The sequence below is a fragment of the Molothrus aeneus genome, chromosome 13, assembly GCF_037042795.1.
Source record: "Molothrus aeneus isolate 106 chromosome 13, BPBGC_Maene_1.0, whole genome shotgun sequence".
Lineage (NCBI taxonomy): Eukaryota > Metazoa > Chordata > Aves > Passeriformes > Icteridae > Molothrus > Molothrus aeneus.
The window spans coordinates 13,322,791-13,831,608 of NC_089658.1; the positions used below are offsets into that span (position 1 = coordinate 13,322,791).

General features: G+C 42.9%; 2 protein-coding genes and 1 long non-coding RNA gene across 3 annotated transcripts; 2 read left to right on the forward strand and 1 right to left on the reverse strand.

The window, feature by feature from the left end:
• Positions 1–147,614: 147,614 nt before the first annotated feature.
• On the reverse strand, positions 147,615–393,137 carry AGBL1 (AGBL carboxypeptidase 1). The gene is made up of 23 exons (XM_066559057.1): positions 393,120–393,137; positions 392,945–393,008; positions 391,115–391,261; positions 390,320–390,451; positions 387,884–387,977; positions 367,498–367,535; positions 358,089–358,297; positions 353,132–353,297; positions 352,110–352,183; positions 349,883–349,999; positions 348,305–348,903; positions 346,964–347,047; positions 345,860–345,946; positions 345,398–345,546; positions 341,687–341,774; positions 335,517–335,664; positions 331,885–332,038; positions 308,220–308,400; positions 273,445–273,574; positions 268,788–268,919; positions 264,683–264,859; positions 230,241–230,401; positions 147,615–147,947 (listed from the first exon to the last, which is right to left on the reverse strand). The coding sequence occupies exons 1-23, from the start codon at positions 393,135–393,137 to the stop codon at positions 147,641–147,643; spliced, it is 3,456 nt and encodes a 1,151-aa protein (XP_066415154.1). The 3' UTR covers positions 147,615–147,640.
• Positions 393,138–462,417: 69,280 nt separating this feature from the next.
• On the forward strand, positions 462,418–476,314 carry LOC136562252 (uncharacterized). Its single transcript, XR_010784487.1, has 2 exons — positions 462,418–462,963; positions 472,222–476,314. It is a non-coding gene; the product is annotated as an uncharacterized lncRNA (long non-coding RNA).
• Positions 476,315–479,181: 2,867 nt separating this feature from the next.
• KLHL25 (kelch like family member 25) lies at positions 479,182–497,222 on the forward strand. The gene is made up of 3 exons (XM_066558979.1): positions 479,182–479,294; positions 489,340–491,170; positions 495,764–497,222. The coding sequence occupies exon 2, from the start codon at positions 489,357–489,359 to the stop codon at positions 491,124–491,126; it is 1,770 nt and encodes a 589-aa protein (XP_066415076.1). The 5' UTR covers positions 479,182–479,294; positions 489,340–489,356; the 3' UTR covers positions 491,127–491,170; positions 495,764–497,222.
• The last annotated feature ends 11,596 nt before the right edge of the window (positions 497,223–508,818 follow it).

The following is a 508,818-nucleotide window of genomic DNA, read 5'->3' on the forward strand; positions in this document are numbered from 1 at the left end:
GTTGTGCCTGGGTGACAACTAGCTCAGCAGCAACATGTTTAGCTCCTTGCATTTATTATACACAGCTGATTTTAAAGGTGATGGATGGATATTAATTACTGTGAAGACCAAAGATCTTCATTTCTGTCTTGATATCAGCTGTACCTAAGAAAATCCATTTTTTTAGGGCTGATGGAGAGTTCATTGTCTGTGGCCTCTTCAGTCAATGGACAGACCAGAAAAAGAAAAAAACAAGGAAAAAAAAAAGAAGGAAAAATCCACGAGAGGAGTGATGAGTCAGAAACAGAGTGACAGAGTGGTGCCTCACACAGCCCGGGGATCTGTTTAATCCCATGAAGTCTGCTACCTCTTCCTTGCAGGAGGCTGCTCCCATGTGCTCTGTTCATCACTGCACAGGAACCACATTCCCATCCTACTCCACGACTGGCAAAGAATCCTCCTGGGCTTTCCTCTCATTACCTGCCAGGGGAAAGGGAAAACATTCAGCTGCGTGTCCGATTTTCAGTCTCACTGGATTTCCTAGGACTTCATCTTGCAATTCCCAGAGCTTTTTTTTGCAATCAGTAGACTGGCTCCCACAGGCATCATGTGGAGTGGGATAAATCCCTTGCCACTGAAGCAAGGATAAATGAGTGCTGGGCTTGTTGGAGCTGTGTTGGGGGACTGGCAGGCCAGGTATCTATTTTGCACATGTACTTGCTTCAACAATCACTTCCTAACCACAGCAAACATTGGAAATTTGCTGAAATCTGTGGCTGGAGCCATCATATGAAATACAGAATAAATGGAGAGAAAAGACCCTTAATTTGTCAACATACCGGCTTTTATCCAAAGCTCCACCATGGACACTGGTTCTATGGCAGAAGAACTCCCCTTTGCCATCTAGCTGAGATGCTTCTGAGCAATTTGATGTTAATTTGCACAGTCCCACATCCTTGGAGAAGAAATTCTTCCCACAGCCTCTGCTTGGTGCAACACCTGGCAGCCTTTCAGGTCTGAGCTGTGGAGACGTTCTCATCAGCATCATCAAGCTCTGAAAATGAAAGGTATATCCACCTTTACATGTCAAGCCCCAGACACAGATCCCCGAGACAGGAAGGAGCAGGTAATCACTTTGTAATCACTGGGAATGAATCCACAAATCACCTCCTAAATTCGCTCACAAGAACCTTAATTTAAATACTCAAACTTTGAAATATTCAAGACCGATTTCACAATGTTGACTTAAATTAATTCTGACACTTATTCCAAATGTCAGGTGAAAGAGAAAAATAAAGGAAGAAAAGATATATAGACTTTTTGGTTTGGTTTGGTTTCGTTCATGATTTTCTGGAGATTTTTTTCCCCCCACATAACCAGTCTGAATGGAACACAATAAATCTGAGAAGGTAATAAACAGCTCATAAAAATAACTTTTCAAACTGTTGCTAAAACAACCTCACAACAGTTGGTGCACTAATGGCTCACTGGAGGGATCAGAGAAAGCTTAGGTGAGCCATGAGCTTCAGGGTACAAAAAGTGCTAGCTGTTAGCACAGTGCCATGGCTTTACATAAGGAAAAGTCAGTATCAGAGCATGTAGAACCTGTGGGGTAACCATTAGGATCTGTTTGCTCTTTTCTTTCCCTTTGGTCTCTCATTTTTCTCTGTAATACTCCACAGTTTGAAAGGTTTTGTCTTTTCTACACAAGGTCCAAGTTTATTGTGAGGTCTTGCAGGGCGGCATTTTGTAGCTTGCAGCAGGTAGAGGATATGGCACAGATGTTCTGGGGAATCATCTGGACTGAACATCTGCTGAGGGCTTGGCAGTGGTGTGAGGAACAGGATTTGATGCTCCCCTCCATTGTGTTAATAGCTCCTTTTTCATTTGGAGGCCTTTTCTGTTTCAGACAGCTGTGACCACTGCATCTGCATTTACTGCATCGGCATTTTACCAAAAAACACATTTCTTAGAGGAAAAAGAAGATATTTATCCAACCTTTAATGGCAAAATAGTGTTTGGTTGAGGAAAAGCTCTTGCTGGAGCCAAACCTCACTGCAACAAGAAGCCCTCAAATAGAGAATAAACAAAGAATTGTGTTTCTGCAACCACCAGCTTGAGGAAGAAGGGACAAAGCATGAGTCACTGTGACGTGCACAAGCGGAATTATGAATGATAAGCTAAAAATAAAATGCTTTCAAATATAGTTGTGTTCCTGCTTCTGACTGAGGAGCAGATTCCTCCAGGGGGGATGACACCTTCCCAGTTCAGCTGGGCAGCTCTGTCAGCCACACGCAGAGACCCAAAGCAAGCAGCCCCCACAGCGCCCTGCAGCTGCAGCACAGGAGTTTGAGCCTGATGGATGATGGCAGCCAGGCCGTTCCTCAGGATGGGGCACTCCAGAATTGTGGCGTCATCACTCTGCAGTCCTTCCACGGCCAGACATCACCCATTCAAAAGAGGCACCCATGATGCCCGCTCTAGAAGGACACACAGCATCTTGTGAGACTGTCAAAACATAACATCTTGAGCCTGCACAGAACTGAGCCAAAAGTTCAACATTAAACACCACTGATGATAGACTTTTTCTCTGATAGGTGCTGTGAGTAGCTGATAAGAACACATGAGCCACACTGTCAATGCAATGAGGCTCCTCCTGAGCTTTTTAGTGCACTGATATTTCACAATGTGAATCACTTCATCTTGAGAAATGTTCCAGCAATGCAATAATATGAGTGCATAAATTCTAAGGTCCTTGCTTGGTGGTTTTCACAGATTTTCCACGGTGCTTTGCCACCTTGCCAGGGTAAGGGCAGGGTAAAGCCTAGACAGTGGCTTTTGGTCAGTGCCTATGCAGCTGAAAGTCTTGGTAGCTCTTGGTAACACTTCCAAGTCTATAGTAGCCCCTGCTGGATGTTACCCAGAAGGGGAAGAAGAAAAAAGACAAGGTAAGCTCTCTTAAAGCCTTTTTGCAAGCTTGAACACTTCTCTGTCGTTTTGTCTATTTGTGTAAAAAAGGGGGAATTCTGAAATACTCCATGCAGTACAGTACCAGCTCAGACTAGGTTCCCACCACCAAGATTCTGGTGAATATTTGGAATAAAACTGTGTCAGGCTGATGTACAAACCTCAGCAACTCTGAGGGAGAGGAAGCAGAACACCACAAGCACAGAATCGGGCAGGAGTGGATCCACCTTGGAGTAGGGGAGGAAAGAGCATCAGCAGGTGAGTTGCCAGAGTGTACAGCTGCTTTTCCAGGTAGAGTGGGAACACTGAGAAAGCAGGGAATGAGCCCTGAGCTCATTAAGTGATTCCTGAACATCTTCAGATATTATCACAGCACACAGGAGTCCAGGACACTTCTGAGGCTGTGAGACAGACCTCAGTGGAGAGGACAGCTTTGCCTTGATTTTGAAGACTAAATGCTGCTAAGCTCCATGGGCTGGGAAGGGGATGGCTCTCATCTTTAAAGGGAACAACAGAGGTATCTGATTTATCTTCTCTTGCTAATGAGCTATTAGAAATTGTTTTTGAGCCATACTCTTTGGCCTCATTATAACTGTGCTCCCATAAGCTCTGACTGTTATAATGAGGAGAAATCTGGACTGATGCACAGTTTTAATGAGATCCAGTGTAGATGTAAACCAGAAAGTCTTATATGTGAAGTCAGACCTCAAAGTGCAGTAACAGAAATAGGTAAAGGGTTTACCTCAACAGAGAATCCTGGGTGGGAGAAGAGGAATCAACAATTTTCATGTCACAGGCAGAACAGATAAAACTTGGCCCACACAAATCAAATATGAATTCAGGAGCTGATATCTAGAAGGATGTAATTCACCAAGGAGAAAGGAGTGAAGCTAAAAAGAGATCCAGCAGCTAATGACTTCTAAGAGTTGAATGGTGAAAGGAAATGCTCACTGTCGACAACACCAGTAAGGAATGAAACAGCCAGCAGAACATTTCTTTTGTTCTTGCCTCATTTCTTTTCATGAAAATTAAAAGGGCAGTTTTCACAGCTGTTGAAGGACTTTTTTCCCCCTTCACTCTGCCATCTGATGCTCCACTTTGAAAACAGCAAATTTATGCCTGAAGCTGAACAGGTAAAAATTGGACTCAGTTGCCTGTGGGTATTTTGCCATGAAGAGCAGCAGGACCTGATGAGAGGTTTCATCTAGATCAAATCAAAGAATATTCAACAATGTCTTTGTTTGCACAGGAGACTTCCAAGCAGCAAGAGGGAGGCAGGGCTCAGCTGGGTGTACCCCAGGATGCCCAGGGCAGTCTGTGCTGTGAAGGGAAGTGAATGGGGTGAGACTCTCAGCTTTTTGCCTACATTCTCTGAACTCAATGAGCCAGAGTGAGAGATCTCCAGCCTGAACCCAGAGGAGAGGATTTCTTCACCATGCCATTATGTAATGTCTCATGAGGCTAAGAAGCAGGGCTAAAACCTGTGTGAACTCCCACCTTCTCAACAGAGCTCTGTCTGATGGTGCTCTGCCAGTGCACAGCACTGTCCTCTTCTCTTTGTTAGCATCATGTTTCTCCTGGAAAGATCAGGAGTAAACATCCACCAGGAATTACCCTGAGATTATTCCTGTCAGGTCTTGGGTTTTGAAACAAGTAGGGAGAAATCTTTCTTTCAGGAGTAATTTTTCAAGAGTTACTGTGCCTTTTTTCTGAGTCATTTTTATCAATTTGTGGCTGTTTATTTGAGCTGTGCATAAGCATATTCATATGGGGAGCATTACAGTGGCCATTCTCAAAAGATGACTTGCAGCCATAAAGACTAGAGATTTCTGATATTATCTTCAATGAAATTTTAAGCACTGCAAATACTGATATGGCTGGCTCAGCACCCAAGTTCTGAATAACTCATTCAGCCTCTGGCTGTGACTCCAAATGGCTGAGTCCCTATGTGTATCCCTGAGAAGCTTTCTGTCCTGGGATGACCATGATCTTCAGAAAATCCCATGTGTGAAGGGGTTTGTTCCCCAAACCCTAAAACTGCTCTGTACCTGACTGTACTAAACCATGGCCAGATTTCTGTAGCTTCTGCTTAGGAGAGAGGAAGCACAAGCATTAAATGCAAGGTTCTTTCTGCAGTGCCAGGCTGGCTGCAGCTCTCAGTCCCAGAAGCCTGTAGTGATGTATTCCCCAGCCTCTGTGCCTCCCAGGACTAGGAATTGCTCTGCTGTGACAGTGGCTCTTATTTTACAGTAGGACTGGCAACATGATGGTTTTATACCAAGAGGAGAGTGCTGTCCCTTCACACACTGCTTGGAAACTGCAGGATTGCTGTGGTTTATTTTTGATCATTAGATGTCAAGGATTCAACACTGAACACTAAAGGGTTTTGTTATTGCAGATGCTGTTGGTTTGAGATGGAAAAGTTATGCACTGCTTCTCTACATCCCACCTGGAACGAGCTGGAGGAAGCAGACAAGGAGAATGCTGCTTTTTTTACTAATTTCTCCCCCATTAGCAGTCATCAGAGCAGCCACTGGCTGGAAGTTGGTGCATGCACTGGGGATGGTGCACACATGGCACAGCCTGTGTGAACTCAGGGTCAGTGCTTGCATATGTAACTTCTTGAACTGTGATTCAGGTGACAGATCATAAATATGGAAATTATTTGAGGTAGGAGGTACCTGTGTGAGTGTGGGTACCCCTGAAATGCCTCTAACTTGCTGTGTTAGTCCTGTGTTTGTGTAAGTGTGTGCACCCAAAAAGGAGGAGAGGAATGATGAAGAAGAGTCCCTTTGGGTTTAAGAAAGGGTCACTATTGCTGCCTCCAGGGGTAGACATGTATGTTCAGATATGTAGAAATGTATGTTCAGAGGGAAGGGTGCTTCCTAAGGCCACTTTGCTTGCACAGGCCTGAAGGTCTGAAGTGCTGGATGTCTTGTAAAGCCTGCATGTGGCACAGAAGGGGTGAGGTAGGGATAGACCTAAATCCAGTTAAATAGAGGGGTTGGACAACTTTGCAACACTGACTGTCTTGTGTGACCCAGGAATATGTGTCATGCACTGTTGATGGGGCTAAACTGCCTTGCCCAGTGACAAATCCCCTTTAGTAGAGCTCTGACCCCCTTCAGATCCCCTGGGGTGATATTTGTCAGGTCTTGCAGCATGGTCTGGATGTGGTTACCCATTCAGTTCTGGAGCATTTCCACTCTTGGCAAGAAGCTGTTAAAAAATAAAGGGGTGGCAGGGAGGGGGAATGTATCACCTAATTGATTAGCTCTGTGAATCACAGAGATGCCAACCTGTCAAAGAGTAAATCACTGGAGCTGTCTTTGATGTCTCCTTTGGTCAAGGACACTCCAGCCTGCTAAAAGTGTTGCCTTTCCTTTAATGTGCTTTCTCTCCCCTCTCTCTCTCCCTTAGTCTTGTGTATGTGCATGCAGGGATGTTTTTCCACTGGATGCCTGCAGCTGCCATACTTTGTATTTTGATTTCTTCGGCAATTACTGGCTAGGGAGGCCAGCCCTGTAGGACAGGCCTGCAGAGGAGTGATTACTAAAGAATGGAAAATGCAAAGAGGGGTATTAGAGGCCCCTCAAGGGATCTCTCTTCCTCCCACCACAGTGCTGTCACTCACTTTGAAAAATACCTCCCACTGCAAATAATCATCCTGAAAGTAATGGGGACCTCCAGTTAATCCCATCTTGTGGTAGTTGGGGGAGAGGGGAAATGTAAATGGGGGTGGCTGTTGGCAGAAACACATGGTCTTTTTGCACTATCTAAAAAGCTATTTGTTGTTTTTTTCCCATTTCCAGCATGGCTGGAGATTCACTAACAGTCATGTGGTGCTGAAAGACTATAATAAAAAGCTAAGTGATGAGGCAGCTTTTGTGATGGAATTTCAGCACTCCCAACAGGAGCTGAAGCCAGATCCCACATACACAAAAAAAGAGAAGTGCTATTCAGACAAAACAGAACAAGCTAACCAAATTTCTCTAAATTTCAAGCCTGAACTAGTTCCAGAGCTTCAGAAACTGTTATAAGGCACATCTGATCTTGCTGCCAATAGGCACCACGTCTCCTGTCACGTGCCACCTCGGATGGAAGACTGCTCCCCAGGAGTGAGCTGCTTGCCTTGGTTCCTTGCCAATGCCACCTGGCTGACTCTGCCTAGGTAAGGCACAGTGCTAGTGAGCATTGGCTCAGGCAGACGCTCGGATCTGGGCCAGGCTGGAGATGGCCTGTTAGTAGCTGTCGCTCGCTTGGCTGGCTTGGTTTGTGGTGCTGGGAGAGGGCTCAGCACTCGGAGGCTTCTGCCAAGATTTTCTGCATGACAGCACCCTCCTTACCGCGGTCTGCGGCTGGACTGTGCTTCTTCCTGCACTTCCCAAGAGTGGGCCTGTGGAGGAAAGGAATTCTGACGTTTCCAGGCTGTTCTCCTCGGAGGTCCCTGCAAACACAAGCTGCTCCCTGTCGCGGTGCATGCAGCCCATGTGTTAACAGCACTGAACTACTCTGGCCACACAGGCAGAGAGAGAGAGGGGCTCTGGTGCTCACTTCCTTCCTCACAAGGTAGCCTGACCCCAAAAATGTTCATGGGAGACTGGCAAGCAGAGAATGGTGCTCCCAGAACATGCCTTGCTGTCATTGCTTCTCGCTCCACCTCCCAGTAAAGCAGCTCAGGGAATGTCATCACTCAGCAGGCTTAGGACAAGCCCAAAGTGTCAAAAACAAATGAAAGAAACCACTCAGGGGTTGAAACAGCAACAAAGGTGCTAGTGAAGAAGGACGCGATAAGCAGTTTTGATGGAAGGATGTTTTATGCTAAATGCACTAAAATTCACTGTCTAGCTCTTATCTCAGGCTGTTTCTGTCTTCCAGCAGGAGTTTATTGCCACAATGCTTCTCATGCAAGAATTTCCAAATTGTCTCCAAGTCAGCCAATCAGCCGGCCCCTGGTAAGGTACCTGGGTGGAGATTTGAGTCTAAGGTGACATCTCTTGTCTTTGGAACAATTATTAAAGCTTTTTATTGCTTGCCTTTTTTTTTTTTTTTCCCCGAAGCACTTTTCATTTGCCAACAGCTTTCTTGAACTGTAAAATTCAGCACATGGCACAGCTTTCTAGAGTGGACACCTGCCTGTAGTTAATGTCACCTCATTCCTCCTACTCTTCTTCCTCTCTGCCATCAGCCTGTTGCCACAGAAGAGGGCTGAAAAGAGCTAAAATACATGTGCCAGCCTGACATTGCTCATGGATTGGTGTTTCTGAGAGCTGGAAATACCAGTCCTTGGAGGTTACACATGGAAACATTCAGTGCTTTCCCTTTTCATTCCCCATCTCCATTTTGCACTGTCAGGATTAAACCCGCTTCACCCATGCCATGTGAGCGCTGCTTTGTTCTAAATTCCTCCTCAAAATGACATGCTTCCCATGGCAATCTTGTTATCATTACCAACCAAGCATGTAATTTTCTCCTCTTCTCCTCTCCCCAAAAGTATATGATCTTAGTTTATTAGATTCTATATCTATAAAACAAGCCATGGTAGGAGGCACAATGAAAATATAAAGAAAGGTGATGAGGCATTTTGCTACCACCTCTGAATTCTGACTGGCTTTAAGGATACAGAAGGCATTAAGCCATCATTCAGAATAAACATGTTAATCCCTCTTTAAATCCTCGCTGCCAAAGCAGAGGTGACCACCGGTGGCTTTTGAAGGGCATAATGCTGTTGGTCTTAGCGGGGATGCAGCGATTTCCTTGTGTATCTTTAGTGAGAAGCCCTGACAGGGAGCAAATGGCTGGATTCATCTGGAGAAGAGGTGATTACTAGAAATGTGGAGATGATGGTTTAACATTACGGCCATATATGGAACTTCTTTTTCTTGGGCTTGAGATCTTAAAGAACCTCTCAGAGGCAATCAATGGCACTTTAGTACCCTTTGAAGCTTTTATTCACAACATTTGCATGGTACTTTGTGACACATTGACTTTACTATTTTCCTTCAATTTTACACAAAATTGCTCCAGACCTGCATTTAAGTTGCTGTAAATGCGGTGATCTGTCAGCTTCAATCACACACTGCATCTGGGGCTCCCTTTCTGCAGTAAAATCTTGGGTCATCATTACATTTTCCTATGCTCTAGGATGGCAATGGGCTAATTGTTTAACTCTGCACCTGCCCTCCTGTGAACTGAGACCCTGCACCTCGAAAGAACTCAACAGGATTGGCATTGACCTAGCAGAGAATTACAGTGCTGGAACACCAAATTGATATAACACTAAAATAAACTGGGCTCCAAGGCTCTGAATGGGCAATATTGTATATGCTAAGTGAATGAGGGCTGAATGTTCAAACAGCTTCTTTAAAAATTCAAGAGCAATTTCCTAATTTTAAGTCTGCACATATATTTGGGGGTTGATTTGGGACCTAAAACAGGTGCTTTTTTTTTTTTAATCTACAGCTTTGATCTCATACAGCCACATGAGCTTATCAGTGTCAGAAACAAACTCTATATAGAAAAAGTCAAAGACAATTTATACCTCATGGATATAAATTGGAAAAGTGCACTTTTAAAAAGATATCAAAAAGTATAATGTATTCATCTGCCTGGAAAATGCCATGAATCTCTCATTCCTCCATATCTTATATTCAGCCAAGCCCTTTCCTGCAGCTGGCACTGTGCAGGCTCCTCTCCTTGCAGCTCAAAAGGTTGGAATTAACCTGACTCCAAGGAAAACAGCTTTCCACACAAAAAATGCAAGAAAGACCATGGAGAGTTCAGAAATCAGCACCCCAAAGTTGTGGATGGCCCAGGCTGAATTTGGTGATGCCATTCCCTCCAACCGGGAGCACTAAAAGTTTGGCATGAGGCGTGAAATATTCACCCAGGCTGCCACTATGTGAGAACGATAGTGAGTGCTTGAGCAGAACATCTGTCAGAGGGGTGGCAGCTGGCAGAGCCCGGCAAGGATTTTCTGGGGAGAAATGGGCATAGTTTCCTAATTTTGTTGCAATGCTGAGCTGCGTGGGAGGGTGAGGGGAGCAGGTGTGAGTGAGAGTGCTGCTTGCTCGATGAAGAGACAGAACAAGTGCCCTGAGGAAGCACGTTTGAGAGGGCAGACATGAGTGCTGCAGAGTGGGAGAGGAGATGGGGAGCAGTGGGCTCAGCAGGTGGCTCCTTGAGGCCCAGGAAATGGCCTCTGATTGCTGCAGGCTTCTCCCAGCCTGGGTCTGTCAGCAAACCACCATCCCAGACTTCTTTCCACGCAGGATGGGAGCTTTTTGCATGTGTAAGTGTCTAACTCAAGGCCTTTCAGAAGGGCACACCTGCAGCAAGGTGAGTGTTTTCCCATGGGCCCAAGCCCTGGTCTAGGTGCTCTCAGTGCAGATGGGATTGAACAGCTCAGTCCTTGGCAGGTATCCAAACCCAGCTCAGCACAAGGAAAGAGATTTGGGTCCAAACATCTTCCAACCTGGTCTGGGGAGAGATGGGCCTGACATTGCTCTCCCATTTGTCCTCCGACTGCTTTCAAAGGAGTTTTATTTGACCTTCCCCAGGAGCAGACTTTGGATGTCCCATCACTGGCTTCTCACTTCCCTCTTCTCCCTAAACTGACCTCACAGTAGGAAGGTGAGTCTGGTAGAGGTGTGAGGCTGGAGGGAGGCAAACACAGAGCCTGAAACCTGCTTTGAGAGGGAGCAGGCTTACCTGTGAGGAGGAAGGATGTTCAGAGAGGAGTGAAGTGGTCTAAGGAAGTCAGCCTGACTGCAAAACTTCTTTGTAAATACAACAGGACTTCAGTCCAATATTTAAATTATTTTCCTCTGTGTCAGGGTAACTCCTTGTGTGCACACAAAGGTACCCACACTCCCACTTTTTTCCACCAGACCATGCAAAGGCTCAGAAATGCAGTAATTCATTTCCCCATTATTACCACTCCTGCCCTGCAGATAATTCTGCTGAGTTTTTAATTTAGCACTATTCTGTAAGCAAATATTTCCTCTTTTTGCACTAAGGTAGAGACTGCCAGAGACTGAGAGCTTTGTCCATGCTGCAGCTCACTAGAAAGGGTTAATCAGCTGGGGGTACATGTTGTCTGATTCCCATAGTGTGGGAGTGAGACAATAGGAGATCAGAGCTGGACTCAACTTCTTTGCATTCTCCCCCACACTCCTTTTGGAGGGTGTTTCAGGGACAGGCTGTGAGGAATGCACACTATCTAATCTGCATGTATAATGTAAATATGCACATTTTTATTTGCTCTCTCCATCTGCAGGGAACTTGCTGGCATCAGAACAGCCATGCGGGCTCGCAGCAAAGTTTCCTTGTGAAAGGGAAGGAGAAGACTTAGCAAGGCTGCTTGCTCTCTGCCTCCTGCATCCTGTGCAAATGGGTGCACAGGGCCTGTCCTATCACACTTTCACATTTGGTCTCAAAATCTGGGATGGACTGGGCCTCTTAAAGGGAGCTAGTCCCTTAACTGAGCTGGGAAATCAATGTGGGAGAGGGAAGAGAAGAAATTGCACTTGGCCAACCTTAAACCATAATTTAAACCAATTTCTCCAGCATAGCAGAAACTTAAAAAAATAATATTTAGGATAGGACAACTAGGTTTTATCTTTTGGTACAGACAAGATTAAATGGAGGTAAATTCGAGAATGCTAAGCTTCTCAGCATGAGGAAATCAAAATGTTTCATCTGAGTTGTCAAAATAAAATGTCTAGGCTGTATGTTTTGCAGGTTTTTTCCGTGTTTGCATTTGAAGCAAGTTGGGTAATTTGCAGATTGACTAAAGCAGCATTTTTTGCTTAAAAAAAAATAAAAAAGTAATTTTCATGAAAAGCTGTTCCCCAGCTCCATTGTGGCCTTCTGAACAATGCTATTACCCTGGCTGGGAAGCAGCAGCAGCAGCAGCAGCAGCTGGAGTCCCTTGCCCTGCCATCAATAGCTTGCAGCTCTTGGAGTCCTGGCTGCCCTATAAATTGTCTGTCTCCCAGCTGGCTGAAACATCTGACTTTGCTCCACAAAATGTTTTGGGCTCAGGTCACTTGAAATCAGGGAGAGGTGTTGCTGTGCAGAAACTAATGGTGCAAAAGAACAGAAGTTTCCACAGGGCCACCAGGATCTAGCAAAAACTTTCCTCATAATCTCTTTCAAGAACACAGATCTACCTTCCCATGGAATTTTGCAAAGACATGGCTGACTCAGAAGGGGTTTTTATCTATTTTCCTTATTGTTCCACTGCATGCGTGTGTATTTATGTGAGGTATTTGTGTGTATGTGGTTGTGGCAGTATAAATATTAATAGCACAAGGGTGAGAATACATGTGGCCCTCAAATGAGGTTACATAAACACACAGCTGCTGTGCTATTTGTAAATTTATAAAGACACATTTCCATCAAGAGTGTGAAAGTCAAATAACCGTGCAGGGAGAAAATGCACATATGCTTCACAAACTGCACAAGATTACATGGTGCTACTTAAACCCCAGCCCCACTGGGGTCAACTGGAGCTCCATCACTGACTCCAGTGGGATCAGGACTTGGCACAGAGCACTTGCTGTGATTTCCATGGATAAAGCAGAGTGAGCTACTGGAAAAAAAAATCACTATGAGAAGTGCCAGTCTCTTGTGGCTTGCTGACATCTGAGCCTGATGGGGATGATGCAGAGAGCCTCCACCCTTGCCTCTGCTGTGGATGGAAAAACAGGACATGGATGGGGCCATGACCAGGAGGAAAGCAGCTCTGCATTTGCCTCCCTGCACTCTCAGCTCTGCCAGGGAGGGGCACTGCTGTTGCCTCAGCCAGACCAACAAAAGAGCATCTCTTGAGTGTTGGAAAAGGGTGATGCATTGACAGTGTGCAGGTCAGAGTATGAATTTCCATGCAGTCCCTTCGTGCAGTGTTAGCAGCTGCTTGCACTCACAGCCTCCCCAGGAGGTTTGGCAGTCACTGTCAGGCTGCATTCTGCACGACAGGACATGATGGGGCTAAGGTTTCATCCCATGCACAAGGTGGAGCATGCAAGGAGATGAATCAGAAGGAGAAAGGTTTCAGGCATAAACAAGAGTGGTTTAGACTGGGAAATAGATTAGTAGTTAAAAAAATCCCTTATTTTCTGGGACTCTTAAATTCTGAAGTGCAATATTACATTTTTCCTACTGCAGAAGATGTTCTCACACCCCAATGGCAAGTCTAGGATCATTATTTGAGCTCACAGAATTACCCTGTTCATGACAGTAGCCTTTCAGTCAGGAGCATCTTCCTAAGTGACCTTTCTCAGTCTGCTGTAATGCAGCAAACCCAGATAAAGGCCTTGATATATGGAAATTTGTTTAAACCTTCTCCATATCCTCTATTCCCCCTGGTTTGGTTAAGTGTTGAAGGAGGAGCTCATGAGAAACTATTCCATAACCTTCCTGAGGCAGCCTAACCTCATAGGAAGAGTGTTGTGCCAAAATCTGCAGATTGTATTTTGGTTTTGTTTTGTAGTATCACTGAAGCTTTAACAATTGGCCCACAATGCAGTCATGTAGTCACCCAACCCTGGAGGACTTTCTTTGTGGGCACCAAAGGCTGGGATTCCTTTTTTCTGGGTCTTCGCCAAAGTGCCTGATTGAAATAAGGTTGGCCCAGAATCCCTGGGTACCCAGTGAAGACAAACAGACATGTGCAGATGGCAACTGAGATCTTGGGTGAGGTAAGGGAAGTGGACTGAATCCAAGCCTCAATCTGCCTTTGACTGGGAAAACTCAACTTCTAACGTTTTAATGTTGTCCTCAGGGGAGGGGATCCATCTGGGGGAAATATTATGCAACAGGTTGGGTTGTAAATGCGTGATGAACACTCACTTCCCTCTGCAGACAAGACCTTTACTGAAATGAGAATAATTGAAATTTTGGTTCACTAGCAAGAACACTTCTTTTCTGTATTGTTTCTGACTGGCTTTTTTTCCCTGCCAAAAGTTAAGCAAAGATAGCAAAATCTTGGTTTGGGCAAAACATTTCTTTTGTCTCTTTAACAGAACTAACAGCTGGATTATGAGCACACTTCTCAAAACAAAATATAAGGGAAATTGTAACCAAACTAAATTAGCAAAGGGAAGATCAAAACATTTTCTTTGAAAGTAGCAAAATGAAACATTTGGATCTGAGTAACATATTCAATGTCAAAATGAAGTTTTGAAATTCCCCTTTTAGCCTCTGAGAAGGACTCACTGAAGCAGATATAAATTTGAAAAAAAAGTTGCTGTTACCAAATCTGCATTGCCCACTGAAAGAAAATAATCCCAAAATGTCTTTCTGATCTAAAAATGATTCTACAAATGCAAGAGATCAGGCAGCTGTTTCTTGGACACAGTGCAGAGCTGTTTTAGCTAAAGTTTCAGCAAACCACCCTTAGGCTTTGCAGTAATGTCTCTGTTCAGTGATCATGAATCCCTTGCAATTTAGAACATAAAAAATCCTGCTAGTGTCATCACAGACAGACAACATCACCTCATCCAGAAGGCAGGATGAGAGCAACCTGGCCTTGATTTGTCATACCTTTATTTCAGCTATTTGTGTTTGTTCCAACCAGCAGACTGGCTTTTGCTATATTTAGTTTCAATCTGGGGAGAAGGGCTGAAGGGAGTAATACAAATTTCATGAGAATGTTTTGTACTTTATCCCAAGTGTTTCTTACTTCCTTATGTGAAATATAAGTGAAAGAAGGGGATGGGTGGGGGGAAAGTGGTTTCTCAGAGTAGCACAATTGTGCAGATGGAGGAGCCACACGGGTTTGGCAGAGGAGGATTGGGATGAGTTAGAAAGGCAGGGCAGATGCTGAAATCCCAGTCTGCAGGGTGGAGGGAGCACCACTGGCCATCAGCCAGCAGCAATCCCTTTCCTGGGTGGGTAGGGATGAGAAAAGCCTGGAGATGAAGAAGCCAGTCTCTCCATGTCCTCTAACCATGGACACCTCACAGTGCCTTGCCTGGGTCAGGATTTGGGAGCACATGGAGGGAAGGAGGCACTGCCTGGTCTGCATCAGCACCACTGGAATGGCTTTTCCCATCTGCCTCATCTCCCCCCACTGCTTCTCAGAGCTGTACTTAGCTCAGCAGGGAGGCCTGGCCTGATGTGCCTGCTCCATCATTATCCAGAGAGGGATTTGGAAAGCCACTTGAAATGCCCGTGATTGTGCAGGGGTTAGGTGGCAATTTGCCAGCTGGAGCTTGGTGCTGCAGCCAGCAGGACAGCAGGGGACAGCAGGGATGGTGGCTCACCAGGGCAGCCAGTGCAGATGTGCATCCTTCTCCCTTGCCTGCTCACTGCTGTTCCCAGCATCTCCAAAGGCTGAAATTTTTGCCTGCCTTTAGATGTCTAGACATCTGAAAGACTTCTTGAGCCATGGCCATGAGGTCAGGGATGCAAAGAAGACCATGTGTTAGCACTGGTGAAGTTATTCTGGACTTAAAACACAGCAGTTGCAGTGATTTTGCCTGCCCTACACCTCCTGCAGGCCATCAGCCTGCTTCCATGAGCTTTGCTCTGTGATGTGCTCTGCTTGGGCTTGTTACTGGTGTGAGCTGTGGGCTGACATTAGTGCCACTTTTTGGACAAAATTCCCTCTGATTTTTCCTAGACATACTCTGTACAGAGTAATCAAAGGGCCCTGACTGCTGTCCCTCTGATGCATGTGCTTTTCACTTTGATTTTCTTCTCTTGTCACACAGCATCCAGCCTGTACAATGGCATGTTCCCCACATCCCTTCATGAGGGATATGAATCTGCTCAGCTGTACTTCATTCTGGTTTCCATTGGGAAGCAGTGCTCTGGAGCACAGGGGAAGATGGAAGGAGGCATCATGGAAAGCCAGGCACAATCCCTGGGAGCAGCAGGGTTTCAGCAAGGATGAGGCTGCCCTAAGAGAGTTTCCTGGGACAGACTGGAAATGGCAGATATGAGAGGCAGATATGGGTGAGATCAGCCTGATGAGGAGTCACATGAAAGGCACCATCTTCATCATGGGAATATGTAGATATTTGGGGGAAGAAAAAGTGTTTACCCCATAGGGTGACTTGTATTGGTGTTAGAGAAAGGCACTGATGCCTGAAAAATTTGCTAAATCTTCTAAATGAACAAAAGTGTTTGAGAATTTCTCTAGGAATACTGCACACAATAAGTGAATTTTCTAATTGTTCTACACCAGGTTATTTTGTTTGGCTCTAATTATATCCTTCCAGCAAAATAAATTATTTCTAATCTTCTCCCTGATAAGTGAGCAATGGAGTAATTACCTGAAATACTGCACTTGGACAGGAGAGACACCAATGTTATTTAAGCTGCAATAAACTGTAGGGTCCAGCTGACTCCCACTGTTCCCCTTCCAATATTTGTCTATTATGTAATTCCAATCTATGACACCTGCTATTCCCTGTCCCTTTGAAATAACAATGTCTGTCTTTGTACACTGCTTTTCCACCACAGATCTCAAAGTACTTCACAAAGGCAAGCACCATTACCATCATTTTAGGGATAGCAAATCCAGACACTGGGAGGTTAACTGCTGCTGGGCTATCCCACATTTACTCCTTGACCACCAGATCCTCCATTTACAATGCAGGTCAAATTTCTCCCTTTCATTCTTGGATCGCTCTCTCTCCCCTGTTCATTCCCATAGAATCCAAAGGCTTGTGCAGAGATTTAAATTTATGTGGAGTTATTGACATGGTGTTCTGCTCTTTGTCTCCTTGTGGTTCCTGGAAATCTTTGTATATCTGCCTGCTTTAGGAAGAGCCGAGATAATTTCTTTTTCTATGAGCACAGATTAGAAAAACAGATCTGGTTCATGTATCTTCCAAACTCTGAAGGAGCCTGACTGTGAGAATTCAGCTAAGACTGTTTGCAGGATAAAGGATCATTACAATATTCAGTATTTTTGACTCAGATTTGCACTCTAGCACTGCTCCTGACTTCATAGGCTGAAATGCTGGTTTCTTTAAACTAGAGTCTTTTGGGCCCATTTCTGCTCAAGAGTGCTCATGGCTGTGTTTCAAATTCAGAAGAGGTTTATTTTTGACAGTAGCCTGTGCCTGAACTTTTACACTCAGCATCAATTGTGATGAGGGGAGAAAATGAATCTTTGCCTTTGAATGATAAACTGTTTAAAAGTAGGGCTTATAATGGCAGCAGTGAAAGAGTTTCATTTTTAGCAGCCTCCATACGGTATGATAATATATTTCATGGGACAGAAGAGTGACAAGAGAAGAGAGGTAAAGAACCAACAATATTTCTCTTTGAGGTGCTCCCCCAACAAAACCAATTACTGGTCCTGTTTTTCTGAAGGGTGTGAAGATGCTGTTGTCACACCTAAATTCCCCTGTGGGACTTGGATCGGACACCAAAGACAGAACAGATGAAAGGACATAATTCAATCAATCTCAGTAGATTTGCAGATGCTTATTTGTGGCAGATCCTTCACCCTCTGAGACCCTTTTCTGTTAGGGTAATGTACACTTTGGTGGAAGCAGAGTAACCTCAGAACATCCTCATCAGGAAACTATTAAAATATCTGCACAGAGGAAGCTGTTTTGGCAGATATATTAAAAAAAACAGCATAAGAACAGTCCAAAAATTTATGAGGCTTCCCTTACATCTTTGTGAATTCCTGATGATTTTATCCCTTCATTGCTCTAGTTCTCCTTCTGCACTCCTGCACAGATACTTTTGAGGGCAAATCCTGATACTGTACAGGCACCTGCATCTTGAATTTGAATGATGAACCACATAGAGTAGGGTCCCTGCAAACCAAGGTCAAAACCACTTGGATCACAAATAGAGATGCTCACACAAAGGCTTTCAAGCAAATTCTTAAGGAGAGAATAATTAGAGACACGGAGGTAAACACAAAATGGGATAAAATGTTAGATAGGTTTAACAAAGACTCAGAGAGTGCCAGACTAACTCGATATCATTCTTTGATAAGATAATTGATTTTCTAGACAAAGGAAAAGCAGTAGATTTAATCTATCTGGATTTCAGTAAAGCATTCGATATGGTGCTGCATGAGAAATGATTAGTTTTGTTGGCAGATCTGGGGTTTAGCACAGGAACTGTAAGGCAAACAAAGAAACAGCTGAAGGGGAAGCAACAATAGGTTTGTTTAAAGGGAGAAGCATCAGGTTGAAAACAATGTAGGAATGTCAGTCCTAAAAGGACTTCCAGGTGTCTAACGTGGTTTAACCTCTTGTGAATACTCTTTGTTATTATTCCCTGAATACTCTTTGTTATTACACATTCAGTGTATAAAAGTGCATTTAACATTTGTACCTGTGGGTACAAACCTGGAAAACTTTACAAATGGGAAGAAGTATTGGAACATTGTAAGAAGAGTTAGATGATTTTGAGAGCTGGAACAACAGAAACAGAGTGGTATCTACTAGTACATACTGCTGTGCCATATATTTAGGTAACAGTAGTAATATTCTTTACTGTGATCTATCACTTGGCAATGACATGCGAGAAGAAAAACACAGGTGTAACAACTGATGAGCCATCAATAAGGTGTCACCCTTAAAAAGTCAGTGTGGGATTTGAGTATAGCAGCTGGTTCTACTTGAAAAAGTATGGATGCTGCTGAGCAAGGTCAGTTTTCCTGATGTGCTGTCTGCTCATGAGGAAGGGAGGATTTAATATGGAGCAGTTGGAGAACAGGACAATGTGGCTGAAAAGAATGGAGATTACTGCTCTCAGAATTAGGAAGACCTGGCTTACAAAGCCTAGAAATTGAATTATGTGGTATTGTAAACATCAGGAAAAGGCAAGAACACTTTAACCTGAAGAAGATACCTATTGGTAAAAGATACTCATAAACATAATCAGCTTAGATTTCAGAGGACAATCTCATTCCAGCAGAATATTGAATGTCAGTTAGGGGAAATGTATTCTAAAAACCTGCTAATTTAAAGATGGAAAGGGATTGGTTGTGGCAGAGTTGTTTGGGGGAGACTAGAACAGCACATGCCCAAAATATTCAGTCTCCAGCATTGTTTTTTAGTCCCTTTTTAATCAGCACAGAGAAATGAAATCATAAAACAGTATGAAAAAGGAAGCAAACAGCCAGTCTCTTGGTTATATGTTTTGTCAGTCCCCTGCTGGTGCCTTGGCTTAGAATTATTTATGTTCATTCCCAGTGTCTCATATCTTACCAGTTCAAGTTGATTTCTAGCACATATTTTTGCATTGCAGTTAGGTACATTGCTCTCACACTGAAATACAATATTCACAACTCCCTTAGTGCCATGACATTCCCTTTAATATGGACTCCAGAGGTAAATCCTGCACCCCAACAACAGGGACATATTATTCCCCCTTTAAAATGACCTTGCCTTTCATCCAGACCTCAGTGGTCAATCTAAATTGTGTTGCTCCAATAAAATGTAGTTAGCTGATGAGCTCAGAGACATCATTTCTCCTTCCCTGGGCATAGCCTGCAGCATTAGTTTGTAGGGGGTTCTCTGGCACTGATAGAGTGATCTCTGCATTGGAAAAACAGATTGGCATGATGGGCATGAACAGTTTAGCAGGCTGGAGGCAGGGAAGCAGGAATTTACAAGCAAATTGGTTTAAGTACAGATTGTTTCGTTTCTGAGAACAGCAGCAGGGAGCTCCGAAGTTGCGTGCTGCTGCAGCTGTTTAGCCATTAGTAGAAAAAAAAAGAAAGAAAAATAAATAAGACAAGACAAAGGAATGATCTTTGAATAGCAACAAAATATTTCAAAATAGGGTAAAAAAAAGCTTTAAAGGGTGCCTTTTTTGAGTGGTAGGGGACAAGATGTGAGATTGGCATCAGCGAGGTAAATAGAGATGATTATACAGGCACAGAGAATGCATCCTCTATTCTATCCCATAAAATATGAATTTGACACCCTGAACTGGGCATCCACTTAGTAGACATGAGGATAATGCAGTGTGAGCAGTGTAAATATGAAAATAGAGCAAACCCAAGTAAATTTAAATCAGGATGATCTGCTGCGAGTTCAAGAACTGCAGATTGGGACAGGGCTTCCCCAGCACACAGAGCTCTGTCCCTGCCATCTCCAAGAGGAAGACATTGCAATAATGCTGCTGCATTTTACAGCAACTTCAAACTTTCGTCAGGGAAAGCATTCTCTGCCCACAGTCCCTGCTATGGAAGTGAGAAGTCATTTAAAGATTAGCTGAGATGTTATTTCTATCAAGCACCCTCTAAGCCTGGCCATTAGCAGCAAATTGGCTGTGAATAGTGTCAGAGCACCTTTCATTCTGACAGGCAGCTTACAGGTGAGGGACTTTCCCAACCAGAGCTGCTATTCTTATATTTAATAATTCCTTACAGAATTTTCTCTCCTTATTTGTCCAGCCGCTTTTAAAACCCATACAAAAATTTGGCAGCCACAACATTTCGTGGCAATGCAGAGTAATCTCCTGATGAACGTTTTGAACTTGCCATCAACTAAATTTATTCCATAACCCCTCATTGTCTTATGGAAAGAGTTAGTACATGATAGTTCCCTGTTCATATTTTGTATTGTGAAATAATAGCAGAAGGAACAATCTCCTCATGTGTCCGTGAGAGTCTAATTTTGACCACGGCAGACTGGCTTTGAGGACATGTCAGACTGTGGGTCACAAATATCCTGTTGCTGCACAGCTGGAACAATGGGAAGGCAGAAATTAGGACATCTCAAAGACCCTGTATTTTCTGCTTTTATCTTTTTTTTTTCTTTCCTCCATTTTTCAGACTTATTTCGTGACTGGTCTGTCTTACAATGCTGACATAACTTGCAGGTATTTCATGTCAGTGCTATTTCTGACCATACTGGCTGAAGCTCCCATTATGCAGAAATAAAGGCATGTACAATTTTTACCTCAGAGTTGATAATAACAGGAGCTTAAGTTTCACTGATTTGTTGTCAATGTCATAACCCACTTATGAAAGCATCATAACACAGCCACAGAAGCATAGCTAATTGAAGTCCATTTCAGTGAAACTACAAGGGAAATTGGCCTCTTCTTTAACAGCATTAATTTACTGTGTTCCAAAGTAAGGATCGATAAACAAACAAACAAAAATAAGCTTTTGAGTTTATTCAGCAGAGGAAGAATTATGACATGAGGGATAATGTCTCCCTATTTTATGATACCTCTGGCAATAATATATTAAAGTTGTTATGAAACCATGATCATATCAGAGACATTGAACAAAGAAACAACCACAACCAAACTCAATTTTACATATATTCTTTCACATGGGAGACAAATCAATCCTTTCTCATAAATAATAGCAAAATCCTTTGAATAGCTCAAAATTCAATACAGTTATTAGAATGTCACTAGAGCCATGGGAACAAAGTGCATAAAAACATGGTGGAAAGAATCAACCCAGTCCCATAATTTTAAGCATTCCTGGATGAGGAGTGGTCATTAAAGATCCCATCACATTTTATTGGAGAGAAGGGGTTTAACATCCTACATGAACCCCACTCTTGTTGGTCAGCTGTGTTTGTTGAGAGGTTACTAAGTTTTATGCAAGGCAGATGAAATTGGATAGGGATGTGGTCAAGACAGAGGATTAGACATAAAATTTATGAGGCTTTTTGGGGAATGAAGACACTAAATCTCTTGTAGTCATTTACAATACAATTTTTCAGTGATTTGGATAACTTTTGTGACCTACCAGGTCATATATAAAGATCTTTTTCTGAACATAAGGATCTCTTTTTTATCTTTGTATCTTTAAGGCCTGTTTACATCCTGGTGTCCCAGTATGAAAGCACTATGCAACACAGGATCTTAGCGTCAAAATCACACAGGATACATGCCTATCTCCACAAAACGTAATATTTTGCTCCGAGATGTCTATTGTTTACTGGTATTCCAGTAAAATTGAGTCCAAAGTCTCCCCCAAGTTCTTTTGGTTCTTCTTCCTTCCTCACACCCCATTCCTGGTGACTCAATCTGCAACAGGTCCCCTTGTCCTCCAACCAAGGCCACCTCTGGAGTGAGTGTTCTGCTTTTCCTCACCTAAACCCTCACCAATCTTTCCTCTCTTTTTGCATAGGCAGGGGAAAATGAAGGTGTCAGCCAGCCTCAGACTAGAAATAGGACTTAGTGTAGAGGGTAGGGCTGAGAGAGGCACCGAACTGAGTGTTTTTAAATAAACTCAGAGAAAACTACATCTTATGCTGAGCATATGACTGCCATAATAGTTTGTCTCATAACAAGGCTGTTAGCCAGAAGGGAAAGCAAAATTGTTGGTTTTCATATGTGTAACTAAGCATGCCTGGACAGGAGGATGCATTTGGCATTATTTGGAACACTGGATGTGTCTCAGTGAAAGCTCCCCCAAGGGCTGTGGGAATGCCCCACTCGGTGCAGTTTGGGGAGCTGGAACAAAGCCTGCATGTCATGTGCAGAAGTTACAGTGAGGAGTGAATTATTTGAGTATTTTAGGCTCAAATAAGCTTGTCTTGACAATGACAAGCCTGTCAGGAGCTCCAGTTCTGCCTCCTGGAGACACTAAAGCAAATGAGATGATTCCCGCTAAATAGCCACCTTGGGAAGAATTATGTTATTTTATTATTTTTAAATAGAAAGCTTTTAAATACAGATTCAAGAGGACTGAGTAGAGCTAATGCATAAGGAGCAGAGAATGCTGATTATTCATCATAATAAAAACACTGATGTGAATGAGAGAGGGAACAAATCATACCCACGGAACTGGACAGCCTATCTTGGTGGTTTGCTCCTCTGCTTTGGATTAGAGTTCCTCCTATCTTCACAGCCCATTTAACCAAGCCCAAGTGCTTCCTTTCACTGCCTGCCATCCTAATCTATGTAAACCAGCTCAGTCAGGCATTTTTCATTGAACTAATACATATTAATGGGCAATAATACAGTTGTACTATTGCATACATTTTCTTGAAGTACAATTTTCCATCTAAAGAATTTTATTCACATTGCTGCATGGTAACTGCATCCACAATAATATCTTTAGTGATTATTCATTACAGGAATAATACAGCTGTGCCAACACTATATTTTAGTGGTTTTATTTATTTTTATTTTTTTTTAACAAAAGATGCAATTATATTTGTCAACTAATCGTATTGTTGTCATCAACTAAAGAAAACAATTTTCTGCTCAGGTATTCAGAAAAGCAGTGTCAGGTAGAAATGAGGTGTCTTTCATGTATCTATGAAGAGAGCAGATTTTAGGAATCATAGAATCATTAAGGTTGGAAAGGCCTTTAAGGTTGAGTCCAGCTTTTGACAAAACACCTCCATTCCAAATAAACCACAGTCAGAGGTCAAAGGTTTAGTTAAGGTTGAGTCCAGCCTTTGACCAAACACCTTCATTCCAAATAAACCACAGCACAAAGATCCACATCCAGTCATTTCTTGAACACTTCCAGAAGAGTTGACTCCACCAGTCCCTGGCCAGCATGTTCCAAGGCCTGGCCACTCTTTTAGTGAAGAAATTCTTCCTGATCTTCAACCTGAACCTCCCCTGGCACAGTTCTCTTGTCCTGCCACTTGCTGCCTGGGAAGAGCCCCTGACCTTCACCTGGCCACCACCTCCTGCCAGGGAGTTGTAGAGAGTGGTAAGGTCTTCCCTGAGCCTCCTTTCCTCTGAAAACCTAGATTTAGTTTAGATGACTGGAAAGTTCTCTAATATATACATAAGACATTTCCATTGGAGTTTCCATGTAGTGACAGACCTGGCAGGTGTCTGTGATTGAGCTCAGGTAATCCAATGAGCCAATGAGCCAATGCTGGATGAGGTTCTGTTTCCTTGGGAGTTGATACTGTGTAATGGAGACATGAGCAGGTAAAGAACATGGTGGAAGTAAATTTGGCTTCAATTCACACTGAGTGATCTTTTCTCTGGTCTCACCTTTCTCCCTGTGCCCTGCACGTTGCCCTCACTCCGTCACAGGGTACCCCTGGGAACACAAACAGACTGCTCAGCATCCTTCAGTCAATTTGCTGCCACAGAATAAAAAACCAGCAGCACAAGGCGCCGTGAGGAACGAGATTGATGGGATAATAATGTGTGTCCATCTTTCTCACTAGAAAACTTCATCATCAATTATTGTGTCAGCTGTAATTGTGTTGTCTCTCGAGGAGAGGCAGGCAGTGGCATTGTTCTAAGGAGGCAGGAGGCTCTGTCGTTTCCTACCATGATGCAATGGCTTTCTGAGGGGAAAAGAGGCATCTCTTGAAAGCTGAGCCGCAACTAAACTGGCAAACCATAATTATCTGCAATGAAATAATTAGCAACATAAACACCTTCAGGCAATAAGCAATTCCAGCTACTCCTACAGAAGCAATTTGACCTCACTTAATGTCTATTATACACAACTTTGTAGACTCCTATTGATACTGTAGTGCCAAGACCTGTGGGATCTGCCAAAGTTTGTTTCCATCGCTTATTGAGGAAACAGAAGTTCTACAGTTGCTTGGGAGATTAATTAACTTGTCAAATAATTAAGTGGACAGCCTGTAATGAAGGTTCCCATTTCATAACTGATTTTTCACTTTAGAAGCGTCCCAGATTTAGCTTCTTTACACGAAGGCTTCCATAGAAGGAGAAAAATACTTTGTACATTCCACTTACCTGTTAAGGACTTTTTTTTGATTTTGCCCTGGGTTGTGAGGAATGTCATAGTGATGCAAGAAAATCTCACATATATTCCAATGAAACTTTTAGGGCTGGATGTCCATTATCATTTTGTTGTTAACAGATTAGCACTGGCCAAATGACAAGATCAGATTTTTAGAATGAGCTAGTGCTGCAGTGAGTGTTAAAATTGTTTGGTCATCTGTTGGTCTAATTATCATGATTTTGGCAGGCCCAGTTTCAGCTACCTCCTCTGTATTCAGCTAAGGACCAAGTGAATTACCACTTTTTATATACTCTACCTCATCTTTGTTTCCCCTGAAAGTATTTGCAATACTTAAAGGACTTTCTGGGGATTTGTAGCATTGAATCTGCAAAGTTTTACTGGTATGTTAGTTATCTGAGATGAAGGGCAGTAAATAAAAAAAAATCATGTATTATTCACCTTGCCCCTGAACTTTGAACTTCACATGAAAGTGTGATACACTGACACACTGAAAGCTGGCTATTCTGGTGAGACTTTAATTGATTTTCTTAGAAGAATATGTATTACTTACATGAATATGCTGACATTTTTTTGGAGCACATGAGAAAAATCCTGTCTCTTTGCCTGACAAAGATCTTCCCAGGAAAACAGTTGTGCTAACCTGTTTAAAGAAAGCATCCAAGAGAATATTATAATCCTGGGTGAACAGCAAAATGCATCAATAAATAAATGTGAGACTGAATTTTGAGTCTGCATGTGTTTGGAGGGGACATTGGTCTGGGGCAGTTTGTTCCAGCCTCTCGTTAACATGAATAATTGTTTTGTTTCAGGCAAGAAACTTTCGACTATCAATAAAGCATACTTGGTGTAGTCAGCCTCCTGTGGGGTACTTAATGATCCATAAAACTGTTTAAAGGAAAGCTGCCAACCTGATTTTGGCCCAACCTGTGACTATAGTTTTGATGTATCTGTATTGTACACATACATATTTGCATTTATTGGCTTCAAAGCCAAAACTTCAGAAAGCGTAGGATTGTCTGCATAAACTTCATTGGCCTTTTTTATGGAACTGGAATTGTATATAATTTTTCATGGCATGTTCACAGCTGTAGCTTCCAAATCACCTGTGCTCTTTCATGGCTGTACCATGTGGCAGCAAAAACTCCAGGGCATGAGCAGTGACATGAGCACAAGGAGCACAGGTGGGACCTTGAAGACAGCTGAGACCTTTCCACCAAATGATATGGTAAGACAAATTAGCTAGAGAACATCCATTGGCCTTGTCTTTGGCCTTGCTACCCTTGATTTTGGATGTTCTTCACTGAACACATCGGAATGGGATTTGACAATGCAGAGCTGCTTCCACCACCACCTCTTTGGCCTAATGCATCTTATTTGAAATTGTTTGCTGTCATAGTCAATCTCTTTAAGGACTTGGAAGAACACTTTAATTAGCCCTGATGAAGTGTCTGGAGCCAAGTGAAGCCTGGTGCCTCTTGCTCTCCTTATGTTTGTGTTTCCTGCCATGTATATTTGCTGGCAGAATCTTAAACCTGACTAATGACTTTTTGTGATGTCTAGACATCTTTAGCAAAGTGATTCTTTTCTTTTTTACTAGTGCTTATAATCTACATTTGCGTGCTCCCCCATTCATTCTGCACAATCTTCAGAAAGATATAGCACACAGCACTTAAAGATCAAATAAAGGATGGAGGCAAGCTTGGTGGAATTTTGAAATTGTATCATAACAATCAGCCATGATGTCCTAGCTTCTCCCATTACTGACAGATCCTTCCACCAGTTTTGCATCACTTGCATCATCTTGGGCTCCTTGCATCAGATTCTTCTCCATGCTACCCAGTTTCCCCAGGAAGATGAATCAGGACTGGGGTATCCCAGAATCAATCCTCTCTCCTTCATCTGTCTCTCATTTTTTTCCTCTGCCCATGTGGAACACGAAAACTTTTGTAAGCTGTATTAGAAAGCAAATTCCCCCTTCTAACTTGTCCTTCTAGAAAAAAAGCACAAAGGAGCCAGATGCCCAACATATGACTTCAGTAGATATTAATCTAAGACAGAACAGATGATCATCTGTGGAAAAATCATCCTGTTGTTAATAGAGCCTTCAGGAATATTAGCAGACTGCTACAGCTTATGTTAGTCTTTCAAAGCTCAGCTGCTTTTTCCTCTGTACATGTTCCATATTCACCCTTCTCCTTCTCTCCTCATAGATAAAGGCATCATGCAATCCTCTTCATCTGCCACTCAATTTCAGCAATTTTCCCCAACTGATGCTTCAATGATACTCCTCTTCTTTCCTCAGCTTAGTCCATAGGAAATGCAGCATTAATAGGCTAATATCTGTATATCCGGTTCTATATCAAGGGGATGGAAAATGGCTTATTTCCATGTGACCAAAAATAACCTGAAATCATTGCAATTCAATTCCTTGCTTGCTTTACATCTGCTTGGAAAAATATGGCCCATGGCAACTAGGAAGAGAACTCAACAAACTAATTTCCATGCAGGAGCTGATTAGAATCTGTGGAGATGTTTTTGTAGGTGGAATGCTGCTTTGCTCCTATCACAGTTGCTGTCTCAAAATTCATCAAGCCCACTGTAGTAATTATATTAATCACCCAGAAACTCTGGCAGGATGTCACGCATTATGAAGCCATAGCCTGATATAAAGTAATTATTCAAATTTTCCCCCTCTGGAGGACTCTACGTGGCCTTTCCCAGGAAGATGTTCAGGTCAGAGCTGAGAACCTGTGTAATGTTTTCCATGAATTCTGCAGCAGAATGATTGTATTTGAAGTTAAAGCAGTTACATCTTTAGACACCAAACTAAAAATAGCTACATATGTTGATGAGACAACCTTTGAGTACTGTGATGAATTAACACTTTTTTTTTTTTTTTTGCTAAAAAACACTCCTTGTTTTCAAGTAGCTTTCCTAGTTGACAAAGGACAATGTGCACGTTTTCCTGAAGATATTCTGGGAAAACATTACAGAATGATAATGTGCAGCCATGAAAATGTGTCTTTAGCCTCCAAATCCAATCAACAAGGCAGGAAGCCTTCCAGGGGAGACGTCTTCTTGACTGTTTTTTTGAAGCAATATCTCTGAAAATGGCAGATGCTTCACTGTTGCTCACCTGCCTTCTCACCCATCATTGTGGGGCTGGCTTCCACTTGTGAAATGCCAGATCAGAAACAAATGCTGCCACCTATTTATAAATACTTCCCCATCAAACACCCTGCATAATACCTATGGAAAACAATGTGCCCCAGGTGACTCTCCTCCACTCACAACAGTTCATGGGCTTCACTGCAATTATTTCCAATGATAATTGTAAAGATAACACCATTTAAATTATCTAATGTTTTATTCAATATTTCAGTGAGTTTCAATTACTTCCAATTATAATTCAACAGCTTTCTATTTAAAACAATTATTGTCTTTTATAACCTGTTTCAAGTCAAATAAATAGTTTGCCTTTATTCCTCCTTGGCTTCTTCCATAGGTATTCAATACAGCTCTCCCTTTGGTTTTCCAGTTCCCCATTAACTTGTGTGGCCTTTCATTAACCCCTTATGTGCCCTCCCTCTCTACCACACAATCAAGCCTCTGAGAAGAAGCTGTCAGCACAGCCCCTGAGACAGCCACAATCAATTAAACTCATTAAAAGTCAATATGATTCAATTACGAGCAACAAGACACAAACCTGGTAGGCTGAATAGTGCTGGGATACTTGGAGCTAGGAGGTGTGCACTGGGGCAAAGATGTACCCCATTTTTGGCTTTGGGGCTTTCCATGTTAGACCATGAGCTGTGAGCTCAGAAATATGAGCTCATGGCAAGTGAGGGGAATACTATTACAGTTCATTTTAAAACAGGAATACTGTGGGGTAAGACTATTTTTTGGTTCATTGAATTTATAGGGAAATAGTGCTTGAAAGGAAAGAGCATCCCTAAGACACACTTGCAGTGATGTTAACTTATATGTTATTTTTTTATTTCTTTGTAGCATAAAATACATCCTGATAACAGGAACTGGTTACCCTGTGATTTCAGGAAATAAAAAGTTTGATCATAAAATTATTTGACTCTGTGAAAAAAAGACTCCATTTGGATATGGGACAGGAAAAAAACCCTTCATTTGCAAATTGTTGTCTCCTTGCCATTCTTTGAAGGTGAGTTCCCAGTTCAATAGCTTTACATAACTGTGAGTTATTGAGAGATATTGGGAAATAAAAAAGTTTGTTTTGTGTAGATGTAGAACAGAGGCACTTTGTCCTTCATTTCACTTAGTTTCTAGGTTTTTTCCTTGATGAAACCTTGCCACGTTTAAAACAAAGGGTTTTTTTTTTAATGTCATTTTATTCCCCAAGAGGAAAAAAGCACACAAATCTTTCAGTAAAACCCCATGTTTTTTAAAATATTTTTTTCCTGGTGGGACACTGCTAAAAATGAAAGCATGTGTTCTTCTCTTTGGATTTTTTGCCACACTGTTTTCATTTAAGCAAAATGCTTTTCCCACACAAAAAAATAAACACATTAGAGTAAAAACATCCATAAAAGTTAAAAAATTCCATTTGGGATTTTTTTCCAGGAATAGAAAATTAGGAAAAAAATCAAAATAGGTCAGGAAAAGATTTCCATTTAGCCAAAACAGTACTTTTGATTAATTTATTCTTAATCAAAACATTTCACTCAGCTCTAATAGCTGGACTGAAGTCACCCTGCAGGATCTAAAAGGAGTTGATTTAGATGCTCCCATGGGTCCCCATGAATCAGAAAAGTAATCAGTCAATCATCATCCTGCTCTCAGAGTTTTCTGTTGTTGAGTAATTCTCCAGATCATACTTGCTGAAACTCCTTGTCTGGCTATTTTTTTCTACCTAGCAAAGATGACTGCAGCATCCACGGGCCCCATCCAGCAAAGCACTTTGCACACATTCTTCAGTTAACGTAGTCTCCTTGATGTTAATGAGGTATCCATGTACTTAAAGTTAAGCCCAAGCTTAAGTGATTTGTTGGACAGAGTCCTGAGCCCTGGAAGGGGAGGTGCTGAGAGCCCTTCCGTGGAAGCATCCTCAGCTTTAAAGCAGTGTGGCTTGGCAATGGTCAGCAGCTGTATTGATTTGAGTAAATCAGTTTAGAAATTGATGAAGATCCGTTTAAGCAGCTCCCATCCAAGGTTCCTCTCTAAGTCGCCTTAAAGCTGATTTTATGACATGTGCTCTCCAAGCAGGATGAGAGCAGGGCTTGCTCTGATTGACCAGGCTCAGCTCATGAATGATTTGCTGAGCTCCTCTAGACACCTGCAATGAGAAGTTGCTTTTGCTTAGAAGTGTGAGATCTGTCCCTGGACACCCATAAGTAATCACCTTGCTGAAAACAAGTAAACTCAACTTGCTCAGTTTTTATACAAATAATATATTTATAGCCACTTTTAACATCAAAGTGATCAACCTATTTTGTTCAAGGCTCCATTTCAGGTGATATAACCTGTAAATTACTGTAATATACTCTGCTCTGCTATTATTTATATTAAAACCCCCGCCACTATTAGGTGTAGGTGGAGGGCAAAGAAGGTTCTTCCCACCTCCTTGCACTTTGTCATTTTATGGATCCCTCTGAAATGTAGCAGACAGCATCGATCATGTTATATAAATAACAGCTGTGCAGTGCAGTGCAGTGATGTATCTGTCCCTAGGCATTGTCAGAAAAACCCATGTCTTCCCTACAGAGGAGTAAAAAATATGTATTTCTTGAAAGTCACCAATCAATTGCTTCAGTCTTTTCCTGCAAATCTGACACAAAAAAAAAAAAAAAAAGTATTTGAAATGTCAATTCAAAATTCTTCACAGGCAAGTTTTCGTGACTGGCAGAAGGAGACTTGTTACTGACAGCACTACAGGAAAAAAATACCCGCCGAAACACATCAGTCAGTGCCTTTGCCATGGTCTGGAAAGCAGATAATGCAAAAAGATTGTGTAATTTGATGCAGGTCCACCCTTGGGCCAAGCGTGTTACAGGCTTGGGCAATATCAATAAAGTACATCTAAACCAGACCCAATTCTCACCTGTTGCACCTGGAATCTGCTTTGGGGATTTGGGTGGGTTTTGCTGCAGGTGTAATAGGTTCCCATGTGCCCTGGTCCTGACAAAACCCATCACACGAGCGAGTTCTGAGGTCTGTCAGTACCACAAGTAGCACACACAATTTCACTGCTTGCATTATCAGTCTTGCCTTTCTACAAAGATAAGCCATGAAATATCAATGCATTAAATCTCTAATTCATTGATTTCAGAATTAGTCTTACTCTTTTATCTCAGTATCTGATCCCAGCCATCCAGACACAAAGGACAGGGATAAGAAATCCATAAGCACCAGTTTGTGGTTAAAGAACAGCTCTTCCAGATAACACACAGACATTAAAGCAAGGACAGGCTGAAGTCAATATGCTTGAACATATTTTAATTGCTTCTTAATAAGTGGATAATTTTGAGACTTCCCAACTCAATCATCTTCTGCTTTTTCCATTCATCCTTTTATAAATCCTCTTCTGTTTAGGACAGAGTGGAGCAAGGTGCTGGCTGAACTCAGGATGTGCTGATGTCCATTGAGCAGATGGATCCCAGAGGATTCACACACCTCTGGCTTAGACTAATAGAGGTGCTGTGCTGATCCCTTCTCTTCTCCTCTGCCATCCCTGCATCTCCACCTTCCTCAGAGGGATGGGAAGCTGCATTTCAGCACTTCTCATCTGGGTTCAGTGTGACCCACCTCACAGCTCTGCCAGTGCATACCTACACAAAACCCAGCATCCCCAGGGGAATCCTTGTGGCTCCATCACTGAGCCTCATCCCTCTCTTGCAGCCCTCTTCCCAGCTCGGGTAGCCAAAATCTTTTGGTCTGTGCCTATCAGATCTGCCCACACACCAGCTCTGTCCTCAACAGTTCAATGCTGATCAGTTCCTCCCAAAATCTGCTCTCCTGCCAGTCCCCACTGGGAGCATCCCAATATGCAGCCATTTATGGTTTATGTCAGCAATGTGGAGAGATCCAGGGGTTGTTCACCTGAGGCAGGGCTACTGCTGGGCTGAAGTGATTAAAATATTAACTGCTGGAATAGCTGTCCATCCCACTCATCTCCATCAGAAGCAATTAATATGGATTATATATATTTTGCAAGAAGAATATCTTTCCTTTCAAACCTTGGAGGAACTCCAGGGAGGATTAGGTAGAAGACTGAATGAGCTAATTTGCATAAATTAGGTAAAATGTGAATAGCAATTTGCATTCTGAAAGGCTCTCTCTGACTCTTCATGATATATTGATGCCATCTGGAAAACCTAGCTATGAACCAGACATTTGTTGGAACGATTTTCCTTGGGCTGTTCCCACAAACTTTGTGTGCATGTTCAGAAATATTCCCCTTTCCTCCTTCTGCTTGGAGCAGGGTTAAAGACCTCTTTATATGATTGACCCTCTTTATTCAAGAGAGGACAATTCAGATAGCTTAAGAAGAAATGGATGATGCCTTGGAAATACTCTAATTGCTGTTCTTCACCGGAGGCAAAGGTTCCTGCTCTGGCTGTATCGAACTCCTGCATTAATATGGCAGCAGAGTACCAGGGTAAGGAAATGGTCAGGCTGGAGTCTCGTGTCATTTTTCTTAACTCAGATTACATCATTTCTTTGGGAACCATATTTTATGAGCTTACTTTTTTCTCCCTTTGATATCCAGCATTTCCTTGCATTATATGAATTTCAGCCCCACTTTTTCCTTTATCAGAAAAGATGCCTCATTTCTGGAAGTATTCAAGGCCAGGTTGGATGGACCCCTAAGCAGCCTGGTCTAGTGGGAGGTGTCCCTGCTCATGGTGGGGGGTTGGAATGAGATGATCTTTGAGGTCCCTTTCAACCCAAACCATTCCATGATGTGTCCTTTGTACCCTGGATTTCTCACACAGCTCCTGCACTCTCCCCAGCTCCAGCACGTACCAGAGACAGTCCAGCCATAGTGACAGTAAAGTCACTGTTCCCAGTGCCTCCAGCAGTACATATCAGCTGATCACCACCTTCTCCCTCTGCTAGGGATCACCCCTTTTTTACAAAGGTAGGAACTGAGGCAGTTTGTCACAGGCATCCATAAATCTCCACAGCTCATCAATGCTCTTCAGGACAATGGACTTTCTGCTGCCCCTTGGAGCTGCTGCTGAAGCCATCACTGATTCCCTTAAGTGTTAACCAGGTGGTCTGCAGCTTCTCCTCCCAGAGCTGCTGATGTTGCTGAGGCTCACAGTAAGGAGCTGCTGAGCCTCAGTATCAGTGATTTGTACAGACAAAACCTGGCTGGAGCCAGACCAGGCAAATGCAGCACAGTGCAGGAACAACAGTTAATAGATAAGGACTTTACATGCCCCAGTGTTTTAGGGCACAGAGACAAAGACAAAGGGTCAGAGAAGTTCAAGATGCCAGAAATGGGAAGAAAACATCTTCAGATGTAACCTTTTTAAAGTAGGATGGTAAAGGAAGCTGCCATCAGTTTTGAATGTGATTTATAGTATCCTTATGCAATGAGAATTGCCACTACCCCCCAAACCCAATTATTTCCACAGCTCTTCTCCAGACAAATGTGTCTGAACTAACAGACAAACATTAACAGGGGCATGAGTCACTCGCTCGTGTAGTTGCCAAGTTCACAGACTGAAGTCCATGACAAGTTGAGTCTATATCAGCTGCCCATGCTTGAGAGGCTGGATTTGGAATATCTGAGATGAACAGCCCTTGACTACAACTGTCAAAACTGGGGTGAAGGTAACAGCATCAGATTTGTTCTAAATAAATACTTTCCAAGTTAAAAGGATGGATAAAGGTTTGGTGATTATGTAGTAACTGTATAAAACCCAAACTTATATATCCTGCAATTAAATTCTGAGAGCTCTGCAAAGCTCTCTTAGAGCTGCAGAATTAGAGGTCATTTCTGTGTGACCTGGAGGCTAAGATGGTATCAAAAATATCTAAGAAGTTTCAAACTTGAAATCCCTGACTGTGCTTAACTCCTTTAGGCCATTCTGTTTTTCTTTTTGAGAACACCAACAACAGCAGTAACTTTTTATGCAGCTTTGGATGTGTCATATAAACTTTTGATAGTAAATGGCAAGCTGACAATTTTTAGATTAAATGTTTTTTCTCTTGGTGAATGTAGGTCGAAACAAGCTGTTTGCAGAAGAACTTGGTTTAAATGGATTTCCTCATTTGAAGAAACCTTAATTTTTTTAAATGGCAAAACACCCTGTTCCCTAATTTTCAGTAATAAAATGATTTTGTTTTTAAAATTTCAGAAATCTCACCACAATCTAAATGAAATACTTTCAAAGTACCTAAATGAACTGTATATTATCTGATCTACACTATTTTTTTTAGATTATTGGTTCACAAACACTGATAAATCCAGAATAGGGAAAATTATTACAAAATCTTGCAAATTCCTACAGAGAGAGAAAGTATTTCCTTTGCTGATATAATAACAAATAGCAATCATAATGAATGTCATAATTACAGTGGCCATGAGGATAGAGTTATTGGCAATTTAAATCAAACTGCTCCCAGAAAACAGGGGAAAGTGGGAAGGAGTGAGGTGGGTGGATGATGGCTTAAAAGGATGATTATTGATCGAGTTGTTCATGGTGGATTAACTCAGGAAGGGAGAGCTGGATTTATTTTATCTTTATCTGTGAAAAAAAATTGAATATTTGCTTAATTTTATTGCATATGTACAGCATAACTTGATGATTACACACAATTTATACAAAAAGCCCATACTAAAGCAATTAAATACTCATTATGTTAGTTTCTCTGGCTCAGGAGGAGGACTAGATATTTCCTTGGGCTCTCCTCCAGCCCTGTCTTCTATGCTTCCATACCCCATAGGCCAATCCCTCCAAAGCTGGCCTTTACTGGGCTGGGCTCAGAGCCACCTGGGCTCTGTCAGGAATTTCCCTAAAGACCCATTTTGAGTCCAAAGAGCATTTGGGTCAGTGGTTAGGCCAGGCAAAAAGGGAGGCTGTCCTATACCCTCCCTAGACTCCAGGACAAGTTATATGCAAGTGTTTCTCAACCTTTTTCAATTTGTTGTCCTCTCAAAGCCCATGTTTTCTCCATGTAAGCCCTGTCCAGCAAGCCCAAGCCTACTGTGAAAAGCTTTACCCTTTTGCAAGATTTATGGCTTCCCACTGCAGAGCCATTAGACACAGTCCCCAGGTCCCCAGGCATCCTCAGGGGCTGAAAACCACTGATTTGCACCAGGAGGCCCCCAAAATAATCCTGCAGAAGAGTGGTGCTGAGTCCTGGATGTGCTGAAGCTAATGGAGCAGTCGTGAATCTCAGCTGGAGATAATGGAGGGGAGAAGTGCTCAGGGCTCTGAAACTCCCACTCCAGGTACCAGGAGCAACACAGCTCTGCTTGACCTGATTTGCTTTGCTCTCAGGCAGATCTTATAGCTCCAGGCTGCTGTTCAGCACCAGGGTGCTGCCAGAACTTCCAAAGCCACCTTGTGACCCTGCTGGGCTGAGGGTGCTGGGTATGGGGTGAGGAGGGCAGGGAAGGCACAGAGAGAGGCATTTCCTCCCATCTGGTCACTGGGGATGGGAGCTTGACCCCCACCTGGGCGATAAAGAATGATAAGGTCTCCCCTGAGCCTCCTTTCTCCAGAATAAACACCCCCAGCTCCCTCAGCTGCTCCCCATAGGACTGGTGCTCTGCCTGTGCTTCTCTGTGTGTTTTAGCCCAGGAGGCTGCAGAACTCCCTGCCAAGAGAAATCATTGACTTCTTTGGCTGGGATAAAACTGGAAGGTCCCAACTCTGATTAAAGTTGTCTTGTTTGCTTGCCCTCTCTGTAGTTACATGTGAGTATAGGATTCACCTATATCTGCTGCACTTTTCCCCCTGGACAATACACTTCAGCAGTACAGAGAGGAGTCTAATCAGGTATTAAAAGCAAAGTGAATTGCACTTGCTGTAGAATTGGGGTAAATTACTAGAGCAATGATAGAGCCCCTCTCCTGTTTTAATCCATTTTAATCTCATTGTTGAGTTAATAAAACCTATTGGTTTACTAAATCAATGTGGGGTGTGATTCATTATTATGCGTGCTGGTACACAGATTCAAATACAAACTCCTTCTGCTATAGACTGGAACAACACTGATCCAATGGAAGTTGGCTCCAGGGAAAAATTACCTCTTGCCACTTGTCATACAAAGACATCAGCTATGGTAAATTTTTGCTCATGTGAATCAGAGGCTCTATTTGACTTCACTGATGCTGAATGCACTTGAAATATTTTTACAAATGATTTAATCTACAAACAGAAAAGAAACCTCCTTTTGTTTGAGTTCATATTGGATTCATTTATGACCATTAAGCAAAACAGCTATGCCCTATAATGAAGAGGGATTACTAGGGAAACAAATATATTTGTTAGCTTTATTCTTCCCCCTGCATCTATTAGAACAAGCCTGTGTTTCCAGCTTGCATTTCATTTTCTTTATGGCAGACTGCTGAAGTTGAGACATAAATTAAATAGATACATTTATATAGTCTGAATTTCTGCTGCTTTTTCTGTCTCAGATCATATCATTCTTGCCAACAGTCTTCATTTAGGAGGGTCAATCTATATATTACTGGAGAAGCAGACTCCATTTTTTTATGTTCTTCCTCCCAATAGCTCTCTGAAAACAATGAAGTTCTATGAACTTATAAAACATCTCTCTCATTTATAGCCTTACAGATATCAGATATTTGACAGAATCTTTCTTCTTTAAGAACAAGTTCCAGGTTTTGTGGTTTTGTTTTGTTTTTTGTTTTTTTTTTTTTTTTTTAGTTTTTAATTCTCATTAAAGGGCTTGAAGGGGTTTGAGTCAGAAAGTGATGTTCTCTTGGGAGATGGTTTTCCTGATTGATAAAAAACATCGAATCTGTCACACCCCATTAAAAAAAAATCTGGGTAAAATATCTATGCTATATACAGCCATAAGTCCTTGCAAATAAGAATATATCCCAGAGTAACTAAGCTAGGACTACCAAGGACTTTGTGACAGCTGTGAAGGACTCCAAGCTCTGACATATGATCAAGTGAGAGTGACTTAACAAGTCACCAAACATCAGAAGAGCTGAGGTAGCAGTCTGGGCACACATTCTTGGCTGGTGACAAAGATATAATAATGCAATTTAACTTTGCTGACAGTGAAACAAAGTGAAGTTACATCATATTATTTTGCATTAGCTCCAGGCAAAGAGCATATGTACAGACAGGTACCTTCGCTCTGCTGATGTGAAAGAACATATTAAGCCTCCATGACCTGGTGTTTTACCCAAAACCTCAGAACTTCTGGCTCCAAATATCTTAAGCTTTCACTCTATCAGCCAGAAGGGATTCTCTAGCTCAGGGTTGTCACAGGAAGGCAGCAGTGGCTCACCACTCCCTGTGGGTGCAGATTAATGGAGTGCAAACAGATTTCACTGAGCTTAGGGGAGATCTGCAGCCTTAATTCCACCAGCACAAGGAGGCAACAAGCCACAGGACAGACTCATGTTCAGGCTGAGGTCAAGTGTCTCAACCTTAATCCAGACACAAGACAATTGAAACATAGTCCCTTACAGAAAGAGGCCTCAGCTGCACAATTGAAATGTCCAGATCTCAGCCTCTTCACAAATGTTAAAGGATTATTACAGACTTAAATAACCTTTGCCCTGCACTTGTTTGGGGTGTCCTTCCCAGCAAAGGGCACCCTGGAGGCTTCCAAAGGAAGGAAAATTTACCTTGTAGGAAATGTAGGGAACTTAGCTTGAACCAACAGTATTTGGTCTGAGGAGGAAAAAAAGAGAGAACATGAGAGCTTGAAAATGGAAAATCAATGAGTTCATTAGGGCAGTGACAGTCTCAGCTGCGAGGGATGAGCATCTCTGAGCTCCATTTGTGGGTTGCTATAGATTCATGGAACCAGAACAATTTGGGTTGGAAGGGTTCCTTAAACATCTTGTTCTAATCCCTCTTCCATGGGCAGGGACACCTTCCACCAGACTTTTACTGGATTGTTCTGTGTTGGTGTCTGTTGCCCTAATTTTCTCCAAAAATTTGGGTTGGATATCAGAGGCTGGAGTCTTACTGTAGACAGGGTAGGATGTCTGTCTACAGTCCCATTACAGAAATTGTCATGTACACCAGATACACAGTGAGATTAGTGTCACCCCGGAGGGCTAAGCTGGGCAAGAAGGGAACCTCAGCATTGGTTGAGTACAGGAAGTGACAAGGAAGGCTTTATTTATTGTGTACCTGGAAAGCCACCTATTCCAGTGGCTCTGCACAAAAGCAGCATAGTGGCAGAAGGTAATGAGGACAGAGACAGAGCGCCCATCTGGAAGAAACTGAATACAGGTAACTTCTCCCATCATCTTGCTGAATAGGCCTGACTTGGAGCTTTGAGATCCTAGTGGTGGATTAAATACAGAAGAATTAAAACAGAACAGGGTCAGCAAATTCTTCCTTCTTCATCCAGTTCAGCAACAGCTGTGGAGGGCAGTTGTGTTTCTGGGATGCAATGCTCCTTCCTCCCCAGACACCTGCATGCTTGGAGTAGGCTGGAGAGGAGACTTTTCCCAGCATCTGTCCCTCTTACTGCCTTTTAGTTTCCTTCTTGGATCGTAGGTTTCAAATCACCAATCCACCCTGGCTCTTTTACAGCAAGTGACCTGTCAAGAACCGCATCAGTGAAAAAGATCCAGCTACAAATCACTGTCAGACTGCAGAGATGTCTTTCCTACAGTGGAGCTGGAATAGATAGCTATATACAAGGCCCACCTAAAAACTCTATTCCTCTAGTCCATGGAATATTTTCATTTCTTGACCCAGGGTTATACCTGTGCACAAGAGACAAGAACAATAAGGAAGTGGGAGGCAGGAGACAAAGAGAAAAAATTAGGACATTAGTACATATGGTCAGTGGTACAGATATAAATACAGATTTATTCTGTTGAGAGAAGTGATTGCCAGGATCTAGGGGAGTGTGAAAGTGGGGTTCTGCTGAGATGCCCTTGATATTACACACAGGTGAAATAATTGTAAAAAAGCCTACATAGAAAGCTCTGACCATTCTGCTGTCTCTCTGCTATCCCAATAGAAAACCCTTTCCTTGTGCACGTGTGTGTGAACATGCCCATCTAGCTCAGGATTAGATTTCTCTGGAAATGCATCCCTCAGTGGCTCCTGCAGCACAGCCCCAGCTGGCAGCCGCGTGGGTCACGCTCGCTTGCTCCCAGCACAAGGCACATCCAGCAGGGAAGAGGCACAAACTCTGTTTTGTGCCAGGGCCAGGGAAAAAAAAAATAAAAAAATCTTCAATGCATAGAGCTCGTGGGCAGACAACTCAAATCGCTGGCACAGAACTAAACTCTGGAGTCCTCATAATACCTGGAGGATTGTTCTTCTTAACCTACTTGCATTTTATTTCACTCGGCTCTTCTCTGCGCCTCTGCCACTTGAAGTGCTAAGTTACAAATCTGCCTAGTAGAAGAATCTCTGCTCCCTCAAATGGCCTCCCTGGGCTGCAGAACTCCATTAATTAGCATCTTTTAAATGGTTGGGTAATATTCGTTGCTCCTTTCCGAAACCGTTTCCCCAAGCCCTAATTTTAATAAAGCTGGTTCTCGTGAACATTTGAATATTAAAGCCTTTGGTTACAAAAAGACAAAAGAGGCATTTTTAAAAGACAGCTGGGCAAAGATTACTTAAATGGCTGATATAATTTTGTGTGTCTGTGTGCATGTGTGGATGTGCAGCACCTCTGAGATAAAGCTTTGTCTTGGAGGTGTTTCTGTGTCAGTGTCCATGAGGTCAGAGTAGCTGTCATTTGGGAGGTGTCAGTGCCTGTCAGGGCAGTAACAACATCAGGGACCCTGGGGAAACATGGTACCATGCAATATCTTTGACTGTGGGTGAAAATTTCTCTCAAAACACACCAGAAAGGGCTGGTGAGTTTGCTTTGTGTAGTTGCATGCACTGTTTCAGATGTGAAAGGTGAACTGAGAGCTGCAGTGTATTTAAAGATCTTATCCTGGGGAGGGTGTTTTGTATCTTCTATTATGTGTATTCTTCAAGCTTTACAACCTCACCAGCTGGGGCTGATGGTGGCAAAGGAAGAAACAGTTTTACTGATTTTGTGCAAAGCACTTCTCTGATGGGGACGATGTACTAAAATCAGCTAAGTATGTAATTTTCTTTCAGCATTGTCATGAAAGATCTCCAACCCTGTGGGGAATTACTAGCAAGGGTTTCCTTATCTTGCCAGCAAGGCCCAGCTTTGGAGGAACCAGAGGACAGTCTGTACTCCACCACTGGTTTTTTTTTCCCTCCTGAGGCTGACAGCAGAGGTGTCAGACCGATGATGTTTTTTGTTATGTTGATACATCTTGTCAACTCTGGACAGGGCATAGACTCTCTGATTCATATCTCACAGGTTAGTGGATCAGACAGCAGTGATTTCTGCCTTATCACAAATCTGAGGTTCAGTGATCAGTGAGGTGTAAGTATTTCTTCAGATACTTCAGCCTGCCTGGGAAAGATTTACAGCAGTTTCCTTGTTGAAAGGCTTTATACACTGTCAAACCTCTCCTGAGTCAGAGGGCTGCCTATCAATGGGCTATTATTTGCTCAGAAAGCAGCTGTGTTTTCCCACTAGATGCAGTGGCACAGCCATGATTTGTAGTTGCTGTAAAATGATGATAATCAGTTATTCACAACCCACCAGAGGTGTGGTCACAGGGTTCTGATGAGCTGTACCTGCTGCCCAAGCCAACACAATGCCTGGAAAGTAGGCTAGAAAATTTGTTCTTTTAATTCACCTGATCTTGCTGAACTCTTTGCTGTGTCAGTTGCTGACCCTGAAACATCCTGAGGAAGCCCTGGAGAGCTGATCCCAGCCACTGGATCATCCCCACACTGGCATTTCTCCTCACCTCTGATGGAGCTCAGCCTCACACTGACAACCCCAAGTGGAAGAACTCGACACAGTTTTCAATAGTTTCATTCTCTGCATTTGTTTCAGTGGCAGATTTGAGCAACAGTCTCCATTCTTAAGCCATTTTCTTCCTAACAAAGAGGCTTTTCAGGAATTCTGAAGCACTCTCTGTCTCTCTTGTGCGGGAGCAATGCTCTCTGTGACAATGTCTGTGCTGCACTGGGTCCTCTTCCCTCCTGCCAAATCATGTCCTCTGCCCACTTGACCTTAAGGAGATGTTCCTCAGCTGACCCCACTCATGGAAAGTCACGGGAGGTCAGCGCTGTACTTTGGCTTGCAGACAGAAGGCCAGAATGCTGCATTTGGAGGTCAGACTGTTGAATTTGGAGGAAACGAAGCAAAAAGATAATGCAAGAGAGACTCCAGGCTTCCATGTGGGACCTGGGGTCATGGAGATGGCTCCTCATTCCCATGCAATTTCCCTCTGAGCCATTGGGAATGTGGACAGTGCAGTGGATCTCTCTGCAGAGATCTGACTGCAAAATTTTAGGATTTATATTCATGTTTTACATAGTCACCAACCCAAAATTAGTAAATAATCCTGAAATTTGACTCCTGCATGCTTCTTTGGATCATCTCTGTAGTAGACTTGGGCTTCTTTCCCAAGGATAACTCTGCAGTTCCAAAGGCTGGGTGTGAATGGAGATTGGGTGAAGCAGAGGTGAATTTGGATTTGCTGCCAATGATCCTCAATGCAGTCCAAGGGTTTGGAGCTACCAGTGAGAGGCTGAAATGGAGAAGGAAATACACATGAGTGAGTGGTGGCTAAATTGACCACAGCCACACTGTGGGTCTTCAGCTGCTTGTGGATCACAAGCAAATTTATCTTCTGTGGCTTCTTTTTGAGGGGCAGCCCCTCATCCTGCAGCAGAGGAACCCAGCAGAGCAGCAATCATTGCACCTCACTCCTAAAGCTCTCCTTACTGCAGGTGTGGGGGTCCTGCATGTGAATGTTTTGGTCGTTCATTGGGAAAATCAGAAAATTGACCCTCTGAGAGGAGGCTGAACTTCTCTACTCAAAGTAAGAGCAATCAGCAGCCAGGTCAAGGGGTGAAATCACAAATGCAGTGTGAAAGACAAGGAGGTTTTTTTAAGCTTTCTATAGGGTTTTACCAGCTCCATCCATCCTACAATGTGCAGGATGGCTTTTCCTTCTTTCTGCATTGGATGGTCTTGTGCTTCTCTTAAATTTTGCTAGTGGTTCAAAAATAGAATATTTCTTTAAAAAACTAGGAAGACTGTCTTGTACACACTCAGGTTGAAATAGAAATCTGATCTTGAATAGCAGAGAGAAAAGAGAGAAAACAGGATTTATAAAGGCTCAAAGTCAAATATTTACTTTATCTTATTTCTTTGCATCTGCTTAAATAATTGACTAGAAGTGGAGAACCTTCTAGGTGAGATGAAGAAGAATAAATTTTTTCAGGAAGACATATAATAGGTGGAAGATTATTATTGGTTCTAAATGCAGAATAAAATCCAGCTTCAGGCCTTCTTTGCTTAGGATGAAAACATCTTTTCATGATTTTTATGCATACGAATGAAAGTGAACCTTTTTCTCTTGTAGTAATTGCATTTTTAGTCACAATTGCCTGTTATCTTTGCATTTCCCACAGGTGGAGATATTGGTTTTCATGGAGGGTTTGCTTTAGCTGTTCATCTCTCAAAACCCTTTGTGATATTATGAAATATCAGGCTGCCAAGTAATCAGTGTGCGTTGTTTTTTTTTTTTCCTAATAAACACACATGCACAGGCAGTAATTTGTTTATTCAACTCCTCGTTCAAGGTTGAAATTTACTCCAAAAGCAAGCAGCAGCATAGAGAGAGCCCAGGTTATGGTTCAGGGGAGAGATGGAGCCCCTTTCCAGGGACTGCCTGGGGAGCAGATCCAAAGTTCATTTGTTCACTGATAGTGATATTGCAGGTGGGGACCTGTTCAACTCCCCCCATTCACTTTAATTTGGGTTTTAAACTTTAATTTAGGTTTTAATTTTTTTTTTTCAGGAAGCTTTTCCTGTATCATTCATGAAGTCTCTTTGTCAAAATGGAAATAATTCTAATCACCTACATTTATTTTTCCCTTGTTTGCGATTTTTGCTGAAGTCTGATGAAACGAGTTTGGTCAGCTTCCCATTTGGTAATAGGCAGATTCACTTTCTGATTTTCAGTCACGCACAACACAGCAAGAAAACAGCTCATGGGGGTGATCAAAACACCTCACTGAAACAATTTCTGCTTATTCTGTTTTTTGTAATTATTCTTTTTCTCTTTTTTCTTCAGCATTGTGGAAATATTGACTCAAAATTAGGTTGCCAACATCACTTAAGAAGAGATGAACGATTTTAAATCCCTAGTCAGTGTTAGAATCCATAGGCAGTCCTACAAAAAAAAAAAAAAAGAAAAAAGGAAGATGAAAACATTTATCTTCAGAATCAGCATAATTGTCATAGTTAGTCTTGTTATACTTTATTTTACCTATCAAAATCTGAATTTCAGATTACATCCTTTTCTTTTCGACTGGTGATGGTAAATATCAAGAAGTGTGAAATCAAAGATAGGATGCCAGATTTCTGAAGGAAAAAAAAAAAAGCCACTTTGCTCTTCTGCTCTGGCCTCAATCTGTTGTGAGGAGAGGAATGAGAAGGTGAAAAGGGCAAGGAAACAATTTCTGAAAACCTTTGCAATGGCCATGGGAGAACAGCAGGAAAACAGGTCTGGAGCTGCTTCAAGTATTGTTTTATCCCTCTGATAACCTCGCTCAAACCATCTTTCACCTCCATTTTAGCATCTGCCACCAGAAAAAGAAAGGGAGAAAACAGGCCAGTGAAAGGGGATGGAAAAGATTTTTCTCTTTCACTTGGTGGTAACCAAATGGAACCAACCCACTCCCAAGGTGAACCGGGGGCTGCTTGCTTCATCAAGACTCAATTTGCAGCAGATTTCAGTTCTACGAGGCCAGAACCACCTTTTGTCAAACATATCCTGTCCTAGAAGCTCAAAAAAGACCAAAAGTAACACCAGGCTGACGGGGTTGTGACCAGGCTTGTGTCCATGTGGGGCTGTGGACGCCGAGCAGTCGGCAAATTGCGGTCGCTGTCAGTATGTGGGAAGGAGGAGGATCCTGGGATTAAACATCACGTCCTCCTGTGAGGAAAAGGGATCTGTGGCATCAAAACTTTCATTCCTTCAGAGCACAGACCTATCTTCCTGTCATGACTCTGAATTTGATGTGTTTTCAATGCAGTTTTATGTGATGGATGGCTTGGGCCCCCTACAGTTTACCTGCCAAAAGTTAATGTAAATGCTCCAGAAGTTTGCAGAGGAAATGAAAGCCCAGGATGTTTCTGAAGTCTGGGAGATAATTAGTGTGATTTACATCCTTGGCATTACAGGAAGCTTAACATTTCTTGCGTTCCCATGAAATGCTGGTGCAGAGGTGGGGGTTTGGGAAAATGACATGGGCTGAAATGCAGGGATCAGGATGCTGGTGGAGAGTGGAGCTGCTCACACAGATGGAAAGCTGATAACAAACCAAGGGGGTTTCAGATCCTGCTGCTGCACAAGGACACACTTTTACAGATGCTGGAACTGCTGAGCTAACAATTTTTTTCCTTTGAAAACGACTGCTTTGAGTGGGCAAGAAATGTCTTTGCTATACTTAGAGGTGGATTATGTGATGGGAAAAAATAGAAGGGCTACTTCATGTGCCAGCATATGAAACTGCCTCCAAGTCTTGCCAGAAAAGGGGAAAACCACTGCAAAAGTTCTCAAAATCTTGCTCTAATGAGGAGCAGGTGTGAATTTTGCAGAAAGGCAGGTTGCAGGGCAGCTCCAGGGAAAGGTGACATGCTGTTGTGAAGGGGTAGGAGTACACAGAGGAGTGCAGAAGTGGCAGCCTCTGGAATTCAGTCCTTAAGGTTTGACTCGTTGACACGTGAGAAACTATTCAGTGCTCACTGCTCTCAGAGATCAGTCACCCTCCTCATGGATGGAGAGTGAACAGTTCAGGAGCAGGATTGCTGTGGATCTGCCAGCTCAGAAAGGCAATGGGGACAGGGAAAATGCTGCTGGGCAGATAGGACCATCTACAGAGTGGAAAGCCTCAGTGCTGGAGGCTCTGGGCCAGAAAAAACCCACGGGACAGCGGCAGACAGAAAGAAGGGATGCTGCTAGAACAGGGGTAATAGATTCCCATCTTTCCAGGTTATTTAGGGAACTAGCCAGTGTAACGGTGCTAGTATCTTTAATATTTTAAGATATAATTTAACTTCTCATATTTTTGCCCTGTGTAACCTCTTCTTGCCTTCTCTCAAAGAGATCCCTTCAGTCCACTCTGGTGAGTCGCCATGGAGACTACAGCCATGTGGTGGCAAGACGTGACTCCACACTGCTGGAGCCTCATCACTTAATTATTTATTAATAGACTTTTACCCTCATAGCCTCAAGAGATATAACATCTTGTTACCAAGGCTGGGAGAGAAACAAGAAACAAAGGCACAAAAAAAAAAAAAAAAAGGGGGGGGGGAGAAAAACACAGGCAATTAGAAATAATTAATTAGAAGTACTATAAACATGCCAGGAAATGTAATAGGAGTAGAAATTGAGCTCAAAACCCTATAGGTCAATACTGTTTAGCTGAAAAAGTATCTGGCTAGGTGGAGAAAAGATACTCAGTGTACAGGGAGGTGAGGTTTGTGGCCAGGGTCATTTTGCTGGGTGCCCACTACAGTCTGCTGGGATGGGAACATGGTTTTTGTGTTCTCAGCTGGAAATGAACCCCAACAGTTAAATCACATTGCCCTGCCTTTAAAACCTTGCCATAAAGATTTTGATCCCCCAGGAATCAGGAATAAAAACCATGGAGACCACAGGACCATGTGGCTTCAATGACCGATCACAATTTCTAAATTGCAAGGAGTCTGGCAAACACTTGTGAAAACCTCTCACTCCCTGAATTTTTGATTCAAACAGACCTGGCAAATAACAGGTCAATTCATAGGAATGAACATCAGTTTGTAAAAAAGGTCAAGATGCACAGCAGGATTTCCTTGCTTTGTATTTGTTTTAATTGAACAGCTAATCCAGCCTATTATAACAGAAAATAAGTACAGGCACCATCTTATTTCTGTCTCTTTACTTTTAGACTTCTGTAAGAGCTAAAGCATCAACAGACCAGGCTATTACTTTTTCTAAAAACTTCTTCCCAATATAATTAACCCAAAAACTTTCTCATGCTTGCTTCAATTGGTGACTCTCAACTAGGAGGAGACTGAGAACAAGTTGGAGCTCCAACAGAGTTTGTAAGGGGACATCTGTGCCCTCTAGATAAATATCAGACATGACAAGACAATGCACTGGGCCAGAAAAAATAAAATCCTTTCATAATGTGTCTTCAAAGAGGGGAAAAAAATATAAAAATCTTTCAACCCCAAGCACAATATAAAACAAAACTGGAGGAATTGCATGGCACAGAGCCAAGCAAATTTAAGGAACAAATCTAGCAAACAATGAAACGTAGCAGCTCTGACCAAAACCAACCGTTAAATGTTAAATGCTGCTCTTGTAACTGACAACACCAACAACTTTAAAGGGCTGTTTTACTAGCATGTGTATGTGTGTGTAGGGAATACTTAGCCTCTCAAAGGGCTGGCTAAATTTGTATTTCTTGTGTTTTGTTGTGGGTTTTTTCTTTAATATTTGTTTTCCTTGACAAATTTGTACTAATGGAAGGTGAAATCCACAGGCAGGCCAATTGCAGATAAGGAGGTTGAAGTACTTTGCATCTGGTCTGGTGAAGAACTGCAGGCATCACCTGCCTGCTTGGCCTCAAAGCTGGTTCACCTGGAGACACCTCCTGCCACACAGGAATGAGGCAAAAAGTCTGGTGGACAGAGAGGAGAGGCAGCGGAGGACCAGGAATGGGGAAAGGTTTGGTGACGTTTCTGTATATTTTGAGTAGAGTTCCCATTCTCCCCTTGTTCTCTTTGCTTGCAATGCACTCTCCAGAAAAGTGATTTGCTGCTGGCTGCACAGGTACAGCCACACAGTGTCTGTGTGTGGGATCCCAGTGTTTATCCCGAGCATTATTTAGTGTTCAGCCTCCTGGCACTTAAGCATCTGATTGATAGTCTTTTTTGCATTTTTCCTCACCATTTCTTCCTCCTTTGAAGAAGGATGGTGTTTGGGGTTGTCTCTACTCTGCAAAGGAGCCTAAAGGAAGGACTTCAAGTACAGAGGAAGTACTGAGGCAACTGAGGTCAAAAAGTGAAGTCCTGGTCTCCCCCTGCCTGGCACAGCTCAGCAGAGACCCATGCACAACCACCTTTCTTGCTAGTGCTAGAGGAGAACTGCCTTGTTTGCTTTTGTGCACATGAGACAGCCACAGAGGCAAAAAAAATTTCCACTTTTAGGGGAACAAAGACTCAGGCTACCCCTTTTTCTTTCCTATTCTACTCTTATCCTCTTGTCTCTCCTCCAAGAATTCTGAAGTCTCTGTCAGTTTGTCTGATCAGCCCTGGTTGGCTCAGTGGTGAATTTGTGAGAAGTCTTCCTTACCCATCTCCCTAGAGTTTTTTGGAACCAATTCCTACCAGCTCTTATATTCCCTGACACTAGCCAGGTGATCCTCTAATCATATTTAGTACAGCAAGATTAACCTGTCATTAAAAATATAATTGTTCTTCAATTTGCACTGCTTTCTGAAATGGAGGCTGCAGAGAATGCCAATGCTGTGACTGGAACTTTGCTGCAAAGCCTCTGGCAACAAAAAGCTTATTATTTGCAAAAGAGGGGATCCTAATTGGAAAATATGATGGAGAGAAAATAGTGAATCCTCAGTAATCTCCTTCCAAAATGATAATGTATGTGGTATAATGAATATTAATGTACCATATTTATGAAATGGGGACACTGGAAAGTGCAAGATAAGTTTTCCTGCTCGCTGCATTGTACTTGGCAAATAACACTTGGTGGAGTGACATTCACCCAGAAATTGTCCTCCACACTTCTGTCTCAGACACAGCTGAACAAAAATGCACCCAGAATTTGCCTTATCCGTGATCTTACAAAAACCACTGTCCCATTTCTGGCATTCCCTCCCCACAGCTCTCCTCTTGTTCATTACTCATTTCAGTCCAACATGACACTCCTCACACAGCCCTGCTCATCCCTGTGAAGCCAGGAAGATGCATGAACTTGGACCAACCCAGCTGGAAACGTGGAGTTATCCTAATATCCACTATCACTACACACTAAGTACCAACACAAGTGATCTCTGAGAAAGGGAGATGTTTTATTTCAAAATCATTCAACTGGATTTTAGAGTCAGGTTTCTCAGTCCCCCTGGACTCCCGAAGACATTGGAACTATGTGAGTTTGTGTTAAGAGAGAAAATTCAAGAACTCATAATCTGTCCCTTCCTGTTTAGATATTAAATGCTAAGAAGTGCCAGAGTTTGTTCTGAAGTCCTTGGTAGAGGTGCGGTCACCCAGAGATCCCCCCATATTGGCTAAATTCTTGTTTCTAGCACTGTAATTATAGTACATGAAGTTTTCTAGGGACTCTTCCTTAAGTATGGTCATTACCTGTTCTGGCAGACTTCTTTGTAAGTCTTTAAAAAATAATTCCCAGAGAATTGAGGTTTATTGGAGAGACATATTCTTTTATTTACTTGCCCATTCCCAAACTATTATCTTCCTGTTATCTGCTTCCTTTGGAATTAAGCAGTTAACATAGTTACTGTGTGGAAATGTAGATTTCCCTTGGCACTCCTTGGAGGGAGGAAAGGATAATTTCAGACAGGTTCCCCTTTAGGTAATGCATCTGCCAGAGCTATCTCAACATTTCTGTAGGACAAATGAGAGTGACAGCCTGGGAGTGTCACTCCTCTCTTCAGGAAAGGAAGAGCCACCATGCTGATAAAAGACTCATGGTTCTGGACTCACTCTGGCCACAAACTTGGTGTGTGACATCAAGAAAACCATTTTATCTCTCCATTCCTTACTTCTCCACTTGTCAAAAACTTTGCTTTCCCTCAACTCTTTTTCCACTGTGTTGGTGTAAATTACAAGCTCTTAGGTACAATCTCTGTCCCATCCTCCCATGTTATTTAGCAGAAGGGAAGGTGGATCTTTGCAGGGGCCTTTAGAAAGCACAGCAGAGGTAACAATAACAGAGATGACAATGAGAGATAACATCCTCAGGACTACAAAGGTGGCTCACTGCTTTCTGATGTCCATCCACATAATCCCCACACAGAATCCACACAGTGCTGCAATCTCCATGTGGTCCCAGCAGGATTACAGGGATGACTCACCCACAAAACACTTCATCAATTTGCACTTGTGAGAGGATGATTTGAAGGTGAGGGTGGCTCTGGGGCTGCCATCATCTCCACAAATGTTGGACATAGAGCATGACTGGCTGTGTGCTCTGGCTTTAAACCTCTGGTCCTTGCTACTTCTGCTAAAATAAGGTCCCAGGACGTGCAGCCTAGAGGCTCTGGCACAAACAAGAGCAGTTTTGAACACATCCAGCAGGATGACACACACAGCACATAGAGCTCTGTAGGGACAACAGGACATATCCCAGTGCAATGGCTTTGGGGTGTGCTTTCTTCACTCTACCAGCAAATGCTGGGCTTTGCATCCACACGTGCTCTTTCAGAAAGCACTGGGAGAAATCACCTCCCCCAGGCTATCCAAAACCTTCAGCCACTGCCATTCAGAGCAATCTCTATATGCAGAATAATTATTTTAATCAGGAGATGTGTTAGAAATAGGATATGTGCAGCTGTTGTGTGGTTTCCTGCACTTCCTGGAATGGCTGCCTGGAAAAGTGGACTAAAACTGTAGGTGGAAGGGCAGTTGTCATGGAAACTGCATCACTGGCAGCTTCATTTCAATCTTTTCTTCCTTCTGATAATTTTCTACCCATTTTGCCACTCTGAGCTGGTACTCTGCTGTCCTGGTTCTCCCTTGCCTTGATCAAACTATCTGTGGTGCCTCAAGTCAGGGTTTGGAAGTGAACCTAGCTGGATGAAACATGGAAAACCAGCGGAGAGTTTGGAAACATGGAAAACCAGTGGAGGGCAAGACTGTGGCCCCAGGAGTTATTGACATCCATATTTAACAAGTGCAGCTGAGAGTTAAATTTCAAGACTGCCAAATATAATCTAAAGTGGCCTTGAGAGGATGAATTACCTTCAGTTGATCTTAGATTTCTAGTTTTGCTTTCCCCAAATACTCAGATTGCTCTGGTGCATCCAGAAAATGTTCCAAAACCCCCAGAGTTTAATGAGCTTTCGTTCACATCATTATTCAGTTAAAAAGAACAAAAAAAACAACTTTCCAGAATGTGTATTTCTTCTTATTAGCACTTTTCTACTTACTACTCTAAGTTTTGAAGAAAAACTAAAACCATGAGGTTTCAGAAACCAATCAAACTATGAAAAAAATGAACAATTGGGGCTAATGAACCCGAAAATAATTGGTCCAAATTATTGAATAAATATAGCACTTAAGAGTCATGAAGGTACTTAGGGAGCATGGGGAGTGGATTCAGAGCTATTTGCCAACTAGACAGCAGTCTGAATTTGTAGCAAATGCTGGGCCTGATTCATCACTGAGTTTTCTATCCCTATGTGACTCTGGAGGCTGTTTTGCAGAGTAATGAATTAAGTTCATTACTCAAGATGCACAGTCCCTCTGCTCACACCAGCCTGTCACTTCCTGCTCACTGAGGTCTGGAGAACTAAGTTGGTTTTTACACAAAATTTAAGTTTTAATTTTTTTTCAGCAGATGTAAGAGGCCATTGGTAGTACACAGCAACAAGAGCAAAACCCTCACCCATCAGCAAAAAGTGCTTTTCCCTGACTTATGACCATTTTTCTGTTGTTTCCTGGCCATGCCTTGGGTTTTTTCTCCCAGTCCTGGTTTTATCAGAGGAACAGAACCACAGACACAAAGATGGGTTTGTCTTGCAGGGTTGTTTTTGCTCTGGGTCCTTAGAGTGCTCTCCAGAGATCCTCTGCAGAGGAACACCCTCAGCTGAGGGTCTTGAGCCCACAGCAGTAACTCCAGAGCACCAGAATTACCTGGCCCTTTCCATTCCACCTTCAAACTCTCACTGTGCAAATGAAAACAGGATTGGGTGTTTCCATGATGATTTAACACTGGAAACTGCAAGTTCAGCATCACTTGAGATGATTGTGTTCAGTGCAGCCTGCTCTTCATGCTACCAGCAGTAGCTGATGGTCACAATGGTCCTTTGCCTACGTGTGTGGCAGTGCCTGCAGTGGGAGGAAGGCTCAGTGGCAGAGATGAACAGCCTTGGCTCCTGCAGGTTCCTGTAAATGAACCACTGCAGCCAAGTGAGGGGAAGGAGGGGGAGGGATGCATAAGGAAGAGCTCAGCTGCAAGGAGAGCTCGAGCCCCACACTGCTTTCCCTTTCCCAGCTGGGGAATGGAGCCCCATTTGTCATGACTCAGAAACCTCACAGCCAGCTACCTGCACATCGCATCCACAGCCCTGTGGCTGGGATGTGGAAGGATTTATAAACATGTAGGCTGGACTTTTATTTCCTGATAATCTAGTTTAGTGTGACAAATAGCCCCACGAACAGGACACCCTCTGGCTCTCGCTGTCCACGTCACTTGGACAGCCTCCAGCTTCCCAGTGCCTGAGGTGCTGGCTCCCTTCCCAGCACTTCCCTCTATCTGCAGCCCTCCAGCAAGTTTTCATCACTCCAGCCTCTTCCAAGGCAGTGACCCCGATGTACCTGTCACACGGTGTTCTGCAGATAGCCATGGCACTTGGCAATGCGTCCCAGAGACAAGCACAGTTTAGGAACTTAGACAGAGCTTCACTTTCTTTGTCATTCTCTGCTCATCCTTGCTGCTCCCTTCCTCTCTCCCTGCTGCTCCATCCAGGGAGCTCTTGGATGAGGCTGCAGGTTGCTCTCCACACACTTCTCTAACCCTGCTACTCCCTTGTAAGTGTGATAACCAGCAACCCAGTCAGCTCCCTTACCACTCTGTGAAATGGGAATGTCATTTGCTTATTCTGCCACATAGCTCCAGGCTCTGTGTCTCCAGCTGTTAAATCCTGTTTAAAACCACTAAGAAGGGAGTTCCAATACCACTTGAACCAGATGCTGGCCTTTATTCACCCCTTCCTCACCACTCAACTGGTTTCCCATCTTAACCAATTCTTCACCTGCTAATAAATCATGAAGCAACAGAAGGAAATCACATTCTGTTTCAAACAGAACTGTGGCAGCTTGATTCAATATAAGCAATCCTGGCACTCCAAAGATTTCCAATTGATGGAATGAGCATTTGGGAGAATATCAAATATCTCTCTGAGCTCTACATAAGTCAAATTCGTTGGTCTGAACTAATCTTGTGATTTCAGGGGACTCTTCAAAGAGGCCTCAGCCCATCTTAGAGCACAAAACAATATTACAGCAAGGCAAAATTTACTGAAACTTTCTCCTTTTTTTTTTTTTTCCAAGCAGCAACAGCAGGATATGCTAAGGTGGACAGATGGTCCAGAATTTATCATTTTGCTGGGGTAAAATGGGCAAAGCCTGGTTGGTGTGTGTAGCACCTGCAGGAAAGGTGCTCTTCCTCAATGCACATGTGCACAGGTGACATTGATGCACACATGCATTAGAACATGTGACATACCCTCATGTGCTGCACCCAAGAGCAAATGCTCTCGTGCATCTCACACATTTTCATTTAAGACAAACGTACATCTCATAATTTTCAGAGTGCCTGAAGAATCAGCTATTGCATTCTCTGAATCACTTCTGCCCAGTTCTTATACAGAAATCATTAGCCTGTGGAAATACTCTGTTTTTTTCAGCAGAGGAAGCCATATGCTCATCCAGAGGCAATTACTCCTCTAATACAAGTTCTATAATAACCTTAAACAGTACTGAATAGCATAATTGTTTGCTTTAATAAATACTTCAGAACACTTTAGCTGCATTGTAAAATGGCCTCACAAAATCCCTTTTCAGCTTCTTCCAACCTGCCTGTGATGTTCTCCACTTTTCTGGCCATTTTTTTCCCTTGGAATTTTGCAGTGATACTTTGAAGAGATGCTTTGAATCACAAGTGTGAGGAGTTAAGAATTCTTTTCTCTTTCTCTTCTAAATGACTTTTTATCATATGTTGGACCCAAGTATCTATTAGGGTAAAATCAATAACAGCTCCCAGAATAAAGAGAAAATACCCCAGAATTAATATACTTCATGAAGAGCCACTGCAGCTGTATATCCAAAAGGAAGCTAATAGAGTGGCTCATTCTACAGGCTACTGGTGTTTGAAATAATCCATTGCTAAAATCGTTAGGAACAATGTATTTTAACATTAGAGCCAAAGTAGGGCTCGTGCTTCTGTGCCCTTACAGGTACATCAGAGCAGCAATGATTTCTCTGGTCTCAGTTCTTAATGTCTGAGCACCTGTGCATGCTAAAAATGATAACAGCCAAAACAATATCCTTCTTCCTTTCTTCATCCCTGAGGGAATGCACATGAGAAGCTGTATGCTGAGTGACAAGGACAGATAGGAACTGGAGAAACATGTCCCTTTGTTGGGATTTCAACATCCCACTGCCTGCTCATGTCAGGCTGGAAGCAAAGGTCAGTGACCCTCTACTATTTTCTATTATTTTTCCTTTTCTAATATTTCAGGTAGATCCTGTGCTCCTTTCTCCTCTGAATGCTGTGAGGACCCAGTGAGTTGAGAAGGATCCTCTGGCTGACGAGAGCTGTTATTTAAAATAAAATTATTCATCTGAGCACCGAAAGTTCATTGAAGACCAGCTGAGTGACACCCATGACACTGAGCTTGCATGTAAATGCAACCTTTGTTCTTTAGGACTGGCTGGGTCAGGCACACACAGAGAGCAGCAACTCTGTTCCCAGTCCCTCCCATGAAGAGTAGGGCACAGCAGGACTGCTGGCTGAATATCAATCAGGTTGCTCCAGAGAAAAGAGTGGGAAGATATTCCTGCTCTCCCTCCCAGGTCCTGCATGGGACCCATCCAGAATACAAAACACATCCTGAGTCCAGGAAACTGCAACCAAAAACCACCCAGAGACATAAATGTCATGGTTGCAGGACATTTTAATAGTATGTAGATGGACAAAACAGCAACAGCATTTATAATTCAGGAACATTAAAGAAAATATAGCACTTGCTGGAAAGCACAGTGGTGCTCTCCATCTGCCTTATCACTGGACTCCAATGGTTGGGTGCCCACAGACCTTTTGCATTAAATTTTACATTGATTTTTATGGCCAGTTATTACATGCAGTGTCTGAGCACTCCAACTGCTCTGTCTCCTCCCTGGTGTGGTATGAAATAAAGTTCATGGCAGTGGTGTAATGGATGGTTCAGAGTAACTCCAAAAGCGGGGGTTTATCAGGTAATTATTTGAGGGGAGTCAGAAAATGTGGTCTTTTATGTCCACATATAAAAACTGCATTAGGTTTGGAAAGAGCCAAAACATGTCATATCATGGGTTCCCAGTGCTTATTACTTCAGCCCCTTTTGTCTTTCCTCCCTTTCCCTTCCAGGGGAGCATTTCTAGGCCTTTGTTTCACTAGGAGGAGGCCAATTCCAACGTCCCATCGCTCAGAGCCCAAGGAGAAAAGGATGCACTGGTGTATCCTTTTCTGGAGCCCAAAAGGTACTGAGCTGGATGCTGGAAAAACACAAGTTTTATAGCAGCTGGCAAACCCAAGGCCTGCATATCTCCCTTTATAAGCTGTAGTGCGACTTTCAAAATCAAAAGTGTCAAGGCTGCCTTCCCAGGTACTTGGTAAAGAAGTGTTCATCCTGCCTCACTCTGGGACTTTCCCTACAGGAAGGGGGACAGACTTTTAGCAGGGCCTGTTGTGAAAGGACAGGGCATCTTGGTTTTACATTAAAAGAGAGAATAGGAAAAAATTAGATAATAGATAAAGAAAAAAATTGTTTACAAAATAGATAAGGAAAAAAATTGTTTACAATGAGGGTGATGAAACACTGGCACAGGATGCCCAGAGCTGGTGGATGCCCCATCCCTGGAAGCATTCAAAGCCAGGTTGGGTGAGCCCTTCTAGTTGAGGATGCCCCTGTTCACTGAAATGACCTCTAGGGTCACTTTGACCCCAAACCACTCCGTGGTTCTGATAAAGGCTGTTCTCATGATGCCTTCAAGGAGAACTGCACCCTCACCGGGAAGGTTTAGCAGATGTTGGATTTGCATAGGCTTGGACTCAATATTTCCATATTTCAGGATTCTTTTCCTTAGAAAGACTTCACCACCAAAATAATAATTAAAAACAGAGTGTTGAAATGTTTTCTAAGGCGCAAGTAATGAGTTAAAAAGAAATGGAAAAAATCCACTGTTTTTCTACATGACATTTTCCTCTCTGGGGTACAACCATGTGCTGGGTCAGCCTGGAAGGGGAATCAGCATTGTTGGACTGTTACAGGGGGAATTGTGCCTTTTCCATACATCTCATTTATATCTATCTGAAAAGAGCTGGGCCCATTGTCTCAAAATTGCTTTGAGCTAGGACAGGATGAGGCAGGCTGTGGATACATGAGCTATTAGAGCTATTAGTGATGGTGATGTTAGACAGTATCGCTTGTCTGTCTGCTTTACAGTTATAAATGTGCATCATTTAAAATACAATAAGGGGCCAGATGCTCAGCTGGTGCCTGACATCTATCCACCAGGTTCTCACTGCCACAGCTTTAGCATAGTTCACTGTCTTTACAGGGAGGATATATATATATATAAATATATAAAACAAAAAATTGTTGCTGATTTTGAGATCCAAGCTATGTCCCTGACATGTGAATTCACTGGCTGCCCACATCTCCATGGAATGCTGTGTCATTGTGCATACACTGCCCTGAGATTACAAACTGGGAGTTGAAAGGAGGGTCCAAAATATTTAAATAAGATCTTATTACTAAAAATCTTCCATGAATGCTTGTTTTTTCAAAGACAGAAAGTTAAAATTATTTTATTTTTAACATGCTAGGGACCAAGTAATCTCTTTTCTGCCAGCTTGGGCATCTTACTTCTACAGATGCCAGTTTAAGATGAGCAAAGGAAGATGAAGAGCTCTATGAATCATACTCCTTGGGTTCATGTCAACTATGTGCTTGCATAATGCCTCTGAACCAGCTGCTCAGTATTATCTCTAGTTTCTAATCCTCTAATTTCAGAGTTCTTTTGTGCAGATTATTGCTAAAAACTTCATGTAATTAATATCAATTATTTAGATTTGCAGTTTAATCAGTGTCAGATATTTTCCAGCTCAGAAAGCTGTGCTATTCCTGTTGCTGTTATTATTAATTTCTAGTCTCGGTCACCCAAATAGATGATAATAAATACAAATGTAGATTCTCTTGATACCAGGACTGTGCATGACATGAGCTGATAAAAACCAGGAAATTCATGAGAATCACATTTTTATTCCTGTTTCTCTGCCTGAACCTGTCCAGTCTGACAAATCTGGTCTCAGAGAAGCTTCAGTGTCCCTTTGCTGCCAGGTAGATGGTGCAGTCAATTTAGTTTGCTGTTGAACCACTCTGAATGAGGACATATTTAAATACTGCATTTGCTCATGCAGATGATGCCCTGCTCCTCCTCTTAGTCCAGATCATTCTCAAATCTAGATCAGAACCCTCATATCGTTTTGTTTAAAATATGATCAGCAGGACGTGAAGTGCAGTCACAGAATAGCCAATATATGTCTATGCCCATTATATTAGCAAACACAGCCACATTTCTTCCAGATCCAAAGCCAGATGGATAATACCCCATGACCTAAGGGCTAAGGGAGAGATTTCCCAGAAGAAAAAATACATGTGGTTTATCCAAGAACGTGCAGGCTTGTGCTGGCAGCTCAGGGGGTGAAGCTGATGTGTCTCAACCCCACTCACAGGTTCAAGTCTCACACCTGAATTTCCCCACATTTTACCAGCTCTGACTATTCAGCCACAGCTCCCTGACTCCTCTCTTGCAATTCCTGGCATCAGATAGGTCAAGATGCTGCAAAAATTAACCCTGGCAGAGGTAACCTTGTGTTCAAGGCTGGGAAGCTGGAGGAGGGAAAGCCAGTGCCTGGAGGATGGAAGATGGAAGAGAACGCCTTTGGACCACACAGCTTGCCCTAGGGCAGCACAACTACAGCACAGGAGATGAGTTTGTGCCACTGCCAGCAGGTTTCCCAGGTTTGAGGGCTGTCTGGGATGAGCAAAATAGAAATGTGTTCCTATGAGAGGATATAGAAATACTTGATTTTGGTGAATATTGAAGCTAAAAAAGGTACAAGTAGGTACTGCAATAGCCTCCTAAACTATTGTTTTATGACAAACTATTTAGGTGCCTCATTTTCATGCCAGATGAGTTTGTCTTTTTAATTTTGGGCTGTGTTGTTTATTAATTTATTTTTGAAGTTTTACTTTGTACATCATCCAGTCATTTACTAGTACCTGAAGAGATAGAAATTCTTTGTTTTACTGATTTTAAGAAATTCCAGCAGGAATTTTATGGAAAGATTCTATGTCCACATGCTCTGCAGATAGTTACAGGAATGTACTATGCTGGTGGGGAGATTGTCCTTATCAGAAATGTAAGGTTTTCCCTATATTTCACCAAATTTCTTCTAGCCAAGAAGAGAAAGAGAAGCAGCTGGAATGCCACAGTGCAGAACTGTAGGAAATTATAATTATGACTTGGTTTAATTTACAAGTACCTGATTTTACAGCCTTAACACCCCTCCAATGCAGCATTTTGCACATAATGCAGGACTTATTCTTCCCTCACTGGGGCAATATCTTAGAGGGATTTGATGCTTAACCCCTACTCAGTGTTCCAGAGTTGCAGTGACTGCTGGCACTCAGGTGTGGGAGATCAGACCTGGGCAGAGGTGAGTGCCCCAGGTCATAGACAAGTTCACAGGCAGGAGAGGCAGGGGGGGCCTGACTTGCCTTTAGAAAGGCTCCAGGGTGATAAAAGTTGGTGTCCTGCCTGCCTTTTCCTTGATCCTGAACAAAACTGCCAGCCTTAACTTTTCAGTCCGGTAAGTGCATGCAGAAAATGTGTTTTTATCAGAAAAAGTTGGGGGAAAAAATAGAAATTCATGTCCCAAGTGATGAGTGTTAATAATAGACTCATCATTTTGGAGTGAGAGAATGTGGCTTTCTACACTTTCTAAGAGAGAAACAGCAGAATAGGACAGAAAGAATATTATCTCTAAAAGCTATACATCATTCTCTTAAAATGTTAATGTTCCATTTCTAGCTGAACAAATAAACCTCTACAAGTTGGATGCAAGTAGCACTAATGAATCAGAGTGCAGACCAGGAAAACAAAGAACCAGACTCTGACTGCAAAAAAAGCATCTTTCAAGGAATAAAAAAATAATTAAGTCATTATTTAAAAATTGTTCCAGTAATGTGCTGTGAACAAAGGGCTGTTAGCTTGAAAGGACCAAACAGCTTTATTTCAGAGTACTTTATTTGCTGCAGGACTATAAACAAGATCCCCAGCAAACCCTTCAATCAGAGCATGTGTTATTAAAAAATTCAGAAGCCTTTTTCCCATTTACCATTTCCTTGAAATGTTTTTTTTTCCTGTTTTGCCTCCCTAATGTATTTACAGTGAGTGTGCAGTTTCCACGTGGTTTAACATCCAAGTCAAAATCAGGTGGATGCAGGCAGCAGCACTGCCTGGTTTTGCTTTTATGGCTTTCATTGAGCTCCTGGTGCCACAAAAACCATTGCAAAGATTAAGATAATGCAAGATCTGATTTCATATTGCTCATGTTGAGTGTAGTGTTGAATGAAAACCCCAGGCTATTTTCATCATCCAGGCTCTCAGGTTTATTATCTGTAACATATTCCTGCCTAAAAGCGCTAACCAGGGTTGTGTTAGACACTAAAGAGGCACCTGGAGTTCTTGCCCTCAGGAAGAGCTAAATTGGACAAAACCAGAAGGTGATGGGAAGGCAGAGATGAAGTGATGCTTCAAGGGATGCAGAGCAGGCCAGTGGTACAGATGTAAGTTTAATAACTGTGTCCTGGTGGCAGTGCCTTCAGGAATGACACCATGTGTGCTTTCCAGAGAGCAAAGTGGTTTGTTTTCCCAACTGCACAACTCCAGGAAGTTTGTAGGACTGCATCTCCCATGCTGACAGAAATCCAGAGCCCTGCTCTGGGCATCATTTTTCATCACACTTTCTCCTCTGTATTCCTTCTGATGTCCCAGTGTTCTGTCTGTGAATGACACTGCTCAGTCCTGCCCAAGCTGCTGAGAAACCTTGAGCCAGTTCCTGAACTCATGAAAAAGATGTTTAAAAAAACACAGTCATAGCTTTCTCCTCAGGAAAGCTGATTCCTGTGTTCTACAGAAATTTCAATCTACTTTCCCACTCCCATTTTTGTGGCCTTTAGAATAAGCTGAATTCACTTTCGAAATCACTGTCTTTACAGAGCTTCTGGTTGCCAGCCAGTGCTCCCCAAACTTTTCAGTTCCTGTTCTTTACAGAGAAAATTCAGCAAGAAAATGACTGATTTCTGAAGAAGAACCCCAGTATTTTGAAATTTCTCATTAAATGAAATTTCCCTTCCTAAGCTACTTTTGTAAATTGACCCATTGCAACAATTTTTTGTGAATAATATATTTAATATGAGAGACAACACAATGAAGCTGAAACAAAGTGCTTCAACCTTACCCAAGCAGAATGTTAAATAAAAGTCAGATGAAATTGATACTGTCCCTTGAAACACTCAGATTCTCAGAATCAGCATTTTCTCATAGAAAGCTGTTCCATATCCCCTGCTGGCAGCAGGCTTAGAGACATCAGCTTTTTCTGGAAAAGCTTTAAGAGCTGGGTATTATTATTGTTATTATTATCATCGATAATATGCAGAGGAAATGGAGCTGGAAAACAGAGGCAAGAGGATAGATTCTGCTACAGCTTTCTATGTCCACTAGTACTATGGTTTTGAATTCACAGAGGTCCAAAGGAGAGGAGACTTCACCTCTATAAAATACTGTCCACCTCTCCTTGCCTCTGTGTTTCTACTTATGAGTACATCAGGTGCTCTCAGCTCACTCTTCCACTCTGGTGGCTTCATTTACATGCCACCACTGCCTGGCATGACATCAAAACTAACCCCTTAATGCTTCATTTATGGCTTTTGCCATTATTTTTTTTCCCCATTTGCATAGAACAGAAAGGTAACAGTGATGATCAGGAGAAGGGAGGCTTTGGACAGCACTTCAGTTAGCTAAGTGGTCTCATACAGGATGACAAGGGCACTGTTGCTTGTGGGCTGCACAGATTCACTCAAATATCTGGATGACAACTGCAATTTAAAACTCTTTAGGAGGGATGTCAGCACACACAGACAGTTGTGTGCCCGCTGGGTGAGCAATCCCATTAGGAGGCTGAGCCTGGATGGCAGGGAGAAGTGGGAATGAGAGTGGGGCAGGGTGGATTGGTGTCTCATGTCATGAGCTGCTCTCTCAGGTGTCAGAAGTGAGGAAAACCAAGCATAACTCTGTCTCTGAGGGTTCCCATCCCATCTGGGGAGCCTGTGACTGACCACAGCGCTGTTGCTGCCTCCATGTGCCATCAAGTCCCCAAATTAAAATTATTAATATATTTTCCTTCAGAAGGGATTATTGACACATGTGGCTGAAACACATCCTGGTCCTTCATGCATGAAATGTTTTGTCTTCCCCTTTAAGGAATTTACTGCCTCACTGACCTTTATGTTCTGCAAAGAAGCATTTTAATCTCCCACACTGCTGGGCTGCTAAGTGGTTTCTCATTTGACTTATGCTGCCCAATGGTCTTTCCATGTTGATGGGCTCTATTAAGTCACTGGGAGTTAGTCTGAAACTGTTCTAAGCTGTTATTTTCAGTAATAACACTTCTATTTCTTCCCCAGGTTCACCACGCCCACAGGAGGTGGGAGGAGATGTGGAAGCACAAACTCTCATTAAAAGAAAAAAACAATTTTCTTTGGGAATAACTTACCTCAAGGGGACCAGAAAGGGTCAGAGCACTGGTTCCAGTATGAGCCAAGCTGAGACTGGAAATCTTTAAATTAATCAATTCTCCTATTGAGGACTTTCCCAAATTGGTATTTATCACTCAGAGCCTGTCAGGAAGTCTCTGTGAGTCTAGGGAGTGTGCCAATATGTTATGGATGATGTTGTAATTGTTCACTCCTGTCAGCATTGTCTCTTTGTACATGAACAACTCGTGAGTGCTCATCCTTCAGCATTATTTTCTGTGTATTAGTCACAAGTCATGTGACTTATTTTCCTTGAATGGGGGAAAAAAAACCCAGGAAGAAACATCTTAAGGAAACTCTCCATGAAAGACAGAAGAACATTTTTTTCCCTGAATTCATCTCATCATCACATAAAATTTGGGAACAGGTAGGTTGTGTGAACTGCATGCAGGAGATAAAGTCAGCCCACCCAGCATGGGGTGAGTGAGTTTAGGACTGGATGTGCAAATGGCAGAGCTGATCAGTCAGCCCAGGAAATTCCCTGGCCCTTCTATCAGAGAAATCAAAATGAACCTTTCCCACCATTCTCCGCTGCTGCTTTATCCTCTCTGTCTCTTGTCTTGGCTCTGCACTCTGGAACCTTGAAACCCAGCATCAGGGACAGTCCTAATGGTGTTTCCAAACTCTTTTTTTTTGGTTTTTTTTGTTTGTTTGTTTTTTGGGGTGTTTTTGTTATTTTAGTTAGAGATGGTGAAACAAAACCCTCTGGTGCAGCTGTCCTGCGTTGCTCAGCTTCTTGTTGGGTAGAAATAACTGCAAACTGTTCACCAGTTCCACCCTGTCTTTTCCCTCTGTGCCCATTATATAAGGCTGTTTTGATAAGCCTGTGTGATGAAATCATATACACATATAGTACAATAATAATATCAACCTCATAATGACTAGAGAGAGGAGAAAAAATGTCGGCTTTATCAAAAAAATTATCTCTTTTAACAACAAATTGTAACTAATTAGACTTTGAATGGGAAATCAAATGAAAGTGCATGAAGGCTCAATTTTCCATACAGCTGACGTTCTGACCTTTTTAGGAGTGGAAAAGAAAATTATTTTTAATTAACATGACTAATCATTTCCTGTCATTTTCAGATAATTGGCTTTGTCGAAAAAAATGAGTTGTTTTGGGGGGAAAACTGGGGAGGGTGACAGTGGCAGCTCTACTGGTATATTTAACCTTTTAGATTCTGCCTGCAAAAGGAATTTTGAATCCTTGTTATCATGGTGAAATGGCTTTATATGGAAATTTGGTGCCCTACGCCTCTTCCTTTCCATATGGCTGATACAAATTCATGCATAGGGAAAAATTTGACACACTGCTAGACTTCTTTCACTTTGAAATAGTCCCTTATTTAAAAAATGCAGAGGTGGTTTATCTAACAAACTGTTTCCTGGTACATCTTGAGGTCATGCACATGATCTGGGACAGAGGGCCAAATCCTGGAGCCCTCAATAAATTCTGCTCCAGCAAGTTGGGAATTTGGCTTGAGTGAGTGTAGCCAACTTTTATTCTGACTGAACAACAGGCACTTGAAAGTGGCCAGACCAAGTGCTGTAAAGACTGTTTCATTGTACCTGCTTGCTGGAAATGTGGAAATGAAAATCCTAGGGAAATAAAAATCCTGGGCCATGAGGTATGAGCTCAGTCTCTTTCAAGCAGCAATGAAACCTGGTGTGTTGGAGGCTTTCCTAGGCAATCGTTGTGAGGTTTTAATGCACACTTCAAGGGACAGGCAGAGTTGTTGGAGAGAGACCAAAGGAAAGCAGGAAGATCAAATGACTGAAACACGACCTGCAAGCAAAGACTGAACAGCCTGGGATCGTTCAGCTAAGAGAAGAGAAAATTCAGTGGGGATCTTAAGTTTTGAATAACATTAAAAAGACACTCAGAAAGGCGGTAATCTGTCCTCTGCTTTCAGTTAGTGGGGTAAGTAGAAGCGAGAATAAATTGCAGGAAAGTCTCAGAAGAGATATTAGGGAAAAAACTTCCAAGTGATGAAGAGAGCAGAGCACCAGGAACTCAGTGGAGTCCCTGCCTCTGGTAGTTTTAAATGGGACAAACATCTGTGAGGGATGGCAGGAGGACAGTTCACCCTGCCTTGGGGCAGGGAAATGGATCTCCTGCTCTGCTCAAGTCCCTTTCAAATGTGATTCCCATGATCGTATAGGGCAAAGCATTGCTGTTTGATATCAGCAAGCAGGACAAGGCTCTAAAATAATGAGCAGGCTTTGAAACTGAAGGAAGACATGAGCATGTAGAAGGTGAGCAGCAATCAACATTGAATGTAAATGCAGCCACCAAAAAAGAAATGTCACCCTTGTGAAGCAACTGAGTCAATACACACAGAACCTTTGTCCCAGCAAGGAGCTGCTGGCTGGAGCCTGATGCCTGCCTGTGCAGTGCTCTGCTGGGCCAGGATGCCCAGAGGCTTCTCAGGCCCTGGGGTTGTTCCTGGTACAGCCATAAAATGGGTCCTGATATAATTTGCTAGATGTGATGTTATCTGTGATCATTTGGCCAGTGTGGATTGTGGGACCAGGCTGGTAGCATTCACTCTGGTGCCTCTTGGGATGACAGTGATGGAGTCACTGACACAGAGAAGGAACAGCCCAGCCTCTTATTCCTTTATTCAGAAAAAAAAAGGAACTAATTTCATGGTTCTTTCATTCAACCCCTATGAAAAATAAACCCAGAAAGAATTTGGTTTATATTAAATTCATACTTCATATAAAAGACATATCTTTGACTTTCAATTTTTCCAACCCCCTTTTTCTCCTGTTGCCTCCACTTAAAGAGCACTCCAGCTTCAGTAGGATGGGGAACAAGCAGGATAAATTCCTAAACTCTATAACAGCAGCAATTCCTGTCCTTTCCTCTTATTTAACTGATATATTCCATAGCTGAGAAATCCCCTATTTTACTGGTATCAAAACCGTGGAGTCATTTCTATTCATGAAACAGATCAGAACAAGTTCCACTAATGACTAAGAGATGTATTTGGGAGTGGAGAATTCTGCAAATTAGCAATCAAAAATACACTTTGTTCATTTATTTTAACAAGTATCACTTATTTTCAATTATTTACAGTGCTAGTTAGTGTGCTCATAAAGTACTGTGGCGTATTGAGCTAAAAGTAATGGATTCTTAGTGCTGGGAAATCTCAGCAGAGCACTCTGCTATTAAACACTGGTAGGAATGGAAAGGTAATGTTATGGTGGGCTGCTTTCTGGGCTTTTTTTGCTTGTTGTGGAACGAATTTTGATGGGGTGAAGATAATTGGGTGTGCAGATTAGGGGAGTTAAGAATTAGTTGACTTCTCACCGTGAAGAGTTTTGTAAATTCCCACATCAATCTTTATGTCTTCCAGCTCATCTCTCCCTTTAACAAATCCAGCATTCAGGGCCTTATCTCAGGGTGTCCTTTCCAGTCTGAATTCTATGGCTTTCTTCAGCTGCTCATCATTTAAAGACAGTTATTTTTTTGGCATTTCATTTCCTGCTTTTTTCCTCCTCTTCTTGCATCTTTTATAGATGGTGATAAATGTGAATAACAATGTGCCCAGTGTGAAAGACAGAGTGTAAAACCCAATGCCATTCGATTTCTCTTTTATTCTAACTTTAAGCCTCAGATTTGCCCATGTCTTACTCCCCTAGACCTGTCACCTAAATTAGTGACTCTTAAAACTGATTGCTGGGAAGAAATAGATCTCAGAAGCAAAGATCCTAATGGCATCTTAAAGAAAACTTCCTAATAGTTGTTGAAACTCATTTAAATTTTTTTCCCCACCCCTGAGATATAGAAGCAGCTCAATGCTAATCAGAGAAGGGAGAAAAGTGACCTTAATTTCGGATGATCTATTTCCAAAATCCTGTTGAAGGCGGCATAAAGCTGTAATAGTTTGCCCATCACGGAAGTGGCAGAGGAGGAGAGGGGCTGGCAGGCAGGGAATGCTCAGACACTTTGGTCTGCTTTGGTCACTGCTGACACCTGCTGTGGGGCTGCCTGGCACTGCCACTCCCTGCAGCTGGGAAAGGGCAAAGGAACCCCAGCTTCCAAAGGGCTGGCTGTTCCAGCCTGGCCAGGGAACCCCAGCTTCCAAAGGGCTGGCTGTTCCAGCCTGGCCAGGGAACCCCAGCTTCCAAAGGGCTGGCTGTTCCAGCCTGGCCAGGGAACCCCAGCTTCCAAAGGGCTGGCTGTTCCAGCCTGGCCAGGGAACCCCAGCTTCCAAAGGGCTGGCTGTTCCAGCCTGGCCAGGGAACCCCAGCTTCCAAAGGGCTGGCTGTTCCAGCCTGGCCAGGGAACCCCAGCTTCCAAAGGGCTGGCTGTTCCAGCCTGGCCAAGGCAGCCCCAGCTCCTCTCAGAATCTCTGCTGCTCACAGTGACTCTGAGATATGTACAAGCCTCTTTTCTGAGCCCAGCAGTCAAAGAAGGAGTCAGAATTCTTCTGTCCTTGTTCTCAAGGTTGTTTATTACTTCTCATCTATAACATTCTTTCTCTGACCCGCCAAGCTCTGTCTGGCAGGTTGGGTTGTGGCACACTGACCTCCTCAGCGGCGGTGTTGTCTTTTATACTAAAAACTACGTGAACATTATTTACCATAACTTCCCAATTCCTATCATCTATGTTAGACAGTGAGCTTCTACTCTAAACCAATCTGTAAGTGCCAACATCACCCAGAAGATGGAGGCCAAGAAGAAGAAGGAGAAAGGCTGGACCTGCCCAGATTCCTCCATCTTGCCTCCTGAACCCCCATTCTAAAAACCCCAAAATTCTACTTTTTCACCCTGTGATAAATTCACTATCATTCTACTTAAGCTTTCTTGACTTGTAATCCTTCATATAAAGGCTGGTAATTGTTTTTTCCATGCGTCAAGATCAAAGGCACAGGGGTCTTGGGCTCTGTGCCAAGGTCTCTGAGCCCCCCAGGCAGGGTCTTGAGTCCTCCAGGGCAGCCAGAGGAATTTCCTGGGTTCCGAAAAGCTCCCACAGGGCTGGCTGTTCCAGTCTGCAAAGGAAGCCCCAGCTCCCACAGCAGGAGGGGCAGTCTGTCCACACTGGGAGGAATGAAGCAGGTTTAACAGCAAGGAAAAACCCCAGCTGTCCAGTTAGGGGAGGAGAGGCTTTCTCCAGCTGTATACTGCTTTTTTTTATTCTTTTTATTTTATTTTTTTTTCAGTATTCATGTCTTTTGCCTGGTTTTCAATATTTCTTGACATCTTGATAACCTGAGGGTCTTTTTTCACTATCTCAGCCTCTGCAATGGATAGGACTGAGCTGCCCTTGGACTCTGGCCAGGAGAGAAAGGATCAGCAGCAGGTGATGATGTAGTCAGAGCTGATAGAGATTCAGGTCAAGGTTGGTTTAGAAATAAAAGTGACCAGCTCAGGCAATGGCTGTTTTTTTAGCACATCTTGCTTGCTCGTCTGGGTTAATCTGGTTGGTGGCTTCCTGCCAACATGTGGGAGTTGCTCTGGCAAAAAGTGTGGTTTTCTCTGTGCTCCTGCTGTAAAATGAGGAGTTCTCACCTGCCATAAACCTTCCTGCTGTAAAAAGCTGCTCAGCACAAGGAGATGCCCAGCAGAGTTATCATCGTTATCAGATGTGACACAAGAAGCATTTAGCAGGAGCCAGCTTCCTCTGGCACGGTGATACAGAGAGGATTCTGATGGACAACTTGCATTAACATCATAGACCTTGGGAGAGGAAAAAAATAGAAGAGAATTTTCTCTTTTAATGGATGTTTGATAAAAGAACAGAGGCAGGTAATGGCCTAGATTTGCTTTGTTAAGCAAGTGCCCAGAGTATTTGCATTTGATAATTGTTCCTGCAAAATTTGGTGTGAGCTGAACATCAGCTTAGATTTCCTGTGCCTCTCTTTTCTTCCTGTGTGGAGTGCCAGAATGTTAAACAGCTTCAGTTCCATCATGCCAGGTTCCTCTTGAGCTCGGGTCATTCTTCCACTGAGTGGCAAACTAGATCCCATCCCACTTTCAGTGGGGTCAGGGGGCAGAAGTCCTTCAAGGGACACATCCCTGGGAATTGTGCAGCACAGTTCATCCCCCTGCCCCAAACAAAACACACCACAAGTGTCAGAACATTGCTCCCTGTTATTAATCCCACTGTGATTACGGCACACACAAAGATACTTGAGGGTTTTCTGATTTCAATTATGATTATTATCTCTTATGAGAGATGTTTTCTCTGCTTTTGGGAAATCTGCTCTGGAACATCAGCAGACAGCAGTAAATAGTGCTGTTTGTATTAACTCTGCACTCCTGCTGGCCTCCCTGCCTTGTTGAGGTCCCCTGCTTTGTCTCCCTCTATCAGAGATGGTGGGAGACTCTAAAAATTTGCTGCAGGTAGCAAGGATCCACATTTAATTTACACCATCTTTTGAACTAACTAAGCCAAGCCAAAGTCGAGATTTTCACTTTGCAAATGTCATCACTAAGAATTGTTCTCTCAAGAACTTTTGCTAGCTGTGAAAACAAGTCAAATGCATTTGTCCCAGGCCTATCAAGTCACATCCTGAATTTCGCTGTGTTCACAGCAATGGCCAATCCTTGAGGGCACCATGTGCAGGAGGAGTTCATGGAAGCAATAATGCTGCTGTGTTGTCATTGGGAAGAGCATAGTGACATTGGACAGTGGGAATTTTGAGTCACCAAACCACACTTGGGGTTAATAGTGGGCTCAAATTTATGCTTGTGCTTCAGGTTCTTAGCACACCATTGTCCAGAGCAGCAGCTGCTGAGCCCTGAGACCATCTAGGAGCTCACCAGGGGTCCCAGGCATGACCTGAGAGCCTGGTTCCAGCTCCCAGGAGACAGATATCCACACATGAAATGGCCAGATCAGCTCATCACCTCTCTGTTTGTCTCAGCAAGGCAGCCAAGAGCTGAGCTGGCCAGGAATAGAAATCACAGGTAGAGAACAGAAAGACAAATGACTAACAGATGCTTGCCCTGCTATTCCACCTGGACTGTGGCTAAAGGGTCAGTCCACTGCAATCTGCAGGATATATATTTTCCTTAATGCTAAAAATGCTGAATATTCAGTGTTCCAGATTCTTGGTGCCTGTCCCAGTGTGTCAAGTCTATAATCTCACAGCTACAACTCCAGTTAACTCATTGTCCTCCTACTTCTGGCTATGAGTTTCTCTGTCTCCCACGACCACATCCAGAAGCTTCTCTCCCCACTCAAATTTAATATTAGAAACACTTTCATTTCAAAATGACTTCCTACTCCTTCCTTCAGATGTCCCTTTCCTGGGGTGAAGCACAAGAATAAAGGAAGATACTTCCTAACCCCAAGGCTGCCACTGCTGCCATTTCTTTATGAATCCTTTACAGAGCCTTCCAGATGCACATTAAGCTTGATGTGGACTCTTTAAATCTCCAGAACATTTAATAAATGTGGAATTAGTCTGATTAAGTCATACCAGAGATGAATTCCTTACATTGATACAATCTCCAATGAGCACTGTACTTCATTTAATAAATGTATTTATTAAATACATAAAGGAGTTGTAAATGGAGCTCTTCTCTTGCTGAACCTTATTAGCTTCATCCTTATTTAACATTTATTTTCCTGAGATGAGACAATATTTGTTAAATCTTGAAATCGTCATTGCAAAATCCACCCATGGTTTATTCAGACTGACTCTAAATATTAAATTTCGACATTTGCTGGATCTGGCTCCTTGTTTAATCTACCAAGATGTCTAACAAGCACAAGGAAAGATTTGCTAACTCAAAAATAACTGTTATTAAATCTCCAGTAGGTTTTTAAAAGTCTACATAATATTTAATAAATTTGCCCTCATATTTTCTAAAATCTATTTAACCCCCATTAAAAATGGGGAATATGAATTTGTTGAAATCCCTTTTCGGATTCATGCAAAACGTCACAAGTATATCAGAAGTTCCCAAAATCCTATTAAATTGCCATGTGAATTTTCTCTTTCCTTTCTCATAATTGTTGATTATGAATGTATTTGTGCATAGAAAACAGCTCTCTCCTCCAAGGCACTGCATCACTCCTGTCCTACTCACTCCCCACCATCAGAATTCAGCTGGTGGGAAATTATAAGTCACTGCTGGAGCATTTCTGCCACACCACCTTTGAGACTGCAGCCTGTAATTTTGCAGACCTTTGCTGGGAATGTGCAGATTGCCTTGGTCAGTTTTATACATCTCCTCTAAAGACACACATTCCAAGAAAAAGTAATCACTCTGTATCCATAGCAGAAACAGTGCTTCCCCACCTCTTATTATTCCAGTCTCTTGCCAGACTAAGACAGACAGAATAACAAACACTGTACTTAGTTCTCAACCTGCTTTCAGAACATTTTTGTCTCTATCTAGTTCCAGAATTTCTGGGGCAGCAATCCCAAATTATGTTTGGCCCAAAACCTCTGCCAACTTTCCTTGCAGATCACCCTGCATCCTGATCATAAAATTTCACTACAAAAGAGAAAATTGAAAGCAATTATGTTTTTGTGTGCTTCTGTTCACCACTCCCCCTGGCCTTTCAGAGCCCAGGGATGGAGGAAGCACAGCCCAAGAATCCTCCTCCAGCACATGGGCAATAGAGAGAAACTGAGTGGGGAGGTGAAAGTAGCCTAATTTACCTGCCCTGTGGTTCCAGCCCTCCCATTTCATGACAGTTACCTTGAAAACTCCTCTTTTCCATGACAAGGAATGTAGATCCCTTCTTTAGCAGGTCTGACCTTGGAGCAGGTAGCAAAGGGCAGCAGATGAGATGTTAGAACTTTCAACTTTCAAACCTGCTCAAGGCTACGGTGGAAATGAGCTCAGCCACCTGAATCCTGTCTCCATTTATCAAGAGCAAGGAATATCCCACTATTCTCTCACCTGGCACTCCAGGCACAGAGGAGATTGTAGGAATACAGAGGTGGGCAGTGCTGTGGGTCACTGTGTGAGGGCTTGTCCTGAATTTTGCTGAATGCTTCAGAAATGTAGGGCTGGGACAGCCAGCAAAGCTGTTCTGGGAAAGGCACTGGAAGAAATAATTCAGGAACAGAATGGGAGGATTCAGCTCTCCTCCAGGAGTTTCATAGCAATGCTATCAGACTCTCCCCTTATTGCTTATCAAAATCCTCTTACAAAAACATGGTGCCAGTATATTATTTAATATGAGCACTCTGATATGACAGTGAAGAAGACCAGACAGGCCAGACATGACAGATAACTTGGCAGTTAAAGCTGCTACTAAAAATAAAGGCACAGATTTATTAAAGGGTTACAGAGAAAGGGTCTGTAGTCCAGCTGATCCCATGTACAGGTCCCACATATTAAACATTTGAGTTTGGGTTCAAGTAAAGTTTGCAATTCTCCACAGATTTGTCAGTTTGCCTGTGATAATTTGCTACTGGGTTCAGGTTATTCTCCCACTGATTTATAGCCTTGGATGTTCTAAGCAATATTTATTGCATCAGATAGTAGAGCCAGCTTTCAGGAAATGCTGGTACAGATGACACAAGCCTTGTACATTTTGGGATTTTTTAAAATACTATTTATAAAGAGGAAGAATTTGGAGAAAATCTTCAAAAAAGCAGAAAGGATGATGTAATTGCAGACTTTCAGAAGTGGTCAGTGATTTTCTGAGCATCAGAAGAAAAACAACTATAAATTTTTGGATAAAGGTGGCATTATCACACTGAAAATCTGTTCCTTTCCCATGTGAACAGTGGCAGGAGCACAGCACAGAGAAATGCAACATATTAATCTACTTCTGGAAACCTAGACTTGTGAATTATTAATAAACAAAAGTAACCAAAAAAAAAAAAAAAAAACAAAAACACCCCAAACCAAAAAACACACACACACACACACACACAAAATTGTAAAACCCCAAAACAAAACAAAACAAAACAAAAAAAAACCCAAAAAACCCAAAACAAATTCCAAAGATCTCAGACTGTTTATATGCTAACCCAGTAATTTATCATATGAGCTGTTTGAGCCTGAAAGGAATCCATGTCCCAGGCAGGCATAATTCTGCAGTCCCTATTAATACATGTCGGTATATTGAGCTTGATGAATATAGAAAGTCTGGATACACAGCTCTGAGCTCCTGTAGGAGGAAAAGACAACTCCTCATCCACTTCTGACCAGGACTGGATTTGAGACACAGCTATTTAAGAATCCATCTGTAATAACAGGCACAATTTAATTCAATGCAACAGCCTTGTAGGATTCAGAAACAAATTAACAAACCCTTCACTTCAGTAGCATTAGAATTTATCTTGAGGAAAGCCAGCCTCATAAAAAATGAAGCAGAAAATCAACAGCTAAGAGGGTAAAAAACTTTTCCTGTGGCATAGAAATTGTTGAAAAGATCACATTAGCTGCTCACTAAAATTTACAGCATCAAAAATTGCAGAAAGAGTGAATACAGGGAAAAGGGCTATGTATGGTTCAGCCATAGATTTAAAAAAGAAGAAAAAAAATATTAAAATATACTTGAAGTAGGAGATATCCACCAAAGAGCACAAATTGGGCCAAAAAGAGGAAAACAGAAAAGAGCTTGGCCAAGTTCAATGTTAATCTGTCATATGGCAGGGCAAAAAACATTTCCAGAAACAGTTCCTGAGAGGCAATTGAAATCACAATTCAAGCACATCAGAAACAAGAAACCTGTCAGATATTTTATACTGGCAGTTCATGATTAGTGTGTAATGAGCCCTCAAGAAAGGAAAAGCTGAAGTGGAAAAGCCTAATATATTCTTTTATCAGAGTTGACCAGGGAGAAGGTCAGTAGTTTACAAGGGATGAATCTGAAGAATTGTCTATTTGAAATGCAGGTAGAACAACTTTCAGAATATTTTTTCACAAAGTGAATGGTAAAAACCCTTCCATACCAGATAAATATAAAATGTTGCACATGAGGAAAATCTATTTTAATTGTAAATACATAGAAATGGTTCCAGATTAGCTGGGTTCTCTCAGGAGTTATCTTGGAATCACTAGGAATTTTTCTGAAAAAGTCAGTTCAGCACTCAGTGGAGGTCAAGAGTATGTTAGTAACAGTTAGGAAATCTCTAGAGTACAAAAGAATAGAAGGCACAGCTAGAATTACTCACATCTTGATTATTCTGGCTGGGGCATCTCAGAGGAAAAAAAATAAATCTGTAGAACTGGAAGGGGCACTGAGATACCTGGAAGTACAACCAGGTGGGTATGGAGCAGGTCTGGGCACAGAAATCCAAAGGCTGGGGCTCATCAGTTTGATGAGTGAAGGGTGCATGAGGGGTTATATAAAATCAGAAATAGCACAGAAGGGACTACAAACAATTTTTCACTCTTTCTTCTGAGGCAGAAACAAGAGGCACCGAATAAACCGATCAGGCCACAGATTTAAGCAGAGAAAAGAAAGCCCTTTTTCATACACAAAGCATAATCAAACTGTAGAGCTCATTGCCAAAAGTATAAATGGGTTCAAAAAGCAATTAGACAAATTCATGGAAGAAAAGTACATCAAGGGCTTATTAAACACAGTGAAGTGGATCCAAGCTGCAATTTGGGACTCTTTAAGCTGCAGATTACTGAAAAATGAGGAGAGGTGTTGACAGGGAGTTTTCTTTCTCCGTTTTTTTCTCAATCATTTCTAAGCACCCACTACTAGCCATGGACAGAAGGACTGTTCTGCTCCAGCTGGACATTTGCTCTGACACTGGAGGGTTGCTCTTGGGCTGTTCTCTCCTTGGTTGTAGGGAATATACAGGAATCATTTCCATTAGCCCTCAGTCTTGCTTCTCCAAGATTTCTTCCTATCTCCCCTTGCAGTAGTGGGGGAAAGCTGCTGCCTCTACAGCAGACCTCCTGTATCAGCCAAGTCCCAAGCACAGAAGTTTTCAGTGGGATGTCTCACTGTTGCTGCACTCTGCACTTGCTCAGGAGCCGCCAGCACCTTCAGCACTCACAAGAAATTAGGGAGAAAATTCTCCTAAAGCTGCCCTGGGCTCAGCACATGGGTGACAGCAAAGGCAATAGGAGCAGGGTGGATGCTGGTGGAAGAGCACCAGGCTCACAATCCCAGTCAATTCCCCAGGGATCAAACTTTGGCTGCTCAGACAAAGCTGGTGCTCAAAAGCATTCTTTGGTTTGTCCACTCCCAATTGATAAATGACCCCAAGTTCTATTTGCAGACCTTTAGAAGCAGAGCTCCAAGGTCCCAGTGGTGGGCTCAGAGAGTGACAAATACACAGAACTGAGGAAACCTTGAAACTCCATACCACTCTTATCACAGTTAATATTTGGAGCCACTTAATCATACAGGGCTTTCAGTTACTAAGGTCCTTTTAATTTAGAGTGAGAGTGTGTGGTAATTAGCCTTAACCAGGTCATTGATCTTAGGGGGAATACACTTTGTGAGGATCTACATCCATCTTGCATACTTGAGGGAGGGAAGGGCTGATCAGCTCGACATCTTGGCTCCCAGTGTTAACAAGGCAGGTTAATGCTGACCTTCTGCTGGGGCCCTTCACACCTGGCTGGCCATGGAAACACAAGGGCATCTCTCCCACAAGCCCCATTATCCCTTTGGATTCAGCAGCAGCACTGCTGTGAGCAGGGGGTTTTCACCTTTACCTCACTGTAAGCACAGAGATGTTCTCCATGACCTGCCACCCACTTCACCAACACCACCAAGATTTATTTATGGGCTCTCCCTGATTCCTCCTCTCCCAAATGTCCAATTCCAGGTCAACAGCTTGCTGCCATAGCAAGAGCTGAGGTGTCACATGCTGAGAACCCAAGATGAATAAATCCATCTCAGCCTTGTGTGCCTTGCTTCAGGCTTGGAGGGATAGAGGCCTGGACCAGGCACTCTTTCACACTAACATTTTCACAGCCAATTTCTTCAAAATGTGCAATCAAATTAGGCAAAATCATTCAGCACCTGCCATTTCATCACATGAGCCACTCACTGTGACCATGCCTGTTCTCAGCATTGGGCTGGAGCCCAAGGTGGAGCAGCAATCACCATTCCCTATCACACACCAGCTATTAGGGCTTGTTCAACATTTGCTCTGCAACAGCTCTCACTGGCCTTACATTTTCAAATTTCTGCTTGGAAAGCCTCTTTTCTGGCTTTTTAAGAACTTATTTCTTGAGTTTTCTTTTTGCAAAGTTGGCTCTTTAGGGAACTCTACATGGACTAATATCTCACTTTCCTCTTGCAGATTTTGTGGAAGACAAAGGGGAAGCAGGCTGGACCTCTCCCCCACCCAGATTTCCCACATCATGTTGTTGCTATTGCCAGGTTGTGATGTTTAGTTTTTTTTTTTTCTTTTCTGGGTCTCTTGCCAAACATTTGTCTGCTTTGTCAGTTTTGTTTTTTTTTTTTTTTTTTCTGGAAAAAAAAAAAAGCCTGTTTAATTTTAGCAAATGGGTTTTTCCACTTCAATAGCCTCAAAATTTTCCCTGGAGAGCTGTAAGCCCTTTAAATATATTTAGGTTGCCAAATTTCTTATGTTCTCTCTCCAGGAAGCCAATTTTGCTTCTAAGCTCTTGAGAAAGGGCCAGTCTCATATTTTCTTGCACTTTGAAGCTCTTGTACACCACCTTCCCTCTTTTCTCTCTTCTTTCACAGTCCTCTTTAGGTTCAGCACTTGTCCCTGAGGTAGCACAAAGGCCAGAAACCCTTCCCAGGCTTGTGTTAAGCTCCTTATCCACTCTGGGTCTTTCATCCTGTATCCATCAACAACTCATTCTGGTGTTTCATGACAACCATCCCCACATGCATTGCTGTGCACCAGGCTGAAGACACTAACCAGGACTAAATGCTTCAATGGCTGTGTGCCCTGCTCTGATCCAGAGGTTCTGTGGGGAATTTTCTTCTCCCTCTCTCTCTCTCTTTTCTTTTTTTTAACAAAGCCAGCTTCTTGGGAAACTCAGCACAGTTCATGATCTCACTTTGCCTTCATCAGTCCTTGTGAAAAGCAAAGATACTCACATTCTGTAGCTCCCTCTTTTCCTACTGAACATCACCACTGAAACCTTCGCTAAGTGTTGAAATTCCAGAATAAAAGGAGATCCTGGGATCTGGCCAACAACCCAAACCTCTTTTCCAGATATCTTGAATAGTTTTAGTACAGCTTGAACAGGATCAGACACAGATGCAGTGTCCAACAGGTCTCACCACACACATGGGGAAGAGCTGGTTCAATTACAAATGGAAAATGGTTCCAGCTTGCAAACGGAAGGGAAGACAGCTTGTGGTGTCTGTAACTGAACCAGCAAATGAGCTGGATAATACGTGACCTCTGGGACAAACACAAGTTCCTTCTTCAGACCTTGGCAGGTTTATAAACAATGCAAAAGAAAAAGAAGAAAAAAACCCACAGCTGAAGTGTTCTGTGATGTCCTGAGGAGAAGAAAGATTCACACTGCTGACTGACTGGCTTCATGGTGAGACCAGAGCAGTGCGAGCAATGGAGCTGCAGACTCTGGGGAGCAGGCATGGCTACTCAATAAAAAGTGCTGTTTATTTTACAATCAACAGTTCTAACACAAAGACTCTCAGGTTCTCTTATTCATGATGACAAATTATTCCTGGGATCAATGAGGTTCCTTTTTACTGCTCCCCTATTTCACTTACATAAAAATACGCACGCACTGACGAGCTTAAAGAGCACCTTTGCAGCCACTAATTAAAAACATGTTTCACACGTTATTCCATAAATATGTCAGGACTGTTATTACCCAAGACAAGCTTGCACTAAGGCAGTGTCCATCTGGTGTCACTAAGGTGCAGAGGGGATTTAATAAAGCCAAGGCTGTGTCTGGGAATGGACCATGGGTGTCCTGATTTGTGCTCTAATGAGCGTGTGCTCATCTCAGAACCTGACACGGGGCTGCTCTGTGCCAGGAATGCTGCTCTGGTCCACCCAGCACCCTGAGAATGGGGAAATATCCCCCAGGCCGGATAGAAAATGAAAATTCCATTCTGTGGGAAAGGACAAGATTTCTCTGGCTGATTTAACCATGAACCAGGACAACATGCTAAAACATTTAATTATTCTTTTTTCATGAACCAAAATATTTTGAAAAGGTTTTCTTTCAGTCTTATCAGAACACTCAACCATGATATTGTATTGCTTGCAAATCCATTCAAATAATAATTCCAGGGCACTCATGTACATAAAAGCATGAGACCTGTTACACTTACAATCTCAAGGCTCTGCCTGGTCAGCCTGGAGCTCTGCAGCGTGACCTTGGGCTTGAATGCTAAAAATGAAGCTTAAGAAAGAAAAGGCTGCAGGTCTAATAATGGCAGGAACCTGACTAGTGAGAAACACAGAGCAAAACACAAATAGGATTAGCTTCCATGAAATCTAGAGGACGGCTGTGTAATTTATACAGGATTCTTTGGCTTGTCAGCATTGTTCTTGTTTTCTGGGCTCCACTCCTGTTATCTCATAGCAGGAGAAAGCTGTTATAGCTCTCCTGCCAGACCCAGTAGCCTTTAGTCAGATTTAGGAGTAAGTGACTGTGGGAAATGAAGATTAACACTCTGGGGACAGGTGAGATTATCTCATTGCAGGTCATTATAGTTTCCATAAATCAAATATATTTGTCTACACATACATACACTAATGTCCAGCAGATCTATAGAACAAGGTATAAATGAAAGGCCTGGGGAATATTTAATCAGAAGGACTCATTGTATGGGCCCCCCTGTGAGCAGAGTGCTGTGCAAGAGGACTGGCTGGGAGCTGCTGATGGAAATGCAGTGTGTGTGACAGACCCAGGGCCTCTGGGCAGGTGTGCCCTTAAGTCCTCTCCAATGGAAGAACAAACATGAATCAACCAATAATTAAAAACTGCTCACCCATTTATGGGTATTTATACTATGGGACTGAAACCCTGAGTCCAAACATTCCTTTTACTGAGGTATTTGCTCCCACAACGCAATTTCAGTGATCTGATTTTTTGATTGCCTGAGCTGGAGGGCGAGTGGGAGAGTGAGCAGCAGGATTGATAAGAAGATTCACTGTTGCACCTGCTTGCCATGGATCAGTGTGCCCTGTGCAAGTTCAGAATTAGAGAGAGGTGACTTTCTTCTGTCCCCTAGACCCACTTCTGCCTCTGTAGTCTCCCTTCAAGCTGCTTCTTTCTCCTCACTGGACTTATTTAAGAAAGTGAGAACTTGAGGATTATTGGACAGGGGGAAAACTGAACCCTGAAGAGGAGCCCATCCAAACATGGCACCTCCTCTGGGGGGCCTTGGCTCTCCTGGCACTGCCCACAGTGGACTGTGCCTAGAAAGAGCAAGAGCTCTGCAGCTCACATTTGATCTGGGTCAGCAGATCCCCCACTGCCATGAGCAGAGGGACAGGCAAAAGACATTCAGCAGTCTCAGCTGGAGCAGTGCTGCTGCCTCAGAGGGAGGCAGAAGCTTTGAAAATCAGGTGGAAATTCTAAAAGGACAAAGGAGATGTACAAACTATCATCTGCTGACTTTTGCTAACTCAGCCCCTCACGCTGGCAAGGGGGATGTTGTAAAGCAGGCAAAGGTTTAAAAACAGGAATGCAATAATACAAACATGCAGAGGCATTGCTTGTTACTGGAGTCCTTGGTTTTGGCATTATGCCACTGCCAACTGAGACAGACTTCCTCCACAGGAAGGAATAAGATCTGAATAGGACAGGAAAGCAGTAATGGGAAGTGGTATTCTTCCAGTGTTAGGCAGCTGAGGCAAGCAACTCACACCTCTTTAGTGAGTCTGCAATAGAAATTGGACCTAAATCTGCATCTGCCAGGGCCTCTTGAAACATTGAAGCCACAAAAGCAGCTCCTTCCAGCTTTCTTCTCTGTACAAGTACTCAGCAACTGCTCAGCTGCTCTGCAGAGCAGACTGGCCAACTCAGAGGAGCAGCATTTCTCCAGAGACTCCCAGTGCTGCTCAGTCAGAAATACCTTCAACAAGCTGGAGACTCAGGGAAGCCCTGGAAAAAAGCTGGCAATTATTCCCTTGGGTTCATCTTCCACTTCACCGAAACAGCAGCTTTCCACATGAACCACACAAATCAGCCACACCTCACTTAATGCTGACTTTCAGTGTGAGTCACACATGGCAGCAGCTCCATGCCAGTGTTTCCAAGCCTCCCTCCACAGAGATGGCTTAGTCAGACACGCTCACACCCTCCCCTTCCACGCCAAGGAGCAGATTTGCTCTGGTTCTTTCTGTCCATCTTTCCTGTCACACTCTTTTCCATATTCTCATTTTCTCTTAGATGAGAAAAGCAGCACAAGGACAGGGTGTTTTACCTTGCCTTTGCACTGAGACTGAGCTTGTCTTCAGAGCCTGGTGCCTGACAGATCTGAGCTGTCTCCTGCAGTCCAACCAAAATTAGAGCAGAGTCACCCGTCATCGTGACTCACTGACCTTTCTTGAAATTGAAACTGGGACTAGAAGTGATCTTTTGAGCCAATACAAATTCACAGGGCTGCCACTCCTGTCTTTCCTGTCTCTCTCATTTGCAAATCTTGTTTTGAGGACATGAAACAGGCATGAAGATAAATATTAGACATATCTCACCTGTCAGCTTTTTTTTTTTTTCTTTTGTGTGTGTGTCTGTGTGTGATTTTGCCAGTCATAGCTCTGGGCATGCTGATATGATGAAGAGGATATCTGCTGAGAAATGTTGTTGATAGTGAGTGTCAGAAAGTAGCAGGGAAGATCTCACTGTCTGGACATCTCCCTGGATCCTATCAGAGCAATCTGAAGTTCTAACAGCTGTGAAAGTGTGCTTTCAGAGACAGACTGCCTCATGAGCAGAGGTGCACGAATAAGGGATTTTTTTTTTTGGTTTATTTTGCTTGCAGTTCTGAAAGATCAGAAAAGAGATTGATTTCAGGGTAATCCAAAGCACATATTTTAAAAAACACCCTCAGCGAACAAAATGAAAACTTGGAAATTGCGGTCATTCAATAGAAAGATTTTTGGTGAACTAAAAACTAAGTTTCTTTCAGCTTTTGGTTTTTTGTTGATACATGTATTCAAAAATTACTGTGGCTTTTTTTTCCCCTTCCAGAATGTTCACTTTCTTGAGTTAAAACTGATTGAATTGACCTACATTAATGAAATGTATGGATTAAACCCACTAAACGCCATTGAAACAAAGCAAAATAAAACCCTTTCATTCTGAAATTCAGCCCTATGAGAAAAAAAAACTTCCTGGTGCCATTTCACTTCTCTTGTTTTATTCAGCTTGCTATTAAAGTAACTAAGGTGAATCATTATCCAAAATTAACTCAAGTTTAGTTTGGAAAATAAATAACTTCCTTGAATTCATCTTTATTTTACCTGAACACTGCTGTCAGCTTTTACAAAACAGGCAGCATATTGTCTTCCTTATTTAACAGACCTTTAAAAGAATCTGAATTGGCTTCTTAAAGCAGAGCAAAGCAATTAACAGGGCCATGTCAAAGACAAATGTTTAATAGGATGTGATCACTTAAAATCACTTAATTCTGTGTCTGGTTGCTAAATATTGGTAAATCTAATCAGGGCTGGCAATAAATAAAATGTTTGTGGCATCAGCAGTTCTGCCTGAGAACTCAGCATGGAGAAAGTAAGTCTCTTTATTATCAGTATGGAGAAATTGTTGTCTTGGGGGCATGGGAAGCTTGCACAAGCATCCAGAAATCCAGTTCTTTATTCATACCCATGGCTAATATTCTCAGCACTTCTGAATTTGCAGATCTTGGCTGAAAATCACATGTTAACATGCTCCTTGCTATTATCAGGCCAGGATATTGACTGCAGAGGTCTAAACAGTAAACACCATGGAAACACCTTTGCCTTGGCATTTCCAGGCTCTGCATGCAGAATGGGAGTGGGAGGCACAGCAGCAATCAACACATATATTTTAGGTTATCCATACTCCCCTCCGCCCCTCTTTTTGGATCTGAAAAGGTTCTTGCTTTCTGAAGTTACATAAAAGCACTGGTGGAAAAAAAAAAAAACCTAAGGAGATTCATAACTTATCCTTTCCCTGACATTGAGGCCTGGAGCATGACTGGGGCAAATATGGCTGGAGGGACAGCACAGGCAAAAATATATATATATAGTTTTGATTGACAAAATTTACAGAAATAAACCTATTGAAAGAAGAACCTTCTCTTCATCAGAAAGACTCCAGAACTCTCATTCTTTGTTCATAATATGCAGGTGGTTTAATGGCATCAATAGAGCTTGTCCTATTTGGCCTTGTTGATGTAACTGAGATTCCAAATTGGTCTGAGAATACCCAATTTCTGAACAGAAACACTTGGCTGTGCTCCCCTTTGGCTTTTGGGCACCCATGAGCAGAGGGAAACCAGAGGCACGAGCCAAGCACCCTGCAGTGTGAAACAGATGAAAGATGTGGCAGGAGATGAGGCCCTAATGGATAACTTCAGAGGAGGTCAGGGATGGAGAAGATGACAGAACCACTTGTCCAGCTTTCAGCTGTGGCTCTTGTCCCCTGGGTGTGAGTGATGGACAGCTGTTGGGCTCCTGCAGCCCTCTGGCTCTGTGCATGCACCACTCACCTTTCTGGCCATGCTGATGTCACAAGCCCCAGCCTGCTACCCCATTTAAATCAAAATATCACTGACATTGGCTGGACTGAAACAGCAGCCTGGACTGAAATCAGCTGCTGAGCTCACCCAAGCTCAGGGGAAGAGCCCACCCAATCCTCTTGACAGTCAGCAACACCAGGACCAGCCTGGGAACTGTACTTGCATTGCTCAAAGGATATTGTAATTTATTAACAAAGAATTAGGAGCTTGAGGTCAGAAATACTACAGCTTCTTTACAGGTGGGAGAAAAAAGACTGGCAAAAGATAAAGAGAAATGCTCTCTACTGAAATAAGTTTTCTTTTCTTTTTTTTTTCCTAGGTACCTGTTAATTAGGATAAAAGTAGGAAACACTATCTAACAAGGTTCCTGGGAGCAAGCTGGAAAAAGACTTAATGAATTCAGCATTACGAGATGGTTCCTAAGCAACAGAACATTTCAGCTGAATATTAACCCTAGTCACAAGGAGAGAAAAAAAATGGTCTCAAAAATAACCCAGAAGTCAGTTAATTAAGACAATGTCTCTTCTGTGCAGAGCTACTCTTGGACATCTTAAGGCAAGTCTTGTTTGGGTAATATTTGAATGAACTCCTGGCTGGCAGATTAATTTCAAGACTTTTTAAAATTCATTTGCTGCTTTAGTATTAATCATAATTATGGCTGTTTATAATAATGCACCTTAGAAGATGAGGCAAAGAACAATGCAAAGATGTAAATCCTGTAACGTTAAATTTTATAGGAATACACTCCTACAAATGTACTGTCCCTGAGTATGGACCAGCCATAGAGTAGCTTCAGGCAGAAAAGAGATGAACATTTCAAAATAATGGCATTTGGAGTAAGAGCTGGAGAAGTTAAGAGATGAAAGGAACAATTCAAAGACTATGTAGATGTTTGGCTACTGGTGTGCAGTTGGATGGGCACAAAATATTACTTAGTACAAAAAGTAGGATCATGTACCTGAAAATAGGTTATCACAGATGCCAAATATCAACTCAGCACTGGCTAAAGGCAAGAAATTAATTGAAGCATGGAAATTCAGTCATTTTCAGTCATGTTATCAGTCTCAGACAAGAATCATAAGTTCATCACTCTCTTCTGTGCCTAACAAGGATTCAATTTCTTAAAGTCATATAAAGGGCATAGCTTTTCATCCTTAAAATCATAACTCTTACACTTTGAGTATGCAACGAAGTTTTTGAAGATGTACAAGTAAATCAATTAATTTGTTTATGAAATAAAATTAATCATAAATTCAGTCCCTTCAAAGAAGAGCAGCATCTAAGGCAATTTCTTCTTTGTCCCAAATGATTTGAAAGGACTGCAAATACAAATTCACGTAAATCAAGAAATTGCAGTATGGGCTTATTTGAATAAATTACGCTGATTGCTGTATTAGAGTTTGTGTAATTGTGTGGATGTTACCAACTTTCTCCTGCTCCACAGCCAAGGGAAACCCAGTTTTGGGCTGGCAGGGAAATGGTGAAGGTTGGGACAGGGTGGCTGATGTGTTTTGGCAGCTCTGCCAGTGCAACTCAGGTAGGAATTGCCAGCTGGTGTTTGCTGGCTGGTCTCCTGGGGCACTGGTTCACAAGCAGCAAAGTCTCTGGACCAGGTGTGCCCCCCCCAAAAAACAAGCAAATCAAGCAACTTCTTACAATGTGAAGTATTAAGAGGTTTTTGGTTTCAGTAGGAAGTTTGTAGCCTTGAAAAGACTGAAATTCAATGTGAAAATCTGCCCTTAAAATGAATTAAAAAACATACAATGTAAGGCAGACTCTCTTTATGACTGCTAATCTGTAGCACTATTATCTAATAACAGTCTCCTTGGGTTTCTTTACTAGTTTTGTATGACATTTCTGATAGTTAAGGGAAAATAAAAAAAAAAGAAATTAAAGCTGTTCTTTGAGAAAAATTAAGTTAAAATGGAGTTTAAATTGCATCATGTGTTTAATGTACAGGTGAAACTTTTTGAAAGTGACTGCAAATGGTCCCTCACCCAAATCTTGAAAAACCTGCTTCAGAATTATTCTACTGGGAAACAAAAAAACCCAAGTAATTTTACATTTAGGTAGGAACAGGAAAGGTGATAAGTGATCTCTACTCTCACTGCAGTGCTGATACTTTAGTGAAAATGTGTGAAACAATTGAATGGGTCTTTAAAGACCATCACTTAGAAGCTGATTATAATGAATATCTGTAAGTGTAACCACCTCCTTATTTCATGGTGTGACAATGGCCAGGCTGGGATGGTTCTGTGCTTCCTCATGTGTCTTCTGAGAATTGGAGCAAAAGACCTTTGTCCATGACTGTGCCAGTAACACAGCTAAAGGAGGATCAGCTTTGGGTTGGTATATTTCTCCATTGAATCCATTCACAGAATCACTGGGTTGGAAGAGACCTTCAAGATCCTCAAGTTCAACCCATGCCCCAACACCTAAACCATGGCACTGAGTGCCACACCCAGTCTTTCCTTAAACACATCCAGGGATGCTGACTCTACCACCTCCCTGGGCAGACCATTCCAGAGCTTTATCACTCTTTTCATAAAAATCTTTTTCCTAATATCCAACCTGTATTTCCCTTGGTGCAGCTTGAGACTGTGTCCTCTGGTTGTGTCAGTGCTGCCTGGAGAAAGAGACCAACCCCACCTGACCACAGCCACCTTTCAGGGAGCTGTAGAAGAGTGATAAGGGCACCCCTGAGTCTCCTTTTCTCCAGGCTGAGCACCCCCAGCTCCCTCAGGGGTTCCTCACAGGGTTTGTGTTCCCAGCCCCTCTCCAGCCTTGTTGCCTCTTCTGGATGTGCTCAGTGTCCCAAGGTCCTTCCCAAACTGAGGGGCCAGAACTGGACACAGCACTCAAAGTGTGCCCTCACCAGCGCCAAAAACAGGGGCAGAATGACCTCCCTGCTCCTGCTGGCCACACAATTCCTGATCCAGGCCAGGAGCCATTGGCCCTCTTGGCCACCAGGGCACACTGCTGGCTCATGTTCAGCCGGCTGTTGACCTGTACCCTCATTCCCTTTCTGCCTGGGCACTGTCCAGCCACACCACCCCCAGCCTATAACACTGCTGGGTTATTGTGGCCAAAATGCAGGCCATTTCCCCTCATATCTTTCCTCTAAGTACAGTTAGATGGTGGACAAGACACGACCACCTAAAAATATCCTGCCTTTATTCAATGCATAGCATTGGGAATTTTGCAGGCTGGAACAGGCACTTGGATCCAAGGAGGTGCACAGCCCCTGCACATATTTCCCTGACTGACATTCACCCCCTGGTTCTGCAGGAGGTACTGATGTGGCTCAGGTGAGGTAAAATCTCAAGGGAGGTAAAATCTCAGGTGAGGTAAAAGCTCCCTCAGAGCAGGGATGGAAGCTCAGCCCCGAGCATGACAGCATGCACCGTGCAGCACGTTCTGCCTCACTAGGAGCTGTTAATTGTCCTCCATGTGGAATTAACTCTCCAGCCATCCCAACAACTACTGCTGCATCTAAATCTTCCCTTTAATGGGCTCTCAGGGAGCAAGCGGCTGCAACCTGAACTGTGCTCACCACTCCATCAATCTTCCCCTCATCACTCCCGCGTTATGCAGCAATCCCCAGGAACCAGCATGAGAGCAGAGCTGCTTGCCCCGGCTGTAATTCCCAACCCTGAGCTGCCTCTCTGATGCTTGGAAAAGGAATTTGGAGAGAGCATCTCTCACAGTGGACAAAACCCAGTGGAACGGTCAAAAGAGAAAAGAGGATTCTGGTCTGGGCATCAGAAAACAAAAATATCTCTGTGAAGGCAACGGAGAAAGCAGAAACAACTGTGAGTTTCCAAGCAGTAGGCAGCTCTTGATTGAAAAGGCTAATTTGATGCATCAGGGATATGTTTTGGCTGTAAGGATTCAAAGATGTGTTGTGCTTCTGTGTTTTCACAGTGCCCAGCACAATGGGATTCTGGAAATAAACAGCACTAAAAGAGATTGGTTTGAGACAGGAGCAAGAGAAGGAGCTCATTGGGAAGAGTAGAGGGATAGGCTTTATTTCCATGCACATCAGAGGGTCCTGCCCTGAGAAAGAGGTTTGGTTAATTGTAACTGGCCAGGCATGCTAGCCATTTAATCAGAGATCTGAAGTGTGTGTACACAACTCTGAGAATGCAGTAATTGTTTGTAAGAAGTGAAGAGTCAAGGTAACAACTTTCACCATGTGTTGAAGGCTTGAATTGATTCCCTTAAAACTGCCAGCTAAATAGTCCAGCTGGCAAATATAAACTCACAAAATACTTGTGCAAACAGACAAAAAAAAAATCAGTTGATAGATGATACTGTTTACATGGAATAAATTCTGCTTCTCTGCTAAGAATAAGGTTCACAGCTAAGCAACTGATTTCACAAGAGACAGGTGGGAAGTGAGCTATTTTTTCCCCCTGTGACCAAATTACACACTTTCCATTCAGATATCTAGGTGCAAGAATAACCTTTCTGCAGAGATTATTTTTTAAACAGTTTAATTAATATTTCCGTTTGCCTTGAGTAGTTCTCAGAAACAGGGGAAAAAAAAAGAAAAGAAAAAAAAGAAGGCAATGTAGCAACACAGAAAAAAGAAAGAAAAGTCCAGCGTGACTTTAACACTGACAACAAAAGTCACCCTTAGATGAATTAGTGATAAACTCCTGGGGAAGACATCAGCTCCATATGGTGATATTTAATATTGGTCACGTAGGATTGGACAAATCAGGTCCACATCCCGCGGTACCTGCGGGACCCGGCCTGCCTGCTTAGCATTCCACTGCCACCACCTGTGAAACACTGCCATTGTCTCTCCTGATATAAATAAATAACTGCAGAATGCCAAGCAGAAAGGGGTGGCCATGGGAATGATAACTTGTGAGTCAGAGGCTGATTTAGGGGTGCCAAGGAGCCCCAGCAGAAAGAGCCCTCGGCAGGCTGTGCTGGCAGGATGTCCTGCCTGATGGAAACCGGGTGTCCAAGGTGCTCTGTGGGTTCACAGCTTCCATGTCTCTGGCCAACTTTCTCATTTCTAAATGCTTGGTTAGGAAAACACCTCTCTCTTCTCTCTTACACCAAAGGGTAACCCTAAGCCTCCAGGTCAGTGCACACAGATTTGGCCCACAGCAGCACAAGGCTCAGCACATTTATTTTCAAGCTTTTGGGGTTTAGGTTGATATCACTGGGGAAGACAAGGAAGAAAAAAACCCTTGTCTGGGCTCTGCTCTGTCCTGAACAGCTGTTTTGCAAACCTCTGCATGAGAGAAACTCTGTTTATTTGAGGAATAAGCTTCTCTGTTTGTCTTCACTCCCTCATGCTCACACCAGAGCAAGTATGCCTGGCCAAGCATCCTTTCTCTTGGAGTATAACCCAAAAGCTGGAAGTATTTGACTCTGCTCAGCAGGACTGACTGAATCATTCCTCTCTCTGATGGGACCATCACAAGCCCTCTCCAATTAGCCTTAGACTACCAGTGTACCCAGAGCTGTTTTCAGGAACAGAATAGAAGTTGTGCTTAATCCATGCTGGTTTTTGCCATGCAGCACAGCTTCTCTCTCTTCAATTTGACATTCACAGGAAAATAAATTAATGCAATCCTCTCCTAGCACCTGACTCGCTCATTTTGCCCAAACATGCACAGCTAGTACATAGATTTTGCCACAGATTCACAAAAATGCTTTATTTGGGGCTTGGCTTTCCAAGCCCACTGATGGTGCATCCCTGAGCTTTACTCTCCAAAGCCCATTACTATGCAGAATTGCCCTGTTGAACCCAAAGTCCAGGACTCACAGCAGACTCCAAGGTCACACTGAGATTGCTGCCAGGGGAAACCCCTGCCATGCAGAGGTATTTTTATGGATTTTAAGTGATTATTTTCCCAAAGTGATAGAAACACTGAAGCAGAAGCCACCAATGAAAATAAAACTTCACATGTTTGGCAGCAGGCAAAATCTGGGCCCCAACTGAGATAAATAACCTGGGCAGTGGCTTAGGTTAAGTTCCACCCTCACAAAGGTGAACACCTCCCCACCCACACCCAGGACTTACACAATACTTATAACCACAGCTTTTCTTCCCTTGCCCTAAGTTAACTTATTCTTTAGTTTCCTACTGCCCCGAAGTCCATCAAAGGCAGTTGCCATGGAAATGGTTGTGATGTGCTTTCTCAATGTCCTCAGCCATGAGTGCATATCAAGAGCTCTCTCTGGTGGTCTGGAATCACCATCATCCCTCATGGCTCCAGATGGCCACGGCAGTGATGGTACCTGGAAGCTCTCAGAGGTGCAGTCTGTGTCTCTAAGCACTGTCAGGGGCTGCAGTCTGGCAGTGCAGCTCCTGTTTTTGAGCTGTCTGGGAATACTCAGCTTACCAATAAGCTGTAATGTCCAGCCCCTGTGTTCTCAGTCTGTTTGTCATTCAGTGAAGAGCTCTTAGTGATGCTACCAGGGGAGCAGGGGGAAGGAGGAGCCTTGCCTCTGCTGGCACTGCTAGAGAGAGCTCCAAAGCAATACTATGGGAAGCTGCAGGAGAAATAATGTTTTTTTTTTGTTTGTTTGTTTTTTTCCTATTTCAGCAGCATTGTCAGCCTAGGAAAATTGGCAGTGGCCTAATCCCTTGCCTGAGCAGTACTTTTTTCATTTGAGCACAAGGTCCTTGTGTAGGGTGGAAACACACACAAGCCCTTTTTTAACACTTGCTGTAACAGCATTAGGAGGACTGAGATCACTGTATGTCTGTTACTTTTCAGACTGCCAGTAATCCTTCCATGGGCTGAGCACCCTTTGCTGCCTCCCAGATACTCCCAGGAGCAGCAGAGCTAAGGCTTATTATTAGCAAAATTTATTATTAGTATTGCCTCCCTAAAATACAACTTTTTAGGAGACCTGCACAGGACAGAGCCTGCCACTGAGTCACAGAGGTTCTTACAAGGAAAGGATTTGCAGGAGCCACTTTTAGGTTTGCCTTCCACAGCACGAAGATGCAAGACCATTGACAGTCCAAATTTGTGTATCAACCCTCTGTATTTCCCTCTCTGCTTGGGTGCCATTGTCTGTACACCAGAAACCCACAAGAAAAGGTGTTTTAGCAAGCCAGGGACCACCCCACAACAAACCCATTCTTCTACCTTATGTGTCTCATAATGTCAGACTCAAGGAGCTGAGCTCTCAGAAACACCTCGAAAAACATCATGATCTGACTTATAATTGGTGTAATTACAATGTTAAAAAGAGACAAAGTAAGATTTCATTAACTATGTGGTGCTACCAAGCTTGCTCTCTGCTAAGCACACAGCTGAAGAGCTGAGCGTGCTATTCCTCAGAAAGGGTTTGATTTTTTTCCTCACTGTCATGGTGATGACATCTCTCTGATGGACCCAATAGCAGTGAAACAGCAAAGAAAACCACTGAGGTGCCACTCGCTGTCTGCCTTCCACTCCTTGCAGTACAAGCTAATTGCTAGCTTTTAGCAGAGCCCAGATAGACCTTTTTATGTAAAAATAATAATTCTCAGAGTGGTGTGATACTGTGGGGGTTTTTTTTAAAGATTTTGGTTTTAAATTGTTTACTACAGAAATGTATGACTGTGTGTGAAAGCTGCATCTAATCTGTGCACAAATCTTCCAAGTTACTTTCTAGCCCCCAAGCCTGGGTTGAAGTTGCTTGAAGTCCTAATGAATAAGCAGGTTTTTGTTTTCTCCAACCACCGTATGATTTTGCTCTAATTTATAAAAAGTAGAGAAAAAAAATTCACCACAGATAATTTAGGAGGGAAACATATCCATTAAATACTGCAATAGAAGGATAAAGGGTAGAAAGGGCTGCTGGTTTTATCATCTGAAAATCTCAGAAAGCACAAGGTTGACCAAGCACAGATTATTTTCCCTCCAATCCTGATTCATACTTAATAATTGGCATAAAATATCAGTTGGAACCAGGGTACAAATGCATATGACAGAGTGGCCTTAGTAAATGATTCTCTTCCATGAATTTATTATAGCTGATTAAAGTCTTACCATTGATTTTTTGGGCCATCCTGGGGAGACCAGACACGAGGTCAAGCACACAATAGATAAGTGTATCATTAAATCCAGTCCTTTTGGGAGTTAAGAAGAAATGCCAAGTAGTTACATGGAAGTTTTAAGAGCACATTCTGAGATCTACCTTTTTCCTAATGCTTCATTTTGACAAGAGCCATCCCCCTCACATCCTACATCTCAAACTAATGAGATATTTAGTCACTAAGAAGAGAGCATTGTGCCAAACTCCAGCTCACAACATTTCCAACTTGAGGGAACACAGCCAGGCTTATGTGACCATTTTCCAGCCCTTAAAATAAAATGTTTCAGTAGTCAAGTCTTATTTCCTCCCCACCCATTCTTTGGTTTCCTTCACTCAAAAGCGTGGATAGAGGTAAAGGAACATTGGTGATGGGTGTATGGCATCCCAGAAAGGAAAAGATGTTGCCAAGAGCAGGTTTTGAGGAAAGATTAGCCCAGATTTATTAAAGTACAACCAAATTGCTCTAACTGCAACCTCCTGTAGAGTCAGCAGAAATACTTCCAGGGAGCAGTTTGTTTTGCTTTCCTCTGGAGGTGCTGGGGTCTCTCAGGTCGTTAGCCCAGGGTGGTTGAGCACCTTGACTGCTGCCATGGATTCCCAGGGGTTGGGAAGGAAGAGCTTTTGGGCATTTATTATTTATCAGTGCAATCCCTGCTCTCATGTGAGACAGCACAGTAACACCAGGACAAACCTTCCTGCCCTCTTTTGTGTACTTGGGGCTGTCAGCCCCAGGTAGACATCAAACATCAAACAAGGGGATTTTGAAATTGCCTGCAGATTGGAGGAAAATGCCATTCAGACTATTGAAAACCATCAGGCACTGCAGTTATTCTACTGAAATTCATGCAGGAGAAGTTTTTAGGCGAGGAGTATCACAACAAGAAGCTCTTTGACCTATATTTTGGATGCCTGGCTTGTGTGACAGACGGTCCGAGGCGAGGCACAGGCTAATGGAACAACATCAAAGCCTTAGCCAACATTAGCCTTTTTCTGGGAGAGGCTGAGCACTATGTGTGAGCAGCCACATACCCTCAAGGGCCACTGAGCTATCCAGAATCCAAATCACACCAAGCACAAGTTTGGATCAGGCCCATTTCCCCAATTTCTAATCCTCTGCACCTGGCACAGCCAAGCGCTCGCTGCGCGAGCGGATGGTCCACGAGTGCAGCCTGGAGGCACCTGCTGCTCTTGCTGTACCTGAGCAAACCTGAGCTGCCTGGGAACCTGGGACACATCCAGGCTCCTCAAGCAACGACCAACAAGATGCTGTTTCGTGTAAACCTCATTTGCATTCCTACCCTAAATCTGTTTCAACTCTCCCATCCATATGTTTATCAGGGAAGAAAGGCAGAGCAAGGAAAGAGGGAAGGAGCTGAGTGTCTTTTCTCAAATGATTGCACCTCTCATTTTAACTTCCATTTCATGTTGGCTTCCCCCAACCCCCCCAAAGTGTTTTCAAAACCTTCCTTCTACTTCCTTCTCCTGCTCACTTGCTTCAGATCTTTATTAACACTAGAAACCCATCCCTGGAAATGTTTTCCCTTTGTAAAGACATCAGATTTAAAACAACAACAAACAGCATGGCATCTTTTAATCCACCAGCACTTTTGCTGCTGCTGCTTCATAAATGATTCTGGTTGAAACTCAGATCTCCTGGGTTGTCTGATGGCAGAGCAGAACCACATGGGAAGTGATTAGACAATGATCTTGGAGAGCAAAAGCATCCCAGTGATCAGGAGAGGACACACTGGTTTGATGGAAGAGATCTAAAGAGATGTTTTTTTGAGGTCCCTGCATTTTTGAGGTTCAGCTGGAGAAGAGAGACAGAAGCTCACTGCAGTGCTCAGCAGTGACTCTCAAGGATTTCATGCTCAAAGATGGGAAAAAAGGATTCTGTGAGCACCTAAAATCTGTGAGGTGCAAAACAGCTTTTTCTGGAGAGGTGCTATGAAGAAATTTAGGAGTTTCTCAATGTATTGATTCAGCTTTTCTTTTAAACAAAACCTTTCGAGGTCCTGTTTTGGAGGCTGACAGATTTTTCTTTTAAAGGATAAGCCAAAGTTAAAAATGAAATGCTAATTTTTCAGTTCATCTCAAGTAAAACAGGTCATCTGATCTGGGAACTTACCCCTGTGCTGCCCATCTCCCCAGTTCAGCAAACATTGAAAGAGGCAGGGACTGCCTCCCAACCCCTCATCTTCCCTCAGACAGGGAGTGAAACCTTGAAATTAGGGGTTTCCTTCTGGAAATGGAGTGATGACATCCAGATCTCTCTACTCAGCTCCTTCCTCCAGCCCTGAGGTGAATAACACACCAGAGCAGTCAGGCATTTGTGTGCAGAGAGCTTCTGAGCCCCGTGGGGAGGGCCCAGGCTTCTTTCTGCTCTGCAGGGAGATTGGCTATTTTGCCAGGTGCTTGCATTTGGTTGTTTTGCTTTGTGTGAGACTCTGAGAATTTTTTTCCCTGATGTCAACTAAACTTTCCTCTCCCTTCTTGTGTGCTGCGTGGTCTGGTGCACTGGCTCACCCAAATTTTATGCAACAGCAACACTGCTCTAGGAAAATCTAGGACACGAGAGACATCCTGTCTCTCCTGCTGTTTTCCCTTGTGAAGGATAGCTGTGGGGTTTTGTTTTCATCTCTCACTCCAAGCCACTGATGTGGGGTGGAGGGCAGTGGGACATGTTCTTTGAGGGCAGGTAGAGCAGCTGTTCTGCAGATATTTCTTGGACACCTATTTCTGTAAGTCTTCCTCTGCTGGAAAGGACAGGACTCAATGACTCAAAATTTTCCCGTCTAGTCCTATGCCTCAACCAGCTAAATGGTGACTTAATGGTCTCAGAAATAAACCTGCATCTCTCAGGGATTTGATATTTCATGCCCCTTTATTCCATCAAAATTAGCATAACCATTTCCTACCAATAAAATAATAATTGTTCCTCTCTATTATTATAATTCTGCCATTCTCAGGGATGTTTGTGAAACAGGTCAGTGCAGTGGCACAGGAAACTGAAGTTTAAGTGAGCGGAATTCCTTCCCCACCAGGCAGTTTTCACTAAATTCCTCCCACAAAGAATTTAGTTTGGAGTTAATTGAATTAGCAAAGGCCTTCAAATACTTCCACAAGGTATTGGGTTCATTTTGGCCTTACAAAGCCAATCAAATCATCAGAGAAGCAGAAAAAAAGTCAATGACTCACCATTAATCATCTGAGAGAGGAAAGGGAAAAAAACCAACCAAACAAAATACAAACAAAAAAAAAAAAAACCAGAAAGGCAAAAACCACACAGACTGCAACTCTCAGAAACTTGGCTCACCCTAGACGTGGAGCACTAGATGAAAAATTGACTCTGTGAACTGCATTATAGATTTTGAAGATGGGTCTGTTTCTGAGAGTCTGAGATGGAAAGTCTGGTACATGCTGATGGAGCTCACTGCAGCAGGGAACAGCTTATCCTGGGGAGCTCTGGAGAGCACAGACCCAGGGCTCTCGCACAGGTATCAGGGGTCTCTGCTCGTGCACACCCTGCTCAGGGGGCTGGGTTTGTGGCAGGGACTCAAACTATTTTCCCCTTGCAAGTAAAACAAGTCAGAGGTGCAGACAGCAGGCACGTGGTCATGGGTGTGTGAACCCCAGATTGGAGGGGGTGCCTGAGATTTGTAAAAGCATTTTTATACATCTAGAAGGGCTTGTTTTGTTTGTTAGTTTTGGTTAGATGGTTTGGGGTTTTTTTTTTGTTTTTTATTTTTTTTTGTTGGTTTTTTTTTTGGTTTTTTTTTTTTTGTTTTGTTTTTGTTTTTTTTTTTCCCAGAGCTAAAAGCAGGACTGACTCCCTCAGCTTTCCAGTCAGATAAATTAATGGAGGAGCTCTGAATTTTACAGGTGGGTGTCCATGTGTCCACCCTACCTGCCAAGGAAGCACACGGACATCCCTCAGCACCCAGACAAGTCACAGCCACGCCTGGATGTGGCACCTGTGTCACACACCTGGCACACACCTTCCCCTGCCCATTTATCCTCCAGTTGCCATAGTAAAGGTGCACCTGGGAGAGCTGCAGGCTGCAGTGGCCCCGTTTATTAAATCCCTGCAGCTTCTCACCCCAGATGAGAACAAAACACCTGCCAGAACCTGTCAAGTCAGAGGCAGTGCTAAGAAATGCAGTCACAACAGGAAAGGCTGATAAAGCCTACCTGGTTTATTCCCCTGCCAGGAAAAGAATTTAGATCAGATTTCAGGCCAATCTCTGCATCTCTTCCTAGCTTTTATTTTTAAATGAGACTGTTGTAGAAGGCACCAGACTGAAAGCCTGTCCTTCTTCCCTGTTTTTGTGCTTAACACTCAGGTTTAGAGCTGGTAATTTCAATTTTTTTTAAAAGATAATTCACTGTCTCCTTTAAGAAAGAATCTGTATAAGACAAAAAAGCAATAAGGAAAAAGCTGAGTTTTAATTAATTTCTTTGTTCAAAAGATTTCAGAAAATCTTTTGCCTGTAAGGGAGTTTGGGGTTGGTTTTGTTGGTTGGGGTTTCTATTTGTTTTTTGCTTTTTCAAAACAACCTTTGCTTTACCTTACTCAGTTAGAGAGTTAGTAAGGATTTTTACATAGGGTATAAAATAAATCATCTTTCTGAATAAGGGAAGATGTTTCAAACTGCTGCAAGATTTCCAAACTAACTAAATAAAAGACTCTGTCTCAAAAAACACATTAAGATGTGATTCCTCCAAAAGTGTGGGACAGAAATAATTTTGAAAGACTTGAATCATTTGATGGGACAAAAACCTAATTTTGCAATTGTACTACAAAAGACCTGGAAAGTAAAAGATGAAAACAGAGCCCTGTATTTCATTTTTGTAGTAACAAAAATAATAGAAAGGAACAATTATTATTTTATTGGTAGGAAATGGTTATGCTAATTTTGATGGAATAAATGGGCATGAAATATCAAAGTTAATAATATGTCTAAAGCAAGTAAAACACTAAAAATTTCTAAATGAACTTCAGAGACTTTCTTTTCTTTTTTGTTACAGAGAGTTTAGTAAGCAATGACAAGCTCTAGTGGCAAGAAAGCACAGTTAAAATAACTTTATTCTTTTATTAAATATGCAATAAAGTTCTCAACTAGAAATCCTTGCAGTGTAGAAAATTATGTAAACCTTTCATTTTACAAGATCTCTTATTCCCTATTTCTCTAGGAACAGCTTCTGTAGCACAAGATGACCCTTCTAGACACTCCTTTAGATCTATTTAAATATGGTATTTTTGGGAAAGGAAAAAGGTATTGTGAAGTTTGTATTCATGCCCTTATTTTAGAGGGCAATTTATTAAAAACAAAATAAGATCAACCACATGAGAAAACATGATGAAAGAGAAAAGAGCAAGAAAATTGGTAAATAATGAGACTTCAGGTCTAGAAAAGAGCAGGTGAATCCTTGGACACCTTAACCTGTCAGAAACAGCAAAATCCTATACCCTGCCTGCCTTCCACCTCCTGTGAGAGACCTTTTTGCTCCTCCAGGATTCTGCCTGACCTAACCACACACTCAGGTGTGTTTCCTTCCTCTCCCCTGAGCATGATGGAGTTTGACCAGTGCCCTTCAGCTGGATCATTCCCAACATAAATCAGACATTTCTGACTCCTGTGGCAGATATCCATGAACTGGAATTCAAGCAAAGCTCTTACTTGAGCCTTACTGGCAGAAACACTCAGAATTTGTGGAAAACATAACAAATGAATGATGAGAGCTTGTTCAAAAACCTGAATAAATACTTAACAGGGAAAACAAAAAGGCCATGCTGTTTTCACGGAGCTAATATTAATTTACTGATTTCTTGATTAAAACAAAAATGGAAAAATGATTCCCAGCAGGTTCCTCTTCTATTGCTAAGTAAATAGCAGGGATACCATTACACTGAAAACAATACATTTGATGCTAAAACCTAGATATTTCTTGTGTTAATTTCTTCAATTCATCCAGCCAGTGAGGTTCAGCCATATTCCACTGGGCTGCAACAATCTCCCTGCATTCTTAGACTGAAAAAGAAGCGTGGAAAAAACAACTCATCATCATGGGCTCTAACAGCTGGCTGTTAACCCAGCAGCCTGATTGTATGAGATAAATCTGGAAGGGCAGCACAACAGCAATCCAGAAGTGTTACTGCTCAGCCACCACGGCCAGCAGAGTGGGAGCAGAGAGCAAAAGGGATTTGGGAAAGAAAGGGAAGTGTGTGATCTTTAACTTCAGAGAGGGAAGGAGGCCACCACAAACAAAAGACCAAAGCACTGACAAGCTCACTTGGTGAAATGTGCTTTTCACAGTGAACTCGGTTCAGGCAAGGACAGGTTTTGGGAAGGATTCCTGGGCATGTGGAGCCCAGCAGTGACTGCTGTTACTTTCTGTGATGTCTCTCCATCTCTCTGATATGTACTTAGTCTGGCAAGAAAGTGTTTTGGTTCTTTCTGGTGCCTAGTAACTCAGATTGCCATTAAGATTAATAGCAATTGCAGGTCCTCAAAGGTTTGGGTCCTTCACAGAGATCTGCTGTTATTTATTTCTTGTACTGCCATTTTTCCCCCTCCTTGCCTTTTCTCCTTCTTGGGTGAAGCAAATTAGTGCAAAATCAAGAAGTCCTTTCACAGGGACCCCAATACTTTCTGAGGAGGGTCATGAGGTGGAAAGAGGAATATCCAGCTGCAAACATTGTGTCCAAAATGCCTTCAGACACCTGTAGGACATGCTGCCTGGTATTAAGCTAATGGTTGCTAAAGGTCTAAAATCCCCACTGGGTCCTGGATATATGTGCCAGTCTCTGCTGCCCTTGCTGAACTTATATTCAGGTACCTGGTTTTGTCTCAAAATCCCAGTGGTTTTCTATCAGTTATGTAAGGGGGAAACTTTCAAGAGGAAAATTCAATCTGTGAGCCAAGAAACTCGAAGACAAATGCTCTGATGAGGCACAGTTGAAGTGCACAGGAGCTTCGCACAAGTGCCCAGCTCAGGTTGGTTATCACCACTCAGCAAAACCTTGGCTGTTCCATATCAAAGAATGATCCTTCCTGTGCTGCCAAAATGACACAGTGCTGATAGACAAATCCTGCTTGTTATACACCACAGCTGAGTGCTGCCCACACACGCTGCAAGTACCTAAGGGGAAAATATCCTCAGAGTACAAGAGAGGAGCCAGCACGTGTAGCACAGAATCAGCAGCCTTTGGAGAGCTGAATGCATTTGAGGAGGCCACTGCTACCAGCTGTGCTTCTCTAAGAGGAATTTACATTTAGCACACAATTAATTTCCCTTGCACAAATGAAAGGGATTTTGAAAGGGATTCCTCAGGGACAGGCATCCCTGTGAGCTTGGCCATGAGGCAGGAGATGTTCCTCATCACAGATTCTGGGTCAGCTCGGGGCAGGGAGGATGTGTTTCATTTCAAATATTAACCAGCATAAGCAATTTTTGTTGGATTCCAGAAGCTCCTCAGGGACAAAGTCCTAGTTGTAGGGAATGTGCAAGCAGTGAAATTCCACCCATTCAGCATTGATTGCCCGTGTTACTTGTGCTGCTGCTGTGTCTCCAAAATCAGCGCAACATTAAGCAGTCAAAAGCCATTATAAAACTCAGTCTGTTAGCTGGATGTGTAATGTACTCAGATTTATGGTCAGGTCTGCCCTGTTCCCAATAACCAGGATCAAATGAAGGTTTGGCTTGCAGAAGAATACAACTTAGGCCATTTGTCTCAAATTCTCTGGAGGGGCAGTGTTTGGGAATAAGCCATGTGTACCCCACAGTTGCTGAACTCCCCAGCCTGAAAGCAGATTTGGTAGGTAAAGACAGGTAGGAGTGACACAATACAAATGCAACTCTGAGGAATGCAGCACTAAATATCTAAATAACATTATTGCCTATATGCTGTAGACATAGACTACCAAGCTGTAAAATAGCAGGGAAAGAACAAAGCACAGATAAAACCCTGAGGAAACCAAAATGAGAGAGGAGAGAGCCTGCTTTTTTTCCTGAACAGGCCCTTTAAAAGACCCAGCTTTTGAGTCCTCTGTGCACAAAGCCAGCTTAGTTGATAAAATGATGGATGATTGGATCAAGCCTGGCAAACATGAGAGGAACCCACACTACTGAGCTGGAAGAGTTTTTGTGCTGTGTCCTGGAACGGGCTTTGAGCTCGCATCCAAATCTGTTGAGTTTGGCCATGGCTTTCCCCTCAAGCAGAGGTGTGGAGCAGCACAGTGGAGCAGTTGCATTCTGTCAGGGGAGCTCAGAGAGCAGCAGCTGATGGAGGGAGGCAGCTCAGCTCCCTCCACTTCATGCAGGGCTCGGAGGCGAATTCCGGCTCCCAGCAGCATGTGAAATTTGCAGCTCGCTGCAAACGCTTTTTTGCTGATTGTGTCACACTCAGTTTCCTAAGGAGGAAGCAGGGGAACTCAGCCTTATTTGCATGAGTTTCACATCCCTCTCCTTGGCTGAGAACACACTGTGCTGTTCGATGGACAGCTCCTTTCTGATTCACTGCTCTAATTATGTTTTACAGCCAGAATATGGTACTTATGTCAAAGCTGATGGGTAAAATTCTACTGAGAAGCAACAACATTTTGTAGCATTCTCCTGTTGTTCATTTCCATGACTTTTCTTCATTTTTTTTCCCCTCAAGGCTCATTTTCCAGGCACTAGTCGTTCTGGAGAGAGATGTTCTCACCTCCTTGATGCTTGCTTTTGACTAACAGCCATATTCTTCTTTTATTTGTTTATTTATTGTACATTTGCAGGCATATGGTGACAGAAAAAGAAAATAAGGAGAACAGGTTTATGATTTGTCTAAAGCAGCTGGTAAAGAGCTGTAGTATCTGTCTGTAGGTAGACCTTCACAGTAACAATAATCCTTTTGCAATGGAGAATAGGATCATACAGGTTTAGAGACCTTCATATTTCCAAGATTAATTCAGGCTCTGTGCTACATGAAACTGCTTCAGGTATGCTCTGTTATCCCCACATGCAGAACCTCTCCTGGACCATATGTCAAAGGAGAATAGGCCCCAGTCAGCTTTGCTTCTCATCCCAGACAAAAGCAAGAGCTGGGCACTTATCTCTTGGTCACAGACATCACTGCAGGGACTATCCCAAATTTAGGGATAGTTTGGCTTGCTAACTTCTCCTGAGAGGCTCAATAAAGGTGTGCCTCAGTTGCGAATCTGACCTAATTGCTCCTTATACAACCAGCTCACAGCACTACACAGCCCTTCCAAAGGGACAAGGGCTGGAGAGACCCCTCCCCACCCAATGGAAGAGAGGGAGAGGAATTTCAGAGGGGATGTGGTACAGGACTGCAGAGCACCAGTGCTGCTGGGCTTAGCCTCACATCATTTTCCCTGCCTCCTATCATTTTCCTCAGCTGATGCTGGAGCTGTTCCCGGGGCTGGATGGTTCCCTGGCTATTCCAAGCTGTAAAGTACAGCAGGACCCCAGGCCAGACAGATCCGGATTTTTTGTGTGTGTTTGGCAGGTAGCGAGAGGAGAGGGAGGGGAGCACACTCACTGCTGCAGCAGCAGCAGCAGGATCACAGCTTGGCTAACAGGGGAAAAACAAAAACATGATCTCTCATTTAACTGTGCTAAATGACAAATCGCTTACAGGCAAGGCTGCCCACTGGGGAAAACACCACCAAAGTGATTGTTTCTCATTTCCTAGAGACTGCTGACCAAGGGAGGAAAGGGAAGAAGGTGGATTTGAAATGCTGGTCAGGTGCTTTATAGAGCTCGACCACAGCTATTTTCTCCATTTTTGCAAGAACATTTGGTATAACATTATTCTTGGTCCTTTGGCAATATTCAAATGAAAAGAAAAGGCTCAGGTGACTACTTTAACGACTTTAAAGATACTTTGTTTTTCATTGCTTAACTCTGTTTCAGCAGAGCTAGAGGTACAGATGGTTTCCTTTTCTTTTTTCCCTAAACTTAAACCTGCCAAACTTGGGGTTCAGAGATCTGTCTTTTCACACTGCACCTGCTGATGGGCCAAGCACCTACACTGTGCTGGAACAGTACTTTTTGCACCACCCCTTCTCTGCCAAAAAATACATTCTGGCGTTGCTAAGGAAATCTTTCACCCAAATCTTGGCAAGGGAAAAGAAATGCTTAATTTTTAAAAGAAAAATAACTTTTCATTCCTTTATTGTATTTGTTTGCTGTACCATACGGTGCCTATTCATAAAACATAAGCCTTATTTTCTTAGAATTGTAGAATAATTTAGGTTGGAAGGGATCTCTGTAGGTCACCTCATGTGACTGCCTGCAGAGTTAACTTCAAAGCAGGATCAGGCTGCTGAAGGTCTTTTGTAGTCAAATCTTGAAAGCCCCAAGGATGCAGAGCCACACCTCTCTGGGCCCCTGGTTCAGGATTTCAAGGATTTCAAAAAACCCAAATCAATTTATTTTTTATATATATATATATATATATATATATATAAATATATACAGCCAGAAATTCTTTTTGCTGCAGCTTGTGCCCGCTGGCTCTTGTCCATAGATTGTGCACCTCTGGGAAGAGCTTGGCTCTGTCTTTGCTGTAATATCTCTTCCAAAGGTCCTCTCACTCATTAGCTGATCACTGTGGAGAAGCAAGGATCTCCCAGCCTCACATGTGTTATCCACTGTGCCCTCTCCTCCTCAGGTACCTCATCTGGCTCTTGTTTTCTGCCCAGTTTTCCCCTTTGCTTTGCCTGAGATCCCACACATCACATCACAACCAGACTGAGCAAACCCATCAAGCAGGAGAAGGAAAGATGCATGAAACAGATCTAACCAAAACATCAACACAGGTGTCCAGATAGGGGAAATTGTCCCTGTGGCTCCCCTGCCACCATCTGAACATTCAGGTGGGACTGACTGGCTTCTGACTGTTCTGTAAGCATCAAGAAAAGCCTCATTTTTCCCCATTTTACTGGTTTGTTCCACTGTGCAAGCATATATTTTGCCTAAAACAAGACCTGTAAAGCCAATAATGAGTTCCAATTCAGCAACAATCTAACCTTTTCCTCCACAGTGTGAAGGGACTCTTGATAGAATTAACATAAACTAATTAACATGTTCTTAGTGCCAGAAAAGGTCTTTGATAAGTTTTGATTATGTTTTGTTGCTTGATCCTTGCATTTTGGTTTCAGGATGTTTCATGTTGACTTTTTATTCTTTTCCTCTTACTCATCCTGATCAATAAATTTCTAAATTCTGACAAGAATCCTCAGGAGTATTTGCAATAGCTCTAAGCAGGCCAAAATCTCTGCACTTGACAACTCAGAAGCACATTGAACTTTCCAGGATTGTACAGAGTCATGTTAACAGCTTTGACTCTATTTTCCAGCCAAATTGCAGATAACCTTTAAATAGTCTTATGGAGGGATTTCTCCAGAGATTATCAGGACAGGTTTGTACTGAGAGATCATTTTGTTCCCTGAATAAACTGAGGTTAGCAAGAGGTGACATTTCAACAATGTCAACTGTTCTTATTTCTTCAGTAATGTGTTTCAATAGAGCCTGGTCTGGGACAGAGTCATGCATTCCCCAGATAACTGGGGTGAGCTAAACCTGACTTCATGGCCCAGATTCTGGAAAGTCTCACTCTGTTTCACCAAATTACTGTGTTTGGTTTTATAAGCAAGTACCAACAGGAGAAGAAGAAAAATGCCAAGGGGAGCAGTCTGTTGCTCTCTCTGTCAAAAAAAATGTTTTAAAATGGTTCATTAAATAGGATAAATTGTTTTCTCATTACTATTCAAACCAGTAAATAATGCATTTTTGAAGAACACTTTATTAATTAAAAATGTTTATGTCTTTACTAAACAGTTTGCAACAACTCTTTCTAATACCAAAAATGGTGCTATTTCTCTGAAGTTGTCATTTGTCTATTAAATTATCACTATACAAATGAAAAAGATTAAATATTTACCCCTAGAGTGAAACTTAGCCTATAGAATGATCCATGGACCAGTTCTCCATGTCTGAATAATTTGCATTAGTTGTACCTTTTGGCTTGATTTAAAATACCAGCATGAGAAAAGCAAAAATACCACGAGAATCAGGGAGATGGGCTTATCTAGCAGCATTCTGGGTTGTGCATGTAGCTGAGAAGTATCCTGGCTCACATTGAGAAGAACTTGGAAAAAATAGTTTTTGAGTGTGTAAATTTAGGGAAAAAACGTGCTGGTTCTCACTGTTTGGACTGGGTTATTTTGGAGGGATGGATGATGCATGAGCAGGACTGTGAGACCAACTAGAGCACTAAATTGCAAGCTCAGCTGAAAGGGCCTCAGTTTTAACCTGCTGGACACAATCCCAGTGTTTGCCATGCCCAGCCACATGGCAGTGCTGTGACAGGATGGGGTCAGAGGATGGGTGTGCCCTTGACAGGAATATTCTGCTCTGCCAGTGTCTCAAAGGTGCTGCTGGGTGCTGTATTTGTTGTAATGATCCAGGACAGCCACATGCAAAGGTGGGAGAGAATTGCTGTTCCTGGGAGGTGCTGGGAGCATCCCCCAGACCATCCTGCCCCTGACTCCCTGGGATCTTGGATTACAGCTGTTCCTCTTCCAGAGGAGGTCTGACACTTATCCTTCTCAAAGCACAGGGGAGAGAATGGATTCCCTCCTCTCCCTGCTGTGACAGACTATGATCCTTTCCACAGGTGGGCACAAAGTAAGGCAACAGAGAGATTGAGACATGAGGCAATAATACATTCCTAAGTACAACAAAAATGCAATCTTGAATTTTCACAGCCTGGCCTTTTATACCTCTCTTCAAAAGGAACAAAAGAACACATCCAATATAATTTGAATTTTGGAGCTCCCACTTGTCTATTCCCACTGAAGTAAGCATGTGAGGTGAGCAGGGGAGGCAATGCCATTAAATGGAAAAATGAACAAGGCAATGTAGTTACTCTGAAGCTACAGGACTCTGGTTGCTCTGAACTGATTGCTTAAATGCTTTTTTTTTGTGAAAAGGTTTTTTAAGGCACAGCTTCATTACCAAAATGTTAACAAAGCTTAAGCCCCAGGAGCAGGCAAGAAAATTAGAAATGTTCACACATTCAAAAGCATACAAAAATAATCCCTTTCCATTTCCAGGACAGAAATTCAGGGAGCTGCAGCAGTGCACATTGCCCAGCCAGGGTACCTGGGGCTTTGCAGATCAGAAAGGGGAGAAACCAGCACAAGGCACATGCAGGCAGCAAGTGCTTCTTTACCAATGTGTTATTGTCTGATGATTATTGACTTCAGATTCTTACAAACAGTAAATCTTGCTGATCAACAGGACCCCTGGGATGAGAAAACTTCATTCATCTTTCTGGGTTTTGAGCCTGTTCTGGCCTCAGCCCCCCAATCTGTATGGCACAGCACAAATTCACTTTAATTACACCATGTTATTCCAGCCTGGGCTGGCCAGAAATTCTCTGCAAATGTTTGTGAGGGCAAGTGTCAGAGCTGGGGGCTGAATTGTAAATGCCTCTGACACTTGGGCAAGACAGTGTCTCCAGTCAGTATTCATGGAATCATTCTCATTTAGGGTGGAAAAGACCTTCAGGTCAGCAAGTCCAACCATTAACAAGCACTGCCAAATCCACCACTAACCCACATCCCCAGGTGCCACATTTGTACATCTTTTAAACACCTCCAGGGATGGCGAGTCAACCATTTTTGTGGGCAAACCTTTCTTCTAGCTGCTTATAGAAGATTTAATCTCTCTCTTTATCTTGGTTGGATGACCCATAACAGACTCCCACCAGGATTCCTGCCTTGTTGGCATTCCTACTCTATCCTCTTGTCCCACCATTAGGCTCCAGACAATAAAAACACTCTCTGACACAGAGGGGCTTCCTCAAAAACCAAAAAAACCCCAAACCAGGGCTACCCCAGTGTCTCTCCTTCCTTGCCCATCCCTTCTGCAGAGTTTATGGCCATCCACTGCTGCACTCCACTTGTCCCAGTCATCCCACAATGTTTCCAATGTTTCCTACTGTGTCATAGTTTTCCAGACACACAACTGCTTCCAGCTCCTCCTGTTTATTGCCTGTGCTGAGTGCATTGCTGCAGATGCTTTTTAATTGGACTATAGATCCCTCCACCTTTTTAGGGGGAGAAGTTATTAAAAGCAAGAGTTGCCCAGAGTGTTTTCCCTCACCAAAGGAAAAACAGCTTTCCCATGGGTATAAAGACAAAACCCTGATTTCATTTTGGGGGGAGTGCTTTGAATTTTTTTTTAATTAGCAAGCAAATTAAGAAGCTTAAGGGCAGGCAAGAGTCTCTCTCTGGTTCCCTGGACACCTCAGCTGCTGAACTTCACCTAAGAGAATCCCTCCTTTTGTGCATCTCCCATTAGAAAAAGATGATTAAGTGAACTAGACTAATTCTATGTGTAAAAGCAAACCAATCCCAACTTGAGGAGGAGGAAGCATGCTTCAAGTGCACGTTTCAGTCTTTGTTCCAGTTATTTATTCCTTTTGTCTTTCAACATCTAGCAATCAAAGGAATTAAAAGGATTAAACAGCACGCACACAACAAGTGATGGCTTAATACATCAAAGCAGGAGTGACAAGGAGTGAAATAGAAGCCAGGGAAATAGACAGCTTCCTCAGATTCCTTAAATTAGATCTGCAAGTTCTACATATGAAATGGTCACAACACAACACACGGATCCCCATAAAACACAATTGCAATTAAAAAAACCAGCCTGGGATAAAAAGCAGAATAAAATGCACTTGTCAGTGTTGTAGATTCTGCTATCCTGTGGCACCTCAGATCAGAGATCACCAAAACACATCCACTTCTGCAGGTGATGCCAGCACAGAGCCACTTGCTCAGTACTGCATCAGGCTGGGACACAAAGGGAGGTGTGGATGCATCTGCCCTCTGCAATCTCCCAGGTACTGACAAATACTGTCTTCCTAAAATGAAGGGGTTTTCTGAGCAGTGTATCTCCTCCTTTCTCAGCTGTGGCTAGTGGCAGAGCCTAGCCTGCAGTGACAGGAGTCAGGTTCACCACCAGCACAAGGTTCCCTGATGGATTTAACCTAATTAAAATGTCCACTGAAGTAACATTCAAAAGCTCCATGCAGACTTATAAATATCCTATGCAGCTGTAAATTGAATATTTTCTCACACTTGCAGGCAAGGTTCCTGGCTTGTAGTGCGCTCCAAAATGATCTACAGCTATCCCCCAAAGGGCAGTAAATGAGAAGAAAATGAGGGAGAGAACTGCTGATGACCCACTGCTGCATATGGAGGTGAGAAACAGGTTGAGGACACTGCCAGTGCCACTTCCAACTGTATCATGCTCAGAGCCTGGCAGAAATCATGTTTGTTGGATACAACAATTGAATCAGGACAGTCTGGAGTTGCCTCCATCATGTCCTGCAGATCAGAAATGATCACCCAGAGCTGAATATCATCACCACCCATGGCTGCTTCCCCTCTCCCACCTCCCTTTGGCTGAAATGTGTCAATGGATTGTGCAGGTGCTCCTCAATCCCTTCAGTGCTGGCTCAGGTCTCTTCTCTCAGGGTGATGCTCTATCACTCTGACATGATGTTGCTGTAACTGGCACTCTGAGAATATGATTCCCCTTCTACACAAGCCACTGAGATTTGTTCTGAGGAAGTGCTTTTCATTTAAAATTGGAGCAAAGCAAAGTGAAAGCACACACTTGCTGCCTCAGAGCAATATTCCTGCTCAGATGCCTGGCTGGACCAGGCCCTCAGCATGGAGAGGATCAATACAGCTCATGAACCACCATATAGAATTTCAATGCCATGATTTAAGCAGCTCCTGGTCAGCAGGGACACGAGGGCTGCTGATGCTGCTATAGTTACTCAGCTGTACCCACTCCCTGCAATACAGAGAGTGAGTCAGAGCGTTTGGCCACTTCCAGGGGATGGCTGATGTTCTGCCAGGACATCTGGCAGTCCTGCTCCCAGTGACAGCCACCAGGGCAGAGTACAGCAAGGCACCATCCACACTGGCCAGCTTTGTTCTGTAGTGGACCTAGGAATGATGCATTTTCCAGACACATAATAAATCTGTGCAAAGTGAATATCGCCTTCGTTGCCCAGTGACATGAAAATTTTGCCTTCCCTCCAACTGCTGTCTTGGAAATCCAAATTGATGGGGGTAAGAAGCATCAGGGGAGGGCTCAGGATGCTCTGGATGAATGACATGCAATTCAGCCTGACAAAATGGCCAAGAGCAGACAGCCAGGGTTTCAATTACCTCCCCATGTGATGGAGTCACATAGCCTCCTCTAGTAGCAGTACTTCAAAAGGCCAAAGAAACAGCAACACTTGTCCCCCTGAGGTACCACAACTTCCCCACACACCCAAAAAAGTTTTGCAACTTCAAATAAGCCCTGAGCCAAAGCTGGATCATGATTACAAAGCTGTTAGAAGGCTAAGAAACATGTGATTTGAACAATTGATTATTTGAAGGTACAACTGTGGCTTTCTAAGGAGAGACAGGACAGGGAATTCATTGGTCATTGGCGAGTGGGTCACTGCAATTTTCTCATCTGCCTGCAGATGAGAGCTGTCTCTGTGAGCAGTGCTTGTCAGGGCAGGGCTGTACTGGCTAAAGGAAGCATGTGAAGATCTTAATAGATCTTCAAGGATCTGCAAGGAAAGTTTGGGATTTCTATGAGATGAAGTTTAGATAGGTCGCTAAGGGAGCTGAGCTCTTGTTGAGCAGTGAGGTCTTTCTTTCTCCCAGTTAGGTTCTTCCAAGGAAGAGTTAAATGGGGAGCACATCTGGTGTCTTTGGTGCCCAGTATGACATTGAACAACTTCCTTAGGACATCTTCTAACAGCAGAAATCCTTTCTACCACCATCAGCAGTGCAGTTGATTTTGGAAACAAATAAAATTCCTTCTCCAGTGGGTCAGTGTCCCACATCCCTGCTGGCCTTAAGGAGCCCAGTTCTCCTTCACGAGCACCCCTCACACATAATCCTTTCTCAGCCCTGAAGTTTTCCAATCCTTTTCTTTCCCATGTCACTTGTCCATAGCAAGAAAAAGACCAGTTTGTGTCAGGCCTGTGTATGTGCAGAGCACCCATCTAGACCAAAGCAGGACAGGTAATGCTCATGGCAACCCTCATTAACAGAAACATGCAAATCTCTCTCCTCTGCCTGTTCTACTGAAAGAAATGTAATTTTTGCTGTCCAGAATGGCTGAAATTGGTCAGTTAATTCAGAGACCATTAGAGGAGGTCTGAGGACTACCAAAGGTGAGGGAGCACATGATTATGGACTCTTAGCTTGGGAAACCAGGCTAAAAATAGCAATAGACTGAGGAAGAACCAAACCCTGAGATGCCTCAAAGAGGTTGGTCTGGAGCATCAGCAGAGCAAAGGTAGGTGGGAAAATCCTTCTGAAAAATTGCTTGGAAAAGAAGTTCATCAGGGGGGAAGTCAGTGCTTGCTATTATCTCCTTATTCCCCAGCCTCAGGAAGAACATAATTGCATTTCAGCTTAAGTGTAAGGAAACGAGGGTGAGATATTCCCTGTCTTTGATCACAAAAGATGTTTTACCAGGGAGAACCACTGTCTCCCCCTACAGGGTGATCCATATCCAAGGCTAATGAGCCTGCTAATGAGAATTACTACAGCTGCCAATCTCCAGCTCCAGAGAGATATCTTGCATAGCAAAGTCTGCAGAGTTCAGGTCCTGAGGGAGAATCACTGCAGGACAATGCTGGGACACCCTGGGGTAATGTTGGATATAATCATACAGGGTAACTGGATGAATCCTGGGCTATAAAAATTGTATTACTTCATTGCAAAACTCTGATTTGTCTCTTCCCTCTCATTATAAGTCAAGGGAAGGAATATGTTCTTCCTTCCCCCAGGCAACACTCATTTGGATGCAAGTGGGAATTTCTTTTGGTGCTGTTCCTGGCTCTTCTCTTCGACAGACAGCAGAGTGCTTATTAGAGCAGATGCACAGAACAGAGGAGATAGCCTGATTATATTCCCAGCCTTAGTCAGAGAATATTCAAGAAAATGACTGTCCACCCTGCCCTGGAATGTTTGCCAGTCTGCCCAGGCTGTTCAAGAACAACTTAAACTCAAACAGTGCCTTGAGAGATGCTGCAAAACGCACCACTTGTCTCCATTAATCTGAGGAATGGCAGAGCTAAGCACTGCCTCTTCCAGCACACCACCACCAGAATCGCTTGGCTCTTGGATTAAACCCTGGGAAGAGATTCCCACATCCTTCAGAGGGACCTAGGGGCAGGCTAGCCCAGCAGGGCAGGGGCTGCAGGCTCTACTCAGAGCAGATCAGCAGGGCAGAGCTGTCCTGCACCTCCTGAGTGCTCAGCAAAAGGAAATCTCCCCATTTTAGGCCTGTTTCTGTGCAGCTGCAGAGCCATCCCTCATGCCATCAGACCACCACACACTTAGGCAAAATCCAGACAAGGAGAAAAGTAGAAATAGGTGACACAGGGGTCAGGAGAGGCTGAAGCTCCACTCCTTGTCTGTGCAGCTGGGCAAATGGAATTTGTGATGTTCTGCTTCTGCTGTGCCAGAGCAAGAGCAATGTGAAATTTTCCATTGCCAGAGAAGGGAAATAGAAAAAAAAAAAAAACCCAAAAAAAAAACCCCAAAATCCAAAACAAAACAACAAAAAAACCAACTTTGCAAGAGGCATGTTGCTGTTGCAGAAAAAATAGATACCAGATCAAAAATCTCTGATTAAAGAAAGTACATATGCCAGCTCCAGGGGATTTCAAATATTTATGGTTTGCTACATTTTTAATCTTTAAGATTTCCAGGGATGCTGTGTGTAGAACATGATGCAAGCTCATCCCATGTCTGACATGGATGTGGCTTGTAGCTCGCTGCACTGGTGGGAAGGGGAAAGCAGCATCTCTCAAGGGCTCCTGAGGCTCACACCTCACTGCAGGCCTGATAGAGGTTTTCACTGTACCCTAGAAGCAAATCCTGAAATCTGTCCTCACACCCTGAGCCTGGCACTGGTTCTGCCCCCAGCTATTCCACCCCAGGCAGTGCTCACAGCCCTCTGAAAGCTGCTCTCGCCACAGGCAGGGAGGTGCAAAGGAGAGATGATGCCAAGGAGAGATGGAGCCCACTGCCACCCCTCTGACACCTTACCCTGCCTCTGTCACAATGACAAAGGAGAGTCCCCATTGTACTCCATGGCCTAAATAGATTCCTTGCCTTCTACATGATTAATAACCTGAAAGAGATTAATATTTAAGATTCCACTGGGGAATAATTTGCAAGGCACAATGGAGAATTTTGTTCCTCTGGTACAGCAGCATAGGTTGAAGTGCTTTAGCAGGAGTTTGGGGTGTGTGCACAACACCTTAGGCACACACAGGACTAATGCATCCAACACAGGTGCTGGGGTTATTATTATTTCAGCTCATGTCACCTTCAATTAGAAGAGATTTTGGGTATGCTTGCTCATATGCCTCCACTTCTCTTTCCATATTTCTTGAATAAAATAAACCTAAAATACCCAAAGCTGAGCTAGGATTTCAAGGAACTCTGGCTGCAGCACACTGGCTGATGTTTGCCTCTTGACTTGGGGTGAAGCTGTATATAAATTATTCAGGTTCTTGTGTTTTAACTGTCAGAGAAATTTAGGCTTCTTAACCCATTTTGCCAACTACCATGTGAGCTGAGGGAGTTTGGGAGAGAGAAAGTACTTTCTGGAGGGTAGAAATGTTCATATTCTCAAAGAAAATATAAGATGTGTTATTCTTGGGTATAAAAATCATGTCCTGCTCCACTTTTCTCAAAGAGGCTTTACTTTGCTCACCCTGAGGAAGCTGTAAAAGTACTGCTGTGGAGGTCACCATTTAAGTTGTCCCTCTGTGATTACACTCAGGTCCTGGGTGCTGGTGGTCCAGTGCACCAGCCAGCTTTCCCTGAAAGCACTGTTACTGTGCTGCATCTTCCCTGTTCTCCTCCCTGGGACAGCAGGAACATCAGCTTTCCCCCCCCCATGCCATTCTACACATGCTGCTGGAGCTTAAAGACCTGTGGGTCACAGCAGGAGAGGAGCACATCCCAAAACTGCCCTGTCCACTTTTTAAAAGTGATGGGACTGATCCATCCAGAGTGAGCCAAGTTACCCCATGGGGGGGTTTCAGCCTCCAGCACTTTCCTGTAGGTCACACAGAGATTGATAATTTTCTGTGTTTTTTCCCTGCCTACAGTAATCTGGCATCATTAGACAGCACAAGGACAGCTCATTTGAGCAGCAGTTAAGGGATTACAACTGGACTGTGTCTGGCCGTGCTTTCTTTCTCTGCACAATGACCAGGTCATAATTAGGATGGGAATTATGGTATTCAGCCATGTGGAGAGGCATTAAGCTGTTGAGCTTCTGGCACCATGGCCAGGTACGTGCTGCCAGTTTTCAAAGTTCAGCAGCTTTTAGGACTGGCAGAACCTTGGCTTCCCACTGTGGCACAGCAGAGAGAATCCAGAGCTGCTGCAGAGCCAGGTGGCCCTGGGAAGAAGTGAGGAGCCAGAAGTGAGTGTAGCCAGGGCAGCACAGCCTTGTTCAGCCCCTCCACTCCTACCCAGGGAATCACACGTGGTCCCAACCCTGTCCCTACACAGGAAAACCCTGGGGAAAGATGCACTATCAGACACCCAGCTCTGTGGTGTTTCACAGGGATTCAAGCCTACATCCCAATTTAGGCAAAGCAGCAATGCAAAACCGGCCCCTTCCTCACCAATTCATTTGTAAGAACCCAGAAGCATTGCCTCAATGATGTTTTCATCCCTTTTTATTTTTTGATCCACCTGACCTTTTGGAAAAGAAAATGCTATTGACTGGCTTTTGCAGTGTTACCAACATTCTGCAGTGTTAATTATTTATAACCATATAAAAATGAGGCTAAGCACTGGATGTTCACTTGCCAAAGCTCCATCTCCTGTGCATGTTTTTAATATGCTTCTCACAGCAATCTGTTTGTTGGAGAGTTTTACCAGTTTTCCTCCCTTCTTGTGAGTATTTAGTCAAGTAAAGCATTAGCCAAGCTTGGTCCCTCCAGCATTTGCATTAGGAAACTGGAACCAGCACAGAAATTCCCTTGACTGCTCATATAATGCTGTATAACCCCTCAGAATTGCAGATTTTACAATTTTTAAAATTTACAACTTTTAAAACAATTTTTACGAATGCAATGAATGCAATGTGGTTGGCCCACGCAGATTAAATAAAAAATAGCTTAGCTGTTGTAACATGACAATTTGTCAAGAAATTACCAGCAGCACACAAGACCTTATACCTTACTGGCCATTCAGTACCCTAAGAGAAAAATCTTCCAAGTTGTTTTTATAGATATTCATGGGTGAGTGTAGATTTCTGTGAAGATGAGTCATACAAAGGGGGAAAGAGAAGAGTGTAAAAATACCTTTGGCCTTATGTGTCACAGAAAGGGTATCATCAATAATTTTTAAAGGAGCATTCTACTGGGTTTTTCTTTTTTAATTCTGAAGCTGAACATGCTACAAGCATGTGGTATGACTTCAAATCAGATGATTTGCTTCATCTGTGTATTTATTCAATAAAGTAACTCAGCTTTCCAATTTCAGATGATTGGTTAGTTTGAAAATATGCAAAAGATTTTATGAAGTGTTAAAACAGTTTACTTTTGTGTCTATTTTGTTTCAGCAGTAGTAAAAGGTGATACCAGAGGATAGAAAATGAACTTTTTTTTGTTGAGGAGACTACCCTGAGATATCAGCCATAGTTTCACTATCCTGAATGACAGACCATGAAAGATTATTCATCTGCCTTCCTATCTATCTACAGCAATATGGGTATCATCTGCTTCTGTGATAAAAGCCCCCTGGGAGGCTCTGCTGTTCTTATCAGATGTGGCAGCAGTTGAAATAGCAGCTGAGTAAGATAATAAATAATAAATGAGCCTATATTTTTTAATCTGATGTAGGAAAATGTTAACTGTTAATCTGGATAATGGAGGCTCCATGTCCTAAGATCCCCTACCCATGAACTCCAGGCAATCTCTCTCTGAGAGCTTCAGCTTCTGAAGGCATCAGCATTTCTCAAGGGCTTTCTCAGAGGAAATCACAGCCTCACACTAAATAGATTCATTTGCTTGGCGTGGATAATTAGTACTCCTCAACTGCATTTACCATCTTGGGATTCAGATCCTGTGCTTTAAGAGACACCAGGAAACACTACTGTTTCTTCCATCAGTTTTGCCCAGAACAGCACTGTCTGTAAGGGCTCTCAATCCCTTCTGCCAGCAGAAGCAGCTGGAGCCTCATGCTTCCAAATCAGCCTTTTCCCCATGTTTGCATTAGCTGAAGGATTAACATGTGAAAGCAAGGTGCTATGAGTTTTTAAAGATTCATTCCTAGAAGTTACTGGAGGGAAGAGGCTTGGGAGCTGCAGGTACAACACAATAAAAGGGAATGCTAGCTCCAAGCAGGCTGTGGTTGATTAGATCTGACGGGGGCTCTGCAGAATGATTCCTGCTGAGATTGAGGAGCTGCCAGGGAGCACAGCCCAGCACCACCTCAGGCAGGTGCTCAAAAAAACCCAAAAGCCCCAAAGGGCAGCGATGCTGGACTGGGGAGCTCTGCTGACAAAGCAAAGACTGGAAGCAACGACCTTCCTCCTCCCCATCCTCCCAGGGAGGGACCAAAGCACCAAGGCAAAAGGCAGCCCGTGCATAATTCCATGTGCTTCCCAGCAGCTCAGATTTCCCTTGACATGCCCCCCACCTTCTTGGCAGTGAGGGATTAGGAATCCCCCCCACACTGTGCTGAGGAAGCCATACCAGGCACAGGAACACAAAGCCAAGCACCTGACACCGGAAAACGCGATTTTGGCAATTCCTTAAACAACCGTGTGAATGATGTTTGTGTCACAGGTAGCAGCAAAATATAGCAGGTTTTTACCACTGCCATGGGGAAATCTAGTCTGCTGTAACTGTTAAAGATCTGTTCATATTCCAGACAGCAAACTACCATTTGCAGGATGAAATTGTTTGCTGTTTAAACACTGCCATTCAAGGACATTAATTGCTGTGGGTTAGATTAAACTAGATGGCACAGCAATAAGATTTGAAGCCTGGGAGAGGGGTGGGGAGGAAGGAGGAGGGGAAGAACAATCTTCTCTCATAAATAATGGGATCTAAAAAGGAATCTTTATAGGGACAGATTAATCTGCAAACAGCCAAGTTCAAATCCAGTTCATGTCCTACGAGTACTCCAAGCAGCCCCAGAGGACACAAACACTGTCCTCATCACAAAAACAAGACTTCAAGCTTCTATTTGGGTATTTATTCCAAATATCTGATCAATCTCAAGTGCCATATCAGAAGCCACCCAGTGTGACAAGAGAGGAAATTCTCTCCTGCTGTTTTTAAATACAACCAGTGGCAACAGGCAGGAAAGGGGGTAAGCTCTCATGCCAACTTTTTGTTCAGTTTGTTGCACACATATATACATGTAAAGACATACAGAGCAATATATTCACATTGCATTGCATTGCAGGGAAAGAGGTAATTTTGGTCCAAATGTCTTCCTGTTGTGTTTACCCTGAATGCCTTGCAATAAACTCCTTTTCTCAGCTCATGGGAAGGCGTGTTATTTATTCCTTTACAAATGTAAGCCCATTGTAAATAAATAAATAGCAGCTCTGGGCACTTTTTTTTTGGAGCTGTCTTCAAAAGCACTAATCGAAATGTAATGACAGGCTGGCAGCCAGTTTCACTATCCAGACTGCTGATAACCAGCTAAGGTTTGCAGCCACAAAATTAACATCACAGCAGCAAACAAAACTGTCCTCCTGTCACTCACCCTGCCCCAACCCTTTGGAAAAGGCAAAAAACAAATCCTCAACCACCCAAACAAGAATGCTGCAGAATGTTTTGAAGGTCGAGAAGTTATGACACAGTTTAGATCAAACATGGAATGAATTTTTAGCATAAGACCAGTAGAGGATATCTGCCATTTCTGCAATGCCCACCAGCCCCATCTCCTCCAGCAGTGGTTTCATGAGCTAATAATCAGCAACCACTGCAGATTTCCTGCAATCATCTGCATTAGGTACACCAGAGCACCTACAACCTTCCCAGGATGACTCCTTGGGAACATTCCATGGGAACAGGAATTTCTTCTTCCAGCCAGAGAGGAGGAGAGCTGTATCTGTGGGAAGGACAGCACTTATCTTCTCATCCTCAGCAGAGGGGAGAGGAATCCACAATTTGTTTGCAGCAGTTGTAGGAGATACAACTTGCCAGACCAAGACTCCAGGACTCCAATACCCAGAACACTCATGGACATCCCCTCCATTTCTACCTCGATTAGGAAGCTCTGAGGAGACAGTTTAATAGAAGTTTAGGTAGTTTAATCATAGTTTAGATAGAAGTTGACCCTTGGTGTTAAAATAATTTCACACAGTTCCAAGTAATTTTGTTTAAAGGAATACCTTGCAGCACCCCAAATTAATTGCAGACCTAGTCCAACAAAGACCATATTAACAAACCAAGACCTAATTCTTCAGTCTTCACAATCAATTTTACCCTGGAGCAATTCCGTTGACTGCAGATGATGTGGAATGCACAAGTGAGGATCTGGGGCTTTAATAATTGTTTCCAAAGATGTAGTGCAGACAGTGCTGATAACACCAGCAGTAATCCCATCTCCATCCCTTAGGGCCATCCTAAAACCCCTCGGTAAAAAAATGGCATTACCAGTTTTCAGGTGTCAGGAGAATTGAGTTATTTTCTGACAATACTATACCTAAAGCAGTATTTAAATTGTATGTTAAATAAATGCTGTGATTATTAGGAGCAGACTTCTTGAAGTTGAACCACCAGGTAGCTGATAGCTATCCTATTACAAACTCCAGAAGCCTCAGTAGAGATGTACTTAATAATTGTTTGGCATTAATTTGTCATGCAATAATTATCCTATTAAATCTAAATTAAACCCTCCACTCAGACACTTCATCTAAAGTGTGAACATAACAATTAAGAGAGAAGGGGAAAAGGGGGATGATTTCTGCATCATTTGCAGAGTAAGATTTTGCGCTTTTGTGAGCAACAGCAGAAAAAGGGATTTAAGAAAGAGAAATCATTCTGAAACAGAAATATTCCCACCATAAACAGAGATCCATCTTTCTAAGTTACATATGCTGCACATCTTAGGAGAGCATCTTGTTACACTACAAACTTCAAGGCATTTATTTCTTTACCATAAGGAAATTCTGTATTGCTCTTCCTTTACAAGGAAAAAAAAAGAAGAAAGAAAAAATAAATAAATGTAGACAATCAACAAAGGTTGGGATTTCTCTTGTCAATCTATCCAAATAACAGCTAAAAAAACCAGGCTGAATTTCTCTTTTACAAGCTCCTCCTGCTGTCAACAGGCAGAAATCAGGCTCTCCAGAGAGAGATTCATCCCACCCACCTCAGAGCTCAGACCTGACAGCTAAAATGAGAGAAGAACAAATCCCATCCGAATGCCAGACAGGAAGCCTGGAATGAGAAAGATTTAAACTTGTTCTCATGTCCTAAACTGAGATTTGAGACATAGAGCTGTTCTTCCACATGGGATAATGTAGCTTGAAGTGCTTAAAATGTCATTAAGTAGCACTGCTGAGATGAGGACAGTCTGTGGGTAGTTTTCTGGCCTTTTCCTGACCAATTTAATTTTGGGATCAAGAAGAATGGCTTTTTTAAAGCAAGACAAGATCTATTTCCACTTGCAATTGCTCAATGAATTTCCACATGAGCTGCAGAGCAGCACAGTACATGACAGTCACAGGAGGTTTTCCTCATCAATCCAAACTGGTTTTTTCACATCATTTAGGTCTGAAATCCATTTTAAAAAGCAACTTCCTTCAACAGAAGAGCCTCCTCTTTAGGTAAAAGCCCTCTTTAGTAATTTTTGGTATGTTTTTAGATGTTTTTTTTTAATTATGTTTTCCTTAGGGACAGCAGTTATTCATATCCTCCAGAACACCAAAATACCAGTTGTGGTGTTGGTTTCACAGTGTGTGATATTCTCTCTCTCTTCCCAGGCTGCCTGAGCCAAGCGTGTCTCTCTCTGTGCCATTCTCCTAGGAGATAATTACCTCTTCACCTTTCTCTTCCTCTGCTAACACTCTCTCCTCTGCCAACTGCATTTTCCCACAGAGATGGTATTACTCATCCCTCTAACAAAACTCTGATGATTTCTCAAATTATACTTAGCTCTTCAGTCTGGCACTTGTGTCTCTGTTCTTCTCTGTATCAGTTTGTCTAATAAATGTCTTATCTAGATCCTTAGACTATTACAGTACAAACAACACAGCCTTTTTCAACCAAAATGTTTTCCTCTAAATCACACAAAACTGTGACAGGAAGGTTCATTGTGGATTAAACTATTCACTGCCTCTGTTTTGTTCCCACGAGCTTGTTTCCAACCCCACAAGTAAGCTTGGGTTTAAAGGTTGGTTTAAAAACTGCAGAAAGGAGGCATCAAAGGGTGTAGGAGTACATTACAAAGGAAGAGCAACACACTTTGATACAGGAACAAGAACAGTAAGTAACCAGTTCCCTGAAAAGTTTATTTATAAAATTTAATCACATTAGACTGAAAAGGAAGTTTGTCTATTCAGAGACATCTGTGAATAACAGACTGAGAAAGCCAGCATAAACAGGGGCTGTTCAGGTAATCATAAGCAAATGGAATTCAAAGCAGATTAAATCGGGGAGTGTGTTTTTCATGAGTGGCACCCACACATGGTAAATTTAGTCAAGTTTCCTTTCAGTGAATTTAGTGCTGGTGGAAGTGTGAGACAGAGAGCCCAGGAGGCTCATTCCAACCCACTGGGGGTCACAGCCAGGACAGAGCACTCACTGCTTCACTGCAGCCAGGCTTGGAGAGGAGGAACCTTCCACAGGCAACTCCACACTCACCCAGGGCTTTGCAAGATATGGACGAGCCCAAACCATGTTGTTACATCCTCTTCTAAAACATCGTGATAAAAAAGTGAAACCCTGTGATCTATGAAATATTCTGCCACGGGAACAGGGCAGATTTGTGCCCAGTCCCTATCAGAAAAGGACTGTTCTGTGCTCCAAAGCATCATTACACAGAATTTCAAGGACTCTTAAGCAGCATTACCTCATTCCCGTGATGAGAGGTCTTGGATCCATCCTAACTATCCATAAAACATTTCCTCATTTAGCCTTGATAGGGAAAAGCTACAAAGAGAGCTGCAAAGGAAACCTCTATTTTTCTTTCAAGACAATATTAGAAACGAAGCAAAAGACAGTCATAGGAGGGTTGACAATGCAGTTCTCTGAAATATCTGTCATGGAGATCATTACTGTTTAAGGACTGGAGATTCATTACTGCTGCTGCCTTTATGGACCCAGTGCCATTAATCCCCTACTTGAGCAAAACCATGGGGTGTACTGCTAATGGCTTCCAGGTTCCTTCTTGGATGCTGTGAAGCCTATATGATAATTAGTTCTCTAAATTAGCACTGTTTCCTTCGTAATCACTCCCCTCCCCAAATGATTTCACGTCACCGTTTCATTGTAATATTTTTTTTTTTGTCTCATTTCCCATTATCACCACTGGAATCACATTGATAACATTTATTTAATCTTTTTCCACAGCTCTCCTGTACATTTACTGTCACCATCTGCACACACATTGCATTGATCATATGAGACTTCCTAACTGCATTAGTGTGTATGGACTTATGAACATATTGAGTGCTTAAAGAAGCCTTTTTAAAATTTGTTATTGGCTGGCTGTGTCCCTGCTGGAGTCCTCAGGGGAGACCCAGGGAAGAACAATTGTTTTATCCTTTCTAACAACACTACCACTGCTGCCTACCCCTGTTCTTTCACAGGGCCCTGGAGATCTTTTATAGCATCCTACACTGTCACTGCTGCGCTGTTAAACCCTCATGAATGCAACAACAAATTAATAACACCACTATATACAATAAACAACTGCTAGCATAAAAGTAGCTACAAGATCTGTGGCAGCATCACCATATTCCAAGGCTTAGCCAGTGGATAAAACAAAATTGTCTGGTTCATCTTGCTCAGGCTGCTCAGAAAATATTTACAGGCTGATTTCCTTCCCAGTTTTTATTTATTTTACTTTTTCTTTTCTGGTAGGAGACAAACTATGGCTCAAAGCCAAATCTGAAATATCCTGCGGCTTTTCACTGCCTTATAAACAGTTAGTTACAGTCATTGATACATTGTTGGCATATAATAAACCCTAATGTCCAGATTGCTTGTAAAAATACGTATCTGTTATTGATGTATGTATCAGTTGTGCCTCAAGGCTCTCTTCGAGATGAGTTCCTCTTAATTTTGAGGCCCAGACATGTTTACATTAAACAGACACTTGGTAACTCAAAAAAACTTTAGCAGCCTCAGTGTAGAATCTAGAGAAACTCACTGATTTGACAGAGGTTGTGGTGGAAGTGTGTGGCATACAGAGAAATGAGCACACCTTTGATGGCAATTAAATGCTCTATTTACAGTTCATTCCCTGCTTATATTGGCAGGAGATTGAAAAGAAGAATAAGCTGGGAATGTAATGCTCAGCCATAGGTGGCAAAATTCTGGCTGGGGCCTGCTAGAAAGCCAAGGTAATAATGCAATAAAATATTTTCTGCTCCTCTCTGCTGGTGATATTCTCCCCTTCCAGGGTTTCACCAAGGAAAAGAAACTCACAAGCTTCACCTTTCAACCACAACAATGCATGATTTTTTTTCCAGCACGCCTGCTCTCTGCACCAGGTGCCACAGGTGCAACAGCATGGCCACCAGGGCCAAGATTTCTGTCTTCAGCTTTGAGACCATGCAGGAACCTGCTGTCATCAGTCCCTTGCCAGCAGCCCCTGGGATTGACCCCATTTCTGTCCAGGGTGATGACACTGTGCGACCCAGCCAGCTTTCAGCAAAACCAACAAGCAGCAGCTGCTAAGCCAGGCACAGCAACCCAAATACATCTGTCTAAGTGAGAAAAACGTGGTTTTTCAGGGCAGATTCTTGACCTGCTGAGCCTGAAATGGCTGGGAATACCCTGAGTCAGCTTGTTAAATGCATACAGATACAGGCAGGCAGAGAGGAAGTGCCTTGGCAGGCTGACCTTAGGTACTGGAATGAGCAGCAAAATGCTCAGAGAAAGTGTTAATGTTGTGTTTTCTGTAAATACACATCCTACAAACAGGCAAAATAGGGCCTAAGGAGCTCCTGCTCTGGACAAGCCCTTGTAAAAAAGGTAAGCAGGAATTTTAAAAGAGGATGATGTGCCCAAGGGTTTATGGATCATGCATAATGGCTTAAATCACGTTAAAGTGGTGTTGAGACATGCACATCATTCCCACTTGCTCCTATTTGACTTCAGCATTATACAGAGCAGTCTCACACAAGGAAGACACACTCAAAGCCTTTCTGATCACGCCTGGCACAGGGGGAAGGACACAGAGTAAATTGCTGTAGCATGCTCAGGGCTGAAATATTCACTATTTTCAACAATACCTTCAAAGATATTGAAGGTATTGGATGCTCAGGAGATCCCACCCTCTGTCAGCTTAAAGCTTATTCATGCCAAAGTCTCCTCCCTGTAGTTAGCCCAGAGCAAACTTAAATAAATAATCTATCAGCTCCTTCCAATTTCCTGACTGTGGGACACTTTTGCCCAGGTAGCAGGACTAGTGCCCATAGTACTGTGGTTTAAGAAATGTCACTGTTCCCAGCAGAAAACTGCAAAAAGGCATTGGAAATCTCAAGGGTCTGGGAAATTTGTAAAAAAAAACCAACTCAAAAAAAAACCCTAAACAAAACCAACCAAAAAACCTAAAAAAAAAATAATCACTGGTCTAACACACATATTTGCATGCCAAGTGTCAGTGAAACTATTTTTAAAAAAAGCTTTGCTAATTATGCCTGAATTTAGAAATTTAGATATTTCTGTACATTAAAATACAATGATCTGAGAAATGTAACTGTTAGCAAGGTGTTTCAGGCTGTGCAAGACCTGGATTTGATCTGGTGTAATTTCTGCATGAGGAGCCTGATTCAAACCAAGACAATGTTCCCTGCGTGCAATTGTCATTTTCACACTATTTCTCTGTGACCTTGTTTGTTTGGGCAGTGAGCATGAGAATTTAACTGCATCTTCCCACTCCTGCCTTGTGATGGGGGAGGCTCAAAGGAAAGTGTTGGCTATTATTGTTTGTTTCTCTGGAGCATCCCATGGAGATTCAAGTCTATTTACTGCAGTAGTTCTGAACCGACAGCTGATAAAGTTTCCATTACTGATCTCTAATGAATGGATATAGCTGGGGAAAGAGGATTTACCTTCCCTTCACTCAGTGGCCACTGTTTTCAATCACAGAACTCTTCCCTTCTCCCCTGTTCTAGCTCCTCCTCTCTTTCATTCCTTACATAAACTAGAGGGTCAGCTCTAGGTCAGGCATAGATGGACACAATGCCAACATACACGACCTTGACAGCTTGAGTTTTGCAGATGGTTTCTGGATAAATTGGATTAAAACATTTTAATTTGCCACCTCCTGAGCATATCCATCCTCACTGTGGGACACTCACATTGTGTGGCTGCTTCCCCAATCCACCAAGGTGCACTGGCCATGCTTCCTCTGGCCTGCCCAATTAAAGCAAAAGCCAGGCACTGGAGTGCTGAAGGAAATGAGGTTTTGTTCTTATTCCAGAAGATGTTTAGGCAACAGATAGTTTTCTCAGCACTTTCACTTGCAAGTACAACAGGAAACCATAGGGTGACAGTGCCAGCAACATTCACTTTTCTAGACCCTATCAGCCTCTGCTGCAAAAATCTTCCAAGAGAAACTTTCTGTGGTCCTCAGCAGTCATCATCCATTCTCTGAAACAAGATCCTGTAATTTCTGCCTGTGTTTTCATTCTCCTCTTCCTGGCAATGTACAGATTGCAGTGCACTAACACTTCAGCTTAACCTGTGCATTGAAAACTGTCAGTAGGGCTCAAAATGTGACAGCTGACAAGAGAAAAAGCAGGAATTCTGCAGACATTTATGGAAAAGCATCGAGGGACCCCAAAAAGAAAATAAAAAGTGAGCTTAAACTGCTCTTCAGCTCCAAGATACCACTTTGAAGATTCAAAAGACCAAAATTTGTCTGTCCTTCCATATCCCTAGCAGAGGCATTGAATGCCAACCAGTCATTCCCATCATTGGTTAAAGAGATGGCAGATCCTGTGTTCCTTCACCAGCTTATTCCTAAAACCACTTCGCCATAGCATTAGGAATAAATTTCAAGTAATATGTTTCTGTGAATAACCAGAGAAATGAGAAACTGGATGGATTTGGGCACAATTCAATAAGAAGGTGACAATATATGCTTATAAGACATTTACATGATTGCTGTAGAAAACACATTTTTGTTAAGTTTCCTGTATTACATTTTAGCTGACACAACATAGAGAAAATAAATCCTTAGGAAAGTCTTGTTCTTACACTGTTTCTGCCTTGCCCAAAACTAAGCAGCAGTGTTGAAATCTTGCAAGGAAGCTCATCCCCTTGAGGTTGTTAATCAGCATTTTAGACAAAAGTTTGGGGCAGCTTCCAACTAAGACTTCAAATTTTTTATCTGAAGCAAACCAGACCACTAAATTGCATTCTGGTTTTATAAGACAATCATTAATAATAATAATAATAGCAAAATGAGAATTACAAAGATTATTTTTTCATGTGTTTTACTAACATGAAGTTAAAATCCTACTGATCAGATCAGCACAGTTGCATCAGAGATAAATTTAGTCCATTATTCAATTAATCCTTCAATGCACTCCTGTGGTCAAGGTAATGTATTATTATTATCTCCACTTCTGTTATTCCCATTAGAGACATTAGTTCCAAGAATGTGAACCATTTATTGTTGAGGGTCCTGATCCTGTAATAGGATGTGCTGGCAGAGACCCCAGTGTCCATAGTAAATCCCACTACCTTGAATGAAACTCATCATCCCTCATTAGGACAATTGTTGCAAAGTGCCATTACCTCCTATTGTGCCCACCCAGATGAATAAGTGCCTACACTATTTAATTTAAGAAGGCAATAATTAAACAAAGAACCTTTTTGCATTTACTGTAACTGGGGCATATTTAATTGACCACCCTTCTTTTGGGAACATCCCCTTGTCCACACAAACAAGGATGAGGGAAACAGGCAATGCTCTGTCAAAACAGGAGTGCTCTCAGCACTCTCCACTTCCCTGCTCACCAGTCAATGCACTGACTACTTTTAAGGTGGTGGTAGTAATCTTTTACCTCTTTAAATAAGTAATGAAACAATTCTCCTGTTAGACAGCTGATCTACCTGCCTTCATGCCTTTTTTTTTTTTTTTCATCAGGACTGTACTTTTAAAGAGCATGGAATCATGGAATGGTTTAGGTTGGAAGGGACCTTTAAAGGTCATCCAGTCCAACCCCTGCTGCAATGATCAGGGACATGAACTAGATCAGGTTATTCAGAGCCCCATCCAACCTGATCTTGAATCTCCAGACTGTTGCCACCTTACTGTATTTTGACTCAAATTTGCAGTGATCTTAGCTGGGCTTCTTTGGGGTGTGTTAACCAGATTCCTTTCGGATAATGCTTAGCTTGAAGATATGCTCCAGGACCATTTAAATGCTGTGACCACTAACAAGTATTAACTCTGTAAAGCCACACTAAAGCTACCTCAGGAAAACCCCTTTAAACAGACAGTGTGTGGACACAGCATCATCAGCCACAGCTGTATTGTTCTGTGGCTCACACTATTTACAAAAGCAGAACAATCCACTGTCTCACCCCATTGACCCTCAGCCAACTCCAGTGAAAAGAACATTGCAGGAACCAGTCAAGCTGATTGCAATGCTGTCACAGGGCTGCTAGCACAGGCACCTGCCCATTCTGAGCCACAGCAATATTCTAGCTCTTTCAAGATTGGTCTCTGAACAGCTATTAGGTAGCCCAGGAACCTTAGCTGCAAACACAAAAATTCAGTAAGAAGCAATTCTGCTTCCTAGTTAAACTGCAAAGATCAAATAATAATAGCAAGCAATGCAGGAATGCCATATAATTTATTCATTAGCGTTGCTAATGTGGAAAATGTTTCTTTTCCTGTGATGAATCTTACTCATTACACTTTGAATATAGGAGAACATATTCAGAATGTTGTGTCAAACATACAAGTACATACTATTTATTTAAAGTAACAGGGAAAATGGCCAATTTTGAAATATTTTAGAAAAGAAGGCTTTTCTATTGCCACATATATTGTACACAGATGTTCAACACATTTTCTGAAGTATAATGTATATCAAACATGTAGGAAACCTTCCCCTGATCTTTCTATTCTACACCTTCTTATACCAGCCAGACTAAAGTTGTTAGTAAAAGACCCAAGGGTGATAGATCCGTGGGGTAATCCTTGGATTACCCTGTGCTCCAGGCTGAATGATGCTCCCTAACATTTGGAGACCTATCAGGTATTACAACTGGTAGAAAATTACCTCAGACAGAGCTATAATTTCTTTTTATTACAATTCTTGCTGGAAACTGGCCCTTTTAGCAGAATGAAAACCAAAATAATGAGCCTGTCTTTTTAATCCCCGAGAGGAGCGGTTAATTTACGTTCACTCACTGTTTAGTTTTCATGGGTCCTAAAATTTGCACAGGGCCTCAGGGTCTGCTCTGTTCCATGATTAACTGAAGCAAAAAGCCAGAAATGCTGTTCTACAGCTCCTCACTTACAATCTGCTTACAAACAGTAGATCACTCCGTGGTGTACAAGAACAAATTTTCCTCCTGTCACTAACTAACCCAGACAAACACTCATTTACTGCAATCCTTCAGACCATGGAGAGATCAAGTTTTGCAGTGGGCAGGTCATTCCTAGCTCAAAGCTCCATGTAAATTTTGAGATACAGCCTTTATTCTTTCCACTGTAGGTTCTCTTCCCCCTTGCATTAATGAGGACTAGGCTTTTTCACAGTGGATTCCCTCAGTGAATTCTTCAAAACAAACTATTCCACAAAATGAATGCACTTCATAATCCCTGGAGGAAGTGACAGTTTAATTTAGAAGGCAAGTGTTTATATCCTTTGATTTCTATATTTTCCCCCTCTCCATACCTACACACACACTTGTATGCATATGTAAATATATATATTCCAGAAGACAAGTGAACCAGAGCTTTTATTTGCAAAATATCCACCGTGAAGGGAAATATGAGGTATGAGCATGCACATCATCTCTCAAGTAACTTACTCTGTTATGGTTTTCTTTGTAGATAAACAATGGAAGTGTTCATTGCCAAAATCTATTCATGACTAAGACCCCCAACTTTGGTGATGTCTCTGACAGGACCCCACATATGAATATGGAAATTCCAGAATATTTGGTTGAAGGTGGTGAATTACACTAACCTTTTTCACAACATGAAGCCACCAGCATAAGGCAGGAATAAAAAAAATTGCTCTGACTGCTAGAGCAGTACAGCCACAGAGGAACAGCTCTCACAACATGAGCAAGTGTGAAAAACACAAAAAGCAAAAGAAAAGAAAACCACATTAAAGAACAGCCAACAGTATACTAAGAAAAAAGCTTTTCCCTTACTCTTGTAAGAAATAACGCCAGCTGAAATGGAGATCAAGTTTCCCATTTACACTTTGCATGGCTTTTATTTTCCCAACAAGCTAGAGAACCCAAACATGGAAGATGACATGCTTTCTTGTTGAATGTGTTTCCCACGGAGGCGTGCCAGGCTACCACAATAATGGATTTCCACTTCACATTTGCTTTTGCAGATGATAACAACTTTTGCCTTCGTATTTATAGCAGAATCCAAGCAGACAAAATAACTTCTTTGCTAGAAACAAGCACTTCCATAAGCAACAAAACAAATCAGGGAAGGTTTTGGTTGAGGGAACAAAAAACTCCAAACATCTAAGTGACAACTGGAAATCTGTTTCCTTGAATTTACAAACATAGATAAGGTGCTGAAATATAGGTTTTGTTTCAGCTTATACAAATAAGTATTTATTTCTAGAAGACAGAGCTGCTGGAGAATAAAAAACATCCTACTTTAAGAGGCATATCACTGATATAAGGCACAGCCCTTCCCAAGGAGAGATATGAGAAACAGACATCTCTATTTCTTCCTTAGTCATATTCAATTTCTTCAAGCTATGACTATTAAAATGAAGACTGAGCTATCAATGTGTCATTGAGCTGAGGAAGGAGAAGGAGCTGAAGTTAAAATAAACAAATTATGATCAAAAACAAGGGAATTTATTTTAAGAACAAAATGAATATATTTCATATTCAACTTGTGCCAAAGTCTGACTGCAGTAGAAGAATTTCTAATTTGTCTGGTTTAATTATCACTGAATAAAGATCTTCAGATTTACCTTATAAAATCCTTTAGTGAAAGGACAAAGGACTAGATTATGGTCTTGCTTATGGCTGTGTAAATCTCTAGTAACTCCACTGAAATCACACTGCTATGAATATTTACAGTTCATTGTAAACATTTTGAGAATTGTAGTGGGATGATCTTTATAGAGCACAAGATATTTTAAATATTGGAAACGTGGGCTTTGTACTTTCAAGCACTATATGCAGGCCTTCAATTTACCACCATGAACAAAACTTCCCAGTGTAACACAAATCCAAGTCACAGAGCCATGGAATATCTTGAGTTGGAAGAGACCCACGAGGATCATCAAAGTTCAAACCCTTCAGTCAAGGCTCATAACACTCCAAGGGCATCACTTAACCCCCTGTTTCCTCCATGGGAGCTGTAAGGACTCAAGACAGACACCTCAAAGCAGCATCGAGAGGCATCACATGCAAGGATGGTTGGTCAGCTCTGATTAGGTCTTGGCAGGACCTTGGGAAGTGGCTTATTTGAGAGAATATAGGGCAATATTTTGCTGTCATTAATCCACTGAGAATGCCTGGTTCTTTCATTACCTAAACATGACATGCATATTTCAAATTACACATTTTTACTTGATAATTATTTAATAAGATAGGGATGGAGTCAGCAAATAATGGCTCGAGAAGGAACATTTAATTTCCAAGAGTGTCCTAAGAGACATTTCATTGAGGGGAGCCATAGCAATTAACTTCAAATCCAGTGTAAGGCACATTTCACTAATTCAGGACTCAGGAAGACAATGTGCATTAGCACTAGGAAGGTTGTAGATAGAGATAATCAGATAATGAACATCACAGTGGTGAATCTACAGACAGAAATTACACTGCTCCTCTGCTTGTCTAAGATTTGAAATGCAAATTATTTTGCAGATTTATTGTATGAAGTCTTGATACTTTTTAATTCTTTGCCTTAATTTTGTTGGGATGATTCCTCATTTACTGCTTGACCTCTGACAGATATCTGAATTTGCCCTGGTGATGAGGATTTTGGCTGGTAAATGTTGAATGCAATGCACTTTCAATTTGAAGGAAATGTAAGAAAAAAGTGCAGAAAATCAAAGTACAGCAGGCAATGGTGTTGTGTCAGTGCTATTTGATCAGACTTCATTCATGAGTGAATCTCCAAACAGCTGGATCTGACTACATATTAATATTGTAAATACCAAGCCCTCTTGTCTGAGCCATATGCCAAAAGAAAATATCCTGGGTAAGTTAAGACAGAAGTCATGGAATGCACAGCAAATTAACATGCTAACATCCATGGGTTAGACCACTCTGCTGGTTGAAAATATCAGGAAATGTTTGGAGCAAAACTGCCCTAATTTGGCTTTTGTTGTAAATAATACTCAAGATTCAATGACATAAATTGAAAATTGAGGTAGTCAAGCTTTGGAATAAGGACCTGTTGTCCTCCTGGTTCCTTTTGTGAGGAAAGTCCTTCTATTCACTCCACACCAAGAGATGACATTGAGTGTAAGACAAACTTGATTTCAAAACCACTGACAGGTGTCTCTAATGACTGAGAGATTTTCTGCAGAGCATTAGCACTTCTCCATGACTGTGGGAACAGGCTGTACCTCACTGTGCTCAGAAGCACTGTGCTCTGGGTGTTCTCTGCTTGAAATTATTGGTGGCATGAATCAAAGTGGCAAGACCTGCCTCTTATCTGTGCTCACTTAAATTGAGTACTTTGTATGTGTATCTCTAGTGTAGTTGGGTCCTATATTCAGCAACAGTGATAGAGAATCCTCAAGTACAAACATGCACCAAGTGATATTTCTGATTTAAAGGTTAACACTGATTCAAATTGCTTTTATTCTTCCCTCCTGCTGGGTAGGAAAATGTTCTTTAGCTTTACTGTTCCGGCATGTTCTCTTTCAAGATCTCACTATTTTACCCCCAAGATTTCCTCATTCTCTCCCCCCAAATTTGCAAGAACAAATTACAAATGTGATTAATTGCAAACTTTAATGCCTTTGATAAAAAAAATACCATTAATTTTGATCCTGAACGTTATCACTGGACATTGGTCAAACAGCAATTACCCTTCTTCTGACAGCTGCTGTCCTGACTTCTTTTCAATGCTAAATCATGAATCCTTCATTATTTTCTAATAGATTAAATGATTTGCTTTTGCTGAAAACTGTTTTGATATTTATTATACTCTGTTCATCGCTATCCCTCTGAATTGTGCTGGGAACACTTAAATGCTTTGAGAGAGATTGGATAGATGGGTAGATAACTGTGAAATTTTACAGTTAATATTTGCAAAGAGCCTAGAGATTTCAGAATAAAGGAGGCATGAGAAATGCAGAGATTTCTTGTTATGTTTCAATGCATGAATGCAAAAAGAAGAAGAGAGGGCAGGAAGAACCAAGTCAAACATTATGGTAGGTCCCGAAAAGTCGCTCGCTTTAATCCACAACTTCCCTGTTCTCTGCCATCTCAATTGGCTCTTGCAGAACCAGACTTCATTTGTTTCCCCTGACACGTTCCTGTAAAAAGGATCTGAATAGAGATAGGGATTTCTATAGTGCACAGGTAATTAGTGCTGGGGAACTCTGATTATCTCTTTATACCCCTCCTCACCATTTGACACAATTCCACATAATAAGGCTTCCCTTGAACAAACCTGGTCTGAGACAGAGTCTCCTGGGAGGCTGATTCTCAGTGTGAGGAGAAGAGCTGCAGATTTCCATCCTCTACAGACAGAGGTCCTTTTTCTTCACTTTTCTAATGGTTATGGGAGAGCACAAGAATGATACACTGCATTTAAATCCCTGTCCCCTACCCTTTCCTCCCAGCAGAACTGTGGGACAACCAACAGTTTATTTTTATTCTTATTTTAATTTCCTTTCTATGCTTTCCCTATTTTAATTAAAACGAGATCAACAATCCACAAGAAAGTAAACTCATGAAAGCTACACTGAATATATATCTGCATTATAGTTTAATAAAAATTTAAAACTTAGGGTATTGAATAAAATTAAACAAATTCCCCTAAACAGAGTGGGAATTAAAATAAAACCCAACAGCAACAACAAAACCAGGAGAGATCATGATCAATTAATGATGAATATTGCATTGCTTTGTTTGCAATATATCAGTTCATGCCCAAAGAGATAATTTGGAAGATGGGGAGAACTATTAGGGGTGTTTAGGGAAATACCAACAAAGCCCAAAAAGCTAAACTATAAGAAATAATATCAGGCAACAACAAAAGACCTTGAGGAACACGAGACTAATTAGAGAAGTCAGCCATGCGTTCTGTTATCACTCCATTACAATAAATGGAAATGAGGCCAGGGGTTGAACATCTCTGCTCAGGAACACCTGGGGAGCAGGAGCAAGGAAAAACCTGATCTGCCCTTGTATTAGTTATTTAAGCTCAAAGAACTTTAACTGATACAGAGCTGATTTCAGGCAGAAAGGCATAAAAATTCTCACTACGGATCAGAAGTTCAGAAAACATTAAAAGAGGGACAGAATAAATAAAATTCCCACATACTTTTCTTTTAAGAGTCAATGGGGCAAGCAAGATAACAAATGAACTTATGATGGGGAGAAATAGCCATTATACTTCACAGACACTTGTTTAGAAACAATTTTCTTTTGCCAACAGCTATAAATGGTGCAAGCTTCAATACTTTTATTTGTGCTTAAATGAGAGGCCACTTGTCAAATATTTGCATAGAATAAACCTCAGCTGAAAGCTTTTGAATGTATGCTTTGCTTTAAATATGGTAGTAATCCCACCTCTAGTCAGCCAGATCCTTAAAGTCATGCTGTGCTGAGCCACATCTGTCTCCCGAGATTCCACAGTAAAAATTATTGCTTTGCATTTCAGCGAACAAAGTGATTCCCATGTACAGTTTGTTTGCAAAACACTTTGTCAACCAAATGGATCTTAAGCAACTGCATATTCTTATAAAGCAGAAACACAAACAGAAAAAAAACCACCCCACCCTCTTTATAAATGTGAATGACAGTAGACAAACATGGCAAACTGAAGCCAGCTTGACTGCCAATTCCTCTGGGAAAGACAAGCTCCTTTGCAACTGCATCAAAGGCAGCAGCTGGCCAGCCCAGCCTGTAGTGGGATGATGATGCTAATCAGCAGTCTGAAGGTGCTAAAATAGATGACATGGTGCTGCTTCAAGAATCAGGGCCCATGACAAGTTTATCTGAGGATGGGCTGGTGAAGATGCCTCTTGCTGTTCTTTCTAGCTGTTCTTCACAATGATTTTGCCACTCCTGCCTGAGCTTCTGATAGAGGCAGTGTTTTCTTTTTCCACACAAAGACCCATTGTTTAATTCTTCTGAATGCTCTGACAACATGGAGAGGGAAAGGCACCCTGCAAGTGACAGCAAATGCCCTCTCTCTGTCTTGATATCCAGTGTGTAGATCTGTAATGTACTGCTCAGTGTGACTCTCCAAGGCTGCTCCCACAAGCAGCTGGGAAAGTCAATCCATTGTCAAAACAACAGCAGCTTCTGCTCTTTGCTCAAGAAGTTTGGGGTTCATTGTTTCTACATTTTATGATGATATAGAAGCACCAGCTAGCTGGTGGCATGGACTGACATGGGCTGGATGCAAAGAATGAATTGCATTCCCATATCCAACCAACACTTTTTGTTTGTCTGCTTTTCCCCTTCCTTCTGTAGATTGGCTTAAGAGACCCAAAAAGCCTTTGTGCACAATGGAGAAACATTTCCTGCCCAGCCAGCACATTTCTACTTAAACTCAATGTTCTCAGGACACAATCAAAACAGAAGACAGATGCTTGATAAGTATCTAGTCTGGAAGATGGTGATATATAAGGAAGGAAAGCACAACCTTTTCATTCCTCTTGTGTAAAAAAAACACATTGGTTTTACATTTGCAGTTGAAATCTAGATTGCACCACATAAAGGTGGGCAGACAGTGTAAGTTTGCTATGGATTTTATCCTGGTTTTGGAAGCATTTTGATACTGACACCTATCTCAGTGTAGCAAATTTGACAGAATCTCTTGGCTAGATAAACTGCTCTCCCTTGCAGGTCACTAGGTGGTGATGGGGAATATTAAAAAAGCCCTTAATACAGACAGCAAATCCGCAAACCTTGCTGTAGTTAATGAGAGAAGGAACACTTGCTGCTCCCTGTCATTCCTTTCAATTCTGCTCACGTCATGTAATCTCAGACAGCACAAATTGCCATCACTGTGAGATATCAGGAATGCCTCAAAAACCACTGTGGAGTTCAGTAGGAGAGGTGGAGACTGAACAGCATCTCCAGCCTATCCTCCCGGGGTATAGCTTTAATTAACAAGGTTCTAATAAAGAATTTGTTGAGTTGGTTATTTAAAGGAAAAAAAGTCCATCTGGGCTCCTAGGACCCATTTGAAATTATATTTCTTTTTATATAGCTTGGACACAGCAGAAACAAATGTCCAGAAGGGAAAAAAATCTTCCTGAGATAAAAAGGAGCTGGCTGATCTCTGCTGATCCTTTGGCACCATGCCTGCCAGTATTTAAGAAGAACAAAGCTGAGAAATAGAAATTCAGCACTGCTAAGATGCACCCACTACCTCTGAGGCACTTGTACCCCACACCCCACTAGAAAAAAATCACTCCTAGGCAAAGCCTTTAGCCTGACAGAGACACAGGGAAAGGAAAGCTGAGCCAAGTCTCTTTGAACAGGAGAAATCCAGAAACAAACCAGCCAAAATATTAGCTGACATAATTTGTTACATGTTTCAGGGATGGGGAACAGAGAAATTCAGAAGAGAAGAGGGGACCCATTCTGTGTCCCAGACACCCACCCAGAACTTGCAGCAGGAATTCCCAGAACTACCCACTCTTATCTGTTCCCGGTGACTTGGAGCCAAAAAAAACTCTTCTGTCCTCAGGAAGCTTTTCTTCTCCATTTTTTTTCCTTATGTCTGCTCATATTAAACCACCACAAAATAAGAAATTCTTAAAGTACTGACAAACTGGAAAATATACCAAGAAGAGCAAGGAGAAATGAATTATGAGTGCTGGAGGGACTCACTTGCAAGGAAAGATTAGAAGAACTAAATATGTCTAGCTTGGCAGAGAGATGACTAAGCAGAGAGGGGGAAGTGATAAATGTCTACAAATATTTGAAGGGCGTATACACTGAGGAGACAGAGAGATTCTGCAGTGTGAGCCATACCAGGTGGTGGGATTAGGAGCAAAGGGATGGAATCAGAAAAAAAAAAAAAACTAACTAAAACAAAATATAAAAAAAAAAACCCTCACCAAGCAAAAATTCAACTGAAGGCTACACAAACCAGTCCTCATGGAAATATCTATCCACATCCCCCACACTGGGGATGTGGAGATTTTCTCAGAGGTGGAAAACCGGGTATATGAGACATATGGGAGGACTGCAGGAGTGCTTTGTTGCTTGCAGAACTAAAGGAAAGAGCTGTGCCTTGATGCTGGGAGACCAACAGGAGCCTCAGTGGACAACAGGTGTCCCACCAACACTGTCAATTAGAGAGCTTCAGGCAGGAAGTAAAGGTCATTTTTGTATCCAATTGAAATCACAAGAGAAAGGTTTGTTTGGAATAATTTAATGACCCTGAACTTGGTAGAGCTTCAGGACTTTATAGATAGAGCCCAGCCAGATGGTCCCTGGGAAGCAGGAGGCTTTGGGTTTTGTTAAGCATTCAAAAAGATGATGGTGGAAAACCTAAAAGATCAAGATGGAAGACAAAAGCATCATATTATTGCATGTTAATTCAACCATCACTGCTTTAACCAGGTCCAAAGGAGACAGGGGAGAATGTAGTTCATTCCACAACTCAGTTTCTGATGCAAAGCACACAAGTGCTCCTTCAGCACCTCAAAAAGTTGGGAACTAAATGTAGCCAATTCCTCTTTCAGGAAAACAAAAAATCCCACTTGTCTTCCATTTTCAGACAGGGAGGACCCCAGGCACCACCACAGACATGACCCCAGTATATAATTTCAAGCCCTCTCCTGCTCCACACCAGCACACTCATCTGTGAACAAGCAGAAGGACAATTCGGAGATGACCTCCAAGGGCAACTAATTGAAGGTTTTATTCTACACCCACTTGAGCTGGATTCCAGCCAGGACATGCAGCTCAGTTGCTTTGGAGTCACAGGCAGTGGTGCCTCCTCCTCCAGTACAGGAGGGGCAAACCTCGACTTTTGTCTTCCTGGAGCTTTGTGACTGAGGCCCCTGTGCACACACTCGGCTGTTTAGTCTGAGAATGGGTCCAAGGTAGTGGAAGGAAAAGCTTTGAGTCCTTCCTTAAGAAATTCATTTCAAGTGTTAAACCTCTCCCTTGTGCAATCTTGTGTAAACCAGGCAAAAGGAATTCCCACAAGTCCTGATATGGAAAGCATGTCGAGGTCCTTCCCTTTACCCTGGATTTAATTCAAAGTTTGATGTGAAGTCAAAGCCTCAGCTTATGTTTTCAGAGTACTCCATGTCCCTAGCAGAGGTTTGCAGGGATAAAACCCCATGCCTGTGAGGGAACTCTCTTGGCAAGCAGAGCTAATTCTAGTAACATTGTGCTTTTGTAGATGAAAATTAAAAGAGAAGATTTGACTACAGTGAGATTTCTAGATGATTGCATATTTCTCTAACAACTGAAATAGGGGAGCAAATGGAACATCCAGAGCAGTTGGTGTGGTGAAACAGCTCAACTGGACAATAGCACTGTAAGGAAAAAGCCACACTTTGTCCCTGCAGGAAGCCAACACATTGCTAAGCATGGCCCTCCACACTCAGAACAGCAGAAGCAAAAACCTCAGTACAGAGACAATCCCTGTATTATTCAGGTAAAGCAGAGTAAGGAAGAACTTCGGTGGACCGAGGCAGCAGAGGCAGAGAAGTTTTCCAGGGATTCCAGCATGCAAACTCAAAAACAGACTTTGTTTCCAGTAAGCCAAAACCTCTAAGTAAAAGATGCTTTTAAGAACATAATTCCCACCAGAACATAATTTCCCACCAGATGGCTGACCAAAAATTACACTGGTCAGCCATCACAAGGTCCTCCCACCCCAACAGAGCTGGCTCTCAACAGAGATATTCTCATCATCCACAAGAACCAAGTCCCAGTGCTCCTTGCTTAGGAGCCAGAGAAGCTGTGATGACCTTTCCACATGGAGACAGGAATGAGGCATCTCAAGTCAAACACAGGGAAAGAGGTGAGAGCAGACATGCTCCTCTCTCTGCCCTTCCCAAAGCTTTGATTCTCCTGCTAACATGAAGGATGAGATATCTCTTTCTCTCTCAGTGGAGCTGTTATGCAGCTCCTGCTCTCCTACGCCAGATGAAACAAAATGCCATACCTTGATCTGGGCAGGACAGGCACTGAGCTCTCTGTAGAGGCAGGCTGGGCTGGCTTGCAGCTGGGAAAGACTTTTCATCAGGAAAAACAGCAGCTGCCCTTCAAGACTCAACTGAGCCAATTTCAGCAAAGTCCTGGGACTCGTGGCAATGAAGCTGTAATGGAAGAGCCGTGTTCATCCTCACAAAACAGCACAGATTCCAGTGTCCCAGCATGGCTCTGGGGAGCATGGTGCTGTTGCCGCTCTTTTTATTAATTAACCAGGTGTTTAACTTCAGCATCCTGGCTAAAATCCAGCATGGAGAAATGCACTTCCTTTCTTTACCCAGTTTTCCCTCAGCAGCTTCATCCAGGGCAGTTTCCCCCACCCTGCCCTGGTGCAGTGTCACCCCAGCAGATGCTGCACTTCAGCAGCAGGTGAGGAGCTGCTCCTCAGCCTGCCCAGCCCAAAGGCTCATGGAACCTACTGTGTAAACATAAGGCACTATTATCTCCCCTCTCCACATGGAATCACTTTATGGAATTTATTATTATTATTTGGAGCTCAAATTGAAACCCTCTGGCCACGTATGAACACTAAGCCTGCTTAGGGAATGCAGGAAGCAGCTAAAGTGGTGAAGAGGCAAAGATTTATGACAGTCAGAAAAGAAATTTTCTTTTCTAGCAACAAGCTTCACATTCCTAATCTATTTCTGCAGATTTTGCTACTCTCTACCAAACTTTTGACAGGTCTTAAAGACTAACACTTACCATGCTGCAAGCTGCTCCTCTAAAGTCTATTTTATCATTGTTTATAACCACCTGGCTGGATTCCCTTGGTGGTATTTTTCACTCTTTCTCATAGACCCTAAGAGTATCCATATTGCCTGCACCACAGCCTTCATCTTCAGCTTTTTCCTTCCCTCCAACACTATCTCAGCTGTTTTTAACTGGGCTCCCTTTATCTCCTCCTGAGAGCTCCCACCCTTGCTGATTCCCATTCAAATCATCACATTAGTGAGACAGACTGACTATGGTTTTCACCTGTCACTCAAGCAGGATTGCATCCTCACCCTCTCCCTTAGCTTCAGTAAAACTTTCTTCTGTGAGAGCTTTACAATTATATTTCTGTCCTTGATAAAATGGTATTAGGTAAGGATATAAGGGGAGGCCTGTGAAAGGAGAAAAATAGAGTGACAATGCGTCGTCTCTCCCAAATTGTCTTTCTGAAAGCTCCAAATGGCTTTGTAACAGCATGAAAGTGCTTCCTGATTATTGCCAGGCTGAGACTCAGGAAAGCCCTAAGGGTGGACAGGAGAGGGGGAAGGAATATATAAAATCCTGCAGGGAGAAGGGGTGTGTAGAAATCCTGTGGCCCCTCACACGCTCCCTGGGCTGTTAGAACTGCCCCTGCAGCAGAGTTTCAAGGGGAACTCAGGGCTCCATTTCCCCCCAACACTAAAAACTTCAAGCTATTCCCTATGCAGGAGCAGCCAAGTGGTCTTTAGGTCCCTGTGCACCCTTGTCATGATTTTCAGCAAGATTTTACAGCAGAAGTTTCAACCAGGACACATCATTTTCCCACCCAACAGTCGGACAGATCTTCCTCATTTCCAGTGACTTGTCACTTCAGATCTTCCTCTCACAACACAAGGGGTCTGACCCCCCAAACCCAGACTCCTGGGAGAGCCTGTGGGCAGACGTGGCCAGGTGCCACCAGTGCTGGTCACAGCCACCTCTCGAGCCAGCAGCTCTGGCTGCAGGAAGGAGCACAGCTAACACAAACATCATGTTCTGTTCCCATGGCAACCCAAGTGTCATGTTCATCACCCTCTCATTTCTGGAAGAAAAAAAAGACATAGGTCTGATGAGGAAAAATCCAAGAGTCCCAATGGACTGTGCTGAGCTTGGGCGGATTTTTCACGTTATTGCTGGCACCACTCACCCCAGGCCAGCTGGGAAGGGCAGCACACAGCCCTGTGATGGCCCAAGGGTTTGAGCAGGAGGACAAATGGGATTCAAATCATCCAGCCAGATACAGACAGTTCATGTCTTGTCTGCTCTGTGTCACTTTGAAGCTAGGGATGCACAACCCACTTACCACAGCTATAGAAGTCACTAGGTGTTAGCAGAAGAGCTTTCAGCTCCAGCCATCCCATCTCCCATTTGACATGACCTGGGGGTGAAGGTCCTTATCAGTTATCTTTGCTCAGTGGCTTATTAAACCCCACTAATTTAAGAAGATGGCTGAATTTGGAATTGCTCTTCCAAGAGAGCAGAGATCTTTGTGTGCATCAAGTCCCCTCCTGGACTGGGTGAGCTGCCACCATCTCACTGTCCCATGCTGATATCTGTGCCCCAGAAACGAGATCCAGCTGGGATCCACCATCCCCATTAACATGGATCTGTATGAGCTTCTGTGCAGTGACTGCAGGGCAGCAACTAAAGCATTGCCACATGGATTTGTACATGGAAATCTGACCTCCCAGTTCTAAGATAAACATGCTAGAGAGGCATCACTGGACAGTTTTGGAGCTCTCTGATGTGTTCTTGCTTGAGGCATGAGAAGATGTAAAGCTGGAGGATTCTCTTCATTCACTTTAAAATCAGTTCCACCAATTAGTAGTTCTTTTCTATGGGGGAAAAAAATTAAAAGGAACTTCCAGCCTGAAGAAACAAAAGGAAGACTCCAAAAATTATGCTTGGGAGAAAACATCTTCCTGTAAAAGGAAATTATGCCTGTACTTGAGAGGAAAAGGGGAAGGGAAACTGGGAAGAGAATGACAGCATTCTATAGAGTGCTTGGGTAAGGCAGGAAGAAGTTGGAACACTCCAGATTCTCTACATCCCAATGCTGAAGCCAAACTCCAGGGAGGTGCAATGTTTGGATGGCTCAGTATCCTAAGTCAATGCAGATCAAGGGAAATATCCCTGGGTGCTCAGGGGCAGGGTATATCTAAACAACACTGAAATCCAAAACATTAGTTACCTTGCTATTAATCCTTAGTTTTAACCATCAATTTTATTTTTATTTTGCTTTGTTTTCCCTCCCTGAGCAGTTTTGCTGGCCCAGCAGTGAAGGGTTCAGGTGAGATTTATACCTGTAACTGGGGTGAGCACCTTGGCTAAGAGATTGTCCTTATCTGGAGCAACTTCTTCCTCCTTAAAGACAGACAGAAACCTCATGCAGGCAGCCTTTCATGAGAGGGATGAAGAGAAGCTACTTATGGGCATTCACTTGTGCTTTTATGGGAAAAGAAACTAGGGATTAAGTATGACAAAGGTTAAGGCAGATGGTTGCAGGAATTTAATGAAATTTTGGCCTCTGCATGACACCTACCACCTACCCTGCAGGAAAGTGCTCACTACAGTCCCATGGGCCCTGGGCTTTCATCCAGGGGAGCTGCATTTTCTCCCACTGATCTTCAGCACCACCTTGCTCAAGGCACTTGGCCATTTTACACCTTTTCTCAACTTTTGGGAATCCTTAAGCAACCAAGAGATGAACATTCCAGTCATATCCACTGCCCAGACCTCAACTGTGAGCAGAGGAGAGAGGAATAAGTTTGAAAGTTTATTATCTCCTCTTTGGATACACCCAAACTAGCAATCAGCTCTTGTTAACACAGGTGGCAATGCCTGAGGGGACATTAAGGTTCCACTCAGGCTAGGAAACAAAATACTGACCTTAGGGTTAGGGGATGGGAAGGAGTCCATCAGCCTATAAAGGCCTGGATCATAAATAAAATACTTCTGGATCTCCTTAATTAAACACAGCAGAGCATTCAGTTGTGCCTTGCTAAGTGGTGTTGATGCAAAGGGGATGAGCCCTTCTGGCAAGGTAAGTGTGCAATTCCCTCCTCTTCCCCACTGGAGCAGCCAAGCAGGGTCAGGGCAGCCCAGGAGAGAGATGTGCTGCCTGTTTGCTTGCTCCTGTGACTGGCTGCCCATGTAGAAGCTGGCAGGGAGCTGGAGTGTGCCAGCCAGGTTTTTGCAAGCATGTGAAAATTAACAACTCTCACCCTGAGCTGGAAAGGGCAGATAATTGAGAAAATTGAAATTAAGAGAGAGAGAAAAAAAAAAAAAAAAAAGGAAAAATGAGGGGAAAAAAGAAAGAACATGGAGATGAGCCAAGAGGAAACACTTCAAAGGCCCATAGCCTGTAGCCCATATTAATGACAACAAAAAGATGGGACCCTTACATTTTAATCAAAGGCAATTTTTTTTAAAAAGGTATAATAACTCTGCCATGCAGGAGCTGGCACCCTGCCCCCAGAGGTGTTGGCAAAGGAGGCTGGCAAGAAGCAGCTGTGGCTTCCTCAGCTGCCTTCTTTCTGCACTGCCTTTGAGCATCAGTGAAAGCAAAGCAAGAGTGAGCAGAGCCTTCAGGAGAGATGCCTCGAGGGGAGAAGCTACAGGAAACCAAAAGAATTAGAAACATGACTGAAATCTAAATCCCAGCTTCCTCTGGCTGGTGTCTATGAATAGTGCATGTAGGATGTGAGCTGGGAGCTGGGAGCCAGCTGAACCAGCAGCAGGATGGCACCACAGGGCACTGGGGCAGCCACTGGTACTGCCTGGGCAGATCCAAGTGGAGCTGTCAGGGATAGAGGTCATGGAGAGCCTCATCTGTAAGACACAGACATGTCTGAAAGGGGGTAGGTGTGACATCAAATGCCTGAGAAAGATGCTTGTCTGTAATGCCTGCCCTCCCTGCAGTAGAGACATCCTTGCCTGCTCTCCTCAGGCAGGACCAAAGGCTCCCTTTCAGCTGGGGCAAGTGTTCTGCACAAGAGAGCAAACCAAAGCTTTTCTGGGGTGCAGGCAGTGGGGTCTTTTTGTTCCCTGGTACATCTTTGTGAAGGGGGAAATGGAAAATGGGAAAGGAAGTAGAGCAGCACAAAACCTGAGGGAGGAAAACCAGAATAAGGCTGAGTGTGCCATAGGGTGAATAAACTCTCCTCAGAAAACAACATACAATTGTTTCCATTAGTCTGAAAGAAGACACGGCGAGGAAAAAAATGAGAAAGGTTTACAAAGACAAAGCCTCAATTACACTAAAAAGACCAAACCAAACAAAAAAAACCAAAAAAAAAAAAAAACAGAGAAAGAATAATTCATGTAACACTCACTTATTTACATAAAATGAAGACAAACAATGGTGTATTTAGTTGTAGTCAGAAGCTGACATTTTCCATGGAATTTTAAGGCAGTGCCAAATGTAGCCACAAGTAGCAATAGCCTGGGATTCAGTGAAATTTCCATAACAGCATGAACAAATGAAGGCCAGAAGGAGCCACACCTGGATTAAACTGCTCAATATACTAAAGCTTGTGCCCAGGTAGCAAGGCAATGAGGAGACATCACATTTGGGTAGAGGAGCTGCAACTTGGAGAAAAAAATAAACAGCCCTTCCAAAAATGAAAGGCTATTCCACCTATTCCAGCAGATGGTAAGGTGCAGTAGACAGTTTGAAAAAGAAAAAAAATCAATTTTTTAATACACATAAGAAATTGTTAGCTTCTTTTACTTAGAAACAGCCAAGACAGTATGTTACTCAAAAAACCCCCTCTAGTGCTGAACAACAGAGGAATTTCACATGTGTTGTCTACACAGGTTGTTCAAAACCTTCAAAGGTTTTGAAAAATCATGTGGTGATTTTTGATAACACCTGCAGTGTTACTACAGTCTGGGCACATTCCATAAACAAAACTGTTGGATTGTTGCAATTGCAGGCTGTCAGGAAAAGCCAGCTCTCTGCAAACGTCCCCTCTCAGTCCAAAATTTTAGGGCTTGCTGAAAATCTAATACTGCATGAAATCAGAGTAAAGTGAGCACTTTATTCTCCCCAGAATCATACTGTGGGAAGCAGAACTTCAAGCTTCAAACAGAATATTCCTTTGCACCCAAAATCCCATTTCTACTAAACTCCCTATGAAGTCTGCTGAGGATCTTTTGATCCTCGTGCCAGCATTAGTCCTGATAAACCAAACACTGCTCTCTGTGTAGGTACACAAAGGGAGGTGTTTCTGGAGTTGCAGCTGAAAGCAACTGAGATTTTGGCAGAGTGTGCTAACATATGAGCCACAGGGGGTTTGCTTTGCAAGACCAATCTAGTTCCATTTAATTTATGATGGTGACAAAACTTGATGAAGGAATACTGTGCCTGAAAACTCTGCTGCCCAGTTTTTACAACCAGCCTCTCTGCAAATTTGGGCTCTCTGGCACCCTCAGACTGTCAGGGCTGCACCAGCACTATCCCCCGGCGCTTGTGACAAGTGGCAAGGCAGCTGTGTGATGCTGCAAAGGACAATAGGCTTTTTTTGGTTCCCTGTAGGTGTTTAAGCAAGCAGCAGCACCTCTGAGCCATTTTAAGGTTTGCTCACAGCTAGCTAAACCGGGAAGAATTCAGTGACCTTCAGGATATAAATAGATCCAAAGCCCCTTTGTGCCCGGGGAGTGGGCAGGGGACACTTCAGCATTTATGACCCGCAATTACTCTCCCACCCAACAGAATAGACTCTGTTGTCCATTGTCTACAGCAATTACCAGGGCATGAGTGGGGGGAATTCTAACAGGGCCAGACACAAACAACCATCCTGGTGTGCCTCTGTGTCACTCTGCCTCGGTCCCTCTGCGATGCTCAGCCTGCAGAGCTCTTCCCATCAGTGGCGTGGAGTTGCCAAGCAACATTTGTCCTGTCCTCCATGGGCCCTGCTCATGGCTCTGTGGCACATCACTCTTTGAAGAAAAGGGGTTGTTGTGCAGAGTGAAATAACTTTCCCTCTCTCTTCTGTCTTCCTACTTGATGAGGTGAAAAATGAATCACTCAGAATATGACAGGAATGCAGGATCAAATCCTGCAGTCAGTTGCTCTGGGGTAAATCCCATTGAAAATTGTCTTTGGGGAATGAATTCACTGCCAGATACCAAGGACCAGTGCACCATACCCAGGATACAGCAAATATTTTTTTGCATCATACACATTAGAAAAAGCAGCTAGAAGAAGTCAAATCATTATTGGCAAATAATTTATTCAGCCACAGTCACGAAGGAATTAATATTATCCATTATTCTCAAACATGACTCAACCAATTCCTGGAAATAACACAGCTAAAGCTTCTAGCTCTGAGCTGCAAACCCTAAGATTTAAATTCTTATTTAATTCCACAGCTCTTTCCCTCTTGTTATTATGTTCAACAGTGTGCTGCTGCTGTTCGTGTGCCAATGATACAAGGTTAGAAGGCTTAGACAGTTCAAAATGTTCTCTCTGCATCAGTAAAGCTAAAAAGTACAAAGCAGCTCTTACAAATGAGAGCACTCAGGCCATCTGGCACAGTGGCTTCAGTGTGAGCTCCCTGCTCCAGGGCTCTTGGCATCTACCTGGACATCAGCCACCAGTGAGAGAGCCTGGTCTGGGATCATCCCTCTGGGATGCAGCCCCCCAGATCATCAGAATTCTCTGTATTCAGCTCTGGGAGAGTGAGACTGTCAGAGCAAAGGATGGGGCTACAGAGATGGGTGTGGGCAGCTGTGAAGCAGAGCCCTGTGCTGGAAAGGCTGAAGGTGAGGTTGGCAGATGTGTTCACATAAAATAAGGGTGTATGAACATGGAGCTGAACTTCAACAAAACTATATGGGATTTTCTGAAAAAAACAAATGGATTTTCCATTGTATTTTCTCAGTTATTTAAGTAAAATAATGCCCTGCAAGCATGACTGTGGGATTTCTTCTTGGGGTGGGTTTAGAGCTAGGAATCCTGTCTGATCTGGTATTTTAACTTCACTCAGAAGTTAACAAGGCAAAGAATTAGCTCAACAAATGATCCTTTCCCAGTATCTCAGGATGTAGATCCTGTGCGGGTGCCTGTTTCTCTGCACTTACCCTGTACAGAATAATTTAGACTAAATCACAGAATCACAGGATGGGTAAGGTTGGAAGGGACCACTGGAGCACATCACTCAGGATTGTGTCCAGATGGCTTTTGAATATCTCCAGGGAAGGAGAATTCCCAACCTCTCTGGACAAACTGTTCCATTGCTCAGGCACCCTCACAGGAAATAAATTCTTCCTCCTGTTCAGGTGGAACTTCCTGTGTTCCAGTTTCTGCCCATTGCCTTTCATGCTATTTCTTGGCACCAGGAGGAAGAGCCTGGCTCCATCTCTGTGACACCCTCCCTTCAATACTGAGAGACATTGACAAGGTCCTCTCTCAGCCATCTCTTCTCCACATGCCTAACTTCTAGAAAGCTAAAGTTCTTGGAGATGAAACCTGTCTCTCATAAGTAATTCCTCAGCTAATGTGCACCTTCCTTACAAATACTTCATATAAACCATATTACTTTAATTCTTTATGAAAAGAAAGTATTTAAAGCTTTCCTAAAGCAAAGACATATGTTATCCTCTAAGCCAATTAGCCAATAAAAGAAAGGAATTAGATCAGCTTGACAAATCCATGTTGATTCTCTTTTACCACCTTCTTATCCTATACCAGCTAATGAATTGTTTGTTTCATAATTTGTTGAGGTTTCTCTGTAGTGACTCAGCTTAGCTGGCTGATTTAAATTTCCTGGCTCTTTGTTTTTTTTCCTATCTACACAAACAAATACCCTATTTGCCCTTTTCAACTCTAAAGAACCCTCCTGATATAGGAGAACTTCTTGAAGTGCATTCCTAAGTGTTCACAGACTGCTTTCTCTGGACAGCCTGCAGGGGAATTCCCTCAGGTCAAGCAGTTTGAATTCACTCACTCAGTGTGAGGGTTCTTTAACTCACACCCCTTGGCTCTGGCCCATTCCCATACCCCAGTCAGTGTGACTTTTGTTATACTTATCTAGCACTGACTGTTTTGGTGATAAGGGGAGTCAAATGGGCAATGATGACTCCAACCCTTTGCTCTCCTCCTGTGGTACATAGTTTTGCAGTTTTATTCCTTCTAGCATTTTTATAGCATATTTATAGGATTTCTTTTTCTTCCCTTGTAGCCACCTCAGTTCATTCTTTACCAGGACCCTTCTGATTTCATCCACACGTGCTTTGGTGTCATTCTCTTCTCATTCCTCATCTGCTGCTGCTTGAACTTTCAAAAAACAATTAATTTCTCATTTTAAGGCATCAATGAGGTCCTCACACACTTTTGGTGTTTTTCTTTTGTTCTATTCTTCTTTCTGCCTTAGGAGATCTCAGTCATTGCACCTCTGCTCTAATCTCTAAGTCAGCGCTTGCTGGCCTCTATTCCTTTTTCCTTGACTCAACCTACCAATTCCCTGATGTTTCACAGCCAATTAATCCTTCTTCTGCTGTTCCTACTTTCTCTTTTCCATGTGTCTGGGAAGCTGATTAACTCATAGCTTGGTATATGTACTAAGGCTTTATATTCTTCCTGTTTAGCCCTTACACTCCTAGCCCTTGGGCAGAGACATTTCAGATGTTTACCAGATTGCTCCATTCTTCTCCCAAGTGCCTCATTTTCACCTCTATTAAATTTCCCATTTTCCTAACTCACTAACCAGCATGCTGCCTTGGTTCTTGGAAGACTGCTGCGCTGTAAAAAAATCCAAAGTTTTTGTCGACACTGTCCGTGCTTTCACCTCAAGGATTCGTCTGGCCCACCTGTGCCACCTTCCACAGAGACCAAAGGAAACACAGCAGCCCCTGGAAAGGAGTTAGCAGTGATCCCGGCAATGGGCAGGATTTTTATTTCAGTGATGGCAGATATATGAAGGAAGCAGCAATTAATCCTTCCTGTTTGCCTTCTCTAAGGATATCAAATTGTGTAGTAAACACTGGAGATTTAAACCTCTTTGTGACCCCTTTCACCGAAAATAAATATTAATAACCCCACTTCACAGACAGGGAAACAAACACAGCAAAGCTAAATGGCTTTTTATGGAAATGCCGAGGCCAAGGCAGGAGCTGCCAGAGCAAGCATGGAAACCATTCAGGGAGAGCCGTCAGTCAGGCCTTAAGGAGCAAGGGGGCAGAAAACAGGGTTGTGATTGCAATTACATCAGCTGGTGAGGAGCCAGCCCCTCAGTGCCCAGAGCTCAGTTAGCCAAAGGCTATGGCAGTTTGCTGACACTGGAGTTATTGCCAGAGCATCCAAATGATGATTGTTTTTAGTGGTAGATTTGTCTTCCCTCTCACTGGTCCATGCATGAGCGACAAGCAGCTTAATTAAAGGCTAAAAAAGCCCCTGATGCTAAAATAGCTGCCTTGCCATCTTTCTGGAGATGGTGCTAGACTCATAGCAGGGCATTTCTTTCTGCCTTCACCTTTCTCTATCACTCCCTCGTGTTCCCTCACTTTTAAAAGTGAAATAAAAGAAGCAGGAAAAATGAAAATATGAAGAAAGTAGCCACAAACTGCTCCATCAACAATAATATGCCACGGATCTTCCAGGACTGGTCTGAGGATGTGAGTCCCTGGAGAGAAAGCCCAAGGCCAGGGATGATAGAGGCTCAAGCCTCATGAAAAGCACTCACAGACCCCAGAGCACAATGCAGCGCTGAGGATACGGACTTGGCTGCCGTTTATGGAGTGGGGAATACAGTGGCAGATTTATTCTACAGTAAAGAGGGTTGTGTCTTGGTAGCACTAATACTGACACATTATCTGGGGACGGAAGAGGATGCACAAATAGGAACAATTCTCCCATTTCTCTGCCTGTGTCTCCCCCAAATGCCCCCTACTCCTATTTCCTCCTGTTCTCTTCATTCCTCTCCTTGCACTGAGTCCTCTCCTTCCTCTCTGATTTATACCTTATTTCTTTAACATTGTCCTTCATCTTTTCCCAATGCAATTACATGGACAGAGTACATGGACAAAATCTCCAAGATTTTGCATATTATCTTCAACTGGATAAGCCCTGTGTCCAGCCCTCTGCCTGGAAAACCATGTAAGTGTTTTCAAACAGAGGGTCAAATCCTGCTCTCACAAAAACAGGAGTGAAAGTTTCCACACTGTAAGGACCAGGCCATGGGACAGGATGAGCTGATAACAACCTGACAGAAGAAGCTTTTAAAATTATCCAGCACAGCTCAAAGAGAAATGTCCTAACAAATCATCACTGCTCATCAAGTGGAAACCAGCGATGGCAACTTCCACCACAGTCCTGCACAGAGTAATTCCAGCTCCCCTCTCATCAGCTGAAATCAGTATAGAGCAAACACCTGAGCAGTTTTTTATCCTTATTTCCCCCCTCCTTATTCCAAAAACATGCACCCACTTTCACTACTACTATATTTGCCATTTTTATCTCACGATGGAACAGAAACTGGGAGAACAAACAAATTGGTCAAGAGCACATAAGAGATCTGTGGCAAAGAAAGAAATACGGTATGAGTGTCCCAGACTGCTGCCAAACAGTCTCTGACTCAGGCTTTGCATCTCTAAGGGATGGATAGGGGCAGTGGATCTTGTCCAAGGACAGATAAGACAGGAGATAGCTCTATCACCCACATCTCTGCTGTTTGGCAGCAGCAGAGAAGCAGTGGAGGAGCAGGGCTGCTGTCTTTCCCCCTCCTTAATCTGCTTCCTGCCTGCTTCAAAAACAACCCAGTGCACGGTTGTTTATTATTATTATCACTGTTATTTTCCAGAGTGCTGTAAAACTACGGGATAGAGCACTCTGACAGCCTCATAACAAACAGCAGATAAAACTAATTAGATTTTGTTCTTCCTTCAGTTTGCTGACTTGATTCTTTCTTCTTTTTATTGTTTAATTATTTATTTTTTAGCCCAGAGGTTTACACACACACATGTATTTCACTAGGCACTGGCAAGGCATCCTTGGGATCATCTCTGGCAGGAAAGGGCTATTGTGGCCGGGAGACCCAAGAGCTGGTGAGGGGCTGAGACAGAGGGTGCAGTGTAGTGAGGGCTCAGCTCAGCATCTTCCACCCACGTCATGTCAACTGGAGGGGGGAGGAAGGAGAGCACAGCCATTCACAGCCTCTAAGAGAGCCAGTGTGAGACAAAAAGCATCAGTAAAAAAAGTTAATGTGCCTGGCAGGAGCCCAAAACTGCTGCAGCGCTGGGGACCAGGCAGTGCCTCTAAGACACCATCTCTTCTGGCCATGATGGGAGTATTTGGCTTGAGTCTCAACCTGACAGCCTTGCTGACTCTTGAGGAAGGACAAAACGGTGGGGAGCAGGGCGACTGCCCTCTCCTCCCTCTCTCCCTCCCTTTTTCCGTCGGCTGTTTCCAAATTCTTTGGGATTAGCTAGCGGCAGCAAGGAAAGGCGCTGCTCTCAGCGCTCCGCGGGCTGAAGTGAGGTGACGGGCCCGGCGCAGGGGACAAGGGCTTCATTCACTGCGGGATACCAAACCAGAATGACAAGTGTGCAAGAATAAACAAGGCTGGAGTTAATCTAAAGTTGTTTTACACTTTGTTTTATTAAAGTCAATGCACTTCCGTTCCTCTGTGCAGAGCCTAGCTCTGCTTAATTACCATGACTCAGGGAGAATTTTAATAGCGCGGAGCGCGCAGCGCGCACCGAGGCATTCTCCTGACCTCTAGAGGTCTGTCACAAGAAGAGGAGCATCCGCTCCCTCTCTACAAGTTCCTGGGGGAAAAGAAAAAAAAAAAAAAAAAAGGAGGCAGCCCACAAAACTGCTTCTTCTGGAGCTATCCAGGTGCCACTCCAAGTGGTTGGTCACCCTTGTGTCCTGCTAAACTTCCCCATCCTTGGGCTGGGGGCTTCTACTGCCCTCTGCCTTCTGCAGCAGCCTCACTTGCTGACAATTTATTTGGCACAGGCATGGGATGATGGCAGGGAGAAAGGACTGAGCCGGTTTTTCACACCACACAGCAGCATTTATGCAGGTGTGGTTGATGTCCAGAGACACTGCTCCCAGCTCAGCTGCTGCATCTGGATCCCAGACACTGAAAACACCCCAAGGACTGTTGCCACATTTCTCTTCACAGAGAAAAGCAAGGCACAATTCTTCCCAAGGATTTCTGAGATTCACATTCTCTGAACCTCAGAGAAAGGGAAAACACAATTCTTATCACTTGCTGTCCCTGTGTTGTGCCAAAGTAGAATGCAATATGGAGATTGTTTATCCAAAGTGGTGGTGTTTTGTTTCCTTGGCCTGTCAGGGCCAAGCACGTGTGTGTCGGGACTGTTGGGTGAAAGTCACGAGATTCTGGAGAGTGTGAGCAGTTGTGTGCAGAGTGAGTGCTTGGCAGGTTCAGTTTAGATGAAAGGTATATAGTATAGCATAATAAAGTAATTAATTAGCCTTCTGATATCCATGGAGTCCTCCTCATCATTCTCTCCCCTTCGTCAGAGTTGCCCTTGATTTACAATAGAGGACCTCTGCCATCTCCCCACCTCCTGCAGCTCCTAGCACAGGGGTCTCTGAAATGGTGCTACTGCTCATACACATTTGGCTCCAAACACACATGGAAGAGACATCTTTTATTATATTATGACTACCTCTGCACAGTTTAGTCACCAGCCCAGAACTCTCCCACTGAACTGAATTCCCCCTATCTTAAAAAAAAACTCAGAATGAAACAGCTAGAAAGCCACATATTATAGCCCAAATATTTGCATCTCATTAAGGAAAATGCTGATTTAAGAAGATATTTTTTTCTTTGCAATAGGGTTTACCACTGGCAAGCCTTGGTAGGCACCCTTCAGCTACTCTTGTGGCAGTGTTGGTACAGAAAGCAAAGTGGGTGCAAACATGCATGACACAGATATGCACAACAGCATTTTTTACCCTGTGTTCTGGGGATGTGCTGAATGCTGAACACCCCAGAGCATGGCTCTTGTATGCTGCCATCAGTACCAAGCACAGTATCAAGTTTTTGTCATGCCTACAAACACTGGATTTTTAAGTTAATTATACACATACATTGTTTCTTTATTAATAAGCTCTGAAGCAGTATTATACAAACTATTATAATGGGAACACCTGTTTCACCTCTTTTGTGTCCCTTCCTGTGAGCCACCCTTTTATTAAAATTCAGTATTGTGTGCAACAAGCTGCATGCTAAACCAAGCAGAACAGGACATCTGTACAGAGGCACACACCACACCTAATGAATTAGTCTGGGCTAAGAAGCTCAGCTTCTAAGGACCCAAGCTGCCTGTCTTTTGAGCAGCATCCTAGAGAGATAGAGACACAGGGAGCTCTTATGTGCTAGGGAAGATTTTAAGATCCGTGGATACTGAAAACCAAGCAGGACATGAAGAATCTTTTTATCTAAAGAGCAACTTCCTGCTGGAAAATATTGTCTAGGTAGTCTGAGGAAAGGTGCTCAGAAACACATCAGAGCATTTCATGTTCTGCACTAGAAATTCTCTTCAAAACCGGCATAAAACCAGGAAGATGACACGGTGCTTTTAATAATGCATCAATATTAATAATAATCATCACTGGTAATCACTGGAGTCCTTGCAGGCTGTAATGCTACACACACTCAGCACATTCATCCTTGTCCTTGAGCCTCACAAAGCAGTGACAGAGTTGGGAGCCTCTTGCATCTTAAAATTAGCTCCATTTAGATTCAGGGCAATTCCCCATTTGCAGCAGCAGAGTTTAAGACACTTGGCAAGATCAGGCAGTGTGAAGTGTGAGCTGAAGTGACATGGCTTCCTGCTTTAGAGATACAGAACACGTGTGTGGGTTCTCTGTCTGTGCTGGATTCTCAGAAACTGGGAGGCAATTTTAGGAGAAATCTAATTTTTCTCCATTTGGGGATTAAAGAAACTGTTCTGATTGATGCTTGGGCTAAATTCACTCCAGGGTTTTGCCACCATCACTATTCTATTGGTGAATTTAGCTCAGGTTTCCAGAGGATCACTATGAATTGTCAGTGCTGCTTTCCTTACTGTGGCACACTGGATTTCCCCTGCTGTTGCTGAGACACAACCATCTCAGAAATATGCACAGCCTGACCCAACCTGTTGAATGCACTGTAAAAATTCTGATCAGACAGAAATCAGAGACATGCTCTACAGCTCAAGAGAGAATGGCAACAGGGAGCTCTGCTGAAAGGCATCAATAACTGTCACTTCTCCAGGCAAAGGCCACCTAAAGTCAGAAAAAGAGAATCATCTCTGATTCCTTTGTCTCAAAATACTGTTCCTTAGGTCAATCTGTATGAAACCATGTACCAGAGGCAGCCATGAAACTGGGATTGTGTTTAGGAATGGATGACCCCACACAGAACCACTTGGGCTGGTGGCCCCTCGCTCTGCCTCGGGTACAAAGTGTAAGGAGTCGCCCTCAGCAGATGTATGTATACAAATTACACAAACAGACAGTCAGCTCTCCATTCAGAACCAGGAGCAACACATCTGGGAAGGGTGCTGAAGCTGGCAAACAGGCAAACACGAGCAGTGACCCATTTTCTTGCTGCTCTGCAGGTCTCAGCCTTGCTCACACGGGACTGCTCTCAAACCCACGGCACAGCCCAAGTGCTGATGAGCCCAGAGGAAGAGCTGTGCTGTTGGGTGCTGGCTGGCTGGAAATGTAGAGCCCCCTCAGAGCCCTGGAGCTGCATGTCTGTCCTGTGGTCACTCCTTCATCTTCTGTCTCGCCTTCCACACACGAGAGGCACTCCTGGATCTCTTGGTCTAGCTCCAAGAATTCCTCTTCACCATCAGAGCTACTGGCAGTGTCATAATCAATCTCTTCTGCACAAGGAGGTTCATCATCAGACTCCAGGCTGCTGTTACTGCACCTTCTGCAGAAAAACCACAAGAGAGACTGCACGTCACCAAAGGAGGAGATGTTCTCAGGGGGAAGAGCAAGCAACAGGGAAATGCTTTTTCTGGGTTCAACCTTGGCTCTGTTAATAAGGGATGAGGTGGTACTAAGCAAGCTCTGGTGTGTCCTTGTGCCTGTCTCACCAATGAGAGTGATAAAATGAAGAGTGATACTCACTGACCTCTCAGGAGTAAAGCATTATTATTCCCAGCCCTATTACTGTTATTGCTAATACAGAAACAGACTGCTCTACATACAGACAATACCATTCTTGCCTTGAGGCACTAACAAAGGTTGCAGAAGCTGAAATATAGCAGAGGAGAAGGCATTCAGTTTCCAGAAGTCTGTCGGTTTAATCATCATCCCCCTTGCTGTAGCTCCACATTTAGTGTAAGACCTAATTAATCCAGGTGGTTGAAGTGCCTTGGCATCTTTTCCTCCTGTTCTGTGAATGCTCAGAGCACTGCTAACAAGAGGCAGTACAAACAAAAAACTGAGCCTCTTGGATCTTCAAGCACACTGTCTGCAGGGAGGGCAGAAGCACCAGGAGTGGCTGTGTTTTGTGAAGAACATGGAAAAGTTTTGATAGCTTGACTTCCTGGGAAAGGGCCAAACTCAGAGTCAAGCCTGAATGGCTGAGGAAAGACTCAAAGTGGATGTCACAGCCACATCATCTGGCTCTCAGAAAGGCAGGTTACCCCACCTTGGCCTCCTGCCATTTACTCAAAGGAACGGCCACAGGGGCTTTCCTTGCATGCCCACTTTCACTGCACAGTGCATGAGGTTTGCCTGATGCAATATTTATGGCAGAAAAGTGACCACTAGACTAGATGGCTCTGGGAGTCCTTCTCCTCCCAGGCTGCCTGCATCCCATCTGGCCCTCAGCCCATCAGGGCAACTGGGTAATTTTTTGAGACCAGAAAGAAGCCTGTGTGATTTCAGTGCTGTCTGGGTCACAGTCTGGATGAATCAGGGGAAGAGATACTGCATTTTTCACCTCCAGGTCAATGTTTTCGATCAGACTCAGAGCAGGGGAATGTATTGCTTTGGGGGACAGGCAAAGGAATAATAATATTCCACCTCTGGGGCAGAGTTTTTTAATTTGTCCTGAGCTGGGAAGAATGAATGGCTTGGCAGATGGAGCAAACACAGCTTTAATGTGTGGTCTGCTCACTTACATGCCAGTAGCCAGAATAATCTTCCAGCTTTCAGCTGTTACACAGCACGGCCAGCAAGTGATGTTTCAGAACATACCAAAGGTGTAAAGTATTGCTTTTGGATGTATTGATCCCTCCCCTCTTCTGCACTCCAAGAAAGGTGTAAGATTTTCCTAGGTCTGAGACTCCAGATCTTAACTGCAGAGTATTCTGCAGCAGAAACAGGCAGTGTCAACCCACATCTCCTTCTCAGGCTGATCTCTGGCTTAGTTTACTTCAAAGGCTGGGTATAAAGGATTTTCTGAAAGCTTAATAGAGCTGTACAGCTTAAAAATAAATAAAAGAATAATTATGCACTTTTACAGTTTCTGGCTCTACTTCAGTCTGCTCAGAAATCTGGGTCAGGAAGAACTCATACTGAAAATGAGGATGTGACATGAAACAAAACAAACAAACCAGGACAATCCTCCCAGCACAAACAGCAACAGCAATGGTCCCAGCTGAGTCTGACCAGTGGGTTTGATTTCTTCTTTTAATTTCCATATGCAGGCATTGCATGAATTACCATGATACTGAGTACCTATGATAATGTTCAAAGCTGACTAAACCCAGGGGAACCAGAATTTTCATTTATAAGCCCTGCTCTTGCAGATTTGCAATCAAAAAGAACCAAAGCATACCTACTTTCAATATTGCACTTGTACATTTTTAAGGAGCTGCTAATGCCATTGGGACAAAACATAGCTGTTACCCAACTCACTGATATTTTACAGATGGAGAAGCTTGCAGCCTAGGAACTGAAGGTCAAACATTTACATTAACAGGATAATTGGGGGGAAAAAAGGTCCCTATTATTACTTAAATCTGGGAAGCCAAATAACAGGATCTCCTGAATTTTTCAATAATTTAAGTGATTTTAAGACTGTCTTTCTGACAAAAAAGGGAAAATGCCTCCTACCACAAAAACATTTTGCTAATGAAGGGAAGTCTGGAAGACAACAAACAGAGAATGAAAGGCAAAAAATACAAACCTGCCATTTCTTTACATTGAAGACTGAAGGGATATTCTTTAGGAAGCAAGCATTTAATCATAAAACATTTGTAATGCACTTCCAGAAGTCCCCCTTGTTGCCTGCCTGCACAGCACACAAAACACCAAGAGAGCTCAATTTGGGGGGCAGTTGTGCTGCAGAAAGAGGTTCCCCATGAGTGAGGATGTGCTTAGAGCCTGTTTGGAGGTCAGGAAGGAAGATTTTCTTCCTCATTAGCTCTGCCCTTTGCTCCTCTGATGAGCAAGGCAGTTAGCACTGATCTTGGTAGTGGCTTCTCCAGCCTGGAGTGCCAGCCCTGGATCAGAGCCACCAGCACAGGTCTCACAAGCAGCAAAGGGATGGCACCAACCTCCTTCTGCTGCCAGCACAGGCTGCAGTCACACTGCTGACTTCAAAGCTGAGAGGATCTTCATCACCCTGACAAACTCCACAAACCAGTTACATCTCTGCACTGTACGGAACTTCACATCCCAATAATTCACTTTCTGCTGCAGAAGATTTAAAACACATTAAAATGTGTTTTACACACGTTACAAAGCAACACAAATGGGCTGGTTCCAAGCAGCAAGTTCTTCTGAAAGAGGAGAGGTGGCAGCTTGTGGCACGTGCAGGAGCCAGCCAGTTCCACCAACCAAGTGCCACTCCTTGCACGTGCTTCCCCACATCACAGGGACCATCCCCTTCCATGCAAATGGTGAGACATGGTAAGGAACAGGGTTGCCAATATCTATCGATTATTGTATTCTTTCCCAACAGAGTTTTGGAGGTTTGTTTGTTTATTTTTAATCTGATCTTTAAAAGCTGGAAAAGAATTAGCGCGACAAAAAATGAAACAAAAACCAAAAGAAAAACAACAACAAAAAACCTACCCAGGAGACATGAAACATATTTATCAAAGAATAATGATGTTGTCTTACAGAAGGTAAACAAAGGGGAAAACCAATGACACTACATTATAGAAATCCAAGAAAAATGTAGACTATGAATACCACTGAACATGAACACAGTGCAGAGGAGAGGGGGGAAGGCTGATAAACATATTCTACAGCCAGCAGTCCCCCAGCTTTCACAATAAAACATGGACATATTTGGTTGATCTTCAAAACCTGTGGCCTAATAGCCCTCATCTATTCCAGCTGATGGGAACCACAGCAGCAATTTGCAACTTCATGATGTGATAAATAGAATTTCTTTGTTTTGATTTTTAATTTGCATATTTACTCAGATATGACTTAATCTTAATTAGTTCTCCTTTTCTATGTGGGTGTGGTTTTTTGTTTGCTCAGTTTTGGAAAGCAAGCAAGATTTGGTTCCCTGTAAAATAATTCTGGGTTTTTTGCTGGCTTAATGGGAGAAGAAGGAGAAGGGAGCTCAGTGCCTCCTTAACACAACTGGAACTTTGTGGTATGACTGGAAAACACTTCTTTTAGGTGCCTACTGTCAACCCCTCATTGTGAATCAGCCTGCTAGGACACAGCTGGAGAGAAAGCTCTCATGTCAGCTGTCCTGCTGAGCCACACCTCACAGCACACACTCTGCAGCTGTGGTGATAAACTATAGCTGCACACTGCACATGGGCATGAGTGGCATCTCTCTTCCATACTCAATCTTCATCTACTTGTACATGCACTTCCAGGGAGTGGAGAAAACTAGAGAACCCCTGAGTAATTTCTAGCGATTTTTCACTCCCATTTTGCATTGGTGGCAGGTCACTCACTCTCTGTGTATTCTGCTGGCTGGCTCAAAATAGAACCTTTCATTTTTTCTGCTGGAAAGAATGGGCACTGAAAACTGTCCCTCTTAGGGAATCTGTGACTGCTGCTCAGGGTTTCTGCTTGACCTTCACTTGACAGCCCTCACAGTTGCAATGCATTACAGAAGGAAGTGGAGCATTTAGTTTTCTTTCATATTGCTCCTCTCACTGTTGAATTTTGTTGCAGCCTTGTCAGAGAGAAACTGGAAGTGGGAGGGTTTAAATGCATCACATAAAAAGGAGGAAAAAGCTGAGGCTGGAGACCACTGCTGGTCATGGACATACCAATGATTCTCTCTGAAGGATGTATCAACAAACAAGAAAACATGTCCTCAGCCTCTCTCTGCAATGAAAAATAACCTCCCCTGCCTGTAACCCTATTTTCTCCTTGTGTTAAACCTTCTCTCCATCATGGCATGTCCCAGTTCTTTGGAAGCTGCCCAAAGCAGGGATGTGGCTGTGTATAATGAGCCAAGCACATCTTTGATACAGTTCATAGACTAAATAAGGCAGGAAATAGCTTTACTGAAATTTTTCAAGAGATGAGACATTCTTGTGTGTGAACAGAAAACAGAAAAAAAGATCTTAATGTGATTTAACATGCCAAGTTCTCCACAGTTACAGCATTCACCTGAAGGGTGTGGTTTTTCCCCACTAAGGCAGGGAGTGGAGAGCCCAGAAAGTTCCCTGACCACAATTATCACCTGTGCAGAAGGGGAATTGCCCATTCTTTTCCAAAGAAGTTTTACCTATTGTACAAACAGTTACCAGTGCTGGTAAAAAAAGTGTCCTGAAGCTTTGAAGATATGCTGCCCTCTCTATAGTGATTTGGAATTGCCTTGCCCTTCTGGCTTTCTGACATTAAAATTCCATCTACATCACCAAATCTAAAAGGGATGTGTGGTCTTGCACAGTTTTGCTTTTGAGGAAACCATATGTTTTATTAAAAGCAGGAACACTGCTTCTGAAGGCTTGTAATGAATCTAAAATGAACCTTAAGCAGACACATTTGCAGTAATCCCAGAGTACAATTCTGCCTTTAATTGCTTCAATAAAGTAGTATTTTAGGACATAAATGAAACAACTATGAGGCTTGCAGGTAATTACACCTGTAAGAAATACAATCCAGCAACAAGATGCCAGCAAAGAAGGGCTTTAATTTGCCCTTTGTGTCTGGATTCAGTTGCTACAAGATGCCTTGCACACCTTGTAATGACTTTCTAATTTCTCCTCTGCTGCTCAGCAGCTCCCCAGACAGCAGCCTGGCACCCTCCTGCCTGAGGAATGCCAGACAAGGATCTGTTTAGTCCCTGACCTCACCAAGGGAGAGAACCAGCTCTGTTCTGACGCAGGATGACTCCAGCTTTAGGAGCTATTGCTTTCCCCTCGTTGCTGCTGCACAGCAAACACCAATGATGTTAATTTTGTAGACTCCCAAGGGACTTCCCTTCCCAAAGATCCTTTGACAAGGACTTTTGCATCACTCAACATCTCCTGAGAAAATGTGTGCTCAGCCCAAGGCTGTGCCAGGTGCCCTGGCTCTCAGCCCACCTCGGCCCATCCTTTCACCAGCAATATAAACGTAATTAAACGTGGTCTTGAATCCTGTTTGCTGTGGCTGAGACATGTTTGGTCTTGTTTCGAGTGTAGGTTGGGTTTTTTTTTTTTTCCTTTTTTTCTTCCTGCTGCAAATAGCCAAGAGAAAGGTGCAATTCATCGCTAAGGCTCGAACTAATTAGTTTTTCAGAAGTTCCCAGGCTAATTGTAGACTGCAATATTTATAATTGATTTGGCCAGATTAGAAATGGGTGTCTGGTGCACTAGTTAGATAAGTAAAGGGCAAATGGGTTTTATTTAGAAGAGAAGGGAAGACAGCTTGTAAATAAAAGGAGAGCATGAAGAGGAAGAAACAGGCTGACTCCTGGCCAATACTGTCCCCTAATGTTCATTCAGGCTTGCAACAATTTAGCCCTGGGTCAGCAATTCACTTGCATCTACCATAAACTGTTCTTATTCCCAGGAATGGCTGCCTTCAACAGTGGTGAGAAGGTGGCTGATGATGCTGTAGGGGCAGGGGAGGTATTAGGCACACATCTCTCATCACAGTTTTCCATTTCCATCTTAGGAAATGGAAAAGCCTTCAATGAAAGCAGAGAACTGCATTTAATTGAATTACACCATGCCATTGGGACAGCTTTGATCTTTCTGTGAAAGATGAGTTTGCAGACAGGACAGGAAGGCATTTTTCTCCCATTTGAAGGGTAGCTGACATTGCATGACATTCCTGGGTTCCAGGTATCTCAGCTCAGATCCAGGTGTGCTTCCAATGCTAACCAACAAAATTCACACAAACTGGTCTTCAGACTTGCAGGATGGAAAAGCTGCTGAGGGGCCAGAGGCTGTGGATTCAGTCTTATGAACAATCATTAATTTCCTCCTAATGGAAGACCAATCTATATATCAGGGCAAACGCTGCATCTTTAGCATTCTTATAGCTGTAGGCTTGTAAGCATTAATAAAACCCAGTGACTTGAACAGATACAAGTCAGCCACGAAATTAAGCTCTGGCAGTTGCTGCAGACCCCAAACATAATGAGTTTTTCTTCTCTCACCCTTAGACTGTTCTTAGGTCTTGTATATTTTTTTTCTTTAAATACCTTCACATTTCAGCACAGGAAAGCACCATCCTGTGAGTATTTTATTAAAGATTTGTGAACTGGCATATTCATTTTGGTTTGTGATGATGTTTTCTTTCACATAGTACAATACCTGTCTTGGACAAACCATTAATAATTCCATTAATCTGCTGCTTGCAAGGGCAGATATGAGCAGAACAGCTGCATCCCCATCACCACTGACAAGTTAAACCAGGGTAAAATTTCCACTTAATATGGTGTGAAGTTAATTTTAAAACAACCTAAGCATGGAAAACTCTGACTTTACCTCCACAGACATTCCAGGCAACTTGTTAAACTTCAGTCGCACCAAACAAATTCAGCCACTCCACCCAAGCTGGGGGAACAGCTCATTCACCCAAAACTGGCATCCAGCCCCAGGTTCTGTGTTAATTCCTTGGCAATATGAGATATGACTGAAGAAATCTTGAGACCTGACTGTCCATGTCTGTACAGCACTATATTCTTCACATTTGGGCCAAATCTCAAGCACCAGGGCTCAAGCCCTGGGATACAAATTTTAAGCAAATTGAAGACTTTTATAAGAGTTATATGTGATATATTTATGTGATATATTTAGGCACTGTTGGGAAACAAAAGTTTAGAGTGTTTTGGAAAAGCATAGGCCACATCTTGCTTTTTAGATCCATATTACACTACTACTTGGTGTTTATTTAAGGGATGGTTTAATAGCAGGGCCACTGTGATCTTGTTAAATTCATTAAAAATTAGATATACTCACAGGAAACAGAATATGGCTGATGCAAAATAGATGGAATAATACCCATCCACCAGGCAGCACAAGCAGTGGCTTGGACTTGGAGTTGAAGGATCAGAGGAAATGCTTCCAAACCAGGTAAATTTTGGCTTTTTACAGCTTAAGCTTCCTACAGAAATATGAGCAGTCAAGGCCCCCTGTATGGGAAGATATTTAGTGAGACTACCAGAACTCATTAGGATACTAAATAATGAAAGAGTTGCTGAAAATATGATTTTGAAAGTGTTTGAGAGCTTTTCTCACAGTGTCTCTATCTCAAGCAATTTCTTCTCAAAAGGATAATCATGTTATTGATGATACTTAGCAGTCCAGCCAAAGTAATACAGGAAGATTATTGGAATCCTTTTATTTGCTTTTAGATGCTTCCAGTAGTTGAGATATTGGCACTGTGTGGGGAAAGAAATGTAGAAAGATTTTGGCTTAGATGCTAAAAAATTGTACTGCTGAGGATAAAGAATATAAAGGCAGGCAGGTTCTCCTGAGATCTTTTTGAGATCTTTTTTCCCTTGGTGCTCTTTCACATAATTCCACTGACTCTATCCAAGCTGTATAAGTGGTTCTATATATTTAATTTCAAAAGTCCAAGTTTTATATGTATATATCCCTTAGTTCTCTCTGGGCAACTTAAAGGATTTGGGATTTTGAAAGCAAAATGTTTTAAGACGACCAAGACATGTCTAGCCTGTGCCTTAGTTAAATTTCTGTCCTACGTACAAGGTATTTTTGGGTCAGATAAATACACATACAAATATTTGTTTGCACAGCAGAAGATAGATAGATATCTAATTACTTGACTGAACTAATAATTGCTATAAATTACTAATTTCCAACCACTACACCCCGTGAAGGAGAAAGAAACCTCTTGGTTGCTAGTTTTTCTTCATGAAAATATATTTTTAGCTGATACCCACTTTGATATTTCAGAGAATCTATGGCAGAGGACAAATTATGAGGTTAAATTATTATAAATTGTATGTGTCCATGTATGTAAATAAGCTTACAAAAGCATGTAAATACAGCACCATCCCTTATCTACCTTTCCTTAAAGACAGATAAATAATAGATATTATTTATCACATATTATACACAACACAGACACCCACACATGCACTCAGTTATGTGGGTTGCTCTGTATTCAGAGCACAATTTTCATTACAAGACATGGGAGGTCTCAGGAGATGCTCCTACAGCTCCCTGAGAAATAACAACAGGTGATCACTGAACCTTGATGCTGTTGCATTCAAGTGGAAGCAACCTGAGGGAAAGAGCTGTTTTCTGACCAGAGCAAAGCAATTCTTTGACTCCAGTCCCCAGGTGAGTGTTGACAAAGCAGGAGTTCACCTGAAAGGGAAATTTAGACCATCTGGGTAGGACTGGCAGCAACCGACAGAATGAGAGGACACAGTCCTAAGCTGTGCCAAGGGAAATACAGGTTGGATATTATAGGTTGGTATCATTGTTAAAGTTTTTTACAGAAAGGGTGATAAAGTACTGGAATGGTCTGCCCGGGGAGGTGGTGGAGCCACCATCCTTGGATGTGGCACTGGGTGCCATGGTTTAGTTGAAGTGTTGGGGCTGGGTTGGACTTGATGATCTTGAAGGTCTCTTCCAACCCAGCGATTCTGTGGCTTGAGATATGTTAGGATAGTCAAGAGGCAGGCAGAAATGGTTGTCTAAAACATCCAGTGTTATCAGCTGTTTGGGAGCTTAAAGCAAGACTGTGGCTAAAGATCTTGTCTTCTCAATAAGGAAATCAGCACATTTTCCTATTCCACGTGGGCCTGACTTGTTCTTGTACCTCTTAAAGTAAGGAATACACATTTGTAGAAACCTCTCTGCACAAATCTTTTTTTTTTTTTTTCCACAACCTTGTGCTTCAAATGGGTAAAGAACAGGTGCGACCAAAAATACTCAACTCTGGTAAAGAGAATGATTCTTGTTCTGAAACACCCAGAGAAGGTGTACAGAAATACATGGAGGTTCAACAGCTGTTCTTCCACTGAATTCTGCTTTTAAGGAAAGGCTTCAGACAAATCTCAGCTTAAGGGCCACAGAAAGCAATTCTTGGAGTGCACTGAAGACAGTTAAGGCCAACATGATGGCAAAAAAAACCCTGAAGCCTCAGAGGTTCCAGGTGATGAACATCAATTAACATGGCCACCTCTTAAATGGTCCTATGGTCCTTTACCAAGGTCTGGTGTTATCTATTATCTTTACCAAATCTGTGTTATCACAGATTTCTTGGAATGGATCCGACACAAATCTGCAAAGTCACAATCCTCCTAAAAGTTACACATCTCATTCAGGGGTGCTCATGAGAAACCTCCTGTATTGTAAAAAGTTCTGAGACTGATATGCAACTTTTGTTCTCTCCTCCTTTCCTGAGGAGAACAAATATATTTAATCAATATTATAGTTGGTGGGGGAGAGAGAGAGAGAGACCCTCTGTGTACCCATAAGAATGAAAGACAGCAAGGGCAAGGTCAAAGAAATCTATTGTGCCTTTAAAAGCAGATTGAAGTGGGGTTTATAGCAGAAACATCTGATGAAGTATGTGTGATCATAAATAATCAACAATAGATGCAGCTTAAAACTTCAGCTTCTGACCTCATCCTAAATCTCTTCCCAGACATAATGAGATTCAGATAAAACAAATCTGAATACTCATGTTCAATATCTTTCAAAACATTCTGATCAATTATGTTTTTAACACCATATGGACCCAAATCCAAAATCTAGCTTAACCTCGCTCATTACACAGCTGATTTGCATATGCTTTGGACTCCATTAAGGACAACAAAAAATGTCATCTACTGCATATAAAAATGGCAACGCTTGCTAATTCCCTGATCTTGCCAAAGCCCTGCCAGATGTTTCATGAAGAATAGCAAATATTTCATTATGTTCTCCCTGCTTCCTAAAATTTGTCTGTCAGGAACTGCAAGGATGAACAAGAAAAACAACAGGCATGGAGAGCTGACAAAAACATGAAGCATCAGTTTCAACGTATTTCAGAGCTCAAACAGGGTTCTAAAGGGTTTCTTTGTGCCAGAAGGACCTCCAGCCAGGAAAATATGACTCCCAGTAAAGAGAGGAAAGAGGAAAAACAACCATTTGCTCTGATCTAAGGAGACAGCATTGCCTTGCAAAAAGAACAGAGTAAAGCACATATAAAAGTTGCCATTGCTGTTTGTTGTACAAGAGATCTCCAAATTCTCTTCAATGTTCCTGTTGTAGGTATTTAATAATGTTTCACCTGTATAACAGGCAGATGCAGTTTTCAAATGAATCCATTTGTAGCTTGTAGCATCTACCAACTCCCAGCAGGGAACATTTTTTAAAATCACTGTTAACATGAGTATTTTCTGAATATTTTATAAAAATCAATCTTCAAATGCCTGCCAAAATATTCTATGTGTTTTACCTGAAAGTTGCAATTATATTTTCTTTCTTTTTTCTCTATGTGAATATATATGTCTATATTTATATATGCTTACATAAATTCTTTAAAAAACACTAACCCACCATGGAAGCAAGCATATTCTGAGTGAAAGCTGAAGCAACATAAACTGACAAAAGTATTCATTTAATTATGGCAAGACATGTATTTGGATGGATGGGGCAAATTATAGCACAGCTTGCAGAGCAGTGAAACAATCACTTTATAGAGAACCACCCTGAGCATTTAACGTCACTGTCTGATTTACAACTAAAAATGATAAAAGGTCAGTTCTTGTGCACAGTGTAAGTGACTGAAAAAATGTGTCAGGCTGTACATCAAAAGAAAATTAAATCATGAGGTTAAAACTCTTGGTTTTCAAAGATACAGGTTCTGTACTCCCTGGGCTTGCAGCCACTGTGAGCAAACTGCTTTTCTCTCTTTGCCCCAGTTCCCCAGAAATGGGGACGCATAAGGCTCCATCACTGCACCTGTCTGCATGGCAGAGCCAAGGTGTGTCTGAACCCTTCCAACACCTGCCAAGTCCAAATGAGGATGCAGAGAACTTTAATTGCCTCTTCTATGTGTGTGCCCTTCTCTCCTCTGAAAGCAGTGACAAAAAAGGGTGCTTAACCTTGCTGAGCAAGGTCCAAAAAGGTGCTAAACCTCACTGAGTTTGGTCCAAAAACTCCTTTCAACAAACTGTGACTTCAGTAAAGCAGCAAGTTTCCAGATCCATTAGGGACAGAAGTCAGTGTTCTTGATTCTGCCAGACAGGAATGAAGAGTTTAGCAGGAGAAATGATGAGGATGTAGGACTCCTGTTGACATCAAGAGGGGGGAGAGATGCTCAGTGACACCAAGGATTAGCTGCCAGATCATATTTTGAAAGAGAAATGCTGTAATTCTTACAGTCCTGAAAACAAGTAACATCATAAAAGTGAAGGGGAGATTGTTTAGAAGGGGAAGAAACAGCCAAAAGCTGCCAGATTTTCAGTACCCAGTGTGATTTTAAAGTGCCCAGCAATCCTGGCTGCCAGATCCAGCTCAAGCAAACAAAGGTTGAGGACTTGTGCACAATGGTTCCACTGGACCTGAAAACCTCATTAGTCACAAAATCTTGTATTTCCTGGCATTTGCCTTTGTAGTTATCTTTTCCTAGCTCCTCATTTTGTCTCTGCTTCAGAAAGCTGCTTATTGCACCAAAATTAAGTGACATCTGCTCCTCTCATGGTGGATTCCAGGAACTGAAACACCAGCTGAAGAGCAGGTCGTGAGTTGTTCTGGCTCATGAATTGTCACCAAGGCGTGGAAAGAGCCCACAGAAATTACATTTTCCAGTACAAACAGCACAGATCCAAGTGCTAGAATACACAAACACACACTTCACAGAGGGGATGCATTTAGGAAGGTTATATTCATGGATACATACAGGGTTCTTGATTGATGTGTTCTGTGAGAGAACCTCTTCCTTCCCCACCAAATCATCATGGCCTCATTTTCTCCACAGACATTTCTCCTGCAGCAGCAATAATGAGGTACCCCCACAGCAACATTTCAAGTGCCAGTAACACAGAAACCCTTAAAAAACCCTTGTATGCTGCTGAGGGGCCCAGGCTCTTGGAATGATGGAGATAATAGAATGGTGGAGTAGCTGCAGCCAAGTCAGGCTGCTGCTGACTTTACCCTGAGATTCCCAGGCTTACGCTGGACTTTCTCCTTTTCTGCACAGCCAACCCAGAGATAAAACTGTGTCAGATTTAATGGTGCATGATACAGGCAATTCAGTATCAAGGAGAGGGGGGAAAGAAAGCATTTCTGAGGCAAGATGGGTTATCAGCTCAGCTCAAAAAGCAACCTATCAAGAAACACTGCCAAGGCGACTTCAGAAATCTATAATTTAGGTGTTACCTTAAGCCTGAAACTTTGTTTGGAAATTTCATACTTCTCACAAGCAGACTGGCAAAGCCCAGGAGGATCAGACCAGCTATCAGTCCAGATGACAAAGTAATACACTTAGTGTATATCAAGTGCTGTGCACATGAAAGGTACAGGAAAGATGGCAACATTATACAGTTTTATCCTGCAAGGAATCAAAGCTGTTATTACACAGCAGTTTTCCAAGGGCTATTACACTCCATTGCTTACCCACCAATCAGCTCACCTTACTGGGCTTCCCAACAGTATGAATCACTTTTAAATAACAATGCATTTAAATCAATACTTTACATACAAACTTTGCAGCCTGAAACACCCCATACTGCTTTCTGAAAAGGGAAGAAGCCTGAAGATTTATCTGGAACAGGGCTGTTGATGTGCAGGAAGCTGCACCAGCATGTCCCAGCTGAGCAGATGAGCTCCTGAACACCATCATTCACTACTAATTTTGCAGCCATTGCTGAGGCAGGGAGAGACACTTTACTTTAAATCTTGTCATTTTTTAGAACAGAAGGCAAAGAATTCTAAAGTCAGTCAACAACTGCTGCAAAAATTTTAAGGAACTGAAGAGAAATATGCCCTGTGTCAAAACTTGGCAAAGATGAAAGCCCTAGATCCCCAATTCTTAATGCTCAGAGTATTTCTTGGTTTGCAAGTGAATAAGGATTGCTGTGCAAGGACAATCATTCCATGGAATCAATGATCTGGGCTGGAAGGGACCTTAAAGATAATCTCATTCCAATCCTCCTTTCATGGCCAGGAGCATTTTCCACTAGATCAGGTTGCTCAAAGCCCCATCCAACCTGACCTTGAACACTTCCAGGGATGGGGATCATTGGTTGATCATTACAACAGCAGTGAGAGCCTGTGGAACTTTTCATGCCAGCCTCACACCCCTACTCCACAGAGGGGCCCCGTGGCAAGGCAGGGTGCAAACTGCAGTCACTCCTGGGAGGGCTGTGCCTGCTTGAGCAGCTCTGGGAAAGCTTGGGGCTTGGGAAATGGCAGACCCAGGTCAGGGAAGCTGTGTTCACTGATCCAGGGCACTCTTAGGCAGGCTTTTTCAGCCATGCTCCCAGGTCTCAGTGGAAGACAGAACAAATCCTGCCAGTTGCCTTTCTCTGACACTCATGTATTTGCTGGAGCTGTCTCCTGTGAGTTTAGGAGGAAAAGGCTCAGATTTAAATACACTTACACAATTAGGGTTGTATTAACCTAAGATGTTAAGGGTGAATTCCATAAGCAAAATGTGTAAATTATGTATCCAAAGATCTGTGACTATGCAGGAGCCCAGCCAAGCACCCCAAACCAATAGCTTTAGGTTCTGGAGATGCTTCCTCCCACTTCTTCATGCTGTTGTAGACATTCCCAAGAGGTCCATGAGGATACAATAAAGAGAAAAGAAAATTTCCTGAGCTGTCTGCTCCCTTGCTGCTTTCAAGGTCTCCCCATCCCAGAAGTTTCACATATCCTTGGCACACACTACTCCCTATAGTCAGGAAATGCCTAATATTTCTCTTCTTACAGAGGGTCTTCTTTAAGATGGATTCAACTAAAACTCCTCAAACTCAGACCTGTCAATTTCCTCTGCTGGAGACTCTGGATTTAGATATCTTTGCTCTACTGGAAAATATCCACTGATAACAAGCAATTATTATTATGAGATACATACTTAGAGATAGAAACTGGCTGTTAGGAAAGACTGAAATGAAGGGAAGAGGAGCAAAATAAAAATACTATTCCCACTTACCCTGACAGGGATTTAATCACCTTCCCAGCATGACATATCAAGAGTCCTTGGACAACCTCCTGAACAAGACTCAATTGACACCTATAATGTAAAGCACTTGATTTTTTCACGATAACATTAAACATCATTACTAGAAATGGATGATGCAGTTCAAAGCTAATTTCAAATTTAATTTGAAACCATTAAATATATATGTAATTGCCTCTTCCCACAAACCAGAATTTGGGCCCTGAAGGCAGCATCCATAGTAAGCTAAAAGACGGTATGTGAAGCTCTTTCTGTGAGAATTAACAGGTGTGCATGAGATTCAATGATTTATAAAATACATACATGAGGCCTCTATTAGGAAGAACTGAAATCAAACATTATGTGATTAGGGCTGTTTTAAAGCAATAACTGTAGTGGGGAGGAGGTGCTGTAGGAGAGGAACAGAGGGTTAATGTGCTCTTCTTGACAATGCTGTGGACCTGAACATTCAAGTCAAGATGGAAAAAACTGAGCAAACCAACTGTGGCATATTCCAGAAGGAATTCGGGGTGCATCATGAATCCTCAGAGAGTTCAGAGTGCAAGCAAATTGTGCTGGACAAGCAGCAGACCCCTGAGAATGGATCTGCCTGCTTTAAGGGCAGTGCTGAGACTGACAGCCTCAAAATGAGCATCCCTGGCACAGAGCTGAGCAACCAACAAAAGGAGACATCCTGCCAAAGCACAGATTAGAAAATTAGTTATGGAGGTGAACAAAACAGTAGCTGGTACAGAATTTCAATGGGGATAAAAAAAAATCTCAGTCTAGAACACAGCAAGGAAATGAGGTCCCTGTAAAGCTCAGGAGAGGTGTGAAGTGAGGCAGGAGACACAGGGAGGGTGGAAAGATGTAAAGTATTAAAGCAGCTGCACTGCTCAGATAACCTGGACTCCAGCAGTGCCCAGGACTGCTGACCACAGGAGCTACAACAGTATCTGCCTCCTTGGAAAGGCCCTCAGTTTGATCAGCATCTGCCAGGTGTAGGAATAAGCTGAGAGCCTAGCAGGAACAGGGCTCTGGGTAGCTGACAGCTCTTGCCTAAAGCCTGTTGCAGGAGAACAGGGTGTTCCATGCTCCTGCCAGGACACTCAGTAGCAGGACTTTTGAATGCTCACCAAGGTCAATGAGGCAGCTGAGGACAGCTGGGATTGGGGTTACCTGCAGGGGCTTGTGGGGCTGCTGCAGCAGCATGGGACAGACACACCCCTTAGGTCAGGCTTTGGCCAGTACAACACAGTGGTGGAAATCATTCTGAAATCTGTTATTCCTTGGTAAGGCTGGATACAAAATGGGGAGCTCATATCCAGATTGTGGCCTTTTTCCAGTTCTGAAATCCAAACATTATGTATTCCTGTTTCCTTATCCAGTGTTGCTTCAGTGCTTAATTATCTACCTGCTGGCCTGGCCTTTTCTGCCATACTGGTGCCAGACCATCACTGATGTGCCTATCAGGGTGAAACGAGCTCTGATCTGGGTGATAAATTGTTTTTGCTGCAGCTGCTCACATCTCGTAAATGTTTAAACAGCATAATCACACACATATCTAGTAGCTGCTTGGTTATGTTTATTTTGGATGAGGTGCTATGAAGTTTCTTAGATGTGTGTGTCAAATATTCATAGATGGCAGGCTACTGAAATATTTTTCTTTAGTATTTATTTATAGACTTTATTTATCAACAGAATCAATCTTCACGTTCCCAGACGCAGCATTACTTCTTGCCTTACCCATTTTTCCCAGACAGTGCCTGTCTATCTAACAATATCCCTCTTCCTGCAACATCTATTCACAGAATATCTGTGCAAGGTATCTTCCCATGGGTACTCACAGCATCCATCTCTTTAATTCCAGCCATATATCCACTCCATCTAATGCTCGTCATCTCTCTGAAGCACTTGCTCTCTCTCTCTCCTCACCATCTCTTTATCAGGCAATGGTATCTGTCTCTCACTTGTGATTCTCTATCCCTTTCTCTCAGTCACTCACCAGGGTATAATTATGGATTTTGGACCGCAAGAGGTTTCCTTTTTTTTTTTCCTCCCCAAATTGGGCTCACAAATCACCACTTAATTTATTTGTTTTTATGCAAAGGCTGGATGTGAGAAATGAACTCCAGAAGGGTACAAGTGCCTTTGGGTCAAAGCCTCTTTCTTAGGCTTTTTTTGCTTCCCTGCTGTGTGCGAACTGTTCACTGCTGTGAGAGCTGCTGTTATCTGAGAAACTCATCTTCAAACAAAGATGCTGCAGTGACTACTGCCTCCCTGTTCTCTTCCTCTCTTCCCTTTCCAATTCCCTTTTTCTCCTATTCCCTTTTTCTCCTCCCATGTTTCCTCTCTTCCCTCGCCCCAGTACTTTGCATCCACTACTTCAAGTTTTTCCCTTCCCTTCTTTTGTCTGCTTGATATTCCAAGGATGAAAAGTGAAAGTCCCTCCCTATTAAAAATTCACTGTCAAATAAATATTAAAGCAGGCAGGAAAATCCAGTTGGCTCTGTGTGATTTATCATGATCTGCAACACAAGACCCAGGTTTACCCAATTCACAGGGTTATGAAAGACTTGGTGACCCCCAGCTCTTAGAAACCCCATGATGGGGACAGATTCCCTCCTCACCATCAGCCTGAATGAGATGGGTAGGGCAGGAGAGGAAGAATGTAAAAACTAAAACCTCTCCTTGATTTTTTTCTTCCTACTTTTTTTTCCTCTTACAGAAAAATTGGCACAAAAACTGTAAAAAATATTATCAGGTCACATGGAAATTATTGGAGAGGAGAGGAAATGAAAAAAAAAAGGAAAGAAAAGGAAATAAAGCAGAGCAAACTCTGGTATGAAAGGGGGGAGGGAAAAGCTTCCATGTCTCTGGCTTTGGTTCCCTGTAGAAAGAGTCCAGCAGTTCATAGTTTTTCTTCAGGCAGGGCCAGTATGGTTCAACAGCAGAATAAAACATGCAATAATTCATTAATAGCTTCACAGTTTTATGGATAGGTTTAACTCTCCCTTATTTAGAGCTGCTGGAAAAGACTGAGACAGATGCAAAGCACAACAACATGAATTAACTGGTATCAACATGGAAGGAGAAAATACTATTTTCACTGAAGTGAGCAAATTTGCTGATAGCTTATGGACTTCAGAGGGGACCCAGATTTAATTTGAAGAGTAAAGATATTTCCCCTCCCACCACAGTCTGCCATGTCTGTGTGAGCTGTAGGATTGCTAGCCTGTGCCTTAGTTCTTTCACAGCAAAGGATGGGAATAACTGTGCTCCCAGGAGTGGCCATCTGCCAAATGATGACTAACTCTTAGAGGAGTCAATACAGCTTTCTGAGGAGAAGGCAGAAGAAAAACCCACCACTCCCCTTCCCTATATTGGTTGGGACTGCTTAATAGTGTTTTAAACATGTAACATCCACGAAGGAGACACGAGCTGTGAGTGGGGTAAGCTTCCACACAGGAGCAGCCCATGAACACATCACCAGGTCCACAAGAGAGGTCTGCTGTGAGTGCTTGTCTCATAGAGAAAGAAGCTTCTGCCATGCCCAGACCCACAGCAAGGCGCAGAGCAAGAGGCAGCAGTGGAAGAGGGAAAATGGAGAATGATGAGGTCAGGGGTTAGCTGCTCAAAAGTTTTGTGTCTCTCCTCATGTTCACCCTTATCATGGCAGGAAGACCCAGTATGAACCATTGGAACAGGATGTGGAGGCACTCCAAAGGTAGATCAGAAAGAACAATCCATCTTGTCTGACTTGTCTAATTTACTTCTTGTGAGCAGATGGGTTATGAGGTCTGCCATCAGTGATGAATTATATTCATGATAAGTCATTCCCAGCTAATGAGGATCCATTATCATTATCTGCTAAGGAAGAGTAACGGCTTGCCAAGACAGAGTGGGGGTTTCACAGTTTCCAGGGAGAATATTCTGGGCTGGTAGCCACCTGGCTATTGAATTTTCAGGAAACTGAAAGCTTTCCAAGATGGATACCTTCTGCTTGTTTCAAGTCTTGGTTTTTAATTTCTTTGGGCAAGTTTAGGCAAGGGAATGTAAAGGAGGTGGTGGAGGAGGAGGAAGTGAGGGAAAATAGTAGTAACTGTGTCTGATAAGACTGTGATTAAATCAAGGTCTCACTCTAATTACACTGCATTTAAATAAATTTTGCCTAGTAAGTAATTGTAATTAAACTGCAATTAAACATGTATTTATATCACCATTTCCTCCCCTGCACAGCTGTCTGTTTCCACCTCCTGTTGTTGCTGTCTACCTGCCAAAACCTGTGAATTATCACGAGGGATTTTGCATTTCCTTGGACTTCCTGGAGGAGATCTTGTGGAGGGAAAGGTCTGAGGCTCCCCCACAAGAAGCCAAAAGGAACTTCTGTTTTCAAGCTGTGTTGGAAGGATGGTGCAGCTGATGCTGTGATAAACGAGACCTGAGGAAAATGTTGTGAGGGGCAAAGTCATGAATGAAAGGAAGGAAATATCTCTTTTCCTCTCAGAGGAACAGGAAAATGGACACATTTTCACCTCTTTGAAACTTCTTCACATTTGGGCTAGAAATGAAAGTATCCTCCTTTCCTTCTTCAGAGCACCTTTGTTATGAGTTTCGTTCCTAAAGCCCCAAATCTTTTTGCAAGTTTGTGCATTCTTTTACATTATCTGGAGGAAAAGAGCTCAGTTACCTACACAGTAGCACCTGCAGGTGAGAGTCCAGACCTCAGAATACAACTCTTGAGCTCTGTTTTCAGCTTTTTAGGAGTATTCACTAACTCTAACTGTGTCTCAGTTTCCTTTATTTGCTGCTCTGAGTTCCCTACACATAACAACCCTACAGATGGTCTTTAAAGTTTACTGCAGTTCTCAACAATTGGGTAAGGAAAGTCTGTTATGGAAAAACAGGAGGTTCTAGCTATTTGAAATGAAAGCTAGTTCCTGTTAGGAACCTGAAGGCAGTAAGGAAAGGAGAAACAAAAGAAGAAATAAACAGCTAAAGGGAGAGTGATAAAAATGAGAAGGTGAACATATCGCAGTAGGAAGAATGCCCAGGGCTAACGAAAGCAAACTGGTTTCTCTGCCTTACCTCCCTCCTCATCAGAGATGATAGAAAACATCTCCATTTGTGCCTCTGCTCCCACAAAGCTCTAATTAAGGGGCTGGAGAAATACCACCGTCACCCTCATCTGTTTGTGCTCAGTTGCTGAAAGGACACCATGCATCTCCCTGACAGGTAGTCATTACAGCTGGCTATGGGCACCCCTCCTCCCAGCAGAGCTCCAGCCCTCAGTTAAACACCTCCAGGGAGATCCTCCATGTGCTCCTCTGCTCCAGGGAGGTGAGGCACGGAGCCCTCCTCATGGAAATCACTGCTGGCAGGGAAAGGGTAGCTGGTGGGGCAGAGACTGCATGCTGGACATGTTGCTTCAAAAGACACACAGCAAATGGGAGAATCCACGTGCACAAATGTGTGGCATCCAGAAGTGCAAATGGGTACAATGTATACAATAATAAAAAAATTAATTATTATCCAAAATTAGTTAAATCTATTTCGTTTCTGACAGTAATTAATTTAGTTAATTTCCACATGACTGCTGTGTCACACTCTTTCACTCCCTCTCTTCCTTCAGACATTTCTGTTTTCTCTCTGATTAATTGGTCTCAGGAAGGTCCTCATGGCAGTGTTTGGTGAAAAAAAAAAAAAAAAACCAAACAGAACAAGCATCTCAAGCTTGATTTTCTGATGTGACCAATAGTCAGCCTGATCTGGAGTAATCTGTCATGTCAAAGAATATAGATCCCAACTCTGTGACTGTCTTTTCAAACCTTTCTTTAATCTATAAACCTCAGTTCTACTCTCATAAATAGGAGACAAAAGCAATGCTACTGGAGTGATATTTATCAGAGGAATGATTGGACATTACTTTCCCTGCAGACTCACTCTGGAATCATTCTTTATTTATTGGTTTGTCAACAATATCTTTCACTCATAAACAGTCTGATCTTAATGGTATCCTTTCCACTTTCTAAATCAAAATGGGAGGAAACCCCCAAGGCTGTCATCACCCACAGTTTCCCCACATAGCATCTTTTTTAATCAGGAGCCAGGGAAAGAAATGCCACCATTTTAAGGGTACACGAACTGCTGCCCTTTCCCTTTGGCAAAATGCTGCGCACAAACCATCGAGTACATGACTACTTTCAGTTTGATTCAGCTCAACTTAGAGGTGCAGTCAAAGGAGGAAAATGACTGTCATAGGTCAAAGCCCAAACCTTCCTTTCTCTTTAATGGCTCTGTGACTGCCTCAGGCTTTTTGTTTTCACTTACAGTGAACTCCAATCTGCCAGCAATTTTGTTCTGCTATTAGACAGATGGAATAATGTGAACAATTATCACCTCTGTGTGCATTCTCTGTTTCTCTTTTGATGTAAATACATCTTTTTGCAATCACAGATGGCCTTCAACCCCTTTAAGAGAGACCTAAGACAGATCTTTTAGAAATGAGGCTTAGACAAGAGTCTCCTGAACATTTGGGACTCAGAGGAGATATTCTAGAACCATCTGGATGCAATCCTTTGCCATGTGCTCCAGCATGACCCTGCTTGAGCAGGGAGGTGGATGATCCACAGATGACCCACAGTGGTCTCTTCACCCAGCACGGACAGAGGTTTTCAAGAGAAAATGTCATTTCTGCCTGTGCCTGCCTGTGCCATCCACCAGCCACTGGATCCAGGCTGTGCTGCCGCTGCTGAGTGCACACTCAGTCACTTCCACAGCTGAACATCCACCACGAATCCTCACTTTGGCTGATTTACTGGAATCAAAACAAACCATGGGCAGATTAAAAATGAGATCAGCATCCCTTCCCTTGTGGATTACTTGCTCTGCAGGGGTAGGCAGCACTAACAAAGATGTTTCAATGCAGGGGCTATTTTCCTCTCAACGGTGCCCTAAACTGGTCATTTTTACACATCAGAGCATGATTGACATTCCTAGTCCTAGGAAAAAATGTTTTGCTGATTTAGCCATGGAAGGAAGAAGGATCTAGTTTTGAGCAAAATCCAGATATTCAGTCTGAAATCTCAGACAGGAAAGAAGTGAGAGGAGGGGGAAAAGCAGAAGAGAAAACCTCAAAAGGCAGAGTCAGAATGCTGTGAGGTATTATCCTTCATTCAGCATGCAGATGAGTTTGCCAGGCAGGAAGCAAAATGGAGAAAAGGTGTCTGAGGCATCATATGCCATCCCTGCTGCCACTCACACACTTTAATTACCCCTAAATCAAGTGCAATAGCTTCCCCAGCCCTGAAATGCACGCTGCCTGTCTCCTTATACACATAATAAGCCTGCAGGGATTTCAGAGACTTTAGCCTTGCACGTCTCATTGCTCTGATCCCGAGGCTTCTTTTAGCATAAAATCAGCAGAAAAGCATTGAGAGGCACAACCTTATTTTAACAAATCCCTATCCTGCTCGCCAAACCCACCTGAGTCAATGCATGCCCAGGACTGTGATTTGGATTCTCTTGCACAGGGTACATTTGTGTACTGCTGTTTCCATATGTCATCCTGCACTTGTTATGCTGCTCGTAACTCCACTGGTACCTACACAAGGAAGGAGCCCCAGCAGAAAATCGGCAATATTTCTAATTTACATGAGATTTCTAGGAATGGGCAAGACCTTTTGGAAGGAAAAAAGAGAAGAATCTCCAAATATTTGTCCCCTTCCCAGTTAAGAATCCAAATTAGTTCCTCCTATGGAAATTAAGGTCAAGAAAATTTAGCTTTTTTTTTTTTTTCTTTCCTACTTCTGTCTCTGGTTCTTGGCCTTCAATTTGTTAATTACTGTGGATGACATCCAAGGAGAAATGTACAAAATGAAGTATTAAACACTGTGAGAGGGGAATTAGTCTCAGCCACTACAATGGCATCTGGTCTAAACTAAATTTTGTGGCTGCCCCTCAAATCTATGAAGGGAGACAAATGATACATTGCAACCATAGGTAAATAAAGTTAATAATTTGATCATCTTTCAGCCACCTCTTCCTCTCTTCATGAACTACTGAGGAAGGTAGGTAACCAGCTCTATTTAGACACTCAAATTTTACAGCCAAAGGCTTTATTTTGCAAAGGTTTGTGCTGCTGAGAAAACATGCCCCAAGGAGAAGTTTGAGAAGAGATAGATGAAGGATATTAAAATGGTCAATGAAGAAAGAGATGAGCCTAAACTATTAAATCCATATATTCCTGCAAAGTTCAACACCAGGGCTGTCTGAACATCCTGAATTTTGGATATATATCACTGAAATAGGGAAGGTCTAGGACAGGCAAAAGATAAGTAGAAAAAACCTGTTTTTTGCTTAGGTATTTATTGGCTTTTCTTGGCAAAAACAATGAATGCATCACCCACAATGCAGAGTGTGAACCTTCCTTCCCCCAAAAACTTGCACAGGAGTGGGCTGGAATATAAAAGCAGTGTGATCATATATTAAGGGGCAATATAGTGTTACCCTGAGAATTTCATACTGTTAGCAAATTATGGTCTTACTAAGAGCCATGATATGTGGTTTGCTGGCTCAGCCTTGCAGGATATTTGTTGTCCCATCTGAATATAAGGAGATGATCCAGAGCCAGGTTGAGCAGTCCTTGAGGAGGACACCTGGGATAAACATGGTTCCAGTGGAAGGTGTGGGCTGGAGTTTTGAGTTTGTTTTGTGAATAAATGGAACCAGAAAGCTGCCACCTGCTTGGGATGCATTTGAAAGTAGGGAGAAAGATAAACTTTGCAGGAGCTTATGATATTATAAAAACCTTATTCTTTAACTTGATTCCCATCTTGGAGACACCCACAGGAAACTATTTACAGGAGGGATCTGAGAAAGGAAAGGGCAAGGAATTATGGAATCTTTTCTACAACCACTATAAAAGAAATTGCATTAGAATGTGGGGGATGTAAAAAGGTTTTGAAAGCTGCTTTTAAAAAAAAAAAATTAGATTGTAGCAGCTCTATTGGTACCTGGATTTTCTCTGTTGAACAAAACTCTAGCCCCTTCCCATTCTATTTCTAGTTTAAAGGTCTCCAGCCAGCTTGTTGACCAAGACCCTCTTGCACACTTGGTTATTTTGTGCCCATGCCCGAAACCTGAAGAGGAAGAGGAAGTGTTGGGGGAGGATGTGGGATCTCTCACAGTAGTGTGGACAAAGTTACCACACTCACAGGCCACATTCTCATTATATCTATCTGCTGCTACCACTACTTCCCTTCTGACTGCATTCTATCCACATTAAAATAATTGCTATTGGAATGATAAACAACTGGTGAGCGTGAGGTGTGATTGCTGACCTCACACATGCACCCACACCAGGGAGCAGAGGAGATTTCCATAAAACATAGGAAGAAAATGGGTAGTTCATTTATGATGTGGAAAGCAGCCTGGTGTGGCTTGCAAGAACTCACTGAACCTACAGGCAAAATCCACCACCTGCAGTTGTGTTCAGTTCTGGTTCTGAAATTCTGTCACCTGAGCACCAACACTGCACGTGCCCCCTCGTGTGTTTCAGGTCCTCTGGTATATGACTCAAATATTTCCCTTCTTGTTTGTCTCAGAAATGCTGAGCACAGTGTGAAAAATCAGCAAGAGCAAGGAATTCTCAGCAAATTTGAAAACAATGCCACGGGTAGGTAAACATCTGAGGCAGGAATGAGATGCCAAACATCAGCTCCTTGACTCCTTCGAATATTTTTCTTATTTCTATACATGCACATGCTGTAAAGCCTGTTTATCTGTTTGCTGTTTGCCCAATGAATCTCCAAAGCCTCCTATGCCTCAGCTATGATTCATTTCTGAACGAATTCATGAAAGGCAAATAGCATGTTTCCAGGTCCACACACTTGTCTGATATTACCGGGCACTTCATCATTTGCAGGAAATTTTTTCCCACTTGTCTCAATCTTCTCTTTCCCCTCATACATGCAAAACCATTGCCCCTGTATGCTGACCACTCAGAGATTACAAATCATTTTAAGTGGAGGAGAGGTTGAGCCCCAGCTTTGTGCTTGCTGCATTTTGTTTAAGTTGCTCGTGCTGTTCCAACATCTGTCATATCCTCCACAGCAGTGCAATCAAACTGTCAGGGCTGAGTGAAGTTTTGCTGATCCAATCTGCTCCTTCTGTGATTCCTGTCAAAAGCATCAGGAGGTGGCAGATACAGTTGTGTGCTCTTTAAACAACAGATCTTTATTTTTGCACATTAAAGGAGCTGTTATTGTTTGTTTCTCTTAAGCTCACAAAGCGTGTTCAGATGTGGCGGCAGTCACAAACCAGGTTGCACTTCCCAGATTCCTCTATACTCCCATGGGTCCCCAATTTCACCTCCCACCTTCTCTTGAGAGGAAATAATACCTCTCAGTCTTGCTGGTCTCTGTAATTCCACAACACATCTTGGAGCACCTAGGAGGAAGTTACTTTGTGGATCCTGGATTATTATTAATGAGGTAATTAAACCAAAGAGTTGTAGGGAAAGGGGAAGAGTCATATTTTAATAAGCTCCCTTCTGGATACTATGAGTTGCCAGAGAAATGTTATTCCCTGTTAACTATACCAAAAGGATCTGATACTAATTGATATTATTGATACTAATATCACTAATCACCTTGACTAAAAGGACGGGGTGTTCTTTCATCATTTAAAAAGTATGTACCTTTGATGTACCTTAATAACCAAAAGAATTTGGGGGAAAAAATATCCCATCTGGGCTCTGTTAATATACAACATGTATTTTTAATCAGCTTTCCAGCATAATGCACCTTTTCACACTTCTGACTGAAGCCTTAAACTCGTGCTGTGAAATGGAAACTTAGGGTTTTATCATTTCAGAAAAAGAACCTGAATCTGAGGTGAATCGTATGGTCCTGCCCCATTTCTGTGCTGGCCTCATAGCCTATGGCTTTCCCATCAGGGCAGAAAGTCTTCTAATTACAGCAAAGCACCAATGGAAAATGACACCTAGGATGCCATTGTGCCCTCTTCTCTAATACTTGTATTGGCTGGTGACTCCTGCTGTGATGAAAAATCAGGTTCAGAACTGCTTTGATTCATTAAAGAAAAAATGTTAAAAAAAAAAAAGATAAAAACTCTAAGGTGACAGATTTTTGTTCCCTAATACATTTGCTTCTTTAAAAATCTCAGTTTCCAAACGTGACAGGAAAACATATTCAACTTTCCATGATCTGTTTTTACCCCCTTCCAAAGCATCACAGCCCAGGACTGGATTATTCTGCCTTGAACAAAAAAGAAATCTCAAATTCCTGGCAGAGAGGGATCCTGTCTTGCCTATAGGCATGAAAAAGGATTGGCTCCAACTTCCAGCTTGGATACAGAATTTCCAAATACACACCAAGTAAACCCATAGATTTATGAGAAATTAAACTCGTGAGCCCAACTGCACAAGGCTCAGGGCTCTGAAAATCCCACATGGTATGTGGTTGTCATCACTAGGAGCTGTTCTCTTTCACCTTCTTCAGTGGCTGCTCTGTAACCCACCCTTTCCAGTTAAAGGTCCTGAGAAGAGTGTCCCAAGGAAATGCAATTAAAGGAATGAACACTCAGAGCATGCTCCTGAAAATCTATTTTACCTCAGCAAATACTGCATAATAATATTTCCAAAGTAACAGAAAAGTGAATGGCAGCCCTTCCATGAGCTCAAAGCTTAGGTTCAGCCTGGGAGGGCTTTTGCAGCTCCTGGTTGCACATTCTCTCACACTGTGTTAACAGCTCAGCCTGACTCCAGTTGTTGCTGAAATTTCTTTTGGATCATATCTGTGTTGTATGATGGAGTCCAATTGTGAGCTTTTTGGCAGCTGTATAGACTACTAAGTCTCCACTAATTTGATTTCTTGTCTGAGAGTATACATCTTTAGGGAATTTACTGCTTGCTCATCTCTGAGTTCCAGTAATGTGGCACAAACAAAAACAAAATCCAAGGATGACTTATAACAAGAATTTTGCTGGTCACAGGGCTTCTCCTTATAAACAGGATCCATTAGACCAGATGAAATGAAAAAGCAGTCAGGGACAAAAAATTGCAGTCTCTGAGAAGTAACCACTCTCTGAGGAAGAGAAAACTGTATTAACAATTTTGACTAAAAAGATGAATTCTCAACCATTATCTCAAGCAGAACTTTTAGCAGTGCACCCATCTTACACTGTAAATGAAATGGAGTTTGGAAAATTAAATAGAAAATGGGAATCTGTGGTTGACAAGGAAAGGGAAATAAAAACATCCTCAAACTTTTTTTTTTTTTCCATATTGGAAAAGAGGAAATTAAATCTGAGTTGGCCAATTAGCCCCCACAGTCCCTAAAGGCAAGACAAGATCTTTTTGCAGGAAAGCCTTGAGGTGAAGCCAATTCAATTAATTTCCACGGCAAAACTGTCAAGATCCAAAAAACTAGGTGGAATAATGAACTGATTAAAACTTGTAATTGCAATTCAATGGATGAAACCATTAATCACAGAGATGGCAACATTCTCTCTTTTCAAGACTGTGCTCGGATGAGTTGCCAACAAAAGGGATTGTAGGAATAAAGGGATAACATAAACTGGAAAAGGAGCATCCAGAAAATTGTGTGGTTCCATGACTGACCTGAGGAAAAGAACAACCTTTCCTAGACAATAAAAGAATATTTAAAAAAAAGTATAGGCGCATTTTATTCTTATTCTTAATTCCTCAGCTCTCAGTGGTTTACACCACTCAACCTGAGTGCCCATGATGCAGTGAACACTCAAATCATACTCAAAGTCATTTCTTCCACCTTTAATTTCATGTGTGTGTAGTATTTTTTCTCCTCTTTTTCTCCTCTTACTTTTTTCTCTTACCCAGCCCTCCCCTGCAGGTGCCTTGGCCTCACCCCATTGTGCTGACAAGCTGCTTGTGCTGCTCCCAGAGCAGGAGCTCGGGAGAGGGGAGGCCAGGCAGCTCCTCCAGAGGTGTTCAGACACCTGCACCATCCACACCCTCTGCTGCTTTCCCAGCTGCTGCAGATGGTGCCATGGCACAAACTGCAGAGCAGAGGGAACCGGGAAAACCAACCCCACTTCCCCTCAAACAAAACCTGATTTTAATCAAAGGGATAATTTTTATCTAAGCTTTTGGAGATTACTCCACAGCTCAGATGAGTCGTGGCATGACTTTTCATCATCTACTTTAACGCAACTTCTTCTTTCTCTCCTGCTACTCTTTCAAGATTAAGGCACCATGATTAATCTCAAGAGGTCAGCAAAGTCCCTCACCCCTGTCTTTTGTCAGCCTAGGTTTTTGCCTTGGCTGGCTCCTCTATATCCTCTCTCTGAAGGGATGGGTTAGACTGGGGTGTCCACTAAGCTGCTGAAAGTGTCAGCCAGGCTGGAGTGAGAGCTGACAGGATGATAAAGGGAAGTGGGTGGTGACAGAGAGGGTCAGAAGAGGTCTAAAAATCCTGTATTGTACCAAGTGCACATTGCACATAAAACCGATTGGAAATTAAATAAAGAGCATGATAAGAAGACACCACTGCATTCATGCCAAACCAGAATGAGAATTAGCAGAAGAGGAAAAAAATTGGATGTCACTTCATTTTGGTAGCTGATTTGTCGGTGTGTAAAATTTCCTGATGGTTGGATACCATTTAACTTAAAATTCCAGTGAAGTCTATAGATTTTGTAATTATCAATGGCACCACTAAGCGGCTATTTTACAAGCAAGGAAGGTTCAAACCAGGGACATGAAAATATTTCTGCTGGGAAGAAGGAATATGAAGAAATGGGGTGAGAATGAGTGAAAGCTCCTCTGAGCTGAACAGATTCTTCCCCTGGAGAGCCCTGGAGAAGCAAAGCTTAATTAATTGGAGCACCATTGAAGCTCTGCAAAGAAAAAAGCTTATTAAGTCATGTGCTCCATCCTCCAGAGCATGGCCCAATTCCCTCTGAACTATCCAGAACAGTACTCAGTGTCTCTGGGGGTGAGCTTTCTGGAAATCCCAACTCATTGGAGCTCTTGTGCTCTCAGAAGCAAAAGAACTCTGACAACTTTGGGAAGGAAAAGGCAAAATTTGGGAAGGAAAAGGCAGATCTCATGGTCTGCAAGAGCCTTTTCAAGAACTGGGTCTTTGCTTAAGGAATAAAGTAGAAGACGTGAGAAAAGTAAAAGGTGAAGGAAGTAAAGCGGATTTTCACCTTCTCTTTGGCACTAATCAAATTCATTCTTCCCTCCAAAATATGTTTCCAACCAGAAGAGTGCTCTCCCTTTCAGATGTGAGAGCTGCAGGGAGTGGTTACAGGTAGATTTTCTGTCTCTCACAAATTATTGCAGCCAACAGAAATGCAGATATATACAAACAAGCAAGATCTGAGCTGTTTGCAAAGCTTTTTGAACTCATTGGAGACTTACCAAACAACTGCCACCCACACCACTTTAAGAGCAAATAAATGCAGCTTTGAATTAAGTGATGCTTTAATAGACTGGCTTGCTCCCTCTGCCTTTTTTTTAATTTATTTTGGAAGCCAGCTGCAACTTCCAAATCTTGCTCTTAATATGTAAAAAATCCATTATTAATTTATTATTAGTTTATTTTGCTACTAATGATCCAAATGAAGACTTGCTTGTCAACAAACCCATGTCAAGAGAGATAAAAAAATAACTCTTCTACTTGATTTAAAGGCTGCAGCTTCTAAGTTGTGGGAGCAGTGTGGGAGTTCAGAAGTTTTAGAAGCTCCAGGGACAGTTTAGAGGAATGGGTTCTTTTAGCAGGGAAGGAGGGTGACTGTTTTCCTTTGCCATAGAGAAATGAAGAGCTGCATTGAGCAAATCACATTCTGGACACAACAATGCTTCCTGGAGCACCGGATGGGACCAAAAAAAAAAAAAAAAAGGAAAAAGGGTCACTTATTTCCATCTGGAAATAGCCTTCTTGGCTCTTAACAGGGTGGAAAGCTCCCTGCCTCCAACCTGCCTTGAGGTGGCATATTTTCAAGGTGTTCTCTGAATTCTTAATTCTTTTAATCCTGTTGTACTGAATAACACCAACAGGATTCTCAAAGCAAGCTCCCTCCCAGCAGCCTTCTATCCCACCAAATTCATCTGACCTCACTTCTGCACAGGAACCTATTTCAAGCCTTCATTTTTCCAACAGTAGTTGGGAACAAGCTACCTTGTGTTCATCAAGGATACAGGGATGCACACAGGCAATACTTTGACAGACTTGAGCTGAAAATCCAGTGCCCCATTCACTTGCCAAAAGCTGGTCACATAGCCAGATCACAAGGGGTACAAGTCAAGGGACTGGTGATATTGGACAGCCACTGGGATGATTCTGAGATATCTGGGCATACTGAGCACTAAATATGAAATTATAGTGCTGAGATAGGGATCTGGGGCTTCCACACCATTTACACACCCTGGACTCTCCCTGGCTTCACTATTTTAGGATCCTGAAAAAACAGCCAATTTAGAAGACAGCCAATGCCAAGATCCCTTTTTAGAGTCTCCAAACTCTGCTGTTCCCTTCCAGGTGACCTCACCAGTCTTTCTGAAACCTCCAACACTCCTGTAGGTCCCCTAGAGATCATACTGGGATATGTTTACACTGCCTTTCACTTTTCTTTTCAAGACCTTGGCCATGTTTATTGATTTATGTTTTATTTCCCAGCGCTGTGTTTCTGCTGAAGGTGACCCCGTGCTTCCCAGACTGGAGTGTTACTCTTTGGAGGTCATGCTCTAATGCCTGCCTGGCTCCTGTAAAACATCACTCTCTGCACAGCTCCTGATGGATGTTTTGGTCAAGAGTTCTGCTTATTGCATGTCAAACATGGCTCAAAAATGAGCACAGACTGAGTGCCTTGATGAGGTGAAGCCAGGATCGCATCCAAAGTTCTTTTTGTTCTAAAGGTCAACACATCAACTTTTCCAACAGGCTTTCCTACGGCTGTCATTCCAAATCTTTTGCTTGGTGTAGTCAAATATGTTTTGGAAAATCATGAGTTTGTGGAAAAAGGTGTACTAAAGTAGCATGTGGGAAATAGAACCTTCTGCCTTCAGATCACATCAGGAAATCTACTTTTATCTCTAGAAACCAACTAATCTTGCTATTTCTCAGTTTTTCTGCTGCTTGTTGGCAACTGATAGAGCTCCACTGGAGCCAAGATTTCAGACAGAGTTCCTACAGGTTGGCCCAGCAACCCACATTTAAACTTTTTTTAAGGTGTTAATTTTAAAATGTATTAAGATGAGAGTCATGTCACCTTCATATTTAAAATTGAGAGAGCAACCAAAGTTTTTTCATTGAGTTAAAGACTGTCAGCATCCCCTCCCAGCAGACACCACACCATTATGTGTATGTGCTATGTGTATGCCCTGTACATACACCCACTTCACAGGGTTACCATCCTAATTCTCATTACTGAAAAACTTCTCAAACCAATTCAAACATTCCCTTCACTCATCCAAACCATTGCTGCTGGTGCTACTACATTTAAAGAGAAAATAATTCCACTCTCCAAATAACTTGCATTGTTTTCTGAAGGTGTTTATAGACATCGATGAAATCTCCCCCAAGCTATTTCTTTACTACACTGCAGAGCTTTGGTTCCTCACATCTCTTCTCCCTCTGTTTCTCCTATCCCTCCAAGGCATGGAATTATATGTGGAGGATAAGAATCACACACTACCACAAAGTGCTACAAAGGAGAGTAAAGCAGCAGTGCTAACAGTGCCCGTGTTTGGGGTAGTCTGAATAACAAAACACAAGGTATTCCTGTGATATACAACAGCACAGCCATACAAACATGAAACTGTCTTGATATACATCAGCAGAAAATCTTGTCATAAATACATCTTTATACATCCTCACAAAATGTTGTCCTATGCTTTGCTAAGGATTGGGAGGAGAAATGTATGAAGAATGATACTGTCGTATTTATAAATTAAGGTAGAGAGGACAGACAGAAGAATGGGAAAATCCAATCTCGATTTTTCTTCAAGGGAAAAAGAAATGATCTGAAGTACAATGGAGTCAGTGTGTTTGAGTCTGCATTTTCACAGGGCAATGTAACACTGCAAAATGGGATTAGAGTGTTCACAGCAACACGATTTCTACCATCCTCCTGCAATGCTGAGTCACACAGGCCATCATGAGTGAGATCCCTGAGGTTCTTCACCTGATTAACTCAAAGATGGATCCATGCAAACAGCACTACTTCATGACTTTGCTGGCAGCCCTCCATGAAAGGCCACCCTTGGAGGCCAGGCACACATTCAGGTGGGATGGAGCTGGCATGGATCACAATTCCCAATCATTGTCCATTCCAGTCCTCAGCTGCATGTGCTTTTCCTCATAGAAGAAAAAAACAAGCTTCAGTCCCCCCCCCATCACCAGAAATGCTTTCAAGTTTTACTTCTACAGGATATAGAGCTGTTTAATCACCAAAAAAGATAAAGTTTAATTTTTTCCTATATTTAATAACATCCTTAAACTTTCAGCGTATTTTTGGAGTTTGGAATCTTCTGCATAAATGGACCAGAATCTGACCCTGCTCTGAAAGCATTATCATTTTGCCACAAAGACCACCAATGAGCTCCAGTGTTTTTGTAGTCACCTGAAAGTCTACCAAAAGTGTTTCCTGAAGACCCATGACACCTGATGACCCAGACATCACTTTCCCAGCTTCCCTGGCAATGTCTCTACACCTCTCTCCTTTCCTGAGAAAACACTCCTGGTTTTCAGCATCTCCTGAAGTTTGAAACACCAAACAAGCCCCAAACAGAAGAATATCAAAATGAGACAAGTCAGTAATGCAGATAAAATTCTGCCATTCTGTGTAAAAGTAGGTTTCATCCTCTGCTGGAATAATGTGCTCAGGCTTAGTCACTAAAAAGGCCAAGCAGAGACAGCGGAGGCAGCAAAAGTAGGTTGGATTATTATGCATTATTATAGAGGGGGAAGAAAGTAATCCATTAGAAGGAAAATGAAAAGCTTCAGGATGATGAGGGGTAAAAAGTAAAAGAGGGAGAGTAGACATATGAGAGAGCACTGCAGATAATGTCTAGAAGGGCAATTACTGGTTCCCTTTCTCTCTACTCTTTCCCATAACACAAGACCTGGAGGGCAACATGCAATTAAGGGCCACCCATTGAAAACAGACCAAAATGAAACACTACTTAGTGTGTAATTAACCTGTGGAACTCAGTCCCACATGGCATTCTGGGGACAAAGAACTCAGAGCCCAGGAAGGATTAGACACTACTAAGAAGTGGTAAGATAGCATTTCCCATTCCACCAGCTGGATAAAAATAAAGTACAAAGAATATCAATCCTCCAGCTTCAGGGCCTAAGTTGTTCATTGTGATCAGCAGCAGGTAAAGCTCAGCAGGATGTGAAAGATGCAGTTCTGCCAGTGAAAGCTTTAGTGCACAGCCCTTTCCTGTGTGCTGCTTGTCACTTATCTCAGATGCTTATATGGCTCCTACAGCTCCAGTATGAGTTCATTACAATCAGTAACATATTCATCATCACAATAGCCTGAGAAGGCACAGAAGAACCTTTTTCCCTATTGTACAGACTGTGAACAAAAAGGTTAGGGACATGCTGGAGGTCACACAGGAGAGAGGAGCAGAGCGCTGCGCTGCTCCCTGCATCCATCCTCATCACTGGACCCTACAGCAAGGCAGACCAATGAGCCAGCTGGGAAAGGAGACAGAGCTCCATTTCCAGGCCTCTGTCAAACACAGGTGTTCCAACACTAAGCACAGCAGCAAGTTAATAAACAGCATTCCTAGCACAATCCACACAACATCCACATCAGCCAAACCATGACCACAGTTCCAGGGACCCAGCCCTCAGGTGGGACCTCCCAGCAGGTGTCTCTGACCTTGCTGACACACAGCACTGGCTCAGTAGCCGGTTTGTCCTTTGGGATGAATTCCAGCTGGCTGTGCTGGATGGCACAGTGGCTCAGCATGCAATATTTCCCTCCTGCTGTGATGCATCTATGGGGGTTCAGTGCATGCAGCCCACTCAGGGTCAGCCCATGAAGCTGCTGCATGTTCTATTTACCCAAGGGGTGCCAGCCAGTCCAATGCAACCTCTCCCATGGGTTGCACAATCTACCAAACTTTTAAAGAGACAGATGTACAGAAACCAGGACTTTCCTCCATGTGGAAACGGGCCACTTTTTGTTTTTTGGGGTTTCTTTTTACAAATGGCTATGTATATGCACTCTATATCATTTTTATCATATATTTCAATATACTTAACAGAGTGATTTATCAGTCATTCTCTGATGATAACTACAGCACTCCTTTAACATTCCTATTTCTTTTCTTTTCTCTCTTAGTCTTTAACCTTTTCTTTTCCTGAAGCAGCTTTGCCCTGAGGTGGAAATGTAAAGGTCTGCCACAATCTTTACAGGAGAAAAAAGTCCCATTTGAAGCTGACTCAGTGATACAATGAATGCACAGGTCATTTTGAGAATAAAACATAAAGACACACTAACCATAAAAGTTTTATTTCCTTCACAAGTGATAAGCATGTATGAAGGAAAGACTTTTCTTTTTGCTACCTTTGGCCTGCAGTGGAACACTTGTTAAAAAATGTTCCTTGATACTAATCTCCAACTGGTGTTTGACTTATCTTGAACTCTCAAATGTCACCAGCTTTCAACTGGTGCTGTGAAAAGACCTTACTTACATATCTTTAAAAGAGCTCTATTTTAACCAAGTCTCATTCTTTCTTCCTTCCTCCCTGCCTTTTTATTTCTCTCCTTTCTTTCTATCTTAATTCTGCCACCACATTTCTACTTTGATTTTGAGTTATAATACCAAAAAAAAAAAAAAGGGGGCAAGGGAGAAGCTATAAATTATACAGAATAAAACTACTCTTAATTTGTCTAAGCCCCCTTTAAATTAACACATTTTTCCTTACTCTGACTTAGCACAAAATTTTTAACTTAATTTGCCTTTTAAGAGGTTGTTCTACTTCACCAGGGCAACAGCCAGCCTTTCTGAGCTGGATAGTGGATCCTGAAGAGATGCCAAGAGCACCCTGAAAAGGTGAGGAAGATGCTTCTTCAGAAATGCAAAGACATGGGATGGGAAGGGAAAAGTGGATGCTCACAAAGATTAGGAATGATTTAATGTCACCTGTTCCAACCTGCAGCTCTATACTGAAGTGTTACCATAAACCAAAAATCTCTGTTACTTTGATTGTATGTTCGTGAAAATGATAAATCTTCATTGCACAGTAGATTTCCACGGGCTCCCCTTCCAAAGTGAAATAATGCAGGCAATTGGGACACTCTTCAATAAGGGAAGCATCAAACGTGAAAGGATGAAACTCAGGCTGTACCTGGCAAAGATCAGTAGAAAATTGCTTCCTTAATGGGATCTTGTTATGAATCAGTAGATCAAAAATCTAATCAAGCACATTTCACCACTCACATCACAGGGAGATCACAGGCAAGTGCAAGTCACAGATTCCTTGATCAGTGGCTTGATGGGCTCAAGATGATGCAAAGCTGAGTCACGCAGCTGGACAGAGGGATACAAGAATAATGATGACATTGCCCCTTTGAGGAAAGGAAGGACTCAAACTCTGTGTTCAGAAAGACTGCCAGAAATTGTCAGTGCGCCACATTATTCCTTAATCTGAAGCATCATTAGATTATTGGCTCTGAAGTCCACAATCTGAAAAGTAATTTGGTTCTGTAATAAGGCATCAAGGCAGGGCACCAGTGAGCCAACATAGCATAGGAGGATAATGATATGGGTAGTTCTCTCCTTTCTACTCATGTCTTATCCCTCAGATCTAAACACTGGACACACTTTCCATAGTACTGCTCATCTGAGCATATCAAAATGCTTTATAGATGTTCATTATAAGTAATTACCAGGCAGCACGTGTGAATAATTTACAGGATGGTAGAGAAGTGAAATTTCTACTGCTCTCACACTTTTTCTCTCTTTGCAGTTTTAACACTTTTAAAGTTTGTTCTCCCTCTTTTTCTGGCCAGTGTAAATTAAGAATATCAGTAATTTGAATAGCTTCCTAAATCACATCTGTAGGTGCCTGAAGTTACAAATGCCTAACCCTAAATTTGGAAGTAACCTGACAGAGATCCCTTCTAGAACCAGCTGTGCCTATGGAAAGATTTCTGCCTCCAGCTGGATTTTTTTTAGCTAACATGAGCTGTTCCATCAGCACTAACTTAGCTTTTCTATCCAGGTAAAACATAACAGTAATCAGTAAGGAGGTGTGACCTACAAGGCAGTAAGTGGGAGAGAATCTGACTTCAAAACACACACCACTAATATCTTGAGAAAGTCTGAGAAATTAACAGACCTGAACTCATTAAATTCAGTCAGAGTCACTTCTCAATGTGTCTCATTAACACAAATACAGTTTAAGCATATAAAGATCTTTTATTGATCAACAGGGGAAAAGAAACATTTTCTTTTCAGATTTGCTGGGGTTTCTCCTCCATTTTCTGCAGAGATTTTACACAATTCTGTGCACTCAGTCTCTGCCTTTCATTTTTCCCAGTCAGCTTTGGGATTCCCAGGGCAGTCTACATTTAACAGTCACGAGCATTTAAAACATAACTGTGAATTGTCATAATTGTCATTTTGAGCAGAGGCTGGGGTTTCTAGGGTTTGTTTCCTTTTTTTTTTTTTTTTCCCTACAGGATCCTAATTGCCTTTTTCATCAGAGATTTTCAAATAGAGTTGATGCTTGGGAGAGTTTAATACTTGAAAAAGAAAAGAATGGTGCCCACCTCAGACACCCAGAAGGGAAAGTGAGTCAAAGAAGCAGAACTAGAAAGGTGTGTCAAATGGCTAAAGGTGTGACACAAAGCCCAATGAAGTACAAAGCTGAACACAAAGGAGGAAGGAAAAATACAGCAGCTGTCTACCAAGCCAACACAAAAATGTTGAAAAGTTAAAAAACCAGAAAGGAAAAAAGGGGAGAGCTTTCATGGCAGGAAAAAGAAAGGGCAAAAGAGAAAGAAGCAGCACAAAGACAACAAAGTCTTAGATACAGAGAGGAAAAAAGACATGTCCAATGACAGAACATACGGACAAAGAAAAATAACCCCAGCCACAGATGGATTTCCAAGGCAACACATAGAAACCAAACAAAAATTAGAGGCAAGAAATTAATTTAAAATCTCCACAAAATAATTAAGCCCCAAAAATACTTTTTTTAAAAAAGCAAATAACCTTTTTCAGCTTAATAAAAACGTTCATTTCTAAAAAGGCCGTGTTGCAATACAAGTTTTTCCATTCAGCTAATGTCACCCAGCTCCAGCTATTTATTCCAGGCCTCCAGGGCTAAACATAATCTATCTGTGTTTGAAATGAGAACATCTTTGTTCAAACTTTAGGCCAACAGCAACCAAAAGGATCTCTTAGTGCTCTGGTGAAAAGAAACAGGAAGGGAATAGTAGGGGTAGATTTGAGCATGCTTTGAACATCAGACAGTGTCCAGTCAGTCAAGGATACCTGAGCCAAACTGCCACTTTTAATACCCATAACTCGTTATGACACCCTAAAAATATTTCAGAATGACTCCTTCCAATGTGTAGCCCTGTAGGAACTGCAGTGTGCTGTTTGTAGAGCCCTTCCAGGATTTCCAGGTCTCTGGGAAGCTGTTCTCTAGCAGGTCACTCGACTCACTGCAGTGAGGAGCATCAACACAGGACAGTAAAGGTTCACCCACTGACATCTCCACTATTGCTGTGGAAACAGAGTCCAGTGTACTTTATACTTCACCAATCCAGACCTTTGAGCCCAGCCAGGGCTTTTTTTTCTAAGTACCACAGCTGTGATCAGAGGCACAGATCAATGGAGTGATTAACACTGCTGGAACTGCCTGGCACATCTGTTTGTTATGGCACTGGGCAAGTCAGGATGCCTGGGGAATAAGCAGTCTCTGTCATGGGAAGATCTATGAACAAAGGGAGAAAAGACTGTTCATGTTGGAACATGGACCCCTTGTCCCTCCCATTGCTGCTGTGACAGCCTGGAGGCTCATGAGCATGTGTGCACCACATATCACTGCAGGAACATCTGATTCATGGCAGAGCCTGGGTGGCACAGCAGGCTAATGCATCTCTCCTTCATCTCTGGAGATTTCATGACCAAAAGTCATCGCAATGTCACAGGCCAGGATTTAGTAGAAATGAAAATTGCTCGAGGGGCAAAACTGGAGAAAACAGATATAAATGAAAGACTGGGATGCATCAGCAGAGCTATGATGAGAATGGCTGGAAATATCCAAGTTCAGGAGAAGAAGAGCTGAGGAGAGCTCTGTGGAGACTTGGGACTAGCACAAGTTGCCATCCAGAATGGCAGAGGTAAAAAGTTACTGTGGCCTCTGAACAGCAACACTAAAACTTCTGTTCACCTTCATAAAAATCAGGAAGCACACCCAATGTTTCAATAATTAAACAAAACACCTTACAGCAAATGCAGATTTTTAAAAGAGGGTTCTAGCTGTACGTTCTATCCCAGTTGGTTTTGGTCCACTGGTTTTAGCTGCTTCCTGAGGCATAATTGCTTCCAGTTTTGGAATGCATCAGCGTTCAGCTCAGCTCCAGGCACCATTCTAAAGGAGAGAGGCAGGGTGAATTTTTAAAAGAGCCAGATAGCAGTATTATTCTCACACGAGCCGTTACTGTTCTTTCTCACTGGAACACCTCCCTGCTGGTACTGCTAATCCGAGCCAGCCCTCACCCTGAAGGGCACTTTACTTGTAGTCCTCACTTCACTCAGGGCTGTGAGAGCTCAGCCATGAAAGGAAGCAGTAGGCACATCCCACATCCCAGCTGCAGCTCTCCGCCTCTCCGCTCCTCCACCCAGCTGGAGAAGTTTGGCTCCACTGTGCCCTGACTGAACTAACCCGGGCTCAGGCAAGCTCAGCACCAGCTGTCTCAGCAATGAGGCCACTGGGAATCATTTAGGGTGATGTTATTAGTGCAAACATATAACCTTTGAGTTCTTGGAGGTAATTTCATCTCTGTTTCCATAGCTGATAGAGTCTGTTGTGTACAGACTTGAGGAAACTGGAGTGGGATATTCCGAGTCAATCCCAGCTAAGCCTGAGAACTCCCCCCACTTCCACCTCCTTTATTTATAGCCAACAACTGGACATTGCAAGTCAATGACCATCGACAATATGACACGTGGATCTACAGACCCAGCAAGTCTAATATCAGCTGAGCTGACAGTGCTGGATCCTGGCTATCATCAGAGGAGAGACAAATATTCCAGCTGCCAATAGATGTGCCCTTGCATGGAGCTTACGTGGAGCACCCTTGGCCTGAGGGAGCAGTAGAAATCAATTAAAATTCTTTTTGTGCCGAATTCTTCCTACCTTTCAGCAGCTCCCTCTCCTCCTTTCTCTGCTACAAGTGGACCACAAATCAGAAACCCTTTCTTGTACAGCAAACAGCTAAAGCTTTAAAGAATTAACAAGATGGCAGGGGTTTTTTTGTTTGCTGATGTAATCAGGGATCTCACCTCCTTTTCAAAGCCCACAGGATCAAATGTGTGAAATCTTTCATTGATTCTGCAGCTTCCCTTTCCAATCTTGTTTGCAAAAAGCTCTTGAAATTTATCCTGCACTTGAAGAGGGCATTTACAGTTGTCACTTTTGCCTACTCTCAGCATCCATCCTCCACACAAACAGCTTCTCCCTGGAGTCAAAGAGGACATCTGATAATTTCCAAGAGGCAGGTTTGCAGTAAGGATCTGCTCACAGGGGAGGAGAAGAGACTCTGAAAGTGTGCTCCAGCTGCTCTGCTTAAATGTCCCTTCAGGGTACACTTCAGCTGACTGAGAGGAGCTCTGGCCAGACCCTGGCTAACCCCAGGATCCATTCCTACCATAGACAGAGGTTCAGCACAGCTGAGGATGAAGCCTGAGGTCCCAAAACAGCTCAGCCCTGCTACTTCTTAAACCCACATGTCAATTAGAAGTGAATCAGAAAACAACAGATCATTTCTCACAGCCCACCCAAGAGCTGTACAACAGCATCAATTCTGCATTAATGAGGGCCTGGGCTGCAGCTGGGACAGCTGTCTTGAAGAACAAGGATTCCAGCTTTAGCTCTAATGCTTCCAACCATGAAACCTCCCACAATTCTCTGTGTAGGCTCACAAATTACTTGCTCAGCCATTGGAAAGCATTAATTGTCATAGCTCCTTGAGCTTCCAAGAGTCAGACTCAAAGTAAGGAGCAGAACATGGGAGAACTGCGAGTGTGGACAGAACAATGGGACAAAAAGCAAAGTGAGAAGAAATCTCTTCAAAATAACAGTAATAAATCAAGAAAGCACTGATTCTCTGTCTACACAGTTGGTGGTATTGACAAACCATATCTCCTTTGCTTTTTCCACAATTACACTATCAACCAGGCTTCTGGAAGCAATAAAAACCCTTTATCTACTGTCGATGTACACTGAGATTTGAAATTACTTTCAATGACAAAATGCAGGCTAAAGTGATCTCACTGGCATGTAGCAGGTCTGAGACGTTAGCATCAAGAGATGCTGTGAATGAGTCCTGCTCCTTCATTGCTCTCAGAATAGCAGATGATCTCTGCTGAAAAGTCACTGTGATTTGCTGGGCAGAACCTCAGCTTAATAGGGACAAAGTACCCCCGAGTTTGAGAACAGCTTCTGTCTTCATTACAAGCTCTTCACCCACCTCCACAGACACAGTCCTGTAACTAATGACTGCAAGAGGCTCACCACAGGCTCTGCAGAGCAGTGCTTTAGCATAACAGCAGCTGCTCATCGCTGAGTGGTGATTATCTTGTCACACCAGCACTTCCTTCTCCTAGGCAGACATGGTGAGGTTATCAGGAGAATGCCTAAAACACACATTTTTGAGAGGGAACTGCGGGGTGATGGATTATGGGAGGCTGCCAACATAGGCACAGGAGCCATTAAGACTGACTGAGGTCTGATTACAGTTTTGCATAGTGTAAAGGCACATCTGAAGATGTGTAATTTAATGGCTCATTGCTTGCTTCCTACCCAGAATTGTGCAAGAAGGAAAAACTGCCCGAGTCTGGTCGATTTGAAATCACCTGTTTGTGTTCTACTATGAAATAGTCTACAAAATCTCATTAAATACTAAGCAGGGAAAATGCTTGGCTCCCTCTGAATTGCTTCAAAGTGATCAGCCAGCAATTGAAAAGTAGAGCTGGAATTGCTGAAACATTCCCTGATATTTGCTTTTTGTAACTCCCTTAAAGTAGGAAGCCTCCATTTCATTACTCTTGCTTTCCTGAAGAGAACTAGCTATTTTCTTATGCTTTTCTTCATGCTATTTATTTTTTGCCCTGTACAGCTACTGCTGGTGCACTCATGTCTTGCAATACAGGACCTCTATAAACCAAGAGCTGGTGTAGGAAAATGAGTGTCACCTTCTGCCACTGAGTGATAGAGGCTGGGAAGAAGCAGCTTTTCTTTCCATAGTGACCTTTGTTTCTGGCTCTGCTCTCTTACTCCCATTCAGCCACAGCAGTCAGGGCTGGCAGAGCATGTTTGTCCTGTTAACTCAGGTGCTGCCTCTGCTCTGACCCAGGTAAAGAGCTGAACACTGATTTAGATTTTCTCAGTTTTCAAGTGTGTCAGCCAGCAGAACCTTTACTTTAGCAATATATCATGAAGCAAGGAAAGATTTGGCTTTTGCCTTGAAAACGCAATTCTTCACCAGGTTGTGATGAGGCCTTGGGGTGGCTTTTAGGTGTCTGCTTTATGTTTTTACTGGTGAAGCTCTTGTTTAAGAGAGACAATTTTTATTCTGGCTAGCTTCCACATTCCAGTGCCAAACAACACCCACTCTGACAGCATCACTTTCTTTTTTTCCTGCCAGCCTCTGTCATGTTGCTGTTCATATTCTTGTTTTTCTAATCCCTGAGTCCCTTCTTTCATTCACTACTGTCAGAGACCTTGATCAGGCAGCAACAGACCTAAAAAGTCCTCAAGGCTTAAACATATCCACAGTCAGGCCATCAGGAAAACTACTGCACCAAATAAAATAAAACTGTCCTTGGCCATGAGGAGTAGGCTGAGATCTACAGCTGTCAATTAAAAAGGTGCACTAATTACCCTGAGCCAGGGGATTTCACATGCGGACACATAGTGTCTTACATTTGCTAGAGAAAATCTGTGTTCCCATCAGCAGAGAAGGAAAAGCCCCAAATTTTGTGATTGTTTGTAAATTCAGTGAGCACTTTAAATCTTTTTTGGGATGATTAGAGGTGATCAGGAGCTGGCAGCTGCCTGACCTTCAGCAGAGGTGCTGCAAAGCTGGTCCTGCAGCCTTGGGAATAACAAAGCCTCTGTCCCTGGTGAGCACCTTCCAGCAAGCAGGATATGCTCCAGCAGTTACAAAAAGGGGCAAAAAGTACTATTGGATTTAGAGTAAGAGCTTGGGCTTAGCCTTTGGGGTTTTTTGGCTGGTTTGGTTTTGGATTTTCTTAAAATTTTGATTGCTTGGTTAGTGGTTGGTTGGGTTTTATGTACAACTTGTTTTGGTTTTGTTTTGGTTTTGTTTTTTTCCATAAAACTGTTGGGTTTTTATTCTTTTAAGACTCTAGACTTCTTGTCTGCTGGAGGTGCCTGACTAAGGTGATGAGAAAGATGAAGTGAGCAGGTATTTTATGGGTGCCATTAAAATACCCCCCTGAACTTTTAAAAATACACTGTGATTGGAATCATGCAAGTCCTGCTGAGATCAAGTGGAACACGCATCTAAAGAAATTGCAAGAAGGGGAGGAAGGAATAATAAAATAAAAAGTATTTCACATAGGGGAAGATATTTTTTAGGAAAAAAATAAAAACACACAAAGCCCCCCCAAAAAGACAAACAGAAAATCACAGATTTCTACAGAGGAACACCAAGCAATTTCACAGCAATTCCCTTGGGAGTTGGTTGCTTTCCTGAGACTCCTAATTAATTATACATGCTAGTGAAGAAATATAATATGGCTTTGAATAAAATAAAACTCAAAATTTAAAATGAAAGAGATAGGAAGAGGGAAGACAAAATTATTTTGTTAATTCAAGTTTGAGCTAATTTAACTTTAATCAGAAGCTGACAGGAAAATGGTAAGCTCAGCTGCTTGTCGCATTCAGCAGAGATGTCCCCACTGTCTTTAACAGATAAAACATTTCACTACTGACCTCCAGTGGGAGCAGAACATTGCCTTTAATGCTGTTGAGTGCAGTTTCAACAGATCTCAGTACTTATTATAATCTGTTCCATGGTCATCTCTCCATCAGCCTGAACAAATGGGATTTTTTTTGAGTCTAAAAACATTGGGGCTTTTTTTTTAGGGCAGTAGAAATATCTGGCTTCTACAAGCTGCAGTAACCTCCATAACAAGGGAAGTCAGGACAAATCTGGGTTTAAAAAAAGACTTTGGGCTCACCAAAACAAAGGTGAAAAATCTTGTCAGTAACAGTAATTTCAAGTGTTATCAGATTTAGGCTTTACAAATCTCAAGTGTTCTGATTCCTTGCCCTGAGTCATGTAGAAAATTCCCAGAAACCATGTTCATCCTCTCTGTGGCCTCTTCCCCTTCTTTAGACTTTCTAGAACGTAGCCCACATCTGGGGTTCATTTATGGAGTTTTATTTGGATTTCTCCAATTAAAAAAAAAAAAAAAAAACAGCAAACAAAAAAAAAAAAAAAAAAAAAAAACAGACCCTGGTTGCCCTTGACTCCAGTTATCATAACAAAAATACAACAGCAGCATATCCCAAGAGCCAGAAGGGTCCTCCAAGCAAAACACAAGAGCTGTTATGTGAGCAAACTCTTGTCCATCCACGCAAGCAGATATGCTCTGTGCCTTTCCCTGTGCCATGATTCCAGCTGCTCTGGGCCAGGGTGGGAATTCCTGCCACTGCCAAGCACCCTGAGTAGACAAAGCTTCTCACAGAAGCTCAAATGCCTCCACTGAGCAGAGCTCAGAGCCTCTCTTTTCCCAAGCAGGACATTTCAAACAACTCAAGGCTTCAAGTGAGAACCAATTGAATGTGAATATTAACAGGCAGGGGGCTTGGGTGCTGCAGCACACACAGTGCAGCTGCCATGGAAAGGGACACCCTCTGAACAGTGTTGGTCCTACCCCTCACGGCCTGGGGAGTGCCCTCAGCAAGGTCTCACTGCAGGGAAAAAAAGCCCCAAATAATAACAAATCATCAGAATAGCCATCTTTAAATAAATAAATAATAATAATAAAAAAAGGTAAAGCACCTCTCAACATGCTGCTATAAGTTCACATGCCAACAACACAGGACTTGACATCTTTGTCAGACTGATCCATTGTGTTTTAGGTGTCAAAGGCAGAATCTCTTCATGGCTTCCCGTTCTTCCCATTTATACCAGGGCCTTTTATTATCTGTTTTTATACAATCAGACATTTCTTATTTAGAGGTTATAGGTCCGTTGTTTTTCTCACACAACACCAGCTCCATCACAAGCTTGCTGGATTTTCAAGCAAACCTCTCTGAGACTCATCTCAGACTCACAAGGATATTACAGATATCCTTCAAATTCCTCATTAACCTCCTATTTTCTCTGATGCCTGTAAGAGTATGGAAATGACAGGCCATAGTTTATGAGAATTTTACTGATTAGTACTGGCAAATATCTCTTCTCTTTGGATGCACCCCCCCATCTGTGCTCTTGTGCTGTACCCAGAAGTTGTGAGTTCCTTGGGGAAGAAACAGCCCTTCTGTTTCAAGTTTGCACATTGCCTAACACAGCAGGGCCCCAGTTCACAGCTCCAAGATGCTGCAGATGCAACTGCAAACAACAGCAACAGCAAACACCGCCCATCTCTGCTCCTGCCCACTTGAGTCTGGACTGAGCACGTAGCTGGCATGTTTGTCTAAATCTCATTTTACAGGAATCCTAGGGGCAAGAGTCACATCTCATCTGCAGACACGAGATCTCTCTCCTCCCTGCCCATTTCCCCACAGCAGCAGACCCCAGCTGCTCTCACCAGTTGAAGACCAGATGTGCCCCTGGTCTGATGCCAGTTGGCAACTATTATGTCTCTGTAAAATAAGGGCACTAAAAAAAGCCAGGTTAAGACAACAGTGATTCTCTGGGACCAGCGAGAAATAGGGCAGTTGGAATATGAGCAATCACGTAAAGAGGGATGGATTGAAACCACCAATTAACCTCAAGTAGGTCAAAGAGCCACTGCAGGAGAACACATCCCAGTCACAGATGACAGGGGCTGGATTTAAAGCAATGGCCTAAAAGAAGAAATCATTATACCACATGCCTAAACTCCTGTACCAATCTGCCTTCAGAATTAGGTGTTTTAGACTCTGTTTTTATCCAGACCCATTTCCATGCACAGCACTATAGCTGTTGCTGTGGCAGCACAGATCTGACATCAGTTAAATTTCACTTTCAAACAAATACAAATTACGTGTTACAGAGTAGAAACCCCACTTCACTTTCATCAATTATTAAGAATGTTGCTGCTTTAATTTTCTTCTGATCCTCCAAATAAACTTATTGTCTGGAGTATTGCTGCTTAGCAAAATTTTGTAATACTTCATGTTCTGTCTTAATTAATATCTCTGAATTTGGAATTTTGCAGGTACATCTCTCATTCTCCTGGCCAGATTTGGGTTGGCAAAGTAATTTCTTCTTACAAAAGCACTTAAATCTTCTTGTTTTAGAATGGCTTTTTACTCTCCTGTTTATGATTTTCTCATTTATGTGCTATAGCCTGCAGCTCTCTAAGTCTTCGTTACCACCAGCTTTTTAATCAATGATGCACCAATGATCTCCTCCTTTGTATTTTGCTCAATGGTGCAACATTTAAATTCACACCATGGGATGTTTCTGCCTGTCATTTATGATCTGTAAATTGCAACAGAAGAATTCTGCTACATGACCCCACATACCTGTCAGGACCAGCTCTGCAAACAATGTCTAACTAGAGACACTTTCATTCTCCTGTTATCTCTGCACAGATTACACAGCTACTTTAATTTTATAAACACAAACTCCTCTGTACTTTTCATCATTTCCCATCCACCCAGCACAATTTCAAGAGCATGTCTACCAAGGTATAGTTTAGCCGAAGAAACTCAGTCCTATGAAATGGGGAGGTTTGTACTATACTCAAAAATAATGTCACATCCCATTCTTCCAAGACATGAATGAACCTCATGTTCACAGTTTAGTGAGAAAACATTAAGGGCCAGAACACAAAAGAACCAATAGAACAATGCAGAACAACCTGTAGAGTGCACAGCCTCACACAGATTTCCTCAAGGCTCTTTCTGCCTCTATTTCTCATTCTGGCATCCTCCCTAGCATTCCCCAGGAATTCGAAACCTGTCAATAAGCATTTCTGCTCTTCTTTGCATGGCCCCATCATATGGCCCTGTCAGGAGAAAGGGGCAGAAGGTTAAAAGTCTCATACAGACCCTGATGCACACGATCTGTGCTTTGCTTCCTACAACTCAAGATAGGTAAAAAAAATGAGGGCAAATCTTGAGGTAGACTGGTCTGTCGGAGACCCAAAAGTGCAGCAGGGACTCACAGCTACTTTTACTCCAGAATCCCACATTTCCAGCACAGGATATTATCCAAGACATGGATAATTGGGAAAGAGGTTCCTGAGGACAGAAGCAATTCTTGCAACAGCTGATAAAAGTCAGGTGTAGGCTGTCATTACCTTCTCTTGCTCAAAAAACTCCTTTCAGTTCACCAAAGCAAAATAGCACCAGGACTAACACAGAGACACATTTTGATCATTCACTTCTGTATTTCTTTCACTGTCTGACAAATGAGATGTTACTTCAAGTGTATTCTCCACTTATCAGCCTGGGCTCTTGTTTCACATTGGGTTTTGCAGACACTGTACCTAAGGAGTCAGAGTATGATGGAGTGCCAGCTAAGGCTTGAATAAAACAGTTTCTGAATTGTAAAGATGAAATGGAGAGAAAGAAAGATATGTCTTGTAGAGATATGTCTAACTTTATTCTCAAAGTGGCACACTTCCTTCTGGGAAGCAGCTAGAATCCATTTGAACAAATCTTCAATCCGTGCTGCTCACAAGAGGAAGGAGTTGCTGCTCCATCTTTTCTCTACAGGCATTAGGTCACATACAGGGAAGCAAGGGAAATTTGTGCCACTTGGTACTTTGAGCCAACTCTCCACATTTTCACTGCCTTCTCCCTGCAGAGGCTCCCTTAAACCAGCCCATGTTGATATGTCCAGATCAGGACGAGAAAGTGGCAAAAAAATCTCACAAGGATGTATGAAAAGGAGCTGGACACACTCTTCTTGTCAAATGTGGAGTGGACCCATTATCCAGCAGTTTGAACTAATGATGCTTCCAGGTTTTCAGAAGCACAGAGCAGGGATTGAGCTGGTCCCTCTACATGGGATCAGACTGCTCAGGGACATTCCCAGTAAAACACAGAACTGTGGACCTGCTGCCTTTCAAGAACATATGATTTTATCTTGAACTGAACCTATGCTATTTCATGGAAACCCACATCACTTCCACCTTGGTCAGTGCATAGCTCACAATTTTACAGACACTTCTTTCCCCTACTACAGTTTTCTGTGGGAAATCCCATGCCAGAGGCAGTCCTGCTGACCACCAGTTAATATGATTAACTGTACAGGCAGCAAGTGACAGATGTTGTGTCTAAAAAGCAACAGGAGTTTGGCATGGGAACATCTCTTACAAGCTGCAAATACACTTGTGAGCAGCTCCTGTGAGTATAAAAGAAATAAAAAATACCCCACTGACCTATAACTTGTTCTACAGTTACCCCGGAAGTTACATAAAAATAATAAACCCCAAAATTAATTATATGTAATTCTATTACATATAATTCTGGCAAATGCATTGGAACTAATTTTTAAAGTTTGCTCTTGCTTTTCAAGCCATAGCAACAGTGGGAATCTGTGCAGAAGCTTGGATTACACAGAGCCTCTGTGGCTGGTGGGCAAGGGACAACTGATGAGGTGAGAAATGCTGGGAGGTTCATCACAGAGCTCTGCAGGTATCACATGGACAGCACACATCCACAGAAATACCCAATCTCCCTGGCTGTGAGTCTCTGAAGGTGTACCACACCAATACATCAATTAATGCAAAGGGATTAGCAACCCAGAGCAGAAAATGTGGCACCACTGCAGTCTCAGGGAAGAAAAAAAAAAATCTCACTGACTCCTTAGGGTGAGGTTTTCCTCTCACTTGAGGCTGTGAGTGAGTTTCTTTCAGATCAGATAAAGGACTGGCAGTGGAAGATGAGATTTTGCCTTAGCCTTTGCCAGTGAGACACTCAGTTGAGTTATGGGACCCTTATGAGCCATTCTATGCTGGCTGAGCAGCACCAGCTTTGTTTGACCTGAATTTTTAGCAAATAAATGTGACCCATTTTTTTTTCTGTGCCACTTAAGTGAAAAGCCTAATCTCTGATCAGTTTTGCAGAAATTGGATCACAATGGTAAATTGTGCGAAAGGCCGTGAAATCGACAAAACCATAAATGGGAACATACAGGAAATCAAATTAAAAAATCTTATTCTTGTCCATGTTACCTCTAAATCTTCTGCCTCTTTTTATTTGGTGGAGGGGACAGAAGTCTTCCAAGCCAGAGGTCACTTGTCATTTACCTTGGTTCATTTCTAATTGTGAGGAAAAAAGAGTACAGGCAGGAAGAAAGGAAAGGGAAAAAAAAGAAAACAAACAAAAGACAGGCACATTCTTCAGCCTTTTGTTTTCATAGCATCCACTGGTATTTCACCACTTCTGTGGGTTTTTACTGCATTTAGAAAGTCATTGAAAAATGTTAATGGTCTGGTGGCAAAGCAGCCATTGGGAATGAAGAATGAGCCAGAGAAGGAATGAGGGTGTGCAGCTAATGATTTCCTACAAGAGCTGATTAAACATTGCACTTCCATCTCTTGCCACCTAATTCCCTCCACAGCTGATTTATGGAAAAAGCCCCACCATCTATGGCTCCTGCAGTTTTATTAGCCAGTAACAATTTAGCCCCACAAGAGGCTTTCCCAAGCTTCTAATTTTCTTATAATGAAGAAGGAAACAGGATGAATAGAAAGAAAAAAATAATAATATTGCAGTGTCTTTGCTTAAAGGTGAGAGGAAAGGAAGCGAGGAAAGTTAGTCCAAAAAACCTAATAGAAATATCAAGGAGGGCACCAGGTTCAGCACTCAGGATCCTGTTTATGATGAAGATCATTACTTCACAGAAATAATTATCCTTTTCAAGGCACAGAAGAAGACAAGTACAAGTTCCTATAAATGGAATTTGTCTGGTACTATTTCAGTGGGTTTAAAAATAGTTCTTCACCTCATTTTCTCTAATGAGGTGAAGGACCTGCCTGCTGCTAGGTCCTTTCCAGTAAAAGATTCACAACATTTCTTGAAAAACTAAGCAGAGAGGACAGGGGGAATTTGCCTTATTTCTTATGATTTTGACAGCAGTATTTTTCACCACTAGGCTCAATTCTAGAAAAAGAAGTGCAAGGGCAGGACACTCTACCTAGCTAGCTGTGATCCTTGGAAGAGGAGGAGGTGAAGAAGTGTGAGATACCCTTTGCACAGGAGGCTGTACCACTGCTCATGAGTGACTGGGGGAAAAGCTGCAGCCAACCAACACTGGGATCACCCTGAAATTCCAGGCTGGGGGATTAGAATTTTTCACAGTGGGACTCAGAAAAGAAGTCACCATGAATGACTTCAACCCTCTGGGAGGAGCTATCTATGCATTAGCAAAGACTGTACAGCAGTTCAGATGCTGTTTGCTCCATCTGGCACCTAAAAGCCAATGTTTAATCTAAGCTAGTCAGTTTGGCATGCTGTATTTTAAACATCCCAGACTGGGTCCTCCTGCTGGTCTCAGTGAATCCTGCACTTGGACATGTCAGTGCACTCAGCTGGTAGATGACTCTTCTCCTTCCTTTGTCTGGGTGGGTTTTCTGCTGGCCTGACCAGCTAAAGTGGTTGTGGCAGCAAGACAAAACCCAGAGCCAGAAAAGGAGCAGAGTCAGAGATGTGCAGCCAGGAGTGGGCAGCAGTTTAGATTGGAAAGTATCTAGGTAGGAGTTATAATGTCTCAGGAATGCAGGAAATGACATACTAGATCAAACCCATACATATCCTATCTCTGACATCAATCAGACAGGCATTTTAGAGGGAAATACAAGATAGTGCCTTTAGTAAAAGATTATTTAACCTGTCTTGCTGATTTTTTTTTCCCTCTACTTCCATCACTGGCAGGCTTGGTTTGCACTAAAAATAAAAGGGATTATTTAAGCTCCTTCCTATATCAGTGCAATTTTCATACAAATTATAGAAGTTATATGTGCAGCCTTAGAATTCTTATGCAAATCTTTCTGTTCACTGTGTGAAAATTTTAAAGGCGTTGCTGCAAAATTGATAGTGAAAAATTATTCCCCAAAAGTGAAAGATGCATTTTGCTTCGGACCCTCTATTCCTACTGCAGTCAAGTTGGTTTGGACTCAAGCTCTGTATCATATTATTGGTATGATGGGCAGGGTCCTCAGAAACTGGTGTAAAATTCAACTGCAGTACCTGAGGAGGGATCACAGGCAGAGCTGGTGACAGCATGGACTGCAAAGCTGTGCTGGCTGCACTCCTTGGTGCCAAGAAGACATAAGGGACAGGATTTTCCTGGCTTGTGTGAGCCCAAGGTACATCCCAAGTCCTTCCTTGGCTGCTGAAATCTCAGCTTTCCTCACACTGCAAGGAGCACAGAGGCTAAGCCAGCTTTTCCCCAGCAACCTCCTGTCCCAAGAAACTGCTGTGCCTAAAGCTGGTCTCTGATTTCCTGACACTCATTTAAAAAGATGGATTTTTCACTCTGTAGCATCTGAAAGCAAAAAGTCTTCAGAAAACAATCAAGCTTTTTGTTACATTCCAGCATAACAAAAAATAATCAGCACTCACACACAAGCAAATCTCCAGGATCAAACTGAGTCTCTGTTAGATTTGACCAGAAGCCCAACAACAGTGATGACTGTGCCAGCTGAGGACTTTTCTCCTAAGCCTCCTGGTTTCTTGGAGAAAGCCTTTGTATCTGGATTACTGCCAGTACAATGACTTCATCTTGGACAGGGCTTTGGCTACCACAGCTACAGCAATGAACCAGATCATCAACAGGAAGAAATCAGGGAATTCCATGAAAACCCATGGAGCTGCATCTATTCAAACCAGACATGAGACCAATAATTTCATAAGATCAACGTAGAGCTGTAATTGAAAACCAAGATTCAAGAAGAAAAGAGTTCAACTCTTCTTCTGATTTCCTTCTGGAGATTATCTATTTGGGTTTTCAAAAGCAAGAGAAGCAAATTTGGCAGGGCTATCTCCTCAATTACGGATGCCAAAGAGTAGTCATCTACACCTACATACGTTTTTTATTTCTTCTAACTCTCCACACACACATTTTTTATTTCCCTGGAACAGACACTGACACCAGAGTCCATCATTCTGCTGCTTTCTCCTCCCCAGACAGATATACGGATGATGCAATTTCCCCTGTCGTCGTTTTGGAATGAAAATATTTTGATAAATCAAAGATCTCAAAGGCATTTGTCCATCTCATTCTCCCTGACTTGTGCACTGAGAATATGCTACAGCAGATTGAAATCCAAGAGAGAAAAGAGTGGATAAGTGTGGAGGAGAGAGGATGATTTAAACAAAAGAAAGGACACAGACAGATTTCCCCGGAGATCAAAAATTCACATTGACCAAGAGGTCATCTTGGCATTGAAGGAGAGCTGAAAATTTTTAGAAGGAAGGCAACAAAGAAACTGTTTTGCATGAAGATACTAATTCCATTAGTAATTATGCACTGAAATAAAAGGTGCAAAACTGTTCTTTAACAAAAAGGCTCGTGCTTCCTACAGAGTATGCACACAGCTTCAGGGAATCGTGAGTTCAGAGAAACACATTTCCCTTTGTAATTACACAATGTCAAGCTATGATGTCCCCAAGTCTTAATTGGGGTCTGCAGGCCCTATCATCATCATCATCATAAAAGCAGCTATTTAAGTTGCTGAAAATAACATACATCAGTGCAAGTCAATCAAAGGTCTTCTCAGCTCTCTGTCACCAGGCTGTGTGCAAAGGTAAAATGAGGAAATACATGATCTACTTGCCTGGATCCAGCCTTGCTCCCACTGAGGCCAGCAGCAGAGCTCTTGTTGACTTCACTTACAGCATAATAGTGTTTATAAGAAAGAAGTATTATTTCCCTGTTGACAGTTCAGTCTTTGGGCAATGCCATAAATATAGGCTTCATATTCTCTTCTGTGCTTTTTACCCTGTTGCCCAGAAAATGCAATTTTTGGATTTACAGTCTGTACAAGACAGGTGAAACAGTTCTGACACAGAATGGCACAAGCCCACAATTCAGATTATTTACAAGTGACAGGTCAAATAACAGGAGAATGATTTGCACCAGCAAAATGTCACAGGGAAAGCAAGTAAGAAAACTGTACTTTGGCATGTATAATTATGGGAAGGCTTAAGAGAGTCAGTGAAAACTCCAAATTTATAGAATTTCACCAAACTGGAACATACAACTACTATGATTTTTTCCCCTTGAAAAAGGTATTTTATGACAAATGGCATCTTTTGTATTAGTAATACTAAAATACTATGAAAAATTGAGACAAATGCTAAAAGTAATAGAAAATGAAATTAACTCTTTTTTTTTTTCCAAAAAACCAAACCAAAACAAAAAAAAGGCAATTTCACAAAGGATTTGTGTCAAGAAAATATGCTACAGGCAGATTCTTGGAAACGTTGATTTCTGAAAAAGATCCATTTTGCTAAAGCTGTGTTTTCTCATGGAAAATGGTTTCAATTAAGTTTTCCTGAACAGCAATATGTCACATCCCATATGCAAGTTACAGCTGAGCAGTAGTGATTCCCATGTTTGCTTAGATATTTATGGCATCATTTATAGCTACTCCATTATGGTGAGAAATATTTTGATTTCATTCTCTGGATACAGAGTGATGGGGCCTAGACAGCTGACAAATGACAAATGAGAGTTACTCTGTGCTCACACCCAGCATCTTTTTAGGATGTATTTCAATCACCTGGCTGCATTGCTTCCCCTGACCTGCTGCACAGGGCTGGCAGTAATCACTAAAACCATAGGGCTAATTTGTAAACCAGGAAATCTCTCTTGGCAAAGATGACAAATATCAATTGTATTAAAGGAATAAAAAAAAATGTAACAGGCTTGATGTAAATTCTGGTCTAAGATTTCCAACACGTCCTTGGAAAGTATTTTATTCTCATATATCCTTCGCATCGTAGAAAAAGAAAGATTGTGCTATTGTTCTCATAAATTGTTCATGGGTGTCAGTTTACAGAATATGCAGAGCTGTTTGCCTGTGTACCAGGTGTTCTTGCAGCCCAGGGTGATGCACATAAAAGCCTTCAAAACATCCAGATTACAGATTATTCCTCAAGATTTCCGTGAAGTTCAGTGATAATGCCAATTACCAAGGTTTCAGCAAACACCATATTCAGAAGTGGCTGCTGCCCTTTCATCTGTGTGTGCCTTCCAAGGGTATGAAAGGACTCCAGCAGTCAGCAGGCTGCTGCTGGCCTGGTGAGTGATGCTCTGACAGGCAGGTTCTCCAGCACAGTCACTCTGTGTGGCCCATTTCTCTCACAACCATTACCTGTGGAACAGCTCTTCCTTCTCCCCTTTCTCCTCCTTTATCTCAGCACAGCACTCCTTAATCACTTGGCTCCTGGTGCAGACCAGGTCTGCACAGCATGGAGCAAAGCCAGGTGTGGCAGGAGCTGAGCAGATGCAAACTGTGCAAACTGTGCACTGTGCTGCTCTCATTTTGGAGGAAAGTTTTAAAAGACTTCGCTGTGGAGATCAGGATTTATTGTTCCCATTTCTACAGACAACAAAACTAGAGCACAAAGTGTAAGAGACAGTACTTTGGGCAGTTTATGAAAAATGCAGGAGGTGCTGGCTCCCAGCCACTGGATGTGGGGGACATTCAGCCCAGAACAGCCCATTACTTTCACAAATGGTCCTTGTAGAGTGGTTTCAGCAGCATTTTCAGAATGGATAAGATTAAAAAAAAAGTTTCCAAAGAAGCCCAAGTTCCTATTGATTCAACCAGACCACTTCTCCACTCTGCAGCATCCCAAGTTCCCCAGCAAAGTCCTCCATGAATACCAAAGTGCTGGAACAAGTCCACATCAATTTACAGGATGACTAATATTGGATATGCCAACTAGCCAGGCAGCTTTCTTTGGCCAGGAAATTCTACCAGTCAAGTTCTGCTTGCCCTCACCAGTGAGGGTGCAACCAGGGCTTTCTCTGCTCTATTTTAACCCATTTTCAAACTACTTTTATACCCTCACTAAGATTTTTACTCCCTCTTCCACATTTGTTTGCAATTGAGTAACACATTCAAATGTTGTCAGAGAAGGCAAACTATAACTAAGATACTTTTAAGGAAACCAGCAGCAATACTGACATTTGCTCACCAGTAGCCCTGATGGCTACTGGAGAGTCAGGGTATAACAAAGGTCCAGCTGCATTCTGATTTCTGAAGCTGGTTAATAGGAATCTGATCTAAAGATAAAAAAGATGGTGCTGTCCTGATGTGCCTCTTTTATGTACCAGGAATTGTTCTTTCTTCAGCCTCTACTTTGCTTAACACTTGTTCAGCCATAAATTCATCAACATTTCCTTTAGTTTACAGAAACACACAACTTCAACCACTGCTTCATTTTTGCAGGAGAATATGTCTGAAAAATATGGCAGGAAAAGAGATCCTGAGAAAAACAATAAAAAACAAGGGATGAAGTGGAAAGAAGATGATGACCTGATGCTTACAGCTGTATTCTCACCACCACACAGCCAGCCCAAGGCCTTTCTTCTTTTAGATCTTGCACTTGGGTTTTTTTGTCTCTATCCAGCCCACATTTACAGTTTGAGATATTAAAGCCAAAGCAGAATGATTGATGTTCTTGTGTTCTACCATAATTTGCAGCTTAGTTTTTCTCATTTATTTGTTCTGCGGTTGTGACCCTCAACTGCTCAGTAGTCAGGAAGGTCACTTAGAAAGGAAATTTTTCTACTGGCTTTCACTATGTATCAGCTCTCAGTTCTCTTACTGCTCAAAGGGAAAGCCAACCTAAATCTCAGTTACTTGTTTCTGACAACTACTGGGTAGAGACACACATAGATAGACAGATAAATAATAGCATTTTTCCTAATATTGTTTTGTGATAGCTCTTAGCAGCCTGAGAAAGCAATGAAGACCACTAAGGTAAATCATGTGCAAACCTGCAGAGCTTGACTCAAGAGCAGCATTCTGTAGGGAAACACGCCCGTGTTCTGTGTACATGCACATGATTTCCACTCGATGGTACCAACAGGATGCAGCCCCTTTCACCCTCCAGCAGGTTCCACATGATCTCACCTGCACTAACATGACACTGAGGCCATCCTGGAGCAGCAGGTGTGCTGCAGCCATCTGTGCTGGGCTCTTGTCAAGTAATAACACACCACAGGTTCTCTCCTCAAGCTTCCAAAGGCATCTTCTGAGCTCCATGCACCTAGTTCCGTTTTTGGCAAGGGAACAAAAAGGCAAAGGTAATCCAGATTCCATTAAGAGTACCTGGAACTCCTTAAGAGCACGATTTCATGATTTCTTATTAATCAGGAAAGTCTGAACCTGGATGACGGAATGGCCTCAAAGGAAAACCCAGATGCTGTAAAGATCTAGTAATTAATACAAGATGGTCTTGCTTGTTTTTCTGTATTGAACTAGTGCCCAAAACATAGCTATCTTTTGGATAAGATACAAAAAATCAAGGTCCAGATAACCCATCCTTTTTTTTTTTTTTTTTTTTTTTTTTTTTTTTGCAAGCACAAAATTTTAAAATCAAGATTCTGGACAAATTCCAGTTAAGAAGATTACATTCTGTCTACAAAAAATACTACCATTGTTCCTCTCTTTACCTGTTAACAAATTTTATGTAGTTCTTGATGGAGCAGAGCAGTTGCTGTGTTCCACCCCAGAAGTGTTGCATTTCAGCAGGGAGTGAGCAATCTCTTTGTATGCTGCGACAAAAGCCCTCCGGGATTCTCTCAAATGAAAGGAGTTAAATCTCAGTTATTGCTATTATGACTTTCTCCAGCATTTATCCATGGAATAAATGGATAGGTAAGTTGATTTTCAGGCTGCTCTTCATTATTTCCTGAACAGAACTACCTGAAAGTGGTTCACTATTACTTATACAAAATTTAATTTGGTGACTAATAGACCCAGGCAACTGAAGCAGGCAGAACTCCATAATCAACATAAGGAGACTTGTATTTATTAGGTGGTGACTGGTGAGTCCCAGGGACACAAAGGTTCTGTGAACTTTCCAAAATGCATACTGGGCTTTTCTAAGGTTCCCCAGACTTATATGAATTCATGAAACTTTTCTTCTCCTGTAACACATTCACAGAACTAGATCCTGGTCCTTACTTTGAAATACAGGAAGAAACCATCCACTGCTGGCTTCTCTCCTACCTGTCTGCCCACTGTCACAGCTTTCCCATAGGGAAAAAAGCCTGAAGATATAGCTCATGTGGCCTGGATGTCTTTATGGCCTCTGTTGCTAAGCTACCAGAAAGGTCCTACATGGCTACTGAGCTGGCACAAATATGAGCAGCTTGACACTGCTTTTCTTTACACTGGGAACTCGCTGGATCCATTATTCATTCTGCTGGTGTTTTATTTATGTTTTACTGGGCTTACCCCTCTCCCTGGCTCTATTACTCAAATGAAAGCCAGTGCAAAATGAAAGCACAAATGGCCGAGGTCTAGCTGCAGAAGTTTCGATCTTTGACATCATCCAGAGGCAAATGAACACAATCCTCCTGCTTAATACTTCAGGAGGGGATCTGACAGCAGCACAACTCAGGCATGTTCACACTATTTCTCACACCTCGTCCTAGAAAAGCCTACAATAGGAGCATTCTAAAACCAGAACAAGAAGGAATTTATGTAGCAGGATCAGATTTTTGGAGATTCAACACTGGCCTACTGCCAGCCTTTTGGTAGTTATCTTCCCAAACACTTTCATATCCCCACTACATTCCTTTCACTGATGCAGCAGGATGTAACTGACTACAATAACAGGGAACTTGGACTCTTCCAGGCAGGAAGAAGTATATTCTAACCCAATGGGAAAGGATGCTAAGAGCAGCTGCTCAGGAGAGATGCTCTCACATCAGGGTACCTGCGGCACAGTCACAAGGTAAACTTCTAATGAAAATAATGTTTCCATTAAATGATAATTCATTAAAAATATTCCTAATTCCTGAATAAAAATCCTTGCTGACTGATCCTGGGTCTGCAGAGACTCGTTCTAGCATCTTTTGGAAATCCAGAGGTGCATGTTAATAATCCATGGACATCCTCCCCTCCTGTATTAGATGCTCAGGTTACCTGGCATGGGCATGGATGAAGATACACAGATGCCTAAAGGGCAGCCCTTGTGTATTTATTATGAGCACACTTTGGACCACTGAAATGCCAGAATGATTCTCAAAGGCCTGGTAGCCCCCTGCACTGCACTATCTCATAAATCCTTGCCACAGAAGCAGTACACTCATATTGCAACTCTTACTCTGCAGAGTCTGCCTGCAGCTCAGTTACTGACTCAGCTCAGGTAGTTACCTATATTGATTAAAGAGTCTGTGCAAGTTCACTAATTAATTTTCATAATTAGCAGCTACCTTTTTAAAGTTTAACTTTATGGCTATGCATCTCCCTAAACAGATAATGAGAGGTGGAGGTATCAAGCTTCTATGGAATAGGGGATCTTTTAAAACCTTATCTGGACTAACCAGGTGGAAACAGACTGTAAAAGACCCATGTAAAACTTTCCCTTAAGTGTGGTGATAAATTATTTGCTTCTTAAAGTTCTTTTGTCATAGAGTCAACCATAATTCTTTATATAACTAAATTTTTGAAGATATCTTCCCCTAGGACTGGAAGGCTAGAAGTGCCCATTGCATCTCTCTTCCCTGTAGGATATGATGTCAAGCTGTTCAGGAGAAATCAGGAGTTGTGCTGCCAGGATTAGGTGGAGATTTAGATCCAGACACAAGAGTAAGAGAACGTGGGCCCAAAGAGGAAGAGGAGGGAGCCTTGGCACAGAGATTCTCCATGACTCTCTGGTGGGTGGCCTCAGAGGGGTGATGTACACAGAGAGAAGCTTCCTCTGTGTGTACTGAGCCAGGCAGATGGAAAAAAATCACACAATATGAACTATTAATCTACTGCTCAAAACTGAAATGGAGAAGTCTGTGCATTTAATGACTAGACACCAGCTTCTATCACAGGTACTAAAATGACAGCCAGTAGATGGAAGAGGTCATAGTTTAATCAATTCTCCCTCTTTTTGTTTTACATAACTGAGGGTGATAGGCAGCTAATACATTTCACAGCCATGTGATAAATTGCACTGTCACCTGCACTTTGCCTGGTACTCCTTCTTTGTCAAGGCTATTTCCACCATCCCTACTTCCACTCTGACACAACTGCACTAAAAGTCACAAGTGTGTCAACTTTTCCTCTGACAAGCAGATTTTTTGCATCAGTCTTTCTAGTGCACATCCTTTCTAGGATGGGGAAACTCTAGGGTTAAACCAGTGAGAACTTTTCTGGCCCCAGAAGCTCTATGTTACTGCATGAGGAAAGTCTCAACTTTGCCATGTGGCTGACTCTGTTTCTTGTTGCAGAAGGGACAAAGAAGCAGAGTTTACAGTCATGACATTTTCAAGTGGAAATAAAAATATTTGTGTCTTTCAGTGGTTATTTTCCCATTTCTAAAATCTTGTCTAAGCTACATTCTTGGTGGCCAAATCATTCATTTTTACAGGCTATGTGACAAAAGAGCTCCCTGGCACTTGGAAGGATGACTTTCCACACTCATTCATGTCTTTGCCATGCACAATAAAGCAGCTATCCCAAAAGCAGAACTAAAATCAGTTCAGATTATTGAGATTCTCCTTCAAGCCTTAACAGCATAAGTAGTAGGGAGCTGCATGGCTGGTGCATTGCCTGTAGTCCATCCATCACATTTCAGGGACACGGCTCCTTTCTGGCCTCCTGGATTTATGGAAACAAAAGACTGTGGTACATGTAAGCACTGAACTGGTACTTTGCTAGGGTCCTGAAATTCAGACAAATCCATATAGAAGGGGATGCAAGCAGGACCAAATTCTCATTCCACAAAGGGCAATATTCTACTTATGTACTTGGTCAAATCATTACCTTTGACACTGAAGTAGTAAATCTCAACTGCCTCCATAAAATAAAGTTCCCAGGCACTGAATTGAGCTGGGTTCAAATTGTGGATGAGTGCTGCACTATTTCTCTGCTCTCTGGATTCAGCCATACTGAGTAAATATAGCAGCAGCATGATTGGAAAATTGTCCTCAACAGTGATAAAATACAGGAATCATAGGATTTTGATATGTTCCTGAAAATGGATAGTTGTCCTTTCTCCTTGACAGCCTGGAAGAATCAGAGCTTGGAAAAACACTGCAGGAGGGAGAACATATTCCTGGAAGGGCCAGACTTCACTCCTGCTTTTCTGCAGCCATCCTTCTCTGACTCCCTATTTATCTCTTCCCTTCTCTGATGTGATGCTTTCCTTTTTTCTTCTCCTAAGAGGACTCCAAAGGAGGTGTTTTGCATTCCAGCTTTCATCTAGGTAGAAGCCAAGGAACCATGACCAGATCTCACATTAATATGCTCAGAGTGAGAGCAAAATGCAGAGCCAGAGAAAGCCTCCATCAGTGCAGGGCAATGCTGTGCAGGGTGAAGGCAAGCAGTTCCCATGTCTTTGTTTCTGTTTTCACAGTTTTGTTACCTCAGAGCAGCAAATCCCCTCCCCCTCCACCATCAGTGAAAAAGAATGGCAGTAAGGGAAAATAAAAAGGCTTTATACTGTACTTGGATTTTACTTCAGTGAAGTTCCATGTGGTGGGAACAAGAATGCTCTAGGATGGCTGACTAGGAGGTGTCAAGTGCCTGCCACTTCAGAGAAGTATTCAGAATATCTTTAGAAATTGTTTCCCTCCACAGTCTTTTCCTAGAAAAACAGACATTTTTAATGCTTCTGGATCTAATTCTTTGCTGGAAGAAAAGACATTAATAAAGATGATGGCCGATGGATGTAGGGGAAGTTCCCTTCTCATTAGTCTGCTCCTCCCAGCTGCAGTAATCTTTCACCTGTGAAGATCAGGCTAGAAACATTGCTGATCTTATTCCTCCCAGCCCATCTGCACAAGAGAGGATGTCCCTCCCTGGCATTCTCCAAGAGAGATGTTGAACCCAGCTATGAAAACACAACTGAATCTGCTGCCTAAGATGTGCTGAGTTGTTTCAGCGCACTTGCATGTGCAAACATTCACTGGACTAAAATCTGATTTAGCTAAATTGGAGAATCAATAAATTTTAGCTAATTTAATTTGCATCATTGCTATTGAAGAACCTAAATTGTGCCAAAATCCCCAAAAGGGCTATAAACTAAGGGTCTTTTTTTTTTTTTGTTTCTTTTTTTTTTTTTTTAACTTCTGACTTAGGGCATAGATATACTTCCACAAAGATGTAACTAAACTTTATGACAGGTTAAGATAAAGAAAATAATTTTAGGTCATTAAATAGCACTTTCAGAACCTCAGAAAAGAAAGAACATAATAGTTTCCTTTGTGACTCAGAAATGGGAACAAGGCATTAACACACCACTTCTCAGGATGTTGGGCACAGGCTGCTATCAAGTCCCATCACCATTCAACACTTAAATCATTCCTTCTGAAACAATTATTTCTGTACCTGAAAAAATTACAATGAGTAAGCTTATTTTGCAACCTTTTCCTTTCTTCCATTTGTGAAAATCTGGACATAAGACTATGATTATAAGACTATGATTTTTCTCCAGTGTTTTGCCATATGCACTGAAGTCATGGACTGTGTTTCTGTTTTGTTGCTGGAAAAGTTCAGCTTTCAAATCAGCAATGTGCACCATTGCAAATTCTGCATGTCCTTTCTATGACTGTTTTATAATCTGTTCTTCCACCTCCCCCTGTCCCAGATCACCCCTAGCCCCAGGATGCTGGCAGAAAGCAACACAGAAGGAATGCAACTGTGATCAAAACAAGCACAAACCCTCAAATTTGTTTGAGACATTTTTTGTTGTTATTATTATTGTCTTTTCTCTCATGACACAAAGCCCTGGACACTGGGCAGATAAATACTAGGCATGATGACATTAACAGCATCAAAATATTCTTTGGAAGTATTTATATTCTGTGGGAAACATTCTTTGGTTGTAGTTCTTTACACCAAAAGCCCGAAGGCATATTCTGTTTCCTTTGTGTCATGCAGTACAGAAGAAGGAAAAAGCTAATTAGACATTGAATTTTGTTGGAGCTACCACAATATTGTTATATAAATAAAACAGTTACTTCACAAAAACAGACAATTCTGCTTAGAGGTTTTTGTTTCCATGTTCTGTGTCAGTGCAGCAGCTAAGGAGGCAGCCAGTTGGTCTGGGAGATCTCAGGTGCCACATCTGCTGCCAGAGTGCTCGTGTGACAGGGCTGGGGAGAAAATGTCCTTTGATTGGACTTGGACATCACTGACACTGAATATGACACCCCACAAGCTACTCCTTGCTGCCACTTTTCTGAACTACAGCTGCATTTCTGTGCTGGAGTGAAAGGGAAGCAGAAGTCAATGGAATAACCAGGACTCCAAAGAGTTCAGCACTGCTCTGGCTTTGTCTCAGGCTTATCTGAGGGAGCCAGGTACTATTTTCTAGTCTCATTTTGAAACTAATCTCCTCTTGGATATGTGTTACAAATGCAGATTAGGAAGTCTTGGCTACATATAATGTGGCTGGAACAGAGAGAAAAGCAAAGGCCAATACCATAAATAAAGAAACCATTAGAAATAGGAAGTTGTTGATATGGGATAAAGAAAGCAAGGGAAAACAGAAACAAATGTTCTACGAATTTCCAGCACATTCTCCAGGGTTTTAAAACAAATTTTGTTTTAGAGATTTTCAAAGTTGTCATCCTCCAAAAATACATGTGCTGGGCAAAGGGGTTCTCACTTACACAGTAATTCAGCACAATTAAGGCCTTGTCTCTCAGCACTGCTGGATTTATTCTTTCTTTTATAACACTGAACTTGCAAATGTGTCTACCCCTTCCCTGAAGGTGTAAAGAATAAGAACCCAAGAAATTTTTTTGTCTTTTTTTTCCCCTCTTTTTTTTATCTTTTCTTTCCTCTTAACATTCAGCTGCATATCAAGAATAATTATTATTCTCCAGACTGCAGGCAGGACATCAGATTACCTTTTGCTAAAAAAACCAAAAAAACCCCAACAAAACAAAAAAAGACATTATTAGAAAAAAAATGTGCAGAAAAACTAAATGAAAGTATTGAAATTTTCTTGCTCAAGACTACATTCTCTCATACACTGTGCACTTGAGGTCTAATTCAAAGCTCACTGAATTCAATAGAAAAACTCATACCATATGCATGGAGCTCTGATTCAGCCTCTTTCACCTCAGGTCCACCTCAGACTAAGGCCGTACTCAGAGAACAGTTTTCATCTCTTCAGAAGCATAATTGCATTTAGAAATGATGGAGGATCATGTTTTCCTTCTTTCCACCACTGCAGGTGAGGTGCAGTTCCACTGAACACAGGTAAACTCACCTGGAATGGGCAATTCCCTGAGTGCCAGCACTCCATACCCTCTAAATGAAGGTCATTTGGCAAGCAGTTGGTCCTTTAAATCCTCCTTTGAAAACCTCTGGTCTAAAAGGCCAAAAAGCTTCTGAGCAAAGGGAAAGGGGTATGGTCAACATTTCTTGTCACATTTCCTTTTCTTTTCAATTTCTTCCTTTGTTTCCTCTGTATTTTTTCCAGCTCAGATAAAGTTGGTCTTCATTTTTCATTGGTATCTGTCCTGCCATATAAAACTGCACATCATGCTTTCCATCCTATGGGATACATGCTTTTCAGCCAGCTATAAATCAGGATGAGCTAGAAGACACTGCAATTAGAGGAGACACAAACCCAACAGAGTGCAGCCACAGATTTCAATCTTCAGATAATAAGCACTGGGGAAAATTGATAATACGCTCTAAAACACTGAGGGAAGCACATTCCAGCACCTAAACCCACCCACCCCTGTATGTACACTCAGAAATGCTGTCTGCTCTATCCAAGAAAGCCTACAGCCTTTGTAAAAGAAGTTGTAGAAGTTTAATATTCTGGAGTGCTCTGTGAAACAGAATTATCACAGGGAGTCAAGAAACCTTGACTGGAGAGAACAAACCTGCTTCATGGACATGAAGCCTCTCCTATCAAAACAGGCTGAGATAGCTGGGGCTGTTCAGCCTGGAGAGGAAAAGGCTTCAGGGCAACTTCATTGTGGCCTCCCAGAACCCTCACTCCAGCACAAGGCAGGGGATGGCCAGCAACAAATGAAATAGACAATTACATACTCTTAAGTCAGAAGAAAAAAAGCAAAAAAAGCTGACCCTGACCAGTGTCAAGGCTATTAAATTTACTGTATTTCCCCTCATTGCACAAGGTAGCCCAAGGGTACCCAGCAAGAGAGCTGAAAGGAAATCTCCCTGGGTTTAAACTCATCAGGCACCCAGCCAATATAATCAGATGATTTGTAGGCCAGCTCTGGTCTATTATAGAGCATCACCCAGACTAAAGGAGCAGCAATACACTGGAGTCTAACTCCAATCTACTTTGAACGCCTTCAATCAATCAAAAACCCCTGACAATCCCTTCAAAGAATGAAGAGACTTTGGGAAACAGAACTTGCAGAATAGGAGATAAAGCCAAGGTCTTTAGATAAAATGAGCAAAGGTTTTGTGTGTCATTTTGCAGCAACAAGCATGTGATGAAATTTGCAATCTTTGTTTGAGACACACTTTAACAGAATAATGTGGGTTTATTCATCTTGTAACTTTGTCTGACTACAAATATGGTTTCCAGGCAAAGGTGACTCTGAATAGTTTCCTTCACAAGCAATGAACCCTGATATTAAGCAGATTTTCTCACTCTTAAAGGCCTTGTCAACCCAGCATAAAACATGAACTTCTCTAGCATTAAAGCAAAAACTCACATTTCCCTTGTAAGCAGTGCCATAAGAGAAAGACAACAAAAGCCCCAGAACCATGAAAGGTACTTCCATGAAAGAACTCCACCAAAGCTTAGTGAAAGAGTAAGATCAAGCAGCCAAGGTTTTATGCAAATCTTCCACAGTCAAGAATTCAATGGAGGTGGGTGGAAGTGTGGGGGAGGATCCTTGAGAATTTTCTTTCTATAAGAGACTTTAAAAAAACTCAGTACATTCCTGAGAAAAATGGCAAAGTTGAGCTATTTTACTACAAAATAATGTAGCCAGACTAGCTTGGTCATACCAAAAGGTCTTAACTGACTTCAAATATATGCTGAAAGTACAAAGGAAGTTTAAAAAAAATAGCCTAATGAGTGCAAATGTACCAGAAGAACAGCTAAGGAAAGCATGAAAAATCAAAGTACAAAGTGAGGTGAGACTGGCAAAAATATCCCACAGCAAAGGATATCATTCTTTAAGTTTATGACTAATAAAATGCAACACAATTTGTTAGTCCACTTTTCATAGAGGAAAAACTTATTGACAACAAGACTGAGAAGAGTGATTTTTGCATACGTTTTCATAAAAGGTCGGCTGTGATGAATTAACATTGTTAAGAACTAACAAAGGAGGCCCAGAAGACAAAAGGGATTGGTTAGAGAAGTGAAATTGCTCAGATTTTCCAAATGATCTGAGTCTACTGTATTCCTTCTGCAGCTCTGACTCAATCAAACTCAAAGCTGTTAATGATTTTTTTTTTTTTTGAAGTTAGGAAGGACTGGTGATGAACCAGATAAGTGACACAATAGAGTGACTGTCTTTTGAAGACAGGAAAAAGGAGAAGACAGCCAACGATAGACCTGTCAGGTTAACTCCAGTTCCTCGGAGCAAAGAAACAATTTGGAAGCACTTAGGAGAAAAGAAGTGGGAATCAGTCAACACAGCTTTGTCAGGAACAAATTACAATGGCCCATTCTAATTTGCTTCTCTGAGAAGGTACCAGGGGAATACCCTATGGACAAGATGTCACATAGGAAAGTTTTTTGAAGCCATTTCAAGTTCTTGCAGCAAATAAGCAGCAGCATCTAGGTGAACCACAGCAGAGTAATTATATAAAGTGTTTAGAAAATTGTACCCAGAACAGTTCTCAGCATTTCACTGTCAAAACAAATGTGTTGAATGAGCTTCTGCAGGACTTGGACATGGATTTGGTACAATTCAATATTTTCATTAAAGATTTAGACAAAATGCAAAGTATGTTAATTCGATTTGCAGATGAAACCAAAGTAAGACAAAAATTGCATTAGAATTCAAAATAATTTTGACAAACTAGAGATGTAACCTGAAAAAAGTTGCAATTCAATAGGGTCAAGTACAAGTTACTTCAATTAGACAGGACAGGAATAATCAATGGTACAAACACAGAAAATGAGGAGCAATGACAAGGTAGAATTTCTACTGGGAAAATATACTGATTTGCCTTATTGAAAACTGCAAGCTGAACATGAGCCACCCATTCCTTTCTTTTACAAAAATGCAAATGCAATACTGTGTGGGTATAGAGAATTTAGGTTGACATATAAATTAATCTGTTCTTTCTTGATCCAGTGCTATTAAGATCTCTGCTACAGATCTGTTTCCAGCTTTGGAAAAGCAATTCAGGGAGGACTTGGTTCAACTGAAAATGGTGCAGAAGACACATTGAAATAATTAATTCTATATCTAGGCTGGATAGGTAAGAAAATGACTGTCCAGGCCATCCTGTGGCAAGACAGGGCTCAAGCCAGATTCCTGGAAAATATAAAGCTGGTAGGAGCTAAAATAGATTATTTGGAGAAAGTCTGGTAATTCCATTATTAAAGCTCCCCTGGAAAAGATTAGATTAACATAGCAAGAGTGGTACAGGTAAAGTTGATCCTCACTGCAGGAAGCTGATGACCTCTGGAGATCCCTGCCAGACCTTAACTCCTCCGATTTTATGCAAACACAAATGAAGTTTAAAGTTCATTTCCCACAGTGATAGTATAGGAGGAATAATTTCCATACCAACTGTCAGAGCAGAGACAAAGGAGCAGCAGGGCTGTAAGAGCTCAGGTTGGCCAGAGCTCTGCAGGGTGGCTGCCATCCATTCCCACCAGCCATAGCAGGAATTGCTGCATATCACAAATGGGAGGCAGGAAAAAGTCTGCATATGGCTCCCAAACCAGGAAAATCGGTCTCCACTGGAGATAACAGCATTAAAAGCCAATCACTGTAAGGTCAAAAGACAGGGAGATGAGGAGGTACAGGTCTATATCAACATGTCCTGATTAAACTGGGCAGTGTTAAAGGAAAGGTGAATAAAACTTGCTCAGGCTACATCAAGAGAGCATCACAGGTCACTCCTCTCTTGCAAACTCACTCCTGCTCTTCAGAAGCCCATAGCTGATCAGAAGGAAGGGAATTAGAAGGAGCTTTCACTGATGAGCTTCTGGGCACAAATGCTTTAATGAAAGCTGTGTACAATACATCAGCAGCGAGCAAGCTTGACAGGGCTGTTCTGGCTGGGTATTAATTTACAGCAGCAGAGATGAAGGAGAGAGGCCACTCTGGGCAGAGCTGCCAAGTGAACCACGAGCAAAGGGCTCCCCTTCAGAAGACTGAGCTGGGAACATGGCCCTGGGAATTCTTTTTCTTACAAATCTCATCTAATCTCTTCTCTCTAAATCCCTTTTCTTTTCTAGGCTTTGTTTCTCTGGAGCCACTTCCAACATTCCTTTGCTGTGACTGAAGGAAGGAAACCAAAGAAGCAGCAAAGCATTTTGCTGTATTAAAAGCACAAAGAAGAAATATTTTCCTCCTTGAATGTAAACTGCATTCTTAACTGTTCTGTTCCAAAGCCCAGAGAAGTCTTCAACTGCGTTGTGTCACATTCACTGGACAAACTGATATTTTATCAGCCAGGTGTGGATTACACAGGACTGAATTATCACAGTGTAAACTCTGGACTGAATTCTGTGTAACTGTATAATCCATGAACCTCATATTTACTTTCCCATCTGCATTTGAGCAAAGGCTGCTAGAGTGTGTTTTCAGATTGGGTCTGAGGAGATGCATTTCCAGCTTTCACACTCTGATACGAAGAGGTTTAGACTCCAAAAGAGAAAGGTGAAGAGATTTCAGCCCTAGACCACGCCTTCTGTTCTCTTCTTATTTTTTTTCTGTCCTGCTGGTGAAACAGCACTCCCCAGTTAGTTACCCTGCTACTAGTGGGACCTGTGAAAGGTGTGTAAGACAGATGGGATGAATTGCTCTCAATGACTGTAAAGAAAGGGCTTGAAAACTGGCATTGCCAGATACAAAACTTTTAGATGGTTAATAAAGTTGGTGGTTGCATTTGGTGGGCCTTGGGAAGGACTTGGGTATAATTTTTCTTTGTGTATATATGTTTGCCCCTCTGCCATCAACTCCTGTATTAAGTGGAATAAATTTTACCATGACAAGCTATAGGTAGGCAAAATAAAAAAAAAAACCAAAAACCTGTGCCTCATCTTTTCCAAAATTGAATTTGTTTTGGTGTTGATTTCAAAGGCAAGCTCCTCTAACATTTTATGCACTGCTGCTGCTGCTGCTGGGAGATTTATTCATATCACAACCAAAGTACTTTACTTCACATGTCCAGGAAGACTATGTCCTTTGGCTTTTACCTCTGGTGACATCCTCAATGCATTGCTTTTCCCATTCACGGGCCAGAGTATATTACAGATTAATATGGCTCAGCAACTCAAAACACAGAGATTGTCAGCCTCAGTAATCAGCCTGAAGAATTTTGAGGACAGTTGTTATTTACAGAAGGTGAGAAGAGACCCAGCAGAACGCTTAGCTCTAAATAAACAATGTGGAAACTTCACTACCCAGGAAGTCCTAAGTGGCAAATAGGCAGCTCAGATGTTCCCCAGCGTGGTTTGATTGCGTTCCTGCTGAGACTCAGCAAAAGCAGGAGCTGGGAAGGGGTAAGTGAGGAAGCAGGGGGCCTTTCTCACGTGGATTCACTCTCATTTCAACCAGTGTTTAGCTCTGCTTTGTTAGTTCATTAAGATGGTGCTACAGAAACCAAGCCCAACACTAATCCCAGCTCTGCTGCAGCAGCGTGGCCCAGGGACAGGGACCTTGTGGCACCTGGCAGCAGCAGGACTCGCCACCAAGGCTGTGAAGGGACCTGGCAGGATTTTGCAGCTCAGAGCAGAGAGAAACAACAGAGTTCTTTTCCTTCCTCCTACATTCCCCTCACCAGGGTATCCATACTTGGCAGCACTAAAGGAGACATTTCACCTGCACTGCAAGCAGGCTCGTGCTAAAGTGCAGCGAGCAAGACAGGCAGCATAAATCTTGATTTAACAAGAATAGGGCTGTGGGGGTCCTAAATTAACCCTGAGTTCAAGCTACAGCCTAAGAAAGATTCATAGAGAGAAGCTTCCCATTAGAACAGCAAGGAGACTCCAGCCAAAGCCCATCTACTTGGAAACACACTGGAATTTGCCTCCATCCTCCCCTGCTGCTGAGAACTGGAACAAAGAGGGCGTGCTGGGGGTCCTGAGAAGTGCCACATGGAGGATGGTGTTTTAGCACTTTACCTCACTTAAATCTGCATGTGGTTTCTGCTCACCCTCATGCTAGGGGAAAAAACTCACCAGCAAGCAGCTGCTATTGACTGAAGTATTTGCAATCAAGCTCTAAATTTAGCAAGGTGCCATAACAGAGAGGGCTCCCACACTGCTGTTAACACCAGGAACCAGAGTTTAGTGATGTGAACCGGCTGATAATAGCTTCTGTCCTCACACTTTGTGGTTAGATGATGCCAGCTGCTGAATGCCTTCCTGCAGCTTTTCTGATACACCATTATAACCAGCCAAATGCTGGGCTAAAATAAAACCTTGCCAGAGTTCTGATATAAAATTTTCTGTACCCCAAGACCAGCTCTTGCTGAACTTTGAAGTCAGTGGTTATCTTGAAGAAAACCCTTTTCTGAATTCTGGTATGAACCTAATGAATGAGTTAATTCCCTGATAATCTGTTCTCTTCTTTGTGCCTGTTTCATGATTAATTTGGTTCCAGTGAATTTCCTTCACTGACTGCAGAGTAGAAACAAATTTCCTGTATTATTAATTTCCACTTTTGACCCATCATCAGGGACTAAACAAGGGTATATGTCCCCATGTCTTAATTTTCTTAATCATTACAGAGCACAGGTAAGTCCTAGAAAAAGAAGGTGCAAACAAGGGAAACTCTCCAGTTTTTGCTACTACCATAGAGAAGATGGAGGTAGGATGAACACTCAGAAGGTGTAAAGGCTGTGAAGTAGTTGAAAACCCTGCCTGATTACATTACCCACAAATCTGAGTCCTGCAAGGCTGCAGAGTGCACAGGAACATCATTCAGTGACAAACTTCCCCCAAACTAAACAACAAAACACTCAAAACAAAATAATAAAAAAGCCCACCAGAAACTACAGGCATGGAAAGGTCACCTTCCTGGGATCAAGCTGTCATATGCCTTTGGGGCATATTTTTTCTTTAAAAAAAAAAACAAAAGGTAGCAAAACCAAGCCAGCCTCCCTCTCAAAATTAAAACAAAATGTACTAGGGCTTTCTGTGTGACATCCATGGTAGAACAGTGCTGCCAGCAATTAGCATCACAAGCCTCCCTCCTGATGCCACAGTGTGTCAAGGACGTTTTTAATGACAGATCAAGGGCACTGCTCTCTGTGAGGTGTTTGAGCTGTGTTAACAGCAGCCTTCTTGGCACACAAATCCAGCGTCCCACAAGGGAGGCAGTAAGGGCAGGAAGGCATCACAAGGCAGGAGAGATCTCCATGCAAACAGGAATGCTGCTTCCATGGCTGTTCCTGTCATACCTGCAGGGCATCAGCTCTGAAGTTTCACTGAATATTTTTCTGTTGCTTCTTCCCCAATAGCTGGTTGCTATTAGAGTCACTCTGTGAGTGGATGGAAATGCCAGAAAGGAGACACGAGGAAAAATAACTGAAAAGGGCAAAGAGCTCAACTGTTCTTGGCCATTATCCCTTCTCAGATAATTCCAGCCTCAAAGCCAGAGTATTCAATTCCTCAGAAAATTCAGGAAATCAGTAGATGCTGTGTTGCAGAAGAGCCTTACAGACAACCTGACACTGGTGAGGGCAAACTCCTGATGGACCATGGCCTCCACAGGGAGAAGGGCTGGCAAAGGGAGCAAGGACCAAAAGCCAGGGAAGGGCAGGGGGCACACTGCTCCCCACTTCACTGGATCAGTAGATGCTGGGTCACGAATGACCAGATTTCCCAAACAGCCTGGGATACAGCCAGCTGCACTGCAGGCTTAGCCTTCAGGCCTTGCTCTCCAGGGACTTTCTCTGCTCTAAGTCTTTGATCATGAGCAGCACATTTGCACAAAAAGAGTTTGGATATGATTTTAAAACGTGAGGGAGAAAAGTGAACAAAAGCCACGTTTCTGCATCTCATGTCTCCAATCTGTTTCTCCTTGAAAGGGGCAAAGACACCTCAGAGACATTGTCAAAGTGCCTAAACCAATTTTTCAGCCTAATCCATTATTTATATTTCCACTCAACCCTTTTTTTAATCCTGAGTTCTTGAAATTAGGTTCTGTAATATTGAGAATTACTCCCATGAGCTGAGGGGAAGGCAGGGAGAGGGCTTAAGTCTTGTCCTACCCTTACCCTTCCAAATCCACCTCTGACAGGGACTGTCCATCTTTTTCTCTCTGTTCTGTACCTCTCACAATCTACCAGCATCACATCCTCATGCATTTGTTTCTTCATTTTCTGCTCAGTCCTTTCTGGGATATTTAGGTAAGAATAAGCACTGTCTCCAGGACAGACACATTAACACTGAAATCTAAAAGGTCTGAAAAAGGCATCAATTTTCATGGGCAAACACATGAGAGACTCTGGTGTCCTTCACCAACCCATTTGTGGCCAGTAATCCTCCAAGAAATGTGCTTAAAGGTAAAAGGGTTTCTCCAATACAGTTCATCAAAGCAGGTGAGGATAGAGCTGATTAATCCAGGAAAACACCACTCTTCTTGAAAATAATAAATCTCAATTGCAAGGCCACTGACAACACTAAAAATACTGCAAAATTTACCTTAAAATATGCCACACTTTCCCTAGAAAACCCATTCTGAATTCGTGATTTCCTGTATCTCAAATATACCACATAAATAAGCAGGGTCCAAAGTAGGTGATAAAAGGAGTTAGAGGCATAAGATTTAAAAAAAATTCTCCTCTTTCATGACTAGATGCATGAGAAAAGAGGTGATAGCTGTTTACAAAATGCCTGGCAATTTAGGCACTCTCAATTATTCTGTTACAGTGGAGGATAAAGATGCATTTGCAAAGGTGAAAGAGCAGCGGATGAAAGGAAATATTTTCTTTCCTCACAACATGCAGCTAATCTATAAAACTCACAAGATAGCAGGGTGCAGTGAGGAGCAATGCAAGATTCAAAAAGCACTAGTAAGTTATACAGAAAATGAGAGCACTGGAACATTGCATTAGATTGAATTATTGTTACTATAATTATTCAGAAATGTTACAAATTCTTGTGTTCCCAGGTATAAATAAATCACTTTCTGAAGATAGAAAATCATTCCCCCAGGGGATAAGGGCATTTTGCAGTTGCCCACTATGGCAAGTGGCTGCATCCCTCTATGAAATCTCCAGTGCTGAGCACTGCCAGGAAGGACACTTGACTGTACTAAAGTACTACAGCACATCCTCTCTCATGATTCATTTCTTCACAGATGAAAACACAAGTTGTGTACTAGAACAAAAAATAAGTATTAATTCCAGGAAAAGCCTGACGAGATAAATCCGGGTAGCAACACTTTCCCCAAATTCTTGGCTGCCCCCTGCAGTTCAATGGAAGACGAGGCACAGCTTTATTCTTTGGAATGGGTATTTGCTTTCTCTTTGAATTGCATGGGACTTTTATCTTTTAACGAGATGCTGGTGCTTTTTGGAGGGTGCTATAAAATGGCATCTTCAGAAAATAATTCTCAAGTACAGAGTGTGATGTAAAAACATGTTGGGTAGGCTAGACAGAACAAACAGATTAGACAGAGAAATAGGGAACAGATGCCTTCTATTCTTCAAGTTATTCCTAATTTCTGATCATACTGGCCTGATAGCAGAATCTTGTTCAGGCATTCAGCTGCTTTTATTGCTTATTCTCCCTTACAAGTCCAAATCCTCAAATTCATGTTTAAATAGGGATTTAAGGTAGTAAGTAACTGTTAAAGCTTAAAAGGAAGCCATTATAGATTAAATGGTGAATTATGGGCCATAGATAAAGCTGCTGATTAATTATTTTTAAATGGTTAGAGGTATATTTGAAAGTCTAACCAGAAAGCATACTATTGTTACTTTAAAAATGAAATGTGACCTTCCAGAAATTTAAATTTTCCTCCAGTCAAAAACAAGTTTTAACAAGAACAAATAGAAATAGGAATGGGAGATGGCCCAGGGGGAAGAAATGAAGAAAAATACCCCCAAAGAGAGACAAATAGAATGTTTTTTCTTTCCTCTCACACTGTTCTGAGTCTGTCTCTCCTTGCTGCTCTGAGAGCAGCCCTTACCCTTCCATTAGCACCCATAGTCCAGGCAGCAGCAGCCTACACCCTCAGCATCTTCCCAGAGACACAAGAGCAGCAGGAAGTGCCAATCTTTCCTTGAGAAAGGAAAGCCCACAAGAAACAGGTGTGGTTTGTTTTCCATTTGTTTTGGCCATTTTTTGAATCCATTTGTATCCCAATCCACTTCTAGCAGAGTCACAATTTTCCATAGAGTTCTGCTGGTGAATCTTGGCTTCCTTTCCCACTATCCCCATCCCCTGTGCACTCTGAGCCCTTCCAGCACATCACAGGTCCATCTGCACTGTTCCAGCCTGGAATCAGCCCCACACCTCTCACACTGCACTGTGACATCAATAAGAAAGTGGCAGTGCTCTGTCCTGGACTGGTGCAGAAGATCCCTTCACCTCTCACCAGAGAGGCCATGGCCAGAGACAGATGGGGATCCACCAGTACTGAAAGAGAATTGCTGCACTTGAAAGAGAATTTTCTCTATATTCATAAGAACAGGATCTGGGATGTTAAGCTTGAACACATTTTTGCTCTGCAGACAAAAAAAAAAAAAAAGCTAAGTATTAATTTCATGTGCATCTTCCCCCTCCACATCCTTCTACTCTCAACTCCAGCCTAATTCCCATAAGTTCTTTTTTTACATCACGTTAAGCATACACATCCTAATAAATCCATATGGTTTCTGAGAGAATACAATGAATTATCAGGGGCTGGAGCGATTGCCTTTCACGTTTGCACCTCTGTGCATAAGCACTCATCCACTCTGGTGCACGTGTGTGCTGGGGCTTGAACAACAACCTGCACGGGTTTATCTCCTGTCTCACACAATTCCTCTGCCTGTCTCTCTGTACAGCACCTGGTGAGGCAGCAAGAGGCAGGGTCTGTGTGTGAGTCACAGCCACAATACACTGAACAGCCAGAGCCTCTGACAGAATATACAATGCAGCTGAGATGTCAGTGGAGGTGGCTTTGGAGTGCTTTAAAATGCTGTTCAAGTGCCAACTTTCACCTGCAAATATGACACTTTGCTCGCCCACCCGCTTTCCTTCCAGGCTATGTGCTCCTCTTACTGCAACTTGACAGCTTTAATTATCAATTTCTCTGCCTTCTCTACCCCCTTAACCATTTAGTCTCTGATTTGTCTTGCTAAGTTCTTGGTATGCTCCTGGCTAGCAGCTGAACACTGCCACACGGCAGAGGAGACCTGGTCAGACTCTCATTTGCAGGCTGGGCACCAGACCAAAGGGACTTGCAACACTGCATTTACCTCGAAAGCAGAAATCTCTGCTCTTGTTTTCTCTTTGCAGAGCGAGGAGGCAGCAATGGGGACACAATGAGACTATGAGAGTTGTTAAATCAAATCCATTTGGGACTCTTTACCTCTTATTGTCTGAATAATTTATACAGGTACAAACTTCTGGTGAAAAACTGGATCCCACTGGTGGTTTTACAGGGGATTTGGTTCCTTCTAGCCCTGTATTTCACCCATGACAGTAAAACCTACTTCAGACAGTGGCAATATATGCACTGCTACCCTCAGCACCACCTCCTGCTCTGCAGGACTGGAGCCTCTGATGCTGCTGGTGGGTGGGGAGACATTCTAGAAGCTCACAGAGCACTGGCATTCATTCTGGTTTGCCTCTAAGTTCTGTGATTCTTGGACATCTGAGCCACTGTGCTGGATTCAAGGGGTGAGGAAAGCCACATGGTGCAGCCTTTGATAATCCAGGTAATCCAGATCTAAGTCTCTTGTTCCTGTGTTCTATGCCACGTGATTAACTCCCCAACACATGGGATAGAAAAGACTATTTTGATCCTCAGCCAGTCTAATTTTCACCTGCATGGCTGTGTTCTTCAAAAAGCTCTGGTAGGAGCTGTGGACAGATTAAGTAGAGGTCAACTGAAGTGACAATTGCAATGAAGAGGGGAAAAACATACAACATCCTAAAAAACATGCTTACTTCTAAAGGTTGGAAGTGCATTTCATCTAACTACCATCCCACTCACTCCTTCCATTGCTTTGCCTGCCTGAAAGAAGCTACTGTAGCATGTACTGGTATGAAAAATCTGACTGTTCTCTGGTTTCCATAAGTTTCAAGTTATTTTGGGGCTCTGGGAACACCATTGGAAAAGTTCCACAAGGAAACACTAACTAGCCAAGATCCTTGGAACAACCTTAGTGTTTATTTATGGTTTTCCCCCCACATGAAGACACAAGGACTCCCACTACAGGGAGTGCACAGGGATACACTTGTGCATCCATATCCTCTGAATAATGTCAAACAACTGAAAACAAAGAACAGGGATCACCAGCAGAGTTGCACTGACAAAGTTTTCTCCTCCTGATCTTGTGCCAGAGCTCTAAATCTAATTCAACTGGTGTTCAGCTGCTGCTGCAGTATAGATATTGTCTGTATAGGGCTATATATAGTGCTCTGAACCTGCCTCTTCAGCACTAGACCTGTGACATGCTCAACCTGAAATCCCATCTCTGCCTGCATTCAAAATGATCAATAGTCTAAACAGACTGATTCTCCCATTACCCTTTGCATCCTCTTAGGAAAAAAAAAATCCAAGCATTTATTCTATTCTGGTGGCAGCAGTGTCCTGGTCTGTATCTCAGGGCCACCTCAGAGAAAAGAGTGCACCCCTCACAATGCATTGCTTTGGGGAATGCTCCATAAATGGGGACTTCTGAACCCCTGATGGCTCTCTGCTTTATTTTGCTATCTCAACATGTGAAGGGCCCCAGTGGCTTTCATATTTCAAGTTAGATCTTAAGGGAGAAAGACTGCAGCACAGAAATACAGATGCTCCTAATCAATACCAAAATGTCTAATGCCAGACAGCACCATGGCAATATGCCTCACAGAAAGGGCACTGCAGAGCCCATTTGTTCTGCTGGGTATATACAAGTTCATTATCTGTAGTCCAGTCAGATCTGTGTGAGTATGGTAATTTGAATAACCTCAGACAGATACAATAGCAAGCAGTGCTTCTGTGCATGTTTGAAGTTCCTCCTATGATCTCTTTCTCTTCCCATTTGCTCTTTTCCTCTCCTTTCTTTCTGCATCTATTTAAATTGCTATTATTAGCTAAAAAAGGATAAATTAATTGCCTCTGAAATGAGCATGAATACTTATACCCAGCCTGGCATAGCTGGAGCTGGCATTTGATAGCAGTCAACAGAAGCTGAGCAGCTTGCAAGGCATTTCAGAACAATAATAAAAATCAATAGGAGGAAAATAAGGACAGCTCTAGAAAGTGTTAATGAAAAGTTGCTGAATTTCAGCGGCTCACCTGTGAACAGCCACATGAAAGCCTTCTGAATACCAAATATATTCATTATAGGCTGCATTGCTTGGCTGAGCCTCCAAAGAATTCTCCAGGTTTGTATTCTCACAATAACAAAGGAGAGGCACAGAAAAGAGCAGGATAAGAGGGATGGAGGGGTGGACAGAAGAAGGTTCACATTTTTATTTTGAAAATAAGATTATTGAGGCATATAAAAACAATAAAATCAAAAATCTGTAGTAGATTCAAACTTGAAATCTGAGATTTTTTTCCTCTCAATAGCAGAGGCAGCAAATCTTTAGGTCAGACCCTGGGGGTGCAAGGAGGTACCACTCTTTTGCAACATCAGTGTGAAAGATTGCTGGAGAGTGTTATAAAACAGTCAGGAGTTAAAGCATTTCCTGAACTGATCCTAAATGGTTACAGCAACATAAGACTGCTCTGAAGCCAAAGCCCAGCATCAGCCACTCTCACACCTGTCATACTGAATTAATGTTAGACTGTGCTCTCACAAGTGTTTAATGAAATGCATTATAGAAACCCCTTTTGCCCCGTGCTCTGCACCAAAGTGACAAAGTGGTGTGGCTCACTTAGGTAAATGCAGTCCCACAGCACTTTTCTTTCCAGCATCCAAATACAGAAATACCTCATCCAGAGATGCTCATATAACAGCAGAAATTTCAGATTCCTTTACCAGCAATAAAATTTGTGACTAAGCAAAAAAATAGAATCAATAAACACCCTCCTCTTCTGAAAGCTGCCACGAGGTATTTAATGTCTACAGATGATCAAGGTTAAAAATGCACCAAATCTTTACTTACAGAAAAATGGAACTCCAGTCAAATAAAAACCTGAATCAAATCTGGTCAAATAATTCCTGCTGTGGTTAAATTCTCTAAGGGACCACAGAGCACCCTCATCTTCAGCCAGATGTCAGAGGGCTGCCCAGAGTCCAGCTGTCCAGTCTGCCTCAGAACTGGACACTGAGGCTGCTGCCTCACCTGAGCTGGGAGGGGATGGGGTGCTGTGCAGGCTGAACTCCTGTCTTGCACTTAAACCCTTGAGCTGCAATTTGTTTCGGGATGTAAAACCAAAACAATGTAACACTGACACCCACATTCACTAGTAAGAATAGGAAGACCCATCCCACCCAGCAGGGGAAGCATTTTCCATTACTGCATGTGGGTAAAACACCACATTTCTGCTATTCAAAGATGCACTAAGGATGCCTCAAATGAAGGGAGCATGCTTTGCTCCAGCTGCATTTCTTCTTGTTTGAACTTTCCCTTTTTTGTTTGCTTCATTTCCACAAAATCACTTTCATTTGATCTGAATCACCTTTTGGCCACACAGTTTAAAAGATGAGTGAAATTGCTTGCACAGCTATAATCAGGGGAAGGTGCATTATAGTGAAAAGATGGGAGACTCAACAGTTCAATACTATCCAGGATCATGATGGTGCATCAATGTGGTATAGAGGAACAGCACACACATTTCCAAATGACCTGCAAATCCCTCTTGTCAATTCTGGCTTTGCCATCTGTACACTGACCAGTCTAACTCTGCTCACTGTATGGAAGATGAAGAGATTACATCTGGACAAAGAAACAGAGAAATTATTAAGCCTTCTGTTTTTTGATTAATAGCAGAGCTAGATGTATTTACCATCTGGGGTGGAAAGAGATTTGGCTGTGCTCAAGAAAGGTAAGAAATGATGAAGAAACACAGGAGCTAAATAATGTCAGAGTCAGCAGAAAATGACTTCACAAAAGTCTGTCTCAACACCCAAGATGTCTCATGAACAAATGGCTGCAATTGCTGCAGTGTATGCAAAACATTTCCTAGCACAACCTGGCGGGCAGGGGAAAAAAAGAAAATTAAGGAATGTGCCATCAGTTTAAACCACAAGGAAGGGGATGATATTGGAGAGGAAGGGGATCCCCTCCTTGTCTCTCTCCAGCCTGCTTTATGTGAACAGTCACTTCCCATCCTCCTTGTGGTCATGACAAATGTGAAGCTACCTGGACAGCAGTGACTTAAAACTTATTTACTTTTATAGGAAATGAGGCATGAAAACTATTATAAAAAAAAACATGATGTTCGAAGTACAAGCTGCATTTCACTTTCCCCACAGAAAGGTTCTGAATGCCAGAATTGACTGTAAGGCACGGTGGGATGCTGGAAACATCAGCAATTCTTCCTAGGGCATGGCAATACCATATTATGAGGCCAAGTTTGAGAAAGAGCAGAATAAATTGCTTGTATGAGCACCTGACACACGGCTTTGTTTGTTGAAAGCGGTTGCAAAGCTCAGAAAATTCTCCACATATTTGGCCTTTGATCTTGTCAGAGTGGTCCATAAGATCAAACCTATTCAGTGCTGGTGGGAATATCATTAGTGTAAAGAAAAGCCACATCATCTAAGTCCCTACAGAGGTCTTGTGTAACATGAGGGTGCCTGATTGTGAGAGTCAATATATGTCCCAGAAGCACAGGTTGATAATTAAAAGACCAACTAATGCCTGGAGCAATTTAACCTTTCTTCCTCACATCACACATTGTAGCTCTAATGCATCTTCTGTGCTGCATCTTGTACTTTCTCCATTTTTGGCATGTTCCTGAGACAGCTGCCACGTGTTGAAAACAGAGCTGTTGGACCAACTTCATGGTATCCTGGGACATCCTGTGTTTAGGGGAAATACTCTACTGTCCCATTAGCCACACAGCCCCACTGGTGGAAGTTCAGCCCCTCTTGGTTATTCTCAGAAGTAGCACTGCCTCTGCTGGGAACTTATTCCAAGTGTGGCCCCACTCGTGCTTGTGAATGATTCCTTTTGCACTTGACAATTCAGAGGAAAGAGAGACTGTGGAGTGGGGACAGGAAGAAATTCTTGGCTGCGCACCAAAGTGTGTTTAGTTAGGTCTGCTAAAGGCTTCTTCCACCTTTCTTTGGCTCATTAGAGACAGCACATTGAGCACAATGGACTTGATCTGGTGTGAGAAATCCCCATTCTCACAGGATGCCTCCTTCAGAGCAGGCACTTCCCTGACAGTTATTACCTGCCTCCAATTTACTGACCACTGGCTCTCACAGAGCTCTATAAAGTGCACAGCAAATAGTTTATTCCAGGGAAGCAGGGTCCAGCCTGCTCCTTTATCCCCCTCACAGCAGTGGTGAGAGAATCAGGCTGCAGCACACCCAGAGCACAGAGAGCCTGAAGAGGAAAATTAAAGGACACAAACAGTTATGAACCTTGACAGGTGAAAATGTTTGCTGTCGGAGGGAGATGCTGAGATGCCAAGTCAATGCCACGCACAGCAGACACCAGGGCAAAGAGAGACAAATGCAGGACATGAACTGCAGGGATTTCACAACAGAAGAGATCTCTGGCTCCACAGCTTTTGATCTCTGTACCTTTGCAATGAGACATTTCATCTGGGAGTCAGCTTTATCCAGTGCTGGATTAACTTCTTGTTCCACAGCTTGACCTGTCACCCAGAGTATTACAGAGAAGGGCGCTCAGAAACCCATACACAGAAAACACATTAGATTGAGATAGATCTATTTAACATCAGCACTGTGCAATACATCACGCTGCTCACAGCTTAATTTCAGCCTGATTTCCACAAAACAAAACCCTAACAACTAAGAAAAGCTCATGTTTTCATCCAGGCTGAACAATACTAATCTTTTCTTTTGATTTTGGTGAATACTGCCATGGAAAGCCTCACCCAAATTTGTATCTCTTTCTAGACTCATCAGCAGGACAGTTTTTGGGACACATTTTCCTTTGCCAGAAAACATTAGCTACAGTAAAAGCTATTGCCTCCCACTTAAATATCTGTCATGCATATCATTTCCTGGGACCAGGACACTGCAGAGTTCTGGAACAGGGATAGCTTGTAAGCTGTTCAAAACACACTGCTGTTAACTATTTAAAGCATTTAAGAAAAAAAAAAAATCACCAAGTGACCACCCAAAACTTTTCCTGTGTTACACCTGAAGGATCCCTAAATCTGATTTTGCTTTGGCAAAAGTACACAGAAATGTGGGTATTTTTATTCACACCCACTCACACTTTCTGAGGCAAAGTATAGAAAGCATGTAAGGATACTGTGCATTTTTCTGGAAAGCACACAGGAAAACAGAGCTAATTTTAAACTACAAACATTTCACTCAAACCCACAGAGGTGGGTCTATCCTAGGAAACAGCAGGGTATAATTTCCATAGATGTCATGATATGCCAGCAGTAAAGCTACAAGATTTTGGTGCTACCTCTCAGAACTAGATTAGACTTAATATTTACAGATTAATATTAGACTGAATGCCACCCCTCAGCTTCCTCCAGAGAAATGTTTTGATAAAGAATATATATGGTTGTTTTTTTTCAAAACCTGTGAGTAGAGAGAGGGATGTAGAAATAGTTGCCCTCCTGTCTGTATCAGTGAGCCCTCTGTATTCTGCATTCTTCCATTGGTTCCAATATTCCCACTAAAACCAAACCATGGAATTCTCTTGGCTCGGCTCAAAGAAACATGGGAAGAAAGTATTAATTTTCTGAATCAGAATCAATATGCTGCAAAACCATTTTCCATGAATTATTTATTCTTATGCTAGCAAACACTTTGTCCCTGCATCTCCACACAGCATTTGCAACCAGCTCCTGCAATGTGACACCTCTGGGTGGGATTATCAATTCAGCTGCTTACCTGGTATCCAAATGGTAACAAATTACATCCAAGCTAGTAAAATTTCACAAACTTGCAATTACACCCAGTGAAGTGAAAATTAACAACTACCTATCAGTTGTCTTTTAGCAATGACATTCATTCCTGGATGCCATGGAGTGCTCACTACTGCTGGGCAAACTTGGAGAGGTAGAAGATTTTGCTTTCAACTGCTGAGGACACACGGGAGTTTTACAAAGTAAGAGAACTTTTATTTTTTTTTTTAACTTCTTTAAACATATTTGTCACTAGAGATCCTCCTTCTGTACTGATCAACTACCACACAGTATTGGATAAACAGAATGAATTCCAATTAATATAAAGTCAGCCAAAGGAAAAAGTAACAGAAGGCTACAAAGATCACAGAAAATGCTCACTGAGTTACTGTGACCAGATGGCTTTTTGTCAATGTTTGAGAGAAGTCAGGGTTTGATGTTTTTCTTCCACTACATTATTTTCATGCAAAGGCTCTTCTAGCTCCAGTTCAAAAGTTTGATTTATATCCCAAAACCAGTCACCTAGCCAGGCTCCAGCAGCTCTTTCTAATGACATAGCAATGATTTTTTGGATGGCTGTCCAGAACATGGATGGTGTTTAGCATCCACCTTAATTGCTTCCTTTATATGTTCACACTACAAGTGAGCACAGCTGATCCAAAGGAAAGTCTCTACATTTTATCCCTCTTTTTAAACCGTCCCTCATAAACATTTAAAACTGTGAACAAGCTTGCAAGAATGGGTTTTGGCATGAGGAACAGGTGGTGCTAATGTTGGGTAAATGTTCCTGCAGGGGAGAGACTGGAAGTCTGCTATAAATTACAGGGGTATTTCTGCAACTGAAAAACTTGATGTTCATTGATGAAGCTGAGAGAGCTCTTTGATGACAAAGCCATCGGGGAGCTTCAAATCATGTCACATCACTAAGTCTTCTTTCTCCATGTGTCTTGGAAAAACATTCTTGCAAACATATGTGATGCAGATAGCGCTAACAAGTGATGATGGTCTTATGTATTTCTGCTTCATCACAAATTCAAGCTGAATAGTCTCAGACACTTTTCCAGGTCAAATTCCTCTTGTATTTATAATGGGACAAACTCACTTAAATACTCCCCACTGAACATAGGAAGCAAGTAAATTAATTTTGCAATCTGGAAAAACATGTCCTAAATAAGCAGCAGGATCAAAACTTCTTTCTGTCCATCAAAAAGTCATAAATCTACGCTCTAAATGACTAAAGGACTCCATGCAGTGAGAAAAAGAACTTATAGGAATATACTTGCAGTATGAGGTCCACAATTTCTAAATCTTGCTACCAAAGTCCTTTTATAATCTACAATACTTATTCCCTACAGTGCAGCACTTAGATAATGCCTTTCTTACAAGATCCTCTCCATGGAGGCTCTGAGCTGGACAGAACCCCATGTGACAGTGAGCAGGGAAATGTTTCCTGCTGATGAATTTTTCTGGGGCAGTACCATTCCCACGTGCCAGTAAGCAGTTTTGATAGGAAAATGGAAAATCACTGGAAAACAGAGAACAGGTGCTTCTCTTTCACCTTTTTTTCTCCACATGGATGGCTGCAGGGCATGGACCCACTGTTTCAGTAGTTTATTTGGGAGTCAATTTTATCTCAATTCTAATTACTCTCCATACACTGCAGCTTCCAAGATACAAATCTCAGCCATAAGACGAGTCCATTTCTGCAGATCTAAACCCAAAACATGCCCCACCAACTCCATTCCCACAGCAGAGCCCTCTGGAAACAACAGTCACTGACCTTTGTGCCCTGTCTGTGATCTCCTCCTCCAGATCCAGCAGGAGTGCTGCCTGAGCCATCAGCTCCTTGCTGCAGGGCAGGGATTTGAGGTGCAGAATCAGCAAACCAAGGCAAAACTTGCTTCCCATCTCCTCCAGCTCCTGTGTTCCCAGCTGCAGGCCCTGATGGAGAGAAGCACAAGGTTTCATGATTCCTACATAGGGAAGTTTCCCCTACAGAATCATTTGTAAATTAATTAACAGCACATGGTCTACAGAAGCTATCCTAAAATAGCCTCTGTTTTACAGCAGAGGAAACAGAGGCAAATGGTTTAAATGTCTCAAATAATTTTTTAGAAGTTGTTGCAAGAATTAGACGTAGGAATTGGACCCCAGGAGAATCTGACAGTAAATCCACTTTTATAAATCATCCAGTTTTTCTCTGTAGAGGAGCTGTCTACCTAAGTAATGGGGGGAAAAAAATAAGTCCTGTGATTATAAACATTAGGCAGTGGCAAAGATGGAAAAGGGAACTGGACAAGGAGAGAAAAGAGAGGAAGAGATCTTTAACAAGTTATGAATTGTTTTTTAAGAAAATCAATTGCAAAGTAATTGCAAAATAACAGACACCTCCAAGGAATTTCTCAGTCTCTTAAAAGCTGGTGGCACAAACAGGGTTTGGATTATCAACTTCATCTTTCACAAGACGAGTTCTCCAAGCTGTGGATCCTTGCTGGTTGTGAATAGTCTGTGTTTGGTTTGAAACCAAGGGCCTGCATCAGAGGAAGTCAGTGTAATTGATGGCAGTTTCATGCTTCTGGTGAGAGGAGGGCAGGAGACACACAGAGCTCAGATAAACCAGAAAGAAACTAAAACTGCAGAGTCCCTCATCTTTGGCACTTGGAGACTGCATCACCCATCAGGGGCTGGACCAGCTGCTGCCTCTGCCAATAACAGCCCTGTGTGGTGTTGCAGCAAAAAACATCTCTGCAGCCAAGCTTCTGAGAGACTTCCAGCTCCATTCCCAGGCTGTTTCCTTAGCAACTCTCAGGAGTCCAGAACAAGCCCTGGTCCTAAGTATGGTGTGAGCTGCACATCACTCTCCACGAGATATTTGTTAGTGAGCACCTCATGGGTACTGAACATATTATAATTTATATTATAAAACATAATGTGTTCAGTAATCCGTGACAGGGGACAGAGCTCTGCTCTTTTCCTGTATAAAGTTATTTTTGTAAAATGCTTTGGGATCCTGGGGTCTGAGCACCTCTGTATGGCTGGAAGATTATTTCTGAGGCAAAAACACACAGGTGGATGGAAGAAAGAAGAGATTTCACATATAAATGTCTGCAGCTCTCCTGAGGAGTTTTTCAGCACATTTTTGTTAGAGGACAGAAACCATTTGCACAGCACCACCATAACTTCCTCTCTAGCAGGTCCAGCACATGTAAATATCATCTGGCATAAAAACCACCCTCTCTGATCACATTTCCCTATGGACAAGATATTATAATTCAGTTTATTTTCTGAGGCCCTATGAGCAAAGCATGAATTTTTTAGTTATGATGAACATAATCCAGAGCTCAAACATGTTGGACAGGGAAGGACCTGCTCAGAAGAGCACACTCAATCTGAGGGAACAGCCTCAGTGCTAGGCAGGGTCTGGGGCCCCAAGGAAACTAACTTTTGCCCTCTGAACATTCTCTGAAGCATGTTTATCACCGTGGTTAAGTGTCTAACATAATTTCTACTCTCCTCTTATTCACCTCTACTGCAAGTTTTGCCAAGCAAGATAGGGGTATAAAAAAGTTTAGTAATAATTTATAAGAAAAACAAAAATGTAGGGAGAAGTTTATGGGAACTGAGGGTCATTAACACAAAACAATAAGAATGCTCAGCAGCTCTAAACAGATTCCTAAATGTTTTATTATTTTACTTTAAAAGACTGAAGATATTGTAGTGTGGCAGAGTTACAACCAGCAGGCAGAAGTGGTGACATTTCAGAGAAAAAAAGATGTCATTTCCACAGCAAGAGAGTTATTTTCTCAGGGGCAAAAAATACAAAGAACATCTCGAGGGTTTCCCTGGGGTGCATCTCAGGGTCTTGCTTCCAAGATTAAGGCAACATACTAAACAGCTATCAAGGAGATGCAAACAGTGCCTGAGCTGAAACTCAGTCTGTGGCTTTATGACTCCCTAGAGCTTTACTCAGAATATGGAAAGGCCTTAAGAAACTATGAGAAAAACAATAATAATAATGATATTAACACTATAACACACCTCAGAAGCCTAAGACAGTAACTGTTCATGCACTGAAGTCAGCTGCTGGATGATGCACCCATACTGCTTTGATGTTAGACAGCTCAGGAGTAACAGCTGGAGACTCAGCCAGAGGATTGCCTGTTAGCATACTTTATTCACTTCAAACATGGACATCTATTTATTTTAACTCAGGCAATTTTCTCTCTCCTTTCTCCCTCCCTCAGCAGAGGGAGGAAGGAGCTGGAGGTGCAGAGCAGCACTGCCATTAAACTGAAGCTGAGGACAGAGCTGACATGTTGAGCTAATGTTATTGATGGCATCTGCCAGCAATGCCAGGACCTGGTGTAGTGGTTAATAATTAGTCCCACCTGCATTACTGAAAGGGAAGCCTGACCTCCAGGCATTTCCCTTGTAGCCAAGTGCAACAGCCAACTGCAAAAATTTTGAGATTGTGCTTACAACACAGACTTATGAAAATATCCTAAAAGAAAGAAGGTAGAAAGGTAGAAATGATGCAGTCTGGTTTGGCTGAGGAGCTGGTAGGAAGCACAGCTCCACGGCAGGGAAGCTGGGTGTTACCAAGTGACAACACACGGTCTGTTTGTCGCAGCTGTACAGGAGGAAGCTGCTCTCCCTGCCAGCACCTCCCCTGCAGTGTCCTGCCAGCCTGAATTCTCAGTGACCCCATCTTCTTCTCTGGCACAAGGCTTTGTCCCCTCCTCTGGTCACATCTGTGTGACCAGCGGAGCGTGGTGCAAAGCCTCCCATGCCAAAAGGACCCAGGTGGGTTCTGAAGGAGGAAGCAGCAGCCCTGCACCAGAAAGCTGCAGATAAGCTCATCAGTCCTAATTAGCCCAGCCTCAGAAACATGCTAACTAAACTACCCTACTTTAATGATCAGCTCAAAGCTCCACACAGGTTTTGCTGTCCATTACATCAAAGCACCAGTCTGGACCAGCTTCAGCTTGATGCTCCAGATTCCTCTGCACAATGCAAATTGGTCCCTTGGGCTCTGTCATGCAATAATCTTCTGCAGACATCATGTTAAGGGATAACAGGTTAATTGTTTCCTGGCTATTATAGAGAGTAATGGAGCTGAAAAACTTTTCTTAAACCCTTTTCACATTTTTATACTGCAACAGACAGAATGGGAGGAGGTGATGCCTAATAACAGCTCAACTTCGAGTTATATTTATTTTCCACTGTAATACAAAAGAGGGGAACAAAAATAAAAGACTTATCATTTGGCCTCAACACTGTCAATATAAATTTTCCTAAACAAAATGGATCAAATTGTATTGGAAAACCAGTTCATTCAAGCTCAGCACTGATGCATCAAATGAATACCCACAACCAAATATCTCTCATCTTGCCCTCAAAATTCTTCCCAGACTAAATGACAATGTAATGGAAAAATTTTATTATTCATTACTCATGTGCTTTAAATATTCCAGGAGACAAAGACATTGATAGTTTTGTATCACAGATATTGTTGAAGGAGGTGGAAAGACTCCAGGAGTTAAATTAGAGATTTCTCCACAGGGTAATGAGAATTACAGTAAAATTAGAGCTGGGAGATACTAATAAATACAAGTAGAGAGAAAATTTCAGAGGGATCAATTTTTTCCTAAAAGGGATTTTTGACATTCAGCACAGGCACATCAGTGGCCTCTCCTGCTTTAGGTCACTGCTCAGTCCGTGGGGCAACAGCTTTTCCCTGCAAACCCACTTCCAGTCAACACACAGACACACACACTTACAGAATATTCCCTGCATCTCAACAGCTTTACACATGCACAATGGCCATGCCCTCAGGCCGGGTATAAATAAATTGACAGTCTGGTTTCTCACTAATTCCATCAGTGAGCTCTCCCTCGGAATACTAATCAAAACCATTTGGAAGCTCTAGAGGACAAACTTAGGGAGCTGAATGAAACATTTGGTGCCTGGTGTCTGCAGCCTTAATTTTAGCTTGAGCCAGCCCTGAAGGTTGCTGTACTTTCAACCCCTGTGAATGAAAATACACAGACACCTGCTGGGGACCTGGCTATTTGGACAGCTAGGACAGCAGGGAATAACCCAGGTTTTCCTATGCCCCAGAGATCCCTCAGCAGCAGGAATGGTATGCAAAACAGATGAAGTGGAGGGGATGGGAATTTGGGCCAAAATATATCAAGAGGATTAAGCAAGTGGAAAAGGCTGAAGATGCAAGGGGAAAAATAAAACAGGCTATCAGGAATTTCTAGAAAGATGAGAGGGACTGGAGTTAAGAAACAGGAGATAAAAGGGTGGGGGAGATAAAAGGATGAGAAAGAAGAAAGAGTTGTTGAGGTCAATGGATGCTGATACAGAGGAATGATAACAAGAAGAAAGCTAATGGCAACCTTGACCACCTTGGCACCCTTAGGGAAGTTGCCTTGCTCTGCACATCTGTCCTCATTACATCTGGTGCTCTGCCCACACGGTGAGGAGAAAAGTCCTGACTTGCTTTGAACCTCCTCACAAAACTTCTGCTGATCTCAGCTGGTGTTTCAGCTGAGCAAACTTCAACAGCACAGAAGGAATTATTGTTTTAATCATTCAAATGGGCTCTTTTACTATTAAAAGCCATGTATGTCACAGGCAACACTGTTCAAGGACCAGACTGAAAGGGAAGATGAAATACCTTCCCCTTCCAATCTGCTGGAGAAAGAGTCCTGGACAAGCGGCTCATAGAACAACTGGGGATTTAACAAACAGAACTTGTTGCCAATTTCTCTAGAAAAACCAGTTATTTAGGTTATGAATTCCCCAGCTGAATTGTGGGGAGAGGTATTTTCCTTCTTTCCATTGACCTGCTATTTGTCTGACATTTCCATTTCCTCACATTTCCACTTTTCCCTCACAGTATTTCCACAGATGTTTCCCTCCATTCTGTTCTCTCTCCCAGATTTCTTCTCCTTCTCTGTTCCTTCCTCAGCGTCCTTTGTCTCCTCCTTAATCATCTCCCATGAATGACTCAGTATATGGCAAGTTCATCATGTGTTGGAGGAGCCAAATTTTATTAGTGTTGCACCTGAGCTCTCTTTTATCTTGGCCACTCTGCTGCAACACTGCTACTAATGTTTTATGCCAACAATTTGCAAACTAACAGGAGGGAGACAGGGGTGGATTTAACTTCCCATCTCCTCAAAGACTGCATACGTACACTGAGGTAGTAGTTGGACAGAGAATAGCACAATAACTTTTTTGGTTTGGGGTTTTGTTTGTTTGTTTGGGTGCTATTTTGCTTGGTTGTTTGTTTTTCTGGTTTGTTTTGGTTTGATTTTTTGGTTTTTGTTTCTTTTTTATGCGTGCCATAATTGTGATGGGTGGTCATGTCAGGAACAAAAAAGAGAATGACAAACGAGGTTATTTTCCACCTATGCAGACAAACCATTTAGAAAGATGCTATTCTTTGCAGAGTTCTTGCTTTCCAATAAAATTGAGTAGTACATCGGTTTTCTGTCTCACTCATTTCCTTGTGACATGCTGGGGACCTATTTTAGGCCCTGGATGAACCTGGACTAAGCTTATCCCTCTCTGCAGACACTGAGCAATCTCTCTCCTTGTCCCACAATGTCTTTTCAAACAGAGCTGAAGAGGCTGAGTGAAGGCCAGGTCAGAGCTGCACATTTTAGTGGAATCTGCACTGTTTCACAGTAGCAGCATCAGGAGTGCCCCAAGTTCCTATCTGAGGGCTGCAGACAGTTTTGGGGAGGAGAAGTCTCCCTGTACCATCCAATGAAGATGTGACAGTCCAGAGAGCAATATTTTGACTGCAGACCTAACCAATGCCATAGGCGATGCCATTATTTTAAATAAGAATAATTAAAAAAAAAAAAACAAACCAAAAACCAAACACAAAAAAAGCCAAACCCCAACATGCTAATTTCCAAAGAAAAACATAAATTCTGCTCCAGGACACTTAAGCTGCCAAGAAACAGAACTAGGGACTCTTCAAGTCACACAGGAATTCTGAGGCAATGTAAGGAAATAAAGCAATTACCAGTTACTGGAGGCTATCAAGTGCTTTGTTCCAGAAAGCACATTTCTTCCCCATGCTCCCAGTATTTCCAACTGGCTAACTGGTATCTGATGGTGCCTTGAAAATTCATCTGTAGTCTCACCATGACCTCCTCTCACATATGTTCCTTTCCCTGCTATCTGAACTCTGTGGGGCATGGAACAAGTCACAGACAGGTTATAGCCTGAGGTATCTGGAGATTAAGTGTGAGGTGGGGCTATGTCTCAGAATCTGTGTCAAATGAATTAGCTGTTAAAAGCAGTTTGGGAAAGCAGGAAGCTGAAATTTTTCAAGTCCTAAATTGGCAGCCTAATCCCTGGATGACTTTTCTTCCCCTCTTATTCCACTTAAAAGTTTACCTCTATAAATAATTCTGATGTACAGAAAAGTAAGCAGACTCTTGGCCCACCCAAGCCTTTTCATCAGCTATGAATTTACCCAGTTTAGCCATTTTTCACCATGGGTGTAAAATAATTTTCTAATCCTGGCTGGTGATCATCACATGCCTTGGAAAAAATGATTTATGATACTTATCCTGGCTAATGTAAATGTAGATGCTACTCAAAGTGTCAAACCCACTTTAAAAAATCTCAGTAAGGTATTTGTCTTCATAATGCCATTCACAGTGGGGATCCCCAGGTTAATTATGTGCTATACAAAGAGTCAATTGTTGCATCTTAATTTCATGGAATGGTGATGCACATTTTTATTATATTACACAACATTTTGTTGTTTATCTGCATGGTTCTCTATAGTGCATTCTATTCTTTCCCAGATGAAAATATTTATTGACCAAAATGACGCAGCAAGGTTAGTGTGCTTTAATTCCCCATCCAAAATGAGACACCAGGACCATGGCACCTTTCACTTTTGCACCAACACAGGGACAGGGGCACTAGGACAGATTCAGTGAAATCCATCACAGCACGACTCAGACAGCAGCCCAGCTGCTCCAGCGTGACACCCCACATTATCTCCATCCCTCTGCTGCCACACTAGATCATCATGGAGACCTAACAAGCCACTGAAACTGTGTCTTGGTCTGGCAGCAATGTCAGGTAGAGGAGAGCCCTGTGAGGTGGGTTCTGCTCCCTGCTGTGCTGCCTCCAAGCACCCCCAGCACAGCAGAGCCCCCCAGCCCACGCTGGCTGTTCCTGCAGCTGAGCTTTACTCCTTCCCTCTGTAATGCAGCAGCTCCAGGATCCCTAATGCTTTCCCTGCACTGAAGCTGCCTTCCAGGCCACTAAACACTTTCATCTGTTCCCTCCAGCCCATGGGTATCACTGCTTTGTCTCTTACAAAGGGATGACCCATAACACACACAGTACTCCACAGGAGGTGTTTCCACGCTGGTCTACAGGGATATTAGAACATCTTCCAAGGCTCCCTGTTTCTTCACACACACAGGCATCTTACTCACTTTTTTTTTCCTTTATTGCTGCTGCTTCACATGGCACAGACATCTTTATCAAGCTGTCTTTGTAATAGCTACTTATGTTTTCCTGAATGGTGAGAGCTAATTCAGAGCCCAGCCATGTGTCTGAATGCTTTAAACTATTCCTTCAAGCATGCTGCACCCTGCCACTGCCTATGTTTCATCTTCCATTCTAGTACCCACAATCTTTCAGCCCGTCTTCCCACGGTATAATTTGCATCAGCTGCTAGCAGCAGATCTTATTATCTTATTATCTCCTTGCCTTCCAGTCATTCAAATTAGAAATACTGACCAGCACCAATTCACAGAGTGGTAAATGGATCCACCTCACATTTTTTTCCATCCCAGAGTTGTCCTATCCTACCCACTTTTCCCAGCCTTTTAACTAGGTTTTGACTACACACAGACTCTTTTATTTCTCACTCCATAACTCCCAAAATTTCTTGAATTTTTTCTCTTTGTGTGGGAGCCTCTCCTTTCATCAACTATGACTCATCTGGGATGCCCACTGATACCATTCTGCATGAAAATTAGCCTTCACCCTTAAAAGCCATGAATAAAACTTTATATACTAATTTCTCATTTGTCCTCTAGCTCCTGTACTTCTTTAAAAAAACAAAAAATCATACTATCAAGGCCCTATTAATTCTATTAATACTCTCAATCATTGGGTTTTGTTATCCCAGCGTTAGCCCAGGCCCTGTGAACCACATATTGGTGGTTCTCCCATGACATCAGATAAGGTTTTAAACATAAGGAATCATAATTATGATTATTTACCTTGCTGAACCTGATTTACACAGTCATCTGCTAAGTCTGCTGGCCAGTTTTAAAGATTTCTTTTTAGTAGTTCAATTTCTTAATTTCCTTACAACTCCTACAGGGGAAAAAATTGGGCTTCACCTAATTCTGTGAGTTACAACCTTGATCAAATATCAAATAACAGAGCAGACAATGTGCAAGCACTGATTTGTGTACAAAGCAGCCAGCATGGTCCCACAGCATCCTGCTCTGTTCCCATCCTGGCTGCCTGCAAACTCTGCCAGGGAACTGTGGCTCCAGAATGCATCCAAATCCCAGCCTACACAAACTCTTATTGTTCCAGATCCTTATTGTTTTCCAAATCACACCTTGAAGCATAGAAGCTTCCTTCTTTCCTCCAAGTCTAGCTCTGCTCTCCACAAAATCCCTCAAATCCTTCTGCCAATGGCCTCAGAGCAGAGCTTCCACCTGGGGGTGGCTTTTCTGGGCACATCTGATGGCACTCAGCAGCCTCCATGGTGGGATAATTACATGCACATATCCAGAAGAGATTATCCTGAGGCCCTCTGTGTGTTGATCTCCTTAAAAACTTACTTTAAATAGGCCTTCACAGGTGAGAGGTAAGGACACAGACCAATCCACAGCCCTGCACCTTCCTCTCCCATTTCAGTTTTCATTACTGTAACCTTTCATGCCTTCTATATCCATCCCCTTATTCTGATACATGTCAAAAGCTACCTGAGACTTTTTTCCTAAATTATAAATGGCTCCCCCAGGCTAATTTCTTTTTTCCATATCACAAATTCTCTTTGGTCAACTTCAGCAAACACCATCAAAGCCAGCCTTCCCACCTATCCCTCCCTACAACCTCAGCATCAGTGACAGGAAGCAACTATGATGCTACAATTTATTGTATTAGCACTTCTAAAACAACAAAGGAGGCATTGATTTTCCAAGCCAAAGGCACATGGGAAAGCACAAAAAGCCTCTCTGCCCAGCTCAGATCAGAGGAAAGAGACACTGCAGAGGAGAGGGCTTCCCTCAGCCTGGTGCCTGCTCCCTTTGAAGAGGGAGGATGGAAGTACAAGCAAGGAGCTCGCTGGCTGTTCCCTTACAGGTGTCAGTGTAATCATTCTGACACAGGACCCTTCTTGCTGCTTGTCACATTTAACAGAGAAATGGACAATAACAGGGAAAATATGACCCTTTTTTTTTTCTTTCTTTCTTTTGAATACTCTATACGAGTCACCTGGAGAATGGCTGATAACACTGAGGGTAATTCAGGCAAAAATACTGCAGGACCCTCTGTGATGTCTGCTCTGATTTAATATAGGTTCACAAAATGAACATGTAATACAATAACACCACAGAAAGTTACAGAATACATGAGAAAGCTGGGTCAGAGGGAGATTTCACCAGACAGCCCAAGGGCAAGCTACTAATCATTTCATTCAGAGGCTGGGTTAGGAAGGACATCCTGCAATGAGTCCCAGGGATGTGATATCCACAGTCAGAAATCAGAGATCAGGAAGGTCCTTCCAGGTGAACCAGCTCCCATTAACCACTAACAAGGGTTTGCACAAACTAAACTGAGAGCCATTAAGATACATATGCTGGATATTTATATCTTAAATTTCATTGGAAAAAAAATATTACTAAAAGGAAAGCAAAAAATCAGGACCAAAAAAGCTTCTAATTTATTACAGGAAGGATAGGAACTTTTGGTGCTTGTCCATGAGGAGCTGACCTGGAGCATGCAGATGATTTTAGACATTTGAACACATTTACTAAGGAGAACAAGGGTCAGAACTGGCAGTGGATGCAGAGTTTTGCAAACCAATGTTTTCCCTTCTATAATCCTACCAGCACAGGGTCACTTTAATACCTGCATACTCTGTGTTTTAGGAGAGATAGAGACAAAGAAAGTCTTTGAAGACTGTGAGGAACAGACAGAAGAAAGGGAGACAAGTCCAGAGACACAGAGCTATGGTGAGGAGAGGCAGCTCTCTCAAGGGGGGTAACTGATGTGACCCCCAAAACAGCACACTTGCTCTGCCATGAACATGTCCACATTGACTTTTTCACAGATGGACACCAGAAATAAGCAAATGGAGGGCAGCTGACAAACGTTTCACCCAGAGAGAGCATCAAGTGAGAAGCACACAGGACTTGTAAAAACTAACTACAAGTTTCTGAGTCTTTGAAACTCTACTGACCAGCAAAGCAGACAAACATTTATCAGCAGAGGAGAGGCTGACTCCAGATTACAGGCTCTCAGGATTTTTCATCTCACAGATGTACTACCTGAGAAAATTTGCATAAGAACACACTGCCTTTTTCTTAGGAGTCCTTTTATGATTTCTACTGAAAATAATAATGATAATCCTCTGTTTGTGACATTGCAATCATTTCTATTACAATCAAGTGTTCTGTCCAAAAGGAGGATTACTGCTTCAGTTTGGAAAGTGTATGGACTTTCAGAGGAGCTAAGGAAATTTTCCCAAGAAAATGACCTTGGTAAGAGAGAACAAAGACAAAGATATAAAAACAACACTACATATGATCAGAACTGCCTCTTCCAAGAGGCATCTGAAGCCCTTTAAGTTCACAAAACCTGGTATTCCTACAGATGAGGAGACAGAGACAATGGAGACAAAAAAAGCATCAAGACATTCCTCTGTACTGTGCTATTCCAACATTCTCTCAGCTTTTTCCTTTGACAAGCTATTAATGTTTTAAAACTAAACATCACAGAGACATATAGAAAACCCAGAGCAGTTTTCAACTCCATCCTTTCAGCAGTGTCCTGTGGGGAGGAGCATCACTGCACATGGTGCTGAATGTCAAACAACTCACTTAAACCTGTGCCTCTGGCAGCTGCTCAGAAATCCACAGAACAAACAGTTAAGAAAAAGGGGAAAGGAAAAAAAAAAGCCTTTGTTTTTCTGCCTTTTTTTTTCCTCAAGAACATAATTTAGCACGACTTTCCACAGAATAATTTGCATGGGGTTACCCACAATGCACTGCATTATGGTAATACATTTCAGCCTCTGATGCATATTAGACTGACAGTGCTAAGAATCTGTTAAAGGAAAAATAAATGATACAGGATAAATGATGATGTAAGACAGGACAGTAAACATTCCACACTTGTGTAATCTGCCAAATTTCAGTCTAAAACTGGCCTAAGAAAGAGAACAAGACTGTTGTGCGCTCAGAACAGCTTTAGGGAATGTTCTCAACTCAAGCAGAAAACAATACCTGACTGAGACATGGATGTAATCACCAAGGAGTGGAAAGTACAACAGACCAGAAGTAAGAGCTGAGCAGAGGACAAGGAGTGATTTTCTTCATTTCTTTGATTTCCCAGTGGGTAGCACTGGAGGGAATATTCCTTCCTGCCCATCCAAGGATGGCTCAGTTCACTGTGCTTCACCACACACATTCACTCACTCTGCCTTCTGCTCCTCTCCAAGCCCTGCTGTGCCCCTTCTGATGCTGGTAGCGATCCCTAAGAGATCCTGGACAGATTCTGTGCTCAAAAACAGCTGTCTCAAAATGCTGAGCCTCAGGGCTATGTGGTCACAGAATCCAAACTGCTGACACCTCCTTCCTGCACTCACGGATGGCAACTCAGCCCTTCAGCTGGGGGACAAACACTTCCTTCTGATGTTTTCCAGAATTTGTCTTGCACTTTCCCATAGGAAATATCCACAGGAAAACAGAATCAAATATTAACTGTCCCCCTTCAATCAATTCCACACACTGTTTTCCTAGTAATTGAAGCAATCAGCTATCACTCCTCAACTGAACTCACTCCTGAACTGAGGGCTAAGTCTCTTTTGCTATGTAATGAAGAGCCATTTAAATGGTCAGGGGACTTTCCTGCAAAGCCCTCAGACAAACAGGAGCAAGAGGCAACAAGGAGGGAACAAGTTATAGGGCTGGTCAAGGGGAAGGTATATGGTGAAAAGCAGGATTTTTCCATCAGGGTCTCTTCATTAGTTCTCTCAAAGCTAAGTCACAGAAAAAATGAACAAAATAAGGGTTGAGGCCAAATTATATTTGCTGAAGAGGAGTTATAGAGATTAGTGCATTAATTAATTGAGACAACGATGTCAGCAAGGGCCTGACCTTTATTCCTGCCCTAGTAACAGCTTTGTCCCTGGTGGCTTCCAGCCTGCATGCTGAAGCCATTTAGATACATCCCTCAATTAATCTCAGGATACCCTCTGGGACGTAGGAGAGCAGCACTGTGAGCTTCAAGCAGGGATGCTGAATCAGAGGAGGAGTAACCCAGTCAAAGGCACCTCATCAAGGGCATTGGCAGAGCTAGGGAGAGAGCCCACAGTTCTCTTTACCTCTCACACTTCACCCCTCATGGATAGGAACAAAGCTCTTTGAAGGTATTAATCTGGAATTCTGCCATACTTTATTAAAAAAATAAATCAGAGACTAACAAGAAATAAAGATTAGGTTTCAAAAAAAGCCCCTGCCGCAAAACCACAGTAAAGAGCCTGGTTTAAAAAGAATTTGTATCATTTATGTTCTGTAATAAAAAGCCAGCAATACATGAAACTTGGACAAAATGACAGATACTACTGAGACCAGAACAGCAGGCAGGTCTTCGGTCACATCCTGCTTCTCCCCCTTCCACTGGGACCAAGTCCTTCCCTCAGGCAGAGGAGCTGCCCATTCCCTGAGCTCCTGCCACTCTGACAAAGCATCCCCAGAGCCCACAAGTGCAGCTGGATGGCAGGACACCAGGTAGGATAAAGAGCTGGTGCTGTCCCACACAGCAGGGATGGACAGAGGTGGAATCTGTCACAGCTTGAGAAGACAATAAACAATCACAGTTTTTCAGAGGCAGTCAGGGGACCAAAAAGCCACGTGAGTTGAGGAGAGAGTGGTGATGCTCAAGGATGGAAGGTGCCTGCTGCTATCAGAATAGATGTTATTATAATGACTGAGAGCCTGGATTTGTTTTGCCTGCCAAGCAAAAGCAGCAGACACATCAGCCCATTGATCTTGGCCACAGGCTGCATCAGTCCAGACTCCTGTCCACAGACTGAGTTCCTGGCTTCACTTGGGACCCTCCTTGTCACTGCAGATCCACCAGTGATTCCTAGACTGACCCCAGTCACCACCACTGGACCTGATCCTGTTTCACTTGTTTGTGCTCCTGGCTTGACCTGGTTCTGCTTCATCACCATGGCCCTGCTCAGTGACCTGGGCTCTGGGTGAGATCTGCCCATCCTTCACTGGCCTGCTCTCTGCAGGCTTGGCTGGCAAGGAGAGACATCTGGAATTAACTTGATTTCTCCCATTGCTTGCACTGCACTTCACTCTTCTCAGTACAGCCTCCAAATTCTTTCCACTCTAGATGAGCAATAGTGCAGAAGCTGTAGCTTGAATGAGAAAAATTGTTCCTTCAACATGTCAGGCCATCCCTAACTGAGCTGAACCTGCCTGTTCCTTCCACTTCAGCTCTACAGTCCTTCACATTCAGTCCTGATGCTGGAGAAAGCTCAGACAAGAAGATCTCTGGTGTGGATGGAGCCTAGACTGGCACATACTCAGCTTTGTTCCATGCTCCTCCATTTAGAGGTTACAACATCCCAAACCACACACAAACTTCTCTGCATTACACTGCACTCACTTGTCTGGCACCTTCTTGTCCACAAGGAGCCAACACCTGCCACCTCTCAAATGTCATATTTGAATTTGATAAAAAAATTTTCCAGTACAAGTAAGCCTTTAACTTTAGGTGTCGAATTAATTTTCATTAAATCCTTCAGGGTTACCTCATGTTAGAACCCAGCTACAAAAATAGATTTCCTTTCCTCTTCCTAGCTATTGTTGGCAAACATTAGTAATAGTGAGAGAAGCTATTTTGGGACTTTTATTGGCAAGTCTTATGTTCAGACACTAAAGGAAGTAATTGGCTGACAGTGGGGGAAAAAGCGCTAGACGTGGTTTTCCAGAAAATACCACTTTCTGCCAAGCTCTTCATGCACTGTTTCACTGGGAAAAAACCCCAACAGTAACCCCCAAAACAAAAGAAAACCAAAAAGCTTTATTAACTGCTACTAATAGAGGACACATCTGTGAGGATGAATGAGAGACAAGGGCACATATGCAAAGCTCTGTCTCAGGCTGACAATCACCAGTGTTCAAGGACACATCTCTGAGACACAGGTACCATAGCAAACACACCCATTCATAATTACACAATTAAAATAACTCGTTCACCATGTACAGACACACCAGTGCACATTTGCATACTTGGAGGTGTGACAGAAAGTGTTTTGAACTAGCTCACTCACGTGTGTGCCCACATTCAGTCATAGTCTTCAGCAAAGATGAGTTCGCACTCAAAAAGATTTCCTGCACACAAACACTCCACCAGTACAAACACTCACCTCTTGTGAGTCAGGAAAATACAGGCAGGAGCTAAATAGAAGCACACAGAGATTCATATCTATTTCTCTTGTAAATTGTGCAGAAAGTCTTCACTCATGTATTAACACCGTGCTAATAATTTCTGTTAATTAGTGTTAAAATGGGAAAACATGATAATGCAGATCTCGGTCCTTTACAAGTGAATTAATTACACTCAGCAATACCTGTCACCCCCAATACATACAAAGGAGTAACACAGACTTGTTTTTCTATTTCCCAGGCATTTGCTTCAGTGTAACTAGGATTTATTCATCAATGAGCTAAGAAACAATGCAATAAAATTCACTAAAAGGAAACATAAAAATTAAGCCCTTTCCCACAAAGCCACGCTGAGCAATACAATTACCCAGACTCTTCCAGACTCCTAATGAAAATCAAAAATGATTGGCAAATGATTTAGGAAAAATATAACCTGTTCTTTTTCACTTCTTTGTCTTGTACATTTGTCAGCAAGCAATGGATGATGCAGCTTATATCACGCACAATCATAAACTTGTGCTGTGTCTGGTGCCACCAACCTTGCTGTGCATCCAAACCCACTTAGGATAACGTGCAATCAGTGAAGACAAAAACTTTATTCAGTCCCTGAGTGTTCTTGTATCAGGTTTGCTGTGGGCACAGCCATTCACAGGGACTAATCACTCACTCACACAAAAATCATCAGCTCATTACATGGGTTACACATGCAATTATTCTCTCCATGTACTACTACTGATTTTTCCTTCAAGTGGAAAGCAAATTCTCTACAATCCCTATATAGAGAGACTGAGTTCTGTATACATAGCAAATAATTTTGTGCTGCTGTACAAAAAAACATGCTATGGGCAACAGAGGAAAAACTTCTTAAGGTTATATTTTTTCTTTTTATTTTTTTCTTTTTTCCTTTTAAATTCAAGAACATATACCTGAATGAGATGTATTTTGGGATTATGCCAAGCCTCAGTAGTATTGACACAGAAATATGAGTAAAACATTTCTGGTTGTCTTGGGAGCATTCTGGCTGTCTTAAAGGAGAAGGCCTTCAATTACTGGTTCTGCCTTTTTGGAATCTCTTTAAGGTTTAGATTCTGGGTGAGGAGTCACATTTAATTCAGTTTATCATAGCTGTACACTCTCAAATGAAATCAGTGGAACTGACTGGAAAGAGAGGATATTTAATGAAGCACCTTGGGGCTTGAAATATCTGTTATTCAGTCTTCATGAAATAAACTTCTCTTCAGAATTTTACATTCCCTTATTTCAACCAGTCAGGATCTCCAGCAAAGCCAGCCTGACCTTAAATGCCATCTGGACTGTACTTATGTATTCCAAACACACCGAGAAGAGCCACATGCTTCTCATTCTTGGGCTATATGAGAAGATAATAAGCCAAATCTCTACCACAATAATTTGATTCCTCTTCAGGCTGTGCCTCTTTTAAGAACTTTTTCACGTGAATTCATAAATCTACCCAAGCTTTTTCTTTCCCAGAGAATGCAACAAAAGATTTTTTCCAAAAAAATATGTGAGAAATCCTGATAAGATTTCTCCTTTCTAGCAAGGGAGCCATTCATGCTCCACCAGTGACAGCACTGAGTCAACAGCACACTCACTAAACTGTTATCTCAATTCCCTGCTAGCAAGGTCTAGCCTTGTAATTAGGATCAAGAGCATGAACCAGTCACCATTTACACATCTGTGGGATGCTGAGCATCTCTCTATCAGCAGGCTGAGGGCTCTTCAACAGGCTCTGACTCTACATCTCCATCTCCAGCTGGAATGGTCTTGCTTTGCCCTGTACTCCTCTGCCACTACACCCATCCACCTAATTTTAAATCCAAAATTTTTGTGCTGAGAAAGACATGCCTGAAAAGCTGCAGAAGACCCTAAAGAAAGGTAAGGAAAGTTAAGAAGATATGAAAGCTCCTTTCCACATTTTAATAAACAGCATATGAACAGCAAGGAGGAAACATTACAAGGGATAAGCTGTTCTCCCTCCAAGCAGCAGCTGTGACAGGCATTGTCTATGCTGGTTTGTTTCCCACCACCCCTGACATCAATAAATTTGTCATTGAACAGGAGTGCTCAGTGTGAGGAGCTGCACCACCCTTCTGCTCCCATCCTGGCTGGAGGAAGGGATGGGCTAGAACCTCACAGGGCATTCATCTCCTTTGCTGTCCTGTGGGCTCCCACAGGCAAGCAAGAAATGCACCAATGGCAGTGCTGTGAGCATTGTGTCCTTCAGAGCTCTGCTGCAGTCCTGGGCTCTGCACACCTCCACTCCAATTAGTTACAAATGGAAGGGAACTGAGAGACAGAATTCCCCCCAGCTTTGCATTTATTAAAAGGTCACCAAGGAAATGTGATTTTTTTTTTTTCCTGTGAACAGATATCAGAAGCTAATGAAATCTGAACTCAGTCACTGCTGTGTGCATCTTCTTTTCAGTCTTCCTTTAGAATTGAGCTTCCTGTCCCTTTCACAGGCTACTACAGACTCCCATATGTGCTATAGCAGGCAAGATTTAACAGGAGGGCTGAGGTTATGCACCTCTGCCTTCTTCCTACCCTACCTGCACTCAGTGTCACCTGGCAGCAGAATGACACAGAGTTCATCATCATCATAGTTTATTTTAGCACCTTTCCTGGTATAGACCCACAGGGAACATCTATGTGCATTCCATATATCCGCACAAAGTACCTGCACTCATGTAGTAGAATCATAAAATCATTTAGGCTGGGGAAGACCTCCAAGGTCAGGCTCAATCTTTTTGTTAGGCTCAGGCAATGCTGATACCAATTACCTGTGTTTCGTGTTCTGCCTATAAGCAGAGGTAAATGTGCACTCACACACGTACACACAACCTTGTGCACACCTTCTTCCAAGCACAATCTCTCATTTGCACACAGCCAGAATAAGCAAATCCATGGGAAAATCATAATCATGTACATCCTGTCACTCACCCATGCTGCAATCCCTACAAACCTGCATGCTCTGTCCCCAAGCACACACCCTTCCTGAACCCCACCTCTAGGAATGCAAGAGGTCTGGGAATCAATAACCATTTACAGCCCTTCAATCCACCACTGTCAAGTTTGTTCTCCCCTGTTTGCAGTGACAGACAAGCAGAGTAAAGATGCAGGACATCAGTATGCAGAGGAGGGGAGGTGGGCACTGTGTCAGCATAAAAAGCAGGAAGACACTGCTGAATCCAGTTGAGGTTGTTCTTGCCTCCTGCAACCAACTGAGCAGAGCTGCCACTGTCCCAGAAATCTCCTGCTTTATTCCCAGGACATCAATGCAGAACAGAACAGGGCAATAACCACAGGCCATTTTCCAGAAATAACATAGCTGTACATGGGAAAATTCAGAAAGAAACCCATTCACCTGTTTCCAAAGCCTAAGAAATGACCTTACCCACATAAAAATGTGCTACATGATCAATATTATACCAAAATGCTCAATGCCATATCCTACAGAGGAGACAGCCTGAAACTAAAAACACTTCAGGCACGGCAGGTCACCCTTAGAACTGTCAGGATGCTTTGCTGACCTTTTAAAGAGAATGAACATGCAAATGCAGTGCACCTAAAAGCAGTCAGTACCTCTAACAACGGATTTCAACCATCTTTGCAGCATCCAGAATAACCAAAAATCTAAGAACATTCCCAGAGCCTGACATGAGCTCTAACCATGTACCTCTGCCACAGCCTCACCTGCAGAACCAGCATCTAAACATCCCAGAGCTAGTCAAGGTCAGCCCACAATATAGCCCTGAGTTTGCCACTATCTATATTCAGAGATCTCAATTCTGCATTACAAACAAATCCTATTATGCCAGGCCTGAATCTCTCCTGGGCAGAGACTGGCATTAATATAAATATAATTATGGTTGTTTAATAAATGTACAATGTCTGCCGATGTATCTCGTTAAATTACCCACAAGAGTGAATTTTGCATTAGTCCTGACAAGGCCTATTTTCAGAGCTGACATTTAATACCAGCTCCCAGTACAAATTCTACTTCAGAGTACAAAAATCAATGGATTTGGTGAGAAGTAAATGTGTGAACCACAGAAGCAGTTTTGGTGGCTCGTTGCAGGTACCCAGCCTGTGCAACACCTTTACCTAGAGCTGATCAATCAGATGAGAAATTCAAGTCATTTCTGTGTATGTGGAGGTTAGCAGGGCTGTTCCTGACCCAGAAAAATCTTCAATGCTCTGACCCCTGGAAGTCCTTCCAATCATTGAACACACTGGCTTGATCAGAAAAATGACCTTTCTGTCGCTCTTTCCAAGCCAGCCTGAGCTCCACTTTCAGATCCCATTTATTTCATTCTCCCTCACTGGAAGAGACAGAAGGGCTGCTCTTAAAAGGTCATTAGAAAGTTGGTGTCCAGCTGCCTACTGCACACCCACATCTTTCATCTTGGGTGAAATGGTTCTGTCTGGTGGCACAGGCCACAGGGGTGACTTCAGGTGCCAATTCACCTGGTGTAGGAGAGCTGAAGGTTGGGAAGGAGTCACCAAGTAACTCAGGCTTGTTTGTTTGTGTTGTGTTCCAGGGTTGTCTCCCTTCCTCCCATCACTGCCAGCCAGCCAGGCATACATGCTCTGGGCCATCAGGGTTGTGCAGCCCTTCTCCCTAACTCACACAACAGATCCAAGCCTATTCCTCCTCAAGGCTAGAAAGAAAAATATGAGGAAGGCAGTAAAAATAGAACTGGATGTATAATGTAATGTAAAAAAAAAAAGAGAGGGCTAAAGTAAACACCATCAGAAATGCTAGATTCATACTCCATTGTTTTCATGTAGAGATAGCAATTCAAACCAAATAATCTCACTTGACTTTCAATTATCTTGCAAGATAAAATCATTTTATCAACTAGCAGCTTCCCCTCCAAACCAGAACAAGTCTCTGCACATTCTGCTGAGCAGTATCTTTTAAACAAATGACTAGTTTAAAAAAAAAAAGTACCTATGAGCAAATGCAAAGTGCCTCACGGATCCTGTGTCTAAAGAAAATCTATATATCTGTTCTAAATTGCATTTTATCAAGTAAGTGATCTCCAGCAGGACTAAGTTACTGTAAACTGGACAAAATTTCTAGGCCTTTTTTAGCCCTAGTAGTACACAGCTGTATCTCTCTCCCAAAATCATTTACAGTATCTTCCTGAAACTCATTATAAAACATCTTTTTCATTGTTGCTTTGTATGAATCTCTGATTCAATTTCATTGTGGAATTCAGTCATTACTTCCAGCACCCCCAAAGGAAACTTTCTGCTTTATTCGTAAAACTAAGAGGAGGTGGGAAACAGAAAGAGATTTGGTGAGAAATGTTTTGAGAAAGATGCTTTGTCTAAGCCAAAACTTTGTGAGAGTATGACAGGATACAGGTGACCTTTCTCAGGAAGAGCTGCTCAGCTCTTGGGGGATGTTTTTGATCAGACCCCACAAGAAAAATATCCTTGCAAGTTGAGCTCCCTTCTTCCCTACAAGGGATGGAGGCTGTTCTATTTTAGGTGAGTGCCATTGCTCCTGGGTTGTGCAATTAAGTCTTTCTGGCTCAAGGAACATCTCATTATTTACACAAAATATTACAACCCTACATGAGAAGCAGGGACAAGTTCAACAAAAGACCTTCTAGCAATCTAAATCCTTGCTTTGAAGCAGGCAGACTGGAATCTGAGTTTTCTCCAGCCAAAAGAGGGTAGTGACCTGCTGTGTGATCAGCTGTTTTCAATTTTTGCAAGTTATTTTAAAAGGCTGTGTTTTCACCCTAGTGCAAAATGGGAACATTGGCTTGAAATATCAGAAGATTTCAAAGACAACACCTGCTTTCCCCAAGTACATATCAATATTTTTATCTTCTGTGGCAAAAGGTGCTGAGAAAGTGTTGACTATAGTGAGGATGACGAGAATGGAAAATAAGGCAAAGCATCTTCAGAGGTGTAAGTCGTAGCCCCAGCCTAGTAAGAATTTGGTCTGTTTAAATCCAATCCCTAAAACAAAAACATTTTACTAGGACTAAGCAAACAGCCAACAGAGTAGAAAGTTTCCTATTTCTGGGTCAGAAATAACAAACCGAATAACTGTCTTGTAAGTGCCAATCCATGGCAGATAGAAAAGTTTGTGAAAAGAAACAGTTTGTTCCCTTTGCTCTCAGTCCACTGACCTAATAAATCCCAGAGGAAGAAATGATAGGGCAAAGATAATCAGCATTTAGTATCATCATTAGTGAAAACACCCAGACAAGAACCATAATCTTTGAAAAGATTAACATGGTAATGGATGGAAAAAGAAATGCCTCTAACAAATTAAAGACACTATTTTAATAAAGGCATCTGTTTAAAAATCTCATCCATGCAATAATTTCCATAGTAGTGTTCCAGAACTTATTTTCTGGTGATGGTCTCAAACACTGTTCTAAGGACTGCCATGAATTTTTATCTTCTTATATCCATTTCCAACATTACAATGGCTCATGTCTATTTTCCCTATTCTCTTTGTTCAGGGACAATAAATCTATGCTATCATTTTTTACAAGATTATTTTCATGAGCCACATTTAGGGAAATGACCTCTACTCTTGTTTACTCATTACATTCAGAAATGCTAGTAAATTAGTGCTAACAAAGAAACTGAGACTGAAATAACAGAAATGTGCCTCACTACAATCAATCATGTAGATTTTTCACCAGTATTATGAGTCACTGTCCTCTACACTAATTATCACTTTCTTTTTGCTACTCAACCAGCATCATTTTTAACAAAACATATCCTTAATTCTTGATATAGAGAACTGTGTCTTTTTGGATATGTAACAAAATGCTTTTTTAGAAAAGGACTAAATTTCTATTCATAATACTTCAATTTTTTTTTCCTCTTGTGGTCTGCTTTAACTCTAATATATCTTCAGCTCTGAAAAATCACCCTTATTAAGAAAAAAAAAAATATACAAGAAAATGTGTTAATAGGAACCCTGTCCCCTGCCCACATTAAATGTAATTGGGTCATGATCACTGGTGTCTAGGTAACCACAAACTCCCACAACAAAGATTAATTCATCATTTCCTCTTACAAAGTAGACCAAAATAGAACTGCAGTAGATACTACATCTTTTGTGTTACAAATTAGTCATCTGTAATGTTTGGAATCATTAATAGTATTTACTGCTGCCACACGAAACCTCAAGTAGATCTCACCCAAGCTGAAACCCATGGCTACACATTTACTCTTTCTGCATGGAATACAAGTGCTTCTGAGGTAGCTTATCCCATTTTCTGGTTTAATTCAGTGTGCCAAGGAGGATCATTTCCTAGCCTTTGCCATCCTACCTGCACTATGTAGACCTGAATTGTCAGTAAATGAAGATGCAGCACACTGCCACTCCCCTCATCCCAGCCAGACATGCTGCTGCCTTTTCTGTCCTCCCCAAGCAGGGAGCAGACCAGAAGCTGGAGGTGTTTAAATTCAAGAATTTCCAATATTTTCCTAGCAGGTTCCAGAGCAGCCAGTTAAATTACAGCTTATCAACAGAGATGATCTTTCCATTAGGCTTGCTCATTATTCTTTAGCAGTAGTGTGGAGACATTTGAGCAATTATTGCACCTGCAGTTTTCCCTGCACTAGTTCAGTTTATTTATGACAGGGTGTTTGAGTTTTAGCTGCATTTGTTTTCCTAGGGCTTGCCCCCCTTCGACTTCATGAAAGTTTACTTTTCTTCCAGAGTGCAAGGGATCCTCATCCACGTGATCTCCCTGAGCATTGGAACACAGCTCACTTCTCCAAAAATGGTCTTCTGCTTCAGATCACTTTATGCAACCAATAATCATCTTTCATTCCTCCCTTGACTAAAAAAACCTCTTAAAAACTCTCTGGTAAAATCACCAAAGATTTTTGTCCTTCCTTTTCACCAAAAGCCCTGAAGAATCCTATCATATAGAACTCCACCTATTTCTCTGCCATATGCTCCCAAAATGCATCATCCAAGCGTGCCTTTGCATCTCACACATCTGGTCTGGACAGACAATGCAGTGTCATGTTGTGCTTGTGTTTAATCCTCTGTCCACTCCTGCTAAGTGAGGCTCACTTATGACAACCACTTGGTTGAAAATATCCCAGTGGTTGTTTGTTTTGCAGCAAAAGACATTCAGAGATATCCTTTTAATTCTCTAGAGAAGAGTATCACACAACAATAGCATTGAATGTCTCTGAATTCTCTTTCTTCTCTTGGCTGCCAGTAACCAACTTATTTATTATTATATTATTATTATTATTATTATTATTATTATTATTATTATTATTATTATTATTATTATTATTATTATTATTTCTACTATCTTCAGCCTTGTCAGGTCTGAGCCTTCCCTGCTTATGACAAATATGCAAATGATTTCTGAATTGTCCCCAGTATCTGCATCTCTGCACATTGCATGCTGTGCCAAAATGTCTCTTTCTAGACCACATATCTTCACTTGTAGATCTCCCACCATCTGGCAGCACATGTATTCCTCAGACAAAAATTAGAATGTAACACATCCAAGGCAGATCACAGCAGGTTTTTGGGGTTTTATTTCATCATGCATATGCAGTATGCAATGCAGGGTCTTACCTAAAGATAAGCCATAAAACTTCAAATTCCATCCCAAACTCTCCTGCTAGGCTTAGCAACTTCTGTCTCAGAGTTCATCTGGCATAAGCATACCCCCACTTCACAAGTTTATCACACACAGAAGAACACATTTCTACTCTAGTATTCAAAACTAAAGTGTTTACAATTTAGTTTGGCTTAATTTACTTTAGAAATGAGTTAAGCCAAATTTAATTAAGGCCACCTTAATTTTGCTTCAGAGTGTTGACATGGAGCTTAATGTGGTTTAGCACAAGAATTTCCACTTGCACCTTTAGCTAATTCAGAGGCACTTTCCTGCATGCTCTGATATAGACAAACTATTAAAGAATTAAGCATGTTTAATTAATTATCAAAAAAGACTGAAAGGTCACTTAGGTTGCATTGTGTAAATACCTTCTAGAGAACAAACTCTAAGTTACTAAAGGTCTCTCTAAACTAGCAGAGAAAAACAGCACAAATGCGGCTAAAACATCAGGCAGATGAATTCAAATGAGAATAAGGCAGTCATATTTAACAGTAACTGACACCTAGAAAGTGCCAAGGGACCAGATAGATTTCCAATCCTGTGATATTCTCAAATCCAGCCTGGATATTTTTCTGTTTACACAAATACAAGTTAACAGGCTTTGTACAAAGCCGCCTGGGTGAAGCCCAAAGGCTTATCATGTACAAGAGGTCAAACCAGAAGAACTAACAGTCTCATCTAAGCATCAAAGCTTCATGAATTTGTTATTAAAATTCTGTTTTCAGTGCTTAATACCCTTCCCAGCAACTGCAGCCTTCCCTGCTACAGGACAGGCTGCACCTGGACATGGCAGAGGAGGGCAGGAGCACAGAGCTCCCTTTGCTCTTGCTATGACTGGAATATTTTTGAAGTCTTCAGTCCAGACTTGAGACAGAATTACAGAAAGGCAGAGAGGCTGTGGAGCTGTGCTGCACAGAACACTGTTATCATGCCCAAGGAGCTGCAGTAGGAGCAGAATTTCCAGATGTGGACTCTTTCAATTCCCATCCTCTCTAGCTGGCAGAGCTGACTCTGACTCAAGGACAAGCCCACCACCCAGCACAGTTTGCAGACACACAGGCATTATTTATGATTCTTGAAGTACCAGGCAAGGGCACATGTTCTAATTTACACAAAAAAAAAAATATATCAGCACTTGGTCAATAGGAAAGAATTTAGTACTGTTAATGCAGAGAAATAATAATCAGATCTGCTATACTGGGAACCTGGAAACCACTGGAAACCATTTTTGTGGTACAAGAAAAATAGAGAAAAGATAATAATTAGTAAAAGAGCTCAGCACACCGAAAAATAAATAAATCAGAATTGGAAACAGAATGAGGAAATGAACCAAACAGACAAGAGCTGGGTGGACCCAGGCTGTATCTGCAGATTTGGAGACTGAAGAGAATGAACAGACCATCCAGTGTGATTTTAGGGGAGACCAGAACAGGGGACCTGGATAACACAGAAGATAACAGAGGCATGAGGATGGCAGTCAGTGTGGATACAGAGCTGACAGACAAGCAAACTGGGAACTCCTGCAGCTGTGGGAAGCACATTTTACAAGGATACAGAAACCAGCAAAAGGAAGATTAGATTTCAAAATATAGTTTATGCTTAACTCCAGATGGCATATACATATTATGGGCATCAACTGGTAGAATGCACTGCTGCAGGAAGCCCTGTCTGATAAAAGATTACAAAAGAGAATGAAAAAGTCACATAATTATTCACAGAGGCTGTAGCTCATTATTCCAGGTTTTGAAAATGATAATCAGGGCTCCTGCTGTAGTGTATGAAGCAGAGGAGAGGCGGGTCAGGCTGGTAGGATTATTTCCTTCCTGTGTCTTAGTGCAATTGGATCAGTTGCCTTACAGGCAGGTTTTGTTTCCTTCAGAGCCATGAGGAAACAGTGTCTGCATAAGGCAGGATACCTGATTATTTGGACCAGTGATCTGATCCAGCATGGCAAATGTTATGTTCCTAAGAGGAAAGAAATTCGTCTTTACAGAAAATCCTGTAATCAAAAACCTTGAACTTTAAATGCTTCTAAGATTCCATGCATAGTCAAAGGCATACATGGCTCTTTTAGCCTGTGCTTTTCCACCTACCCATTCTTATTTTCCATGCCTGAGGAGTTCATGATTAGACTAGGAGCTTCATCAAAGGGCAATTTTCAGCTGCCAAATAGATTTGTACAATAAATCCACACGGGGCCAGATTAACAAGCAAGAGAGACATCAGAAATCAAAAAGCTTGCTGCTGTAATTCCCCAGAAAACTTGAAAGGATGATGTGCAATGATATTTGGGCTTTTAAATGGGCGCCATTGAAATGCTGCAGTTAGTTTTCATTAGGAATGTTGCTTTTCTATTCCTTATCCTTCCCAAGAGGTTTGTCTTTAGAAGACTGAGATCCCATGGACACATTCAAGGTCATGCCATTCCCGATTTCTTAGTGGACTTCAAATATGACAGTAACATTTCATCCAGAAAAATCACATGTGTGTGTGTGACTGCAGTTGTCTGATTTGTCAGAAAAATATTTTAAATAGAAAATGAAAAATAATCTTTAAACATTGAGTTTGCTTTATTTTTATACTTTTTCTGTTTGCTGTAATAACTTTTACTGTGAATGTAGTTAAGGCTCTAACACCTGAAGTCAAACCAGGTCCTCAGCTATGCCCATAAACTGAATAAACACAATTCAGAGATTAGCCTGACCATAAATTGCTAGGCATTTTTCAGCCTTCTGGCACTACAAAAGACTGTTTGACTTCTGAGCATGACAGCACTGATTTTAATACTAGGAGAGCTTGTTCCTCCTTGCAGCACATGGCCAAACCTACTCCCTCAATCACAAGGTGACAGCATTTGTTGTTTTTATGTCTCCACATGAGTACACTGGTTTTGTTCATTTTCAAATAGGGACACAATAGCAGTCACTTGTCAGCAGGGTGAAAATATGGAGGTGAGCCATTGATTCATGTCTTGTTCCCTCACAAAATGCAATTTTTTCTCCATGCAACCCCAAGTGCAATAGCAAATAGCTTATTTTGCTTCAAGTGCCTGGGCTGCCCAGATTGGTAATGTCAAAACCTGGGATTCTTCCATCAAGTCCTGTTCTCTCAAATTCTGGAAGATGGATATGACAGGACACTTGCACTTCTGATTCTGTGCAGTCTTGTTGCTCATCCACTTTATAAAGAAACAGTTTGATAGCCCCTGTCAGTACCTATCAACTCCTTTCTGGAGTACAGCTTTGGAATCTGGGAAGACTGGCTTGCAACCAAGTATCTGGGGGAGTGCAAAAGCAGCTGAGGGGGAAAAATCCCATAAAAACCTCAGAAACATCAGTTGTTTACAACACACTAGGGAAAAAAAAAAAAGAAATCTAAAGATCAACATTCAAGACAAGCATTATTCAAGATGATGCCTGTTTTCCACTCCCCAGCCCCATGGAGCTTGCTATGTCTGTCCCTAGGTTTAACAGAAAGCCAACTACCAGCTAGGACACACCAGTAACATTGCAAACATCATAAGCAGTGAAAGGAATGCAGGAGATTTCCAGGATTTGTTGGAATAAGCTCCCCAAGGGTGAGTCCCAAGCTGAAGGAGTAAACAGCAGAGCTAATACAAGTGTATGACAGTGGAAAAGGGTGGGCCAAAAAAGAGGTACATGACAGGTCTGCTTTTCTATTCTACATTCCAGCCATGCCCACTGGATCTCAACAGGGCTGGATAACTCCCAGCTTTGCAGAGTCAAATCTATTATGATCTCGCCTCTGTTGTCATATTTTATTGTGCTGTAATTTAACCATATGGCATGGGACATCTTCTCAAGGTTATAGCAAATTAGGGATACAGCTGGCTCAACATCTCAGGAGAAACAATTATCAAAATAAGATGTGTAAAATTAATTGAGTATCTTCATTCAAGATCCAGTTATCACCAGTGACCATCTTGGTTCATACATACAAAAAAGAAATTATTTCCAATATATCTTTCCTTGGGTGCTCAGCAATACTAAGGAATAAAATATTATTTCCCAATGCTCCTGATAATTCTTGCATTGGGTTTTAGTGCTTCCTGGGTGTTCTGGGGACAGGGAGGCTAAAGAAAGTCCTGTACTGTTCTTCTCCAGAGTCTTTCTCCCCTGTTTCAAGTAGCAGTGTGAGTTCAGGCACAATGGAACATTCCTCCATCCCCCAACACTCAGATCTTGCAGCCCAGGAGCAGCAAAGCAGATGGCCTGAGCAGCAGCTGAAACCCACTGCAGCAGTTGCTGGGAAGGACTTTTTCCAAAATGTCTTTCAATGCAGCATCCATGGGACACCTCACCAGATGGGCCAGAGCAGGCAGCCACCCCTGTAGTGACTTCTTGAAAGAGTTAACGAATCATACAGTCGTGGTAGGAAAACATTTGTTTGTTTGTTTTACAGCAGCAAACTCTGCCTGCTGGACTGAGGGCCCAGGGCTTTTCCAGAATCATTCACAAAGCACCAACATTTGGCAAATGTGGAAAGAAGGGCTGAGTGTTCTCAGTAAAAACTTTAATACAGTTATACTAATGCCAGAAAATGAGTTTTAACCCTGTATAGGGTTGGAAATCCCCAAAACAATTCCCCTGTCAGAAAAAAAACCAAAAACAAACCAAACAAAAACAAACACAAACTCCTCACCGCAAACAAACAAACCCAAAAAACAAACCCAAAAAACAAACAAACAGAAATAAGCCTTTTTCAGATGTAATGATATGAAAAATGACCCTACTCAATAACTGATCTTTTCCAAAACAGCAAGGTTTAACTGGCTCTGCAATGGATAAGGAAATGGGAAAACAGAGCATGGAGACCAGCATTACCTTCTTGAAAACTTTACAGACTAACTTAAATGCATACAAATAGCCCTCCCATATGCCAACATTGAGCACCTCAACAAAAAATAGCAGATGGCAAAAACATCCATGACTTTTGGAAACAGAGATGGTATTTACACCTCATATAGTACTAGTCACACCTGTCTTAATACAACTGTTTTATTCCCCATCAAGAAAGGTGAGATCTGCTGGGGTGGATGGTCCTAGAGACAAACTCAGGTTTTCATGTAGATATAAGGCCCAAAGAATCCTTACAATGTTCTGTAATTTGCTTTTCCAAACAATCAGAGAGCTAAAATCAACACACCTTCAAACACGTCCGAGTGCAGTTAAGATGTGATTTCTCACTTAGCATCCTGTCAAATAATAAAACAAACAGACCAATAAAAAGCACTTAACAAGGGGAAATATGCCTGCAGTTAATTCAAGAATTTCATATAAGAACTTTGTAGATTTAAGTATCTACAGGAAGGACAAACACCCACCATCTCCTGATTTGTTTGCTCAGAAACCCTTTCTCTCTTCTTCCCCCACTTCTTAAATACCATTAGTCCCTACAAAGCTCCATGAAGTGAGGCCCACAAGCCTAAAAGGTACAATTAGAATATCTTACAAAGTGAATCAGCAATCAATTAGTGCAAGGGGTGGGCGGAAATAACAGAGGCAGGAAAATAAAGCAAATAGGATGCAAACTTTTGCCTTGGGTAACAACTTAAGAAAAGGGAAAAAACAACAGCCTTAATATGAAACATCAGTCCTTAGATTAATATTAGATAACGATTTTTTTTTCTATACTTTTCTTGCTGTTACAGCTGCTCCCAATTTGAGCCACTTTGGACCAGAAGTGGAAGCAGACTTATCAAAAAGAAAAAATTATTCTTTCTTTTTCTCAGCATCTGCTTTAGAATGAGATCTCTAGAGCACTGAGGGTCAGCTAAAAAACACACGTTTTAGAGATTTTTTTTTTTAATAAAAGAAGCTTTTGAATGCTTTTGAGACTTACTCATACTCAGGAAAAGTATAAGCTCTGGGGCACAAAAGAAATCAGAAATGGCAAAGAGTCTGTAAGACTTGCAAAGATGATGTAATCATTTTCCAGAAATGTACACCAGAAAGCATAGAATATACCCATCCCATTTCTTTATTTTTTTCTGTCTACAGCTACTTATCAGACATGATTTAGGGCAAGAATATTGCTGAAATAATTTTTGTTTGTGGCTGAATACTGGCGACAGGCCAAATTAAAATTATTTGTAAGTTTCTGCACCAGACTTCCAATTACAACAACAATATACAGCTTACTGGAGAACAGAAGCAGCACTATGTGACCTGCAAACTCCATCAAAACAACTCAGTTTCTGACTATTAACTGTAATAAACTGCTTATGAATAAAAGATACGTAAAAATTCCTCACAGAAATTTGGTAAGTAATCTTCAAAAGTAAGAGAGATATAGAAAATATTTAATTGTGTACTGATAATTATGAAAAAATAGAGCTGCAATTCAGTGGTCAATCATATATGGGTAACAATTTGGCTCATCTGGGCAGAAAGAGATCAAAACAGAGCAGGCCTCTTCTGAAGGATGAGAAAGAGGGGAGGCTTTCATCTTGGCATATTCCTTTAGTTCAGCCAATCTTCCATGGCAAATACTTCATCACTCATTTCAATATGTCAGCCCATGCTGGTCAGGCTAAAGGGGATGGATAATATTAGATCTTCTAATTAAACGAACTCTCACCACTTCTGTCCAGCAAAGATTTTTTTGAATTAATATCAAGAGTGTCTTATGAACATATGACCACACTGCTCAGTGCTGAAGTCTCCAGTTCCATCCAAAGGGATGGCTTCTTCCTCTAATCAAGTCCTATGAGAAAATTTGGGTTTATTCAATTCCTCTGACTCAGAAGAATTAAAATGGACAGAAAAGAAAAATTCTTATTTCTCAGCTCTCCCAAAAGCTTTCTTCAAAGACAGCCCCATATCAGTAGTAAAATCTCCTTCACAGGACACTGTCAAGATACCTGCAATAATTTAAAACTCATTTGTTCATTTGTTACTCCTTGTTGTTTATAATCCATTTGAAGCAAAAAGCTAAAATCTATTTCCATTAGTTCCCCAACTCCTCCATCAGGCACACCATGCCAAGGAAACCACTTTTCCAACATAACATGTACACAAAGAGCATGAAACTCGATTTTTTAGATTAGGTGTATGACCAAGACATGGTTTGGAATTCAGGTGTACACCGTGGCACTAAAAGTATTAACTTGGAGGATGATGGATGCAATAATGAATGGAGTAGCACAGTGGAATATGCTATGGAATATTATATATACCTAATTAGCAGGTGAGGTAATGAGGAATCAGGAAGAATGGTGAAGGAGTGTGACATGACAGAACAGTAAATCTTCCTGGGTCATGGTTCTACCTGCACTCAAAGCTCCTCCCAGCACAGCCTTGCATTCAGACTTTTCAGAACCAAAGATGAGAAGGGGGCTCTGTATCCCATAAAATGGAGGCAGAAATTGAAATCAAGTTAAGCTGGATGGGTAAAACCTCCAACGAGGGACCTGTGCAGACAATCGTCATGTGAGCAAAGAAATGATAAGGGGCTTATCATTCTATTATTAATATTTTCTGGTTTGACCACCGGGTTGCAAACCAGCAGAAAAAGGAGGCAAAATTCACTGTGAAACTTTGTTACTTCGTTTTTAGCAACTTTCAAATGGAGATAGGGCTCCTCGAAGATTGATTTGGGCAATCCAGACAAGATGAAAAAGAGTTTGGATATTTTACCACCTTCTTTTCTTGTTCCTAGGTTGAACAAAACCTTAGATAAGATCAATAGTTTCTTTAGTTTTATGTTTCAGTTCCTTAAGGGTAGTTGGCTTATTGCATTTCCATTGATCACACAGACAGGGAGATTCGTCAGACAAACCATCTCTTTTCTCCTTTCATTTCCATCCTCCTCTCCATTTGAAATCAAATGACTTTTAAAGAAAGCTGGGGTCACTATTGTTTCTCATTTACATATCAATAGTACTCAATTCCTGCCCTTCTGTCACTAAAGTATTTTAAAATTTCAGTCCAAGAGAGGGGACACACATTCCAAGGGAAAAACTCTTACAGCTTTTTTATCAGGGAAACTAAGTTTTGGTTTACCTCAGCCCTTCCTTGACCTGAGATGAATGAGGTACGCTCACCAGCCTTGTGTAATTAATATTTTAACCTCTTGAAGCCTCTCTACAGCTTTCTTGTTCTTACTAAATCCTTTGGGCAATCCCCATCAGATACCTCTGTACAGCTCCAAGTGCCGTACCTGTGCTCACATCCAGCAAAGCAGCTGCTTCAATGAATTCATTTCTTGAATTGAAAAGAGAAAAAGAGCTTGAAAGTTGGAAAAAAGCTAAAGACCAGGTCTGGTGCTCTCTAATAGAAGTCTGACCACTGATTCACTGAATGATACTCGACTTGGGAGCCTCTGCTGCATTTAACAAGATGTTTTAAATCCTAGCTGCTGTTTGTACTTCAAGGTGTAAAAGTAACGAAACATAAGGGTGTGCTTGTCCAGGGGAAATTCTGGATATATCCCTACAGGGAGATCAGTCATATGCCATTGGAAAACTGACTCAATGATCCACAGTTAAACAAATCTTCCAAACCAAATGTCAGAAAGCCTTAAGTATAGAATGTTGACATCTTCTGCCTGAGAATTAGTGTCATTCTATTGCTTGGACACACATCCAACTTCATGGTCCAAGAGTGAGAAACTTGTGTTGCAGCCACTAGAAAAACATGACCTCTTATGTAATTAATTTACAGTTTACAAGAATGATTTTAGGGCTCCAAGATACTGATGAAGTAGCTTTGGCTTGACAGATGGAAGCTGAGGATTAAATGGTATTTATGCAACAAAATCTTCAGTTCAGTCTGTCAATTCCACACACTTATTAATCCACTTGTTGGAGCATGTAAATAGGACCAACTCTAAAGACTACTAAAAAGAAGAGGAAATAGCTTATAAGTATCCACTTTCTGGAAGAAATACTGTATGTATTTATATACAGCTCCAGAATAATCAACATAAGAAATTATATTCTATTTTGATACTATCAAGTTGGGTACTTAATGCATTAGGAAAAAATAGTGGAAATACTTTAAATCTGCCTGAATCACAGAAGCTGCAATAAGTGTTTGTATTATCCTTATAACAGAAAAATGGTGAAGGAATCATTCATAATGGAAATATTTATGTAACCTCCATCTTTGAGATAAATCATAACCCTAAACAAACAAACAAAAAACCAAACCAAAACAAAAATCTCCACCAACTCAATAAACCAGAAACAAATATGTGACCTCATAAGCACAACCCACTGATCCAATTAAGATTCAGCTTTTCAAAGCATTCATAATGGAAATTTCAGAACTGCTTTACAGCTTTCAGACCTCTTTGAGAGCCATGGGAAGATTGGATTCCCTCGCCAGTCACAGCTCTCATACGTGAACTTGCTCTTGCCCTCAGTGGCTGATTGTGGCCCTGATCAGTGTCAACAAAGAGGACAAGAAGCAACATAAAAAATAATTTCATACATTTTAAGAGATTTCTCTTCCTACTATTTTAAGCATCTAATGACACACATGAAACAAGTTTGGTTAAAGGCCTCACATATGCTGATGGAGAGCAAGTCACTAGATATTGATAAAATCTGATGTGTCACTGGTTTTTGATCTTACTGTGGTTATCTAAGAAATCAGTGAAATCCTCCTCTACAGAGATCATTTGGAGCTTTGTCATTGATTTCAGTCAAAGTAGATTTCCCCCACTATCTAAAAAGATTCAAACCCACTCTCTTGACCTGTGGTGCCTATTAAAAAACCATTAGCACTTCTCAGGAGTAGGGAGTGTTAGATATAATTGGCCTGGGCATTGCACTCTCCTGATTTTAACTGTCTGCCATTTTTTAATTCTGCCTTTCCTCTCCTGGAATTGATGTGTGTATAGTAGAGCATAGTTAAATCAGCAGCTGAATACTTCCTCCTACATTCTACAGAGAGGTAAAAGGATTAGTATAGAGCTTACAAAGATAATAATTTGAATGTCTTATTAATTAATTGTTATTTGTAATAATGGCTCTTTCCTTAAGGGTCTTTCAGGATCCTTAACTGCTTATTAATGTTGTACAGATAAGGATTGCTCCCTAGTGGAAGAAATGAGGTGAAATGTAGAAGCCTTTCAAATGAAAGCAACAGGTTTGGAATAAGAAAAAGCAAAAAAAAAAAAAAAATCATTTGAATGAATGGAGAATTATGATCACTCAAATACAATTACCTGACTTTATCCTGTATGCTTAAAAATTGCCAGGAGATCTCCCAGACTGATGCCTGATGCATTTGGTACAAGTACAGCCCTTCCTACCAACCTCATCTGATATGGAATTCTGGTCTGTCTAGATCACAGTCTCAGGCATATCTTGAATTCATTGACATCTGTCAAAAGTAGCCTTAGACTGACTACCTCTGCCTGTCAGGAACAGGCAACTCCAAATGCAGGATTTTCATAGAGGCTCTTAAATTTAGCCATTTAGGTGATTGCTCAGGCAGGGAGCTTGTACCAATGAGTGAGCATTCCAGTTAATTGCCTTAGAATTAGGCTCAAAAGTGTCCATATGACCTGCCAGAACTTTTATTACAAGACTGTGAAAGCCCTTGTAAGGATAAGTCCCTATATCATCCCCAAAACACTCCTTTCTTCAGCTCAGTGCTTTTGGCTGCAGACTGGAGTTTCCTTTTATTTCCCTGCTGAATGAAACCTCAGAGGGACTCTACTTTCTTGGCACTGAAGGTAATAAAACGAGGGGTGAAAGAACGAGATTCCCCAGAAAAGAAATTCTGGCTCCATGGGCCTGGAGAGAGCTCAGCAATGGCCATCTCCTCTATCCAAGCTCGTGAGATGTGCATTAGGAGGGTGGCAGAGGGTGTTTTGAAAGGTTTACTCACTCTGTAGAGTCCGTGGCTGCAGCTGCAGTAGGTGCTTTCCATGGTGTAGCTCCTGAGCACCCCCATTTCCTTCCACACCACCACACGGGCCGTCGACGCCCGCGACTTCTCCACCAGGAAGCTGCAGCTGTTCATGACAAATGCAGGGGCCACTTTATCCAGGATTTTGGGAAGAGTCTGTGAGAAAATGAATTGCACAGATGTGCACGTGTTGATATCATGCACACGCATATACACAGAGATCTGTGTTTCAGCATGTCCACAATCAAATCTAGCCATAGGTACTGAGAGCTCCAACTGGTGCGTTACCTCCATCCCATGTCAAACCCTCAGATTCTAACACTTGTTTCATTCCAAAGACTAAAATGCAAAATTTCTGTGGACTTGACATATCTCACTCCAAATCAAACATTTGTGCACCAAATAGTTTGGGTGAAGTGCTGAAGTCAGTTTTGTTCTCAAGCTGCTTCAACCAACGTACACCTTCTTGTTGAGCTGCCAAGAGCCACAGCTCAGTACCTGACATCCCTATTCTCCCCTCTCCAGCTCTATTATATCTCCTCCCACCATAAATCCAGGGTCAGACAAGGGATTGAGCCATGGGAGGAATTTTGTCTGAAGCTGGTATAGAGCAGAGAAAGGGGGTCTGTTTCCTCATAGAACGTCACACATAATAATGTGAAAATAAAGCTCAGCATTTAACTAACTTGCATTGTGAAACAAACCAAAATATTCTCTTCCAGGTCCAGACAATGTATTGCATACAGTTCACTTAAAGAATCACAATAAAAAGTAATAATAAAACCATTAAATATTACATTTTGGCCCTGAGTGATTTTCTTACTTTCAAAATCATATTTCCCAACAACGTCTATAAACACGCCTGAAGTATCAAATATTCCATCAGTGAAAAGGCAACAATTACTTAGTCATTACAGAGGGCTAAATGTGTTATTTTTATACTCCATAAAAATAGGCAACAGCTACATAGAGCACACCTAGTTCTAATGAATAGACTGGACCATTAGATACACACACATGCCTGTGGGTTATGTCTGTGTGTGTCTGAACTTCAGTGCTGCTACACCAACCACAACATGTGCCAAAACACCATTTGATCCACCTAGAGGAGACCAAGCAAAATTAGAATGTTCATTCTTTCTTTTATGGCAGTTTTCTTAAACACCTGAACTGTAAGGAATCCTCCAGAAGGAGTTCCCACATATTGCTAAGTGGCATTTACCCTTGAATTTCATTCAGTTTGGGTAGTGAAAACTAACCAGCTAATTTCATTTTCCAGTAACCTTCAGCTTCCCCAATTAATTCTGGGGAATTGTAGTTCTGTTCTTTTGGGCTTTACTTCACATCACTGTATGGAAATATTTGATTTGAAAGTGACTGAACAATGTTCTTTCCTAAAACATGCTTGATATGAGTGATACATATTTAGTCTAAACTACTTTACAAAATCTCTTGCAAACTACTTAACCATACATATCTTTCATTTATGCATTTATCATTTTTCAGTGTATTTTGGCTGCAGCCATCACTGGATTCCTCCAGTTCCATGAAGTCCATTTTTCACATGAAAAAAGTGAAACAGAGAAAACTAGAACAAAGCAAAGAACTTCACTTTAAATCTGAGACCACCTCAAGCCTCAATCTTAAGTCAAGATCTCCAGTGTGTTACTAAGAGCTGCAGCACTCTCTTTCCTGTGGGCAGACTGAACAGAGAAACCTTGAAAATTCACTTCTTGCCTTTGATAAAGCATCCAACATTTCTGCACTGCCTTCAGCCTGCTACTTGCTGCACAGAGATCACAAAATTGTATGGGTTCATGCACAGCTTCCAGGTTTTCCTGGATTTTGACTGAGAAGTAATTGAAAATATGCAGCAGAAGCATAGCACAACCATGAGACCCAGTTAAACTGTATGTGAATTGTATGTGCCCTTATCTGAACCCACACACAAAATTTTGTAAACTTATCACATCAAATACAATAATCAGAACCCTAATCCAGTTTAGTTTTTTAGAGCAATTCAAATTATATGCATAATCAATCTTTTACTTTTAATTAAATAAAAATACTGGCAGGTAACAGTAATGTCTCTGTACACAGGACTCATTTAGAAGCATTAGCAAACCCAAATTTAATATTCTTTTCATTTTACCAGCATTCGCTGGATTTCACACTAATGGCTCTTTCTTCTCTATTGATTCTTCTCATTAATTATCTTTCAATAATATATTTTGTGTGAAAACACATCCCTTTAAAGGATGCTTTTATGATAGTGCAGCAGTGTGACTGTGTTGTCTCTCAGCAGCTGGATTTATCATGTGTGGCAGCAAAGGAAGCTGCTCCACTTCCACTGGACCCTGTCCATAAACCTCCAATCCCATTCCAAAAGAATCCAGTTATATTTCTTTACTAATGTCCCAGAAGAGATTGCTGTCAAAGGGGCCTGGAATGTTTATCAAAAGGTTGGGATTATGGTGCCAATGCTGTGCAAGTCACCCAAGGCCACCAAATATTAAAGGCAGGGAGGACTCTGACTGTACATTGCCAAGGGCTACAGCTGAATCTATAACGTATGAGGCCAAGGCTCTTCCAAAACCCATAACTTTCTTGAGGTATTTGGTTTCTGTTCCTGTGGGGAAAAATCAATCACGGAGGCCAGATTAATTCCCATTACCTAGAGGAGGCAGGAGAGAAGGCTGTGCAAACAGGGCAAGGCAGCAGCTCTGAGCCAGGGCTGGAACTGCAGATGTGTCCCTGTACAGACCCAGCCTCCCCAGCCCAAGCAGGGGGAGGGTGATCCATAGGCTGGGTCTGCAGCAGGCACCCACCTCCCATTTTGTGCAAAAACAAGGATTTGTGCCATAAAAACCTCCCTTATGGGCCACTGCAGAGTGCTCTTGGACAGCCTTGGATTCATTGCAGATTCAGGTCAGGCTCCACATGCTGACAGTAACATTTGAATTCTGTCTGTGCAGCAGAGCCCTCCTCAGCCTTTGCAAGCCCCCGGAATTCAAACACAGCCAAAAATGCCCTGGCTGTGGGAATCCCCCCTGCTTTCCTCAGGATCAATGTTTGCCACAGGGACCCCTCACAGCCAGCACTGGGGTACTCTCCTCCAGTAAAGTTGCAGGTTTTTTTCTGTGCATGTCCATAAGATAAGCAGAGAAAACATTAAAATCTCATGGAAGGATGTTGAGTGTTTATGCTGAAGTAGCAAAAATTTTACAGTCATAAACTGACAAAGACTTTTCAACCTCTTTCAGATTTTAGTGATCCAAGCTGCAACTCTGTCATCAGTTTAAGGCTGCAATTAATGTTTTGTGAAATTAACATTTTTTAAGACTAGAATTGGACCTTCTATTTCTTTTTCCTGAAAAAACGTATTTAATAGGAAAATATCATTATAACAGATACAAAAAAAAGGTAATAAAAAATAAAAAGAAAGAAAAAAAGGAGAGATGGACAGGAAATCCAAAAGAGAGTTTGATGAACACGACATTCCCATGAAGCAGAAATAAAATAAATTTTAGAATTTTTTCTAATTCTGAAAAGAAAAAACAAATTCTCAGGTGTGACATCAAACATTTGTTCTGGAGATAGCTTCACTATGATAGATTTATTTGGCATCCATTGAATTATGTCATGTTTTCAGTGGGTCCAGGAGCATTTTGTGATGAAGAAATTCAATTGAGGAGGACTGTGGGACACTATGATCTTCTCAGTTAAAATTACATAATTCCCATTTATTTTCATATCATGGGTAGGATGGTGAGGACAAAATTGTACTTATATTTAGAAATTATAAAACAGACAAAAATATCTCTGTCCTATTAGCATGTAGCCAAATGTTATAGTGCATCATTTTACTGAAATGAAATAAATAGCAAATACACCTTCAGTAGATGGGTCCCTAACATCTGGTGCATGAAGATATAACATGTGACTCAAAATTCTCTGGACTATTATTCCTCTGGAGCAAGGAAAGTTTGCATCCTATTGCTAGAATTTCTGAGATGATCTTAAATATTTTAAATATATAAGCACATATAGGCTTCTAATTAAGGAAGGAACCAAGAGGACCTACCCTGTAGCCAACATCTTCCGTGACAACTGCTGTGTCAACCATGCAGCCTGCTTGCCACAAGGTCTCTTTAATGCTGCAGCCATAGAGAAACACATTCTTTTTCTGGGAGTGCCCATGGTAGTCACAGAAGACCTAGAGAGAGGGAAAAAATAAGGCTAAATGTTGAACATTGGAAAGGTTTCTTGGTTCTTCATAATATCCACTGCTAGACTATGGCAGGGAGGTGTTCCTGTTTGTTTTTTTTTTTTCAGGTCTCTTCAGAGTAGCTTAGACTCTGGGCCGTGCCTTTGACCTGTGTCAGACTTCATTAGTCACTTGTATCTTGCTTTATTTATTTGATCTGACGTGATCTCAGGGGTCCAGAGTCAAGCCTAGTGCACTTCTGTCTGCAGCAGAAATAAACATGACACCTGGGTGAGAATCCATGGCAACTCAGGAACCTAAGGGTTCATGAGAACTCCTGATACCACAACAGAGCAATTTGTCAGGCTCTTTCTACTTCTAAACTCCTAAACTCCAGCTTTGTTCTCGTGGGACTTGAAATCTATGCCTCCCCAAATGATTAATCATTGCTTTGTCTTCTTTAAATTAAAAACCCATGCTACATAATTTTCAGGAAAATATAATTGTGCAATTGTATTGCCAGACCTTTGCATGAATTCCTGCAAGTCAAGCACAGAAAATGACCCATATTCAAGGCAAATAATCTCATTCCACACTAATTTATGTCTGTCCAATCCATCTCTCATGTCAGCTGTCATATAAACGAGGCACAAGGCACATTCCCATTTTAGCGGAAGTTTTGATTGCCTGTATAGGCAGATATTGATTCCCATGGAAATGAAAATCACAATTTAATGACCCGAGAGGTAAATATTGACCCAGGTCTTAAAGAATAATCAATCGCAGTGCCCTCTGAGATACGAAGTCGATGTACACATGGCTGTTACATATATTCTCCATGTCTTAATCAGGAATATTCAGAAATCTGTCAATGAAAATATAAGAATCTCTAAAGAGAAGGAATTATTTCATTTTAAACCAACAGCATTCACTGTCGAGTAGAAAGGAGCTTCAAGATTTCATTGAAACTGTTTTCCAGGACTTATGTTGGAGACAAATGAATGTGTGTAGGAAGGTAGAGAAAAATTATGGACCCACATAGAGATGGGGGAGAACTATGGGGTGCAAAAATAGAATCGTTTAGGTTGGAAAATATCTCTAAAATCATCAGGTCTAATCAGTAACCCAGCACTGCCAAATCCACCACTAAACTCCATCCCCAAGTGCCACAACTGCACATCTATCCAATATCTCCAGGATGGTGGCTCCACCACTGCTCTGGGCAGCCCTTTCCAATGCTTGATAACCCTTCAGAGAAGGGATTTCTTTCTCATATCCAACCTAAACCTCCCCTGGCACAACTTGAGGCCATTTCCTCTTGTCCTGTCAGCCTGGGGGGAGAGACTGACACGCACTCACTGTCGGCCTGTCCAGGCCCCTCTGCAGAGCCTTCCCACCCGTCAGCACATCAACACTCCCACCCATATTCCTACCTAAATACATGCACAAGAGGGGAGAAACAGATGGAGAACATGAGCTTCTTCCACCGACTGTTAGGGCAAGACTTACCCTCATTTGCTTATTTACCAGCTCTACAGCACCTAAGTTTAGCTGCAGCATTTCAGGGAGTTTATTTATCTGGGAATTGAGCACATCCATTCTTTCAGCTCCTCTGACACTGGGGGGGCTGAGGCACACGTAATAACCAGTCAGATGGACAATTATACACATCCCATAACCTACAGCCTGCTGCTTCCTTTGGTTTCTGTCCTGCCACCTTCCCTTCCCACACCACCATCACCTCCAGAGCTTTTTGTGGGGCTGAGGGCCTGCAGGTTCCACACCTGGAGCACGTGAACAGCCACCTACCCAGCAACAGCTCTGATCCACACACAATTATCCTGAAATGCCTCCTTCCAAAGAGCTGCATTTATTAATTCCCCTAATGACAGACATTTTTCCAGCTAGTGTTTCATCTAAGCTACCAGCAATACACAGTCATAGCTTAGGTTAACTACAGTTACCACCTAGAATGTATTTCTATGAATATCAAAGGGAATTTTACAGCTTTTGTCTGATTTCAAGGCAGAAAACTCAGCTCAACTGTGTATCAATTACCTGCCAATTTACAGAATTACAGCACACAAAAGACAATATATTATCTGCTTAAAATATTATTTATCAGAAATCATGCAGGGATGATCAGAGAGTGGAGCTGCCTGATAAGTAGCAGGTCTATAATTCTGCACCTCAAGAAGCCTGCAGACAGGTCCTTAGATCTTGAGACTTCTTTGCTGGTAAAAGATGACTAAAGCCAGGTTCTGTAATATGGCAGCTGGTTCAGGCCATGGAATCTTTCACTGAGTGTCACCAGCTTCCACAGGAGAAGCGTCAGTGCCACTGAAAACACTGAAAATACTTTCATAGCACTACATTTTAATTAATTTGACTGGATACTGCAGTCACTCCTAATGTTTATACTCAATTATTCTCTACAGCACCATCCTTCTGCCTGATTTTCACACCACAGGGTATCTTATGTCTCACCATTCAGCCAAGGCTAAGAGATATTTTGGAGTCTGAGCACCCAACACAGAATTCTTCCTGGGATATGTCTGGGCAAGCACTGAGCAGACTTGGCACCTCCCAGTGCTTTTTCTTCAGCCTGTCCTTCCATATGGCTGGGACACTGAGACACACAAACCAGTCAGACTCCCAAGCCTGCACTCACTGGGATATGACTCAAAGACATGCACAATTTTTAAATCTATTTGAAGTTATTTGCCAGCCCTGATCATACTGATCATCCTAAAGGTAAGGACTGCCTTCTAGCTCAAAAACAACTCTCCTTATGAGTCACAGAACCAGGTACCTTTTAAAAGAAAAGAAAAGCAATATATAAAGTGGAAAGCCAGAAAAGCTGTTGGAAAACTGAACTTTTTGAAATTACTTCTCTTTTTTGTGGAAAGTCTCTTTCTTAATAACATTGTGACAGGACATTAAATTCCAGTTTTGAGGTAGACGTGCTTAGAGGTTTTTTTCCTCTCAATGAGTACATTATTGCAGGCTGTGCATGTTTCCAAACTTTATATAATGACTTTGAGAGGCAGCAAACTCTGCTCAGAGCCTTCTGGTCCACTGGATATTCCTTTCCCCTTTTAGAGGACCCTGCTCTTCACTAGAAATGAGATTCTCTGCAATGTCCCAGTGCACCCAGTCTCTTGGCCCCATTAGGGTTCCCACAGGCAACAAGGTAAGTAAAAAACTCCATTTAACAGGCTCTATTCTTGTTAACTAAAAAATTAAAGTGGCCTTGGTTTGAAGGGCTGCTAAAGTTCTTTGCTTTTCTCCATCAAGCAGCTTTTCTTTGCTTTGAAGAAACTGCTTGCACTTCCCTAGGATAAATTAAACCTAATCAGCTCACAGAAATCATTTGGCTACCAGTGAACTTGGCTCCATGGGATCCTATAGGTTAAAAGAAAACCCAATAAAAATAAACAATAAAACCCCACCCCCAAACTCTCTTCTGAAGGAGGGAAAAGGCATTTTTGAGAATGTATAAACTAAAATCAATGTATTCTTCAAAGGCATAGAAAAATCAGTTTATGAAGTCTGACATGCAGTCTGTGAGTGAGGGAGATGGTGGGATCAATAGCCTCCCTTCACTCAACAATGATGAAAATTTGTACTGAGTATTCAACTTTATGCACCTGAATATGACAAGGAGGGTCATGTACTAAAAGAGGCCAGACAGCAAATTACAGGGTAAAACAAGACTCATCCCACACTGCTCTGAACCAAAGGAAAATGTTGGTGACTCAATTTGCAACTCTGAGTTTCAACAATACTCCTCAGCCTACAGAGATATATTTCAGGGCTGTCAGCTTAGACAAAAAATTAAATTATGCAAGAATTCTCACAGAGAAGATCACAGACATTTTCACCTTGTTTCAGGCTTTTCTCAGCAAACCCAGAGGGACTCTGGTGCACTTGGACATTTCCTGCCTGGCTGTAGCTATCACCAACAGACCTGCCAGTCCCTGTGTCCACATCTGTTTGTCAACATTTGAAGCTCCTTGTGGTTTTCCTCCTGGGGTCTCAGAACTACTTTTTCCTTCTGCTGGGCAACTGAGCAGATGGGATGGATCCCAGACCCATCTCATGAATTTCTGGTAGCCCCCAAACCCAGGCCTTTCCCCATTACCAAAACAGAAGGGAGATTCACACACTTTGAAGGCTGTGATTGCTTGGGGTCACACAGTCCATTTAGACTAAATTTTTTGGAATTTCTCCTAATGCTTCCATGAAGATAGTAATAACTTACTCATAATATTTAGCTTAGTTGGAGCACTTTGGGGATATAAAGAGCTTTCAGAAATTAATTTTCTCATTTTTATTCCAGGTATATAGAGACTCTTGTTAGAAGATTCAATAAGTGATAAATATTCAAGACTTTCAAAACAATTCCACAAGATGAAAGTGCAACAGGACACGATGCTCCAAAATCACTCCAGCTCCCTCACAAAGCTGTTCACACAAGTACAATAATCAATCCATTGACAGAATCACACAAGAGAACCTGGAAGAGACTCACCAGAGGAGCCCGGCCAATGCTGCTCAGGTAATAGAGGAGACCTTTGGCGTGGTAAATTGTTGGATGCAGCTGGGAGCTGGGTGTCAGCCACTGCCTGTTGAGATCATCTCCACTCAGTGAACAACGAAGGCTGAAATCAGGAAGCAGCACATCACAAACTGGCAAAACAATAGCTGATTCCAAAGCATTTCCAATCCTGGCAAGCCGTGGCACAAGGACAGGGAATGTCAATAGAACACAGATATAATGGTTTTGAACTTTGGGCTGGAATGAACCAATAATCCATATTATATTTTTCAGGTTCTTATAGTGTATTAATTTTCCTAGTTGAATTTTATTAATTTAATTTCCTTTCCTTCTTAAGGTTCACATAATTGCCATCCTGCAAATAAATGCAGTTTTTCACTTACCTAAGAAGGCACAAATCAAAAGGCCATTTAGAAAGAAGTCTTCTGAAACATTCTAAATTCTGTACTGTGAAATTCACACTGCTTGCATAGAGCACAGGCTTCTCAAAACCCCCAGAGCACACAGGCACATCCAACTTCTACTCATTCTAATTGAAGACAGGCACTCAAATCTCATTGACCAGTCTGAAACATGAATGCACTTAAATGAGATGAGCTGGGTGTCTCATTTAAGCTTCTCTACTCACAAGAAATGTCTCTATCTAAGGCCCATCAAGGAGATCATGATACCTGCTAGAGCATTATGTAGAACAATTACCAGCTTCACTGCAAAGGCTGGATAAAAAACTAAATAAGAATCCCAGATTTGCACTGAGGAAGCATTTCCCTTAGTTAGTTACAACATATTCTGTTACTGACTCAATGATCAGTGGAAGATTGTCAGGATACTTGACCATGTGGAGCAGTACAGCACTGTGCAATTCTGAAAAATTCAACTCATCTCCCTTGTTAGTGACTGTGTAGATCAGAGCCTTACACTCTTCAAATGATTTGCTGTAATTTGGTTGATAATTTGCAAATCACAGTGTGGTGATAAAATTCTGGAATCCACTCTCCAGCATATGAGATATTGTGGTAGGTCCTCATCATCTCCAAACTATCCACTAGATTGTTTCCAGAGGCACTGCAAAATGGGGGTGCTTCTTGTTCAAAAAAGCTAAAATATCCTAATGCTGGATGAATTTCTAGCTACGGAGTTGCATCCAGCTTTGCTGAAATTAAAATATAAATGTACTAATAGAGATGGGTTCTGCTGGGGTATTGATAGAGGTTAGGGTGTGCTGCATGTGGCATCTTGGGCATTATTAGTGCCTTGCAAAATGCTTGGAAAAAAAGGGTTGTAAAGCAGGAATGTTTTGGTTTGTTTTTTTTTTTTAATTTTTATTAGGTGAGAATAATGGAGAACTGGTTAAAAATGGAAGACAAAGAAATAACGAGTTACTAAGGATATTTCATATATCTTTAATGTAGAAAACAAGGTCTTTATTGACATCTTGGGGTTCCTGGCAACACCACAAGATCCATTCTAAATTTACTCTAGTTTAAGTTATCTGAATTCCCTTATTTCCTCATAATCCATACTTCCCATGTTACTCACTCAGCAAATCAGAAAACACTAGAAGTAGCTAACACTTGGGAAGACAGCAAATGCTGCTGGGAGGCTTCTGCCAAAAATTCTGCATGAAAACGTGACAGTTTCTGTTGTGTTTTCTAAGGGCTCTTCGGATAAAGTTACCTTTAGGCTCACCTCTCCTGATCTTCAGGACAAGAGCTGCTCAGCTGAGATTAGCAGCTGTATTTCTGCCAAGGATTTGTGTGCCTGCACAGCTTCCCTTCCATAGGTACAATGCCACAGAGAGAGTCACTGGATTGCATAAAGAAACTCATCTTTCTCCAGTGTGACCAGCAAAAAAATAAAACCCAAACGCTTCCTTGTCATAAGGTTGTGATGTCTTCCTCCATCACAGTTATACCAGGGAGTAAAACTAAGTGAGAATAACAGCAATTTTCATTCTGAAGGGAAGAATGATAGCTGGACTTGTATTCTCAAGTTTTAGCTTAATATCAAGGAAAAAAACAAAATGGAAGGGAGTCTTTTTGTTTCAGACCTACAGAAATAGTTTTTCATCATTGTCATTGGTCATACCCCAAACCTACTATATCCGCCTTTCCTGTGGGAATTGACATTAGTTTATGCCTCCTCAAACCATCTACACTTCCCTCTGCTAAAATGCCTTTGTACCCACTGGATGAGTCCAACATAAAGAGCAAAAAAAACCAGGGAAATAGAAACTGCTAAAAGGATTCAGTAAATACAGAGATTAATATTAAGCCGCTGCCAAACTCAATTTTTATTTTTTAGACTCAACTAAAAGCTTCTGAAAATGTTGATTATTCCTTCAGCAATTATAAAGAAATCCCAGGATGCGTCACATAAGAAAAGGCCTTACACAATCTACCAATTCTGTTGCTCTGACACAAAATGTGACTTTTTTCAGAGGTGACTATGACAAGACAATCCCCAGCTCTGCAGTTCACAGGTGCTGCTGTGCTTAGGATTAGTTTAAGAAGTGTAATCCAACTCTAAAACAATAATTTGGAAGTTCTTATGAACTGTTTGGAAAGAAGGTATCATCTCTACAAAAAGCCAAGAGCTTGGAGACAAGGTTCAGCTTTGTCCCTTCAAAGATTAACATTTCTGCTCATTTAAAGCTTTAAATATTAGCCCTCAACTTGGCTGTATCCACAGCTCTTAAGGACATGCAGAACTCAAATTTAATTACAAGAGGCTGATTTTTCCCACCCTGCTCTGTCCTTCCTTCATTCTGCTAAAATCTGTTTACTTTTGAACATGCCAATTCCCTGCCAGTCCTGTTTCTCCTTATCCTTTCTTTCCTTCTCTCTCTTTCCTAATAGTGATGACATGCACAGATAATGGTTTTGCCCGTTATGCTCTGCAGCCAAGGGTGAAGGTAAAATATTAAGCTGATTTCAAATGTTGATAGCAAATAAAGGGACTGGAGAGCTGAGACTGGCTTTGAATGTTTGGCAGGATTTCATGAAATTCACTGCTCAAATCAAAGGCCTTTCTTACAACACAATTCCAAGCTATTATATTCCCTTTAAATGCTTTACATGTCTTTTCTCTTTTAAAGCATAAGGAAGACTACATGACACCTTGGATGGGACTAGTGGCAGCTTACAAAACAATTGGCAGAAAAAATTCCAGTAAAAAACACCACTTCAGTGGCTCTATGTAAAGCACCTGAAATTCTGCTAATTTTTACATATCTTCAACCCAAGTGTACTACCCAGAGATATCTCAAATAATTAAACTGTGATTATCTTGTTCAAAAGCCTGATCTGTTTGTTATAGTCCTCCCTCCCCCTCTACTTTTATATAGCCAAGACATTTTGGCTTTGAGGGCAAAGTAACCTCAGAAATTGCACAAAACTCTGCACAAGCCATGTGTATGGATAGAGAGATCCTACCTGGTCCTAACATGAGCCTTGATAAGGTCAATGGAACATTTCAGTGTACTGCACTAAGCCTGTGTCCCACACAGATACAAAAATGGCAGGGGATGAGAAACACAGGAAAAACAAAACTGAACAGGGTTGTGTAGTAAAGAGATTGGGGATAAGAATAATACACAAGATATTAGACAAGAAAGAATGAAATGGAGAGAGAGAAAAGTCACTTTTTAAAGAAAATATGTTGCTGTGCTTGGAAGATAAAATACTTCCCAGTCTCCTGTCCATAACAGATAAAAGGAAAGACAGGAGCCATCATATTGAATGAATGATGTCAGGACTGATAATAACAGCACCTGGGGCACAGGGAAATATAAAATCTAAAGGGATGCATCATGTTTGATATGTAGAGAGAAGCATCACCATTCACTGTGCATCTTAAAAGCAGACAGCAGTACCAGAGTAGGATGAGAGTGTCTGTATAAAAGGCAGCAGGCACAAGTAAACATCAAGATGCCATCGAGCAGCATGAGGCAGCTTCAGCCAGACACAGCATGCTGGACTTTATAAATAACAGCAGCCTAGGATGAAAACTGAAATATTTTTATTAAGATGTTATGGTCCTGCCATTCAGAAAACTGAGAGCAACATGGAGGGGAAAAAAATATAAAATGGATAGAAAACCCTTTGTTTCTCTTAATTTTAAATCTTTCCAGAGATCAAGGCTGGTGATGGGAGGAAGCAGTAGCAGCAGTAAAGCCCTCCTTCATATTATAATGGAGAGTGTCAGAAATATAGCCATTATTTTCTGGCTTGGACTCTGGCTTTGTTCAAGCCCAAGGGCTGAAATCATAATGGCTACATTGCATCCTGGTATGGCCCTGTGATGCCAATGATTATTCCAGAAATGGAACATCACCAGAACAATGTAAATTTTGGAGGCTTTGCAATGAAAGAGTTGTCATCAGCATTACTGCAGTTAACAATTCATTTCCCATCCTTCTCTTTCCCTCTGACTGCTGGGAGTCCAGGAGCTACAATCCCTATTCCTTATCTCTTTTCTTCAAGTGTGTATTTCATTCTTAAGTCCTAATCACACTCCCATCCTTACTTATGCATGATCTCCTGCAATGCTAATTGTCCCCAAACCTCATTTGTACCACATCTGTTTTTTTAAAAAACCAAACAGGTTTTTATCAGGATTAAAGCATTGGAGCACCAAAGCAGGCTGGCCCTGTTTAATTGGCCAGATGATAAAAAACAAGGCCAAAAAGCCAGTTTCTCCTAAGAGATCCCCATAAAGTACCAAACAATGGTGTTTTTTCAACTGCGCTGTGAAATGCTGCCTATTTATTTTATCACCAAGCCTTTAAGAGGAAATTTTTTATTACTCTCTTATCTTCTTTTTTCTGTGGCACCTTACACACACACAATGCCAGACTCATGTCCTGAGTGACACTTTGTGCTACCTGGGTGCCAATGAAATGACCTGCCTCATTTCAGCCAGCGGCTGCTGCACCACCCTCCCCTCCCAGCACTGCTAAACCCACGGTGCACAATTCTTCCTCTTGGACAAACACTATCCTGAGCTATCACTCTGCCAGTTTTTTCCTGCCTCCCTTCAGCTGAGCACTGATACTAATTAGGGTAATGAACCTTCAGCGTTTTACTCGCTGCGTCTGACTGATTTTGTCACAATGGACAATTCCTTCCTTCCCAAGATAAATGATGCAATCTGTGCTCTTCCTGGTCCGTGCATGTACTGTATCTCTATCCTCTGCCTCTGACAGAAGGGCTCTTTTTCTCTCTGTGGACACATTTCATTAAGCCACACTTCGTCACAAATCACTTGGAGATGCAGAACGAGACCTGCCTCACCCCAGCTAATGCTGCCAATGCCATAATCAAAAAAGACAAGGAGTTCACCTGATCTGCTGGAAAGGTGAGCAAACAGCATTGCCAGGGGTGAGCCAACCTCCCTCTCAGTTCCAAAGAATGCCCAACTCATTTCTATTTTACTTCTATTTATAATAGCAGTAATCATTAAATAATAATTAGATAATTCATTCATCTGCAGTTGCCCACACTTTGCACTGTCATCTATGAGAAAAGTTCAAGTAATAAAAGTTTTGTGCTATTTTATGGAGTAGCAAATAAGGATTCAGGGAACAAATAAAAACTGAGTTCTCATCCACAACATAGAGTCATCTCAAGAGTCTCTTGTGAGGCTCTTCAAATACTTTATTCAATACAAAAGCCTTAGACCAGCATACTTAGACACTGGTTTTGGGTGGAAATTTCACTTTTCAGCTCTTATAAGTATCGACTTTTTGCAGAAATGTTGACTTTTCCTCACCAATCCAACACCAATTCCACAGAAAACTCTGTATTTTCTGTCAAAACTCCAAATTTTACTATCCAAAACATCAGTACTGGTTAAGGATATGTCTCAGAAAACATGAATTTGAAGTTTCTTAGGTACCTGTTCCTCTCTTTCAGAGCAGCTCCTTGAGGGGAGCACATTTTCCCTAAATGGAACATCAGGACTCTGTGACAGCAACTCAGTGAGAAGCAGAATCATGATGCAACATGGGAGTTGTAGTTTGTCTGGAGCAGCCTGTGCAAGAGCAGCCAAACAACTCCCAAATGGCGCAGTGATGACAGTTCCAAATGGAAGTTCTGTTTTTAAATTGGAAGATTTGTCTCCAGGTTTGATTATCCATTATTCATAGAAAAGCTTAAACGTTCCATGGGGTGAAAGAAAAAAAAAAAAAAAAGGCAAAAAAATCCTGAAAAATATTTTCCCAAACAGCTCCAGTTATATCCTCCTACAAGCGATGTCAGCAAATCCTAATTTTGCAGGCAGGGATATTGAGAAGTGAAGCCACTCATGCAGCAAAGCAGTAAATCAATGAAAAACTAGGAATAGAACCTGACAGCTGATGAAAGCACATCACATTAACTAAAACTTTGCTTTTAAATTTATGTCCTTCAGCCTGTTTCTAATTCTTATATCCTTTCCTATTTTAAATGTGGCTTGTATCCATAGAGCTGGAGAGGATTCTTAACTGACTTAAGCTAATTGCACACATATGGGTTGCATAGAATTAACTGAGTGGATTTAAAAATCTGTTAGTTAAATCAGTGCAATCTCTGCATATAAATGAGCACTAAGAATTGCAATTTGCAGATGATTGTTCTAAAACTTAAACAAAAATAAACAATGCAGAAGGGCAAAGTGCAACATCATAGAATTAAGTGATAATCACAAGCTAGGTATGTGGAGGCCCAAAAAAAAAAAATGAAAATGAATGTACTCCAGTGATTTCAGATGTTCAATAGTTTTTTTCTACAATCCCTCCTTAGCCAAGTAGTCCAGGAGGTGGAACCCTGGCACCTGCAAAGCTTTGTATGAGATCAGGCTTGTTTCAGCCAGCTGACACCTCCCAGCAAAGCAGGACAGTGGCCTGTCAGCTGGCAAGGAAGAAAGGAAAAAAGAAAAAAGAGAAAGAAGTCAAGAAGACCTCAGAGAGATGAAGGTGAGGAAGCCTGAAGCCACTCCTCCCCAGCTGAGGTGCTGTATGTCCCATTCTCCATCACCTCAGCCATCTCCAATAAAAACAAGCAGCAGGATAAACCTCTGCAAGCAGTCACACCTGCATGACAATGAGGGGTGGTGTTCCAAAATAAGATGCTGTTGAGCACATATATTTTTGGCCCCGTAGGAGGCTGAAAAGTTGTTTTGCCAAATTTGTTCTGTTGATTTCTGAAGAGAGGTTAATAATAAACTTCACAAAAAAGTGTTCAAAACATGGCTGATCTAGATTAGGCAGTGTTGGTTGTGCCCTGTATTGCTAAGTAGGATCACATATAAACCCTTCAGTATTAAACCCCATTGGTCAAAAAAGATTGTTTCTCTTGTCTAAGAAAGATCTGGCACAGGATGGGTTTGCTGTGTCACCAAGTCACTCATGCCAGTGCAGGAGCACAAAAATGGACCTCAAATCACAAGAATCTGCTGTGATTTATATTGAATTGGCCACAGGCTGACATAATTCCTCCATTAGTAAATTATAGTTCTGGAAAAGCAGAATTAACTGAAATGTGCTGATTTGTGGCTTACAAAATAATACAAACCCAAGTACAAATCTTGCTAACTCTTTCCTTTTCAAGGCAGTGTGTTTGTTGCTCATCCTAGAAGGGCTCCCCCTCTTTTTCCCACCTCCACCCCATCTTTTTTCAGTTGTTTTAAACTCTATGTGATTATGAAGACATTACAGCTATATCTTCATCATCACTGGAAATTCCCACTATGGGGGGCTACAGCATTTTGGGACTTGACCTCTACTAACCTCACAGACTACTTGCACAGCAAATATCATCTCTCTGCAATATAATAATATTTCCTCACAGGTTACTCAGCAATGATACATATGAAGCCAAGCTTTTTATATTTCTCCTTTGTGACATGGGATTTCTAACTCTGCCTGTGAATTCCCTTGAGGAGCCAGGAGCTCCTATAAAACACTGTTTGCTTTCTTTGCAATAAATGTTCCCCTCTGTGCAGATGAACAATATTTATGGATCAGACCCATTTGCAATCCGACTTCCATTTCAGAAAAGGCAAGCTGGAAATAGATAATCTTTAAGGTCCCTTCCAACATAAGCCATTCTATGAAAACAGAAAAAAAACCCAAAACAACCAACATACATCACCCCACCAGAGAAAAAAAAATCAACCTCCCCAAAAACCTAATGAAAACACCTCCTCCTATTTTTTTGTTATACATTCCACATGCCCTTGAAAGGATGTGGTTATTTTCCAGGCATATATATCACTGAATTCTTTCTTTGCCAGCACATTGTATCTTCCTTGTTGATGTTCTACTCCTACATAATACTTCTCTCCAGTGTTGTGAACTCTTGGCTAACAACGTGCCTGATTCCCCCACATATTCCTGGAGACCATTAAGGCTTTGAGGCACTTGAGCTGTGAGTTAAAAATACCATCACTACCATAACTGGAGACTGCTTTATGCAGTAGCTAGAAAGTGATGCATAGCTAGTGGTTTAAGAAGTCATTGCAGCTACTGGAAAAAAAAAATTAAAATAATAATAATAATGAAGAAAATCCCCAAATAGCACTCACTGTTCTGTGGAGTTTCCTCCTCAACAATGTGTGCACCATCTCCCCTACTACGTCTCTTCTGTAAATATCTTGGGTAAAGAGTAACAGAGGAAAGATTGAGCTCCTCCAGTGGCCAGGCAAAGGAAATAATGTGTTTTAGGAATGCCAGACAAATGATGAATTTGAACTGCCCCTGTATGGAATCTGGCAGCCACAAGGGCCACACACCCAGCCTGCAGACAACAAAGTGTCACTAATGAAACATCCATTCACCAGGGCGGGCACACCAGCAATAATTACTGAATAATGATAACGGCCAGGAGACACAGTGAGATAACAGTTCTGCATCTGGAATTCTCTGCAAAACAAATCCAGCCCTCTGCTAGCATCAGTCTCATCCTTCAGTGCTTCCTCAGACACCAGGCAGCAGTGCTGGGAGGGCATCTGGGGCACTGATCAGCAGCAAGCAGAGCAGTCACAGGGAAGAAAAGCAGTTCAGGGTTCTGAGCGTAGATGCACTAAACTCTCCTTTATTTGTTTGCTTTCCCCCACGCACATGCACTGCGAGCCTTCAAACCTCAGCTGAATCCTAATTCTGATACTAAAAAATCACAACAAATTGCACTTACATAACTGCTCATCCAAGCATGGTGTCTCTGGGCACTTCAAAACAGTAAAGTTAAACGAAGCATTCAATACACTTATTAAAATAAAGTATCCACTAGAGAAACCTGATGGGCTTGCAGAGCACTGCAAAACAGTCAGGAAAAAAAAAATTAATGTACACATATAACAAGCAGCAGCAGATAGAATTCCTGTCAGAGATGAAAAAAAAAAAAACCAACCAAATTCTCCAGAAAGCTTCAAAAACCCTAGCAAGACTTGGACAAAGTTTTAAGAGAGCTCATTCAAGTGCTAAGTAAAGATGGCACCGAGAATTCAGGATGCACAGAAAAATTTAAAATTCCCAAGAGGTGCTATCACAATCTCAGGGGAACTGAGAGACTTGCAATGGGTACCTTGCTGAACATATTAACAGTCCCAGTCTTGCTGGAAGTTTCTAGTAAAGAAAAACTAGGGCACTAGATAGGAACAAATGCATGGAAGTGGTTCATATAGACTCATGTGAGAAAAAAAAATCTAAGTTGCATTTGCATAGCAATTGACAAATTTTAATTGGGGACTGGTACGATCAAAAAATTCCCTCTTGAAACAGATTTGTAAAGTGAAGTTACTTGAATACTGAAATAAATGACCTGATTTTTTAAAATATGGAGCTATTCATCATAGCCTATTGAAGTTCAATAGAGTTGCAAGCACACAACGTCTTCCAAAGTCAGAAAATTCTTAACTAGCTTCCTGAAAAAAAAAAAAAATAGATTGGGTCAATTAATTTATGGTCCTTAGCATTCATTTTTAACTCTCTCCTTAATATGAATCAGGAAGCTCAAAGCATCAGAAGATATCAGCAGAATTTTCCAGAATGGAAGATACAGTGTTTATCTAAACATTTTGGGCTTTTTCCCTTAGTTCTTCCCTGCCAACCTCTCTACACACTTGTTTTTAATGTAACATAGTAGAAGAAGGATCTTTTAAAGGGGTAAAAATTGTGTATATGTGAATATATGGGGATGGATGGATAATCATGAAGAAAACAGATGATCAGCCTCCCATTTTGGTAGCAAAATGTTTAAAAATCTTTCAGATAAGTGGCACTGCCCTTTTTCAGTGAGTTAAGAATATCAGGTCCTGATCAAAAATTGAAATATTTCATTGGAAAATAGATGACAAAGTACCAGGCTGACAGAGTTACTTATTTAGACAAGGAGAAGAAAGAGAAGAGAGCTGTAATGCAACCTCTATATCACTTATTATAAGACACAGAGAAGGGTAATCTACTGCTATAGCTCTCCTAGTTAGAAGGCCCATGGATAAAAATTGACACAGTGTCACTAAAAGCAATTTATATCTCCTGGCTGGTCCAACTCAGCACACTCAAATAGCAACCAAAGAATAGGCTCACGTTGTTTATCTTTATAGAAATCCACAACCAAGGGGTAGAGTTTTTCCCCGTGTATATAAGAAAACTCATTTTAACCTTCTCATAGAGAGAAAAATATTTTGCATAACTGTGTAGAAGAGCTGAAGCCATTTTAACTGTTAATACACATTTAGGCCCAGCAGGTGGATGACAGCACTGATGTATTGCATTTACAGGGCAGCATAACATTTGCCCCTGAGGAGAAACAGTGCTAAGATCCAGCTTGGAACCAAGAGGCTTTCAAAATTCTCAGCCAAAAAAGACAATATTCTGTCACTGCTAGGTAACTTCAAGATACTGTTTTCCATGCAGATGCAACTGTAGTGTCTCTCTCAGTAGAACCACATTAAAAAAGCAGAGGAATAAAATTTTCTCAATTTCAAGATGGAGCTGAAAGAGAAACAAGTGTAGCGCTTGCTTAAAATAACAACAAAATGCTAACAAAGTCTCTGGAATAATTCTGATTATACCCAATAGTGTTTTTCCTTTTTTAATTTCTTCAGCATTCCTTGTTCTTTGAGCTAATTCTACTACCCAGACCCAAGAGAGAATAAAGACTCAGCTGCATAACATTTAGTCAATACAGATAAGCTCATAGAAATATCCCCTGCAAAAATCAATGTGCAAATTCAAGCAGGCCATTCTGATCAGGTGGAATAAAGGTTGTACAAGGTTGCCAATTATTTTGGCTTCTCTTGTATTTCTGGAATATTTATCAGCAAGGGAATTCTCTTGCTACCTACAAGAAAGGATCTAGCTAAAACTTTGACTGCTGTTCCACCCTTCTTGACCAGCTTCATTCCAATAACATTGTGTAGTTAATAATGCCATATAGTAGATAGGAAAAAATGCATGCAAGTGATTCATATATACTCATGGGAGCAAAAAACTTTAAGCTGCTTGAGCACAACAATTGAGAAATTTTAATGATTTCAATAGTTGTAATTTTTATTAAGATATAACAATGTGTATAACCAGAGAAAAATATAAATAGTTTTCCAAAAAGTTGATTTTTCTGAGCAGTTGGCAAGTTTGATCACAAAATTTGCTATTGAAAAAAGGGGGGGAAAGTACTCCAAACTAGTCATATTTTTTGGCATTTTTGAATGGCCAAAATAAATATCTACCCTCTTTAAAAATAATTAAGCATCCCTATCCTCCCTCAGAATGCAGTGAATGCACTTTCAATGTGAAATCTCCATTTCAATAGGACCATCTCTTTTCAGACTAACACTGGGACATTTCAAACAATTATATAATCATTAAATTAAGCCCAAAAAGCTTCTTTAAGGTATTACTGCCATCACTGTATAGATGGCTAAAGTAACTACAAAACAGTTTAATGACTTGCCCGAGATTGCACAGTAAACATTTGCGAAAAATGGAAAAATGATGATTCAAAGAGTGCAAAACATTCATAGTTTCTTTTAAAGCTGTTCACAGCCTGAAAAGCAATTACTTAGTAGCCCTCAAAGGATGCCATGAAGGATGCTTATCTCTATTCCTGAGCACTGAAAATTACCAGTGACAGACAGCAAAAAGGGATTGCAACCAGAAAAATAATAATAAAAAAGAAAAAAAAAAAAAAAGAAAGAAAAAAAGGAAGAATTTGGTCTATAGAGCTCATTTCTCTCCAGCTCACAAGGCAAATTTGTTGGCCTGAAAATCACGCTCTCTGAATTGCAGCTTTGAATGTATTCCTCATGGTGTGCCTGCACAGCTGCAGAATCCCAGCTGCAATTAGGGAGCTGTGGGGCTGGGTCTGCCATCACTGCTCCGCGCGCTCCTCTCCAGCGGTGGCGGTGGCAGCCCGCAGCTGGCCTGCCATCAGCCCCAGCTGCTGCTGAGCAGCAAGGCAGCAACTGCAGTCGTGTGTAAACAGCAGTAAAACATTCATTTCACAGGTGTGGAAATGGGCTGAAAAGTGCTTAGTGTGGTTTCAGCCCAGCACTTCAGTCAGGTGAATACGACTTCCCTGGGAGAAGTCACAGAGTGGGGTTTTAACACCGTCAGAGGGAGGGGGGATGAGATGAGTGCTGAGTGTTCCAACAGCCAAAAACATAATCACTGGATTTCAAAGTAAAATCACTTTAGAGCCAAAAAAAAAACTCCCCTCATGATTCCAGTTGTGAGCCATTCCCCAAAGATTAAAGATTAGGATGGTGCCCTCTTCTCACACTCGTCTAAGAGGATTCTCATGTTTTTCTGCAGCTCTTAAGAAAAAATACTCCATCAAATGGTTCACAGATGCTAGGGATGAATTAACAGGATGATAGTTTACCAAACCCACAGATTCATTCCTTCCTCAATATTCAAGTTAACCCTAAATGATGCATTTTGGTGAATCCTTCTGAGTACCTCTAAAGGGTGCAAGCAAAGCTCTCATTCAGCTGGTGTAAACCGAAGATAATTGCACCACTAGAAGACACTGACAAAATTAAAAGGACTTAGTGCTTAACATCCACTCAAACAATCATTTATTGCTTGATTTTCTTTGACCTGTGTCATGTGGCTATCGCATCTTTCCCTTCCTGAATCCCCCAATAAAGGGACCCAGGAAGGATCCCCTTAATTCTTTCTCTTCTCTTTTTTTTAGAGAAGAAAAAGGTGTTGAGATTCAAAATAGATCTCATGGGCAGCAACACACTGACACAGCAGATATCTCTCCACTGCAGGTTTTCATTTCAAGCTTCCAATGTTGCTCAGGAATTTCACATTTCATTCTTATGTAGAGAAAACCATCTCTTCACCTCTCAAAAAGTTAAACAAGCCTTGAAAGAAAAGAAAAAACAAACCAACAGTACCCAAAATGTTGAAAGCTGTCACATCAAAGTCAAGACAAAAAATATTCTACCAACCATCCTCTGCAAACACACCTCCTCTCTTTCAGTTTGTTCCAAGTGTAAAGCTCCAGAGGAAGAGGAGCTGCTCCTACTATAAACTGTTGTCTAAGTAACATAAAGACATTAACTAGGCCAGGAGGTCTTTTGTAGATAAAGATGAGGAGATGTGGTTGAGGAGCTGCCAGTTCCCTTCCTGCCTCTTACAGGTCTGTCCCTTTACCTTCCCAATGGGAAAAGCATCAAGGAAAATTCCCCTTGGAAAGGGTTTTCCTGTTCTGACAGTGCTGGCAGTGCTGCAACATTTGGGAAGGAATGTCAGCCCCATCACTGGGAGCAGACTGTTCATCACTGACACCAGAAAGCTGCTGGAATGGGAGGACTTGGGCCCAGCACTGCCAAAAGGGGATGTTTGGCCTGGCAGTGGGAAGAAAAAGGGATACCACAGGGCTGTCCTAACTTATCCCATTACTCCTTGGGTAGAGCTCACTACCTTGAATTGGCAGAAAGACCTCAGAGCTCAATCCTTCTGTCCCCAAACGATTCTTCAATCTGTCACAAAGAACAACTAATGGACATTGAAAAGAAATAGGTAATTTTTTCCCCCCGTGCTATGGAAATTCTCCAATATACAGTTTAAATTTCCCCTTTGGAACAGAAATGGTACAAGCAGGACTTAACCTAATGATCTCTGCTGTTGGCCTACAAAAGGAACAGGATCATTCAGTAGTCAGAGACTGATTTACTGTCACCATTTATTCCAAGAACCTTGTTTACTCTAATAAATCCTTATGCTCTTGCCTTACTCCAGAGGACAAATAATCACCAGGTCTTCCTCCTCTAACAGGGTCAGGAAGATAAATGCCCAAAGCCACTCAGCCTTGCAGACAGCAGCAGCTTTGGGCTTTCATGGTGTTCCTTCACAGCTACTTCTGCTCATGCTGTGGGGTCCTCCAGGGATGATTTGTCACAGCCCATAGCAAGTTGCCTAACAGTTCCTCACGTAATTCAGTGACAGGTTACATCATTGTTTCTCCTGGAGTGCCTCAGGGGGTCTCCTCCTTCTTGCTTTTCCCTTTGCCAGCTTCTACTCACATCTACCATCTCAGCAGGGATGTTATTTGAAAGAAATGACAAAGTTTTGGAACAGGTTCCAAGGTAAATTAGTTTGCATCTGTTACAAATTCTGCTATAAACTATACTTGCATCCCACAAAAAATCTCAGGGATAGGAAACTTTTAAAGAGAGTGGAGGCTCAAAGACCCCAGTGGTTTATTATTGACCTAATCTCTCCCTTAAGAAGCTAAAGTAATCTTGCTGCAGCAGCAGTTTGGGAGATACCACTTGAATAAAATAATGATAGGAATAAACTCAGAAAAATCCCTTTTCTTACAGGCTATTAAATCCTCCTGAAGCTGGGGAAGTGTCAAGAATAAAGCTTAGGACAAATGGCTGGATATATTTTTTTGCTTTCATATGTGTAAAGTAACTCAAGAGCCTTGAAGGAAAGAATCACTTCCTTGGGTATTCTGATTCAGTGAGCTAAGTTGAAAATCATTCCAAAACATGTTTCCCATCATTACAAAGGGACATTTGAGTCAACTATGTTCTCAAAGTATTATTTACATCCACTTCTCAGGATTTCATCAAATGCAAAGTGACTATGCTGATTGAATGGACACAGCTCCTTAATTGCATTCAGAAAAGAGAGCTGCTTGAATTTTATTTATTTACTTACTGATTTATTATTATTATTTAGCTGTCTGCTTCCAACTGCAAGTAAGTCACTGCTGCTCCATTAACCTGATCACATATCTGTGTTTCAAACTCAGCCCAGAATGTCCACACGGGAAATATCTCTGCAACACTTGGGGAGGCCATGTCCTGCGTTTTATGGCCAAATCGTGGGTTACATTCTTAATGAGCACCTGTCCAGGTTTCCTACACAGTAAATAGATATTCTCCAAGAGATTCTGTGTGCACATCTAACATCCTAGCAAGAGTTGCAATGGCAAGGGAGCATCAGCAGATATCTTGTTTTTGCTGTTCCCAAAAGAGAGGTTTCCTTGCCATCACAATCCTTACACACAGTGTTTGCTGCTTGTTACATTCCATCTGCCAGCAGATGTTTAAGCCAGATGTTTCACTGACAGCGTCTGATTGGTTCAGAGCAGACAGTTTGTTCTTAAAACAGGAGTTAAAAAAGAAAAAAACAAAAACAAAAGAACCCAAAAAAAAACAACAGGAGACATTTACACAGCACAACTGGGTTGCACTTGCAGTTACCAACAGAGCAATTTTGAATTTCCAGGGGGGTGTAGGAAAACAAGATCCAGTCACGAGGTACCTATGTTGACCATTTTGCCCTTCAAGCTAAAGGCTGTAGAAATGCTTCACGCAATGTTACTCAGAAGACCATCTAGACAGCTATTTACCATTTCCTGAAACAAGAAAATTAATCAAACCACCGTTCTCCTATTTTGTATGACTGGCCAGCAGAATATGCATTTTCAGAACATTCACCAATGCCAAAGATATCCCTGTTAGAATGCAGGATATTATGCTACACATGAAAATAAGCTATTTAGAACAGGGTAATAACAATTCTTATTCCTTCTGCTCTTGGGCATAAGATTACCTCAGCAAACTTAGAAAGTTTTTCCTTACCATCCCATCATCATTAGAATGGCCTGCTCAGGATTCAGTATTGACACTTGGTGTCCCTATTTAATCTGATGATGACTACAAATGTCAGGCTTTGTCCTCTTGGACCAGGTTGCCATGTGATGCCTGCCACTTCTTTACTATGCTTTTTTACCTTCCTTTCATCTGCTACTACATTGCATGGTGAAGAAGAAAAGATGTTTTCTTTCTGTTGCCTATAAACATCTTCATTGCACTTAAAAGTAGCAGGGGGGAAATAATTACAAATGGTGAAAAATATTGCTCAAAACAAATAAAAAGAGGAAAAAGTGAACCCTTCTCTTTAGTGAATTGATGCATCAATATATATATTTTAACAGGACCTTTCTATACTCAGATGTACTGCAGATATGTCACAGATCATTCTGAATAAATAAGGTGATCTTCCTTCCAAATGTACCACTAGCAAGTCTGACACAATATTTTTTTAAAAATCCAGAAATGATAAACAATATTCATTTGTCTCCTACTAGACACTTATCTTTTTTTCCCTCCAGGTAGGACAGCTTATAAAAGCAACACCTTTCCCAAATCCCTACTGGAAGCAAAAGGAATATTACATTATAATCAGCTCCACACAGACCAACAAATGTTTTATTCATACCTCACAACTAAAAAAAAAAAATAAAATAAATATATCTACACCAGCTAAATATATCTAAATAAAAACCACAATGTGGCTTTTAAATTATTTAAAATTCTTTTCTCAACCTGCTGAGGTATTTTTTTAATTGTTTGGGATGAGTGACACCAAGTCCACATTCAGAGAGTGAAACCCCAGAGATGTTCACAGTAGGTCATGGAATCCTGGGGCCCTTCCACAGATACTAAGAGAAATGGACTATTACTAACACAATTTTTAAAACAAGTCAAAGACAATTTCCTTTCACTTAGCCAAAATAATTTCAAGGAGGAGAAACAGAGAAATCTGCTTCCATTTTCAAGTTTGATGGCTGCTCTTCTCTTGTAAATTCTTCCCCACTACCACCTGTTTCATACTTGTCATTAATATCATAATTACTGAACTGCTAGTCAGAGAATTTACAAGCACCACCTATTATTTCTTGGAGATTAAGGGAAAATGCCATAGAAATGAAAGCTATGGTTTGGAAGATATAAACCCCGGAATCTTTTTCCTGGGATTTGAGCTTGTTCCAGATCTGAGGAAAGTTTAAGGTACACTAATGATTCTGAATGCTATTAATTGGACCATATAACACTCTCTCTTATTTAATATAAAACAGTCTATATAAGTAATGGGGGAAATATTGTAATAGCACAGGCCAACCGGGAGCAAAGCTACTTAATGAATCGAAAAGGAAGAATAATTTTACAAATGCAGGAGAACTACTAGGCCAGTTTCCCCAGATTGAGGTACATTATCTGAGCAGCAGAGGGAGACCAGAAAGGGAAACAAGGCATAATACCCATCAGAACAGGGTAAACTGAGAATAGCTGACATAAAGCACACACTTTTTCAACAATTACTACAGCTCCTAAAACACATAGTACCCTAAATAACTCATGGAATCTTGGGTACCAAATCTAGATAATAATTAGTCTGCTTGAGAACAGCTGGATAAACCTTCCTTTATGCTGTGTGGAAGCTGCTCTCTCTGAACTACAGTATTTTGTGATCATAGAGTGGTTTGGGTTCAAAAGGACCTTCAAGGTCATCTTGCTCCATCCCCCTGCCACATGCAGGGACATATTCCACTGGACAGGTTGCTCCAAGCCCCATCCAACCTGGCCTTGAACATTTCCAGGGATGAGGCCTCTACAGTTTCTCTAGGCTGTGTGTTCCAGCACCTCACCACCTCAAAATATAGAATATTTTTCCCTAACATCTAATCTAAACTTACTTTCTTTTGGTTTGAAGCCATTCCCTTTTGTCCTGTCACTCCAGGCCTTGTAAATAGTCTCTTTCCTGTTGGCTTCCTTCAAGTACTGAAAGGCCACAATTAGGTCATCCCAATTTCTTTCCCATTTCTCTCAGTCTTTCCTCGTAGCAGAGAAGTTCCAACCCTCTAAACATCTTGGTGGGCTCCTCTGGGCTTGCTCCAGCAGGCTGATCTTCCTGGGCTGGGGAAGGAGGCAGCTCTGCAGGTGGGGTTTCACCTGAGGTGGAGCAGAGGGGCAGAATTCCCTCTCTTTTCCCGCTGCCCATGCTCCTCTGGATGCAGCCCAGGATGTGTTTGGCTTTCTGGGCTGCCAGAGCACATGGCTGGGTCATGTCCAGCTTCTCAGACACCAGCACTTGTTCTTGTTAAACCTCATTGATTTTCCATGGGCCACTGCTCAAGCTTGCCCTGGTCAATGTCCTTCTTTGAACCCATCTGACAATAATGAACTATCTTCAAAGAGTCTCTCTACTACCAGGAAAGCAGCAAATATTTCTCTGAGCAGCCCCCACCAGTAATGATAAGCAATGACCATGGAGCTTCAAAGGTCCTTGGTCCACATCATGCTAAAGAGGAACTGAAAAAAAATCCTAGTGGATTACATAAACAAAAACAAATAAAGATGAAAAGTGGGAGACTGGGAGACAAAAGCCAGAAGGAGAACTGCATGGGGAGAGAGACATTCACAGAGAAGGAAAGGGCAAAAGTTTAAGACAGATTCTGAACCGAGAAGAAATCAGGATATAACTCCCTGTGGGAGTAAAGCAGGGAAAAAAACACCATATGCTGGGATAACAAGGAAAAGGAAGCAAAATATTTATATTTCTTTTCACATAACTGAAAAGGTATAAATCATAAAAAAAACCAGCTTGGTACTCTGGGGGTTTCTCAGTATTGTTTTGTTTACGCACAGAGACCCAGGACTTTGCTTAGAGCATCTTCCATTAGCTCTACAGAGCAGAATGACAAATGAGAAACCAGATCATTCTCTGGAAGTGATGCTAATATCAGTCTCCTATGGTTAATAAGCTTCTGCACTGTGGAGGTTTTGGCTGAAAGTTCATGCTGCAAATCCAAATAGCACTGGGCAAACGTCAGATGGGAATCCTGGAAAAAATGCCAAACGCTTGCACCAAAAACCCAGAATGATGAGAAAAACAGCACTCTTATTATTTGACAATGTTGCTTTTCCTTCCCTGTTCCTTGCAAATACTGGAAAGAATCTAATTTTCAGTACAGTCCTTGTTACCAAAAATCCTAACACAAATTATAGACTGTAATTTTAAACCAGACAGTGAAACATGAAGAAACTGAAGACAACAGCTGTTCTCCAATTTGGAGCTAAGAATACATTATCAGTCCCAAAAAGCAATTACAGCCTACAGGACCTTTAAACCAGAAAAAAAGGTGAAAATCAAAGTCAAAGGCTGAGTTTCACTATCCAGCCTGAGATGCCAGTCCATCATTTGTGCCTGTAAGCTATTGACAGATTGCTCCATCAGGTTACAAGATACTGACATCATTTGTCTGTTACTGAAATGCAGCAAAAAAATTCAAATATAATAAAGTGACACCTCCACATCATGTTGGAAGGTAAGCAAGAAACAGCTATCAACCAAAATTAGTGCTCCAAGGGAGGGAACAGCACAAGTGTTTGACACATCATCAAGGATTACTGCCCTATTAACAGCATTCCTCTAATGACAGGTAATGACAAAAGTGATGGCTCATAGCCTGGGCTATAGATTTTGCAGACCAAAGCAGAAGATGCCACATGGCCTTGCTCGTCCTCTGAAGGCAGTGCACAGGGCTCACACTTGCAAGGGCTGTCTGAGTTTAGAGAGAATTCAACACCCAGAACAAAATTACTTAAAAGGTGTCATAACTGGAGTAAACATTAACCTTTAAAATACATGAAAAGATATCTTCTTGTCAATAGCTGCTCTGGATATTATTTAATTGTTGTGGGGTTTTTTGTCACCTATTTTCTGTTAAGGATTCACACTGAAAGCAGAATACACTACAGCATTCTACCAGTACTCACTGCAGTGAGCTAAAGGATCATGGAGAGATGCATGGAGGGTATAGAGATGCTTTTCTTCACTCTATTGTTTCTTATGATTTCTTACATTAAATGAAACTGGAATTTAGAATTCCTCCCTGCTTTGCTTGTTCATCTTTTCTCCCAGCTTAACCTTTCTTTTTCAGCCTTACCCTTAGGATTTCTTCCATTTCTTCCATTCTTTCTAGGATGCCATTCCAAGCACTTATTTTCTCTGTACTCAGCCAGGTTTACCTCACTGTGACTTCAGCTGTAGGAGTTAGCAAAATTGGCTGCTTTGATTAGAAATGTGTGAGTGGAAGGCAGATAATAGCCTGGTTCTTTACACCTGATCTCCCAGTGAGGGGTCATGGACAGGGGTCAACAGCTGAAATAAGTGTCTCATCACATGAAGAGTTTGTGAAGGAAAATCTGCACTGTCAAATGAAGTGGAGCACAGCAGCACTGGGAGCTGGAGGGCCCTGACTTATCTACATATTTGGGTTGGTTTGTGTTTGGCAAATTTTATTCTAGGAAGGAGCTTCCAGGAACTGTAGAACCTGAAGTCCTGCACTGAAATGCAGAAGAGATGCACCTGAGGGACTGACAACTCCATCCTCCCAGAGATGGATTTGCCACGGGGACAAGAGAAGCTGTAAGCACCCACCCTTCTCCAAGGCTATGCTCTCATTCCTGCAATCAGGCTGCAGGAATAATCTGGAAGCAAGGGGATTTCCTTAAGCCAGTTGACTGATGGGCTCTGATTAAATTATCTCCAGGCTAATTAATTTGTTGATTGACACTTGTAATATGAAGACCATCCCAGATAATTTGAGACTGGCCATCGGTGAATCATCAAGTTAAAGCCTTTACTTTAACTGTGACTGTTATGAATGAAATGTCACATAGTGACATTTGATATTTTGCACCAATTACTACTGTGCATGTGGGCACATAAGCACCATTTAAGCAGAGTCAGACTCAGGCTTTTAGGAGCTCAGGGATCAAAAGAGACAGACTACTTGTCTTGTCTAGGTTTATAGACTACATAGCTATTGAGAGTCCATTAATCATGTAGAGGAAAGAAGGCCATTATGGCTAATGAAAAAGAGAGATGGACTCAAGGAGGTTGAAATGGACAGGTGCCAGTTGGGCCACACAACCTTTGATCCTCCTGAACAGCCACTGGTGCATGTATCAATCTGAAATGAATTTTAAAAAATAAAGACCTACTGTTGGGTTAAATGTAACACTGAGAGAAGAAGTATGAGATCAAGTCCCACACTTTCCAACAGTGGGAGACAGAGCTGTGAAAGTTTGCCCCATTACTGTTTACCTCGAATGGTCAAAACAAGTAGAAAGTGTCCTACAGACAAGGTTCCTGTGTCAGGTGTGTTGAGGGTCAAAGCCCTGTTCCTTCCCTCAAGACTCTTTTATCACCCTTACCTTTAAAACAGCACTTGTATCACTTTGCCAGTGCTTCCCATGTGTCATACATGTAGGAAATTACAGATCAGGACTTTCATTCCACTGCATTTCAGGCTCAAACTACCAAACAGAGGTGAAAGGGAGAAAGAGAGGGAAGAGGGAAAGTCTGGGGATGTATCAGGGCATAGAACCATGCTTCCAGTCCAAAACATGGTGCTAAACAGGCTTCCTTTAGAGACAGCTTAGATGTTTAGAACTAAACTTGGTGGCTTTTTGAAACCTTTTGTCCTCATGATTTTTGAGACAACTGTTGAAAAAGGTTTATTCTTGACAAAGATGTAAAACTGGTTACTTCGGAAGTTTCAACAGAAAAAGACTTTAAAATTCTCAGCTCAAGACTCTGAGGCTATTATGCCCATGAGAACATGCACTTCCAGCTTTCTTATTTTCTCTTTTTAGCACACCACTGACCCTACCTACAGCTTCCCCCAGCTGTTTGTGTAGCTGCCTCTTGTTTAGGAGAGTGTGCTGAGAGGAAGCCAGCATGATGGATAACAGGAGTCCTTTGACATACCATGTCATTTATCACATAACAGCCTCAATCCTGCTAAGGTGGCCTTCTCCATATGTCACTGTCAGCTTCTGTGCCACCTCAATGCATCAAAAAGAAAAGTTTGAATATGAAGCACTGTAATTCCTAAGTCACAGCTCATTGCAGCTTTCCAGACATGAAGAACCATTCTGTCTATCTGCCAGCTTGTTTGTTTAATTTTCACTGTCTCACATATGTGAGAAATTAAGTCTTCAGTGTGGAAGAAAACCAGAAAAAGTCAGAGGTCTAGCAGAGGGAAGGAAGATAAAGATCTCTAATTCCATCAGGAATCCAACGTGACATTTTGAAGTGGAAAAAGAAAAGGCAGCCTATGACCAATAGGTATTAGGGAATTAGTAAGAATTCTTCCTTCTTCCCACTCAAGGAAGGAGATTCTCTAATGGGCTGAGAGGTTCTCTAATGGGCTGATGTGAATGTAGCAAGCTTAAAGCAATGCAGATAAGCTCCTGAACTTGGCTGCCTAATGGACATCCATTTCATATCTTCTGCCACTTGAAAGGTACAAAATGCACTGAAGGCTTCCAGGAAAGCATCTTGAGGTTATCCAGCAGGTCCTGCTTTGGGCTACCTCAATTAATCAGAGCTCACCCAGCAGCGCAAGATTTCAGCAAATCAGTTCCCAGGGGACACCTGAGAACACAAATAAGAGGAGGCTGGAGCCTCTGCTCCTCTCTGTCCTGCTGACAGAAACCCAGGAGTCTCTGGGCAGTCTCATGAGCTTTACCATAGATGGCAGTGGAAGCATGAGCCTCCCACACTTTTCCAGGAGCCTGAAGGGATGTAGCCTGGCTCAGGTTAATTAAGTGTAATATCAAGTTTGGGCTGCCTGGAGCACTCATGCCTCATCTGGAGTTATCTTCCCCTCTCCAGTGTGAAACAGTCAAGGCCATCATTCTTCATTTCTAGTCCAAAACACTCCTGCAACAGGGTAAGATTCCTTTTCTCAGCTTGCTCTAAGAAACCTCCCTCCTCCTGCCCTGCTCATAGCCCAGTCTCTGCAGAGCACCCCCAGCACCATCAGGGCATCCATGGCTCTCCAGATGAGTCCAGAACAGGCTCAGTTTTAGTTCTTTGAGTGACCCATGACTGAGCATAGCTCCCACATCGAGCCAGGCAAATTGTCCTACCACCCACCCTGTCTGTGAATCACCATTTAGAAAGTCTAAGTTACAACTTTCCTTTTCACGTTCTTTTAGCAGCTTACAAAGCTTACATTCCTGGCCCAAATTAATATGAATCACAGACTCATTTCCCAGGTTAGATAAATTTGCATATTACTTCCAGTGATTCACAGACTCCCCCAGCATGAATGGTGTTAAACTTCAAGAATTAAGATGTTATTTTGAATCACAATAAGTGACTTAAAATATATGGTTTCCCACTTCCTTCAGCCATTGTCGTATAGGCTTAACATATTTCCATTTGATGTAGTTTCCTTCCAAAAGGATCACAGGCAAGCTACAGCTTGAAAATTAACCAATGAACCTTTATTATGCTAAACCTTAATAGCATTACTAATATGAAGGAACTTAAGCACAAATTTTTCCCCAGGAACTGTTTACTGACAAAACCTCATCCTTCTGTGACATTCACATTGCTACAGTCCTTTCCCAACAACTACTTCTTCTTAAAGAATCACAGAAGGGATAATAAACCCAATCTTCTTTCAAAGCAGTATTTCCACTAGTCGTAAGTCAGATGACTCAAAAGTTCCTATTTTTGGTGCAAATTTCAGTGTGCTGAAGATCTTTGAGCAGTTTAGCTTCAGCCCAAATAGCCTTCCATTTCTGCCTCAGATTGGACATCTTCATCCCCTCTTGCATATTTGCAGTAGATGCTCTATATAGATATATTTAAAATGGGAAAAATAAGAGCCTATTGAGCCTTCAGAAAGCCCCTTTAAAGGCCTTTGTAGTCCAATAGGCAGCTCTCTCCCTGAAGCTGCAGGATGGGGCTCTGAATCAACAATATTGCTTCTCCTATCCTTTGTCTTTCAGAGTTTGGCATAAAGACAGACTTGTTTATGTGCATGTAGGGAAAGTAGGAAGCACAAGAATGATAATTCAGCTAGGGGCAAGCCTTGGCCATTATTTGGGCCACTAGGCAATGGGGTTGAATTATGGCTTGCCATGACAGTATCCTAAATAACTGTTAGCAGGAAATATTATGTTACATTACAGAAACAATTACAAGAGTTAACCATTTGGAAAAGGAAATCATGCTGCTGAAGAACTGCCATTCAGCCACCACAAGCTCACATTCCTCAGATTAAAATAGACATTTCAAAGGGAAAAGAAGATAAATCAATCCAAGTTTATGTCCAAGTAATGCAACATGTTTTTAGGGTAGCACACACCAAAACATATGCATATTTGTGTTGCTGATTTGCACAAACCCATTCCCCTAGGATGAACATCATAATTGAAAATGAGAGCACAAATGGCCACTTAAATGCCTAAACCACAGCTTGAGTAATTGTGCATGCACACACATATCTGTTTTTCAAGCACAACTGCATCCTTTCAGTCCTGGCAATCTGGATCAAAATGATTTCTATTAACATTGTATCTGCATTTACATGCATGGAATACTGTATCATTTGGACCTCAGAGTTTTTGGCAAACCTCAAATCTAACTCCTTATTTAGGCTTCCATGAGGTTTAAGATGGAATTAGCAATGACAGAGTCATACCTGCACCATAGCTAGCTTGTGGAGAATTAGATATGTGCTCTTTGGGGACCAATCCATCTGAGACTGCTGTAAAATAATGGTTTCAGAGCTGCCACATGTGTTTCTCAGAGATTAATAAAATACTCAGGGAAAAACAAAAAACAGAAGGGGGTTGACTGCACCTAAGTGATTTCTTTTCTGTGCTTTGCAACATCTGCTGCAGACCTGGTTGCCACAATTTCTACTCAATGGCCTGAAAGCAGAAACCCACAACATTCACAAAGCAATGGGTCCATCGGTTATGAAAGAAAAAAGTCCAAAAGAGGGACAGTAAGCAATGCCTGAAAGTAAAGCAGGTGCTTTGTTATGGCACTTTGAGACCAAAGAAATAACAAATAAACTTCTGTCATCACACTGTCAGAACAGACAATCATCAGTTACACCACAGAGAGAGCTGTGAACACTGGCAAAGCCAGTTCATCAGAGAAAGATCCACTCAAGGTGGACTCCAAAATTGTGTGGGACCTGCTGCTTCAGCTGGATCCCTACAATCTATGGGACTTGATGAGATTCATCCAAAGATCTTCAAAGAGCTACTGATATTGGAAAACCCTTGTCAATGATTTTTGAGTAGTCCTGGGAATCCAGAGAGATTTCAGATGACTGGAAGCTGGCAAGCATTGTCCCAGTTTTCAAGAAGGAGGACCTCAGAAACTACTGGGGTGTCAGTGTCACAGGTTTGGATCAGATATTAGGAAAAAGTTCTTCACCCAGAGAGTGGCTGGGGACCAGAACAGGCTCCCCAGGGCAGAGGTCACAGCACCAGCCTGACAGAGTTCAAGAAGCATTTGGACAATATTCTCTGGCATATGCTGTAACTCTTGGGCTGCCCTGTGCAGGCCCAGGAGCTGGACTTGATGATCCTTACGGGTCCCTTCCTACTTGGCATATTCTGTTATTCTGTGATAAATAACAGCCCTGAGCTGGGCTTTTGTTTTGATAAGAAATTGTGTAATGAAAAGATACACTTGATTTAAAGTATTTCTACTGTTTACAACAACAGAACCTTTTTCTTAATATTCTCCTCTTTATTTACATTCCCAGCTGTATTACCGTTATGAGCCTGAGAGCTCACAGCCATTGATATGGACACTATTTGATTTTTGAACAGGAAACATACCGGATGGGATTACATCCCATTCAAAGCTGTCTAAAGATAGACAGAGAAGTAGCACAGTTCAAGGGTGCCCTCACCTGCATGTCAGGGAAAGCAACAGAAATTATTGTGACTTCAAACACTATTCTAGCTATTCTTCACCTGAAATCCAGCATGTGCACAAGACCAGACCACAAAGCTATTCAAAAGCAAACTCTCTTTTGTGCAACATGTATGTTGTGGAAGGGAAAACAACTGCTCTCCCATTGTCTTTGGATTGCCACATTCAGCCTCTACATGGGTTTACAGTAGGACACTTGACAGGTAAATCTGCAGCCTTTGGTTTGGCTATTCCATGCAGATGGTTCAACTCACAAAGTGTCAGTTGCCTTTCCACAGGTTTCAATCTAACCCCAAAGATGTTATTTTTGTCATCTAAAAATACCAATGAGAAATATAGCTTAATCTCCCACAGCTCCTTCTACTTTGTGTTCAGACCTCATGTCACCTCTCTGCTGTCACAAACGTAATCCAGACCTGCTTTGGCTGACATTATATCCATCTAAGCACAGAATTCACTGCTACTCAAATGAGGTGCTAGAGATTTCGATTATATAGACCAAGATCTATTAGAAAATTGGATGGGAGATCACCAATTTTTTTTCACATCACTGGAGCAAGGACTTCAAGCCATGATAGAGCACTGTAGAAGTGACTGATTAGTGCAATAAACTACATGGCTACATAAAGCCTCTTTCCCTGGTTCTTCTCATTTCTGAATGGTATTAAAATAGTTTATGAGTGTTCAGCTGCTTTGCACTTTACACCCTCTTATGTGCCATAACTGTTAGAGGGAAGACAGAAAAATCATCGCTTTTTTAATCTTTGCCTTTTGTTTTTATGCTAATGACCTTTTGTTATCTAACAAACAATGAATACAGGAAATGTTCCTCTAAAAGTAAGTTTTCATTAACATCATTCCTCTTACTGCTGGCAGAAGACACCACAGACCAGAGCTAGAACTGAGAACCAAACTTCTGCTTTAGGCAGTGCTCCATGAGAGCCAGGGTCCCTGGGAGGACTGGTACTTCCCTCTCCTTCAAAAGCTGAGCTTATGAGCATTTTGGGAGAAAAATGGGGCAACATGAAATAGGGAGGAAACTACTACTAGAGATGCTGTCATGGGATGGACCTGGAAAGAATTCTTGCACTCACACCTTGTTACTGCTTGGTAACTTAAGAAAAAACCTCCCAATAAAACAACAAAACAGCATTACATGAAGATATTGACTCGATTATGAATTGCTATGTGTGTACGTTTGGCAATAAATCCTTTTTCCTATTGACATTCCATGAAATATACATATATACATGCAGAGTAGATTATAGCAGCTCTTCTCCAACTGATATGAGTCCTTAAGTCTTTGCTATTTGTGGCAAACAAAAGCAATAAAAAAGGTGAATTAGGGCCTTGACTACACTGCTCACTCCCACTTCTCCTCTGTGTTCTGCTTCCCCAGACACTGAAGGATCCTACAAGATATAATGCAATATGTAACAATTTTACATAAGGACAGGCCCACGGTGAAATTCAATAAACCAGTTCTAAAACACTATGGAAAAGTTCCTCACTTCTGCACAGCTCTGAATGTAGCATGATTTCCAAAGAATTTTAAATCATAAATCACCCATTTTCCCATGCAGAAAAACACCAGTACAGTTACCTGAGAGTCCCTGCCAAGGCTATGGCTTCATGGAGGTAGGATGTGCTCAAACACTGCCTTCAAAGGCATGCAGCGTGCACAGACCCAAGCTGCTCCATCACTGGAGCCTTCTCCCTGCCAATGTCACCCCCTGCTTCTCTATTTCCTCCCCTCAGCCCAAACCTGAGCTGTACAACTCCAAGAGCCCTTCAGTTTTTCTACCTCTTCAAAACTCAGAGCGCCTTTGCAGCATTAAAACTGTGCTGCACCTTTCTCCTGCACCTTTCCCAGCAGTGCTTCCCTATTAAGCTGCAGAAAAGGTTTTGATTTCTCACCCTCTCATTGCAGTATTGACTCAATTTTCTGGTCTTTATTTTCTTGATGCTTCTGTGGGACATTCAGCTGGGTTTATGAAATTAGGATGGCAATTTGCTGAAACCACTGGAGCAAATTTTGCCCGTGTAATTACCCAATTGCATGTGCAATCACACAAGCCATGTGCACAGGTAAACAATTCAACTTCAGCTGGACCTCTGTAGGTACATTTTTGCACAGCAATTTTGAAAACATAAGCTCTCAAATTAAGCTTATTTTTGTAGATAAGGCTCTTCATCACTTTTCTACAAACTCCATTTCCACTTTCCAGTCTGTTTCCCCACCCAAGGTCATTTTACATCCCCTCTCCTATCACAGTACTTCACCAGCTTTTAATACTACATTTGAATAACAGATTCCAAAGAGAGGGAAGGGAAAAAACTGAGAGAGAAATACATAAATAAATAAAAACGTTAAAGAACAACATTAGCCAAAACACAAAGCTAGCCCAGCATAGAATTTTTAAAAAGCAAACTCATGGAAAATAAGCTTTACACTTGCAAAACTAAGCTCCTGATTTTTTTGTCCTTAAGCTTTCAAAATTTTCAGTGCATATTTCAAAAAAAATTATGTGTTTTAATACTTAAAAGGGCCAAATAGCAACATAAAATGAGAAATGTCACTTGGAACTCCAGGGATGTCCAGTTTTCATGGCGAGAGAAATACTGCCTGATTTATTACACAGGGTAATATATGAAGGTATATTACAAGAGACAATAACCTTCATTCCCAGGCAATTTCAGCTTTCCAGGTAGTGTGGATATTGCAGTAAAGTACTGGACATTCTTCATTGCATCTATAAAAGTGAAGTTTTTACAATTTCATTTTGTGGACTTCTATTTTCCCATCCTATGAATAACAACTCCATCTCTGCATCTGTAGCTTCCAACAGGCTTTAACTCATGTAAACAGACTTGATCTTGAGATGGGTGGCCAAAAGAGCCCCTTCACTTGTGATATTAGCTCAACTCCCAAATATTCAGCTTTGATATCAGTGTTTGATATCTACCACAATCATCCACAAGGTTCCATCCAAGCTCAGCAGCAATTACATCTCAGTGTAAATCTGCTTATGCAGCCAGCTGGGCCAGGGTTTGCATGTATGTCCTGCAAATCCCAAGAAGGTATAAATTCCTGATTTTCAATACATTTCCCCAATTCCTGCATTGATGATACTGAGGTATCCTTCACAAACCCTCATCAGGTGGTTGTGGCAGTCACTGCAGCAGGATGATTTCCCTGTGCCAGGATGTAATCCTGAGGAAGAGCTGCCACTACAGAGCTCAGAGCTCCATGAAGTGCCTCGTGCAGCCAGGGCTGAGATGTTGGATCAGGCTGCATGGCAACCAAGAGCCCAGCATCCTTTTCACTCCCTCCAACCCCACTGCACAGCCTGTGCCACTAATGCAGCAGGTCTAACAAGGCACCAGCTGCTCCTTTCCTGTCTCTCTACAGAGCCCAGCACGGGCACAATTGTGATGGGAATAATATCCCACAAATGGGACTCAAATAAGCATAATAACAAACAAAAGGGATAATGACACACAATCAAGCTAACAAGAATTATAATATAATTCAATCATCTCATTAACTTTACTAAAAGCTAGCTTTGTACACCAGTCTCCTGGCTCCTGAAAATGTCTTCAAAGGAGTGCAAACATCTGATTGCCAACTCACATCATCAGTCAGGAAAACAGACAAGAATGCAGAACAAAGGCATCCCTTTCTGAGCCTGTGGAACAACCTGTTAGCATGAATATTAGATGTGAACTTGAAAATGCAAGGCAGAACCTATCCAAAATGAAATAGTTCCCAAGGCTAGAAGCTGAAGTGTTTAGCAGTCCAAGGCAGTAACATCTCTGAGCCCACACCCAGTGATTTTTGTAGTAAAATTTCCAGGTGACCTTGCATGACCAGCATAAATTGCACAGGGTTAGAACACAGGGACACACACACAACTCACTGGGCACCTTCAGTGTGTGAGAGCACACAAAGACTGCCCATGCTTTGGCAATTGGCAGCTGGGAGACTGATGAAACATGCAACAATGCCTTGGATCCTTCCAGGTTTTAATACGGCCATTAACTAATTAGATTTCACGACCATTTAGAAGACAGATGATGTTGCAATCTCCATTCTATTAGCAAGAACAATATGGTACCTCCATGAGAAACCTGCCAACAGGAGAATGAGGCCCCAGAATTTAAACAAACTCTTGATCCTGTCCACAGCACATTTTTCAGTCAAAAGGCAGCAGTTGTGATGCTCAGTTATTAGGGTGGACACTGGGACAAGTGGTTATAAGCAACAAATTGGGTCAAACTCTGGGTCAAACTCCTGAAAGCACATGAGATATGCTGAAGATAAAAGGAATTGCAGCAAAGCACCCAAAATTTCGGCTATACTGCTTCTGAGAAACAAAAGCACCAAGCAATAAAGCCAACTACTGACACAAGGCTGGTGCTGAGTCCCACAAACAATGATATCACACAGGCTCCTGTTTTAGAGGCTCAGGCACACTATAAATTAGGTGAGGGTGTTAAAACAACAGCTGGCTGCTAATTAGTCACAGCCCCCCTCAGCAGGGTATCAGCAAAGTGGCAGAGAACATCTCAAGTAAATTAAATTTTAAAAAATCCTACTGCAATCACTCCCCTGACAGACCCTTCCTTCATCTCCCCTCTCAGCTTTTTATTTATTGTAATTACTTTAGTAATAAGATTTGTTTCCCTGTTATTATATATATTACCATGCAGGGCAACAACAACAACAACAACAAAAAATAATAGCTGGGAAGAGTTATGGAGCTTATTTATCTCCTTGGCTGTTATTGGGCCATTGGGTGGAGAGAGCAATGAGGAGGTGGGGGCCTGGGAAAAGCAGTAAATAGAAAAGAAAGCATGTTCCTTGGGAGCAGAGACATATGGGGGCATATTTACGAAGGAGGAAACACTGACAATGAGTGAATAGAGCTAATAACTCAGGGGGCCCAGCAGCCCTGGCTGATAAAGGAAGGAATAAACAACCCTGCACTGGAAGTGCTGTCAGAAGGGAGAGTCCTGGGGTGCAGCTGTCTGCAGGGGGATGTTTATCACTGAAGGAGAGCCAAGGATGGGCTGTCACATCAGCACAGCACAAAGGGCCTTGGATGACACTGAGGCACCTCCCACAGCAGAGAGGAAACTCAGACAAGTGTGTGGTGCAGGGCCAGACACCATTTCTGGTTGTTCCACCAAGGAACAATTCACAGAAATGAGAGCTAAGAAATACTGCGGCTCATATTTTATCTCGTGCTGTGCAGGCACTGGCCACATTTGGTACCCTAAGCTCTCAAATCCATCACTGCCCTCTCAGTGAAAGGCAACAGAAGCAACACCTGAGGCACCAAAGCAGCAAAGAGCTGTAAAGATTTCTGCTCCACTTGAGGAAAATTAGCCCACGCTTCACGTGCACGTCCCAGGGCCACCAAGTATCCCAGTACAGATGTTCACAGAACTTGCATCTTTGGCACCTCTGAGGTCTTTAGGAAAGCACCAGTGCACATGCTCTTGCCACCTCACAATGTGCATCTCAGAGCACGGCCAGTGTATGTGAGGGTTGAGTCTTTCACAATTTAGAAATGCTCTTTTTTCCAGGTATGCTTTGCCTTCCATATAAGCCTACCCAGCTACTTCTGGCAAGGTGACAATTTAGGTGAAGAACTTCTGAAGAAAACATGGGGACAGACTCATAGAGCATCTGCCAAAGAGCAGCACACAACTCCTGCAGTACCTCTCTCCTAGAGAGAGATTCCATTAATTCAAAACCACTCTTTTCCCAGCCTTCTCACATCTCTGCTCTGTCCTTAGAGAAACAAACACATCATAGATTAACCAGTCTGGGGAGAGTCTTTGGAGTGTGTTTGCAGAGTGCATGGCACCAATTTGGAACTAAACTTCTCCTTCAACCCTCTGACCACAGAGAAGCAATAAAGAGAAGGAGGGATGTCTGCACTTGTACAGCTTTGCGTGACATCACCTCAAGATTTAGTCCTTAAGGATGCAGCTCTGCATCATAAACTGACTCCTTAGACCAGCTATTAGCTTTTTTCTCTATCCCTGATCCTTTCTGCCTCTTATTGCCCAGAGAACACAATGTGCCCATTCAGGAGAGTAAGCATTAATACAAGGGAGAAAAAGGTTATTTATACAAATAGTGTCTTTGGGTATAAAGACCAGTGTGGTGATTCTCCTCCTCCTAAGATCATCCTTCCCAGCAGAAGGCTCCAAAGGTTAAGTGGGAGCACACTCCTTTTTTCCCCTTTGTACTTTTTGAGACTGTGCAGAGGAAAGCTGTTCTAGGAGGGATTTTAGTGGGCATTTCTCTCTCTTTATGTCAGTAATTATCAAACAACTGAAGCTTTTCTCTGATAGGCTTGAGGAGGTAATGAGCAAAGCCCCTGAGTAAACAAGGAACAGACAGAGTAAATTAAAGGGGAGGGAGCATCAAGGGAGAGACAGAAAACCCAGCACCTCACCTGCCTTACCCTGGAGATGCAAAGCTTACTCAGCCTGTGCTGGGGGAGGGCAGGTGCCAGAGAGAACAGGATGTTTTTAAAACAGATAAAGAATAGTCCATGGCTATATTCCAAAAGAAAAACCAGGATTTCCTCTACCTAGCTGCTACTATGGTTACCCCACGCCTTTGAAGAAATCATGTGGCTTCCAATAACTTTCCTTCATCTAAAAAAGATCCCCAGCTCCCATCTCCACTCATTGGTTCATTATTTTACAAAATTCATCAAGTTCTTTTCAATGAAAAACCTCCTTGATTCAACAGGAGGGAAGAGTGAGAAAAGGGAAGCAGATGAAAATAAAAAGGAAACATTAAAATCAGGTAAAGGAAGAGGAAGATGATGCCAACTCTTACACGCTCCCACAAGCTCTCACACACCCACACACACTCTTACATGCTACCAGTAAACCTGAGCCCCAGAACAAAAATATTTCATTTAATATAGGAGGAACCATGGCTACTAAAAAGCATACGTACAAAGAAACAAGAAGATATGGGAGGAGAGAGAATCCACAGGAGGATTCACAAGAGAGATGTATTTAATTTAAAGCATAAAGAAATTATTTATTCCCCTCCCCAGGCCTCATGATCAATAAAGGAGACGTGGCCAAGTCCCTGTTCTAGTTTACTAAACTCTTCATCACCAGATTTAACTACAGTTCAAGCTCATCTGCACCAGGGATCACAAAACACATCTCCTGTGTGACACATACCCTTCATTCAGGTGTCACCAAGAGCCACATTCTCCCTCCTGAAGGTCCCTTCTCTGCTGTGCTGGTTCCTGACAGCTGGAGGAAAAGGTCAGCTATTCCCTCCAGTCCTGATGGAAAGTTTAACTAAGTGTTGTGAGAGGAAAAAAATAAGGGGGAAAAGCCACAATTGTTTTCCTGTTCCTTCTGTCTATGAGGATCAAGAAATCATTTGGTGCCAACAGAGGCCTCAAATACCCTGGGGCAGTACCCAGCTATTCTGAACAGTGCTCCCAGACTTCTGGCAGACCCAGGCCCTGGGGAGCACAGCAGCCCAAAATCTGTGGCTTCACAGACTAGAGACAGTCAGAAAAGCCCAAGGTGCTCCCTGGTGAGCCACTCACCCCAAATTCAGCTGAGTTTGGAACCCAACTCAATGCAGTTGTTGCTCAGGATTTGCTTTTCTCTTCCCATAATACTCCATCATCACAACCCAACCCCAAAACAGGTGTGGGCATGCAGCTTAAGAAAAAATGTTCCTCTACACTTTGCTGTGTTCCAGTGCTTATTGAAGCCCAGCTTTCAGCTTTGATATTTGTGTGCTCCTCTGCAATAAGCCAGGGGACACAGTTGTTGCAAACCCTACAAGACCCCATCAGCAGGTCAAGACAGCAGCCACAGGTGGGATGTGATCATGATGTCCTGCCCTTGCACTGGGCAGGACCAACAGTTATTAACACACTGCCACTCCACAAACACCCAAAGTGAACAAATTCCACTGTCTGCAGAGAGGAGGAGATTTGTTTTCCAGCAAAGGATAAGCCTACCTTAGCTTAGTGCCCTCTTCAAGGTTTCACACAACAATATTTATTTCAGCTCAAAATGTTAGGAGCAGAGTTGTACCTTTTGCAGTCATGTACAGGCAGAGGGAAGTTAGTGTGGGTGGGTAGGGAGGGTATAAGGCAAAGAATGCAAAAAGGAATCAATATTTTTCCAAGATCAGATTCAGCATCTCTGAGGAAACATGTGGGAAGGAAGATTGAAAAGAAGGTGGGAGAAGGAGGAAGGTTCACTATACAGAAATATTTCTGTGAAAATTTAAGAAATCTTATTCATCCTCTCCCACCAGGTTATACAAAGCATTAATTACAGTCAGTTTTTCCCAAGCATATCTGCTTTGCAGCTGTATTCTGCCCTGCTGCTTTAGCAGAATGCATAAACCTCCATTTGTCAGTAAAGGTCCTGTTTCTCCAGCACCACTAACACTCCTTCCAGGGAACTGAGAGATCTTCTGACCACAGACAGTACAGAACCATGTGCACCTGACAAATACAGGGCAGCATTTGTCTCAGATTCACATTTTCCATACAGGACTGATAACAGGATGAATAAAACACGGGGCAAAGGGAATTCTCCCAGCACAAACGTTGAAGATGAGACCTGCTGGGTGCACAGACAAACCCCAGGGTAAGCACACGTCACAACTCACTTGCCATTGATGACTCCATCAGGATTAAGCATGGGCACAATCTTGAAGATGAAACACTTCCTCAGGAGCTCAGCAATGGGATCACTGCTCACCAGGAACTCCAGGGTGCCCTTCATCACCCAGCTGGCATTGCTCTCCCCAGGGTGAACACGGGCTGTGAGGAACACGTAAGGACGGCTGCCTGCAAAAAGCAAAGCAAAAACACCCCCAAACTAAACAGGGCTTTCCTTTGAATAAGATCTTTGCAAGTGGATTTTATTCCTTTTGAATTTAGATGACAATCCAAAATGAATTCTAAGAAAAATACATATCCCTAGACGTTCCAGATATTTTCTCAAGGTGCTATTTATAAACTGACCACAGATTTGGTCCTCAGAACCAGCACAGAGCTAATCTCCCTTTTTATTCTGTGATAACTTCTAGATATTTACATGTACCATTAGAAAGCATTCTGCAGGTGCAGGTTACTGCCTCCAAACAGCTTTATCATACTTTCTAGCAATTATTGAAAGTTTGATCCCATCCAATTTCATTAAGGTTTAAAAGGCAGCAAGAAGTTATTTAATTGTCTAAGGTCCTGCTCCACTTTCAGTATTTCACCATTAACAATTAAGAGCTTTCTAAATATCTAAGCAGATTTGCCCACCCATAAGGGGCTCCAAGGACATGCAAGCTGCCTGATCTCTGGAAATAATTTGTGTTGTAAGGTCAAAATCATAATTAATTGAACTAAACTGATATAATTAAAGAAAATGCACTAATATGTTCATCAGAGCTGCAGAGTTTGAGTACACAAACCTAACCATTATTTCATAGCAATGCAACAAAAGCTAGAAATAACAATGCACATGGCTAACTCAAGAGGTTGGTTTTGGTGGAAAGACTTCTTCAATTTTATATAAAATAGATGCTCACTCAGATTAGAAAGGCTGATTTTCAGAAGTTGCAACTAGAAGAGTTCATCTGTTTGTAGCACTACTTTCATGCATGGGAAACATAAGCTGTGGAAATTTGAGGTAGGGGAGGGGATTTGGGGGGTTGCTTTTTTAAAAAAAAACCCAAAGAGTAAATCAAATTTTTACTGAACAGTTCATTGATAATCTGTACTGAACCTATTTCAAAACAGACTTGCAACTTAACAGCAAAAGTTTCCTTGTTATCAGATATGTTATTTGCTGTTCCTGTGAAAAAGCCACTAAACACATTTGGTCTGGGTACAAGCCTCCAAAAACTCTCAGCATACATATGCTTAGAAAAGACCAAGTTTGACAGCAGACTCTTTGAAGATCCCATCTGTGCTGAGCACACTTCAGGGATGGGCCAAGGAAACAGGAGAAGGCAGAAGGAGACACCTGCCAGGCACAGAAAATAAAAGGAAAGGAGAAAGCAATTATCTGTCTTAAAATAATCCTTTTGTGAGCATTCACTATCACAAGTCAAGCTGACAGATTTATTCAGTGGAAAGCTTTATCTCTCAGGGCATCACAGCCATGCCAGGGCAGGTTTGTCCCGCTCCATCAGGACAGTCAGAGCTCAGGCTCTGTTCCCTTCATGGACTGAAGGCCCCCAGCTGGCAGGACTGGGAGAGGCAACAGGACAGAATGCAGAACCAAAGGCAGCAGCTAAGTGCCCTTGTGAACAAATGCTGAATTAGCACCTTACATGCCTTTGTCCTTAGCTCCCAAAGCCATCCTTCTGTTTCCAAATGTGTTACAAATCATTAATCCATCATAGTAAAACAGGGAGGTAGAACACCATCCTCAAAAATACAGAGGGTAATAAAGGATGTTTAGCTGTTTGTCTGACCAAGAAAAGGCTGTGTCAGAGCTGGGAATACAGGTGAAATTTCTCATTTCATGTTCAAACAAGGAATAAGCATTAATTTCTCTCCTTACCTGTATACTCTTCACAGTTCTGCTCAGTATGTACTTCAAAGCACAATTTACTTACATCACACAGGGACACATTCAGATTTGGAAATAATCCCACATCCACACTTCCTTCTTAAGCAATTGGTGGGCACTAGAAGAGTGAACTGCACTGCCAGCTCAAAGAGCTCATACAGAGCAATCCTGTTCTGGTCCAGTAAAGCAACTGGGGCTCTGTTTCTCAATAGCCACATATTAGATTTTTGCCATTCTTACACCTCATCATATTGGGGGGGTTGGTGCATTTTCATCAACGTGTACTTAGGCACTTATGGATTGTCAATGACTCCTTTAGCTCCTGCAGAACCAGCCATTCTGATTTTTTCCCCCAAAATTAGAAGATACTATTTCTGTTCTTCTCCAGTTAATTGTGCATTACCATCTACCTTATAATAGCAACAAACAAAAGCCAGATTTCACAAAGACATCAGCTGCATTTTGCCATTTCCAAACATTTTCTCCTTTCTCCCATCACCATGATTTAGTGCTGTTGTGCAGGCTCATTGCTGAGCTAAACTTATGGGGCTGTGCAGTTATAGCTGGGAATGAGGCTCCTGAGGACTTCTAATGGACAACAGCTGTAAATAGCACAGAGCAAAATAAAATGTGCTCTCTTTTGCAATTGATGAATACAGCTTTAACAACTCTTACCCCTTCTGGATATTGATACAGAGTTCAGCTTCTTAAATGAGAGGTTCATTCCTCAGTCAAAATGAGAAAAATAAAAAAAAACTCTAAGCAACAGCTTTCTCATGTCAGAAACCCAGGACAATTTGCCATAATTCTGCTAATTGCAATAGCATGGGGCTGGCAGAGATCTGACTTCTGTTGTTTCTCTCAAGGCTCATCAAAGTCAAGCTTGTCTTCCTCAGAATCAGTGGTGGAAAAGCTCCTGGAGTCTCCAGATCTTAAACCCAGGGAAACATGAGGGAAGGGAAAGAGACCAGAGATCACCTACACTGTTTTCCTGTGGGTAACAACAGGAGGGCCCCATTGCCTGCAGGTCCAGCCAAGGAAATCTCTCTATTCCAGTGAAAGTTTCCTTTGAAAGATTCCCTCCTGCCAAGCACATCCTCAGCTCTGACATCCCACCCACAGGAGAGTCATAAAGGAGCTTTGTACAAGCAAGGAAACCACAGAGCTTGTTAACTGTCTGTTCCCTTCACAGGAGCCATCCCAGCCAAATCCCACCTCCAAATTCTGCTCCCCCAGAGTGCTTCCAGCATGAAAACTAATGAAGCAGCAAATAGAGCAAAGAGCTGATGACATGGCCATAAAACTTGCTACTCTTGAAACACCTGGAAAACAGCAGGAGTGGCCCAGGCCTATGGTTTACAGCATATCCAGTTACTTTGGAATTACTGTGCTAACTGCTATTAACAGAGCTCGTGAGAGGAGCAGGCCGAGCACTAGCCAGCCATGCTCCACACTCAACTGGCAGCACCAGGGGAGATCTCTGCACTCAGTTCAGCTGCTTCTCTTAATTCCTGACTTCCAGCACCCCCATAACTGCAGCCCTGACCAGACCAGCTCAGTACTACCCAGTACAGCTTACTGGTTTATACTGGTGCCCTTCTCTCTCTGCTCTTCAGAGCTCCATGGTACAATTTCCCTGCTAAACCTCTGTTAAGGACTCACAACCTCAGGTTCTCTCAAATACCTCTCCCAGGACCAGAACTGAGCTTAAGTCTTCAGAATCCTCAGGCCAACACCTAGGCAGCTCCTCTCCAGGTTCAGAGGAAGCTGACAGAAAGCTCAGGTTAGCCATTGATCTCTGCAAAGCCCACAGGACACATAACTTTCTCTGGGAATGTAAATAATGAAAAGGGAAAGTAGAGGAGCCTTTTTGTGCTACATAAAGCCTTATCCAACAAATCATGTCTCCTTGCACTGTGTTATATTTCAACATGCCCAGAATATAACATGGCATCAACAATACCCAAGGTGGGAGATTAAAGAACCACTGATTCCTCTTGCAAAACTTCGAGCAAAGAACCTTTGAATGATAATTTTACTAATGCATCACCTAATTCCCATCTCTCCTTCTCTTCACTCATTTTTGATTGTGTATATATGAATGAAAATGAGAGCTTTGTTCTTCCAGTAGTGCTAACTTGCTGCTTAATCTCCTGCCTCTAAGGGTCCTCCTCTAGTCATGTCATCACCAAGGTTCACTAGGAGGTGACTTTGATGTCACTAATCATGACATCAACTGGGGAAAGAGAAGCCTGAAAGAAAAGAACAAAACCCCATTAACACAGCAGTGTCCCTCATCAAGGGGAGCACACAAAGGAAATGAAAAGCAGTTCCAGATGCCCTGACCTGGGCTGCTGCTCTAAATTATTTCAAGCTGAGGTTTGAGCCGTGCCATTTGTAAAGGGACAGGGTGTTAAAATGATGCAGGGCTAGGATTTTTTAAGGAGTCAAAGGGAATTATGTACACAGCATGTAAACATGTCCAGATCTGGGTCTTGGGCTGGAACTTTCTGCCTGTGCCTCTGTGCTTCTCTTTCCTTTGCACAAGCCCAGGGCCATCAAGACACAGGCTTGTTTTTCTGCTTTATGTCTAAGTACAGCATGCCTACCATGAGCATTACACAGATCAAAGGGCCAAGTTTACCTCAGGATACAGTAGAGAAAAACCAAGAAAGCAAAACTTTTCCTTCCGACTTAATTAGCTGTTCCTATTACAGGCTGTTCTGTGAGTAAATGATGGGTAAACAGAGGACCATCACATAGCTCTTCCATGCATGTCCCAGCTGCTTCATGTCCTGGATCCTTCTGACATGCCCAAGGCTGCTGAGTTATGCAAAGCCAGAGAGAAGAGGGGATATGGTGTGATGTTCAATGAATATATGAAAGTATATTTGTAAAAAAACATCAAATACTGAGATCACAGAAAACAATGAGCCTGATCTGAGGCAGAATCTGTGTCAGATACTTTTCTCCCCTCCTAAAACTTTTCCAGTTGTCAGACTTTCAGTTGCCTTAAGACAGAATAATTCTTCCCTGCCCATATCCACCTACACCAGATTGCTGTCTCTTTGTTGTGCCTGTTTTTGGCTAGATGCTCCAAAAGCAGATACATCTTAATACAGAGGCAAAGCACAAGCTAGCAGGATCAGCTGTTGTTTTCCAGAATTATCAATGAGCTATTCCTTTCTTAAATATTTCTGTATTATGTGTACTATTACTGTTACCTATGGCAAAGTGAACATAACAAATCATCTCAGCTGCCTGTTCCCTACCTTCATAGCTTGATGGGAGAGTTTCAGCCTCCAAGTTGCTTGGCAACCTTCTTTTGTGTACATGTTTTATGAATTCATTCACCTCTGAATCAGAGATGAGCAGGAGCTGAATATGGGTACAGACTGCTCAGCCTCAGCTTGACCTCCCACTAATGCTGGGTTTGAACACCAGGAAATTGGTAAGCAAGTTGTCAAGGCTGTTTTGGGGAAGTTTTCCAAAATCCCAAGCTCTTAAAGCAGCAGGAACCACCATCATTATTTAGCAGGACCTTCAGTGTGACTGAAGGCAAAGGAAACCCACACAAACTAATTCCAGTTCAAATCGAAGCATCCCTCTTGGGGAAAGCTGGGGAACAACTGCACCTTATTTTCAGGACTTACACCCATGAAAAGCCTACTGTAACCCTTTGCAAACTGTCTCAGATTATAACAAACATCCCCATCCCAAGTGTGTGCACCTGCATTAGTCTAGCAGAAATTTCCAACCTCTGCCTCATCCAGTCCTGGGTACACCCACTCAGCATTCACTGGCATATCCAGTGTCACTCTGCACACCCTCTGAGCTGCTCAGATATCATCAGACTTCAAAACTGAAACCATGCAGGTGCCTTATTAAGCTGCTGTCAAGCAAGTAACCTGCATTTATCTCCTCCCAGGGCTGGCAGAGGAATTCCTCTGTGTGGGTGCATCTCCCACACCCTGTGCTCAGTGCTGCCATCCATCTCTGCTCCCCTCAGCCACATGCCCAGGGCACGAAACCAACATGGGGGACAGCTAGGAAAAACTACTGCTAGGAAGGATCAGGGGATTACAGCAGAGGAGATAGTAATGCAAAGCAGTTGCAAAAATGGCAGCTCTCCTGGGACCCACACCAGGCAACATCACAGCGGAGGCAAGGAACACTCTTAGTGTTCCTTGCAAAACCAAAATAGCTGCACCACTGAGCAAAACCAAATAGCTGCAGTGCTGTGCCCACTGCTGCCCACCAAATGTTAAAAAAAAAATGATGAAAACTGAAGAGGTCATTGAAAATCATCAAATGTTTAGAAGTCTTAGGCTGAAAAATTGGAGAAAATGGTTTCAGACACGGAAATAAAAGGTGAACAGAGAGGAAGGAGAAATAACCTTTAAATTGCAAAAGGCTGATATAAAAAGATTGCAATCACCTGTCCTCACTGTCCACTGGGAATAGGCTGCATAAAAAGAAACACAAGTTACTATCAGCTAAGCCAACCTGTGGTGACCTGACTGCCCTCCCTCCTGATGGGTCCTTGTTCATGAAGTCCTGTGCCTCCTCTACAGTACCCAAAATAGTGCCAGCAGAGGCCTACAGCCACATCAGTCATAATAGCTCCTTTAGAAACTTGTCCATGGTTCCCCTTATTCCTCTGGAACGAGCTCTCTGTTCTGCTGGAATTACTATTCCAGTCCACTCTGCCACCTCCTGTGTTCTCTTTGATGCAAGGTGTCTGCTTACTACTTAATGTTAGCCATGTTAAACCATGTTAACCATTAGCCACTAATTAGTGGCTAATCAGAAATTTCAGAAATATTTCATCATCATATTTTGACATCATTAGGGCTTCTTTGCACATACAGAACAGAATTATTTATGGAAAATTCTGTCTTACCTGCTCATTTAGTGACAGGCTTGCCACTTCAACATTGGAGTAATATAATTTCTGGGATTTCTCTCAATAGTAATGATCTTCCAAAGCCTCTCTTTTACCCTTAAGATTACCATTTCTCAGCTTCTGCTTATGTATGCCTTGCAAGGTGTGAGCAGCAACCACTAAGATGAGGTCCAACACATGATCTAGGTAGCTGATGTAGGGAGCTCCAGATTATCTGTCAGAAGGCAGGCACGGATCTATCACCCCCTGCTTCTATAACACACATATTATGGCTTTAATTTGTTCTGTGGCAGCAGGCAATTTCAGATACTCAAGTATTTTGTACTGCCATGGCCAGGCCATCAATCCATGTGTTTTTCAGTCAGCATGGGAGAAATGTAGACTGTCTTGCAGAGATGCAAGGCCTCTGAGACCTGGCAAGCAGTAAAAAGCAGTATTTTCAAGTTAGGCATATATGTGACTTTCACCTTCTGGGGTTTCTGCACAAAGACAAAAAAGCGAGAAGAACTAGAACATTGCCCTAAACTGTCCCTTGCCTAAAAGAAGGTGAAGGCAGGAGATGAGTACACAGAGACCTGAAGGACAGCTGCTGTAACAGGTAGAGTGCAGAGATCCATGGAGCTATAAAATCCATGGGCTCTTTTCCGAGAGAAGGATTTAATCTGAAATGAAATCAGGCAGGAGGAGCAGACTGAAAAAGCTTCCATTGTCATAAAAATATCTCCCTGGGTAATCCACAGTGATGGAAAAAGGAAACCCTGATAATTTATGTGACAGTTTAATGGGATTTTGGTGACACTGGATACTTTAGAAAGAATTTGCCCAAACAGGACAGACAGGACTTTAATAAGGCTTCAGCTCCAAACCAGCAATATTTTCACTCCTTGCTTTACCATTTCATTCTACATACCCACTGCTCACTCACAGCTCATTTTCTCATTTGCAAGGCACATTTCAACTCTGTAAGAGCAACAACTGCTCTTTCTGGTTAGATCCCCTGCCAGAGAGGCTTCTGAGTATCTGATCCCTAAAGGGATCAAGCTGCCTTTGCACCTACAGGGCAGAGCATCACTGAGCTGTGAACTCAGAGGCATGAGCTGCCCTCTGGCCATGTCCCCTGCTCTGTGGATGGCACTAACAGCTTCTGTGTGGAATTAAAGGGCAGCAGATGGACAGGCTGGAGCAGGAGCTGCTGGCAGAGGGGACGCCCCCAGAACACACTGCAGGGATAAATGGCTTTCACACCCAGTGAGTAATGCCTCAGCCCCCATCTCCTGCCTGCGGGGGACACAGCCTTTACCCCCAGCACAACACCCCATGCCCTTCACTGCCATGGCTCCCAGAGCAGGCTCAGGGCAGGAGGAATCGCTCAGAGCACCAAACCCAGGTGAATCCGGGGTTAATGGCATCGAACTCCACAAAGGAACATTTAGACTGAATATCAGAGAGTTACACTCAAAAGTCTCCCCTGTGGAGAGGTGGAAGTTAACATTAAAACCACATTGCCCAGAGCACAAGTCATTTTGTATACAACAATCCTAAAGTGGCTGGGGACAGAAATAACCCAACAGGAATTCATTTTCTTTGCTAACTTCAATGGATCCAGTTAAGAAGCCCAAGTTTTGCTAATTTCTCCTTCTGGCAAATCCAGGCATGAAAGAAATGGTAAAAAATTGGGTGATGATCTCAATATTTTGTCCATTCTGGGATGAACTTAGAACCTGCCTGTGAGCCCTAAAATGGGTATGAGAAACAGCTGCCAGTGTTTCTTTCACTGCTGGGAATAACAGCCAAGTTTAACAGTTTAACACAAGTTTAAGTTGTGTAGTACTTCAAGCTGTTCTGCTCTACAGAAGACAAACTCTATAGTTTATTCTAAAAAAGCTCTTTACTCTTTATGCAGTACATATTTAAAACCCACCTATTACCACCTACAGCATAAAGTAATGTTTATTCTTAAATATGTGTTGTGCTTTTAAGTGGCACAGATCCATCTCTCCCTGACTTGAAGTCTTCCTCAGGGAATGACTTGAAAGTAGTAAAATATATTAAAAGGAAGTACAATCAGAGCCTCTCATTGTCAAATTGATAAAATATCATTTTTTGTTAAGATAAAAAGCATCACAGATTGCCTCTGATGGTAAAAATTAAATTCTTAGTCTTCACTTGATTTGATATTTATCACTCATTGCTCCAGAATCAGTCAAGCAGAGAATGTTTCTTAAAAATAATATTATTCTGTATTTCTCCTGGAGTAAGCAAACTAAGAATTTTAAACTGTGTGTTTTCTTATATATAAAAAGCTCAGAAGAAGGAGGAAATAAACAGAAAGTCTACAAAAAGCCTTCTACTACTTCACTATGTCAACAGCTTCACAGTAAAGGACCTTCTGCAGGTTGACCTCATTTGTGGCATCACTAAATTGACTTTTACATTATTGCTGTCTAAGTCTATCCTAAATCTTGAAACTGCACTGTCCAGAGCTGATCCCAAAGGAAATTCTTGCTTTCCACAAACAAAAGATCAATGAGGTTAAACTGTCTCCAAATTTTGAGTAATGAACCTTGTCTTCATGGCAAGGTCTTAGTTGAACTCCCCAAATACCTGAGCAAAAGAACAGCAAAAGTAAGGGGTCAACATAAAAGGTCTTTCAGTCAGATCATCAAGAAAGCAAATCATGATACACTGACCTTGTATCATGACATAAGCAGCACCATGTTCCATCTCCTAGGCTGCATGACATGTTGTGTGACAGACCATGAGCAGAACATAAGTTTTCCAGGAGAAACAGCAGAGATGAGGCCTGAAGTTCCCAACCAAGTTCATACTGTATTTTTTTTCAAGCAGTTCTACTATTGAGATATCCTAAAGATGAAGAAGGAATCAGGCTCACATAGCACAATCTGAGCCCCAGAGTACATGACAAAACTAGGTGGAACAAAAGCAGAAAACATGCAGAACTTTCAAACAGTCTGTGGAAAGACACACTAAGCTGTCCCTGTCTCAGGTCAGTAAGTTCTTCCCTTCAGATGCCAGCAAAATGATGGCTAGTGGATGATGTCTTCCTGCATCAATCACTGCAGGGAGCAGAGTGTCAAGTTAGGAAGTGTCATCTGTTCGAGGCAGTAAGATGGTAGGAAGGTTAGGGTGAGGAAAAAGGTTCTTTTTATCCCCACAAGTTGCTACAAAGCATAGAAAAACGTTCTCATGAATAAAGGAGTCAGGCTGCAGAACAGTCCTGGCATCCTCAGAAGAAACAGAAGTGGGACATGAGATGCCCTTCCTTGGCACTCCATGTATCACTGCAAAAGTGGGAGCTTTCACACAGGAGAGCTTTCAGTTCTTCATAGTTTCCTAAGTGATATTAAATTTATTTTAAAATCATTCTCCAGAAGGTTCTTTCAGGCAAATAATTTAAGAGCACAATTGATAGTTCCTAATCAGTTTGAATTTCTGATGTGTAGTGCACAGACTGATTTCATAAAGCTGCTAACTGTGATGTTGCCTCAATCCCAGTGCCTTCCTGCACTTTCACCCCAGCACTTCCACAGCAGAACTTTGAACTTCTCCAATTCACCCTGCCCCAGAATCCTTCCACTTGTAGCTGATTCTCTCTATACAGCCTGTAAAATCCACAGCACGAGCTCCTCTCTCAACGTGCCATAAGAAACACTCATATCAAAACCATTATATTGCAGAGTGTTCACAGCCACTTCATCTCCTGCTCTGTAAACTCTGAGTGCTTTTAAAAGAAACATTTATATAGAAGAAAATCCCTGTAAATCATGGTCATGACAAGCTAATGGCTAGCATTGCAAAGATGATTTACCTTCTTGCTGTATCTAACAAAGCTTCTTATGTTAATACCTTGTTTTCAAAATATGAAGAGACTTCTAACTGATGTTTTCTAACTGCAAGAATATGCAGCTAATGAAAAATGCCTTACATCAGAAAATAACCTTCCCCTGCCACCTAACACTCCCATCAACTCTCAAAATCAAAGGATTTCCTTGAATTATTTCCTTCCTCTGTATTACTCAGGGTGCTTCCCTCATGGATGAAGAAACCAGCCATTCAGTCTCACTGCCTGTTTTACAATCCAAATTCATTTTAGGGTTTGCATGCATTACCTGCATGTTTCAATTTGATATATTTTGATTTCTGCTTATTAAATTACATTTGAGGCAGGTTATATGGCCTCATGGGGAGCACTACCCTTTGTGCAAACAGCCATTTTATCAGGGCTGAGCCTAATTTCACATTTTGATAGGCTGGAAAACAAGGTCATGGCCATGATGTCTGTGTGGCAAGTGATGCCCCAGCTGGTGGGAGAGACTTTTGATAAGCCAGGAGGAGGATCCTGGGAGTGTTGTGATTTAAAGGGTATGATCTAGGATATGAAATTAAGGAGCAAGCCATCAGTGATGAGCTGTTTCAAGTCTATTGACAGCAGTCTCCATAGCTGGCAGGGCATCACCTTTCCAGCACAGAGACTATAAGCACCTCACTGCATGTTTATTGCTCATTCAATAGTTAGTAATGGCTAAAAATGGGGAGAATAGGGATAATGGGGACACCACAGCCCTTAATGACATGCCCAGAGGCCTTCATCTGTCTCTTGCTTGCTCTTTCAGCCTCTGGCCAGTAGCTCTTTTTGAAGCACAATTCCCACGAGTTGAGTTGTGCCTCATGGTGACCCTCTGGCTGTTGTTTTTGTGCCCTTTCAAAATGCTTGACAGAACTGTCACAGAAGGAGCTTGGCATCTGGAAGCTGTGGCAGACACGATATGACCTGATTCATAAAACACAGCTAAACAGCTTGGGCTGCCAGAGGCCAGGATTTACAGGACTGAGCTTAAAAATGGCCTCTGCTAAATGCACTTCCCTACTGCACACAAAACAATTCCCAAGTTGTGAGGGTGACCTGCAACTCTGCAAAGTAACAAAGCAGACAAGACACTAGAGATACTAATCTGGGTACAGCCTGCACTGTCCAGTGCCACTCAGGACAGGAAAGGAATGACCTCAGCTCTGGCTGCACCTTTAGCACATGGCTACAGGGGTAGGAAGGACCTAAAGAAAAAAAAAAATTTCCAGAATTTTTTTCCAAAATTCCCCAGCGCAGCAAGCACAAAAGAAAAAAAAATTAAGCCAGAGATAATTTCTGCTGCATTATCCACTACAGCCTCATTTTTACAATAAAAGCCTCTCTGCATTTTTATTTCCAGCAGGCACAGCCTGATCAGTAAGGAATTTAAGGACTTTCTGCCCTCCCATCCATCTACCTATTTTCTTCATCTCTACTTCAATCACTAGTTACAGCCTTCTGTTAGGTGCTCACCATGGGACCTAAACATCCTCTGGGAGACCTGTCAAAGTCACTCTGATGCCAGTGATAATAAATTCCATATCACTCATCTTCTCTTGAAGCACTTCATAGACTGAAGATTACATGTTTCAAGTGTGTTCCAAGTTATGAAGGTAAGGATTTACAGAAAAATCAAGTAAGTTGATCAAGGATAAAATACAAATCAGTCAGAGCTGGAAGCTCAACAGCTGTTTCCAAAGCTCCAGTCAAAGAATTCTGAGCCATCCACATTCACCCTAGAAGTGATTTTCTACATAATCCATTACTTCGAATCACTTCCTCCTCTTTTCATTAGCTATGAAAATGAATTGAATTGTGCACTTAGACATAATCAATAGAGCCCTCTCTCAGTCATGTTATTTGTCCTATATCAAGATCAGCTGTCATTTTCATTCTGGAACCCACCCATCCTTCCCAAAATTATCAAGCACACACACATTTGCAGAGTGCTATGGTATTCCTTTATCCATCACGATCATGTAATGTTTTCAGACTAGAGGAAAAAGCAAAAGATTATAGGAAAGGTAAGGGAAGAATAAGGAACTAAAATAGAGTGTTGTAGTAGGTCTCTCTGGTTCTTAAGAAATAAAATAAAAAAATAAAGCTCCTAAGTTGTCCAGAAGTCCTTCCTTATCTGTGGGCCAAGACATATCTCCAACCCCATTCTGACTTCTTCATTTACTCATCACCTCTGCCCTCATCATGTTTTAATAAAACACTTCAACATATTTAATTTAACCTCACTATTTCAAAGCATCCAGGCTAAGCTAGAAATATTTTCAAAAGAATTTGTTAAACAAATTCAAGGGAAAAGAAAAGTAAAAGCTTATAAAAAGAATTGCCAAGTGGCAAGAAAAATTACTTTCTTTTTCCCCCCACAGCTAAGAAACACAACAATTGCAACTGGTAGAGCAAATTAAATTCTAAGTGCACTGGTGATTTGATAGATATAATTTTCTAAGTGTTAGAGCCACATAATAAGTGCCCTGAAATGATACAGAAGTCCAAGTTTAGCTGTCTGGGAGCACTGGTGCACTTTGCAGTATCTACCATGTCACTCGTCAGCTCGTTGATCTTATCAGCACATTTGCAGTCTGAGCAGAGCAGCTGTCCCCACTTGGTTTTTATTTCTATTTCTGCATTAGAAACAGGTGGGCAAGCTCAGAGAGCTAACAAGTTTCTTTTTGATGTAGAGATGGACAAATCCTCTCATTAACAGAATGGCCTTTTAAAAATCATTATGGGGTATTTTTAGCCCCATTTCATTTCAGTATTTCTGTGTAATTGCAGCCCATTAATCACAAATGCTTGTTTCTAGAATCTGTCAGTTATAGGCAACAAGTAGTAGCAGCCTGTGGCATCTGCAAACGACTACTTTCAACATATTGCTGGCTTATTTTACTAGGGTAAGATTGGCTGCATCAGTCACACAGGAATGGATCTCATTCTCCAATTACAGAAATTAAACTCAGTTAAACAGGTCAGGCAGAAATCTGCATAGACCCTCCCAGCAAAATCAACTTGGTGGGAATTAGAAATAGAATAGAAATAGCAGGTGTTCAGAATTCCAGATACAAAACCAGCAGAAAAACAAATGCATACCATGTATTGCAAATATGCCTCCTCACTCAGTAATGCTCTTGGATAGATTAATATTAAAATCAGCACATAGAAATAGCATTTGATTAAGATCAGCACATAGAAATAGTGTTTGCTACATTTCACAAGAGTGTGGAGCCCCTCACATGGATGTGGGCAGAGTAGCTGAACAAACTATCTGCTTGCAGCTCTGGCAAACATGCACTAAAGCTGCTCCGTACAATCCAAACAACTCCAGGCATTTGTAATGCACGGCTAGCTAGGTCAGCCTTTATCAGACAGAAATGCATAGCTTGGAACATTAAATCCAGAAATTAGATTGTTGTTTTCCAGAAAGTTTTCAAAGCCTTGAGGTATCAGCTGAATGACTTTTCTATTTTCAAGTCAGACGCAGCAGACAGTCTCTCCAACCAGCCAGCCAAGATTTGAAAGCACCAAGAAATTTCCCAGTTTAGAAGGATAAAGGTGAAAGCAACGTGAAAGTTATAACGCCACCCACACTGTTTCCCAAGAGTCTGTTAGTTCTGGGTGTTGAGGAAGGGTTTGCCTGTGCAAGCTGAAGCCTATTGTTAGAGTGAGAAATTCAAGAGTCACAGGAGCATGAAAAATCTACCTCAGAGTAGCAGAGTTCCCTGTTAGCAGGACACACTCTGGGTTCTGTCACAGCCTAGCAGTTCTTTAACACAAACTGTGCAAGACTTGACAAACTGTCCCCCGAGCTGAGTTCCCAAACTGAAAGCAATGGTTTGCTAGAAGAGTGGCAGACCCCATTTTTTGCCAACTCTGCCCAATCTTGCCATCCAAAATAGTTTGTTCCCACAAGATCGTCAGGCACCAGAAAGCAATGTGTATCTACCTCAATCTGTGTACCAGCACAGCTTTTCTGGAACAGAAAAGGAAAAAATATTGAACCAGAAACAAAAACTGCTCTCTGAGATGGCAGGAGTGGTTGTGTGGGTCTGACAGCAGCTGGTACATGTGCTACAGCCCCTGGGATTTCCAGCCACAGATTACTCTTCCACAAGGCCAACCTGCCAGCTGTCCTGCTCCCAAATCTCTGAGCACAGCTTGCCTAGCACTTATCAATGAGGAGGTACAACCAAACAGAAAGGAGAACAACTGGTCACATTTCTACTGCTAGAAAATGATAATTTCTTACCTTACAGGAGGCTTGAACCTGAGGAACTTCTTACTGACCTTTTAATTCAAGGAGCAAGAGTGATTCACAGACTGCTCCACTAGCTACTGACCAGAAGCACCTACTTTAACACAGGTGTCCAAACCCAACTGCCTTCAAGAAAACCCACTTCACACATCAGCAGGTGCTCCAGACCTTCTGATTTGTGCCAAAACAGCCACCCTGTGTAATATGACCCCTGACCAGCTGGGCAATATTGTGGCCAGATGAAGGAACCCCTTCCTGACCTTGGCTTTCACCTTGAGGCACAAGCATTGACTCTTCCCACCTTGGTAAGCACACTGCTCCTGTCAATATTCAATCTCCAGTGACAGTCTGACCCTAAAATTATGTCCTGCCTCTCACAGCCCAAATCCACATTGAGGAGAGATTTACCTCAATTCAAAAGCTTCTCTGGCTGACTTACACAGTACCACAGTGACCTTTTAGCACATGCCCCACAGGACTAGAATTTATGGCCAGGCATGGGAAATGTGCCACTCACAGAAACACGCTGATTCAGGGTTTTTTTGCCACACCATAATTTGGAGCTAATGATAGAAACCCAGTAGCAGTTTAATGCTTCTTCACCATTTTAGGGAGAAAGAGCTGCCTGGGGGCTCTGCTGGGCTGTGTTTCAATACCTTGATTGGCCATTGGAAACACAACACCTGCAGGATTCTCACTGACTGTTTCCACCTAAGGGAGAGAAGGGAGAGAAGATTTTTTTTTTGCCCTTCTGTTAAGGCAAGAATTTGGGCAACCTAGCACTCCTATAGAAGCTTGCAGGTCAATTGCAATGAGAACTGGTCCTGGGGTGTTGGAAGACAGGCATATTCCAAGCAGCTGCCTATAAATTTCCAAAGCAATATAAGAATTACATACAACCAAACCATTTTCGGTTTCATTGATAATTTTTAATGCCTTGTAGCAAAAATACAAGTAGTACCACACTCCTGTGAGAAGACCCTTCTGAGACACTTGACAAACCAATCAAGAAATAAAATAATTATGACTAAGATATGCTAATTTAGATTTTCAAGATGTTTAATTCATTAGTGTATCAGAAAAGGCTGTTATGTTCTGGAAGTCTGGAGGATTGCCAGCCTTCAGCTCTACTGAGAGAATGATAGAATATCTTCGGTTGGAAGGGACCCACAAGGATCATCAAGTCCAACTCTTGATGTTCAAGCCCAAATCCATACCAACCAAGAAGATATCAATAACTTATGTTCCAGAATGTTCTGCCTTTAATCAGATAGTTTTTTCTCTAGAAAGGATATGCAAAGGTTATAAGTCTCCTGGGGCAAAAGTAAGACTGTTCTAAATCAAAGATGGAAAGGCAGCTGAACAAGTGCTCAAAAAAGTGCTACAGAATTTTCTGCCCTATCCCCTAAGCAGAGGACGGCTTAGAAAAAATATCCAAATTTCAGAAGGAATTTTATTTTTAAAAAATGCAGAACATGGCAGCTGAATGAAGAACACCACAAATAATCTCATTTAAGGTGCTTACTCTGCCATCATGCTGCATTAGGCAGAGGGTGGGACAGAATGAGAGATTACCCTAATATTTACTCTTTGCTAAAAACACTGTGATTGTCTATGCTTCAAAGCCCAATTTTAGCATCCTTGCTCAGTGTTTTCTGTCCATTCCTTGCTGCCTTGACTACTGGAGTTCAATATATTAATATGTATTTTGCCAAGCTCACAGAAGGCTGACCACAGTGTCAAAGCTGTGCTGGCAGAGATGGCTCCACCAAACGCTGGGATTCAAAGAGCATTTGCTGCATCGTGAAAAATACTGGCCTCAGCCTGCAGACAACCATGTGTCTGTCTCACAGATTTCATATTCCATTCAACCAACTTCCATCTTTATGGCAGCAAGCTGGATAACTCAAACAGGAGCGTAGTTTTGCAGAAATTTGTGTGCTCTTTTTGCAAGGAGCTGCCAACGCTGTTTTGACTGGGATATCAGAAAGAAAAAGTAGAAGAGATGTTTGAAATTGAGAGGCAATCTTGAGAAAAATTTCAGCACAGACCATCAGTGTTGCATAACTGGACAGCTTTGCTTTGGCTTCAGAAGCTTGAGAAACTGTCTATTCAAGTGGAAAAGAACATTCTCAATTCTGTAATTATTTAGCACTGGTAGAACACATGACAATTTTATTCAGCCTTTCTTCACTGCTGCATTAAAACAGGATAACAGTTTTCACAACAGCTGACTCTTCCTGTCACCAAAAACACAGTGTTTGGTACAAAGTGAGAGAGAAATCAGCACCTCTGCCTGGCAGCCCTGCAAACTAGCAGAAAATCATCAAATCAAAAAGAATACAAAGACACAAACCTCATTATTGCAGATACAAGGATAAAGAAAAAATGTTTTTCTCCAGTGTTCCATAATCATCTCAATCAATTTCTACACACAGTAAAATCTGTTCACTTTTAACTATAATCACAAATAAAGAGAAGAGATAGAGAACTGATGAAAGGAAAAAGCAGAACAGGTCTGTAAATGGAATACTTGAAGGAAATGTAATGCTGGTGGACATTTTCTGCATAAGATTGCAATTTGATCCACGTTAAGTACCTAGAAAGCTACAAAAACAGTCTGTTAGAGAACATCTGTTCCCACTTGGTGGAAATGCCATCTAATGGGGGAGCCCCCAAGGAGCTGGGGCTTTCTTCAGTTCTTGGTTTCTCTCCTGAGATTATCATCAACGGCACCAATGGTTCTTTCTTCTTGTATGACATTAGCAGTGTGGAGTTCTTATTATAAAAGCCTATCAGGCCTTCCCACAGAAACCAGTCAGCAGCCAGACAGCTCTGGGGAGGTGGATTGTTCCCCATTTGGCAGACATGTGTGACCTGAGGGTCCATGAGCAGTGGCTGTGCTGCTTGCACATGCGCTGGAGGGAGCATCACATGCAGTAACAGTGGGGAGCAGATGTGCTTGCTGCTGTGAGCTGCTTCCAGCCAGCACCATGCCAGGTTAGCACTCCAGATGAATTGCTACAGGCAGCCCTTCTGCCTGCTGAAAAGATCATTACCAATCAAAGCAGGTCATTCTACCTCCTTATTTTAACATTATTAGATGAGAGCTTCCTTTAAGGAGTGCAGCTTCCTTTGAGGCCAGCTGACTCCAATAAGGCGTTGAACTAATTTGGTCCCTGTTTCACTAGGAGATGTGTCATCTCCAGGTTTGAAAAAGTTATTCAAGAGAGCTTGAGCCTTTCATAATTAACATGCAACACTGGTTGCCACACGGGGAGCAGGCACAGTTATAATAACTCTGAGTCAATAATTCATAAACTATAATGCATTATTAATCAATTATTGAGGCCTGAATTACATTTAATGAGATTAAGCTGATTGGAGCACTAAGCTGTTTGAGTCATATTGATTTAATCAATGTGCTTAATTAAACTGTGTACATTTTCCACATGATCATTATTTCCCAGTATCCTGCATAAGTGGCCCCTGCAATTCACATCCTCTGTTGTTCTTTGCTCAGGAATTTCTCTTTGCTGCAATTTATATTTAAAGGTAAAGGGGTTGTTTCTTCCTAAGAAAAGATCAAAGTTGCAAAACAACCATCTAAATAGCTTATACAAGCAGATTGAGAAATGTTAGAATAGTTTTCCCAGCAACAGTGTGTTTTTTATTCTGTAGGCCTGAGATGAGACCAGGTAAAAACACCTCATTAGTCCCACTTTATCACTCATTCCAGTTCCACAAGCATCTGCAGATTCAATGGTATGAGCATTCTACCATATCTATCCCAAAAACATTACTCTATCCTTCTTCAGAAACATGCCTAGGCAAAAAATGTGCTTCAAATTCCCAGGAGACTACATTTAAGATAAGCAGGTGTCATTACCTCTTTTTGACAAGTATTCATAATGGTTTCCTCAGCCATGCATAAAGAGGACATATGATGACAGAAGAACAACTCAAATTGACAGATATTACAGATGTAAATGCATTTTCTAGTGTCATTTTTGTTTAATTTCCCTCACCTCTGCTGTTAATTATCTGGGACAATTTGGGTTAACTTTAAACCACAAAATTCAGATCTATAATGCTACCCACGGCTAAAAGAATATTCATTAGGTGTGTTGACTCTGGAACACACATAACACATTGAATAATCACTATTATTAATGGGGATGACAACAGTACAACCAGCCATGAAGAGAGTTGTGCAATTCCTCTGGGACTGTTGGAGTCATTACTCTGTGTTAGCACTAACCAGAATGGCACCTACACTCCATCACTTCTCAGAGGTGTCCTGCCCCTTGCCTCCTCTGACTAAAGGTGAGAGCAAATCCACCCCAACCCAGGGTACAGCCAGGAAACACCTCCTGAAAAACACTCACAGGGCAATGTAGAGTGTACACCGTTCTCTTCTGACCAATAATTTTGCTTTTGGTGGTTTAAATTCCACCATTCTGTTAACATTAGCAACATATCAGTGTCCTTTATTTCTTAACAAGAATACAATTTTGTCATTGCCTGTGTGTCAGTGTTTAGATATTTTCCTTACACTTCTTTGAAGAGTTAATCTGTCCATTTGCTCTGTCACAACAGTATCCTACTGCTTGCAGGGTCTACTCAGCTGTCTGCCAGGGAGTTTAGTGGAGTTACACACTGCACACATGCATAAATAATACTGTGAATTAAGAGTTTGCAAACTATTACTGAGTACACATACATACTGCTAACACTGCCTTCACTGGGCTCTGTGTGTGTGGCAAACAAGAAAATCAGAGCTCTGCAAACACCTATTAATTCATCAAGCAAGGAGCTGGCACCAAGATTTGCAAGCTTTTTGTTTCTCCATTCATTTGAGAATGCTCTGAAAGATATTGGGAATTGCTCTCCGTTCAGAAGTCCCTTTAGTTCTCATCAGGCAGACCTAACATAGCCAGAAATAAAGTCAGAATGATTTTACCTTTATCACAAGACCATGGAGGATATTGCACTTAGAAAGGGTATTAAAGATGTCTCTACTAGCTGGATGCTGAGTCTTCTCCATCTGACGGCAGGAAGGGCAAGGTTAAAGTTAAAAAGCAACCACAAAAAACAAAATAGACCCTCTCAGTCTCTGTTTGTTCAAGTCTATGGAGCTGCAAAGCCCAGCAGGAACCATTGACCAGCCCAAGAACCTACAGACATGGATCAAGTTTGAGTGGAGGTTGTGTGATTGCAACTGAGTGGTTGCATGAACAAGAGTAAAAGCACGGGAGGCCAAAGAGTTCCCACCTCACTTCCTTCTGTCTTCATATCAATTTTACAACCAAACATTTAATAAAAATTATTCAGTGCACCACCACCATATAAAGGGCAGATATAAAGAGTGGAAGGAGAAAGGAGCCTAAAGTGAATACCAAAGCCTCACACAAACAAGGCATAATGCAGGAGAGAAGTAGCCCATTTTTCTTCCCTGCAGCATGGCTTGTGCTTCCTATTAACAAGGTGCACGTTAATAAATTTAACTCAGACAAATTTAACCATCCTAGGACCACATTAATCAAAAGCCTGACAAGAGCAATCTGAAAGAGTTGAGGAAGGGAAGTAAAGCACAGCTGACACAGAGGATGCCATGCCCTCACTCTCCCTGGGCACTTCCAATACAAAATAACTCCTTCCCACTGCACTCCTACCAGGCTGACCCTGCTGCCTTCCCAGTGCTCCTCACTCACCCTGTGCCTCTTTATCTGATGTTTCCTTATCCCCACGTGTCTATACTTGAGAAAGATTTAGACTATTTCAATATGATCCAGTGCAGGAATTACAAGGTCCTGGTGAGATTTGTGCCACTGGCATTGCTGAAAAGAATCTCTCAAGGTACAGATTAACACATGTAACAAAGGCAACATAAGTTTGATAGAAATCAAAATGACTATAGCTCATGAAAACTGTGCATTGGCCTGAACCAGAAGGAAAAACAAGGGCTGTCCATTTTTATTCATTATCTATGTGCCAAGTTCCCCAGTGCTGGAGCTCGACATTCGTTCTCAAGCTGAAATACCCATGGAGACTGTACATAGCCATGGGATTTATTGCAGAGAAATCCTCCACCCTTTGGTCTCTTCATATTTAGCTCTAAGTTGTTGCTCTTGAGTTATGTTTTTAGCATGGAAAACATTGACAAACAGGTCCTTCCATCAGCCAAAACACTTCACAGAAAGATGGGTATGTCATACAAAATGAGGAAGCTGAGAAGTAACTGCTGATCAAAGCAACACAAAGCAGCACAAATTAGACTAAGTGCATCCCCAAAAGCCATAATTATCCAAGCTACTCAAACAAAATAAGCACATACATGATTATTCAGATTTGCCCACAGGCATCCCCCACAGCATAAAACATGGTGTGCTGCCTTGCTGTTCTTCCACTTGATACAACAATAAATATTTTCATCACTTAAGAGTATTGGTGTTTACTTTTACAGTCTTGAAAACTTGAGTGAAACTGTGTTGCCTTGACAATGTCTTTCCTCCAGAAAAACTTCTCTTTCAGTTGGACAATTGGGGTTTCTACACGTTCTCTTTTGAGTTTCATGGGCTCATGGATAGAAAGTCTGCAGTCTTATTGTTGTGCAAGGCTTCAGAGGAAGGGTTAGTGTCACAGGATTTCATGGCATTTCAGGGAGAACTACAAGCTCCCACTGGCTTCAGGTACTACCACAAGGCATGAGATATTTATTTCTATTGAAATAAAGAGGACTTAAGCCACATAATTGGGATTTGAACCTAGCTGCAGTATATTAAACAGACTGAAGCATTCAGGAAAAGTATCTGTCCAAATTATTCATGGATGCCTTATGAATCTTTCAGCAAACCTGGGCTGAATAAGCAAGCCAAGCCTTGTCTGTGTAGACAGGTTAACAACCTTTGAAAACCTGCCAGGCTCTCTTCTAACACTGCAGGAAGGAATCTAATATACTCTGAGAATACAGTGCTCCAGAAAATGGCCTTGCCTCCCAACATGGTCACATTTATATCTCAACATTTTCTTGTTTTTTTTTTTCTTTTTTTGCTTTCCTATCACAAAACACTCCTTTCAGAAAGTCCTTTCAAAACCAAAAGAACAGAAGTCCAGTGTTTAGGACAGTGACTCCTCATGCGACTGACTCACTCCAAGCCCTTGCTTAGATAAACCCAGATGTTACCTCAGTTTTTGCTTTGTACCACCATTGGAAAGGGCTTCTCACTTGGGCAGAAAATCTTGTTCACTGCATGCCTCTTCCAGATGGCTCCAACCCCCAAATAAAATATTCCAACTTACTCTCAGATGCCCCCTTGAGACCCCTTCTGCCAGGAGGTGTCAGCAAATAACACCTGACCAGGTGATCACTGCCATGTGCCAAAGGCTGCTTTAGATAACCAAACTCCCCTTCCCCAACTCCCACCCACTGGTTTTCTGTGTCATCATTATCATGGAAAAGAAGGGCTTAAGGGCAGGAATTCTCCCTTCAAGCCAGGCATGGACAGCCACAATTAAAGCTATGCATGGAGATTATAAATTCCCCATGTATCCTGTACTTGGCTATTTTGCTTTAGTATTTCAACCAAGAAAAGCATGTTCATGATACAAATTTGCTAATCCAAGGTAAAAGCTGAATTCGTAATCAAGTTATTACAGTAAAAAGGTAAGAGCTGTGGATGATTACACTGTAATATCAGCATAGCTGCAGTCACTCTGCTCTAAACCTGGACCAAAAAGGATAGCAATAATTTTCACCAGCTCTCATATTTCAAGTCCCTTTTAGTTTAGAAGAAGACTGCAATGAGAACTGTGGTTCATGTCACAGAATCCCTTTGGAATCGTCTAGCCTAGTGCCTAAGTGAGCTAATGAAGAGTATTCAGTTAACATCTAAAACGATCTTAAGACAATTTAAATATCCACAAGTCTCAAAGGTCTCAACCTGTGTTATGTTTGAAGATGTAAAAAAATTCACTGTACACCTAAAAATCAACCTACATATAAGCAGTTAATGATTTAGGCTCTAAAATCAAAGCTAACCTAATGTGATGCTAATCAAAATCTTAACACTTGCTGTTGAGCTACAGAAACATGCAAATCTTAATCTTGTTCATCAGGGCCACTGAAGGTCTAAATCTTTGGCTCTCACAATGAGAAATAATCAGCTCTAGATATAAAATGGCAATTATAATATTTACTATTAAACAGAACATAATCAGTATGGTCTCAGACAGAATGCAAAGAGATATATTGTGTCCAGATGGATCTGCTGGGCACACTGCAGGAACTGGAATTTCACCAGAAGACTTCAATTACTGGTCCAGCTTGGAATGAGTTATCTTGGTTTTGGTTTTTCTCAATTTAAGACTTCAAAATACATAAAGATTTTAGTAGAAAACATAAAATATTTTTTAAATCTTGTTGAATTAGTTATTTCACAGTTTTTTTTCCCTAGGAAATATTTTATTTTGAACTTTTCAAATGTTTTACATCATTGAAGAGAAATTAGAAGTAAAAAATGGTATCAGTTCTCCTCCCTCTTTCAGGCAAACCTGTAATTTTTAAAAAGCATTATATTTGGCTATTCCTCATATTTATATTCCTTTTTCCAAAATGAGAAAGACAAGAAAATCAGCATGTTCACAAAAGAGGTTGTTATTGTCACCGCTGACATGAGCACAATTCACCAGCATCTTTTTTAATGCTTCCTTGGGCTACTTACAGAACTGCTCCAGGTCATCTCTGTTTTTAGACTCAGGCATGGCAGTGATTGTGAGAAGTGGGCATGGATTTCCTCCAAGAGTCTGGCAGAGTGTCTGCTGCCTCCAGTAAACCTTCTTAGGGTTCCTATTTTGTTCCAGGATATCAAGATGGGACTGAAAAAGAAGCAAGGAAGCAGATTTATAAAGGAGTTCACAGTCTATAAAACCTGATTTTATTCCAGTAGCTGTATATGATTTTTGATACTAATTTCATATCTTGCTAACTTCCCAGCTGCTCTCTTTTGCCAGTTAATATCAGCACCTTTTACATCCCACAAATACGCACAAGCCATTCACAATGCATCCCAGTTCACTGAAGCTGCACAGAATATTTATTCTTATATCATTATCTATTTGAGGAAGTCCCTTTTTATTGCAGAGAGGTTGGACCAGATGACCTTTAAATGTCCCTTCCAGCCCAAACTATCCTATGATTTTGCCTGAACAGTTCCTAGGTGCTTTTGTTAGCATAATGAAATTTCTATGCATACACGAAATCCAAAAGAGAAGCATTTACTCTTTATATTTTAATAAGGGTTTTGTAGAAATGTGAGAAAACTCACCACTTTTGAACATTTACAGAATTGATTGCCTAGCTGTCAAGCACATGCCAGTGAAACTCAGTGACAACTCCATATCAGAGGCAGCCAAAAAGTTTATATCGAAACAACATTTTGTACAATCAGTAGTGGGAAATTTGAAGAGTGTCTTTCCAAGAAGTTATTTAAAAAAGGGAAATTTTTCTCCCCATCCCCCCCCCCCCCAAAGTTTGTGACAGCTTTAAATAATTCTAAAGACCAACAACTTCTTGAGAAATTTGAGGAAAAGAACTGGCAGCCGAGAAGAAAGACTTTTTGGAAGAAATTGCGATCAGCTCATTAGACATGGAGCCACTTGTCACCCACACAGCAGATGAAGTGTGGTTCTGTCTGTCTGTAGTGCAGCTGAGGAGGGTGAGCACTGCCCCTGTGGGCTGGTGCTGAGTGCTGGGCAGCACCAGTTGTCCCCCAGTTGGTAGGAATAGGTGCAGTGAGCACGCTTGTCCTAACAAAAATTAAAACTCAGTGACCCTCACAGGGTGAGGGTTTGTCCCTATGAGTCAGGGTTCAATTTTAATCTACATTTATGGGACACCACGTTCCTATTTATCAAATCTTGGAGCTCACCATGTTTCAGACTGCTTTCTCAGCATTCAAATAGAGCCATGTAAACACAGAACTGAAATTTACAGTCAGCTATGTTATAAAACAATTAAAATACAGCTCTATAAAGTAAATTCAATTATTAAATGCATTTAACAGGCACACATAGATACAGAGAACTCAATATCATCATTTACTTATGTTCCTGGTACCCAGTGAAACTTAATTGGGTATAGCTACCACAGAGATTTCAGCTAGATACCAAAACAATTAATACTGTGATGTAAAAATAGATAAATTACTGTTCATAAAAGAAATGTAATTACCAATGGACAAGAAGTAATGAACTGCAGAGTGAATCCAGTTCAAATAGGATTCTGTAATATTTCCTGCAAATATGCCTATAACCATTAAATATATATGATATTTAAAAACATTTTCAAATTACTAACTCCATATACAAGTTTATCTTCTTCCCCAAAGCACTATGTCTTTAATTGAGCCCTTGGGTTCATAATCAGTTTTAATTTATTATTGATATGTAAAACCAACACATTTCACCAGTGGACAAATGCTTTAAAATGCAATCTACTGATGCACAAACCTGATTTAGTTTATTTACTGTGGAAATAAAAGTAAAATGGAGATGTGTATAGTGCATCACTGGACATTTTAAATTAGCCCAAGTAAAGAAGCCTTTCAGAATTATTAGAAATAGTGATTTTGCTTTAGCTAGAGCTGGACATGACAATCTATCAGCCTTTTCCACCCATAATTCCCATTTACCAAACTTTATGGTCCTTATTGTGTCCGAGTTCATTTAAACTTTTCCTGGGGCAAAATTCCCTTTAACTTCAATGAGCATTTTATTTGAAGAGACAGTGAAATACTTAAAGACCTGGTCCTGGAATCCTAGGAATAACATCTTTTTCATCTCTATTCTATTCACTCGGGAGCAGGTGAGATATTCAGTCATTCTCAGAGCACACAAACTCTCCAAGTCTCTCTTGCTTTGTGCCAGCAAAAGATAGAAATCAATAACAGTAAAATAATGATGAAGCACTGCATTTATGTGAAATGTATGGTGGTGAATAAGTCCAACCAATTCTTCAGTATTGCATCTCTTTTTTTGCCCTGCAGACTGTAGATATTTGTGCCTTCAGAGCTAAAGGTCAGACCCCACCACTGGAGCACAGACTCCTCCCCAAGGAACTTTAGGAGTAACTGGTGAGGAACTGATGAGAAGTGAGCTGACAGACATATTTTGGACTGAAGGCTGGACTGGCCTCAGATATTGGAAGCAGTTTCTTTGAATGTCTATAATGGGATGCAAAACAGTTGACAAGAGGCTTTCTTGAGTGGGAATCAATCCAAGCCTCACTCTGCTGGTGTGACAGGCAGCACAGTGAGTCCTGGGGCAGGACACTGTCCCCTGGAAAGCAGAGCCTCCAAAATCTGCTTATGGCAAACTGATGTCATTATGAAAAACACAGTATCCTCAAACTCCACCAGCCCACACCAGCATGTATTGCCCAAAATGTGTTGACAATGGAAACTGAAGTGAGAAGGGAGGGAAACTGATTTACTGGAACTGTGTGCTTTTATTTGCAGTAGCATTATTCTCATCTTTACCATCAAAGCAAAGCTACTCCCAGAACTATTCATTTCACTTCTTTCATCCTATCTCCCCTACATCAATTATAGAGGAAGCACATTGGATGCATTTCCCAGAAAATTCCCTTACCATCCACCCCTTTCCTCAGAAGAGGCTGTGGAAAACAAACCTGTGCCCAGCAAAAAAACTTGGTACAACTCACTAACTAAATTTATGCTGTGGAGTTGTATTCTTTTAGTTTCTGTACTGACAGCACTGGTGGGAGTGTCACAAATTCCTACTGACACTCCAGCTGGCACTGAGGAAAGAGCTGGTAAAGTATCAGATGAGGTCCAGCAGCCTGGTAATGCTGGGTGCAGCTCTGAAAGCTGGGCTGCTACCCTGTGCCAGGAGAGGAGCAGGCAGCACATCTGAGCTGTCATTAGGTTTAGCCCCTGCTTCCCAGCAGGAGGATCCTGCTGCCCCAGGTGAGTGGAGACACCTTTGGTCTGTGTTATGACTGGCACTGATGATTTGTGCTCAGCTTGTCCCACAGAGAAATTTCTTTTCTTCTACAGCATTCTGGGCTTTACAGCTGGCAAAACAAAGCCGTGACACCAATGATCACAGAATGGTTTCAGTGGGAAGGGAGCTTAAGGATCATCTCATTCCAACCCCCTGCCATGGGGAGGGACACATTCCCCTAGACCAGGTCACTCAAAGCCCCATCCAACCTGCCTCTGAGCACTCCCAGGGATGAGGAGCTGTGAAATCAATCCTCTGTGCCATCTCAAAACCTGCACATAGCCAAGCAGCTCCCACCATTATCTTATCTAGGTGGACATGTCAGCATTACCATCATTGTGGAGTAGGTGTAGGGGTAGTGGTAGGCCAGGTAGCAGACATCATCTTTGTGAGGGAACTTGATGCTGAAGGTGAGGGTGTAGTAGAACCTTCTCCTCACACTCCCTCCTGCAGCTGCACTCCTGCAGCGGTAGTGGTTTCTGGAAGGAGAGAAAGAGGAGGAAAGTAAATGCTTTGCACTTCTAGATGTGCATTTGAAGCAGCTATGGGAAAAATAAGCATTCAGAGAAGCATCCACACAACAGGACACAAAGCCCAGCAGGGAGTTGAGAGGCAGAACTACACGTGGCAGTGCAGGGCACTGCCAGCCACAGGCTGCTGAGGGATGGGAGCCCTCTCCTAGGAAAATAAAATCCATTAATGCTTCGTTTTGTTAAGATGCAAATAAAGAAGCAGTCAGCTAATAGTAGCTCATATAGCAGAGTCCAGACATATTTAAACTATGCATTCAGCTAAAATTGCTGTATTTCTTCAGATATTCACATTATCTTGCTCAGAGAGGCAGGTTCCTATTCACAGCCCTGAACAATGCCATAAGAAAATACTCTACAAAAAGCCTGGAGATTTAGAAAATATGAATACCCTACCAAACCAACTATTCAGTTCCACCACAGGAAAAAAAAGATATTTCAGGAATAAAAATAAATAATAAATAGGACAGTCATAAATATATTTCAAATACCATCAAAGCAACTGCAGAGAAGAAAGAAAAGACTGGGTTTGGGTAGAGACTGGACATGAAAGAGAAGCGACCTCGTGTAGATTTTCCAGTTGTGACCAACCCAAAAATTCTTCTTTGTAACCCTCTTTGTTCTGAAGATTTGACCCTCTCCCTCTCAGGGAACAGTGAGGACTAGCTGCTCCCTCAAAAATGGGGAACTGAGCTTGATATGGAAGCCAGAAGAGCAGAGAACTCTTGAGGCAGGGTCATCTCCCACAGCACCTGATCAGGGCATGCCTGGGGACAGCAGAGGAGCTCAACCACGAATTCAGAGCATCAGACAAGATTGTGGGGGTGAGGCAGGTCTGGGTGCAGCCAGCAGGTCCCTTCATGGGTCAGGATCCAGATCAGGACGCACAGCAAAGCAGGGACACAGCAGCAGGGACACAGCAGTGACTGAGCTGGAGCCTCACTACAGCAGAGCCCTGGGTGAGGCTGGTCAGTACTGACAGGGTCTAAGAGAGCACACAAATCCTTGACACTGCCTTCAGTAAGACTGCAAATCTTGTAACAAGCTCCTCAGTCTAGTGTCAGGAGCTGATCTCTTGCAGGAGACTTACTCTGATGAAGAGATGACTTCAGGCTGAGTAGGAAAGTTTTCTTTCAGCAGAGATGAAGTGACAAATCATACACTTTTAGGGAGAAGCCTCAGAGCAAATTGCATCCATAAGTACATTTCAAACAATATTTTTCCCACATTGCACCAATTATGCTGTTGCCAAACCCTCTGATTCTGAAGGACTGTGAGGTTTCTTTGACAAATGTTATCATCAATGTTGCATTAAAATGCAAAATAGAAGAGGCAACCAAAAGATGCAATTTCAACTCCTGAATTTTACAATACTAGTTTATTTTGCTGCCGTTCATTTTTATTCAAAGGGGTGGAGAGAAAAGATAATTATTCTTGTCAAATTCTCCAAAATAATCAGCTCTTTTTCATAAGGGAGAGACAATACAATGCTGCTGGGTTTTCACTTGAATTCAATAGTTAGGAACATGTGGGGTGAGTGATACCAACTGGATCAATAGATATTGCAGGAACACTGAGTCACAGTGGCAACCTGAAAAGCCTATGATTTTATTCTCAGTTGAATGCTTTACCCCAACATTTCTTTTGAAAATAAAGCACCTTAATATTGGACAAAGACTAAAAGAGAAAAAAAATTCAATAAACCCACAAATATAGAAATATTAACTTAGCATTTATATCTGTATTTCACTGGATCAAGGGTTAAAGTCTGGTATCTTTATGAAGTCAGAATAATGACATTTAATATAGTTCCTGTTAATTTTGACAATGAAGGATAATTAAGAACCATTTCCTGCATGGTGCAGAGGAAAATGCTCACCTCCATGGCCTCTATTATACTCGGGGCCACTTGGAAGGTTAGATCATCTTATTCATAAAGTATGGTCACTAAAGTGCTGAATTCTTCCAAGTCCTCCCCTCCAAGCTGACATTTGTAGTTGGAGGTGTGGGAGGAAGAAGGTCTTTGCAGGCAGATACTGCCTAAATATCCGGCATAGGCATTACTCCCACCTGCCCCAAGCACTCTGGAGTAAAGGCTCCTCCCTCTGTAGTCTGTAACTCTGCAGACAAGTCAGACAAATGTCCTCTCCTACCCAAAATGGCCACTTTAACCCAGGGGTTTTGCAGCAAGAGACACCTCTGACCTTGATACCACACTGGGAGTTCAGTGCTGCTCAGACACGATCCCCCGGGCAGGGATGCTCTCACAGCACTGCTCAGCAGCACATTTCATCCTTGTCCCCAGCATCTCTGCTGTTCCACCCAACTACCCAGCCAGAAAAGACATCTCCAGACTTTTGAATCACTTGTTGACACCTGCTTCAATCCACAGCAAGCTATCTGGCAGTAACAACAAGTTTACAGGTGGCTTTGGCTTCAATAGTCTTCAGTCTTGCACTGAAAAGAAAAGCCCCTGTGTGTAAGCAGTGTAAATGATCATGTACTTTTACTGTATATAATCTGGTCTCCTCACAATCCATCACACAAAGCAGTAGCTCTGAATATTTTTGAAAGAAACCTAAAAAAAATAAAATTTTCCTCTGTGCCTCCCTCTCCTCCTACTTCTGTCAAGCCAAAATAACTCTATTGCTTCCTTTCTCCTCCACCAGATTGATTCCTTTTAATTCCTCACCACTTTTTCATCACAACACTCTACGAAAACCAGCATAGAGCCTAAAGTAACAAGCAAGGAAAAGGAAAGGAATAATAGGACTCTGGCAACATCTGGTCCCCACTACCTTATTTGTCTTCTCTTTCAAAAACATGTTGAAAGTCTCTCATGCTTTCTAGAAGCCAACACACTGGTTATTGGAGTGAAAAAAAAAAAAAAAGAGACACAAATGTAGCTTTCTCAATGAACAGGTAAGCTGTATCTACTGTGTCTTTCAGTCACTTTGTAGTAGTGAAATCACTTTGTTTGCTGCTCTCCTTCAGAACAAAAATGCACAAGTATTGTATTTCCAGCATAGCAGTGATGAAGAGTTAATTAATAATAATTATAATACTACTTATCTCTTACTCTGCAAGATAATTTTTTGAGCTTAAAAAAAAAAAATCTTTGCAAACACTATCTGATTAAAACATGCTTCCCCACTTATCGGTTCCATTCTTTGGGTGGCAGATAAATGACTCTAATTTTCCACCCTTTGTAAGGGGGGAATAACAGACAGGTGAAGCAGCCTGGACAAAGATGCAGGCAGGAAAGGACCTGGGTTGTAATTCAAAAGCACCAAGTGATTCAGGAACAATATCTCTTGGCCATCTGATCTTTAGGCTTCCTATCTGCAGCATTTAGTATTGTAAAATACTAAATGTATTTTAGTACTAAATTACTATTTTAGTACTGTTAGATGATGGAATATGGCATTTTCAGCTCAGACTAAAATGGCCAAAGAAATATCCCAGACTTCTGGGCCACTTCAAAACAGAGTTCAAACAGAAAGTAAAATTTTTCTTTCTTCTAATCTGTTGATGTATTTCCTTGGTCCAAAATACTTCCCACCTGAAGTTTGGTGTCCTCATTTTCCATGTGTGGACTTCTTTACATCTCTAAGTATGGTTATTAAGTGCAAGACACTTTAGTAACACCCTGATCCATACCATAAAAAGCTGTATTTAACAATTTACTGGGCATGGCTGTTATTTTGGGCCTGCCACATTGGAAAGCAGAAAATGCACAACAAAACTTCCTTTCCAAAGGGCAAATCCATGATCAGATATTTTTGTTGTCGATGTTTCAGGCAGAATCCCAGCTGAAGATGAACATTCCCATTGTGCCATTAAGGTGTTCAGCCACACTGCAAAGGCCAGGTGCTCTCAGAGAGAGGCTGATGTCTCACCCTCTCACAGATATCATTAGAGCAGAGAGGTGACCTGCTAATGTATGATGTTTATTTCATCTAATGTGATTATAAAGATGCTGAAAAGAGAAGACCTAATTCTGACATTGTTGCGATCACTAAACAGCCAAGTTTTAATGCTGATGTGAGAACAAAACACTCCATGTACCTCATAACTATCTGACCTGACTACTCTCTGAAAAAGCTGGAGGTTAGATAATATGCTTAGAATGAGCCATGAAACCAAAGGCACAAGCACATTGTCACCAATTCAACACTCAGCTGCCATTATTCCTTAAGTAATTTGCCAGAAAGGAATATTATTCAGTGCACAAAAGCTGCCAAGACAGCAAGAGAATTAGATGATCTTATTGTAACTGCAACTGTTTATCATGGGTGTATCCTATCACTTCACAGAGAGACAATAAAATAGAGCAGAAGTGTCACTCAGCTATTTTCTGACAAGAGCTCTGCTAATATTCCCCACAACATAAAAAGTCTTGTGAGACTTATGAGAAAGGAACACAGTGACACAGCAGTGCCACAACATTCATCTTTATGAGTAAACTACCCCATCCACAGGGAAGATGAATGCCAAAGATCAGCCAACCTGCTTCAGACAGACATCTCACCAACGAGCTTTTCCTCCCCCTGTCCTTCAGCTCAGAGGGGTCTCTCTGTAAAGGCCTTGCTGTTAAAGGCATGTCTGGGTTCCTCTGTGTTTTTGAAAGTGTATCACTATTTTCCCATATTTATTAATAACTCCTGGTAAAAAAAAAAAAATTGGATGAGATTCCCTTCAAAATATGCAGCCCCACCTTAGGATATCCTGAATGGAACTGAAGTGAGCTCTTTCCCCAGAATACTGGCAGTGTGATATCACTGTGGCAATCCCAACTCCTCCTCTTCTGAGACAAAGCCTGAGCAGCCCCAACCACACTAGTTTCACATTCCCTCCCTCCTACAACTTCTAATGACTGAGAATCTCTTTTATAATCACTGAAAGAAAAACATTAAAGTTTCAGTAGAGGTGAAAATCTATTTATATATACGCATGCACATTCTTGTGTGTACAAAAATATGTGAGAACCAGCAACACACAATAAATGGGAGACAACAAGTACTTATCCTAGATGATTATGTTGACATATAATTCAATGTACAGCTAGAAAACACAGAATATTCCAAATCAATAAAACAATTCTCTCATATATTCTGAACAAGAATCTGATTACAGGCTTAATTGCACAATCATGGCTTAATCTTGGAAGTCAGCTGCTGTTTAATCACTGCACAATAGCTGCCTTGCTAATGATATGGGAAGCCACTGCAATGGTATCCAGCATGAAAAGTCTGCCCATTCTCAGAGAAGCCAGAGATTACAGGCATGTAAAGGGAAACCACTGAACCACATATGTGAGCTCTTGAGGTAGAAAAGATTAAGGTCAGGTGCATGAAGGTCAGCAAAAAGTACTTGAAACAAAATAAAATAGCTACTCAAATTGCTGTAGGCAGATGCTAGGCTGAGAGAGGATAATCTGTGATAATGCCCTCTCCTGAAAAAAAATTCAAAGAGAAATTGGGACAACTTCTGAGGCTCTGGCACACTGCAAAAGCAGCCTGAAACAGGCAACCTGCCCAAATATCAGCACTGAGCTTGTCAGGTTTCCTTTACGCCACTGTTGTATATTCAACCCATTCTTTGGCTCCTCAGCTCCTATACCTCTTAGACAAGTCTGAGTATGCAACAGAAAAACAATGATCCCATCCAGCTCTTCTCTTCCCAGCCTGGGGAAAAAACAACTACACTACTACTTCCCTTCCTCCTGGGCAAGGGAATTCTCCACATTCCCTGGCATCTAACAGCAAATCTCACTTGTGGCTGTTGTCTGAGGGTGGAAGCACACAACACATTGAGCCAGCACCAATTTCCAGACATTTGAAACAGGGGGCACTGGTGGCAGGAGGCTCATGACATCAGTGCAGTTAACAGGAGCCAAAGAATAGAGAAAGGAAGGCACAAATTATTCACCAAAAGGAAGGCACAAACGATCCACCAAAGGTGCACTTACTTGTAGTAGCAGATCTCCTGGCCTGCCCGAATCCAGCGAGGCCTGCCCTGGAGAGCTTCCCTCACTGAGTACATCACCAGCTGCATGCCTACAGAAAAACAGGACAGGTTCAGGTGATGGGACATCCCTGGCAGGAAAAGACAGGAGTGGGAAGGAAAGGGCTAAAGAAGAAATATCATTATTTCTTCTGTGCTCTCCCTGCTGATAGTTTATGCAGAGTAAATATATTCCCAAAGCCCTGTGTTTTGTTCTGAGACAGCCATGTCTGTACAAAAAGTCTCTCCAGAAGAAATGAGCTGAATGGAGTTTATTAAAAAATAAATTATTCTTCTGGCCTTTGCAAACCATTTTGTTTACAAACAGAGGAAGGGAAAGAAAATGATATGAATCAAGGCATCAACAAGATCAGTAATTTGGTTAGTCTAATATTTTATGCTTGGCTGCACTATTATTGAACTCTTAATCCTACCGTAGCATCAGAGATCTGTGGTGCATCCAGAACCCTGCCTTCCAAAATCGGCAAGAAAAACTACAAGGTTTTAAACTTACTATTAGTGCTAAATAACAGCTAAGCATCATAAACACTGATAACAATAGCACCCATCTTTGCTCTGCATTATCCCAGAGCACGACCTCTTCCTGACCTCCAAAACATTACCATCTCATGCCCTGAGGGGGCAAGGCTTTCTCCGATCCGAGTTGCACATCCATTACTCACAGCTCCATGAAGCCAGCCCACCTGCTGGGTGTTTCTGTATCAATTTCCTTGGCTGCACACACCTGCCTGCTCTTTAGGGCAGGGTGAGGATGCTGCCCTCCCCAGCAGAGCTCTCCGCACGGGGTGTCCCCGGCCAGGGGCTGCAGGGGAGGCTCCTGTCAGCAGCTCCACTGGACCCAGCACAGCCACAGCTGAGCCCAGCAATGATGCTGGCACCACTTCTGTGAGAGCACAATTAAGAAAGAGAAAAATGCCCTCCCAAGTATTTTTGCATGTTGATAAGTTGCCCCCCGGGCCTTCTCTTGGCTGTTCTTGTGCTGGGGGGAGGTGATGTTTGAAAATCATTAATACTGATGACACATTTCCATTAACAGCTATTCAGTTCCCTTCTTCCTTCGGGTTTCTCTGTTAAATTCTCCAGCACTGCTGGAGCCCAGAGGTATCATCGGCAATGCCTTTCCAGCTCCCCTTGGGCTGTGCTGTGGGGCAGCACTAATTCACCACAGCCAGGAGCAGCCTCTATAATGATGTTTTCTGAACCAGTGCTGTGAGTTATGTACAAGAGGCAGTTCTGTATTTGGTACCAGGACATGGTCACCACGAATTCTGAGAGACACAGGCCTGTCCAGGTGATCAGGGAAGGGATGTGGGGCTCAGTGTCTGCAGGGCACTTGATATCCTGAATGCCAGCTCCTGCCCTTCTGAGTCCAAAGGACTCATGTCGCAGACATCTTTTCATTAAAAACATTTCCTTAGGATTTTTTCTTCCTGAGAACCTGAGAGGCCTCAGGGACAAAATGTAAACAATGATTGTCTGCTGCTGTGGAATGCAACAGGTGGATCTGTGATTGGTCTCCTGTGGATGTTTGGAATTAATGGCCAATCACAGCACAGCTGGCTCTCTCTCTGTCCGAGCCACAAACCTTTGTTGATTCATTCTTTTCTATTCTTAGCTTAGCTAGCCTTCTGAGATGAAACCTTTTCTTCTATTATTTTAGTGTAGTTTTAATGTAATATATATCTTAAAATAATAAATCAAGCCTTCTGAAATATGGAGTCAGATCTACGTCTCTTCCCTCATCCTAAGATCCCTGTGACCACTGTCACAGACTCAAATACAAAATTGTCTCAGAGCAATGGCTGCTACTAATCTGCCATCTCATTCTAATGGAAAAAAAAAAATCAGTTTTTCCTTTTTACTTCCCCTGTGGAAATGTTCAGTTTTAGAAAACAAACTGAAATCTGGGTTCTGATGAAATCTCCCATGGCAGAGTAAGTTAGCAAAAGAGAGGGAAGGAGAGAGGTGGAGGTTGTGCCTCCCGTCTCGCTCTGCTCCTGGCCACAACTATTTCATTAAAAATCCTTTCTGCTGATTTGAAAGTCACACAGTGCCATCTAACCAAGAGCAAATGGGAAAAATCAAACCAGACAAGTAACCAGGAGCTGCAAAGAATTGCTACCCAGGGCACTTTGGCACTAGATCACAACTGCAGGCTTTTTGTCTCAGAGTGTGGGCATTAGCCCAGGAAGGTGCAGAGGGAATGTGACAAATAAACAGCATCTCTTACCAGCTCTGTGCAAATGCTCTGCATGTGCTGGAAGGGGTAGTGAGCCTTGCTCAGCCAAGCCAGAAAAGCTGGAGCTTCACTGCCTGCTCGGAGCAGCAGAAGGAACCCACGGAGGAATTGCTAATAGCCAACCCCACAAACAAGCAATCCAAAAGCAAGCCATGGCTTAGCCTCCCTCCTTAGTCCAGATGGTATTTTCACATCTCTCTTCCAAATATATTATTCATTGCATGCTTGAACATGTGAGTCATGTGCACTTTTCAGGTACACAAAATTAGATTATAAATGCTGACAACAGCCAAACTAGCAGATGACAACCTTCCACCAATAACAGCCAGAATCTCTGGCTACAAGAGTGAAGGGGCTAGGGGCTACATCAACAACTGCATTGTGGTTTAAAATAGGACATCAACATCCTTCATTTTCAGGCTCCTACCACACACACCACACTGAATTGTCTGATAATTCAGGTAAGCAGTATAAGATGACCAGAAAAATTCATTTGGGGTCTGTATGAATACATGAACTTCAGCCCTTTGGGTTAAAGAGTAAATGCCTTTTAATTTATCATGGCACTCACCCAGCCAGTTTCACACACACAAGTGAACCCAGGTCCTCAAGCTGTTTGTTATATGTACATTGATCCTCAGAGAGACATCCTGGTGATGCTAGAGGCTGTAGCCACAGGGCTTCAGAGGAATGCAAAGTTTCATATTATAGACTTATTAAACATTCTAAGCCAGGTCTTGAGCTGGTGTAAATTAACAGAGCTCCATGGAAACAAACCAAGAAAACCCCCAGCCCATGCCAGCTAAGAATTCAATCCACAGTCTCCTTGCACAAGAAATAATTTCTAAAATGGGCATTGAAAGATGGGATTTGCCCTGCCTGTTTCTGAACAATTCTGCCTTCCTCCTGAACCATGACAGGAGCTCAAGGACAGCAAGGAACAGAATTTTTTATCATCATTAATATTAACAGAAATTTCAGTAGGTCCAAAGATGTCTTACTAGATAAAACCAAAGAATTGTGAATGTTTGTTTGAGGATTATCACATTTATTTAAATCTTAGAAGTACTTTTGAATCCTGTGCTGCTCATTCCGTTCTAACAGATTGCCTTTCCCCCCCAGCTCTCCCAACCCTAGTGCCATTCTTCTTCAGTTTTGGTCTATAAAAACAACAGTGATGTTTATTTCCCCCCACAAATCCTCTCCCAGGTCTCAATATTCAGTTTCCTCCTCAGTCCTCCTGAGAATAGACAAAGATTCCTTGACAAATCTAAAGTGACTTTTTCAGTGGACTTCAGGGAAGATAAGATTGAATTTACAGTCTCCCTTATAGACCTGGAGAGTTTGAAACCTTTATGGCATTAAAAAGATATTCTTGTGAAGAGAAGGCTGCCCCAATTCCCCAAAGGCCCATACCATAATTAAACTGGCTGTTGAGCTTCTCACAGTTGATGATGTTGAAGCGATAGGGAACTGCTGACTTCATGTCACGGACCTCGAAGTAGAACCACTGGTGGTGCTGGCTGCTGTTCACATCTGCATTCATAATTAGGTCATACTCAAACCTGTGAAGGAAAATAATAAAAGCAGTGGCCATGAACACCCCCTGTCTGTCACTGAACACGCTGATAGCAGGCTGTGCAGTCAAATTGATTGATATTTTGTGAGCAACACCATCAAACACCATTAAATACTCACACTATAACAGTCAAAACATTTTGAGCTCTGTTTTCTTAATCATGTTCCTTCCATGACATCCAGGTGTTAGAAGGCATAATAAGCTTCACATCATCTAAGCTGCTTCCCTGGCTGACCCTTTCCAAAGCCAGGAAGAGGCCACCATCCCACACTGGGACACCTCTGCGCAGGGGTACTTACTCGCGCACTTGGATCGCCTTCCGAAGGTTTCCTGACTCAAACTTGGAGAAAAATGTCAGACAGCCTGGAGCAGCTGGGCTGGAGAGACTGCTGGAAAGCAAAGCAAGGACACCTGTAGCAGATTGCTTCAAAGACAAGCTTTCCCCAGCACCTTTTCTATGCTAAAATTTGCTTTAATAATTTAATAAGCAAGACCCTGGGAAGGAGGAGGAGGTGAGCAAATCCATAACCTCCCTCTCCAATGCAGCTTTTCTCTCTAGTCTTGCTTGGTAATTCTAAATCATCTTTCCTTTTCCCAATACTCTCTTTTGTCCATGTTTGCTTCCTTTATTCCAGTTACTTTCCCACTGGACTATTCCTATTATTTCATTAATTGCAAAAGGCAGCTTTATACAATTACTCTATATTTACTCTTCCTTCATCTATAGAGTTTCTTTCTCCAACTGCTTAGAAACCCTTAAATTAATCCTAAGCAACTTAATAACTTTCTTCTACCTCAAACTCTCACCTCTTTTCTGCTCCAAAGAATGTTTTCCAAGTCACCCATACTTCCTCTGAATGCAATTTCTTTAAATTTGGGACCCTCTCAACTGCCCAGTGCTACATCTCCTCACAGACCATAGTTGAGTGCTTAAAGCTTTCACAAGGCCAGATGTTTGAGGGGTGTTTTTGAAGTGCTGTGTGAGTGTCACACTTATGAAACACATCTACAGCCTGTGGCACTGGCTGTGCAGACACTCCATGGGCAATTCTGCCACAGGGGGTGGAGAAGATGGATTTGTCAGTACAGTTCCCCGCACCAGTCTTCACCTCTGTTCCAAATCACTGCATGCAATGCAGACGGATCCAGGGACAACCCACAGTCCCTTTGATGTATGGATTTTCTTGTTCTGTCTAAAAGTTCTGATGATTTCCTGCTCCAGTGGCTTCCACAACAAATCCTTTCCCTGGAGTCACCTAGAAACAATCTACCCCCCTGGATATTTTCTCTGTTAGGCCTTTACCTCCTGCTACTTTGCCTTTATCAGAGCTGATCAAGTAAACTGAGCTCAGTGACAGCACTGACAGTGCTCCTGGTTGCAGCACTCAATTTAAGGGACCCACCTGGGATCATCTAAATCAAACACGGTTCTTCCTATCACATCCCCCGGCTGGATTAGGCGGCGAACATCATCAAGGACTTTGTCTCTGGGAAAAAGAAAGCAGCAAATCAGAAAATTGTAGTGACAGTGTGAGAAATATTGATATAGAGTATTCTTCTAGAAAGAGTCTTAGGAAATTCTTTTTAAGGACTGGAAAGGACTTCCATGTGCTAATTCCAGGTGAACTTTTTTTCCCATCGTGAGAACACTTCTGCTCTGTCCTCATTAGAAGTTGCCTTTTGGGTTAAATGACTGATTCTGGAAGATTGTTTATTCACTACTGGATTGTGTCAAATTTGATTTACCCTCAGTTCTTCCCAGTCAATGCCAACCCCCAAGTGGTCAATCTTACCCTGTGAGGAAATATCTGCCATTACTTACAAACCTACTAGTCTGACTCATAGTGAATATTGACTATATTCAAGCTGATTAACACTCATTATTAAAAAGAGCTTCTCTGATCCCTGAAGATGATCAAATGTGGAATACCAGATTTTCCTCCTGACCTTTGAAGCAATCATGCTATGCCTTGAAGCATGATATGATTAGTCCCATTTCAGCCATACAGTTACACATGTTGTTGTAGCCATAAAAGCAAAGCATTTAGAGCTACAGTGCAAGAAGATGGTAGAGTGATTTTCCCTCAAAACAAGATTTCTAGCTCATATATTTATTGCAGAAAGAATCCTAGCAGTCAGAAATCAGTAGTCTCAACTAATAACATCAGTTGAGCAACTCTAATTTTAGCACAGAACCCACCATCTTTTCTGCCTGCTAATAATCCCCTACACCACTAAAAAGAAATATAAAGTCATTGCATATAGGCCTATGTCAAGCCAAAAAAACTGTAATTAAGAGCTTTCTCTCCCAGCACATCTTCAGAACACAGCTCCCCACTCATCTGAGCACCTAAATAATGAGACATCCTTTCTGAAAGGACAGATAGGATTTTCCCTGGAAGCATCAGGTGGGACCAACAATGCAAGAACTAAAGTGCCCGAATAAAGAGTAAGATCAAAGGTAAAAACATATCTCACAAGGACACAGAGGCTTCTCCATCACCAAAATGGACTTGTTTTCATTTGTGTTCTAACAAGGTCGTAGATTCACAACCCAGCTTAGATTCCCATCTAAGCTTCCCATTATTGATGAATTTATCAATCAGTTGAGGCACATAATTGGGTAGCAAAAAATTTGTTCAATAGCTTCCTAAGGCATTCAGAGCTGTTAGAGTCAGAACCTACATAAGCCAGTTTTGAGCCCAAGAGCTCTCAGCTTGGTCCCCAGTTTAAAGCACCATCACCTTTGGAGCCCATGCTTGCGCTCCAGCACGGGCTTGCTGTAAGGAGGTGGCTGGTGACCCCAGAAATCCGGGAATGCCAGCTCTCTGTAGCCTGGGATGGACTTCACACATTTGGCCCTGGCTGCATAGAAACGAGGGCTGTGGAATGGGATATCTCCTTGGTGTTTCTCCAGAAGGTTTCTAACCGTATCGGAGCTCTCCAGCCTCCCTTCAGGACTAGGATTGATCGAGGCCTCACAATGAGGGTAAAACACCTTTTTGTACCAAGCAGCATCTTTGAGAGAGCACAAAGCAAACACATCACTCTTGGCTGGATCTTCCTCCTCACAGAAGTCTTTATCCTGGGCTTTTTCAGCAATGTCTCTGTTTTCATCATTCTTATCCCATATGCATTCCTCCTTCTTTCTCCAGCTCTGCAATGGGGCTTTGAAATCCTGTTCTCCTGGATCTGGTCCCATCTCTGTGACACTTTGGTTTCTCCATCTGCAGTTTGGATGCTTCACAGAAGTAGCACTTGGAATGAAATGAGAGGGAGCAGAGGGAAGACTCTCAGTCCTGTCCTCCAAACTCTTCTTTTCCTCAGACTCAAATTCAAGCTCCTTTAAATTTAAAAAGCAGAAAAAATTAAAAGAAACTACAGACAGATTGTGCCTCCTTCCAGAGGAAACCTTTCAAGGGGGAAAAGAGGAAATATTTACACATCTCCCAAAACTGTACTCAACCAAGAAAACAGCCAGAGCAAAATCACTGCATGGACCACCTGCCAGCACTTCTCTATCCACAAAGCTGTTTCAACAGAAATCCTCAGAAACCAAAAGGATGTGATTGGAGATGACTCGCCCAGATGACTCAACCAAAACCAATCATTCAAACAAAGAAGGGAAGATTATTTTGAAAGGCATTTTTTTTAAATATAAGTGTTACAGGAGGGTAAAGGTGGCCAATCGGTCACGCAAAATTCCACCCCCACCTTCATGCAGGAGAATGATTTAATCCCATTTGGCTACTTATGGTCACAATCTGTATCACAATATTTTGTGTACAGGAGATACATTAACCCAGAGATCTTTTTCAGATCCATATTTGAAACAGGATTTTCAGCTCTCCTAAATTCCAAAACTTGTAATAAATGCAATATTCCTTTTTTTGTCCCAAGCATCACTAGAAAAAAAATTATTTGAACTGTTCATTTCATTCAGTGGCAGTGCAATCTCTTCCTTCAAACCACTAGTTGACAGTATTTACTTTTCACATCTCATTCTGATTTTGATATTGCTGTTGAAATTGCCAGCAAGGATACAAATTATCTGACAGATTTCTCATGTGGCAATTGATTCAACAGTGCTTACTTAATCTACACCCAGACAAACGTGCATCAAACATCATTCCTTTTTCATTTATGATTCACACCAATGAACTACTGCAAAAAGTCATAATCTTTGGCTTTCTAGTCCTGTAAGACTTACAGGTTCACTTTTGAAATAGCCTTGTCTAGCTATTACTTGTCAATGCTCCCTTTCAAGTATTTCTTAAATTCTGGAATATTTACAAATAAAGGAAACTGCACTACAATCATACCTGAAAATTCTGGAAAAGTTCTGCACACAGAGCTTCATATTTTTCAAGTTCTTGTTCTGGCCGGTCAAGCATTGGCCTTGACCTCAATTTATTCACATCTGTCTCCAAGTCACAATCCTACAAAAGCAGAATTAGAAAAGCACGTGTATTACACCTGCCCCATGAGATGATCTCAACCATCAGTGAATTGAGGATAAAAACAGTGTCTGAAACTTTCACAGTCAAAGGCTGCTGTGCATTAATGTGCAGCCTCACCCATATCAGAGTGCTGATATGGGTGACCAAAGCCAAACTGTGTCAAGCATTCAGCTATTGCATTATAAAAAACCCAAATATCCCCAAAATAAAACAACACCAAAAAAAAAAACAAAAACAAAACAAAAAAAAAAAAAAAAAAAAACAAAAAAAAAAGACCAAAAAAAACCACAACCACACACACCAGGAAAAGTTGGAGCAAGAGGAAAGTATGAAGACATGGCATTGATGACTGGGCATTACATTACAGCATTATTCAAATAATTCCACATGTCTGTGTCCCACCAAATGCCATCAAAGAAATTATTTGCTCCTGACAAATAGATTCATTTCCAAAGCTGTTATAAAAAGAAAAAAAGTAAAATTGCCTGAATGCACCAGTGCCCATGACATTTCAAACCCTGAGCCACACTTGGGTCACAAAGCAGAGTCTGAAGAGTTGTTTGGGCAGAGATGAAAAGGCAGTGAAGACCTGCCAGAAACATGAGCTCAGCTGAAAAGGATTTGCTGCTGAGAGCATATTGATGCATAAGAAGCTTCAGATTTTGGATGGAAGAGAATAGATGGTTGATGTGGTGATTTTTATTTTCATAGAGCTCTAAACAGCTCCTGATGGAAGGGTAGAGCCAAGTTTCAGTTTGGTTGGTGTTGCTAGCATGCACGGATATGTGTTTTGTTGCTGTGAAAATGTTTGCAAATCACATCAATACCAGCAAACGTTGTGCAAAAGATCTTAAACAAAAAAAAAAAAAAGGATAAGCTGAAAGTTCATTATCCATTCCCTGCTTGCTTTCCCTTTAGCAAGGTTTTTTACAGGAGATATATGACCAGCAAACCAGACAAACAGTATTTAAAACTCATATGCAGAATAAGCTCTTAGGCAAAAAAAAAAAGGCAACCCCAAAACTGCTTACATCTACTTGGTAAATCCTTATGAATAATGAAATAGCTCAGAAGCATAGAGGAGCTGTTACTGAATGAATAACTAATTAAAGAAGGAGATAAATCCACTATGAGCCTTATTCCTAATGAGCATCTTGACGAGCTCTAATAGTCAGATAAAAACAACCAGACAGGGGCAAGTTAGGACACTCAGATAATGTGAGGGGGGTTTAACTTCCTTTTTTTACTGGGTGACATCAGTTTAATATTTGAGGAGAAAAAGACAGGGCAAGTAATGAGAACTCCCTTTCACAGAAGTCTCAATCATTTCTAATTAGACTGTATTTGCAACTTCATTTCTTTAATTTGCTTTCCCAAGCCACTTTATGTGGATAAGACTTATTAGCAGCATCCAATACTTCACATTTGCATATGAGCTAGTTTGTATTTTCACAACAGAAAAGTTTGCACCCTCATCCTCAGCTGGTAGAAGTTTTTTTTTGCCAGTTAGGCCACTGAAGGGAGAGTGCTAAGGGAGAATTCAGAGAAGTATTGAATAATTCATTGTATTATTTGTCTGTGCACAGCAGCAAATAAAGAAGGAATATAGGTTCAAATGCACCAGCTGTGGCTTAAAAGAACTAGCCTTTTCCTCAGGGTAGTTGCACAGCCCAAATATGCTCTGATATAGGAATAAAGAGAGGGTTAGCCTTTCCTAGATGATAAATCAATTTCCCCTAAGTGCCATTTTCCTGGCATATGCCTAGTGGATCAAAGATCCACCATTTATGCCTGACTGTGGATGTGATTCTGCGCAGTCACTGTGCAGGAACAGAGTCACCAAACCCCCTCCACCCTGGGTGACAAGCATGACAATGAATAGAATAAATGCAGGGCACTTTTTAGTGAAATTCAATGCATTCTCCTTTCCTTTTTTCAAGCATCCTCCCGTTATCCATGTAGTGGGTTCACGTGGGACACGTGCACATCTACATTCTCTGCTTAGTCTTTCAGGGTGTCAAAATAGACAACAATATGTTTTATTTTCCAGTATGCAGATAATTATGGGAACTATGGCTTGTATACCTACTTCCTCTTTACTCTCCACATCCTCATTATCCCAGTCTTTTTCATCCTCTTCCTCTCCTTCACTTTCACTGTCATCTGCAGAAGTAGGAAGGAGACAGAGACAAAGGTGTTCAACCCAATATCCCTCTCATACCCCAAAGAGAAATACATGTAAATTCTTCTATGTGTGCCACACAGTCCACAACCCACCACAACCCTGATTAAAGCAAATCCCATTTGTTAATCTCATATAAATGAATTTGGCACTAATTCACCCAGTTTTTAAAGCTCTGTTCTCTTGGACTCAAGCGCTGCCTTTGAAAACCATGACAAATGTCCCCATGATATGGATCCAACTCATTTTACAAAGCAATATAGAGATTTTCTGCTTGGCTGCAATGATATTACAGGATGCTCTTAATCTGTATTATCTAGATTAGGGTGTTTTACTGCTATGATTGTTATAGTATTTCAGCATCTTCCACACAAAATTGAATGTAGCAAAAATTGCTCTGTGTATCATGGAGCCTTTTCTGCAGAGTAGCTGTCCTGCCTGTGCTTGAGCTCTGCTTTCCAGCAAGAACTCCCATCTTTTACTCATGCAGCATGACTGCTGCCTGCTTTTACTTTAGAAAGGATAATAATTCTTGCAATTCTTCACTGAAAAAGCTGCAGGGCAGTTTTTACCCCCCAAGCAGCCAATGCACAGGCACAATTACATCTCTGTCTGCTACTGGGGAGCAATGGCATCTCCAGCCTCTGCTATACCCACTCTGTTCCTTTATTTGTTGGATAATAGAATATTTTTTTTTTCCTTTTCCTTCCTCTTTTACATCTTCTCTCATTTATTCTACAAATAGACCATTGCAGCTTCAAGAAGACCTGGGAGTAATTTCTTCCCTACTGAGTGACACTGTAGGTTATCAGATTAATTCAAACTGTAAACCTCAGGATTATGCCAAGTCTCCCTTCACCAGATCCCACACTTAATTCTCATGTCATGCTCCTTTTCCTCCTTCTGAACTCCACCCTTTAGTTATTTACCTTCAGATCCCTCACATGGAGGTTCAGCACTGGCATTCCCAGGAAGAGGGAAGGAATAGGAACTCCTTACAGTCACCACAGGCAGATGCTCCTTGGGGTAGCACTTTCTCAGAATATGAGTCGCAGTAGTTATGATAGGATCCAGATTTTTACAGGATAAACAGTCCTAGGAAACAAAGGAGAACTACATTAAGAATAGTCTTTTACAACAGCCCTGCCTGTCATAATCCCCAATAGCAGAGCCACTCTTCTGGTGAGAACATAACTCCCTTCACCACTCATGATTCGCACCCATAAACTGCAGCAAAACATCGTAATCTTGGTTTTCCAGTTCTGTAAGACTTACAGCTTTACTCTTGAAAAAATCTTATCATGTGTATATTTTGGCTGCCAAAACATGCCAAAATCTGTGCTTCTGCAGCTTCAGCACAACTACACCCAGAATCATGCCAAAACTCAGAGACAAACTAACAGAGTTAACACCACTATTTCAGTGGGTTCAGGGTACATAATGTCTTCTCAAAGAGAACACACTCTGTAGTTAAACCATTAGGCCCAAAAGCTATTCTGAAAGATCACTATAAATTACCTAATCATAAAATAATTAATAACTGCAGTATCCCACAATTTCTGCTTCTATAATCCAGAGGAGAAAATAGACATGTAAAGATTTTTTAGAGCCCAGGTATACTTTGAAGACACTGAATATTTTGTATTTTTGTTGTACTGCTGTGCAAGTGAGCTCCTCAGACTTTTGTTGCAAAGAAAACAAATCAAAACCCCCACAGAACTAAAGAAAGACCCCTTGAGACATCATAGAAGTGATCTATGTCTTCGTACATCACAGTGTATGTCTCCAATAGAACATTAGGGAGTTTGGATAAAGGAATGATAATGCTGCACAAAGGCAAAGTTGTTTAAAGCCAATGGGTGCAATTCTCAGAAAACCCAGCCCTTGGATTTGCCCAAATACAGCACACCCAAAGCACAGCCGCCATCAGCGTGAGTCATAAGTGCAGAATTCTACCCAAATTCACAATTTTCACTCTGCCTCTCAGCATGTTTTCTTCAGTGGTTTGGAACTAAGACTGAGCTCATCAGAACAGGAATGCAACTTAAAACCTAGCAGTATGAATATGCTACAAGGCAAAAGAGAACTATTGCAATACCTTCTACCACCATTTCATGATTTTGCATCCCTGAGGTAGAGATAAAATGGAACAACCAAGAGGGGAGAACAGATGCTTCATGTCATTGCCTGACAGCCCATAGTCAGCGTTTGGGCTGGACAAAAAAAAAAAAAAAACCAAGCAGACAATCCAAGCATTCAGCAGAACCAGGCAGAAGGCCAAAAGAATGTAAAAAAAGAAAACCATAAAATGACCATTGGATCACAGCTTCTACCTAACCTCATCTCCTTCTAGGAAAAGGTGGCACTGTTTAGGGGTGGACTTGAGAATGCTGGTTTAATGATTGGATTCAATCTTAAAGGCCTTTTCCAATCTAAATGGTTCTGTGATAAAGTACTTTATTATAACCAGGAACAGGAAAATGGCTGTACTGGGGTTCTTTTGGTTGGGGAGGATTTTACTGTTTTCTCATGTATGATTGAATGGCATTATAAGATTCAGTGGGATTAACCAGGATTCCTGTAGGGAGGCTAGAAAAAATCATCTAAAGCTGACATGCTTACAAGACTCACTACAAGAATTTTAATATGTATTTCTGGTTCTCTGACTGTTTGGAACTAGGGGGAGAGAAAAGAAAATGATGAAAGCATCTCTGAGGAAAGTTTTATTATGGGTAGAGCAAACACCAAGGAGAACTGGTTTCTATTTCTGTTTCAATTTGTTCACTCCTTCATATGGTTGCCTTTGTTTGCTTGTTATTAAAGGAAAGATTAGGAAAGTTTGCCTACATGTGGGAACAAGCTAATATTCTCAACAGTCTACTAGTTTAGTTTACTAAAACTGATCTGTTTTTGCTCAAACAGTGAATGCAGGACTGTTTAATTGCCTGCCTTGGGACAACCTCCTTAATTCATTGCCAAGTGAATTTAAGTAGTCAAGACCAAGGCATGTTCATCCAGACAATGAACTTCAACACATGGAGTTACTCAGTGATGGAATTACTCAGTGATGCTATTTGGAAGTCATTTTTCTGAGCAGCAAATTAGCTCAGAAGTGCAAACAAGCCTTCAGATACCTTAGAGGGAATTTGTGGGACTGTTTTCATTACTGCTCATAAAGTGCTCTGACGTTCTGAGGTAACACTGTTTACAAATGGCTGAAAATGATTACACCAGTGTATTGGAAAAGCCCTTTTTACTGACACCTGGGAAGCAGACAGGAGACTGCTCTGTATGTGTGTAAGCTATCCCATTTATTTTGTGGTGGGATAATGTGAATGAGGGAAGAGTAAATCCTTAGCTCATAAAACTCATGTAAAGCTAACCTGGATTCAGATCTGCTTTTTAATCTCCACACAATCTTTTCTCCACTGAATCTGGAATAGGACAGATATTATGGCATGTGATATATAGGGGGAAAAACAAAAGGAGGTTTCAATATGACAGTAAGACAAAAGATAGTGATGCTGATTGATGCTCCTACTGGCAGACAGAGTAGAATATAGGGTAATATTATCCTAGAGTAGTAGGGGAGGCTGAAGAGAAACAAGGCAAGCTTAAGAAACCAGATGGAAAAGTGATAAACATTCAAGATAACATTCCATGCAGCAGTATCTCCTAAAGCACATAGAAACCTGTTTTCCTGTCTCAGAGTAGGCAGCTCTGGCACTGCACACAAAACCAGACAATGCTGATGTGAATATACCATTTAACTGTCAGGAAAATCAAAGCGCAGCTAGGAAAAGGGAATGGGAACAGAAAGTACTTCCCTTCCATGAATGATTTCATTATCTATAATTATTCTTTATTCTGGGTAGGAGTAGAATTCAAAATACCTCTAAATTCCCTTAAAATATCTCTAAACTCTCCTCAAATTGAGTAGCAGTCACTTCTAATCTATGTGAGGTGACAGTTTTTGAACTACTGGCTACTCCTGTAAAGAAATAAGCTTAAGGGCTATTAAAAGCTCAGGTATTTCATCTGTCCATCAGCCTGGACAATAGGCAGCCAGAGAGGTTTCAATTGAAAACCAGCCTTGTAAATAGAATTTCCACTGGAGTTTAAAACAAACCCATCCTGGAAAAATGGTTTTCATTTCAATAAATATGTACATATAAGAAAAACAAAAAACCCAAACAAACAAAGAAAACTTAAGAAGTTTCAGCAGAACTTTTCTACCCAGATTTTAACACTGTAAAAATCTCATTAGCTGCTCAGAGTCTGGTCCAGGATAATCACCAGAGCCAGTGCATTCCCTAAGGGCACTAAAATACTGTCCACACACAGAGTCATTGCTTTCCCAATCAGGAGTTGTCTTGTCCTGTCTTCATATCTTTCTCTCTTGCTACAGCCTGTTGTCTGTCTCAGGAAACAAGATTTCCCATCCTTCTCTCATGAAAATTATCATTTTTGTGGCAGCAGCAGCCTCTACCTCAGGTTAGATAGGGAAGAGCATGAGTGAGATCTCCTAGGGCTGCCAGACTCCTGCCAACACTTCATGTCTTGGAGAGACACTGCAAGACTGACAATATCCCAAAGAAGCAGTGAGAGAACATTGAGCTTTGAATCTATTAACCTTGGTTATTTCTTGTCCAAGGTCTCCCTAATAGCACACACGGGGAAAAACTGGAGGCCCCTGAAGCTGTCATTTCTGCTCCATTTCTGACCTTTGGAAGGATTAGCATTTTCAGTGTTTACTGGAGCCTTAGGATGCCTTTTCCTGTTTGTGCACCCAAGGTGACCCCAAGTTTGCGCTTGCCGTGGAGTTGCTCCAGGCTGAGCTATCAGGAGGTGTTAGCTCAGAAAGCTGTGGGAGGCTCTTGAGAGGGAACATCCACCCTCAGCAGCTCTTTCCATCCACACTATTCATGTTTCTCCAGACCAGGGACTTCTCATTAACAAAGGCCAATCCCTTGGGAGGTCTGCTGGCTCTGGCCACCTCATCCTACCTAGAGAAAAGGTCAGTTCCTCAAGAGGAAAGTGAAGCAAAAAATTCCAGAAGTCTCCCATAGGCTGCTGGTAAGAAATGACTCACAGAAGAATCCTTCGTGACAGTGATGGAGAAGGAGAAGAAAAACACACTGAATCACGAGGCAATGGATTTATTTTAAGGGGGAAGGAGACAGGCTTTTCTTTCTGATGGTTCTAGAGTGTGATAATGCATAGCCAGTAAGAATGACAATGCAAACACTCCTAGGGAATCACACAGGTGATTTTCTCTAAGTTCAAAGCAAGCTAAGGAAGCATTTTGCTGAGAGACTGAGGAAACTCTCACTGTTCTGTGCCTGCCTTTTCTATACCTTATGGGCATCCCATCCACAGGACCATGGTATCTTTCTTGAATTTGCAATAATGTTTCACAAGATTAAAATTTAACCTCCTGAAAAACTGTTGATGGATGTTTCTCATTAGGAAAGGCTTGGCTAAATGAGCATTTTGTTTAAAAGGCTAATTGAGTGGAATTTATCTGGTTATTGTAAAGGAAAATCTCACAAAAGACCTCAGCAATTTCCCTATAGAGATATTGCATCATTCTTCAGGAGATGTCCAAGCAGGCAGCAGGATGCACAGGGAAAGAGAAATAAGCACTAAAAGCATGAACTAGAATTCCCATAGGAATTAAGATTTGTTTTAAACTGAAACATTTCAGCTTTTCTAAAGTACTAACTGTGTAAACTGTGTAAAAGTCAACAGTTCATCATGTGATCAGTTTTTTCATCTCTATGTCCTATCCTGAACTAATATAATGATGGAATTTCCTGCAGTGAGATGCAGAACCCGGCCCTAACCACCAAATCACCTCATTTAAACACAAAAAGCACCATTTACCTGCACACTTGTGAAGAGAATCTCCATTCCCCGGGAACCAAGGAAAGTCTCCCTGCCCAGCTGGATGTTGGTGATGTACTTTAGGCAGAGCAGGAGACCCCTACGAATGTAAATGTAGTTGTTGGAGACATCATTGCGGTGCCAGTCTTGGTAGAGCCTCAGCAATTCACCCAGGTAGCCTCTGTTCACTGCCCGGCGGCTGTTTGACTCTGAAAAGGAGAGAAATGCTGAATTAAACTCCTTTCTGTGTGGTAATTGGGGCTACTCAGTGCTTGAACTCAGACTTTAACACCTACTCATTCTGGCTTAATGTTCTCAGTTAAAAAAATATTTTTTAAACTTAAAATCTTCTTTTAAAAACTTATTTTAAATTTAAAATCTTGTTTGTTAAACATGACCCATGTTCTTGGAACATTACATGAAAAAACACCCCAAAAAACACAACAGTGTCCTGTCTGGAAATAGGAACCCTCCAGATGAACCAAACCATAAGTCTGCATCTCCTTCCAAGTGCTAATAAACCTAATTCCAGATGCAGCACCACAAGATTTCCTGAAACTACCAAAGCTCCTGAGGAGTAAGCTGAATAAAGTAAGAGTAGTCAACAGCATAAAATCTTCACCACAGTGCTGCACTTCAGTCCTGAGAGAACACCTTGCTGAGATCAACAAATTCAAAAACCTTGTAGTTGTACAGTCCTGCCACAGCCAGAGAAATTATTTTTGTCTTCTAAATGTATTCCCACAAATACCTGTATAATGAAAGCCATGAATCAAGTGATTCTGGAAACCCACAGTATTTAAAAATAAACAGAACACCAACATGAGCAGTAGCAGCTGGGGCTTCTTTTCTGTTGCTTCCTGGCACCAAGATTTTAAAGGTCACATTCAGGTAATGTTTAAAGGCTTTACTGCATGGGCAGAAAAATTACAAAAAAAAATTTAAAAAAAAATAAGATTTATAAGAGCTTGTGATATAATACAAAGTCTGCTGAGTTTCTAAAACACATCCCTTCACCTACTGCATTCCTTGCCCTGGCCCTCAGGACAAAAAGGAAGGCACACCAGACCCCAGGCTCCCTCCCTTTAAACCAACCCAGCCTAAATTTTCCTGACTGGCCTTGCCATCCCTTGCTGTGACAGGCATTAAAAGCTGTCAGGAGCTCAGTAATCAACTGGGGGGCAGGTAGCATATGTAAGGCAGGAGCTCAGCTCTCTGAATAGCACTCAGCACTTGCAGCTCACAGCAGATGGCTCTTGGTACCAGAGCTGGTGGGCTGCAATCCATTTCCACTTCATTAACAAAGTGCCAGAGCCTCTCACACCTGGAGCTTTAAATCCATCAGTGGGGATTCACAGGACAGGAGAAGCAGCTAGAGGTCAAATGAGAGAATAGGAAGATGCTGCCTGAAGAAAATCAGCAACAAGAGAAGCCATGGAAGGAATAAGCAGGAGCAGCAAACCTCAATCCCAGTGATGAAGTAGATGGAGACATTGGAAAGGGGAAAGAAGTCACCTGAAGTGAAGCCTTCTCTCAGTCTGTTCTCTGCAGTAGATGAGCAAACCCTCACCTGGAGAAGGGATTGGAGGGTTTTCCTGCTACCTGGCCTGGTCCTGCACATTTCTCTACCATTGGCACCAAGCAGAACCCCCAGCCCAGGCTGCCAACTCATTTTAATGCTGCTCTGCACCTTCACAGCACCCTGCTGCCATGGCCCTGCTGGCCCCACAGCAATTCCAGTCCCACACAGCCCTGCCCAGGCTCTCACACAGCTCTCCAGCCCTGCCTCCCCTTGCTGGTAAGCACCTACACTAACTCTGCATTCTGAGGCTCAGTGGTTGTCAGATGGAGAAGGTCACCCTCCTCCTCTGACCTTCACTCTGTACTTCTGTTTCCTATTTGACTCTCTGTGAGAAAACTTTAATTGCTTGAGAATCCCTTATCAATCCCAATGATTTTATTCATCATTTCCTGTTAATCCTCAACCAGCTGTCATGTTTACTAACCTGTAGGATGACTAACCCCTTAAATCAGTCAATCTTCCTTGAAGAATTACTCAGGAAGCTCTGTAAAAGTCAATATGTGTATAAAACATGACAAGAAGAACAGAGTTGGAGAGCACAAGGTAGGGACAATTTAGATCAGACTCAGAGCTTCCCTGAGCTGTTCAGGGACAGATGAAATTGGACTAGATCTAGGCTTTTATAGCCTCTAGCACACAGTGCTTGAAGTCTAAGCTTTCTGTGTCAATGTCAATAGGAAGAGGGAAGAACTGGGAAGCACTGTGTGTAGAGCTTCTTGGGGAATTTGTTGAAAAAAAAAAATTCTCTCTCAAAGAGTGTCTGTGATCTTTTAAGACAGATTTCCACATTTGAATCTCAGCTCCACAGGGACCAAAACACACAACTGTCCTATGCTTTAGTTTTAATACTCATTGAAAAGCATGGAAGAAGGTGAGTGGAATAATTTTGCTGTTTCCTCACATGTTTTCTGTAGTACTCACCACTTTCAGGATCAAAACAGTCTCTTTTCAAAATGAAGCTGAGATAGTCTGTTCTGTGAGAAAGAGATGGAGAGGCAGGACTAGATTTCCCTGAACCCTTTGATCAGAAGCAATGAGAATTAATTGCTGAAGGGGCAAAAAACACATTAATTTTGTTTCTCCTGTCTGATTTCATTGATTCTCCTCTGCTCTCCTGTGCTGTCAGTGTTTTTCTTTTTTTTATTTTCCATTTTTTCAGTTCTATAGTCAATAAAGTAGTGAATAAATGAAAGAGGAAGTATGCCAAGATCTCCAGAAGGCAGAATAGAAAAAGGAGGCCTCCCCACCTGTCTGTGTCTGTTGGTCTCTCCATCTAGGGATGCACCAGCATGGGTATCTATCTATATTTTGGCACAAATACAGATGGTGGAAATGAATCATACAGGTACAAGCAGCACTGCACAGATTTGTAGGCAGCAAGAACCACCCCTCCTGGAGTGAGTGCATACAATCTGTGTGGTAAGTGGCAAAATGTCCTGTCTTTTGACCCTCCTCCTGATATTCTTTAGTTAGGCCCTTTCCCTCTCCCTGGGTATGGTCAGTAGCCAGTGGAAATGGAAGTTTTCCTGCCATGCAGCTTTCAGAGGTGCCCAGGGATGGTTCCTCCTATTTTGAGTGAACTCAAGGGGTTCCTATCTCTTGAGGCCATCAGTGGGAATTCAGCACCAACCACAAAAAAAAAAACCTGTTTTGGCTAAAGACTGGGCTGATCAGTGGCCAAAAGTATATTAACAGCAAAAATCTGACTATATATCAACCCCTTCAAGCTACCCCTATGTGCAGCCATTGTGTGAACAGCAGCTGGATGTGGGGCACTGACATCCCCTTGAGCAGGGACAGCTCCCAGGGTTACCCCTCAAGGCTGAGGGATCCCTTGCCTGACACCAGGCACAGGTATCTTGGGAAGTGACATTTTTTTGCTTGTGTGTGACATTCAAGACATATAGTGCTTTTATGTATTCATCTTTGTTTCCCATTCTAACCTTAAGTGTAGCAAATAGAGTATTGCCCTCCAATCCATCGGAACTCATTAAATATTTTACATATCCAAGTTTATTGATTAAACTAACTACTAGATCAGATCTGTCTGAACCATCTCTGACTCCTCCCCTGTGACAGTCTGTCTTCCTAATCTTACTCTGCCATCTCTGACAGGGGAGCATTATCTTCTCCACCACTCCAAACCTGTCCCTGGAATCCTATTTTCTTTGCAAGAGTTTCACTTCTGCCTGATGAGACTGGGGTGAAAGGAAAATATTCAATGCTTTCTTAATTTCCCACATTTCAAGACCTGCCCCTTCATTTGTGGCTTCCAGGGCAGTGCTCATCAGTGAAAATTTGAGCTCTGCAGCTCAAAACATGAGGCCTGAATCACCCATGCAGCTCACCAGAAACATCTGACATGAGTCTCCAGCCAACAAGCAGAAGCCTCAAATGGTTAAATTTACATCTAAATTACCAAGGGGATCTCACTAGAAAGAAATCCCCAGTTTTGACAGAATTCTCATTCTGTGGTGGAGGCCTAAAGTCAGGTTTTCAGTCTAGGAGATTAAAGCCTCATGACCACCAGGGCTACTGTGGACATTTCTGAAGCTCTCTCTGCAATCCTGTCTCCTTTGAAGTGTTTGCCAAGAACACGGGTACCCCTGGAAAACATGCAGTGTATTTAATCAAAAACTGAATTACAGTCAACCTGAAATATGATGAGCAATGCACTGCTTACCAGGCAGAACAAAGAGATATTTATCTTTCTGTCTATCTGCTTAAATCTCTTTGTTGATGCCACTCAGCTGATTCATTATGCCAAGAACATACATTGCTACAGCTTGGAGATAAGAATACTCTGCTAAATTAACCCTATAGCCCCTAAAGCAGTGAAAGGAATAAGAAAAACTCCAACTTCCCCACTCTGCTCTGGTGATTGCCTCTTAGGAATAAAAAATGCAAGCTATCTCCAACAGCAAAGAGAGCACAGCTGTTTTATTTGGTCATTGAGAGGCCACTTTTGCAGAGAAAGGCACAAGGGCTCTGTATAGACACAAAGTTAATTATCCCCATGAAGAAACCAAGTCATGCATGAAGTGCTGGGATCACTTCAGACTTAGTGAGCTCTACAGCAAGAAGGTGGTGTTAGCTCAACTCATGTTGGAAGCCAGAAGGCTGCACTGTAGTTTTGCCCTAAATAGTTTCCCTTTCCTTCTTTGCTTTTCAGAAAACCAGAAATAAAATTAAAAACAAAAATACAGTAGCACAAAATCTACAGTTTGATTTTTTTTCTGACTGAAGTGGTTTGAAAGAGCTTTTATAAGGACACCAGAATTTGGAAGACTTCCTTAAATTGAGGCACTGAATTTACAGAAGTCAGATCATCACTGGAGGGACAAACACTGCCCATGCCAAGAGAAAGAGGTAAACAAGCATCATTAAGGATGTCAACAGAGAATAATGCAGCTCCTCAATACTTAGTTTTTATTACACCTACCCTGAGAGGCAAAACATCAGGAAGTTGCCATGCCCCAAGAGAAAAAGCCAGCACTTTGCTCTGGAGCACTGAATTACATCAGTTTGGAATATGTCTATGAATGAAGAGTCTTGGGGAAAAGAATATAAAGGACATAGAAAAATTATTTTCTTTCCCATAAAGTGGCTCTTCTCAAAGAGATAAAAGTATAGAATCAAGACTGAAATTTCATTCTGAAATTCAGGAAGAAAGGAAGACAGACACAATGCTTGGTTCAGGTTATCATGAAAAGAACTGCAAAATTCAACTCTGATCACAATACCCAAAAAGATTTGATCATAGATTTAGAGCCAGGCTGACACTGGAGTTTGAATCCAGAGGTGGATAATAAGGATTTCAGTGGATGATGAGACATGGGTACCTGGTGCAGTATGAGGCAAATCCCAGACATTGTGCTGTTGGCTACAGGAACTGGGATGGTTTAACAATGGGGTATTTCCACTCGAGATCAAAGAGCTGCCTCACTACATCTTTGTCAAGCATTATGAATTCAGTAGCAGTGAGTGCAGGCCTTTCACACTGCCTAATCTGCTTCTGTGCTAGAACATCACTTTCTCCTCCTCAGTTACTTGCCCCTCCTTGATACCAACATAAAAGGAAAAGAATGACAATGATTATTTTATCTCAGGGGACATAAAATATTTTTATGGTTTGATAAAATAAAAAGTGGGTAAAAGGTTAAATAAAGGTTAGTTGATGGAAGATGGGGAGGAAAGAGTAGGAAAAAATGAGAGGTGAAAAGCTGTGCAAGATCAAGATAGTAAAAGAAGGGAGATTTAGAAAGAGAGAAGGGAAAGGCCATGAGCAGTAACTGCTGTTAGCACACAGAATAGTCTTGATGAAATCAGCACCATCAGGAGGTCATCACAACCTGTCTTTTTAAATGGCTCATTACAATTTTCCCAGGCAAGCATTGCACCAAGGGCCCTGCCCGTTTCCCCAGCCTTCTCCCTCAATATCCGCTCAGCCAATGCCTCTGAGAGCAGCTCCAGCTAATTTCCTTACAGACATGCAAGCCAGTGATTCTGGGAAGCACAGATAGTCGGGAATAACAAACACGACCAAAATTAGATTAAAATAACCTGCTGATAAACAAATTACTCACCCAAAATACACATTGGATTAGGCACGGTGGGGATCCCTATAATCACATCGCCACCGTGTGGCTCCTGCTCCCTCACATCCCCTCCAGCCTCAGCACCCCTGGCCTGGCTTTGTCTGGGCTTGGGTAGCAGGTGTCCAGTTTAATTCCACTGCCCCCGAACTGGGAATGGCTTGCCTGGTTTATTCTGGTGTTTGGGGTCACTAAAAGCAATAGACCCTATGGCTATGAGTGCCCTGGAGGGCATCCCACATCTGCTCAAACAGGCTCCAGCCCCTCCACACCTGGAGCGGTGTGGCCGATGGAAACACGCCCAGGCTAGAATGACCAGCCCGTCTCCAGCCCAAGGGGGCGCTTCCCCAACACGAAGCCGGGCATTGCGCCTAAGGCACTAAACTGCCTTCCGGACGTTGGCCGCTGTGAAACTCCGAGCCGCAGGAAGAAGAAGCGTCTCTCAGTCTCTTTAGTATGATCGGGTTTATTGGGTCCTGAGGGACCAAACACTCCCAATGGAACCAGGGAAAAGGGGCTGGGAGCAGAGAGTTGAGAGCCCCGAGGCATGGAAAACCTCGGGTTTTAAAGGAGATGGGAGGGGTGAGGGGTAACAAATCAGGAGAGGGAAGGGGAGGATACATTGGGGATTGACACAATGATACAACCAACCATGTACAACCAAGGGAGGGGCCCCGGCCCCTGAGCCAATCACCCGACACCCTGGCCAGAAGCTTCTGGAAAAGGAGGCAGGGGTGCCGAGTGACAGGCAGGCAACCAGGGGCGGAGAACAAAAATGATACATGTTGAAACCATAGAAACTGGGGAGGGGTTTGGGGATTGACAGTTAACTGGGATTGGGGCAGGACCTTTCAACATGAACAATGAGGGTGAACAGAACAAATGCGAAACGAACCACAACACACACCTTGATCTTGAAGACACAGGAGTGCTCCACAATGAGCTCCTCAGGCCTTAATACAGAGCTGAATCAAGATATGAAGACACATGTACAGAGAAGAAGTAGAGCAAAGCCAAAGGAGGCTGGAAAAAACCAGCATGTTTACTCTGGGACAGAGAGGAGACTTTGGGAAAGTTTCAGTGCCTCGCCCCACCTCAGTTTATCTGTATCTATCAGGATCTGCCTCCTCCTCCCCACCCTGGCCTGTAATGAGCATCTAGAAATTGAAGGAGGAAGAATGGCCATTAGTAACACAAGGAAGCTTGACTGTAACCACTGTAGATATTTACCAATCAGAATGTTCAGCCTTATTATAAAGTCAGAGTTAACATGGTGGAGAGACAGCAGATTCAAAAAAGGCAGCTAGGCAATGGAGGCAGAAGTTGCTGTGAGCTGTTTGCTGTGTGCATGTGGCCATGGCAGGTGGTGAACGGCAGCTGGGAGAACATGCAAGGGCTGGGATGTGTGCACAGAGATAAGTCAGGAGTGAGAGACCAGCTGATGATCAGAGATCAAGAAATGCCTTCTCCATATCAGTAATCTGAGCTTCCACTGATAGGAAGGTGTAGCACTGCCATTAGAAAGGACTTCAATTCTTCCATTATTCACCATCTCTGATTATCACCATGTGGTAATCACTGGATACAGGGACTGAGCACAACCAAGGTGTCTCAGCTCTCACTGGGTTTCCAAGCATTTATTCCCTGCTGTGGATGAAGCGCAAGTTTGTTGTGCTCCATCACTTATTACTTTAGGCCATCTTATACTTCCCCCTCTGAAACACAACAGCAACAATTTCCCAGGTCCATCTGGGTTGGTAATGCTTTCTTACACTGATGTCTCTTTCCCAGGCATATCTTGCTTCTTGCAGTTATGCACCTGATAAGTGAGCATTTAGCATCAGCTTCTGTGGGGAAGGAGACAGAAGCCAAACAGTTTCCAGCCAGCCCATGGCTCTGCAGGTGGACAAAGTCTCAGGTGGAAGCCTGAGATGAAGATGGATGTTTCTGGCTCCATCAGGGAGACATACTGCCATCTGCCTGCTCCCTTTAAAACTGCTTTCTCAGTGCACAGAAGAATAAAAGCAAGAGGGACACTGAACCTCCAGCACAGCCCTGTGTATAACCACAATCCCCTGGATCTCTTTGGGCTGAAACACTCAAGGGCAGGCCTAAAGGGGTACCCCAGAATGGCCATGTTCTTGTCCTGTCTTACAGCCTTCAGCAACATCAAAACACAAATCTCCTCACCATTTTCCAGCAAGGTTTTCCCTAAAAACCTCACAATAATCAGTCCACTGCTGTAGCGCTTTCCAGGATTCCTGCCTTCTGTTTAGTTTGCATCCCAACTAAAACATGCTCAGGTGCCTCTGGCTGCTTTACTGTGTACAGCTTTACCCCTGTTTTCATAAGCAATTTTCAAGTGCTATAGCATTCACCAGATTTGATTCCTACCTTTCCTATACCACCCAAATGCACTGAGGCCAGGGCCACAAATATGTTAACTGTGACAAAGAAAGATGTCCTGGTGCAATCCTGAAAAAGAATTCATCACTCTTCCAAGCATGGTGAATTTATCTCAAGGAACCAGAGCTGTTTCTCACATCTCCTGACCCACACTTCCCAAAAGACACAACCTGCTCATTTGTATGCAGCTACCAGAGCAGACTGCTCCAAAAGCCTGGAGCTTCTCATGCCCTGAACCACAGGACAAGGAGAAAACCAGAATATGTTCTTGGCCACTCAGAACTGCAGAAATCATCCAAAAAACACCAGTCAGGCTGACTTCTGGTATGTGATGCTCTATTTGATTTTACAGCATCAGCACCATTTCCTAAATACCAGCTCCAATACCTTTAAAAAAAAAAACAAACCTGAAAATAGGTGATGTCTTTTCCTAAAATCACTTCACCATTCACACTCAAACAACATTGCTGTTATTTACATGCTTTTCTCCCCTTCCATGGAAGAAACAACAAATTGGGAAGGGAAATAAGTATTTGTCACTGGCTGGAGAAATTCTCCATTCCTCCCATTATACCAAGCCCCAGGACAATCAATGCTTTCAAAATAAGGGGCCAGCCTGGCTCCCTGGGCACTCAGGGCACCCACAGGGCTGGAGCACCCCAAGAATCAGAACTGGTATAGGAAACTCCTGCCTCTTTCCAGTGCATTTTTCTTTGGGACCAAGGGATGAGGGAATACCAAGGGAGAACGAGGTTTAACAGGATCACTCTGTCCAGCAGCACAGCACAGAAAGGAAAGTCAAAGAATATGAAGAAAAAAAGCTTACTTGATTTCAGCAGAGCTGCCAGAGCCCCAATGGCTGCCCTGGGGAAAGAAGAGAGATGGAGAAATAATGTCAATTTCTTCAATAATTTTTGTAACCTTCATCTTCACAGTCTTCTGGGCCAGGCTTCCCAGATGGTCTAAACTGACAGTTTATGATGGACTTTGACAGAACTGCAATGTTTTACACCAACAGAGGATCCAGCCTCTGCAGCTGACTCAGTTATTCCAAAAGACCATTAGCCCTTTAGCTTTACCGTTACACTGATTTGTAGTGACCATTAAAATTTAAAGCAACACCCACAAAGTGATCTAACAAGTCTTTAAACTGCTGCCCCAGAGCTTTTTCTTTGTACCAGAGACTTAGCACTTGCCCACTCCAGACACAAGTGCTTCTATCTGCATCATCAGATAACTTTCATATCAAGCTGGGACATCAACGTCAATATTTCCAGCAAAATCCACTCCTTTTTCTATTTTCCCAAAACAAGCTTCACCCCTATCCTCCTTCCCAGTTTTAACAGAAAACAAAACTGAATTTCTTTTTATTGAAACCACACCTTACATTGCAGGGGTGTGTAGAGGGCCCCACTCAGAGGAGGACTGGTGCTAAAAGGTGCTAAAGCTCTGTAGTAAAGTGGCTTGCAGTGAGTAAGGGCAGGGACAGACATTTCTGAGGGCCTTCTGTGTCATTTCATTGTGCAGGTTTGCAAATGAACCTGCCTGACTGCTTTGGCTGGGAGCTGGTCACTAACATTTGCAGCTTGAGAAGTTGAACTGAGACATCATTGCTCCCCAACTTCTGGAGGCAGGTTCCCTCCTCGTGTGGTAAAATCTCCATCCCACTTGTCCCACAGAAAACCTTCTTTTCCAGTCATGTTCTGCTGGAGCAAGATCCCTGTTCTAACATGGCTTACTGCTGTGAAGCTCCAAGTGCCCAGATCTGCTTAAATAAATACAGCTACAAAAACCTCCATGTGCTAGGATTCCTTAAAATGTAATCTCGTCACAAACCAATCCCCAAATAAAATTTTATTAAATTCCATACTGAGCCAATTATCATCCTGCAGCAAGTAAATATTTTTTTTGTCACCAAGCTCCTGTTTTTTGTGTGTCCTAACAGCAGCTGAGACAAAGATTCAAGAGCTGGTTCTTGCTGATACTGGGCCAACATCTCCATCTAAAGTCATTCTTTCATAATGAATCTGTCAGAGTTCAACAAGAGCTTTACAAACTGCAAAGAAAACACACTCAAATACAGATAGAACAGGAAATCAGTAGCTAAAAATCTCACCAGTGGAAGCACAGCCATGCTTTCATTACTTCTTTAGCACCAACTGAACAGGAATCATTCAGATGGTGCAAGAGTAATGTCATCCCCCAGCTATTCAGCCTGCTCAGAAGAGGAACACTCTACAGCCACTGATCACTCAGTCTCTCCACAAGTTCAAAGCCTGGGACAATGTAAACAACTCTAAGCAAGTTCAAATTCCACCCAGAGCATCTCCCAAAGCTCACACTCCAGTATGTCTTTAAAGAGGGACTGCTCTGCATACCTATATTTTACAGGCCTAATGTGATGTCTCAATCACCTGCTAGAGCAGCAGAGCAATGGAGGAATTACCAGAATATCTCTGGCTCCAAGCACAAGAGTTCTCAGTATTTCCTCCAGGCATCTGTTTTATGTTGTAGGTGCTTATGAGCATTGCTAAGAGTTTCAGCAGAGCTACACTACTGTGATAAAGACAACACTGCCAGCAAACCTCCCTTCAGACAATAAATCAGCAAATCTGGATCTTCCAATACTTTTGGGGGAGGTCTGTGAACCACATTGTACACAGACAACTTCATTCATCCTCAAAGGATTCCAGAATTCCCAGAGCATGTTCTCAGCCTAATCTCCAGTCCCAACTGTCCAGCCCTGGCAGACTCCAATGATATGCATTGAGAGAAAAAAACAAACTGCAAAACAGGTAAAATAATTTTAAGGGATAAAACAGACTTACCAAGACTAGATCAAGCCAGCCTAATTTGGTATTTTTCGTTGATAAGAAAACGAACTTCTTCTACACAAGGGAAGTGTGGTAGATCAATTTATCTGTACTTCAATAAAGCATTTGATATGATGCCACAATGAAAATTATTAGTCAAGCTGGAGAACATGGGGATTAGTGTAAGAATTACAATGTGGGAAAGGAATTGGTTAAAGACTTCATGACAGGAGTTGTGCTGGAAGAGGAATTATAAGTCTAGAGGGAACTTATGTGTGGAAGTCCTCAAGGATCTTTTCAGACTGATCTTATTTCAGCTTTTCATTAATGACCTTGGCACAAAAAGTCAGACTATACTAACAAAATCTGCTGACCGTGTGAAGTCAGGAACTGCTGCCAATAGCAGGGAGTTCAGAATATCTTTCAGGAGTAACAAGATGTTCTTGAGTTCTGAAGGAATAGAAATGTGATGAAATATAATAGTCAAAGTGCAAGGTTAAGCATTTAGGGTTTAATAAGGATTACCGTTATGATCAGGGGCTCATAATTTGGAAATGAGTAGAAGGACACCCTGGATATATGAGCCCATTAAGGAATAAGGACAAGCATAACCAGCAGGGTGACAACCATGAAAAGGACAGATCAGGTCTCAGAAAACCAGTGGAGAAGGGAGCATGGACATTCTCATAGAAGGCTTCACCTGAACAGCTGTGTGCAGAACTCAGAAGGAGCCATGCAGAAACCTGCCAAGGAAATCATTATGGTACCAGAGACATAACTCATTAGGAGTCCTAAAGATCAGAGTTTAGTCACCCTAACAAAATGATAGCCAAGAGACAACTGGATTGTTCCCCTCAGACACACTTGGGTGGCAGAGAAGTAAACACTGAGGAAGGCAGAGAGAAACTTAGAGCTGAAGAAAAAATTTGGCCCTAGGACAAATGGATATAAAATGGCCATGAATAAATTTAGCTGGAATTGAAAGGATGGGTTTTAAGCACTGGAAAATGAAGGCATGAAACATCCTCTTGGCAGCAATGGGACAAACAACCTAATGACTTTGAAAAGGCAGCCTGGATTGCTTATAATGGGACTGCCAGGCCCAGTTGCCAACGAGGAAGGGGTCTGAGAAAAGTGACCCAGGAATGACTGTACCCCTATAGCCTTACATTTTAAACATGGATATAATGGGAATGAAATGAGAAATATGTATTCTAAGTGCAGAGTTAATCAGCCAGCCCAGAAAAGAGCAGCTGCATCAGCTTAAGATGGAAGTCCAAAGAGTCCAGTGTCCTGTGGCCAGCAGTGCCAAGGAAAGCATGCAAGGCCACAGCAGATACAAAGTGCTAGGACTTGCAGAACAGATTCAAACTCCAGCAGTTTGCAGCCCAGAGATCCCATAAACTTGCATTGGTGCCTTTGGGAGGGGTTTCAGCTCTTAGCTGATTTTGCTTCCATATGTTTGCCTGAGAACTTCTGAACTTCTGTAAACTCCTGATATTCATAATTATCCTGGAAAAGGACTTCACACCTGCATTTGTTTTAAGTTTGGACTTTCAATCAGCATTGTAATTTGCACATTAAGTCAGGTGTTAGCCACCCCCAGAATATTACCTATCTTTGATGCTGAACAAAACCAAACACACAAAACACCTTATGGGAAACAATAAATCATAGAAGAGGAATAGAAGCAGAATAGGCTTTCACTGAAAGCAGCAGCAAGACCATTGAAGCATCAGTGAGGCTACAGCAGGCCAGGCAAAGGGTGTTTGTGATAATACCAGCACCTCTTAGCATCACATGGCAAACCAACAGCATCTTTGCTGGCATCAGGAGATATAATAAGATGAGTAAGCCTGGGACAGGAAAGCAGAGAAAGGAGTTCATAAATTGTGTACAAGAGCAAGGACAGGGCAGGAGGAAGATGAGAACAGGAGGAAAGGTTTGAGAGCACAAGAAAGATGACTTGATGAGCCATATGCCAGACCAGAGAAATTGATAGCATGCCCAGAGCAAATCTCTGTATTTGTCTCAAGAAGGGATGGAGGGGAGATGAGGAGGGGAAAAAGGGATTAAATCATTTTAAAAAGCTTGCCAAATCTGTCCAGATGCCTTCCTCTGATTTTCTGTGAATTTTGTGTGAATTTCTGTGGTAATATATTAGCAAAATCTTAGCTGTTTCATCAAGTCCAGTGTATCCCAAAGGAGACTCATTTATATATTAACTAAAAAAGAGGCATAAATAAAGTTGCACTGTCTTATAAAGCATAATAATAAATGCTGCTCCATAATCAGAAAACATTAAAAACTCCCTGTAGTAGCAGTCGAGACAGCCACTCTGCAGAATGGAAAACTTTGAAGTGTTTCCAAGTCAGCAGCTTGGATATCTGGGCAAGAGTACAACTAGCAGACAGATAGACAAATGCAACTTCCAGATCCTTTGCTTAGGAACCAGGAGCAACAACAAAGAAAAACTCCATGTCCCAAGCCAAAGCACAATTGGATTAGCCAGTAAAACCAGGCTGTTAAAGAGCTGGACAAAGGAGCCCTGTGCCTAGGTCACCCTTTCAGATCTGAGCTGCCAGGATATTTTTTGCTGGAAATCACTGCAGGCAGGGGAGCCTGAAAACCAAGATCCCTTCTGTTTTCTTCTGCACTCTAATCTCAGCACAAAGCACTCTGATGGACAATCCTGGGCCTGTTTCTGTCTCTTGAAGCAAACAAAAGGACTCCTGAAAATACAAAACCCCAATCCAGAAGAGATAGAGGGTTGACTGCATGAAAGGATTTAAATACTCACACATTGATGGTGCACAACCACCCAGGACTAGCCTGGAACTATGGACAGGGCACAGCAGAGAAGCCCAAGACTGGATAAAGAAATGAACCAAAAGGACTCTGCAGATCAGCCCCCAAGTAACTTAACCACCCTTCCTTCTGTGAAATTGTGCTTTCTACATGCTAAAACACAGAACACCCTCTTCAAGTTATTGAATAAAATCCAATGACTTGGTGCTTTATTATTAACATGTTCAACCTGATGCCTATTTCCTTACAGCAATCACACCTGGATGATAAAGACATAAAGCACTATTTTTATAGAAATGTAAGAAAAAGTTCTGCCCTGACTGAACCCATGTTGGTCAATGCCTCCTGCCCTTCACTCTGCTGTTTCTCATGTACTGACTTATTGCTTTCATGTTTCTCTATACCACAAGCAGTGTTGTGGGGAAGGAACCCTGCAGTATGTATTTGTACAGCACCTGGCACAATGGACCCTGACTCAGAGCTCAAAACCTCTAAGCTTCCACAACCCCTCTCTCCAGGCAGAATTAAGTGCCCTCAAGTGTACACACAACCTGGCTGCATTTTGCCTCAAACCCCTGGGACTTGTACTCAACTACTGGAATTTATGCAGTCACAGAACCACTGACTGTAAAGATGATTGCACATTTGACAACTGAGACATTCAGGAACAATACACAGGCACCGCAGCAATAGGTGCTTTATAAATCCCACCAGAAGGAAGATGTCTTCTGAGGTAGATGCCTTGAAAGTCATTTCCCCATGGCCCAGAAGTACACACCTGAAATATTTCAGGCACTTGCACAGTGATTTGTTTTAAAGACTTAAAAAACCAAGAGTTTCACGAGTCTTGGAAATATGGGTGGGGGAAAGCTGCTTATGCTGCTGGCATTTTCATAGCAGTGCTAGTCTAGGACTTATGCAAGAGCACCCATCATCTTATCCTCTTTAATTCTAGCTTGTTAGCAAGGCATTAAAACTTACACTGAAGGCAAAGTTTGCTTGCAGTCTGCAATGTCCCAGACCCTGCCAACAGGTGGAGTTGGGAGATCCAGCTGTTGTGTACAGATGTGGTTTCAGTGTAATGCTGAAAGATGACAGCAAAAAACCCACACAATCCTTTTCCTAATGGATACATCCATTCCAGTGGCCAGCATGTCCCAGGTTCAGCTCAAAGCCTTCACTGCAGCATCTTCCAAACATCTCTGCCTGCTCTGTCAGGTTAAAATCAGAGAAAAGGCACAGCCTTCCAGCCTCTTTCATCTCTGCCTCCCAGAAAGAAGAGTGACTCCAGGCTTATGCTCCAGGCATCCTTACAAGTATCCTACTTTTTCTTGTGTACAAGTGCAGACGTGGAGACAGCTGTATCCTAGAAAGTCAAGCTAGTCTTTAGAGCTCTAAATTAAATTAGCTTCAAAGTAGTAACAAAGAAGAACAAGGTACATGAAATGCCCTTAAAAGCTTGCCAAAAGAATGCCCAGGCATTTCCCCCAGTGCAGTGCAGGGCTGGCACTGCCTCCCCAGGCAGAAGCCATACCTCAGAAGATTGTGTCAGCTCCCTCCCCAGGGTCAGATGTCACCAACATGGCTGAGGCTGTGACAGCTTGTCATTCACATCAAGATAAAGAGGCTGGAAGGTTCATAATCAGACAGAATTCTTAACAAATTCATCACCCAGGCAGTTCCAGGCTGACAGTGTGAGAACCCAGCTCTCCCACCCCAGGGACACAAGGAAGGGGACTGGGAAAGGGGGTCAATACTATCCTTGATTGATTAAGAGGAGTGATGAGGACACTCATCGAGGCCACATCTGCTCACAAGCACCAGCAGAGCCCTATAGAACATCTCATACACAGTTAAAGTGTGTCAGGGAATGTGGTTAAATCCCCCTCCTTCCCCCAGGCAGCTGTCTTCCACTCCCCATCCACTTACTACTCATTCAAAAGAGCCTGGTGTTCTCTTGGCTCACTCCTGAGCTGTCACTTTATTTGTAGCTCATCCATTCCCAGCAGCTTTTTGCTCTGGAAACCACAGGGATTGACATGAAGACTCTGCTGACAGGAGAGTGTGTGCTCCACACATGGGGGAAGACACCCAGCCTCATTTTTTTTTACTTCTGGATCATTCAGCCTTAAACTGCTCTGAGTGCTGTGTACACCCAGAGTAAGGGCAGGGAGAGGGATACAATCCATGCACCCTCCTTAGGGCATGGTGAAGTCAAATGGCACTTCTTGGTGACATACCCAGCAACCCTGCTCAAATCTCAGCAGGACAACTGGCACTTCTTCTTTTAGAGAAATTGAACTGCAGGTGCTTTGTCTCTGATGGTGAATGATTCAGGGAGAGTTTGGGGGTACCCAGGGGTTTATGATGCCAGAAAATAAGGCTGCACACACACCATATTGCTGGCAAACCACTGCAAGATTTTCATTTTATGAATACTCTCAATTACTGGCAGTGAAATATCCAAGGGCAGCTTGTGTTGCTGACAGCCCAGGTAGAGAAGTATCTAACATGTCACTGCTTGTGCCCAGAGCTATTTGAGAGCATAAAAGGGAGGCTGGTTTCAATGCAATCAAGGCTAAAAGCCATAGCTCTTCCTGACTGCTGGTTAGTACAAACCATCTCTAAGGCAGCAGTAATCTCAGGGTACAACATCTTTAAAAAGCACTTTGTTGTGAAAGGTTCCCTTGAGCTGTGTTTTAAAGAGTCACCTTTCCTGCATGGAGCTGGGCTGCTGCAAGGGATAGGAGACCTGAGGTCTCATTTCAACTTTTCCTGTGGTTTTCAGAATTTTGAGGTCTGTTTTGTCTGAGCGTTTAGGTTGGTTGGTCTTTTTAACCAAAGAAACAAACACCTTTCAGAGAAGCTAATTAAAAAAAATGTGTACAACAAAAGAGACTTGAAAAGGATATGAATTTTTATGAAGCTGAAGGACTGAGAAAGCATCATCTTCCTTGATGTCTTCCAAGAAAGAAGGCTGACTTGTACAGAAGCCTTCTATTTAAGCAAAAGTCAGATGTTTAAGAATAAAAGAAGGAATTACTTATTTTGAACACAAGATAAAAAACTCTATTCTTTTTAATCTGATGGTATTGTTTCCATATTACAAAGCCCTAGAAATAGATCCACCAGTTTGATTTTATACTGCATTTCACCCCTCTGGCCCTATTCAGATGAAGCACATCCATAAGGTCCAGCCAAAGGAAACTCAAAGCTTAAAATCTCTAGGGAAGAGGGCTGGATTGCAAAGGGTTGTTTTGAATGTGCCAAAGCTGGAAGCTGTTTCATGCAGCAGGTGCAAGTGCAAAAAGAAACCTATGAAATTAATCTTCTTGCATGCAATGCATTTATCAATCCCCATGAGCTTCCCAAGGAGGTATCGCTGCCCCTGTTATGCACACAGGTCAGGCTGTTTCTATCCATTACCAAATAGCAAAGGATGGTGGAGAGAGTTAGACCTGCCTGAAAAGCTCATATGCAAGTGGAATATCAACAAAATATGCAGAAGAAAATGTGCAGAATAGGTCACCAAATCTTTCCTGTTGTCCAGCTTCTCCCACTTTTCAACCTCTCTAATGATTGTGGTCCCTAAGTACATCCACACATAGCCCCCCAGCACTAAATTCAGTGTGAATTGGGCACTTTACAGTTTGTTGGTCCTAACTGATGCTGCCTAACAGGAACATCCTTGGAAATACTGGGGTATTCATTTGTATGCCACACGTGCACACAATACTGAGCTTAATTGGCATTATTAAATCAGCCTCAAATTGGGAACAATGCAAAAACATGCTCGAGAATCACAAAGTAACATTCTCTTACAGATTCACAATAGGCATCTTGACCTGAATTTAAAAAGTATTTCTATGTCTAAACATGCAGGTAGCACTCAGCAGGATTTTTCAAAGCTCCTTTGTATACTAAGGTCAGAACTACCTTTTAACTGTACAAGTAAATCCATTAACCTGATGCGAGCCTTTCTTTTAAGGTTGCATTCTCTTTCATCCTCACACATTTAAATATCTCTGAAAATCTGGACATTCATTCAAAAAATTAGATCTCACCTAGGTACCTTCAGTCAGTGCCAATATCCAGTTTTAAGAAATTTTTCAAATGTGTCTTTGTGCTAGAAAAAAACGCTCATTTTACTCATCACGTGTGCCAAAACAGAAAGCTGCAAAACATATGTAGAATGCTGCTAGAAATGTATAATACTGACTAGCTTTGCCACAAGGTAAGCATGAAGTTTCAGGGGGGAAAAAAATGTTGCAAATGCAGAGCAGGGAGAAAAGCTTATTAATTTGCCTGGGATTTTCAATAAGGATTTAGCAGAAAAAGCCATCCTGCTCTTCACCTCTCTCTGCCATTCTGTGGTTTGTCTTGCTGGATAGTGAGGGTGGGGATTCTGCTGCATGGTGCAGTATATCCAGAGATACACCTGCAGGAAAAGGAGCCAAGGTGTGCAAAGCAGACAGCTTTCCCACTGCCCTGCAGCAGCTTTTTGGACCTGGGACTGCCAGGCTGTGACAGGGGAGGCAGCAGAATTGCCTGAGGACTGAGCAGGCTCACTCAGAACAGGGCAGATGCTGCAAATGAGGATGCATTGTCTGCAGAAGCTGTCCCTGCAAGCAGGCTGAGCCACCACCCCCGACAGCAGCACCCCAACACCTGCTGTGACCCTGTCCTCGTCCTGTCCTCCTCTCCACAGCTCTGCAGGACAGAAGTGGGACATCTGACCAGGCTGCAGGTCAGAGAGGAGGCTCTCTGCATCCACAGTTCCTTGAGCCTTGCAGCATTTCAAAGAACAGCCTGTATGAGACAGCAGTGGGAGCAGCATAGGTAGGGTCCTGAGAAAGAATGAGATGTTTTTTTTCATTTCCCTAGAACGCACAAGAGCCAGAGAAATAGGTTTAACTGCTAGATCACCCACATAGCACTTTGCCCAGCTGGAAGTTCAACATGCAGGAAGACTTTGAGTCAGACTTTGAGTCAGACTTTGAGAGGATGGGCAGGAAGACTGCCAGGAGCAGCCACAGCACAGCCTCAGCTTCCCCCCTTCACCTACAAAGGAGGGGATTTGAGAGGAGGCAGTTCACACCAGCCTCAGTTGCAACACAGGTCACTCCAGCACCATGGAGCACAGGAGGCTGGTGCTAAGGCAGCCTCTGGCTGCTGAGGTTAGACCCAGCCTAACCTTAACCCTGATCTAGCCACTCACAGACTAATGAATTTTTTCAGTTGCACATGTCTAACTCCTCATTAAGCAATAATCCGGTCACATCATAATGCCTATTCTTCACAACATTTAGCTAGAATGTTTAAAAGGAAGATAAAGTCAGTAAATGTCAAAATGCAGCACGTTCTGGGTCAAATTCTCTTGATATCTGCTGTTTGAAAGCTGCACTGTCACACTGGCATAACTGCAGGGGCTTTTTGAAGCAATAATTTCTAGGAGCCTAAATAATGAAAGTTAGGGGTTGTGTTGTTTTTTTCCCCTTCCTCTCCATTGGAAATGTTCCATTTGGTATAATTCAGCCAAACTCTGGGAGCTGAAAACAGACCATATCAAATCCAACGCTGGTAGAACTTAAGGTGTAAATATAATAATGAAGCAACAGGAATAAAGAATTAAAATTAATAGGAAAAATTCTGAGCATTATTGGGATAGTTCTGCCACATGCCTGTTTTTTTCCACAGAGTCAAATTTGTAAGGTGCTTAAAACTGGAATGACCACGAAATTTTAAGTGCAATTTTAAATAATGAAAAACAAGGAGGAAATTAAGCTTTTGACTAAGCAATAGCTGTTGTGCCATTGCAGCATATGCCCTCTGGTCCACACAAAGCCTGAACTGTATCCCTTCAACACAGGAAAGAAACACATGGATTTGGTGTGCTGAAGTTATAGGATGGTGCTCTCTTTTCTATTCTGCAATAATCTGTCTTTCACTGTCTCAGAGCCATGACCTTTCCAAGGTTTGCACTTCAGGGGGAGTCTCCACTCCCATCCCCAGAGCTGCAGCCATCCATGCTGGGAATCAGCAGCCCTGCTCTTCCTCACCAGCCACTTCCTCAAGTCTTCAGGTTCTCCCCTCCACATTCCAAGCCCTGCCTCCAAACACCTCCCACAGCAGCTCAGCCCTGGGTTTATTTACAGATTTTACTGGCATTGCTGCAATTCCGAGTGTTGCCCTGCAGATAAAGAGATTGAGAAGAGCTGTGCCAGCCTCAGTGAGCCAGAGCCCTATGCTGAATCTGTGCCACTGCTGTTACAAAACTTTCCCTAAAAAACTCATTTCACCTTCATTGGCAAACACTCTATTATTTATTCTCTCTATTTCATCCTCTGTTATAATTGTTTAATAACCATTCAAAAGAGCCTGAAAGACTGAAGAACTTGGGAGCTCTCTTTCACCCACTGGAAATGAGTCTCCTGTGTTGCCTCTATCTCTAAATCCAGTTACCCTGCTGCTGCTACAGCTGGTGAGGCTCCAACAATGCTATCAGGACATGGAACCCTGCAGCAGAAAGGCTGTTGCTAAGGCTTTGACAGTGTGTCATATAGCTCTGCTCAGGGCAGGTCTAATCACTGCTGTGTTTAAAACCACTGATAGTTCTAGAGACTGGCTCACACTCCACCTGCCAGCATTGTCAGCACTGCAGGAGATGGGGAAAAGCCTCAGCAACCACAGGAAGTTCTTGGGGCTGATTTCCTTGTAGGGACAGCATTGTGCAAATTGCTTCTGTAGAAGTTCTGCATTGAGGCTTATTTTCATTGTTTCTTCCAAGCTTCCCTTGTCTATCTTTGGACTGAAAGCTTTTGTGGGGAGGATTTCACAGCTGCTTTCTACCCTCTTCATAAGGGCAAGAGGCTTCTGGGGGGGAGGAGAAATGGCAATAAATCAAGTGAAAGGCAAAGAGGAGGAGATTCCTGGGCTCTCACATGTGCTGACACACAAGTGAGTGCCCTCAGCTTTATCTGCTCACTCTCTGGCCTCTGTCAGAGATTCACGTCATTACCAAGCCCAGTGATTTCCGAGGGGAATTCTTTCCTTGTCTCCTTGACACAGGAAAACCAATGTAGGCAAACAGGCAGGGTGGGCACCCCTTCATCATCTCTACGTGCACATTCAGATAGGCTTTGTTTGGAAATCCCTTCCCTCCAGTCCCCATCCTCCAGGGCTGCCTGGCTGAGGTTTTCTGAAGGCTTGGCACGTCACAGCCACCCCAAACACGATTACAAGGTCACATAAGCACATTGCTCAACCCTCTCCTCACTGCACCAGCTCCACATTCACTCCACAGTCCATTTCAGCCACATCCCACCTGAACATAAAACCTTTCACTAATTCACTACTGTTCTTCTCTCCCCTTTCTCATTTCCCCCATCTATGGTCTCACTGAATGCCTCAGACAGAGCTGAGTGTACCCTCACTACCCTTAGTAAGGCATGAGAAAGGTGAGGGTTTAAGCATATGAAAAGTCTGATCTAAAGTGTCTTGCCCACAGAAACACACAGTTTTAGTTTAACTACTCAGACATGAGAGATCCTTTGTCTCCTAACCTTAGACTTTTTGCCTTCTTTACTCTTATAGCCCCACCACCACTGGTGAAAGATCTCCCTGCACCTCCAGACCAGGAGTCTGCACACTGCACATCTCACAGATAACCCACCAACTTCCAGAAGTCATCCCAACCCTTCATTTATTCCTGAATTATGAAATATTTCATAATCCTTCCAGCTGTGTTCTATTTTTTTAAATTAATAATTCCACTCTGATTTTGATATGCCTCTTACAAAATGCTTGGCATTTTCACACCAGTCTTGGCCTAACTTGCTGTGGGGGACTATCATATTCAGCTGCAAGACAGCATTAATAATATTAACAATTCATATAACTCTGGGAAACATTCAGAGGTGCAACTGATGTATGAATTTGGATGGGAGTGACAGTAGATTCCATGGGATGTATTCCATGGGATGGTTACATGGGATATACACCTCAGAGAGGTCCTAGGAGGCAGGGGAATTGAAGTGAGGCACCCGGGTGTTAGTTTTAATCCAGTTAGAACAAAGACCAACAGCAAGACAGACACAGCAACATGAATAACACTGCCAAACTTGACAACATGTCCTAAGAAGTTCAGGCAGCTCACACTGGAGGCCCTGTTGCAATGCTGAGCATTTGTTAGGAGAAGGAGGAAGATTAAAGCTCAGGCAATCTCCTGCCCAGCAAACGCAGAGCTGCCTGCAGTATGGACGTGCCCAAAGCCATCACATGGGCCCAGCCATGAACTGCATCTGCCATAGCCACTGGCTGTGAAAAGCCAACTTGAGAACAGCAGGGACTTGCCCTCACAGCAGCTTTCCAAATATAGCACTCTAGCTCACCAAAGGGGAGGAATAATGGGCAGGCAAAGAAAGGCCTTCAGCATTGTTTCTCTTTCAAACTCTGGCCTGAAATAGATGTACGACATAAGCTAGACCTAAAAGAAAAAGTCAAGCATCTTTCAAAATAACAGTCTCACCAACTTGCTCCATTTATAAATCAGTTCCTCCCTTCCCACGACATATAAACTTCAGCCTAGAAGTGAATTTATCTCCATATAATGCTCATTCACCAATTTTTAATGCCTCGAAGGTGGGGGCATCTGTGGTGAGACATGCCATTCCAAAGGCTACCAAGAGATGGCACCAGGATTTCTGAGAGCCCCATGTTCACCCAGACCTCTGGAACAACCTTGGGAGATGCCGCTCCTCTCCGCCTCATCAATTCCTCATCTATTTTCAAATCTCTCCTGAAAACATCTCTTTTTCTCTTGTCTCTACCTCTTAATTTTTCAATTTCTTTCATCTACTTCTATTAACAGTACAATGCCAGTAAAGTGTAATTCTGAAATGCAACTCTATTTGTTCTGCAAAGCAGCACTGACATACCACCAGTCTGAAATGAGATTTTGTAACTGATTATTGATATCAGAACAGGTCATTCTTTGAGAGAAACCACACCGACTGTAAAAATAATGAAAGAGAAGGAACTGCATGAAACTGGGACACCTCTGGCTCCAAGATCATTACCTCTATTACACTGGCTCATTGCAATAAATTTGCACAGTAGGGTTTATTTACTTATCTTAGTGATGCAACCATCCCTGCTTCATGTTATCTGAGATTATATAAAGTGTGTCTTCAACTTGACTAAAAAGCAAAATTTTCATGACAACACTCTTTCCTTTGTTGCTGGCATAGTCTCATTCAGAACAGTATTTTCTAGTTTTATTTAACAGGACTTCCAGGATAAATCCCATGTAGATCAAGGCCAGATGGGAAGCAAGTCATTTAGCTGTGATATAGCTCAACAGAAATTATTTTTTCCCTTCCTATGAATTTTCTACACGAATGAAGTGAACCAAATAGTGTCTGTTTATTCTCAAAATGCTAAGCATTGATTAATTCTGACCACATTCCAATAGAATCATGTGTTACTTTCCAATTAAATATCCAGACTGCTCAACATGATTAATGACAAAACACAGACTAACAAGATGAATTAAGAATGATTTGCTTTTGATCTTCTATCAGGAACCATTGCCAAATAAACAAAGGCATAAAACTGTACATAGAGCATTCCTCAAAAAGAATGCATCACAACAGCTTCTCTATCAGGTTGAAGAAAAACCTGATAACCTGAACTAATCACCAAGTTTGTGCCTTGAGTTTCTGCTCTTCCTCAAAATACAGTCTGCAGTGGCCAGATATACCACATATTTTGTTCAAGAAGAGAGCAGCTGGAAGTTTAGACCAATCCAGGAGAGGGAATTGCAGTAAATGCTTATGGTGGTCTACCAGAAAGACATTGTTCCAGGATTAAGGATAGGAAAAAAAAATCAAACTGCCTGCACTGGGGTCTAGGGCACATTTGCAGTTGGATCTCTTCCATGCCTCTCCGTCATTTGCAGCAGAAGAGGCAAGTCCAGTATTCAGGTCATCCCCAGTACATCTTCTCTCTTTGACTAAACAGCAGAGTAATAAATAAATATATATATATAACCCTATACTCAAAGCCTAATTCAAAGTTATGTGATGTACAGCCTCTTAACTTATATCTTCAGCATTTCCAGGGTCTTCATATTCTCCTTGGTCAATCTGACATAATATCTGATTAAATATATTAAATATGGCTTTTAGCTTTACATGTGCTCTTTGATCACCTTGGCATTTCTCTTTTCACTTGTATGAGCTCTGCTTCCTGTAGCCAGTAAAAATCTCCTCAGCTCCCACTATGACAGAAATATGTGATACAGGAATCACTTCATGGCCATGGCAACAGTGCCATCAATATTGCTGCACGTTTCAAGCTCATCCCTCCCCACCTCAAATCACCCCTGAGCACTTATCAGCAAAGAAAAGACATCTGTGGTATTCTCACTCCTCCTGGGTTTTGAGCCCTGACACCAGATGGCTCTGACTCCACTTGACAAATCTCTTTCAGCAACCTTCTACCTGACCCAGCTTTAAATGCCCATTATGCCACTTCCAGGTTGCCCACTGCAGAGTCATCCTCCACTGCACAGAGAGAAATAAACATTTGCAAGACCCCAAGTTTCTAGAGGCAAACATTTACCACAGGTGAAGAGAACTTGCTTCTTTTTCCCTTCAGTATGTCAGGAATCCAGATATCCACCTCAGGTGAAATAGAGTTACATGGGAGGATTTCCTCCCTTTAATGAAAAGGTAGATTATCAGCAAGCATTTGAGACTCTGGAACTATCCAATAAGCACCAAACATAAGAAGAATTGTGATCAAATGTCAGAAGTGGGTAATGCTGGACATGAGCAAAGGCAGATAATTTCTGCATATCACATTTTCTAGTGAATTAATTTGGCACCATTCCCAGACCCTTTTTATTCACTTTCCACTTTTAATTAAGTAGTCAAACTTTACTGGAATAGCCCAATGTAGAAAGCCAAGTACTCTGAATACCCAGAGAAAGAGTTTTTATTTCTGATGAATACTCACTCTTGTTGTAATCTTTCATACGAGGTTTATGCGAACACTTAGCATGAGCCAGCTCTGCTCAGTATGATAAATAGATGTACTCATAGAGGTTTGAAAAACAAAGACATTTTAACAGACTATCCAAATTGCTTCAATAAAACTGTGCACCAGCCTTTTAACAGCAGAAAAGGAAAACATAATGGAGAGAATGACCAATACACCAGTCACCTCACCATTTGCCATTTTCTAAAATGGCGCAGATCTTCTTCCTCTTATGAAAGGAGAATAAACTCTGAGTTTTGGTTTCAGTCTCTTTGATACTCTATTTTCAACATGAGGAGTCTTAGAAGAGCCTGCACAACATGAAGCCACAGACAACTCATGGCCTCCAAAGCACTGGTGAGGATACCTGACAACCTGGACAGAGTCATGCTGGCTGACCAGAGCAAACATCTCCCACTGTCACATCCCACAACCCATCCAAACACATCTCAGAACAAGATGGGAAAACAAGCAACAGTGTTGAAAGGGACGCTGGAAAGTAGGAGAGGGGTGGAAGCTGTGGAACATAGAGGGAATAATAAGGATGAAAGGTGAAAAGAGCAGTGATCATTGCACTGTGTGAGGCATCAGGGATGCTACATTAGAGAAGGTGTTGATGGAGTGAAGATTTGAGCATCCCACACAGACTCCTATCAGATATCCCAGCTACTGACACAAACAGAGCTGAGAAAAGCAGAACATCATCTGGCTTTATTTTAAACTGTCCCTGTAAAAGGTATCACAAAGCCTTCTCTGCAGCACAGCATCGCGAGAGATGGGCAAGACAGCCTTAAGTCTTAGATTTCACAGTGGGTAACTCAAGAGATCTCAACACCACAGAGAGTTTCATGTTTTTTCCATGTACCTTTTACCTCAGATATGGATAGTTCTGGAGAGATCCACAGCCATGGCACCAGCAAGCTGAAGACCTCAAATGCATAACTAAAGCCAATAAAGCCCATGAGTCACAGTCTCAGGGGAATCAGAGCTACTTGGCACGTACCCAGAGAAGGTCAATTGGAGCATGGGGAGACTATTTCTAAATACCCCAGAGCTTTGCCACTGGGAAAAATAAATAGAACTATGGATCTTGTTTCCATATCTTAGCAGGCTAAATAAATAGCTCTCACTATAGGGCACTCTCCAGGGCAGATTCTTAAAGTGACCTTGGCCCTGCTGCTGCCCAGGGCAGGGGAAGGCGGGTGCACCCACCAGAGCAGTGGTGCATTTTCAGTGCTGCATTCCTGGCAGCTGATCAGAGAGCCAGGGTAATCTCAGCTCCCACAGTTGCCGGCTGTTCCTGCACAGCAGAAAGGCAAACCATGGTGGCACATAGTTATGAGGTGGAGAGAAGGTATCAAGAGCAAATACAAGGTGAGGGGCAAAGGATTTCTGGGACAACATTGGAGTTTTTGTCTGTCAGCAAGTTAGAGGCTGGTGCTCTCTACAACTCATAGGCAAAAAGAAACAGATGCTTTTGTGACCAATACCACAGTCCCAATTTCAGCATAGCCACAGCAACTTTGGGAAGAGCTGCACCAGTGTCAGATAGCTGGGAGCACATACTGAGCTAGACAAAGAACATGGCCCCTTTTTATCCTTTCTCCCCAGCTCAGAAAGCTCATCCACGAACTCCCTACCCCAGTCACCTCACAAAGCTTTAGCTAGAGCAAGTGAAATCATGGAAGGACATTTTCTGCAAATGTACCTACCTCCATTTTCTGATGAGCTGCAAAGATGCTTAGGGCTTTCAGACTGCAGCTATTCCAGGCATTTGCTAATACTGGGAGAGAAGATCTATAACCCACTCTACAGTCTGTTCTTCTGGTCTCAAGACCCAAATTCTTGCCAATAAAGTCTCCTAAAGCCACTTTCCACAATGAAAGCAGCATATCCAAGTGAACTGCAAACAAACAGAGCCTCAACTGACTAATGAGAAACTAGTGCCTTTTAATGGGTTGCAATTGTGTTTTAACACAAAACAGGCTTGTGTGGTTCTTCTGATGTAAAACAGGCTGTCTCCACTCTGCCACTGAGCTTCTCAGCTGCCCCTAGTTATGAAACAAAAGGCACAGCTCTAAGCCCTGGGCAGGCCAGCTGAGTGGCCACCAGGCTTCAGCTGATTTATGGTTCTTGTTCATTAGACCAAGAGTAGTTGGGAGACAAATCATCTTTTCCCGTGAAAAGATTGGGTAAAGATTGTATGAACCGTTTGCAAACTCCTGAAATATGTTTTAAGAGCACAAATATTTTAGGAAATACAGTGAAAATTAGGAAACTGAACTAGCAGTGAGAAAGCTCAGGTAGACAAAAATTAATGCACAAGACACCTTTTTTCAAATGAAAAATAAATTAAAGATTTTCAGTAATAAGTAAAAAGGCTTATTAGCTGTAAAATGGGATTTACTGAGGGCAATTTTGAATTTGCTTCTCTGGTGTTTGTGTCTGTGTTCCAAATGGGAAAAAATATCCACAGAAGAATTCAAAAGAATCCTTGTACACCAGACAAAAGGAAGTAAAAGCTAAATATTGCATATTGACAATGTGGAATCATTTAAATCAAAATCAGCATGTTTCTCTGATTGTTTCCCTTAGAAGTGAGTATTTTAGAGCACTTTACAGACTACATTTACAGCAACCCTCAGCAACACTCCCTGCATCTCCAAATGTATCTCAGCAAGAAGCCAGGCTAGAAAGGTGTGACAGATACCAAGGTTTCCACTTCCTCTATGGGAAACAGTCAATGGTAAATAAAGCACTTCTGCACAAAATTCATTCTAAAAGCCTTAAGGCAGCCAGTCCCATTGCTTAACAGAAAACTGATACAGGCCCAAATCCCATCACAAACAGATCCTGGTCTATCACAGAAGCAGAACTAACACTGATCTAATCACAGCCAATACTTCCACAGGAAGGAAAAGAGGGAGTTGAGTGGAATTTGCTTAGTTAAGCATGGACTTGGACCCATCAATCACTTTTGGTTGCCTCAGAAGCCAAGCCCAGCTCTGGGTCTAACTCATCCTGGACGCCCCTGTCATACATAAAACAGTTCTCCAGGCTGCAAAGTTATTACATGAGGCCTGATGGGAATAATATCTTAGTGGTAACATTCTTTGGATTGGGTAATATCCAAACATCTGTGTGAGAAACATCCTGGTATCCCCATGTAGAGGAATCTCAGGTACTTTGTCTAAGAGAGAACTGAAGCTGTGAAGCAGTTCCAGGTACTTGGCACTGTGCTAGAAAGCCAAAAGCACAGGCAAAAGGGAGTTGGCTCCCATCAACAAGGCAGCTGCAGGAAGTTGTGCATGTGCTGGGCCCCCTCAGTATCTTATTTAGAAAAGCAAACTGTCCAAAAAATTGTGTATCTCCAGTCATGTAGGCAGAGGAAGAAGAAGAAAGCTGCACTTAGCAAACAACAGTGCTGTGTGTTGATGTGCAGCTTCAGCACTGGTGGCTGATGGAAATTAATTCAAATCCCTTCCCAGCTGTTGTGTAACTCATGATATTGAGAGAACTGGTATCAGTCTTTGATGGTGACAGCAGGATGGACATTATTTAACACATCCAGGGTGACTGGCCCCCATTTCAACCACAGCTAAACAAACTGTGGCCAAACTGTTGGGCTGTGTCTGTCCGTCCTTCCCACCTCGTGCTCTACCTGAAGCTGCTTCCTCAGTAACCACCAGCCATGGACCTCACCCATGTCAGGTCCATGCAGAAGCCAGAACTGGCTGAATGCTGCCTTGTGCTTGCTGACACATGCCTGAGCAAGTAGGGACAGTGCCCCACAAGCCATTGCCTGTCCCAGCAGGAGAACAGGCAGGTTCTGTGTGGCTTAAGCAAATGGGATTGTGTGGGCACAGCTCACAGCAGCAAATTCTTCCTCCTGCTTTTAAAGAGCAAGCCAGAGATATGTGTTTTGCTCTCATAAAGTTTGCCTTGAAAGGCATCTGGGGAAGTGGTCAGAACAGACAGCTTGGGGACTAACATTCAGCATTGAGATGAAGATATAAAATGGACTTGATGTCTTCAGAAAAGAACGATTTGAAATATGTGGGATGGGCTTAAAAGCAGACACAAATTAATACTAGTATGAGCTGTCATACTTCAAAAATATCATGATGACCAGGTCATGACCCTCTGCAAATGGAGGATGAGGCAGCACTGCCTCAATTCCACTCTATCTGCCCCCAGGCTGATGGTGGCAGGCAGTTCTGGCTGAGTGGGAGGCAGGAGTGGCTTGTCTGCTGCCAGCACAAGCTTCTCCAAACCCAGTTGTGTCTGGGAAATGAAGGAGGGTACCTTGCAATCAAACTGCCATCACTGTCTAGGGCACACTACAAATAAAGGGCCACCAGCATGAATCATATGATGAATCACAGCATTAACATGTCCTTCAGGGAACTATTTCTGCCTCTTAAAAAACCCTGCAGGTTTAAAGTGAGTGGAAACTGCATACATTTCTGATTTCTTTGCCTCTTCAAGTGGAACCAGAATTTTATTTCTTCCTGTCCTGGAAAGATGAGTTCCCTTGGGGCTACTGCCTACCTGACCGTCCTGACGTGTCTCTTGCTGTAGGGAGTGATGACTTTGAAAAGCAGCTCCATGGCTCCATTGATGCCAAGCATAGTTCCCGTGGCAACTATGGCAATAAAAGGAAAAAAGCAGTCAGCTCTGAAGGAGGCAGCTGGCAAACACTGCTTAGAAGAGATGTGGGGAAGAGTAGCTGCCCCTGGGGCTATGAGCTCTCTGGGCTCCCATCTGGACTCCACAGGTCCCCTTACAAACACAGAAAGTGAAGCACAAAGCTGTCTGTGGACACAACCTGAGCCAAAATCAGGTGCAAAAACCAGTCCTGCAGCTCTTCCCAATTTTCCCAAAGCCCCTTCTCCTGTAGACATTGTACTCTCCAGAAAACAGATTATAATTAAACAGGGTCTTCTCCCAGAAAAAGATGACAGAGCTCAAATTCATCCTACATTTCCTACATGCACCTCAATGAGGACAGTTCATTTCATGGGGGTTTAAAAGGCAGAGTTTTCTTTTCTGTGCTGTTATTCAGCAGAGTGGAAGTGGGTTTGGGGGGGCTTCTGAATGCAGTTTAATTTCATCTAGGCCAATTTTCCCTTTAATCCTTCACTTTTTAACAGACTAGTAACTTTTTTAGATAGATTTTGCAATCAGTTTCAATACCTAATGCATAGCCTAGGTGTTTAGCCAGTCCTCCCCACTATGAGACAGGATATCTCTGTGTAATGAAGGAACAAATACAGCCCTGAAATATTAAATGGATGGGACCAAGGTGAAAGGATCAGTAATCAACAGTAGCCAGAAGGAGCCCTGGCTGCCTGCCCACTGCTGGGTTTTGGCTGTTTTGTAGATATCTCCCAGTGGTCATCAGAGAGCTGCCAGAGGGCTCATCATCTCCTGCTGTCCCATGGTGTCCCTGCCAAGCTGCCCTGTGATGGAAAGCCTCCAAGGCCTGCCAGCTACATTCACACTGGCTGGCAATTCATTAGAGCCAGGCTGGTGGACACGGCTGCTCAAACTCATCCTGCTCCAGAGCAGCCACAAACATCTGGTGGCAGTGAAGGGAGCAGCCCAGAGTGGGGCATGAGGTGAGGCAAGGATTCATCTTTCCTGCTTTCATACCTAATCACTCTCAAGAGTTTTGTATGGTTCTGGCTTCCCTTAAGTTCCACTCCATAATTTTTAAGGCTGGGATCATGTAATCCCCTGGTTTAATATCTCACCTATACAGATTTTCACCTCACCTCCCCTGAGGCTTCCCAGCTGGGCCACAGAAGCCACAAATTCAAAATTATTAATGGAGAGTGCTGGAGATACCTGGAGAGTAACAGATGTTCCAGCAAAGGTGCAGAGCTGGGGTTCTGGGGTCTGACATTAACAGAAAGGAGGGCAGGCTGCAGTGTGCATCCTAAAACCTCTGCAGGAACAGCAGCTGAGCTGAGTGCAGGTGCACTGAAGCAGGGAGCAGGGAAGTAGGCAAATCATAATTTTGAGTGAGAGGCAGCACAGGGTCACTGCACAGCTGTGAAACCCAAATAAAGGCACATTTCATCTTCTGGCTTTGGCTGCATTTTCAGCCACACTCAGACTTTCAAACACTGCTTATCACGGGGAGAGGGGTTGAGTGTTGAGGCTTGGCTGCTTGCCTGAGGAAGCCCAAAGCATGAAGCCAGCTCCTGTCCAGGCAGAGGGGACCTGCAGGGCTGGGTGCCAGGAGAGCTAAATCTCAGGATGCACAGAGCAGACTGCAGACACGATGGCCATCAAGAATTGTCTGCTGGGTGAGGGATGTAGGGAAGGAGAGGAAAGGGTTAGAGTGAGCAAAGGGAAATTTGTGCTGACGAGCTCAGTGCTTTATAGCCTGTATGAATCTGTAATGATCCCTAGAGAGAATACTGGAAATCCCTTTGCTTGAATCATTTAACATGAGAGCATTGCCAAGAAAGAAAAGCTGGGAGAGTGAACATCTGAGGGGATACTAGCCAGAAGACCAGGATCTAATATCTGCCTCCTGGGGAACCTTGAATAAGTAACAGATTTCTCTCACCCTCTCCTCCACCCTCATGGAGCTGCTCTGAGGATCAATACAATCAACAATAGTGAGACATTTGGCTGTTATGGTAATGGCAACTGTATAGAGACTTAAGGTACCCAAGTCTCAGAGCAAAAGAATTGACTGTCTATATTCCAGAATAGGAGATCTTTGCCATGAATATTTTTCACTACAGCACTTTTATTTCCATAGCTCACAGATGAAATGCACTGTAAAGGCTGCATAGGCCCCTTGAGGAACACCTTTTTCTAAGGTTGTTCTGGCTTTTGTGCTTTTCTGTATATTAATGGTGCATGCAGGCACTAACCCTACCAGGAATAATGTTTCTTTGCATTGAAATGAGCAAAAAAGAGCCCTGGTGGTTGTCACACAGAAGAAAAGAGGAAAATCCTGGCACTCACCATTAGAAGCACAAACCCTCAGGACCCAGAGGCAGTGGGTGAGGTGCAGGTGGTGGCCCAGGTGTCTTCTTGTCAAGCTCAGTATTATATCAGTGGCTTCTGCCTTCTGCACTTTATGCCCAAACTTCCTATCTGTAAACAGAAAATGAGAATTAAACTGTTGCAAAGGCCAGGTCATTGTAGCTGTGCTGCTAAACATGTGTTTATTAAGCTTTCTAACTCAAAATCTAATAAGAAAGGCATTCAAATGTATCAATGAGTTAAACCAATATTAATCTCACTGAAAATGGAAAAACATGGGGTTCACTTTGATTCACCATATATGAAACATAGAATAGTCTGGATTGAAAAAGGTCTTTAAAGGCCACCTAGTCCAAACCCCCTGTTGCACCAGACAAGGTTGCTCAGAGGTCTGTCCAACCTGACCCTGAATGTTTCCAGGGATGGGGCATCCACCACCACGCTGAGCAACTCGTACCAGTGCCTCACCATCCTTATCATGAAACATTTCTTCCTTACATCTTATCTAAACCTACCCTCTTTCAGTTTAAAACCATCACTCCTTATCCTCTACCAGCAGGCCCTACTACAATATCTGTCCCCTTGAGCTACCGGAAGGCTACAATGAGATGATCCTAATATTTGACCCCCCTCCAGAAGCCCCCCAGCACCCTTAGCACCTCATTTTTGACCCCCATCCAGAAGCCCCCCAGCAGTATCTCGTTTTTGCCCCCCTCCAGAAGCCCCCCAGTAGTACCTCGTTTTTGCCCCCCTCCAGAAGCCCCCCAGCAGTACCTCGTTGGCCCACCCTGGCCAGCAGGCGCAGCAGGGGCAGGAGGGTGCCGTGGTCGGGTGGCTCTGTCCGGGCAGCCGTGGCCAGGACCTGCAGCAGAGCCTCACTGCCCCCTTTGCTGACCACGTAGTGAATCCTCCGTCCTGTGCCTGGGGAAGAGAGGAGAGACAGCTCAGAGCATCCCCTCCCTGAGCCACAGCTGTCACAAGGCCTCAGTCTGCAAGAAGCACACAGAGCTTCCGTGGCCTTCCGGCAATATTTGAGTGCCGTGAACGTGCGAGCGTTTGCAGAACTGGCCATGAATCTCTGGTGTCCCCAGCCTGGGGACATTGATGGAGCTGTGTGCTCTGTAGTTCCATGGATGGAAGTGCATGGTGGAACTGTGTGCTCTGCTACCTGTTGTGGATGCCATGGGACACAGAGAGAGAAACAGCAAGTGTTTCTCACAGCAGCTTGTGAGAAGTTTTAGGGAGTTGGAAAGATGTGATAACTCGTTGAGTATAAACAATTTGCAAGTGGTGTTTTTCTACTTCGTTTTTCTGTTCCTCTCAAGGAGAGTGTGTGAGGAAGGTGTTTTTGTTAGTTAGCCAATAGAATAGAACCTATAACCAATATAATAGAACCACTCTATAAAAACCGCGCGGTTCTTTTGAATAAAGTCTTCTTTGCCTTTTCTACGATCCTGCTTCTCTCCTGTTCCTGCCTCAATCTCAGCACAAGAGCAACAACCTGTTACCACAACAGTCCTTGTCTCCCCAAACCCACATGCTGCAGAAGTTTTTCAGTGTGCATTGAAATGTGGCAGGGAGGAATGAGCCCAGACACCGACAGGTTTCAAAGCAGCAAAAGGCTCAGTGATCTTTTCTTAGATACTGGAAATTAAACAAGGAAAGAACTAAAGCTGCACTGGGTTTCTGCCAAATGAAAAGGAATCCTAGGGAAGCCTTGGGGACAGCTTTCAAATAAATGTAGGTCTCCAAAGGAACCGCACTCTAACCCTTGGAGCCTTACTGTGTTAACAAACATTGATCCAGCTCTGTGGTTGGGAGATGCTGCTCCTTCTGTTCCTAGGGGAGAGCAGGACCCCCTGTTCCCCATGGAGGCATCCTTGCACCCAGCTGAGGAACAGGGCTCCAGGGCTCCAAAAGAGAGAAAAGAGACCCAGATAGACAGGTGATGTCTCTGGTGGGGCTTCCAAGAGTGAGGGACCCAGGAGGATCCAGCACTCACCAATGCAGCCCCCACAGCCTGGCAGCTTAGCTGGGTTGGGAATTGTTTAGTAGATTATATTTTTGTGGTGGAGCAGAAAGGAAAAGGAACTTGACTATTTTTTTTTTTTAGTCCTCTTGCCAATACACTTATTTTTTTGTGCAGCTTTGAGCACATAAAGTGACATCCATTCCCTGCAGCCCCAAGGCAGAAGTGCCTTTTGGAGAGAGGCTGAACTCTCTGCATTAGAGGGTCCCTGGGCTCTGAAAGGTCAGGTTCCTTTCCCTGTCTCACAGTCCTCTCTCCAATGGTACTGGTGAACATTTCCAGTGGTTGACTGCCAGGGTTTATGAAATACTTTGCAACCCATGGGCATCTTCGAAACTAAAAAGAAAAAAATGAAACTTTCTCTGAGTCTCTTTTTCTTTTCTTTAATACATTGAATAAGCTCAGTTTTCCAAACGCAGGAGTAAGGACTGCTGATCTATAGATACAATTTACATTTTTTTTCACCTTGCAAACACCTGGTCAAGTTTAAATGTAAGTATGAATTCCCTGACTTACTTTAAGACCCCCTTTCTGCCATAGCCCACAGCCATTGCCCCAAACCTTTGCTTCCTTACCCAAAGACAGCAAGTCAGTGAGGACACTGAGAATGTTCAGGATGACATCCTTGTCACAGGAGCTCTGGAATGGAAACACACCAAATTTACAGATCAGTTCAGAACAGGACACTGTGCTGCACAGGGCTGCAGTGCATCATGCAGGGCAGGGGCACTGAGATCCTTTTTTGGATACTGAGCACTTCTGTGCCATCTGGACAGTGAATATGTGGAAACATATTGATGACACATTTTAAAAGCCTCTAACATATCATGCTACACTGTATTTAATACACAGTAGAATTTCTGTAGAACTTACATCCAAATTCTAAACTAAAGCTCTTTTTTTATTTGATCTGGCTACTTCAAAGTTGAGGAAATTCTGTATCACACAGAAATGCTGAATGTGAGGTGGTTTTCCATGACAGCATCTCTTATTACTGGTGTTGAAGAACAATATATTTAAATTATATTAATCCCATCTACAAGAAAATTCGCCTGTCTTTGCAGCCACAACCACGTGGAAGCCTTGAACTTGAGAAGAAAAATTCCTAAGCTTATTTTTAAACTAATATAATTTAATTTTAAGACCAAGTTACCACCACACTTTGACATGACACATTCTGCTTTAGAGTCACTTTAAATTTTGCATTAGAGGAAATAAGATATAATGCACTTGAGGAGAAGGAAACACATGATATCTACCATCCATCTGTGTGATACACTAGACCCCTTCTTTAATCCTGCTCCAAACAGATTTCACTGCTGTGATTCAAGAATTAATCACTGGTCTGTATTCCAATTAGAGGGACTTGGTTAAGACCTGGATGTCTTTATTTCTGAACAGATACAACACCATACAAATTTCTAATATAATACAAAACTTGCATTCGAATAGCCTTGGTCCCAAAGAACCTTAGGATCACACAAACTATAATGGAATCACTTTATTTTCAATTAAATGATGACAATAAGATAACATCTCACAAATATATGGCTCCTATATTTCTGAATGTTGAACTGCTTCAGAAACTTAACCTACCTTGTAACTTAAACTAACCTGGTATGTATTCAAGGTATTTGTGATCATTTTACCAGCCAAATTGATTCAACCATTCTCTGACACATTTAAGATTATGCAACTGTATATTTAAGACGAGGAGTCGAAAAGCAACACCTATCAAAAAGTAACTCTACCAAGAATATTAGAGAAAGTCTAATTCAGATCTCTAATAATGACTATTAATACAAATGGATCTTTTTTTCCCAATGGATCCCTGAAAAAGTCACAGCCACAGGCTGACAAGGTGCTGAGGATTGTGTAGGTAGTTAGGGAGCTGCAGTCCACACCTCCTCCTTAGTTACAGCCTGGGAGGGTATGCATTGGGTGAGACATGGGATGAAGCAGAATTGATCAGTCTGCAGTCAGAGCAGGTGACTGCCAGCCTGGAGAAATAGATTTCCCCCCCTGTCACAGAAATCCTGTAGGATGCTTGGCAGCTCCCTGCAACCAAATCTCCTTCTGTATTGGCAAACTGTACGTGCCATTTTCTGCATGGAATAACTACATTAGTGTGCCAATGTTTCCTAGCTTCTGTATCCTAAAACTACTAAAACTAGTGCGTGTTCTTTGATTTCTTTTTTTCTTTTTTTTTTTTTTTTTTGTGGGCATAATTATTAACAAAAACAAACTCCAAATCTCTGAAAAACAAGAGCTTTCCCATCATACTGGTTTAGGTCAATTAGCAGAGCTACCAACCATTCTCTATTCAATATATATTCCAAGGGAGCCACAGGGACAAGAGGTGTCAGCAGGGGAATGAGAGAAAAGAACAAGATGTGGTCAGGGAAGAGGAAGGAAGGAAAGATGAAGAGTCAGATGAGGTTGAGATTGGAGAATCACTTCTGAAATGGGAACCCAGTGGAGAGGCTCTGTGAGCACTGATGGCTTTCTCAAGGCTCAACTTGCTTTTGCTCTTAGCTAAAATCCACAGGCAAAGTGCCTGTCTCATCCCATCAGAGCTGGCCCATGCCCAGAGGGGGAACCTGCTGTTTCTCTTGGTTATTAACTCAACAAGCAGAGATCTCAGCACTGAACATGGAAGTTCAGCCCTTTTATGATCCCTGCTGAAATCAAAAGGCTCAGTATGATAGGATTACTGCTCCTTTCAGAGCCAAGACAAACAGGATATGTGACTTTAATGAAGTCCAGTAACTCATTTTTCACCAAGTATTGCCACCCTCACCTTAGAGGAGTCCAGATTTGTGCCACTGGCTCAAGCAGGGTCAGAGCAGTTCTGAGCAGCATTACGCTTGGGTATAATATATCATTTTAGTCCTATGTTAATCTTCCTAATTCATGTCTTTGCTCATTTGAGCTGGCTCAAATCTCCCAGACTAAACAAGGAACATTCAGAGCTCTCCTCCCAAGAGTTTCTTGGCATTTTTTAGCATAGGGACTTAATAGTCAGGGGCAGGTTGTCAGGAATGATGAGTATCCATCAGATTTACAGACTCCAGGAAGACTTACTGTTCTCAACACCTTTTTAAATACCAGGGTTGCCTAAATCAGACTGTCCTCTGGTTTTGTCTTGCTGCCTCTCAGTATCCCTTTCCTCTGTAGGTGGATGGATTACACATTAAGGTTTCAGTAATGAAGTCTTCATTGATTTATGCTCCTATTACACTGGGTTGTTTATTTTAACTGATTGGATTGTGGGTTCCTAAGCCATTAACACAAATAGTGATGACATAAGATATCCTCTGACTTTCCATGCACTTTATCCAGGGACTCAGGCAAACAAAGAACTTGAGGGAACATGAAAGATCAACCTTTAAAATGTGAAAATTAAAGCTGGGTGATATTGCCAAATATTTTACCTGAGTGTTTACTCTTGATGTTTTAACACTAAAATTCTGTATTGGTGCCTCATTGCTCCCCCTTCCTGCTGCACACCACTGAAGGAGTCGGATGACTCATGTGTTGGCTGAAACAATGGATAAAACCCCAGTCCCATTACAAATTCTAACATATTTCCCCCTAACTTTAGTGGCAAATAACACTGAATAACAGAGACTTCTGCAGAAGAGCGCAGCTCCCATTTATAATAGCAAGACAACACAGAAAAAAACACCCTAAAGTTGCTATTGTCTTGCTAGATTACACCTTGCCTCTTGAAAAGAAACAGCTCAGTTTTGACTAATTAGCTTCAGGTTTTAAAAGTCATCAAAGATATTTGGACATTGAAATCCATTAGAATTGATTGTTTAAATTAATACACATAACAAACTCCTTGTGGATGAATTGCCAATATATTCATTCATAAAAAATATTCAGTAAATCTTTTTGAACAGTAAGTACAAATGAGAAAATCACAACTTGTGCCTGATCTAAAAAAGATGAATAGAGTAATTTCTTTAATGCAAATTTCTTACCCTGCTCTGGTAAAAATAAACACATTAGTTATTTTTATTGAAAGAGATGTTTGATGGTTTAAGAACAAACCATAACCAAAGAAACGAGAAAAGTAAAATTCCTCTTGCTAAGTATTTTCCATTCCTGCCAGTACTTACAAATGTTTGATACAGCATCTACATGTGCACAGACTAATGAAGATGCATTTGTTGTATATGGGTGGAATGAGAGGTGAGAAAAGTTCCCAGAAGCTTAAATTAGATTACAAAATTACTGACCTCCTGCAGAATTTCACTAAAAGGATTTAAAATTAGAGCCAAATTATTACCTACTAACCACAGCCTGTAGTTGCCTTTCACAGCTTGTGGCTGGACAAAGGCTAAAGTAGCAAAAACATCACTTTAAATATCAAGCATGGCTGTACTTTTTGGTCAGAGCCCCTCATCTTCCTTAGCCTTACTCCAGCAAAGCATCCTGTCTTCCTCACCCAACCAGGAGTATCACAGGGCTGAGCTCAGATGCATTTAATCAGCTCCTGGCTGAGAGCTCCTCTCTGAGCTTTTTCTGAGAATTAATCCCCGAAACACTGGGGTTAGCTTGGCAGAAGCTCCTCAGAGATAAACAGCAGAAGGATGGAGAAAGCCAGGAATAAAAAAATACCCCAGCACATCGTCATTGATAGGTTACAGGCAGCAAGTGATTAATTGGTGACATTGGGCTTGGAGGACAACAGCTCGATCCCAGCATTTCTGACTGGCAGCTCAGGTTATTGCACTGACCCACAGTTAAGCAGGGAACAGCTCCTGTCTCCTTGTTCTGCTCCTGGGAACATGCCAAGACCAGCTGTTATTTACTCAAGACAAGATTATAAAATTGCCACTAAGCCACAGTACCAGGTAACCTCAGGGAAGTCTCTGGGGATGTTTTCCACAAGACTCAGAAGCCCAACAGAGGTGGGGTTTTTCTTGTAGCACCTGGAGGATAGCAGCCATCAATGCCATACCCCCTCCAGCACTGCCTTCAACAAAAACATCCCATAAGCTCAGTCTTTTGGGCTTTTTGTCTTTTGCCCAAAGGCAGGTATTTCCCTGAGTGAGACACACAACCTACTGAGAGTGTTTGTTGGGAGTCTAAGCATTAATGCTGAAAAAAAGAGGACGCCCAGAAAGAAATCAAACAGCATTAATTTGCACGGTGCAACATTTACTAATAAATATTTTATTTGGGGGAAGAAATACAAAGCAGTTATTCCAATCACAAAAATAATGAATGCAAAATGAAAGAAGTCGCTCTTGCAAGACAATGCATAACATGGTTCTTACCAATACATCTTTTAAATTAACTGTTGAATTGTCTCACAAAGCTGTGTGACTGCTTAGGAAAAATCTCCCAAACAAACAACAAAACAAAATGGTCTAATTTTAAAGAAAAGGCACTGCTTCACTGGGCTAAAAAAACTTCCAGAGCTGTTTGTTTGGGTCTTTTTTAGTGAGACTAAGGAATAGGATATCCAGTTCCAGGGTTTGTTTGTTTATTTGTTTGTTTGTTTGTTTTAAAATAGCCTGTTTCTAAATACGGAAGCAGGGTTTGACCTGTCCAAAATATATCCTCCTCTCTTCTCTTTCCCTTAATAAATTTGCTCACGCAAATAGCACTCAGCAGCCCAACTGCTTGTGTAATGAGACTTATATCTGCAAGTCAGATTTCTCACTCTCTGTGCTTGAAGCCTGTTGAAGAGAAATTCTGGTGCAAAATTAATACTGGCTAAAATCAAGAGCAGGTTAGAGGCTGAGCAGCATTAGTCCTCACTGTCTCCTGAGAACTCTAGAAAATATTAGGTTCTAATTACTCTCTTAATGCTTAAATCAGAGTCCTCTGCCAGCAAGGCAGAGGTGCCTACCAGCCCAAAGTGCTGGGCACAGCCACTCACCACTGGCATTATGGATTTGCCAGCTGGATATCTCCTTCCCACAGCTGACTATCCAGCCTTACAGTAACTGTGAAGCCAGGTTTGGTGCCTTATGTTCTGTGCTTTGTCAGAGTAAATTGCTTTTTCTAATTTAAGAGGAGCTAAAAATTCACACTTAACTAAGAGAGCAAGATACCCTGGAGAGTTTCTTGTCTGAATGCTCCCATCCTCAGCCTCAATATTCAGCCAGCAAAGCCTGATTTCTTCTAGTTGGAGGGTCCACAGTATTTGTTACGTGGAGGTTTAAAAATCATTATTTCTGAGGGGGGGAAAAAGGGATTGATAGACCTCTGAAATATTAGTAGGCAACCACAGAGTAAGGGAGAATTCCAATTAAAGCTATTATAGTCTGAATTTTGGCATAAATGGAGCACCTTCTTAACAATACTGCCATTATCCACCTTTATAAGGATCCCAAGAAATTATGGCCAAGCTGCCCCTGCTCCCAAAATAACCATCCAAACATCCTCAGCATCACAGGAGCCACCATCCTCTGTGGTAAACAGTACGCGCATTTCTTTGTCCAAATCTGCATTTCCTCTTCTGAAGAGTCAGATAGGCCTGAGCAAGGCAGGAAACTCAGAGGAGACATGGGAGGAGAAGGGGCTATTTAAAGCCTCAGAGAGGAGGACCTTGCTGCTCTGGGAGTGTCCTAAGTGACCTCTTTAATCCTGGGAGAAAGGCGTCCACAGCTGTGGGGGATCACGTAGCCCTCAAACTGTACCCGGGGCAGCCAAGGGGCCTCCAGGGACAGGACACGTGGCCAGGCAACCTCTTGCTCCTGTTCCCAAGCCTTGGAGACAGGTCCCTCTCGCTGGCGCTGGCCACCCCTGTGAGGCATGGAAAGCGCCAGACGTTTCTTTTCCTGCTGATGCTTCACACCACACCAAGCTCAAAGCAGAAATTATGGGGTTTAGATCAGGAAATATGGCAAAGACTCATTAAAAATGTTCTTCCCTCTGGCCTGCTGCAATCAGGTGGGTGGCTTTTTTCATGGCTTGCAATGACCTAAAGGTCTGGTTTTTTCTCACCTTTGTTGCACTTGGGTATGATAACCTGCAGCATCTTTTTCAGTAGCACCTCAGATCATGGCTGGGTGCTATGATTACAGCCCTTCTCAGTGAGTGGCAGCTCATCCAGGTGAGCAGGAGTAGTGCCTCAAAGCAAACTTCTAACATGCAAATGAACAGGGCTTTGCTCCTGTTCACTGAGCTTCAGGACTTCTTCTCAAAGGATACAGGCTACACTCTGCAGGACTGAACTGCTTCAAGGCAGGGATAGGAAAATTCCAAACTTACATCCTGATGTCTTCAAAACACTGAAGGTGTTGAGATGAAACAGCTTGGCTTAAACTGATCTCTAGCCAAAATGACTTGGTGAATAACATGGTGAAAATCGTCTGTGCCAAGGAATCTTACAAAATTTAATGCAATAAATTGCACTAACATAACACTTTGTATCAGAGGATCACAGACTTCTACATAAATATTAGCTAACACCTGCCCAATAGCATCCCTCATCAAGATCAGATTGTTTCTTATTTTCCTGGTGGGAAATTCACTTAGTCAATGCCTAAGAGGATAGCTGGCAGAGCCAGGATAGCTGTTACAACAGAATGAAGCAGAAACACTGCGTGCACAGAAGTACCGTGGCCCTCAATCACACACTTACTTCCATCTATTTGTGAAGAGTTCAAAACTTCCCTTCCCTGAGATCAGTCTTCTCCTCCTAACTTTCCAGAAGTGCAGCAGAAAAATCCATGCCCTGCAAGGAATACTGATGCCAGATTGGGAGAAGAAAGAGCTACTCCCCACCAGCTGGGTCCCAGAGCTGTTTGAAGAGAGATTCATCCTTGGGCCAAGGGATGAGGAGGGTGCTACATTTAATAAATCCATACAGGAATTAGGAAGCACATAGACCATGGCCTGATCTATTTCCCAAGGATATTTTACTGGCTGTGTCCAAAAGGCTCAAAGGTGTTTCCCCTAATTTCAGAGCAAGGTTGTTCATCTCAGTGCCACACTATTAGTGTGTCACTCCAATAAAATATATTAACACCCAGATACCTGCAGGAATTATGCCCTGACAGAGTACAATATCTTGGATACTGTTGGCAAAGTAAACTGCTTTTTTTTTCTCTCCTTCTTTTTCCATGCCAAAGTTCTCGATATTCTCAAAAAAGCTTGTCCTTGTGCAGAAGTTCCTCCTGATACAAAGTTCCTTTGTGTCACTTGTTCCTCTCACTAATGCTCCTCTAATAGAGCAATTACTTTATTATGCAGAAATGGTGGTAAAACATTATTATATAACCCTCAAATGCTTCTGTCAAATTGGAAGTGTTAAAAGAATGAGGAAACTTTGAGATAAATCAAAACACGTGACACTCTGCAAAAGGCTTTTAGACTTTCTTTTGAATATTTCTAATGTTCTTTCTGTAATTTCTACTGCAGATAAATTCTCACAGGTTTTATCTCTTATTTCACAATAAGTTACCTATGACACCTAAAGATTTTGACTGGATTTAATGTTATATTATTCTCCTTTTTGCTCTTTTTAATCTATTTTTATTTTAATGCCAAGATTATCCTAGCATATGCCTTTCACACTCTCTTATTAAGTTTTTGTAAGGCATTAACCATTCTTGTACAATGAATTCTATATGCATGCCAGCACCTACTGTTTATTGCTGTTTCTTGGATTTATTCCTATATTTTATATTACTTTTGCTGTTACTGAACTATTTTAAAATATTAATGTTTCATTCAAACACCACTCTGTTACAGATATTTAACACAACTGCCACCCAAATTTTATAGGGAGGGATCTGTTTTCTCCATTCAGTTTTAGTTTTATTTTCCCCACCAACAATGAAAAAGCAGCATGAAACATGCTACTCTCTTTCTTTTTTGTGAGATTTGATGGGTGTCAGTCCAGAGAACACTTTGTCTTTCAAAGATGAAGCACATTTGGGAGTTGACAAACTTTTTTTACAAGCAATGGCATTTCTTAAAGTACAAATGAGTCTGGGGAATCTTGGAAAATTTCCAGATGTACTCACTTTTTAATGAAACCACAGATTTTTGAATGCTGTAGCAAATGTGAGTATGTGCATGTGGAAATAAATGGCCATAATGAAGGTGCTGCTATGCTTGCCTTCTCTGGGATGTTCCTGCTTTGAACAAAAATAAAGCCCAAGAAAATTATAATAAAGCCCAAGAATCCCTGGGTCTCACCTCAGTCTGCCCTAACACTTGCCTGTGTTCAGTCCAGGCTTCTCTCTGTATTCCTGTACAAACAATCCCACTTTTTGCACATTATTCTTGTACAGGCTGAAGATGAGGATCACTATAAGGTACAGTCTGGTTTAGAAAAACACCAGTCCTTTCTCTTGCCAAGTGTCCTTATGTGTCAATCTACCCCACTTCCAAAAGCACCTTCTGGAACAGCCATGCAAATGCTTTTAATCAATCACATTTAATAACAATGATTGAGGTATGGGCAGTGGAGACAAGCCACTAATAACTATTGTTAGTCACAGCTTATTTTCTTCAGAGATGGAACCTGAAAGTGAAAATGATGAACCTATTTTTGCCGTCCAGTCTAAGTGAAAAATCAAACAACAAACAAAACTCGGCATCCATAATGAATAGCAAACTGTGCTTTGAAATTCTAATGATTTAAAGTAATATTACCAGTAATATAAAGCAGAACTTCAGTTTAACTGCATTGCTGAGACCCATCTGTCTAGATTTAAACAGCAATCTCACAACAGCAAAGCCCTCAGTTCTCTGAAAAGGTTGCCAAATTTTTAAGAGGCATGATAGGGGTATGTCATTTTCCATCCAGAAGGTAACAAAGATTTTTATCTCCTTTATCTTCAGTCTACACCCCATTCAAGACACCCAACAGCAGCAAGCCAATGCCACCATGCCAAAACCAGGCATGTTTGGGGCTTTATTCCACCCTTGTTACTTCATTCAGTAGCTCAGAAGCACCTGAAAACTAAGTCAAGTTAAAAGGTATTTTGACTTGGTCAGTCAAGCTAAAAGGCCTTTTATTAGTTCCATGAATGAGCCCATGTCTGTGTTTTTGCTCCAGGAAAAGGGACAGGAGTTATATTTAAAAATACCCAGCTCTACACATTCTGCCAGGATCTCCTGTGGAATTCACCCAACCAAACCCCTTGGGCTGTCCCTTCTGAGACTCCCTCACATGGGAATGGGCTGAACATGCCATGGCACAATGGGCTGATCTCTCAGAGAAAGGTGAATTCTTCAGTAAATACCCAGTAGGAGATTTGATCTATGTCAGAATCTACTTCTGCATCCATTGCCAGCAGGGAGAGATGACCAAAAAGTTGTTGTTGTGTCCTGTTTTGTTTAAGCATGTTCCCAAGGAGCCCTGTTGGTGTAATAGTGCTCACAGGCTTTGTAGGACATAGCAGGAGACTCTCAGCTAGGGAGATTTCCAACTGTTTGATCACCCAGCCATGCAGACCTTTCAGACAAACCCTCCAGAGTTTTTAGTCAGTGAGGTACAGCTGCTGCTGTGAGAGCTTTTGAACCAAGCTGTTAATAATCATGGTTTTCATCTCACAGAGAAGTCGTTTTAATGCATCTCTGCATCCAGCTGTCCCCTTGAAGTCCCTGTGCATCGTGGGGAGATCAAATGACCTTAGCCATATGGGGAGAGAAATTGTCAAAGAAAACAGAGCCAGGCACACATTCTCTTTCTCCTTTGTCACCTCCAGCTCTCTCCCTCACTTGCAGAACTTCAACATGGAGCCAGAGGCTGTTCAAATTGCAGAAGATTGTCCCAAAGAGAAGGTCAGTAATGCTGCTTTCCCCTAGCCTCTCCAGAAACTCTCTCCATAGGGATGGTGCTGGTTTATTCCTGGAAGAATTGAGGGTTGAAAGAGGCAGTTCAGTTTGTTCCTCTGACTTCATCAGATCAGCATTTTAATCATAGGGAAAGGTCAGGTGGTCCATTCTCCCTCCTCCCCTCCTTTGAAGTGAGACAGGTGGGCATTCACCATGCCAAGTAAACTGCTTATGGGAGGATCTCTCTCTCCCTGTCAATCTTCTGCTTGCCAGGTTAATCCTGAATGAAATGGAGGGTCAGCTTTATCTTCACTGCAAATCTGCTGCTTTGGCCTTTCATCAGGAATCCCATAAAAACCACAGAAGATGGCAGAGGACAACAGGCACTGCACTGATTTCACCCAGGCTGCGTGAGTGTCGTGTGCTCAGGCTGTGAGTTGTTCCACCCTTTGATTTGGGAAACAATGTGGGCTAAGATTCCCTTTGCCCTACCCTGACAGATGAACCTTATCTCCATCTACTGTCCAAATGAAGAAAGCAGAAGGCACAGACATTGAATGAGTTTGATGGGGTTTGCAAGAGCTCTGAAATAAAGCCCAGCACTCCTGCTTTATCCATCAATACAGCATCATTCCCTCCTTTGAAAGGAAAGGAATAGGTACCAGAGAGTGCACTGAGATGATGGGCCATGGGGAGAAGAGTCTGTCTCAGTTTACTACAGGGATCAAATTCCCATTAGACCCAGTGGGAATTTTTTGCCTGTAAATTACACCAAAAATTAACGTGCATTAAAGGCTTCTCAGAAGTTGATTGCAGTAAAACACAATGCTGTGGTGTTTCCATGTCAGAAAAAAATCCCCATATATTTTGGTTTCAAAGCATCCTTTGTTGAAAGGCGGGGGGAAAAAAGCCAAGATTTCTTTGGTAGAGAGGTGATTTCTCCCGCAGGAATTCTGTGTCAGAATTACTCAATTTTCTAATAAGAATCATCATGAAAGCTTTGCAGTTCTCATTAATTCCACCTCAACCTACACTACCTTTTGAAAATAAGGCTGTGTTCTTCCATGAGAAGAGACCATGAGAAGAGAAACCCATCCTTGTTCTCTAAACCCCCAAAGAAAAGGAGATTCAGCTTTGCCTGTGTAACTTCTTACCAAGAAAATGTCATTCTATTAATCAATAGTTGGTCTAAAACACTAATTCTCTTTTTTGTACCTTAGTAGTGCCTGCAGGCAGAAGAATCTCTATTATGTTATCTTTGCCTTCTCTAGAAGACACCTTGTGAAATCAAAGATGAATTCTTGATTTCTGAATCACGTGTTTGGTCCGCACTCAGTAAAACAAAAGTCATAACAGTACACAGATCAAAAGGAAATACTAGGTCATGGATATGAATGGGCTCTGTCTTCATCAGCCTCTGGAGAATGACCAGGTTTCCCTTATTTTAAGAGATGATCTTCATCACATTAGACTCTCCTTCCCAAAATTGTTTTGCCTGTATGAAAACGAAAAAGTCTATCCAGTTCTTGGAGATTTGAATCTCCACCCAAAGAATCCACCTAGATTATATTTAGGTCAACTTCTCATAAAATGTAACAATCAGGGGAATAAACCCAGATTTTTGATAACAGAAAATGTCTACAAATATTTTATTGATTTGGATAAATGTTCTTGCTTCTTACCCATCTTAAATTAAGCTGTATTTTCTGAAATAAGCCGTCTCTTCTGAAGCAGCAGCACAGTAATGCTCTCTATGGCACACAAAGCTTCAAGGATTGCAGGCACCAGTGTCAGCTGGGCTGGACAATGCATTTGTTCAAGAACTTACCACACTGCTTACCCCTAACACTCCTCCTCACCTCCTGCAGCAGACCTGGGTTTGTCCAGGGCAGAAGGGAGGCTGGCTGATGAGCTACTGCTCCTGGTCTCCTTGGAGAAGGTTGTTGCTCCCTTTCACAGAATGTCTCACCAATTCCCAGGAGCGTTCTGACCTCCCAGTTCCCTGGGGACTGAAATCAGCCAGCTTTTCCTGGGAATCCCAGCTCCCCATCCTTCCCTGCGGAGATTCCCGGTGCTGGATCGGCGCCTCTGTCCTCAGGGGCAAACAGGTGCAAATAGGCAGTCTGTGAGACAAGAGCTTGTTAAAAGAACAAGGGAAGGCAGGAGGGAATTATTTTCTGTGCTGGCCTGGTGAGAACAGCATAGTCAGGAGATGGGAGTCAGGCAGAGCCCAGCGGCTCGTGTGGGCACTGCGCGTGGATTTGGGATCTCGGAGCCTGAGGGTCCCAGGTGCGCACACACCAATCCAACAGGAATTGGACACAGGAAAGGGACAGCCCTGCCCAGCATCACAGCCAGCTCGTGAGCAGCTGCTAGCACACACTGCCTTATTCTGCATTGCCTCTGACTGCTCTTGGAGCCCTGAGGAAGGAGGGGCTTTCACCTGCACTTCAGAGGCTTAAATCCCCCCAGATTTCACTGCAACAGTAATGATGGTACGAGTTGTGTTATCTATCCTGGCACAAACAGGAGTGATCACACAGAGGAGGCAGCATGTCCATGACAACAACAACTCCAGGAGCAATTTCCAACCCTGCTGTCCCAGACCAAGCAACACAAAAATCCCTCCCCATCTCTTAAAATCCCAGTATGTGTATGAAATTGTTTTCTTTCTGTTAACTCACGTCAGTAAGATCTCTGCTGGTGCCAGTAGACACTGCTGGAGCCAACCATTATAAGCCCATATGTTTTTCAATACAAGCAACTTTTTGTGTCTGCTTTGCTGAACATAATATAATAAACTTTAATTCAAAATGCCCATGAACTCATTTTCTACTACAGACATTTTTTTCCTATTATAGATAAAACCAAGAGGACTGGACCAATGCATTGGACAGAAAAAATGTGTCTAAGCCATCACAACAAATGCAGCACAATATACTGAAAATAAGATTATGCTACACAAAGGAACACTAGCAACACCTATTCAGGCAAACACCTCTCTGTATGAAAACATCTCTTCTTCTATTTCAAAGAGGGAAATTATTGAAATCTGAGAAAAAGAGAGGGTGGAAATTTTCCATTGTCATAAAAATATTGATGTAATGTATAAACACATCTGTAGGCATACAAAACAGCTAGGGAGGCTAGATAACTACCAATAATTATCCTCAACTTAGAGATAGGTAAACAGGTGTTTTTTAAATATATTTGCATACTGTATGTGAAAGATAAGTAGTTTAAACAAATCCATATACCTCCTTCCATAATATGGTTTATTCTATTAATTTGTTTGTGCCTATAATGCAGTACCAAAATACACAATACTGAGTTGCATGACATGGCATAATGTACCATTATATTACATCCAAATAGTCTAAGTTAAACAGCTTGGCCATAAGCATAAAGTCAGCCCCTCAATGGCTAAAAAGCACCAGTTTTAAAGCATTCCTGATATTTCATTTGGTCCCCTGGAGTAACTGCATTTTTTAATTTCCACATGACAACTTGTTTTATTTCACAAAACCTCTGCTTCAGGATGAACAGTGCCTGTTGCCTGGAAAATCACCCCATGCAGCATTTTGTCCTCATCATTTAGCATGTGGTTCTGTGCATTATTTATTGTGCAGGATCCCAGCCCTGCATGAAAACAAATTATTAATTTGCTTCTCAATTTTTTTTTAACTGTGTTGTTACCAGAACTTCAGGGCTTTTTTTTTTCCAATGCTCATCACCTGGTTTCTCAAACACTGATGTGAGGCATGGTGGGATTATCTGCCATGTTACACATGATTAACTCAGAAGCAGAGGTCTATAAACCATTTTTCCATGCTGGCACCCAACTGATCCAGCAACATGGCCATCCTGTCTCATTTTCATTGCTGCAGGGAGGGAGAAAGGGCTCTCCTCAGCCATTCATGACACAGCCTCAAAGCACAAACCTTCCTAGATGAGGATGAGGGACAGCAGAAGATGAACAGAACTCCACTTTCCTCATCTGACACAGAAAGTTCTGCTGAGCTCAGACTGTGACACACTCTTGTGCTCAGCTCAGCCACCACTGCTGCTTCTCCAGTCGCTCTCTGGGTATATTTTGCACCCCAAGATCCTCAATTCTCATTTATTCAGCCACAGAAAATTCTGGATAGCCCATCTGGAGGCATTTGCAGAGGAGCTGGCAGTGTGCTCAGAGAAACAGCTGTGGCCAGCCTAGGGACAGAGAGCAATTCTGGTCCCAGCTCAGTCTGTGGAAGGATTTCAGCAGAGTCCAAAACCTGTCACAGCTTCCTCTGGGGGCTTTTAGTGCTCTGTGCTGGTTCACAGGAGTGAAAAATCTCAATATTTCTTCTGTGGCCTGGCAGGAATTTGGGATTAATGTCTGGATATTAGCTTCCTTTCTTCTTTGTTGCTTAGCAGTGCCCCATGGTGGTGAGCCAAGGGTTGTAGGGAAAAGCTCTGGGTTGCCTTCAGGTTCTCCTTGGACAGGGAGGAGATGACAGTGGAGTTGGGAAGGAAAAGCAGCAGCCCTGAAAGCTGAGGCTGGGACCTGCACTATCTCTGTAGGATTTTTTATGGAGGATTATGGCTTTTCTTCCATGATTAAAGCAAAATCAGGCTCATGCAGCCCAAGTGGCATTGGCAGCAGAGACATTAAAAAGTTGCACCCACTATTTCTCTTTGAACCCTACAAGCCAAGTATTTCCCTGTCCTAACTGCACTTCTGCTGTTCTAAAGCTAAAACAGTTTTTATAAGGAACAGCAGAAACAAGTCCACTGCTGCTCACTTTAAGTACAACAATCACAGTAAAATTCAGTTAATGAACCACATAAAAATGGCCATCTGGTTTTGAGTTGATTTTTGTTCCCTCTAAGGCTATTCCACTAAACCCAGACTGCCAGGCTGCCTCCCAAAGACACAGATCCAAACTTTGAGCTCCTCCATCCCCAAATGAGTGGCCATTCTGCTACCTGAGCAGTTCCTGGGAGTTTTTTTTGCATCTATTTCCCTCAAAGCCAGGAATCTCAGCAGTTCTGCTGACAGACCAAGTGCAAGGATGCAGGGCAGACAAAAGCATTTTGCAAAATGCATTTCTAGTCATTGTCAGTGGAGCAGCACAGATACCTTCCCACTTGTCCTTAGGATAACAATAGCTCTGCCTTGTCAGCCAGCCAGCACGACAGCTCAGAAGGGGCAGCACAAAGAGCTGAGAGCTCCAAGTTAGCAAATAGCAGATCCTGTGTCTGTTCTGCTGGACACTGCAGCCACTCACAGACAAATCCCTGTGCAAAACCAACATCCACCACTGATACATAAGATTTGCATCTTTTCCCTGTCAAACCGTAGCATTTGGGAACCTGTGAAGTCCAACACAGCAAGACAGAGTTTGAGCCAAAGATCTGCCAACAGCCCCAGGGGCTGCCAGCTTTGCAGAATATGTAAGCAGGGACTGTGGCTTTGGGAAACATGTGAAAACCACTCTGAGAGCCAACAGGAAATCTGGGACTCCTCAGGCAACACGATGTATCCTGCCATGGAATAAGATGTTCTTGGGGGCAACCAAGGCATGGCCAGTGAGGAGGACAGCAGGCAGAAGGAAAGAGAAAAATAAAATTGTTTCTTTTAATAATAAAATTCTTTCATTTGTCTAAATGATCAGAGGGTGGGGTGAGATGAAGGCCAGGGCAGTGAGGAGGAGGAACTAAAATACTCTACAGTCTCAAGGGATTCAGGGTCACAAGGCAAGATGTTGGCTCCAGTTTTCTATTGCTCTTCTTAGCAAGCACCAGCTGTTTTTAACTAACACCCAGATACCTCCTCCTAGCATTAAAATAACCAAGAGATCTAATCCCAAATCTCTTGGGATTTTGCATTGAGGAGGCTGCCAGTAAGATGGGATGTCAGACTTTTTTGCCTGGTCAAAAGCCATACATGCAGAGGGTGTTTACTTCTGCCACACCGTGAGAGTGGCAACCAGCCCAGCCTTGATTGAGGACCTGCATTGTCTGTGTGTGAGAGACAGAGTGGGGCTGGGCTGGGGCTGAGGAGCTCAATGTCGTGCAGTGAGAGGTGTGAACAGAAACAGGTAACACCATCCAGGCCAGAGGGATGGGAGGTGATAACTGCAGGATCACACTGGAGAGGGACAGTCAAGAAGAGAGAGCAAGGAAGAAGGTACCAGGGTTAGAAAGAAAATGAGAAATGACAGTAAAATCCTCAGAGCTCGGCTCTGCCATGCTGATACAAAACCTGTGAGACAGGGAGAGGGTTTTCTTAAATCTGAATTTCACATTTTTAAAGCCGCACACTGTAAGCAGTGAAGCACTTTTTACCTAGAGATCTGAAATGTCACGTCTTCCCTGCAGTGACATTTTGGTGACAAAATGCAGCTGCACTTTGAAAGGAGTTTTTGCTATTCACCTTGTCACTTTGCAGAACATCCATAGCACGTTGCACTTCCAGGGGTTTGAGCTGTCTTTGGAGGATCACGCTCCCTCATAGCACTGGGAACAGTTTTGAAGAACTAAAAAATGTGTTTCTTTCCATGACTGCTCAGTTACAAAGTGCACTGTGTTCTGGATTTGTTCTGCTTGATACTGCCCTTACCAAAGCCAGGCTGTGAGTCTAGGAGTGAAAGTGTCTATGCCAGGAAGAGACAGGGGAGATTCCTCCCTCAGCAGAAGGTGACAGACCCTGTCTCAGGTCTGGACATTCCTCCAACTGGGAATAAAAATCTGTGCCAGTGCTTGGAAAAGAGGTAGAAGTTTAGTCCTGTGTGACTGATGGAGAAAGGATGATTTTATTCTCAGTTTATAAAGACTGGCTGAACGTTCCCTCATTCTTCACCTGAATGCTTCCTGCATTCAAAGCAATATTATGTGCTAACAGAAATGGATAATGCCCAGTAATACCCTGCAGAATAGCCTGTTGTAAGCAGCAGATATGTTCTTCATGCCCAATAAAAGAATACAAACCAGCACTGACAGTCCAGCAGGTCACAAAAACAAAGCAACCATGTTTTGGACAGCTGTTGCAGAAAATAACAAAGTGTGGAGAGATGTTATCAGCAAAGGCAAACATCATCCAAAGTTATTATTTCCCAGGCCAATACTTTCCAATTGTGTCAAGTAAAGGTCTTTTTTATCACCTGATTTTTTAGCAGAGATAGGTAATGGTATTACAAAGTTAAGCTGGTAATTTTTTTGGCTGAAGGCAGAGGAAAGAGGCAGATGAGAACAAATAGTTGTCATCAACCCCTTACTTTCTGCCCTTCGGCGCTCAAGCCTCCGCATCAAATTGAAGATACAACAAGATGTTTTTATATCCTTCAAGTGAATATAGAATTTTTGGGAATAAGGGTCTTGTACCAAGGTGGGATTTTGTGGCACTGGGGCTGAATGCTGTGCTGCCTTGTGGTTTTACCAATACCATGCCTGCAGTGTTCCTAACTATTTCTAGTTTCGTTTAGTTTCCGTGTAGTTTTGTCAATGAACTGCACTTGTGATTTTAAACTATGGGTTCCAGTTTAGGTCTGGATCTTGTCCAGTTCGGTTCCCAGATCATGCAAACACCAGGACTGTCATGTTAGAGAGCATAAGAAAAACAGATGTGCATTCAGCTCTCAATTAGCCAAAGAGGGAGAGGACTATAGCCTGGATAGAGCACAAACACGATCTACTACAAAATATGAATTAAATAAGCTGTAACAACACAGGGCAAACAAGTTACGCTGCCAAAACATGAAAGGACAGCAGGATAATTTTCTTCAGCATGCCAGTTTACCTGCAGAACTCACTGACACAAGGGGCTACAGAGGGGAAACCAGTGTTTGAAATGAGAAGTAAAAGTTGTTGACAGTTACATAAGCTTGGATAAATACGTCAAGGTTGATCAGCCCCCGCAATTATAGTTTCAAAGCCAATTGCTATCATTAGGTTTTATAACCTCCGCTGCATGCTTGGAGCTGGTCACAGAGACCTCCTGAGACACAGTGCTGGGATACATGAATCCTTGGGCTGACCCAGGTGGGTCAGTGCTTTTGCACACCCTCTCCCTCATTTTCTGTGCCTGCAGTGTGTGAGGCTTTGATGGCACATGGAGCAGTCAGAGGATGCTGCTGCTGCCTCAGACACAAAACTCCTGTCCCCACAGGGCTCTGGGCCACATCAGCACAGCTGCACACGACGGCTCAGGGCACCTGAGGAGTGCACACAAGTGCATTTTAGACAGGCACTTCACCGTGACTGTCTAAAAGCTGCTTTATGTGCAAGCAGCTTGCCTAGGCAAAACAGTTCCCACCCATCCCTCATGACAAAATGAGGCTTATAAAAGCACAGGTTCCCGCCCAAAACACACTCCCTCTTTCACAGGGTAGCTCATGCCACAACCTGGGCATCTTCTCCTGCCAGGAGGAACACATCCTTGCAGTGGGAAAACAGAGCCAGAGATGCCTCTCCATCCCATGGCCAAGCTTGTCCACCAAGTATGATCCTGGCCTGGGACACTTCCTTCTGGTCCTCAGGACCTGTCATGGAGCACACTCAACACCAGCACCTCACCAGTCTCAAGAGTTTTTGTCACTTCCCCGGAGTGCTTGAGAGTCCTGGGCAGACAATTTGATGGGGAGGAACTTGCTCCTCACAGGCAGAGCTGCTTACTTGTGCCCCTCAGGCCTTGGACACGCTGAGCTCTGGCTGACAGTGCTGTCAGGTCCCATTCATTTCACAGCAGCCCATGGCTCACACCTCCCCGCTGCCCGCTGAACACAGCTCAGCAGAGCAGCCTCTGCCCTCAGCTGGGCCCTGAGATTGAGGCATAGCAGTAATTGCCAGCACTCATCACTGAGCAGTGAAACTTCAATTCATAAAGGCTTTTCAGGGTGGGAGGTGCGGGTGCAGGTCAGGGCTCCTGCTCGCTGATGCTTTTAGAGCCAAGCCAGCCAGGAGCTCGTACCAACAGCCTCAGCCCAACAGGTCACTGATGGGGGATTAAAGAGGAAAACAAGCCCAAGCGCCTCTCTTGTTAGTTCAAGCTGTTCTTACCTGGAGGGTGGAGAGAAGGACTTGCAAGCCACTGGCTTCTTGTTCTGCCATGCTGCTCCCCACTCACACTCCCTCCTTGTAGCAGCAGACACAAAGCAGCTCGAAAGCCAAGCTGCCAACTTGCCTTGCTGCTGCCCCTGCGTCGTTTAAGAAACGAAGAACTAAACACAGATCCCCAGACACACGCACACTGCTACCACCAATGATCACAGCAATGCAACTCTAGACCTCAGCAGGAGAGATAAATGTACCCCCTCCCTCCCAGCTCTCCCTCTGTGACGAGAAGATTAATTCCTATATAAAGAATCCCGGGGATTAAGTAAAGTGCCCAGGAAAGGTCTGGGTGCTTGGTGTGTGGTAGGGGGAGTGTGGGGAGGGTGGCAATAGCAACAAGAAAGCAGAAGAGCTACAAACCTCAAAGAAAGCCAGGGAGAAGGGAGGGAGCAGCGCTGGCTGCCTGACAGGCATTCCCAGCTGACCTGCTGATCCGTTCCAGACCCTGCCTGTGGACTGGTCTCCGTTTGACTCCGTTCCAGTGAAACCGGAGACCCGGGGAAGGCAGAGCGAGCGGGAGAGATGCCCTCGGTCTTAACGAGCGCTGACAACGAACGGAAGATACACCCGGCATGAGGGACAGGTGGAGCGAGGCTCGGCAGGGCTTTTGGCTTCCAAGCCTGATGATTGTCCCAAGTGGCAGCTGCTGTGGCCACAGGCAGTGCCCTGCAGGGCAGGCAGCGACCGCAGAGGGGCATCTCGTGGCTGCGCAGGGTGGAAAGCCACCTCCTCAAGGTGTGGTTTGGGGGAGAGTTTGCTCCAAAGGCCCCCCAGAGTGATCCACACATACCTACATCTGCCTATAAGCACAGCAAGTCGGAGCCTGGTCGGCTCCCTGGTGCACAAGACACGCTGTAGTACAGTTGTAGTTGTAGCTTGAATTCCTAGGAGGGCACCGAGTCCACTTTTAGCTTCAGCCCAGTGATATCAAAGGGCTTGGTAAACAAGGAGGAGCAGATAAAGAAGTTGAGTAGAGGGTTAGATGAGGATTTTCCAGCAAAATATTTTCAATGTGAAAAGGTCAGTTGGTCCCACAACAGGTATTTTTTTCAGCTTTCTCAACACCAGAATGGCATTTTTGGTCCTGAGAGACATCACTCCAGGATGGTTAGAAGGCTGTCTGTTGAGATAATTACTGGATATGAAGAAGACATATGTTAACTCTTGTCTTTCCAATTTGGGGACACTAATTTCAGTCTTTTATCTCTAGAATAATTTCATTCTAGTGTGGTTCTTTTTAATTCGTCCCTTTTGAAAGAATAACTAAGGATTTTTGGAGCAGTAACATAAACCTGGGTCTCTGGGCACAAGGCAGATGCTTACAGAACTCAGTGCCACACAAAGACATGGCAGACTCTCATTGTGCACACACTTTCCTTTGCTGATGCCAGTATAAAACACTGATCTTCTAAGAAGCAGTCAAATGAAGAATAAAACACTCCAGTCTTGGCCAAGGACTATTTTCACATGATGAACCTTCATTGATAAGTGTTTTATGCAAATGGTAAGACTAATCCTCCCCAACTCATCCCAGCAATGTGTGAACAAATGGCACAAGCATGACATTCCTCAGTTTCTGTGTGTGCCAGCAGGGTCCCAGGATGTCACTACCAGGTTATAAAATGAAACAGATTAAAATGCCTTTGTCATAACTATGGAGACACATCAGTCCCTTCAGAGAGAGTGTTGGGAAGACCATTCATTGATGGACAAGATACTCTACAGATAGCTAGGCAGAATAAGACAAGAAATTTCCTTTCCTATAAAAATTCAGGTTTAAAGATTTTAATTTTCTTTAAAACATGTTTTCTTTAAATTTTAAAAATAAATCTCTCACACTTCATGAAATACTGTATTTTAGACATAGAGCTGGTGTTCAGCCATTAGAACATTGAATTTTTGGGCAAGTTTCTGGCAGCTTCCCACAGAAGTCACTCCTGTATCCTCCCACTACCAAAACCTTGCCACACAAACACAGTACAGCTTCGGGGGTTCTTTCCCCTCTGCAGGATTCAATAAAACCTGATAAGAGACCACAAATAAGTGGGGGTAGAGGCAATGCAGGCAGTGTCCCCAAATGTGCTGGGTGGGAGGAAGGTGGGTACTGGGTTTGTGAGCAGTGCCAACACATATCTCTTCCGCAAATTATTACAGTGACAGAAAACTACTTCAGAGCTAATTAGAAGCTGTTTAAAGAAACTCTTCCACATTGTCTTCACATTCTCTTTCTTGTGACAATTGTTCCTGTCAGCAGAGCTGTGTGGAACTATTAATTCCTGCTGTGTGGATTTTCAGAAGGCAGCAAGAGCTGATGGATGTAAGCAGGGAGTGGCTGCAGGCAGCCTGGATGCCCTGATCCCCTTCCTAAAACACAACTTTGGCCTCTATTCTGGGATTCTATAACAGATTCTCTAACTCACCAGTGGTCTGGTTCTTCCTCTCTGTGTGAGCTTTAGAAATAATTGCAAAAATTTCACTGCAAATACACCAACCCAAGAGGGAAGGGACACCAGCATCAAAGCTTGGGGGTGGGGGAAAAATCTCTTGAGTTCCTTAAAATTTTGGGGTATTTAGCTTGGTTGTACTGAGAGAGTAAAAGAAAATATTGTACACAGAAACCTCTGGAGCTCGCATTTGATTTGAAAAAAGAGACAACTGAGAAGAGTGATTAAAGAATAAGACTCTCATGAAAGACCCCAGCAGTGACAGTGATGTTTACATTGATGTATAGTGTACAGCAAAACCCCTTTGAAACCAAATTTTAAGCTATAAATCATAGAAACTTCTAATTATTCACCATTCCCAAGCAATTTCCTCCAGAAAACTTGTTGAATTTCCAGTGTTGTTGCTCTCTAAGAGTAGGAGGTCCCCCACATCAACACACAAAGGCTGAATGAATTAGCAAACCTACAGGGAACTAAATGCCAGAATTAAAGCATTCAGATTCTCCCATTCATATTACAATGCAAACTCAGTTTGAAGATTAGCTTGTTAGTTTCTATCGATGGCATTGTTGTTTCCCCTGTGCCCTCAGGATTATGTGATTCTTAAACAAAATGAAAATTAAACTCCTATCTCCAGCTTCCTGCTAGTGCCAGTGGTCTTGTGGGGAGGACAGAGGGATTATAAACACAAAGGCAGGACCTCTGAGCTCCCTGCAGGTGCTGCACACACTCAGACCAGTAATTGCCTTTCCTTGTGCTCCAGGGCTCAGACACACAAACAAGCTGGAGATGTCATCTGATCTCCTGTAAATATGTGTACATACATTTAGCCCATAGCAAAGGGAAGGTAATTCAGGATCGTTTCACCTACATTAAAAGAGCACTCAGTCCAATTATTTCACATTTTATGAGCATATGCAGAAACCATTACCATGGATCAGCTGACATTAAGTAATACACTAAGCACTGAAACTTGTTCTTGTGATTAAACCAATGTTTTCCCTACCGCTGAAAGCCTGAAGTTTTCCTCATGGAGATGTTGTACAGCTATAAAATTGGTAAGCTTTCATCCAGAAGCATTTTTGCTCAGATAGAGCATTGCACTAGAGTGATACAAGCTCAGAAATCTTCCTGGATGAGATAATCTGGAAACTGATGAGAGGAAGACAGAAGTCCTCTGCCAGGTATCTGCAACTATGGTGTTATTGGTTTGATATTTAGTAAAAGTGGAAATACCATACAAAGAGATATATTTAAACAACATTTACTCTGTTATTAGCACTTTTCTACTTTTTCCATCACCTCCAAAACAGAATTCATGCTTATCCATCTGAACCCTGCAGAATCACATTTGAAAGTAATTTACAGACTAAATCAAAATTACCCTAAAGAAGTCTTAAACACTACAAAAGCAGCACCAGAATCAGTACCAGCAGAATAAAGTGACCAGCCACAGCCAAGCTTCACATTTCCTGTCCAGAGTCTATACCAAGGAACTGCAGAACTCTTTTTTTTTTTTTTTACGTTAGCATTAAATGAAGTCCAAATACCAAAATCAGCCTGGAAACCTGTGATTAACCTGAGGAAATTTTCCTCCTCATTCTGAAAATATTGAGAATTGCACACCTGATTTCTAATAGGATTATTTCAATTTTTAAACCAATTAGATAGATAAGAAAATGGGCAGGTTATATTAAAAATGGGAAGAAAAAAATCTAATTGGATAAATTATTCATTCCAAAGTCAGCCTGAATTTTGTGAAATGCAATTGAAATATCTCTGTGTAAAATACCCAGTTAACTGTCCATATTTCATTTATATTAAATAGAGGATTGACTTCCCCTATCAAAATTATGCATAGACAAGAAATATATCTATTTTAATAAAGGGATATTGCTTTTTTCTATTTAGATGCTTTTCTCTCTAACAAACTCTTCATTTTCATTCTCTTTCATTCAAGCACAATGCTTATTGTAAGTGGTAACCAAAACAAATTTAATATATTTGAATGTAGAGGACTGATGATGTTCCATTTGTGCATGACTGTGTAGAGGTTTACCCCTCTGAAAAATGTCACGTTTTCCCTGCTCTCTGGAAATAATTTACTCTCCTACACAAGGGAAAGGGTTAAAATCAAAGTGAAAACACAAGTCATGACAGTGAAATTGATTTTCAGATTCTGCTGGAAGCAACTCAAGGCTCCTGTAGCCACTGGATGTGAAGATAACATCTGGGTGAAAACCAGACCACTGGGAGCTGCTGGTGTTACTGGTTCAGTGGGAGGCTGGGACTGTACAGAGCACCAGGGGCAGAGAGGAGAACAGGCAGGCTTGGTTTCTCTGGGAACATCCCCATCCAAGCTGCTTTCCATTTGTCACTGCCCAGTGGCATGGCCTGGGGAGGGACAGGACAACAGGTAATGGCTTTAAACCAAAAAAGAATGGGGTTAGGTTGGATATAAGGAAGAAATTCTTCCCTGTGAGGGTGCTGAGCCACTGGTACAGTTTACCAGAGAAGCTGTGGCTGCCCCATTCCTGGAAGTGTTCAAGGCCAGGTCAGACAGGGCTTTGAGCACCCTGGGATTGTGGAAGGTGTCCCTGCTCAGGGCAGGGGGTGTTGTCATCTTATTTCAAAGTTCCCATACCTTCTTGGTGACTTCTCATCGGCAGCTCCTTGCAGCACTGACTACCTCTACTACTTCTTCTTCACAGCACAGCCAACAAACTCCAACTCTCTCCACAACCAGCTAACCCACTCTTTTGTAGCATTCTTCTTATTGGCCACCGCTGTGGCCTATTAAGGGCAGGCCTGTTCCTAATCTTTGGGGATTAGTACAGCTGCAACTCCTCAGGTGTGAGATTACCTTCCACACTATTCTCTTACATTCTATCCCTCCACAAGGAGGTGGGATGGGGTGACCTTTAAGGCCCCTTGCAATCCTACAATTTTATAGCTCTGTGAAAAGTCATATCTTAAACACACAAACACAGCTCACCTTGAGAAAGATTTATTTACTCTCTTGACTGCTGTGAGATGTTCCCACTTTTTCCCTACGGAACATCCTGCTGTGTCCTTCAATGCCTCAGATAGAGCAGGTGTAAAATCCCTGCCCTTTTCCTGAATGCTGCAAGTGTGTTCCAGTCAGATTCTACCCGTGGAGCCGCTGATTGCACCCAGTGCCCTGGCAGAGGGGACCCCTGTACACCTCTGAGCCTGTGAGATTTGCTGGGCTGCTGCTCCTGTGGCTGGTGATAGAGCCCTCACAGCATGAGGCTCCCTGTCCCACCCCTGGCCAAATAGCCCATAATGCCACCCCCCTGTTGAATGATAACAGTAAAGATGTGCTAAAGAAGCAAAAGAGGAGGATGAAATTATAGAAAAATACTTAAATTAAGAGCTTTGATGCTTTAATCCTCTTTGGCAGATCCCTGGGCAGCAGTACAAGGCAAAGCCCTCTTTATCCTGGTGCTCAGTAAATGTTTCTGCTGGACAAAACATCTTTTCCCACAGATTTAACTACATCAAGCTTTTCTATTGCTTATAAAAAGGAAACAATTTTTCCTACCTTGACAGCCTTTCTTTGCCACTTGTGTCATCTTTTTTTTTTCCTGTTAAAAATGTCTGTGTTCTAATTTAAAAGTACTTGGCACTCCCATTGCGAAACTGAGCACAGACACATGCAGGAAGAGGAAGAATCTGGTTTTTTGAATGTTTAAGGAAGTGGACTTTGCATCAGCTAGATGCAGCAGTAGATAAAACTTTCCAATTAGCAGAACAAATTGTGTTATATCTGTCTTTTTTGTTTGTCTCACATTTAGCATCTCTGACACACACAGTATGCAAAGGTGCCAGAAAAAAAGGTGGCTGTGAAAGGGTAAGAAACAAATAAAAAAGAGAGAATTCAACTCAAATGATTATTTGAGTAGCATGTAGCATGGTAAAACCATGGTAGCAGTTTAATGAGTCCTGCAAGTGAAGTAGAAGATGGAAAGTTGGGCTGGTTTAGGTGATACCATATTAGGACTTAGAAAATTAACTCCAAAAGGGGTTCCCTACTGCAATTTTTGTAGTAGCACATCCTCCTTCTTGTTTTGCATTGAGGTGTGATGAATATCATTCATCTGTCTCACGAGGAAGCAATGACAAAAACAGTGATGGTGGGAGAATCCCTACTCTGCTTCCCCTGAGTCCATAAAAACTGGCTAAATATGAAGCTGAACTGTCCAAATCTGAAGGAGTCTCAGTACATTTACTGAGATTGGCTAAGACTGAATTTGAGTAATGGTTTGTGACCTAATAAATTTATCAGTGCTATGGAGGCCTTGGAAGGAGCTGTCATCATGAGAAACACAGTTGGAACTAAGAATGGCCTGTTTTTGCAATACTTCATCATTAAAATCCTGTCCATCCTGAATGATGAACAGTTCTCTATAGGAATACAGAATACAGCAAAATTTAAAATGTGGGGGAATTTATACTGTGGGGAAGGAAGTCATCTCAGAGACAGAGAAGCTGTAAGACAGAGGGACAGCATTTGTCTACATTTCACTTTGACTGATTGAAAGCAGGCAGGGTTCCCTGAGACTTGGCTCTGGAAGCACCCAAGAGGATCTCTTAGGAGATTAGATCCTTCTAACTTTCCTCAGAAATACGTATTTACACTCTCAGCCCCGTGGATGTGCAGAGCAGTGGCTTTTTGCAAACACTCCAGATGGAAGTGGTTCAGAAAACTGGCCCAGTTTCCCACATCCCAGAACCCAGTGCAAACACACACTGCTACAGGAGCCATATTATGCCCACAGATCCTATTTCTGGTTCCAGCTTCTTCTTTCTCTCCCCATCCTCGAGTTTTTTCCCCTACTCTGCCTCCCTGGAGGAACCTCTGCAAACCTGCTGAAGAAGATGGTTTGGTACCATCTCAGAAGAACCTTCTAGTCAAAGGCACAGACCCTGTGAAAATCATCCTGGGCAAAAGCTATTTCTGGAAGCAATGGAGTTACTGAAGCAAGGCTTCTTACTGAATGCATTTGCACAGCTGGCCAGCTGTGGCAGAGAGCACAATCTTTCCAGCTGAAGTGCTTGGGGTAATCCTTTCCACACTTTCCTGGTCCACAGAGCCTCCAGAGTGTGCTAGGAAAGCCCTTTCCTCACCAGTGGTATATCACACATGTCTCACTTCTACCCAGACACCTATTTTTCCTAAAACCCTAGTAACTACATTATCTTTGGGATTTCTGCTTCTCTGTACAACTCATTTTAAAAAAGGCCAATGAGCTTGTAAGTTTTTAGGGCAAGGGAACAAAATCAGAAAGGGAAGGATTTTCTCAATCATGTTTCCAAATGAAACTAAATTAAAGAACAGCTGTTGGAATAAAAATCTTCAATGCCACTTTCACATAATCTCTGAACACATCAATAATGTGACCCACCAGTGCTGGAATGTTCCAGGCCCCTCCTGCTCAGACCTGTGGTGGTTGCTATGAACGTGACACAGTTCCTAACAAACCCCAGGCTGCTCCTTTTGTTCCAGCTGTGGCAGCTCATCCTTTTAGCTGTGGATGTGCCTGGTGCATTCCCTGGTGTGCCTACCAATAGCTCTTGACACGTGCAAAATGCCGCAAATATTAATCCATCAAGCCTCACAACCCCCTCTTGGGGAGTGAGACAATTTTTTCCAGCTTACACTTTGCAAATCCAGGGAAGAGCCTCTCAAGGACATGTCCAGCCTTGGTGGCAGAGGGGAGGGGACAGTACAGGTCACACAGCCCCCAGTACCACCATGGGAAAACCCAAGGCAGTAATATCTGGGACAGAAAGGAAAAAATGTTGTCATCTATTCAGTTGTTGCATTTTTCTCCCAAAAGTCAAAGAGGCTGTGGCCAGGTGCACATTTGTCAGTGTTTCAAGCAGGCAGAGCTTATTACTGATGCCTGAGTGTTCATCTGAACATCTGCACCCTTTTGTCCTTTGGGCAGTGTTTGGCGAGCCCTTGGTTTGTCCCAGCAAGCTTCTGTGTGCATCTGCCTTGTTCTGGAGACAGGCTCAGTGAAATCACGAGGGTTTTGACTCATTTCTAATGAAAACTTGCCTCAGAGGCCAGCTTCACTTAAGAGTGGCCACAAAGGTTCATTCCTCCACCTTTCTCAACACAGGCCAAGTGTTGATTATTCCAGGACGTGTCCCTGCAGGCTGCTGGTGGGACAGGGCTGGCATTCATACAGACTTGGGCTCTCAGGTGGAAGTCAAAACCTTGTGAATTCAGGCTTATCCTTGTGGAAGAGGGGAAACAAACACAGAGCCAGGGAGAGCCACAGGAAGCAAACTGCCTTGCAACTTCATTATCATAAGTGTTTCTTCTTCAGCTCATTATGTGAATCCAGTTCTCCATGTATTTCCTCCAAAATTTGTTGGGGAAGGGGAGCCCCATGGCTTGATATATCCACTTCACATCCCTCCTCCAACCAAGAACTCGTCAATCACTGCTGACTCTTTTTCAGCAAAACCTTCATTTCATTAAAATTTAATTATTGGTTTAATTAAAATAGGCAAGCAGCAGTGTGAGATGTGTGTGGTTTTTTATGGCTGAAGGAGATTGTAAAGTCCTCATTCATTTCCCAAATGAGCTTCCTCTAAAAATTGGGCTGCCTTTTTATAGGCCAATTCTCAATGCTGCTTTCAAATGGATCCCACAGCCATTCATACAGATTAATTCGGGCAGTGAATCAGATCCTGCTTATTGGCTGTCTTTCAGAACACACTGAAGATGCTCCAGGACCCTGTGGTAGAGCCCTGGGAGCCCATGGGTCTCTCCAAATGATTAATTAATCCTCATACAGGAATTTTTCTGTTCCATCTTAATTTATTCACATTGCAAAACAAATTTAGTCTTGGTGAAATGGGCCAGATTGACAAGCCTTGTGTGACTGACAACTGCTCTGTTATTCCTACAGAAAGTCTGACATGGGCAAGGTTCTCCTATGCTGGTGAAACTTGTCCTGTGACACAGGAGACAACAATTATCTTTGGGGTTTTTTTTTTCTTTTTTTAAATACAAAAATACAGCAGTCCTTGTCTCTTCTCTCAATGGCTTCTCCAGCATCCCTGTCCCCTCATCCAGCATCTTGGGAACACATGTCTGTGCACAGTGAGAAATCAAAGCAGACAACACACAAAAACCTGGCCTGGGTCACTATACAAGGAGGCTTCCTGCTGTCCCATGGAAAAAGGGGGGAAGGGACAGTGACACACTGGAGTGTGTGGGTGTATTTCTAGGGGAAGAGACAGCACCACACAAGGACTAGCAATGAGACACCCCAGTGCAGTCATGGCTTCCCTGAGAACCAAGTCCTTGAGGTGTTAATGATTTTCAAGTAATAAAAGTGGTTTTCACCTCACAATAGAGATGTGAATCTTCAGACTCTCTCGAATGCCCAAACCATCTGGTATTTGGATTTGTTTTAATCACTCTTCTCTTTGCACCAGTGAATTGGGTTTCAAAGAGTTGTGTAGCTCTTTGTAAACGCTGGTTGCAAAATAATCACAACAAAAAAGAGGAATATTGAAACTTTCAATTCAGCTCATGCTCCTAGGCAGTGCTGGGCTGCCTTCCCAGGGCTTTGCAATCTTCAGATCTCTTTGGCCATAGTCTGTGAGGAAATGAGAGAAGCAACCTTTCATTTTGAAGCAACCCCCCAGACACTTTTGCAAGCACCTGCAATGACCTCCAGTTACCCAACCCTCTCCAGCAACACCAGCTGAGAAAGCAAGCACAGGGCTGGGAACAGAGTGTGCTGTTTCAAAAAGCTTTTACATCTCCTTTGTACTCTAGTCTCATCATTTTTCATTTTAAATATCTCCCTACATATTTGTGAAGGTTGTGGATCTCTTTGTAGCAAAAAGTGTAGATCAATATGCAGGTAGAGGTCTAATTTTCAGCATTGTCACTGAGTTCCCAGGGAGCCTGGAAGCACTTGAGAAAATCAGGTAGCAATACTGGCACCCTGTATCTTTCTCCTAAAGGTGAGAGCATTGTATGATATGAAATGGAAGGATTTCTCTTCCTCTTCACATGGCTTGACTGAGCAATACCTCATTAACTCCTTGTTGTTGATGCTGAAATGGTACTTGACTCCGTGGATCCTATTGGATCTTTGTGAATACATTAATAGGTTGTCATGGTTGCTGTTTGGAACACATAAAACCACAGACTGGCAATAGGTTTGAAGAAAAGAATGCATACAGTTTCAAACTGTCATGCCCACAGGAGAAACAAGGCTGGGCTAGAGAGGCTTTCATGTGAGACAGTAGATCCACAGGACACGGCTTTGTGCCTTCATGTTCTGCCTCTTTGTGCTCTCTTGCCTTCTGCAATAGCATTAGATTCACATCACAAGGTCTTGTGAGGCTCTGCACCTTTGAGCTCCTCAGCTGAAAGGAGCCATGTAAGTGTGGACAAAATTGTATCTTACTGAGGAATGCTGCTGTAATAAACAGCCTCTATTACCAACTGTCCAGCTGTAATATTTGTGTTTATGTCAGCACTTAAAAACCATTGATCTGCAATAAGCCCAGTGTGGGGAAAAGAATCTGATCTAGAGGTCAGAGAACAGAAATTCAATTTTTCCTTATCAGGCTGGAGAGCTCAGCCAGGCAATGTGGGACTGCACAAAGCTCTGCTGCTGCTCCCTTCCCTGCTGCTGGAGCAGTGCTCAGGGAGATGACCCAAAGCCGCTTGCAGCAGCAGTCTGGCTGCAGGGATAATCATCCTTGCTCTGCTCGGGCTGCCAGGCTGCAGGTGACCACCCACTGTGTGTTTGCTGCTGTGCCAGAGCTGCACAGGCACTTTCCAAAGCCAGAGCCTCCCCAGAGCCCTGTGTGTGGCAGCAGCAGGGTGAGCTCTGTGGGTATCTGCTGACAGGTTCTGCTCCTCACAGAGCCCTTGGACCAGGAACTGCCTCAGTGTTTTCTCTGGGAGCAGGAGGGCTGCTGAACAATGGGGGTTATGGAGAGCAGCAGCCCAGGTGGATGGAGCCTGCCCTGGGCACACACAGCGAGCACACAGCAGTGTCAAACTCTGCTCTGCAGCACCCCAGGGCAGGATGTTGCACACTTTTAGCCCCCAAGTACATTTCTCTCTCCAAAGGCAGACCCATTGTCTGAAGAGAAACCTGAAAATCTCTCCTCAAGCAGCTGCTGATGTGTTCCCTTGCTCATGAGTAGCAGTGACCATCCTGCTCCAGCCAAACAATTCTCCTTTCTCCCATCTCCTGCAAGGCAGCTCCTGCTCGACTCCCCTTCCTTCAGTGAGGACTCAGGAATCTGGTCCTGGACTCCTCAAGCATCTCAACAGTCCACTCAGGGTCAGTGTCTGTGTCCTCCTATCCCAGAAAGGACCTGGGACTACCCATGCTATTCCCCACCTACCCTCTATGACCTTTTTTCCCTCACTTTCCCCATTCTTGAAGGCATTAAGCGAATGGACACCATGTCCCAGCAGCTGGGCACTTTGGAAATGGGATGACTGGAGCAGTGTGCTCCTCCCAGCTGATCTCCCTGCTCCATGCCTTGCCAGCTCCCTCCTCCATGGGCTGCAGGGAGTTTGCACCAGGCCTCAGTGGAGGGAACAGAGCAGGAGGCAGGAACTGCCCCACTGGCTCTGCGGCAGCTTCGAGCTTGCTCAAGGATGAGCAAATCTGCACTCGGAGGTCAAGGAAGTTTCAGTTCCTCTCTGAGTCCCCACTGGCAGGTTAAATGGGATGAGAAGTTGGTCCTAGCTCATTACAGAGAAACTGCAGGGAAAAAAAAAAAAAGATAAATTAGTGCTTGCCCTTTCCAAGCACTGGGATGTGGGAGAAGAAGGGGTGAGGCAAGGGAAAGGGCTGGTGATGGGAAACAGGGCTCATGGAGGGTGCCAGGGCTGGCTTCTGTGCTAAACCAGAGTAAAACAGCACAATATCATCACCTGCCAGCTCCTTCCTTTAATCCTTCTGAGCCTGCAATCCATAGCTGGGGACTTGTCTCTACCATCCAGGGCACCTGGCAGCCCACAGCTGGCCTCCCTGGAAGAGAGATTTGTGATCAGATTAAAGCCCATTTCATGTTCCCCTGCTCAGGTCCTTGTCTGCTCCCTGCTCCCCTGATGTTTACACAGGATGCCTGATTCATTTCCTCACGAAGAGCTGACATTTCCCCCTCAAACCCAGCACGGGAGTCATGGGTTGCTGTGTTAAAGGGAAAAACTACAATGAAGAGATTTTTCTAATCACTGCATCAGATTACAAAGGAATGTAAATCACTGAGCAGTATTTTTTGTTAGAAGGAGAGCAAGGTTACTCCAGGTAGTCCTCAGGAGCATTTGGATATCTCACATCATACACCCACGTGCAGAAGCTCACACGAGTTCACATGAACTGCAACCCTTAGGAGAAGTTAACCATGGCATGGGAAGGGAAGATGCTCTGATATTGAGGAGTGCCTCCACCCTGTGCTGCACCCCAGAGCTCCCCCTTCATCTCCACAGGGTCATTTTTTTGCTCCCTGTCCCTCTCTGACATCTGATAAACTGGGGTAATGTCCACTCTTGGCAATGGACAAGTATGTTAAACATACAGCAATGAGAGAAGGCCTGGAAGGCAGATATGGGACCATCAGCTGATTTATAATGTGGTTATTCACAGAAATGTCACTGTGGACTTGCAAAAACATCCCCAGAGAGGCTGTGGCCGCCCCATCCCTGGGAGTGTTGGAGGTCAGGCTGGATGGAGCTCTGAGCAGCCTGGTCAGGGGGAGTGTCCCTGCCCAGGGCAGCAAGGATGAAACTTTAACATTCCTTTCCAATCCAAACCATTCTGTGATTCTATGATTTAACCTCAGTGTTGTGCTCTCCTCCTAATGAAACTGAGGTGCTTCAAGGGAAGATGGGGAGGAGACAAACCAATAAAAGGATATGGCAAAATTGTTTCTCTTTTGTGACAAGTGTTGGAGATGGTGTAAAACAGGGTAGACTTTGTCCTGGCCTCAGAGGTGTCAGGCACTGCCTGCAATGCTTTTGCAATAAAGATTGAGAATATATTTTGTGTTTCTCACTATTTCCTGTGATTTTTGGAGCCACCTGCTACGGTCCTGCTTCAGAAAAAGTATGATAGAAATGGGGAGCAGTTAAATGTGACCTGAGCCCCACTGAAATGCTCTGGAGGGGTCTCCATGCAGCCCTGCTCCAGCCCTTTTTTTGTCTAGAATGAGGAGACAATGAAGAGGAGGGGAGGAGAGATGGGAGCTACCTCTCTGGCAGGCAGCAAACTGCCACCCAAATCAAGCAGCAGAGTCAAGGAAAAAAAAAATAAAAATAATAATAGAAGAAGAAAAAAAAAAGGCAGGAGCCCATAATCATTTTATGATTCTAATTTAACTTTTATGAACATGTTTTGAGCTCCCCTAGTCAGACTCTGGTATTGATCTTTTCAGTATTGTTAACTCATAACCAGACCATATTTGAAGACATAAACTTTAAGAGGCATAATAAAGAAGAGCCAGACTGCACCAGCCTTATTCTTCTCAGCACAGGGACTGGGAGCTGTAAATCCTGCTGGAATCAGTGAAATTATGCAAGTGGAGATGAACTCCTGGCTGTGCCAATTTTTTTAGATGTTGGGCACCAATGACATCAGTCCTTATTTCTGCTTCAAAGTGGAACTGTCTTGGGATTTAAAGCAGTGGGAGAGTAAGAAGTTAAACAATGGAAAAGAGCACTGACTTCTCTGTCTCTGTGAGCTTTTGAAAGATGGGCCAGCTTGCATCATTTTGGCCCATCTCTGGACAAGCTGCAGATTCTCCCAAAATTATTAATTTCTTAGATTTGGGTCCTTCCTTCCAACACCATTCAAGATTTGAGCTAAGCAGGGACATTTATATCTTGCAAATGCTTTTGGGGTGAGCTGCCCTGAGCACTAGCACAGGGTGATGGATCTCCTGGCTTTGCTGTACTGCATGGCTCCTTGTGTTTTAGATCAGGGACATTTCTGTAGCTTGCTCCCTGCTTCTGACTGATAACATGAAAAGCCTTAATAACAATGTTAATGGGCTTTTTTTCTCTCCATGGTAACAGCACAAGAAGGACAATTTTCCAGCCTCTGTCTGCTTCTTGGAAAAAAAAGGAACATGAAAATATGAGACAAATAAAATAAATAAACATGTGATGTATTTCTTGTCTTTATTAAATTAATCCCAGTCTAATGAAGTGAGAGCAGGGATGGGGCACTGCTTTCCACCCTGTTTATGCAAGATGTGAAAGGTGTTCTCAGTTTGAGTAGCAAGCTGAAAAAACTGGAGGTGTGACTTACACAATTCCTCTGAGGCCTAAAACAGTCTTCAAACTTAGAACAGCAAACAGGAAAGATTAGGTGTGAACCTGCAGGGGCTTGCTGTCAGACTGAGTGGTCCTTGTGAGACCTTACCCAGCCACAAGCCACAGGGAACTGCACACTGAACCTCACAGGCTCAAGGTGATGCTGAAATCTCAGGAACTCAGGGATACTTTTTGTTGAAAACGATCCACAGCTCTCAGTTCTCGGTTCTGAGCAATGCCCTGAAACAGGTGAGTTGTTATAACTTCAGGTCTTGTTGCTAACACTTGAAACAGAACAACTCTCTTCCTGCTCAGCATCTCCAATCCCCCCGACACCCTGCAGCTCCCCAAGCTTGCCAAGGCTGGAACACATCCCACAGCCCTAATTCTGCATTTTCCAGGACTCACACCTCCATACTGTCTCATGCTAGTTGGAATTAAAACACAAAGGAGATCTTGAAAAAAAAAAAATAAAAGGCTGTGGATGGGGTGTGTCCTATCCTGCCAACAACTTGGAGGGAGCTCAACAAAGAGCAGCTGGAATGATCAGGGTACTCAAGGCAGTGACTTTGGAGGAAAGATTAACATTGCTAAAAATAGCCCACATGGATAACCAATGACTAGCAGGGTCTGTGATAAAAGTCCCTGTGTATCAAGGGGTATAAATAATCAAGGATGGAATTAAAGTATTTGGAGGGCACAGAGGGCAACTACCCAAGTGCACTGCTAGGAGTGATGATATTAAATAAGGAAAGTAGGGGAAACAAAATAGGGACATCACCTTCTCTCTCCCTAAATGAACTCTGTTCAACCAGGTCTTGAACTAAAGCATACTGGGGTCCCTGGAAATTTCCCTCCAGCACAGCAGTGCCCCCTGCAAGAAGGTGACAATTCTAATTTACAATTAGAATTGTAATTAGAGGGTCTTTTTTAGAGGCACACAGAACCCAGGACCCCAGACTGGGCATCCCTCTTTTTCTCTCAGTGGTCTGTCTGCCCTGCAAAACTGACAGTGACTGTGTGGAGCCAGACCTTGGTCTCTTTATCCAGAAGCAGCAGCTCACTGGAGGGTTTCACCAGGGGAGATTATTCTGACCCAGTGTGAGACACACGGTCCCTCCATGCTGCTTCTGCTTCCTTGGGTAAGAAAGGTGCAAACCACTGAACAGAGTACACGCTGCCTCTGCTGCTGCTCTTGTCTCTGTGTGTCCCCAGAGTTACCATGGCACCAGCACAAATCACAACTACAAGCTCCAGATTTGACTCACAGACAGGGAGAAAGCTGCTTGTCCCTTCCTCACTCGTTTCTGCCCATCCTTGGGCACCCCTTCTCTTTGGGGTGCACCCACACATTTCTGTGCCAGGAAATTCCCTCTTGCACTGAGATCCATTCTGCAGTCTTCTTTCACTGTTTGGGCATTAGCAGACAAGGACTGTGTATATATGTTATGTTATATGTGTTAAGAAAATCATAATAAGTTATTCCATCCTTCCAGAGACTCTGTTCCTAAGCAAACACAGTAGCTAAGCTGTATTTTCACTTTCTATGGTTTTAACTCTTTGTTGCTCATGACAAAGTAAAGAAACATACTCATCTTTCTTGTGAAGAGCTGTTTGACAAGCCATATCCAGAATAAAAAATGGCTCATTGTTGGACTAGCAGGGTAAATCTCATGGAGGATTTACATGGTGCCTCTTAATTCTGGTGCTGCTCAATATTTTCATTAATAACATGAGTGATAAAATAGAAACAAAACTTATTAAATTTAGTCCCAAGATTCTATTCAGAGCAAGTAAATTTACTCCAGAGGACAGGCTTAAAATGCAGCAGAGATAAGCAGGGATGGTAAAAAATGTAAGTACAAAGTGGCAACAACTGGTGAAATAACTGCATGGACCACTAAGCAGAAAAAGAGGCAAAAATGTCACACTGTTGAGAAAGGGACAAGCCATGCTGGGATACACACAGCAGTAAGGCCTGTGGGATGCACAAAATCAGCTTTTTGTTGACTTTGGGCTGGTGCAGGCTCAGCTGAGAACTGCAGCCTGTGCCAGGCACTGCCTGGGTCAGCTGGAGGAGAGCAGGGAACAGCAGGACCTGCAGGAAACAGTGAAGGAATTGGGGCTCTTTGACTCACAGAGGAGAAGATAAAAAGGGAAAGAAAAACCCACTGTCCTGCTCAGTACACAAACTGGGGCGTGAGCAGGGGACTGAGTGTCCAGCTGGGGTTAAAACACAGCAGAACCCTGCTTGTTGTGACCTTCATCTGTGCTTGAGACCTGCATCCTGACTCCACTTTACAGGGAGGTGACAATGGAATTCAATCAGGAATTTTTGGGATGCTGTTTTATTTTATTTGCACTGAGGCAGTATTTATTTTATTTCATCTGACAGCTGTTTTAGACCATTTCACTCTGCTGGAAGCATGATCAGATCTGAAATGTGGGTTGTAAATAGCTGGGAAAACTGCACATTTAAGTCTAATTTTATGTGTCGCATCTTTTATTAATGTTACAACATTTACTGTGTATTTTAAGTCATCATTGATTTTTATTAAAAAAGATATTTCTATTATATGTGCATGCTGCCAGCAAAATAAAATATTATGTTTTTTCCCCCTCAGTATGAATTCTCATTAATCTTCTCTAAGAGCACAAGAAAGTATGAAGGCAAGTCTCTCAGTTCAAGGCAGCATCACTGCCTAAGCTCTGTGACTGAGACATTGTCACGCATTCATTGCACCAGGATGCAGAAGAGCTGCTTTAACTGCATCAGCCAGCACGTGCAAGGTGGGGGCCAAGGCAACAAAACACTCCCTTGTGACTTATTACATCTGGGGCTGATTAGTGCTGTTAATATATCATTAAGATTCAGAGGAGAGGGATAAAACAGCCAGAGTTTTCTGAGGTGTGTACAGGCAGCTGAGTAAAGCCAGGCACAGGAGAATTGCTGCATTCTGCACTCAGTCTCCTGGTGCTCTCTTCAGTCAGGCTGTGCTGGGTCTTAGCAATGACACAAAGGTTTTCCAGCAGTAGAGCAGTGCATGCTGCAAATACAGCCCACCCCAAGAAACCTCATTCATTAGGAGTTTTATTACCTAGAATAGGTAAAAATGTAATGAGGACAATGATTTTTGTTTGATTTTCAGCTAGATCAGGTAATGTTGCTTTGCATTAATTGAAAGCTTGACTTTGACCTTGCATCAGCTGAGAAGCAGACTATAAAATCTGGTTGCTTACTGGAGCAGAATGCTGGTAAACCAAACCTCAGACACTTTTGGTTCTGGGCATTTTGATAAGACACCTGCAAGCATCAGCTTTAATAATAATAATGAAGCCATGACAGTGAGGTTAATGCAAACATGGCCCAAATTTGCATGAGTGAATGCTGTTGCAGTTGAAAAGAGGGTATAAGAATGTACATGATTAAGGAAATTTAGATGTAAACTGGATACAGGGTGTATGAAAGAACATATAGAAGTCTTTACAACTCTTTTCTCTGAGACTCTAGCTCCAGCACTGGGGGACCACTGTGTCATGCCACACCAAGGAGCCTGTGAGCACATGAAAGGCAGAACTGCCTGCTGGCAGGTTTTGTGTGCTGGAGCATTGCTTTGATTTTAATGATTAAAAAAAGGCTCCTTTTCCTCACATTTATCTCTTACCATGCAGGTGTGCAAAAATCAAAGTGTTAATAATTTCAGGGACCTGTTCAGACACGTGAGCCTGCACAGGGAGGACACCTGACCCAGATCATCCAACCATTTGCAGTCCCAAGCACCTCCCTCAGCATCACCTCACAGGGAGGTGTCAGCTGAAGGTGCTGCCAGCACCAGGACGGGGCTGCTTGTGTGGGCCTAGCTGGGAACATCAGATCTATGAGAAATCCACCTCCATTTCCCTCCCAGAAAAACACCTTCAAGAAAGTGGCTCATTTCTGAGCTTACTTTCACCCAAACACATCCCAGCACTTAGGTAGCATCCATCAAGGAGGGAGAGATGCTGGTCCAGGTGCCATTAAATGCTCCACAGATGCAAGGCCCATCCTCCCTGAAAGTTTTAAGGCTTGGTGGCTTTTTTAGCCTTTTTCTAGTCCTCACAATTAAGGCCCCCTAATCAGTTGTTCAATACCACAATCAGCCCCAGCAATCAGCCTCCTGCCTCTGCCACTGATGAATGCCTGGAAAGGACCTCAGAGTCAAGAGACTAATTGACCTCTTTGTTAAAAAAACAGCACAACAACAACAGGAGAGGGTGGAAGTGAGTTTATTCCCCCCGATTTGGGGAGCCCAGGACGGAGGCTGGTACCTGGTTGATGCTGAATTTGCCAGCAGCTATGTATTTGTTGTGAACAAAAGCTTATGTCACCCAAGATTCTGATCTGATCTAGCTCTGCATGAGCCTGAAATCAGGAGCAGGGTTGTTATCATAGGTTATCACATGTGTTACTGAACTGTATTAAAATTAGTATCAGAACTCTCTCTCCATTCAACATTTTTAGAGGAACCATCTCAAGCATTCATTCAATGGGCAGCACTTGCTTCCTCTCTAGTAGTTTGGGTAGAAATAAATCTAGGATAACTGAGATCCTGTTAAATTATTTATTGTAGGTATTTTCATGGTCCTTAAAGTCCAATCTGTGAACTGGGGCACTGCTTTGTATCCAAAAGAGAAAACAACATGGAGTGAAGACATTTTGCATATGAATCACAGCAGCTTTCCCAGTTTAATCTTCATTATACCTGCTCTTAGCACACCCAGCTCAGTGCTGCTGATTTCTTTGCCCGAGGCTCCATGACAGAGGCAGATGAGGAGTGGCTGAGAGGCAGAGGGGCCATGGTCCTGCTGTATTTCTTCCAGACCATGGCTGGAAAGTGGCAGTGTTCCTGCCTGAGAAATCATCTCCACCTCAGAGCTCACCTTTGAAAAGGAAAGATTTGTTCTCATGTTTCAGATGCATCACTCGCTTTGTTTATTGACCCATTAATTATGGTCTGTGTCTTTCAGTGGTCAGGGCAGAGCAGCAAACTGGGATTACAGCTCCAGTGTGACTCTTAAGAGGCAGAATTAGCAAAGCTATTCAGCCCAGTCTCTGTAACAAGGTTATAATGTAAAGCACTAAACAATTAGCTGGGAGATTTACCTCCCTGTCTTAAAAGCATTTTTATTACTTAATCAATCACAAGCAATTTATAAACAAGGCTGAAATTTTACATGGAGCCATAAGCCTGTCTTATTTGCTTCCACAACAAAGCAGGAAAAACAGACCTGAAGTTTCAAAAGACATTTGATCAATTAAAAAGAAAAAAAAAAAAAAAGGCAAAACTACCTCAAAAGAAGATAAATGATTTTTCAAAGGGAGGAAGGACTTCAGCAGAGGGTGGAGGTAAAAAAGTCCATCTGTCTATTTGCTAGTCTGTAACATCATCAATAAGTAGCTTGCAGTAGTAATAGTAAAGTGAAAATTTGAATTGTTTGGAGCAGAGACTTTGTTTGTCTGTGCATGCCCTCCTCAAGCTGGATTGCAGCCACTGAGTGCAATTGCAAAATAAATGTATTGAGAGTGCTGAATCAGCAATGTCACATGTGCTCCAGGTGCCCTTTTTGCTTTCAGCTTCTGACTCAGTGCCAGGACAGGGTTGCATTAAGAACCTGTTAGGTAGAGACAAGATACTCGACGCCTTTGAGGAGAGCTTCTCCAAGCCACAGAAGTGCTCAGACTGCCCCCATTTTCTCTTTTGATTTGCCTTGGCCTCAGGATGGGTTACTGGCAGTAGCTCCCAGGCTGTTGGGATTTTTGGCTTGTCAGAGTGACCCTGAGGAAAGTTAGAAAGTCTCTTTTCCCAGCCCGGCGCTTGAAGAAGGAGTCAGAGCTCTTCATTGCTCGGTCTCAAGGTTGTTCATTGCGTCTTATCTATAAAAAATTGTCTCCTGCGTGCCAAGGTCCGTCCAGCAGGACAGTTCCAGGCACTCTGCCTGTTATGTCTTTATGTGTTATGTCTTTATACTAAAAACCACGTGTACAATGTTTACAATTACTTTCCAATACCTATCACCTGTGTTAGACAGTGAGCTTCTACTCTGAACCAATCTGTAAGTGCCAACATCACAGCAGAAGATGGAGGCCAAGAAGAAGAAGGAGAAAGGCTGGACATGCCCAGTTTCCTCCATCTTTCCCCCTGAACCCTCATTCTAAAAACCCCAAAATCTACTTTTTCACCCTGTGATAAATTCACTATCATTCTACTTAATTTGTCATGGCTTGCAGATCTTCATCTAAGGTTGGTAACTTGCTCCACGGCTCATAATCAAAACCCCAGGTGTTTTGGGCTCTGTGCCACGGTGTCTGAGCCCCCTGGCAGGGGTCTGGGCTGCTCAGGACAGCCAGAGGGATGTCCTGGGCCCTGACACCAGGCAGGATTGGTGCAGACAGCAGCAGCTGGCCATGGGCTGCACCACAAACAAAGGCGCACAAAGATGCCCCAATCTGGACCCTTCCTCAGCCACTGAGGCTGCTTTGCATCCTTACACCACAGCTCTCCTGCATAACTGGTTGGGCCAGTCAGATTTCCATGCTGGGCTGTTGGGATAGCTGCCTTGACAGAGATGGGATCAGCACTTGCTGGCTGTGCTTTAGCTGGTTTGGCAGCAGTCCCAGCTGTGCCAGCCCTGCACCTCTGACATTCAGTGCCTCAGCAATCCTGCTGACGGCTGCGAAACCGGGGCACCGGCACAGACATCAAAGCCCCTCTTTGGAGAGAGCTGCTGAGGAGCTCTGGGCTGCACTGCCTGCAAGAGCTTCACTGGAGGCTAAATTCCCCTTGGCTTGTGGTGATCTCATTCTTCCAGCATCAGCTGTTTACTGGCTCTGACTGCTCTGATCTTACAGCTCCCAGTCCTGATTCTTCTGCCATTTCCCACCCCACCTGTTGGCTCTTGATTTATGCCTTTGCAGAGTAGAAACACATTGGTTTGATTCAGAGAAGTGTTACTTCTGTATGTCCCTTGCTTCTAGTAACTACCCAAGATGCAGATGGATGGAAAAGCACCCAGCTTCAGGATGGGATGATTTTAGGGGAATAAATAGAGGGGATGTTCTTGTGTTTGTGTGGGGAACACAACACAGTGTGGCAAGTCCAAGGCAGCTTCACCCAACCCCACTCCACCACATCTGCAGCTGAGGAGAAACAGAAATCTGTGCTGCTCCCCATCCCAGGTCAGCAACCTGCTGCTGTGAGGAACATCACCCTTCCTCTTGCCAAAGGCAGTGACAGGACCTTGAAATGCCCTGGCAGACACTCACTGCTGCCCTTCACTCCTTCAGGAGAACCCTGGAACCACCCACATACCTAAGACCTTCCTTGTATGGCTGATGACAACATGAAGCAGCTCAGGGAGACCCTTTGGACTTTATAGGTTTTCTCAAACTGTCTGCCCCATGTTTCAGTTCATAGGTACAGGAGGCAGCAGCAATTCTCTACAGCTCCACAGTGACAGGAGAGAAATGCTGCCTTGATGAATAGCCCTGTTTCCAATGTTTTCTTGACTGAGATTTCCTCTCCCTGAGCCAGGTGGGAGTCTCCTGTGCTGGGCAGGCTCTTTGCAGTCTCAGCTCATGCACGGGCAGGTCTGTGGCTGAGCCCCCAGGACCCCTGGGTGACAGCAGGCAGAGCTGCCTGGTGGCATCACAAGTGGGTCTCACATTTCAAGGCCTGGTAGGAACAAATGTGTCATCACATTGTTCAGTGATTTAACAGCTCTGAGTGTTTTTGACAAATAGGGGCTCCCTGTTTTCAATTTGTGCACTTTTGTGGCTGATAATGAAAGTCAGATGCTCACTAGTTTAGGACTTGCACAGCTGAATCCCAGCTTTTGCCCAGAGAGATGGGAAAAGTCACAGTCAGAAACTGTCACCCCTGCACCTTTGGGGTACAGATTCCTGCCCCATCCTGAGATCCTAGAACATATTTAACAAAAGAAATATCTGTCATAAGAATATTGCAAAATATTTTAAATTTAAGAAGAGAGGAAGTGTTGTCCCAACTGATTTTTTTTTCCACCACAGCAGTCACAAATAATACCTGCATGTATTTCTTTAGCATGGAATTATCACTGGATGATTTAATGTCCTGGCCCACCACGCTTGCCTGAAATAAATACTTCTAACTGGCAAAGAAAATGCAGGTTAATTTTCATTGCATCCTGGCACTTATTATCAACATTATTTATTATTGATCAAGTACTGACAAATGCTTTCTATGTTCTACAGCCATAAGGAGATAAAGCCCCTGTCCCATTAAATATACACACAGTGTTTAACCAAAGGCCACTGAGAATCCCACTGAAGTCAATGCCCATTTATCTTCTCAGGGGAGTTTCCACAAACAGAATCATTTGGACATGGGAAATTCTCCTGTTGAAGCCTAGATACAATGTGCTCTGAAGGAGACTGTCCCCAAAACTGTGCTCCATCACAGATTTTCTCCTCTAGGAGGGTATGCAGGGATTTAACACAGAGAGGCAGTGAAAAGAAGGTGATGTGTAGCAACATCCATGTTCTGATAAATACTCTGGGAAACAACAGGACCTTGGTATCCAAGCAATCTAAATAACATGTTTTATTGACAAGTTTTATTGCTGCAAAAAGCTCTGGCTGCCCATGCCAGAGAGAGAAATGTGGATATTGTTTCAGTGGACTCACTGAAAAGCTTTGACCTATTCCTGTTCCAGAGCACCCAGTAACTGATGGGTCCACTGCACTTGTGGGAGAAGGTTTCCTTCTGAGCTTGTTCCAAAGAAACATCAGCTGACCAGAAATTTTACCCATAGCCAACATAGATTTTTTAATTTCTTTGTAATGCAGAGCTGTTGGTGGTCTAAAAGCAGACTTTCTAGTGAGATTCACAGGGAATGTTCAAATAGCTGCTAAAAATACAAAAAGATCAAGCTATTATGGCATCTCAGCATTTGTGAGTCCAATTTTTCTGGAGACTGAAAGTGAACTTTACTGTGCTGAGAATATTACAATACCCAGGAAGATTTTAGGTGGAATTCATTGAAAATTCATGAAACTCTTTGAATTAGCCAACCCATTTCATATAGCACTGCTGCAAAGTCTGGCTGGATCAGCAGAGGTTTCAGGGGTGAATTTTACAATTGTGCACTGCTTCCAGACCCAGAGATCTTCATCACCTCTTCAGCTTGCAGGGCTTGTGTTTCACTTCTGCAGATGTTTAAAATTGCATGCAGGATCTAAAAAGAAATATTCCGTTTATTTATGTGCACCTGCACTTTGACATTTTGGGAACTGCTGAATTGAATTCAGTAGAGAAGATTTAATATATTTCCACTTTTTTTTTTTATAGGATAAATGATATTTCGTACTTCACCCTGTTTCTTAAGCCCAAACTGGCATCAGTAGTGATGCACATCCATCCAGATTCTTTCAAATTATGAAATTTAGATACATTTACTTCCCAACCCACTTCTGCCATTTTTCTGTGTTGCAGGCCATTGATTAATACAATAAGCCTCATCAACTGCAAATGCAGTACAGCAGTAATTGAGCTAATCTATCTTATTTCTAAGCAGTATTTTATCATGTAATTATTATAATTATTTTAACAGACAAAAAACTTTAAGTACTGGGAGCTTTCTTCTCCACTCAAGCCAGAAATTAGCAAAAAGAGCTTTTCTCTTGTTTATTTAAGCAGCAGCAGAAGTACAGGATTTTCAAAAGAAAAAGAGGATATCACAAGTTTTACAGCTTCTGAACAAGCATTAGCTTTTAACTGTGGGAGAAGATGACAGAATTGAGGGTTAGTCAGAAGAGCAGTTGCTCCATCTAGGATGGAAATCTCATCTCTAACTTGTAAGTAGCAAATATGAGCAGTGAATTTTGCTCTCAGCTTCCATGAACAAAATCAGAGGGTGTTTTGTAAGAGTGAGGATGAAATCCAGTTCTATGGAAATTATTACATAATAATGGAATCACAGAATCATTTAGGTTGGAAAAGAACTTTAAGATCATTGACTTCAACCTTTAACCCAGCACTGCCAAACCCACCACTAAACTGTGCCCCTCGGTGCCCCATCCTTGAAATATCTCCTTTACAAACCATATTTTTATTATTTAGAACATAGTTTCATTTGTTTGGTTTTTTAAAAATAAAAATTCTATATGAAACATTGTTTTAATATTCTTCACTTCCTCTTTCCCCTCAGTTTTCTTTTTCTGATATATTTTTCTTCATGATTGCTTTTTCCCTCCCATTTATCACAGAAAAGGAGGCTCAAAATAGGAATAAACAATACATATGGAAAGACTTAATTGATCCAAATATTCACATATAAAAGAAAGAAAATGTAGCCAAGCTCAACAGATATTATCAAGAAAAAAATTCACTGTTTCTCTGGGAAGGGATTAAACATTGAATGTAAATAATGTGCACCCTTGGCAAGTGTCTTCATACTTCTGCCCTTACCTCAAACACATCATAAACCAGCACAGCTGTGAAAAGCTCTCTGGGGACATTCAGTTTAATTGCCAAAGCTTTTCTCCTCGATACAAGGTTTGCAAATGCTGCAAAATGTGTGCCTGAAACCTTTCTGTGCACCATTAATTCACAGTGCTCAGTGTCACCAGGTACTGAACACCTCCTGGCTGTTTCCAGCTCTGTGCTTCTGGGATCCACAATGGGCTCCACTTTCTGGGGGCACTGGGCACACAGGCAGCTCTGATGTGACAGGGCATTGCTCCTTCCAGCACAGAAATGAGCTTATCCACCAGCCAGGACAGAAGTTTGTCATTGCTAAGGGAAGGTGTCCCTGCCCGTGCCAGGGGGATGGAAATAGAAGATTTTTGAGGTCCCTTCTGACCCAAACCATTCAATGATTTTATCATGACAATTCTGTGATCACTCCCTTCCCTGCAGTTGCTTGGCAAATCTTAAATCCCTTCCTAGCAGTTTGATCTTCAGTCAGCCTAATTTCTCTCTTTTTCACTGTTAGATTCTTCCCAGCTCTCTGGGCAAGGGCAGAGAGCAAAGCAAAGGAACCAGACACTACAGCATGAACAGCAGAAATACTCAGCAGCTTGCTGCCCTCCCTGACACCTGCTCTCTTGGAGGTGCATTTTACCCCATAAATCATCTCTAAACGGGGCAGGCATAGTTGTGCCCACATATTTCTGCCTTTCAATGCTCGCTGCACCTGCAGAAATCGTGCCTTTTATGCCATGGGCTAGTTAGCCCAGCTAGCCAGTGTATCAGGGAGGTCCTGGGGAAGCACACCCCAGGCTCATAAATTAGGTGCCAGCAACTTTGGAAATTGGCCCTTGTCACCTCCGAGCACGTTCCCTTCCACACCATTGCCGCAGAGCTCTTGTGGGATTCACCGGGGCAAGGAGCATTTCTAGGCACTGTGTGAGTTAGCACAAAATGCACATTGCTGCACCTTGCACAAAAATAGAACTTTCAGTGTGCAGGAGCTTGCTGTGCCAACTTTGTCAGAGGTGGTTTCTGCTCCCTGCACCCTGCTAGGCTCTTTCCTTCAGAGCAGAAGATGTGATGTTTCTCAGGGAAGTTCCTGCCTCATCATCCCCAGTTCTTTTCAACATTCATTTTAAAATTCATTTCCTCTCTTCTCCTTGCATCTACCTCTTAATTTGGCTCATACACTGTTATGAGTTTTCTGACTGAAATTTATTCACAAGACAATGTCTTTATGACTGTTTTTCCTCATGTCATTCTAAAATATACTTTGCAATCCAGTTTCTCTAGAAGCCTGCTTACAAAATAACTTTTTGTTTTATGGTATGGGTAAAATCTGCAAAGCTCTTCGATTGCTGCATGCAGGACATTAATTTCAGCTTGTGAACAAGTTTTTTTCTGGAATCCTGCAGCTCTATAAGTGGAATTACTTTGATGAGTAAACTGCTAAATCAACACTTGTCTCACTCTCTTTAAAAAATAATTAAATCAAGCCTCCTTCACCTGCCACTGAAACAAACAGAAAACAGACAGATCCCTTGTTGTGACTCAACATTTTCAGCAGCTACCAAGTGCTGTCATGATTGCATTTTTCTCTTCTGTGAATAGTTTTAAATTCACCTTTTTTGGCAGAAGGAAGAGAGGTAATTTTTCCATTTCCTTCCCACTTGCATGTGTTTCTGAGACTTGAAAAGATTTCAGAAACCACAGAAAGGGATGGATTAGCATTGCCAATGGGCCAGAGGTGACAGATAAAGCTGGGTCACTGCCTAGCCCCTGTCCACACAGATGGAATAGCACTGCTATCTGGTGGCTGCTCCATGACTCATGGAAAATGCCTTGGTTGTCTCAGGCCTCTATTTGGAGGCCAGGTATACATAGCACAGAGGTTTGCCATACAGCTGATCCCAGAAAAAAAGCCAAGGATTAGCCAGCCTGCCAAGCTTACACTCACTTTCACTCACAGGCCAAAAAAAAAAAGTAAAAAAAAAAAAGCAAAGCGCTGTTGAGAGGGGTGAAATGGGGAGAATATATTTGCCAGATTGCTGGGGGACAGGGAAAGGTTTGCAAAAAGTTTCCAACATGACAGTTTCCTGATTGTCATCAGATTTTACTCTGCAAAAAATGAAACGGATAATATCAGCATGTCCCACTTGTAACAGTCATGGAATTGAAAGCTGTCATATTGTTGCTCAAAACATGCTTTTGAAAAGAAAATGGATGTTTCTTTTGTTTAAAAAAAAATTGTTTTAAAGAGCTGACATCTGAACTAAATGTTTCAATCGTGTTGAAATGTTACATTTTGACCCAAGATCAATGGGGATGTGAGGTGGGTTCATTTAGTTCCATGATTCTGGTACAGTATTTCCAGTCTTTTCAGTCCTATCTGAGTCTAGTGACAAAACCAGCTTAAAAAAATAAAATATTTTCAAGCAGAGAATCAGGATCCCAGCCACATTTTGTCAGGAAAGTAATTTGGAAGGAAACTGTTCCCATTAGATACAATGCAGACCATCACTGCTGTTTGAGTCAGCCATGGGCTCTGGATGCAGAGGCACAGCCACGAGTGGGGCTGCTCCCAGTAAAACTGCCTGTGGCCACCCAACACCACCCATCCCAGCTGTGGATCTGCAGTTCTGTATTGATGAGCAAAAGATGTGCCACAGAGAGATCTGGAGTTGTTAACTACAACAGACCCTGGCCTCACCTTGAGCTTGACCGCCAGAACAAACACTGGGATTGACCAAGGCGAAATGAAGCAGCAAAATCCATCCTGCAGGGATTGTTCAGGGACTTTCAGGCCCATCTAAGGAAGCCTTGCTTTCTCCTTGACAGTTTAAAGACCAGCCATGAACAACTGTGGCCGTGACTTGCTGCTCTAAATATAGAATAACACAAATTATCACATGCTGACAGGTTTCAGTTCCAGGGATGAATCTGCCAGCAAGGCCTTGAAAGCATCTCCACTCAGCTGCCTGCAGATAAACTCGCTGGGAATAACATGGTCAAACCAGCAGTTTTCTTCTTCCAGCCCATCTCATGCTCTTCCCCATCCCTCTCAAGTTAAACTCAGCCTACATGAGCACCCTTCTCCTTCTCCTCACACTGTAGAGGTTTTTTCATTGACATAACCTGATGGGGGGGAATTACAACCCTGGAATTAGACAGCACATGATTTTTCTTATAGCAACAATAATCAATGAGGCACAATAATCAATGAGGCACAATAATCAATGTGCCTGGCACTATATCCTGAATCTGGCCCTGCAGACCCCCAGCCAATGTCTTTTCCTACTTCTCACACAATTAAAGGTGCCAAAGCTTTTTTCCCTCTTAAGTCACACTTGTGACAATTTCACAAAAACAGTATTACAGAGGGAAAGAGTCAGCATCAGACCAGCAAGTTGTGAAATGTAACAATGTTTGGATGTTTGCATTCTGGCGTTTCCTAGAATTAACCTTCCTCATGCAAATTTATTACAGTTTTGAAATAAAAAAACATTGTTGTGAATAAAAAAAGGAAAAAAATCACAGCAAGTGTTAGGAAAAAAGCATTCCAACACTTCAGTGCTATTCCTTAAAATATTAGTTGTGAGATTTGTAATGCAATAATTTGTGGGATGTTTTTGTACAAATTTTACCCATTGGCTGAAATATGCACTTTGTACTCAGCAAAGGCAGTGTGTACTCATCACCAAAAAGAACTGTCATTATGATTCAGGAAGGAGTAGGCACATTTAGCCCTCTCAAACACTAGAATTAATCCTTTCCCCCACTTTTCCTGCAAGGAAATTACCCCTGAAGGAGCACTGTCACAAAGGCTGTGAAAAGTGGAGTCTTCATAGAACTCACCAAGCAGCAGAGATGAGCAATGAGTTTGTGTTGTCACAGCATTGGGGATGGCACCTGGCTGTGAGACCAGATGGAATAAAAAAAGAAACTGAATTGTAGGTGGATGTAGGGGGCAAAGAAAAAGGTGGTGACATAAAGAAACTACATCTGCAAAGCAGACTCTCAGGATTCAGAAGGACTCTGACCAAACAGACAGCGACCAGGGAAAGAGAGCAGGCAAATGCAGGCAGGGTTTTATCCTTCTGGGGTGAATTGGTTTGTATTCTTCCCATAAAGTTACTCAGAGTGCCTGGAAAATCCTGGGCTGTTTGTTTTATTATCATGTGTCCCTGGAGATGTAACTGCAAACCCCGAGGGAGCAATTCATACCACCAAAGTCTTATCACCTGTCCAGATAATCATGGAAAAGAGAAAGGGCACTTCAGCCTGCCCAGGATACAAATTACACTCCAGAAGTGCTTATCTGTCACCGCTGGTTTTGTGGGGAGCCAGGGGTGATCAGAGCAGAGCAAACTGAGTCTCCCTGAGCCCTGGGGACCACAGGGTAGAGTTGTGGCAAAGAGCAAGACCTTAAGCCATGGGAGAGCAACTGGAGCATGGGCTCTGTTTCTGTGATGGCAAAGGAGCCTCTGCCCAAACTGTGCCACAGCAGGGCACCCCCAAACCTGTCTGAGGTGTAGGATTTGTGTCTTTGACTCACCATGGCTCACTGACCTCTTCCAGTGTGAAATTGCTCAGCCGGCAAACTCACAGCCAGCAGCCTTTCCCTCCAAGTGTCCTACACAGAATGTGGCAAGCCCCAGAGGTTTTTTGTTCTCTCCTCATGGTGTTTCATCTCCTGAGAGAATCAGCATTGCAACAGGGAACGGTTTGTTCCCTTGATCCTCTCCTTGCTGATGCCTCATCCCCTTTACTTTCATGGCTCCATTAATGCCTTGCTTCCAGCACATGAATGCAGGTGTTTTGTGAGTCTCCTTCACTCTGGGGACTGGGATAACTTCCTATTCAAGATGAAAAAGGATACAAACAGAATATTTAAATAAAATGACTGTAAGCACCAGTTATACCTGAACAAAGAACTGCAAATGGCCCTGTAATGTACTTTATACCTGCTTCTTCTCACAGATTGCACTACAGGCTATTTACAATTCACATTCCACGTACCCCTGCAACCGAAATGTCTTTTTCTCTCACTTACTTGCTGATTAAGTGACAGAGTCTAATCTCAGCACAGCCTCCATAGCCCCTGCAAACACAAATCTTCCCAGAGATAACTGAAATAGCGGATTTATTTATTTCCATTCTTTTGCAACTCAATATTTGCATATTAGAGTGGTTATGGGGAGGAGAAAAGTCACAGATGCAAATCTGACATTCAGATGTCAGCTTCTCCATACATAAGGTCAGCTCTGATGAGGACACTTGCTAGTCTCCAATTATAGGTGTCCTAATGCGTAAATAACGCTAATGAATGGCATCTGCCATGGAGCACAACTCATAAAGAAGATGTTAATCGAAGCCAACCCAGCTGAAATTTGCTCCTCTTGCTGTTTCATGGCCTTTTGATTCTCAGGAGATTAAGATGTTGACTTGAAAGTGGTTTGAATCACTCAGCACACATAGCTGGGGTCTGCCCAGCCCTCCTGGATCAAAATGTGTCCCCTGTCACCTTCTCCCTCCCTGGGCACCCTTCCCAGCCCAGAGCAGAGTGGCCTAATTTTACAAATTAGGGTGACTCCAGCTCAGGTTCCAGCCCAGGCGTAACCACCTGCAATTCAATCCCTGTGGAAAGAAGATCTTGGTCCTTTCCAAAGAGGACACTGGCCACTGCTGCTAGGACAAGTCCTCTCAGCCCATCTTCAGGAGCTGACAGGAGAGATGAGAGTTCAGCTTAGTGCTTTGGAGAGAGGGCTCTGCCACAGACATTGCTGAGCCTGGTAGAAGTGTCAGTGCTTGACCTCTCACTGCATTTTCTCAGGCAAATAACTCCCTGCAGGGCTGAATGCTTCTGATGGCACAGCCCTTGTAGCTGTAGCTAATTGGTGACTCCTTTTTATCACCTCTCCAGTATCATCTGGATAAACTGGCTCTATCACTCTACAGCCCCAGAAAGGTGAGTAGGGTAACAGGCTAAAGATGAGAACACGGGGCTGGCTGCCAAATGCTTCTGGGGCTTGTTCTTCAGGCATCTCGGTTCCTCACTAATACTTTTATCCTCTCCCCATAAATCTCTGTCTTCGGGTTGGTATTTTTTGCTTTTTTTAGAGCAGTGCAATGGCAGTTCCTGCAGTTGGAAACACTGGTACAACCTTCAAACAGAAAGTGAAAGGCTGACAGGACCAGGGATGTGACAGTGGCACAGGCAGCAGCACACACAGGAGCTGCTGAAAACCTGGGTTCGTTCTTCACCTGGTTTTGCCTTGGCTTTCAGGGGAACTTAAATAAGCTTTTTACACCTCAATTTTTATTCCTGCAAGCAGGAGCTGCTTGCAGCCATCTTTGTAAAGTACTTGAAAGCTTTGTGGATGGGAAATGCACAGCAGCAAGGACTCAGTAAAATCAGGGGGAGATATTTTGTCTTTCTCAGTTCAGGGTAATAAAGTACCAATGCAAAGAGAAAGGCAGCAGTAGTTAACACTAGGAAAGAATCGACTTCCATCTGGTACAATAACTTCCTTTGGGCTTTTCTCCAGCTCTACCTCAATAATCTCCCTTTTATTACCCTTTATATGAGTTTCAAATTCCCTAGCTGCAGAGGCTGGCAGGGTGGGAGGTGGAGCTGCTCTTCTGAGACAGATCCCTTGGCTTTCTCCAGCCTGGTGACTGTAAAGCTGGAGCTCAGAGCAAAAGCTGTGGTGAGAAACGTGGGTAAAGAGCAAGTCAAAAATGCCCACAGCTCTGCAACCTCCAGATCACTCCATATAGCAGCAACATGCACCCACCAGCCTGGAGTAACCCCAATGCACTTTTTGGGGCCACTCTGGAGTTGAAGAGGGAGATTAGCCAGTGAAAGGGCAAGAGGCCAAGGATAGAGGGCAAGGCAGAGGCAGGAGCTACCTGCAGAGAGACCTGCAAATGCTAAGCACTTGAAAAGCTTTGTTTGCACGCAGCAGGAAAAAAAAAGCTGTGGATCAAAGTCAGTCTTTGGAGTAGTGATAAGAGAGTGGCACCGCTGTGAAAGCCGGTGCCTCCCAGCGTTAACAGGAGCTTTTTAGCCTTTTCCCAGCCTCCTTAGTAAGGGGTTTATTTACAGTTTCCAAAGAAGAGAGAGCTGAGAGATGTCTGGGAGTGGTTAGGGGAAAGGCAGAAATTTTCTCCCTTTTTAAGAGGCACCAGTGAGCTGTGAAGCCTGGAGCATCCATCATCTTTGCTTCCCTTCTTCTGTATCCCTGTAAGGGCTTCCCTCAGCACTCCAGCAAAGTGATCCCTGGAGCATCTCTCCCTCCATGCAATGAGACACGTTCAGTGTGCAAGTGAAGACAAGACCAAACCTTGGTGAAGTCAGTGCAACACCACCAAACCTTGGGTTATTCATGAAATTAGTGCAAAAGTCTGTGAATTTGCTTGAAGACCATTTTCTTTTCAAGCTAGCAGATAACCATTCAGGCAGGTCAATGATCTCAGTCTCTAAAACCTTTCTTCATTACTACATTTAATGAAAAAAATTTAAAATCCTCACATCCATCAGCCTAAAACCAATAAAGAAGAACAGCTGACACTCAGGCAGCAAAGGCTGGCTCTGGGAGTTGCCTGTGACCTGAGACTCTCTTGCCTCATACCGAAGATGTTCTTATTAACAGGAATTCACCGGCACAAAAGGAATTGCTAACAACTTTCAGACCACAAAGTTTCCCTTTTGTATTCAATGGAAATGGGGAAAAGCAGCCACACAATACAAAACTTGTTAATATACCATTATCTGCTCATATATTAAAAACTTGCTTATTGCTCTAGTGATTGATATATTTTTAGTATGCAAGAAGCTGAGCATCATGTGCCTTCCAACTCCTTGAGCACAATTATTGTATTGATTTGATGTGACAGTAGCTCTGTGTTTAAGGTGGTTTATGTTTTTTAATTTGCAATTAAATAAAAGGATGTCTACTCTCCAAGATGGCTGATGGTTGTTTATACCCTGCAGCAGTTGATGAAGCAAACTTTTATTTGGCTTCATAAAACATAGTTGTTCTGTCACTCTGCAGCACATTAGCTAGAGTTCTCAGAGTGGTTTCTTACCTAGCAAAAGATAAAACTAAACTCCAATCTATTTTAAAGTAGGCAAGGTAACAACATCAATGTTGCAATGGGACTATAATGAAGTAAGTGAGCTGGTAATATTGTACTATTGATAAAAGTAATGGTGATAATATATTTCTATAACACCTTTCATCTTGAAGTGCTCCAGGTAGTCACGTGTTCCTTTGCTCTGACTCTCCCTCCCTTCCTCTCTTTCACTGTATGTATGTAAATACAGTCATATACACATATATTTTATTTAAGTCCTCCTCCTCTTTCATGGATTATATCTTCCCAGCTTTGCAGAAAGGAAGAATCTTGGCAGCTACTTAAAATCAGGTGCTGCACAAGAGTTACAGAGCTATGGATGAGATTGCTCCATCGTCCATGACTAGAAGGGAATAACCCTGCTGTGGGAGATCCCCAGTGTCTCACCCAGGAGCAGGAAATGCTCATGCTGCCTGACTGCTTCATCAATCTGAGGTGCTGCACGAAAAAATGGGAACACAACATTTTCTCTCTGTAAATGTGCACTGTAGCTTACAGTCAGAGGAGGAGCCATAAATGTGAGCTGGGCACATCTCTGGCTCTGTCTCTTCTCTACAGACCCTGTGTGACAATGGCAGAAGATGACTGATCTTCCTCCCATACACACCATAACCTCATCTCAATGTCCCACTCTTAAAGCTGGAAATTTCTCCACCAGGGCTGCCCAAGAAAGAGAAAAACCACTGAGTGCTCCCTTGAAAACTTGATGCAATATCTCTTGAAGTTCACAGAATATTTTCTACCATCTTCAGTAGCTCTGAATTGATCCCACGTCAGTACGGAGGCACTGGATATTTGCCAGCACCACATAGTTCAGCTTGGTGCCTGCCAAGCTAAAGAGTTAAATCAGCTGGGGTGGGACATTTAAAACCAATGCACATTTCAAGTATAGATAAGGCCTGGTCCTGCTGAGCTCCATCCAGCTGGCCTGTGCCCAGAGCTAAACCCTCCAGGAGATGCGATCGCCATCTCTCCATTACCTTCGTCATTCCCAGGATTCTTCCCCACACAAACGTGGCAGGCAGAAACACAAAACACCAGCAGGGTCAAATGTTTCCAAATGTTGAGTAGCACATCTCTGCGGCCTCGGGTGGGGCCTCCAAAAATTCCACAGATTCTGGGCCATCCATTCATCAAGCCCAATTGAGTCCTCATGCTTGTCGTGCCACATGAAACATGTGTTGGTTATCACATGATAGACCACAGCAAATACACAGCTGAATTCCTGTGTCACCTTGTGCTCCTTCTGACAGAATAATCTATAAATACCAGGTCTGACCCTGACAATGGATTTGTTTAGACTGCAGCAGTGCCACTTCTGCATGAATATTCCAGCAAGCAATTACAAGGGGAATGTAGCAGAGAGTAATATTATCAAATACTCCCCTCAAGGAGACTATTAGACAAGCCATCATGCCATCCTTCGCCTTATTCAGTCCAGAGATCTGACACAAGGAGTTGGATCCATCCAGTGTAGGAACCAGCTTGTGCCATGTGATCTCATCTACCTCAAGCATCCAAAGTAATAAGTTATGAAAGTCAAGTACACCAAACACTGTCGATGGCCAACATTTTTAAGCAGCTAAAATGTTCATTCCATTGTCTGATCAATTATTAGGGCAGACAGGACAATTACATCATCTAGCTACCTAACAGGAGAGGACATTAGATCTCAGTTTATCAGCTTTACATAACAGGACACAGACTGTCATTTTGGTGCAATGCATTGGTGCACACACCCCACAGCTAGTTTTGGAAGTAGTTGGAGGCACATGCAATGCGAGTTTATGACATACAGATGCATTTCTGGCAAGTTCTGCCATGAGTGAAAGTGAGATTAACACCAGATTGGCTTGACAAGGGGATGGAGAGGGACAGAAAGGGACATTTACACAAGATTAAAGGGGAATTCTGTAATGCATTAGTTATTATGTGTGTCATTTCTGAACTTGATGCCTAATCCCAAATCTTCTAATTAAATGGGGAGAAAAGACAGCACAGGAAGAATAAATACTTAGCACACAATATATAGATAACCAGTACTGCAGAGTAAAAGAATTCAAAAACAATTTTTCTTCTACTATATATAAAGCTTTTATTCCAAAATCTTTTTAACTTGACATATAATAACCTTTTATTTAACTACAGGTGATGCTTCTAAGTGACTGATTTTGGAGATATTAATTTTCCAACAATTTCCTGTTGCTCGCAGTTTAAAACACATTTAAAGAAACACTTTGGGGGTTTGTGTCATTTTAAAAGCATTCTCAAACACCCAGCTTGTAAAAGGATATAAATTTATTATTTCTTTCTTAACAGAATACAGGTTATCAGAACATTGTAATTTACATATTTTTCAAACTCCTTGGAGTAAAAAACCACCATAATTATTGGATGAGTATAGGAGAACCAGAAGAAATATCTGGAAAACGAGGAAGCCCCACTAGAACAGACCCACTGAAACCTGGAGTGTCACACAGACCTCAAACAACCACAGCTTTGTCCCAGGATTTTTGATCCCACAAAGAAACTTATAAAAATAGGAAAGTCTACATAAAAAAGAAAGATTTATTACATGCTATGCAGGTGTCTGAGAGAGAGATATGTGGTGGTGGGATTGATAATGACACAGCCCTTCTGGTGTGAAGAAGTGACTGAATTGGTCCCAATTCTCTCAGCTCATGAAAACCTTGTGGCAAACCTTGCCATGACAAAGAAAGATTGAATGATGGGGACTTTGTGGTTTAAAGAACAGCAAATTTCCACCTTGCTTACTTAAGTCTGAGCATTTCCCTTTTGTAGAAATACATGTGGCTGTCTCAGACCATACAGGTGCAGGACCTGGCTCCAAACCTTTCAGCAGACCTCTGGCAAAACAATCCTGGGGATTGCTTCCCACATGGCTGCTGACAGGAGCCACACAAATGTAGTTTCTGAGCACAGTGTAGGTTTGATAGTAGGAAGAAATTCTTCCTTGTGAGGGAGGTGAGGCACTGGCACAGGGTGCCCAGAGAAGCCGTGCATGCCCCATCCCTGGAAGTGTCCAAGACCAGGCTTGGATGGGGCTTGGAGCAGCCTGGGACAGTGGAAGGTGTCCCTGCACTAAGAATCATAAAATCAGAGAATGGTTTGGGTTGGAAGGGACCTCAAAGATGATTGACTCCCAATCCCCTGCCATGGGCCAGGACACCTTCAATGAGATGAGATTCCTCAAAGTCCCATCCAACCTGGCCTTGGACCACAGTAGAGGGGTCGGATTAGATCTTGAAAGTCCCTTCCAACCTAAATTCTACTATTCTATGTCTATAAACTGCTTTGTGACACAAACCAGATTCAGATGTCCCTTTCTAGGAACAGAGGATTCACAAAGCACATTAAACAACACTGTCTCTCCCCACAGGAGTTTAGGACTACAGCAAGGCCTTATGTAAAAACAGCTTTTCACACACCACACCTCCCAAAAGTGCCAACAAGATCCCATCATGCTCCTGCTTTTCACACATTACTCAGTTTCAGTGCTGAAAGCAGGGCCCATGACTTGGAGCCTGCCCAGAACAAAGCCACCCTGACACTGTTATGTTTTGCTGCTCCAAAAAACAGATTCCAACTCAGCACCAGTGCAATGTTGTAATCACACTGTGAGATGCAAGACCACAAACAACAGGCACAGGAAAAACCTTTCTAATCCTGCAGAAAAATTTCTAGAACTACAAAGCCATTCTCATTCCATGCTGGAGGAAAATAAAACAACCCCTTTTGAAGAGTTTTGATGGCACAAGAACTGTAATCCATATCTGATCCAGTTACTGGAATCTCAGGGCTTGCCTGTGCTGTATGCTTCTGAAATGAGGCAGCATATCTGTGTCAGTGTGATTACCAAATTAATGCCTGCTTTTTAAAGAGGGCTATTCCTGGCCAGGGCAGGCATATGGTGCTGGGAACCCCAGTGCAGAGCTGGATACATGCACAGGCATATGGGGGTGCTAGGATGCCTCTGCTGCAGGCAGCACAGTGCACTAGCCATGATGCATTTCCCACAAACCAGTTTACAATCCTGACCAGAACACAATTTTACACTGTTTTAAGGAGACTGCAATTCTCTCTTCTGCTTTTTCTCTCAGTCCCTCTCAGAGATCTTGGACTCAAAACCAATGCTGACAAAACAGCTCTGAATGCCACAGTGAATATTCCTGTGAATATTTAAATTTCTTTCCACAGATAATCTATACTGTGAACCTTCAATTTTTACTGTACCTTACAGCACCAAAAGTAGTCACCTAAGGCAGTGCAGAGAGAGAATCTCCATTGCAAGGAGCTGTAGAACAAAACAGATCAGAGAAGCAATTTCCTTCTTGTTCACAGGAAAGCTCATTAATTGCACACAGTCCTTCAGGTCACGGGCACAGGCACTGCATTTACTGGAATTATTTCAGGGATTTAGGCTCAGATAGGGACAACTGAGCCCCTCCCAGACAGTCAGGGATGGCCAGTGAAGCCTTTGGCAGCACCACACATGGGGACCCTGCTGTGGCTGGTGAGCATCCTGTGCCCACTCTCTGCACTGCCCTCCCTTCACTCAAACACAGATTTCAGCAGCCAAGAGTCACCTCCCATCTCTCCCTGGGACAGGCACAGGAGTCACCAGAGGTAACCAAATGAATTCTGAATGTGAGTCCAGGGGGCAAGAAGAGCAGCAGAGAAATGGAAGATGTTTGCTGGGTGTGCAGTGCACTGAGTGCATCTCCAGCATGTGCACAGATTGCAGCCAGATTTTTGTGGCAGTTCCTTTGGGAGCAGAAGCTTTTATTTGTGAAGAGATCACAAAGGCTGGGAGTGATTTTAACCTAGGAAGGACACATATAAAAACACAAACCTGCTATCATTGCAGTAACTAGGTGCTTTATCTTTAATTTTAAAGAATATAAAAGATTGTAAGCTGAGAGCTTGGCGGTTAAGAAAGAAAATTAACTCTGTGGTGAATGCTGACCTAATGCTCCTCTTTTCCCCTCCTCCTAGAGTGATGGAGGATTTTTTGTTAAACTAAAAAAGCACATAATTTAGAAGTCACAAGAAGAAAGCTGTTTTTTTTTTTTTTTTAGCACACTGCAGACACCCTGTGGAATTAGCTATTGCAGCAGGTCAACAAGTCAAACAGTTTGTAAGGATTCAAACAGACTCAGGTTGTCTTATGAAAACAGCCAATCACTGGGAGGAGCACAACATCCAGCTGAAGGAGACAGGGAGAAAATCAAGCTGCCTTTTCCAGACCCAGCTTTGCTGGTCAATCTTACCCACAGAGAAGGTGGAGGAATGGCCACTAATGCAACAGCACAGGAGGAACAGCCTCAGAGGAGGATGAGGCATCCATTACAAAGTGCTGCTAAATCTCACCCACTGCGTCTGTTCTGCTCTCCCTCCTCAGGATGCTGAAATAACTCCCCCATCAGCTCCTGCTCTCAGCCTCATGGGTTGACAGAGCTCTTTAGGAGACAGAAATCTCATCCGTGGGAAATATTTTCAGACACAGAGAAACAAATCAAGTTACATTTGGAAGGACCAAATGAATTGTTTCCACACATCACATAAGGCTGCCTCTACATTAGCATTTTGCTTCAGAACAGGAGTGGGATTTTGAAGTAAATCTCCCAGTCATCAATTTACCATGTATTGGCTCCATTTGCAGAGCTGTTTTGATGCCCATGAACTAGATTCCTTTCAAAGAAAATTAAACCAGAAGCTCCAACCAAAATGTGCAGCAAATGTGCTCCAAACCCTGAGGCAGACACAAGACATAATGACCAAATTGATGTCTGGTCCTCCAGACAGGTTTGGATCCCATGTATAATGGAGATATTCAGTCCATGGGACCAGATTAGGTCTAGGCAGAAATAAAACTCCCAAACTTCATGTAGGACAGCAGAAGTGCCCCAGCACAACCTGCTCCAAACCATTCTTGCACCTCTATTCCCCTGGTTTGCTTGCTGATCCTATATAACCTACAAATTACAGGTAGGTCTGCACATACAGCTCTCCTCATCTAGCCAAGAGACGAGAAACCCAAGCACACAGAAAGATTTCCCAGGATAAATAATGAAGGCAAATAGGGGCAATTTCTGCCTGGGCAGGAAATGCCAGTCTGTGTCCTTCAAGAAGTGACAGGGTGACACCAGAGGTGTTTTCTGCAGGTCAAAGCCAGGCCCAGACTCCAGGTCCTTTGTGTTTCTTTCTGAAGGAAATCTCACAGAGCTGAGTCATAAACCCCATAAACATGCTACCAGAGAGCAAACACATTCATGACAGGCAGCTCCAGATACAAATTTAAGACACTTTATTTCAGCAGTGCATGTAGGAGAACTATGCCAACACTGAGCTCTCTCTTTGCTTTTTTGAATAGAGAAGCCCAAGTACAAGCAAAAAAGAAATCTACTTATTAACTAAAATATTTCTTATATCAGCTTGGTATATATAGGCCTTCATTCTTGCACTCCTTTGGGTTATTTCAAAACTTTAAAGAGAAGACAAATGTTAGAAGTAAAAAGATTTTTTTTTTCATTTTTTTAAGATCCAACAGCCAACTAAATGTTAATCTAACATGTTTTTCTAGACTCAGGTCAAATCCATCATCTTTAATCTTTGGGGATTGTCATCCTCTGATTTTTTCATTCAGCTTCCAAATCTTTTTACTTAACAGAATTTAAACACTTCTTCAAAGTAGTTAAAGAACAATTTTTTTTTTTCATTTTCTTTTTTTTTCCTTCTTCTTCTATCGGGACTTGCCAGCAAGGGGGGCCCTGTTGATCTGCTTTACTTATTTGTTGGAAATAGAGGCAATCTTACAGATGTTTGTAGGCAGTATGGAACTTTAATGGTTTTGATCAGTCAAATCCATTTAAAAGATGGTTTGTGGACTTGGTGTAACAGTACATTCTTCAGCTACACAGTGGATAAATATTGAAGAAATGGGTATCTCCTGTTTGCTTACCTTTTCCTACCCAATAGTAACAATTCAAAATAAGCTGCATTTTGCAAACAAGCCATATCTTCACCCTGTTCTAGTCAAGGAAAAGATCTGCTGTTATCACTCCTGCTGTGAGAAGTCAATCCATGGCCTGTACAACAACTCCAGAGCAAAATGATGCAGGTGGTTTTCCAGCATCAGAGCTAAATTAAGCACTGCATTCCTCTGTCTCCAAAGATGACCTGGTCCAGTCTAGGTTTGGAGCAGAACCCTGGGGAAAGGTTAATTTTCAGAACTCTGAGGTGTTCAGACCTGAGGTTCCAAGCTCTGGCTCTTCTCTGATGAGTAACAGTTTGTGCATCTCTTCACACACCAAGGGAATATTGCTCAGCTTGACCCCCCTCCAACTTTCTGATTGGAAGGAGTATGATACACAGGAAGCAAAATCTCCAGACCGAAGCACTGCCAGAAAATTCCCCCACTGAGTGTAAAAATGAGAGACAAAATTGGATCTCAACCAATTTAAAGTTTCAGGAAAAGAACAGACTGTGGCCTAGCATATCAGTGCAACATTATCCCACTGATTCACTCTAGCAGCTTGACCAGGCTGCTCTCATTAGCTCCAGCACAACCATAGAAAAATCTGAATATTGTCTCCAAGGCAAAAAATGAAATCAATGGAGGGGAGCAACTGTGTTTCCAAGAGATACTGACCGGTCTATAAAGTCATCACTGAGTGATAAATGGGTGCCACAAGCCTTTCTTGAGACAGCAGTGATATAACAATGTGTGTGTGGGGTGAGAGTGACCCACCCCTGCCCATCCTGGGGGCAGTGCAGCTGCTGGCCATGGCTTTCCCATGCTGTCACTCATGCCTTCTTTTCCACTCTGGGCAGGCACCAGTTTCTCTTTCCTTTTGGGATGCTTGAATCCCTCCTAACTGGGGTCCTTTAAGCAGTTCCACCCCCGATCAGTGAAAGCAGAGTCCTTTTCTCAGCACTTGTCTACCTCAGGACTGCAAAATGCCTGGGCATATTGTATACAGCACCCAAGAGCATTTTAAATTGCCTGGGTGTAGGTCCCTCCTGCAGAGCTCTGAGCCCCTCTCTGCTTCAGAGGAAGCCTGCTGCACTGTATCCTGCCTGCATTGAGTTGCCACTGTGGTTTTCTCTGAGAGATTAAGCAGAGATTTATTTCTCCACTTCAAGTGTTGTTGTTTTTTTTTTTTTTTTTTTTTTTTTTTTATGCTGCCACCAAGCTTGGATTTCAAACTTGAGCTTGATTGGGCCTTAATGGATTTTCTACACAGCATGGCCATTGAGCACCTCCCGTGTACTTCTGGAGTGACTTCGCTGCACAGGGATATAAAGTGCTTAAATGGTAGATGGTGCTGTTACTCACTTAGCTACCAAGGTCTGCTCCTAAACCACGTCACAAAATTCATCCAGCACTGCTCTCCCTGATAGCACAGCTTGCAGGAGCCAGCATCCATCTTTTCAGCTCAGGTTAATCAGCACCAGAAAATGTTGTACCTTAGACAGTATTTATTCATTTGTTACAGGGCTCAAGCAGGGAGCAGCTCAGGCTGTCAGGCTGCCTACAAAGAGTGCCTGCTTTGGACTGGAAGTAAGAGAAACACAAAGAAAATCAGCCCTTGGTGAATCTCCACCCAAGGAGGAGCTTTGCAACCTTTTCTCCAGAGAAATGAGAAATGGAAAAGAGAACCCACAGGAAAACTCTGAGACAATGCTGCAGCAGTGGGAGAAAGGCAGGAGTTTGCATAATATCCTGGATATCCAGACTCAAACCTGGGTTCTAAAAGCTGGTTTTGCCTGATGAGAGATCCACAAGAGGATCAGCTTAGTCTGACTGCCAGCAACAATTCTGGCAGGGCACAACAACGGGGCTGGTCAGGAGGAGTCTGGGACTCAGGAGTGTCACCACACGACACCAGACACCCACCAGATGAGGAGACTGAGGTGGCATCAGCTGTGATGGGGCTTCAGAGCTCTGGGGCATTAGTTCTGGGTCAGAGCTGTGTGCTGGGCTGGCACAGGGCTGGCACAGCCTCTGCTTTCCACATCACACTCTGAATCAACAAGCAACTCCCCAGTCCACAACCTGCCCTTTGCACATAACCTGTACATGACAGCAAAACACACAGGAACTAGCAGCTTACAGGCTTTTTCCCCTAAAAAAAGAATCTAAACAGTCCCTATGGATACTTTGATTATCTCAGGTCTTCCAGAGCTGTGAAGAAATTGAAATTTCCCCTTTAGTGTTTGCCCATTGCCTCTTCAATAGACACAAGCTTCACCAAGCACCCACACTAAATCTGCCAACACTTATTTTCCACCATCTGCATAGTAATTGCACTAGGAGCTGAGTTTAATATCCTTAAATTTCCTTTTTGACATGCTGGAGAGCTCCTGGTGCACAAGGTGCAAGGGGATATTTAGTCTCAGATTATTGACCTGGAATGAAGAAATCCAAGTACCAGCTTTCCTCTCATTCTTCCCTCACCTCAGTGGCTTCATCAATTAAATGTTCCCTATCTCTTCAGCAGAGACAGCTCTCCTATCATCCTATTCTTATTTGCTTAGAGTGTCTCCTTCCAGCTGTATCCTACTGAGTTTGTTGCATGATGATCTGTGTGATTGTTTTCCCTTTTCCTTCACTTTGCCTCAAACTGTGTTTATCTGACATATTCCTGTGGTTTTGGGCAGGATCTCCGTGATCCCCCATGCCAAGCTACCAGGGAGCAGCTGCTCTGTGAGATGAACTTCTCAGCTGCCTCAAAGGATCCCCAGCAATCTGAATGGAGCTGCAATTTTTGCAGCCTCAAACCTATTCTATCTGTACTTAAAAAGTAGGCTGTTTTCTCAGAGCAACCCTCCTTCTGCTTCCACCCAAAGAAAGCACACTTGGAGGCTGTGAAATCAGAGGTGGGCAGGCCCTGCTGTAGATCACTGACTGGTGAAGACCTTGTTCATTCACTCCTGTGAGCTGTCTATTAAAAATTGTGCTATCTAGCCTCATGTCACTTAGGACTGAATGTAAAACTCATCACTTTGATTTTGCACTCCTAAAAGACCCTACCAGTGCCCACACAGCCCCTCAGGCACACCTTTGTCCCCATGAGCTCCCTCAGACCTCCCTTTCTGTAACTCCTGATACCTTAGGATCAGGTGTTCTGATCTCAGCTTTATCCTGCCATCCCTACACATTCACTCAGAAATTCAAAACCTTCAACAACACAAAAAACACCCCACCCTGGAGTACCCTGAGATAAAATCTTATTGTATGAGAGGGTAAAAAGTCCAGGGTTGCTGGTAAGTCAGGGAACTGATTCAGCCCCACCACCTCAGTGCAAGTCAGCATCTTGTTAAGCTCTGCAGGGCAGGTGTGTCTGAGCCTGCCCTGCACTGCTGGCCAGCCACTGCTGGGGGAACTCTGACACAGTTTTTTTTCCATCCAGCAAACACAAGAGCATAAATTTGAGGCAGCAATCTGGATGGCAGTGAAGCTTTGCCAGCTCCCCCATGTCCATACTATGACTCCTCCAAGGCATCACCTTGCTGAGGGTGGAGCAGAGCTCTGTTCACTGCTTAAAAGTCATTTTTAGAGTTAGTTGAGGCTGCCTCAACATGAGTGTGTGTGCAAGCACATGGGTACTATAAAAATACCTGCTTCAATAGGTCCCAGGTAGGGTTTGGCTCTGTTTTACACATTGAAAAATCAAGCTGCTGATCAATGCATTCCTCAGCCTTTCCCAGGGGAAATGGTGCAGCTCAGACACGACAGAGAAAATTACTGCTTAGTGTTGGATCTTCCTTGAAGATTCCTTAGTGTTGGATCTTCCTTCCTAGAGCTGGGCTGGAATGGGGGATCACAGCCACAAAAGGCTCCAGCCATGTTCTGTTGGGCAGCAGCTCCATCAGCACAAGGATGCTCCCACAGCTGATGCCCTCCAACACCAGCAGGAAAACCACAGGCCTTTGGTGGCTTTGCTGTGTGTCAGCAGATATCCCTCAGGGAGCCACACATGGGGAAAAAACCCTTCCAGGTGAAATCTACAGCTCAGCCAGAGAGGAGAAATTTGGCCTTGGACAGGAGAATAGATGAAAAGCTGCCCTGCTCTTCAAAGTAGAGGTCAACACAAGATTTTCGAAATGCATCTTTCCTCCTAAAGTGAGAACTTTTTTTTCTTTTCTAAGCATGGTGAATTTATCTTTAGTGCAGACATCAAACCTTGCAGCACTGAGAACAAAGGAGCCTGTACTATGTAGCACAGTTGCTTTTTATGGTTTTATTTTTAGTAGCATGCAATGACACAAAAGCATTTAGTTAAAATAAAACGGTATTTAGTGTGAAAATAAGCCATGAAACACACTACAAGGATTATATTTTGTTTAAGCTTTACTAAATATATGGGAAAGACAAAAGCTTTGGAGGATTTTCCATTAATACAAAATGTTATTTGCTCTTTGTCAAGAGAGAACCATCACTTAGTGTTTTAAAACACAACATTACCCATAAAAAGCATGAAAACTTCCTAGATTTTCTGAAAGTTTAATAGCTAGTGACATGTTATTAAAAATAGCAAGCCTCCCACTTCACAAATTCTGCTGTAACTTTTAATTTGAGGAACCAGATAAACATGATACCCATAGAAGAAAATTCAGATCTAGTTTGGAGAACCAGTTGCCAAAAGCAATGAGGAGCAGATACCAAAACTGACATGAAACAGAAACTGAAACAGGTTTCTCCAGTGCCTGAGCTGACACAAGTGCATAAGTATAGAAATATGGTAAAAAAAAAAAGAAAAAAAAAAGTGGTTTAAAATTATTTTGGTTCCCTTAACATTGAAAATTATCATTAATTTAAGCTACATATTTTTGTCTACCCATCACATTGTGCATTGGTAATGAATAGTAAATGTGTGGAAACATTGTCATTTTGGGGTTAGAGGGGACCTTACTAACTTTAAGTTTATCCCAGTGAAAAATTATTGCAATTCCTAATCTGCATAAATCAGAACTAACTTTCCAAATTCACATAAACCCTGGAACCCTCTTTCACAATCCAATCCTCAGAAGCCCCCTTTTGCTTTTGCAGTTAATATTAAGATTTTTTCAGAGTTGTAATGAAAGTACATCCAGAGAAAAAGCTGAACACTCAGACTCTCATCTTCCCTACACTTTTGCCCTCCTTATCAAGTAATGTAGGTACTTGGGTGCACATATAACCCTGTGGCAGAAATAAATGCTGCTCCTGCCTTTACACAGATTGGAGATCTGTGCCCCTGACTGACGCCTCTGCTGCTGCTCCAGGAAGGCAGAGGAAGGGATTATTCAGAGGTTTCCTCTTTCCCTCATCTGTATGCATGTTGCATAGTGCGTAGTACTTTAACATCAGGACCAAAATTTTTATTATGCAAACTTATTGTGACTATCAAGTCCTCATTGAGCCTTAACAAGCTCTGAAAGACACTATTAAATGTGTCACTTTAACTTCAAATGGAAGCCTATGTATTTTTAGTTAATAAGTAGAAGTGTGTGAGTGTAGCAGATGCTGCCATTAACCATCTTATGGGGTTAGGGGATGGCAAGAGCTCTTCCCCAGCACTGGCTGGGAGAGCATATGCTCCTTTTATAAACTTGGAGGCCATTGTACAACCATGTGCATCACAAAGCCCGGGCTGCAGCTCCAGAGCAGAGGGCACACATAATTAGACCTTTTGTTTCATCTGTGTCTCTGATCTCCACCTCCTCACCACCACGATTTTGCCCTTTTCCTCTCTCGTTCCCATCTGCAGCTGGAATCAAAGGGTGTGTGTAGGAGGGCTGGTGTGGGCAGGATTTCAAGGGGATGGTAAGATGCTTCAGCTGGCTGATACATGGGAACAAATAAGCTACTGGAAGGCTCCCAAAGCCTGCAGAGCATGGCCAGAACATGGACAGGAACTGGGGGAAGAAGCATTCTCCCCCTGGTTGTTGCTTCCCACCCTCTGAGCCAGTCCCTCACCAGCTACAGACGGGAGCAGGCCTGTCTGAGGTGAAGGAGAACACTGACAAGAGGCACAGATTCAGTTTCTACCCTTCACATCCTCTGGAAATACACTTTCCTTCCCATGGTAATTTGTTTTAGCTAGAGTTGGCTCTGACACAGCTTGTCAACCCTCGATTCCGTAAAAAGGGATGGGATATTCAGGACCCTTCTTCATGGGAATCCTAAATCCCTTAAAATCCTCCTGGCTTTGGTCAAAAATTGCCAGGGCTACAAATGCCTCAGGCACTATACCCAGCACCTGGACTTCCTGAGCTCTTTAAAGAGCAGGAAGGGGGCCTGAAGAGAAGCAAAGTGATGGTTATCTTTAATAACAAGCTGTTGCTGAAAGGTGGGATAAGCTGATTACAGTGCAGCCTGGGTGTAATTTTAAATAATTGACATGGCACTCAGAACTCATATCAGGATGCTTTTTCACTGTTCATGCATCAAAAGGAATTAAATACATTAAATAAACGTATTGGAGGGGTGAAGTATATCAAGCTGGTTAATGGATACAATCTGATATTATGCAAATTCAGATCAAGTAGCAGGAGATGATTTTGCTTGCATTGCCTCTAGCTAGAAAGAACAGTAGAAGGACATTGCACCTACTCCTTCCTGTCTTTGCTATTGGGCTTTGTTATCTTTATTTCAGAGCCTGCTGCCCTTCAGACCTAGACCAGCACCCAAAATGAAGGGGGAATTTGCTCTTTGCTCTGATCCCAGTAACCCTTGCACCTGGTTGTTCAAGGTCATGTGTGCTCCTTTCAAATGGGTTCCTGGGTGCCATTTGATCTATGTCAGATATAAAACCAGGGAAGAGGAAGATCCCAAGAACCTTAACTGAAAACACAAAATATCGCTGTCTAAAGTCCCATAGATTCCAACCATTGAATTCAACCCTGGTATTTCTGTTGAGTATAAAAATTTTTGCCTGTCAAAGCTGTCCAAGCATCTGGTCTGGGAACTGAAGAGATTTTCAGGTGAAGAAACTACATATTCCCTTGTTAGTTCATTCCAGTGACTAATTTTCCTCATTACCAAATCATATGTAGGTAACATTTCTGCAAACTTCAGTGTGATATTGCCTTTAACAATTTGTATGAGAACACTTCATATGCTCTTGTGCTGCTCTGTGTGTATTTGTGTGTCTGTGCTATCTCTTCCCATTTTTAAAGCTATTTAAGCAAAAAAAATCTTAGGTAGGACACTGGTAGAGAGATGAAGTTATCTCCCTAAGTTTAACATAGAAAGGGAAATCTAACCCAGAGAGGGACCTCAGAACTTCAATTGTCTTAAATGCCCATTCTGAAAAAGCCAGTAAATTTTAAGGGTATCTTTTCCCTGGCAGGAAGAGCAGCAATTTAAATCAGTCTCTTACGGTCCCATTGGTTTAAGGATCTGTATCTTGTGGATGTTAGCAAAGGCAAACTGTTCTGCTGAATGTTTATAATCTACCAGGCCACTCCAGCATAGTCATGGTCCATTGCTCTAATCTAACATGTCACCAATTTCACCAGCTGGCAAACCCAGCAACAGTGGTTTTGTCTGCTTTATAGATAACAAGCATCTTAATAGGCAACAATTAAATATTCATTTAGGAACTGATGGAAATCAAGTCACTAGGGATTCTGCCTTCTAAAAAGCTCTATTCCATCAATAATTGCCTCACCCATGTAAAAAGTTTGTGTCTCCAAATTAAGGCTCTAATCCTGGTTGCCTCAACAGCTGGTAGAATTTCTGCCTCTATATTTCTCCCTCCCTCCCCTGTCCCTGTCCAGGGTTATTCACAGCAGGAAATGGAAAGGAGAACGCCAGAAGTTCACTCTGTTCAGCCATAAAGGAAAACACTGATTGACAGCCAAAGAGGGGAAGAAAAACACAAATCAAAAAAGGACTGAAGCAAGAGGACACTGGGGGCAAGAAGGGGCATTTTCTTACAATGAATTTTCTTTACTCCAGCTATAGTAATACAATTCCCAATGCACTATCACTTCATCTCCAGTTCATCAAATTCTTCTCTGATGGGCAGTTAGTTGCAAAGCATCTCTTTCATGGCACGAGGTGGGTGAGAAAGAGCTTCTTTGTCTTCAGAAAGAAACCATCTCTGCTTTTGAACTACTTCCTTCAACACTGATAAAAAAGGCCTTTCATGCTCCTTTCAGTGCATCCATTTTAAGCTGGAGTCAGTCAGCTTTTCAAAGTTAGCACAACTTGATCAAAACTGAGTTTGCCTTGGAAACTGCACATTAACTAGGATGTTGATGTTCGATTAAGGAAGCAGAGAAGTACAATGAGAAAAGTTCTCTGACTCTTTAAATATCTCCTGTAGGAAGCATTCAAGCACTACCTCATCTTTTCTGTAACTCAAACAGGAGGCAAAAACAATAGAGTGTAGCTTTTATTTAATAACCTGGGAGGGATATGCCAACTCAGATGCTCTTCTACAAGAAGTCTGACTGATTTTCTGAGTTCTTCATGGGAGTATAATTAGTGCTGGAAGCCGCTGGAGGGAACTAAGGATGCAAGAATTCTGCTTATCCTGCCCTTCTGTGGAAAAAAAACCCATGTATTTGTCCCCGTGGCACTTTTACCCTCCAGCCTGACTAAAGGCATTGTGGCACAAAATACACCAGCCAAAGGACTAAGGAATTATTTTGGCTATTGCATCTGAGCAGGTGTTGGCTTGTCAATTCAGCTTAGTAAGGTAAAGTAAGGTGTGTGGATGCAAATATGGATGATCTGGGGAGAAGCAGCCTAACTCATGGAAAACAATAATTTTGGGAGTCCAAGTTATTTACATATAGATCACCAAACAGTAAATAATTTTGGGATGCTTCCATCTTGGCTATAAGTTGCCTGAATTCTCTGACAACATTTTAAAATTTCAGTCACTGAGACATCTGTAAAGCCTCAATTATCGGGAGAGAAAAAGCAAATTCATAACATATTCCTGCTATTGCATTCTGGAACTGATGCCCTGAAACATCTCACCCCATTGCACTGGACAACTAGCAAAATCTACCCTGGTCTGTATCTCTTCTTCAGAGTATTTTATTGTAGACACTGAAAAATACTAGAGATAGAACAGAGATTCTGACTTGTAGTAACACAAGTAACTGCAATCCTGTATTGCAGCAACAAATTATAATGGCATGGGTATTTCAACTCATAAATCAATTTCTTGATAATCTTCCAGAGAATCTGTAGGAAAATTAAGTCCCATAAGTTCTTTTAGAGGTGTTGATAATATTGCTGCTGCAGGAGTTCATGTGTTTCAGACCTTAGTGACTCTTTTTAGCCCTGCTTCCCGTGATGTGCTTCTTAAGACAAATATTCCACAGAAAGAGCTAAACCAATTTCCTGTACTTTAGAGCCAATTTACTAAACCTTTCTTTAAGAACAGTTAGAGCATATTTTTAGTGATAAGGAAATCTCTGCAGTGCCCAAGCTATAATTTTACTGAATATTCCACTGTAGGTTATACACATTTACGAGAACGAAAATAATAATGTAATTAAGCTTGCCACCTAAATTATTATGTGTTTTTCTTATTTATGTGGCCAATTCCTCCAGTGGAAAGTGATTCTAAAATCACAGTCTACAGAGAAATGCTGAAATCACAATTTCTGCACTACTAGATCTAAAATGCTCTATCTCAGAAATGCTTTAATGTTCTTCAACCCAACGAGGGGTTTCCAAAGGAGAGAGGAGCATTGCAGCTGAAGGTAACTGCAGTGGTTCAGGGTACCCTTGCAAGGAGGGGCCAGTCTGACAGCTGGAGTGAGCAGAGATACCTATTTCAGTTCCCTTCATTTGGAAGAATTGCCCCAGGAGCTAAAATATGCACAGTGAGAAGGGGAGAGAAATCCCTTTCTCCACAGGGAGGGTCCTGGTGTCATCTCTGTTTCAGGGAAAAATGCAGATATTAGAGGTATGCCTGTGCTGAAAACGTGGGGAAGCTCCCCAGCAGACCCCCTATGGCAAACTGCCTTTCCATCCTCCTGGCTCCTTTTGGGTGCCACAGGATAAGGAGGCATTCAAGCTGTCAGAGAGTGCCAAAGGAGGGCTGTGAAGATGGTGGAGGATCTGGAGGGGAAGAAGCTGAGAGCACTGGAGAGGAGGAGAGTGAGTGAGGGCAGAGCTGCAGCTTCTCGGGACGGACAGCTCCGATCTCTGCTCTGTGCAACCAGCGAGAGGAGCCGAGGGAACTCCGGAATGGGTCCAGGGAGGCTTAGGATGGATATTGGGAAAAGGTTCTTCACCCAGAGCGTGGTGAGCACTGGAACAGGCTGCCCCAGGCAGAGACAAAGCTCAAGATGTATTTGGACAATGCTGTGGGACATTTGGTGGGATTTTGGGTGTTCCTGTGCAGGACTGCATGACCCTGTGTGGATGCCCCTCAGGGCTGGGGGTGTGATTCTGTGATGCTGTGATTCTGTGATACTGTGATTCTGTGATGCTGTGACTCTGTGGTGCTGTGATTCTGTGATGCTGTGACTCTGTGGTGCTGTGATTCTGTGGTGCTGTGATTCTGTGATACTGTGATTCTGTGATGCTGTGATTCTGTGGTGCTGTGATTCTGTGATACTGTGATTCTGTGATGCTGTGACTCTGTGGTGCTGTGATTCTGTGATGCTGTGATTCTGTGATGCTGTGATTCTGTGGTGCTGTGACTCTGTGGTGCTGTGATTCTGTGGTGCTGTGATTCTGTGGTGCTGTGATTCTGTGGTGCTGTGACTCTGTGGTGCTGTGATTCTGTGATGCTGTGATTCTGTGATGCTGTGACTCTGTGGTGCTGTGATTCTGTGATGCTGTGATTCTGTGGTGCTGTGATTCTGTGATGCTGTGACTCTGTGGTGCTGTGATTCTGTGGTGCTGTGATTCTGTCTCCCGGGAGCGGAGCTGCTGGCCTTGGGAGCCGAGCCGTGCCAGGACACAGGGATGCGCTGGCGGCGAGTGCCATCTTGTGGGGACAGAGCCACGGAGCGGGGACACGGGGACACGGAGACACGGGCAGCCCGCGGCACCGCACGGCCAGCGGGATGCTGCGAGCGCCGGGACCGCTCCAGCACCAGCGCATGCAAAGGCTGAGCCGCGTGTCGTTCTGTCGTTCTGTCGTTCTGTCGTTCTGTCGTTCTGTCGTTCTGCCACTCCGTCAGCTCGCCAGGGCGCAGGGATTAAACCGGACAAGCAACAGCTCACTCGGAGTTCAGGCAGGTGAGGGTGTTCTGTGTCTTTTCCCATCTCGCAGAAAATGGGGGCACCTGGCATCAGCTGTGCCTTGGAGTCCAGCCTGTACCAAGGTCTCGTGCCAGCACGTTTCAAGACTATCCTTAATCTGGAGTGTAAAATCTCCATCCTGAAAAAAAAAAAAAAAAAAAAAAAAAAGCATTCATATTATTCATATTTTAGATTTACACACAGTTAGAGAAGTAAATTCTAAATCTTTGCATGACTGGGGCCAAGGAAGACCAACCTGCTATTATGTTTTCTTTTTTTACTGGCTGTCACACTTCAGTGGCTTCAGCAAGTAAAGGTGAGAGAAATCATTTAGTGGCACATTTCAAGTACATTTTGCTCATTTTTGCTCCCAGCTGCAATTGTCTGTGCTCCGTGGTTTGCAAAACCTCCATGCATGGTGCCCAAGGAATTCTGAGAGCAATTTCCTCATGTAAGACAGGCCAACATGAATAAGCAGAGTAAATCACAGCACAGAAAAGTGACATTCCAAAAATCATGAAATGAGTCATTGGAACAGCTGACACAAAGCAGGTCACTGTCATAATCATGAAGTGTGTTCCTGTCTACCCTCCATAGCATCTCAAACAAATTCTGCCATCACAGATATCAGAGAAACCTCATGGATGTAAATGGGGACAGAATTTGGCCAGCTCACACTCTATAGCATTTGTAGATCTCATTTCATAGACTATTTAGCTGCAATTATCCTTCAGTGCTGAGCCAAATGCACATCTGATAAAAGCCACTCTGGGTAACATCCATAAACATGACAGAAAGGGATCAACTTAACATCTTTTTAATAGATGCAGGTCATCTTCCAGCAACACTTATACCAGGATACCAACTCCAGAGGCTGTTCTTTCTTTCAGGCTCTTCATCACTTCAGTTTCAATAAGCTGAGGTACTCTTCCCTCTGCAGAAGTTTTTTCAAGCCCTCAAGAGCTCAGTAAACCACATCTCTGCTGTGGCTCTCCTGCTGCAACCCACCTCCCCAGTAAACATCCACTCTAACTCCTTCACCTCCCAGCAGCTCCTCAGCCTTCATCTCCTCTCTTACTGTCACTCTCGGCCAGTTTGAGCTGCTTCAGCCCAGTTAGAAATGAGCAGCATTGGTCTGGCTTCTGGTAAGGCTAAATTTGGCCTTCTATCCCTTAGCCAGCCACATTTAGACCCCTCCTACTTCCCACATGGTTCTGGGGAAATCCCGACCCTGCTGTTAGCCTAAACCTCCAAGGGGGTGGGTTTCATCCCGGTTCTAAGGGGTTTGATGTCATTTGCCAGCACTGGAGGGGCCATTTTCCTGGCTAGACCTGTCAATCTCATCCCTATCTACTTTGAGTACTACCCAAGAGCACCAGCAGACAATGGAGACAGCTTGCAAGCCTGCTCCATTTTTAATTGAAACCGTTTTAATTCCTCCTTCCCCTCGTCTTTTTGGAAGGCATTGGTCCCACGCCACTGCTGCTTTAGGGTGTTTGAGGTTTCCTCTGAAAAGGCTGTTGTGCTGAACAAGCCCACTATGTTCTTTCTATAGGTGCTCTGCTGTTTTCCCAGCAGACAGACATTCACTGGAGCAATTCTTCCATTCACACCAGCTCTGAGCCAGTTTGCCATTTTCTGTGGGGAAAATAAGACATTTCAAAATCAGGACAGCATGTGAGAAAGGAGTCTAAGAACCCCATCCTCCCTACAGCTTCTTCCCAGTAGGGAAAGTTATCCTGGGAACGCACCAAACGTAATGGAGAAATAAAATGCTTTCTAATGCATGACTGGAATAAAGCAGCATGACATGGTGAGCTGGGTGTTGCATCCTGAGCAGTCAGACAGCAAAGACATCATGCTTCACTTAGCCCCAAAGCACCCACTGTGTGACAAGTATGAAAAGATGTGTTGGAGGGAAAGGAAGAGAAGGCTGCTTTAGGTCCAAAAGACCCTTTTGCCCCCGCTGCACTCACAAAAGAGGTCCTGAATAGGAACCCAAATGAGCCCGGGGAATATTCATATGATCTTAATTTACCATGACTGCTGCCTACCAGCTCCAGATAAGTTGGATTAATAAACTGCCTTTCACTTGTGACACCTCGGCATGAATTTTGCATTAGACTCAATTCAGTAAAGTTCACAACTGACATGCTTGCTTTTATGACAATCCTTTTCAATTGTTTTTTGCACTGGGATGTCATAAAGATGTTTGAGCTCTTTTTTTTTTTCTGGTGAGGAACTGTCTTTTATCCTGAAAAAGAGCTTTTATAACCCACTCATGCCGATAGCACTCTTGAATTAAGCTGGAAGGCAAAGCCCCAAGTCCATTTATACTATTAACAAGACAGGATTTTTCAGTGTCAATGAAAGCAGTGACGTGCTTGCTTCAGAGCTAGGCTTGTCACAGCAAAAAATTTCAATGCAATGGGGGTGGGGATGATTAAAACAAAAAGAGCACACAATGTGTGATAAGATCAGCAGAACCTTTTGGAATTAATGCAAAGCGAGTGGATCATGCCCACCAATTAGAGCTTACATGGTACTTGCTGAATTTATCAGACCATGAATCTGTTCTTCCTTAATTGATAAGGAGGTGGCATGGCTGATCTGCATCCAGATTCGAGGAGGAGAGATAAAAGTGGATGGATGGATGGATGGATGGATGGATGGATGGATGGATGGATGGATGGATGGATGGATGGATGGATGGACAAATGGATAAATGGATGATAGGTTTATGAGATTTTTCATCTCTTAATGATCCACCCTGGTTTGATATTGCCTCTCTCAGCAGCAGCTACTCAGATCCCTGACCTGAGTAGACCTGAGGATCTCTACTGGAGCTAGATGAAAATGAGGGGTATAGGTTTGGGGAACTATTTGGGAGAGAATTTGACTGACAAAATAACAGAAATTAAAGTTGGCTGCAAGATTTCATTCCTGACCTGAGGTGCTGGCTCAGAGCCATCATACAGAACTCAGCCCTGCAAAACCTCACAGAACCCAGCTAAAGTCAGTTCCTGAGTAGTTTCATCTGTGAAACAGGGAAAATATTACCATAATACTTTAATACTTTTTTCTCTTACCCTTTGTCTTTTGGTCCCCTTCATACAACATGTCCTTCAGAGAAGGAAATGTTCCTTACTATGCACAGAGCTCTGATCTCACTTGGGGTATCACACATACTCAAAAACATCTGGATAGATTGCAAAGTCAGAACAGGCTTATGTGTGCAATGACCAATTATCCACCTGCTCTCTGTAGAGAGATCCCCCATTTACTCCTGGGCTGCATGAAAGGGAACTTGGTGGCTGTGCTTCAATCCCAAATGTACTCTAGTTCCTTTTTTTTTTTTTTTTTTTTTTTTTTTACTCTGAGCATGAGCATGAGCATGAGTGGAGGCAGATTTAAGGCTTGCTGTGTGGAAGGGAAATACATTTCTAGACAGCAGGTCCAAAGTGGCTATGCAGATACTTCCTCCATGAAATTCTCTAAGATAGGAATCTTTAGGAATCTTAATCTTAAAATTATTGAAATACTTCATGACCCTGAAACATCTCAGCTTAGATATAAGGGAGGCAACCTGGAAAGAGTCTGGTTTCATCTGTGTGTACTTTGGATGATTGCTCCTCTGTTTCATAGCTCCAGTTCGATAAACCACAGATTGGTTCAGGGGCTTATCCTAAATAAGCCATCAAGACCTATATATTTCCTCAAAATTGCCCTGTAAAGTGATTCTTCAGTTACATCAAATGTTTTGCAATTACTTTTATTCCTGTGCTGTCAAGCCAGGTATCTTAGCTGTTGCTACAATCAGAGAAGGAGGAAAAGCAACACATATAAAAAAGGCTTAAACCAGCTCTTTGCATAACCAAGGCAGGACTTCAGGGATATCTGCACATATTAGTCTGACTATGCTCCCTTGCAAAGGGTCAAGCCTCCCATTTTTCACCAGGGACAGAGCTCTAGTTTCTGTCTTCTCAGTGTTCAGCTGTAATACCTTGATTTTACTTGTTCAGAGCTGATTCTAGGCTGTTTGGGCTGTGAATTAGGGAACATTTCAAGGAGAAGACAAGATTACTTGATCTACTAAAGAACTGGTGTTTCTCACAGGGCTCAGAGGAGAGGATTGATGCAGTCAGGAACTATCATCCATAGGAAGGCAAAGGACACAGGAACACAGGAGACTTTCCCAGGCTCTGGTAACTTTACAAAAACACAATTCTGCAAATCCTTGTCCCTTCAAATCAGCCACGCACCTCTCTGCTACAAGCAGCTCCTTCCCTCCCTCCCTAGAAACACCATCCTCTGCTTGATGTGCTGTTTCCATAGCAACATTTAATTAAGATAAACCCCCTGGCTGCTGCACAGCACAGGTAGTATCTATAAGCAGCATTAAACATGAAATAAAAGCAGGAAGTTCAGCCAGCAAAAGGCCCAGCTCCAATCTCAAGTGTGTTTACAACACTGGAGTGGAGCCTGTGCACTGAGAAGGAGAAGAGTTGCTCTTGCTTTTAATTACACGAGATGTACATAGCATTTAATTAATGTGGAGCAAAATCTGGAGGTGCCTGAGCTTCCAAGCCTCTGATCAGCACCTTGGATCACACATGTGGGATGCAGCAGCTCCATACTCCATGCAGCATCCTCTGAACACCTCCACAGCTGCCTGGGAACCCCCAATGCACAGTGATTTGGGGACAAGGACCTGGCTTTTCTGTCCACCTGCCACCTGAGCTGTCTCCCCCAATCCCCCTTTCCCCAATGCCTGGGAGGTCAGAGCCTGGTATCTCTGATTAACACCCCATACACCCCCTCTCCCCTCCTCCAGGAGCCACTTTAGCATCTCCTGATGGAAAGCTGGGGGGATGCAATTACAATGGGGCATCAGAAACAAACTGGATTTATGGTTTATAGGAATTGCAGATGTGTGGACGTGTTTCCACCAATAAATTCTGGGCTGTAAATTGATAACAGGCTGTAATTGATAACAAAGCTTCCATTTTTGCATTTTCTGGCACAGCACCTCCACCGCACAGTGCTTTCAGGGAGTTAAGAACAGGTGAGAAGATCTGTAGATATAGAGGAGAAGGCACAATGCTCCCTCTGAGCCACCAAACCCCTCTTCTGATTGCTTTGGTTTCATTACTTGTCCAATTTCATATGAAACATTTAATAAGTCACCTGGAATAAGGGCCCCCTGAGCAAGGCCTGTTATATAATTGCATAATCCCTGGGATCACAGAGATTTAGGGAGAAAATCACTCTAATTTAAAGACACCATCCAGGTAGACACCACATAATAAGGCCTCCTCTCCACTTCCATTTTAATGATCTAATCCTTGTTTTTTGCTTATGTAAAACTTCTTGTGGGTGGCAGTAGGATTCCTTGCATTTGGAGAAGTCCTTAATTTGGTGCTCTGAACAATATATAGAGAGTCACAACTAAACAGGCAGCAAGGATCAGTGTTAGGATACCTCTGAAGAAAGGTGCTTGGACCCTGCTCTAAAAGCCAGTATTTTCCAGCTGCCTCTAAAAACTCATTAAAAAGGACACAGAACATCTGTCTCCCCTTTGTGTGTGAAATGGGTTTTAATTCACATCCCTCAGATTTTCTGGTCTCTTGTGGGAAAAGAAGGGAATCCTGAAGCTTGAGGAAATAACCAAAACTGTTCACCTTATATCCAGCACTCAGAGAAGCAGGTTTCAGTCTCTCTGTCCCTGGGGTGTGTGGAAGGGATTTGCTCTGGGTGTCAATACTTTGATTTCATCCTGGAATTCAAAATTACCACCTCACTTTTCTAAAAAAAAGTGTTATCCCAGAGCTTCTCATCAAGTCTAATTGTTCTGGCATGTCAGTTACCTGGTACCTGAGTCAGTTTCTTTCCTGAAACTTAATCTTTATAGAAGTAAAGAAACTATTACAGTTAAAATTTTACAGTGAATATTTTTTAATGGAAAAGGGTTTTACAGTGAAAAAAAAAGTACAATACATGTAAATACACTAAAAATAAATACACATTAAATGCACATTAAAATACACTTTTTGTTTATCTTCTACTTTAAAAGACTGAAATGTTAACTACAGAAAAAAAAAGGAATTTGGAGTCAGTAGCTGAAAATGGTCTTTCTGGTTGTCACTGGAATTCAGTAGAAGGTAAAGATTTGCATGAATATGCTACTTTTTTTCTTCTTGATTTTCACTGGCATGGAGAAAACGGGGAGGAGAACAAAAGGAAACTTTCCCACTTGGATGCAACAATATCTGCTCTCCCAGGGCCTTGGCAATGGTCTGTTTGTTAATGCCCTTGTGAAAAGCGCTTCGAAAGTGCTTTGAAACTCTCCTTTGGGACACGGAAAAATCAACAGCTAAACAACAGACCCCAGGGGCTCATTTCTGTGGCTGAAACAACACTCTAAATCAGACTTCAGACTTATGAAACCCTGAGTATTTACTAGTACATAATACTATTGATTTGGACATGAGGGGATATAAGAACTAATGGAGGCAGGCAGGTTTGGTGTGGGGCTGGCAGCTCAGTTTAATTTTGCAGTGAGCACTTCTGAAATCAGCCTAATTAACAGTGACACCAGCAAGCATCTGGACCCTGCTGAGGGTTTGGCAGAGATAAACTTAAAGCTTTACTTCTCAGCAGAAGTATTCAAGGAGGTGTCTGTGCTTACTGGGGGGATGTCAGGCCTGAAGAAAAATAATTAAAGTAAATCAGTGGGAACGGACCTGTAAATTCAAACACATTCCAAGTACTGCAGCTTTCAGCTGGAAAAGCTTCACAACTACAGCACAGAGTCTGGCTGCACAGAAAGATGAAACATTACATGACTTATTTGAATATGTGTCACATACAAGGGCCAGAAAGGTGGAGGAATCTCCAGCCTGAGAGACATTCAAAGCACAGCTCGACAAGCCCCTGAGCAAGCTGGTCCAGCTGGGTTTGTGCTGATGTTGGGCCAAATGACTGCCTGTGATCTGCTCCAGCCCAAATTATTATGTGACTTTAGGACCATATTATTTGTATGTGCTGGTTCAAATACAGGGAAAATATTTTTTTTAATTATTTTTAAAAATTCTTAAGGCTTTTGTCCTCTGAATTGCATGTTAACATGGGTGAAGCAGCATTTTAAGTGGCAGCATCCTCCAGTCTGCTTATAATTTTATGATTTTTTTTTAATTGGTATTTTTGATGCTTCTTAAATTACACAGCCTGTCAATGACTAGCAGGTTGTCTTCAGCAGGTGTTAATACAGCTATTCCAATGCAGAAGCTGGAGCTCAAAGAGCAGTATTGGCAGGTGATTATTCACAGGTAGAAGAAAAAAGACTCTTAGGAAAGAAACAGTGTCCAATTATTTGGTTGCAGCATGTGAGACTATATTTTGTAATAAAGTCTTAAATCTTTGTAAGTTTTCTTCCTTGGTTATGAAGCAGAAATTGGAACACATTTGAGAAGACCCAGGCCTGAAGAAGAGAGCAGAGAATGGACATACTCATGAGGAAGGGGAATTCCTGCCAAGGGTCATGCTCACAGCAGGCAATGGCTTTTTTTCTCCTATATCACATATTCAAATTAATGCAAACACCATTTGACTCAGGATTTTGCATAAGGCCATGTCCTTTGACTGATAGAGCCCAGGAACAGAAATAAAGCAGGTTTGGGACTGGGGTAAAGGGGCAGAAAAGGATACTGTGAAGGATCCTTTAAATTACTTGGGTTTGAAATTGCAACTAAACTCAGCTTCTCACCTCAACCCACTGCTGTGGCTGCTGGAGACTGAGCTGGCCTGTGCTATCCAGCACAATAATGCTGCACCACCATCCAGTTTTTACCTGGATTTTAAAACGACAAGGGTTTTGGGATGCATGTGGCAACAATTCAATTCTGCAGGCTCTCTCTACTCAGTCATTTCTCTCAGCAGCAGCAAAACCAGAAGCAGGCTAGAAAAAAAAAACCTGAGTGGGCAAGATGTGGAATTTTTAAGCCTATAGTGTTTTAAACCACCCATCTGGAGGAATATCCAGCCTTGGATGGAAGGGAGAAGATTTTTTTGTTTAATTCTGGATCATTGCCTTTGACACGGTTCACAAATGGTTAAAGTAGTTTGGAATTTGGCCACTGACATTTTTTGTATATGCAGTTTTATGTAAATAGAAAATAAACAGAAATGGGAGGTTGATTTCATTTGGGTGCACACTTGGGCCGTTTGTGAAATTAATGTTCACCACTAGAGGACTCTACAGCAATAGCTAATTGTCTTTTTTTTCTCTTCTTTCCCCCCCCCCCCACCTTTTTTTTGTTTTCACTTCATGCTCCCTCTGGTAATCCTTTCTCTGAAGACAAGAAATCCTGCTCTAGAAGCCCCAGATGACCCAGATTTTGAAACAAGTTCTCAGACAAGGCCAGTTGGAAGTCACTGAGCTTCTTGCCCTGTTTAACATGAAGAATAAATGATCCCACTTTCAAGAAAACAACTCACATGCTATCCTGCAGGGGCGTGCTAGGGGCCTCCTGGGATCACATTTTCATTTCCTTCACTCACCTCTGCCAAAACAAAGGAGTTTGGGAGGTGGGCAGCCCAGGGACACAGACTTCAGATTCTAGGAATGAGTAGGAGGCAGTGACACAGTGCTGGAGCTGAGTCACAGCAAGGCTGTCTGTCCTCTCTCTCCTCCTAACTCGATGCAGTCAGGACCCCTTCCCAGCTGGAGCTGTTTGCTGCTTCCTCTGGAGTCCCTTGGCTCCCCTCAATGCCCCCAAGGCAAAGAGGGCAGCCAAAAGGCTCCTTGTGCTGCCCGGTCACACTTCCTCTCTGCCTTTCTCAGATTCAAGGAATTGAGAAAACTGGCCATTGATGGATAAATTAGAGTTTTAGAAGCACTCCTGGGCTTTTTCTTTTCCCTCTGAAACCTCTCAGAAGGAAGTCTGGGTCTAAAACACAGACATTTAAACTCCAGGCAGGCGGCCAAAACCTGCGTCTTCCCATGAACGCTGGGAAGCTTCACAGTGGGTCAGCAGCAGCCTGCTTGGAGCCCCATGAGCTGATGATACATGAGGGTGAGCTGGGACCAGCTCTCCAGCTGGCCTTAGAAAGCTGAGACCTTGTCACATTCACTATTTGTCATGTCCTTGAGCTTCAGCACCCTGGAGTCAGCTGAGTCCAAGGCTTGTGCTGGCAGGATGGTGCTATTTATCTCAATCTCATGGCGTGAGGACATCTCTCCTTCAACCAGGCTGCTGGGTCTCCCAGTCCTACCAGTCCACAGGGCAAAGAACAGCAGGAGAATGGCAGCTCTGGCACCTTAGACATTTCATCCTTCACCACAGGAAGATAATGCTGGAGAATGGTTCCTTGGACTACCTTTAAGGAAAATGGGGACACCCATCCATCCACCTGCATTGCACAGAAGACCTGACTCATGCAGCTCACTGCTAAGAGCTTGGTTTGTGCCATCTCCAGGAGAGAGCAGCACCTCTGCACTTGGCCTACCCTGATTTCTGTGACTGTGGACACCTGCAATGGGTGCCTTTCTCCAAAACCTGCTGCCAGTGCCTTCCCCACCACACACCATGGAGATGCAGTGCTTGAGAGCAGGCCAGCTGCAGGTCAGCATGTACAAGGGCACAGCCACCACTTGCACCACTGGAGAAGGGGAAATAAATCTGCTGTCAGTGAGCTACAGACAGTCAGCAAATCTCCAAGGTTTCTCTCAAAGAGACATCATGGGGGTCGTGATGTTTAATGGGATACAGAGCACACTCACAGCAAATGGGAACAAATTCAGAGCCAGACAGCCAAGCCTGGGGACCAAAACTGTGGTGGGGGTGGGTGAGGCACAGCAATCCCTGGAATGAGTGAGCAGGACCTACAGCTCCATCATCTGCAGCTACATCCTTGGTCAGGAGAACCATTTTCACTTCTAGCTGCCCAAAAGTTTGTGCAGGATCAGGACTGACATCCCTTTGAAGCAGAATGCTGCTGAAGGCAGAAGTGGTTTAGGATACTCATGTTTCTCTTCACCACTCTGGAGTTGCTGAAGGTTGCCTCAGTGCCAAGAAAACTCTTCCCTTTACTGCTTCTCTAAGTCACTTGTTCCAAAATTCCTTTAATCTCCAGTGATTTTTTGGCAATGTTTGGAGAGCATTGTTTGGAATCAGCAATGATCCCTGTTAATTAACATTTTTTAGGTGCAAGGGATATGGGTGCTGTTTAACCCATGTGGAATCTTTCCAGAGCTATTGGAAGTAGGACATGCAACCAGCAAAACAGGGTCCCTGTTGGCACTGCCCTTGAGGTGCACATTGTCCCAGGCACCTGGGGGGAACATGGAGTGCCCAGAGCAGCCCCAGGAGCTAAGCTAGGACAAAGAATCATGGAATAGCTTGGGTTGGAAGAGACCTTTAAAAATCACCCAGTCTAGCATACCCTGCCATGAGCAGGAACATCTTCCACAAGACCAGGCTGGTCAGATGAGCTGCTTTGAACCAGGCAGGGGAGAAAGAGGACATTAAAGCAAGATGGGAGCTTGAAAGCAAAGCCTCAGCACAATGGGGATCTCTGCAGTGCTGGCACAATTGGCAGCTGGGGCCAGTCTCTTGGTGAAACTCTTGGCAGTCTTGTTTCACAAACAGCTCTGCTGGCTCCAGATTGAGGGGGTGCTTTGATACTCCTAAGAGAAGAGGCTGAAACAAGGACACAAAGCTCTGCCTGGCTGCCTGCACCTCTGGAGGAAGCTGGCAGGGCTGAGGCAGGGGAGGAAGGACAATGTCCTCACATGCACAGGCACTGCACATCATGGGACTCCTTTTGTGCTTGAACACCCAGTTGGAATGAACTGGGGGACATTTTCCACCATCCTCCTCTTTACTTCGTGTTTCTATAGAAGGATCAGTTATCCTGTTTTTGATCTTTCTAACTCTTCTATCCCCATTTGCAGTACTTGCTATAAGATCTCAGCTACCCTTTAATCTTGCTACACCTCAGCGAGTCAGCGAGCTGCCAGATCTCATTCCAGTGTTAGGCTGGAATGATTTGCTTTGAAACTGAAAACAAATTCACTGACCATTTGCAGACAAAATAAAACAAGTCTTTGACAACTGCATTTTTATTTTGAGTGGCTTGGATGGATTTCAGCATAGGGAAAGTCTCTGGGATACCCTATCACATTATGTGCCACATTTGGACTTGGTCCAGTGAGGATTTTTGATGATTTTGTAACTGCTTCCCTGTATTTTTCAGGATCATGTACACATGGCCATTGTCCTGGGGATGGGACACGGTTCCCTCTGAATGCCTAATTAAGCCCCGATTAGCATTTCTTCTAGGAGCAGATGCAGCTTTTCCAGCCCAGCAAACAATGCCATCTGTTGTTCCCTGGCTGGAAGTTCCATCCCAAAGTGTGCTCTGCTTCTATATTTAATTGTGAAGTTTCCTGCTGCCAAAAAAAAGTGAGGTTGTTTAAATTTGGCATCAGGAGGAAAAGGCGGAGAGGGAGGGAGATTGGATTTATATTGTTACTGCAGGGAATGCTAAATTGGTTTATTCTGACTGGCAGCTCTGCAGCTTGCCCTGCTGTGCAGGACAAGCCAAAGGGTGAAACCTTCCATCAAGATTCCCACAGACACTTTCCACCCTCACCTTGATGTCAGGGCTGCCTCTGCAGGGAGTCTTCAGCAGCTTCTCCTGCCTTTGCTACTGCCAGTTCCCTGGAGAGCTGAATTTGGGGTGACAGCAAGATCCTCAGGCACTGGCACTCAGCATTGTGCTGTGACCTTCTCTAGAGACTTTTGGCACTCACAAGAGAGGAAAGTGTTTGCAACCAACCTTGTCTCTGTTCCTGGCCCCGGGGAAATGCTGAATTTGCATGGCCTTGACCAACCTGCCATGACTGCCAATGAGGAAGCAACTGGAGAACTGATTTTTGGGCATCTGTCAACTGGCTTCTGGCTGGAGACCCACTAAACTAATTTCACACAGACCACTTAGCAGCCATTAGCTGGTTGTGGCATGACCTGTGATGGACTGGAAACAGTGACCTAGAGGAAAAAACACTCATTTTATTATTTAACCCAGTGGAAAGCAGGGTGTTGTAGGATGGGAATGTTCAGGGAAAAACAGAAATAGATGCAAGGAAGTCAATGTGCTTTGTGGGTCAGATTTTATCCCTCCTACTTCGATGAACATCACCTACTTAGTCAGCTACATCAGGAGATTCAGCTCCATGATATAAATGGGTAAGGCCAGCTAGTGAATTCTGGCTAGGCTAAATCTTTTGATTCTCCATTTTTGGGAAAGTGAGGATTTAATGGGAACCAGGCAATTAGTGTTGATTTCTATAACAAACGGAATACTTTTCTGTAGTCAAATCAAATGTTTAACTTTGCAAATGTTTACATTTTCCATCATAATAAATGTTATGCTAAACAAATATAGCCAAAGGGTAAATGCTATTATTTAAAACTTTGGGTTTGGGTTTTTTTCCCTCCAAATTAAAAAAACAACCCAAAACTCTGATGGTTCATGATGAAGGAAGGGATCTCAGTCAGCAGTTTTCCAATTTATTCTCAAAATACCAACAAGTTGCAGAATCCTGTCTCCCCAGCTGGCTGACATCAACTATGCATCACCTACATCAAACCATAGGCCAATGCAGGGCATGATTTGTTTAATAATGCAAGAGAGTTTCCCCTATACACTGAAATCATAACCACAGCACAAGTTCCTCAAAAACCCTCAGGGATGCTTAAGGCCAGTACCATATGTAAGGAGCTGGTATTAACATTCATCATAAATTAAGCTTCTTTCCCCTACATACGCCTCATTCTTAAATCCTCTTTAAGAAGAGATTTAAAAATATTTTAAAATGTCTGCTAGTTTGTTGGTTTTTTTTTCCTTTTCTGTTAGGCATTCCTATTGTGCTGCCCCTGCCTTTTCAGACATCTGGCTCTGCATCTCCTCCATGGCAAGGAGCAGGTTGCCAGTCTGTGTGTTTGGTGTGCCCATCACTGCCATCCATATCTGGCCTTCTGCTGCTGCCTTGGAACAAAAGCAAATATCCTAATCCCATCAGCCTGAGCATCTTAACACCAGATGTGTGCACTGCTGCAGCACAGGATGTTTCCTGCAGAGTTTCCTGGGACTGCCCTCTGCTTAACTCTGCCCCAGACAGAGCAGTGAGAGCTCCAGCTCAGAGGTTGGGGGTGGAGATTAGTGATAGACATCACGGTTTTGAAGCGTCTTTTCAGGCAGAGTTTTGCAGGGAGCTCTCCTGAGCTTTGTGTCCACCTGGGACAGGCAGCTGCCAGAATTCTGCCTGCCAAGTTGTAGATGATAGTCTGGGTTCACACACAGCTTGCTGGGACAGCATTTGCCTTTTGTAATAACACTCTGAAAGTGGTTTGGAATTAAGAAATGCGACCTTGCTTTTCTCTCCAGCTCCTTCATACTCAGGAATAGCTGGGTGGAATGCAGCAGGAATACGGAAAATCAATTTTGTCTTTTATGTTTTTGTTGTTTTACAGATGTATTCAGGATGCCACCACACCCACCTATTGCACAAATCCCTGTTGTCTTCATGAGCAGCTCATTAAAGTCATTAGCAGGCTCCCAGACAATTTTCAGCCTCAAGAGTAGCTGGGATTGTGGCTGGGAAGGCAGCAGCACCCTAAGAGTTAAACTGCAATAACCTGGAAGAACACAGATCAAAAAAAACCAGGAATTCGATACAGTTCAACATCTTCAGTGTACTTTGTTATTTACCATGCACAGCCTGTGCCAGCTGTAGCTGACCTTCTGTCTCAAGCTGAGAAGAAAGGACTGTATTTTGTACTTATGGGAACTTGTGTTTCAATATATCCCCATAGCAGCAACCTTCCAACCTGCTCCCATGCCAACACCGTGTAAAATTGGTGATGCAGGCAGCACTTCAATGGAGCCACCACCGCTTGTCACCGGGACATGTAGTGGTAGTAACTTCAGTGGGCAAACTGGGGAGATTGCCTGTACTGGGTTGGAAGGAGTAGCCCCCAAACAGTGCATCCCTGAGCATATGGGAGCTTCAGAACACTTTGGATATTCCCATCCAGCCATTATCTGGGGAGATACACTTAGCAGAGCAGTTAGTTTTTCACTTGTCTCTTATTACTGAACATTTGTGACTGCATATAGGAGTAGGGCCCTGGAGAAATGGGGTCGTGGGAGAAGATACTGAACAGCTCTTCCCTGCCTCCTCTGTGTATTTAAAATTTGTGAAACCAAAGAAAGCTTCCAGCTTCTTTTATTTTCTGGTAGATGAAGCGTTCCACAAACCCCAGGGAAGGCACAGTCACTCACAGTGAAACTATTCCACAGGGCAGGTCTGCAGTTACCTGCTGTGCCTCACTCCAGAGCAGGGCTTGGAAAACACGGGTGGGACCAGAGGCACTGCTGCTTCCAGCTGCTCTCGTGTTATGCGAAAACGTTATTGCTTTGAAAAATGTTATTGTTTCTAAATGAGCGGGGTTTTTTTCCAGCTTCAGCCCACACTGTTGCTGAAGGCAGCGCTGCCACGTCCCCCCCCGTGCTCCCTCCAGATGACGGCACCGTCCCGCGGGTGGTCCCCACGCAGGGGCACGGCTCTCCGGCCGATCCCAGGCTCCCTGCAGGCCCCGCGGGTGGGCCTGCTGACCTTCACAGCCCCCACGCACCGAAATTCTGCTGAGCCCGGCCATTTCACACATCTGCCTGAACTTCAGCCCGGTTTTGCTGACTCTCCCTGTGCCGCCACAGGCGCGGGCGTGCGGTGTTTGAGTGAGTGAGTGAGTGAGTGAGTGAGTGAGTGAGTGAGTGAGTGAGTGAGTGAGTGACACGCAGGGACATCTCTCCGCGGGGTGCCCATCCTGCGGGACGCGCGGGGGCCAGGCGCGCTGTCTACGGGGGTAAAAGCCGGGGCACAGCGGGACGGGTTCGTGCCAGAGCTGCCTGCACAGTGGGGGCGAAGCGCAGCGCGGGCCGTTCCCCCAGAGAGCCCCGCAGCAACCGGCGCGGGGCCCGCACCGAGCGGCCGCAGCTCGGCAGGGCCGGCCAGCGGAAGGCGGCCCTCAGCGCCGAGGCTCGCCCCGCCCACAAACCGCCCCCTCGCCCACAAACCGTCCTCCCTCCCTCCTATTGGTCGTTTCCCTCTCAGGGGGCGTGGCGAAATACTACGTCACGAGAAGAGCGTTCGCTGATTGGTGTCGGCGGCGGCGGGCGGCCCCGCCCCCGCGGTCCCACGCGCGGCCGGGCCCGCCCGGCGGGTACATTGTGCGCGGGGCCGCGCCGGGCCCGCTCCGCGCTCGCTCCGCGCTCCAGCCCTGCATTCCCGAGCTCCGCGTCCCTGGCACCCCGCGCGGGGAGCTTCCCGCCTCACGGACATTCCTGCTCGGCCAAGCCACGGTGAGTGTTCTCCCCCCCAGGTCTGGGTCCGCGCGCCGCTGGCAGACCCCCTCCGAGCACGGGGCTTGCGGGGGTTCGGAGCCGCGGGGACGGGGATGAGCCGGACCCCGGCAGGAGGAACCATGAGTGCTGCCCCCGGTACCGGCCCGGGGCTCGCTGGGGCTTTGGAGCATCGTGTTCTATAGGCAGGAAGCGGTAGGAAGAGGTTTAGGGAGGGGAAGGTCTTTTCACTTCTAAAGAAAAAAAAAATTAGTAAATATTAAACTTTAGCTATTTATTTCATTAATGAGAAAGTCAGGTGGCATTGCCTTTTGCTTTGCTTTTTTTTCTGCCTCTTTCGTCCTTATATATACATATATCTCAAAACTGTGCTCTAAGGGACACAACTTCCATGGCCTCTGATGAAATCAGTATTAAATCAGTTTGAACAAGCCTGTCTAGAGAAGTGAGCAGGTTTGTGTGAGTGACTGAGCTGAGCTGACAGAGGAGAAAACTAGTTCTTTCTCCTCCTCCTGTCCTCACAGGCCCCTTCACATTTAAACAAGTTAAGAGCCTATTTGGTAGTTGGGTTGTCTAAATTTGTTTTGTCTTTATTTTCTTTATCTCTCCACTTGTGATTATTGGGGTAGGGGGCTTAGACCAGCCAGACCTGTGCTTGGAAAATCTGCCCTCAGCTTTGCATAAGCAGACAGCTGAATGTTTCATACTATTCCAGTGGAGAGTCCAAGTGTCATGACTGCTCTGTTTTCCTGTCCTGGCAATCTCTGCCTGGGTTCTCTTGTGATCTGCTGGAGAGATTTCCTCAGCCAGAGTGCTGTGGGATTTTCTAGCCTTCATCCAAATGTACCTCTTCCTCTCCAGGACAGATCCAGAGCCACAAGAAAAAAACAAGCAGCTCTGCAACCTTTATACTTTGACAGCTTCCCTTGTTTTTCCTTCTTCCTTCCTGCATCTTGTGACACTTGTTTTTACTGAAGTTACCTTAGGAGCAATCTGAGATGTGTAACACAGCCCATGTGTTCTGGTGGTGGCCAGCTGCTGCTGTTGGCTCAGCTGCCCTGGTGACAGTCTCAGTCCAGAGTTCTGAGCTCTCCTCTTTCTGCTTTCTTGTCTCTGCTCCTGAGCTCTCCTGTATGTTCTGCTCTCTGTGCATCTCTCAAAGAGTGACTCCTTAATGCTATGGGATCCTTTCTGGGGCCTCTCTGTGTTCCTGGTTCTGTTTTCTGCTGAAAATCAAATTTTATCTGAAAGCATATTTTGTCTCTTTTGTGTCTTTAACCCCAGCCATCTGCTCTGGCTTATCTTTGTGATAAGCCCAAGTAAAGCACTTGGGGAGGAGGCATAGGTGGAAGTCTGCTGTGCAACAGGAAGGTGTGGGGTTCTCAGAATTAAAAGCAGAGTGAAAATTGCTGCAGAATTGCACCATAATGTGGAGATGGGCGACTCAGCAGCTTCAGCACTGAAGAACTTAAATTTCCCATTCCTTTCTTGTTCATTTTCTCAAGTATTTGAGGATTGTTATCTGAAGTCCTCCTGCCTCAGCATGTGTGCAGTGTGGTATCCTCTCGTGCTGTGTTTGGGGCAGGCTCAAGTAACTCAAGCAGAGAGGTTGGTGTCTCAGATGTGCTTTTGCAGAGGAGTTCAGGCCAGTTGAAAATGGTTTGACTGAAGGAACAAGGCAAAGTAAATTTGTGAATGCAACAGCTTGGGGACAGATGACAAGGTATTGCATAACATGTATTCCAAGTGTGTGAAAATGAGCATTAGTCTGATCCATAAGATGATTCTTCTGGCTATGGAGGGAGTGCTGGACGTGGTCTGGCATGGAGATAAAGGAGTGTGTGCATGCATATCTGTGTGTGCGTATGCACGTGTGAATTATGATAGCATTTTTGTCCCTATGGCGGTGACCAACCATTCCCAAAGCTGCAGGAGTTCAGGTCCTTCTTAGCAGTCAGGAGAAATTTCAGGCAATGTTTAGGAGGTGGATGAGTGAAACAGGAAGGACAGGATGTGGCCATCTGTGGAGGTGGGAGAGGAGGGCAGAGTTGGAGGTGCGGATGGAAGTGGCAGCGTTACAAAAGTGTTGAGCAGTGCCTTGGCTTGGCCCCGAGTAGGTGGGGCAGGACGGGCAGAGCTGGCCCAGGGTGTTGGTGGCAGCCACGCTGTGCTCGGGGACTGTGCAAGGGGCAGCTTTGGAGCCCTGTCAGCACTTGACCTGAGGGCCAGATTTGCTCCCCTCTTTCACAGGCTGGAGTTGAATTGCAGTGAGCACAGCTGGCTTTGCTGAAAACAGTGGCTGCAGAGATGCTGCCTGGGAAGCATTGAGCTGTAACAAGCTACCCCAAGCCCCCTGGCCTGACCTTTAACCACCATCACATCTCTCTGTCTTTGCTTATCAGCTTTATATCCCCATAGTGACTATTAGTATCACTCCAGCCAGAACAGACAGCTCTGTCTTTTCCCCATTGCTTCAGCCTGGGAATGCTGCATGTCCCATAACTGCTCTCTGCTTGCTGACCATTAGGCTTTGCAAAGACTACCAGTTTTATATGATAGCCTGTCACATTGTGGTGAGGCAAATTTATTACTGTACCACACTGGCAATCTGCTCTGCTTGCAGTGTGTGCAGGATGCCCAGGGCAGCCTGGGTGCTGCAGGGATGCCACAGTGGCACAGAACTTGCAAGCTGAGTGTGTGGTTTGATGCTGTGTGAGTACCAAAATGGAAAAATCAGAGTTTTTTGTTCCTTCTGTCCAAAGCCAGCGGGCAATAAGCAATGCCCTGTCTTGCAGCCCCAGACCCTTCAATATCTGTCAGTGCCTTACAATCCAGTTGGGAATGGATGTCCTCCTTGCCCAGCAGCATGAGGGGCTAATCCATTCAAGAGGCATGAGGGCCTCCCATCTCCACAGCTCTGAACTCCAGCCAGAATTGCAAATGAGCAAACCAAACCTGGCAGTTGTACCATGATCTCCTGCCTGGCAGGGGTGTGGGGAAGGCAAAACAAAACCCCAGCTTAACTGGCCAGGCCCAAAATTGAAATCCTGCCCTGACAGCAGGCAGGCAGACAGACCTGTTTGGTGTGAGCATCCATGACAGGGCTTTTGGTCAGCCTGGCCACCAGAGCACTCAGCTCTGCCAGCCTCAGAGCTGGGAGAGTGGGAGGATCTGAGTAAGATCTCTGGAGTCAGCAGCTGCTGTGGTTATTCTGGCATTAATTTGATGTATACCACATCTCATCTCCTAAACTCTCCCTGGGAAGTGGCATGTGGTTCCTCTGTGTTTGAAGTACCAAAGGCCTTTTGCCTTTGCAGCACATTAGCAAGTTTGGCTTGCTTGGAAAGGGCTTTATCCTGCCCATATGGGGCTGGGGTAGGTACTGCAATCAAGTAGGCTGTTCCCATTCTGGAGCCTTTTTGGGTATAATTTGGAAGAGGGGATTGTGAACTCGCTTGCCTCCTCTGCAGCCCCCCATTCATTTTGCAAAGCGCCTGTGATTGATCTGGCAGAATGGGATGTATTCACAAGCAGAGCTGGAGGGCAGCAGGAAGGCCAAAACCCCACCACAGCCTCTGAAATGAATCACAGGCTCTGAAAAGATCCGCTGGGGTTAAGGCATAGCAGTGAAAAGCTATTGTCTGGAGCCTGGACTGTGGCTAAAAGCATTATTTATCCCAATTTGGGTAGTGGTTGTAGGAGGGCGTGGTATTCCCAGGAACAGCAAAGCCAGTGTGCTTAGTGGCGAACATGAACTTTATTTGATTGTGTCACAGGTAGCTCAAGAAGCTTTTTGCAGTATCTCAGGTGCAGAGTAGCAAGTCCAATACCTGAATTGCAAATAAACTGCATGGATTGCATGCAAAGAGGATTTCCTACAGGTAGTTTTATTGTGGTTATGGCATGGTTGCTTTTGATTCAGATGAGTGCATGTCGTAGATTTGAGGCACTACAGCCCCTTTTACCAGTGCTTTTGTGAGACAAAACAAGAATCTCACTAATTGGTTCAGCTTGGCAATAATGTTCTGATTTTCTGTCAAGTAAGTATAGGCATTTAGTAGATTCTTGTGGTGGCTGTAGGCTCAGAGTGGGGCATGGGTTTAAAGGGAGGAATGGTGGGTACTGCTGAGGATGGGATATGAGAATATGAGTGGGATATGAAACTCAGACTGAGTTTCAAAATGTTCAGATATGTACCCGGATCTTCTCCAGACAATCTGATTCCTGGAGCCTACAGAATTGGGCTTGGAAAACCTCCCAGTTTCTGTCTGAGCCAACAGAAGGAGCCTTTCACATGGTCTCTCTGTTTTCTGTCTAGGATGTACAGGCTAGACTAGGAAGTGAGAAAATGAGAAGAAATGATAAGGATGCCTCCCATTCTCAAAGGTTGGGGCAGGATCAGAAATTCTGCACTGGGGGGGATGGAGTCAGCTGCCTTTCCTTTGTTTGCCTATTTACAAATCTGGTGAAACATCAAGAGTTGGTCAGGAAGGGCAAATCCAGAGTGATACCCTCTGGTTCACAGCAGTTACATTGTCTGAATTCCAGCCTGCAAAATCCCAGTTGCATCTTTGCTGTGTTAGTCATCCTGAAGAGAACAGGAACAAATTTGGCTGACACAGGCAAACCACTAAATTCACTGGAATGGCTGGAGATGAACCCAACCTGTAAGAGAGCAAAGTCTGCATGCAGGCACACAGTGGGGACAGAGCAGAGGGCATGCCTGGGAGATGATGTAGTGAAGGTCCCGTGCTGCCCACCTGGCAGCAGCCCAGGCTCCACACTCAACAAGTGTGCTGCTGCACTAAATGCCAGGTGCAATTTTAATTCCTTTCATCTCAAGCACTCTTGACAGAAGAGCATTATTAGTGTTGAGCATTTCAAGCAGCTCCAAGCTGTGTACCTGACGGTCTGCTGTGTTATGCAAGGACAGGAAAATCATCAGAAAACATCTTCACATTTGTTCCTTCCCCTTTCTTGTTTTTTATGTCTCTCCCCCACCATCCTTTCCTGTTTTCTGTTGGTTTTTTCTGCTTTTGAAGCTCAAGCTGCCTCTGAGTACGTGAATGCCTGCATGTAACAGATCCCCTTTCTCAAACCTTTTGATGGTGTCCAGTGCTGGGAAATTGCATCTGAAACACAACTGGATCTGGCTCTGTGTTTGACAGCGTGTTGCCTCACTGCTCTTTTCTCCTAAGCAGTTTTGCAAGGAGCTCTTCCCTGTGAAGACAACACAGTAGGTGACTTTTATATTTCTACTTTGCTACTCTCTACAATAAAAAGGGAGAAACTGGTTCTATAGCAGTAATTTTGGCCTGGGATAATGCTGCTGGCCTAAGCACCAGGTGGCAGAGTCCATGAGAACATTGGAAAGGTACAGATATTTGGGATGAGGGAGCAGGCACATTAGTAATTAAAAGAGAATTGATCCCCCCGCTTTCAGGGAGAACTTAAACTTCGGCTAAATTCAAGACAGTGTGTCAGCCACCAGGGTTGATTTTGTGAGATGGAGAGAAAATAAAGATGAATCTTATGCCTGCTGTCACAGACCCCATTCCAGGTGGGTCTGCTCTGATTTGGAAGGAGTGTCTGTATGTTGTAGTACAGCCCATGCATAGAGGGCCCATATGGCTTCTTGGGAATGAAACTCTGCTGTAGTTTAAGCAGCTTCATCCAGGTCTTCTAAGCTGAGCCAGCAAGGAACCTTACTGCTTATTTATTTACTTATTTACAGCTTTAAATATTGAGTGGGGCAAAAAGAAACATGTTCTGCTTGCTGCTTCTCTCATGGGTGTAACAGAAATTGCCAGTTTTGGATCATGGGACTTGGGGTCTTTGTTGGTGTTTAGCCAGCCTTTAGGATCTTGGGAGATCATAAATTTATCATTCATAAACCGTGGGATTTTTCTCTTCCAAGCAGAAATTATTCTTGATCCCCTGAAGTCCCACTGGGGAGCATATTAATCACTCTCAAATCTTGTCCTCTTGAAAGCAAGCAGGATCTCAGCTGGTGATTCCCTGCAGGTAGTGAATGAAATTGGAGATTTGTGGAGAGCCCCTTGGTTTGAGATGGAGGGGGAACCCCAAGCCTGGCTAATGATAGTTCATGTATCAATAGCCTTTCTGAGCTGTTCTCATATGCAGTTCTTTTGTGACTGGGGACAGGGCCTGATACAGCTTCAGAGTATCTGTCTAAGAGGCACTTGGGTTTTTCAAGAGGTGGTAGAGTGTTTCCTGAGGTTCTCCTAGAGGACCATTCCAGCAGGGCTCTGGAAGGGTGACCCATCAGCCTGGGAGGGAAAGTCCTCTGCTGGAGTGTGGTTTTTAGGAAGCAAAAGGCACTCGGACAGGAGAGCTGTGGCTCTTCATGTGGGGAGTTTGGCCTGCTCTCTGCTTTTGTTTTTCCCTTTATTCTCTTTGCAAGCTTTGTCCTGTCCAGAGAGACTGCTGGGGCGTTTTCTTCATGAGCTGAGATTTGAGGGGTCTTTTTTTCTTGAGCCAACTCCTTCCCTCTTTCAGGATTGCTGTCTGCCCTGTCAGGATGAGTGGAAGGATTTTCAAAGCAACCTTATCTTCCTCTGCTGGAAAAAACCTGTCTTTCCCATTCTGGCTGCACAAAGGCTGCAGACAGCCAGGGGAATACTTCAGCCAGCAGACAGCATTGGATAGCTGTCAAAAAGCTGATGCCCCTCTGCCCTCATCCATATGGAAGAAGGATTATTATCTGCCTCTGTGTGCAGTAAGATCCCTTTAAAGGTTATGCAGTAGATACTTATTTTTTCAATAACTGCCTTTCGAGGGAAAATAAATGAATGCAGCGTGGAGAAATTCCAAGCCCCAGTTTGTTCAGGTCGTGCCTTCTGCTGTTCCCATTGACATGGCTGTTCCACAACAGCTTCCTGCATGATGGAAGAAGCAGCTGGGAGCTCTGATAACCCCCAGGCTCTCACAGAGCAGGTGGGAGCTTGGCAAGGGCCACTGACAGGTTGCTTTGTGTAAAGTGCTCCTCATTCAGAGTGGTTCTGCTTTTTCTCTTTAGCTCAGTAGTTGGGTAAGGGAGCAAGGAGTGTGGTAGGGACCAAATTGTGCTCTGCATGTGTGTGCTTCAGAGAAATGCATGTGTCACAGGTCCAGCCTGCCCATGGCTGCAGTTAAACATGGCTTAAATCGAAGCACTTCTGTGCATGTTGTGAAATTGTAGAAGACATTTTGCCTACAGGCTTCAGAGGTTTGTCAGCTGCTACATTGTGGAAGAAATTTTCCAGATGAAGTAGCTGCTGCCTGCAGTTTCTGTTTGTCTGATATGGGTGAGATGATGCCAAGGTCTCTGGTAGACTGAGGCATGCGGTGAGGGGAGTTTGTGAGTGGAAGGATTAGTGTCTGCCACTTTTCTGCTTGTGCCCAGCTGTGGCAGGATCCAAGAAGCCCTCAGAAAAAGCTGTTTGGGTGTTGCTGAAAACCACAAGCAAGACTTTCTGGTGAGATGGCTGCACCCCAGAGTTCAGGAGCTGCTTTAGTTTCAGTTTAATGGTCTATCTAACCCTGCTTGTCTGTGACCAGTGACATCCAGTGTCATAAACCCACTCCAGGAGAGGCCAAGTAAAGGGGCTGTGACTGTGTCCTCTTTAGCTTTCAGAATTCCAGCTGGGGGTCGGTTGGTGCCTGTAGTGAACATGATAGCAAGAGCAGTGGACTACCAATTGGAGCTGGACTACCAATTTCCCTGGATGTTTTTCAATACATATAAGATAGAAATATTGTTTGCCTCCAAGTTCCCTGGGATAGATATTTGATGCTGGAAGTCTGAGATTTGAAATATATGTGTGTGCACACGTGTGATATATGTATGTGTCCTTACGTGTATGTATATATATATAAAAAATGTCTTTGCTGCAGCTTTTATATAGACATTTCAATTTTTTAAATGACCTGCTCCTTGCACTCTGAGTAGGTGCTTTTAATCTTAGTGTCAGAAAAATCATTGCTGCCTTCCTGCAGTCTCTGTGTTTGTTTCCATAGCTGTCCTATATAAATTGCTTCTTTTTTGTGCATAAGCAAATCAAAGGTTAACAGTGAATAGTTGACCTGAGCTGTGAGAAAAGAAAGCCATAGCAGTGGCAGGGTGGTTTCTGAGGTTGTAGGAAGAGGAACCTAAATCAATAGCTTTTAGCAGACTCATAAATGTTTCATTTGTATTTCTCGCTTCGGCGTTGACATGGGAATCCAAATAACCCCTTAAATTAGTGTTGTTCCTGCGCTGGGTGTAGATGTTGGAAACATTTCCTTCAGATGCACTTCAAAGTGCTGTTCCATAATGGCATTTTCCTTCCTGTTTTGGAGCCTTGCTTCTGCACAGCCTCCAGTCATGAGTGAAATGAACTTGTCAGCCTCTATCCCAGGCTGCCGGAGTTTGGGCCATGGATATGGACATTTCCCACCCAACAACCCACATCAGTGTTCCTGCCCTCACTCTGAGGCTGAGCAGGACTTGTGGCTGCTTGGGCACGCTGTTGTTTCTGCATGGAGAAGCGCAGAGACTTTTCCCTGGACTGTGACACAGCCCTGAGGAATGAGTGAGGCCTTGAGAAGACCAACCTCAATAACTCTTGACAGCGGGTGGGGAAGGAGCAACATGCCCACAACTGTTTGTCTCATTCAGACTCTTTTGGAGGTGTTGGAGAAGCAGGGGCAGGAAGCTCATGAGCAGAGCCTGAGTCAGGCAACTTATCTGGCCATCTGCCTCTTCCTGAGGTCATCCACCCATGGAGTGTGGGAGGGTTGAGCAGCTCCAGGTCAGTGCCAGGTCAAGGCTGTGACCTCCTGGCAGCCTGGGAGTGCAGCAGCCATTCTCTCAGCATTTTGTGGTTTCCTCCAAGACCCCAGTGCTGGCTGGGGAGGACTGGGCTCATCTGCAGACCTTGTGTTTGCAGGCTGGAGAGACCCTTGAGAAATCCCAGCCTGCGAAGAGCAAGTTAAAAAAAAAGCCCATCCAACCAACATTAACAAAAAGAACCCATCTAAAAAGCCTTCCCCAACTGTCTTGTCTAAACAATTCAGTGACTGGAGTGAAGGTTGACCCCATTTTGATTTTTTCAGCTTCATTTTTCAAACCTCAGGACAAGTTCTGTATTAACTTTCTCCTGTAAGAGAGGGCTGTGCATGTGTATCTGTCTGTCTGCTTTAGTTACATGGGAAGCAAAATACAGCTGGCTAAAGTATTTTGGAGTAAATGACTTGGATTTTATCATCTAGGTAGTATTAATTTAATTAGTCCAAAAGGGTTTTCTTCTACAGGCAAGGATTGGTATCAGGTAGCACTAATGTGAAATAGTAGCTAATAAAAGCCTTGTGTTTGATTCTGCCTGTCTGGTAAAAAACATAATTTATGTCTTTCTTTTGTCTTATTCTGAATAGAATCTGCCCTGAAAAATGTTTAAGTCACATGAGGTGTCTGGTGAGTTTTATAATCAAAAAGTGCAACAAATGGGTTTGGTAAAATCAGTTCAAACTTTTGGCTTCTGCCGGTAATTAAATATTTTGTAAATAAAACCTGTAGCAGTTGCTTTTCCTAAACCTGCAGTAATCTACATGAAAATCAGAAGCCAAACTTAATTTCTGCTGAGCCAAGAACAGACCAATGCCCTTTATCCTGGATAGTCTGCTCTCTCTATGCTGTTTTCTAAGGAAAAATAACTCTTCTGCGGTTTGCCAATACCCTCTGGGGGCTGTTGAAACAATCTACACCAAGTTTGGGGTTTGATTGCCTCACTTTGTTGCTCCTTTGTTGAAACCAAAGCAGAATTTCCCCCTTCACCCCGCTCTGCTTTCTCATCCTGCTCAGCCTGAGTTAGATTTTTTGGAGGATGCGAGAGTGCAGGAGGAAAAGGTGCAGGAGCAGCCATGGAGCAGGAGCCACAGGGATGTCACCTGGAGCTTTGAGATCCGCTGGCAGCGTACCAGGGTTGGATAACTAATGCGTGTGGTCTCCATGCTTTGTATCAGTCAGGATGAGGGAATAATGCTTTCCCTGTTTGTCTCCCTGCAGGCAAGAGCTGTGCCGCCATGTCGGTCAGCGTGCACGAGAACCGTAAATCCCGCACCAGCACCGGCTCCATGAACATCCTGCTTTACCACAAGGCCTCCCACCCGGACTGCGTCCTGTCCCACCTGAACACCCTGCGCAAGCACTGCATGTTCACCGATGTCACCCTCTGGGCAGGGAACAGGTCCTTCCCCTGCCACCGGGCAGTGCTGGCTGCCTCCAGCAGGTACTTTGAGGCCATGTTCAGCAACGGCCTCCGGGAGAGCCTGGATGACGAGGTGAACTTCCATGACAGCCTCCACCCGGAGGTGCTGGAGCTGCTGCTGGACTTTGCTTACTCCTCTCGGATCATTATCAACGAGGAGAATGCCGAGTCCCTCCTGGAGGCTGGGGACATGCTGCAGTTCCACGATGTCCGAGATGCTGCGGCTGAGTTCCTGGAGAAGAACCTCTACCCTTCCAACTGCCTGGGCATGATGCTGCTCTCGGATGCTCATCAGTGCCGGCGGCTCTACGAGCTCTCCTGGAGGATGTGCCTGGTCAACTTTGAGACTGTTCACAAGAGTGAGGACTTCAACAACCTTTCCAAGGACACTTTGCTGGACCTCATCTCCAGCGATGAGCTGGAAATCGAGGATGAAGAAAAGGTCTTTAAGGCTGTCATGCAGTGGGTGAAATACGACCTGGACGAGCGGAAGGCTTATCTCCCAGAACTTCTGAGGAATGTTCGTCTGGCTTTGCTTCCTTCAGAATGCCTCAAGGAAGCCTTGGCTTGCGAGGACTTGATCATGGTGGATGAAAGGAACAAGCTTGTCCTGGATGAAGCTATTCAGTGCAAGAAGAAGATCCTCCAGAATGATGGGGTGGTCACCAGCCTCTGTGCCAGGCCTCGCAAAGCTGGGCACACCTTGCTGATCCTGGGAGGACAAACCTTCATGTGTGATAAGATCTACCAAGTGGATCACAAAGCAAAGGAAATTATTCCCAAAGCAGACCTGCCAAGTCCACGGAAGGAGTTCAGTGCCTGTGCCATTGGCTGCAAAGTGTACATCACTGGAGGCAGGGGCTCGGAGAACGGGGTCTCCAAAGATGTTTGGGTTTATGACACCGTGCATGAGGAATGGTCCAAAGCTGCCCCAATGTTAATCGCTCGGTTTGGGCATGGCTCTGCCGAATTGGAAAACTGCCTCTATGTGGTTGGTGGACACACTGCAGTAGCTGGAGTCTTCCCTGCTTCTCCTTCTGTTTCCTTGAAGCAAGTAGAGAAGTACGACCCCATATCCAACAAGTGGATGATGGTGGCTCCGTTGAGGGACGGCGTGAGCAACGCCGCGGTGGTGAGTGCCAGGCTGAAGCTCTTTGTCTTCGGTGGCACCAGCATCCACCGAGACATGGTGTCCAAAGTGCAGTGCTACGATCCAGCTGAGAACCGATGGACCATCAAAGCCGAGTGCCCGCAGCCCTGGCGCTACACGGCAGCCGCTGTCCTGGGCAGCCAGATTTTCATCATGGGAGGGGACACGGAGTTCACGGCAGCCTCCGCCTACCGCTTCGACTGCGAGACCGACCAGTGGACGCGCATCGGGGACATGACGGCCAAGCGCATGTCCTGCCACGCCCTGGCCTCGGGCAACAAACTCTATGTGGTAGGAGGCTACTTTGGCACTCAGAGGTGCAAAACGCTGGACTGCTACGACCCCATGTCAGACACGTGGAACTGTATCACCACGGTGCCTTACTCGCTCATCCCCACAGCTTTTGTCAGCACCTGGAAGCACTTGCCCTCGTGATGAGGGGCAGGGCCTGGGGGCTTGTTTCCAGGAGGTCAATGAAGGTAAGGGTCTCCTCCTCTTAAATTAAAAATTACTGTCTTGCCTCAGTTGTATCTCCACACACCATGCTGAAGCCACAGGTGCTCATGAAGTAATTTTATGGGAAAATACTCATCCTCGCAGCATCTTTAGAGATACATCTACATAGACAGCTGGGGCCTCTCTCCTCCTGCTCCAAGGTGGCTGGATGTACCAGCCTCACCCTTCTGTGGGGGGGTGGATGGGAGATGAGTCCACACCTGCTCTCACCATGGAATGCATCCTGTTCCCATGCAGCTGAGGGAGTTAAGGTTCCTAAAAACACTTGTATGTGACTCCTGGGAGATACCAGGGCAGAAGTGCTTTGGAATGTCTCAGTAGTTTGATATTTTTGCTGATTTTCTGGGTGATGTATTTAGAACTGTTGAATATGTAGGCAAGTGACCCTTGGAATGCCAGCAAATCCTGGTTCTCTTTTTATGCTCTCTGTTTACATTTCAGTGGGTAGCAGAAGCAAAAGCACAGAAGCCATGGTGCATTTGATGGTCTTGGTGTTTATTTATCATCCAAACAGTTGCTTGTTAAATCAGAACTTCTGAGACTTCTGTGTCAGACCTGAGTGGGAGGGAAAGGGTTTTGTAACCAGAAGAAGAATGTGTTTATCAGTGTTTTGGGTTGTGTGAGAATAAGAAAGTTGGTGGAAACCCATGATGTTGTGTCTCATTCTGGCGCTCTGATTTTCTCTTGCTCAGGGAAGGTGCTCCTGCAGTGCCCCTGGGACAGGGTTTCTGCTTCCTCCCCTTTCCTCCCCAGTGGGGTATTTGGTTGCTGTTCTGGTTGTCAGTGTGGCTCCACAGGGCTTTGCATGTCCTCGCCAACTTGTGCTGAGATGCAAGCTGGCCTGGCAAAGCCCAAAAACTCTTCTCATCTTGCATTGTGAAAGCAGATAGTGATACAGGCAGCACTTAGATAGCATCACCTTCCCAGGAAGTCAGTAACACGTCTGCTAGCTCAGTGTGCAGGTTTCTCAGTGCCAGCAGCACACACAGCCCTGCTCTGGTGGTTGCAGCCTGCATCCCAGCCAGCTGAAGGAGCTGGGAATCCCTCACTATGGGTGTGGGATTGACAAGCTCCACTTACAGTTTTATTTGGAAAGTGGGGACTGAGGGGAGGGAAATTCTTCCACAGACTCATCAAAATCCACTTCACTTAATACAGGGAGGAAGGAATGCTGCCCAAACCCTCTAACACCCTCTCACTTCCCTGCTTTCCACTTGGTGTGGTTGGTGTGCCTGGGAATCGCCCAGCGGGTGAAATTGCTGGCACCTCCCAGTGATCATCTTTTTTGATGCCAGGTGGGAACCAGGGAGGAGTTCCTGGCACCTCAGCCAGGGATTAGCCCAACGTGACCACCTGCTTTTCTCAGGTGGGAAAAAAACCACCCAGGGCATTACGCTGGCCTCTGTGAAACACCTGGTTTTAACATGGGTTGGACCACCATGAGGGCAGGGCAAGATTGGAAAGGGTTAAAATGAGACCTTAAAGTAAGGTCTGTAAGATAATGGCCTTTCCAAATTCTCCTCCTCAGGCGTTGCCTAGCATCTGTCACGGTGGCTCAGTAATCTAATTAACTGTCACTTGGCTATTAAATATTGCAGCAAAGACTGTGAGGACTCCATCATTTTCAGCTCAGGTCAATGGGGCCTCCCTTTAAGAGCCATCCTAGAGCTGACAGTTAATTTTCTCTGGTAGCAGATGCATCTGAATATTAAAGCTCAACACCAGCCACATGGCTGGGATAGGAATAGGGGGTAGTTTGAGATGGGAGTCGATTCCTCAGCCACTAAATAAAAAACAGTCTTCAAAGTCACAGTGATGTTATTTGCCTCTCCTACCTTTTTCCTCCCTACTGTATTTGGGTTGTTCAGACCTAATAAATAGTTTTGTGGGGGTTGTATTGATACTTCTTTTCCCCCCTGTAACTGGGAGCCTGACACAAGCACAGAAAACCAGAAACTGCAAATAAAACTGGTGAAAAGTCACTGTGTGAGGGTTTTATGTGCTTTTTTGGCTCTGCCTCCAGTCTTCGGTTTAAAGAACTATTTGAAATACATGCAAGCTCTTGCCAGAAAGAATGTCTGTCCACGTGGTTTTTCTAGAGTGGTTTTTTTTTTTTTTATTTCATTTAGTGAGTGAATGTCCCTGATGTGCACATCCCATGTGCCTGCCTTGGCTGTCCTGGCTGTGCAAAATCTGGACTTGGGAACCGGGGTAACTGGTTGTAGGATCCTATGGCTGTGATCCAGTTCTTCCCATTGTCCTATTGCAGGTCTGGCCAAGGGGTTTTCTGGTTTGCAGCTCCCACCGTGAAAGGTCTCTGCTCAAACACCTGATTTAGTCCTTATGCAAGTAGGGATGCCCAGAAGGCAGGCTGGCCAGCACCTGGCCAGTTTCCTATGGAACTGCCTGTCCTCACCTGGAAAACCTCAGGAGCAGCCACCCCTCGGAGCAGAGCAAGGTGGGCTGGTGGAAAAAGGCATGGGCAATCACGTGGCAGGAGACAGAACTTTGTCCTCATGGAAAAAACAACCTCCTGCCCATAAACTGGTCCCTGAAAACCAAACAGTCTGTCCTTGACTAATGTTGGTCATAAAGCACCCAGCCTGCTTTTCCTGTGAAGCATAAAACTGATCAGCTGGAAATGCTTCCTCAAGGGCATGGCCTTTGCCCTTCCCAGACAGAGCAGGGACACATTTCAGCAGAGGTCCCAGCACTGCTGCCAGGGAGGCTGTGTGACATTAATTTAGTGCTTATTACCCACAGTTAATTCCAGGAATCAAGTGTGATTAGCAGTATGAAATGTGAAAGCCTCATCCCCTCCCAGCCGAGGTGGTGGAGCCATAGGGGAGGCAAAACATGCCAAATGAGCACTGGGCTAATCAAGGCTCAGTGTTGATAAGGACAAGCACAGCCCAGCCCAGGGGAGGGGGTGGGTGGTTTGTCACAGTGCTGTGCAGAGACACTTGATGGGGACAACTCAGCCCCTCCTCAGAGGTGACTTCAGGCAGCTCCAGGAACAGGTTCTCCAAGCTGCCTGTCTCCACATTAAAGTGGCTTCTCCACACTCTCTGTCCTGTGTGACAGGGGCAGAGTCACAGATGGGGATGGGATGGTCACTTCAGATTTCATGGTCCAGCCAGGAAGGTGAATTAGAAAGAGGAGTCACTGCATCCCTCTGTGCTGTGCTTTCCTGGGGTGGAGATGTTGGAGTTCCCATCTCCAAACAAACAGGACAAGCCAAGCCCTGTAGCATCCAGGAGCCAGGGGTTCCCCTGCCCAGAGGTTCCTAATCAGGTACTTTTTAGCCCCTACAGTACCCTCCTCACAGTCTTCACTGTAGGGAGCAGAGATTGGTGGCTGGGCACTGCTCTGGCACTGATTCCTGGGGCACATCAGAAGCTCAGAGTTGATTTTGTGGCTTCCATGGAGCCCTTTGGTGTGTGCTTAGCTCCAGTGAGGGCTGAGGGTGGCACCAGCAGCTGGTGCCTGCCTTTGGGTGGGCACTGAGTGACTGAGGCTGAAGGGTTTTGAGGCTGTTCTGGCACCTGAAATCTGAACTTTGGCCCCAGAGCTCCTGCAAAGATTTAGGCTGTGTGCCAGGCCCTGAGCTGTATTCCAATACCACACTCACACTAGGAATTGGGTCAGTTCCATGGTTTTTCCTGGTTATTATATTACAGCTTAGATAACAAGCCTTTTTTGCAAGCTTACACAGCTTACAGCTGCCTGGTGTGGCTCCCTTCACACATGCAGCTTGCATCATTCCCAGCTCCATCCAGAGCCCTGCTCACAGAAAGGCACCTTCCCATGCCAAGCCCTGTGTACCTGCAAAGAACAGCCCCAAAAAAACCTCAGGATCTCTGCTGGCTCCTAGAGGCTGCTGCTCACCTGCATGCTGCTGGGGTGGGTGGTTGCTTGGGACCTGCTGGAATTCCTGGAACAGAGTCACAGCTGGTTTCTCCCAGTGGCTCCTAGGAAACCCATTTGCATGTGTATAATAGGGAGGCCGGATAAACAGGGATTGCAGTTTTTCTGCCGCTGCTGCTCTTTCCAAGTGGCTGGTTGTCTCTGAAGCCAGTTTATCAAGCAGTGTTGGAAGGGAGTGGCTGGCCTGGGGAGGAAAGTCGATGAAAATCAGGCTTTTCCTAACCCTGGGCAGATGGAAACATGTGCAGTCTGAGCTTGGCCCCAGACTGTATTAATCAACCCCTTGGAAATGTCAGTGATACGGATGTTTTTGGAGGAACCTGTGGAAAAAGAGAAAAAGGGTCTTTTTGTTTTGTCTGTTCCAGTTTTTGGGCCTTCCTCCTTGCCCTAAAAAAAAAAGAGTGAAAACTTTTCCCTCAATTTTTCATTCCCTTATCATGTCCACTGAAGTTTGGTACCTGGCTCTGAGCCCTCCCCAGCTGCAGCCCCCTCTCCTGTCCTGCACAAGCAGAGGACACCCCAACTCCTAAAGAAACCAGCTGCTTTCCACCTCAGGGAGTCGGGGTAACCCCAGTGTGGGCTGAGCTGAGCACCACACCAGTTAATGAGCTTTCTCTTTCCTTCCCCAGATGCCAGAGTCACATCCATGTCCCCTCTCTTGCGGCTGGAGCCAGCACAGTGACCGAGAGCCTCCTGTCCTCCCGCACGGGACTCCAAGGCAGCTTCCACATCCCTTCCTGGCACCAGGATGGGAGGCACAGCTCCTGCCTGCATCACACCAGGGGGTCACCAAGGGCCACCCAGTCCCACCACTGCTCATTGGCCTGCATCACATCAAAGCCAGAGCCCTGCCTTGCTAGGCTAAGCACGGGGATGGCTTGTGGGCCCCCATGGACAAATAGGGCTGGGGAGATGGAGGCTGCATCCCTCAGCAAACATGGCTGGGTAGCCCTTTTTGTTACTCAGTTGTGGGGGTTAAGAGATATTAATATGTTTTTCTCTAAGGCAGTGAACTTGCCATTGGCAGTGCTTGCTGCGTGGGTGACTTGGAAGTGTTTGTTAAAGGGAACAAGGTGAGAGCACCTGGCTCTCCCCATCCTCTGGCCATTTCATAGAGGCAATGGCTATTGAAATATTAAAACACAGGAGTTTGGGATGGCTGCCAGCAGCACCACGTACTGTGACAAAACAGGGCAGATGCCTTTTGGTTTGTACTTTGGGCCTTTTAAATTCCTCCCCCCCACCTTTCCTCACTGCTGTGATTTGGTCAGAGGCCGGGTAGCTCCCCACACACAGCTGCTGGGAAGAGCACAGGGCTCTGTTAGTGTGCCAAGGCAGCAGCACCACTGCTGAGATATTCCCCAGATAAAGCCCACTGCGTGCTCAGAGCCGGTCTGCTGAGCTTCCCTGCGCGTGGGTGAGGCTCTCACTGGCAAAGGAGCAGAAAAAGGGGTGCAGTGGGGAATGCTTGTGCCTTGGGAAGGGGCACCTTGGCTCCAGCAAGGAGGGAGAGCAAGAGGATTAGGATGGCGTTGCAGGGTGGGCTGGGGAGGGATCCCCCTCCTTCCTGCTGCACCCCACACCCTGGCTTCCCCTTGGAGAGATGTGAGCGTTTCTGACGGCGTGCTGCCTGCCAGCACTTGGGCTGAGGCTGCCCCAGGTTATCCACGCACGCTGGCTGCCAACTGTGTTTGGGATTATGCATCCAAGAGCTGTCAGCCTGAGCCATTCCTCATTTTGCTGTGGAGGAAGGCACGTGGATTTCAGGCTGTCAGTACAGGGATGCAGCTCCTGACCAGCCACTGCCGAGGACTGGTCCTGCACCGCCCCAGCATCCTGCTTCCCTGCACAACGGATTTCCAGCTTCTCCAGGCTTGCCTCTCTCCCCTGGATGAGCCTGGGCTGTAGCCTGGCCAGCTGAATGATGCAATGCCATGAAAAGCCTTGACACAGCTTCAAACAGCAGAGGTCTTTTGGGAGCAGCGGGTGCTGTCGCTGCCGGGAAGAACACACGTTCCACGCCGCCAGCCTGCCATGAGCTGGATGACGTTTATTTACATCTTCTGGGCTTTTGTTTTGTTTTTTTTTTTTTTTCCCCTTCAGCTGCTTGTGAACTTTAATAAAAATGATGATCTGGGAAACTGTTTGTGTGTTTTTCACAGGAGTCTTCATTCAGAAGTTGGATTTAGGTCTAATAACAGGGCCGAGGACTAATAACAGGGTTGGCACACCATGGGGTGGTTCACAAACAGCCTCCAAAGCAACCAGCCTGTCTGTAATTATTATTGCTTCAGTGCTTGGGAAACTGAGGCACAATGTCAAGTGTCTTGTCCAAGGTTAATGGTAGATCTGGGAATTAAATCCAGGGCTCCTCATGTCCTGAGGACATCATGTGGCTCTCTGTTCTACAGCTGCTCTCACTCAGCTCGTCCATGCCATGGTTTCAGGAGAACTTGCAAGTCTGCAGTGCTAATAACACCTGCCAAATAGGTTGAGGGGCCCAGCACAGACACAGCCATACTCCTGCAGGGAAAGCCAGTAATTTCTAAGGAAGACAAGAAGAATTCATGCTTCTGTTTTCCTTATTTGCCTTCTCTTGGCTGCTGCAGCTCCCAAGAAAGGGGCCTTTTGACAGGAGAGATGCGCTTTCCAGCTGGAGCTCCTTTCCACGCTCCTCTTCCATGTGCATCTCTCTCCATCCCAGAGGAGCACACAGAGGCACAGGGAGATCCAGCCCTGCTCTGGGAACACTCTGGGAGGGTTTTCCCTCCCTACAAGACCATCAGCTCCAGCTGTGCTCAGGGCTGGGATTGTGGGAGCATTGCTCAGAGCAGCGAATTGGCACCAGGCAAATTTGTGTTTGCCTTCTCCTCTTGTAGCAGGGGCTGTTGGGCTTGGGAAGCAAAACTTCCTATGAGTGTTATACAGGGTCTCAAAGGGATTTGGAGCCTGTATTTCTGAGTTGCAAAGGAGACAGGGATCCTGTCCCCTTGCCTGCAGGAGCTGGGTGGGCAGCAGCATTAGCTGACGTGAGCTGGGTAGATATGAGTGTAAGGCTCCATAGAAAAAGCTCATTAAAGACCCCTTTGGGAAACCAATTCAGGGTAGAAATTACTGTTTGATGAGCAGGAGAGGGGGAAAAGAGGAGGAGGGGAGGTGAATGAAATCCCCTATAGTTTTGTTGATTCAGGTTTCATATGCGACTCTGGGACTTTAAATAGCAGCTGGGGAGGCTTTGCAATAGGCTTGCTTTGATATGAGCCATGCAGAGACCTGCTCTTTTGTATTTATTCTGGAGCTTGCCTGAGAGACAATTCAAAAGCAATCAGCAGCTGCTGTGACAGCAGCGACCTGTTGCTATGGAATTAGAAGTAATGAGAAATACAAAGGTTTCTTGGTTAGCAGCAACAGAATAAGAGGGGAGCAGGAGATAGAAGTGGATGTAACAGAAAAAAGCTACAGCCAGAGCCGGGCTGGCATTTAAATGGGAGGTGCAGGGGTAGAAATGTAAATGTGATTTGTTTTCCTTTTTAAAAGAGCTTTTTTTGCCATCTCAGCAGGTCAGGCTCAGCTTTGTCTGGAAGTGAGCACTTGGGAAGGAGTCCTGTCTGGTGGTGGTGCTGGAGTTGTGTGTTCCCAGGCTCCCGGGAAACAAACCCACACTCTGTAGCCAGCCCTCGCTGTGGGGTGTCAGGAGCTCAGACATCTTCCCCACGGAGTGCCAGGAGCCCAGCATGGAGATCCCTGCAGGAGCAGGGGGGCTCATCCCACACCTCCTTTGTTTTGCAGGGCCCAATCCTGTGGGAGAACTGGGGCAGGATGCAGCTCCTTTCCTCCCACCCTCTGGCCCTGGCTGGAGCCTGCCCATGAGCTCTCTCCACCTGAGTTCCCAGCTCAGTAACAGGGCGCTTCTCACTCCAAAAAACACCTGGGAGGAGAGGGCAGGGAGATGCTTGGAGGTGGAGCCAGGCAGGCAGCTGGCATGATGGCAGCTCCTTCCCCAGGGCCTGAGCATGCTGGATGTCCCTGGATGCAAAAGGCTGATAGTCCTGTGTCTTCTTTAAATGAAACTCATGGGGCCTTATTGGGTTTTAAATATGCATTTTCCCAGCCTGACCCCAGCTGCCCTTGAAATAATACTGCTTTGCAATGAAGCCCTGCAGGGAATTATCATCTGAGCCCACTCCCTTTGTCATGAGAGTCAATTAAAAGCAGAGTAGCTGGTGATTTAATAGCTCTGGTGTCTGAGGGAGCCCCACATCCATCCAGAGGCTGACTCTGGTATTTAAACACATAATTGGAGAAGAAGAGCACTTTTTCCAGCTATCCAGCAAGTTTTCAAATTCATCCACGTCCATACAGAGCACTCACTCCTCGTGCCCGTGGCTTGTCATCTCCTGCACATTAATCAGTGCCCCAGCATTGCACATTCTCCTTGCAGTATATCCCACGTGGAGTTGTTTTCTTGTTTCCCCTGCACCCTTTCCCTTGGGGTAAATCAAACAGGTTTTAATCTCTGAAGATGGTCCAGGCTCACAAAATGCCTTGCATGGAAATGCTGCTCTGTAAGCAGTGTTTGAGTTAAGCTTGCAAGAGCAGGAGAAACCCTTGCCTGCAGCTCCCCACAACCAGCAGGGAGTTTAAACAGGGCCCAGTCCCTGTTGCTGCAATGCAGAGCAGGATCCCTGTGCCCTCCAGGCACAGGCAGCAGTGCTGGGGGCCCCGAGGTGGGAGCCAGCAGCAGGCACTCCCGGTGGGAATCAATAGCCGAGGCTGAGCTCATTTATTCTTCCTTCCTCACAGTCTCCCTTTTCTTTCCATTTCACCACCTCCTTATTTAACACCCTGGGCTGTTGTACAGAGCCATCACCCTGGTCTGCAGCACTGTGACCTACTTTGCCACAGCGTCCCGACTTCCTCACTGGAATTGCGAGCTCGGAGCCCACCCAATCCATTCAGTGTTTCTCAGCTGAATAACAGATCCAATTAGGTGGAAAAAGCCTGGCTTTCATGCTGTCAGTGCCTGGACATCTCACTTCCCACTCCCCAGCACAGTCTGCACCCCTGAGGGCTGCGGCTCACACACAGGAGCCCCTCTGTGTTTGTGTGTCCCCCGCCAAATGAATTTGGGGGAAGGGTTCAAGAAGAGTGATCCTGGCTACTCAACCTGTCCTTTCATTCTTCCCGACAGTCTCTGAGGACTACAGAGCTCAGGAATCAAGTAATTTGTGTGTTTTCAGTTCTGTCTGTCCTGGGAAGCTCTCCTTTCCCAGCAGAGCCTGGGGAGCACAGTGCCTGACCAGGCCAGGATGGCACAACTTGTGCTTGTGAAGAAGCACTTGCAGCCAGAATGTGATTTAATGACAGACAGAAAGACCTGTCTCCCTGTCTCTCACTCCTGGCATCATACCTGTCCCCAGTCCTGTGGGTTTATCCCAAGCAAACATTTTAATTCTGCCTTTTTCTGCTGCCATCACTCTTCTTTTCCACTGCAGCAAGGCTCCTTCTCCCTCCAGCCCCAGCAGGCAGCCAGTCCCCAGGATTCTGGCTGCACTCCATCATGGGGCATGGCTGATTGTTAAAAGGGATGAGTAGAAACCAAACAAGGAGAAAAAAGCCTGAGGGCCCCCAGGAAAAGCTCTTTTGCTTTCTACCGTCCCTGGCTGGGTGGGATGCACGGCCATCCCCTCGCCCTGGGGCCAGCCCAGCAGCACTGGGGCCGGCTCAGCTCCCTGGCAGGTGCAGGGAGGAGGGTAAACAGCCTTCCCTCCATTTCTGGGTCACGTCTGGAGGAATTACACACGCACACACAAACAGGAGCTGCTTCCCCATGGCAGCTTCCCAGCACCCGGCAGAGCTCCCGCTGCCTCCGGCCCCTCTGCCCACGCTGCCGCCCCGCCGGGATCACGGCTGCTCCCGGCCTTCCCACAGGGTTCTGCTAATGACTCACCCCTCCTGCTCGGCTCTAATTAGGCTCCTGTCTAATTAGGCTCACTGGGAAGATGTGGCTGGTGAGAAGCAGCCCTTTGGTGAAAGGAGAGGGGAAAGAAAGAGCATCTGGAGACGCTGGAGGGAGAGACGCCAGGCTGTGGTGAGAGGACAGGGGGGATTGGGAATTGTCCGCTGAGCTGCATCTGTGCAAGGGATGGACCACAAAGGGACTGGAAACAAGTGCCCTCTGTACTGGCATACAGAGGAGCTCCAGAGTGCAGGGAGAGTGGGGCTGGGGGAGCCCATCCTGAACCTGCACCCTTGGGCATCCTTGGGAACCCTTGAGCATCCCTTGGGAACCCTTGGGCATCCTTGGAACAGAGGCAGGAGAGCAAAGCCTGGTTTGGGGGAGATTCAAGAGGTGTAAAGGCATCTTTAGGGGAGACAAAAACGATACCCACTGTCTGCCCATCCCTGAGAGAGCTGGGGGTGCTCATATCAGTTGCTAGTGTCAAATATTATTTTCTACTTAATTTCTACATGATTCAACCTCGTAAAAATCAAGACATTTACTATATTTAACATTCCTGTAGCAAATTAACAAGCCCCAGGTGCCTTCAATGGCAAAGGTAAGTCATTACTTTGCCATTCACCTTGTATCTGATCACAAGGCATCTCACTCACTCACTGCCCTAATTAGGGTTTTGCCTTTCCTTCTCTTAATAAACCCTCCATGAATGAGTGGCCTGTCTGCAAGCCCCAGCCCAGCTTGCACCTGTGTCCTCCCAGACCTCCAGTTTCTCTCCCTGAAGGCAGTGCCAGGGCTGAACCCAGCAAGGGCAGGGAAGGGGTAATGCAGATAATGCAAATGTTTAGGGTATCACTAAACCATATTTCCAAAGAGCCTCTCCTGTGCCTGTCAATGCTCCTTTTAGAGGCTCATCCCATTCTAAGGATCCTGTATGATCCCTTTTAGGTCAATGTGCCAGTGAAAATCCAACCCCATCCAACAAAGCCACAGAGATATTTTGCTCTAACTTTGGCTGCCAAGGAAAGGCTGGGCAAGAAAGCTGGGATGCTCAGAAACCCATCACTCTTTCTTGGGACCATCTAAATTGATTGATCCCTGTGGTCTGGAGAGAATATCCATTTCATTGTCTTAGCTGTAATGGCTCAGAGCATGGAAATTTTGAGCATATGAAACTGTGGAAAGCTGGTTAAGGACAGTCACATTAATATATGAGGGTGTCCTGGAGCAGCAGGGCCCTTTGCTTCCTCCTCTGCCAAAGGCAATTTGTATTGCCTGCCCAGACTTCTCCCTGGCCAGTGGAAACAGGGGGGTTTGGAGTGCACTGTGCAGGACCAGGGTGCCTGGTTAGCTCTGCAACCCAGTCTTTCCCTGGAAGATTGGTTCAGAAAGGATTTGATCTTCTCCATGTGGTTTGTGATCAGTAAACGTGCTGTTCCATCTCCCGTGACCAATGCCTGTTCCATCAGAGCAGCATCTCCCATTCCCAGCAGCTGCAGCAGCTGCTGTTTTACTGCAGCAATGCAAAGGCTGGGGGGTGCCCCAAGGGGTGCTTTTGCCAGACATCCAGGCTGCAGAGCCAAGAGGGGCCACAGGAAAACGTGCTTTTTAAAAGCCACATCCAGGAGCTGACAGTTTGGGCGAAGGCTTTTATTCAACTTCAGCAAATAGGTGAGCTGGGACGCCTGGGAATGCAAATAAACCCAGGGCTGGAGATAAACGAACTCTTTCATCTCCTGTCTCACACCCAGGGGTTGCCTGTCTTGGAGCAAGTGCTGCGTGACAGGGTGTGGGTTCAGGTACACTGCCCTGACTCAGGCTTTCAGAACAGCATGTGCAACACAGCTGAGAGGAGGGGAAAATACCAGGCAGGGAGTGCACTGCTGCCTAACGGGGGCTGATGCCTGCTGAGGAACAGCACAACACCCCAGGCAGCTGACAGCACAGAGCTCTGATCAATGCTTGATACTCAGGGCTGTCTTGTGCCTGCTCAGGAGCTGGACTCCATGCTTTTTGTGGGTCCCTTCCAACTCAGGTTATCTGATTCTATAAATACATTTCTGATTCTCCTCAAGCAGTCCTTTCTCCTTCCCAATAGTACTTCTGAAGCCAAGTGGAGAAACAAATGAAAATGAAGCAATTCCTCTGCCTCAAAATCAATACATGGGGGTGAAGGGTGCAGGTCTCCTGCTTCTCCTGCCTGGGGAGAGGATGCTGGAGTCCCTCCTGTGCAGGACTGGCAGGACGGGGCCAGCAGTAATCATTTCTATGATCCAGCAGTAATCACTTCTATGATCCAGCAGAAAATGGTTGTGGGCAAACCCCAGCATTGAGGTCCTCCATGACTCCTCATCGTCATGGCTCTGTACTTCTGGCACCCTCTCCTGCCTGGACCAATGCCTGCAGGCACTGGGAACACCATGTGCCTTATCATGGAATCACAGAATAGTTTGGGTTGGAAGGGAACTTAAAGATCTTTTTTCCACCACCCCTGCCACAGGCAAGGAATTTTCCACTAGACCAGATTGCTCCAAGCCATGTCTGACCTGGCCTTGAACACTTCCAGGGATGGGGCATCCACAGCTTCTCTGGGCAACCTGTTCCAGTGCCTCACCACCCTCACAAGGAAGACTTTTCTTCCTTACAACACCTCTCCAGGGGAGACCTGGATGCTGGGTACAGCATTTCTGATGGATCTCTTCTTGCAGATGTGGGAACACCTAAACCACACAGCATCCTGGGCCCTGTCCTGTGATGAGATGCAGCATCTCTGGTTCTCTAAGCCAAAAGAACCAAAACCTTCTCTGTCTAGGATTTATTAAAGACACTGAGCTGTTTTAGGGGCTTGCAGGAACTCTGTGTCACTTCCCCTTCTTGTACAAGGATGAAAAGCCCCGTGTGTGGAGGGGAGGAAAACCCAAGGAATATCACAGGGCCATCTGTCCTTCAGTAAAATGCTAATCTTGTAAGGGGAGGAAAATAAATTAAAGAGTCCAGTGGGTTCAAACTGAAATGGGGAGGATAAAGGCAATGCAAACATTGGATTACAGGTTGAGGTTAAGGCTCTTCATTCAGCCTTGGTGCAAAAAAGTCATTGGCAAAAATACCAGAGGTGTGGGAATAAATCAGGCAGAAAACTCAGACTTAAAATCGAATTTATTTAGAGGAAGAATGACTTTACAAGAGGTTGATACTGATAACTAAAAAGGAAGATAAATAAAAGCTTGTTACAAAACCCTGTGGATTCTGGCAAGTTACAGGAAAACTGAAGAATTTTACAGTCAACAACTTTTTGCTCACTTTTTACATAATTACAAATTAACATACAGCAATTAAGTTTTACCCTCTTCTTTAAAAATCCTTTTTTCCCCACTTTTCTTTATGGGTTCAACACGAAAAGGCAAAGCTTTTTTTTTTTTTCTTTTTTCTTTTTTTTTTTTTTTAATAAGAAACAAACCAAAACCAGAGGTATATCAGGTTATTACAATACACCTCAATGTTCTGGGAATTACTCAAGTGCATTCCATATTAGTACAAAATAAACACCAGGCTAAACTTTAACCATAGGCGAACTGAACCGGATTTTTATTTCATTTTTTCTTGAGGCAGTGTTTAATATTGATAAAGAAAATAGTAGCATTACTTTACAGCATGGAAAGGATGGATACCTATAGACAGCTTACATACATACAAAGCTCATAGCTGTATGCAAAGCAGTGAGTGTTATCCTGTTCCCCCCTCCCCCCTAGCAACAGAAGCTGAACTATATTTGGGCAAAGCATCAGTGTCAGTGAAATGCATGTGGAAGGAAAGGGCACAGAGCCCTGGAAATGCAGGTGGGAATGGAGCTGGTGTTACACTTCTCATGACATGTAGGAGATGCAGCCAGTTCAGCTCGCCTATATTTAAAAATTAGCTGTATCACCAATGAAGAATTGTCGATTGCTGCCCCTTCTGACAAATGAGGCAAGAGTTATGAGCAGCAGGGGAGGTTTTTTATTTAAAGGGGTGCCCTAAATCATGATAAATTTCCAGACCTGGCCAGCAGGCACAATAATTTCCAGAGTTCTGGTTAACAAGGAATGTTTTGTGGGATTTTAGCAGATACTCTCCTGTGTCCCCTGCCCAGCACTCCCTTGCTCCATGCCATAGATAACCTAGACAGCTCCCTTGAGATTTGGCACCTGAAGAAACTCTTCTGACTAGGTGGCATGTGGAAGGACTGGAATTGGGTGTTTCAGCAACAGCTGGGATGTCTCCTAGTGACTCAAGGAAGGTGCAAAGGTGATTGGACTCTCTGGATGCAAATCCACACGAGCTGATGGCATTACTGTGCTGCCACACCTCCAGAGGGACGAGCCCACCCTCAGTGGGGATGACAGCTCCTGTCCCAGGGAGGTGAGCAGTGGCCGGGACAGTAAACACCTCGGTGCATGGAAAGGGCCTCACTTGTTTGGATGCATCCCCTCACATCTCCTTCACTCTGAGTTTCTCCAAGGAAAAGGACATGGAGGGAAAACCACTGGGGGGGCTGCTTCCCTACCTGCCCTGAGGAAGCTGATGGTGAAGCTCTCCTGGGGGATGTACTTGAGCCAACAGAAGCCAGTTCTCTTGTCCTTCCACTTAACCTGTCTGCAGTGGGACTCTAGATTTGACAGATTCACACCCACTTTGGTCTAAAAATAATTCAAAAAGCTTGGTCCTTCCTCCCCTCTGGGGGAAAAGCCAAACCAAACCAGGAACACGCCTACTTGAAGCTCTGATTTTGCTGGGGATACAGAGGGGGAAGCAATGGCAAAACTGATTGTCTCCAAATAACCATAATTAAAAGGGGCAAGACCAGTTCCATTTAAAGTGCTTTATGGCATCAAACTGACATCAAGTTACATGTTGAGATGATCACTTAATTTAAAAGAATCTAAGGCCAAGCCCACACAGCCCCATCGAGTCTCCCACCCTTTGCTACAGCTGCTCTCTGCTGCTGGGTATTCTGGCACCCCCAGATAATACTGGCCACTCCTGTCCCTGTCTGAGCCCACACTCTCACTCTCCCTGGACACTGAAACCCTTCCTGTTGGGCAGTGGCAAAGACCAAGCCAAGAAAAGCCCAAAAAAACCAATTCTGATTTCTGCCCTGCAAGAAACACCAGCTCAAACAGCTCCAAGAACCCTCACAGGATCCTCTTCTCCTCCAACAACACGTGCTTCAAAGAGGTGTTTTTGAACCTACTCTGAGTCCCAGGAACCCCATGCAAAACAGGGTGGTTTGGGTGCTCCAAATGGGATCTAGGGACTGGCAGCAGGCTGGGTGAAGAAATAACATGCTTTCAACAACTGCAGGATGGATGCCAGGCATGGAACTGGGGCAAATGCAATTTTAAGACCAGGAAGAGGAAAGGTTTTGGTGCTGCCAAGCTGGGGCAATACTCTAGCAGACAATGCTAGACAACCTTCAGGGATCAGAGCAGGAGTCTGACTCTGGGAACCTATGCCAAGGCTTTCCAAAGAAAACCTGAGATGGGAAAAATAAAAGGCTAAAGAGATAAAAACAAGCCCTTACCTTCCTAAAGGTGAAAGAAGGAGGAAGCAGTGTGGGAGGAGAGGCTTCATTCCAAAAAAGTGAATCATAGAGTAACAGACATCCGCCAGGGACAAAGGGCTGTCCACCAGCATTTAAGACAAAAACAGCTTGGTACACAGGATTTCTGGTCAGTGTATTTCTCACTCACACCTGTGGTTTCTGTCAAGGAACCACAGGGACCTTGGGAGATCACTTAGACAATAGCATTTGCACTTCAGGCACTGAATGCTCTTTTTGATTTGCACAGGTCAGGAGAGATGGCGAAGCCAGGCAGACTCAACCCTGCTGCCCTGGCTCCCTCATCTGCCTTTTGGTGCCCTTCCCAGAGCCAAGGGACACGGCTGTGCTGTGCTGATAGCATGTGCTGGGGCTGGGGAAAAGACAGAGGGATAAACTGAAAAGTTCATAGTGGCAAAGGCTGTTCCAGACTGAGGGAACTCAGAGGTACCAGTGCCCTGATCTCTGCTCACACAACAGCACACGAGCCATGCACTGCTTTGGTTTCCAGAAATTTCAGCTTGGCCCATTCGTGTTTGCAGATGTAGGAACGGGAGGGCAGAGTTACTTTCTGAAGTTGGTGGTTTTCTCATGAAAAAGGTAACACCACACCACCAGCACATGCCTTCTTCAGCACCCCTTGGGTCCTGGAGAGCAACTAGAGCCTCACATCACTGCAAGGCACTCCATGCTTTGCTTTTTCCTTTGCCTCCAAAGGGAATGAGAAAACCTAACCAAAATGTTTAAACATGGAAACTGACTGACAGGAGAAGCCTTGCCTGAAGTCATTGTTGTCTTTTTCCAGACTTTTTTTGGCCTGAAGATGCTCTGCCTTGAAGAAAGCTCTCAGCTGAAAATTGTGTGACTTTGGGCATGGAATGAGTGCCAAGCAGCACTGCCCAACCCCATGGTTTGTAGGAAACAGGGAGATGAGAACATTTGGTTACCAATCTTTTGGTAAGAAAACAAAACAAATAAACAAACAAAAAAAAAATAAAGGGGGAGAAAGAGAAAAAAAAACTCAAACTATTCCCCAAACAAAAGCAAAAGTAAAAAGAAATAAAAAAATAAAACCAAGTAAACTTTTTTAAAAAAACTCTTTCAGATAAAATGAAAGATAAATATTTTTGCAAGCCCTGCTTGCAATTAAGAACAAGCACCAAATAATAGTTAAAAAAAAAAACCCAAAATAAAAATAAATCTCAACCCTTTTTCCTTTCTATTTTTTTTCCTCTTTTTCTTTTGAGTTTTAATAGTGTAGAGAGCTTCCAAAGCAAGCAGGGTTCCTGCACCAAGACAGCCCAGCCCAAGCATCCATCTCACCATCAATGCTGCTGATACTCATCAGCACTAACTCTGAAAATTGCTGCGGGTCACCAGCTCATGACAAGCCTGAGAGCAAACTGAAATCAAACAATAGTACAGGAAGAGAAATGATTTGTTATTTCAAAGAAAAAAACAACTGGTAGGAAAGGAAATGTACCTGACAGCTTCAAACTCTTGAGCAAAACCTTGACCTATTCTGAAGCTGGTAACCATTTACAAATCCACTTGGGTAATTCTCCTGACAGGGTTTGGAAGAAAGGTGATTTTTGAGAAAAATATGTCTTGTTGCATTTCTCCTCCCCCACTGAACACATGCCTGTATTCCCCAACTCTACAGACACCCCACAGCTGGCACAGCAAGAGCTGCCCTTGGACCTTCCTGTTCTGCACAGACACTCCCCCCCAGAGGCCATGGGGACACACCACACTGGCCCCCAGACCTGTCCCACAGGGGCTTTGTCCATCAGAACCTTTTTCTACCCAGAAATGGTTCCTCAGTGCCTGGTATTGCACAGCCATAGGGCCAGGAGCCATCTCCCTGGAGCTTGCCCTGTCTCACAGACCTGCTCGGACACTGCTGCTCTCACTCTGCCTCAGAAACCAGCAGGGCAAGTGAGAAAATCCAGACAAACAGAAGCCCAGCAGCAGCACAAAAAGCAGGCTAAGAAAAACACAAAGAACAGAACAAAGATCCCTAAAAGCAGATTTTTAGCCACCCCCCGACTCAGTCATTAGCCTTGTATGGGGATGTCAAATGCAACTGGAGAGATCTGGCAAAAACATGATCTTTACTTCAGGGATGGGAGGGAGTGAGCTGGAGC

What these genes read in the sequence shown, in the direction of transcription:
- KLHL25 (XM_066558979.1), top strand. Translation starts at nt 489,357, where the DNA reads ATGTCGGTCAGCGTGCACGAGAACCGTAAATCCCGCACCAGCACCGGC.
- AGBL1 (XM_066559057.1), bottom strand. An exon ending in CAGGAGATCTGCTACTACAA is followed by an intron (nt 335,665 to 341,686) that starts GTAAGTGCACCT and finishes CTCTCCTTCCAG; the next exon opens with AAACCACTACCGCTGCAGGA. An exon ending in CGGAAGATGTTGGCTACAGG is followed by an intron (nt 264,860 to 268,787) that starts GTAGGTCCTCTT and finishes ATTTTCTCACAG; the next exon opens with ACTCTTCCCAAAATCCTGGA.